The sequence below is a fragment of the Pelophylax lessonae genome (assembly GCF_965119305.1).
Source record: "Pelophylax lessonae genome assembly, chromosome: 5".
Taxonomy (NCBI): Eukaryota; Metazoa; Chordata; class Amphibia; order Anura; family Ranidae; genus Pelophylax; species Pelophylax lessonae.
Window position 1 is genome coordinate 81,596,582 of NC_138772.1, and position 576,716 is coordinate 82,173,297.

The following is a 576,716-nucleotide window of genomic DNA, read 5'->3' on the forward strand; positions in this document are numbered from 1 at the left end:
TTTAATCAGCAATTTAAAAGATTTAAAGCATACTCTGATTTATTGCTATGGGCATCAGTCTCTATTCCTTGACTTATACAGAATACCCCATAACAGTGAGTTATAGTCAAGGATCTGCAAAGCTATTATGAGTAATTGTTGAAGTGTCTAGGAGGGCTGGTGTTGACATATTTGGCTTTGATGCAGGCGGCTATTTCTATATGGCATTATTGTGGAAGGTTAGGTTTTTTCATTAATAACTACATTTCCAGGTGAAAAGTTATGTGTTATGTGCTGTTTGAACATACTGTACATTAATGAGACCCAAACGTCTTTCAACCCGCATGGTGTAATCAATTCCTACCAAATAGTGTAATGGAGTCACATCCAGCCAAAGAATGCACTCAATGTGTGACATCAGACGCTGGTCATACTGGAAGCTACAGCCTCTATGGCCTAAACCTGATATTCCTGTAGGAGCCTTATGGGCTCTTAAAAGGTCAATTCACTCAAAACAGATATTCTGTGAAGCCCCTTTTATTTTAGTTTTGAACACAGAAGGGGAGAATAAGAACCCTTGTAAAAATGTTTTTGGTGTCTGTATTCCCACTTGGAAAATTCCTCCTTCTGTTTGTACTGGTAACCATTGTTACCCAGACAGTAAGTGATGGGAAATTCAAACTGTTGTAGTTGTCACCATGGCAAGAGGCGAGAGTAAATCTTCCAATGGGGGCACCTTTGCTGTTGTGTCTCTGGATCAAAAAGTGAGGGGACATTTCATTAACATGACAGCAAACAATAAACTGACAGAGGGTTAAAACATACCAGATGTGGCCATTAGGAGGGGGCACCAGTGCCCCTGTTGGATTTATTATTTTTAAGCGGAGTTCCGGCCACAAAAAAGTTTTTTCAATGAAAATACCCCCAGGACAGTCAGGGCTAGTACATTCCACAATGGATAGCCTCTGATCTGTCCCTGTTCGCACTTACCTGCAAGAAGAAATACTCACTTTTAAAATTTCTTCTCCAGCGTTGCCATCTCAGGTGTGGGCAACTGAAGCCAGCGCGATCCTCTTCTGTGTCCTCTTCCATCCTCTTTGGTCCCACAATGCACTGCGCCGGCCCCGCCGTCACTTCCGGGGCTGCAGCGTCATCCCTGCACAGCTTCTGGGCATGCCCAGAAGCTGTTTAGCAAGGTATGACGCGCCTGAACCGGAACTGACGTTGGGGCCGGTGCAGGCACATTGATTCCTGGGAGCTATGACGTTCAGCTCCCAGGAATCATTGCAAAGCGGAAGTGACGGCGCAGGCCGCGGCCGCCAAGGGAGGAAGTGGAAGAAAGGTGAGTATATTTTTCTGCAATTAAAAGGTAAGTAAAAAAAAAAAAAGTCGTAATTATCCATTTCTGTTTCAGGTGACCTATAGCAAGCGGATGGCCCAAAATCGACTATGTCGATTTTGGGGCCGGAACTCCGCTTTAAAATATACGGATGGAACAGAAATTGTTAAAATACCAAAAATTGCAGGTGGACAGGAATGTAAAAGTTCAAACCAAAGGCAGGGAGATCCCATTGGTGGGGATTTCAAGGCCTACAAGAACCCAGAGATAAATTGCTGTATCCTCTTTGGTTCCACCTATAATTATAGTATCACTTTTGGATGGACCAGCCTTTAAAACTTCTACCTACTCTCCCAAAGGGTAAGCTAAAAAACTCAAAGCAATTGAGATAAATTGTTTAACTTGTCTCAGTAGAACACAACATGCTACATACCAAATAATTATGACTTTTAACACGTTAATTCATGCACTTCGGGTCTATAGTACTGTAGATGAGTGGAACATACCGGGATCTGCACCACATTAAGGCAATCTGTAGCAAGCAATTGCCACAGATCATCAGTTCATCTTTAGATGACCAGACTCTATTTATTAAAGGGTAACTCTACTTTTGTGGGGGGGGAAAAATAGCAAATGAAGAAAAAAATAATAGTGTATACAATTGCGAATCATATTGTAATTGAATTTTATTAAACATTACCTTTCTTTTTTTAATCTGCAGCCACTGTAATTTTCTGAAAATGCAATGCAGTTGTTCTGTACACCGAATGTATACTGACCACACCCCAGAAACATAATTTCCTGCTTGTGTGATTGGCTCACTGATTTTCCCAGAAGTCTGCACTAAGATACAAGTCAGATTTCAGGCATCCCATGCAACAAAAATTTAATTTTTGGTGAGATACTCCCAATAGGAACACATTTAAAGAGAGGCAGGCCCAGCAGATTCCCTCATTAGTGCTCTGCAGCTGCACAGCTGGTTGATAATTATGAAACCACTCCCATTAGACACAGCACAGAGGCACATAGGAACAAACAGGGATTTCTTCAGGAAAAACAAAAGGTAGGAATCTGCAGCAAAGTTTGTTATAATACCTGCAATGTACAGAGATCACCCAGAATGGATTGTTTTTTTCCTCAACAAAAGTGGAGTTATGATTTAAGTAATAGCCAGGTCCTTTACTAGTCCTCTACGAGTTCACATGTGGCCACCATTTTGAAGAAGCAAGTATTTCATCCCTCCAATCAGCAGTGTGGACAAGGTCCAGTGGGAATCACATTTTGGGATTAAGCTTTTCAGGGCCAGAAGTCATAATAGTGTAACTATGAACTATAATTGGATGAAATCTAGGTTGCTCTGTGCGCTGTGTATCATAAATAATTGTTCTGTGTTTTTTTTTCCCATAAAATTCTGTTTTCACCATTTTGCCATTCATTTTTGCATCTCATTACTGCTGAGCTTCTCCGGATTTTTTTAGCTGCTTCTTGTCAACATGTGCTCACTCCAGCGCTATTTGCTAATTATTGCTCTGAACCAGCTTCCTGATTATGAGAATGGTGGACCACACTTTCAAAATGTGAGCCACCCTGCTAATAGGGGCACATGTAAAGCAAATCTCCTGCGCTCGAGTAGAATAAGTGGAAAAAGTCTATGGTCTTGCTGCCCCCTCAGGATCAAGGGTATCCAGAACCAACTGAGAAAAAGACAAAAGAAAAAGGGCGCACCAACCTAGTGCATTACCACTAAAACCATTTATTAAAATATTAAAAAGTATGCAATATACTCACAAAGCAGGTGTGAATGTACACACATCAACATTGTACATAAACTCTCCAAAGTAGCCAAGGTCCCACACGAAGCTGAATGGCATGCAGTGTGCCGTATGGGGCTGCTATGGCTGGGCTGACGCGTTTCAGGGGCGAACCCCCTTCCTCAGAGCCAGCAGCAACTTTTCTGGCTCTGAGGAAGGGGGTTCGCCCCTGAAACACGTCAGCCCAGCTTTTTAATATTTTAATAAATGGTTTTAGTGGTAATGCACTAGGTCGGTGCGCCCCTTTTCTTTTGTCTTTTTCTCAATAGGGGCACATGTAACAGGGTGACAGCACAGTGAAAACATACCCATATCTATGGCACTGCTCCAAACCTGCACCTCTTAATGTTCTCCAATATAAAGATATAGGAAGATGAAAGTTGCACTCCACAATCAGCTCTTATGTTTTTGCTCTGTTAACAGTCAAATAGCTGCATATGTACAGCCCCCACCCAAAAAGACCAATCTTCTTAAACGTGTTTCAACCCAATGGGCTTTCTCACAAGGATAGCGTAGGACATAGGTGTCAAACTGTGGCCCTCCAATTACATACTCCTTATTCCTTCACTTTGTGAGGTATAAACTGCTGACCCTTGCATTACATACTCCTGTTCACTACACTTTGTGCATTATGCACTCCTCGCCCCTGCACTCATTGTGTTACGTTCTTCTGAACCCTGCATTCTGTAAATTATACACTCCTATCCCCATGCATTCTTTGTATTATACACACCTATCCGCATGCATATTGTGTGTTACATACTCCTGATGCCTGCACCTTGTATGTTCCATGCTTTTTTGTGTGTACGAGAGAGATGCATTTACACAAATATGCTATACTGTATATTCCCTTTAAAAGACAGAAATTCTAATTCTACACCCTCATGTCAAATTATTAAATGGTTGCATGTCCAAGTATTCATTTCCAAGTAACAGATTCCCTTAATATCGCACAGCCTCCCCACCCCAGACATCCATTCGCACTACAGCAGTTACAAAATTCTATTTCAAAGTAATTTCTGAGCCAACGCGTAATTTCATTTCAGTACAGAAGATCCATCTGTACTCCTCACATTTTGAAAGACTATTATACACTTAAGGCACACAAATCCAAAGCCAAGCAATCAAGAATCAGCCCTAATTTCCTTTTTACTTTGGCTAAACATTTGCATCCAAAATGATCAAAGGATGAAGAAAGAAAACAAAAGGTAATGTGATCTAACTATGTTTGGCTTGAGTTTGGAAATTCTAAACACACTGTCCTTAATTAAAGTGAAACTCCAGCTTTGTTACAACACCCCCCCCCCCCCTTCCCCCACACAACCTTCTTTATAACTTGTACTGCAAATCTAAGATAAAATGGAGCTATAAGTCCTATGTATTTCTGCATTCCTATGCTGTTAAACTAATAAAGAGTAAAGAAGGAACATTGGAGCTGCAGAAACTGGGGATCCTGGCCTCCTCTAATGTTGTCATATGATCAGTGACTAGGAATAGTTTATGTTGTGTCTCCCTAAGGGAAGGAGACTTAAGGAGAGATACTATTTAAACATGGGAGAGAACATGTGCTGATCTTGCAATCATTATTGTTGAATCAATATACATAACTGATTTTAGCTTGATATCGGCCTCTTGCCATTCTCTGTACAGCAGTGTTCAGACTGGGAGCCAATCAGGTGTACCATCATTCATAGTATGACCTTCCAAGTTGAAGCTCAGGACATCTTGTGGTAGAATAATGCTAAAGAGTTTGAAAAGACTTAAAAAGTAACTCCACTTTTGATGAGAAAAAAACAATCTCCTCTGGGTGATCTACTGTATGTCAACTCTGACACTTGTTATATTTCAAAGCCCAAAAGGTTAGTAAGTTCTAGAAGAGCTATATTACTCCATATAGACTTACTGTATAATTTATAGTCAACTTCCTGGCTTTCTAAACTGAGGAGGTGAGCTGTGAGCTAGGCAGTGGGAGACCTTTGGATGTGGTGTACCTGGATTTTGCTAAGGCGTTTGATGCAGTTCCCCACAAATGGTTGATTTATAAATTAAGGTCTACAGGAATCGACCACAAGGTTTGCTCTTGGATAGGGAGCTGGTTAAAGGGGCGTGTCCAAAGGGTGGTAGTAAATAATGCATACTCGGACTGGTCTGGGGTGGTAAGTGGGGTCCCCCAAGGCTCAGTTCTGTTTCCAATTTTGTTCAAATTAATTCATAAGTAGCTCAATCTCAGTTTTTGCAGATGACACAAAATTGAGCAGGGCAATAACTTCACATCGGGAGGCAGAAATCTTGCAGAATGACCTGAACAAAATAACAGAGTGGGCAACTACATGGCAAATGAGGTTTAATGTGGATAAGTGCAAGGTATTTCACTTAGGGACTAATAACGTAAAAGCAAAATACACGCTAGGGGGGGGAATCTGGGAGTATTAGTAGAAGATAGACTTAGCAACGGTATGCAATGCCAAGCTGCGGCTGCCAAAGCTGGCAGAATATTAGCATGCATAAGGAAGGGGATGTATTCCAGAGACAAAACTATAATCCTTCCACTTTATAAATCACTGTTCCGACCCCATCTGGAGTATTCTTTCCAGTTCTGGTTGCCAGTCCTCAGAAGGGATGTGTTGGAGCTGGAGAGAGTGCAGAGAAGGGCAACAAAACGTATTAGGGGATTAGAGGACCTTAATTACGAAGAGCATTTGGAGGTGCTTGATTTATTCTCCCTGGAGAGGAGACGCCTGGGAGGGGACATGGTAGCAATTTACAAATACCTCAACGGTGATTTAAGCATAGAAAAAAAAACTATTCAGTTGCAAGGAATGCATGAGGACATGAAGCCATACAATGCGATTTGAGGAGAAGCGTTTTAACCTCAGGCTACAGAGGGGGTTCTTTACAGTAAGGGCTACAAGACTGTGGAATTCTCTCCCACGAATGGAGTAACTGCGGGGAGTATGGCTACTTTTAAGACTCTTGGACATACATCTCAAGGAAATTAACATTCAGGGGTATGGGAAATGGTTCACACCAACACAGGTTGAACTGGATGGACTATTGTCTTTATTCAACCTCAACTACTATGTAACTATGTGTGCAGCATTGTCAGGGTTGGAGAGACAGAACCTTCCTGTGACACTTTAAACCTATTGGTATTGTGGAAAGAAGAATCCATTAATGGATACGGCCCATTCAGGAAATGAGTTTATTCTATATCACCACCGTGCGTTTTCTAAATAAGCTGTATCCTTCAATGAATGATAGAGAAATATAATTAAATTATTAATATATATAATTAAATATATGAATCTTCTACCCATTTCACTACAATAGCAGCTCATACAGGGTTAGATCTACAAAAGGTATGGGTAAAGTGCAACTGAAATCATATGTAACTAATAGTAAAAAAAACAAAATATGCAAATTCTCATAGTTACGTAGTTAGTTAGGCTGAAAAAAGACACAAGTCCATCTGGCTCAACTAATAAATAAACAGTAAAGAAAACACAACCATACAATCCCATATACACAATCCTGTACCCACAGTTGATCCAGAGGATCATTTATCAGACTTACCTCCAATTTTGCACATGGCCTCCATGCAACGTAATATATCTTCCCCTTTAAAAGACTGCACCATAATGGAAAGTGTCCTGCTTGTCTCTTCCTGCCAATGTAGACCATGGCACAGCTTGTGCATACAGCAATTCTCACACAAGAACCCTTTCTGTTATTATAATGAGTTTCTAGAGCCCAGAAGTGTAATGTACATGAGATGTATTGCAATACTGCAGCTCAGGAGCACTAATGTCACCCTAGCATTGTGACAAGTGTACATTTGGGGTATCACTTATGTTAAGAGTCAGGAATTTCAGAGGATGCACAGAGCAAGCTGATCCTACTTGGTCTGCATCTAAACAAGATTTATCAAGGGAAATATGTTACAAAAACATTTCATAGGGCATTTGATTTACGGTGCCTTGAAAACGTTTTCACACCCCTTGACATTTTCCATATTTTGTCATGTTACAAGCAAAAACTTATATGTATGTTATTGGGATTTTATGTAAAAAACCAACAAAGTGGCACATAATTGTGAAGCGGAAAGAAATAATAAAAGGTTTTCAAAATTTTTTTACAAATAAATATCTGAAAAGTGTGGCGTGCATTTGTATTCAGCCCCCCTGGGTCAATAGAACCACCTTTTGCTGCAATTACAGCTGCAAGTCTTTTTGGGTATATCTCAACCAGCTTTGCACATCTAGAGAGTGACATTTTTGCCCATTCTTCTTTACAAAAAAGCTCAAGTTCGGTCAGATTGGATAAAGAACGTCTGAGCAGCAATTTTCAAGTCTTGCCACAGATTCTCAATTGGATTTAGGTCTGGACTTTAACTGGGCCATTCTAACACATAAATATATGTTTTGATCTAAACCATTTTATTGCAGCTTTGGCTGTATGTTTAGGGTCGTTGTCCTGCTAAAAGGTGAACCTCTGCCCCAGTCTCAAGTCTTTTGCAGACTCTAACAGGTTTTCTTTTAAGATTGCCCTGTATTTCGCTCTATCCATTATCCCATCAACTCTGACCAGCTTTCCTCTTCCTGCTGAAGAAAAGCATCCCCACAACATGATGCTGCCACCACCACCATGTTCCACACATAGCGTTTTGCTTTTAGGCCAAAAAGTTAATTTTGGTCTCATCTGACCAGAGCACCTTATTCCACATGTTTGCTGTGTCCTCCACATGACTTGTGACAAACTGCAAATTGGACTTCTTATGGCTTTCTTCTAACAATGGCTTTCTTCTTGCCACTTTTCTATAAGGGCTAGATTTGTGGAGTGCACGACTAATAGTTGTCCTGTGGACAGATTCTCCCACCTGAGCTGTGGATCTCTGGAGCTCCTCTAGAGTTACCATGGGCCTCTTAGCTGCTTCTCCGATTATTGCTCTCCTTGCCCGGCCTGTCAATTTAGGTGGACGGCCATGTCTCGGTAGGTTTGCAGTTGTGCCATACCCTTTCTGTTTCCGATAATGTGCTCCGTGATATGTTCAAAGCTTGGGATATTTTTTTTTTATAACCTAACCCTGTTTTAAACTTCTATACAACTTTATCCCTAACGTGTCTGGTGTATTCCTTGGCCTTCATGATGATGTTTGTTCACTAAGGTTCTCTAACAAACCTCTGAGGGCTTGCAATAACAGCTTCATTATTCGGAGATTAAATTACACACAGGTGGATTCTATTTACTAATTAGGGGACTTCTGAAGGCAATTGGTTCCTCTATATTTTAGTCAGGGGTATCAGAGTGAAGGGGGCTGAATTCAAATGTACACCAACATTTTTAAAACCATTTATGATTTTCCTTACACTTCACATTTATGTGCCACTTTATGTTGGTCTATCACATAAAATCCTAATAAAATAGTTTTTTTGGTTGCAACATTTTAATGGTAATGCATACTTTTTCAAGGCACTGTAAGGGGGTTTTTAGCAGTAAAGTTCCTTTTCAAGAAAAAAGTTGCTGTTGATCAGAGCAACCAATCATCCTCCAACTCTCATAAAGTCTAAAATGGAAAATAAATAAAAGAAGTGAAGTTTTTCCTTTTGTAGATATTGATAGAGCAAGGGCCTGCATAACCAAACCAGATGACACCATGCAGTACTAAAAGCCTTTATTTTACTTCTAAATAATCTCCGTATGATTTTTAATATAAACATAACTTAGTGAATTTAGTATATAAAAATCTGGCTATGCCGGAGGTTGGATGGGGGTAAGGGGCAAGGGTGTCAGGGCAAGGTGTACCTTTTATTCTCAATGAAATGTCAGATGATATGGTAGAAGTGTGCCCACTTTAACATAGCATTTACACTGTTCACTTAGCCAATAGGTAACTATTAATTTTGAAAAGTACAAAATTCATATAGCTTAGTAAATAAGATAAGGCTGTGATCACTTTGAATAACCACATTTGCAAAGATAATTTAAAAAAATAAAGGATTTTCGCTTGTCCACAACTGGATGATTGAAGTGAATACAGCCTTTCCTGATTCACCAAGCTAAGTGAACATTCAATTTGCAATGTGAAAATAAACTTTACAAAGTGAACAGTAATTCCTTCAGTAAATAAACTCCATAAAGTCTAGTCAGCCTAAATTTAATAAAGTATTCTTAAATTTTAGTGCAATAATCTATACAATCCTATCGGAATCTGTCTTGTGCTGGTCTGACTTCAATAAAGTGAATTCTGATTGGTCTACACTTAGGAATTTAGAAATCTTTATTAAATAAAGCCAATTATGTCATACTTGTTCTGGAGTATTGAATAAGGCAGAATGTTTGTGAAGACAGAAATATTGCAGTTCATCAAGCCCCCAGAATAGGTTTTACGGTTATTGAAATGAGCAGAATCTATTTCGGCTAATAAATCAGGTAGATTTTGCATGCAGTCTGGTTAGTGTAAGTACATAGACATCTAACATACTGTTGGAGGACTCTGTCTGGTGCACCCAATTACCTGTCTGTCATCACACACACACATTAACAGCTTCTTCCGTCCCCTGGTGAGGACATGAAATTAATAACCGGTGCCTGTCTCAGGTAATTGAAATAGCAGATTCAAAAATCTCCAGAGGGGGCCAATTATAAACTATTTAATGACATTCATGAACATGTGGTCTAGATGCATCATCCGTCACCAACTATCCATATATCCTTGTACATCTGGAAGTTTATTAAGTTAAGAGTATATCTCATATTTATGCTCCTTCAGAAAGGTTACCCCTGACGTGTTTATGCGATGCTATAATATTGATGAGACAACCAGTTTATACGTTTTTGTCACAGCCAGTCCCATCCTTGAATTTTCAAGCCTTTCGAGTATTGTTGTATTTGACCTTTCTAAAAGCAAAAGAAGAATAGAGGAAGTACATAATGGAGATTTGTTTCAGCTTCATATAGAAACTACATGTTAAAAATAATCATTTAGACGGTTCGATAGTTTAGGAGGGAGGAGTGATAGTGGTGTATTTCATATATACTGTATATTTGAATGTAAAAGATAAATAGGTTTGGGTTTGAAACTTCCATTAAAATGGCTTTTGCATTAAAGAGGAAGTAAACCCTCCTCTGACACTTTTACCTATAGGTAAACCTATAATAAGGCTTACCTATAGGTACAGTAAATATCTCCTAAACCTGCACTGTTTAGGAGATATTTACCTTACATGCAGCCAGTGACGTCACTGGCTCATGCGCTCTGAAGGAACGGCTGCTGGTGCCGTTTCTTCAGAGCCCCGTGCCGTGACTGTCGGCACCCGCGCGCGTGCACGGGAGTGACGTCACTGTGGCTCTGGCCAATCAGATGGCCGGATGCCGCGATCCCGGAAGACGGGCGACTGGACATGTCGCCCGTCATAGAGGTGAGCGGACGGCACGGCGGGGGCTCGTTCTAAGGTAAGTATTTAATAATGAGCTAGTATGCGCTGCATACTAGCTCATTATGTGTTTCTCTTACAGGCTGCAAGAAAAGAAAAAAAAGGTTGTTTGGGTTTACAACCTTTTTAAAGGGTTATGTGATACGGGAGATTGTGGGTGTCTCAATGTTTGATTCCTTCTGTCTCACCCCCTGGTAGTGTGTACTTGTTCACTCTTCCCCCAGGAAAAAATGTAATGTGCACAAAGTTACCAAAGGCCGGAGGGCTGAATGGACTTTGCTGGTGGCATGGAGGTGGAGTTGATGTGACCAGAGGGAGCAGGGTAGAGAGCCCAGAAACTCCAGGACAAGCCTCTCCTCTCTGCATGTCCCTGCAAAGGTGCCATAGGGGGAGCGAGACAGGTGGGCAGTGGTAGAATAGGCCTGAATAGAGTTACTGCTGAAGGATGCCATGTCAGGGGTGTTGTGCCGGGGGTACTGGGTTCTTTGTAAGCCTAAATGCATAAGTGGTCTGCTTGTAAGCCTGCACGGAGGCTTCTGTAACTGGATGTCACATGATAGGGTATAGGCTCCTGGACTGCATCACCCCCCCGGCCTAAGGTAAGCACAAGGTGGTTTATCTAGCACGGGGAAGGCGCTCATTAGGATTAAAGTGATTTTAAAGGCAGATTGTAACAAACATGTCATACTCACCTGCTTTGTGCAGTGGTTTTTAACAGAGCAGCCTTGATCCTCCTCTTTTTGGGTCCCCCACGGGCGCTTCTGGCCCCTCCTTCCTGCTGAGTGTCCCCATAGCAAGCAGCTTGCTATGAGGGCACCCAAGCAGGCTCACTCCCAAGCCACTGCTCTGTGTGTCCATTCACACGCGGAGCGTTGCTTGGCCCCACCCCCACTCTCTTCCCATTGGCTTACTGGCTGTGATTGACAGTAGTAGGTGAGGAAGAGATGGGGGAAAGCCACTGCTTTTGTGCACATCACTGGACCGAGATGGGGCTCAGGTAAGTAATGGGGGGCTGCTGTACACAGAAGGTTTTTTACCTTCATGCATTGAACACATGAAGGTAAAAACCTTAAGCTATTTGGAAGTATAGCTAGCTTTTAGTCTACATTCAGACCTATGTGATGCAGTAATGTAAGTTTTACATGATAGTAACAAAAGGCACTCCGTGCAGTACTTTACAATTTATTTAAAATGGCACCCCAATGCACAAGTACAGTAGGTGCCAACCGACTCACACTGCAGTGCAGTACAATATACAAAAGAGCTCAATTTCCATGCACTGGCAGTTCTTACTTGATGAAACGCCTGTCTTAATGCAACACACTTTACCTAGTATGTAGTAGCACACTGCAATGGAACGGCATAATGTAAAGAGGGCCTTACTATTACGATTTGCACTTCTGGCTATGTGATGTGTGGACTTTGAAACTTTTGGGAGGCTACAAAATCACAGGAATTATGTGCTTTACTTTGAAATTTCCAGCTCATTAAAGCTCAGCTACTATATTGTGTCTTTGAGATCTTAGTATAGATGCTTTAAAGTAGTTCAGAGTTTAAATACACTAGATGCTTTCAGTGTTAAAAGAATTGTCATACATTTATATGACATCAATGCAGACTTCACCAAAGCACACTCTCTTTTCATGGCAGACCACAAGGCGGGTTTGGGGTTCCCCACCTGCAGAAATATTACCAAGCCAATCCACTACCAAGCATCCCTCTCAAAATACTTTGCCACCGTTGAGACTCAATTTGAGCTCAATTTGGGCAGCCTTTGAGGCAGTGCACTGCTACCTCCTAGGTAGGATCACCATGTTATATTTTATTGAAAGCTGCATATTTACAAAGGTAGGAAATTACTTTTTAATCTACAGAAACATGATAAAAATTACATAGGATTTTGCTGATTGGGTTTAGATGTATTTTCTTTTAATCAAATAGGTTTAGATGTACAGTATTTTAACTGCTGCCCTTGGTCCCATTAAACTCCTACAACCCACTAAGGCTTCTTTCACACGGTCCGCCTCCGCAGGCGGATCCGTGTTGCTCAGCGGGGATCGATCCGCGATCCCCGCTGAGCCGGGCGGATGACAGCTCCGTCTCCGCTTGCAGAGCGGAGAGGGAGGTGTCTCAGCACCCGCTGCCCTCTATGGGGGATCGGAGGAGAGCGGACCGCTTGTCCGCTCTCATCAGATCCGCTCCGCTCCGATTACTGAACGGATGGAAAAATAGGGTTTCCATCCGTCCAGATTTCAGCACAGGATCGGATGCGGATGGCAGCGGGTGTCAGCGGAGGTGACCTCCGCTGACACCCGCTGCCCCATAGAGCTGCATGGAGGATCCGATCAGATCCGCCTAAAAAACTGACAGGCGGATCTGATTGGACCACCCATGTGAAAGAGCCCTAAGGCTGTAGATAAGTGAAAAAATAGGCGCTGGTAATCAGGTAATCAGTGGTGGTGTTCCAGGTGTGTTAGGGGGTATTAGATTGTCTACACCAATCAATTATGTCCATAGAGATAAACCTCGTTTACCATTAAATAAATAAATAAATGGTGGACTTTAAAATCATCTAGAATACCATAATGTGAACCTTTTGTAATAACAACCTAGTAAAAAGGTGAATATATATCTCTGTGTCTATATGAAAATAGGTAACTTTTAGTGATAATAAAATTGCAATTAGTGACACTTGTGTTATAAAACCTTGTATGACATAAAAACGCATGTAATTAGCAATAAAATCTATAAAATCTGTAATTCATTTATATTTTTGTGCGATAGGTGAAAGAAAGTCCGTGATAAATTGCAATTAGTGACACGTGTTGTAAAACCTTGTTTGACATAAAAATGCATGTAATTAGCAATAAAATCTATAAAATCTATAATTCATTTATATTTTTGTGCAATAGGTGAAAGAAAGTCCGTGGTGATTAAATAAAATCTTCAAAGTGCTTTTGTGCTCCAATTTGTGCTCTTGATAAAATTCAGCAATATTTGCTTCTTACCAGATGGCTTTAGGCCACAAGGACCTAGATCGCTTTTGATCCCTTTAAGGATAGATCAATCCTCCACCGGGTTTATGCAATCCAGGGATAGGTGGTAGATGTTCCAATCTGGAACTGGACCGCAGGATAGGGTCTCAAGCAGATGTACATGGGAAAATATGATAGGGAAGCCAAAATATAGTGTAAATCCGTTTTTATTATAGTGACAAAATAAAAGATAAAATTGGCTGCTTACAGTGTATAGTGCCTTTTCATGGCACTAGGTGGAAGCCCTGCATGTTTTGGGTGTATGGAAGTGACCACTCTGGTGCTCTGTAATAGGATACAGTTTCCTTCCCAGCCCCTGTAGTGTGGCAGCGGTGGCGTGCGTTCCAGACCAAAGCAGGAAATGACGTCGCTGGTTAACTCAGTTTACAGACCACAATGCATTTCGCGGTTATCGCGTCCTCAGGAAGTCTGCCCACTAAGGCTGCTTCATAGGACAGTGAAGTGAAAGTTGGTGGAGCTTACCCAAGAAGTTACACCTTTAGAGAAAATAAATCAGAGGAGCATGAAAGCTTTTGTGGCTAAAAAGCTAATGATGGGGACTTGCAGTCTTGAATATTTAAAAGCTGAACTCTAGGTAGATAAATTTAAAAAAAAGACACAAAATAATAAAGTTCTGTAATCATTAGAGCATCCCTTAATTATTTTTTTTTTTAATGCAAGCCCTGTAAGTACCTTAACCTGACATGGTGTAAGCCTCTTGTAACCCCTGAACAGCAGGGCTGGATTGTGAGAGGGCGTAGTACAAGGAGCCAATTAGTTCATATGCTGACAAAAAGCATGCTGATAGCAGAAGAAAGCATAGTGACAGAGAGATGAGCTCAGCACTGTTCCGCTTCTCCTTGTCCAGTCACAGGCTGGGGTTGGGTCCAGGCTGACCTGAGTCCAGAGGAAGTGGGTTGAATGATGTAGACCAGGGGTCTCCAAACTATGACCCCCCAGTTGTTCAGGAACTACAATTTCCATTATGCCTAGTCATGTCTGTGAATGTCAGAGTTTTACAATGCCTCATGGGACATGTAGTTCCGCAACAGCTGGAGGGCCTTAGTTTGAAGATCCCTGATGTGAACTATTTAACTGAGGACATCTAGTGGCCAAAAAAAAACTAGCGGCAATCTCTGGTTTGCAGAAGAAGCTGGTTTTGTGGTTTCATTTTTAATGGTATGCTTTTTTTCTATCCTGTTATTTGTTTTAAGAGTGTAACATAGAGAACAGGTCCTCTTTAACAGCATACTCTTTTTTTTTTGCGAAAATGCAGGTTCTCTTTATACTTTAATTTCTAAGAGGTTAAAAGTGGATGACTTGATGAAATAAAGAACAAATAAATAACATCAGCTGGAACAAGCAGATAAAGTCAATAATTTATTGTCCTGTATAAGAAGTTGAATTCAGATTTATAAACATACCATTGGCTAGTAAATTAAATTCAAGTAATGGAGATACAGACAACTGTACAAAAACATGAACAAACCATTGTCCTAGCATGGCAAACAGTAAATTACAATTAAATATATATATAAATATATATATATATATATATATATATATATTTTTTTTTTTTTTTTACTTAAAAAGTAAAAACAGTGAATAGCTCTAGAAACACCAGATCACAACCTGGACAAATCTATATGTAAGACACCAGAATCACCTCACACACAATTTCTACAGAGATGCAGGCAAGCAAAACGCGTGTAGGCGATGCATACCGAGAGCTGCAAATTCCTTTGTATAATAGCATTTGTAGTGTCTTCAGTATTTGTTCTTCATAATATGCCATTCAAAAATATCATAAAACATTTTACCTTAGACAAATATTTCATTAACAAAAATAAGGCAATAAAGAAATATCAACTGACCATGTATTTATTTACAACGACCCTATTCAAAAATTAAAGTACAACATTCCAAATTCCCAAAACAAGAGAAAAAAATAAATTTAAATGAGGATCTGTCACTTCTGGAAAATTGTTATCAGTCAGTTACTCAATACATTTTTTTTTTCTTTGCCAAACTGGCCTATGTGCAATTCAGTATTCACGTTAACACAACCCTCCTACAAACCTATGCATCAGTATTCCTCTCCTGCCTGAATTCTGTTTAGAAAGAGTGGAAAGGCAATTGTATGAAGGGAACCTGTCAAAACTGAGGCTCCTAGCTAAAAATGGAGTCTCACATTGCCCAACTCCTGAAACTAGACAATAATCTATTATACTTGCAGTGCCCCCCCCCCCCCCGTTTTGCACAGGTTAATTGCTGAGAGCGCTGACCAGAGTGTTCTGGCAGAGGAGCCGTCCCCATATCAGAACACAACAGCTCAGCGAGGGAGATTACTGTACTAACGTACTAACGTTGGATAATTAGTATGGCGCTGACAGTCTTTTTTCATTCAACCCGCTGGGTTTGAACTAAAAAACTGATAGCATGTACCAGGTTTTTTGGTGCTCCCGACTGCAGTTCCACTCCTGCCACTTGCACATACAATTTGTCCATGTCTGAAAAAAGACATCAACTGAGGTCGTATAAATTACAACACTGAAGTCGTATATGTCAGAACAGCATTTCCAAAGAAATACAGGCTATTGAGCATTTTTATCTGTTCCATTGGGGGGGGGGGGGGGGGGCAACACCGCAAGGGTAGAATATGTCCAATTCCTGGAGCTAAGCTTTAAGTTGTGCTAATTCAGACACCAGCAGGTGACTATACTATGCAAGGGAGTATTACTATCTGGAAGTATTACTATCCGGAAGTAGCCACAATTCCAGCAGTCAGGCCATGGAGGATAAGTGCAGGCTGGGCGTCGCAGACAACCTTCCTGACAGGTTCTCTTAAGAGACAGTGTCATCTGCTTATTTGGGGTAGAGTGACTGTACCTCCAGACCTTCCCCAAAAAGGTATTCTCAACCATCCCAGCTTTCTCACTGTAGGAGTCCACCCAGAGTTGGAGAATACTTGAGTAGATTAAATCACTGCCCCCCCTAGTGTTCAGGCATGGAAATGGCTGCTTAGTTCCAAGTTCTGTAACATGGGGGAGGCCACATGCGCCCTCATACCGGGAAGCCCTGATCTGTTAAAAGCAACAGAGCAGGGAGGTAGTGAGAAAGTGCGGATGAGTATACCTTTCTGGGGAGGTGGGCTAGGGTGCAAAGTGACACTGTCTCTTCAAGTATCACAACAGGGAGAAGGTGACATTAGCATGAGGTTAAGGAGAGGTTAGAAGGAAGAACTGTGATCTGTTACACAATCACAACCAAAAAAGAAAACCCTTTACCAGTAAATTGGGCCGTTGTGAAGTAGTGTACAGAAAATATGGCTAAACCGTGCAGTGATGTAAAGCACCCTTAGACTGGCCACAGATGTCAATTGTACATCTCCTTTAAATTTACCAACTCTAAAAAGTGAGAATCTACCTGACTGAATAAATTGGATAACACATTATTAAACCAGTTCCTCACTACATAGCGAATGATAAGTCTAACAGAGTTTGCAGGAGTGTACTGGAAGGGTGGGTCAGGAAAACACAGGGAGCAAGACAAACCTAACATGGACTCCCCGAACGCAGAGATAGCCTATCACTTCTGGTTCTTTACACCTTCACTGAGACAGGAAGTGAGGGTTAGTCTCTCCAAAAAAGACAGAGGAAAAAAAAAAACTTGACTGAGGTTATAACTCCCCAAAGTTAAAAAAATAAAATTTGGGCTAAAGATGGACTTTTAGGCAGGCACACTATATAGTTTTTGATTAGTGAAACAGAGATTGTATTATGTGTGGCCAGTCTTCCTGTATCAGATAATAGCACTCTGCGACCTCTTACTGCTAACCTAGAGGCATTTGTAATGACAATGTTCCAAAGAGCACAAGAAAACACATTTAATATTGTAATATCTAAAAACCATAAGAAGAAACGATCCTAGTTTCGGATTAGAATTCATATTGACATTTGTTCTGGAGCAACACAGTCAGGTCCTATTTTTAAAACCCTGTATGCTCAATTGAAAGTTTCTCTAAGTGCCTTTTCATACAGTGGGTCCCATCTGTCTGTTTTTGAGACGTAATTACACAGATCAAAGACGCACAGTAATACATCCTTACAGGTGGGCAGATGTAAGCGGACTTGTGTCCAACTAGATCTTCCCAACTACGTCAGACTGAACAGAAAATTTTGCATTTGGGTCCGCTTTTAGTGACCAGACCAGAGGTGGGCAGATGTGGCCAGCCAATTTAATTACATGGGTCTGTTTTTCTCACAGGGATTAAATCACGATGGATTGGATGTCACAAATGTAACATCCATACGTTACGATTTGACTCAGCAGGGGATCTATCTATGTTTACCTGCTGGGACTGAACAGAAAAGAGCTGTGAAAGGTCCCCAACTGGGGAGGTCCCCGTGCAATTCTAGAGGTTGGGATGTGGAAGACAGTTTGCTTAGAAATGTGCTAGTTAAGTTTCACTTGTAGCGTAAGTACAGAAGTAGGATGTTTATTTCTACAAATTTCTCAGCCTAAATGGATTAGAAAGGAGATATAATCACATCCCAAGGAGGACATGTCTGAGTTTAGCACCAGCAACAGATAATGTCATCTAATGACTACAGGGGCGTGTATTGTGTTGTTCCACGCAATGATAGCATATAAAACCCTTTGTAACTGTGACCCTTTGCTGTTCCATACAATGCAGCCTTTTAGGCTAATACCCTTGGAGAGTCAAGCAGTGTCCATTATAGGGACTGCCCACCATTGAATGTCTTCTGGCTTGTACATGCTCTAACCTTTTCCCTTTAATGTTCTTCGGACAACTAAAGTTCCTAATGTGAGTTGTCCATAACAAGGACATGTATAGTGGGAGCCTACAGACAGGGCAAACCTTAGCACTGAAAAGGCCCATGGAGAGCATATATATATATATATATATATATATATATATATAACTTTTTCAATCTAAGATACAGAAGGGGCAGGAGGCAAGTTGTATAAAAGTGAAAATCATGTCTGTATGTTCTTCCTAAAAAAAAAAGTAGGTAACGATTAGAAACCCTGATTTTTTTTTCATGTTTCCTTTTACTTGCTGTAATGGTGACAAAAGTTACACTGAACAGGAAGTGATGGTACATGTTCAACAGTGACACAGACAGAAATAGTTTTTTTTTTTTTTTTAAGGGGAGAAGGGAAGGCCAGTTAGTCCCCGTTGCAGATTTTTTCTCCTTTCCTGTTGTCATCATGGAGAAAGTGAGGGAAAATAGGATCTTAGGCTCCTTTCACACTAGTGGTTCAATCCGCTAGACAGAAGGGGAACCAATCTACAACATCTGTTTTTAGCAGATCAGATTGGATGTAAGCAGGTGTAAATGGACGCATGTCTGTTTACACCCATCGCTCCATAGAGGAGAATAGAGGGTCCTATCGGGTCGGCCTGAAAAAACAGACAGGCGGACTCGATAGGACCCTCCATTCTCCTCTATGAAGCGGTGGGTGTAAACAGACATGTCCATTTTTACCTGCTTACATCCAATCTGGTCCGCTTAAAACAGACGGTTGGGGATCCATTCCCCTTCTGTCTAACGGATCCGATCTCAGCTGGGCGTAAATGGACAGGCGGAAACTCTGGATAAGTGGAGTGGCCTGAACCAGTCATCCGCCAGCTCAGCGGGAATCAGCAGACAGATCCCATGTGTGAAGGGGGTCTTATGGAGCAACAGATAACAGTAAGTACCAGACAGGATTTCTAATCGTTTTCCACTCTATCCAAAACCTATAAAAAATATTTTGGCTGGACACAAGCTTGCTGTGCTTCTGGAAGTATATCCTGCAAACTGCAAAACAAGTGACCCAAGAAGACTGCACTGTAGACACTTAAGTTTTAGCTGCAATCAGAAAACTAACTTAAAGCAAATTAAACTCTATTTACAAAAATACACATATATCTATAGATAAAGCAGTCTGTTATATACATTCCGAAACCGGATGCTGCCTTATCAAAGGCTTAATCTAATTCTATACATGAGAACTCTGCTTTCTGCAGACTGCATGACATCCTTCAATGACTATGTACATGGAATGTAAAGATAATGCATATTTACTGAACTCATAAATCTCTCCTTAAATACAATCGCTCTGATGACAGTGAGAGGTAAACGACTATTTAACAGTTCCGATATCTGATAGGAGCATGTGAGATGGTTTGCCTGCAAAATGGTTTTAGTGTTCCTCTTTGTGTGTACAAACGTCAGATCATATCAGTGCTACAACCTGTGATGCTAATTGCTGACATCTGTTACAATTATCTACTTAAATACGAAAGGGTGGGCTATTTCCAAATGGAGATGTAGAACATGTTTTAAAAAGTCTTTGATTTCATTAAAATGCTCCTACATAATATATGGTTTATTCATTAAAACTATTCACTATTAAAGTGCATCTAAACTCAAGAACAAAAATGTAATATATTGCCGTTTGCCAGTCCTTAGATGTGGTAGCTGATTTAGTTTTCTTTTTTTTTTTTTAAAGGTTAGGGTGTCTATTTATGAAACTGAGACAAGCTACGATCATGATGATCACAGCTCATCTCCGATCATTAGCAGTTTATTAAACTGAATGTTCTCCGCTGATCATCTCAGCACACACCACTTCTCTTATTCGTTGTTACACAAACGATCAGTTTATGGAAGTGAGATCTCACTGGCCATAAAGCCTCGTACACACAATCAGATTATCGGACGATCTTTCGTCCGATTTTTGTAGCATGCTAGTCTCATGTGGAAAGTGAAGAGGTTACTTTCATACGAAAATTCTCATACGACAGAATTCTACGAGAATTTTGTCATGTGTTGAATTGTTTTGTATGTGTTCTTTCATTTCTGAGCATGCCTAGTCTTGTTCTTACGGATGAAAACTGTAGTAATTAAATGAAAAGCGGACGTTGTGTTGACGTACGATAAAAATTTTATAGCCTGCACATCCAGTTTTTGTCGTCAGAAAATTTGTAATCGGCTGTTGAAAGCACTATACTAACAATCCGAAAATCGGCAGATTGTTCGTCGGACTAAATTTTACTTCCGATCTTCGTATCGTGTGTATGGGTCTTTAGAGTGAACTATCTCCATCCCAGAATCTCCAGCCCAGAGGTTGAGTTAGCAAGGAGGGAGGAGAGAATTGGCTGAGATGTGAAGTGCCAGCTGAGAGAGAACAGCGAAAATCTCATCAGCCCCCAATACACATTCATCCCCATTCACACATCTGAGTGATGCTCCAGTGTCATGTTCTAAGCACGTTTTCAATGTGTTTTGTAGCACGTTTTTGGAACAGCACCATTCATTTGAATGGGACTCACTCTGCTCCAAAAACGTGCTCAAGAAGTTAATGCACCTGTTTGCGCTTATTTTAAATGTGCATTTTGCATGTCAGACATGCGATTCTGTACGGCACACTTTGCTGTGAGTTTAGCGCGATTTGGAATTACAGGCAGGATCATTGCCAGTGATTCCAAATCGCCAAGTGTGAACGGGGTCTTAATTTTACACCTGTGTTATTTGAATCACTATGACCTAGAAAGGGTGCTAGCGTGAATATACTTACTCAAGAAGCGCTATGACCAAAGACAGAGAAACAGGGCACACCAATATCTCAAAGTGTACATAAAGTAAGAAGCGGCCCCAGCCCAGTGATCCCAGATAACCACGTCTGCTGACATGTTTTGACTCGCCCACCAGGGCCTAGTCATAGACTGAGTCCTGGTTGGTGGGCCGAAAAGCATCAGCAGGCGTGGCTATTAGGAGTAGTATGGGCTGATGCCACTTCTCATTTTATGGACATTTGGAGCTGTTGGTGTGCAGCATTTCCATGTCTTTATGTTATTTGAATGGTTTAATAAGATATATTTTTAAAATAAAAAGGGTAAATGGTATAAATTTATGCGCCATTCACATGAAAAGGTGCATGTTCGATTATGATTTAAATATTAATATTTATGTTTTATAATTAGGGGGTGGAGGACTTTACTATTGTATTTTTATTAGAAAGTGTATTATTAGGTGCTTTGTGATTTACTTTCACCTATACATTCAGTAGTCTCCCCATTTCTTGCGAGATTATAGCCTGCATTCACAGTTCTGCTGTGTTCTCAGCATTTTTAGATTGCGTCTCTTCTCCTTAGGATATAAACCGGCATGCAGAGGGGAATTTGTTATTCTGAGAATCCCAGCAATCTTAACCGCAGGGATTTATTGCTGCTTAATAAACGCACACCTAATGTGTTTTCTCAAAGTACAGAAAAATAGATGCCAGAAATCCAGTGTGCTACTTTCTGTGCACCAAACTAAAATTTAAATGTTATGACCCTTCCCAGTTCTCTTTTATGTAAACTACTGAACACCTCCCCCACTATTGAAGCTTGGTAGGGAAGGTTGGCATTTGCGATCCAAATCAGCAAACTAGAGTGACAATGTTGCTCCTCCACAGGAGTGTTATCAGCCTAGACATTCAGGGGTTTATTTACTAAAGCTGGAGAGTGCAAAATTATGATCATATCTGCACAGAAATCAATCAGCTTCTAACTTCAGCTTAATCAATTAAACTTTGACAATAAAACCTGGAAGCCAATTGGATTCTGTGCAGAAGTGAGCCTAATTTTGCATTCTCCAGCTTTAGCAAATAAACCCCAAAGTTGGTTATCGGCAAGATTACCAGATAAAAACTAAAGAAAAAAATAAACTAATCAGACACCACATCTAAGAATTGGTAGGGATAAAATATTGAAATTTGTTTTTAAATACACTGTAACCATTTTTAAATAAACTTAAATAAGTTGTACATTATGATAAACTTAAAGGAGACCTTTCCTTGGAGGAACATGATGTCTGTTCTTACTACTTTTCATTATTCAAACGCTAAATGTCTGGCTGTCAAGTTGTCTCTCTGGAAGTACTGGTACTGAACTGGAACAAACAGAGTAAGGACCTCTGACCTTCCTGATCTGCATACTTATTCCCGGTCATTGACTCAAAAAGTAGCGAAGCCAGATGGTTAATGAAACAGCCGGCAAGTAGCATCTTCAGAAGCAGATTGGGAACAGCTACCCTTAAATTTCTCACTTGTACTTAAAAAAAGAAAGTTTTCTGACACATAATCCATATTAGGCTATTTGTTTCCGGGAAAAAAACACACATACAAAATGGCAGCTTCCCTTTATAAACACACTGTTACTTTGCCATGAAATGGTAGAGTGACAGTGCATATTGATAGAGCAACCCTCCTATCAAGGTATACTCATCCATCCACACCTCTCACTGCCTCCACAATGTCGGAGTCTGCCCTGTGTAAGCTCTATCCGCTTACCATTGTAGATCACGCCTCTGCACAGCCCCCTCTACATGGCAGTGTTTGGTTTGGGCCTAGCGACTGCCTGCTCAGGCTTGAGTACTGTCATGTGAGGTCACATGCTCACCCTGACCTATACTCTAAAGTCACACTCAGTGTTAATTGTGCGCCGGCTTCTGCAGTGCTGGGAGGTAGTAAAGTAGCACAGATAGGTGAGTACACCTTGCTGAGTGGGCTATTAGTAGACACTGTGACCTTGCCATGAACTAGCAAAGTGACAATATCTCTTTAAAGCTAAGGCAGACTATCGATGAGCCATTTTTTTTCATCCATCCAACCAGCAGGTTGAATGAAAAAAAAACAAATGACTTGATTACTCAATCCACACAATGTGGATGGGGAAATCCTCCCTGCTGAGCTATTGTACCCTGACAACAAGTAGATCATTAGATCAACTTCTGTACAACCTCTCTACCTATACATGGATTGAAATTCAGCCGATCCTTGCTAAACCAGCCAAGTTGTGACCCATGTATGGCCAGCTTAAAGCCTGGTACACACTGAGATTTTCTTCATTCAACCCAGCAGGATGAACAAAAAAAATGGAGGGGCAATCTCCACATTGAGCTAATTTGTTTTGACAGGATCTGCCCACCCCCCCCCCCCCTCTTCCAAAACACACTGGCCAGAACTCTTATTGAATGCCGGTTAGCTGCTGGTTTTCCAGCATGCCCGTTTGACAGAAGCTGGACATTAGGACAGGCTGCTTTACACACTGGCCAATTGTTGGCTGGTTTCTGTTGAACCTGCCAATTTTCGGCTCGTGCGTACAAGCCTTAGCTCAGCATGCAAGGATGAACTTGTCTGATGCATTCTCTACTATCAGGGGAGGAAGTTAAACAATGACTGTTATTAGGAGAAAGAACTAATCATACAAAATGACCTTAAAATAATGCTAAAAGCCATCCACAAGTATGTCTGTGAAGGTTCTTAATTATCCAGGTCATGGTATAGCTAGTATTAGTTAGTCACATTCAACTAGACTTTTTGAAGCTTATCCAAGCCATGGTTCTATCTGATAAGCTTGGATAAGCTATTAAAGATTTTCAAACATTACATAACAAGTCCAGTAGAAAGTGACTACTACTGGCCATGCATAAGCATGTATGTAAAATTTCCCTCAACTGTAGGAAACCTAGGATTGTGTTTCATCACATTGATGCAGAGTGCAGCCTTTTCTTTTATAGGACCAGTCATGTTAGGCTACAGGAGTCTTCTGGAAAACTATTTGTAATGTCTTACAATGGGATTACTAGACAGTCAACTGAATGGTGAAACATATCCCTCCTCACAACAGGAACTTCTGTCAATTACTATTAGCTCAATATTTTGAAACCATTATATATATGTACATGTGTGTGCGTTAATATTATTCATTGCTTTATGATTAACAGGTTGTTTGATTTGAGTGTACCAGACCTTTAAAAACACTTAAGTGTGCAAAACAAAAAGATTGCACTGGTAGTAGAAGGCAGGAAATATGGCAACGCTTTACAATAAATAGAATTTATCTGTAGGATATACAGGCAGTGCAATCACCCGTGAATCATTGTGGCAGTGATAATATGGTTAGGGCAAGATCATGCAAATTACAGATTTGAGTGGGCCATGTAAGCTGCACCCCCAGGATGGGCAAAGCATCTTGGCACTTCCTCTCCAAATACCTTCATTCCTGCTATATGTCCATGACTGGCTCTATATAGTAAGTACCAGGATGGGGGTACATGAGTAATGGTGGCACATGTGACTTTTATCAGCTTCACTATGTGCCAGGGTAATTTCTATTTACAGAGGTGAGGAAGCATGCACAGACAATCTACAATGCATAAAATCTGACCTGTGTAAAGGGTTACAGAATGTAATGGTGCCCACAGACATAAGACCATCTTCATTAGATTTGAGAAAGATTGTCCATGCACACCTTATGACCACTCCAGAAAAACCCTGGCCAACAATTGATCAGTAAGGATGAATTTTTCTGGCTAATCTGTACTATTTTCAATCAATATAAGGCTGGGCTTCCTCTTTCGTAGGCATTAAGGTGCATGCTTGACCAATCTGAATGTGCTAACTTATGGAAAGATATTTCATAAAAAACTAGATACTCATCAGTGGAGTTTGCTGCTTTTGTAGCCACTGCTTTTACAAGAGATATGATGATTTTTTTTCCCCATCCCACTAAAGATCACTTTTGTAAATCACAGTTATATATTATCAGCAAGGCTACTCAAGTACTCAAATTAAGAACTGTCTGTGCTACCTCAAAGCAACCAATGACATTCAAATCTGAAATAGAAATTGAGAGTTGGAAAATTAAAGCTTAAAATCAACTGGTTGTTATGGGGAAATGCACTTGGTTCTTATTTCAGACACTTTGATGATTGAGACCCACCATATAATCTCTAGTATTTGTCTTACTGGGTTGATTATCCTTACTGAAATGTAGATGATAATAAATAATCAGTACTGTCCACTGGGACAAATACATATTTAAGGAAACCTTTACTGAGAGAAATATGGAGGTAACCAATGCCAGTTGCCGGGCTGTCACTGGCCCGGAATAAGCAGTCAATAAAGGCATTGAAAATGATAAACTCGCCATACTCGTTTAGGTTCAGCAACTTAGAAAACTGAATTGTTGAAAAAACATAAACAGCCAAAAGACTAACCAAAGACTAACTTTTTGACAGATGATTGAACAGTAGCAATTCACACATTTTCCCATTACCTTTAAAAATAAATTAAAAAAACAAATGATCCTGTAAATTACACATATTTTCAACCCAGCTGTGACAGTCTGCTACATGCTGCAAAATGTCTTTCTGATATACAAATTAACCTGGGTGTTAATATTCGCACATATAAAAGCATTTGTGTCATATCACACAGCCCCATTCTAATATCACAGACCCATTTAATGAAGTCTTCTTCCAGTGTATTACTCTCATGTCATAACCTATTGGCTGCTTAACTGATCCCGTAACAATTGTCTCTGACCAAAAATCCCTCTAAACCCCAAAGTGCTAAAACCCTCAGTGCATTTAAATACATGGCAATACATCCTTTAAAATCTTCAACAATTCTTGCACACAATGTGACATTTCACCAGGGACAACAATATTCTCTGCACCAACACAACTGTCAATACTCCTTGTCTGATTCGCCTTAAACACTTATTTAAGAACTTTCCTTGCTCGCAGTGGTTGGTCATATTTTAGTTAGTATGTGTATAATTAATACAATGGCATCTGCAGTCATTCAAGAGAGAAATAATGCACTAGTGTGGGTTAAAGGTAGTCATAAAACATGATTAAAACTGAGAGGAAGAAGAAGAAGAGAAACCCCCTCATGGATTAAAGGCAAAACTTACTGACTCACCTAACTGTAACTATACTCCAAAGGCAGTGCATTAGAAGAGGAGCTTTCTCCTGTACCTCTGTTACTGTGCCTACACTTGCATAGGGTTTCCAGGTATTGGTGCTTCCAGGCAGTGTGTGTAAATGTGCATACGGCATAGACAATTGTTATAAAAGGTGAATAGGAGTGCTAATCCTCACCGATTGCCTGACCTAGGAACAGCCCGTACTTCCCGCTCAACCAACCAAGCCACATCTTCACTTCCTGTTGCTAAGGCATGTCAGACTAAGAAATGGCAAAGCTTACTGATGGTTAAAGGAAACCTTACCTTAGAGAACCATGGAGTCTGCCATTGATGTGTTCTTATTCTGCAAATGCTAGCTGCCTGGCTTTCATGGTAAATCTTAAACTTAATTACCTTGAGTCACTACCCCAAAACAAGAATGCAGATAAGGACTTTGAATTTCACTTGGATTGTCATCATCTGCAAATGAAGTAATTAAGTATTTAAAAATAAATGTAAGGCATAGCTTTTTTATTACCATTTGTGTCTCATTAGAGAGATTTTACTTCACTTCCTTTAGACTCAATGGAAAGTGAGAGGATATCTTCCCAATGTGAGGGAAAAATCCTCTTAGACAGTTGTCACAGGAACAAGTGTCACTATTGGAAGATTTCTACACTACTCTTGTTCTGGTAGAAAATGAAATGTTTGGTTTACCCTTCCTTTTATTCCCAATGAAATTGATGAAGAGGACAATAGAGAGGGTGAATCAGGGGCAATATACCACAATATAAAAAATTGCAATGGTTCCAACTCCTCACCACTCTATCCAAATAAAAAAAAGGATTGTTTTACTTATGGCACTTTTCCACTGCAAGTACCTGCTCGGCTCTACTCGGCCCTGCTTGCTTTTCCACTGCTGGTACCGCATGGTACGGTGTTGGAACGGTTCGGTACGGTACGGTTTGCTTTTCCACTAAAGTAGTACTAAAGTTAAGTGGGTGGGATAACAACGGGGTGGGTGGGATTCTCTGACCAATCAGTGGCTAGTAGTGACTGCATGCAAAGGATTGTGGGATATGGTACCTCTTGGAACCACAATCAAGTAGGTACTGTTTTTGAGAGCCGTACCGTTCGGTTCCATGCAGTGGAAAAGTGCCGCCGTACCGTACCGAACCGAACCTACACCATACCATGCGGTACCAGCAGTGGAAAAGCACAAAAGCGTGCCGAACCGTTCGGTTCCATGCAGTGGAAAAGCGCCTTTAGAGGGTGCTGAATAGCCTGTATTGAGTAAATATAGTAGGTTTCTTGCTTGACAATGTAGAGATATCGAAGAAGCCCAAGTATATATACATGAGGGAAAAATATAAAGGACTTGAGCACTGCATTCTGTAAAGGGAACCAATGCTTGTGTCCAAAAGAATGTACTATACTATGGCAATCTTTATATAGTTGGAATTCTCCTAAAGGTTCCAGGAGAGCCAATACATTTCAGAAATCTTCCTCTTCATCAGAGCTAATAAACATGTTTGATAAAAAATATGTAAATGATATAACCATAAACATGAAAAATCCTATGTGTATGTATTTTTTATGAATAAAGTTTTGATTAAATCATTTGCATACTTTTATATATGGCATTATAGGTTTACAGTTTAATAGTGAATATCAAATATGTTTATTAACCCAGACTGGCTCTAAAGAAACCTTTACTAAAACCTTTTCTAAAGGAATTCTTGTAAACATATCATCAACATAAAGGTTGCCATGGTATAGTATATTTCTTTGGACTTCTAAAGGAGTGGAGCACCCACATTCATTTTGTTTTTAATTCTAAACCATAATTGAGGCAGCGGCTTAGAAAAAGCCGGGCAGCTACCATTTTCAGAAGGTCAGCAAAGGCAGCCCCCACACTTTAAAGCAGGCATTCTCAACCAGGGTTCCTTCAGAGGTTGCTAGGGGTTCTTTGAGCAATGAGCTGCATCTGTCTCTCACATTAGAAACCAATGACACCAATTGATCTTTTTAGCTATCTGTAAGGAGGTATTCGTACAAATGACCACAAATGTAAGGAGCATTCTTCCCAGTGACCATCACACGAACGTATCATGAGCTGTAGATTTAGAATTATTAGTAGAGGTTCCCTGAGACCAGAAAGTTATCTCAAGGGTTCCTCCATGTTAAGGTTAAGGTTGAGAAAGGCAGTTTTTAAAGGTTTACTTTAAGTGAGATACACAGCAGTTTCTTCAGCCAGACACTTCATAGAAGAGGTCCATAGATAGTACCAACAAAACACACATACTGTACCAAATCTACTTCCTGTATGACTTGCTCTGTACATACTCTTTACATACAAAATGTCCTATCTGTGAAAAGTTTTCAGCCGTCTCTGAGTGAAAAACATAAGCAAACCAGGACCTAAAATGAATTCAGCCAGAGTGGACGAGAAATCCCACTGCGACACGCTTGTCGTTTGTACAGATATTTAAAAAATAACATAAAATAAAAACTCTTGGTGCAGCGGAGTTCAGGAATGGAGCCAGCTTACAGGGACCCAGAAGCTGTCTCTCTCCAGCCTGTCCAGAGTGGATTTGAGTTCATTGTGTGCTATAGTGAGGTCATCGTTTATTATAATTTTGTCAAAGTAGTGGCCATATTGTGTTTCCATGAGCTGTGCTGATCTTATCATTTCTTCAAAGTCTTCATCCTGCAATGACAAGAATGAGCAAATGTAACCAATGTAACAATTCATATAAACATACTAAAAAGGTCATTTTTAATAACTAATACTTCTGCTTTTGGTAAACCTTTGTGTTAGATGTACAAGCAGATATAAATACATTAACATATTGAAGCCAAATTCCAGATCTTACTTTTATAATCAGTTACAGCAAACAGTTTTTTCCCTTTTGGGATAAAGGTTTTACATAAATAAAGGCTGATCATTATAAGGAACTGTCAGTGGTAAATGGTTTGTCTCAGCCCTGTAAACGGATACATCTAGTAGAAAGCTTGTTCTTTTGAAAAACAACAGACTTACTGGCTGGATCATCCGAAGAAAATACAAGAAAGCCTAAAAACGAAAACAAATGCAGCCATCACATCTAATTATTGATAAGTTGCAATAAAATAAATGTTTTTTTGGGTCAAACACTACTTTGAATTAATAAAAAAAATTGACAAGGTAGATTAATTCCTCCTGCGATAAATGCCTGCACCAATGCACATTTATATTTAAATACTATATATAGGAACAAGGCTTCTGAAAACATTTAACATTGACTGAACTCTAAGCAAACAACCATATACACATTTCCAATACAATTATTTACCCGCCAAAAGATTTGAAATTCTATGGAGCCAGGTTTGTGATCCAGAACAGCCAGGTCCTGGACCTTCCTGGAAATTCCACTCGAGCCGAGCAATGCAGCGTAGTCTAGGACCCAACCTGGGACTGGACAGTGAGGGATGCGTACATTGATGAGATCTCTACTCTGCTCCTCCTACCTCTCAGGAATCTCCCAGTACTTAAATCTGAATGGTTTACAGAACAGAGTACAAGACAGACTAAGGTAATTTTGTCATATACACTCACTGGCTACTTTATTAGGTACACCTTGCTAGTACTGGGGTGGACCTCCTTTTGCCTTTACAACTGCATTAATTCTTCACAACATAGACTCAACAAGGCATTGGAAATATTCCTTTAGAGATTTTGGTCCATAGTGACATGATAGCATCACGCAGTTGCTGCAGATTTGTTGGCTGCACATCCTTGATGCAAATCCCACGTCCCAAAAGGTATTGGATTGAGATCTGGTGACTGTGGAGGCTATTGGAGTACAGTGACCTCATTGTCATGTTCAAAAAACCAGTGGTGAGACGATTTGAGCTTTGTGACATGGTGCATTATCCTTTTTTTTTTTTGCATCATCTTGCTGAAAGTAGCCATCAGAAGATGAGTACACTGGATTCATAAAGTAATGGACATGGTCAGCAACAATACTCAGGTAGGCCATGGCGTTTAAGCATATAAACATAGTAATTAAGGCTGAATAAAGACAATCGCCAATCCAGTTCAACCTGATTAGGTGTGTGTTTAGTGACGATAATCAATTCCCATATTCCTGTATATTGTGTTCTTTGGGATGCACGTCCAAGAGTCTTTTAAAAGTATACATGCTCCCCGCTGATACCACCAGTTGTGGAAGAGAGTTCCACATTCTTACCGCCCTGACAGTGAAAAACCCCCTACGCAGCTTAAGGGTCAACTGCTTCTCCTCTAATCTCATGGTGTGGCCACGTGTCCTCTTGCACTCCCTTAGACTGAATAGTTTTTTTCCTACCCTGGGATCACTATTGAGGTATTTGTAAATTGCAATTATGTCCCCTCTCAGGTGTCTCTTTTCCAGCGAGAATAGATTTAGCACTTGTAGTCGCTCCTCGTAATTAAGGTCCTCCAATCCCCTAATTAGTTTTGTTGCCCTTCTTTGGACTCTCCCCAGCTCCAGCACATCCCCTTCTGAGGATTGGTGACCAGAACTGGACAGAATATTCCAGATGTGGCCGGACCAGAGTTTTGTAAAGTGGCAGGATTATAGTTTTTTATCTCTGGAATATATCCCTTTTTTATGCATGCCAATATTCTGCCTGCTTTGGCAGCTGTCGCTTTACATTGCATGCTATTGCTCAGTCTGTCTTCCACTAGGACCCCAAGATCTCCTTCCTTGATTCCCCCAGTGGTTCCCCCCCTAGCAAGTAATTTGGATTTATGTTTTTAGCCCCCAAATGCATTACCTTACATTTCTCCACATTAAACCTCATTTGTCATGTAGTTGCCCACTCCATTATTTTGTTCAGGTCATTCTGTAAGATTTCTATATTTTGATGTGAAGGTATTGCCCTGCCTATTTTTGTGTCGTCCGCAAAAACTGAGATTGAGCTATTTATCTCATCCTCTATATCATTTATGAATAAATTAAACAGAATTGGTCCCAGGACAGAACCTTGGGGTACCCCACTTACCACTCCAAAACAGTCCGAGTACACGTTATTTATCACCACCCTTTGGACGGGCCCCTGTAACTAGTTTTCTATCCAAGAACAAACCATATGGTCGATATCTGCAGACCTTAGCTTGTAGATTAAGCGTTTATGGGAAACTGTATCTAATGTCTTTGCAAAATCCAGATACACCCTATCCGCAGCCCTCCCCCTATCTAGATGCAGCTCACCTCCTCTTAGAACGTTAACAGATCGGTCTGGCAAGAACGTCCCTTTGTAAACCCATGCTGATTACTACTGATGATACGGTTTTCCTCAGCAAATTCTTGGATATAGTTCCTCATCATCCCCTCCAATAATTTACCTACTATTGATGTCAGGCTGACTGGCTGTAGTTCCCCGGAATATGTCTCTGCCCTTTCTTGAATATTAATACCACATTTGCTTTTCTCCAGTCAACTGGTACAGTTCCAGTCAGTATGCTGTCCACAAAGATTAGGAACAATGATCTAGCTATAACCCGACTGAGTTCTTTGAGGGTGTAAGCCATCTGGTCCTGGTGCTTTGTGTTAAGCTTATCAAGTCTTTCCTTGATTCCAGCCTCTGTTAGCCTCAGCGGTATATCCTGTGATGTGCTGCTAACAATACTGTCATGGTCAGTATACTCCTCCTTTTCCTGTGTAAAAACCTGAGGAGAAGAAAGCATTTAGTAAACGATGCTCAGTTGGTATTAAGGGGCCCAAAGTTTGCCAAGAAAATATCCCCCACACCATTACACCACCACAACCAATAGCCTGAATTGTTGATTCAAGGCAGGATGTATCCATGCTTTCATGTTGTTTATGCCAAATTCTGACCCTACTATCTCTGAATGTCGCAGCTGAAATCGAGACTCATCAGACCAGGCAACGTTTTTCCAACCAGTTAGCCCATTCTCCTTTGACATCAACAAGGCATTTTCATTCACACAACTGCCACTCACTGGATATTTTCTCTTTTTTTCAGGCCATTCTCTGTAAACCCAAGAGATGGTTCTGCGTGAAAATCAAAATAGATCAGCAGTTTTTGAAATACTCTGACCAGCCTATCTGTCACCAACAACCATGTCAAGATCCAAGTCACTTAAATCCCCTTTCTTCCCCATTCTGATACTCGGTTTGAACTTAAGCAAGTCATCGTCACTATGTCTAGATGCCTAAATGCATTGAGTTGCTGCAATGGGATTGGCTGATTAGGAATTTGTGTTACCAAGCAATTGAACAGGTGTACCTAATAAAGTGGCCGGTGAGAGTATATTTATTTCAGGATAGTGACTATGGCTAAGCATGCCCCTAGGATACATATGCAACCAGAACCACATGCAGCTTAACAGAGTCACTTATTCTAAACTACATACAGCTGTTTCTGACTTGTTTGCCATCATCAGTGCAGTGCATATATAAACCATGGATTTTACACTGTATGGAAAGAGGTTGTAAACTGATAAAAAATAAAATGAAAAAAAAAAAAAAAACTCTGCAAGACAAAATGCATAATGAGCTAGTATGCTCATTATGTAATACCTTAAAACCAAGCTGTTCCAGCGACGCCTGCACATTTTCCCTGAAGTTTCTTCCAGGTTCGTGGAGCTCCGCCTCTGTGACTGGCCGGAGCCACAATGATGTTTCTCCCGTGCATGTGCGCAGGAGCCGCTATTCACAGCACGAGGCTTGGAAAGGAACGGCGCCCATGGCCATTCCTTCAGAGCGCATGCGCTAGAGATGTCACTGGCTGCATGTTATGTAAATATCTCCTAAACGGTATATGTTTAGGGGATGTTTGCACTACCTATAGGTAAGTCTTATTATAGGCTTACCTATAGGTAAATGTTTGCAGAGGAAGTTTACTTCCTCTTTAATAAATTAAACCGAAAACTAAACAAATTTTTCAGTTGTGCACTTTACTGGTGTACTTTACACCAGTGTAGTGGAGGGCTTTTTGGTTGTTTTTAGCCCATCTACACATAACCTATCAGTTTTGTACATTTATATACTTTCTAGGAGAATGAAGCTCTAGAATTTACAAGGATCGAGAGATACTATATCTCAGTGTAATGAGGGAAACCTGAAAACACCAGTTCCTTATGTATAATTTGGTTGGTGTCACTGTGAATGTGTGACAGGTATGCTTTACAACAGGCTCTATGTTTTCCTCTGTCATCTGTCAGCCTGATCAGTACATGTCTCTGAACATAGCATGAATCCTGCTAGTTTTGTGTCCTGGAGAAATCTCCTTCTAGCCTCCTGAATCTCACTGGACTCCATCTCCCCGAGACCACATGTGACCCCCTACTATGTTTGATATCCAATACACCAGAAAACAGAAATAACCACAACATAATGGAATATCTGTCTCCTTTATGTCTCCGAGTTCTTCTGCTAACCCAGGATAGCGAGTCCACATATTTGGCATTGCCCTGTGTTTACTAAAAGTACAAACCAATAAAAGGATGATTCGCATGGCCACAATGGTCAGAGAGCGTGGAGACGCTGCACAGGAAATGACTACACACGAGGAATTCTACTCAAGCAAATTGGCAGTTATGCTGTTCAGACGTTTATTATCCATGTTTACCAAGTAAAGGAAATTAAAAAAGAATCATGTTAAGGAAATGCAATAGTTTAAGGTACAAACTGTGGTTTAATGGAAAAGCAAGATATGGTCTTAAAATGAGAAGCTGTCACAGTTTGTAAATGTTAATTAATGTAACCAATTAGCACCTTTCTTCCCTTCCTCAATTGAAAAAGTTATAATCTGCAATCCATGACCTAACACCCTGGAAACTATCTCTAGACCCAACCTTTCTATTATATTATAGAGAGAAGTACTGTACTGCTAACATAAAGCAGAATAAGAATGTACTGCAGCACTCTTAGAACTTAAAGTGGCCATTGCTGCCATTCCTACTGTCCCATTATCATACCTCCCAACTTTCTGAGATGGGAACGAGGGACACCTATTAGCAAAACTTTGTAGGTATAGGACTAACACCCTGCCATGCCCGCCATAAAGGAGAATTGTGCAAAAAAAAAAAAAAAAAAAAGATTGGTTAAAGCCACAAGTGCTTTTTTTTCTACAACTACTATTCCTTTATATTGGCTTTTGGGATTTACAAGTGCAGCAATTTGGAAATTGGGTGAAAGGTTTAGCATAACTCTTTTTTATAGATAAATAGTGCATTTTATATACAACTATATAGATCAGACCAAAATGAGGTCCAAATGAGGAGGAAAGCGGGACAGAGGGACTTTATTCCAAATGAAGGACAGTCCCTCCAAATCAGGGACAGTTGGGAGCAAAGCATTATGACTGGCTGCCTCACTGGCCAAAAGGAAGGGGTGGCGAATTGGAAAATTAATCACTAGTGGAAATAAAAACTCAACATTCAGGCCATGAAAGGACACTGAAAACAGCTGCAGGTATGTGCAGACCACTAGGTTCCAGCACTCATAAAATTAGAATATCATCACAAAGTAAGTTTATTTCAGTAATTCAATTCAAAAAGTAAAACTCATATTTTATATAGATGCCTCACACACAGAGTGATGTATGTCAAGCATTTATTTCTTTTAATTTTGATGATTATGGCTTACAGCTAGTGAAAACCCAAAATTCAGTATCTCAGAAAATTTGATTATTACATAGGACCAATAAAAAAAAAAATATTTTTTAATACAGAAATGTCTATGTACAGTATAGTATGCAGTCAATATTTGGTCGAGGCTCCTTTTGCATGAATTACTGCATCAATGCAGCGTGGCATGGAGGTGATCAGCCTGTGACACTGCTGTGGTGTTATAGAAGTCCAGGTTGCTTTGATAGCGGCTTTCAGCTCATCGACATCGTTGGGTCTGGTATTTCATCTTCCACTTCACAACAACCCACAGATTCTCTATGGGGTTTTGGTCAGGCAAGTTTGGTGGCCAATCAAGCAAAGTGATACCATGATAATTAAACCAGGTATTGGTACTTTTGGCAGTTCTGCTGGAAAATGAAATCAGCATCTCCATAAAGGTGGTCAGCAGAGGGAAGCATGAAGTGCTCTAGAATTTCCTGCTAGAGGGATGTTTTGACTTTGGACTTGATAAAAAAACAATGGACCAACACCAGATGACATGGCTCCCCAAATCATCACTTACTGTGGAAAAATGCTGAAGAGTGGAAGAGTGGAGAGGCACAGAATCCAAGTTGCATGAGGTCCAGTGTGAGGTTTCCACAATTGATGTAGTTATTCATGCAAAAGGAGCCCCAATCAAGTATTGAGTGCATACTATACTGTACATGGACATACTTTTCAGTAAGCCAACATTTCTGTATTAAAAATCCTTTTTTTTTTATTTTTTTTATTGGTCTTATGTGATATTCTAATTTTCTGAGAAACTGAATTTTGGGTTTTTACTAGCCGTAAGCCATAATCATCAAAATAAAAGAAAGACATGCTTGAAAGATATCACTCTGTGTGTAATGCATCTATATAAAATATATGTTTTAATTTTTTATTGAATTACTAAAATAAATGAACTTTTTGATGATATTCTAATTTTATTAGATGCACCTAAATATTTAGTTGCAGGTGTAATTACAAAAACTGGTGCACACAGAATCTTGTGCAGTTGTAACCAACCAACAGTAACCAATCAGCTGTCAGGTTCTATTGTCAAAGCCTAAATGAACAAGGGGAAGCTAGAAGCTTATTGGATACTATGCCCGGCTGCACCATATTCTGTGCGCACCAGTACATCTCCCCCCCTTGAGTCATGTTATGTTATAGTGCAGCCCTATCTTTCAGGGACTGCTATTTGTGCTGCATTTTGTCCCTGTCAAGGCTGAAAAGTAAATATAGGGTGCAAGTTATGATTCATTCAAATGTCCGTTGCTGACTAGTTCTTTTGAATTTTAAAACTGTAGTAAAGTCTGCATTTTTATTTATACCTACAGGTATGCCTTTAGTGAGGCTTACCTGTAGGTGTAGTAAATATCTCCTAAAGGTGCACCCTTTAGGAGATAGTTACTTTAGTAGCAGCCAGTGATGTCACCTGCACCTGTGCATTGCGCTCTGAATGGATGGTGCCATCAATTTAGAGCTCTGGGGTGTGGCTGTAACTCGAATGCGCGAGAGTGACACCATTGCGGCCATTCAAACGGCTAGAGCTTGCAAACCTGAAAGGAAGACCAGGTAAAAATTGTAGGTCTGTCATAATGTGCTAGTAAGCAGTGCCTACTAGCACATTATGACACTATTCTGCGGGGGCCCAATTTTTTTTTTCTGCAGTTTATTATCGATTAAGTGAGCAAAAACTGTCACACAAATGGTTGCAATTTTTGTTTACTGTTATGTTACATGATCAGTTTAGATGCCACAAAAGTGGTCAGCAGTATTTTTTATTTTTAATATTCTAGTTTTCTTTCATGTCAAAACAAGGTTCAACTTCATTTATTGAATAAAACTTCCCTGATAAAGCAAGATTTCAAAAGCCAGGAAAGTTTTTTGGCCAGACATGGAGTTTAGCTGGCAGTCAGAGTTTAGTTGCCAAAAGTCCTCCATTTACATTTTTCGGCCCCAGGTTTTTCATATCTGCCCCTTTAAACATCCTTGGTTCCTGAGAACTCAACAAATGTACCATAAAAGTGTTTTGTCACTGTTCTAGAAAATGAACATGTACTTCCAACCTCTGTAATGCCAGTTTCTGAGTAAACTGAGCACACTTATGAAATGCTTGCTTTATTTAATCCCTTTATTGCCAGACCTGAAAATGTTTAAGATAATAAAGTTTTATGAAAAAATAACACATTTTGCTCTAGCTAATAAGTGCAGTAAAATTCAGTTGCCGCTTTTATCTTAATAGGCAGCATTCTGATAAATGTTGGTTTTTGTGCTGTATAAGGAGGAAATAAAACCCGTTTAATGCTACAGAGGTTAATCTTAGTGGCATGAAACTAAATACCTATGCTTTAAACCCTAACCCGATGAATTCTATATTGAATGGGTTGGAAAGTTCAACTGTAGCTTGATCTAAGAAAGGACAAACTTTCCTTGGCTTGGTATAAAGAAAGAAAAAGATTTCTCTACCATTAGGATTTCGATAGAAGGGCCTGTGTGACGGACACTGACTTTTGCTTTTGAAAAAGAGCGATGATGGCAGCCGCTCTGGTCTGTGTGTTTGAAACTAGCAAACAAGGGAAAGGTGTACATGGCCAGAGTGTAAATATACAAAGAAAATACACAAGGTCCCTGGCACACTTTCAAACTAGACCGAAAAAAAAAAAATCCAAAAATGATTTACGCAGTGCCTTACATATTGCACATTTACATCAGTCCCTGCCACTCAAGGAGCTTACAATCTATGATCCCTATTTTACATACATGCATACCACTGAAAATGAAAGTAAAACAAATCTTCCAATGGGGATTCTCTGATTGGCCTGGGGGTCCCCAAGGGATTCCCTTAATTTGCAGGGATTTCCTCTCACTTCCTGATTTGGCTTTGGAACAGGAAGGGAAGGTAAATCTCCCCAATGGGGCACAGATGGCAAAAAATAAACCAACAAGGGTTATTACCCTCCCTTACTCTATCCAAAAAAAGTTTTGCCTATAGTTTTACTTGAATTCTAAACTATTTCCAACTATGGGGCATACACTGTTCAGCGATAACTTCATGACCTCCCACGTAATATTGAGTAAGTCCCCCTTTTGCCACCAAAACAGATCTGAACCGTAGAGTTATGGACACCACTAGACCTCTGAAGGTATGCTATGGTATCTGGCACTAAACCATCAGTAATCAGTAGCAGATCCTTTAAGTCCTTTAACCACTTAAGCCCCAGGCCTGTTTTTCACACTCGGTGTTTTCTAGCAAAAAAAACAGATTTTAACTTGTAAACTACTTAAAGGGGAAGTAAACCCTCCTCTACAACTTGTACCTATAGGTAAGCCTATATTAAGGCTTACCTATAGGTACTGTAAATATCTCCTAAACATGCACCATTTAGGAGATATTTACTTTGCATGCAGCCAGTGACATCACTGGCGCATGCGCTCTGAAGGAACGACCGTATTTGCACAGCGGTCTTCCAAACGCAATTTTTTGGGGAAAAATTCAATTTTTGGAATTAAAAAATAAGAAACCAGTAAAGTTAGCCCAATTTTTTTTCCATAATGTGAAAGATAATGTTACGCTGAGTAAATAGATACCCAACATGTCATGCTTCAAAATTGCGCACGCTCACGGAATGGCGACAAACTTTGGTACTTAAAAATCCTCATAGGCGACATTTTAAAAATTTCTACAGGTTGCCATCTTAGAGTTAAAGAGGAGGTCTAGGCATCAAATTATTGCTCTTGATCTAACGATCGCGGCGATACCTCACACGTGTGGTTTGAACACCGTTTACATATGTGGGCGGGGTTTCCGTATGCGTTCGCTTCTGCGCGCAAGCTAACAGGGGGACAGGGCACTTTAATTTTTTTTTTCTTTTTACTATTTATTTTATTTATTATTTTTACACTGTTTTTTTAAAAAAAAAAAATTGATAATTTTTATTCCTATTACAAGGAATGTAAACATTCCTTGTAATAGAAATAGGCACGACAGGACCTCTTTTTTGTGAGATCTGGGGTCAAAAAGTCCTCAGATCTCACAAGTACACTAAAAGATGAAAAAAAAATAAAATAAAATGAAAAAAAAAAAAAAATGGGACCTTTAAACCGGTTGCTAGGCAACGACGTTTGCCGTTGCTCCGGTCCTCCAAGACCATAGAGTCGAGTGAGGGCAAGCTTGCGGCGGGGGGGGGGCACCACTTCCGCCGCCCCGGAAGGGTGATCCTGCGACGAATCTGCCGCTGGGACCACCCTTATCGGAAAGCCGACCGCCCACAGTTTAAAAAAAATACCAGGGTTATGGCAGCTATCTGCTGCCATAACACTGGTATTTAGGTTTAAACTGCCGACGTAAATAGTCGTTGGGCGGTCGTTACGTGGTTAAGTTATGAGGTGAGGACTCCATGGATTGGACTTGTTTTTCCAGCACGTCCCACAGATGCTCGATTGGACTGAGATCTGGAGAATTTTCAACACCTCAAGCTCATTGTTGTGTTCCTCAAACCATTCTCGAACCATTCTTTCAGTATGGCAGGGTGCATTAACCTGCTGAAATAGGCCACTGCCATCAGTGAATACCGTTTCAATGAAGGGATGTACTTGGTCAGCAAAAATGTTAAGGCAGGTGGTATGTGTCAAAGTAACATCAAATTGCCTTTGCCAGCTTGCCTTCTTGCCATCCTGGTGCAAACTTTTCCCAAGGTAAAGCAAAGTACGCGCCCTCAGCCATGCACGTGATGTAAAAGAAAACGTGATTCATCAGACCAGGCCACCTTCTTCCATTGTTCCATGGTCCAGTTCTGATGCTCACATGCCCATTGTAGGCACTTTTGGCTGTGGACATGGGTCAGCATAGGCGCCCTGACGAGCCCTGAACAGAAATGGCCTTTCCAAGGAAGCAGAAAACTCTAAAAGCCATCAATCAGAATTCTTCTTTCCTTAAAGTAGACGTCCATCCTAACACTAAAATTTCTGCATTTACAGACCTCCACAATCTAACACTAACCTATCTAGCCCTGTAAAAAAGAAATCAGAATACATACCTTTTTTAAAAGCCGATCTGACCCGATCCCACGTTGAGCTGTCAGCCGCGGCTTCGTTGTGGAGGCGGGTGCAGAAGACACATCCGACAACGGAAGCCCCATAGCAGGGGCTGACTGGCAACTTTTGGCCCAGGGGGCAAGTACAAACCAGAGGCCTAGGGTGCAGTGACTCGGACCCCCTCCCACTCTCCCTCTTCCCAGCCTCCTCCTGACCCCCATTCCATGTTGAAGCCCTGCTCCAGGTACTCTCTACTCCCCAGCCGAATCCAGGTTCCTGACCTGGCCAGCGGAGGCTGGTTGGGGGGGGGGGGGTAGCTGGGAAAGCTCGGTCAGGGCTGGCCGGCGGAGGAGGGTCTTCAGTGTGGCATGGAACCAAATTTTTGCTTCCCTTCACCAGGAATCCTCTAGGCATGTCTGTGGCAGAAGCAGTGCAGCCTTTTTATGGGGCATCGGAGCAGCACGGGGGCAATTGCCCCCCTGCCCCCTGGCCCAGTCCTTCCCTGCCCCACAGTAAGTCTATGGGTGACGTGACTTCCTATTCATTTCACAGCCGCTGCAGTGCTTCCGCCGCTGGAGACAGGATCAGATCGGCTTCAAAAAAGGTATGTATACTGATTTAGTCTTTATAGGACTAGATAGGTTAGTGTTAGATCGTGGAGGTCAGTAGATGCAGGGATTTTAGTTTTAGGGTGGATTTACACTTTAAAGCTGTTCATACACTCGTAGATTTTAAAACAAATATTTGTACAAAAATTATTTTGAAGGCTTGACAAATGCCAGTAGCAAATATTTCAAAATTTCCTTTGCTTTAAACATTTTCTTTTGAATGAATGGACTTTACAGAATAAAAGCCTCATACACTATTAGAAATGCATTGGTTTGAGAAAAATTTTCCATCCAGCTCCTTCAAATTTTCTTATCACCATGGCCAAAAGCGAATGTTGATTTGACCCCCACTAAAGATTAGAAAATTAAACGAACATTCTTACAATGAAACATTTTAAATAAAATTCTACTAGTGTATAGCCAGCTATACAAATATAGATAGCAAAAATGATAGTTGCTAGAGGCAGTAGGACATTTTCTTGTGTGCTCGCTATTTATGTATATGCTCCTTTGTATAGCACTGAGCAAACTTTTGGCGCTATATAATAATAATATATAATAAATATATATACTGTAATAATAATATAAGCCCCTGTATTCTTAACTAAGCTCAAATTATACTATCTTGATAAGCAGCAGAGGAGACACCTAGATGGCTGTTTTGTCTGCTACTTGTGAAATATTTGAGATGCACCCCATTTTCTGATTTTTATTTATGTGATAATTCATATTCAGTTTTATCGACTCTGGTTCCCAATATACTGTACCTGCATTACTTTAACTGTTTTATATTCCACACTTTGGTGACACCTTTTAGCAGAGTATGCAATATATTATTTAAATTATATTTCCTTTTAAAAACCTAAAACTAAAAAGCTACATGCTCAGGTAAACTTTCATCAGCAAGCCAAGTAACATAACAGAATTAGATGGGTAATCACAAGTAGCATGAAGGTTGCTAACATTTAATACAAAATGTATACATTTAACAAAGCATGGCAATTGTTCTGTAGATTATCATATTATGGTCACCGTTCTAGCACCACTTACTGTGAAGTGTTTTGAGGTTGCCCGCTCATCTTTGCTGGAGATCACTTTGGCGCTCCTCCTGGTCTCTTGCAAGCGTTCAATGGATGGTGGCTTGATGAATATCACGTAAGGCTTAAATTCATAGGTCCTTAGGTGTTTTATGCTCTAAAAAAAGGATTAAAAGGAAAAAAAAAATTCAGATATCGGTCCCCGTAAAAAAATAAAAGCATTCAGTAATAGGAAACACATTACATTTCTCAAATATGTACACTCGTACACTAGCATTTAAAACACTTACTGTATCTGCTGTTATTTCAATGGTTAGAAGGCTTTTATTTCCACGCTCTGTGCCAGGCCTGGAAAGTCTGATCAGTTTGGCAGGCACTTCATATACCACAGCCAGTAGGCATTTTGATGCCCAAAGCTTACACTCTGCTTTTTGAATTTGGTGGCAATTATATTTCAAACAGATCTATGTAAACATACGGAATGGATATTTTCATTTCGTACTAAATCCGTTTTGTTCGCCGTCAGCCACCATTGCTGTCTATTAATAACTCCCCTTTTAACTTGGGTGATGTCATATCTGGACAGAAAGTCACATTAAAAGGCCTGGAAATTTTTACTGTTTTTTTTTTTTTTATTCACTCTCATTTGGCGAGTTTAAAGTCCAAATATGTTTGATTCGAAGGTTGTGTTTGCTCCCTTTTCTGGACTGCTTGTTAAGGAAGAAGATTAAATCTTTTTTTTTTATTAGGGTTTGTCATTTTGGCGCAAAAACATTTCAGGTGAAATTGAGTCAAGAGATGTTAAAAAAAAAAAAAAGCGTTCAAGTACATAGGTCAAGGAGGCAAGAGCAGCATCATATTTTAAGGCAGGAGATCGCTGGGTGATATGTGGTGCCAGATCTTCATTTTAGGGATTCAAAGGTAATTCAAAGGTAATTCTAATTTAACACACAAGCTGCCCCAACACAAATTTTAAATGTTGGATTGAAATTCGTCTGGAACTAGCCAAATTTCGATCCATCTATGAGCAAGGTGGTTGTACTGAAGATGATCTATCGATCGACTTCAGTACAACCAGCCTGTCCAGTTTTTCCATAGGGTTACTGCCGCTGGCTATAGCCAGCAGCAGTAATCATTGTGTTGTGATGGCAAGAAAACCCCCCACCGTCAGAATACAATAGCACAGTGGGAGTGGTTCCCCCTATCACCACTGAATGTGTTGATGGTAGAATCGAGCAATTTTCTTTCCTTCAACCCCTAGTTAAAGGAAAGAAAATTGCTTAGTGTATGGCCAGCCTTAGCTGAAGATTTTACAATAAATCAGGTTTCTGTACCAAAGGGGTTTGGGCTCAAAAATCTTTCTACTTGTTACAGTTGCCAGAGAGACTAATTTATCAATAAGTCAGAGCTAGGGAGGAACCCAACCCCTTTCATCCCTCACAGGCTAGCCTGTAAGTTTCCTTAATTTCCTGCAATCAACCGGGTGCCAAGGTGAAGTCCGCTCTTGCTCCACTGTCATCCACCATCCAAATAACAGAGAACACACTGAAGGCACTGAACTCCAGCCACAGTTTATTGAAATGACAGCTGATCACTCTCACCAAACATGTTTCACTGACAGCAGGGCTTAATCATGGGGATGATCTCAGGTAGAGAGTGCTAGAAACTTTTATTCTGGGGCAAACCAACCATTTTAGAGGCTTGTTAGTTTTAAACATCCTCTCCCATCCTGTTGTGCTTTTCCCCAAGTATGGTACATTGTAAGAAGGTGAGACTTCTAGTGGTAGATCAGCATGTAAAGAATGTAAAAAAAATAGAATTTTTGTAAGAACTTACCGTAAAATTATTTTTTTTGAGTCCTCTGACAGACGCAGCGCTTCCAAATTTCATCACAATTGGGTAATGGCGCCCTCTGCAGGAGCAGGCTAGGTAGTGAAACTTCATAAAAAAAAACTTTCCCTAGACACACCTTTAGGGGCTGTCCCTCCAGACATTACCCCTAGACACATTGAGCTTACTAATCAGTTTCGTAGCAAGCAGTACAGGAAGACAACCAACCCCAAAATAGAGGGACGGGGCTGCGTCTGACTCCGAGAAAACAATTTTACAGTAAGTTCTTACAAAAATTCTATTTTCTCTTACGTCCTCTGACAGACGCAGCCCTTCCAAGTTTCATCACAATTGGGAAGTCCCAAAGCAGTGCAGGTGTGAGGGGTGGGAAAAGACTCAACCAACAGAAAACGGCAACGTGTCAACAAGGCCAGAAAAAAACTTAGCCAAAAGGGCAACAAAAGCTCACCAACAGGAGCTAACCCCAGAACAAAATTTCACCCCAAGAAGAGAAAAGCATGTCTCTTCAACAAACAACAGCGCTCAAAACTTTGCAGCCAAAGGAAGCATCCGAGGATGCCATCACTTCAATCTTGTAGTATTTTGTAAAAGTGTGAACAGACAACCAGGTCGCCGCTTAACACACCTGAGCCACAGAAGCCTGATGGCGAAAAGCCCAAGAGGCACTCACGGCTCTAGTAGAATGTACACCTCACAGGGGAAGGAGGCACCTGACCCTTTAGTGAATAGGTCTGAACAATAGTCTATCTGATCCATTTGGAAATGGTTGCAGCGGACGCAGCCGAACCCTTCCGAGGTCCCTCAGGAAGGACAAACAGGGAACCAGACTTCCGAAAAGATTCCATGGCCGACAGGTAAACCCTGATCGCCCGAACCACATCGAACAAATGCAAGGCAAATGCCCAGGGATGCCTGGGCTTCGCACAAAGAGAAGGAAAAACAATATCCTCACAGAGGTGGAAGGCAGACCCCACCTCAGGGAGAAAGGACTGGTTGGGTCGTAGAACAACATTATTCCTATGAACGACCAGAGAAGGAGAACGGCAGGACAGAGCAGTCAATTCAAACACTCTGCGAGCAGAAGTGATAGCCGTCATTGCAAAATGGACAAAACCATATTCAGACCCCACTGATGCAAAGGAGCTCTCAATGGAGGAGTCAGATGACGCACCCCTTGAATAAAGGTGCGAATCAAGGAAGGAGTCGCCAAGGGACGCTGGAAGAAAATGGCCAAGGCCGACACCTGACCTTTAAGCGTGCCCAGTGCCCAACGCTGTTCCACACCTTTCTGCAAGAAAGCCAACACCCTCGCCACTGAAAAAAAGAGCGAGGATGCAACCCTTGTGACTCACACCAGGCAATGTAGGCCTTCCAGGTACGAAGATAAATCTACCTGGAGGTAGCCTTCCGAGCTCTCAGCAAGGTAGGAATTACAGCATCGGAGAGACCTCTAGCTCTCAACACCTGGCCTTCAACCCCAAAGCCGTTAAAGCCAGAGACCGTAAGGCAGGATGGAAGATCGGTCCTTGAGACAGCAGATCTTCCCTCAGAGGCAGCCGCCAGGGAGGCTCGACGACCATCTTTACAAGGTCTGCGTACCAAGACCGACGAGGTCAGTCTGGGACCACCAGAAACACTTGCACCTGTTCAAACGCCAACCTGCGGAGGAACCTGGACAACAGTTGAATCGGGGGAAAGGCAGAAATCAGCCGATACCGGTGCCAAGGCACCACCAACGCGTCCGCAGCGTCGGCCAGAGGATCTCGAGCCCTGGCCACAAACCCTTCCACCTTTCTGTAGAGACAAGATGCAAACAGATCCATGTCCAGAGTCCCCCAACAGGCACACAGGAGACGAAACACCTCCGGATGCAGGAACCATTCCCCCTGATCCAAGGACTGATGACTCTGATAGTTCGCCTGCCACTTCCACTCCAGGAATGTGAACAGTGGAGATAGCGGGAACATGCGCCTTGGCCAAAGTCAGAATCCCGGCCACGTCCCTGGCCGCCCGGGCACTCCAGGTGCCCCCTCGATGAAACATGTAAGCCACAGCTGTGGCATAGTCAGTTTGAACTCAAACCGGGCAGCGGTGCAGCCGAGGCGTCCAAAGAAGCAGGCAGAGATTGATCGCTCCAGGACAGTGATCGGTAAGGAAGAGTGACAGATCACCCAACAGAGTCGGGTGACAACCCGCTCTCAGCAGGAAATCGTCCAGATAACCAAGGACCACAATCCCTACATGCGGGAACAAGGCAAACACCTTGGTCAAAAACCTTGGCGAAGACTCAGGGTTCCCGGGCACCGGCAACAGTGGCAAAGAAAAAAAACCCAAAACCTTCCTGCACCACCACACCCTGCGTAGGCGGAGCCCGCACCACCTCCCTGGGATCCCACAAACAATCCCGGAGATAAATGGAGACATGGTGGAAAAAAACCTGTCTGTCGGGCGAGACCAAATCCGGACTTGAACCCTGAACAAATAAGTTTGTGAACCCATGAGTCCCGAACCAGAGACGCCCAGGGTTCAAGAAGGCAACACAGACATTCCCCCACCCCCAAATCGGGTGAGGGTGTCCCTTCATGCAGAGGAGGAATCGTCCGCTGAACCAGACTGGCTAGTCTCGGGCTCATCCATCTTGTCCTTTCTGGAGGCTCCGAGCGGGTTATCTTCGTCCTGTGCCCCCGAGACATGAAAAAGCCCCCAGTGAGCCTTGAAGGACGGTCCCCACTTACCTCGGGGGTGCCTTACTTCTTCCAGACTGAGGCAGAAGGGTACTCTTACCGTCTGTGAGACCCTTGACAATCTCATCCAAAGAGTCCCCAAAAAGGCATTCCCCCAAATAGGGGATATCAGACACGGTCTTCTTAGAGGCATGGTCTACCGACCAGCTCTTCAGCCAAACCATGCGGTGGAGGGCAATCCCCACCGCCCACAACTGTGCGACCAGGGGAGCCTCGTCCAGGGCCGCGTCACACAGATACACCATGGCCTGGGCCATTTGGTCCGTGAGCTCGATGAGTCGGGGGAACTGATTCCGCCAGCAAGTTGCTCTTAAGCACCTTGATCCATTCCGTAACCATCTGAGAAACCAGCATGGACGCGAACACAGGCTTGAGGAGCGAGCCCGCCACCAAGTACATGTGGTGGGAAAGAGACTCCACGTGCCTGTCCATCGGGTCCTTAAACACCGGGTAGCACCACCGTGGATTTATTCAACCTGGAAACAGTGTGGTCCACCTCATGTGACACCGTCCATCGATTGGAAACTGGGGCCAAAAAAGGGTAGTAGGTTTAAAAAAGGTTGGGCACCGCCAGCACGTGCTTAATGCGTTGCCACTCTTCGTTCACAATATCCTGAAACACCTCGGGGCAGGGGAAAACCTGACCCGACTTCTGGGCTTTGCGGGAGCTGAAGACAACCCACTTACCTGACTGGCTGAGCTCATCATCAATGTTCAGAGTCTACTTGACGGAGCGAACAAGCTCTTCAACAAACGTGCGGTCCCACACTGCAGCGGAGGAGGACTCGTCCTCCTCACCATCTGCGTGTGAGGACAGGGATCCCTCAGGGAGCGCAGTGTCCGTGGAAACCATACCAGGCTCAGAATCAGAAGACTGAGAGGGCATTGGCCATTTTTTTAACATTAATCTGTGACATGACAAGATCAACTTTGAACGTCAAAGTTTCAATGGCTGCAGATAGAGAATCAAGGGAAGGTGATCCGGATGCACATACAAGTTCAGTGGGGAAATTGTCACCCTGGGACTCCATTTTGGCAGAGATACAAAAAAAGGAACACTGGCCCTTCAAATCTGCTTTTGCGGTCCGCACCGCTATCCCGCGCTGCTGCTGCTGGAGTCCCCCTTAAATAAGCAGATGACTGATTAAAGTAAATGTGTCTGAAGGAATAACCCCAAAAGACCAAAAAAAACCCTTACAGTGCCTGAGAGAAAGACAAACCGCTCTCCACGCTTCTGCTGCAGCTGAAAGATGGCTGCAGGAAGTGACCAAACGTCACTAGAGGCCGAAGTGCTCTGAGCTACACAAACATGGTGCCTATAGAAAGTATAGGAGAAGCACAGGGAAAATGGCCGCCGCCCTCACAATGCGGCTGCCCAGATCCAAGATGGCGTCAGAAAACAGCACCAAAAGGCATACAGCAAGGCAAAAAATGGCTGGTCCCCTCAAACTGATGCAACCAGGCTTGCCCTCACCCAAAATGGCAGCCGAAAATGGCGCCGACCATCAGGAGCCCAGGGATCCTGGCCACCGCGGGAATCCACTAAAGGAAGCCCCCCAGGACAAGGTAGAAACCATACACCCCCCCACGCAGTGGACGCCGTTAGAGCGCCCCTATATGGAGTAGGGAGGAAGCACCCGTCCAGACCGGCCAGGGGGATCTCACAGAGACCGCAGCTGTGCCATCCCCAGGAGTGGGCCCACATCACCCCCAGAGTCCTGTCCCAGGGACACGGGGGGTAGCATCACTCACCATACCATGGACCGCGGGCACCGCTCCAATTCGGTTCGCCTCCCACTCTAAGTGGGGGTGCCGTCAGCCAAGAGGGGACGCTGCAACACAGGGCATTCCAGGTTGATGCGTTCTCCGCAGGCTCGACCCTATCCGTCGGGGCACCGTCGTGGCGAGGCCTAGGCGGACCACAACCTGCACACGCTCGTAGGCCAGGCTGGGGTACCATAAGGATCTAGATTAACCAGTGCGAAGCCCAGCATGGCTGTCGCTTGTAGTTCTGCAGGAGGATCCCCCTGACTAGCTAGCGATAGTGAGTGAGGAAAATAAAATAAACATAAAGAAAAATGAAAAACTGAGATCGGAGTCCCAGCAGGGTATCCTAGGTCCTACTTCTGAGCTAGGCAGCAAGAAACTCAAGGTATCTAGGGGTAATGTCTGGAGGGACAGCCCCTAAAGGTGTGTCTAGTGAAATTTATTTTTGATGAAGTTTCACTACCTAGCCTGCTCCTGCAGAGGGCGCATCACCCAATCATCACCCAATCGTGATGAAACTTTGAAGGGCTGTGTTTGTCTGAGGACGTAAGAGAAATCCAGTTGTGGGTCTGTGTTATGTGAACCACAAGCTACCAGTGATCCCACACACGAATGAGTTTCCAGCTATAGCCCCCTGTATGTCGTTAGGTAAACAGTTGTCATCTGATATACTGCAGGCTACTGGTGCAATTGCCAAATTCACATTAACTTTTCTACTGACATTTAAAAAAATTACTGAAAGGGTACAGTTAGTAAACAGAGTTTCAGGAAAAGGTCACTGGCTATTTTTTTTTTTTTTACAAACATATGTACCACCATGCTGGCTGAGCTCTCTGGCTCCAGTACAATAATGAAGCTCAATAGTACAAGTAGAAGCAGGGTATTGCTCACCAGTTGCTGCATCCTCCTCTAGGTTCTGGGGGCCATGTTAGTAAGCAGGGCAGTCATATTGGGACTCTGTCGATGGGTTTTGGGCTTGCCTGGATGACATCAGTTTGAGATGCTTCTGAGATCATTCGATAACAAATTAATTTGACCTATAGTTGACCTCCTTCTGACCTGCATAAAGCAGTGCATTTTACATCTCCATAGACCTGTACAAGAATACAAAAACCTGTTTGAAGTGGACAAAAGCCACTCGATACAGATCTTAAACCGCTTGCCGACTGTGGCACGACTATTTACTGCTGCGGTCATCCCCTCACAGGCAAAGCGACGTAGGTCTACGTCCCTAGCCTGTGAGACTCTAGGGAGCGAACGCGCACCACCGGAGGCGCGCTCCCGCGCGGTCACGGACCCCCCTGCGCGTGTGCCCGGCGGACCCGATGTCCGCCGGGCACTCGCGATCGTTCGTTACACCGGAAGAAAGGCAGGCGGCTAATGTAAACAAAGCCGCCTGTCATTCTTCCCTGTGTAAGAATGAAGATCACACGGACACGGTTCTACTATGTAGGACCGTTGATCTCTGTTCTTACACTAGTAGCCACAGCCAATCACAGTTAGAAACACACCCCTAGGGACACACTTAACCCCTCCCTCTCCAATAGAGTTAACTCCTTCACTGCCAGTGTCATTTTTGCAGTAACTGCATATGTATAGCACCGATTACTGCAGTAATGTCACTGGTAACACCAAAAGTGTCAAAAATGTCAGTCAAGGGTCCGATCTGTCCGCCGCAATGTCGCAGTCCCGCAAAAAAATTGCAGATCGCCTCCATTACTCATTAAAAAAAAAAAAAAAACAACAAAAATGACAAAAATCTTTCCCTTAGTTAGTAAACGCAATAACTTTTCCGCAAACCAATCAAAATACACTTTTTGCGATTTTTTTTTTACCAAACATAGGTAGCATAAAACAAATTGGTCTAAAATGTTAAAAAATTTAGATTTTTACATTTTTTGGGGGGAATTTCATATAAAAAAAATTTGAAAAATATTGTAATTTTTGCAAAATTGACGCTCTTTTTTTGTTTATAGCGCATGATCAAAAAATCGCACAGGTGATCAAATACCACCAAAAGAAAGCTCTGTTTGTGGGAAAAAAGGACCTCAAATTTGTTTAGGTACAGCGTCGCACGACCTCGCAATTGTCCGTTAAAGTCACGCAGTGCCGAATCGCAAAATAGGCCCTGGTCAGGAAGGGGGTAAAATCTTCCGGGGCTTAAGTGGTTAAAGTGGCGGGTGGAAAGGAGGTATTGAGTTGTGTTTCCCAGACTCCCACTAAGAGGCAGAAAGAGGCTAAAACCACAGACCTTTTTTTTAATCTGTGCATGAATGTCAATTGTTTCCAAAATTGCTCACTATCAGCCATTTTGTGAGTCTTATGTTCCAAATAGGACCCGATACTCTGTCTGCAACCAGCCCAGTTTATTGTAGAGGTGCTGACTGAGGACGAATGGGTGGGGGAGTTACAAAATGTTCCCTTTTGTCTGAGAAAGTTGTATGAGCTGTCCAGTTCAACACTATTCTACATTTCCATTTTCTACATGGCACTGGAAAAAGAGAATGGAGAATGTAATGGGATGCTATGGACAAGTCATTCTATTTAGGACAATTCTTCCCGGTCTTCCATGAGGCACTGTTTGCTACAGAAGACATGTGGCCTTCTCTGTATACAAAGTCTAAACAAAAGCCTCCAACCAATGAACTAAGGCTCCTTTCACACATGTGGACCGTTTGTCCGTTTTTCATCCTTCTGTTGACAAATGAAAAATAGGACATCAATTCATCTCTACGGAAAAAAAGATGTAAATACGCATACATAAACATCAGTTTTTTGGAATGGATAAAAGTCCTATGTTTCTTCTGTTAAAAAAATGGATGTAAACGGACAAATGATCTGTTTTGGATGGAAAAAGGGCTCCGGTACTCAAGTGGTTAAGGCTGGAGGATGTACAAAATGAATGCAAAGCAGATGACTGTCATGGACTTGCAATAGGGTTTGGCAAGCTTACCTGTCCCATCATGTCTGTATTAGAGGTCAGACTGCACTTCTGGTTCCTTTTTATCACCTCTACTTCCTGTTCCTGCCCCCCACAGGTCATCACAGGAAGTCTATATTAACCAGCGCACTGCAGGTCTGCTTTGCTGTTCAACAGTGTTTGTTCCTGTTTGCCGTGTGCTTGATCTACTTTTCTGTGTACCGACTTTGGCTTGTCTCTGACTATTCCTGTTTGCCTGTTACCCTGACCTTTGGCCTGTCCCTTGCTTACCCTTGTCTGCCTGTTACCCCGACCTCGGCTTACCCATCACCATTCCGTGTGTCCTGAGTGGCTGCTTCCCTTCTCTCCCTACGGAGCGTGACCTGGGGGACCCCAGGGGCCGCGACCTGGGCCCAGCTGCAGCCAAGTCCATCCTCACCACTAGAGGCTCTGGTGAACACCTGCTGGGTCTTAGACTCCACGCCCTGGGGAATCTTGGGCTCACTTTCCGGTCCATCCGCAGCAGTCTGCTATCGGGTTCACTACCTTGCACTGCGCCCCTGCCTCCAACAGGGTGCAGTTGTCACCTGGCCACAGGTGACCTGACAATGACAAATTGATGAAAAGTTCATTTGTTTTTTCTTTGAAAAAACGTGACTGAACTGATAAAACAAACAGTCCGCATTTGTGAAAGGGACCTAAGAGTTCATAAACTTTTGATATTTGCATTTGTATAGCAAGGCACAATAGAATAGACAATTGTTTGATAAAAAAAAGTGACACAGTGCCCAGGAGATTTTAAACCAGACTCGTACAGTACTGGTAATTAGCTGCAGCAATTATTTTCCTCCATCATTAATTATGGTGAGTCTGCCATTTTGAGTCTTCCTATGTTTATGCAATATGTGAGCCCTGAAGAAGGGTGATACCTTTGAACCTCTGAAATGTGTCGGTGGTCTTTTTATTGTCTTGCTGAACAAACACCAAAATGTTTGAGCTCTATGGTCTCACACCTCTTTTGGACATCACTGGAGCAATTGTGCCCAATATGAATTTCTTTAATCTTCATAATCCATTGATGAGTCCAATCCAGCACCTCAATTACACATATTCCATGTAGCCTTTTATGACAGAAGTTCTGCCATGATATATATATTGTCTAAATATCAGTGATACTGTAATATGTTTCATAAACTATAGTGATAAAATCAGGGAAGTACAGGTATGTGTTATATATTATCAGGTTATTATTCCTACAGCAAAGCAAAAGTACACATGAGAGAAGAGGCAGGTCTTCAGCCTGTGCTAGGTGTGTGCCTTAACAGCTCAGTAAAGGGGGCTTTCCACTCACTTCAAAGCTCTGGATAATGATAACTTTCAAAACTCCATCCAAGAACCTTGGCAAGTAGGGGAGATACTGCTGAGTAAGTGCAAGGAGACCGATACTTGCTGAGTCAGGTGGGCATAATAAAACTGAGGAATTGCGCTACAATGGCAATAAAATCTTAGTAAGACTAAATTAACAGTGTCCCAAGTGAGCTCTTAAGGAGTAGCTGCTTGAAAACTTCATAAATGGGATAATAGGATCAGCTCAGATCATAGAGGACATTTACAAGAACAAAGTCTTTTGCAGGTAGGAGGAAAAGTGGAAATGCAATGTGCTTAGGCAGCGTGCAGCTGAACACTTGTAGATGAACTGAAGCCTTAAGGAGCTGCAAGTACTAGCATGTATTCTAACCATGAGTGAACTACATATCCAAGCATACCCTAGGCTCAATTTTGATTGACATGCTAGATCCTTCATCCGAAAGTCCCCAGGATGCCAATTCCTCAGCTGTGAAACGACAGCACATGAAGTATTTTACTTCAAGCTGATATACGCATAAACATTCTGCTATTGATGTTGGTTGACAATATTCATAACTTTCCACAACTTCATGTGTTTATTTTTTGTATTCTTTGTATCCTAAAAAACTTGAATAAACAGATATTTGAACTAAACATATTCTGCTCTTGCATAACCCTCCTTAAAATGGTTGTGAAGGCTAAAGGTTTTCTACCCTAATGCATTCTTTTACATTAAGGTAAAAAACCTTCCAAGATTAACTCCCTCCCAGTTCCCCCCTAAATACTGTCCTGAGCCTGAAAGCGATCCAGCTTTGCTGCTTTCTCTCTCCTCATTGGCTCAAAGGCAGCAGCAGGAGCCATTGGCTCCTGCTGCTGTCAATCACATCCAGTAAGGAGGGGGTGGGGGGGAGGGGGGGCCCAAGGCCAGTTGAAACATTGGACACAATAAAAAGCTGTTTTTGAACATTATCTCCTGCTTCAAGAAATGTGCCTCAACTTTCACTTGTAAATATGTTGATGCTTTTGAGTGCAGCACACCAAGGCTAACTTCATCTCATGATCTTAAGTGTTCAGTACTATTAGTGGGCTATACATATATATATATATATATATATATATATACACACATACATGAGTTGGAAAAAAAATATGGAAACACTACATGATTTGCAGATGTGAAAGTGACGACGTTTTTCGCGTTGAAAGCGGAAGAGATGTAACAATCTTTTGCTTCTGCTGTGTGATGAGACACCTAGCTAACAGGTGGGAAGCCTCACTTTCGTCATTCACTGCGTGCGCTGCTAGTGATACAGAGTCATGTTAGAGCTTACTGAGTTTTGAGTTTCAAAGAGGGCAATTTGTTGGTGCTCGCTTAGCTGGTGCCTCTGTAACTTTAGTTCCCAAGATATTTGCGGTGTTGCGTGGTACAGCATCAAAGGTTATGATGGCATATACTGTTTCAGGGAAAACGTTGTCTGATTAGCGTAAGCATGGTCGACATGCTTAACTGACCGAAAGAGAAAAAATAGGATTTTTGTACTCACCTTAAAATCCTTTTCTGTGAGTTCATTGACAGACACAGCTCCATATTCTTTACCATAGGGTTATGCTACCCTCTACAGGAATAGGACTAGGCAGACAACACAAAAGCTTGGCTATGCCCCGTGGGCCATCCTCGGCTGGCATAATCCCCCCGTCTGGCTGGAGATACTGAGTTTTGTAACAAGCAGTAACAGAAGCATAAAAGCTCTTTAGAGGGATGGGTGCTGAATCTGTCAATGAACTCAGAAAAAAGGATTTGGCAGATGCCAAAACATCCACTCTGTAAAACTTTGAAAAAGTATGCACTGACGACCAAGTGGCCGCCGTGCACACCTACGCCACTGACGCCTGATAACAAAAGGCCCCAAAAGCACTAAGTGCCTGAGTAGAATGTGCCATCACAGGGAAAGGGGGGAACCCAACCCTAAAGTGAAAAAGCCTGGGTCACCCTCTGTCTGATCCTTCTGGAAATGGTAGCAGAGGAGGCAAGAAGCCCCTCCCGCAACCCTTCCCTAATCACAAGGAGCGAGTCTGATCTCCGAAGGGACTGCCAAATAGACCTGAATAGCTCGAACAACATCCAGAGTATGCAAGGCAAATTCCCTGGGATGAGCCGCCATTGAGGCAACAAATCGTCCCTGAGAGGAGGCCTCTAGGGGACGTCGGCGACCGTTCGCACCAGGTCGGCGGACAAAGACTGGCGAGGCCAGTCTGGAGCCACCAGAATGACCAGAATGCCTTCGGCCTCAATCCTGCGTAAAAGTTTCAGAAGAAGCTGGAGCAGGGGAAAGGTAAAAATCAGATGGTACCAGGAGCCACCAGAGTGTTCGTGGCGTCTGCCAGAGCATTTCGCGACCTGGCCACGAACCTCAGCATCACATCGTTCGGTTAAGCCGAGACACCAACAGATCCACCTCGGGGGTGTCCCACTGCAGACAAATCTTATGAAACAAGTCCTGGTGGAGGAGCCATTCACCCAGGTCCAACTCCCGACTGACTGAGGTAATCCGCCTGCCAATTTTCCATGCCAGAAATGTGCACAGCGGAGAGGTCCAAATCGAACCACTCTGCCCTCTGGAGAATGCCGGACACCTCCAGGGCTGCTAACTCACTCTTCGGGCCACCCTGATGATCCACATAAGCCACGGCCGTGGCGTTGTCCGACTGTATCCACACTGGGGGCCTCCGGAGCTGCTCTGTCCAGGCAAAGCCTGATCGCTCAAAGTTCCAATACATAGATAGACATCTGTAGCATGGTCGAGAAGTGCAGCCACCACACCAGAGAACACTTTATCACCCAACTCAGGAAAATCACCTTGTCCAGTGACTTGGGACACTGTCCCATTTGATTAGAATCTCCTTTTGTAGGAGTCTCGTGTAGAACTGTGCAATCGGAACCGCCTCAAAGGTAAACACCATCAGGCCCAACACTCGCATGCAGGCCTGAAGGGACAACCACGTGTGGGCTAGCAACAGCTGAATTGTAGAATGCAACTTCTGCCACTTTTCCACAGGAAGGAACACTCTGGCTAGAGCTGAATCCAGAGTCAGCCCCAGATAATCCAATCACCTGGTCGAAACCAGGCAAACTCCTGAAAATTCAGAAGCCACCCAGTCTCCCGCAAAGTCTGGAGAGTCATTTCCACACTGGCTGTCAGAGGCAACAGAGACTCTGCTCGCAAGAGGAGGCTGTCCTGGTACCCCTGCACAGCAATTCCCTGCTGGCGCAGCAATGCTAAGTCCTGCCCTGCCCACAACAGCGCTTGCAGCCAATTTGGTGGCAGGTGCACAGTGGAAGGAAGGATCCTTTCCAGAGGAGAAGTACAGAAATCTATCTTGGAACCAGCTACAATCAACTCGTGGACCCACTGGTCACTGATCCGGGAGGTCCACGGTCCTGGAACCAACAAACACGTCCCCCCCATCCCAGATATGGATGGGGCAAACCTTCATGCCGAAGAGGCCTTGTCAGCAGGTGTGGAGAAGCCTGCCCTCTGATTGCCAGGCCAAAGCCACTAGAAACCTCCCAAAGAGGCTTTGAGGGGCTTGGAACCTTCTTTTGAAGTCCCTAAAGGACGAAAAAAACTTCTTATGGGCTGAAAAAGGAAGTCCCACATCACCGGCGAGGCACCTTCCCAGACTGTGGAAGGAAGGTACTCTTACCCCCCTGTCAGACACCTAATGATGTCATCCAGAGTAGCCCCAAACAGGCGCTCACCCTGATAAGGCAATTCAGTCAGGGCCCCACTGCCGAGAGAGATAACCTAAAAACTCAGGGGAACCACATCCAAAGATGCATCACAGACAAACTGCAGACCCTGGACCAACTGATCCGCCAGCTTGCCATAGGCGGAGGGAAACTGACCGCCCCCCCATGGCCAGACGCAAAAGCATTGCCCACAATTATTAAACTAAGCTGGATAAGAGAACACCATAACCGCATGGGATGGCTTGTGATTGACAAATGGAACAGATGTTTGCAGCTGCCTCGGCTGCATCCTCCAACATAAATGGCTTCTGCACGGACGCAAGCAGGGCATCTACCAGCGTCTTTTTGTGCGGCGCAGAAGCCATGGAGGAATCATCCTCACTGTCTGATGGGTCAGGGAAACGTGGACTCAGACCCCGTAGAGTGGTCCAATCCTCAATGACCGAACCAGATGCAGGATCTAATGAGACAGGAGAGCGTGGGGGGGGGGGGCGAAATTGCTAAGCCAAAGCCATCCTTACACCTCACAGGGGGTTGGCAACTCAAGCTCCCACAGGGGGCACCGACTGAGGCCCACCAAAAAGGGGGACCACTGACCGGACCCTGCAAGAGGTCTCTTGCCGACGCCCGTCGCTGATGCAGGAAGACCCGCAGACAGGCTATCCCCACAGTGTCCACTAGGAAAGGCGGATGCCCCACAGTACCATGGTAGCTAAACCTACCTGGGACCCTGTTCTCCCCCCTAGAACCCTACCAGAAGAGGGCGACCTAGTAGGCCTAAATTTTCCGGCTGTGCAGCTCAGTAGGCCGCAGACCCGCGACCAGTCGGGAGAGTCACCACAACTGAAGGCGACTCAACTCATAGCAAGCCCGAGGGCAACAGCATGCCCACAGGCACCAAGGCCTGGGGAGCCCACAGCCTGGGCACCATCCACCCCCCCATGAGCACCGGCATGTAAGCCAGCTCAATGCCACCCAGGGAGGGGAAACAGGGGCAGAGAAATCCCGGAGGGACCATAACCCCAGGGAGAACCAGCGCCCAACACCACATCCAGGGAAGGAAAGAAAGGGCCCTTAAAGAAATGCAAAAACAAACAGCAAAACAAAATAGACAATAATGCCAGGACCTAGGGCCTGGCAGGGAGACTAGGTCCTACTCCTGAACTAGCCAAACAAAAACTGAGCATGTCGACCATGCTTATACTAATCAGACAATGTTTTCCCTGAAACTGTATATGCAGTGTCTGTCAATGAACGGAAGGATTGTGACCCGGAATACGAACTGTGGCAAAAGTGTCTGCAGAGCTCAATCTCAGTCTTCCAAAGCCCGTGTCCACAAAAACTTTGCAGAGGGAACTCCAAAAGCAAAACATTTAAGGGCTAGCTGCAAATGGCATAACACTAGCGAACGATTTTAATGCTCAGAAGAGGAGAGAGTCGAGCACCCCCAATAAATCGTGGACTTTCGTCCGATGGAAGACTGCATTATGGTCCAATGAATTGAGCTTTACCCTGTTCCCAACCACCACACGTGTTTTATGTGTGGTGAACACCGTCCCAAGCTTACGACGTCTTGTGCCAAAGGTAAAGCATGGTGGCGGCACAATTATGGTTTGGGCAGCTATATCTTTTATTCTGCAGGCTACATCACCTTGAAAAGGTTAGAGTCACTGCCAGCAACTATGTACAAATTGTGGGCGACCATGTACACCCCATTGTTTCCTGAAGACAGCGGAATTTACCAAGATGATAATGCTCCGATTAACACAGCTGTTGTTGTCAAATGGTGATTTGATGGTCTTGATGATGAAGCCTCACACTTTCCCTGGGCACAGCAGTCCCCACTATTTCTGTTCTGGTGACAACTGTACAATCTTACATTTCTTATCGCTTTCTGATCTGGTGACACTAGGACAAATTGAGGGAGCGAATCTTCCCACTCGAGGCATAGCAGAGGTTTTAAAGCTCTATCCAAAACTGATACACTTTCCCAATTTGACTTTATTACCTACCTGTAGCACATTAATCATGTCTCACTGGCTGCTGGAATAGCCAATAGTGCATAGTTCAGACTACAAAACTTTGAAGCAGTACATGCAAGGAATTATTTTTCGCATTTACAAACTTACATGAAAACTGTAAACTTTAACTATTATAACTGTCTTATAAAACTTGCAATGGTTAAGATATAATTGTGGTAATGCAAAAGATTTCAATAAATGTAAGAAAACACAGTTCCAAGGTTTTTCAGTTTTGGGTTTTTTTCCAATCTGTCACATTTGCTGCTCAGTTTGGTCTACGTATAAATGCAGACAGAAATATAAATAAAGGCAAGTGAAAGAAAAAAATATATATATATTCTTCTTCTACATTTTATTGGTACATTTATTAGTGTTATTATTACAGTTATCAGAATACAATATCTGAGGTTACGCACTATGATGATAACCAAATATTAGTTCAATGAATATATACTATAATTTCTCTTTAAGATCACTCAAGTGTTTCTCCTTAAAAGAACCCGATGTCCTCGGTGACATTACTAACATGTGATCCTTGGCTACAACACAGGGAGACATAAGGCGAAGCTATACAGAGAGATATGATGGGGAACACCTTTCACCACAGCAAGTGTCTGCAGAATGTTACAGCCCTGAAGAATGCTGACCGAGTGTCTCCTCAGAGTAGAGTCATTGTTCCTCACATTGCAGGAAGAACTCGCTCATTCTGAAGGCTTCTGTCAAATAAATTCAGCCAATGACTACGATGTGTCACCTGCAGTCTGAATGCTGAAAACACCCTTTATTTCATTTCAAGATGAAACCAAGCATGTTCTTCCCACAGTATGCGGGCAAGTCAAGCTGCTCTGTATTTATTCCAGTCAGCAGAATCAAACCAACCATCCCTCCAGAGGTCTATTAGCGATTGACTATTAATATCCTGCTATCTCAGCATTTTCCACATTATTAAAAAATATTGGATATTTTCTAAAAGAAAATGCTTAGATGTTTGAAACTCGCTTTTCTGGTAAATGTGATACTGCAAAGCCATACAGTCAAATAATAAACTTCGCAGTTTGCAGCACCTATAACTATTCCCCTGGGCTTCTACAGAAAAGCATCCATTGTGGATGGAGGTAATAATTGTTACTTGACGACACTACCGAGGATATGAAAAGAGGACTGAAGAAATAGCATAACTGTCACTCACAGCGGCCGAAAAGGCCTATATTTTATATTTATTTTATTTTGGTAAAAAATTATTTTTTGCTGAGAGAAACTATTGAATCATTCCATCTGATAAAGTAAAATTTTTTGAAAATTCAAATATGAAAAATATTACTCTAAAACATGCCTTTATAAGAGGTTTGATGTGTACTCCTTGTTCTCTCTGGAAATTAGGGGTCATTTATGTTATCCTGAGAAAGCTTACTTGTTTGCTTTTACATCTAACAGAAAACTAAACCTGACTAAGAAAAAAAACTGAACAGCAGCTCTTTATTGCAGAAGAGATCTTATTTCTCTTCTGCAATAACATCTTGAATTGAATGCAGAAGGAGCTGCACATGCACAGCTCAGCATGCATTCCCATCAGACTCCGGATGTGCCGAAATGACAGACTATGACAAACTATATGCAAGATGATGTTATTCCCTGACCTGCCAATTATGAGGCTGAAAACCTGGCACCTGGAAGTAGCCGGGCAGAAGAAGACTGCCGCCAGCAAGGAATTAAACGTGATACTGTACTGTAAAGAGGAGGTGAGCAGCAGTTTGAGAGTTTAATTCAACTTTAAAGTTCACCTATACAAGCAAAGGGCCCCAGTGAATATATATATATATATATATATATATATATATATATATATATATATATATATATATATATATATATATATAGAACTGTGCAGCTTTTAAAATTTTAATTAATAATATTGTTATACTGGTAGGCCATTTAGGCTCCACCAGAAGCCTGGCTGAAAAACCCCAAGTTAGCAACAACATCATCCTGTCTTGTTGATAGGATGTGAAAACCGATGCTCAATCCTGGCATTACTGGAGCAAAGACCAATGGTTTTTGCATCCTAGCAATATGGCAGGGCGTGCAGATTGCAAACTGATTTTTTTCAGCCAAGATTTCTGGGGGGCCCAAATGGCATACAGATATGAAATTAAAATAAAAAGAACATTTTACAAAGCTGCATAGTTGTGTAATACCTATCGGGGCCCTTTGACTGCATAGGCCATGTAATTAAAAAAAAAAACAAACACAACAGATCAGCTCAGACTGCACACACTCTGTCCCCAGAAGTTATCTCATTGCACCAAAAGAGGTCCTCGGTCTCAGGGTTAAGAACTAAACTGTTTCCTCTTCTGAAGCACTCAAAGCGTATCTAAACCAAAACACAAACATGCAATACAGTGGGGAAAATAATTATTTGATCCCCTACAGATTTTGGAAGTTTGCACACTTACTTAGAAATAAAGGGTCTATAATTGTTATCATAGGTGTATTTTAAATGATAGAGGCAGAATATCAACCAAAAATCCAGAAAAAACACATGATACAAATTTTACAAATTTAGTAGCAGTTCAGTGAGTAAAATAAGTATTTGATCCCTAAGCAAAACATGACTTAGTACTTGGTGGAGAAACCCTTGTTGGCAAGCACAGAGATAAAATGTTTCTTGTAGTTGGCTACCAGGTTTGCACATATATCAGGAGGGATTTTGGTCCACTCTTCTTTACAGATCTTCTCTAAATCCTTAAGGTTTCTTGGCTGTCTCATGGCAACTCTAAGTTTCAGCTCCCACCATCAATCTTCAGTAGGATTAAGGTCTGGAGACTTGATAGGCCACTCCATGACCTTAATGTGCTTCTTCTTGACCTATTCCTTTTTTGCCTTGGCAGTATTTTTTGGGTCATTGTCATGCCTGGAAGACCCATCCACGACCCATCTCCTTTCACAATACATGGCCCAGTCCATTGGCCCCTCAATGCAGCAAAGTCGGCCTGCACCTTTGGCAGAAAAACAGCCCCAAAGCATAAAGTGCTTGACTGTAGGGATGGTGTTCTTAGGGTCATAATCACCATTTTTCTTCCTCCAAACATGGCAAGTCAGGGCAATGCCAAAGAGCTCAATTTTGGTCATATCTGACCACAGCACTTTCTCCCAAACCTTCTCAGAACCATTTCGATGTTCATTGGCGAACTTGAGACGGGCTTGTACGTGTCTTCTTGAAGAGGGGGACCTTGTGAGTGCTGCAGGATTTCAATCCATGGCGGCGTATTGTGTTTCCAGTGGTTTGCTTGGTGACTGTGGCCCCAACTGCCTTGAGATCATTCACAAGCTCCTCTCATGTAGTTCTGGGCTGATCCCTCACTTTTCTCATGATCATCCTTACCCCATGTGGCAAAATCGTGCATGGAGCTCCAGACCGAGGGCAATTAATGGTTATTTTGGATTTCTTCCAATTGCGAATAATCGCTCCAACAGTTGTCTCCTTCTCACCAAGTTTCTTGGTGATGGACTTAAAGACCATTCCAGCCTTGTGCAGGTCTACAATCTTGTCCCTGACATCCTTTGACAGCTCTTTGGTCTTGCCCATGTTGGTGAAGTTTGAATGGAAGAAAAAGATTCTGTAGGCAGATGTATTTTATACACAGTTGTCATTAGGAGCACCTTCCTAAATTGACAGGACTAATCTGTGTACCACATAAGCACATACTGTAACCAGTATTTGGGAGTCAGAATTGTAGTATATTTTACTCAACTTGAACTGCAACTCAGTTTATAACATTTGTATTATGTGTTTTTGTTTCTGTATTTTTAGTTGATATTCTGTCTCTAGTCTTTTAAATACAACTACGATAAGGCCCCGTTCACATCGGGGCGACGCTACTTCGCACCGCGACCTCCTCATAACATTGAAGTCTATGGCGGTCGCCTCCTGGTCGCCCCAAAGAAGTTCCAGACCCTTTTTCTAAGTCGGAGCGACTTGTGTCGCTCCTATTAGAACGGGTCTGCAGCTTCCCTATGGGAGGCGACCTGTGAGGCGACCAGGTCGCCTCACAGGTCGCCTCAGTGTGAACCGGGACTAACAATTAAAGACCCTTTATTTCTTTGTAAGTGGGCAAACTTACAAAATTTGCAGGTGGTCAAATAAATAATTTCCCCACATTATATTGCAGCAGATCAAACCCTAAATATGTTAGTTGCATCACTTCTGTTTTTGGCTATATTTTCACCTGGTCATCCAGCCAAACACACACTTATTATCTTAGGATGGCTCCACCTCTGGATAGCAACACTCTCAATCTCGGGAGTGCATAGTGTTAGATGCTCTGGAAATTTTAGATGGACTTGACTAACAAATTAAAGCCACAATCCAGTTAACACTTTAGCAGTTAGAGTAACAGTTTGTTTCCCTTTCTTTTTTGGATAAAGGTTTTACATAGATCAACAAAAGTTGACCATTGTAAACACACCTGTCAGTGTTCAATAGTTAGTCTTAACCTTCTAAGTGCTACTTTTGCTGCACAGCTTGGTCTGTTAAAGAAAATTGAAATAAAAAAAAAAAAAAAAAAAAAAAAACAGACTTACTGGACAGATCACCACAAAAAAAGGGAAAAACTATAAAAGAAAACTGATGCAGCAACCACATTTAAGGCCTGGTAAGCAGCAATATATTAAATTTTTGCTTTTGGGTTTAGATATGTTTAAAACTTGCCAAATTTTTCTGAATTTTTTGACAGGTTCTCCTTAAAGAGGACCTTGCACCCCTGCAAGATCTGCTTGATTAAATACGGGTCCAGCCCCTATGCAAAATGTCTCAATCGACTTCTGGAGAAAAAGTTTAAAAATATATTTACATTACATCCAGTTTCAGCATAGGGCAAGATCCTGGGAATGCTGAGTATCCCAAATTAAAATTATCTAGCAAAAGCCGAAAGGATTGGGATCCTCAGTGTTCCCAGGATTTTTCCATAGGGATTGTGATTAAGTCTTTACCTGACGACCTTGGGCAGTAGCCATGTGTAAGGTAAGCATATTTTTTAAATTCTTCTTTTCTACATTTTTTTCCCAAACAAATTGCAGTGTTTTGGCATGGTTTGAAAGGTTCAGTATTAACAAGCACAACTTGCATTCTGGGTGTAAGTTCTGCTTTAAAATTACACTACACTTATTCTCCAAAAATAATTTATATACATACACTGACCAATGGCCTTGTAATTTGTTTTTAATTTATTTCTTACAGTGTTTTTCTGCTTCCTGGGAACATATTCTGTGAGATCCTGAACCTCGTCTTTTCACCCTTACGTTGGTTTGTTTGGAATGAGCGGTGCCATGTTAGTTGCGGTTATGTGTACTGCTCTATGCACACCACAAATCCCACAGTCTGTAGTGCATAGCCCATGTTGGGTGTCAGCAAGAGTGGGTAGCTAAATTTCTGTGTTACTTTAAGCACGGACTTTCAACAGCATGTTTTAGAGACTACAAGTCTTTGAAAGACAAAAATGAGATTTTTGACTTACCGTAAAATCCATTTCTCTGATGTTCATTGATGGACACAGTTCTTCATTTTAATGACCATAGGGTTATACTGCCCCCTACAGGATAGGACACTAGGCAGAGAAAAGCTTGAGCATGCCTATGGTGCTGTCCCTGGCGGTATACTCCCACTTCCTGCTAAGGGTATTCAGTTTTGTAAAAAGCAGTGTCAGAAGAAAAAAAAACCAACTCCAATGAGGGGCGGGTGCTGTGTCCATCAATGAACATCAGCGAAATGGATTTTATGGTAAGTCAAAAATCCCATTTTCTCTTTCATTGACAGAAATAGCTCTTCATCTTCATAACCGTAGGGATGTCCCAAAGCAGTTTCAAACATGAGGGGTAGGAACAGTAGAAAACAAACTTCCCCAAGGCTAAACATAGCCAACCAGGTAACATGGAGCTCAACTGAGAACAACTGGAGTTCACCTGAAAAAAACACCCTCAGAGGACAAGTCCTCTAAACAGCAGCCTGCAAAACTTTGCGGCCAAAATAAGCATCCGCAGATGCCAATACATCCACTTTATAAAAACTTTGTGAATGTGTGCACAGACGACCAGGTGGCTGTCTTGCAAACTTGCACCACTGAGGCCTGATAAGGGAGGGCCCAGGAGGCACTAAGTGCCCTAGTAGAGTGCACCCTGAAAGTGAAAGGAGGAACCTAACCCTTAATAGAATAGGTGTCTAATCCCTCTGGAAATGGTCGCAGCAGAAGCAGCCAACCCCTTGTGAGGACAAACGGTGAGTCTGACTTCCTAAACGACTGCGTAACCACCAGGTACACCGATTGCCGAAAACACATCCAGGGATTGCAAGGCAACTTTTTTAGGATGCTTAGGCTTAGGACACAAGGAGGGCAATACAATGTCTTCATTCAGGTGAAAATCTGAGACGACCTTTGGAAGGAACGACGGACACGGTCAAAGAACCACCTTATCCCTGTGAACCACTAGGTAAGGTCGACGACAAGACAGCGCCGCCAGCTCAGACACCCTGCGCACAGAAGTAATAGCCACTAAAAAGTCCATCTTCTGGGACAACGTAAGCTGGGGAATCTTTCGAATATTTTCAAAGGGAGGTTTCTGAAGAACTGATAACACTAAATTGAGGTCCCACTGTGGCAATGGCGACCGCACTGGGGGAGCCAAGTGTCTCACTCCCTGGAGAAAGGTACGCACCAACAAGTGTGTGGTCAACGGACAATAAAGGAAAATCACCAAGGCCAAAACCTGGCCCTTGATGGTACTCAAGGCCAAACGCTGCTCAACCCCTCGCTGGAGGAAAGCCAATATCCAAGTCACCGAAAAAGAGCGAGAGTGAACTCCAAGAGACTCACACCTTGCAACGTATGTCTTACAAGTATGATGGGAAATCTACCTGGAAGTAGATTTTCTAGCTTTTAAAAGCGTAGGAATCACTGAATAAGACAACCCTCTATCCTTCAACACCTGGCTTTCAACAGCCAAGCCGTCAAAGCCAGCGACTGTAAAGCAGGATGGAAGATCGGTCCTTGAGACAAAACATCTTCCCTGAGACGAAGTCTCCAAGGAGCATCAGCAACTAGCCATACCAGATCGACGTACCAGGACCGGCAAAGCCAATCCGGAGCCACCAGGATGACTCAAATCCCTTCTGCCTCGATCCTGTGCAGGAGTCTCGGCAGATGTTTGAGATGAAGAAAGGCGTATATCAGACGATAATGACTCCAGGGAGCCACTAAGGCTTTTGTGGCGTCGGCTAGAGTATCCCGAGACTGTGCCACAAACTTCTGTACTTTCCTGTCGAGGCAAGAGGCCAACAGATCCACCTTGGGAGTCCCCCACCTGATACACAACTGACAAAACGCCTCCAGATGAAGTGACCATTCTCCTTGGTCTAACGCCTGTCGACTGAGATAGTCCACCTGACAATTTTCTACTCTTGAAATGTGCACAGCAAAGATGGCTGAAACGAACCGTTCTTCTCACCTTAGAATGCTGGCTACTTCCTGAGCCGCCAGGACATTTCTTGTGCCCCCTTGGTGACTGACATAAGCCACAGCTGTGGCATTGTCCGATTGAATCCGTACCAGACACCCCTGGAGACAATTTGTCCAATGATCCAGACAAATCCTGATTGCTTAGAGCTCCAGTAAATTGATCAGTAGCCTGGACTCTTCCAGAGTCCAGACCCCTTGAGCACGCCGAGGACGCCTTCCCACCCGTATAGGCTGGCATCTGACAACCATCCAGTAAAGGGGAAGAAAGGAGAAGAGCCGGAGAGCGAAGCCACCAAACCAGGGACCCCCTCGTGCTCCGGCTCAACAGGATTAGATTTTCCAGAGACTGAGGATCCTTGTTCCATTTCATCAGAATTCCTTTTTGCAGAGATCTTGTGTGGAACTGTGCAAACGGAACAACCTCAAAAAGGTAGACACCATTAGGCCAAGCACCCGCATGCAAGCAGTGCTGTATCCTGGCCTAGGCCAACAAGGCCCAGACCTAGGGCAGCACTTTGCAGGGGGGGCAGCAAAAAAAATATTTCATTATTTGTAAAATGACTATGGACTTCCTATTTATTATACAAATAAGTGAAATAATCCTATAATTACAATCAGTGGCAGTAAACACAAGTCCAAATATCTTAAAAGAGTAATCTTACTAATCCCGTGATATAAGGCTGTACTAATGGGCACTGATAGGCTGCACTGGTGGCCACTGATGGGGCTGCACTGGTGACCACTGATGAGGCCACAATGATATGCTGCACTGATGGGCAGTAAAGAGGCGGCACTGATAAGGCTGCACTGATGAGGCTGAACTTAAGGGAACTGATAAAGCTATGCTGATGGCCACTGATAGACTGTGGTTATGGTCTGTGGTTTACAGATGACAGGATGGGTCATAAGCAGGAAGGGGTGTGGCCTTTACAGGAAGGGGTGGGTCATATTTAAATTAGGGGGTGCATAAATTTAGTCAGGCCTAGGGCAGCACAAAACCTAAATACACCACTGCATGCAAGTCCGAAGAGATGACCGTCTGCTGCACAGCAGAAGCCAGATTGCCTCCTGCAACTTCTGAAGTTCTGCCAGAGGGAGAAACACTCTGGCTGAGACTGAGTCCAGAGTTAGTCCCAAATATTCCAGGCTCATGGACGGAACCAGAGCAGGCTTCTGAAGATTCAGAAACCAACCAAACTCCCTCAGCCTTTGTAGAGCGATCTCCAAATTGGCCAACAGAGCAGTCGAAGACTGCTCGTAAAAGCAGATCATCCAGGTACCTCAGTACCACTATACCATGCTGACGCAGCAATGCCAGCACCAGGGCCAAGACTTTTGTTAAGACCCGAGGAGCAGAGGGGAGACCAAATAGTAACGCCACAAGTTGTCAATGCTGCTCGCCCACGGCAAAGCGGAGGAAGTGCTGATGGGCGACACAGATGGGAAAACAGCGAGGGTGCCCCTTCGTACGGAGGAATTTTTGTCCGCAGTCCTACCAAACCCCGCTCTAGGTTTACCTGACCAAGACTTCTTGGAACCTCCATTGGAGGCCCTGAAGGCTTTAGATCTCTTGTCCTGAGGGAAGAAAAGGCCGTTTGTGAGCAGAAAAAGAAGGACCCCGTCTGCGACGGGACTCCTTACCCTTGGAAGCTTGAGGAAGAAGAGTACTCTTTCCCCCTGTGAGGCCTTTGATAATGTCATCCAAGGAAGCTTCAAACAGGCGATCTCCCATGAATGGAAGATCAGACAAGGCCTTCCTAGAAGCCTGGTCTGCAGAACAGCACTTCAGACAGATAATGCGCCACAGGACCACAACTGAAACAGACAGTCTAGAAAGCAGGGTAGCGGCATCCAAAGCGGCGTCACAGACAAACTGTAGCCCTTGGATCAACTGACCAGCCAGCTCCATAAAGGCAGGAGGGAGCTGCTTCTCTTCCAGGTCCCGGCGTAAAACTTTAGCCCATTCAGTCATAACCAGGGTGATGGTAAACACTGGCCTAAGTGCTGAGCCAGCAACAGTGAACATATGGCGGTTCGCTTTGGCTCTGATGTTGCATTAGTCGCACCTTCCATATGTAAGGTTTCCCGCACCGATACAATCAGTGCATCCACTAGTGCCTTTTCATGTGCGGCTAGAGGAACAGAGGAGCCATCCTCACTGTCTGAGCATGCAGAGTGCGTGGACACAGACCCCTTGAAGGGTAACTAGCATCTGCGGCGGCTGAATCAGACCCTGGATCTGATGAGACAGAGAACGCAGGTGAAGGTGGGGGGACGCTTATTGTTAGCCTGTTTGCCCAGGACCAAATCTACTTTGGATCCAGGGACTCCAGGACCGCCATCAGTGCAGCCAGTTGTGGGGCCCCAGAGGGCCCAACAACCCCTGGGAGAGGATCAGGTAGTGAAGCATGCTTCAGAGACTTCATAAATGGAATTTGCACAACAAAGTGTAAAAACACTGCAAGGGACACCCCACCACGCTGTCTGTACCACAAGGCCTAGCACAGCCCTACCGATGTATAGCAGCAAGAGGGAGAGACAACCCCACCAGGCACTTATCACCACTGTCAGCTCACAGCAAGCTATCTTCACCCATGCAGTGATCAGGGGGAGGAGTAGCACTGTTTCAGACACTAGAGACCGAGAAAGAACTTCCCACCGCCAAATCACCACCCATCTAAACTCCAAAAACATGGCCAACGCTATTGTCAATGGGAAACCATGGGAAAATGGCCATCGATGCTTTATTACATGCTATACAAACATGGACGCCGATCTGTAGCACACAAGGCTACAAGAAAAGTGTGGCCCCGTGCGGGGCACGCGGCTCCCAGGGGTCCCAGGGGGGTACCAAGGCCTGAAAAAAATTATACCAGCAGGCGCCCCCACCAGGCGCCCCCACCAGGCCCATCCCCCTCAAAGAGCGAACGTTTTAGCGCCAGCAGCGCGCCCCCCCACCCCCATCTCCAGTGTCGCACTCCATTTACCTAAGAAAGATATGTCCGCCCGGGGGGTTGGGGGGTGAGTGAACAGATGGAGGACACAGGCCGCAATAGACCACTGAGCTGGGGGTGGGGGAGACGCAGTTGGAAAGTCGGGGGACCTAGGGGTCCAACCATCCAAGGAGGGGGGGCCCACATCCACCCCAAAACCCTTCAGGGGTAGAGGGGGGACAGCTGCTTACCATACCAGGAACAGGGTGGGCACCGCTCTGGACAGGACACTGCTCCATCGTAATGTAGGTGCTGTTGGCCAGGAGGTAATTCTGCGACTCAGGCCAAAGCCAGTTCATATGCACCCTTGCGCGACATTTACCTCGCAGGCCAGACCCCGTCCAGTAGGGCTATGTTGTGGCTGATCTAGCGCAGAGCTGCAGTCTGCACATGCTCGCTGGCCGGACTGAGGGGACCCAAACGATCTAGATTATAGAGTTTGTCGCCCAGTTGATAGTAGATTCTCAAAGGAACAAAATAATAAAAGGAGGAAAAATTCCATGTAAAAATAAAAAATTGCTAGGACCAGAAATCCCAGCATGGGACTAGGTCCTTACTCCTGACTAGGCAGAAAAAAAAATAGAATACCTATAGCAGGAAGTGGGAGTATACCCCCAGGGACTGCCCCATAGGCGTGCTCAAGCTTTTCTCTGTCTAGTGTCCTACTCCTGTAAGGGGCAGTATAACCCTACGGTCATGAAGATGAAGAGCTGTGTCCGTCAATGAACGAAAGAGAAAATCAATTTATATACACTATATTACCAAAAGTATTGGGACTCCTGTCTTTACATGCACATGAACTTTAATGGCATTGCAGTCTTAGTTCGTAGGGTTCAACATTTAGTTGGTCCACCCTTTCAGCTTCAACTCTTCTGAGAAGGCTGTCCGCAAGGTTTAGGATTGTGTTTATAGGAATTGTTTACCATTCTTCCAGAAGCACATTTGTGAGGTCAGGTACTGATGTGGACGAGAAGGCCTGGCTCACAGTCTCCTCTCTAATTCACCCCAAAGGAGTTCTATCAGGTTAAGGTCAGGACTCTGTGCGGGCCAGTCAAGTTCCTCCACCCCAAACTTGCTCATCCATGTCTTTATGGTCCTTGCTTTGTGCACTGGTGCGCAACCATGTTGGAACAGGAAAGGCCAACCCCAAACTTTTCCCACAAAGTTGGGAGCATGAAATTGTCCAAAATGTCTTGGTATGCTGACTCCTTAAGAGTCCCCTTCACTGAAACTAAGGGGTCAAGCTCAACCCCAGAAAAACAACCCCACATCCTAATCCCCCCTCCACCAAATGATTTGGACTAGTGCACAAAGAACCATCCATAAAGACACGAATGAGTGAGTTTGGGGTGGAGGAACTTGACTGGCACAGAGTCCTGACCTCAACCCGATAGAACACCATTGGGATGAATTAGAGTGAATAATGCAAGCCAGGCCTTCTCGATCACAACAGTGCCTGACCTCACAAATGTGCTTCTGTAAAAATGGTCAAACATTCCCATAAACACACTCCTAAACCTTGTGGACAACCTTCCCAGAAGAGTTGAAGCTGTTATAGCTGCAAAGGTTGGGCCAACTCAATATTGAACCCTACAGACTAAGACTGGGATGCCAATACAGTTAATTTGCATGTAAAGGCAGGCGTCCGAATACTTTTGTAATATAGTGTACATTTTGCTAAGGAAAATGTTGCTTTGTGTAAAATAATTAACTGAATTTTACTTACCATTTTCCTTAGAAAGTTATAATTATTTATAATGTATGTTTTTTCCCGAAATAAGCTTGAAAAAGGCACAATCACATAATAATGAAAAAGGGAGGAACTGTTTAAAGGACCAGTCAAATTTTGGCCTTACCTTTCCTAATAATTTCATTTATAAATGAAAGGTAGTCTCTGACTAGTAGCAACACACAATGAAGATATAATACCTTCTCCTGCTACAATTCTTTGGAGAGAATCAAGAAAGTAAAGAGAGAGTCCCACTAATACATTCTTCCATCAGTTAGTAAAGTGTATTTTACTTACACTGGGTTGTATATCCAACAAACAGACTTTGTTTTTGGCCATCACAGACCGTACAGAGTCGATACTAGTGCCGTAGTAATTGTTCTTATATTCGCCGTATTCAATAAACCTTATCGAATTAAGAGAAGAAATAACATCCAGTTAGTGACAGAAGGGAACAAAAACTTCACTAAAACTTTCATAAAGTTAAATTGAAAGCAGAAGGATTTCTATGTTATCTTACCATGTTTTAGAAGACGTAAGCTCTGCCAAGTCCTTTAGCGTGTCCTTTTTTTTCCCCCAACATATATATAGATATATATAAACCTTGTATTTTACATTTTAAAATCAGTAACACCTGCTAGTGTTACAGTTAACCGGCAAAGAAAAAACACTTCAGCTTAAGAGCGCACTAATGTTTTCCATCAGCTCTTTGTCTGAGCTAATGCTATGCAATAAAAGGCTGGAGAAGTTAAACAATTGAAACTACTGAAATTTCATTGCACACTGAGGTATAGCTGCCTTCGGCTGCCAATAACTAAAGCGGGAAGGCTTTGGAACTGTTGACAGAGAGAGGATGGCAGATTATCTGCCATAAACGCTTATCTGCTGCTTAAAAACCAAAACAAGATAAGGTAAGATATTAAACACATGAATTGCAGACTGCCTGCCAACAGAGCTTTACATCCAGGGTGGACAAGATGTGGCTCTATGGCTGCTGTTAAAGGATAAGTGCAGTTTTAATCACAGTTTAATGGAAGCTGTAGGCTGAAATGTTAACAGTCTTGCTGGGATGAATAAATAAAGAGTAATAAAATGATTAAAACACTTACTGTACCCTTTCCTGGAGAAAATACTGCTCTCAACACCATCTAGTATTGCTCACATATCTGAAGGCATGTATATTTGATAATGTGATCTCTGCTGTAAAGAAGGATCAGAGCTCAGACAGCCTGACCTTCCCCTTTAGCAGAGATCTTGTGATCAGAGACCATGGCTTTTCTTGTTCAATCATTTTTATTGGTAGAACAGAGTATACATATCAATTTTTGGTTAGATGATAAAGTACAGATTCTAATTAGAATACAAATATTTTAGCCATTTACGGCAAACAACCACCAAGATCAAGGGTGCTTGCTACAGAAAAATTAGATGTTTAAACTTTTTGTTTACATTTTATGTATGCATCCTAACATGACTGTCAACTGGTTTTATGTGATGGTCCACTTTAACTGGCATTCTGCAATATATATTAACCAAGAAGGCCCAAGCTATTACACTTATGTGGAAGTTCATTCAAAACCAAACCCTAATGCTAAACCTACTCTCAGCCAAATGCTAACCCTCATCTATCTTGCACTGTAAAGAAAAAACACTATTCCTACTTAATCTGCAGCAGCTCTGGTTCGATCCCACACTGAGCTCTCAGCGGCAGCTTCAGTTTGTAGGAGTGTGCAGGAGAGGCAGCCGACAATAGTAACTCTATGGGTGGACTACACTTTCCAGGCATTTCCCATCTGTGGTCAGCAGTCTCTCTCTACACAGAAACCACCACTAGAGACCGGATCGGCTTTAGAAAAGGTAAGTATAGCGATTTTGTCTTTACATGGTTAGATAGATTAGGTTCAAAATGTGCCTGAGAGTAGGTTTAGGTTTTGGCTGAACTTCCACTTTAAGTCCTCAGGGACAAAACTAGAAAACCTACAGCTATCCTAAACAATAATGAGGAACTGAAAAATATAAACTAATAGGTTTAAAAAAAAAAAATAAACAGGGAAAATAAGTCAGGCTTTGTGGCAATTTATAAAAATTGTCAGAAGGCACACTTCCCCCAAAAAAGACAGAACTATTATATTTTATGGGTTTGCTGAACGCATTTAAAATGTCACATGCCAGGGGGTAAAGCCCACAAGACTTCCAGTGGTCAATGAGTCAATGTCAAAAAGTGAAATCATCAATGTTCTGTTGAAAGGAGTAACAAACTATGTTGATGTTTCATATAATGAAACTTGTTAGTGCCTCTGAGTTGAGGCTGCCAGGGTCAACTTCCAGCTTTCGGGGATGTGCAATTAATCTGAAAAATAACACCCGGCTGGTTGCCCATAATCTCCACAGTCCTCCCTCCCAGGCACAGATCACCGAGTCAATTTATTCTGTTTAACAAGCAACGAACAGTTGGGTATTTATAACATTTATGTAAATAATGCTTAGGAGTAAAGAAAATCCATACAGCCAGTGGTGTTGCTGGCACTGTTCTCAATGGAACACAAGCAGCTTCTGCCGAGGCCTGTGCTCCTGCATGACCTCTAAAATCATATTGGTATTCTGAGGACTCTAGCATGAGCAGAAGCTGCTTAAAATGTACCTTTCACCAATGCTTTCAAATCAAGGATTTTTTCCTTCATCTGGATCAACTACAGGTTTAGGGTTCAGAGCATGTCGATTTTAAAGTGTACCTATAGTTAAAATAGAGAGTAAAGTAAAGCAAAGTAACCTTTATTAGGTTTTTATCACTGGTCTGCCCTGGTGACTATTATCACCATTATTGAAACTGAGAGAAAATCCCAAATTTTAAAGCCCAGCTGTAAGGAAATAATACATGCTCCCTTGCAATGGGGCTGTCCCTGCACTGCAAGGGTTAAATGCTTGTATCCAGGGTACCAGAAAAAGCAGTTTCACTTATTTGATCCTCATTCCCATGGCAGTTGGCACTCTCCTTTACTCCCCTACGGTCTGGTAGTGAATGGTTCCTCACGGCTATTGGCCCTGCATTGGACTTGATGGCCTCAGAGGACCTGTGACCATCAGAGCCTAGAGGGAGCCTGTGAGAGTTGAGGATTAGCTAAGTAAAACTGCTTTTTGTGGCCCCCCTGGACCAAAACAAGCATTTACCCCTTTAGTTTAGGGGCAGCCCCACTGCAAAGAACAATTTAGCTTTTTCCTGGAGTTCAGCTTTAAGTTTTCACAAGAATAGGATGCAAGGTGAAATCATCCAGTGGCGATAATTAATCTGCTGATAACTGTCTACGGGGAATCTACCTAACATTTCTGTTGTGTCTACAGCAGAGAAAGTTAATAAAAATCTTTCAGAAATAAAAAAAAAAAATATGACAATGTTTTCCATTACCTACTATTCAGAATGCAACTGAATGTACTAGTGTATAAAGATTGTGATATTTACTTTACATTAGGTTACCAATAAAGAATTTCATGATACATGTGAGTGGTGCAGATTTTTGAGCTTGAGGATAATTTGATGTAAAATCATAGTTGTGTTGTTTCAGCCTGCACTTGGGTATATTTATTTGGGGTGGACAATGATGACATTTTTTTTTCAGGGTGTTATGTTTCAGATTCCAAATCAGCTTTTCTAGAACTGATTACCTAAGCCCTCCTTTCCATCCTCCTGGGACCCATTTCCTGTTATAAGAAGGTATTTCCCCATTTCATCCTCCTAACGGCCCACACAGCCATTCTGTATCATTGTACGTGCCACATCATCCAGATAAAGAATTTGACCACACAATTACATGATAGATATGATCTTTACTTTCAGACTTGGAAGTCCATTGATTTTGTATAAAACAAACATTTTCATACTTTCCTACAGACTATTCTCTCATTCTAACATATCCACTTCCTAATCTATGCTACTCCGCTACATTCCTATCATTGTGGACCCTATTTAGCTTTGATACAAACTTGTGCTTCCCCCATGCTTCCCTCCCTTGTGCCCTCACTGTTTCTAAGTTCCCCCCAGGCCTCCTCTCTTTCTCTTTCAACAATTCTGCTAACTTTCCTATTCCTGTTCGTTTTCCCGGGAAATGTTTGGTGACCCCATAACCAAAGTAACCATTCGGCTTGGTACTTGTTATAGGGCCTGCAATAAAGATTCAACATGGGTTATAATACCCTTCACCTTTAAGTAGACCCATTTGTCCCAAGAAACTTCAATATCATATTGAGATTATACCAATCTCTGAAATTTTCCAATGCCCATTAATATATTGTTTTGGTTGTTATACGATGTATGTTGTATTCTTTTTAACTAATGCTGTGTTCTTTCATAAACCTTGCTACTGAATAAAAATGTATGTTAAAAAGATTGCTTTAGTTGCATTTAATGTTTTAAACAGCTCTCTATTTTAAAATAATATTCTGCAAATACATTACAGTAAACCCCCCTCCATTGCTGGGTTCTTCTATTCTCTCTATAGTGTTACCATATGTACCAAGAACCTCCATTGCCACAATATTGATTATCTGAATCAATGTCACTATAAGTTTGTTCACAGTCTTCCATCAAATGGCCTACCCTTGGCTATCACCAAAATGTCGCTTAAACCCACAAGACAAATCCATCCGACAAAATGGTGCCCTTCACTCAATCCTGCTGTGTGCTTAAAGTAGAACTATAGGCAAAACTTTTTTTTTCATTTTGGATAGAGCAAGGGAAGGTTATAATCCCTGTCAGACTTTTTTTCGCCATCTGTGTCCCGTTACAGAGATTTCTCTTCAATTCCTGTGCCATAGCTAAACAGGAAGTGGGATGAAATCTTTGCAAATTAAGGTAATTTCTTGGGGACCCCCAGATCACCAGAACTAGTGTCCCCATTAAAAGATTTTCCCTCTAATACTTTTCTGGGGACAACCCAAAATTTGGGATTTTCTATTACTTTCACTTTCAGTGCTAATGGTAAACAGTGCTGACTGGTGTTCTAATCCCCCTCCACTCCATCCAAAACTAAAAAAAAAATGTTTGCCTTTAGTTATACTTTAAGTAGCAGAATGCAAAATACCCAAATAGCTAAGAAAGCAATGCACTCACATTCAACATATTCATTCTTAAGGAATGAATATCATTTTTGTTTATAATGTATTTTGTCCCTCATGCCACAATGACTCTCTCCACAGTGTAAAGAACACAGAAACATTAAATTTTTAGTCTATATTTAAACATCTACAGAAACTAATGCCCCAACTTACTTGTTATTGTGTATGTCTGCTTCAAACAAGTGTTTAGAGATAAATATGTATTCCACGCCGTCACATTCTTGACTTCTCTTTCCTCGGGTTGTATCTGTTATTTGGGGTGAAACAAATAGGGAAGAAAAGAGAATTTAACAAAGAATATTTAGATAATAAAATTAACCTCTCCTAGGAAAACATGGCAGCTCGACTCATTTCTGAAAATGCTAGATGACTGGCTTAACCTCTTGACTTAAAAGTTTCTCCGTCACCGACCACAGTGTGTGTATCACAAAAGTCAGTGAGAAGTCCATATTTTCTTACTTGTTCTTGGTCAAGGTCTCCTGTTGAATAGTAGCCTCCATGTTTTTCTCAGGATAGATTCTCTTTATTAACACCAGGAAAATGTTATTGTGTAAAATAAATGGATTTTTGTAAAATCTTACCGTAAAATCCTTTTCTCTTAGCTCATTGACAGACGTAGTCCTCGGTGATTCAGCACCTTCGGGTTATGCTGCCCTCCACAGGAGTAGGACTAGACAGGAAATAAAATGCTCTGGCCACACCCTAGGGGCAGTCCCCGAGGGTATATCCTCTCTCTCTCTGCCACAGCAAATCAGTTATGTCACAAAGCAGTGTTTAGAGAATTTAACCCAACCCAACTCCAAAACAGAGGGGCGGGTACTACGTCTGTCAATGAGCTAAGAGAAAAGGATTTTACGGTAAGATTTTACAAAAATCAATTTTTCTCTATCGCTCATTGACAGACGTAGTCCTCGGTGATTCAGCACCTTCGGGACGTCCCAAAGCAGTACCAAAAATGAGGGGTGGGAAAAATGGAAATTAAATCCAATCTAGAAGGCCCAACCGGTGCCAACTAGAAGCTTTACAATGCTCATCCTCAATGATGAGACTCAACAAAAATTTTTCAACAGAAAAAATCCTCGAGGTAGACCTCCGGTCTCCTCAAATTGCGGCCTGCAAAACCTTGCGGCCAAATGAGGCATCCGCCGATGCCATCACATCAATTTTATAAAATTTTGTAAAGGTATGTACCGACGACCAGGTGGCCGCCTTACATACCTGGACCACTGACGCCTGATGGCGGAAGGCCCAGGAAGTACTGAGCGCTCGAGTGGAGTGCGCCCTAACAGGGAACGGAGGACTCCGACCCTTAATAGAATAAGCCTGTACCACCGTCTGTCTAATCCTTTTGGCGATAGTCGCGGCAGATGCAGGCAACCCCTTTCTGGGGCCATCCGTGATCACAAAAAGTGAATCCGTCTTACGGAACGATTCCGTAGCCTTCAGGTATACCCTGATTGCCCGAACCACATCCAAGGAATGCAACGCATGTTCCCGATGATGATTGGGCTGAGGACACAAGGAAGGTAGTACAATATCTTCATTCAGATGAAAATCTGAAACCACCTTAGGAAGAAAGGATGGCTTAGGATGAAGTACTACCTTATCCCTATGAATCACTAAGTATGGGGACTGGCATCATAAAGCAGCCAGTTCTGACACCCTGCGTGCAGAAGTGATAGCCACCAAGAAGGCCACCTTCTGGGATAAAGTAAGCAAGGGAATCTCCCTGATGTTTTCAAAGGGAGGTTTCTGTAGAACCGACAAAACCAAATTAAGATCCCAGGGCGGTAAGGGCGCGCGGACTGGTGGAGCCAGATGCCGCACCCCCTGGATGAAATTCCGCACCAAGGACTTGGTAGCTAAAGGTTTCTGAAAGAAGATTGCTAATGCTGAAACTTGACCCTTGATGGTGCTCAAGGCTAGTTTCTGCTCAACCCCTTTTTGCAAAAAGGCCAATATTCGAGTCACCGAATAGGTACGTGGAGGAAATCCTAAAGATTCGCACCACGCGATATAAGTCTTCCATGTGTGATAATAGACCTTGCTGGAAGTCGCTTTCCTTGCTTTAATAAGGGTAGGAATGACTGAAGCTGACAACCCTCTGTCCTTCAGTACTTGGGTCTCAATGGCCAGGCCATTAAAACCAGCGACTGTAAAGCACGATGGTAGATTGGTCCTTGAGACCACAGACACTCCCTGAGACGAAGTTCCCACGGAACGTCCGCGACTAGCATGTCCAAGTCGGCCAGGCCGGTTTGACGAGGCCAGCCTAGAATTTCTAGGACCACTGGCGCTGACTGGATCTGAACCAGGCGTCCCTAGAGCTATCTGGCCCCGACCATCCGACAAAGTCTGGTCGTTTTCTGTTCCCACACATTTATCAGACACCTGATTCCTATCAGGAACGGTGATCTTTCCTGGTTGAACCTCAGGGACCGAAGTCACCTGGCTAGAGGCTTCTTGGTCTGTCTGGTCAACCGGATCCGATTCCTGTGGGGAATTGAGACTAATCTTTGGAAAAGGTAAAGGAAAAGATCTGTTCAGGGAACGGTGACTACCGCTCCCTGTAGTACTTAAATGTTGGAAGGGAAGAATCGCACCGGTAGCAGTAGTCGATGCTCGATCTAATGTCCTGAATACCGGTGAAAACGTCCCCCCACCCTCAAACCGGGTGGGGGCGCACCTTCAGGCTGTGTAATCCTTTGCGTCGGGTTTGGCTGAGTCGGTCCTCTGTTTGTCCGACCAGCCCTTCTTGAACCCTCCTGGAGGAGTCTTGCCTTTCCCGCTTGTTCCAGCCGGGCGTGCGAACCCTTTATGGGCGGTAAAGAAAGGTCCTCGCTTGTTACGAGGTCCCTTAGCTTTAGCAGCCTGTGGCAAGAAAGTGCTCTTGCCCCCAGTGGCGTCCTTAATGATCTCATCTAGGGTGGCCCCAAATAGGCGATTCCCCTGAAAGGGGAGATTCGTCAAGGTCTTTTTGGAACCTAGGTCTGCTGACCAGCATTTTAACCACAGCACACGTCTAAAGATTACATCCAAGGCTGCGTCACAGACAAACTGTAGCCCTTGTATAATCTGTTCCATCAAATCAGATGTTCCCTGGGGGATATCTTTCCCCCTCAGGTCTTGGCGTACCAATCTCGCCCATTCCGTTAGTGTCTGGGAAACTAGACCAATAACAATTACTGGTCTAAATGCTGACCCTATCAGGGAGAAGATAGTGCGGGACTCTGCTTCCACCTCTGCTTCCACCTTTCGATCCACCGGATCCTTAAAGGACGAAGTGTCCTCCACTGGGATAACCGTGGCTTTATTCAGCCTGGAAATAGGTGGATCCACCACTGGTGGTACCGTCCATTTCTTAATGAAGGATTCCTCAAACGGATAGCGTCTAGCAATACGCTTGGAAATAGTAAAGGTACGCTTAGAATGCTCCCATTCTTCTTTAATTTTATTACCAAAACACTTGGGTACAGGAAAAACCTTCACCGTTTTGATGGGCTTGTTAGTACCAAAGGGAATCTCTGTTTCAGTTGGCTCTGCCGGTAAAACCTCAAGTCTTAAGGTTTCCCGCACCGCCACAACTAGTGCGTCCACCAATGCTTCTTCCCGAAATTATGGCGGAAGAATGAACGTCCTCCTCACTGTCTGAGGGAACTTTACCTGAGATAACAGCCCTTGCAGAGGGACCTGCAGCTGCAGTGACCATCTCTGAATCTGAGTCAGAGGTGTCAGATGATATAGGGGTAGGCGGGGGTCGCTTTCTTGACCCTCGTCCCTGACAGGCCGTCTCCACCCGAGCCACCAAAGACTCCAAAGCTGATTTAAATGCGACTATACTTTGTGCACCGGCGGGTCCCGTGGTCCCCTCGAGGGAAACAGGTAGGGGTGCTTGTGTGGCAGGGTCCATTATAATTCCAGTTACTACCCGGAAAATTCAATCCAAAAATAAAACTTTTTTTTTTTTTTCTTAGACCCCCAGCGCCACAAAGCCCCTCAGTGTTAGCTGCTTAGGGACCCCTATCGAGCGAGAGAGAGAGAGAGATAGACCCCCAGGCTCACCACTTGATGCTCAGAGTTTTCCACTGCACTTGTCTCAGCACTGTCTCGAACCAACAGGAAGTCCCTTGGCTGGCTGCCTGGGAAGAAAGGAGGCGGCTCCGCCCCTCCGTACGCCTTCCGGCGCCTCCCCTAGCTCCACGAGGTGTTTGGGTCACCTCAAACATGGCCGCCCCCATGCTGGAGACACGAGGCTACGCCAAAATGGCGGCCTCGTGCGATCTAGCAAACAATGGCGGCGGTTGTACCGAATAGCGGCGTGACTGCAGAGCATCACAACACCTTCTCTACATGGGGATTTAGCCTGGTCGGCGGTACCGGACCCTGGCGGACCGCATGGCCGTCGGAAGGCCTGCTATTGCTGGAGACCTGACTTGGAAAGCAGTCTACATGTCCGTGGCTTCTGACTGGTAGGATACTTATATTATCACAGTAAGATTCCAGTACTGCCACTGATTACAATCTTTTAACATTTACAATTAGATTGTCAGCTCCCAAACCAAGCCTCCTGGCTTTTTGCACACAAAAATCACACTCAAAGTAGGGGGATCTGTGCCATGTTATAGGATAGAGGGGAACTCATCCTTACCATACAGAGAGGGGCCCGCGTTCACCACAAGACCCGTCAGGGGAAAGGGGGAACATACTACTCACCATACCGGAACCAGGCGGGCGCCAACTCCTGAAGTACCCCTCTCCACCGGGGCGGGAGGGCTGTCGACCAATACGGACGCCGTGACTCATGGTCCTTGGCGTTTCAGCGAGACGTTTAACTCGCAGGGTCAGTCCCTCCAGTGGGACTATGTCGCGGCCGACCCAGCGCCGAGCTATGGCCTGCACGCGCTCGTAGGCTGAACTGGGGTGACCACCGGATCTCAACATCCAGCCCGTCGCCCAGTTCAGCTTTCTTGCTTGAAGATCTCACAGGAACACTGGAGAAAAAAAAGCTGTCTAAAAATCTTTTTAAGAAAAAAATCCTGCCAGGACCGAAGATCCCAGCAAGGTATCTAAGTCCTTACTCCTAACTAGACAGAAAAAAACTGATTTGCTGTGGCAGAGAGAGAGGATATACCCTCGGGGACTGCCCCTAGGGTGTGGCCAGAGCATTTTATTTCCTGTCTAGTCCTACTCCTGTGGAGGGCAGCATAACCCGAAGGTGCTGAATCACCGAGGACTACGTCTGTCAATGAGCGATAGAGAAACTTCTATTAGTTTACCTGTAGAACTCATTATTACATATGGAGATGTCTCTTCCAGTGATCTACCTTAAACAGGCTGTATTTACTATAAGACACTTGGGGACCATTGTCTAGGGGAGCAAGGGTTGGCACAAAGGCTCAAAATAAAGTAAATCTAACATAAAACCCTTTCGTTTCTTTAGTTTGGGCAGAGTAGTCATCTTAAAGTGGACGTAAACCAATAGATCTACCGTTAACTGTGTAACTGTCATATTGGATGTAATCTCAACCAAACTGTCAAACCATCCATTAGTGTCATAACTGATCACATGTGCAGCATCATAGCAGCTAAAGAATAAACAGAGGTCAAGATGGCAGCTTCCTTGGCTGAAAACGATAGGACTTCCACTTTAATAGGGAGGTTTATTTTAACTTCCTGTCCTATGAAATGGCAGAAAGTGAAATTAAGTCTCCCCAGAATTCCCATCCTATGCAGCTGTCATTGGAAAAAGGTCCCCACTAGAAGATTTCCACTCCTGTCCTTGTGACAATCCTACATTTGGATTTTATATCATGTTCAGTCCCGGTGGAAATAGTCACCTGAACAAATAAAGAGGGTGAATCTTCCCAGCGAGCACAAGAATGTAAAAAACCTGACATGAGTTCCAATCCTACTCAATTCAAACCTAAAACCCCCCCGAAAACTGCAGTTTTAAATATATGCGAATGTGATCAGCTTCATGGAAATGGTCACCAAATGCTAATGTTTTGAAATCCAAATTTTTAGCTATGTTTATTAGACTTCTAAGAATGGCCATATTTGCTTTCTGCAGAGTAGTGTATTACAATGACTGTGCTTTAGTGTGCCTTTCATCTCAGTGGACATCTATAGACAGAATTCTTCTACACAATAATATAATCTCTAAATTCTAATTATGTCCACAATTAGAATACAAGCCCTGGGCTCTTTACGTGGCCCTTTTCGAAAACCACCAACATCTGCTCCATTAATATTTAAATGTATTAAATATCAGCCATGTAAAAAAAATTAGAAGGGTTACACTGTGCGTAATCCATGTCTTTACGGTTCTTGGAATGGCTGCTGTGCAACAAGCCCATTTCAATGTATATTTTTTGGAAAATAAAACCTACGTTTATTAGATGGTTTTAATCTGGTTTTGTCATAAAAGGCACTTTTTTCCATCTCTCTTCCATACAGATTTCCAGCGCGCTCGCTTGCTGTCTGATGATGGGGTCTAATTGACAACAGAGGCTGCGCTCCCTATGGGATAACATATGTTAACCTGCGTTAAACCCTCAGCCTCCTGCGGAGGACAGAAAGGTTAAAGTCCCAGAGAGGAAATCATCTTTATAAGTATGTCTCAAACAGAACATTTTAACACATGGAGCATCATGGGAGTGAGAGCGCTGTGGACTGTTAAAGATGTTTTCGTCTGTCAGACAGCTCACTAACAGAAACGAATGTGTCGCACATGTGCTTTGTGAGATACACACCAGTTTCATTTTACTGTGTCAACTTCCACCTTAAAATTAAACCACTACCGAACATGTGTGATCGCAATGCAAAAAGGGGCAAACTCTAGGCCGCTACAGTAATAACAGGTCAAATATGGCAAAGTAATTACTTAATTACCCTATTTTGGAAATAGTTAAATAACCAGTGATCAGTATTAAAAAAACACAGACGACATTATTTTCAAAATAATGGGGATGGCAATAATATGAGCAGTTTAGTCCACAGAAAATTACAGTTGTGTCTGATTCTTTCCTGCGAGATGAGACAAATTATTTGTCTTCCATTCCAGGTCACTGGAAGGTAACACATGTTCAGGCTTATTTAAAGTGTGTGTTCCACTTTAAATCTCAAAATGTTAAATTTAAAAACGAAAAAAAAAAAATGCAGATTTATGGAGGAAGTTAGAAAATATCAAGATATACACTTAGTTTGCAACATATTTTTGGGTTATCATATTTGGAGAGATTTGCAAAATTTAGAAAATATACATATTTAAACATTGGTGACTGCACAGTTACTGATAGTAACAATCTGATAAGGGGAATTCTGGCAAACATTTTGTTCTGTTCATACTGATGCTCCATGTGTATACTAGGTTATGGCAAAGAAAAGCTAAAAATGTAGATGGCATCAGTAGGATACTTTATGAAGCAAAATCATGAAAAAAGGAAAGAAACTATTTTTTGGGGCACTTTTTTTTTTTATACAGTATCTCAAAAAGTGAGTACACCCCTTACATTTTTGTAAATATTTTATTATATCTTTTCTTGTGACAACACTGAAGAAATGACACTTTGCTACAATGTAAAGTAGTGAGTGTACAGTTTGTATAACAGTGTAAATTTGATGTCCCCTCAAGATAACTCAACACAGCCATTAATGTCTAAACCACTGGCAACAAAAGTGAGTACACCCCTAAGTCAAAATGTCCAAATTGGGCCCAATTAGCCATTTTCCCTCCCTGATGTCATGTGACTCGTTAGTGTTGAATGGGGAGCAAGTGTGTTAAATTTGGTGTTATTGCGCTCACTCTCTCATACTGGTCACAGGAAGTTCAACATGGCACCTCATGGGAAAGAACTCTCTGCGGATCTGAAAAAAAGAATTGTTGCTCTACATAAAGATGGCCTAGGCTATAAGAAGATTGCAAAGACCCTGAAACTGAGCTGCAGCACAGTGGCCAAGACCATACAGCGGTTTACCAGAACAGGTTCCATTCAGAGCAAGTCTCGCCATGGTCGACCAAAGAAGTGCACGTGCTCAGCTTCATATCCAGAGGTTGTCTTTGGGAAATTGACGTAGGAGTGCTGCCAGCGTTGCTGCAGAGGTTGAAGGGGTGGAGGGGGGGTCAGCCTGTCAGAGCTCAGACCATACGCCGCACACTGCATCAAATTGGTCTGCATATCTGTCGTCCAAGAAGGAAGCCTCTTCTAAACATGATGCACAAGCAAGCCAGGATTACTGGAACCATGTCCTATCCAAGATAAACTTATTTGGTTCAGATGGTATCAAGCGTGTGTGGCGGCAACCAGGTGAGGAGTACAAAGACAAGTGTGTCTTGCCTACAGTCAAGCATGGTGGTGGGAGAGTCATGGTCTGGGGCTGCATGAGTGCTGTCGGCACTGGGAAGCTACAGTTCATTGGAGGAATGCCAACATGTACTGTGACATACTGAAGCAGAGCATGATACCCTCCCTTCGGAGACTGGGACACAGGGCAGTATTCCAACATGATAATGCCCTCAAATACACCTCCATGGCGACCACTGCTTTGCTAAAGAAGCTGAGGGTAAAGGTGATGGACTGGCCAAGCATGTCTTCAGACCTAAACCCTATTGAGCAACTGTTGGGCATCCTCAAACGGAAGGTGGAGGAGCGCAAGGTCTCTAACATCCACCAGCTCTGTGATGTCGTCATGGAGGAGTAGAAGAGGACTCCAGTGGCAATCTGTGAAGCTCTGGTGAACTCCATGCCCAAAAGGGTTAAGGCAGTGCTGGAAAATAATGGTGGCCACACAAAATATTGGCACTTTGGGCCCAATTTGGACATTTTAGCTTAGGGGTGTACTCACTTTTGTTGCCAGCGGTTTAGACATTAATGGCTGTGTGTTGAGTTATTTTGAGGGGACAGCAAATTTACAGTTATACATGCTGTAAACTCACTACTTTACACCTTAGCAAAGTGTAATTTCTTCAGTGTTGTCACACAAAAAGATATAATAAAATATTTACAAAAATGTGTACTCACTTTTGTGAGATACTGTATGTACACATATACATACACAGTATATACACAGTGTATATATATGTATATACACAAATTTCAAACCTTGGGTGGCCCGGGCAACTGGCTCAACAAAAGTCAATTAAAACATTAACTGACCCGGGGGGGGGGGGGGGAATTATTGGGTGAAGAGTGATAGCATTTTATCACATGCAGTCACTATTTGGCAGTGGCATTGTATTCGTACAGCTGTGTAAGCAGCAAGTGCTAGAATAGACAGCATAGGCTGGATTCTCAGCTGAAATTTAGCTGAGAAATAGCTCTAAAAGTATGGGGAACCACTTGGTGGGGCCAGCTTTGCCCAACTGCTGTATAACTGAAACATGCAAATAAAGTAGGACCCATTCAGCAAGATTTTTATTAAAAGATCAGAATTAAGCCATAAAGAAAATATCACAGGTTGCCTTGACGTGTTTTGGATATTTGTTCATGCTAATAAGACTAATGAGCAAGTCCGCACTTGTACGGATGTTTAGAAACGCTGCAAGTGGAAAGAATCTGCTGATTTATGCAGCTAGTCCGTAAAGTGCAATGACAGGCTGATGGCGGCTGCATCTATTATTATTTTTATTATACAGGATTTATATAACGCCAACAGTTTGTGCAGCGCTTTATCTATCCGTGTCTGTTCGCACACACAACGCTTACCTGCTGTGATGATGGCTGGACACACTATGCAAAAAATATTAATACAACCTTTGAGGAATTCCGTATAGCCTAATTTTACAATTTTTCAAGATCCTGCTGAATTGGGCCATTTTTTTTGTATGTTTCAAGCTCTAAAAAAAATCCACTATTGTTAAAGTGGTTGTAAACCTCTGGAATAAAAAAATGAACAAAGCATATCCTTGTATAGTGTGTACTTGCCTTAGCCCAAAGCACCTAGTGTGATTTCTATCTCTTCTCTCATTCCTTTGCTATCTGCATGAGTCACTTATATAATTTATGCTGAGACTAGGCAATCCCAGGAAATGACCCCATCCCACCTCCAGTACACAGTAATGGTAATTGGCTGTCAACTGTCCATGGACTGTGTGGAGGGGGATGTGCCCATTCCCTCGACGCAGGTCTCAGATTTCCCCGGCTCTCTGCTCTAAGCTGTGCAGTATGTGAAATCGGATTTACCCCCCGCCTACTGGAGCTGAGAAATGCTGTGTTAACTGTACACTTTTGAATGGTTCTGGAGAAGAAATGGCTGCAGATAAACAGGGACAACTTGTAGGAGGATTTGTTTCATCCCTGTGTAACACCTGAGGAAAGTCACTTAAGTTGGTACATGTAAGGGTTTACAACCACTTTAAAAACAAGTAGATAAATGACCTGTTCAAAAGAAAAAAGTACACAAGAACTTTTCATTACCACTGATTTGCATTTAACTGGTAAGTAGAAAGTGTGAATGCTTGATCTAAAGATAAGCACTTGCTTGGCATTGTGCAACACAAGAAGAGGAGGGTGGCAAAGGGATGAATATGGATCCATTACGCAGCACGTTTTGGGGACTTCTATAAGCAATAAGAGTGCCCAGTTTAAAATTGGTGGTTCTGAAGTTGGGAGATCTGCATCCCAGAATTCCTTTAACCTATCTATCCAAAAGAGAAGCTTGCACTGTCAAAGCACCACATTTCTGCCAGCGCTCACGATTCCTCAATTAGTTAAATATATGGCAGGCCACTTTCTTTGAAAGCTTAGCTCAATTTGAGTACTTTTTTTATTATTATTATTTTTTTTTTTAACAGGAGCCAATTTGAGTGCTTTAATCGGAGGACAGGTTTCCTTTCAGTCAAACACGCACTTCTATAGAGCTACCGAAAATAACAGCTTGTTTCACCAAGAAGCAGACCCCTGTTCTGAAAATGATTAGCTTGAGCAGAAATGTTTCACGCTGCTGTCATTCCGTCAGGTTCTGAGTGGTGTTTAGTTTGCCGAGAATGAATGATACGCTCACTGCAAAGTCACACACAGGAATCTTGCTGAAAATGAATAATATGCTCTCTACAAAGTCACACTCAGGAACCACGCTGAAAGAGGCGAGCGATGCTGAGGTCTCAGGAAGCACACAGTGTTGATTTCATAGCAGAGTAACATACCAATATAAATTAGTGTCATTTATCTCACACAGCACTAATCTGTAAGGCCCATTGCCGGGTGGTGTAAATAAGATGTATCGCATAAAGCACTCATTCTCCTCCTTGGAAATGTATGGACTTCACATGCTTGTTTCAGCAGATACTAATCAAGAAAAATGGACAGGCAGTCGGTCTAGAGACGGGTACATTTTAGTAATCGGAAACACATTCCTTTGATCCGGTCATAAATCTGGTGCAAACATTGAGTTGTAATAACATAAAATCTAGCATAAATGAAAAGCAGGATATTATTTAAAATGATGAAAAGCAAAGTACAAGGTGAGCTGGTACTGCGCAATGATCACTTTAGAATAATGTATATTAAAAAGCTTAGTAAAACTTATAAGGCAGAAAGAGAATAGCAGGCTCTAACTTGGACTCCAGGCAGGCTCTAAGTTCTGTCCATCCAGTCCCACAATTTACACAACTCTCTCATACAACACAGGTAACTTGCAGGTAAAGTATACCTAAAGACTGTTTTTTTTTTTTTTTTTTTGGATAGAGTCGAGAAGGATTAGAACACCTATCAGGTTTTTATTGTTTCCTGTGAGTTGTGAACCATGCACAAGAAGAGATACTCAATACTTCTGAAGAGACAGAGAGGATTCTCCATGGGAGGGAGAGCATTTTGTGATGTCCTACTGAGGAGCACGGTCATGTGAATCTTAAGTTGGCATTACACCTGCAGAATTTTGTTTGAACTATCAGATGAGAAAGTATAAAAATTACTTGTCTGGCCATTCAATGATTCCTTCATGGACTCATTCAAGTGCCAAGTCAATGTCTTGATTTTTGAAGAATGAATATTCTACTTCTGGATGAACTTTAACAAGGGCATGCACAAAAGACTAGTTGGATTTTTCTTCCCTTGTTTTGTCCCCCCGTCACATTTCTTACCCCTTTGCTTCTTCTAACATGAGCACCTTACGTTCCAATCAGCAGGTGATGGGTGAGCTGATCCCCTGCTGATCGAAGCAGAGCACAGCAGATGACAGGTCCCTGTACACTCAGTTTATGAAGAGCGCACTCAGACTCCACTGTCAGTTTACATCTGACTGCCTCCGATCCACCCACCCATATGGAAGAGGATGGATGGGCTTGATCAGATGCCAGTCCATAATAGGCATGGACCTTCTGACCAGGTCTGTCTGAAAAACTGACAGGCGGACTTGATTAAACCACCTGTGTGAAAGGACCCTTAGACCCATTTCTTCCATATCCCAGTAACTCAGTTTGTTTGTTCTACTCTCTCTATTTTTACACATCTTTTTCTTCCTATCGTCACTCTTTACTTTCCCTCTATCATAAGTCCATTGTGGTAGCCACATCTTCTGAATCATCTGTTTATATGTTTTTTATCCCCTTTACTTGTTCTTTAACACCCCCTTCCCTGTTTTCTATATGCCAGTATGTCTCCCTCTTTCTCTATTACACATCTATATCATCCTATAGTAACTTCATTTACCCCTCTATATTTAGCTCATCATAGTAGCCACATCTTCAACTATTTTTGTTGATGGCTCCTCACTTATGCCAAGATCCCCAAAGTGTAAAACCATTTTTTCTCTACTGCTATTCCATCAAATTCTTGATGTTATTTGCTTGCACCTTGACTTTTCGTGAATATACCCATTTAAATATAATCTCCAAACCAGTTTTAAATCTGTCTTCATTGCACTCAGTGTCTATCTGTGTATAAAACTTTAAAAGAGAAGTTCGGGAATTGAAAAAAAAAAAAAAAAATCATACTTTCCTAGATGGCTGCATCGCCGCCCCCAGCTGCAGCTGTCCCCCGCCGCCTCTACAACCAAAAACTGAGCGACTCTCGTTCCTCAGCCTGCAGAGAGCAGGTGACTGTGGTGACTCAGTCCCCGGCTCTTTGCTCTGCTCCTCCAGTGCTCACTAAAATGCTGGGCTGTGGAGGGGGTGGGAGCGGCTGGCTCAGGCTCTCAGTGGCATGCTGAGAGGTTGAGTCAGCTGCTGGTCCAGGCTTCTGGATGGATACAAACCATATGGTCAGGATATTTTCAGAGCCTGGACCAGCTCTGTAACATCAGCAAACAACAGGCTTTAGGCTGATGTTGGCTGAAAAAGGCTCCTCAGGAGTGCAGAACTAACCTACAGGTGAAGTATAGCCAAGAAAGCTTTGGTCATACTTTTCCTTTAATAAACTCAGATTGAAGATAAAGATTTTTCTCATCTGGGAAATAATTCAAATTATTAGAAATTTATTTGTTCCCATTACACTCTACAAAAATGTTCCATCGTTGTCCTTCATTATTTTCACTCACTCCAGCCAAAACAGATTGTTGAATCATCCTCTTGAATTCTTAGTTAATTGAATGAACGTTCTGAAAACAACAATTTTCTAACAAAATTCTACAAGTGTTGGTCAGATTTAGTCACCTCTGCAACTTAATGATCTAGGCCTAAACATCCCTGCTAAAGACCCCACTGTGCAACAAAGAGAATTTATATTGATTGGGAGAGTTAAAGAATGCATTGTTTTATTACAGTCTTGTGTATATTAGGGTTCACTGTACATATATCAGCACATTTGATGCATCATTTTTACCCATTTGTGAGCAGCAAAGGTCAACTTACACTTTAATTAATCAAGCAAAGCAAGCCACTGTAAGACTTTCATTTATAAATGTGTCAATAGACACCTTTGGAAAGCTTTGAAGTTACTTGGTTAGTTGTAAAACTGATCGCCGAGAGAACAACAATATTCCAGAAGGATATTAAATAAATAGCTCAATCCGGAAACAAGTTATCAAACTTTTTAATATAGCAGCTGTGTCGGTGTGCAAAGGATCCACCGGTTTATGGAACCCCCGGTCCATTAATGGCATTGTTAAGTAAAGCTTTTTTATAGCGTGTTAAATGATTGCTTTATTTCCTTTTCACGTTTTGTAACACTGCAGAAAATATTGATTCAATTTAACACCCAAGGGGATAATAAAGATGACGTTGTCAATTTCACAAAATGGGAAGGTGTGTAATGAGAAATCCAAAGAAAACGGAAACTGGATGGACGGAGCCGTCTGCTTGACCGCTACACCTTAAGCTGTGGTCCATCTCCTGACTGTAATAGGATGTGGCCAATGGGGAATACAGACACACATGCTAATGTAAACCTTGAATGCCATTTAAAAATAATTGTTGTTTTGCTTCAGTAAGTATTCATTCCCTGCTACTACTCAAATATTCTTTGCCTGATTTATCTTTTTTACCTGCATTGTATTTTCTTTTTTACAGTTGGTCCCACAGAACGTTGCAGGTGCACATTCTGGTATCTATCTGGATATTTGACAATACATTCTAATGTGAGATCCATTGCCTTTGAAGTAACTCACTGCAAGTATGTCAAATGTGACACAGATGCAATGCAAACACTGTCCATATACATAATGGATCTTCATAGGGGTTGTTCATTCAGGACGCCGAATGCAAACTAAAATAGAACATGCAGCGTTTAGGATAATTCATCAAAATATAAATGTTTGATGAATTACCTTATACGCTGCATGTTCTATTTTAGTTTGTTCTGTGCATTTGCAGTCTTAATAGATATCAGGTATCTCTAAGGCCCCTTCTACACTTATACGACTCCAAAGTTGCACCAACTTGGATACGACTTTGGCTTTGACAAATTTTAATGGACAACTGTTGCACACAAGTTGCACTGTATAACATTCAGGTATGACTTTCATGCAACTTGAAAGTCGGACCAAAGTAGTGCATGAACTACTTTGAAGCTGCTGCCACTTTAGGTTGCGCATATATGAATGGGCATTTATGGAAAACATGGGGAACGACATGTTGTGCAACTCTGATGTCCAAAGCTGCATGACGAGTTGCACAAGTGTAAAAGGGGCCTAAACCAACTTTGAGAAAGTACCAAAAAGCACCTATAAGATTCACTACAAACACAGGCTAACCAACTGAAGGTTTTGTTTCCACCTGGAGGCCTAAAGGTAAATGCAATGATCTTTAATTTTTACATATTTCAACGATGACACCCTTGAAGCCACTCTTCGAAGTGTGTGTGTGTGTCTGTGTGTGTGACTTATATATACATATATGATAGATATGAGAGCGTGGGCAGAGATCAGAACGCTACTTCCTTGCACTGCTCTGCATGAGGAAATCTACATACTACAGACCCCGGTACTATGCTCTCCTCACCTAATAACTGTGTCTCTGCACCCCCCCCCCCCACACCGTACTGTGCTCTCCTGACCCTGGTATTGCAACCTGCTGCCTGCCTGTAATGTGCTCTCCTACCCCCCCCCCCTAGTATTGTGCCTTGCTGACTCCCCCTGCATCCTCCAGACCCCAGTATTGTGCCCTTGGCCTCTCCCCCACCTCTGCACTGTGCATTCCTGACCCCCTTTTATTGATCCCCTGTCCTCTGCTCTCCTGACCCCCTGTGTTCTGCCCTGCTGCCCCCCCTGTACACTACTTATATCAAGTTTGACCCAGAATTGGACATCTGTGCAGAAAAAGCAAGCAAAAAATTGATTTTTGTAAAATCTTACCGTAAAATCCTTTTCTCTTAGCTCATTGACAGACGTAGTCCTCGGTGATACAGCACCTTCGGGTTATGTTGCCTCCACAGGAGTAGGACTAGACAGGAAATAAAATGCTCTGGCCACACCCTAGGGGCAGTCCCGAGGGTATATCCTCTCTCTCTCTGCCACAGCAAATCAGTTATGTCACAAAAGCAGTGTTTAGAGAATTTAACCCAACCCAACTCAAAAACAGAGGGGCGGGTACTACGTCTGTCAATGAGCTAAGAGAAAAGGATTTTACGGTAAGATTTTACAAAAATCCATTTTTCTCTATCGCTCATTGACAGACGTAGTCCTCGGTGATACAGCACCTTCGGGAAGTCCCAGAGCAGTATCACAAATGAGGGGTGGGAAAATGGAAATCAAATCCAAATCTAGAAGGCTCAACCGGTGCCAACTAGAAGTTTACAATGCTCATCCTTAATGATGAGACTCAACAAAAACATTTTTCAACAGAAAAAAACCCTCGAGGTAGACCACCGGTCTCCTCAAATTGCGGCCTGCAGCACTTTGCGGCCAAAAGAGGCATCCGCCGATGCCATCACATCAATTTTATAAAATTTTGTAAAGGTATGTACCGACGACCAGGTGGCCGCCTTACATACCTGGACCACTGACGCCTGATGGCGAAAGGCCCAGGAAGTACTGAGCGCTCGAGTGGAGTGCGCCCTAACAGGGAACGGAGGACTCTGACCCTTAATAGAATAAGCCTGTACCACCGTCTGTCTAATCCATTTGGCAATAGTCGCGGCAGATGCAGGCAACCCCTTTCTGGGGCCATCCGTGATCACAAAAAGTGAATCCGTCTTACGGAATGATTCCATAGCTTTCAGGTATACCCTGATTGCCGGAACCACATCCAAGGAATGCAACGCATGTTCCCGATGATGATTGGGCTGAGGACACAAGGAAGGTAGTACAATATCTTCATTCAGATGAAAATCTGAAACCACCTTTGGAAGAAAGGATGGCTTAGGATGAAGCACTACCTTATCCCTATGAATCACTAGGTATGGGGACTGGCATGATAATGCAGCCAGTTCTGACACCCTGCGAGCAGAAGTGATAGCCACCAAGAAGGCCACCTTCTGGGATAAAGTAAGCAAGGGAATCTCCCTGATGTTTTCAAAGGGAGGTTTCTGTAGAACTGACAAAACTAAATTAAGATCCCAGGGCGGTAAGGGCGCGCGGACTGGTGGAGCCAGGTGCCGCACCCCCTGGATGAAATTCCGCACCAAGGACTTGGTAGCTAAAGGTTTCTGAAAGAAGATTGCTAATGCTGAAACTTGACCCTTGATGGTGCTCAAGGCTAGTTTCTGCTCAACCCCTTTTTGCAGAAAGGCCAATATTCGAGTCACCGAATAGGTACGTGGAGGAAATCCTAAAGATTCGCACCACGCAATATAAGTCTTCCATGTGTGATAATAGACCTTGCTGGAAGTCGCTTTCCTTGCTTTAATAAGGGTAGGAATGACTGAAGCTGACAACCCTCTGTCCTTCAGTACTTGGGTCTCAATGGCCAGGCCATTAAAACCAGCGACTGTAAAGCGCGATGGTAGATTGGTCCTTGAGACCACAGACACTCCCTGAGACGAAGTTCCCACGGTACGTCTGCGACTAGCATGTCCAAGTCAGCCAGGCCGGCTTGACGAGGCCAGCCTAGAATTTCTAGGACCACTGGCGCTGACTGGATCTGAACCAGGCGTCCCTAGAGCTATCTGGCCCCGACCATCCGAGAAAGTCTGGTCGTTTTCTGTTCCCACACATTTATCAGATACCTGATTCCTATCAGGAACGGTGATCTTTTCTGGTTGGACCTCAGGGACCGAAGTCACCCGGCTAGAGGCTTCTTGGTCTGTCTGGTCAACCAGATCCGATTCCTGTGGGGAATAGAGACTAATCTTAGGAAAAGGTAAAGGAAAAGATTTATTCAGGGAACGGTGACTACCGCTCCCTGTAGAACTTAAATGTTGTAAGGGAAGAATCGCGGTGGTAGTAGTAGTCGATGCTCGATCTAATGTCCTGAATACCGGTGAAAACGTCCCCCCACCCTCAACCCGGGTGGGGGCGCACCTTCAGGCTGTATAATCCTTTGCTTCGGGTTTGGCTGAGTCGGTCCTCTGTTTGTCCGACCAGCCTTTCTTGAACCCTCCTGGAGGAGTCTTGCCTTTCCCGCTTGTTCCAGCCGGGCGTGCGAACCCTTTATGGGCGGTAAAGAAAGGTCCTCGCTTGTTGCGAGGTCCCTTAGCTTTAGCAGCCTTTGGCAAGAAAGTGCTCTTGCCCCCAGTGGCGTCCTTAATAATTTCATCTAGGGTGGCCCCAAAAAGGCGATTCCCCTGAAAGGGGAGATTCGTCAAGGTCTTTTTGGAACTTAGGTCAGCTGACCAGCATTTTAACCACAGCACACGTCTGAGGATTACCGCTGACATAGATGCATGCCCTAATAGGGGGGTAGCATCCAAGGCTGCGTCACAGACAAACTGTAGCCCTTGTATAATCTGTTCCATCAAATCAAATGTTCCCTGGGGGATATCTTTTCCCCTTAGGTCTTGGCGTACCAATCTCGCCCATTCCGTTAGTGTCTGGGAAACTAGACCAATAACAATTACTGGTCTAAATGCTGACCCTATCAGGGAGAAGATAGTGCGGGACTCCGCTTCCATCTTTCGATCCACCGCATCCTTAAAGGACGAAGTGTCCTCCACTGGGATAACCGTGGCTTTATTCAGCCTGGAAATAGGTGGATCCACCACTGGTGGTACCGTCCATTTCTTAATGAGGGATTCCTCAAACGGATAGCGTCTAGCAATACGCTTGGAAATAGTAAAGGTACGCTTAGAATGCTCCCATTCTCCTTTAATTTTATTACCAAAACACTTGGGTACAGGAAAAACCTTCACCGTTTTAATGGGCTTGTTAGTACCAAAGGGAATCTCTGTTTCAGTTGCCTCTGCCGGTGAAACCTCAAGTCTTAAGGTTTCCCGCACCGCCACAACTAGTGCGTCCACCAATGCTTCTTCCTGAATTATAGCGGGAGAAAGAACGTCCTCCTCACTGTCTGAGGGAGCTTTACCTGAGATAACAGCCCTTGCAGAGGGACCTGCAACTGCAGTGACCATCTCTGAATCTGAGTCAGAGGTGTCAGATAATATAGGGGTAGGCGGGGGTCGCTTTCTTGACCCCCGTCCCTGACAGGCTGCCTCCACCCGAGCCACCAAAGACTCCAAAACTGCTGTAAATGCATCCATACTCTGTGCACCGGCGGGTCCCGTGGCCCCCTCGAGGGAAACAGGTGGGGGTACTTGTGTGGCAGGGTCCATGATTATTCCAGTAACTACCCGGAAAATACAATTCAAATTTAAATAAAAAACTTTTTTTTTTTTTTTTTTTTTCAGACCCCCAGCACCACAAAAGCCCCTCAGTGTTACCTGCTAGGGATCCCTATCGATCGAGAGAGAGAGAGAGATAGACCCCCAGGCTCACCACTTGATGCTCAGAGTTCACTGCAACAAGGTTACAGCGCTGTGTTCACAAACAGGAAGTCTTTTGGCTGGCTGCCCAGGAAGAAAGGAGGCGGCTCCGCCCCTCTGCACGCCTTCCGGCGCCTCCCCTAGCTCCACGAGGTGTTTGGATCACCTCAAACATGGCCGCCCCCATGCTGGAGACACGAGGCTACGCCAAAATGGCGGCCTCATGCGATCTAGCAAACAATGGCGGCGGTTAGTACCGAATAGCGGCGTGACTGCAGAGCATCACAACACCTTCTCTACATGGGGATTTAGCCTGGTCGGCAGTACCGGCCCTGGCGGACCGCATGGCAGTTCGGAAGGCCTGCTATCGCTGGAGACTTGACTAGGAAAGCAGTCTACATGTTCGTGGCTTCTGACTGGTAGGATACTTATATTATCACAGTAAGATACCCATACTGCCACTAATTACAATCTTTTTAACATGTTTACAATTAGATTGTCAGCTCCCAAACCAAGCCTCCTGGCTTTTTGCACATAAAAATCACACTCAAAGTAGGGGGATCTGTGCCATGTTATAGGATAGAGGGGAACTCATCCTTACCATACAGAGAGGGGCCCGCGTTCACCACAAGACCCGTCAGGGGAAAGGGGGAACATACTACTCACCATACCGGAACCAGGCGGGCACCAACTCCTGACAGTACCCCTCTCCACCGGGGCGGGAGGGCTGTCGACCAATACGGACGCCGTGACTCATGGTCCTTGGCGTTTCAGCGAGACGTTTAACTCGCGGGGTCAGTCCCTCCAGTGGGACTATGTCGCGGCCGACCCAGCGCGGAGCTATGGCCTGCACGCGCTCGTAGGCTGAACTGGGGTGACCACCGGATCTCAACATCCAGCCCGTCGCCCAGTTCAGCTTTCTTGCTTGAAGATCTCACAGGAACACTGGAGAAAAAAGCTGTCTAAAAAAATCTTTTTAAGAAAAAAATCCTGCCAGGACCGAAGATCCCAGCAAGGTATCTAGGTCCTTACTCCTGACTAGACAGAAAAAAACTGATTTGCTGTGGCAGAGAGAGAGAGGATATACCCTCGGGGACTGCCCCTAGGGTGTGGCCAGAGCATTTTATTTCCTGTCTAGTCCTACTCCTGTGGAGGCAACATAACCCGAAGGTGCTGTATCACCGAGGACTACGTCTGTCAATGAGCGATAGAGAAAGTTTAATTTTAAGGAGGTAAGTTTTAATATTTGTTCTATTTATTAATCCCATTTATATCAACAGCTTGCCGATCACACCAATGATTCATGAGCTGTAAATATAAAAACTATTTCATGGGGTTTCAAAAGAAGGGAAATTGGGTTAGTGTTGGCTGTTCTGTTGGGATCAAGGAGAGAAAATAGTTTATGGCTGATAACACACAAGCAATGTTGCTGCTCTAATCAAATGCCAGTAGTAGGATCACTAAAATGGCCGCTGGTGTGTCCCTATGAAATTGCTTCCTCTATAGCAGGGATCCTCAAACTGCAGCCCTCCAGCTGTTGCGGATCTACACATCCCATGAGGCAGTGTAAAACTCTGACATGCCCAGACATGACTAGGCATGATGGGAATTGTAGTCCCTGAACACCTGGAGGGCCATAGTTTGAAGACCCTGTTCTATAGTCACATTCAGGGAGACATCCCTCTGCCGCTGGCCTGAACACTGCTGAATCTCAATTGCTGGATGATGGGAGTGACATTTTGCTGCCTCAGCTAAAGAGGGATCAAATTGACAGGCAGACAGTTTGTGATCCTGCCGTTGTTGGTTTTGACAAATTGTCAGTGGCAGGATTGCTATTTTTTTATTATTTTTTTTTAGATTTTCTTTGTGTGTAATTTGGTAGTCTTTGCAAACTGAAATTTCACCACATTCACTAAACTCTGGGAAAAAATTCACTTGCACAGTGGTCAGCCTATTTGCCATTGGTAAATCAACCCCATGAACTGCACATAAACATGAAACACAAGAGATAGAATAACCGCCACACCATCACCCTTACCGACATACACATCACAGAACAGGATCCAAGAGCCGAGGAGGAAGTGACTATCAAATGAAGCACACCACCCAGCAATTAGTGGAAATATGAAAACACACTTTACTTGTTGTTCACGACAGACCACAAAATCGCTTAAAAATGACTTGTGCCCACAAGAATGTGGAGTATCCTGTACAAGCACTGCGGTTAATGCCTAGGAGGGCTTCAGCTACTTGCACTAAGCTGGGTGGTACATGATACTGAATGCTATACATTTTATGTGGAATGAGGTTTATGGTCATTTCTGACATGGACACGCAGTTTATTTTAGCAATTACTTATATCTAGGTTTATTCATACACCTGAGCTTGTGTAGAAATACGGTAGTAAAAAAAAACAAGTGTCAGTGGTTCCAACAGCAACCTAAATCCGCATAATTTTTTAAATCAAATTATCAAAAAATAACCGCAAGAATCAAATTATTAAACAATTGATTTCTATGGACAATGCAAAACATCCATTTAAACAATGTTTAGTCACCAACTGAATGTTATCCCATCACTTTATAACACACAGTAAACTACAGAAACCAATCAAAAATTGATTTTGCAGCAACCTGCTGTGGTCTAGTTGCTACTGTGTACTGCATATTACTTTCCTTGGTGTTTGTCATTTGAACAAAAAAAATGCTGTAATGATTTTCCACCTGTGAAGATTTCATTATATTTTGGGACATAGGCTCCGCTGATTCCAAGCTTTAGATCACCAATCAGCAGGGATTGTGAGCTTTGCCTTTTCACTGAGCTTTAAGCTATACCTACTATACCAATTACCCATCAGAGTGATAATAATTATTAAGCTAGGTTACCATAGTGGCAGTCTCTATTGCCTCTTCGAAAAGTGATTCCCAGTGAATCTCTTTTCAGAAGGTGGTAGAGCAGTGGATTCCAGGCATTCAACAAGGCAAATACAATGATTTCTGTGCTCTAGTGTTAAGAAGTGCTGTCATGTTGATGTTGACCCCTCTAGGGTTGTCTAATTTTGATTAGTTAAAGCTGAACTGCAGTAAAAAAAAAGTTTTTTGGGGAACACCGCACCAGTCACATAGGTTAAATCTAATAAAACCTGTATCATGATCTGATTATTGTAAAAATCCTTCCTCCAGTAATGCAATTTGTCCTCCCCTCCCAGTCCTTTTAATCCACTCACAAAACTGTTAGTATTCTTCATCCAGAATGCAAAGCATTCTGTGAATGGAGGAGGGTTGGATGAATGACAGGATCTTTCCTGCCCATTTACAGAATGCCTTACATTCTGTGAAAAAAATACTAAAAGTTTTGTAAATGGACAAGGGACAGGAAGGGGAGGTTGAATAGCACACGTCCTTCACAGCTGCAGCATTTACTCTTAACCCCTGCAGCCCCAGAAGATCACCAATGTGGGGAGTAACTGGCATCACTGGAAAGAGGACTTTTACAGTAACCAGCAAAACATAGGATACACTTCATTAGAAGTTACTTAACTGTTGCTGTGTACCAAATAAGATTTCAGTTTTAACGTACAGTGTATTTTCAGTGAACCCCATATTGTGAATTATTTTTGCAGTGTTCATCTTTAACTTTTTTATATTCTTGCAATTGCATATTTGTATTATTGTAATAAATGTGCAGATTTGCAGATTAGTCACTAGAGGTGGGTTAGAATAGCTACTACAATAACTCACCCTAAGGCAGTGGTTCTCAACTCCTGTCCTCAGGACCCGCTAACAGGCCAGGTTTGCAAGGTAACTGAAATATATCACAGATGATATCCATTTGCTGCTCAGTGATTGCAGTATTCTAGTCTGCTTCTCCCCAAGTTTATACTTAAAATCTGGCCCGTTAGTGGGTCCTGAGGACAGGAGTTGAGATCCACTGCCCTAAGGCCTCGTGCACACCGGACATTTTTACAATGGCTGTTTTGGGCCTCAGATGTTTTTTTCGGCAGCCAGCAAACTCCCACATGTTATCCTAGGTGTCCATGCACACGTAGGCTGTTATCAGCAGTTTTTGGTAGGGACGTTTTCTGGCTGGACAAAAAACCCAGAACTAGTGGGTTTTAGGAGGCGTTTTTCAGCTGTAAACTCTGATAACTTTGATAAAAGCTCAAAAATTCAGAAAAATGCCAAAAACGCAGCTATTCTGCGTTTAGCAACGTTTTTGAGCCTTTTAAGCTTTTCCAGGAGTATAGTTTTGCTAAAAAAAAAGCTAAAAAACCCTTAAAAACGCTACTTCAAAAAAAAGCTGAAAAACTCATTCTACAGCTTTCTACTGACGTTTTGATAACGTCCGGTGTGCATTAGGCCTTATTGTTTAACAGTTGTTGAGATAAGATATCAGCCTCACATAGAATGCATTATTTGCAATAAAACAGCTAATTCACAGACTTGCATTGTGAGAAGGAGCAGTAAAGCACAACCATTATATAGCATAGGGTGCAGAATCTATGTAATGAGCAAATATGGCTTCCCCTTCACATATACATTTGCAAACTATATAGGGAATAGATTTAAAAACATTATTATGCATTAATAAGATTATTTATATCAAGCTGATCTCTTTCGCGTGTGTTAAAAAACAAAAGAAGATTTTTTTTAAATGAGCTAAACTGAACAGAGAAATAGGAAAGAAAAAAAAATAAAGAATACACTGAGGGGAACACTTACGCGGTACTGTTACTCCATAGTGCTGGGTGTCACTGATCAACACTTTCCTCTTCAGTTCATTTAATCCAACACCCACTGGTCCTAGAAGTATAAAGATAATATGTTTGAGTACAAACCACATTTCTGGCACATGCTGGCACACACAAACATATAATTACAAATTCAGAGCAGAATATGCAAGATGTGTGTGTAAACTAACATTATATAGTTACATAAACCTTTGAGAGAGGTACAATCAGTACATATTGCATATTTTGTTAGTTCATATGCAGCCAACTCTCAGCTCCCTTTTACATGTGTTTTCCCAGAGTTCTTTGCTATAGAAGATACTTTTCTACAAACCTCAATAACTTAAGTTAAATTTTACATGGCTCAAGACTTCCATTTGCATTAGGAGTCTTTGTGTGGGGAGAGGGGTGTGTGTTCCATCCAGGAGAGGTGTACTGCTTGGGAAACAGTATTCCACGTGGGACAGATTCTCTTACTCAGGACTGGAAGAGTTGGGACAGCTAAGCAAGTTGACAAAAGACTTAGAGAGCTGAGGCAACGAGTAAATTTAGGTGACTAGAGGGGGGATCTATAATTCTCTGGTAGAGTATGTGAACCTAGAGCAGTGTTTCTCAACCTTTTTTGCACCCCATTGTAAAATGTAAAAAAAATATTTGATTAGTTTTACATACTGCAGCAACATCCACACACGTAGGACACCCAACATTAGAGGTATTTTTTTCTTTTAAAAGCAAATTCCTTTTTTGCACACTGGTACTGACTAGCATTCCAATGTTTATCTTCTCCATCAATTTCTCTCCATCAGTCAGCTAATGTGACCCCAGTGCTGTGGGAGAGGGGCACAGGAGGGTCAAACAAGGATGCTGTGGAGGCAAGAAACATCCTCCTTCTCAGCGGATTACATCATTGGTTGTTATGATGCCAGTGTCTAGAAGGTGGTAATGGTGCATAATGAAAACCCGTGACTTTGTGCAACTAAAAGGCAGGCTTGATCCACCTGCTGGCTTGTATAACATTTTTGATACATTTTTAGGCATTTTGCCAAGGCACCCCAAAAGAAGCGTCAAGGTACCCTGGTTGAAAAAGGCTTACCTAGAGACCCCTATCTAGAGGCCAGGAGGGAGCCCATGCAGCAAGGTGCTGTTCCTAAGGCTGAGAGAGCATGAAAAGCCTGTGGTCTGGGTTGACCAAACAGACAAGCAGTGCTGCTGGCAAGAGAAACAGCTGGCTCGCCATTTTCAGTTGGTGTTTTGCTGTGTGAAGCTGACGCTCCTGCAAGTGCAACCTCTGTGTTGTGAACGTTTTAGTTCTATAGGTTTGGAATGGCAAGACCCATTCAAATGCATCTACTACATGAGTAAAAGCAAAGTTCCAGGCTAAAATGCAACAAGGTCTTACACAATACAGCACGCCAGGCCCCCTCATTTTTGGATATCTTTTTTTTTTTTTCTCTTTTTGGTACCTTTTGTGTTCATTTTCAGGTGGACTTCCGTCCTCACTTGTCGCGCCAAGGTACGTAATTTCCGCGATTGAATTGTGCCCTCCTCCTTCCCCAGCTGCCTTCTGGGACCTGTGTGTGTGTCCCAGAAGATGATGGGACCATTCAGAAAGTGCAGCATGACTCATACATGCAAAGTAGGAAACCAGCTGTGAAGCCTAAAGACTTCACTGCCGGTTTCCCTTACTAGCAATGCCAGTGGCTGCACCGGAGCCGACGGCTTGTGGTGCCGACATCGTGGGCTCCCTGGACAGGTAAGTGTCCTAATATTAAGTCAGCAGCTACAGTATTTGTAGCTGCTGACTTTTAATTCCCCCCCCCCCCCAGGCCGGAGCTACATTTTAACCAATCCCATACCTATCTCATATATATATATATATATATATATATATATATATATATATATATATATACACACACACACACACACAATTACCAAAAGTATTGGGACGCTTGCCTTTACACACACATGAACTTTAATGGCATCACAGTCTTGGCCCGTAGGGTTAAATAATGAATTGGTCCACCCTTTGCAGCTATAACAGCTTCAACGCTTCTGGGAAGGCTGTCCACAAGGTTTAGGAGTGTGTCTATGGGAATGTTTGACCATTCTTTCAGAAATACATTTGTGAGGTCAGGAACTAATAATGTTGGACGAGAAGGCCTGGCTCACAGTCTCGGCTCTAATTTATTCCAAAGGTGTTCTATCGGGTTGAGCTCAGGACCCTGTGCAGGCCAGTGAAGTTCCTCCACCTCAAACTCACTCAACCAGGTCTTTATGGACCTTGCTTTGTGAACTGGTCCAAATAGTTTGGTGGAGGGTGGGATTATGGTGTAAAGTTGTTTTTCAGGGGTTGGGCCTGGCCCCTTAGTTCAAGTGAAGGGAATTCTTAAGGCCTCAGCTTACCAAGAAATGTTGGACAATTTCATGCTCCCAACTTTGTGGGAACAGTTTGGGGATGGCCCCTTCCTGCTCCAACATGACTGCACACCAGTGCACAAAGCAAGGTCCATAAAAACATTGGATGAGCGATGCCCCCATGGGGAGGGGAAATAGGACCTCATGGTGCGTGTACCCTGTTGGCTTGTGCAGTGATATATCAAATAAGAGTGTTAAGCAGTGCTAATTTCGTATACTAAAATATTTTCGCCCACTAAATTAAATTAAAATGCGGCTAAAACTAAAATGACATTTTAGTCAAAAGACTATGACTAAAACTAAATTGAAAATTGCCATCAAAATTAACACTACTCTGCTGGCCATTTCTAAATCGGCAGCCTGTAATAGCACATTAAAGTTTAAACATGTATTGCACCACCCCATAAGCATAAGAGGTATCTACTAAGCTGCTGAGAGAGAAAAATTAAAAAAAAAGCTTTTTTTATATTTTTTTCTTAATATTTAATGTTAGTAATATATTCAGGTAATATGTGCGAGGTCAATACAGCCAATAGAGTTTACAGTTTTTTGTATTTAAAGTTGCGTTGATTGTTAAAAAGCAATTGATTTTGTTTATTTATGAAACTTGGTTTTATTTATAAAGATGTTATATATCACAATGGCTAAGTGTCGGTTCACACTACCCCGACTTGTCAGGCGACCTGTCAGCCTGACAAGTCACGGTCCATTGTGTGCTACGGGAACCGTTCTAATAGGAGCGACTCAAGTCGCTCCGACTTAGAAAATAGTTCCTGTACTTCTTCGGGGCGACATCGGAGCGACTTGCATTGACTTCCATTATGTGAAGTTCGTGCAAGTCACGCCGAAGTCACGGTGCACGCGACTTCACAGGTCGCCCCCGAAGTCGTGCCACGGTAGTGTGAACCGGCACTAAATCTGTGTCTGTAGTGCATGTTCAAATCTTAATATCATAAATAATGACATATTATTAGATTTTTACTCCAGGAGAATATCATTTGTTTGGAAATTCTAGAGAAATGTTTAAATAATGCATTACAATTTACCTAAACTCATTAGATTTAACCACTTCCCCTTAGGTGGTCATATGACATCCTGGGCTTTAACTGGGGATATCTGAATGATACATGCAGCTGTAGGTATCATTCAGATATCATTTTTTTCAGCCGGTGATTCCCTTCACCAGCTTGATCATTCTTACGGGCGGGAGGGGACACCCCCCCAACCCCCGCCGCTCTCTGGTGCTTCTACCAGCTCGCCCGTGCAATCGGCGAGCCGGAGAAGAAATCGTCCGCCAGCGGAGGTGTCACCATAGAGACTGCGAGGACCAGATGGTCCCCAGCAGTCTCTATGACTCTCAGGGGCCTGGCAGTTTTCAATACTGCACTGATCTCAGCTGAATAGCCGAGATCGTTTTTTTTTTTTCAGGCTTTCTAGCCTGTAGGAGAGATCTGAGGTCTTATTGACCCCAGATCTCCCTATAAAGAGGTCCTGTCATTCATTATTCCTATTACAAGGGATGTTTACATTACTTGTAATAGGAATAAAAGAGATCAAGAAAAAAAAATGAAAGGGAAAGTGTAAAAATAAAAAAATGTAAAGTGCCCCCACCCCGCGTGCTCGCACGCGGATGTGAACTCATACTTTTGTCGCGGCCACATTTGTAAAGGGCGTTCAATCCATACATGACCGCATCACCGCAAACCTTAGAGTGAGAGCAACAATTTTAGCCCAAGACCTTCACTGTAACTCTAAACTGGAAACCTGTAACAAATTTTAAAGCATCGCCTATAGAGATTTTTAAGTACCGAAGTTTGACGTCATTCCATAAGTGTGCACAATTTTAAAGCATGACATGTTAGGTATATATTTACTCGGCGTAACATCATCTTTTACATTATAGAAAAAAAATTGGCTAACTTTAGTGTTTTTTTTTTTAATTCATAACATTTTTTTTCCACAAAAAAAACGCGTTTGAAACATTTCTGTGCAAATACTGTGTGACATAAAAAGTTGCAATGACCGCCATTTTATTCCCTAGGGTCTCTGCTAAAATATATATATATATATATATATATATATATATATATATATATATATATATATATATATATATAATGTTTGGGGGTTCCGAGTATTTTTCTAGCAAAAAAAATTATGATTTTTACATGTAGGAGTGGAGTGCCAGAAATCGCGCTTTTCGTGCCAGAAAAGGTGACTAAAACTTATGAGATTTTAGTCGACTAAAACAATTCAGATGACTAAAATACGACTAAAACTAAAATAGCATTTTAGTCAAAAGACTAAACTGTGACTAAAACAAAAATGGCAATTTATTTAAAAGACTGTAACTAAAACGAAATCAAAATTTGCTGCCAAAATTAACTAGTGTTAAGTGTGGTGCGCTGGAAGCACCTGAAAAACGTGAGAAGAATTTTAATAATTATTAGTTGCTTTTATGGTATAAGCACTATTGGCGATCTTTCTTTTTATACATGCTCTCTGATGAGACTGTCATGAGGCAGTGGCAATAAGGAGGAGGAAAGAGGAGATAAAGCTAGCCCACATCTTAGCCCTGGAGGGGCTAGAAAGCGCATTAAGTAAGGCAAGAATATACCCTAGGCCTAGGGGGGTAGCACGAGTGAGGTGATACACTCACATATTTATTGAGCACTTCAAGTAGCAGATGGAGTGAAAATCACAGATTGGGATTGGTGGATGGCAACATGGCAACAATAAATAGACCCTTCACTGGAGTCACCATATGGACTGCACTTCTATTTAATACATTTGTTTACAGAGATTACTTTAGTGCAAAACAAATGCACAAATTTATACTTTATTGTCACTTTTTAATACAGGTGTGTGATGATTTTAACGGATTGTCATAAATGTTGATTTTTATGTATAGAGTCAGTATTTGGGATTAGATACTATTTTTATATATTGTTTAAAAAAATAATAATAACATAAAGACATAAGAAATGATTAAAAAAGAATAGGAAAAGTTTGGGACTATTATATTATCTTTTATCTAAAGAAGGGGCTTCCAAACTTTTCAAACAAAGGGCAAGTTTACTGTCCTTCAGACTTTAGGGGGGGGGGGGCGGATTGTGGCCGGTGGGGGTAGAAAATGTCCCAGCACAGTTAAATTAAACATGGCCTTGGTGGTCAGTAGGAGGAAGAATAATGTCCTATTATCGGTATCAGTGGGATGAACAGTGCCCCATTATTAAAGTGGAACTTTGGCCAGAAAATTGAGTGCTGCTAGATCACTTCAGACTGGCCCCTTTAACAGGTATAGCATTAAAACGTTAAAAATTGGTGCCTATACTGGTTAAAATCCAGCAATACTCTGTCTTATTCTGCTCTGGACATGCTCAGCTGCTCTCTATTTGTAGGCACTGCTGAATTTGTAGAGGCCAATCTGTTAGTGGAATTAAACCCTCCTATCCTTTACAGCCAAGGAAGCTGCTTCTGTTTGATCTGCAACTGCCATGGTGCTGCACATGTGAATAGTTATGACACCAGCCATTTGATGGTTTGACAGTTTGGTTGAGGATACATTCAAATGTCACAGTAAGCAATCCCAGCATTCCAGAAATGTAACTATTTTTTAACCGTTAAAACAATGGGTTTAGTTCCACTTTATGATTTACTGCTGTTCAGGGGCTCTGGGCATCATCAAAATGCCAGCCACTGGCGAGAAGAAACAGGAGAAATGCTGGAGGCAATTTACAGAACACAATATTTTAGTAATGTGGATCATATGTTTCTTGCTAAAGAACATTCTTTTTTATCAAGTTGTTATGGGTAAATTTCCACTTTAATGTCAATAGAAGAAATAGTTCCCTCATTTTTCATGTCAGTGGAAGAAATAATGCCCCATCATTGGTATCAGTGGCATGATTTATGCCCCTTTGTTGGCGTCAGTGGGAGGAATAGTGCCCCATTATTGATATTAATGGTAGGAATACCACCCAATCATTGGTTTCAGTGGGAGAAATAATGTCCCACTGTTGGTGTCAGTGGGAGGAATAGTGCCTCATATCATTGGAAGGAATAGTGCCCCATTATTGATAATGATGGTAGGAATACCGCCCCATCATTGGTTTCAGTGGCAGAAATTATGTCCCACTTTTGGTGTCAGTGGGAGGAATAGTGCCTCATATCATTGGAAGAAATAGTGCCCCAACGGCCGGATTAAGGCTGGCAAAGGGTCGCAGTTCGCAGACCACTGATCTAAAGGTAAATAAGAAATACCCTTAAAAAGAGCTTTTTTGCATACTATTATTGAATGAAATATTTTGTATACAGAGGCACAGAAAATATTGAGTGCTGGATACTGCTTACGTTAGTGGCATTTTGGCATTCCCAAGACAGAACAATCTTTCTTTGCAAATATAATAATAACATTTAAATACAAAAACACAAGGATATTGAGAAAATATTTCTTATAATATATATACATTTAAAATATACACGTTGATTAAGCTTTAAGGTATAGTTTCTTTTTGTCATTGATGTCCAGGGGTCCTCCCAGAACCTCCATAAAGGCCCATCACATCCCTCTCCCTTCACCAGTTCTCTACACTGATGTAAAGAAGCAGATATTTGCCCCATTTATTTACAAGGAGAGGATGTGCTCCAGGCACAATTTAACAGAAATGTTCAAAGTAAAGTTCTAGTGAAGAATGTAGCAGCTCAATCGCCTCAGACATATTTCACACAATTAGATGGTTTGCAGCAAAAACAAATATATTAGTAGTAAACCACACTATTTAAATATTGTTTTAGGCATATTTTGATGAAAACTGACTTACTCCTTTAAAGACCCTTTTTAATGGCAGGCTGCATTGTGGAGCAGATTTTTCCCATCAATCTTTAAAACTGTATTACTCTTAAAATTCTATTTTAGTGAAGCATCCAGACTCAGGGATTTAGTGCTGGGCAGCTGGATGTTTCCAGATACCCTTTCTAAAATGAAAAGAATCCAGACACTTGCATTTAAGCCATTGTTTTATAATAAACAGCAGTCAGTCATTAACTGTAAGCGGTTATTACTCAGATATAGAAAATGTTCACAGTTTGAGGACAAATCATTTTTTTTTCTTTGGATAACTTTTTTTTTTTTTTTTTATCGTTAAACCGTTCACTCTTGGACGACAATCAGAGGGTGTTTAAGGAGGGCTCTCCATGTCCAATTTTCATTAAAATATTGTCGAGGTGCCGAAGCAAATTTAACATACCATATATACTCAAATATAAGCTGACCCAAATATAAGCAAAGGCACCTAATTTTACCACAAAAAACTGGGAAAATTTATTGACTTGAGTATAAGCCTAAGGTGGGAAATGCAGCAGTTACTGGATCCAACTGGACCACCACGAGACCCAAAACAGGGGCTGCGGGCATGGTACAGGAGATGCAGGGCTGTGGGCATGGTACAGGCATGGTACAGGAGATGGTTCAGGCATGGCACAGGAGATGGTTCAGGCATGGCACAGGAGATGGTACAGGCATGGCACAGGAGATGGTACAGGCATGGCACAGATGGTAAAGGCATGGTACATGAGATGCAGTGCTGCGGGCATGGTACAGGGGCTGCGGAGGAATCATGGTACAGGGGCTGCGGATGAGCCTCACTTACCTTTCCGCCTTACATTTAAAAATAGCGCCGCCCGGCGCCAACACGTCACCGCGCATGCGCCGTCTGCTCGGGAATAGCCGAACGTGTACGGGTTTTCCAGGGAAAAAGGTAAGCGAGACTGTGACTCGAGTATAAGCCGAGGGGGGCTTTTTCAGCATAAAAAAACATGCTGAAAAAGCCGGCTTTTATGGTATAGTATATATGGTATATATTAGTGGCCCTTATTAAAAAGCTTCTCATAACTTGTCACATAACTCATTCTTCACTTTGTCGTTTGCAAATGAAGAACCCTGTTGCCAGGTAACCAGTCATAAAGGTCTGCCTCATTTGGGGCTGTCCCAAGCCACAAGACCTGCAGTTTCACCTGTTGTGTAGTTCATAACTAACCATGTTTAGCTTTGCACCGCACTGGTGCAACCATTCGAGATCTGCAGTAGATGCATGTGCAGTTGTAATGGTTTGCAATGCAACAAAGGAGGGAAGCCAATCTTGGCTAGTCGCCAGACTGAGGAGCTCCTGGAGTCTAGTTCCAATAGAAAAGTTCTAATAATTACGTGCAACTTTCTTTTTGTAACACCCCAACAGATACGTTCAGTCACAGGGAGCACCGACCTTCATAAGTCAGTGTGCCAAAAGACATCGCCCTGTGTATCATCGAGAGCTGTGCAACTAGTGCTATTCAGACCACGTGTGTTACCTCATCTGCTATTTCATCATGAACAGCCAGTTAGAAAAAAGAGCAAACATGAAATTCTGCATGAAACTAGGCAAATCTGCCACAGACATGTTTGACATGATTCAGCAAATTTACGGCGATGCTGCAATGAGTTGAAGATGAAGTTTAAAAGTCATTGTTTTGACACAACTGCAGAGATCCATCGCAAATAGCAGAAGGTGCTTCACACGCTTCTAAAAAAAGACTTCCGGGACACATTCCAGGAGCGGCAAGAACGCTAGAAGTGCTGTATTGCTGTGCAAGGGGACCATTTTGAAGGTGATAGGTGTAAACGTAGCTAAATAAAGAACTTTCTTGTAAACAGAGCTATTCTCAAAACTTTTTGATACCACCTCGTATTTCAACCCAGAGATTAACACCACCATGTTTTATGATGAGACACCACTTCACAAATAGTCCTCAACGATAAAGTACACGTCCAAATAAATTAGATAAATCTGAAGGATTACAATAATATGTGGGTCCAAAACACATACAATGTCCAAATCGGGCAGAATTAGCCATTTTCTCTCCTCTGTGTCATGTGACTCGTTCGTGTTACAAGGTCTCAGGTGTGAATGGGGAGCAGGTGTGTTAAATTTGGTGTTATCGCTCTCACTCTCTCATACTGGTCACTGAAAGTTCAACATGGCACCTCATGAAGGAACTCTCTGAAGATCTGAAAAAAAAAGAATTGTTGCTCTACAGATGGCCTAGGCTATAATAGGATTGAAAAAATAAAATATTCTGGTGCGCTAAACTTAAATGCTATCACTATTAAGTGATAAGGACCACAAACATAACAACCTGTGATAGTGATAATACAATATAACAATGTGTGTAACACAGGTGCTACCTACAAAAAATGAAAAAAGGTGACTGTGAAATACCCCCAAAAGGGTGTATTAACAACCAATATAACCAATGTGCACAGATGTCACAATATAGTAAAATATTGACTACAGTGATTCCCACAAACAAATAAAATTAAACGTGAGATGCCCAAAAAAAAAAAAAAAGGGGGTGTGATAAAAGTCCAGTGAATAGTGTCCCAAGTTGAATGTCAAAAACCCTAAGGTTCTGGATAAACGAGAAGCACTGATATCTTCAAGTGATGAAATGGAGTTGCATGGTGAATATTCCAAAACAAAGCGTGTCTAATTCTTATATCGTGAATCCCACCACCTTTAGGGTTTTCTTCTTACCAGCAGGTGGAAATATAAGGGCAAAAACAGCCACCCCCCCAAGAGTGATGACTCCCTGTGCAGTAGGAGGGATAGTGCGCTTCTTCACACTCTGTGGAAGAGATACCAAAATAGCCTCTTACCAGATGGATGCCGTTCTGAAGCTTATGTCTGCCCTTTTAAGGGTCTCCCCCGGTCTGGTGAATCAATTTTCACCAATTTGATGAATGACTTGATAAGCTGCCTTGATAGTTCATTGACCTTCAAATATCTCCAGAATCAGAGTCCTCTTTACAAACGTAATAGTCCTCTAAGCCCCGATTCTCATTTGTGCGAGTGCTGGGTTCGCATGTAATGTCGGAGCGCACTGCTCCGACATTACATGCGATCAGCTGTGCGGTGCGAGTTTAGCCATACAGTTTGTATGGCTAAATTCGCATCGCACCCGGAGCAAACACGCACAGGAGGCATTTTTGCAGCCGCATCAGGATCGGATCGCACAGCGGTTCACACTTGTGCGATCCCATCCTGTGCGAACTGCACGATCGCACTGCGATATGCGATCAAACTGGGGGTGTCGTTTGATTACATTGAGACCCCCAGCGTATCGCATATGGCAGTGTGAACTGCCGGGGGTGCGTGTGCGATGCGGGAACAGGCTGCGAATTCGTGTGAACCGAGCCTAAGTCCTGGAAGGCCATGTAGATGTATAGAGACCGCTTAGTCAAGTTCCACTTGCTCAGAGTTCCAGAAAGCAAAAAGCTGACACACTAGCTGCTGCTAGGGAGCTACATTTCATTGAGGGAACCATGAATGCCAACATGTACTGTGACATACTGAAGCAGAGCATGATCCCCTCCCTTCGGTGACTGGGCCGCAGGGCAGTTTTCCAACATAATAACGACCCCAAACACACCTCCAAGACGAACACTGCCTTGTTAAAGAAGCTGAGGGTAAAGGTGGTGGACTGGCCAAGCATGTCCCCACACCTAAACCCTATTGAGCATCTGTGGGGCATCCTCAAACAGAAGGTGGAGGAGCGCAAGGTCTCCACCAGCTCCATGATGTTGTGGAAGAGGACTCCAGTGGCAACCTGTGAAGCTCTGGTAAACTCCTTGCCCAAGAGGGTTAAGTCAGTGCTGGAAAATAATGGTGGCCACACAAAATATTGACACTTTGGGCCTAATTTGGACATATTAACTTAGGGGTGTACTACATCCAAATATTTATGTATATATTTATAAATACAATGGTTTTTAGATTCTATAACTTTCATTCAGGCTAAAAAATATACACTCATTTGGGTTATTTTTTTACAAAAGAAATGTAGCATACAACAATCTGGATTACATTTATAGAAAGAATAATTTTAGTTGTTTGCTAAATTTTATAACAAAAACAGTTTTTCAAACTGTTCGGTATTTTTTCGTTTATATAGCAAAAAATAAAAAAAACAGTGGTGATTAAATACCAAAAGAAAGCTCTATTTGTGTGAATAAAATTATAGAAATGTATTTCGGGTACAGTTGCATGACCAAGCAAATGCCAGTAAAAGCACTACAGTGCTGAATAGCAAAAAATGTTCTGGTCATGAAGCCGGTAAATCTTCCGGAGGTCAAGTGGTTTAACAATGTTGTGCAAAATATTTACAATTTTTAATTTATTTATTATTTAAAATATTTATTTCACGTAAAAACCAAGGGTATATCTATAGACAAGCTAAACACTACATATGCTAGGACTGTCTCGTTTTCTGTTTCTTCAAACAGAATGTGCTATATAATAGATGCTTCCTGACAGTTCATTTATAACTAGCAAAACGAGAAGCTGCTGTTAAGATGAAGTAATTACTGCAGGTCAAATTATGGATCAATCGGCTGTGACAGCCATACTGGTGAGGCAGACTGACAAGAGGTTCTGGTTGCTTGCTGTTGGGGCAAGGAGGTCTTCAATGATTTAGAAGTCAGCAGGTAGTCAAATAACTTGTAACCTCCCAGGATTCAAAGGCTTTATGGTGAATATTATTCACAGAGACAGCTCGAGTATCCAGAGATTTCAGGTGAATGCACTGACAGCAGCTCTAGAGGTTTTGTGAAGACACAATGGAAAGGAAAATAAAAAGATAATCCGACACAGATGGCAGACATTTCTGAAGTAGACTGGTAGAAGACTCTCTATGAAGGATGTTAAGACTTTTTTGACAGTTATTGATGGTATTACAGCTTTAGGCTAAGTATACATGGGGCTGCAGGGAGAACACAGCTGACCTGGCGGAACTAATGGCAATCACTGAATTGTAGAGTAAGTTCAGCTGTAGTACATACAAGTACATAACAGGAGTAGTGTATACAAGCCATAAAAAATCCAGTAATGTCAGATCAACTCTATGAAAATGTAATGGGATCTTTGTGCAAAGAATGATGAGTGGTTAAAATGATAAAATATTTATATGTTAGATGACAAAATATTGATGTGTTAAACTAATAAGAAAATAGTTAAAGTATAACTATAAGCAAAACTTTTTTTTTTTTTTAATATCGGTCACAGCCAACTAAGGGATATAACACGTTAGATTTTTCTTTATGCCATCTGTGTCCCATTGCAGAGACTTCCCTTCACTTCCTGTCCCATAGCCAAACCGGAAGTGAGAGGAAATCCTTGCAAATAAAGAGAATTATTTGGGGACCCCCCAGGCAACCAGAACTAGTGTCCCTAATGGAAGATTTCCCTCTATTACTTTTCTGAGGACAACCCAAAATTTGGGATTTTCATATTTTTTCACTTTCAATGATAATAGTAAAAAGGACAAATAGAAAAGGTGAATCTCCCTAATGGAGGCACAGGCAGCAATAAAAACGAACAAGGGTTCTAATCCCTCGTATTCTATGCAAACTTAAAAAAAAGTTTTGCCTTTAGTTATACTTGAATACAGTTCAATGAGTGTTATAGTGGAACCTTAGTTAGAAAAAGTCCTGCTAGATCCCTTCAAGCTGGCTCCTTTTGCAGGGACAGCTATGTAAAGCATTAAAAATCAATGTCGTTTGGGGGGCGTTGCCGGCATCCTGAGGTGATGGACGCTTAGTTCTGAGCTCTGGATGAGCGGGATCGTTTAGGCGGCTCACAGCGACAAGGAAGGTAGCAAATTCATCCCTAGACACCTCTACTATTACCCCACAACTTTACTTTTCACATGAGGAAACGCAAGTCGCGGGAAGGACCCCGCAAACTTAAACATTTCTTCAGTACAGCGGGGCCTCAGAGAAGTCAAAATGGCACCTGCCTCACAGCACTGCCACACAGACACACAGCAGCAGCTGCTGCTGCTGTGTCTCATGAGACAGATTCCTTAAGGCAAGAATATACACATGAGGGGAATGGTCACCCTGACACCTTGATTTTCCAGAGCCCAGTGAAACAGAGGAAGCTGGACATTACAACTACTCAAGTGAGTACCTCTCCCTCCTCTGTAATTACTCCACCTGACACAAATCTCTTTGGGGAAAAACTGGATGCTTTTCCCACTGCTGGCCAGCCCATAATTGATTCCACAATGAAGGATATGCTTATTACACTGCGGGGAGCTTTGCAACATGACATGTCAAGCTTTATGAAACAAACTAAAGTTGAAATGGAAGCTCTAGGTAATAGGGTTGATCAAGTGGAATTTAATATGAGTGATTATGCTCAGGCTCACAATGAATTAGTAGATGCCCATGATGCTCTGTTGGATGAAATGCGCACCATGAAAATTAAAATGGCGGACTTGGAGGACCGCTCCCGCCGCAACAATATTAAGTTTCGCGGCATTGCTGAGTCGGTTCCTGTGGCAGAACTCCGCTCCTATCTACAAAAGATGATTGCTGAACTCCTCCCTGATGTGCAAGGTCAGGATTTGACAATTGACAGGGTTCATAGGCTCCCTAAGCCGTCCTTTTTGCCTGAGAGAGTACCTAGAGACGTCATTGCAAAAATACATTTCTTTCATGTGAAAGATCGCTTAATGCAATATGCAAGACAAGTGCCTCCCTGCCTGAACCATATGCAGGTATCTCACTCTACACAGATCTTTCCCAAGCCACTGTAGCTGCCAGGAAAAATCTTAACACCATCACAAAAATCCTGCGCAACAATAACATCAAGTACAGGTGGAAGTTCCCGACTAAACTTGAAATTGAAAGGAACAACAGGACCTTTTGGATTTCTGACCTGGATGATGATCTTAATGAGAAAATGGGGACTACTCCCCCCAGAGGATGATGAAGACATCGCGGACCAACCCTCTCAAGTGGGCAATTCGGGTCGCTGACCCTCCTACCATACCGCGCTGTGGTTCCTCCACCTTGGAATTATTACACCGAGCTCTCTGGGCCCCTACCTGACTGTACTCCCTTAAGTTGCTTTTCCCCTCCTAAATTGACAGATCCCGTCCGGCTGGACTATTGATCTTAACCCCTTAGAGATGCGTATAGGATTCGCCTGTACAATGGGCCGCTGGAGGCCCTCTGTTGCCAGGGCGGCTGCCTGTATGTTCAAATTTTCCCCTTTTTTGTTGTCTTATATATATTTTTTTTATTTTTATTTCATCAGCAAACCTTTTGTTGGTGCACCATGCACTTCTTTATCACCTGATGTGACTTTGTGGCACTCCCTTTGTATACTTTTTCTATTGTGTTGCCATGGTACTGAAACTAGTATCTCTTAATACAAAGGGGCTAAATAGCCCACACAAAAGGAGATCTCTTTGGAAAGACGCTGTTAACAAACAAGCAGATATTCTATGTGTACAGGAGACGCACTTCACAGCACTGAACCCACCTAAATGCTCTCACAGATCTTTTCCACATATTTTTCAGGCAAACTTTTCTAAAAAACAAAGGGGTGTCATGATGGCATTCAGGGACACTCTGTCCTTTCACTTACTGGACCTAGTTACGGATGTCAATGGCCGGTTCCTGATTGTTGTGGCAACCGTCAATAACATTACCTATACCCTGGTCACACTATATGCTCCTAATACCCATCAACAAAAGTTTGTTTCGGAAAGTGATGAAGAAGGTGAGATCAGTGCAGAGGGGGTATGTTCTTCTTTGTGGAGACTTTAATATCACCATGGACCCATCTATAGATTCCACAGCTAGAACTCGCAAGAAAAAGTTAGGTCTGGCTCCCTATGTTTTTCAAGAGGACTTCCACGATCCCTGGCGGTTTTTGAATCCCACTGGACGGGACTTCACTTTTTTCTCTAACCCGCATTCCTCTTATAGCAGAATTGACTATTTCCTGGTTGATCGTAAGCTGTTGTTGAAAGTATCAGATGCAACAATTGATAACATTTCCTGGTCTGACCATGCGCCGGTCTCTCTTGAGATCACGGATGGTCACCCCAGGTTCAATACCTCTTTATGGAGGAATAATACCTTTTTGCTGGCTGATCCGGCTTGCACTGAGGAATTGAAGGTCCGCCTTAAGGAGTTTTTTTTCTTCAATGCAGGGGGCTCGGTTGATAGATTTAATCTATGGTGTGCTCACAAGGCATTCATTCGGGGATTGCTAATACAGATGAATGCCAGAGTTAAACGTAAAAAAAACACAATATATAACGTCTCTTGTGGCGGAGATTGCTCGGCTGGAGAATTTGCATAAAATTAATTTACAGGACTCGGTACTGACAGAACTCACTAAGGTTAGATCTGATCTTAGATTGGCCCTGTTAGATAACCATGATAGGTACCGGTATATCCTAAAATTAAAAGCATCCTCCTATTCGCAGAGAAACAAAGCAGTGAAATGGTTAGCCAGACAGTTGCAGCAACAACGCACTAGAACCCGGATCTCCCAACTGGCTCATCACGCCAAAGGTACCTTGGCTATTAGCCCACATGACATAGCACAGAACTTTAGCGATTACTACTCCTCATTGTATAATTTGCGGGAGGACCCTGGTGTACATCAGCCCTCTCTAGAGGAAATGAACACTTTCTTGGACAAATTGAGGTTACCCGCAATAGATGCATCGACCCTAGAATTAGTAAATAGACCTATAGACCCTCAAGAAATCACCAAGGTAATTAAAGATCTTCCATCCCATAAAGTGCCAGGTGCAGACGGCCTGTCCTCAGAGTATTATAAAGCGTTCTCTGACATTCTCACTCCTCACTTGTCTAATCTTTTTAACGAGGCAGTCTCCACCGAGCAATTTCCCAAAGAAATGATGGAAGCTATTATTATTACTCTACCGAAACCAGGGAAAGACCCCACTCTCCCTCAACACTACCGGCCTATATCTTTACTAAATTCTGATGTGAAGATATACGCAAAGGTACTCGCAAATAGGCTCTTGGAAGTTACCCCGACTCTTATAAGTCCTGAACAGGTCGGCTTTGTTAAAGGCAGACAAGCACCAGATGGCACTAGGAGGATGATTAATTTAATTCACCAGGCTGGGACCCGTCAATTGCCTTCCGTGCTCCTTAGTTTGGACGCGGAAAAGGCTTTTGATAGGGTCCATTGGCAGTACCTGGACAGAGTCTTATAAAAATTTGGCATTTCAGGCCGGCTTTACTCTGCCATAATGACGTTATACAAAAACCCTTCTGCAAAGGTATTTACCTCTGGTTCTTTATCTAGATCTTTTGACCTATCCAACGGCACCCAACAGGGCTGTCCGTTGTCCCCAATCATATTCACTTTAGCCATCGAACCGTTAGCGGCAGCTATTAGAGCAGACCCTCTTATTAGAGGGATAACAATAGGTAACCAGGAGCACAAAATAGGGCTTTTTGCAGATGACGTTATTCTGTCACTTTCCGATCCACAAACATCTCTCGCCCAAGTTCAACAAGTAATAGACACCTTTGGCCAAGTATCGTACTACAAACTTAACACAACCAAATGCCAAGCACTCCCACTTTATTTAACCCAAGATAACTTGGCCCATTTGAAAGCTCAATTCCCCTTTCAATGGGAACATAGCACCATTTCCTACCTAGGCATCCAGCTGACACCATCCACCTCTGAACTATATGAGGCTAATTTCCCACCTCTACTCCGTAACATAGAACATGATATGAAGCAGATAAATAAAGCACAACTATCCTGGCTAGGTAAAATGGCTGCATTTAAGATGCAGCTTCTTCCCAAACTATTATATTTTTTCGGCACCCTCCCAATATCACTACCATCTAGTTTCTTTGCGAAATGTAATACCCTTCTTAGGACCTTGATATGGTCTGGCAAAAGACAGAGAATAGCCCTTAAAACGCTGGTGAGCAAGAGAACCCTTGGAGGCGCGGGGCTCCCCAACATCCCCTTTTATCATACCGCCTCACTCCTTGACCAAATGCAATATTTCAGACAAACTTTGGGTTTTCATGGAGAGATCCCTTCTAGTGCACCAGGATCTAGGGGCACTATTAGCTGCCTCATCCTTGTCCTCCTCGACCCACCGCATCCATCATCCTACTATTACGGCCACACTAACTGCCTGGCGATCCTTACTGTCCATTCGCCATCAGACCCTTGAAAGGCGTAATTTAGATATTCCATTGGGGGCTTACGAATGGATCATTCCATCCTTCTCGACATTAGATTGGAAAAAAAATGGCCACAACTATTGGCTCAGCGTTAAGGATAGCTCTGTCCCCGCAGACTGCTTTAAAACCGCACAAATTTGCCATTTTCACAAAACTAACAAACTTGCCTTCCAGTTATCCATCCCTGCTACGGCATGGGACTTCCTTAGGGGCCACGCTAGATCTGGCACACGGGGCATATCTTTTTTTTACAACTTGTATATGAATACCCAAGCACCTTCATTGGGCCCAAGTAGGACTAAATGGGAATCTGAATTCCAATTGACCTTTACAGATTCACAATGGCATAAGGCCATCACGGTCAACTATAAACTGTCTAAATGTATTGATCATTGGGAACAATTTCTGAAAATATACCATGGATGGTACTTAACGCCTCATAGGCTATCTAAAATCTATCCCTCCTCCAGTGCATTGTGTTGGAGACGGTGCAATAAGGTAGGAACACTGTATCATATCCTTTGGGATTGCACCTTTGTTCAACCCTTTTGGAAGGAAGTGGAGGTTTTGCTTGGAGTTTTTCTGGGCACGACCTTCTCTATCTGGCCGGCTTTGGCACTTTTGAACTTGGGAATAGATCTGATACCTCCGAAGTACCAGACTATAGTACTCCACATCTTGTTTGCTGCCAGATTGACCATCACTCACCATTGGAAATCACCTGAGTCACCAAAAATTCAGGAACTTACTTCACGGGTAAACACACAATGTCATTTTGAGAAGTTACTAGCTGTTAAAGATCATAGAATGCCTACCTTTAGCAAACAATGGATTTACTGGTTAAAGCATCCTAATGCCGCTCCTGGTCTCAAGCCCAATTAGCCTGCTTTGATTTACTACCAAAGAGTATTCCCTTTACTTTACCTTTCATGTATTCTCTGTTAGTGTCACAAATAACACCTTGTAGAACTATGTACATGTCAGTCTAATATATGGTGGTCCACGGATGTTTAGCTGTCGGAGGGTCTACCCCCTCCCCCCCAACTGGACACAGTGTGTACCCATTTGGGGTGTTCATGGGGGTTGGGGGTGGCCCTATTAGAGAATGGCCATCAGCGACCCCATCTTATAAGTATTAATGCTATTCGTATATTTAGATTGCTTAATGCTGTAATGGCTTATCTACATGGGCATGAAGTTAGATTACATAACTGCACCTATGTGCTACTGGCCATAATATCAATGTTTTATGAGTTTGCTTTCCTCTGTTATTATTATGATTTCCTTCCTCTGTTATTATTATGATTTACTTTCCCTGTTTGTTACTATTTGAAATAATCTTAATAAAAACTATTTAACAAGAAAAATCAATGTCGTTTAAAATCCAGTGATACACTGTCTCACCTTGTCCTGCACATGCGCAGTTGCTCTCTATTTTTGGCATTGTGCCTAAAATCCAAGCCACTAGAGGCTGCTCTGATAACTGCCCCAGATTTTCTGCTGCTCAAGAGCTCTGGGCTTCAGCAAAATGGCAGCCTCAGGGAAGAAGAAACAGGAGCAATGCTGGAGGCAAGTTAAAGCACACACTTATTGTCATAGCATAATTAATAATGCTCAATGTACCGTATGTTCCTTGCCAAAGAACATTACTTTTTATCAAGTTGTTATGGGTAAAGTTCTGCTTTAATAAGAACTGAGACCTGCATCATGAGTTATCCTCATCGACCCCTCATCTCTCTAATTACTATGCAGGAACCATGGACAGGGCTGAATTTAGATATCTTGATGCATTAGGCACAACTAAACAACGGCACTTTTTTTTGTAAGCCCCACCTCTTGGGTCATGTGACTATTTTATTACAGACTAATGTGAGCATGCACTTGGGGGGGAAGAACCATGCAGTCTGCTTTTACGCTACATTTCAACTGTACAGTCTACTTCGTTGGAAGGAGAAGAAGTGGTCACGTGTTTCTTGAACTACAACGAGCCTTCAGAATTCTCTCAACATCCCCCTTCCCCCTACATTTCTTTCACTGAATTTAGCCACAAATGTCCAGAGGGGTCAGAAAAAGGAAAAATAAATTAAACCAGGAACAAGTTAGGACTGTTTTGAAGCCTAGTTCTGCTGCCTTAAAACCCTGTGGTAACCCAAAAGTGCCATGTGATAACAGCTCCCAACTGTCCCTGATTTCGAGGGACAGTCACTAAATTTGGAACAAAGTCCCTCTGTTCCTCCTTCTTTGTCCCTCATTTTGGTCGGATTTATATATATGTACATAAAATGCACTATTTATCTATCAAAAAGTGTTTCCCAGTGCTAAACCTTTCATCCAATTTCTAATCTGCTGCATTTGTAAAATGTAAAATCCAATATAAAGAAATAGTAGAGGAAAATATAGCACTTGTAAGTTTAACTAATCTTTTTTTTTGGATAATTCTCTTTTAAGGGGACGTGGCGGGGTGTGTGTCCTATTCCTACATACTTTTGCTAATAGGTGTCCTTTGTTTCCATCTCAAAAAGTTGGGATTATGTGATAATCACAGCCCTAACTACAAGTGACTGATGAGAAATATCTGTATCCACTAAACTTGTTGGTCAAATGCACTTAGGCTGCCACATTTAAATTAGTTTGATCTCCTATTTCTCTCCAGCTTTGATTGAAGATTTTAGGTGGATGTTGTACCCAGTCAGATCCAAATACTTTTATATTTATACTTGCTGCATATCCGGACAAAGCAGATGTCTAAGAAACGTGTTGAGTATTAGCCCCACTCTACCAGTAGTTTTAGTGAAATACATGATTGCTATACCCTTTTGTTTGTAAAGTTCATCATAAGCTTTATGGTGGGGGGTCATGTGAGGGTATTTTTAGTGCAATGGTAGCATAGTTTAGAGCTACAAACTCCTATTTTAATATTTGAATATGTATTGGTTCTTAGTGCTATTTTACCTCTTTTAGGAATAAAATATATGTTATTAAGAATACATATGCTAGTGTAAGAGCCCTTTCACACGAGGCGCTTTTTCAAGTGCTTTGGCACTAAAAAAAGTGCCTGAAAAGCTCACAAAAACCCATTGAAATCAATGAATGCTTTCACACTGGGGCAGTGTGCTGGCGGGGCTGAGAAACAAATCCTGCAATCTGCATTTTTTGAGCACATTTGGAGCACTAAAAAAGTACCTAAAAATGCCCCTCTCCATTGAAATGAATAGAAAGCACCCGAAAAGGGCTTCAAAAGCGCCTCAGAATGGTTCTTGAAGCAGTTTTTGAGTCACATGTCCTTAAAAAAAAAAAAAAAAAAAAAAGCGAATCGCTAGCGCCTCAAAAGCGCTGCAAAAGCACTCAGAGTTTTATAGGCAGTTTTCAAGCGCCTCAGTGTGAAAGGGCTCTAAGTGTATGGTTAATCATTTTAACACCTGAAAAGTCCCTGCAAATCTTGTGTTTTTTGGGTGTTGGTTTATTTGATGTGGTGCTGGTTTGTACTTACTGTATATCCTATACTAACTTCTTTTGTATTTTGAAGACATAACACCACTCGTCAGAGCTGTTTCCTCAATTCAAATGAGTATTGAGAACTTCCCCCAAAATTTATAGCCACATGGGCAACTCAGTTATCTTAGTCCAGTTACCATATTCCAATGAAATACCAATCTATATCTGACAACACGTTTCTTGATAACATACTGAATGGAAATAGGTGCGTGAGTTCATATAATTGCTGGGGGAAAAAAAATCTATAACATACACATTTGAACAAGGAAAGGCACTTAGTAGCCCAATCACCTAAGAATACTACTGAACTCTACATTTCTTGAACAATTTAGGCCACTTTCATAAATGCAATTATGTCCTTACAAAAATGAGATTCTCATCTTGCATTAAAGTAGTTGTAAACCCTTCCATATGCCCAGTATAGAGACTAGCATCAGGTGATACACAACGTAATCAGTAAACAAATCCTCCTATATGGCAGTCTTCTCTTCTCTACAGCCGTTCAAAATGCAGAATTTATACAGCTTGCCTGAGCTTCCTGAAAGCAGGGAGTGGGGAGCTGAAGTTACAATCTGCAGAGCTCAGTGAGGAGATCTGAGAGCTGACTGAAGGGGAGGGGAGAGAAGGGAAGGGACACACCCCGCTTTCACACAGCACACAGGAACAGAGCTGAGGCTGTCTATTACAGGCTGTGTGCTGGAGCTCCCCTTTACGACACCTTTTTTCTCCAGGTCCCAGGAAAACTCATGCAGATAGCAGAGGAACGAGGCAGCAGACAAAAATGACACTGACCCCCAATTCACATCGGTGCGACTTGTCATTCAATAGGGGACATGAGGGGGGACATGATAGCAATTTACAAATATCTCAATGGGGATCTCAGCTTAGAAAAAAAGCGTTCAATCGAAGGGATTGCACGAGGACTCGAGGGCATACAATGCGATTAGAGGAGAAGCGTTTTAACCTCAGGCAACGTGGGGGGTTCTTTACTGTGAGGGCTACAAGATTGTGGAATTCTCTACCACAAGAGGTGGTTTCTGCGGGAAGTATGGTGGCTTTCAAAAGACTCTTAGACGTATATCTCAAGGATCAGAACATTCGGGGCTATGTGAGATGATTACAGCCAGACACACATACACAGGTTGAACTGGATGGACTGTTGTCTTTATTCAACCTCATCTACTATGTAATATGACAGTTCCCAATCACATGACAAGTCGCACCCAATTGCCAGCAATGGAACCACTCATCAACTCATGTTTCAGCAATTATGAAAAAGTTTCCTGCACTACTTTTTACCGATTTCATTGCGAGTTGCATAGATTTCTGTTAAATGCAGTCTCAAGCCACAATAAAATCAGCAGTGCAAATCGCACTGATGTACGGCTTTGAAATCGCACTGAAGTAGTGTGATTTTAAAGTCACACCGGTATGAACCAGGGCTAAGTGTTCTTTATTGAGACAAGTAGACACTATAGAGATATATGCTTTGTTCATATTTCATGTCTAAGGTTTACAACCACTTCATGGTAGGAGTAGCTCTGTGCGCCCAAACTGGCAGAGGAATCATGGCCTTTTATGAATAAACCCTTCAACATAGAGCCTATGAATATTCTATTTATGAAGTCACTTAAAACAACTTGCACTTGACTCATCAGCTAAAACTGTGTCTTTTCCAGCCCTGACTTTATTAATCTCTCCTACGGGAACAGAGCTTACAGACTTGCATCAGGTCTTCAAATCTTTTATTTAGCCCTTTATTCATTTTTGTAATTAAATAGTAAAAGTACAGGCAAAGTAAAACTTCCTAATAATCTATGTATGCCTGATCATTACAATATAATCACATACTGGCGTTCATGTTTATGGACAATACATGGCGCAGTGACTGGGATTTCTCAGTCCAGAACTTTAATAATAGACAAAGAAATATTATTCAAAATTACTTCATTTTATGTGCATTTATATATTTTTTATTATTACTTTCAGAAAGCCTTGCCACAATCTGAACAGCTACATCAGAAATTGAACTCTCAACCCTACTGAACCCGTACATGGTAGATTCTGGAATGAGGACAGAGGTTTTGAGATGAATGTTTGAAATCACAGTGTTCTAGATGATGCAAAATAGGAGCTTGAATAACAAGCTGGATCACGTGAGTTTACAATGTGCTATACACTTACCTCTATGCCACACATTTGTAGAGGATTGTCCTAAAAGTTCCAGGGATGATAGTTAGGTAGCTGGCAATATTCCACTTTGGCAAACCACCTCCCTACTTGTCAATAGGTTCCCATATTATATATCAATAGTCCAAAATTGGGAGATTCATAGGGTCCAGTGCACTACAATTATGAACTGGAGACCTTCTTTAGGGCCATGTCACACTAGTGATCCTGATGCTGCCAGAAACTTGCCATTGTCAGGTATGCCTTTCGTTTACCTCTTTCCCAGCAGACAGGCCATTCCTGTTTGAGAGCACTTCTCTATTCTGCACTGGTTAAGCACTCAAGCCTGTTGTGCACATGTCCATAAGTGCGTAATTACATGACCTTTTGCAACAGAAACTTGGAACTTTAGTTCCTGCTTCCTTAGCTAACTCTTGATTAGTCACCATCCTTTAAACATCTCCTGCTCATTGCTATTGCCCAGTATAGAGGTTGCTTGATCATGGCTGTGATGTATTTTGGACAGACTAGAGTTGTCGACTTTGCTTGGCCTGACCAAATATAATATTATCCTTAGTAGCCAGTGCAAGGCAGACAAAGATGTGCGAGTGAGCTCCTTCTTGAGCCTGAGAGGAAACTCTCCCTGCCTGCTCTCCCATGGGATGCAGGGCAAGCCAGGGAAGCAAACTGATGGAGTTTACACTTCACAGGACCTAGCATCAGTAGAAACATTCTAGACTTCGCAACTGGCAACCAGGCCGCAGAGCTGTCATCATTCTACAAAAACGAAAGATCCTGTGTGCAGCAACTGATAGGCAGGTTCTGGAAGACACCTAGGTGATGTTCCAAAACACAGCATTTCTGCATCATCCTCCAATTCAGAGGAAGACTGACACTAGAGTGGATATATGAAAACCCTCTCCACATGCCATGACCTTAATAGTTAAATCCAAAGGTTTTTTAATAGTTCAGATATCTGTGCTCAGGTGATGTGCATGTCCCCCAGGAAAAGCTGCTTACATGATATCCTGATATAAGATGTATGGTACTTTGTTAAATAGGTGCAGTACTGATCCCGTTTCTCACAGTGAATCAAATACAACCTAACATGTTGGCATATCAGTGATTCCTAGACAGTAGGAAACCGGCCTCTACCATAGCTAAATGTATCACAGAACTAGATCATACAATACAGAAGGAGCAATGGTTGATGGAAGAAAAAACTATTTATTCATATATGGACATTTGGATAGTGTTCATGCAATTCGCTCAACTCTTCACTTATCTTCGATAAGACCTAATTTTTCCACTTCCCAATGGAGTCATGGGAATGGTTGATCTCCTTTCTTAGCTCCATGCTCCCCCATCTACAGTCAGTTAGATACAGCCCACCTAATTTCCTGGCTGAAGAATGTCTAGCCTAACTGTCCCGGGCCTGCATCTGTCATTCATCAAATTTCAGTTAATCATGGAGGCTCAGCATAACATGTAGGACATACCTTGGGCAGTCTGCAGGCAACTGCAGACTGCCTAGGAGTTCCCACTCTTCCAGACTGACATACACCCATCAAGAAATTTTGATATCTTCATAATTACTCCCAAAAAGCAGCCGTCTGCTTGAATCAGGGCGTTTGACAGGAGTCCTGAGGCAAGGTGGTTTGATATTTTCAGGACGCTATGTGCAGCAACCTGCTTGTCACTTGCACCATTCATGATGTGCTTGCATTGCATGGACAAAGGAAGATACTAAGGGATACCATCTATGGGTATAAAATAAAGTATGTAATGAAAACAGAAACGTATTATTTAAAAGTCTCAGTAGCTTGTGAAAGTGGAGGGAGAGGAGGAATTAGGAAAGACAAAATATAAGCAGATTAAATTTCAGCTTTAACATTCTAATCACATATTTGTGCAACCTCTATGCCCATTATACAATAAAAAGTGTTATTTTTTTTGTCGAATAAGACAAAAAGGAGGGTGTAAAGAGAGACAACCTTTATTCAATGTATAAAGTGCAATCAAAAAGGAGTCCATTTTTCAAAAAAAGTCCATAAAATAAATCCAATTTCTGTGACAAGTGCAGTTTAATACACCAAATAAATCTTGAGGCTGGGTTCACACTTATGCGAATTGGATGTGGGTTTCCCCACATCCAATTTGCATGACAGGAGACTGTGACTGGCTCTCAATGGAGCCGGTTTACACATCCCCAGGACGGCTGTGGAGCAAATTGCACAAGGGTCCTGTGCGTATCTGGCTCAGTTTCAGGTCCAAATTTGGGCCTGATTTGTCCATGAAATGGAGAACAGGGACGCACAGCACCCTTGCTGTGAGCCGCATGCGAATCAAGTGATAACCTAGCCTGAATGTTAGCTTGGACAGACCTCACTAACTACAGGTCAATGTGCACCTTTGCAGTGTTTATGTGGCATTGCTTCCACTGACTGCTCAGTCCAAGTCTGTAGCTCTTAGTGTGGCGTCATACCTTCAGGAATCGACCTATACACTCTCAAGGCCTTAATGTGCCCCTTCCCCTTTAAATGGGATATTCTTCAAATTCACCAACCAGATCCCCTTCCGCTTTCAGCTTGTATCAAGGTCTCAAGGCTTAGAGGACACCTCTCTCTCCACCAATAGCCAATAATCTTGATTCATACAAGGAGAAGATCCAGCTATGTATAGTGGATGATGTCTCCACTATACAAAGCTGGATCTTCTCTTTGTATGAATCAAGATTATAGGTTCGGAAATTGGATTTCTTTTATGGACTTTCTTTGAAAAATGGACTCCTTTTTGATGGATATTTAGATTTTTGTATATATTTAATATGAATCAATGATTTATGCACTTTATTCATTGATTATTGGATGCACTTGATTTATTGAAGGAGAGCGTTGCACACTTGTGAGATAATATATACTGGTTGCATTAGCACAGGTGGTTGGATGCATATTGGTGTTAGCTGCTTTCTGTAGCATTTATGATTCATTACACATTTTTCACATACAAATTGTAATAGTAAGTGGTTTGAATATAGGGTTAGCCCAGAAGGTTTTTTCACATATTTTCAATAAAGCTGCATTAACCACTTGCCGACCGCAGCAAGTACATATACTGCGGCGGTCAGCCCCGGCCAGGCAAAGTTACGTACCGGTACGTCACTAGCCTGTCACCGGCTTGTGAGCCAATAGCGGGCGAGCGCGCGCCCGCTGAGGCACGCGCCCGCCCCGGCTCGTTCCCTAACAAGTCAGTGCGTGTGACCGGCGGACCTGATGTCTGCCGGTCACTCGCGATCGTTCGCCGGGAAGGGAGAAAGGCAGGCGGCTAATGTAAACAAGCCGCCTGTCATTCTCCCCTGTGTAAAAATGGAGATCAGACCGTTCTACTATGTAGGACCGTTGATCTCTGTTTTTACACTAGTAGCCATGTCCAATCACAGTTAGAAACATGCCCCTAGGACACACTTAACCCCTCCCTCTCCAATACAGTTAACCCCTTCCCTGCCAGTGTCATTTTTGCAGTAACAGTGCATATGTATAGCGCTGATTACTGCAGTAATGTCACTGGTAACCCCAAAAGTGTCAAAAATGTCAGTCAAGGGTCCGATCTGTCCGCCGCAATGTCGCAGTCCCGCAAAAAAGATTGCAGATCGCCGCCATTACTCGTTAAAAAAAAAAAAACACCAAAAATGACAAAAATCTTTCCCTTTGTTAGTAAACGCAATAACTTTTGCGCAAACAATCAAAATACGCTTTTTGCTTTTTTTTTTACCAAACATATGTAGCATAAAACAAATTGGTCGAAAATGTTAAAAAATTTAGATTTTTACATTTTTTTGGGAATTTCATATAAAAAAATGTGAAAAATATTGTTATTTTTGCAAAATTTTTTTTTGTTTAGAGCGCATGATCAAAAAAAAAATCGCACAGGTGATCAAATACCACCAAAAGAAAGCTCTGTTTGTGGGAAAAAAAGGACGTCAAATTCGTTTAGGTACAGCGTCACACGACCGCGCAATTGTCCGTTAAAATCACGCAGTAAAAAATCGCAAAAAACACCCTGGTCAGGAAGGGGGTAAAATCTTCCGGGGCTTAAGTGGTTAAGGAAAATAACAAATTCAACTTGCTTGTTATCAGTACCCAGACCTGTCTAATCAGCCCAAATCGCTTTCATAAATTCAAGTGTTTGGAGAAGTTGCGTTCAAAAACATCTGGCTGTGATTCACAAGACGCTTTAGTTTAAGAGCTTGTAAAATGTCTCACAAGACTGGAAGGTGTCTTACAGATTAGAGCTAATTAGTAGATGGCAGCCTAACTGCCCTGCGCCTGCTGTTCAGAAGAATTACTCATAAATATCTTCCACTTCAGGAGGTGGAAAGAGGACTATAAAGTGAAGGTGCCTGCGACAGAAGAAAGTGGCACTAATACCGTCTCTAGCCTCCAGTCACTGCAAGAACCGTGCAGACCTCCACGGTAAAGTGTCACTGGCTTGGAGAGAATTCTATGAAGTTCTTTTGTTGCCGGGTAGAAACAAAATAAAGTTTAACTACTTTAATAGGGCTTGCAAAACAGAGCAATCAAGGCAGGTAAATGAGCAAGTGCATTTGTCTGGTACAAATATGAAAGAGTAATTGCATAAACATATAGTGTTTATAAGATTTTTAACTATGAAGGAGATGTGCCAGATAAAGACATGACAGAAAAAGCAGCCAGATTGAGAAAGTCTACAATAACTTTCAATTATCAGCTTTAAAGTGGCGTTAAAACTAAAAAACAGAAATCTAATATTGCAGGTTACCAATTCCTAAATGTGGTGGCTTTATTTAATTTTGTTTTTTATATATTTTTTTTTTTCTTTGATTTTTACTTGGCATTCCAGACTGTAGCACACTGAATGGAGGAGCAATAGAGACACCCTTTGAGAGCAGCACTATCAGTCTGGGGAGAAGGTAGTGTTATGGTGGCCGTACCCGCTTTGGTAAATGATTGATTTCTTTTCCAATCAATCTCTACCAACAGTAATAAGCAATCTATAGTTGACTACCCATTACATGAATATGCCACACACAGGAAAGTAAATTTTGCTTGTTAGCTAATTTACAATTCTAACTTCATCGCATAACTGTTTCCACCATGTAAACTCATAATCTGATTGGTCAAAATACGATCATATTCATAAACAAGATATCTAAGCGTTGCCATGTGATGCAAAATGATTGTTAATATTTCACTCCGGTCAAACTCTACTATCGAGTCTACTATAAATTAACTGGAATGGAAGTTTTTGCTATTCAATGGTTTGCAAATTTGATTTGTTTGATGGAATCGCACATCAATTAGATAAATGGTCACCATTAGATATACTAGCAGATTTAGGCTGTCCATGCATGGGCCAAAATTCAGCCGGTTCAGCAGGGTCTGGCCAAATTTCAATCCATGTATGGGGCACTGTGGTTCTACGGAAATCGATTTACTGATTGCCTTATGTGCAATCACCCTGTCAGATTTTCCCTGCTTGTTCAGTGCTGCAGGCTATAGGGATCACTGTGTGAAAACAAAGGGAAAAAGAAAACCCTAAGGCTGCATTCACACTTGAGCGTAGCGTTTTTTACCGCGATTTTCAGACGTTTTTTTCAGGCGTTTTTGGAGACAGGCATTGACATCTATCAAAAACGCTGGTAATAAGCCCAAAAAGAAGCTCATGTACTTTTTTCAGCTACAGGTGTTTTGCTTCAGGCGTTAAAACGCTCAGATGTGAACAGGGGTCATTTAAATGAATGGGGTTTTACTTGTTGGGCGTTTTGGAACATTTTTTTTTAGCGTTTTTGGAGATGAAAAACGCTCAAAAACGCCCAGGTGTGAATGGAGCCTAAAACCATCTCACCACACACTGTGGTTCCTCCTGCTGGCCTCTACAAACACAGTAGAGGCCATCAGATTGAACCAATGAATGCAGTGGGTGACCAGGCATCTGACACAACACCTGGAAGTGTTAGATTGTACAGGTATGTCAGATGCCTGCTCACCTACTGCAATAATTGGGTCCACCAAAAGTGGATTTGAGTGTAGTTGCCTGTTTGTTGTTAGAAATCTGCTAATTACACAAAACGTAAGACTTTACTTCCTTTTTAATCTTCATGCAGCTGGTATAGAGAAATGCAGTCAATACTTAAAGTGGAGTTCCACCCTAAAATGATACTTACCTCCATCTTCTCGCTCCGGGTCACCTGAAAAACAAATGGATAATCACATTTTTTTTTTTTTTTTTACTTACCTCGTAGAGAAGAAAATATACTTACCTTACTTCCTACTTCCTCCCTTCGGCGGCCACGGCCCGTCGTCACTTCCTGGCTTTGCAATGATTCCTGGGAGCTGAATGTCATCGCTCCCAGGAATCATTGCGCCTGCACCGGCCCCGACGTCAGTTCCGGGGCGCGCGCGTCATTCCCTTCTAAACAGCTTCTGGGCATGCCCAGAAGCTGTGGAAGGATGACGCGCGCGCACCGGAAGTGACGTCGGGGCCGGTGCAGGCGCAATGATTCCTGGGAGCGATGACATTCAGCTCCCAGGAATCATTGCAAAGCCAGGAAGTGACGCAAAACGATTAATGGGCAAAAACGATGCAGGTGGAGTGGATAAAGGACTGTGGGGGGCAAATCGATCTAAATCGAGTGGGCAGATTTTTAACAATAGATATAGCCACAAGGACAACCCACTGCAGATGGACTCGGGACTAGTGATAGAGGTAACCAGCAAATCATGAAACCAGACTTTCTGGTCTGCTCCTGCCTGGGATACAAGAAAGCAAAGGCTTATAATTAAAACCACTCGATATATCTACTAGTCCACCTGTGTCTAACACAATGCCTGCAGGCTGAATTTGGCCCTCCAGGCCATTACATGTGGCCCTCGTACCTCTACTGCAGCTGCGGCATTCCTTTAATGTCCACCCCCACCTTGTCTCGGCAATCTGCAGCAGGAAGGGGGACAGAACTCCTCCACCAGATACTGCGCTTTTCTGTGCAGCCAGGAGAGAGTCCTCTCTGCCCGTCTCAGCAGAAAGGAGGACAGAACTCCTCGCACAGATCCTGCGCCACTCCGCACAGCCACAGCACACCTTCGTCTCCACCCCTTCTGGTTTCAGTATTCAGCAGACTCAGGCAGCTGACTCCTCCCTCCCTCTTTAGGTCCTTCTTCAGATCCCGCACTTTCTGCTTCCCAGCTCCTACCCCAGCTTCTTGCAGGCAGCAGGTAATTGGATGCATTGTGACACAGGAGGTTTGGGGACTCTTGACTTTTGATAGTGGGTTGTGGGCTCTTGACATCTCATGTAAAGGGGGGGGGGGGGGTGGGGTGCTCTGCACATCTAGTCTTTCAGATACAACCAGCCCTTTGAGGACAACTATGATGCTGATATGGCCCATGATTAAATTGAGTTGGACACCCTTGTACTAGTGAATATAAGGTATGGGAGGATAGGACCCTAGAGCGGCCTGCATAGTTTTACCTGTCATCACTTTTCTATACCAGCAGCATGCAGTAACAAAAAAAAAAAAAAAGACTCAATAGCAGTAAAAAAAAAAAAAAAAAAAGTGAAAAAAGAAAAAAAAAATCAAGTGTCCCATTGATAACATTTCTAATAGGACACATTATTTGTGACAGCTGTCTTCTGTGTGGAGGTCATCCCTGGACAGCATTAGCAGTTCTTGGACTGGTTTTAGGTGGAGCTGCTCTTCAAATTAGCCTGAACCATAGGAAAGGTTTTGGCAAAGTGGAACAAACTGTAACCAAATGAGGCCTTTGTAAAGATATATTAAGACGCACAAGACTGGATTTAACACCTCAGTAATGGCAATAGCCAGCAACTCAGAGGGAGTGGTATCTGAACAATGAACTCAATGATGTTTTAAACAAAAGAAGTGAATAAGAAGCACTTGTCTATTCACACTGCTGATCAGGGCACATAACACCTACGCAATAGATCTGCTATGCAACAATATAAATGTCATATTTCGCCTTGTGAACCAGTAAATCTCACCCAATGTGGCAAGCAGTCCTGGATGCCTCAACTATAAAATAGATCCATACGTAATTTAATTAACACTTCAGCTGCCAATTGTACGGATCTTGTTTCTGCACTGGCAAAGCTTCGTCTTTTGCTACACACTTCATTTTTACTGTGGTTTTTAATAGGATCTGGTGACTTTTCAGGTGTCTTTAACAAACTAGAATATTTACTACTGCAATAAACTCATTGTTTGTATTTAAAGCAGCCCTATACTTAAAAGTGGAACTTTACTCACCCAATCAACATGAATTATTTTTAATCCTAATGCGGCTAGCATTAGTAAATAGATAGGAAAGTAAATCATATTTAATTGTTTTAAACCTTTTTTTTTCCTTCCTTACATTTTTATAAGTTCTTGGTTTCTTGCCTAGGCAAATGATGCAATACATCCCAGCAGGCTTCAAGAGGGGAGGATGGATTTTTTTTTCAAGTAAGCACACGCTCCTGCATGCATGCTTGCGCTAAGGGCAGGTGGATTCCAGGAAGTAAATGCTTCATGAATCATTTGTCCTTACTCGAGATGACCACGACCAGAAATGTTAGATGGGTGTCTTTCAAAGTGATTTCTAAACAAAATAAAGGATGGGGAAATCAATGTGGATGGGGGAGTTTGCTTTAAAGTCATATTGCAATTGAATGTTATTAAAAATTACCTTTCATTTTCAATCTGCAGCTCTATAATTTTTGGTGAAATGCAATGCAATATGGCTACCTGGAGGTGTTCTGTACACAGAATGTGTACAATACGCCCCCCAGATATGTAATTTCCTGCTTGTTCGATTGGCTCACTGATTTTCCCAGAAGTCTGCACTAAGACACAAGTCGGATTTAAGATATCCCCTGCAACAAAAATGTCATTTTTGGTAAGATACTCCCAATTGGAAATCACATCTAAAGGGATGCAGGCCCTGCAATTTTCCTCTTTACAGCTTTACAGGTGCAGCAGCTGGTTGATAATAAGGAAACCACTCCCATTAGACTCACTTCTGCACATGAGCACAGACAAACACACAAGGATTTCTTCAGAATAACAAAAAGAAAGGAAACTGGAACGTTTGTCAAAATCCTTGTAATGTACATAGATCACCCAAGGGGGAATGCTTCTCTCGCAACAAAAGTGGAGTTACTCTTTAAATATTAAACATGAATTAACCAATTTAGCTCTGGAAGGTTTTACCCCCTTAATGGCCAGGCCATTTTTTGAGATACGGCACTGCGTTGCTTTAACTGACAATTAAACAGGGTTCACAAAGCATAAGCAGCCACCTAAAATGGGATTTTTGACTTACCGTGAAATCCATTTCTCTGATGTTCATGGACAGACACCGCTCCTGATCTTCATAGCCATTGGGTTATACTGCCCCCTACAGGAGTAGGACACTAGGCAGAAAAAAAAAAGACTGACTACGCCTATGGGCAGTCCCAGGAGGCATACTCCCCCGTCTCTGCTATAGGTACTCAGTTTTGTTACAAGCAGTGTCAGAAGAATAACAACTTCACAGAGGGGTGGGTGCTGTGTCCGTCAATGAACATCAGAGAAATGGATTTTGATCGTCCAGTGATCCAGGCACAGCCTGATCGCTCTGAGTTCCAGGACATTGATCGTTAGTCTGGACTCTTCCAGTGTCCAGACCCCCTGAGCAGAGCTCTGGCCCAGGACACCTTCCCACCTGGATAGACTGGCATTCGTGGTGACCACTGTCCAATACAAGGGGAGAAAGGATTTGCCCTGGCGAAGAGCCGGAGACTGAAGCCACTAGACCAGGGAGCCTTTTGTGTACCCGCTCAGCCAGACCTGACTGTTCAGAGACTTTGGGTACTTGTCCTATTTAGCCAGGATCTCCCTTTTCAGGGACCTCATATGGAACTGTGCAAACGAAACCACCTCAAAAGGTAAAAACCATCAGGCCTAGCACCCGCATGCAAGTCCGGAGGGATGACCACCTGCTAGGCAGCACAAGATGAACTGCATGCAGTTTCGGGAGTTTGTCCAAAGGAAGGAACACTCTGGCTAGAACCGAGTCCAGAGTCAGACCCAGACAGTCCAGCTTTGTGGAAGGAACCAGAGCAGACTTCTGATAATTCAGAAGCCAGCCAAACTCCCTCAGAGTCCGTATAGTGATGTCCACGTTGTCCACCAGAGGAGCAGATGACTCCGCACGCAGGAGGAGGTCGTCCAGGTAGCCCAATACTGCGATCTCCTGATGACGTAACAATGCTAGCACTGGGGCCAACACTTTTGTGAATATCTAAGGAACGGAGGCAAGACCAGAGGGTAACGCCACAAACTGATAATGCTGCTCTCTCACAACAAAGCAGGGGAAGCGCTGTTGACCAACACATATTGGAATGTGTAAGTAATTGTCCTTGATGTTGACAGAGGCAAGAAAATCCCCCTGATGCAGAAATGCCACCACTGTGCGAATGGACTCCATTCTGAACTTCTGTACCCGCACAAAGCAATTCAGTGCTTTGAGGTCCAGGACTGGACGCACCATGCCCTCTTTCTTGGGGACTGTAAACCGGTTTGGATGAAACCCCTGAAAACATTTCGAGGTCGGAACTGGGACAATCACCTCTCTTGGTACTAGGCCTTGCACCACCACAAGGAGAGCCTTTAAGTGGTCCAGGGACAGGCGCACTTTGGAAGGAAAGAACCTTTTCGGGGGGTAAGAACGAAACTCGATCTTGTAGCCGGACCATATGACATTGTGGACCAACTTGTCCTGCACCAAGGAAGTACACGAGTCCGGGAACCAGCGAAGACGTCCACCCACTCCAGATACGTGTGAGGATGCACCTTTATGCTGAAGGGGTGTTGTTCGTGGGTCTGGAGAATCCCACTCTCAACTTGCCAGACCAAGGTTGCTTGAATCCTCCTGAAGAGGCCCTGAAAGACTTTGATCCCTTGTCGGCCGACCCTGAGGGACGAAAAAAACTTCTTGTGAGCCGAGGAGGGGCCACGTCTACGATGAGGATCCTTACCCTTACTAGCCTGTGGAAGGAAGGTACTCTTCCCCCCGTGAGACCCTTAATGATGTCATCCAAGGAAGCTCCAAACAGGCTATCTCCTTGAAAAAGGAGATCAGTTAAGGCCTTTTTAGAAGTCTGGTCCGCAGACCAACATTTGTGCAAAAAAAAAAAAAAACACGCCTAAGGACCACTGCCAAAACAGACAGTCTGGCAATCAGGGGAGCAGCATCCAAAGAGGCATCACAGATAAACTGCAGCCCCTGAACCAATTAATCTGCCAGCTCAGCTAAGGCAGGGGGGAGCTTCTCTCTCTCCAGGTCACGGCGTAAAAAAAAGTTTAGCCCACTCGTTCAGGGTTTGTGACACCAGGGCAATGGTGAATACTGGCCTAAGTGCCGAACCAAAAACCGTGAACATTTTGCATGCCACAGCTTCCGCCTTCCTTTCAGCAGGATCCTTAACCAGGCGTGCTCCCGCTGTTTTCAGTCACAGCGGGAGTCGGGACAGGGGAGGAGCAGCGGCGATCGCCGCCACTCTTCCCCGATCGTCGGGGAATCGAGTGAGGAGATCCGCCCGCCTGTGTAAACAGAGCGGGCGGATCTCCTAAGTGACAGGGACTGACAGATCGGAGTGTTCAGCATAGCTGAACATCCGATCTGTCCTTCTGTCACATAGTCACCTCCCCCCCCCACACGTCAGTAAGCACCAGGCATACATTAACCCCTCCCTCTCCAATAAAATTAACCCCTTCACTGCCAGTGTCATTTTTACAGTAACAGTGCATATTTATAGCACTGATTACTGTAGTAATGTCACTGGTACCCCCCAAAAGTGTCAAAAATGTCAGTCAAGGGTCCGATCTGTCCGCCGCAATGTCGCAGTCCCGCAAAAAAAATCACAGATCGCCGCCATTACGCGTTAAAAAAAAAAAAACACAAAAAATGACAGAAATCTTTCCCGTAGTTAGTAAACGCAATAACTTTTGCGCAAACCAATCAAAACACGCTTATCGTGATTTTTTTTACCAAACATAGGTAGCAGAAAACAAATTGGCCAAAAATTTTAAAAAAATTAGATTTTTACATTTTTTTGGGGGGGGAATTTCATATAAAAAAAATGTTAAAAATATTGTTATTTTTTCAAAATAAACACTCTTTTTTTGTTTATAGCGCAAAAAGTAAAAAGCGCACAGGTGATCAAATACCACCAAAAGAAAGCTCTGTTTGTGGTAAAGAATGGACGTAAATTTTGTTAGGGTACGGCGTCGCACGACCGCGCAATTGTCAGTTAAAGTCGCACAGTGCCGAATCGCAAAAAGTGGCCTGGATGTAAGACAGCAAAATCCTCCGGTGGTAAAGTGGTTAAAGGAAGGAAACTCTTCAACCAGAATCATGGTTGCCTTGTTCAATCTGGAAACTGGGGGGTCCACCACTGGTGGGACAGTCCACTTTTTTTTTTTTCAAGAAAATAAACTTTTATTGAGCACATAAATGATCCGAAGTGCAAACAGTAACAGAAGAAGGTACAAAGTGCAATTGGCATACAGAGTATACAAAAGGGTTCAGAACTTCGATCAATGCATAAAAGCACAGGTACCAAAAAGTGCAAAAGTAGCAGAGTGAGCACATTGCAAACATCTTAGCTCAATCACATCATAACTGTTGAGATAACCTTGACACATACAGGCAGATAAGCACAATGTGTAGGGTCAGGAGTAGTAAACTAACAAACTAAGGAACTAAGGGTGGGAAAGGGAAAGGGGAGATAGCACCACTGAAGAGCAACATAGATCAGAACATAGCACCAGAATTAGAAATACCCTGCTTATCCCATCAAGAGTCTGTCCATCACCAGCTGGGGCGGGGCCCGGGTCGGATCATCCAACCATGGTTGCCACAAGGCGGAAAACTTCTTGTGCGCCCTACGATGCAGGTAGGTAACTTTTTCTCTAATCAACAGTTTGTTAACCTGGTCAATCCACTGCGCCGTCGTTGGGACCCTGGAGGTAATCCAATATCTCGCAATTAGCTTGCGCGCCACATAGAGCAGTCTAAGTACCGCCGTATGGGCATGCGGGGTTAATGTTTCATCCCCCAGTGCCCCAAGTAGACACACAATCGGATCTCTAGGCAATGTAAAACGATAGACTCCGGATATGGAGTCAATGACCTCGCCCCAATATCTAAACAGTTTGGGACACCTCCAAAGCATATGGATCAGCGTTCCCTGGTCCCTGTTACATTTGGGACAGGTATCACTGTCCCTACGCCCCCATTTGAACAGCTGGACCGGAGTGCGGTATGCCCTATGAAACAAAAATAAGTGAGAAACCTTCTGCGACGCTGACACCGAGACCAGTGGGATCGAGGAGAGACACAGCTCCCACGTCTCACCATCAATAGGGCCCAGGTCCCTCTCCCACCCAGCTCGGGCCGGAAGAGAGGCCGGGTCCTGCATGGCAGCCAGCAGAGTGATGTAGACCCGAGAGATCATACCTCGTCTGTCAGTAGACCTAAAAACATCTATCGTCAGTGAATGTTCCACCAATCGAAGGGGGACCGTCCGTGACTGGACATCTATAGCATGCCGCAGCTGAAGATATCTAAAGAACAACTGCCTAGGGACCTGAAACTCACTCTGAAGTTCCCGAAAAGACCTCAAAACCCCGTCCCTGCGGTAAATCTGTGCAAAGAAAGCCAGTCCCCGGGACTCCCAGCACCATACTCCCCCCAACTCCCGATAGTTGGAGTTCCTCCACAGTAAGGTACTATGGAAGAACCCCTGTATTCGCAGCATTTTCCGCACAGAGTGCCATAAAGTAAGGAGAAGCCTGATAGTCGGGAGCGAGACCTGCAAATGCGTGAAGCCAGCGTCCAAATGCGCAAATGCAGTGTACGGCGAGCCAGGGGGAACCAGGAGAGCCCGGATGGGATCCGCAGGATCAGGCAAATCCCAACCTCCCAGGTGCTGAACCTGAGAGGCAAGGAAGTACGCCCTAGGATTAGGGACTGCCAGACCCCCACTGTCCTTACTCATCTGAAGTGTAGTCAGTCTAATACGGGCCACCCGTTTCCTCCGGATTAGATCGCGAAACAAGGATTCCACACGCAGGAACCAGCGTCTCGGGATCCAGAGAGGGGCGTTGTGGAGTACATAGAGGAGCTGAGGGGCCCAGATCATCTTTACCAGATTGACCCGTCCCGCCACCGACAGAGGGAGTTTACACCAAGCGGTACATTTAAGTCTAAATTTATGAAGCAGGGGCACTAGGTTACGTTCCAAATAACGGCCGACATCTGGGGTCACCTGAACACCCAGGTAGCGGAACTGGTCAACCACTCGGACATCCCTAGCCCTTTCCGGCAGGGGGGCCAAGATGGGGTCCAGAGGCATAAGGACCGATTTATCCCAGTTTATTGAGAACCCGGAAAAGGAGCCGAAAAAGTCAATCAAATCCATGACCTCGCTCAGCGACCTCCCCGTGTCCCCCAGATAAAGGAGGGTATCATCGGCATATAGAGAAACCACGTCCTCATGAGGGCCCCGTCGGAAGCCAACAATCTCCGGATGAGTCCGGAGACGAGCCGCAAGCGGCTCCAAGGCCATGGCAAACAACAAGGGCGAAAGTGGGCACCCCTGCCGAGTGCCCCGGAACAAACAGAAGGGTTCCGACAGGTCCCCATTGACCCTAAGTCTGGCTCTAGGATTGGCATACAACAATTTAACCCAACTAATAAAGGTGTCCCCCGACAGTCCACTTTTTAAGAATGGACTCTTCAAAGGGGTACCGCATTGCAAATTGCTTCAGGACCACAGGGGGATGTTTTGGACGTCCCCACTCTTTTGCGACAATCCTGTCAAAATAGGAGGGGAAGGGGAACACCTTTGCCGCTCTAGACAGCTTGTAAGTGCCAAAGGGAACCGGCCCCTATGCCGTAGCTTCAGCTGCAGCCTCCATTTTTAAAGTCTCACACACGGACACAATCAGTGCATCCACCAGCGCCTTTTTGTGTTCGGCTACAGGTGTGGAGGAATCATCCTATCTGAGAATACAGGGCAATTGGTCGCAGACCCTGCAGGGTGAGTCATGTCCGCGGTGGCCAAATCAGAATCCGGATGTGGGGAGACAGATGAGGCAGGGGAAGGCGGGCGGGTGCTTTTTGCTAGCCCGCCGCCCAAAAGCCACCTCCACCCAAGACACAAAGGAATCCAGAACTGCCGCCAGAGCATCAATATTTTAATGCCAGTCTAATGCAAAATGGCCACCGAACGACACAAGCATGGCCACCAAGCATTACAGAATACAAGCCACAACAAAATGGTGGCGCCACAAGGCTCTCAGAGATCCAGGAGGGTTCCCTAAGCCCAAGGAAAGGCACAGAAAGGAAGGGGGGCTGTGGCAGGAGCCTCCACCAGGTACAGCCCCCCCGCCGTCGATCACCCGGTTGCCAGCAGCACACCCCCCCTGGCCCCATTGTCAGCACAGCACCCTGCCCCAGCCCCAGGAGATAGGCCAGACCACCACACTACCCCAAATATAGGGGGAGGGGGTGGATTGGGGGCTAAAGGCCCCCCACAGGGAGCCAGAAGGGGGGAAGGTGGGGAACCCGGGGGGTCTGATCGTCCCATGGAGGGGCCAACATCCACCCCAAAACCCTCCAGGGGGAGAGGGGGGGACAGCTACTCACCATACCAGAAACTAGGCGGGCACCGCTCCAGACAGAACCTCCTCTCAATCAAAATGGAGGAATGGTCGGCCAGGAAGACTAAGTCATATGCGACCTTGCGAGGCGTTTAACTCACAGGCCAGCCCCCGTCCAGTGGGGCTATGTCGCATCTGACTTAGCGCGGAGCTGAGGTCTGCACATGCTCGTTGGTCAGACTGAGGTGACCACTGGATCTAGATTATTCAGCGCCTCGCCCAGTACGGCAGTCGATTGCAGAGGTCGCAGGAAAAAAAACAGGAAAAAAAAATAGAGAAATCTATCTAAAGCGAAATAAGTGGCAGGACCAAAGATCCCAGCAAGGAACTAGGTGACTAGGCAATCATATTCAGGCACACTCACAACTGTAATAACAGGAAAGTGAGTGTAAGCCTATACAAATTAAGGTTGATATTACAATGTCCTACTGAATATTTATTTGACTTCAATTGGTTTTAAGTAACTGAACAAAATAAAATAAATAGTTCAGGTAACGCATATCAAGTTTTCACAGTTTCACTGTCAACAGTGACTTTGCTTTGCCCGAATTCAACCATATGATTACACATCTGAACTCTGTAAAGAATACTGCAAGTGCACATGGGCTAAGAAGCTGAATTCAGTGTGTAAGAACGTAGTATGCAGTTACTAAATCTCATTCTGTTCCTTAACCTCCTCCATGGTCCACTGGGAGAACTCCACCAAACAACCTCACATGCCTGACCTCTGGGTTAAACACATCATTCATGGAAGAACATCAGCAGCAAGACACAAAATTAGATTTATTCCAAGGCAAGATAAAAAATGACTGCTGATCTAGTTATGCCGAAGCCTAATACAAGTATACATTTAAAGAATCATTTCACACACAAGTGATATTTTAGTTCTAGGTTGATGTTGCTTGGACAGTTACCTACTGGCTTATACTTCTAAAGAGCACAAGTGGTAAGATCCAGCAGAAAGATATTTTATAAAAGCTAAGAATTGTTTGTTCTTTAACACAATACATCTGTTGTCTCTAACCCCTACATTGTGTGTTAGGGGGTCGTTCAAATGTGCAGCCATGGGGCAGTATAACTAGGCGGATGAGATGTGGTTTTATCGGGGCAGTCACTGACACTTGTGAATGAGCCTTTACTAAGTTTTCGAGTCAAACAATAATAACATAAATGTAATTAACAGGCAGAGTAAATTGTGTTGGGGGGCGTGGCTTGGCTGGAGCCCAGTCTGAGGGTCATTTCACATATCCATATGGTCTTGCAGTGATATGCGGCACATAGGATCTTTTTTGTCTTTAGTATCATTGGAGCTGGGATAAGCTCTGTCCTTGCCAGCACTCCTAGCAGTGTACTATTTGTTGTCTGGTAACAGGCAGAAGTACCGCTAAAGTACCATTTATTATGCATTTATAAAAGTCGCTCAAGATCACAATTATGATTTACTGCATGCGTGTGAGCTGGAACCTCATCAACAGTGAGGTGCTGCTAAACTCTAGGCAAAAGCTGCATTAGAAAGACCTAGAGCCGTTCCAGACACATAATAAAATAATTAACATAAGTAGAACACACAGCACTTATGGTTTAAAACATGAAGTGAGGTTATGCTGTTCAATCCTAAACAAGGGTGTCCTTTGGGACCAAGTTAACGACATGCTGCAGGATACATGATCTACACAACAAGCACTGAGTGTTGATCCGTAAGATTTCACTGACACTTTGGATGTTGTTCTTCATGGATAGCTGAACTCGAAGAAAAATGTGTGAAGTGCTCCCAACATCTGTAATCATCTCTGTTCCCCTTTGTTGAGTAAGAGTCTTTAAGGTGGTCTTACCATAGAGAAGATTATGAAGCATGTGGTCCACATAGGTGTGGAATGATTTGAGGTATGCAAATTGGACAGTTTTAAAAAAATGAATATATTTGTATGGTATAAAACATAATATTGCTGCGCTAGAATATACTGTAAAAAATATGCGAAAAGCAGCCAACACAAATCTTTGGAAACAGAAAGATCAATAACAATGGAAATACAAATGTGGCGCTAATCTTGTGAGATTAACAAAGAAAAGTCTTTGATAATAGTGGATAATAGGCAACAGTTCAAATTCTTTCCCATGGATAAGTAAAAACTTCAAAAAAAGGGAGAGATGTGAAGATCCTCAGCGAGTGAAACCACCACCAGGCACCGGCACACACTGATCCTTACCAGATCCCAATGACCCTCATCACAAAGGTCAAAAACGCTATTGGTACAAGCCCTGGAAAGCCGGGATCCTTCACTCCTCCTCATTAGATCTTATCCACAAAGCGGGCAGTCGTTAAGTCCTGACAGGTAGGCCTGAAGCACCGCTCTCCGCTCACCACCAGCCCAGGGCCTGCTTCCTCTGTCCTGCCTCTGTTGATGCGTTATGCTCCCGCTGCCTGCGCACTGAGAGCCGATCACTCCCCCACCATCTCTTGCCACAGCTCGGCGCATGCGAGTGCGCAGGCAGCGGGAGCATAACGCATCAACAGAGGCAGGAAGGAGGAAGCAGGCCCTGGGCTGGTGGTGAGCGGAGAGCGGTGCTTCAGGCCTACCTGTCAGGACTTAACGACTGCCCGCTTTGTGGATAAGATCTAATGAGGAGGAGTGAAGGATCCCGGCTTTCCAGGGCTTGTACCAATAGCGTTTTTGACCTTTGTGATGAGGGTCATTGGGATCTGGTAAGGATCAGTGTGTGCGGGTGCCTGGTGGTGGTTTCCCTCGCTGAGGATCTTCACATCTCTCCCTTTTTTTGAAGTTTTTACTTATCCATGGGAAAGAATTTGAACTGTTGCCTATTATCCACTATTATCAAAGACTTATATTTGTATGGTAACCAACAAAAACATTCCTAAGATGTATAAAAGCCATTCAGTGAATGATACAGAAATCAGAAATACATTAATTGAAAGCAAAATGGAAGCTTCACTATTTATCCCTACATTAATTTCAAAATTGCTAAGAAAAAATGTGCAATAATGTATACTGGCAAATGTATCTTCCCAATGGCTGCAGTATTATGTACATGTGTCCTAGGTAGTTCCATGTACCCTGGACAGAGTGATTTTAAAAATAGGTGGAACCCAGGCAAAAATTCGGAGGGCATAACCTATTTGCCTATATAAGTCTTGCTAAGTGTCAATATATATATATATATATATATATATATATATATATATATATATATATATATACGGTTAGGTGGCACTCTCTTTTAAATGCCCCCTATGTCACTACTTAAAGTAGAAGTTCCGCCTAAAACGAACTACCTCTAAATCTACTGGCAGCCACATTCTAAGACTAATCTCTCTAACCCTGTGAGCAAAAATCGCTATACATACCTTGTCTGCAGCCATTCTGGTCTGGTCTTCAGCGGCGGATGCTGTGTGCAGGAGACAGCCGACAATGGCTGGGAAATGCCCGGGAAGTGACGTTACCCATAGACTTACTATGGGGCTTGCATTGTCGGCTGCTTTTCGTGCACACACCTACACAAAAAGACGTCGCTGACAGCTCAGTATGGGACAGGACCGGCTGTAGAAAAGGTATGTATAGCGATTTTTGCTTTACAGGGGTAGACAGATTAGTCTTAGAATGTGGTTCCCAGTAGATTTAGAGTTAGTTAGTTTTAGGCTGTACTTCTACTTTAAACAAATTTTAAAAAAAGGGTCTTCCTGCACCAATTACAGTGATGGACCTTGACCCTGAAATCTGGCAATCGTGGAGGGTCAAGTGGTGGCCCCCCAAGCAACTGATCTTTTTTTATTATAGTTAAAGCATCCCTGACCATGAAAACTCTATAACCTATGCATTTCAGTTCTGATAATGCAGAAAATCTTGTTTGTTTGTTTTTTTAAATTATTCAGAGAGCCAGACCCATCATCATTTGGTTCCTATAATCCTGGGAGGGAATCCCTGGTTTAAAGGTTGGGAAGAGACAACAATGCTAATAACCAATACATGTTTAAAATAGTATATAAATAGTATGGTTTTCCTTTATAGCAGCATACTCGTTTATAACACAAAAAAAATAAAAATCCAAAAACAACCCAATTTAATATACATACTCATGGAAAAAAAACAGTATAACAAGATAAAGCTCTGCCACATGGACATACTGACATTCTTACTTGCAGCTTAGGAACCACGGGAGCATGGCTGTTGGTGACCAAATGTCACCTCTTTGCAAAAGTATGAGATAGCCTTAAGCTATAAGCTATTGTAGCTATTAAATAACAGCTCTGCTAGAGCACAGTTTCTTTACTTGTTAGCTAGTTTACAATAACACAAGAAGCAATGGCTGGCAGATCGCTGATTAGGAAAGAGAAAGCGGCAGATGTGGCATGAAACGCGTAAGTGAGAAAATAAGTCCTTGACTCTTTTCCAAAAATGCGCCACAATGAACCGCATGGTGCTGCAGGACCATGCTGTCTGGCACACGTGGCAACACACGTTTTCAGATGTGTGGGGGTGTCATTAAAAATGAATGGCACCCCCGCTTGTCTTCTAAAGGGCAGCACATTTCTGTGCATGTCAGGAAAGAATGTGATTTCCATAGATGTGAACCTAGCCTAAAGTGAGAAAATTATTTTCTTTTTGCCATTTGTTTGCCCCTGGGGAGTTTTTACTTAATTTCCTTTCTTGAAGCTACAACAGGAAGTGAGATGAAATTCTCTCTCTCCGGCAGATGTCACCAGAACTAAGTGGCCCCACTGGAAAATTTCCTCCTAATTCCTGTTCCAGTTACAACTATAAAATACTGCATTTCCAACCACTTTCCACCCTGGGGAAGGTTGAGAGGTTGCATATCCCTAGTAAGGCCTGCAATAAAAACAGAAGTCTCAACACTTCTTCAAAAAAAATGTGCTTTAGATAACATAGAGTCCTTCTTTTTAGTTACCTACGTGAAAGTTTTCACTTTTCATAGTTTGCAGATTTTAAAAATATTACTCTTGCTGCTCCACCTCATGAAAACCCACAATGTTCTGTATAACATACTTCTGATGGTGAATAAGAATTATAGATCTTTTCAGATGGCACCTGACCTGCTATATACATTCTAGTTTTGTATTATTTTAAGTTTTATGTATTTGGCTTGCAAACCGTGAAATACTTCAGTTCAGGGAAAATTATTTTGGCCACAATTTAACCTTAATCTACAAAAACAATGCATTAGGTTTATTCGTCTTACTCGCACATTTTTGCAATTACTATTTTGTTTTAATTAACTCAAAGACGGAAATGTGCACTGTATGAAACACTATCTCCTGGCAAAGGCAAATACATTTTCTATCACCTATTAAGATATCCATTATAACAATAGCTGTCTATGATGTGACATGGGCTTCCAAGAATCTTAATTTGTTAGGCGATTGCAGATCTATTTATTACTAGTGGCTCTATAGCAATCATGCTTGCTATGCTTACAGTTATTGTAGACCAAAGGCTGTATGCTCTTGCTAAAGTTAGTGCGGCCTAACCAATTTGTGGTTGAATGTAGGGATGATCGAACGGTTCGGGTCCACCATCGGTTCGGCCCGAACATTGGGTGTTCGAGGTTCGGCCGAATTTAGAACTTTTTGCCCAAAAAGTTCGGAATTCGGCAACCAGAACCGCCCAAAATGCAATGCTTCAGGAAATGGGCTTTAAAAGCCCGTGATTGGACCAGAACCATTAGCAAAAGCCAATTGAGGGGGCAGGAGAATGCTAGGAATGTGATTGGAGTGACTAGGGGGTCCCTAGACCAATCATTAGTGAATACGCCCCCCAGTATATAAGATCGCCCCCGCCATATTCCCAGCATTGTTATACTGGACATGGAAGAGAGTGGAAGCAGTTCTGTTAATTTTACTTTAAAAGTGTCATTTAGCTATTTTTAGTGTGAGGAAAGGGATATCTAGTGTAGTTAGAGTGCTCCTTTACACTTAAGTTAGCTTCAAAAATTTAGTTTCTGTAGGGAAAGTGTTAAGTGTCAGGGGACCGTAGTGTAGTGTAGGGTTAACTGACAGTGACTGCTATGGCAGGGTGACAAAACCCTTCCATAGCAGGGTGACCGCTATAGAGAAATGATCATTTCTATGCTTCGGGACAGGTATGTGGCTTCTCACCAGCAAGCATTTTTTAATGCTGCAGGGGCTGCCACTGCCAGTGCTTTTTTGAGGACATGTTTGATGTCAGACATGACATCTGAATATGTGTATAGGGGGTATATATAGACATATATGTCTGAATATATACCCCTAGACATATATAGGTGTGATAGTAGCAGAAATAAATGCTTGCGCTAATGAAATCATTTACAGTAATATATTTCTGCTACTATCACACCTATATATGTCTAGGGGTATATATTCAGACATATATGCCTATATATACCCCCTATACACATGTTCAGATGTTTTGCCTGCCTCAAAAGAACCCCAAAAAATGCCAAAAAAACGCTAGTGTCAAAAAAAAAAAATGCCCAGGTGTGTTTTTGCTGGCATTTTTTGGGGGGTTTTGGAGGCAGGCAAAACATCAGAACTTGTGCACAGTACCACTATACACAAGTTCAGATGTTTTGCCTGCCTCAAAAGAACCCCAAAAAATGCCAAAAAAAACGCTAGCGTCAAAAAAAAAATGCCCAGGTGTGTTTTTGCTGGCATTTTTTGGGGGGTTTTGGAGGCAGGCAAAACATCAGAACTTGTGCACAGTACCACTATACACAAGTTCAGATGTTTTTCCTGACTGCAAAGAACCCAAAAAAATGCCTGCTATTAAACCGGCAAGGTGTTACAGCAGAGAAGCCATATTCCTGTGCTTAAAGTTTTCTAATACAAACGATCTTTTTTTTTATGGTTCTGGACATGCTACAGAGCTGAAACTTCACAGGTACACCTTTTAGACCCCCCAGACACAAAATCACACAAAAAAAAGTTCTTAAAAATTGTCATTTTTGATAAAAAAGCCAATTATTGAAAAATGTAAAAAAAAAAAAAGAGATTTTTTGATTTTTACTTTGGATTTAGTATCTGGGGGGTCTAAAAAGTGTACATGTGAAGTTTCAGCTCTGTAGCATGTCCAGAACCCCCCAAAAATTAGCATTTTCTTATAATTTTTATTAGAACAGGAATACGGCTTCTCTACGGCGCTTTTTCTTGCATTTATCGGGCATTTTTGGAGGCAGGCATGACTTTTTTTGGATTTAGTGTCTGGGGGGTCTAAAAAGTGTACCTGTGAAGTTTCAGCTCTGTAGCATGTCCAGAACCAGAAAAAAAGATAATTTTTCAGTAGAGCAGGGATGGTGGGACCCCTCTTTTACACTTATATGATCTTTTTTTGGGGTTCTGGACATGCTACAGAGCTGAAACTTCACAGGTACACCTTTTAGACCCCCCAGACACAAAATCACACAAAAAAAGTTCTTAAAAATTGTCATTTTTGATAAAAAAGCCAATTATTGAAAAATTAAAAAAAAAAAAAAAAAAAAAAAAAGAGATTTTTTGATTTTTACTTTGGATTTAGTATCTGGGGGGTCTAAAAGGTGTACATGTGAAGTTTCAGCTCTGTAGCATGTCCAGAACCATAAAAAAAAAGATCGTTTGTATTAGAAAACTTTAAGCACAGGAATATGGCTTCTCTGCTGTAACACCTTGCCGGTTTAATAGCAGGCATTTTTTTGGGTTCTTTGCAGTCAGGAAAAACATCTGAACTTGTGTATAGTGGTACTGTGCACAAGTTCTGATGTTTTGCCTGCCTCCAAAATCCCCAAAAAATGCCAGCAAAAACACACCTGGGCATTTTTTTTTTTGACGCTAGCGTTTTTTTTGGCATTTTTTGGGGTTCTTTTGAGGCAGGCAAAACATCTGAACATGTGTATAGGGTGTATATATAGGCATATATGTCTGAATATATACCCCTAGACATATATAGGTGTGATAGTAGCAGAAATATATTACTGTAAATGATTTCATTAGCGCAAGCATTTATTTCTGCTACTATCACACCTATATATGTCTAGGGGTATATATTCAGACATATATGTCTATATATCCCCCCTATACACATGTTCAGATGTTTTGCCTGCCTCAAAAGAACCCCAAAAAATGCCAAAAAAAAACGCTAGCGTCAAAAAAAAAAATGCCCAGGTGTGTTTTTGCTGGCATTTTTTGGGGAATTTTGGAGGCAGGCAAAACATCAGAACTTGTGCACAGTACTACTATACACAAGTTCAGATGTTTTTCCTGACTGCAAAGAACCCAAAAAAATGCCTGCTATTAAACCGGCAAGGTGTTACAGCAGAGAAGCCATATTCCTGTGCTTAAAGTTTTCTAATACAAACGATCTTTTTTTTTCTGGTTCTGGACATGCTACAGACCTGAAACTTCACATGCACACCTTTTAGACCCCCCAGATACTAAATCCAAAGTAAAAATCAAAAAATCTCTTTTTTTTTTTTTTTTTTTTAATTTTTCAATAATTGGCTTTTTTATCAAAAATGACAATTTTTAAGAACTTTTTTTGTGTGATTTTGTGTCTGGGGGGTCTAAAAGGTGTACCTGTGAAGTTTCAGCTCTGTAGCATGTCCAGAACCAGAAAAAAACATCATATAGGTGTTAAAGTTAAAGGAGGCTCCCGAACCACATCCCTGTTCTACTGAAAAATTATCTTTTTTTTTTTCATGGTTCTGGACATGCTACAGAGCTGAAACTTCACATGCACACCTTTTAGACCCCCCAGATACTAAATCCAAAGTAAAAATAAAAAAAATCTCTTTTTTTTTTTTTTTTAAATTTTTCAATAATTGGCTTTTTTATCAAAAATGACAATTTTTAAGAACTTTTTTTTGTGTGATTAATAGTTAATGGGGCATGACCCAGAACCCTAGGCACTTTTTAGGGGCATTTATTGGGTTTTAGGGCTTAAAAATGGTGTTTTTTGATTACAGAAGTTCGGGTCCCATTGATTTCAATGGGGTTCTGAAATCCGAACCGAACTTTCGTGAAGTTCGGGTGTTCTGGTCGAACCAAACTTTTCAAAAGTTCGATCATCCCTAGTTGAATGCCTAAATCAGAAGATTTAGCAAACAAGCAAAAAATTGTATTTATGCTAATACAACGGTAAGAGATATCTACATATTATTGTAGATGACATCATGGAGTGGCATTCTGAAACCCAAGTGGGAATGTCTGGAGGGTTTGTTGGTCCTATTACAAAAGACTACAATCAGCCAGGCATAAGCATTCAGTCTATTCAATCTAAGCACTGTGGTTTTGCATCTCAAGCATCTAGAACTAAATTCCCAAACAAGTGCATAGTCTGCACAGAGACAGTAGGTTCACTCCATGTTAAGTGTGGGGTTTTCTCAAGCTGTTGTGCTTCCTTTACAAAATCTAAAATCGATGCAGTTGATTTACCAGCTGCCACCCAAACTGGTCAGGAGTATGAACATCAGAAATTAGCCTCTTCAGAGGCTGGGACTGGTAAATATGAATTGCTATTTGTTAAATTCTGCAGAATGTCATAAAAAAAATAACCAAATCCAAAAAAAAAAGCTATGGATCCCTTCCTATGGAGTTTTTCATCATGGACCTTTTCTTCTTTTTATACAAGCAAATTACAGATCTAATATTTTTTTTTTATTCTTAAAGTGTATGTAAACCTTATCGATAAACCTCCCTTATTTACTCCCTTTTGGTCTGGCCAAGGTTACCTCTGCAAACTACAAAACACCTGCTGCCTATGTAAAAGAGATGGGAAGAGTGTGAGGCCTTTGTAGTCCTAGCACTTTGTTCTAGGATGGCAACCCTACTTCCTACATATAGTGCAGAAACTGAGTGGTATCACCTTAGAACAGAAAGTGTGTTACTGCCAGGTTCACTGTGTGAAATTTAAGAAAAAAGCCTGAAAAAAGAAAAATGAAGGCAGCCACCACATCTACAGCTGGACATACTTCTAGAGCAGAAATAGAATTTTAGTCAGTGTGCGTCAGTCCCCGCTCAAAAGAGCCTCATTGACCAACATCTGTTTAAGGGATCTGCTGGAAAACATCTTGATTAGCAGCCACAGCCAAGGAGGGGGAGGATTCCTCCATCTATGTAATTTGTGTAAATGAAGGAATCAGCCTGCTAGCTGAATGAAAAAAAAAATGTTAATGGGTAGCTTAAGGACTGGTAGGAAGCAATATATTTTATTTTCGTTTTTAGGTTTAATGCTTGTAAATAGAAGGACTACGACATCTAAAGACATGACTTGGCTGACTACTACCAACAGCTTGTGAGGGCTACAGCATTTTTAGATTTAGTACCTGTACAATTTGACAGTTTTTACTGTTGTGCATGTAGTACATCTTACTTAAAACCCTAATTAGTCATGTAAACCAGGTATCCTTTTTCACTTGACTATTTTTTCTTTTCTTTTTTTTTTACATCTCAGTTAAGACAACACCGCAGCTTTCAGTTCCCTCAAGTTCAGTTCAAGGACTTCCCTCAGTAGCTGGGAGATCTAATTTCTTTAATGATATAACATGTAGAACCAACCAGATTAAAAATCAATATAAGATCTCCAAATTGTCACAAGGGATTCCTCAGGATTTGAGGCAGTAGTGTCTTCTTCAAGACGCAACTTTCATAATTCCATATCAGGCAACCCTACCTATACACATGTTAATACATTAAAGTGTCTCTTTTGTCCCCCTCCCCAAAAATTTGACCAAAGTATTTTTCTAAAAAAGATATCATCATACCTACATAGCATACTGTCTCCGAACTTTGCCCTGTTCAAGTGGTAAAACCTTTATTAGGCTCTTCAGCATTCAATGCTTACAGAAATGCCAGATGCTTGTGTTCTCTGCCACTTGCTGTAATTCCAGTCTCTAACCCCCTATCTCACTACTGAGTCCTGTAGCAACATAGGGGGCAAGCAGATGAAAGAACACCATTCATTATGTTATCCATTCGGTATGTTGGAGGTTCCAGGACTCGAACAGAGGAAAAGGCAGAAGACACAAGTTGCTATGAAGGGAAGTATAATGGTGCTTCTTTTGCAGGAAAATGCTTTGGCTAATTTTGGGGGTGATGACAGAGTTGCTTTAAATGATGCTTGCAAGGATATGCACAAAATCCACCTTCTATGACTGGGACAAGTCATAGGGATAGGGTTAAGTAGTAATGTACAGTATCTGTTCCTGGTCACGCTTTATTATGAGAATCCTTTCTTACTGGAATCTTGCTGGTTTCTAGATGTTCTGCCAGGAAAAGAGCTGGTGAAATGACAACAATGTCACAGAATACCCGAATATAATATATTTCCTTGGGACACTGTTGCCAACATTGTGGTTGTAAGAAAAGGCAGGAAAATGTGGTTATTGTTTAATTTAAAGTTTGTCTTACAAAGCTGGCATGACCTAATTTTTAAACAAATTGTTCATGTGCATTACCCTGAACATTATGATTTTTACCCCTTTAGGGCTTGCTCATACCAGACTGTGTGCTCCCATGTTTTCTAAAAAGTCATTATAGGTTAACAAGACTTGATTACGCCAGATGTGTTATGCTGGCATAAATTGTAAATATTCACACATGCTGAATTTTTGGTTCACTGACCTGCATTTCTCCATTTGAATCAACAGAATGGGGCTTTCAGGATTAACATACATCTAAAATGTCTCTAAATTATGCATGCAATAAAAGGGCTTATACTGTGGAAGCGGTACCCTAAGAGGCTAGCAGAGGGTAATGGGCTAGTCTCCGTTATTGCCTGTAGGCTCCCTACACCTTTTCTTTTACCCATTTCAGACTTATCATGATTTGTTTTGCATTGTAGCTTTGAGAAGGGGCCGAAAGGACCAAGATTTTGCTTCCTTGTCAGGGCAACCCCTTTAATTACTGGTTATCTGATGACTGGTGGGAGCAAATGTATGAAGCAGCAGGGGAGGCGGAAGAAGCACAGAGCCGAATAAAGAATAAAAAGCAGAAGCAGGGAAATTCAGTACTGGTCCCTCCAGTAAGCCCTCAGAAGATAAGAGAGCAGTAATGTGGTGACCAAATCTTATGACAACACCCGTAAGATATGAGATATACACCTATAAGGCTTCAGGCACTGCAGTGGCTAGGCACAGGAAGTACAGTGCTAATTTTTAAATACCCCATTTTTTCTCATCTATCAAATCATGGGGAAATCAAAACACTGTTGAAATGCCAAAAGCTTATTTATGAGGACAGAGGCAGCAATAAAACCAGTCTTTAGCGTTTTGTCAACTGTAACGTATAAATTAAAGGATAAGTTCGCTTTATAAAACAAACAAAACAAAAATAACGAATGCACATTTTTTTGTAGGTGAAAAAATGTGCATTTACTATTTTTTTTTTTTTTTTTTTAGGAGCCTGGAAGCATTGCGGGTGCCATGCAGGTCTCCTGCAGACTGTCAGTGTGAGCTATCAGCCTGCATATCGTGTGAGCAGAAAGGTTTACTTACACTGACAGGATCAATAAACTACCACAGCGTTCAAAAGTGCCGTAGTAGTTTACTGAGAACTACAAGTCGACAGCCGCAAAGTGTGGCAGTACTTGTAGTTTCCCATTCACAGAACTCTGTGAATGAATGATGTGGCCAGGTGGGCAGAGCCCTGCACAGCCAAGTTTTTTTGGGAGAAGACACCCCACTAACTGTCGCAATGAGTTATCAGGGGGTGCAGGGGCTGGTCCTACACTAACATGTTACGAAAGGTAAACGTATTGTTAAAAAAACTAGTGTTGTCTTAAAGCACTTCCTTTTCCATGCCACAGTAAAATTCTTAAAACAGAACTAAACCCAAAAATTTGCAACAGTTTCCCAAAACAAAGAAATTCATGTCATGCCCCTGGTGAAAACTGTAATTAGTATGCTTATGTCAGCTCTCAACCAAACTGCCAAGCCCTCAAATGCTTGCTGACATAACTGGTCACATATGCAGTCCAATGTCAACTGCAGAGCAAACAGAGGCTAAGATGGCACTTTCCTTGGTTGTGAAGGATAGGAGGGTTTAGATGCGCTTTAAAGAAAATCTGCAACATGTAAACAGACGCTAACAATATCTGACAGAGCTTTCAGAAATTCCCTACGCAACTTTAGAAAAAGCATTTTTACATTTGTGTTGCTGTTAGGGAAATTGCCCGTCACTTCCTGTCCCGAGGACCACCTTTTTACAGGAAGTGAAGGAATCTTTCTAACAGCAGTAAAACCTGACAAGTATAATTCCAAACCTTCTCTACTCTATCCAAAACTAAACAAAATGGTTTGGCTATAGATACATTCTAAATAGCTGATATGCAGTTCTGAGTTTAGTTATGCTGCCTCTGCTGTTTATGTATTACAGGTACATTTTATGACAACAGTAAATGTACAATATAGAGAACAAAAAAAAGGTTTAAAAGCTAATTGGTTTGAATTACAAAGCTTTTACAGCCCTTGAAAAAGTCTGAACATGTCCAATTACCTAATGGATAAGAACTGGAATGCAATAATCATCCAAGACCAAGTCTTGAGTCTTCAAGCATACTGTCCAACACTGATATTTAAACAGATAATTTTAATCTCTTTCCTCCTCTCAGTTTTGTTTTTCTTTTTATGAGTAAAAGAACATTTGAAATGTTGACTCTTCCCATTATTTCCAACCCCATCTGATTGCTATTGAGGAGATTACTTCAGGCCAGCTCGACAATGAAAAACCCTTCTATCCAAGCTTAGACCCTGCAGTCGGAAAACGTCTCAAGAAAACCTAACTAAGACCATGGCGAAAAGTTCCTACTTCTATTATTACAAGATTAGATTTCAACACCTAATCATATTTTAAGCAGAATAAACAGGGGCCATATAGTATTACCGCTTATCAGTTTTACGTTTTGTTATTTGTGGTTTACTCCATACTTTCCAAGTTACAATGTGACATTATGTTGGCTGTATAAACACCCTGAGCTTTCAATGCTCCAACATTTGAAGGTTTAGCTCAGAAATTGAAAAACGCTGGAAAATTATTAGCAGATGGAGCAACTGAATATTTGACATCATAGCAAAAGTTCTGAGCAATCGGCTTGAAGAAAAAAAAAAAGTTGGGTGAAGTTTAACAAAAAGCCTGTACTTACCAACCAAGATTATCAGCCTGTATTTCTCATTAGGCTGTCGTTGATACAATGCCACTTCTTCAAAGGTCGGAACATCTGCTGTATCATATTGGTCGCTCTTCTTACATTCGTACATGAATTTATTTGTTTTTCTGTCTTTCCTGCTGAGACGAAAACTTCTCCGAAAACCAGCTGAAACAAAAACACATTTTTCAGATCAGAACGTGAGTAGCCTGGATGTCTGCAGTACTCTTTCATAAATATAATATTCATAAATATTTTAACAAATGTAACAGTACAGAAATCATTACAGGCCGGTCCCGAACAAAATCCAGCCGTGACTGCTTTTACTTAAGTATGGTTTAAAAGTGCCGACTGAGAAATTACTTCTTCAAGTCCTGATCACTGAAAAGCTGCCTATAAATCCCAGACAGCCATAGAAAGAGGCACTTATGGAGTGGCTGGGCACACAAAACTGTGGCTAACTGGTACTATGGCTTTATGAGGAGATTATAAAGCAAATATTGGCTTCTTGGATGTGGTAGGAATTTAAAAAAATGCATTTACATTGTATGGAAACTGCTTAAGGTTTAATAGGGGGCACAATTTAAACTGTTACAAGATATACATTTTACATTTACACATCTAATCTTGTATATGAAACACAGAACATAGAAAGTAATGAACAAAAATATGGCACATGGAAGACAAGTGTATGGAGACATTGCAATCAAAAGCAGTATGGAAATAAAGGATTTTGAACATTCACTAGGTAAATATTCATGTAGAAGTAACCTGGACTTATGTGAAGAAATTGCAAATAAGGCTGAAAGGATAAAGCCACAAATTACAGCAACCAATAGGAAATAATCAGCTGATCTGACTCATATAAAAATGATTGGCTGTTTTAGTGCGCTCATCCTTATTGGAAATGCCTTACTAAATAAGCTGATATTTAGTTTGAATGTAGCAGCTAGAGATTGGGTTTGACTATCATTCCAATCACTTTCAACCAACTCCAAGACATACACTATATTCAAAGATAGAAACAATTACATGGTTTGCAAAATTACAATTTGTTGCAAGATGATTATTCCTAAAACAAATCACTTTAAATTGCAACCTCCTTTTTCCAGTATACTTTATGTGAAGCACTGAAAGATTTTCGGGATCCATTGGATTGGATCAAATTGTTAAGAACATGAAAAACGTATTTATATATAATCAACCTTAATATTTTGAATTCACCTGCTATGGGATATCACAAGACTAACAGTTTTTTTTTTCCACCTAAAAACACGTTAAAATTGTCCACAGTGTTTCCTTGAAAATAAATATATGCTTATACTTACCTATAGGGTCCTTTTCTGCAGATTTTTACAACAATTCATATATAAACCTGAAACGATCACAGTCTCACACAATATATGAGGCCTAAAGAATAAAATTCTTTCAAACTGGCATAATAGCGGTTTATTTTATGTAGTTGGCATAAGCCATACCCTTTATTGGTTAACTCAAATTTTAAAGTAAATATGTCCTAAGATACAGGCTGCCATTGTTCCTTCCAAAAAAAATGGATTTTTGTAAAATCTTACCGTAAAATCCTTTTCTCTTAGCTCATCGACAGACGTAGTCCTCGGTGATACACCACCTTCGGGTTATGTTACCTCCGCAGGAGCAGGACTAGACAGGAAATTAAAAAGCTCTGGCCACACCCTAGGGGCAGTCCCAGAGGGTATATCCTCTCTCTCTCTGCCTCAGCAAATCAGTTATGTGAAAAAGCAGTGCTTAGAGAATTTAACCCAACCCAACTCCAAAACAGAGGGGCGGGGACTACGTCTGTCGATGAGCTAAGAGAAAAGGATTTTACGGTAAGATTTTACAAAAATCCATTTTTCTCTAGCGCTCATCGACAGACGTAGTCCTCGGTGATACACCACCTTCGGGACGTCCCAGAGCAGTATCACAACTGAGGGGTGGGAAAATGGAAATCAAATCCCAATCTAGAAGGCCCAACCGGTGCCAACTAGAAGTTTACAATGCTCATCCTTAATGATGAGACTCAACAAAAAAATTTTCAAACAGAAAAAAACCCTCGAGGTAGACCACCGGTCTCCTCAAATTGCGGCCTGCAAAACCTTGCGGCCAAATGAGGCATCCGCCGATGCCGTCACATCAATTTTATAGAATTTAGTAAAGGTATGTACCGACGACCAAGTGGCCGCCTTACATACCTGGACCACTGACGCCTGATGGCGAAAGGCCCAGGAAGTACTGAGCGCTCGAGTGGAGTGCGCCCTAACAGGGAACGGAGGACTCTGACCCTTAATAGAATAAGCCTGTACCACCGTTTGTCTAATCCATTTGGCAATGGTCGCGGCAGATGCAGGCAAACCCTTTCTGGGGCCATCCGTGATCACAAAAAGTGAATCCGTCTTACGGAATGATTCCGTAGCTTTCAGGTATACCCTGATTGCCGGAACCACATCCAAGGAATGCAACGCATGTTCCCGATGATGCTTGGGCTGAGGACACAAGGAAGGTAGTACAATATCTTCATTCAGATGAAAATCTGAAACCACCTTAGGAAGAAAAGATGGCTTAGGATGAAGTAATACCTTATCCCTATGAATCACTAGGTATGGGGACTGGCATGATAATGCAGCCAGTTCTGACACCCTGCGAGCAGAAGTAATAGCCACCAAGAAGACCACCTTCTGGGATAAAGTAAGCAAGGGAATCTCCCTGATGTTTTCAAAGGGAGGTTTCTGTAGAACCGACAAAACCAAATTAAGATCCCAGGGCGGTAAGGGCGCGCGGACTGGAGGAGCCAGGTGCCGCACCCCCTGGATGAAATTCCGCACCAAGGATTTGGTAGCTAAAGGTTTCTGAAAGAAGATTGCTAATGCTGAAACTTGACCCTTGATGGTGCTCAAGGCTAGCTTCTGCTCAACCCCTTGTTGCAAAAAGGCCAATATTCGAGACACCGAATAGGTACGTGGAGGAAATCCTAAAGATTCGCACCACGCAATATAAGTCTTCCATGTGTGATAATAGACTTTGCTGGAAGTCGCTTTCCTTGCTTTAATAAGGGTAGGAATGACTGAAGTAGACAAACCTCTGTCCTTCAGTACTTGGGTCTCAATGGCCAGGCCATTAAAACCAGCGACTGTAAAGCACGAAGGTAAATAGGTCCTTGAGACTACAGACACTCCCTGAGACGAAGTTCCCACGGAACGTCTGCGACTAACATGTCCAAGTCGGCCAGGCCGGCTTGAAGAGGCCAGCCTAGAATTTCTAGGACCACTGGCGCTGATTGGATCTGAACCAGGCGTCCCTAGAGCTATCTGGCCCCGACCATCCGAGAAAGTCTGGTCGTTTTCTGTTCCCACACATTTATCAGATACCTGATAGTTATCAGGAAAGGTGATCTTTTCTGGTTGAACCTCAGGGACCGAAGTCACCCGACTAGAGGCTACTTGGCCTATCTGGTCAATCAGATCCGATTCCTGTGAGGTATCAGGACTAATCTTAGGAAAAGGTAAAGGAAAAGATCTATACAGGGAACGGTAACTACCGCTTCCTGTACTTAAATGTTGGAAGGGAAGAATCGCACCGGTAGTAGTGGTTGATGCTCGATCTAATGTCCTGAATACCGGTGAAAACGTCCCCCCACCCTGAAATCGGGTGGGGGCGCACCTTCAGGCTGTATACTCCTTTACTTCGGGTTTGGCTGGGTTGGTCCTCTGCTTGTCCGACCAGCCCTTCTTGAACCCTCCTGGAGGAGTCTTGCCTTTCCCGGGAGTACCAGCCGGGCGCCCTTTATGGGCGGTAAAGAAAGGTCCTCGCTTGTTGCGAGGTCCCTTAGCTTTTGCAGCCTGTGGCAAAAAAACGGAATTTTTGTAAAATCTTACCTGTAAAATTCCTTTCTCTGAGTCCTCCGACAGTCGCCGCCTCTTCATATTCGTCACATATGGGGTATTAGACTTTGCTCCGAAGGAGTAGCTAGGCAACAGAATATGTTAACAATAAAGCTTTAACATATCCCACCCTCAAGGGGTGGTCCCCTCAGTCAATACCCTCCTACTTCCTGCAACCATATCTCAGTTTTAGTGGAATAGCAGTAGAGTATACATTCAAACCCCAAAAGAGGGGCGGGGGCGGCGACTGTCGGAGGACTCAGAGAAAGGAATTTTACAGGTAAGATTTTACAAAAATTCCGTTTTCTCTTACGTCCTCCGACAGTCGCCGCCTCTTCATATTCGTCACATATGGGGACGTCCCAAAGCAGTGCAAACATGAGGGGTGGGAAACGCATCCGCGCCGAAAGGCAACGCAGTCTCCACATCAAAGAAAGGAACCTTACCAAAGGAAGGAAACCAGCTGGGCAACAGCAAAAATAAGTGCTCAACAGGAGCAACAACCCAGGAAAAGACAAAAAAACCAGGGGATACAAAAAAACTATCCCAACAGCCAGGAGTCCCCAACAAGGGACCCTATGGAACAGCCGCACTAAGAACCTTGCGGCCAAAGGAAGCATCCGCCGATGCCTGAACATCTACTTTGTAGAATTTTGTGAAAGTGTATACGGTCGACCAAGTCGCCGCCTTACACACCTGGGCCACAGAAGCCCTATGACGGCAGGCCCAAGACGTACTCAGTGATCTAGTAGAGTGCGCCTTCACAGGCACAGGGGGAACCTTCCCCTGCAAGGCATAGGCCTGTTCAATGGTCTGCCTGATCCATTTGGCAATGGTAGAGGCGGAAGCCGCCATGCCCTTCCGAGGGCCCTCTGGAAGAACAAACAAGGAGTCAGTCTTACGAAAAGACTCAGTCGATTTAAGGTAAACCCTTATCGCCCGAACAACATCCAGAGAGTGCAATCTCACCTCCTTCGGATGTTTAGGCTTCGTGCACAACGAAGGCAAAACAATATCCTCGTTAAGATGGAATTCCGAAACTCGTTTCGGTAGAAAAGAAGGATTAGGTCGCAAGACCACCTTATCCAAATGAACAACCAGGTACGGAGACTTGCAGGACAAAGCCGCCAGTTCCGACACTCTGCGAGCCGAAGTGATCGCCACCAAAAAGGCGACCTTTTTGGACAACATAGACAACGAGATCTCCCTGATCTGTTCAAAAGGAGCACGTTGTAACACAGATAGAACTAGATTCAAGTCCCAAGGGGGCAAAGGATCCCTCCTAGGAGGAACCAGATGCCGCACACCCTGAATAAAAGTGCCAACCAAGGAGTTGGAAGCCACGGGACGTTGAAACAGAACGGCCAGCGCCGACACCTGACCCTTAATCGTAGCCAGCGCCAAACGCTGATCGACACCCGTCTGAAGGAAAGACAGCACACGGGAAACCGAGTACGTGCGGGGTGAAAACCCCCTGGACTCACACCAGGCAAAATAGGCCTTCCAAGTACGGTAATAAACCTTCCCCGAGGAAGACTTCCTCGCGTTGATCAAAGTATGAACGACCTCTGGAGAGAGACCCTTCTCCTTCAGGACCTCGGTCTCAACAGCCAGGCCGTCAAAGCCAGCGACTGTAAAGCAGGATGGTAAATCGGTCCTTGAGACAGTAGATCGTCTCGAAGAGGCAGACGCCAAGGAGCGTCGACCGCCAGATTCACGAGGTCTGCGTACCAGGACCGGCGAGGCCAGTCCGGTGCCACAAGAATCACCGTGCTGCGTTCCGAGTGCAACCTGCGAAGGAACCTGGACAGCAACTGAATCGGTGGAAACGCGTACATCAGCCTGTACTGATGCCACGGGGCCACTAACGCGTCCGACGCGTCTGCCCGAGGGTCGCGCGTCCTTGCCACGAACCTCTTCACCTTGTAGTTGAGGCGAGACGCGAACAGGTCCACATCTGGAAGACCCCACTTCGCGCACAACATCTGGAAGACAGCCGGGTGGAGAGACCATTCCCCCTGATCCAGGGTCTGGCGACTCAGATAGTCCGCCTGCCAGTTCTCCACTCCCGGAATGTGAACCGCCGTTATCGCCGGGACATGAGTCTCGGCCCAAGACAGAATGTCGGCCACTTCTCGAGCCGCTCGGGCACTCCTGGTGCCCCCTTGGTGGTTGATGTAGGCCACCGCCGTGGCATTGTCCGTCTGCACCCGAACCGGGCAGCCCTGCAGCCGGTCCGTCCAGCGATGAAGACAGAGCCTTATCGCACGCAATTCCAGAATGTTGATCGGAAGGGAAGACTCCCCCTCCGACCAGGTCCCCTGGGCGGACAGAACGCCCAGAACACCACCCCAGCCCGACAGGCTGGCATCCGTGGTGATTATCGTCCACGAGATCGGACGAAACGACTTGCCCCCGGACACCAACGGGAACTGGAGCCACCACAGAAGGTTTTCCCTGGTGCGATGACTCAACGAGATCTGAAGATCCAGAGATTGAGGTCGCCCGTCCCACCTGGACAGGATCTCCGCTTGGAGACCCCGCGTGTGAAACTGCGCGAAAGGAATCGCCTCGAAGGCCGAGACCATCAATCCCAGACATCTCATACCCGTCCGCAGAGACGAGTGTGGAACGTCCCTGAGGGACCTGACTTCCTCCTGAAGAGTCCTGAGTTTGTCTTCCGGCAGGAAGACCTTCGCCTGCACCGAGTCCAGTATCATTCCCAGATAGGGGAGACGAACCGACGGACTCAGTGTCGACTTTGGAACATTTATCGTCCAACCGAACTCCTGCAGAGTTTGCATTGTGACAGACAGGTCCTTCTCCAGACCCTGTCTGGTCGCAGACCGAACCAGAATGTCGTCCAGATACCCCAGGACAGAAATGCCCTGGGCTCTCAATAATGCCAGAACCGGAGCAAGCACCTTGGTGAAGACCCGCGGAGCCGAGGCGAGCCCAAAGGGCAACGCCACAAACTGGTAGTGATCCTCCGCAATGGCAAATCGAAGGTACTTCTGATGACCCTCGAATATGGGGATGTGAAGGTACGCATCCTTCAAATCGATGGAGGCCATGAATTCCCCCGGAACCAGGGCAGCCACCACCGAGCGTAGGGATTCCATGCGGAACTTGCGAACTCGCACAGAGCGGTTCAGAGCTTTCAAGTCCAGAATCGGACGAACCTTGCCCTCCTTCCTGGGCACGGTGAACAGATTGGAATAAAACCCCCGAAATCTGTCCCGATGAGGCACCGGAACCACCACTCCCTGAGCCCTCAGGTCCCGCACCGCCAGGTGCAGATCCCGCAGGCGCTCTGGAGACAGTTGAAGATTTGAGGGAAAAAATCTGCTCTCCGGCCGAGAGAGAAACTCGATCTTGTAACCAGATCGAACGATTTCCAGAACCCATCTGTCCCTCACACGGGCCAACCAGGGCTGAAGAAAACCGAGCAAGCGTCCCCCCACCCCAAAACTGGGTGAGGGCGCCCCTTCAGGCCGAACTGTTATGGGCCGCAGGTCCGGATTGACCGGACTTCTGTTTCCCAGACCAGGGCTTCTTCTGAGAGCCTTGGCCCTTGAACGGTTTGCCCTTGTAGTGCGGCCGAAAGGCACGAAAGGACCCCTGAGGGGGCCGAAAATGAGCATGCTTCTTCCCAGAAGCCCCCTTAGCCTTGGGGAAATGGGGCAAGAGAGTGCTCTTACCCCCGGTAATCCCCTTAATCAACACATCCAGGGACTCCCCAAAAAGGCGAGACCCATCATAAGGCAGATTGGCTAAGGTTTTACGTGAAGATTGGTCCACCGACCAACATTTCAACCAAACCAGGCGGCGAGACAACACCGCCACGCTGTGCACACGCGCGGCCAACGGAATCAGGTCCAGGTCCGCATCACACAGATACATGACACCCTGGTGGATCTGATCCACCATATCCAGGGTCGCCGCCGAGGCCGAATCGGCCACTAGGACGCGCCTAAGCATCTGCGTCCAACTTGCGATCGCCTGGGCCGCCATGAGAGAAGCAAACAGAGCCTTAAGCATAGAACCCGTAACAGAATAAGTATGACGGGCAAGAGACTCCAGTCTCCTATCCGTGGCATCACGGAAAACAGGGGATCCCTCTGCAGGGATCGCAGTGGTTTTGTTCAAAACCGCAATAGCATGATCCACTGGCGGAGGCACACACCACCGTTCATCAGTGGCAGGCGAGAAAGGATAACGCAGCTTAAATTTACTTGGTACCGCAAAAGGCTTGCGCAAATCGCGCCATTGGTCCTTAACAGCGCGCTGAAAATCAGCATTGCAGGGAAAAACCTGCGGCGTCCTGCGTTTTCTCTGCGTCCCATAAGCCGCCAAGGCAGCTGGGGGACACACCTCGTCCTGCAAACGTAGCGTCTGCTTAATGGAAGCAATCAACTCATCCATGATTGCAAGCTCTTCAGGCGAGCCAGGGGGAGAATTATCAACCCCCTCAACTTCAGCCTCTACCTCAGACCCCACTAGATCAAGAGAGGAGCGGGACCCCGATAGGGGGGTCCCCGCCAGAACAGCCCCATCACCTTCACCCTCAGAATCAGAGGACAGAGCAACTCTGGGCCGTTTAGTAGATTGAGCAGCCACCAGCATTTGCACCTGTGCAGCAAGGCCAGCCACAATAGTGGCTAAATCCCCCCCTGGGGGGGAAACAGCGGTCCCCTGGCTTTCCACCAATACTGTGGGAAACTTGCCCTCCTGAGAATCCATTGCCCCTGTATGCCAGACAACCAAGGGTTAACTGCCCCCTTACAGCAAGCGCGGCAAGCGCAGCCCACCGCACCACACTCAGGCACAATGAGACCCCCACAGGGAATATACAGACTGAATACAGGCAATGGAACACAGGAATAGAAGGATAAAACCTGAGGAGACTCCGCTGCTGCTGCTGCCTCGATCAGTGCTTCCAGGAGAGAGGAAGTGATGCTGCCAGGGCGCTCTATGTAAGCCTATGGAGGCTACAAGAAAATGGCCGCTGTGCATGTAAACCATGCGGCCGGAGCGGGCGCCGGTAAAATGGCGTCGTTTGGCGCCGAAATCGCCGCTCCACAGTGCATAAAATCACACACAATATTATCCCATTATATGGATACATGTTAGATCGCCGCAGCGATCGCTGTATATGCCCCAACATGCCATTAAAAACATGCCCCACAGCACACAGCTCCTCACACTGCCCAGCCTGACATACTCAGTGTCATACAGCTCCCCCCCCCCTTGCAGCCCACAGCATGCAGCCGAGAGATAGGGAGACAAGCAGTGTGATTAAAGGCAGGTTACACAGTCCCAGACTGAGACCCCCCCAGACAGACAGGTCCCCACATAGATACACTTACCTCACATGGCGTGGGGAACCCGCACAGGCGAACAAGCCGCTGCACATGAGGCAGGGAGAGTCGCAATTCAAGACGCACACAATGGCGGTTCAGAAACCGCACAGCGTCCGGTGAGGTAGCCACCTCACCAATCATCCCTGCACCGAACAGGGATGGGTCGTTCACTGTGCCAGGAGCGTTACCTGGCTGAACGCTCGATGGCAGACTGGGAAGCCACTGACCCACGACCTGCGACCAGGGGGATCAGCCCGAGACCCAGTCCGCATGATCCTCTTCGTCCGAAGAACTAACTAATGCTGACAAAAATAACAGCTAAGTAAAGGTAGAGAGAAAACTCAAACAAAATATCAAAAAGAAGAAAGAGTCTGGGACAAAAAGTCCCAGCACAGAGAGAGCCAGCCACTCCTGACAAGCTAGACATTAAAACTGAGATATGGTTGCAGGAAGTAGGAGGGTATTGACTGAGGGGACCACCCCTTGAGGGTGGGATATGTTAAAGCTTTATTGTTAACATATTCTGTTGCCTAGCTACTCCTTCGGAGCAAAGTCTAATACCCCATATGTGACGAATATGAAGAGGCGGCGACTGTCGGAGGACGTAAGAGAAAGTACTCTTGCCCCCGGTGGCATCCTTAATGATTTCATCTAGGTTGGCTCCAAATAGACGATTCCCCTGAAAAGGGAGATTGGTCAAAGTCTTTTTGGAACCTAGGTCAGCTGACCAGCATTTTAACCACAGCACACGTCTGAGGATCACTGCTAACTTAGATGCATGCCCTAACAAGGGAGTAGTGTCCAAGGCTGCGTCACAGATAAACCGTAGCCCTTGTATGATCTGTTCTATCAAATCAGATGTCTCCTGGGGAATATCTTTTCCCCTAAGATCTTGGCGTACCATTTTCGCCCATTCCGTAAGTGTCTGGGAAACTAGACCAATAACAATTACTGGTCTAAATGCTGACCCTATCAGAGAAAAGATAGTGCGGGACTCCGCTTCTATCTTTCGATCCACCGGATCCTTAAAGGACGAAGTGTCCTCCACTGGAATAACCGTGGCTTTATTCAGCCTGGAAATAGGCGGATCCACGACTGGTGGTACCGTCCATTTCTTAATGATGGATTCCTCAAACGGATAGCGTCTAGCAATACGCTTGGAAATAGTAAAGGTACGTTTAGAATGCTCCCATTCTCCTTTAATCTGATTACCAAAACATTTAGGTACAGGAAAAGCCTTCGCCGTCTTGATGGGCTTATTAGTCCCAAAAGGCCTCTCTGTTTCAGTTGCCTCTGCCGGTAAAGCCTCAAGTTTTAAGGTTTCTTGCACTGCCACAACTAGTGCGTCCACCAATGCTTCTTCCTGAATTATAGCAGGAGAAGAAGCGTCCTCCTCACTGTCTGAGGGGGCTTTACCTGGGATAACAGCCCTTGCAGAGGAACCTGCAACTGCAGTGACCATCTCTGAATCAGAGTCAGAGGTGTCAGATAGTATAGGGGTAGGCGGGGGTCGCTTCCTTGACCCCCGTCCCTGACAGGCCGCCTCCACCCGAGCCACCATAGACTCCAAAATTGATGTAAATGACTCTATACTCTGTGCACCGGCGGGTCCCGAGGCCCCCTCGAGGGAAACAGGTGGGGGAATATGTGTGGCAGGGTCCATAATAACTCCAGTTACTTCCTGGATGATATAATTCAAAGTAAAGAAAAAACTTTTTTTTTTTTTTTTTTTTGACCCTCAGCGCCACAAAAAAACCCCTTAGTGTTACCTGCTAGGGATCCCTATCGATCGAGAGAGAGAGAGATAGACCCCCAGGCTCACCACTTGATGTTCAGAGTTGAACTGCAACAGCTTACAGCGCTGTCTTAGACAAACAGGAAGTCTTTTGGCTGGCTGCCCAGGAAGAAAGGAGGCGGCTCCGCCCCTCTGCACGCCTTCCGGCGCCTCCCCCAAGCTCCACGAGGTGTAGAATCACCTCAAACATGGCCGCCCCCATGCTGGAGACACGAGGCTACGCCAAAATGGCGGCTCGTGCGATCCAGCAAAAAAAATGGCGGCGGCCTGTGCTGACTAGCGGTGTGCTGCAGGCACACAACACTCTCTCTGCATGGGGATATGGCGTGGTTGGCGGTACCGGCCCTGGCGGACCGCATGGCCGTTCGGGAGGCCTGCTATTAGCTGGAGATCTGACTTGGAAGGCAGTCTACATGTCCATGGCTTCTGACTGGTAGGTAGCTTATACTTAACCCATAAGATTCCCAGAATGCCACAGATTACATCTTTAAAACATGTATACAATAGATTGTTAGCTCCCAAACCAAGCCTCCTGGCTTTTTGCACACATAAAATCACACTCAAAGTAGGAGGATTTGTGACATGTTATAGGATAGAAAGAACTCTTTCTTACCATACAGAGAGGGGCCCGCGTTCACCACAAAACCCGTCAGGGAAAAAAGGGGGAACATACTACTCACCATACCGGAACCAGGCGGGCACCAACTCCTGACAGTACCCCTCTCCACCGGGGCGGGAGGGCTGTCGACCGATACGGACGCCGTGACTCATGGTCTTTGGCGTTTCAGCGAGACGTTTAACTCGCGGGTTCAGTCCTTTTAATGGGACTTTGTCGCGGCCGACCCAGCGCGGAGCTATGGCCTGCACGCGCTCGTAGGCTGAACTGGGGTGACCACCGGATCTCAACATCCAGCCCGTCGCCCAGTTCAGCTTTCTTGCTTGAAGATCTCACAGGAACACTGGAGAAAAAAAGCTGTCCAAAAATCCTTTTAGAAAAAAATTCTTGCCAGGACCTAAGATCCCAGCAAGGTATCTAGGTCCTTACTCCTAACTAGACAGAAAATAACTGATTTGCTGAGGCAGAGAGAGAGAGGATATACCCTCTGGGACTGCCCCTAGGGTGTGGCCAGAGCTTTTTAATTTCCTGTCTAGTCCTGCTCCTGCGGAGGTAACATAACCCGAAGGTGGTGTATCACCGAGGACTACGTCTGTCGATGAGCGCTAGAGAAATATTGCTTTCCTGTATGTTTCTGGCTTAATTATCCTCTAATTTGTTAACTTAAGACACACATGCAGATAAAGAGACACAGAGTGATATATTTCAAGCATTTCTTTCTTTTAATTTTGATAATTTTGGCTTACAGCTAGTGAAAACCCAAAACTCAACATCTCAGAATATTAGAACATTACATATTACCAATAAATGTATGTACTCATTACTTGGTTAGGGATCCTTTTGCATGAATTACTGCATCAATGTGGCGTGGCATGAAGGTGTTATGGAAGTGTTATGGAAGCCCAGGTTGCTTTGATAGTGGCTTTAGCTCATCTGCATTGTTGGGTCTGGTGTCTCTCATCTTCCTCTTGACAATACCCAAAAGATTCTCTATGGGGTTTAGGTCAGGCAAGTTTGCTGGCCAATCAAGCACAGTGATACCATGATCATTAAACCAGGTATTGGTACTTTTGGCAGGTGCCAAGTCCTACACCAAGACCAGCAGATGACATGGCTCCGCCGAATCATCACTGACTGTGGAAACTTCACTCTGGACCTCATGCAACTTGGATTCTTTGCCTCTCCACTCTTCCTTCAGACTCTGGGACTGTGATTTTCAAATGAAGTGCAAAATTTTCCACAGTCCGTGATGACTCGTGGAGCCATTTCATCTGCTGGTGCTGGTCCACTGTGTTTTATCAAGTCCAAAGTCAGCGCAGCCCTATACCAGGAAATTCTAGAGCACTTCATGCTTCCCTCTGCTGACCATTTTCTAGCAGTATTTGGCACCTGCCCACACTGCTAAAATACCAATAGCTTTTTTGTTTTTTTCAATAGATTTTTATTCGATGTTCACAAAAATGAAAGGTAGCAAGGTGTAAGTACAGAGTACAGTAGTAAGCTAAATAACAGGAACAAATAAATGCTAGATTTGCATTATACAGTCATAGGGGACCATGAGGGACAACCCAGACTATGAACGAACATAACAGCATTAGGAGTTAGTCCATGATACCCATGGTTTCCACATAAACGTCAAACTTTTTCAGACCCGATTATAGGGCTAACATTTTTCATATTCCTATGTAATTTTAATAAAAGCTACTACTTCGGATAGATTGGAAGCTGAGTCTTTCCTCCAGTGTCTGGTTGTACCTGATTTAGAGGCCAGGAGTATGGGAACAACTATTGAGCAGTAGTTTGGTGGGAAGTTTTCAATGCCTAAATTTAGAATGGCTAAGGCTGGGGTTGGTGGAGTCAAGATCCCAGTAATAGAAGCGATAAAGCCAAATATCTGGTTCCAGAAGCTAGTGAGATTCTTACATGACCAGAGTACATGGTAGAGATTTCTTACTTGGCCACAATTACGTCAACATAGTGGTGACTTGGACGGGTAGTATTGAGATAGTTTAAAGGGTCTGGTAGGGTCTGTCAGGTATCAGTGTGATGTTTTTTGTTCCCAGTGATTGACACATTGAGAAATGTTGTGTGTGTGTGTGTGTGTATTTAAAGGCTTGTAGCCATTGTGCTGGTGTATTTGTGGATAGAAGGTCTTCTTCCCATTTTAGAAGTGTAGACTTGTAAAAGGAGGTTTTACTTTGGAGACTGTTGTAAAGAAGGGAAGTCCCTTTCACTAAAGTTGTAATAATTCCATAGATGAGGAGCAAGGTAGAAGGATGGTAGTGGATTAACATGTATGAATTTTGAAATTCGTACCTATGTATAGAATTCTGTAGTGGGGATGTTCTATAGTTTAGTTAAAGCGGAGTTCCACCTAAAACAAAAATAATTACATACAAAATACCCCCAGGACAGTCCGGGCTAGTGCATTCCACAATGGATAGCCTCTGAACTGTCCCAGGTTGCACTTACCTTTTAGAAGAAATACTTACCTTGAAAATGCCTTGTCCAGCGATGCCATCTCAGGTGTGGGCAGCTGAAGCCAGCGCGATCCTCTTCTGCGTCCTCCTCGGTCCCACGATGCACTGCACCGGCCCCGCCGTCACTTCCAGGGCTGCAGCGTCATCCCTGCAAAGCTTCTGGGGATGCCCAGAAACTGTTTAGCAAGGTATGACGCGCCTGCACCGGAACTGACGTCGGGGCCGGTGCAGGCGCATTGATTCCTGGGAGCGATGACGTTCAGCTCCCAGGAATCATTGCAAGCCAGGAAGTGATGGCGGCGGCCGTGGCCGCAGAGGGAGGAAGAGGAAGTAAGGTAAGTATATTTTCTTCTAAAGCAAGGTAAGTGAAAAAAAAATTGTGATTATCCATTTGTTTTTCAGGTGACCCGGAGCAAGAAGATGGACTGAAGTTCAATTTTAGGGTGGAACTCAACTTTAAGTCTGAAAAAGGTTTGAATGTTTTGTTCACCAGAATGTCTTCCACCCATTGGACTCCTTGATTAGACCATTTCACAACGGACAGATGTGGAACATGAATTTCCAGCGCACTTATGGGCATAGGAATGTGTTGAGTGAGGGATCTCCTGGAAGGTTCAACATGGTTCTCCATGAAGTGATTGAGGACTGGACTGTTAGTGGCTAATTGCTTAAGTTTTAGTGGTTTATAATGGTCTGCCAAAAGAAGAGTGTGGAGGTGTGGTACTTTCGCCAAAGCAGATTCTATATGTGGCTAGAGTACTTCTGGCGATGGGAGGAGCCAATGTTTAAAATGTACCAATTGTGTCGCCAAGTGGTAATCCTTTAGGTTAACCATTCCGAAACCACCCACTTTCCTATGTTTGATCAGATGAGTTAGGGAGCAGCGAGGGTGCTTGTTTTGCCAGATATATCTTTTAGGAAGACGTTAAGGGAGGAGCGGTAGTGAGAGGGAATTGTGATTGAAAGTGTGAGAAAAAGTACAAGATCTGGGGCAGGATTATCATTTTATATGCTGCTAACCTACCTTAAAGTTCCAGTCCATGCTGAATTTTCATTAACAAGGGTTTATAATTTGCAGCTGCTAGAGATGAAACAGATGGGGTGAGGGTAATCCCAAGGTAGGGTATGCCTTCGTTCATCAATGAGTAGGGCAGGTGTGGAATTAGATGTTTTTTAGTTTGAGTTTGCACTCCTAAATCAAGTATCAGAGATTTGGTAAAATTCACTTTATAATAGACAGAGACAGACAGAGAGCTGAATGTGGTCAATAGTTGATGGACAAAGGGGAGTGAAATCAATGGGTTGGTCAGGGATAAGATCACATCGTGGGCGAATAAGCTTATAGTGTAGGATCTGTTGTGGAATTTAAGTCCCGAAATATGTGGGTGTGACCAAATGGCCTCTGCTAGGGGCTCTATCGTTAGATTAAATATGGAAGGGGAGAGGGGGCATACCTGACGAGCCCATTAGAGATGGGAAAGGTTTTTGAAAGGAGGCCAGATGTGAAAACTTGGGCTGATGGATTGGAGCATATTGCATAGATTGCAGACAAGATGGGCCCTGAAAGCCAAAGATCTCCAGCACTATAGACATATACAGCCAGTGTACTCTGTCAAATGCCTTATCTCCATCTATGGAGAAAAGCAGAGAAGGCATTTTAGTTGATTCAGCATGGTGGATAATATTTATAATACGCTTGGTGGCATCTGATGTCTGTCTTCCTCTCATAAACCCCATCTGGTCTGGTTTAATTAGTGTTGGGAGGATATTAGAAAGATGCCTAGGTAGCACTTTGGCGTCGATTTTAACATCAGAGTTGAGCAGGGAAATGGGGCGAAAATTTGTATCTGATTCTTTGCCAGGTTTGGGTAAAGTCACTATGTGGGAAAATAGCATTTCGGTTGGTAGGGATGCAGATGTTGATGCATCTTGAAATAGCCTCATGAGGTATGGTGCAAGGGTAGTTTTAGAACTTTTGAAATATTCATTAGTAAAACCGTCTGGGCCAGATGATTTGCCATTGGCAAGGCTGTCTATTGTTGTTTCTATCTCTCTGGTTGTAAAAGAATTTAAGTGTTCTAGTTGAGAGTCTGAAAGGGTTGGGAGACAAAGGAGGAGCAAATTTCCCTGCCTTATTGTGCTGTGCATAGAAGTTCAGATGGAGGGAGCACAGGTAGTTGTCATGGTCTTGAACTATCAAGCCTTGTAAGTCAGTATGGAGTTTGGATAAAGATGCAGAGATCTTTGGATTATGGCAAGTCTTATTTTAAGTTTCTAGTAGGTGAATGTCCTGTAAGAGTCTAGACAAAGTCAATGCCTACTGTTTTTTAGTTATGGCCCACAGTTGGATAAGGATACCCCCACATGTATGCCTTGTGGGAGTTCCATAATGTGGAAGCTGAGATTTCGGGAGTGTCATTACAGGAGAAGAAGTTGTAAATATGTTGGGTTAGTGTACTTAAAGTGGATGGGGATTGGACGAGTGAGTTGTTACAGCGCCAGGTGGTTGTTGGTGGGCTAATACTTTTTTCTGTCAAGGTGATGGTGATTGCTACATGGTCAGACCAAGTTATGTCATGTATGTCAGAGGATGAGGTTTGTTGCAATAACCATTTGTCGACAACAAAAAAGGTTAATTCGGGAAAAGGAATTATATCTGCACGAGAAGAAAGTGTAGTCTCTTTCGTTTGCATGCTGGCAGCACTATACATCAAATAATTCCTCTTTGTGAAGCAGGCTGTCCAGAGAAGCGGAGCGTACTTTTCCCAAAAGAGGAAGAGTCAAGTATAGAATTAAGTACCACATTGAAATCCCCACATAATAACACATTCCCCTTCTGCACCTTAGAGATCTGGTCGAAAAGTTTGCGGAAGTATCTCATCTGGCGCGAGTTAGGGGCATACACAGACACTATCGTAAACATCTTAGCATTATTAGAGCATAAAAAATAAGGAATCTACCCTCTGGATCAGGTATAGAATCATGGAGAGTAAAGGATACAGAGTCTCTGATTGCCACAAGTATTCCTCTTTTCTTAACTGGCATGGAAGCAAAGAATATATGTGGAAAGTTCTTGTGTTGGCAGCAGGGAACTGCGTCAGCCTGACAGTGTGTTTCTTGGATTGCTATGATGTCCGCCTTGTGTTTTTGGGCCTCTTTCCACATAGACATTCGTTTAGCTGGATGGTTGAGTCCATGTGTGTTCAGAGAGAGGATTTTAAGTCCCATGTGTGGACGACTGACGAAATTGGGCGAAGATTGTGTGATGTGTAGATTTTAGCAGGGAGAATAGTCCATTCAGAGGATAAAGCTAGGACTTCCAAAAACTTAGCATGGGAGGAGACTTTGTCGATAGAGTAGCAAAAGTGAAGGTTAGCATTTTAGACTGTATGCAATCATGTGTACTGGTAGAATTGCAGTATGACACGAAAACGTTGATTGAGGAAACTTGTACAAAACATAGGTCCCAACAGGGAACCAAAAATCAATGACACCCCAAAGAGCAACATGTAAAAAGCAGAAGGTCCTTGCGTAAGGTACCTCGAGCAGCTTGTACTGCTGAAAAGGTGAGGGAAGTGAGTACGATGTTCGGTACTCATCTGAAGGACCAGGGATTCTATTGAAAACGCTGAATACGTTTATGTATTTAGGACACTCCAGAGTTGGATGAATGTTTCTTGTGTGAGACCTTCGACCACGCTTGCCAGGAGTTAGGTCTAGAAGGGTGGTTCAGATCATACAAGGTTGCAGGGAGGATGTCCCAGCTTCGAAGTAGCTGGGGTCCCTCTTCCAAGGCTTGGATGGTTTTTGACAACCCTTCATGTGTGATCACTAGTTTAGTGAAGTATTTCCATTTGTAGATGATGTTGTGGTTGCAAAGGGCTTTGGTCACCGTAAGCAGAATATTGCGCAGTTGCATGGTAAACTGAGAGAAATCTGGGAACACTTGGATTTTTGAGATCTTCTCCGGGAGTTGATCCACATGCTTGAAAACTTTCAGTATTTTTTCCTTAACTTGATAAAAGTTTACTCTAAGTAGAACATCATAAGGCACTTTGGGTGGGAGGTAGGAAGGTTTCATAATGCGATCTATGGTGAGATCCGCAGATGAGAGATTTGGGATTGTGGCTAGGAAGACATCACTAACGAAGTGTGGCAGCTGTGCCGGGGTGACTGATTCAGAGATCCCCCTCAGTTTAAGATTGTTGCATCGGGATCTGTCTTCAAAATTTGCAAGTTTAGATTTGATGCATTGTAACTCAGAAGAGTGTGCTTCATGAACGTCTACCATAGTGTTAAAAGAGGTAGTATTTTCAGACAATTGATCTTCCATTTGACTCGCTCTATCTCCCAGTGCGTGTACTTCAGCCTTACACTGATGTAGACCTGATAGTATATAAGAATGAAGGGATGCCCTTAGCAACAACAACATGTCTTAAAGAGTCGGGTCTGAAATTGGTTGACCACTGGTGGAGAAGGAGGCTATAGGATCGATGGTTGCCGTGTCCATAGACTGAGAGTTATGTTGCTCACTCACCCCAGGGGTCTCTGGTCACTAGAGCACTGCCGTCATCAGTCCCTGCCCTCAAGGAGCTTACAGTCTAGATTCATAACACACAATCTAAATACTTGTTCCAGGCGAGTGCCTGGGATAGTATTGAAGACCTATAATCAGTATGACAGCCAGTGAACTACCATTTTCAGAAGGAGTCTGCATACCTCCAGAAGTAAGGTTTTTAAAGGGATGCTGCCTCCCTGCCCTATCAACTGTTTGCAAAGGCCAACTAAGCTAACCCCACCCCAGTTATACTCACCTTTCCGGGCATTCCCTCACAGATATAGCCTCTACTGCAGCCAGCACTGAATGCCAAGGCATTGTCTGTTGGAGGCTAGGGCCAATGAAGAAGACACATGCTGCAATATGACAGTTTTTAGTCCTATCAACGGGCTGCTGGACCACAACCAGGTAATTTTAAAGAGAAGGGGGGGGGGGGTGTTTTGGTTGTGAAATGGTCTTTGTAAACACACGGTTACATTGCTCTTTAATGATGCAAAATTATGAAACATATTAGGTTCTCATTATCATGCATAACACATGGCATACTGGAACTGAAAACCACATAAGCCCATAGTATATATAGTGAGTACACACGGCTGCTGCCATGTAGGTATGAAAAAAAATAATACACAGATAATAAGGTATTTAGATTATCGAAAATTATACATTTACATAAACCCCAGCATGACATTAATTTAAAATGCCTCTTGTTTTGAATGTTAAAGTGGTATTAAAGCCAAATGTGGTGGCTATATTCATGTTTTGTTTTTTTTAAGCAGCCTTTCTTTTATTTTAACTGGGTGATCTAGCCAATAAATCTGTGTGTTTCAACAGAACAAACTATCCTGCAGATGTAGCCGTTAGGGGTTTGAGACAAATCATTTAACACTGACAGAGGTGCATACATGGATCAACTTTTATTTATGTAAAACCTTCATCCCAAAAGGAAAAACTATTGATGTAACTACTTAAAAAATGTTAGCTGGAGTTTGGCTTCAAATTCTTAGTGTATTTAAGTCTGCTAGTACATCCAAGACTCCCACCAGACTGACAATGTTTTTGTCCAAAGGTATCTATGTTTCCTCTTTATCCAGAGTGGAGGCACTCTAATGCAAGAAGGGTGTTACTGGCCAGATTACCAGGTGAAAACGGAGAGAAGAAAGCCTAAAAAGAAAAAATGAATGCAGCCACTACATGTGACCACTTGCCCCCTGGGCACTTTCAACACCTTCTTGACCAGGCCAATTTTCAGCGCTTTTTCACTTTGAATGACAATTGAGCAGTCATGCAGCACTGTAGCCATATGAATTTTTTTATAATTTTTTTTTCGACAGATAGGGCTTTCTTTTGGTGGTATTTAATCACCCCTGGGGTTTTTTCTTTTTTTATTTCTAAACAAACAAAAAAACCCAGACAATTCTGAAAAAAAAAACCAAAACACTTTTCTTTGTTTGTTATAACATTTTACAAATAGGTATTGTTTCTTCTTTACTAATGTGTGCTGATGAGGCTGCACTGATGGGCACTGATGTATGGCATTGATGGACACCAATAAGCTGCACTAATGGGCACTGATGTTCAGTGCTCTGATTATCAGTGTATATGTGTGCCATCACAAGATTGCCGGTTATTGGTTTTCCTTTTCCCACACAGTGACAGCGCTGAAAAAAAGGAAAGGCCGATAACCAGCATTTGTTAACATGGGATTAGCTGTGATTGGACACAGGTAATCACATGGTAAATGGCCGCTGTGATTGGCTCTTTACCTTGATCTGTGATCAGCTGTGTCCGAAGGGCGCAATGATCACAGAGCATGCCCGTGCTGTAGCAACATCCGTGCTGCTGCCATCTTTCGGCTATAGCGCAGTCTTCAAGTGCTTAATAATTAGTAAGCTGCTATATTACATTTTTGGTTTTCAGCTTTATACTGCAATAACCTTACAGCAGAGAAAGGAGAATGGGAAACTGTGAAGCCGAAAGGCTTCATTGCCGGTCATGGCGATGGGGGCAGCACCCGGCAGCCGATACGAAAATTGGCTGGGGTGCGGACATTGCGGGCTCCCTGGACAGATAAGTGTCTATATAATTAAAGTCAGCAGCTACAGGGTTTGTAACTGCTGACTTTTACATTTTTTTTCTCAAGGCGGAACTCTTTAACTGATACACTAACGTTGCTAAACTTGGTGTGACTCTCTAACCTGCTAAAAACTCCAGGCACACAAGGGTTAAACTCCTTTTCACATGTGCATCTATAAAGCTGTATAAAGGCAATAGAGGTGATAGTTTCCCCTTACAGCCTGCTTTCAATTGACAGTACACTTACTAGAGACTGCTGTTGTGATACCTGAAACTGCTGTTAAGTAACAAAGACTACTAGAGACAAATGCTGTGCTATAACTGACTGAGTAAGGATTGTTCTCACTTATTTCAAGAACAGAATGAAAACTTTCCTGCATGCTTTGTGTGTGGAGAAGACATGATTCCCAATCACTCACAGGCCAACAGTCATTGTGCTACACTGAAAACAATTGGATTAATTTACCTGGCCCAACCCAATACCATCTCCATACTGGGGGTAACAAGCGGGCCTCTAACCCACTGCAGGACTTCATAAAGCAAAGGATTAGGAAGAGTAGAATTTAAACAACAGAACAAACAAGCATAGAAAATTTGAAACAGGTGCACTAGGGCTTTAAGAAACCAAAGAGCAATGTAATGGGAGGTCTGGGCTATACTGGTGCCTGTGTCTAGAAATGCTCCAACACTAAAGACCACCATGGAGGGTACACACAGCCTTCCCCTAGTCCTCATCCACCAGAAACACATCTACTTTTCAAAATAACTTTCTGGCAGCCGTCCGATTTATCACTATGACAAACAATGGAAAAAATAACTTTACACAACCTTGTAACGAGAGGAGATTATTATTGAAAACAAATGATGATCCTAAGATCACAAAATGTTCCCTAAATAACAAACGTCTTGGGAAGGTTTATCCACTTGACGATTATAAATGAATGTGTGCAGTCACATGACCGCATTCCTGTACACAGTTTCCAGAGATGATGAAGAGCACATAACATGCAATACATGGATACAACCTTCAAATCGGCACAGCCTGGGTATGCCAACCTTCATACGGCAAACTATGTAGATGGCTTTCTCCAAGACTTATTATATTACCAATCATTTCTACATAATGTTCTTTCTATTCATTTGGTTACTGAAGAGAAACAGGTGTTATTACAATTCCAAACTAGTTTGGAATAAAAATGTTCTTAAGGCCACTATGGTGCATTAATGAAAAACATTTATATTTTTGTTCCGAACAAAAGGGAATAATTAAAGTGGTTCTATAGGCAGAAGTTTTTCCTTAATCATAATGCATTGTATGCATTAGGTTCAAAACCTTCTGTATTCAGCAAATGTTCCACTTGTTGTCTGTGTCCATGCTAGAGAAATTCACACTTCCTTGTTTTGGTGATCATTAGCATTAGAACAGAAAGTTGAGCCTGGTGCACACACACACACACTAATAGTTTTTTTTTTTTTCATGCAATCCAGTGGGTTTGACGGAAAAAAAAAACGTACAGCTCCAGTCAGAGCTGCTGTACTAACAATCCAACGTTAGTACAACTCCCCCACTGAGCTGTTGTGTTCCGACAGGGGGACGGCTCTTGGCTAAGAGCACTGACCAGAAGTCAGTCGACTTCCGATGGACCAGCTGCATACACACAGGCTGAATGTCGGCCGTTTTTTATTGAACCGGCCGATCTCGCCCGACATTCGGCCTGTGTGTACGGGACTTTATAGTAAATTTAAAGCTTTACAGTTGTCACCAGAGGGAAACTTCTGAGGGATTTCATCTCACTTCTTGCTGCCTCACTGGGATAAGATGTTCCAGATGAGAAATCTCCCCTATGGTTTGCAAACAGCAAAAAATAAAAAGACAAGTGTTCTTATCCTAGCCTTTTCAAAGCAAAAGCTAAAAAAAATGTTTTGGCTATACATACACTTGCAGTCTGGGAACAGGTGCAATTTAACTCTCCAGCTCTGTGGGTCATCTTTACTAACAATGTCAACATGTTATTGAATGTCTATATTACTGACATTACTTCATTAGCGTGATCTAAACTGCAATTGTGGGTTTACCTAGAGTAAAAATGCAAGTATTGTTATAGCTAAATAACATGTTTCATAAATATGACTTCACAAGCTAAATTTTTTTCTTCAATCAGATATTCATATTCTATTCATATTCATATTCTTGCATAATACGAGATGTGAATGGTTCTTTATTAAAGCGGAGTTCCACCCTAAAATTATACTTGCCTCCATCTTCTTGCTCCGGGTCACCTGAAAAACAAATGGATAATCGCAATTTTTTTTTTTTTTTTTTTTTTACTTACCTTGTTTAGAAGAAAATATACTTACCTTACTTCCTCTTCCTCCCCTCGGCGGCCACGGCGATTCGTCACTTCCTGGCTTGCAATGATTCCTGGGATCTGAACATCATCGCTCCCAGGAATCAATGCGCCTGCACCGGCCCCAACGTCAGTTCCGGTGCAGGCGCCGTCATACCTTGCTTAACAGCTTCTGGGCATGCCCAGAAGCTGTGCAGGGATGACGCTGCGGCACCGTAAGTGACGGCGGGGCCGGTGCAGTGCATCGTGGGACCGAAGAAGAGGACGCAGAAGAGGATCGCGCTGGCTTCAAGCTGCCCACACCTGAGATGGCAGCGCTGGACAATACATTTTCAAGGTAAGTATTTCTTCTTGCAGGTAAGGGCAACCCGGGACAGTTCAGAGGCTATCCATTGTGGAATGCACTAGCCCTGACTGTCCCGGGGGTATTTTTATTAAAAAAACGTTCCCAGGGTGGAACTCCGCTTTAAGGATACCTCTCATGGGAAAAATATGTCGGCTGGGAATGTCAACTGCCTGGCTGTCATGCGGATGTCTTGGCTTTCTGAGTCACTAACCATGAAGGAACCCTGACACTTTTCTGTTAAGCATAAAGGCCTGATACTCAAACTGAGGGGGAACACAGCCAGGTAACTAGCACTTTCAGAGCGTGGTTGGTGATGGCAGCCACTGTGCTTCCCTCATGATGTGTGCTTTAAGCTTAGCTACATAATAACTAAATAAAAACAATTAGTAGCACATTGCATATGGTAAATGGATACTTTACAGATGCACATACACTTAAGAGTTTAAAATAAAACATACATTTTATCCAAAACCTTCTATCAACACTGAAGATTTAAAATACAGATGCAGAATGTGGGCATGACTTCAGGTTCTCGATAAATTCATTGCTGTAAACTGTTAGCAGATCACAGGATTTATGCTATAGCGAGCTGATGTGTGGATCCAACATCTTGAACACATTTGGCTGCAGATACATTAACTGTTCTCACACATAAAGCACTCAGGATTCAGGTAGGACATATTTTCACACGTTTATATTTTTATTGTATGTTGAAAGTCAAACTGGGTGTAACTATATTTATCTCGGAGTATAGACTCTTTACTTTTTTTCTGTAATCTAAGTGGGACACAAGATTAGGCTTTGGTTTGGTCACCTGCATTAACTAAAGACGTACACTTTTATTTGATTAATATGGGAAGGGTAAGGTTCTTCTTAAAGGAAAGCAGTCTTCTGTTGTACATTTGGAAACTCTAACAAATAAATGAACGCCAAACTATCTCTTTATATTACATACAAATCTCTCCCCAGCCAATAGCCATGGTGCTTCCTTCCACAGCTTTGGTGGCTACCATATGGTTGCCAAGCTTCCATTCATTAGATACTTGCAGTGAAGTGGTTGGAGTTAAATGTCTGCATCCAGGAGTGCAGGAATTTTCCACAGTGGCTATTACTCTGCACAGATAGCTTGTATAAACATGGAGAATATATGTTCTACTGGTGCAGTCTGCTTGCTTTAGTGACAAGTTGATTATAAGCATTCCTGTGATCCACAAGAGACAGGACTCCTTAATCAATGATTGTTTTCAACCATGGTGACAAGAAAAATTTAAGGGGCAGAACTTTTTATCAAATTATTAAAATTCCAACTGTGATGTAATGCGCATGTTCTAAGAACAAAAGAAACCTGTTTAAAACAACTGGAATTCTATTCAAATAGTGGGTCTAGATGACAATTTAAGGGTGTTAGAACTAAATTAGTTGACCCAATGATGGCAAAATCTAATGCTACGACAGACAACTTTTTAGAATTTCCATAAAAATAAAAATTCTACTGGTACATGGCCAGCTTTTGTTAAGCTCCATAAGGTAGCAGCAGGGTTATAAAGTGAAGGGAATTGTTTTTTTCTTCTGTGAAGAGAATAAGTCTGAAACATTTTTGATGCTTCTGTTTATACTTTATCGCTTTCATTCCCAAAAATCTATGAACTGGGGATTTTTGTAGGATACAACTTTATGAAGCTACATAAACTAAAAATGGCTTGGCTTTGGCATTTTTGTTTTATGTTTTAAATGACTAGTAGATAATTGGAAAAAAAAGTTGAAGGTTTTACTGAAAGAATGAGTAAAATTTGGTGATGTAATTGATGTGCTTATATTAGTTACCTAAATGCAGATCTCTATAGTCACTTTAGGTCAGGACCTGGACTTGAACCCTGGACCTCTGCTATGTCTGGCAATGTCTCCGCTTGCTGAGCCACCTGGAATGCTGGACAGTTCCCTCCAGAATTCCTTGAATGATCCTGCTGTGAATCATATTTGCCTTGAACCCTTTGCTCCTCCCATGAACTTCCTGATTTAAGCCAGGTCTCTGTACTTCCTGTTTTCCAGAATATTGTGCCTTCTCCAGCCAATATCTCGTTTTTGTCTTTCCTGCTGCCGTCCATATCTTCGCTACCATTCATTACCGGCATTTGGCTTGCACTTCAACTACGCTTCTGCCTTATCTCAACCCGCAACTATCCATTACCAAGTTTTGGCTTGTTCCTCCACTATGCTTCTGCTTGATCCCTATCTGCTATGTCTGCTACTGGACCCTCGCTTGCTCACCTACTGGTGGGGCGATCCTGATTACCGCGACCTAGTGCTAACATGCAGCAAAATCCAACTGCACCATCAGGAGCTCTGGTGAACACCGTTTAGTACTTAAGAGTCCACACCTCAGGTGAGCCTGCTTCATCTGCCAGGGTGACCTGCCTGTGTTCCTATCTGGCTGGTTGCTGTGTGAGCTTCCACTGCTATAGCAACTGGTCTTCGAGCCTGACCCCTGATCATGACAGAATATTCTGATCCAAACATGGAGGCTGCTATAGCAAACGTTGTGACTCCTCTTAGGCAGCAAATTGCTGAGCTGCAAGACTTCGCTGTTACCTACCAAGAAAAAGTTGCTAAACTAGAAAGTATAGTTGAAAGGCAACAGGAGGAGATTCATACTCTGCAGAGACAACTTCTAGACTGAGGTGATACTAACACACATATGCCTCAGCCACTACCATCTAAGTTTAATGGAGCCTGCCATCATTACAGAGGTTTCCTAAATCAGTGTTGTTTATATTTCCAAATGTACCCTGCTGCTACTCTTGAACTCATGACTGGAGAAGCTCTAGCTTGGGCCTCCCCATATACAGAACAAGACAGTGCCACCTTGAAAAATTCTCAGACTTTTTTGACGGCAATGAATCAGGTTTTTGACAATCCCAACCGCTGTGCTACTGCCAAAGCAAAGCTGCATAGTCTGAGGCAGGGTAAACAAGTTCTGAGTACACAGCAGAATTCAGATGTTGGGCCGCAGATACTACTTGTAACGCTGCAGCACAAAAAAGCCAGTTCCGCCAAGGGCTTTCTGAACAGGTAAAGGATTAGCTTGCTAGAGTTGAGACTCCCAAGGATCTTGATGCCTCCATCTAATTATGTATCCAAATTAATCATAGACTTACATTAAGGAGGAAGGAGAGGCTGGGAATGTTTGGAAGTAAGGGTGGTATGCGTTTCTCTGCTACTCCATTTGTTCAGCAAGATTTTAAAGTTTCTCTGGATTCTGACACTCCAGAGCCAATGCAGGTAAATTCTATTAGGAGATCTATTTCCATTCAGGAGAAAGAAATAAGACGTTTTGAGAACCTATGTCTTTACTGTGGGAATTCTGGTCATTACACAGTTAACTGTCCTAACAAAGTTAGAAGAACAATTGCATCAGTTGATGTGATCATGCCTAAACAAATTAATTCCATTAGCCAGTCTATCTCTCTATTGGTTCAGGAAAAAATTAAATTCTTCACTATCTCATTTTGTCCTCCCTATTAAACTTATCTCTGAGGGCATTGAAATTCCTTGCTCTGCAATGCTGAACTCTGGTGCTGGGGGGAACTTTATGGACATAGAATTTGACAACAATAATATTTAAACAAGAAATTAATCTGCCCCTATTGATATGGAGATGATAGATGGTTCACCCCTTACCTTCAGGACCTATTACTCATCAAACAGTCCCTCTGGTACTCCAATTTGAGGCTGACCATCAGTTTTCAGCTAATTACGTCACCTAAATTTCCTGTCATCTTGGGCATTCCTTGGTTTTCCACCCATAAAATCGAAATCGTCTTCTAGACAAGCATGTTGGTTGCTGTTCTTTTCTAGGTTTAATTTTATTATCCCGTATCAACCTAGGTCAAGAAATTGTAAGGCTGATGCCTTATCACAGATATTGTTGGGGCCTTTCAAGGAAAACAATTCTGAATGTACAATCCTGCCTCAAAAAATCTTCCTAGGGGCCACAAGTTCTAAGCAATTATTGAGTCTCCTCAAAGAAGGGTACTAGAATGACCAGCTCCTCAATAATCCTCCTATGGACATCAACCTTAAATACAAAAACGGCTTTTGGACTCAAGCACATTGCCTCTGTGTACCTGAATCTGCTCAGGTTGAAGCCCCCCGGTTGATTCAGGACTCTAACTTGCTGGACATTTTGGAATTTCTAAAACAGAGTAACTTTTATTGCGTTCTTTTTGGTGGACTGGGTACAAGAAAGAGGTCAAAGGTTATGTAGCCTCGTGCCTGACTTGTGCACGCAATAAGACACCCCGAGCTTCTCCTTTGGGGTTGCCCCAGCCACTCCCTGTTTCATTAGGACCATGGGGGTCAATTTCTTTGGACTTTGTGGTCGATTTACCATCCTCAAAGGAATGACAACTATTTGTTGTCTCACTTTATTCGTGTTAAGGGGGTACCCTCTTCTGAACAAACTGCAAAGATGATGGTTCAAGAAGTCTTTAGACTACATGGAATTCCTGAAGATGTTGTGTCAGACAGAGGAGTACAGTTTACTTCGAAATTTTTGAAAAGCTTTTGCTCAGCTTTAGGAGTAGCAATTAATCTAATGGTCAGACTAAGAGGACCAATCAAACTTTAGAGCAGTACCTTCAATGTTTTGTTATTTATGTTCAGGATGACTGGGTGGACTATCTTCCTACGGCAGAACTTTCTTATAACAATTCTAGACAAAGCTCCACCTCTCAAAGCCCGTTTTTCTTAAACATCCAGTTTTTATTCCTGATCTCCCTATCTCAACTCTAATTCCTGCTGTTGCCAACAGATTAACTATGTTGTAGGAGATTCAGGAGAAAATGATATATACTTTGAGGGAAGATCAGGAATGATACAAGAACGCTGCTGAAAAGACATCACAGATCACTTCCTACCTTTTATGTGGGTGACAAAGTTTGGATATCAACCAGAAATTTGAAGGTCCATGTTCCATCTGCAAAGTTGGGACAAAAGTTTGTGGGACTTTTCCAGATTTCTGCTCAGATCAACCCAGTCACTTCCCATTTAAAACTTCCTGACAGTATGAGAATTTACCCTGTTTTTCACATATCGCTGCTCAAACCATTTAATGAAAATCCTTTTTCTGGAACAATTGTTCCACCTCCTCCACCTTGTTGGAGATAATTCTTGATACCAGGATCTTTAGAAACAAATTACAATACCAGGTTCAATAGGAAGGACATGGACCAGAAGAAAATTCTTGGGAGCCTGAGGAGAATGTTCATGCCCGTAGCGGACATCCTGGGAGGAGGGCAGTACTGTCAGGACCTGGACTCGAACCTGGGACCTTTGCAGTGTCTGGTAATGTCTCTGCTTGCTGAGCCACCTGGAATGCTGGACAGTTCCCTGGACAATTCCTTCAATGATCCTGCCGTGAATCGTATTTGCCTTGAACCTTGAACACTTTGCTCCTCCCATGAACTTCCTAATTTAAGCCATGTCTCTGCACTTCCTGGTTTACAGAATATTGTGCCTTCTCCAGCCAATATCTCACTTTTGTCTTACCTGCTGCTGTCCTTATCTTCGCTACCATTCGTTACCGACATTTGGCTTGCTCCTCGACTACACTTCTGCCTAATCCCAACCTGCAACTATTCATTAATGACCTTTGGTTTGTTCCTCGACTAAGCTTCTGCTTAATTTTTACCTGTTATATCTGCTACTGGACCCTGGCTTGCTCACCTCCTTGTGGGGTGATCCTGAGGACCGCGACCTGGTGCTAACACGCAGCAAAATGATCCATCAGGAGCTAACACTACTACTTTGTTTCCACTATAGCATCTGGTCTTCGAGCCTGACCCTTGATCGTGACACTTTAACTTATAATGACAATGGTTTTTAGACGTTACAAATTTGGTAAACTACTTTTTCTCCTGTATTCATTGACATTTTAATTACACAAATTTGGGCTCAATGTAGGCATGGGAGCACATGCTCAGAAGACAGTTTTTGTTGGCAATTATATGTTGGTTAAAGCAGAACTTCACCCAAAAGGAAAGTTCCACTTTAGCTCCTCCTGCCCTCCCTCCACTCCCCTCCCATATTTGGATCACCCTTTTTGGTAGGGGGGTAACGGATACCTGATTTTGACAGGTGCCCGCTTCCACTTCCACTCTGACTGCCTAGGCGATGGGACATGTCACAGGAGACTGTGGGACCATTCACAGGGCGTAGCAAGGCTTGATCATGCACAGTGGGCAGCCAGCTGTGAAGCCACAAGGAGTCACATCCGACTGCGTGCGCTGGGGACCCAAACACTTGCAAAGTGTCAGGTTGGGTGAGAACATCACTCGATCCTAGGACAAGTAAGTGTGTGTTTTTTAAAAGTCAGCAGCTACACAGTGTTTGTAGCTGCTGACTTATAGATTTTTGGTTTACAGGGTGAAGATCCTCTTTAAGTTACATTTCCTACTTGGGGAAGATGGACAGTAAGTTGATTCCTACCAAATTAAACAAGAAATAAGCCTAGGTATTTTGGTGAAAGCTGAAGGAACAAAATATGACTAGCTGTCTTTAGTTCCCTTCTGCTTCCCTCTCACCTCCCTACATATGTTTTTTAAAGGCTTAATGGGACATGTGAGTGAAAGTTCTAGATAAATTAATAATTTCAGTGTGATTGGGCTTCAACTTTTGACTTAGGCAATTATTCTACACAACTGGTAACACTCCAGTGTAACTGATTCAGATAACATTTTTATGCAGTGTTTAATGGGAACTGCAATTCATTTCAGTCAGTATGTCAGATAATTTTCAGTTTATCCTGTGGCAGATTTTTTTATTTTTAAGTTTAGCGCTTGGCAAATATTAAAAGCCAGTCTCTAATCCAGTTATGTATTCTGTTGAGTGGTGAAATGTCTTCAACATTACAAAACAAGTACAGTTGAATGTGATTTTTTACTGTAAGCTAAAATCATTAAAAAGGTACACCCCAGGCAAAATTGCAGTAAACCCTGAGAAACACACAGGGACCAAAGCATGCCTTCTGAGTAGTTTGGTTGGAAAAAAAAATAAAAACTGTATTTTAACACTGTTTAATCTGTGGTAATCTTTACATACATTTTTTTATAGCACCTTCTGAGTAGTTCAGCTTTCACAATTACAGTACAGTTCAACTGACACTGCTATTCTACACAAATCTACCTAAATACTTTTGTCTGCAATATGGTGATCCACCAACCAGATCCACCCCAAACTAGCCACCAAACAAATTCAAACTTACTCTTAACATTTAAATGTGATTGTTGATGCACAGAACCAAATTTACATAGCATGGGTTTAACAAATAGGTGCACTTTAAGATAAAGTGCACTTATTTATTTATTTTTTGCACCTTTGCCCTGACCTAAATAATCCAACCCTTACCCACCACAGCAATGCATACTGAGATCAGTGGGGAGATGACCAAAACAGTAGAACTTCAGCAGCCCTTTCACCTGCAGTCACTAGGATGCGCAAGTGCTAATATTGGAGGTGAAGAAGAAAGGAAGCTGAATTGTCTACATGCAGGATCTTTGCAGGCTGCATGGCTAAGATAGTACATACAGTCATGGCCAAAAATATTGGCACCCCTGCATTTCTGTCAGATAATGCACCACTCTGCCCAGAAAATTGTTGCAATTACAAATGCTTAGGCAGTCTCGTGTTTATTTATTTTGTTTGCATTGGTATGACACAAAAAAGTGGAGAAACAAAAAGCCAAATCTAACACATTCCATGCAAACCTCCAAAAATAGATTGGGCAAAATGATTGGCACCTTCTCAAAATTGTAAGAAATAATTGCATTCCAAGTTTGTGATGCTCCTGTACTTTGTAATTAAACTCACCTGTATCAATTATCAGGTGTTGACAACAAAGAAATCACACCAGCAAGCAGGTAAAATGGTGAAAAATTTACTCAACCTTTCCGTTGTGTGTCTCTGTGTGCCACACAAGCATGGAGAAGAGAAAGAGCAGCAAAGAATTGTCTGAGGTTTTGAAAACAAAAATTGTGGGAAAGCATGGACAATCTCAAGGATACAAGTCCATCTACAGAGATCTTAATGTTCCTGTGTCCACTGTGCGCAACATTGTCAAGGTTACAGCCCATGGCACTGTAGCTAATCTCCCTGGACATGGACGAAATACAAAAATTGATCAAAGAGTTTGCCAAAACATACCTGAGGAAGCCAAAATCCTTTTGGGAGAATGTGCTGTGGACAGATGAAACAAAATTACAGCTTTTTGCTAAAGCCCATCATTCTACTGTTTTCAGAAAAAGAAATGAGGCCTTTAGAGGAAAGAATACAGTCCCTACATTCAAACATGATAAAGGTTCACTGATGTTTTGGGGTTGCTTTGCTGCTTCAGGCACTGAATATCTTGACTGTGTGCATGTCATTATGAAATCCGAAGATGACCAAAGAATTTTGGGGTGCAAAATAGGGCCAAGTGTCAGAAGGTTGGGTCTCCATAAAAGGTCATGGTTCTTACAGCAGGACAATGACCCAAAGCACACATCAAAAAGCACGCACCCATTAGTGGTTTAAGATAAAAGTTCTGGAGAGTACTGAGCTGGCCAGAAATGGAGCTCAGGTTAAAATCCCATAGAGCACCTGTGGAGAGATCTCAAAATAGCAGTTGGGAAAAGGAACCCTTTTCTCAAAAGGAGACCTGGAACAGTTGGTGAAAGAAGAGCGGTCCAAATTTCCAGTAGAAAGGTGTAAGAAAATCATTGATGAATACAGGAAGTGATTGATTTTACCAAACATTAAATTGAGGGTGCCAATATATTTGTCCAGACTGTTTTTGGAGTTTTGCATGGAATGTGTCAGATTTGGCTTTTTTTTTCTCCACTTTTTTTGTGTCATACCAATACAAACAAAATAAATAAATATGAGAATGCCTAAACATTTGTAATTGCAAAAATTTTCTGGGCGAAATGCAGGGGTGTCAATATTTTTGGCCATGACTGTATGTGTATGGTACATCTTTGAGATCCTGAGATTTTGTTTTGGCGTTCTGTTCAAGTGGTAATACTTAACTAAAAATTTTGGATAGGAGGATTTAAAAGAAGAAAAATCTATTATACTGACAGAATGAATTACAGTTTCCATAAAAGAAAACGTAAAACTGTTATCTGGAAACATAGATCGGTTACAAAGGAGTGTTTCTAGTCATGTGGAATATTTGTCATTTGTCAACACCAATGTGGTCTCACGCAAATCCTGATCTCTCTGAAATTATAAACTTGTCTAGGTCCTTCACTTACTTGTTAGCATCAAATGTTTAAACAGCTCCCTGCTGGATAACTGTTCTGTAGTGGAATGAAGTTTATGAGTTTAGGATATGCAACACAAATGGTGGGTAAATGTTTTTCCTCTTGTGGGAAATAAGAGGCAACTGACAAGGTCATAGATTGGAGTAATTCATAGAAAAAAAACCTCAACCATAAATCTGCTACAAGATACAAGTGAAGACAGAACTAATAAGATATTACACAGATATAATAGAAGAGGTGTCAACACATTTATTAGCAGTTAGAAGGAGAGTGTACTTTCAGTTGGTATGCACTCACTAGTTATTAATATAGATATTAGTGACAAAGGTTTTCTTGCTGTCAATTACAAATTACAGTAAAACCTTGGATTGCGAGCATAATTCGTTCCGGAAACATGCTTGTAATCCAAAGCACTTTTATATCAAAGCAAATTTCCCCATAAGAAATAATGGAAACTCAGATGATTCGTTCCACAACCATTTATTCATAAGTCCTTCGGTTTATAGTCAATATAAAAAGATTATAGCATTGCGATAGGTTGTGTAACCATAAAATGTCCATCCACAAATGGCGCTTCCACAAGGGGATTAGAAGCAAAATCCAGCAGGAGCTACAGAGTATCAGAGAAAAGAGGCGCCTCTAAGTGTAGCAATATGGTTCCATTTAATGAATGTTCAACATTTAGCAACTCACATGGTTGATGAATAAAACAGGCACATCTAAGTATGCAGGCATCTGGGGTAAAGCTGTCCACATAGACTATCTTCTGCACCGCCGGCTGCCAGTCTGTAATCCTGACTGGGAAGACCACCCTGGAGTAAAGCGATCTGAAAGCGAGGGGCAGCATGGAAGGGATGACGTAGATGGCGGTGCGGAGGTTGGTCTATGTGGACAGCTTTAGCCTGGATGCCTGCATCCTTAGATGTGCCTGTTCCAATCATCAACCATGTGAGTTGCTAAATGTTGTACCTTCATTAAATTTAACCATATTGCTACACTTAGAGGTGCCTCTCTTCTCTTTTATACTCAGCTGTGACTTGAGGCTACTTGTATATCAAGACATCGCTTGAATATCAAGTCAAAATTTATTTGAAAATTTTGCTTGTCTTGCAAAGCGCTCTTAAACCAAGTTACTCTCAAACCAAGGTTTTACTGTACAAAATAAGGCACATATGACTTTATCAAACTGCAACAGTCCTTAAACCAAGCCAGGGACCAAATCCCACTACACATTACACTCCCAACCCCCTTTAGCTAATTGCTCCAGTAATTAAAAAGAAAACTTTGCTAAATCACCCAAATTCTTACCTGAACTCATGGTCACATGCAATGTAGGGTCTCAAGTTTTCTTTCTTTTTACTGCAAGATAGGAGGGTCTTTGCAGTTAGGTTGTAGCCTGGTAACATGGACACTCCCTACTGGCTGTCCACTGACAGAGTCTTCTCAGATTCCTGAAGACTCAAGTGGCAGCATTATGACATTATAATGGGCCGTAACAAGACTAGTCGGCAAGGTGCTCAAACTGCAGCAAAAGATTAGTAGTCTTTAGTCCTGGAAAAAGAGTCACATGAGTTTATGTGATGATGGATTCAGGTGAGTAAAAGAGGTTTTAGGTTTTTGTTTTTTTTAGGAATGGGTGGGAGGGATTGAGGTGTGGCCCCATTTTCCCTGAGAAGGGCTTTAAAGACCCACCCAAACATTTTGGATAAAGTTGAAAAAAGTCAGTGTCTTTGTTTCCACTAGGAAAGGGGATGTGATAACAATTCTTGAGAAGATGATTGGACACATTTCAATACAGGTGTCTATGTGTCTTAAAAAATCAAGAGGGGAATGTCAAACTTAAAATGCAATGTACCTGATAGGTGTTAAAGTTAGTTCTGTTTGGAAAAGTTCACTTTGCTAAAAATATCCCTTTTTCATTGTGTTTAAAGGATAAGTTCACCTTAAAAAAAAAAAAAAAATTATTATGTTTTTACTAGGAGCCTGGAAAGCATTGCACCCATAATATGCAGATCACGGGAGCGCTGTAGGACTTCTGCAGACTTGCAATGTGTGTGTCTGCTCATACCACGTACGAGTAGGCAGATACACACCGTCAGGAAGAGAGAGTGAACTACCACAGCGCTCAACAGCGCCTTGGTAGTTCAATAAAACTACAAGCTGACAGTTACAAAGGATGTTGGTACTTGCAGTTTCCCATTCACAGAACCCTGTGAAATTTTTTTTTTTTTTAAATAGTGAGAGCGAGGGGGGGGGGGGGGAGAAGATGCCCACTTGGGCAGGAGTGGGAACATGCTACATGTTCCACACTAAAAATAGGTAAAACGACTATATGACTGTCTGCCATGCAAATCCAATGGCTGCATTCCTTTGAAGCACGGAAGCACTGTACATGTACTAGTACGTAGATCAGAAGTCCATATTTTAAGCCAACGTTCTAATCTGCATGCTCATTCTGGGTCAGTGACTCCATAATTTGGAGCCAATGACATCTAGGCAAAAAGTATTCTTAAAAGGCCAACAATGCCATTCCCAGATTTCTTTCAGGATGGGTTTCCTTTAATATGTAAAAAAAACTAATTTATGTGTATTGTTTGTAATTTTATATGCAAGTACACAAGGGCAGACATTTTTGCTTATTACACATAGTGCACATGGTTGTGGTTTGCTGAGTTAAAAAAATTGGTTGTGCCCAATTATAGCTGTGCATTGGCTGCCCATTAAATATTAGGCTACCTTAAAAAAATGCAATGTAAATGTACACAAGTACACAATGAAAATACACTGAGAATTTATTAAAAATCTGGAGTAGCTGTGCATGGCAACCAATTAGCTTCCATCTTTACGAAGCATAATTGAACAAGCTGAATATAGAAGTGGATTGGTTACTGTGCATATCTGCTCCAGATTCTGGCTGCTTTACTTTTGATAAATGCCCCTCATTATTATTTACAAAAAAAGATCCTGCATGGTTTTGCAAAAAAAAAAATAGCTAATTATTTTGGCAGATATTTATAAGGGAATACATTTTGGGCTTGCCACCGTGATCATTACTTGATTGTTATGGTGCATCTTAAGAGATCACAAGATAACCGGGAGCACATGGTTTATCATCTGGACAGATGCGGACATGCGGATGGGTACAGGAAATAACTGGAATTTTCTGTCTGACTGGCAGTGCCCATATTAAAAACAGCTGCACCATTAAGCAGACTGCGTTCCCATCTGTGGTTTGTCATTACTGAATGCCACAAACAAGGGTTTAGTTTTACTAGTCGAGCTTTCATGTTGTCATGGTGAAAACACACAAGGTATTCTGGATCTCCTAATGCATCCGTGAGGTAATATGAAGTGTTTTGACTGTTCGAGATTGCTTCCAATGCGCACTATTTGATGGTCTATTCAAAGCATATCCCGTTTCTTCAAAATACTAGAGGAGCTATAAAAGCACAATGCAGAACAGCCACTTCTGAGGGGCGAGGAGGAAATCAATAGAGTCAGATCATTTACTTCCATAGACACAGCTGCGCGAGGAATTTTATGTACACTGCAAAAATGTCCTCTGTGTATACCACACCATCATCCACTGCCATAAACTGCCAGGTCTAGCAAACTCCACTGAGAGGCCAGGAGTAACTATTAAAGAACAAACTAAAAAGTGGTATGAGCGGCAGTGTGCAATGTATAAAGAAGAACTCTGACAAGTACCATTGTATCTAACCTGATGACATATTGTGACTGCAATGTGTATAGATAAAAACACCCCTTCTGAGGTCCTCATGACTCTAAAAATGTAAAATTCGTATAAATCATCAAATTAGAACTTGTTCATAGCCACTCCTCCACATGTCATTGCTGAGCATGTCTGAATTACAACTAAAACATTTTTGAATTCTAAAAAACAAATAAGAGCTATTCTTCTATTTATTGCAACTTCTACTGTTGCAGCCATCACAAAGTACCCACTACTTCTGAGCAAAGGGGCATGTGACCTCCTCCCATAATGCAGTGCTTTGACCTAGTGGCCAATTGCTAGGCCCAAACACTTTCTAATGACCGCGGTGGTGAGATCTTCACCTTCTACAAATAAAACTGGAGAGTGTAGCTTTGCATAGAAACCAATCAGTTTCCAGTTTTTTTTTTTTGTTGTGGGGGGGGGGGAGGGGTTGTCAAAGCTTAACTGAACAAGCTGAAGTTAAATGTCAATTGGCTACCATGCACAGCTGCACATTTTGCACTGTCCAGTTTTAAAAAATCAACCCTATGTTATTTCACAGTGAGATGAGAATAGCTGATTAGATGGATGAGCTTAACCACCTCCCACCCGGCCACTGTACATGTACATTCCGGAACGTCCTTCAGAAGGAGAGAGATCGCGCCGCGCGATCTCGATGTGCCTGTGTCCCTCGGACACACAGCAACAAGATTCGGCAGAAGGGCCCTGTGATTGGCCCTCCTGATCACATGATGGCTGTGTCCAATCACAGCTGTTATGTAATGTAAATACAGCCATTGTAACGGCTTTGATCTCTTCTTTTCCTCACACAGATCCTGTCAGTGAGGAGAAGAAGAGACAAACACCGATATAAAAATCATCAGGCGCAAATCTGTCCGTGGATCATCCCGCGCACATCTGTCCGTGATCATCCTGCGCACATCGTCACCTGTCTGTGATCTGACACATCTGTCCATGATCTGACACACCTGTCCCAGTGAACATCTGCTGCATCTCAGTTCAACATCTGTCACACATCTGTCCCAGAAATCATCTGTGCACATCTGTCCACATGGCGAAAAATTTTTATAGCGGAGAGGAGGCTATCCGTCAGACTCGGATAGCGAGTATGAGCCAGTAGAAAGCAGTGGCTCAGAAATGGAAACGGAGGATGACAGAATCCTAACAAAGAGGCTCAGGAGATTTGAGCAGGAGCAGGCTTCCACCAACAGGGCAACACATCCTGAGGCATCCACCAGCAGCGCAACAACTCCTGAGGTCTCCACCAGCTGCGCAACAACTCCTGAGGCATCCACCAGCAGCGCAACACTCCACGTCCACGAATATACGCAGGCATCCACCAGAAGTTCTGCAAGTCCTTGTGCAGTGGCAAGCGCAAGCAGGGCATCATCCCTATATGACAGGCCAGCTGCTGGTAACAGGGCGTCCCACCCACAACGAGGCAGGGCCCATATTAGCCTTCCGGATGTTCTGTTATATCCTACATGGCTGCCCGATACTTCAGCAGAACTTGTAATTCCCCCTTTTACAGCACAGCCAGGCCCTCAAATCCAATCGGATAATGTAACCCCACTTTATTATTTTCATTTGTTTTTTATGGATCATCTGCTGAACTACATTGTGGAGCAGTGTAATCTGTACGCCAGCCAACATATTGCCAGCAATCCCGATTCATCCTATGCCCGCCCTTTTGTTTGGAAACCCCTCACCGTGGAAGAATTTAAACTTTTCCTTGGACTGACCCTCAACATGGGTCTGACAAAAAAAAAAAGAGACTCCATTCCTACTGGTCTACCCTACCTTGCCATCATATGCCAGTCTACTCCTCTTTGATGCCCAGAACCCGTTACGAAATGATAATGCGATTTTTACATTTCAACGACAATGCCCAGTGCCTCCCCCGAAATCATCCAAATACGATAAATTATTCAAAATTCGGCCCCTAATCAATTTTTATTTGCTCCGGCTTCAAGCAAATGTTTACCCCTGATAAAAAATATTTGTGTGGATGAATCCCTAGTCCACTTCACTGTAAGGCTTGTAATAAAACAATACCTCCCAAGTAAACGGGCCAAATATGGGGTAAAATTTTACAAGGTATGCGACGGGGCCACGGGCTACATCTTCGATTTCCCCCTGGGTGCCCTACCTATGTGGGGACAAGTGGCAAAATCGTCTGGCAGCTGATAGAACCACTGTTTGGGAAGGGTTACCACCTATATGTAGACAATTTCTACACAAGTCTCCCACTTTTCTGCAATCTCTACATAAAAAAAAGACTGTGGCCTGCGGTGTCCACAATACACGACGACACCCTGGTGGAATTTCAGACAAGACGAGGTTCTATCCAGAAGCCAAAAAGCATTCATGAATATAACCTATTCATGGGTGGGGGGGGGGTGGATATGAGTGACCAGCTGATGCAGCCCTACTTGGCCACCAGGAGATCACTGTTCTGGTATAAAAAAGTCGCCATTTATATACTTCAGCTAGCCCTGTTCAATTCTTATGTAATTTTTTCCAAGTGTACCCAAGGATCCCTAACCTATTTTACATTTCAAGAGGACGTTATCATGGCCCTTCTCTATCTCCATGGCCATCCCCCTGAACAAATTCGCTCTGATGCATTAGCCAGACTTCATGAAAGGCACTTCCCGGATATCCTCCCTCCTACCCACACAGGCCGCAGACACCAAAAAAAATGTTGTGTATGTTCAAGTAGAGAAATTTGCCGCAACACCAGATACTACTGTCCCCAATGTCCCTCCTAGCCAGGCCTCTGTATTGTAGGGTGCTATTGTGTTTATCACACTTCAGTACACTATTAGTATAGTAAAGACATTTTCCACTATTTGTTATTTCTGTGTATGACCCGGACTGTTTATCGACTATTATGTGAAGATATTTTTCCAGTTTCTGCTATTTCTGTGTATGACCCGGACTGTTTATCGACTATGCCTCTGCCAACCATGTTTCTGCCTTACACGTAAATTGATCTCAGTCTGTTGAATGGAGGTTTGCCTGCCTCCTGGAACTGATTATTTGCTCTGTCGCTGTACTATTCAACACAGGGGTCTCACACGGGTGAGGGGCTCCAGAATAGAATTTCTGAGTGGAGAAAACTTTTTTTCTCCAGGTTTTTGTTTTCTCGGATTAGGGTCTGGAGACTCGGAGGCTTCAAAGAGATTTGGGTGGGAGAAGCCTCTACCCTTGTCCTCGGGTCTTACCTGACAAAGGCCCCCAAGCCTTATAGTGCTGCCTGCTGCCAACTGAACTGGCCATGACTCTGTCTGCCACCTAAACTAGCCATGCCTAAGCCTGCCACCTAAACTAGCCATGCCTCTGCCTGCCACCTGAACTGGCCATGCCTATGCCTGCCACCTGAACTGGCCATGCCTATGCCTGCCACCTGAACTGGCCATGACCATGCCTGCTAACTGAACTACTGCCAGGACCAATACTTTGGCATATCTCTGCCTGCTGCCTGGAAAATTCCTGAACATCTCCATTGGCTGCCTGGACCAATGCTTTTCCTGTGCTGGGACAGTATTCGTGCCTGCTAAAACCACATGTAATCATTTTTTTTACCCTTTGCTCAGCAGAATGTATTTTGGGGTGTAATTCTTGATATGTACATGCTATGTGTTAGAAGCCTGTAGGTGCTACTTGGATGTTGGGCCTCTGTATGTGGCCAGACTGTGGAAAAGTCTCACACATGTGGTATTGCCATACTCAGGAGAAGTATCAGAATGTATTTTAGGGTGTCTTCCTTGGTATGTACATGCTATGTGTGAGAAATATTTTATAAATTGACAACTTTGTGTAAACAAAATAGGTTTTCATTTTCTTTCCACATTTTCCAAAAAATTGTGGAAAAAAATGACATGCTCAAAAGACTCATTATGCCTCATAGAATAAACATTGGATGTTTTCTTTTCAAAATTGGGTCATTTTGTGGGTAATTCCATTGTCCTGGTGCTCCATGGCCTTCAAAAATGTGAGAGGTACTCAGGAAATGAAATGTGTAATTTATGCCTTTAGAGCGCCTGACGGTGCTACTTGGATGTTGGGCCTCTGTATGTGGCCAGGCTGTGGAAAAGTCTCACACATGTGGTATCACTATACTTAGAAGGAGTAGCAGAATGCATTTTTGGGTGTCATTTTTGCTATGTACATGCTATGTATTAGAAATATCTTATAAATTGACAACTTTGTGTAAAAAAAAAAAGTTTTTATTTTTTTCCACATTTTACAAACACTTTTGGAAAAAAATTACATCTTCAAAAGGCTCATAATGCCTCATAGAATATACTTTGGGGTGTTTTCTTTCCAAAATGGGGTCATTTTGTGGGTTATTCCATTGTCCTGATACCCCAGGGCCTTCACAAATGTGATAGGTACTCAGGAAATGAAATGTGTAATTTATGCTTTTAGAACGCCTGACTGTGCTACTTGGATGTTGGACCTCTGTATGTGGCCAGGCTGTGGAAAAGTCTCAAACGTGTGGTATTGCCATACTCAGGACGAGTAGCGGAATGCATTTTGGGGTGTAATTTTTGCTATGTACATGCTATGTATTAGAAATATCTTATAAATTGACAACTTTGTGTAAAAAAAAAAAGTTTTTATTTTTTTCCACATTTTACAAACACTTTTGGAAAAAAATTACATCTTCAAAATACTCATCATGCCTCGTAGAATATACATTGGGGTGTTTTCTTTCCAAAATAGGGTCATTTTGTGGGTTATTCCATTGTCCTGATGCTCCAGGGCCTTCACAAATGTGATAGGTACTCAGGAAATGAAATGTGTAATTTATGCCTTTAGAACGCCTGACTGTGCTACTTGGATGTTGGGCCTCTGTATGTGGCCAGGCTGTGGAAAAGTCTCACACATGTGGTATCGCCATACTCAGGAGGAGTAGCAGAATATATTTTGGGGTGTCGTTGTAAGTTTATGTATGCCATGTGTGAGAAATATCTTGTTAATATAACAATTCTAAATTTATGACAAAATTTGATTTTATTGGATTTCTTTTAAAACAGACAATAGAAAATATATTTTTTATTTTTCGCTTATATCACAAAAAATAAAAAATCCAGAGGTAAATAAATACCACCAAAAGAAAGCTCTATTTGTGGGAACAAAATGATAAAAATTTCATTTGGGTAAAGTGTAGCATGACTGAGTAATTGTGATTCAAAGTGCGAGAGCACCGAAAGCAGAAAATTGGTCTGGGAAGGAAGGGGGTTTAAGTGCCCAGTATTGAGGTGGTTAAAGATGAACATAGGGATGAGATGAAAATGACAGCGTAACCTACTTCTTAATAAGAAAAAGCTGTGTCTGCAGCCATTGGGCTTCATGTATGACCGATGCTGAACTGTTACAGTGCCTTGCGAAAGTATTCAACCCCCTTGAACTTTGCGACCTTTTGCCACATTTCAGGCTTCAAACATAAAGATATAAAACTGTAATTTTTTGTGATGAATCAACAAGTGGGACACAATCATGAAGTGGAACGAAATTTGCTGGATATTACAAACTTTGTTAACAAATAAAAAACTGAAAAATTGTGCGTGCAAAATTATTCAGCCCCTTTACTTTCAGTGCAGCAAACTCTCTCCAGAAGTTCAGTGAGGATCTCTGAATGATCCAATGTTGACCTAAATGACTAATGATGATAAATAGAATCCACCTGTGTGTAATCAAGTCTCCGTATAAATGCACCTGCACTGTGATAGTCTCAGAGGTCCGTTTAAAGTGCAGAGAGCATCATGAAGAACAAGGAACATACCAGGCAGGTCCGGGATACTGTTGTGGAGAAGTTTAAAGCCGGATTTGGATACAAAAAGATTTCCCTAACTTTAAACATCCCAAGGAGCACTGTGCAAGCGATAATATTGAAATGGAAGGAGTATCAGACCACTGCAAATCTACGAAGACCTGGCCGTCCCTCTAAACTTTCAGCTCATACAAGGAGAAGACTGATCAGAGATGCAGCCAAGAGGCCCATGATCACTCTGGATGAACTGCAGAGATCTACAGCTGAGGTGGGAGACTCTGTCCATAGGACAACAATCAGTCATATACTGCACAAATCTGGCCTTTATGGAAGAGTGGCAAGAAGAAAGCCATTTCTTAAAGATATCCATAAAAAGTGTCATTTAAAGTTTGCCACAAGCCACCGGGGAGACACACCAAACATGTGGAAGAAGGTGCTCTGGTCAGATGAAACCAAAATCAAACTTTTTGGCAACAATGCAAAACATTATGTTTGGCGTAAAAGAAAAACAGCTCATCACCCTGAACACACCATCCCCACTGTCAAACATGGTGGTGGCAGCATCATGGTTTGGGCCTGCTTTTCTTCAGCAGGGACAGGGAAGATGGTTAAAATTGATGGGAAGATGGATGGAGCCAAATACAGGACCAAATACAGAAAACCTGATGGAGTCTGCAAAAGACCTGAGACTGGGACGGAGATTTGTCTTCCAACAAGACAATGATCCAAAACATAAAGCAAAATCTACAATGGAATGGTTCACAAATAAACATATCCAGGTGTTAGAATGACCAAGTCAAAGTCCAGACCTGAATCCAATCGAGAATCTGTGGAAAGAACTGAAAACTGCTGTTCACAACAAACACTCTCCATTCAACCTCACTGAGCTCGAGCTGTTTTGCAAGGAGGAATGGGCAAAAATTTCAGTCTCTCGATGTGCAAAACTGATAGAGACATACCCCAAGCGACTTACAGCTGTAATCACAGCAAAAGGTGGCGCTACAAAGTATTAACTTAAGGGGGCTGAATAATTTTGCACGCCCAGTTTTTCAGTTTTTTATTTGTTAAAAAAGTTTGAAATATCCAATAAATTTCGTTCCACTTCATGATTGTGTCCCACTTGTTGTTGATTCTTCACAAAAAATTACAGTTTTATATCTTTATGTTTGAAGCCTGAAATGTGGCAAAAGGTCGCAAAGTTCAAGAGGGCCGAATACATTCGCAATGCACTGTATTTCTGTACCCAACCATTATTTTCGGATGTTCTGTTAGTAAACAACATTATTTCTGGTCAGTATCACTTTGATTGGCATAAATTACCTATTGTTGGTTCTGGCACATTTGACCAACTGCATGGGTACATTTTTATTCGACTTCGTCTGCAAGCATTTTACAAAAAATTTGCAGTAGTACTCTATAACCTACAGAAGGTGTTATGTGCAATCTCTACCTATAGTCAAAAACAAATCAAATGTAGTACCAAAGCCTTTCCTGAAGATGGCGCTCAGTATCACTGCTGCTTAAAGTCTAGTATATTGCCATGGTGTTAACAGAGTGATAATGAAGAGTGTATAGTATCACTCACTGCATAATGAATACAAATGACTGAGACTTCCAATTCAAGCAGGCTGAAAGGGGATCATGTATGCTAATTCTACAGTAGATGAATTGGCTGAACTCGCAGGAGCAGATCTTATCTTGGTTTTCTGACGTGCTTCCAGAACCACTTCGCTGTGCTGACAAAATATGTGTAAACATAATCCTTCATTTATGAAGCTTACATAGTATTCCTTTTGCAAAGAGGACCTGTGTGAGCCTACTACAGAGCACTTGTATGTTTGGTTTATGTCTGCTAAGTGGATGTAGATCAATTTAGTTATCCTATACTTAGTCTTCTCATTCACTGATGGCTATCAATGGTGCTATATAGGAATTACAGGACACTGTGCAAGATAACAGACTTTATCTCTAAGTATAACGGAATTTATTGTTGTGACACTAATAAATTAAAACCATTTTTTAAGGTAAAATGTAATGGTTTATGGTCTTTTTTTTTTTCTTCTAAAAGTTTACAAGTTTATAGATGTATTTCTTTAAGTCCTTCCTTGCAGAGCACATGCAAGGGGGTGCAGACTCCAGGGACCACCGTCTGTGTTTGTATTTCTTCTCTTTCCAGACTAGTAACCCAAAAAATAATAAAGCCAAAGGATCACTAAAAAGCAAGTAACTAATATTTTCAGTGCCTGACCTCACAAATGTACTTCTGGAGGAATGGTCAAACATTCCCATAGTCACACTCGTAATCCTTGTGGACAGCCTTCCCAGAAGAGTTGAAGCTGTTATAGCTGCAAAGGGTAAGCTTAACTCAATATTGAGCGTTACGGACTAAGACGGGGATGCCATTAAAGTCCATGTGCGTGTAAAGGCAGGCGCCTCAATACTTTTGACAATATACTGTATGTGTATATATATATATATATATATATATATATATATATGCTCAAAATGTGATTTTAAATGTGACTTATAAAACAAATATAAATAAATTAACATCTCCACTCAGTGGCCCCAATACTTTTGACAATTGAGTGTTTTGGTAACTGACCTAAAATAAAAAAGGTATGAATATAAGTCATGAATATGGTTTCCTTGATTTGAATACAATTGATATACAGTATGCATTTAGACCACTCCATTCTCTCTCTCTAATTATATTGCTTTATCTGCCTTTTCCAACTTGCCTTGGTGCCCTATGTGCTGGTCAGGCCCCGCACATCTCCTCCCTACATCCCTTTCTACCTCTTCCCCATTCTCCAATCATTGTGTACCAATTACCCATCCAATACCCCACCCTGCCTTCCCATTCTCCACTTACCTTAAAGTGATACTAAAGTCTATTTTTTCTTTTTTTTTTTAAATAACAAGCATGTTATACCTACCTCCTCTATGCAGTTGGTTTTGCACAGAGCAGCCCAGATCCTCCTCTTTCCGGGTCCCTCTTGGGTGCTCCTGGCCCCTCCAGCAAGCAGCTTGCTATGGGGGCACCCGAGCCGAGCCACAGCTCTCTGTCCATTCAGACACAGAGCCATGGTTCGGCCCCAGCCCCTCTCTCCTAAGTGGCTAACGGACTTAAATTGACAGCAGCGGGAGCATATGACCCCGCTGCTGTGTCTCAGCCAATCAAGAGGGAGAGTCCCAGACGGTCGAGGAACTTGTGCACATTGCTGTACAGAAATGGGGCTCAGGAAAGTATTAGGGGGGCTGCTGCACACAGAAGGTTTTTTTTATCTTAATGCATGAAGATAAAAAAACGTTCTGCCTTTACAACCACTTTAATCCTTCCTTGGTTCAGTGTTAACTGTCCTTCTATTACTTTCTCCTCACATTTCCATAGGGAACAGAAATCTTGACATCGTATCTCACCACTCAACCATTGCTCCCAGACATGTTTTACACCAGCTGTGTTTACCGACTTTCCACAATAATTTTTACTACCTGTTCTGGACTTGTATATTTTTCTATTGCTATTGTGAATTATGTGTATTGTGCTATTGTGAAGTCCTGTCTTTATTCACTGCATACATACTTCAGATTACTAAAGGAGAAGACATTAAATAGAGTATAATAGCAAGGTAATCATATATTTGTTTTTCAATTACAGGTTTCCTTTAAGAGCAGAAGATGAATCAAATTTATATGCAGACAAAAACAAGATATATATATCCGCCTTTACATTGATGATGATTGATGAAGCAGTATACTAAAGAAACGCTACGGGAGGCCCAAACACAGGAATACATTATACATTTACCATAGAAAATCATCTTAACATAAGGACAAATTATTCCATATACATGGAACAAATGGCAGGCCAATACTTGGACATAACATTTCAGCAACAGCACCTGTGAGCATTAAAGAAGATTTAGCATTAAAATGTATATTTTATAGTTCTGTCCTCATAGGACATAGTACTTTGTCTCACGTTTCTAGGTGTTTTCTAACCCTAATTATGAATACTGAACTGCCCAGCATCCCCTCATGCCATGGCTGATCTGACAACAGCTATAAAGGAGACGGCTGAATAATTGCTGCAGCTTTTCCCAGCTGTGAGTACTTCATGGAAACAAGCAACAGCAAGAGGAACATACAGCAGTGTTTCTCAACCTTTTTTCCATCTTGGCACCCTTTAAAATTATGGACAGTCTCAAGGCACCCCATTCTAAAATGTAAAAACGAAGAAGTTTACATAATGTGGCAGCATCGACACATGTAGGACACCTAAAATAAGAGGTGATTTATTCTTCCTAAGCAAATACACATTTGAACACTGGTACTGACCAGTATTTCCCCAGTGTTTCTCCTCTCCCTTGGTTTCTCTCCATCACTCAGCTAATGTGACCCCAGTGTTGACAGAGAGGGGCAGGGATGGTCAAACAAGGATGCTGGGCAGGCGATGAACACCCTTCTTATCAACACCGATGACATCACCAGATGTTAGGACACCGGTGGCTGGAAGGTTGAAATGTTGAACAATAAAAGCCTGTGGCTTTGGGTAACTAAAAGGCTTAATCCACCTGATGCCTTGTATACAATTTTTGGGCAATTTTTAGACATTTTGCCAAGGCACCCTGAGAAAAATTGCTCACAGCTGAAAAAAGCTGCAGCTATGAATCATCCATCTGAGCTTCGGTGGTACATTTTATGTAAAATCCCTTATAAAACTGTCCCCTTATTGCACTTTGCAATTGTTCAGAAAAACTTTCAAGCTGTCTATAAAGTCATATGTGTAACCCTGCTCTACAAGTAGAAAAGTAAGAAAAGAATGTATTTTATTCAATTAATTTTAGGTATGCTATGTGAATGGTAACACATAAACCTATAGTAGGGGTTTCTTAAAATGCAAAAGTAAAAATAAACTTTAAAAAACACTGCAAATAGCTGAAAAGTTAAGGTGCAAATAAAATAGGCTATAACTGCGTGAGTGCTGTTAATTTGAATTGTGTGATCCCTACGGGATCCCTATGGGTAATACATAGTAAGGAAACAAACAGAAAAAACATTGCTGAAACATACAATAGAAAAAATACAGCATAATGGCCTACTTATTTAGTGTATGTAATGAAAAGTTTTCATGAAGACAAAGCCAAATCAGCTTTGAAGCGCTGTCTTTTCCTTATTATTTTACAGCTAATGTCACACACTGAGTTCCAGGGAATTAAGCTTTTATTGTCAATGCACTGTAGCATAATGCGCATGGTTTTGATTCTTGTCTATTGAGGAACAAAGAAATTCAGAAACAGCTGGCCTTATACTGTCGCCTACAGGAAACTGGGACACTAGCAAACAGAAAAATAGAAAGCTAGCCCCTATTTAACCCCTCCTCTATCCAGCAAGCCCATTTTTTTGCTAGTGTTCAAGAAGGTTGGATGACTTCACTTCAGTGTGTTCCAGACCATAGTGTACTGTGTTAGATAGCCGCAGAGTGTTTACCAGGTTTAGGACCATGGCACAGCCCAAGGTATAACCCTGTCTCTAAAGTAAAGGCTGGTTAGACTGAAGCACCAGGAGCTACCTCCTTGAGGGTTGACATCATTCACTAGGTGGAGTGCTGCTTATACATGCATTCTGTGCTATCTTTCCCATCCCTCAGTGAGGAGGCACTGCCCTGCCATTTAGCACTGGCCCTTATAACCCCCGGGTGTCTTTTCCTGGCATTTCCATTGTGGAATGCTCTTAAACCATCTTCCCTGAAGTGGGTCAGCTTTCCAGACCACTGTAGTCAAACTTGTCTGAAGGGTCTAACATTTGGAAGTTTCAGTCCGACAGGGTTTCACAGGTGTCTAGAATTAGTAACCCTTGTTTACCAGTGGGTGAGGTAGTTTGGCTCAAACCCTCACTAAAGAAGTACACAACTTGTGAGTCATCTGACCCCTTCCTTAACTGTCTGAGACATGTTCCCTACTTCTACTTTAGGGACTTGTAGGGGGTTGGGGAAATACCCTCCTAACCTAGTCTCCCCTTCTCTTGTTGACTCTAGGCCCTTTTTGCCACCTGTTTTATTCTTTGGGGCCTGGACTCAAAGTGAGACAGACAAATGGTCTCAAAGGACCAAGTCATCAGTGGCAAGACTCGTCAGTCTTTTAGGGTTAATAGGGTGGTCTCTTTCCATTGCCCTGGGGATACTCCATTTGCAGGGGTGTCACCATTCCTAGGGCATAAATGCGAATCCTCAGGGAACAGTTAGTCCTCACTTTATCAAGGAAACCTATTGTGAGTTGGCTCCTTGATCTGTTGGACATCACTTGTGTGTTGTAAGGTCTTCAACTCTGGGAAGGTTTGGGAGTTCTCCTTGTTACAGGACAAGTGGCCCAGTCACTACGCTGGGCGACGCTTAGGGTCAAAAAGCTATTTCATGAAAAAAAAAAGTTGTAATCCTTAATTATATTAACTCTTGAAAATTGGCTGTTCTGAAGAGAAGAGCTTGTTGATAAATATTTAAAGCCTAACTCTAACCAGTAGTTTTAATTTCATTTTGGAAGAGATTAGAGAAAGGATAGCTCTGTGGAAATTTGATTGCAGCCTATATCCCTATTGGGGTACATTTTCCTCATTTATTTTCAAACAAATTTTATAACAGGACATGAAGGGGGAAAGTTCCAAAAGAAAAGAATACAGAGCACACAAAAACTTTGGCAGTGCGGCTTTCTTTTGTTTAACAAAACAGACACACGCAGATATGGTAAAAACAACTTTTACGCCATGTATGTGCTTTCCTAACTTGCATTGCAATGTTTCTGAACCTTTAGCAATCGTGTCTTATATATATGAACTTTTTTTTTCATGCATTTTTCCATTTTAGGCTGGGCACGTACTGTGCCTGCGCTATATAAACTCACATCAAATGACCAAATCCACTAAGGATTACCAGACATTATAAAAATTCAATTGAGAAAACACAGTGGCTGAATCTTGTTGGAGTCGTTTCACATGTGCCAGCCATCAATCGGAGCAGAATCATCCATGTGTGCTACATGTCTACTGGTCTCAATTAGTCTCCACAAACACCCAGCGCAGACACTCCACTTGTTTCTGGAGAAACTCCCAGTTTGCAGATTTCGGCTGCATTAATAAAATCTCTGGATGTGTCTTCTGCGAATAAGAAAACACTGTAGAGAACAGTAAACAGATGAGTTTCATCCGTGAGCGCCATATGCTCACAAAAGCCTCTTGTTGGGCAGCTATGCAAACGACTTGGCTAATCCTAACATACGTCCACACAAAAACCTTCCTTTATTAATCCACTAACAATTTTAAATAATAAAGTGATTAATGCAAAAAGAAGAGCAAGGTGAAAGCACTATGGGGTTGATTTACTAAAATTGGAGTGTGAAAAATCTGGTGAAGCTGTGCATGGTAGCCAATTAGCTTTTATCATTAGTTCAATTACTTGACAACAAAAAACTGGAAGCTGACTGGTTTCTATGCAGAGCTGCACCGGATTTTGCACTATCCAGTTTTAGGTGTGCAGGGTAATGGCCCACAGTAACCATTTCTTGATTTGAAGGCAGACAAGCACAAGTTGCATTCTAAATGGTTGCTCTGGGTCTGCATCCTTGAACAGTAGCCTCAAGTTTGGAAATATATTTAAACCAACTGAACAGTAAAGATCACATGGACATATACTAAAATGAATCCCTGTTTTTTAGCTATCCTACTTACTATTATTTAAAAAAAGACTCTGTAGTACATAACTGCACAGTAGTCTGTATGTCCTTAAATCGGACCAAATGCTGCTCTTGGCTTTCAAGAGTTACCCGATTGCCAGTCACTCCACTAAGCTTCCTGAGCTGAAATCAGCTGACTAGCCGCTGCTACATTCAATTTTTACTGCCTGTACATTATAAGGCACAAAGCATCACAACACGCTGCAGTGCATAAAAATGAAAAAAATGTTGTCATTTTGTGACATTTCAATAAAGTAAAAAAAAAATGGATTTTTGTAAGAACTTACCGTAAAATCCTTTTCTCTTAAGCTCATTGACAGACGTAGTCTTCTTGATTCTCAAGAGCTGGGTTATGTTGTCTCCGCAGGAGTAGGACTAGGCAGAATGACAAAACGTTCTGGCTCCACCTTAGGGGCAGTCCCTGAGGGTATATCCTCCCTCTCTCTGCTACAGGGAATCAGTTCTGTTTAAAGCAGTACAGAGAAATTAACCCAACCCAACTCAATGATAGAGGGGCGGGTACTACGTCTGTCAATGAGCTTAAGAGAAAAGGATTTTACGGTAAGTTCTTACAAAAATCCATTTTTCTCTATCGCTCATTGACAGACGTAGTCTTCTTGATTCTCAAGAGCTGGGACATCCAGAAGCAGTGCCACAAATGAGGGGTGGGATTGACAAAATCAAATCCAATCTAGTAGGCCCAACCGGTGCCAAACTAGAAGTTTTAAAGGCTCATTATAAACAAAGAATGAGACTAAAAGAAAAAATTTTCCAACGGAAAAAAACCCTCGAGGTCTCTGGTCTGTTTGCTCAATCGTATCTGATTGTCCAGGGATTCCGGATTCCGATTCCATCTGAGAAGAATCTCTTGCTGAAGAATTCGGGTATGGGACTGGGCAAATGGGACTGCTTCGAATGAAAGGTAACGCCACAAACTGATAGTGGTTCTCCTCTACGGAAAAGCGTAGAAAACGCTGATGTCCTGCGAAAATGGGAATGTGAAGATAGGCGTCCTTGATATCTATGGACGCTAGGACATCCCCTGGATGCAGGAAGGCTGCTACCGTGCGAATGGACTCCATTCTGAATCTTCTTATGTTGACGAAAGAATTGAGTGCTCTTAAGTCCAGAATTGGACGCACTTTGCCCTCTTTCCTGGGTATTGTAAACAGGTTTGAATAAAACCCTTGAAACCGTTCTGTCCAAGGAACGTGGACTACCACTCCTTGTTGTAGTAAATCTGTGACTGCTCTCCGCAGATCTTCTAAACGATCTGCGGATAGACGGATATTGGAAGGGAAGAATCGCGCCGGTGGGAGAGATCGAAACTCGATCTTGTACCCTGACATTATGACTTCGCAAACCCATTTGTCCGGGATTCTGGAAAGCCATGGATCCGGGAACCGGCGAAGACGTCCCCCCACCCCAGTTATGGGTGGGGGCGCACCTTCAGGCTTTGGATGGTTTATCTTCGGGTCTGGAGGGGGCGGGCTTTTGCTTGCCCGACCACCGACCCCTGACGCCTCCTGCAGGAGCTTTGGAGGACTTCGTTTTTTCACCCGCTGGACGAAAAAAACCTCTTGTGAGCAGAAAAAGAAGGCCCTCGTCTTTGACGAGTTCCTTTACCTTTAAAATTTTGCGGTAAAAAGGTGCTTTTTCCACCGGTGAGATCCTTAATGATCTCATCTAAGTTGGCTCCAAATAGACGCTCTCCTGAAAAGGGGATATTAGCCAATGCTTTTTTGGAACCTTGGTCGGCTATCCAACCTTTTAGCCACAGTGTACGCCTGAGAACCACTGCTGAGACTGATGCTCGCGCCATTAATGGAGTGGCGTCTAACGCCGCATCACATACAAACTGTAACCCCTGTATCATTTGTTCCAACAAATCTGATACCGCCTGAGGGACTTCTTCTAAGTCCCGGCGTAACCACTTGGTCCATTCAGTTACAGCCTGCGAAACCAGACCAATAGCAATTATTGGCCTGAAAGCTGATCCAATCAAGGAAAACATGGTGCGAGACATAGCTTCTATCTTGCGATCCACTGGATCTTTAAAAGATGGAGCGTCTTCTAAAGGAATAACCGTGGCTTTATTCAATCTAGCAATAGGTGAATCCACCACAGGTGGTTCTGTCCATTTCTTAATAAGGGTTTCCTCAAACGGATAACGCCTGTCAATGCGTTTGGAAATATTAAAAGTGCGTTTTGGCAGACGCCATTCTACATCGATTGGATTGCCAAAACATTTGGGCAATGGAAAAACCTTTGCCACTTTGATGCGCTTTTTAGTCCCAAAAGGGATCTCAGTTTCAGCTATTTCTGATGGAATACCCTGTAACCTTAAAGTCTCTTGAACAGATACAATGAGTGCGTTTACCAACGCTTCCTCTCGGGCTATGGCAGATGCCGAAACATCCTCCTCACTGTCTGAAGAGACAGGACCCGAGACACCAATACCAGATGAAGTACCTGCAACTGCAGAAATAGGCTCAGAGTCTGAATCCGAGGTTTCAGATAATAAGGGGTTAGGCGGGGGTCGCTTTCTTGCGCCCTGTCCCTGACAAGCCACTTCCACCCGGGACACAAAAGTTTCCATAATAGCTGACAAAGATTCAATTGTCAATGGGGTGCTGGAGGATCCCGCAGACCCCTCGAGGGGATCCGGAGGAGATACATGAGTGGCAGGGTCCATGTTAATACAGGACACTTTGCCAGCAATAAACAAAAAAAATTTTTTTTTTTTTTTTTGTGTGTCTCCCCCTAGCGCAATAGCGCCCCTCAGAGTACCTGCTTCTCGATCCCAGAGAGAGAGAGAGGGACCCCCAAGGCTCACCAACCGATGCAGTGCAGTTTCCAACAAACTGCAGCCAGCGTCTGTCTTACACAGACTGGAAGGAGCTGTTTGCTTTTTCCCGGGCAGAAGGCGTGGCTCCGCCCCCTGTGTACGCCTTCCGGCGTTCCCAGCCCTCCACGAGGAAGCTGGACTCACAAAACATGGCCGCCCCCATAGAAGAGACATAAGACTCCAAAAACATGGCGGCCGACGTGACCTGAGGACATATATGTATTCGGTCTACGGCAAAATGGCGGCGGACCGCCGATATCGTCTTCCCAGCACATCCACCTGCACTCTGGTTCTCCTCTACCTGAGAGGTGACATATGGATCTACAGAGATACACTGCACATAAGGTAGGATTATACCTCCTATGTCTGCTGTAATGTTACAGTCTGCTGGGTAGAGTGTTAGCTCTTGAACCAAGTCCACTTCCCACAAACACATGCTGTATTACAAGGGGGACTTGTAAGTGTCAGATATATACTGACCATATATGGAGGGGCCCATAATATATACTGCCTCATAAATGAGGAAAAAAAGGGAACGTTTTACTCACCATACCGAACCGACAGGCACCCTCTCTTCATAATACCCTCTCCACCGGGGTGGGGGTTTGTGGACGCCTCGACTCTCTGGTCCTGGCGTCCAAGCGAGCTTTAACTCGCAAAGTCAGTCCCTTTACTGGGACTCCGTCGCGGCCGACTCAGCGCACTGGTCTGCACGCGCCTTTTAGGCAGAAACCGGGGTGACCACTGGATCTCACATCCAGCCCGTCGCCCGGCCCCGCATACTTACTTGAATATGTCGCGGCCGACCAAGCGCAATGCCTGGTCTGCACGCGCTCGTAGGCCGGCTGGGGTGACCACAAGTGTCGCCCAGTCCGGCATTTTTGCTTGAAGATCTCACAGGAAAAAAACACTGGAGAAAACTACCTAAAAAATGTCTTTTTCTTAAAGAAAAAAAGTCTTGCCAGGACCAAAAGATCCCAGCAAGGAGCTTAGGTCCTTACTCCTGACTAGACAGAAAAAAACTGATTCCCTGTAGCAGAGAGAGGGAGGATATACCCTCAGGGACTGCCCCCTAGGGTGGAGCCAGAACGTTTTGTCATTCTGCCTAGTCCTACTCCTGCGGAGACAACATAACCCAGCTCTTGAGAATCAAGAAGACTACGTCTGTCAATGAGCGATAGAGAAAAGAAAACAGTAGTATACAGAGCCTAATGTGCACCCGCTGGTATGTATAGGCCCTTACCTTTACTTTCTGTGTAAGGGCCCTTAGCCTCAAGCATTTAATTTTGATCTGTCAGTTGTTCAGATGGATCCAGATTGAATCACAATATATGCCTTTTGGCGGGCCGATGTAAAGGGATGTAGGTTCCGTTTACATCTGCTTACATCTAGGTCTGTTTATATCTACAGAAAAAAACAGAAAAAGTCAACGTCCTTTTCTGTTTTGTGGGTTTAAACCAGAAACTGGGGCCACAGGTGGTATCTGTTTACGCCCATTTTTTTTGGCCTGAACTGGGGCCACAGGTGGTATCTGTTTACGCCCATTTTTTTTTTTTTTTTTACTATTGTCTAACTATGGCTATTTTCTTTAGCAACTAAAAAAAGTGACAAGTAAAAAGCAGATGTACAGTGGGTACGGAAAGTATTCAGACCCCCTTAAATTTTTCACTCTTTGTTATATTGCAGCCATTTGCTAAAATCATTTAAGTTCATTCTTCTTCTTCATGAATGTACACATAGCACCCCATACTGACAGAAAAACACAGAATTGTTGACATTGTTGCAGATTTATTAAAAAAGAAAAACTGAAATATCACATGGTCCTAAGTATTCAGAGCCTTTGCTCAGTATTTATTAGAAGCCCCCTTTTGATCTAATACAGCCAGGAGTCTTTTTGGGAAAGATGCAACAAGTCTTTCACACCTGGATTTGGGGATCCTCTGCCATTCCTCCTTGCAGATCCTCTCCAGTTCTGTCAGGTTGGATGGTAAACGTTGGTGGACAGCCATTTTTAGGTCTCTCCAGAGATGCTCAATTGGGTTTAAGTCAGGGCTCTGGCTGGGCCATTCAAGAACAGTCACGGAGTTGTTGTGAAGCCACTCCTTTGTTATTTTAGCTGTGTGCTTAGGGTCATTGTCTTGTTGGAAGGTAAACCTTCGGCCCAGTCTGAGGTCCAGAGCACTCTGGAGAAGGTTTTTGTCCAGGATATCCCTGTACTTGGCCGCATTCATCTTTCCCTCAATTGCAACCAGTCGTCCTGTCCCTGCAGCTGAAAAACACCCCCACAGCATGATGCTGCCACCACCATGCTTCACTGTTGGGACTGTATTGGACAGGTGATGAGCAGTGCCTGGTTTTCTCCACACATACCGCTTAGAATTAAGGCCAAAAAGTTCTATTTTGGTCTCATCAGACCAGAGAATCTTATTTCTCACCATCTTGGAGTCCTTCAGGTGTTTTTTAGCAAACTCCATGCGGGCTTTCATGTGTCTTACACTGAGGAGAGGCTTCCGTCGTTGGGCCACTCTGTCATAAAGCCCCGACTGGTGGAGGGCTGCAGTGATGGTTGACTTTCTACAACTTTCTCCCATCTCCTGACTGCATCTCTGGAGCTCAGCCACAGTGATCTTTGGGTTCTTCTTTACCTCTCTCACCAAGGCTCTTCTCCCCCGATAGCTCAGTTTGGCCGGACGGCCAGCTCTAGGAAGGGTTCTGGTCATCCCAAACGTCTTCCATTTGAGGATTATGGAGGCCACTGTGCTCTTAGGAACCTTAAGTGCAGCAGAAATCTTTTTGTAACCTTGGCCGGATCTGTGCCTTGCCACAATTCTGTCTCTGAGCTCTTCAGGCAGTTCCTTTGACCTCATGATTCTCATTTGCTCTGACATGCATTGTGATCTGGAAGGTCTTATATAGACAGGTGTGTGGCTTTCCTAATCAAGTCCAATCAGTATAATCAAACACAGTTGGACTCAAATGAAGGTGTAGAACCATCTAAAGGATGATCAGAAGAAATGGAAAGCACCTGAGTTAAATATATGAGTGTCACAGCAAAGGGTCTGAATACTTAGGACCATGTGATATTTCAGTTTTTCTTTTTTAATAAATCTGCAACAATGTCAACAAGTCTGTGTTTTTCTGTCAGTATGGGGTGCTATGTGTACATTCATGAGGAAGAAGAATGAACTTAAATGATTTTTAGCAAATGGCTGCAATATAACAAAGAGTGAAAAATTTAAGGGGGTCTGAATACTTTCCGTACCCACTGTATACAGATGTAAACTGAACAGTACTAAAGACGGATGTACAAACAGATGTCAACTGATGTACAAAGATCCAGTTTTGAGGTGTTTTCTATCAGCTTTAATGACAAATCAAAAAAAAAACAAAAAAAACACATGAATGCCTAAAAACTTGTTATTTTTAAAGGTCCTTGTGCAAGAGGCCTAAAACTGCATGCAGCCTTACCATTCTGAGCTTGTTCCTCTAGAACAAGGCTTCTCAAACTTTTTTTGGCTGAGACCCACTTCTGAATACAGTTATTTTTTAGTACCCACTTGCTTGTAATTGAATATTGTAAAGAACTACAGAATTTTTTGGCGCTATATAAATGCAAATAATAATAATAATAATGCATATTTTAAAGGGAGGGGGAGGTTAAATTAAAAATATAAATTTACTACTTTTCAATTTATTATTGAATACACTTGCCAGATGCTCTAAATGAGGGGTCAGAAACCTGTGGCATGTGTGGCATGTAAGCGAAGTTGTAAGTAATCAGCACCCCCATAGAAAGTATAAGGCAGGCACAGGACATAAATCAACCACCCCAGGACAGTGATCCACAGGATATATGGCACTCACCCCTCCTTCCTCTCCCAGCAATCCACAGTGAAGGTGAAGCCCCCTGTTTGCCCTCTCCAGGGCCCAGCACACCTTGCCCAGAGTCTCCATGATGAGGAGCTCTATGCTGGTCTTGGTGTCCTGGCTCTTCTCCTTCAGATCCTCTACTGGGGTCACAGAAGCTGTCATGAACTCCTGACACCGCCGGGCCACCTGGTCCTCCTTTGACACCGAGGCTGCCGTCTCTGCCCGCTATAGCGGATAGAATCCCGCTGCCAGTCTAGCCACCACTGCCGCCAGCAGGACTGAGGAGCTGGCTCTGCACCCCATGAACATATCCTACATAACAGCCCACATACGTACCTACTAATGCAAGTATCCTCCTCGCAGGAAATGCAGTCCAGCCACCATAAACTGCGTTGGCGGGTCCTGAATCCATCCTGATTTGACTGCTCTGGCTCTCTGTAATTTGCGTGGGCTCGAACAGCACAATTTAAGCGGGCCTGCTGTCAGTGATTTCCGGCTCAGTGCGACCCTCTCGAACACAGCTCGCGACCCACCAGTGGGTCCCGACTCACAGTTTGGGAACTCCTATTTTAGACTAAAAAACTGAGATTAATCAATCTAGCTACTTTTAATGTTGGTTTGAAACCAAAAGATCTAGCATACCCAGGGCCTGTTTGTAATATTTACATTGTTTGTTAAACTGTTGTTGACTCCTAGCCTCAGCATTTGTTTACTGCCTTAGGAGTTTATTTTTAACACAATAAAATATTGCGATAGGAAGTAGTAACATTCGAATGAAAAACAGCTCATTAAGAATTGGCGGAGGTTGTTGGTCTTGCCCCCATCCGGACACAGATAGTTCCCAATGGGGGTGTTCGGATGTCCTAGGGGCACCATTGACACCTCCAGTGTGTCACAAAGCTTCCATGCTTTTAGTGTTTGTCCCTATGTTTTACTTTTCCTATATTGTTCGTATTGACTATGTTGAGCCAGGCACCAATGTAATTAGTCCTATGTTGGCAGAAAATGGATGATGTCCTATTTGGATGTTTGCATTTTATTTGAAATTGAAACAAGGTAAAAGAAAAAGTATTCAAACCCCTTCAATTTTTCCACATTTTGTCATGATGCAACCAAAAACCTAAATGTATTTTACTGGGATTTTATGTGACAGAGATAGACCAACACAAAGTGGCACATAATTGTGAAATGGAAGGAAAATGATAAATGGTTTTCACATTTTTTACAAATAAATATGTGAAAAGTGTTATGTGCATTTGTATTCAGCCCCCCTGAGTCAATACTTTGTAGAACCACCTTTCACTGCGATTACAGCCGCAAGTCTTTTTGGGAATGTCTCTACCAGCTTTGCACATCTAGAGAGTGACATTTTTGCCCATTCTTCTTTGCAAAATAGCTCAATCTCTGTCAGAACGGATAGAGAGCGCCTGTGAACAGCAATTTTCAAGTCTTGCTACAGATTCTCAATTGGATTTAGGTCTGAACTTTGACTGGGCCATTCAAACAAATGAATATGTTTTGATCTAAACCATTCCATTGTAGCTCTGGCTGTATGTTTATGTCATTGTCGTGCTGGATGGTACACCTCCGCCCCAATCTCAAGTCTTTTTCAGACTCAAACAGGTTTTCTTCTAAGATTGCCCTGTATTTCGCTCCATCCATCTTTCCATCACCTCTGACCAGCTTCCCTGTCCCTGATAAAGAAAATAATCCCCACAACATGATGCTGCCACCACCAAGTTTCATGATGGGGATGATGTGTTCAGGGTGATGTGCAGTGTTAGTTTTCCGCCACACACAGCGTTTTGCTTTTAGGGCAAAAAGTTCAAATTTGGTCTCATCTGACCAGAGCACCTTTTTTCCACGTTTGCTGTGTCCAACACATGGCTTCTCGCAAACTGCAAATAGGACTTCTTATGGCTTTCTTTCAACAATGGCTTTCTTCTTGCCACTCTTCCATAAAGGCCAGATTTGTGGAGTGCACAACTAATATTTGTCTTGTGGACAGATTCTCCCAACTGAGCTGTGGATCTGCAGCTCCAGAGTTACCATGGGCCTCTTGGCTGCTTCTCTGATTAATGCCTCTCAGTTTAGGTGGACAGCCAAGCCTTGGTAGGTTTGCACTTGTGCCATACTCTTCCCATTTTAGGATGATTGATTGAACAGTGCTCTGTGAGATGTTCAAAGCTTGGGATATTTTTTTCATAACCTAAACCTGCTTTAAAAACTTTTCCACAATTGTATTCCTGACCTGTCTGGTGTGTTTCTTGGCCTTCATGATATGGTTTGTTCACCAAGGTTCTCTAACAAACCTCTGAGGGCTTCACAGAACAGCTGTATATATACTGATATTTAATTACACACAGGTGGACTCGATTTACTAATTAGGTGACTTCTGAAGGCAATTGAATACACTAGATTTTAGTTAGGGGTATCAGAGTAAAGGGGGCTGAATACAAATGCAGTCCACACTTTTCAGATATTTATTTTTTAAAAATGTTGAAAGTCATTTATCATTTCCCATCCACTTCACTATTATTTACCACCTTGTGTTGGTCTATTACATAAAATCCCAATAAAATACATTTATGTTTTTGGTTGTAACATGACACAATGTGGAAAATTTCATGGGGTATGAATACTTTTTCAAGGCACTGTAGTCTGTACAGAGAGCAAAGCTGTGGGAGGAGCCCAGAAGGCCCCACCCAACACAGGCTGCTTAGAGAAAACTACAGGAGGGGGCGGACAGAAAGCCAGTCACTCTGCACAAGGGAATAGATCAGTATTGACCGGTCTCTATTACAGGAAATTCCTGCACAGAGGCAAAGTGCAGGAGTTGTTTCATGCTGGATTACTGGACATATCTGTATAAAATAAACAAAGGACACCAATATTCAAGAGTACACATGCCTCTAGTTTTTAGACAATATTTTGTAGACGGCTTTTCAAATTTAAAAAGTCACAATTCTTCAGTGAGGCTGATATTCACAATACTTTTCTCCAGTGAATGCTGCTGACAGAAGAGAAGAAACAACTGAATTTATTGACAAAGGTGTTGCTTACTATCTTGGCCTTATTATATCCTCTGATCGAGAGCATTTTGTGCTGGAAAACAAGTGAAATAGTTTGGCAATGCGGCAAGGAATGGTTGAGGAGGAGCAGAACACACTATAAACTACTCCAAGAGACCCAGTTCACACAAAGGTGAGAGAAATCACTGGATAAAGCCACATCTAACAAACCAACTACTTGTTAAACAAGCGGAAATACAACAGTGCAAACGCAAAAAACTGAGGTGAGAACTTGTAAGAATTTTGATGCACCTGAAAGCTAAAACAATCATTTAAGCCACCATCCCGTATGCAATCAGGGAATCGAGCATGAAAACTAGGATTCTGTTGCTTTGGGCAACAAGAAATGTTTTGACCATCTTATTATTCAAATATAAGCACTTCTGTGACCCTTTCACCAATAGTCCTAAACATAAACAACAACTCACTATAGGTCCACCGCACTGTGAGAAGATAAAGAGCCGAGTGTCGGTGCTCAGGCTCAATGTCCAAACCAAATGTTATACGAATAAAGCCGGCACAAGAAAAAGCTTCTTCCAAGTAAAATTCTTTATTCCAGCATGGATAGCGGTGACAACATGACAAATACTGACGCGTTTCGGCTTTATGCCTTCATCATAGCATGTACATGTACAATAAAATTTATATAATGTGAAAACTGCTCCTAAAACTAGGGGCGGTACATACTTAATTGCAATTAACATCAATATATAACACCAGGGAAGAGGTGGTGTGTTCAAGTCGGTCAAAAATCAAGGAAGATGTCCAATAGGAAAATAAACATTAACCCATAATAAACTTTACAGTTATTTCAAGAAAAGGTTTATGTCCATCCTATTGTTCATACCACTAGGTGGTTAGACACACTAGAAATATTTTTGGCATGTTTTGATGTTTGATGCATCATTGAATCGTTCAGATGTTCTTACTCTTAAATTCCGAATGGTGCATCCAACATACTGTAATTGACAAACACTACATTCTATGATATAAATGACCATTTTAGAATTGCAGTTTATATAATGCCTAATACAGGTATGCATCAGGGGTCACTGGGTACAGTGGCGGCCAACATTTGTCCTGACAGGCAATAGTTACCCCCACAAAGGATATTAGACAAAAACACAGAAAGATCAGTTATTTCTCATTTATCTATTTTACGCAATATATCAAATGCATATTTCACGGTCTCTGCTTGGCTTTTTGCTTTTCCTCCACATATGACTATTTAGCAATTATAATATCAATTTATCTTTCCTTAGGGTTCATGAACAAGAGACTTATGCTTTCTCATAATTGGTTCATCCTTTATTCATCTTGGCAATCCAATCCCTGAACCAAAAAGGCAACCCCATTGTTTAAAATTCTGCTGGTAAACCAATGTTGTAGAAATACATAATCCTTAGTCTGCCATTCTGCAGGTATGAGATTTCAACTCTGTCTATGAAAGTCACTATGCGGTTGAAATATGCACACTTCTGATCATTCAAAAATAAATAAAATACACTGTGAAAAGTCCTCCTTAAACCTAGAATTAGGACAACTAAGCTATATTATACTTCAGATGAAGGTGATTCATGTGGATTTAAAAGTGAATCACTAAAAGTAACTTTACAAGAACGAGTAAACAGATTCCTGACTTGACACAGTATTAATAAACTCATGTACTTGATGTAAAATAGTGTCATGTCTCTTATATGGAATCATAAACTCACCCACATTTCTTGGTAAACTTTGCACAATCCCATAGCTTTCCAATGGCGGTCAACGATTTCACCACCATAGATCACCTGATTTACTCTTCTGGTTTTACCTCTTAGGAGACTTTGAGAAACCAACATCAAATCCTCTCTAAGGAGATATTCCGCTACATACAGATAGGGCACTAGTTTAAGTTTCTCATTCTATGACACCTCACTACAAACTTTCTTAGGCTACATTCACACTGGCAATGTAGGCCGTGCAAATTGTAGAGGCAGGAAACAGATTACTGCTGCGGCTCTGAGTGGCTTGGTGCAGCTGCTGGCCTCGTTCACTATAATGGCAGGTCATCGGCAGCTGTAGCTATTCACTGCTGTCTGCACAGCCAGCAATCACCGAAGGTAAATGCTGTCTGTGCAGAGAACCGCGAATAGCTGCCGCCGCTAGCGAGGTGTCATTATATTAAACACCTAGCCACCCAGAGCCACAACAGGAATCTCGGATTCTTGCTGCTACAATTTGTACCAGCCTAAATTGCTGGTGTGCATGTAGCCTTGCTCAATTCTAACGCATTTGTCCAGATGATCTTTGCGCATTTAAGTTGATCTCCCTCGTATACTTCCACCTAATGCGCTCTTCTCCCCTGTAGTTCACTCCTATGTTAATAAATGGCTATTGTTTTTTTCTACCTACAAGGCTGATGACGATGGGTCCCAAATATGGCTGAACATATTCAAAAGGTTCTTCCACTATCACTACTCAGGAGGCATCATATAAGGCTCACCACACATCAGTAACGTTGGTTGCCCATTTATACCCTACTGCCTCTAACAAGTGTTTTAGGGATTGCAATGAGATTGGCAATATACTCATTCGGTGTCCTTTTTCAAGAGGTTAGGATCTATCACCACAGCTTTAAGATTATTGAGAAGCCATTTAGTATCTTAACTGATACACATGAAAATCTCCTAAATGTTTGGTCAACATGGGTAATCTACAAACTTACCTTTATGGACCTTGCCTCGTTCACCACACTATAGCTTCATATCACTTGAGACAGACAAAACCTTGGCTCTGTTCCCTTCTATCCCCATTTTCCCCTCCCTTTACCCCTTTACTTGACTGAAGAAGTTCCTTTTTTATTCTCTTTGGCTTCTTCTTTGTGCTTTCTCCTGCCTCCTACTTTGCCTTATTTCCTATAATATTTTGTAAGGTGCTAGACCTCTAGTTTTGGAGCAGAAAGCGGTTCATGCCCAATAATCAGCAGGCAGTTTATTCATTAAATCTCAATGCCTCTGTGCTTGGGACTACTTCTTGTATATGCAGAATATGAGGAAAAGTGTCTCCAACAGGTGGAAACAAAAAAACAAATAGAGGGTCCAGCTTACACATGTTGCAATAATGCCAAGGTGAGCATCCATGCCTTGCAGGATCCAGTGCCTGAAGCCACATTATGTCCAGACATCACAGCATGAGGTCTGGGTATGGTCCCCAAGTCATTACCGAGGTTGCACCGACTCAGATGCACTGCTTCTATTGTTACAGTAGAAAACACTGAAAAGTTGACTGAAGAATGGAAACTAAATAAGAAATAGTTAAGTACAGAAACTTCTCCATAAGGGGGGAAGAGCTCCGTCACTTACAGGACACTAGCAAAAACCTTAGGTCACATGGAGTGGGATAGGGTTGTATGCCCAAAAGGGTATGTCCAAAAGCTTTGCCATGTCCAATTACCTGAAGGTAGAAGCCTATAACCCAGGGTCTATGCATATCCAGTCTGTGTCCTGTTTCGTACAATATGAAGATAAATAGATACAATGCGGCAAAAAGCTAGAAAAAAAATCTGTGAGCAGGGCTTTAAAGCATGCTGTTATATACAACACCAAACAATGCATACATAAACAGACTACCTTATTTCTTACAAAGTCTGAAGTAAGAAATTAAATCAATTTCAAACATGGCCTGGAAAATGACAGTTGGAAACTTAGAAGTGTATTCTGATTGGTTGAGGAAACGCAAACAAGAATTTTTCTTATTAAAGCTGAACTCCAGACAAAGCACAAACAGAAAATAACTAATTTTTCTTTACTGCAATTAAAGAAAACTTACAGGTCTTGACCATCCCCTGGGATGTGATAGGACAGTAAAAGAATAGAAGGCTGATGGGCTTATTTTTTGCTCTCTTCCAAACAGTTCCCTTATACTAAAGTGAGCACTACAGTACGAATGATTAGCTCCTTGTGCTGTTTCTACACCTCTTCTAGTCTGAGCCTTGATGTACAAGGCATTCATGTGCCTGCTTGCATTTTAAAAACACATTTAATTATGTATTTGTAGATATAAGGTTTAAATAAGGTTCAAAATGAGGCCTAGGTGGATAGATGATGCTGCTAAAAAATTTTTTAAGGCCCGTGACTCCAAATTTAGTGCCCAAGTACTTTGGAACAACAAGTCCCGCTGTGATGGAACCATAAAAAATGTATAGTCACAAACAGGGTTTTAATTAAAATACGGTATCTTAATAGCAGATATATTCTGACTCACAGGTTCAATTCTTTTTTTTTTTTTTTTTTTTACCTCAGGCCACCCATAAGTGTTACTCCAGGTGGAGTCTGATGGGCTGAATTACCTACTAGCTTTTTATAACTCTTGGGTGAGTCTTTCATTGGTGAGAAGGTTCTGGCTCTGCTCCTACCCAAGTCAAAGCTTCATTCTTCTTACTATACCAGTGGGTGTTTCTATTCCTTTTTCTGCATTCACCATCATTTATAAAAAACATGAAATGACCATCAAAAAAATTGGAACCCTCTTATAGAAGTTGCTGCAAGTGTAACTTCCAGCAGGATGGAAGCATCAGTTCTTAAGAGGTATAAGAAACCATTAGGTAGCCTTAACTCTTAATTTTGGCCTGAAGTTTTAACTTAAAGCGGAGTTCCACCCGAAATTTATACTTACCTCCATCTTCTCGCTCCCGGTCACCTGAAAAACAAATGGATAATCGCAATTTTTTTTTTTTTTTCACTTACCTTTTAGAGAAAATATACTCACCTTACTTCCTTCTTCCTCCCCTCGGCGGCCACGGCGATTCGTCACTTCCTGGCTTTTGCAATGATTCCTGGGAGCTGAACGTCATCGCTCCCAGGAATCATTGCGCCTGCACCGGCCCCGACGTCAGTTCCGGGGCGCGCGCGTCATTCCCTTCTAAACAGCTTCTGGGCATGCCCAGAAGCTGTGGAGGGATGACGCGCGCGACCCGGAAGTGACGTCGGGGCCGGTGCAGTGCATCGTGGGACCGAAGGAGGAAGAGGACCGAAGAGGACGCGGAAGAGGATCGTGCTGGCTTCAAGCTGCCCACACCTGAGATGGCAGCGCTGGAGAAGACAATTTCAAGGTAAGTATTTCTCCTGAAAGGTAAGTGCAACCCGGGACAGATCAGAGGCTAGCCATTGTGGAATGTGCTAGCCCTGACTGTCCCGGGGGTATTTTTGTAAAAAAATGTATAACCAGGGTGGAACTCCGCTTTAACTCTGTAGTCTTTTTTAAAGAATAAGATAAAAATTAGCCCACAAAAGAACCTTGTTTATACGCATCTGTCCTACCATCTGTTTCTGAGGTCTCTGTTCTCTTGCAACACACTTCAAGGTATGTTGGATGTCGGCGACCCAAGCTGCGTTCTGTGGCTCCTTCCACTAGCCCCTACATAACTACAGGGAAAAACAACTAATGTAAAGGACAAAAGATGAAGATGAGGGCACAGGTATTTTACACACTTGGTGTGTTGGATGTGATGATTCTTTGGACAGTCTTGCTATGCAATTGAGCAAAGACTCCAGAAACGGACAGTGGGATAAATGAATAAACAACCTTCTTTACAGGCTGCTTTTTTTTTGTTTTTATTAAGACAACATTTTGTCTTATGACATATGACATAGTTTTCCACTGGTTACTATTCATAAACATTCCAAAAACTCAACAGCCGACACAATAACCAGACATGTGATTGGCGTGAAATGCGATGGTCCTAACATTCACAAGACATGACAGCACGCCATGAACCACCAGTCCTACCTTTCTCTCTCCCGTCTGCTCCTAAAGCATTGCGAAATGAAGGAGGAGGGGGTAAAAAAGAAGAGAGAGAACAAAAGACAAAGACCAAAAGAGGATTTAAATGATGAGAAGTAAGAAAATCTGCTGTGTCCATTTGCTCACCTAGATAGGTCCCAGAGTTATGAGCGGCACATTCTGCATCTTCTGGATGAGGAATAAAAGCGCACAGACCAAAGCCAAGAAATAAAGCAGAACAGTTAGAAGGCCAGCCCAATAGCAAAAGAAAAAATACGTAAAAAAATGACATTTTCAGGGCCAAAATGCACAACATACATACACACAAAGAGCCAAAAAAAAAAAAACGCACATTCAACAAATCTGTTTTTCAGCTTGCCCTCAGTGTAATAACTTTTTAAGGGGTGGGGATGGAGAGGGTTACTGTTTTCAAAGCTCTTGAAGTCTTAAATAATAAATAGAGCTTTCAACTTTAAAAGCTGTTTCTTGCTATAATAAAACAGCTTTGATACGTTGATATGAGTAACAGTGTCAAACCTGGGAGCAGGGATTTCAAAATTCAGGTGCAGTGTCTCTGCAAGTGAAAAATTTGTATTGCAGCTCATCCATTTATGGATATAGAACTTCATGAAGGTATTTAGATGCATCTTGATGGAATGCTGCAATATTCCTATCTGAAGGTCTCTAGATCAATTAAAGACAAGAGACATTAATGAAAAACAAGGATAGGTGGACAGAGTGTGCCATCGCCATGTTATTTTTCTTTAGCATCTGCACGATTCTTTTAATAAGGTTAGTGCACTTGGTTTTCCGTTGGTCCTACATGCCTACTGCACAGAGCTCCAATCAACAGCGCTGCTCAGGGAGAGCGAGCTTTGTTTGATTGAAATGTTTGATGTTGAACTGCTGGATGCCTAGACAGATGGGCAGGGATGTGTTGGGCAGGGATCTGCATTTCCCGCATTTTAACCCTTGCTCCAACACATTAGCATGAAAATAAAGAAAATGCACCCACCTTTAGAACTGTTTATGCAGCATAACTGCATTACAGTAATAACAACTAAACTTCGCTTAAAAAAAAAAAAAAATTCTGAACTAAAGACAGTACACAGTTACCAATTTTGGAAGGAGGAAGTGATTTATTTAATTATTCAGTATAAACATGACCTCAGCACTTAAAATTAATTGAGGTTACTTTTGTTATTCAGGCCGCATGTAATTTCCTTACCGTTCTCTTTTCCTGTTGGAAAATTCTACCGGGGGGATTTTTTTTTCTTTGTTCAGTTTTATGACTATAATATTGGCCGCCTTTAATATTATGTCATATAACCTGTTCAGTAACACAGTACATCCAAACACAATGGTGATTGATAGTGGTTTTATGAAATGGCAGTGTCGACTGATTCCGACTAAAGGTTGCAGCTCCAATGTAATCAAGTTTTACAAGCAATCTTCTATTTTTAATTTAAAATACATTTCTTATCTAAAATGTGGTGACTGAGAAGCAAATAAAAAAATAATAATCAGAAGTTAAATGGCAGGAAGTAGTATATCTTAGAGGAGGGGGTTAGGAAAGGAAGGTACTGGTCTTACTTTTTAAATTACTGAAATTCAGGGCATTTTTGGAGGACATAACTAGGCACTGCCCCCAAATAAAGTATAGCATTCCCTTATACAAACTAAGCCATAGCTTGGAATATGAAGCTCCACATTTTATGGAATATGGTTATTGTGAGCATGATAGGCTTTTTTATAGTTTGGTGTCAAGTTAAAGGAAATCTGAATAGAAACATTGGTAAGGTCACCTTAAAGTAGCTCTAAACCCAATAACAAAAATCTCATAAGCTTTATCATTGTGATTTCAAAAGTTGTTTTCAATGTCTTTAAATCTGCAGTTTTCTTTAAAATAATACTTTGTGTTCCTGGCATGAAGGTCCTTATTCAGGCACTTGCTGCCATAGCATTACACCTGTCTACCAACCAATGGCCCTGCTGATATGCATTGCATAGGTATGGGTGAAGCATGATTACTATTAGAAAGCTGATCCAGAGCAATAATGTGCAGCCAATGCAGATGGTGATGATCAGCAGCACTGAGATACAAAAAAAACCCCCAAAAAATTAAAACAGGAGAAATCAGATTTTATGGGGGAAAACACTTTAATTGTTTATGATGCAAACTAAATATCAACCAGTTAGGGTGACATGTTAGACTGTGGAGGAGTCCTTAGTGATGAACCATGCTGAATGATAGCTGAACCTGATGGTTCCTAGATGCCTAGCACAGTTATGTTAAAGTGTTTATTACCCTAACACATCATATTCCTGATGAGTCTGCTGTACCATGTACTTCTGTGGAAAAGTATCCTGTTCTCTTTGTATTGCTTCCTTTGTGTGAAATCACTGGTGTTCCTGCCAGCCACTTTGCTTTCATATTTAAAAAAAAAAACTGACCACACTAAGCAGGAGAACACATTGTGGTCAGTTCTCTAGCTATGCCGGGAACTCAGCCTGCTCTCCTCTAATAATCAGATTTGTCCCGACATGCCTCCTCTGCACAGCCTTTCACTGGGAAGCTCAGTGGCTGCTGCTTCTCCTCCCCCAGCTCTTATGCAGCTGAGAACAGAGGGAATGTGATCACATCTTAAAAAGAGAAAAAATATATATTTATAATGTTTTTTTTATATCTATACACAAATATTTTCCCTTTTCATTTCTATTTTAAATTGAATGGGTTGTTTTACAAGGTCATTGTGTAAAATCACTTTAACAGCCAAACGGCTAAAAGATACGGTAAAGAGAGTAAAAGCTACACTTTAAAAATAGACTAAAACCTTGGAGAAGATCTAAACCCTAAATAGATGCATTAGAAGCATGTCTCTGCATTTCCAGGACACACTCCTATATTTCCTCTCTCTGCATTTCCAGAATTTCCATGACCTTTAGGTCTAAAAAGACCATGCTACGATTTCCAGAATCCCTGCCAATACTTCCAATGCTGCTCACAGAATTCCTGCCAGGACTTCCAGTACCTCTGCCAGTACTTCCAACCGCACTCACAGAATCCTTGCCGGGATTTACTGAGCTCCCTGAAATGATGCTGGGTGAGGGGGTATTTAGGCATCAGCTCTGGAAGTGGCTTATGCTGTGTCTTCTTACAAGCTACTCTGTTTTGTATAAAAGAGCTATACTATACCACGGATTGCCTGTTTCAATGCTGACCAGGACTGTCCTGACTACTCTCTTGTCTGCCCCCTGACCCAGGACCTCGGCTTGAACCTGAACTCTTTTGTTGTCTTGTCAGATCTGGATTGCTCTGACCGCTATTCTGTGTCTTTGCCAACCTCTGTCTGGATCCAAACATTCTCCAGTCACTCCTTGCTGTACCATCTTCCACATCATTGCATGCTCGTCCTTGCTCAGGCCTTGGTGTGGCAATCCTAAGTTGGTACCAGCATGCACCGAAACCCAACTCAACCATCAGGAGCTCCAGCAAAAACCGGCTGATGCTTAGACTCTATGCCTCAGGTGAGCCTGCTTTACCTGCCAGAGGAGTATTGCTGTAACAGGATGACATTTAGTTTGCAAAGACTTAGAGTTTTATAAACTATAATGGCATTTTTTTCATAAAATGTTTCACTCTTTGTTTTTTCATTCTAAAGCTTAGTACACGTGGGCCAAATGTTGGGACCGTGTGTATGGCAGCTGGGCCAGCTTCTGTCGAAGGCTCTCAAAAAGGGGTGCCAACTGATTCCCAATCAGTGCTCTCAGCCAATGGCTGAGAGCCCTAACCAAAGTATTCTGGCAGTGGGGCTGTCCCCCCTGTCAGAACACAATAGCAAAGCAGGGGAGATTGCTGTACTAATATCAGATTGTTAGTACAGCGGCCCTGACCTGAGCTGCTTGTTATATTTCCTTTCAACCCAGCGGTTGTGTGTAAACTAGTAGTGTGTACGAGGCTTTATTTGCAACTCAGTGCTGCTGATCCCCTCTTTTAACCACTTCTTGTAGATTTTCTTTAAGCTGCAGATTTAAAACATGTATATTAACATAATAAGGCTCATATCAGATTTTGGTGTTTGGGTATAAATCAACATTAATCACTGGAGGAGCCAAAGATAGTTACAATCTTCTCTACCATCTTCCTACCCACTAGTGTGTTTATTGTAAATTACAGGTGCGTCTTTTGCCTTTTCCCATCTTAAAATCATATTGCGGAGAAAATCCTCAGCTTTATCCCACCCTTTATATATCTGTGCTGTAGAGAATATTTCTTTGTCATATATTACAATAAGACTAGTGCAAACTGAATCTAATTTAACAATGGTGGCCAAAAGCCACACAAGTCCCAAATTCCTTTATAAATTACAACTGCGCAAGGCCAGGCAATACCTTCATTAAATGGGATAAATAGTAAAATGTACTTTTTATGATTCTGTCCTGTGAAACAGTCATGGTACAGTGGTTGGCAGAACACACTGAGATTCATTTCTGCTCCAGCCATAATTATTTATACATCGCAGCCACAAAATGCAGCTTTACACATACAAGCATAAAAGGGGTTCTCCAATATAATCCAAATAATATTGCAGTTACTTCTCAACCCACTGCATCTAAATCAACCAAAGAAGGAGAATTCTGGTATCATTGACTCTCCTTGTGCCATAACATTGTGCCTGTTGCTGCATCTTAATGGAATCCCTTGGCTTTTTTTTTTCTTTTGCTTTTTTTAGAGAAATAAATGAACTATCTGAAACTGATGTGTGATGATGTTTTTAGACATGTTTTTGCCTATAGCTTTTAAGTGTTTTTATGGACATGTTAAGTAATATTTACTAATGTCCAAAGCATTCTCGGTTTCCTGCATAATGGTTATGCCTTAGTGCAGCTTTCTCTTAACTGCAAGTCTACCAGTAAGGTCTGATTGCCTGCGACTAAGGGACTCTCTTTGTGCTCAATAGTCCATCAAGTATGCTCTTCACATTCCTCAACATGCAGAGAGCTGCAAAGAGAAAAATCTACATATCTAAATATGAAATACAATAAAATATGGAACAGCAAGCATAAAAAATACAAAAAAGTCAAAAATACTTTTAAAGCTTTCAATAATAACTATAAGAGCATGTGGCCTAAGGATGAATTACTCCATAGTGCCTGCTGCTACAGAGAACAGTGCCTGCTTGGTTTCAAGCTACTTGATGCGTGTTAAATCCTAATTGAAGCTTACATATTCAATATTGTAATGCAGTTAGGCTGTTTATTTTTGTCAGCATGAACACTGCTGGTTAGAGTAAGGGGCTTGTTGGGACCACTTGAAAGTCAGGCTGCTGTTTTCTGATTCGAGTAGTGGCCCAACTCTCTAGCGCGTTATTAGCACTGAGTATCTTAGCCCATGCTGCCGAAAAGTAAATTAAAAAGAAAAAGGCAAACGTATGGTATAGTGTATATGAAAATGGGCTTGGAAAATCTGTAAATATTTTAATGTCAATAGCCTGGCTACAGTACTACTTTAAGGTGACCATACATGGGGGGGGGGGGGGGGTTGGAGTTGGATTTGAATCACCACACTTTAAGTCAATGCCCTGTTCACTCAACATGAACATCTGCTATCAAATGTTTGTCTTGCAGGGTCTCAATCTTGTTTTGGAGGGGTTAGTAGGCTGGAGCATTCACATTTCTACAGGGAGCAAAAGGAAGCACCAGTGAAATGTTTATGCATTATGCAGAACTCCTTTATTTTACCTTAATCTTTCACTCTGTTATTTGTGTTTGTTCACAGGTAGTCCTCTGGCTTTTCTACAAAGTGATTTCTGCCGACACCCTATACAGGTGGCAGAGGACAAGGGAAAAAAAAAAAAGCGCTATTTGGCGCTTTCTTCTCCCTTTCCTGTTTCAGAGTCCCTTCTAGCTCTCTTGTGAGCTGGCAGCCATCTAGGATAGCTTTTTTATATGGACTTGATTTTTATGGACTTTATCCTATAGTTAATTGAATAGACAGTATCCTCAGGGTGCAACAGTCATAATAGCACTCTCTATTTGCAACCTCAGCTGGTGTGCGCCAATATCTGTGTATTGTTGGAAATGGACAAGGTTTTCCTGCCGCTGTGTGGTCCTCCGCTGCCTTGCGGTGCATAGGTGGAAAAATGGTGCACATTTCACTGACAAAGATGCCACAATAGCAGCTTCAAAGCCACTAAAAAGGATGGGACCAAATAATCATTTGGGACTTAGAAATGTAATGTAGTATGGCACCAGAAATATTGCCTATAGTGCTACAGAGGACAGAATTCCTCCCAGCAGGAGATATATATTAAATAGGCATTTATTGTTTGCATCCTTCTACTGTATATCAAACTCTGCAACCTAATTTGGAAGCTGTACTAGAACAGACAAGTATAGAAAGACACTGAAAAGTGCTTTAGTCTTTATGTATGAAGACAGAGAAGCTGAAAAGCCTCAAGAAGTGACTAGAAATTATCTTCTTTATGGTTTCCATAACTCAGTTTCTTTAAACTTTACAAGACAAGGAAAATCCTAAGACAAGTTTTATTACATTTAGTAATTCAAGAGAAAATAAATAAGGTATTTTTCTGCTGCTTAGGCAAGGTAGTTTTACTCGGACGTCTGCTTGTTTGCTATTGTTGACAGAAAAGAATAAAGCACTCTTGCTGGGTTTTTAAATTAAAGTGGACCTGTTGCCTGCAAGCACTGGAGGCAGCCATGCTATGGGCTAAACCAATACTCCCCAAATATACATGCGAGCAGTCCCCAACTTCCTGGAACATGTTTCATTGAAGTGTTTGGGCCTTAAAATTAGGCACAGTTGTGGTGTGAGCTACCATTCCTGGGGGTTGTTAGAGGGGATCATTACAATGACTTGGTAGTTAGCACTCTAACCTCATACTGCTGGAGTCCTGGATTCAATCCCCATTATAACCTTATCAGAGTATACACCAAACAGCCATAACATTATGATCACATATAGGTAAAGTGAACAACATTAACTTGTTCCAATAGCACCCGAAAGTGAGGGGGATATATCAAACAATAAGCGATCATGTTGTCCCTGAAGTCAATGTGTTGAAAGCATAGAAAAGGGGCAAGCATATAGATTTGAAGGACTTTGGCATGAGACAAATTGTATTGGCTAGATGACTGGGTCAGAGCAAATCTGCAGCTCTTGTGGGATGTTTCCAATCTGTAGTTGTCAGAACCTTTCAAAAATAGTCCAAGGAAGGAAAACCAGCAACAGGATCATGAGTGACCAAGGCTCATTGATGCATGTAGAGAGTGAAGGCTGGCCCATGTAGTTTAATCCAATAGAATAGTTACTCTAGCTCAAATTGCTCAAAAAGTTCATGCTGGTTCCAATAGAAAGGTGTTAGAACAAAGCACACCACAGTTTGTTGCATACGGGGTGTGGCCGCGGATCGGTCAGGATGCCCATGCTAACAGCCAAAAGTTCCTACAATGGGCACATAAGCATCAGAACTTGATCATGGAGCAATGGAAGAAGGTGGGCTGGGGAAGAGATGGCATTAGGATGAGAAGACAGCAAGCCAGCAGAGGCGGTGTAATGCTTTGGGCAATGTTCTGCTGGGAAACTTAGGACCAGCCGTTCATGTGGATGTTACTTTGAGGTCTAGTGGAGTCTAGACAGGTAAGGACGGTTTTGGTAGCAAAAGGGGATCTACTCAATACTACGTGGGTGATCATAATGTTAAGGCTTATTGGTGTACATGATTGGGTTTTTTCCCCCATGCATTTATTTTTCTTGCACAACCAATGTAGGTTAAAAAAAAAAAAGAATGAATTTAAATTGTGAGTTTTCACTGAAGAAAACCTCTACCTATGCATGTTACAACAAATGATCTGCTTAAAATGCCAAGATTTGTAAAACATAAACATTCTAGCTTACCGCTCTAGCTTACTGCTCTACCAGGAGATCCAGTTATAGTTTAGGAAACCAACCAGCAGTGACATTTCTCTCTCTCCCTACCCCCTCTGTAGCCTACCATTTCTTACAATACTACCTGTGTTCTTTAAGATCGAATGTCTGCAGCGAACAAACAGCTCTTATACAGTAATAAATGTTCTATAAATGTTTATTATAGTATCGAACACAGTTCTCCAGCCCTCCACTATTATGTGACAGCAGTTGTACTTGGCAGATGTTTGCCTGACTCTGCACCTGCCTAGGTGAATTTCCTGCTGAGAGACAGTAATATTGGTTCAGCTCATAAAATAACTTTCCCAATGAGTGCAGGTTAAGGGCCAGTGTACACAAGCTTTAATAAAGCCAGCAAGTTAAAAGCAGAAAAATAGCTTGCATTTGACATCAGTTTGAGATCAGGTGGGATCTGTTAGAGATACATTGACATGTATAGAGGACTAACGGCAATGCAACACGAAGCATAGCAAAAGTAACACCACCACAAGTGCTCACTACTTCAGGATATACAATTTAAAATTTAAAAACATTCGTCTAAACAAATTCACAAACTGATGTCAGGAGCAAAAGATAAATGCTTGTGTACTGTAGTCCCAAAGGGCCACTTTAATAACTAATGCATAAAGCATACACATAAAATACACAACAGTTTACAATAAATTAAAAACAAGAAAAAAAATCCCCAAAAGGATAAAATAAAACAGGTTTTATGGAAAAAGCATCACTGCATATACCATAACAAAAAGACAAAAAACAAGGACAGCACTGACTGTTGTAAAGGAAATTATGGAAAGTCTATATCGTATTCAAAGTGTGTTCTGAGCTACATCAAGTTAGATTCTGAACACATGTTGCCTAAATAAAGCTATCTGGCAAGGCAAAGAAACGTTTGTACGTGTACCTTCAATTTCCTCTGAGAAGCAAAAAAAGGGGGAGGAAAAAGAACGAAAGGAAATTATTAAATGTGCTGAAAATATAACTAGGGAAAAGAAAACTTTATATTTTTACCAAAAAACATTCACCTACCATACTCAACAGTTTCCTCATCTTAGAACAGCCAAAAAGAAAGAGACACATATTTTTTTAATGCACTGAATGTTAACGGTTGCTGAGTGTGAACAAGTTATTTTATAAGAAGGTAAGCAAAATAATTTCCTGTATATATATATATATATATATCAAGCTGATGTAAATTTTACAGCAATTCAAAGTATTGTGACATTATGAAAAACAGCCTGTAGGAAGAGCTAAGAACATGAACCAAATGATTAATGGTGCCCTAAGATCTCAGAGGCAGTTGGATGTACATGCATGATTTTTGCCGGACTCAGGCTCCACCCACTGTGACCCACAAAATATGGCAGCTCTACTAACAGGAACAATCAATTAAGTCTTTGTGCTTATATCCAAATAGGAACCGGTGGGGGGTTGAAATAGGTGACCACTGGCAGAAGCTGTTTATGCCATTCATCTGATGGGGGAACCGTAGATATTAGTACAGGTTTTCCAGCCTGCCTAATCATCAGTGCCTAAAAACAGGCGCTAAATCTGTATTTCTTTTTTCCATATATTCTGACCAGCACAGTCTGCCATCTCCCCTGAAGTATCTCTACATCTGTGTGTCTATTAAAGCTCCAGCTACAGTCCACAACCCGCAATGCATTGCCAGGTACCTGAACAACCTATCAGCAGGCACATGGGGGGGGGGGGGTGTGCCTAGATATAATCTTGGGGAAAGGTGTTTTTAGGAGAGTATCAGGCTGTGCTGCAGTGACTGATATTAGAATTAAAGGTATCATTTATCAGCTTTCTCTGGCAGGTCTCTACGTAAGCAAATTTAAGGTATAGCTTTAGTTTTTCTCATCTTCTGAACCTAGGTTGGCTTCATCCTGTCTGTCACATTTTTCAAATGCTACTGGTTACATGGGAAACCGAGGTACAAAACGAGAGGCCAGCCTAAGTGCAAAGCATGCTGTTCAAACACAATATTGTGCTTAATGCCATAGGGAGATTGTAGATACAGCTCTGCCTTGGTAGAGATGTGTCTAGGCCGAGTCAGTAAGGGGCCATTTACAGTAATATTAAGCAAATTTTTCAACAGCAAATAATGTAATAAATACTATTAGTACTCTGATAGTAAATGCATGGCATTCTCCCAGTTGATCTACTTACTAACCTGCCTTACCGTACTGAAGTTTACAGAATGCAATTCAATTTTCTGTATTCATCTCTTGCAAATGATGGTAATCAAGATATATAGGCTCCAGTACTTAATGTATTAGCCTATTCGAAAGTATTACTGCACTTAAAGATGTAGCCTGGTGGGCTTACTTATTCAGTGACTTCTTATATCCCTGGTGATTCAAGAGCCAAATCATAATTTTGATCTCTTTCCCTTCCCACATTAAATGTCTCGCTCCTCCTGTTAGAAGTTCATTGTTCCCATTCCTGGCATTCAAACCCTCATCATATAAAGAAATTCCAAAAAAAATTTGAGTCAAAACCACTGTTGTAGGTGTAATAGGAATTAACACATTTATCATACTAACATAGCTCTCATGGGGCATAAACTGTTGTGGTCAGTTCCACCCATGTGGAATGCAACTGCGTAAGAAAGCAGAAAAGCTACTAAGAACAGAAACTCAAGACAATGGCCACTCTGTTTGCCAAATAGGTTATACCAAAGTCTATTGCGACTAATAATATTGATTCTTAACTGACCTGGCTTTTTCAGTTAACACTTTACTCAACACTAGAACACAAAATATAGGTTTCATAAATCATATTAGCATATCAGAAACAAACCAAATTCAGTCAGAATTTTTAAACGAAGAGGAACATAAATGATTGTGCATTTAAGGAAAGGCTGGACAAACACCAGGAGCCAAGTAGCCAATGTCTCTTTAAAAACTACAACTGGCTCCCAAGATTTGGGGTTCTCGCAATAAAGCTGGCTCCTAAAAAATGCTGATGCCTCCTGGACTGGACAGGCTAGTTCCTGAATTCCATATTATTTAGTCCACCCCTGATTTAAAAGCCTTTATTTTTTTAATTCATACCCAAGAAAATATATCTTAGTGGTCAGTAGTCAAACAGCTGCTCGCAGAAGTTTATGGTAGCTCTTTAAAGAAGGCATTTTACTTCCTGAAAATAGATCTTACCTTCGTATTCAAACACAATAGTTTGAAAGGTTTCTGTTGAGAACAACATAAACTCATTTATAGAGACCACTGGAACATATAACTGAACTCGCTTTCCCCAAATGTTCTTACAGCAGCACTCTTCAAATTTGAAAAGTCACACATCATATATGCTATTCCGCCAAATGTAAATCCCAAGGACATTTACTGTCCAGTGATGATATAAAGAAAGGAGGTCGCAGGCTGGGGTCTTTTCAACATTTCCTCCATTAAAGTGGGACTCCTACCCGTTTTTTTATTCATTGTTTATGTTCTGGATAGATTAGAGCAGGGTTCAAGCCTCTTTCTGGTTTTCACTGCTGTTTGTGTCTCTGTTAGGTTCAATATTTTTTCTTATTTCACCCAAAATGCTATCATAAGCCAAGTGTGAAATCATCACTTCATCATGAAATCGCTGAGATTTTAGTCAAAAAACATTTTTTCCTAAGCAGGACCTGAAAAAGCATCTCTGGAAAATATAGAGCTTGTGTATGTTATATTCTATTTATAAAGTTTAGGGCCAGTTGACACCACATGCAGTCCAGTGTGTTCTTTTCTGCATCAAAAACGCATGGGTCGTAGGTTATATGGTTTTTAATGGCATAGTTCACACCAGTGTGGTAAGTTCCAGTCCCAGAAAACCACACAGGAACTCACCTCAATGCACCAAAAATGCAACGAAACACACATGTCCTTTTTTAAAAAAAATGAGGGGGGAAAAATGCACTGAACTGCATCAAAAACATTTTAAAAATGCATAAAAAACGCACTGGAATGCATCAAAAACTGTAACATGAACATTGCTTTGAGGCAGGGTCTCCAAACGTTTGAAGAAAAAAAAAAAAAGAGCAGTTACTGCACTTCAAATATTAGGAAGGCCAGACAGGTCAGATTGGATGGTATCGGATGAAAACAGAAAGGCTGTTCATTTTCATCTGATCTCCCCATAGAGGAGAGCAGGACTCTGACAGGTCTCTGCACAGTGAGCGGAGACAGACCTGTCATCCGCCTGCTCAGCGGGGATCAGCGGAGCGATCCATGCTAAGCAAGTGGAGTCCGTCAAAACAGATCCACCCCGTGTGAAAGGGGCCTTAGTGTTGGATAAAGTGGAGAGGGATTAAAACCCTTGTCAGTTTTAATTGCTGTCTGTGCCCCCGTTAATGAGATTTGCCCTCTCTATTTGTCCTGTTTACCATTATCAGTGAAAGTAAAAGAAAATCGCAAATTTTTGGTTGTTCCCAGAAAATTAATAGAAGGGAAATCTTCCAATGGGTACACTAGTTCTGGTGACCTGGGTGTCTCCAAGGAATTCCCTTCTTTTTCAGGGAATTCCTCTCACTTCCTGTTTGGCTATGGGGCAGAAAGTGAAGGGAAATCTCCCCAATGGAACACAGATTGCGAATAAGGATCTGACAGGGGTCATAACCCTCCCTTGTCCTTTCCAAAATTACAAAAAAAGTTTTGTCTATCATTCTGCTTGAATGAAGTGATATTAGTTAAAGACATGATTTTTTCACTGAAAAAAAATATGGTTAGTATGCTTCCAATTATTTATTTTTGTGTTCTTCTTTTTAAATGAGAGTGCAAAATGGCTAAAGCTGCCAGTAGCTATACTACTTTAATTTTGTTCTCTATGTTAACTAGATAGCCCTGTATCTTGGCCAGCAACATTTCTAAACTCTGAAAAACCCCCGAAAACGTAAAAGTGCTTTTACTAATGTAAACAAGAGCTGTGCTATAAGAACAAACAGTTATGTGGTAAACGTTCCAAAAGGATACATTAATTGGAGAAAACCTACATAAACTACAGCTAGGGCTGTATCGTTTTACCATGTCCAGTAATTTAAGATGTGGTTGTATGGAAGGATGAACAAACAAGATATGTTTCTCATAAGTGACTTAATTTGTCTGCAGATGAAGGTGCTTGCAGTGCGGAAGGGCCTTACGCCAGCTTTTTGATGAGTCACTAGTGGTCATAGCTCCTGGCGCATGACTGCATTGTGTGCTAGTGCAATCACCTTAATCCAATTTTTCTCTGTGGAAATGGAATTCTGAGCATATCTCCAAGGGACTGTTAACGCAGGCTTCAAACTAACTGCCACCACTAATTAAAATAGGCACAATGATTTTAGATTAAGAAGATTGCCATAGCAGTTTCAAGTATGCTGCCGGTTTAGCGAGGCAAACAAGAGGCCTAAGTGGGTGGCTACTTAGATCAGTTTACATAAGCTTCCTTCAAAGCAAAACCAGCTGTCCAGATAAAATGTATGAAATCAGTCCTATTTTATCCTTATTAGACCTTGAATGTCTTGTAACGAAGTACAATGGTGTTCCTTCATTATTTGTAAAAAGTATAAGTGCTGCAACTCGGAAGTAGACAAACTATACCCACTGAATGGAGTATTATGTGTACAAAGACTATGTATCAGAATCAATGCTAATTAACCACTCAAAGGATAATAAAAGGCCAATTCAAGCAAAAACTGTATCTTCTAAAGTTTTAAATCACATAGGGAAGCATTAGAACCCCCCGTCCTTATTGTCCTCATCAAGGGAACTTCCCTTTACTTCCTATCCTAGTGACACCCTGACACACAAGGTGTCACTGGGAGACAAAGTGAGGGGAAAATACAAACAGACAGGGAGAGAACCACAAGCGCCAATCTGAGTGTAGCATAAAAGTACTTTAATATGGGATAAAAGCAATGTTACTCACAAGAGTAGCGTTAATACAGGCATCAAAACATGATTAGGAGGACCCGGGCATCAGGCATCTAGGGGGTCTCTCTGTGATCGGACGAAGCTTGTGCAGGGGAGCGGGGGTCTCCTGTGTGTGGCCTCCTGTGGTTCTTGTGGTTCTCTCCCCTTGTGTTTCATGACAGAGCCGCTTCTCTCTCTACTGCCAGCAGCCATCTCAGTGGACAGAACTTTTATTGGAATTTTTATTACCCCCCACCCCCCAGCCCAGTAAGGACTGCCTGAGCAATACTGGTGATCCGGTTGCGCCATTACCCCCTATTTGAAAATACAAACAGCAATACAAACCTATAAAAACATAATTTCACACAACTGTAGTGAAATTTGTGTTTTAATTGCAGTTTTATGTCTTGGATTGTAACAAAGTACAATGGTATTCTTTCATTATTTGCAAAAAGTATAAGTGCTGCAACTCGGAAGTAGACAAACTATAACCACTGAATGGAATATTACGTATACAATGCATTAATGCTAATTAACCACTTAAAGGATATTAAAAGACCAATTCCAACTGTAGTGAAATTTGTGTTTTTATGTCTTGGATTATGAGATATCCCATTATTTCCTTCTTCTGGTGAGTGAGGGGCGAAATAGGAAGAACATTTGCAAATGGTGACTCAGAAATAAAAGCCTGACTGGGGTTTCAAAACTTAAAAATGTCTAGAGTCAGTTTGAGATACTGTCATTCTCCACATTCTGAGCAAAGTGACAATGTCTGTGGAAAGACAACCATCCCCCCCCCCCCCGACTCGTTGATACTCACCACTCCAGCTACTCCCCGCACCTCCTTCCTTGGCCGCACAAAATACCCAATGCCTCTGAGTAAGGGGTGCATGTGGCCTCCTCCCACGATGCAATGGTTGGGCCTAGCTGGTAATATTTTTGCAGGCATTCTGGGATTACCTTACTAAATCTATCAGTCACTGGTCCCATATCCTATGAACCTTGTTTTAGGCTTTAGTTCAACCAAAAATTTGTGACAGGCTCTAGGGTAAATAACTTGAAATTAGTCTTAGGTAGAGTTCACTTCGACAGGATGCAATATTTTGCTTTCTAAAAAACGAACAATTTTCCTGCTGCGGGTCTCGATCTATTTCCTTTTCTATTTTATTTGCCTTGATCATGGCATCAAGCTGACAACACTATGAAAGTCACAGCCCAACTTTGGGCACAAAAAAAAATAATATACCAACAGTGTACACTCCCTGCAATGCAAGGGTTGAATTATTGCTTATTAAGGAGTAGAGAAATAAGGAGAAATACTTATCTGACTCTGAGCTACAGATGGGTCCCTTCAGTGTTGCACCCAAATCAATACAGCCATCTCTCTTCTCTATGCTGTTCACAGCCACGGTGAACACTCACCCACTCCACATACAATGCAGGGTTAAAAGCCCTGCATTGTACTTAATGATGCAGAGGGACTGCCCACAGCCCATAGCTTCATGAGAAGACAGTCCCAGATCGGGCCTTAAGGCATATTTACATGGGTGGCCAGCGAGCAGTAGAAGTACTTCAAGGTTAGATTTTGACTAAATGCCAGGGTAAGGCTTTATAATTGTGTGCCCAGCCTGTCACAGCTCCTGACACGTTTTTTGCCACTTTCAAACGGACTATAGAGGACTATTCATTTTTTTTAATGTTAAAGTGAAGGTAAAGCCACAAACTTTTTTTTTATAATGTGTCTGTGTCTCTTGGAGGAGATTTTCCTTTACTTCCTGTACTAGAGACACAACAGGAAATTAAATAAAGTCTCAACAAAAAGAGGGGACTGACCCTCCCTTCTTAGACAACTCTTTTTTCATTTTGGATAGAGAGGAAAAGGACTAGACTACGTTCGTTTTATTGGTGTCTGTGTCCCCGGTATGGAGATTCCCCCTCTCTGTTTGTCCTGTTTACCATTCTCATTGAAAGTGAAACAAAAAAAAAAATCCCAAATTTTGGGTTGTCCCCAGAAAAGAAATAGAGGGGAAATCTAAGAAAGGGGGACACTATCTCTAGGGATCTGGGGGTCCTCAAAGGATTCCCTTAATTTTCAGGGATTTCCTCTAACTTCACGTTTGGTTATGGGACAGGAAGTGAAGTGAAATCTCCACAATGGGACACGGATGGTGAAAAAACCATGACAGGGGTTATAACCCACCTTAACTATATCCAAAATGGAAAAAAAAGTTTTACCTACAGTGTTACTTTAATATTTCTGTGTTAATGGTCACCAGGACAAACACGGGGGGGGGGGGGGCTGATTTCCTCAGCAAGAACGAAAAGAAAAAAAGAAAAAAAAAAACACTATTCAGAATCAAAATAATAATAAAAAAGTTTTGGCTATACATACACTTCACAGTAATGAAGGGACAATTTCCATAAATATCATTTGTTTCCACAATATTACCAAAATATACAGTAGGTGACATATAGATAAGGGATAACTTCTAGCAATCAGCTACAGAGCAAACTTACACATATGTCAATTGTCTTCATTTTTGTACAGGTGTGGACTTTTGGTAAAGTTCCCAAGTATGTGGCTTCTTCACAAGTCCATAATGCACCATATAAGAAAAAATAACTTATAAGCCTGACCACAAAAGCTGTAGGCTAATATAACATGTTGTGCTTTACTATCAGTGGCTAAACGATTTGCTAGCCAATAGCTGAACTCTAAGCAGATATAAAAGACACAAACTAATACAGCTCTTTATTCGTCATTACAATATATATATATTATTCAGCAGAGCTCACTCAGGAGAAAAGAGAAACAGCTCTCAATAAAATAAGAATTTTATCTGTGTATTTAGCTGTTTGCCTGGAGTTCAGCTTTTAGCCCATGTGAACCTACTGGACACATTTAGGCTTTATGTACACTTGGCTGTCATTTACAGCCACTGCCAGTAAGTGCAAAATGTGGCAAAATTGATGCGCGATTGTGCCATGTTTGCCTGAAGCCCGCGGTCAAAACGTTTGTATCCTGAACGTGATTCTTCAGTATTCAGGAGACGGAGGTAGACCCTCACCTAACCGCAGCAGCTCCTAAACTCTGCTAAAAGCCTATGTGTACAATGACACAGGCTTATATGGGTTTGAGTTTATGAGATTTGGCAAAAAAAACGCCAAACACTCCCAAACTCAAGTTTAGGCGCTGCCAGCGTACATGTAGCCGTACTGTATGACTGAGGACACTGCCTGGTCTACAGCCAGATGCCCCTAGTAGACATGCTGCTTTGGGTGCAGACCTATACGACCCAATTACAATTTCTTGCTTGGATAGGAAAGGAGATGTGGCCTTTATGATTTCTGGGCCATTGTTTGAAGGCAGTAATCGGATCTAACGTAAATGGCAAAAGATGTACGATAATCATTACCCATGTACCACTTATTATAATGTCTGCCACAAAGTAATTCAGTAATAAGTTAAATTGGTGGAGAACTGAAAGAATAAACCATCCTTATGGACTCATGGCAGCCAAAATCTTTACCTGCAGGTTTCAGATTGAATTCTGGATTTAGAAAACACATCTCAATTTACATACATTTAAACAAAGCGGTCAGAAAATAAAAATTAGAAGAGCTATCGTTGACTTCAAGGCCAGGTCCCAGAGCTGTAATCCTTATCATCCATTCACTACTTCATAAACGACTGAACTGGAACAAGCACGGAAATAGCCAGTGTCAGGACATCCAATATACACATTCTTATTTTGGGTGACTGACCAGATATTAAAGCAAGTATGAGTATCAAAGATCTGGAATATTCACCTGCCTTGCACAATTTCTGTCTGGGGAGCTTCCTTTTAAGGTTTCATTAAGTTTAAGAGAGGAAGAGAAAGAATAATGTACAAAGTAGAGTAACCAAAATTAACAAACAGAATTCAGTTGACAGCAGTCAGATAAGTAAAATATGACTGCTGACTAATTGCCCTGGCTTATAGTAATTGGCACACTGCTATTTGCTTTAACAAATAAGCTTGTAAGTGAGAAGTTCATGTTACCTTTGCAGAAGCCATAAACTTTTTTGCTAACCCTCTAAGACACAAATGCAAAACCTTACAGAAAAAAAAGCCAAAAATTATATTACCATGAAACAATAAAATAAAAATGTGTCCTCGCTGTCCAGAAATCACTTACAGAACCCCAAAAGGTTGAATTCCTGTTTAATAAACAACATGAGCAATATACAAAAAAAAAAGGCTGCAGGGAATTTCAAAGCAACATAAAACGTGGGCGATACCTGCTCTGCTTTCTAAATAAACTTACATGATTTTCTGTTGGAGATTTTCTGTGGTTGTGTCAGGATGACCGGCTTCCTTAGTGCAAATCTCCTGCAGTCAAAAGAGAAAGTACATCAAGAAGTATGAAAACTCAACATCTCCATTACAGGATTAGGGATTTTTATGAAACACATCTCAGAAAAGATTTCTGCTATTCCTTTATTTTTATTTTGCAGAGTCCCCTGGAAGACAAATAAAAAAAATGAAAGCACTGTGTAATTTATCCCGGCTTGATAAAAAAATAAAACCAGAAGCAGAGGTTTTTTTTTTTTTTTTTTTGAAATTACTTTCTTTCTGCAACAGGTCCAAAAAATGCTACAATACTTATTCCTGTAGAGTGCATCAATGGGCCTGCGATACTGATGTGCTATTTTCCATATGGTCTCATTCCAATCTGGATCAGAACAAGCACTATCGTTTTCTGTCATTAGTCTTTTTTTGGCCAGACAAGCGAGGAAGTCAGAAATATTTGTGAAACGGGTTTTTAAGTTCATTTTGGGACGGTCGTGACCCCTGATATTTGTGAACAGAGATTGGTAAGCTACCTACAATATGGTAATATTGAAAGCAGCTTTTAGATGTTAAACCAGAGGAAACACAAAAAAATAAAAAAATAAAAGCCAAGAAGGACAAGGACAGAGACATGGAGGAGGTGGTAAGGAAAATGCAGTAATAAGAGGGAGACTGATATAAAGGAAAGAAGCACCACTTAACTAACTTAGAGAAGGGAAAGAGGGAGAGAGAGAGAGAGAGAGAGGGGGGAGAGAGAGAGAGAGAGGGGGAGGGAGAGAGAGAGAGGGGTATATTCTGGTATTCTTAACCAATGGGACGTCCCAAAGCGGTGTTAAACATGAGGGGTGGGAAAAAGCAAAATATTCCCAAGGCTAAACATTAGCCAACCAGGCAACAGGGGCTCAAACAAACAACTGGAGCCCACCTGAAAAAAAAAAAAAAAAAACAATACACCCTCAAAGAGGATCAGGTTCTCTTAAACAGTAGCCTGTAAAACCTTGCGGCCAAAAGAAGCATCCACAGGTGCCAACACATCCACCTAATAAAACTTTGTAAAAATGTGCACCAACGACCAGGTGGCCGCCTTGCAAACCGACGTCTGAAGATGGAAGGCCCGGGAGGCACTAAGCGCCCTAGTAGAGTATGCCTGGACAGGGAAAGGAGGAACCTGACCCCTGATGGAATAGGCCTGAACCACTGCCTCTCTAAAAATGGTCACAGAGGAAGTGGATAACTCTTTACAAGGCCATCCGTGAGCACAAATAGAGTCTGACTTCCTGAAAGACTCCTTAGTTGCCAGGTAAGCCCTAATTGCCCGAACCCCATCCAAGCCATGCAAGGCAATTTCCTTCAGATGTTTTGGCCTAGGACACAGGGAAGGCAACACATAGTCTATATTCAAATGAAAATCAGATACCACCTTAGGAAGGAATGAGGGACAGGAGCAAAGCCCCATCTTATCCCTGTGAATCACCGGATGAGGTGAACGACAGGATAACGCCGTCAGGTCTGAGACCCTGCGCGCAGAGGTGATAGCCACCAAAAAAGGCCACCGTCTGGGACAGCGTAAACTCCCGAAAACTCTCAAAAGGAGACTTCTGGAGAACCAAAAGTATCAAATTGAGGTCCCAAGACTTCATTTTTTCATCCCAATTGGAAGAAAAAAATGCCAAGGCTGACACCTGGACCTTAATAGTACTCAATTTCAACTTCTGTTCAACCCCCTTTTGAAGAAAGGTCAAAATCCGAGCCACCGAAAAGAGGAACCCCAAGGTATTCACACCACACAATGTACGTCTTCAATGTATGATGGTAGATCTTCCAAAAAGTAGATTTCCTGGCCTTTAACAGTGTAGGAATCACTGATTTGGACAATCCCCTATCCTTCAGCACCCGGCTTTCAACAGCCAAGCGGTCAAAACCAGCGACTGTAAAGCAGGCTGGAAGATTGGCCCTTGGGAAGGCAGATCCTGCCTGAGAGAAAGCCTCCCAAAGAATCATCAGCAACCAGCTGCACCAAGTCGTGTACCAGGCCCGGTGGGGCCAATCCGGGTCCAATAAAACTAACCGAATCCCTTCTGCCTCGAGCCTGTAGAAGTCTTGGCAGAAGCTTGAGAGGAAGGAAGTCGTAAATCAGATGATACTGACCTCACGGGTCACCAGCGTGTCTGTGGTGTCCGCCAGAGGATCCCGTAACCGAGCCACGAACCTATGTACCTTACTGCTGAGCCGAGACGCCAACAGATTGACCTCGTGAATGCCCCACCGGAGACACAACTGAGGAAACACTTCCGGATGACAAGACCATTCCCTCTGGTCTAATGCCTGCACGACTGAGGTAATCCTCCTGCCAATGTTCCACTCCAGGAAAGTGATAGGCACGGAGGGCTTGATTGAAACGTTCTGCCCATCTGAGAATACCGGCTACCTCCACAGCCGTCAGGACACTTCTTGTGCCCCCTTGGAGATTGACATAAGCCACAGCCGTGGCATTTTCTGATTGAATGCGCACTAGTCAGCCTTGTAGACGATCCATCCAATGTTCCAGGCACAGCCTGATCACACGTAACTCAGAACATTGAGCTGTAGTCTGGATTATTCCAAGGTCCAGACCCCTGAGCAGAACTTCTGCCGAGGATGCCTCCCCACCCTGACAGGCTGGTATCCGTGGTGACCACTGTCCAATACAAGGGTAGGAAGGATTTTGCCCTGCCGGAGCGCTGGGAGACAAAGCCACCAAATCAGGGACTCTCCTGTACCCCGGCTCAGCTGGATTTGGTTGTCCAGGGACTCCGCATTCTGGACCCATGTGATAAGAATATCCAGTTGCAGGGACCCTGCATGGAACTGCGCAAACCGGACAGGCTCGGTTGACACCATCAGGCCCAGTACCCACATACAAGTCCCGAAGGATGACCATCTGCTGATTTAGCAGGAGATGAACTGCAACCTGCAGTGTCTGAAGTTTTTCCAGAGGAAGAAATACTCTGGCTAAGGCCGAGTCCAAAGTCAGCCCCAGATAGTCTAGTTTTGTAGAAGTCACCAAGGCTGACTTCCGAAGATTCAGAATCAAGACAAACTCCTTCGGAGCTCGTATGGTGATCTCCAGGTTTTCCACTAGCGCAGCAGAAGACTCTAAACGCATGAGGATATCGTATAAATAGCCCAGGACCGCGATTACCCGCTGGCGTAACAATGCAAGTACCATGGCTAACACTGTACTGAAGACACGGGGAGTGGAGGCGAGACCAAATAATAACACCTGAAACTGATAATGTTTCTCTCCCACTGAAAAGCGGGGGACGCGTTGGTGACGACACATATTGGAATGTTAAGGTAGGCATCTTTGATGTCTATAGAGGCAAGAAAATCCCCCTGATGCAGGGAAGCCACCACTGTGCGAATGGACTCCATCCTAAACTTCTGCACCTGCACGAAGCAGTTCAGCGCTTTGAGGTCCAGGACTAGACGCACCTTGCTCTCCTTCCAGGGACTGTAAACAGGTTTAGTAAAAACCCCTGGAAAACTTTCCCCAATCGGAACCAGGACAATCATCCCTTGCAAAGATCTTGCACAGCCCCAAAGAGGGCTGTAAGGGGACTGGGGACAGTTGCACGTTGGAAGGAAAGAACCTTTCCAGAGGGCGAACACGGAACTCGATCTTGTATCCGGATCGTATGACTTCGTGGACCCACTTGTCATGTACCAGGGAAGTCCATGGGTCCGGGTACCAGCGAAGACGTCCCACCACCCGAGATACGGGTGAAGGCATGCCTTCATGCTGAAGGAGCCCTGTCTGCGGGTCTGGAGAAGCCCGCTCTAGACTTGCCAGACCAAATTCGCTTGGATCAATTAGGAAAAGGAGGGCCCACGTCTTTGATGAGGGTCCTTGTCCTTAGTAGCCTGTGGAAGAAAGGTACTCTTCCCCCCCTGTGAGACCATTAATGATGTCGTCCAGAGTAGCTCCAAACAGGTGATCGCCTTGAAAAGGAAGAACAGCCAGTTTTTATTTATTTCTTTTTTTAGAAGTCTGGTCCGCAGACCAGCATGTTATCACTGCAAGGTCACTGCCGAAATAGAGAGCGGAGCCACTAGGGGAGCCACATCCAAAGATGCAGCACAGATAAACTGCACCAGCTGGTCCGCCAGCTTAGCAAAGGCAGGTGGGAGCTGTTCTCCCTCCAGGTCAAGGCACAAGCTTAGCCCACTCAGTCAGAGTTTGCAACACCAGGGCAATGGTGAACACGGCCTTAATGCCAAGCCAGCCAGGGTGAACATATTGTGGGCCACAGCCTCCGCCTCCGCCTTTTCTGTCAGCCGGGTCCTTAAAGGCCGGAGACTCTTCAACCGGAATCATGGTTGCTTTATTTAACCTGGAAACCTGAGGGTCCACCACCGGTGGAACAGACCACTTTTTGAAAAGGGACTCTTCATAGGGGTATTGCCTAGCAAACCGCTTAGGGACCCCAAGGGAAAGCTTTGGTCGTCCTCACTCTTTTGCGACAATTCTGTCAAAATAGGCAGAAGGGAAACACATTTTCCGCTCTGGGTGGTTTGTGAGTGCCAAGGGAACCTGCACCCCCGTCAGTCACAGCTGCGTCCCTAATTTTTAGAGGCTCACGCACAAATACAACCAGTGCGTCCACCAGCGCCTTTTCGTGCGTGGTTGCAGACGTGGCGGTATCATCCTTACTATCTGAGTATTCAGGGCGTGTGGTTGCAGAGCCATCAGGGTGACCCACAGCCGCGGCAGCGGAATCAGATTCAGGATCTGATGAGACAGATGAAACAAGGGAAGGCGGGGGGGGGGGTTCTTTTTGCTAGCCCGTCGCCTAAAAGCCAACTCCACCCGGGACACAAGGGACTCCAGGACAGCCGTCAGTGCATGGATGGATGGTCGGGACCCGGAGGGCCCCACAGCCTCAGAGAGGGGATCAGGTGGGGATATGCGCTACAAAGACTCCATTAGCCACCAGGGGGCCCCACAGAATAAGTGTAAAACACTGCTAAGGGACATCCCCACCACGCTGGCAGCACCACCCGGTCGCCAGCTACAAGCACCGATCAACCCTCAGCAGAGAGGGACAGGACCCCACCAGACTTATCACCCGCAGAACATAATATTCAGGAGTCAGCACTAGGGGGTGAGAAGGGGCTCCCACAACCAAAAACACCGCCCTCGGCTCCACTGTCATAGCCCCTGCTTTTTTCAATGGCAAATGCAAAATGGCCACCATGCATTGTAGCCTATGGGCTACAAGAAAACGGTGGCCCCACGCAGCACCACAAGGCTCTCTGGGACCCAGGAGGTATCCCTAGCCACAGGACAGGCACAAGGCAGGACGGGGGTCTTGGCAGGAGCCCCCACCAGGTACAATCCCCCCCGCACAGCCTATCGTCCGGTCGCCAGCGGAGCACCCCCCCACCGCCATCGCTAGCATGGCGCCCAGCCCCCACCCCAGGGGGCGCCCAGACCCCCCATACAGACCCGCAATAGTGGAGGGGGGTGGGGGTCAGGAAGGAGGAGAATCCCGGGGTCCGACCTTCCTATATAGGGGCCCGTGTCCACCCCAAAATCCCCCAGGGAAAGAGGGGGGACATCTGCTCACCATACCAGGAACCAGGTGGGCACCGCTCCAGACAGATCCTCCTCTCTATCAAAATGGGGGTGGCTGTTGGCCAGGAGGAACGCTGTGACTCAGGCCGAGACCAGGTGGCATGCGACCTCGCAAGATGGTTAACTCGCAGGGCTAGCCCCCGTCCAGTGGGGCTATGTCCTGGCCAACCTAGCGTGGAGCTGAGGCTTGTGAGCGCTTGCTGACCAGACTGGAGGTGACCACTGGATCGAGATTATTCAGCCCGTCGCCCAGTCCGGAAGTTGATTGTAGATCTCACAGGAAAAATCCAGGAGGAAAAAAATTTCCATCTAAAAAAATTCAAAGATCCCAGCAAGGAACTAGGTTCTCTCCCTGACCAGGCAGCTAAAAAAACTATAGGCTATAGCAGAGAGAGGGAGTATACCCCCTGGGACTGCCCATAGGTGTAGCCAGACTTTCTTTCTGCCTAGTGTCCTACTCCTGTAGGGGGAAGTATAACTCAATGGGTAAGAATACCAGAAGCTGTGTCTGTCAATGAACGAATAAGAAAAAAAGGACAGAGAGCAAAAAAAAGGAGTGAAAGAGGAGGAGTAAAAGAGGGGGAGTGAAAGAAGGAGAGAGAGAGAGAAGCAAAGAAACAATTGGCAAGGAACAGAGAAAAAGAGAGGGGAAAAGAAAAGAAGAGGAAGAACCAGTGAGATGGAGTAAAAGGAAGGAGTTGCAGAGCTAACCTCTCTTGGAATTGTTTGGAAGGGATCAATCCAGCTCTGGGATTGGCATCACCTTCGTGTTTGGCCTGCCACCAAGTTGCATCATCCTGGCTCATGATCTGAAGTATATCTCCCTTTCTGAACGCGAGCCCGGCTTCTCTACAAGGAATTGCTTTATCCTCATTAGGATAGTAGTCAAAGAGAGCTTTAACAAACATCTGCAAGAGAAGATAATGGTGCATAGTACTCATAACATTAACAGAAAATACCTGATGCCCTCTGCTATTATGTCAACAACATACTTTATGGAAATTAAAGGATGACTTCAAGTGGTAAAATGTGGACCAGGGTTAAGAGGAGACAAATGTGTTAATCTAACCTACGTGTTCCCAGTCTTATAACGCCCCCACCTCTTCTTATTTCCTGCACCCTTTTGCAATCTCCCGTGTCAATAGATTTCCTAAAATCATCCACAGTAAAAAGCAGAATGATCCTTTATGGCACTTTTCCACTGCAAGTACCGGCTCGGCTCTACTCAGCCCTGCTTGGCCCGGTTTGCTTTTCCACTGCTGGTACCGCATGGTACGGTGTTGGAACGGTTCGGTACGGTATGGTTTGCTTTTCCACTAAAGTAGTACTAAAGTTAAGTAGGTGGGATAACAAAGGGGTGGGTGGGATTCTCTGACCAATCAGTGGCTAGTAGTGACTGCATGCAAAGGATTGTGGGATATTGTACCAGGTATGGTACCTCTTGGAACCACAATCGAGTAGGTACTGTTTTTGAGAGCCGTACCGTTTGGTTCCATGCAGTGGAAAAGCGCCGTTGTACCGTACCGAACCGTTCCTACACCATACCATGCGGTACCAGCAGTGGAAAAGCACAAAAGCGAGCCGAACCGTTCGGTTCCATGCAGTCGAAAAGCACCATTAGATTGGCGCATTGTAAGATTAGGGACATATTGTACACTATATGGCCTTAAGTATATAGAAACCCCTCAAACTACTTAATTCAGGTATTTCCAATGAAGGATACTGTTAATTTTAAAGCATAAATAGGCATTACTGATAATTATGGGCTTCCAATCTTGTGGCAAGGTTCTTTTCTGTTCCAGCAGGACTGTGCCTTATGCACAAACCCAGCAGCATAAATACATAGATTAATGAGTAACTCCACAAAGAACCTTTCACATAAACCCTACTGAGCACCTATGGAAATAATTGGATTGCAGATTGGGAGTCAGGTCATCAGACCATTGGCTCTGCAATCAGCAAAGCTGTAGTTCTAATGCAGCAGGGGGTGTGCTGGATCTCTGCAGAGAGATCACTGCTACTCCATTAGGTGAAAGGATCCTTCTCTGCAGCATACTGACAGACGATGGTGTGACAAACTCACTCAGGACAAGGGCTTTTGGAGGGGACTACAGACTAGCCTCTTGCCTGACTATGGGCCCTGGCTTTTAAGGGAACACTACTCTTTGTGAGGTGTATGCTGGGGGGGACCCTTGGAATAACGTTACTTAGGATTCAAGTCCATTTCTCCCTAAGATACCCAGACTCTGGGACTTTAGGCCCGGGATTCATGGTAAAAGCACATTGCCAATAAGGACTACTCCACAAAGTCAGACTCATTGCAGATGCAAATATAATCAGCTCAAACACCTGTTTTTCACACATTGTTAGTTGTCTGCTAAGGGATGTGTTCACACTTATAATAATGTGTACTCTTGTTTGGGAGCTCTGACCTGGAATGAGATCCCTGATTGTCCAGGTGGTTAATTTTGTCATCTATTGTTTGCCTGTTAGCATTCCGTGCACTCCACCTAGGCTGGTTTGAGTGCTGAGTAAATTAGCATATTTATTATATCATTGTCAGCAATAGTAGTTGCTAGAGGAGGATTAGCAATGAGTCACCTCTACCTCGTTATCTAAACCATTGTGTGATGTTTTGGGTACATTTTTGGGAGGTCACTGACATACTTATCAAGTGTATAAAAAGTCTGTATTCTTGTTAAATAAATTAGTTCCAGAACTTATACAAGCTAAGTTGTCGGCTAGACTTGTATATTGCAAGCATAATATCTGATATCTATGTTCAAGACTAAAGGAAGGGGTATCTGGACGGAAGCACAAAAGCACATTGTGGGTCAGTTCCGTCACAAACTGGTTTTTCGAATTAGGCTGTGTCCACTTTCTAAAGTAAACAAACTAGTGTTTTGATGCACCTGAAATATTTTTATCGACTTTAGACCTCATTCACATGGAGGCTCAAGCCGCATAAACAAAAGGTCCTTTCCTCCCCAGCCTTACTGTCCCTGGCCTGTCCCTTCCATTTATTTATTTAAAATTTTTCAATCTTAGAGGCTCAGCCTTACATATGGGTGTTACCTAGGGGGATTTGTATTCCAATGCAGTCTGTTGCTTTTTTTTATGACTAAGGGCTCTTGAGTGGAGTACTGAAGCAGGGGGCTATGACATTTTCAAAATGCAATATACAGTACCCCATGGCCCCTCCCACCAACCATGATCTGCCTGCATTGCATAGAATCACAGAGACCCAGCAATGATGTCAAGAGGTCTAATCTAAGGTTTGTGAAGAAAAATTGGGTTTTTGCACTTACCGTAAAATCCATTTCTGAGTTCATTGACAGACACAGGACCCCAAAAATCATAACTACTGGGTTATGATGCCTCCTCCAGGAGTAGGACTAGGCAGAGCAAAAATCTTGGCTACGCCCATGGGCCATCCTCGGTATTCAGTTTAGTAGCAAGCAGTGTTAGAAGTATCAAAACTCTTTAGAGGGGTGGGTGCTGCGTCGATAAACTCAAAGACATTGATTTTATGGTAAGTACAAAAATCCAATTTTTTCTTTCGTTCATCGACAAACACAGCGCTCCATAAATCATAACTACTGGGATGTTCAAAAGCAGTTGCAAAAGGAAAATGTGGGGTGGGGAAAGTAACCCAAGGCTAAACATAAAAGCCATAACCAGGACACAGGAGCCTTAACCGGGTCACAGAAGTCCCATCTGTAAAATAAAAATGTAAAGAAAAACACCTCTCAAGAGGGTACAGCCCCTTAACAGCAGCCTGCAAAACTTTGCAGCCAAAAGAAGCATCTGCAGAAGCCAAAATATCAACTTTGTAGACTTTGAAGAAAGTTTGCAACAATGACCAAGTGGCCGCCTTTCAAACTTGAGATATAGATGCTTGATGACAGACAGCCAAAGAAGTACTTAGTGCCTGAGTAGAATGCGCCATGACAGGCAAAGGAGGAACCTGACCTTTAATAGAATAGGCCTGAGTAACGTCTGTCTGATCCATCAGAAGATGGTAGCCGAAGAAGCATCCAGCCCTTTCCTTGGTCTGTCCGTAACCACAAAAAGCGAGCCTGATCTTCGAAAAGGACTCCGTAGCTACCAGATACACCCGAATTGCCCGAACCACATCCAAGGTATGCAAGGCAAATTTCTTGAATGAGCTGGCTTGGGACACAAGGAAGGCAACACAATGTCCTCATTCAAAAGGAAGTCAGAGACCACTTTGGGCAGGAATGATCGAAAGGGGCGAAGAACCACTTTATATGGACCACTAAATAGGAACTACGACAGGATAATGCCACCAACTTTAATACCTTTGCGGGCCAAGGTAAAAGCCACTAAGAATGCCACCTTCTGGGACAACGTAGGCAAGGGAATCTCCCGAATATTCTCAAATGGAGGTTTCTGGAGAACCGAGAGCACGAAGTTTAAATTTCATGGCGGCAAAAGGTGGAGCCACATTTCGAACCCCACTGAGTGAAGGTAACAACTAAAGAGTACGTGGCTAGGGGTTGCTAAAAGAAGAATGCTAAGGCAGACACCTGGCCCTTGATGGTACTCAAGGCCGACTTCTGCTCAATGACCCGTTGGAGAAAAGCTAAGATCCAAGCCACAGAAAAGGATCGAGGATAAGCGCCAATCGACTCACACCAAGAAATGTACGCTTTCTACATGTGACGATATATCTTGCTGGAAGACTACTTCCTCGCCTTCACCACAGTAGGGATCACTGATCCAGGCAAAACTCTATCCCTCAGTACCTGGCTTTCAATAGCTAAGCCATTAAAACCAGGGACTGTAAAGCAGGATGGCAGATCAGCCCTTGGGACAACTGGTCTTCTCTGAGAGGAAGCCCCCCAAAGGATGTTTACAGCCACTAGAATGATTTGAAGACCCTCGCCCTTGATTCTTGATGCAGCGTAGTTGAGCATCATGGGAAATGTAATTCCAAAACATCTGGGGTGCCAAGGTTCGCCATCACTGCCCTAGGACATCTGCGGCGTCTACCAGAGGAACTCGTGTCCTCGCCACGCACCTCCTGTGGAGCCAAACCTTCTAAAAGAGCAGCATGCAGGTCTGTACAAAGAAAACTGCCTTGAAGATGGATACCGCCAGACTCAGAACCTGAAAGCAAGTCGGGAGAAAGAATTGTCTGTGACAGCAGCTGGGGAATCACGGCCTGTGGTTCCTGAAGTTTTTCTGGAGGAAGGACCACCCTGGTCAGAATTAAAATCAGACCTAGATAATTCAATTTCCTGGACAGGGATTGGGGGGACCTTAGGTAGTTCGGACGTCACCCAAACCTTTACAGGAATTATATCTGCACAAGGACTCTGAGAATCTAAAAAACCCAAAATGGACGAACTTCGCCCCCCTTTCTGGGTACCCCCAAAATAATAATTTTGTGGATCTCCTCAAGGCTCATGAAGGAGGCAAACAGGGCTGGATACCAGCAAAGATGCCCCCCAGGCCGGATACCAGCAAAGATGCCCCCCCCTCACCCCAGTTATGGGTGAGGGCAAACCTTCATGCTAAAGGGGTCTTGCTTGCGGGTTCAGGGATGCCAGCTTTAGGATTACCTGACTAAGGTTGCTTGGAACCTCCAGGGGAAGATTTGAAAGATTTATTTACCTTTTTTCTCAGTCCCAGAAACACAAAAGAATTTTCTATGGACCGAGAAGGAGGGCCCCCCATCTGCGACGAGGCTCCTTCCCTTTCCTGGATTGTGGCAGGAAGGTACTCTTCTCCACCCTGAGAACCTTAATGATGTCATCCAGAGGTGCCCCAAACAAGTGATTGAATTGAAAGGGCAGATCAATGAGAGCTTTTTTAGAGGCTTGGTCTGCAGACCAATCCTTAAGCCACAGCACACGTCTGATCACCACCGCTGAAACAGAAAGTTTGGACAGCACAAGAGCTGTATCCAAAGCTGCACAACAAATAAACTGCAGCCCATGGACCAACTGGTCTACCAAATCAACATAATCAGCAGGAACCTGCTTACCCCCCCAAGGCGCAAAAGCTTGACCCATTCGGTTAGGGCCTGAGACACAAAGGATGAGGCCAAGTCTCGTCGCAATGCTGAACCAGCCATAGTAAACATGCTGCGTGCCACAGTCTCCACTTTCCTGTCTGCCGGGTCCTTAAAGGATGGGGATTCCTCTATTGGGATCATGGTTGCTTTATTTAACCTGGAAACAGGAGGGTCCTCTACTTGTGGACTAGTCCACTTTTTTAAAAGTGACTCCTCATAAGGGTAACGTACTGCAAAACGTTTGGGCACCACAAAGAGTAACTTTGGTTGTTCCCATTTCTTAAAGGCAAACCTGTCAAAATAAGGCACATAAGGAAACACCTTTGGAGTGCGAGGTGATTTATGCATACCAAAAGACATAGCCACGTCTGTGGCTACATCAGCCGCATTCTCCATTTTTAAAGTCTCACGCACTGCAGTAATAGGTGCGACAATGGAGGAATCATCCTCACTATCGGATGGATCTAGGTGTGTGATATTAAGCTCCCCTGGACGGGCCGCATCCATGGCGGCATCAGGCTCAGAATCAGATGAGACAGACTGACCAGGGGAAGGCAGGGGACACTTCCTCCTGGGCCTTTGACCACATGCCACTTCCACCCGGGATACCAAGTACTGTAGGGCCGCCGTCAGTGCAATCATAGAAAGCTGAGGTTCTGAGGGACCTGCCACCTCCATGAGGGGGTCAGTGGGGGAGATGTGACCCTGAGGCTCCATAGGGAAGGGAAGACTTTGCAGTACAAACAATCTTTTGGCACCTCTAAAGGATCCCCCAATGCTCAGGGTACCTATCAGCAGAGAGAGAGAGATAACAGGGACCCCCAAGGACTCACCCTGCCGACCAGAGGAGCGCCGTAATTCAGACTAAGCAACCCATGGACGCCATCTGCTTCATATATCCCAGGACAAGAAGAAGAAGAGACTGAGGAGGAAGAGGAGGAACTCTGGCCTCTCCACAAGGTCTATCTTCAGCGCCTCGGAGGGGAAGGGAAAATGGCCGCCATGATGTCACCGGGCTACACAAACATGGCTGCCTCCCGGAGACCAGACAAACCAAGGGAAAATGGCCACCATGATGTCATTGGACTTCTCAAACAGGGCCGCTGGCTGTAGAGGATGCCGAAAGCATGCTGCCCAGGAACACTCTGTGCCTTCCAAACTGCTGCACCCTCTGAGAGGGGGACCCCCCACCACTAAAGGCACTGTACACCCCAGGCAGGGACAACATTTAGGGAAACTCCGCAGTGCGCTCTTTACTGCTGTGACCTCTGCCCTGGGAATTCCCAAACTGTACCACACAGTAGGACATGCACCTAGGGGTCTTTGCTGCAGCCTCTGCACTAGAATCCCCCTATACCATCAGGGCAGGACACACACCACCCCAACAAAGGGGAAATGGCAGGGGAGACAATCAGGGGTCTCGGCAACCTGCTCTGAGACCCCCTCCAGCCCGCGGGGGGGAGGGGGGAAGCCCACTTAACCGAGGGACTTTAGGATGGGAGGACGAAACCCGCAGGCAGGCCCGACCATCCTTAGGAGGGTACCTGCGTCCACTCCAAAAATGCCCAAAGGGGAGAAGGGGGACTGTACTTACCCTTCCATGGTGTGGGTGATGCTCCAGACAGAATTCCTCACCACCCAAAAGGGGGAGCTGTCGGCCAAGGGACCGCTGCGACTCATACCAGCACCAAGTCGTATGCGACCCTGCAAGACGTTTAGCTCGCAGGCTAGCCTCAATGAGGCTTTGTCGCAGCCGACCTAGTGCTTGCTGGCATTTGATGTAGATCTCCCAAGGGAAAAAAACAACAAAAGAGTCAAGAAAGGAGAAAAAACTTGCTAGGACCAGAGATCCCAGGCAAGAGCCTAGGTCCTTACTCCTGGCTAGACAGATTAAACCTGAATACCAATAGCAGAGAGGGGGTTTTATACCAGCTGAGGATAGCCCATGGGCGTAGCCAAGGTTTTTTGTTCTGCCTAGACCTACTCCTGAAGGAGGCAATATAACCCAATAGTTATGCTTTATGGAGTGCTGTGTCCATTGATGAACGAAAGAGAAATGGATACCTTTTATATTTTTGTTTTGCAGCCAACAACAGCAGTCCCTGTAGTTCCCTTACAACAGGAAACCAAATGTTGTGTTTGCATATAGTTAGACAGGCCCCCACTGCAATAGTGTTTGTGCATGACAACAGGTTGTTCAAGACACCAAGCACTGCACTATGGGGTCTGACAGGAGAGCAGTTACAGCTGTCTCATATGAGCAAAAAAAAGAATTTTGGTTGGCCACACGTCCAGTAAAATGACCTTTATTTCAGCAAGTCCATAAAAACATTTCCAAAAACACAAATAGAGGGAAACTGCATCACCACTCAACGCTTTTCACGCTTCCTTAGCGCTTAGTCATAGCTCACATACAAATGTCCACTACTGAGATATATATAAACATATATGCAACAATTACTTGTGATTGGAACAAACTGTGTGAATCAATTGGTTTGCGGCTGCCAATAATTGGCAGATGACGGTCCCTGTTTAGGGATTCAAATGCAGAACCTCTAACATATACAACAGGTATGTTATGTATAAATGTCTATAAAGTTATATTTAAAAATGTCTGTAGGAGTCAAAAGTATCAAAAGTTAAAAAAAAAAAAAAACTTTTGCTACTGGTGACCCCCGATAAACATTTTTTTCAAACATTTGCTACTGGTAATCCCGATAGACATTTTTTCAAATTTTTTACAACTTTTTCTAAAAATTGGGTTCCATTTTTATTTTGTATTCAGTCTATTCTTTATTGGATCCTTAAGATGTTTTATATCTGTTATATACTGTATGTTAGAGTTTCTGCATTTGCATCTCTAAACAGGGGCGGTCATCTACCAATTATTGGCAGCCTCAAACCAATTGTTTCACAAAGATTGTTCCAATCACAAGTAATTGTTGCATATATGAAAATATATCTCTGTAGTGGACAATTGTATCTGAGCTATGACTAAGCCCTAAGGAAGCCTGAAACGCGTTAGCTGGTAATGCTGTTATTATTATTCAGGATTTATATAGCGCCGACAGTTTGTGCAGCGCTTTACAATATGAGGGAAGACAATACAGTTACAATACAATTCAATACAGGAGGATTTAGAGGGCCCTGCTCATTAGAGCTTACAGTTCCCATCAATTTGTGTTTTTGGACAGGTTTTTTATGGACTTGCTGAAATAAAAGTGATCTTACTGGACATGCGGCCAACCAGAATTATTTTTTGCTTATTGGAACCCGTGATGGACGGGGCCCGCACCTGGCCTGTGTGTTAGTGGGGGTGAAGATTGGAGATTGACCTAGAGCGGTGTTCACATTCACACACACACATCTGTACATCTGCTTCATACCTGGAACTTAAATCTGAAGTTCATTTTTTTTTCTGGGGGGGGGGGGGGGGGGGATTCAGCACCATACACATTTGTTATGTGTAACTGTGTGTAAAAAAACATCCCTAAAGTGCCTCCTACACAGCTTCTGGATACTGTTCCGAGCTTCTGGTGCTGAGAAGGTTAACAGCAGCTGCTGCTACTGAGGATATCTGTGCTACCTGCCCTGCTTCTTCTCCTTTCTCTGCAATTTACAAAACTTGTATTACAACTCCCCCACAATGATTCTCATTCTATGAAAAGAGCAGCAGTTGAATGACAGGTTGTCCTCTGCCCATTCACAGAACACAATTCATTGTGGAAGTGTGGTAATAAGCGCAATATGAATGCCATAGAGGGCAGAAAGCGGTGGATGAACAGTGCAACTTTTCTCAGTAGCAGCAACAGCTGTTATCCTGAACAGCGGGGGGGAAGAGAGAAACTCAGGGCAGTATCCAGCAGATGTGAATTGGACAACAGAGAAATAATTTTACCAAAATCAGCACACTGCAGGCAATGGAATACATGCCATTACACATACCTAATGTGTTTGGTGCTGTATCCCCAAAAAAAAAAAAAAAAAAAAAAAAAAAAAAGCCTTCGGCTTTAGGAGTTTTAAAGTAGCTAATATGATGCAGAAGGGACATGGGAAGAAACGCAGAAGAAAGATGTGGCCCAAGAAGGTATCTCCAGTACAGCTGTAGAGGTTAGTGGTGTTGGCATATAGTTAGGAAGTCTCCCAATGTAATGGTGTTTGGGCATGACAACAGGTTGCCATGGCACTGAGCACAGTGCAGAGAAGTGAAGGGCTGGAATGAAAAGTAACATGTGGGCCCAGATGGTGTCTACAATGTAGCTACCCAAAGTCAAATTCCCCCAAAATAATATGGGTGAGCTTGGCATAAAAAAAGTCTTGTGTATGTAGTTTCCCTGAAGAGGGAGCAATGAATGCTCTTAAACACACTGTTTAAGTTGTATTGATTCTAAAAAATGTTTCATTTTATTGTGATTCATGTCTTAACTCCACACCTTGTGAACTCCCAAAAGCCAGCAATACTGATGTCGAGTATGGTACATCCAACCCTGGGATGTATTTTTGGAAATCTTTTGGGTATTTACTGTGGATTCAAAGTAAAAAATTATAAAAGAAAGCTATACAATGTATATTGCTATACTATATGTGATACAACTATACAGAAATCTAGCAAAATAGCTTCAATTTGTCAGTCAATTCTCCTTTACGCCTTTAAAAAATCAATTAAAAGAGATAAAAAAAAAAATGGATCTTTAATGACTGGATTGAAATGTGTGTGGGAACATTAAAGAAATGCTACAGACTATAGTTACCACAGCATAAGACAAGTACATATTTTAAAAGATCAAAAGATTACCTTTCCCTCATTATTTGGCGATTCCTCCTTGATAGTTGGTATGATTTTAAATGTAATTGCACCTTGAGACTGCGCCTTTAAAAGATAAGGTAAAATCAGTTATTCTGATACATAGACATGCATACTAACCTTTTATATATACAAATATACACTTCTCAAGAAATAAACACTTGTGTTAGACACGGTTCACACTACCGCGACTTGTCAGGCGACTTGTCAGCCTGACATGTCGCTGTCCATTCAGAGCTATGGGAACCATTCTAATAGGAGCGACTCAAGTCGCTCCGACTTAGAAAATAGTTCCAGTACTACTTCGGGGCGACATCGGAGCGACTTGCATTGACTTCAATTATGTGAAGTCCGTGCAAGTCGCGGTGCACGCGACTTCACAGGTCGCCCCCGAAGTCGTGCCGCGGTAGTGTGAACGGACACTTATATCTGCTCTCTCCTGTCATGCCAGGGATCAGTCTGTCATACAGATCAGGGGGAAAAAAAGCCAATACACCTTTCCACCACTGGCGTTACGGAATTCTGTGCAGGTCTGGGGCTGGTTAAACAAAAAAAAAAAATGGGCTCAAACAGTGGAGATACTGCTCAGACTAACCAGATTTCTTCTTTTGCTTGAAGTAAAAACGTTGATTGCCTATTGAAACAATTTTGCTGATGTTTCATTTTCCATAAGTTACTCAAAGTCTGAAAGGTGACAGGTGCTCAACACTCTGAGCCACCAGGACAGCTGTAATTCAGCATAAAGTCAAAGGATATGTCTTGAAATATGTGACTATGGAAATAAAGGTGGCTTTTATACACCAGGATCACAAGCTGAGTTCAAACAGCTTTATAGCATGGTAATTAAGCAACACAGACCATAAATAAAATTCTTACCAAAATATAGATGATTTCTTCTGGCTTTTTATCCTCTACACTTATTCCGTTGACTTCCCTTAATTCATCACCCACATGGATAAGACCTGGAGGAATCAAAAGTAATGTGTACAGTCTTTCCATTAAGACATACTGTACATATAAAATTGATAAGCTTGATGAAAATAATCCAAAGTGTTTAGGCTTATATCCCTTTTTGCTGCAAACAATTTGGAATCATATACTGTATGTACATGGGGCTGCCCTATTTGCTTATTGCACATGCAACTTCAGCTTCCTGCTTCGCAACATTACAGAACATTTTTTTGTTTCCCGCTACTTCACAAAATGACAACCTATGAGCTGGCTGACACACTGAAAACAGTGCAGTCCTTGTGTGACCAATATCTTATCTCCACACTTGTTAAGTGAGATACTTGGAAATACAGACAGAGTAACTGTACTGAGCAACTAAGAGCTCCCTCTAGTGACTAGGAAAAACACAATGAAAATAAGAAACCGAGCAAGGATGCAAACGGTCATATCAAAACCTACTTTTAAGGTATACGCTGGAATAATAACTTATAAATATATGATCACTTACAGCAGACCTTTCTCTACTTTTAAGCTCTTTAAACAATATTGTTCCAGCCCCTCCTTTCAATAAATCCCAGATGCCATTTTTTTCAATGGGGTTACCTTTTTGGGAGGGGAGTGTAGCCCATGTCTCTGCTTTTCTCAAGTAGGAGAAAAAGATATCCCCAGCTGATTGAAGCCTCATGGGATACTCATTTCACGCATCCCAGAAAGTTTCAAAGCAATCTAAAACACAGCACATGTGCAATAAATAAGATGGTAGCATGGGACCCGGTGTGTTCAATGAATTGCATCAGGACAACATTGGACAAGTATATGCTTTGGGGTTAACCCAGGAAACTGGGTAAAAGGGGAAGGAAAAAAAAAACACGGGAGGGTGAAGTACTTCTTTAAAATACACTATGGTACCCTTTTAGGCAATAGAGGGGAAAGATTCCAGTATAAAAAGTTACTGTTTTTTCATTCTCTATAATTCCAAAGGCCATACATTCTATTTAATTCTACAGTTTATGCCTCTCACCACTTCTGTCAGCCGCTCCTCCTCGCATTATCCTGGCCACAACAATGGCTCCTGTGTTCTCGTCTTTCTTTATCGTAGCACCCTAGGACAGCAAGGAATTGTTAGAATAAGGGAAATAAACAGCTATAAAAGCAGAGTAATTACTGATCCAAAATTTAGTTTACTAAAAGTTGCAGAAAAAAAGAAAAAAGGATCAAAACTTGGAGACTTGGGTACAGAGGTCCCCTATTTTATCACATATAACTTAAGTCAGTCCAACCAACACTGAAAGTAGAAGCTTTTAGTAGCTGCTGGAGCATGAAACCACCCAATACTCCCAAAGGGACTCTGGTGGTGAGACCAGTATACTTGAGTTGCAGGGCAGCACACCTGCTTCAGACAACACAGAGTGCTCTTTATCAAAGTTAACCAGATAACACAAAATTCTCTCATAAAAAACTGGGAACAGCAGGTACATTATAGAACAGATTATTTCAACCACTTATAAACTAACATAACACAAAAATATTTACTGGGTTTAAAATGTTATATAAAGGCTTATTTAATAACACATTTAAAGCAAGTAATCAGTATATACTGACTATATATACATATATATGAGTATATACTACCCTAAAAAGAGGCACTGCCCAAAATCCAAACATTGAAAATGCTTATTAGCAGTTAAGTAAAGTCACCTATACTTCTGGTTTAGTAGAATCTTACCATTTTTTAACAGAACAGAGAGAAAGTGTGTGTGTGTGTGTGTTGGGGGGGGGGGGGGGTTGTGTGGGGGAAGAGTTTTTTTTTGGGTGGGGGGGGATGTGTGAGGGTGGGGTGAGGGGTATTGTTATTGAAGGGTCTCCTTCATGAGAGGAGCATAAATAATAACCAACTCAATCAAACACGTTTTATGTAATTTTTACCTTCTATCTAATGCTGTTCCCCACAAAAACACCACTCTGAGGTCTAGTGCCACTCCTCATCCAGGTGGAACGATGCCCAGCATTTTTGAACCCACTTTTATATGACCAATCATAATACAATTGGATTTAAGGTATGTACTTTATTTTGTAATGTATAAGGCGTCAGGTGTCTTAAAAATCAGAATTCCACACCCTCTGCTTGCCCTGTACTCTGTTTACTCCTGGTGGCCAAATAAAGCAGCAGGGGAGAAAAAGTATACGTATATGCTGCTGGTGGGGCTGGCATTATAGTGAACCTGATGCTTTTACCTGAACAGGTAAAGAACAGGCTCACTTAATGCAAACCTGACCAGAATAAAATTATTCTTAAAGCTGGCAATGCATGGATCAAAATTCATCCAGTTCAGCAGGGACCGGACAACCTTTGGAAGGAACGACGGACAGGGGCAAAGAACCACCTTATCTCTGTGAATCACCAAGTAAGGTGAACGACAGGATAACGCCGCCAGTTTGGACACCCTGCGTGCAGATGTGATAGCCACCAAAGAGGCCACCTTCTGGGAGAGCGTAAGTAGGGAAATCTCCCGAAGGTTCTCAAAGGGAGGCTTCTGAAGAACCGAAAGCACCAAATTCAGATCCCAAGGCGGCAACGAAGCCTGCACTGGAGAAACCAATGTCGGACATCCTGTAGAAAGGTACCCACCAGGGAGTGTGTGGCCAAAGGTCGTTGGAAGAAGACCGCCAACACTGACACCTGGCCCTTGATGGTATTGAAGGCCAATTTCTGTTCAACCACCTGTTAGGGAAGGTCAAGATCCGAGCCACCGATTCAGATAAACCCCTATCCTTCAGCACCTGGTGTTGAAACAGCCAAGCCGTCAAAGCCAGCGACTGTAAAGCAGGATGGAAGATCGGTCCTTGGGACAATAGATCCTCCCTGAGAGGAAGCTTCAAAGGAATGTCGGTGGCCAGCTAAACCAGATCTGCATACCAAGCCCGGAAAAGCCAGTCCGGAGCCACCAAGATGACCGGATTCCTTTTTGCCTCGATCCAGTCAAGAAGTTTTGGCAGAAGCTTGAGAGGAGGGAAGGCGTAAATCAGACGATACTGACCCCACGGGGCCACCAGCGCCTCTGTGGCGTCCCCCAGAGGATCCCTTGACCAAACCACAAACCTCTGCACCTTTCTGTTTAGCCAAGACGCCAACAGATCCACCTTGGGGGTGACCCAACAGAGACAAAGTTGATGAAACCCCTCCAGATGAAGGGACCACTACCCTTGGTCCAACGCCTGCCGACTAGTAATGCACCTGCCAGTTTTCCACCCGGGGAAAATGTACGGCGGAGGACTGGAACGAACCATTCTGCCCACCTTAGAATGCCGGCTACCTCCTGATCAGCCAGGACACTTCTTGTGCCCCCTTGGTGATTGACACGGCCGCGGCATTGCCGGAATGAATGCGCACTGAACAACCCTGAAGACGATCCGTCCAATGGTCCAGACACAGTCTGACCACTCGGAGTTCCAAGACATTGATCGGTAGTCTGGACTCTTCCAGTGTCCAGATCCCCTGAGCAGAATGCTTGCCGAGAAGGCCTCCCCAGCCAGGCACAAGGAGATTGCCCAAGTAGCCCAGTACTGCAAACCCCCATTGGCATAACAAAGCTAGCACCGGGACTAAAACTTTTGCGAAGACCCAAGGAGCAGAGGCGAGACCAAAGTCTAACGCCACAAACTGATAAGGCTCCTCTCCTACAGCAAAGCGGAGAAAATGCTGGTGACTGGCCCATATTGGAATATGAAGGTAGGCATCCTTGATATCGATAGAGGCGAGGAAATCCCCCTGACACAGGGATGCAAGCGCCATTCGAATGGACTCCATTCTGAACTCCTGCACCTGCACAAAGAAGTTTAGCTCCTTGAGGTCCAGGATTGGACGCACTTTGCCTTCCTTCCTGTGAACTGTGAACAGGTTTGAGTAAAACCCCTGAAAACATTCCCGAGTCGGAACCAGGACAATCACCCCTTGTAGTAACAGGTCTTGTACCGCCCAAAACAGGCCCTGCAAGCAGTCTGGGGACAGGTTCCTTGCCCTTAGTAAAAAAAAAAAAAAAAAAGGGGAAGGGGGAAGGGGGGTTCCCGAAACGTGTTAGCGGTCCTGACTTCAAGGACATGTTCCTGTTTATGCATGGTGGATGCTTGTAACACGCTTTTATTATCTTCATGTCTGTGAGTATGTATTTGGCATTTTATTAAAATTATTAACAGTGTACCACGGGTAATGCACTAGGTGTTTGCGCCTCCTTTTACTCTTTTTTATGTATCCTTGCCCTTAGTAGCCGGAAGAAGAAAAAGTACTCTCCCCCCCCCCCCCCGTGAGACCTTTAATAATGTCATCCAGGGTAGCTCCAAACAGGCGATCTCTATGAAAAGGAAGATCAGTCAAGGCCTTTTTAGAAGTCTGGTCTTTTAGACCAGCACTTGAGCCAAAAGACACGCCGAAGGACCAGTGCCAAAACAGAGAGCCAAGCCACTAGAGGAGCCACATCCAAATTGGCATTAGAGATAAACTGCGGCCCCTGGACCAGCTGGTCAGCCAGCTCGGCAAAGGCAGAGGGGGAGTTCTCTGTCCAGGTCACGGTGTAAGAGCTTAGCCCACTCGGTCAGAGTTTGCGACACCAGGACAATGGTGAATACCAGCCTCATTGCCGAAACAGCCAAAGTGTACATATTGCGGGCCACAGCCTCTGCCTTCCTGTCAGCTGGATCAAACAGGACAAAATCTAGGAGAAAAAAAATTCTATCTAAAAAGAAAAAATTGCGAAGGACCAGAGATCCCAGCAAGGAACTAGGGCCTTACTCCTGACTAGGCAGAAAAAAAAATATAGCAGAGAGAGGGAGTATAACCCCTGGGACTGCCCATAGGTGAAGCCAGACTTTTTTTCCCTGCCTAGTGTCCTACTTCTGTAGGGGGCAGTATAACCCAATGAACGAAAGCAAATTTAAATTTGCTCATGCACTTGTGCATGTTCTTAGTTCTCTAAACCCCGGTTTACACTATAACCCACATGTGAATCACACAGGAATGGCACTGCATTCCTGTGCAATTCACTTGTGATTCAGCGCGGTGTGCTTTGACCCCATTCCTTTTTAATGGGCTCAAATCACACTGCATCGCACCAAAGAAGTGCAGGCATCTTTTGTGGAGCCAAATTGCAACCGCATCGCATGCTCGTTTTGTACTATGCAATCCAGTGCGGGCAAAATGCACTGCGTTTGCTGTCCTTTAGGGGTGTCGTTAATTTTGTATTGACACCCACTGCGAATCGTAAATAACTTGCAATTGCAATGCGGTGTGAGAAACACGCAGGTATTACTGGGTTTCCCACACCACATGTGTGAATCTAGGCTAACCCTTTTTTTTCTGATAGCTCCAGGTCTTCTCTAAATGACTGAGAATCAGTCGCTGTGGTTCCTGGTCATGATCACTATGACAACCAATTATATTGATCACATGCAGGCTGGAGGTATATTTTGTATGAAAAAACTCTTCAACCTGCAGATGTCACTACAATGTTTAAGTAGTAATGCACATCTGTTTAATAATGTAACAGTTAGATACAACTACAGTACTAAAACAAATAAAAATTTAACAAATTTTTTATGGTTTGTCCATTTGTCAGACCATAAAAAAAAACATGCACACATAAGGATATATATATATATATATTAGAACACTGCATGAAATAAAAGTCTTATATGTCCCTAATAGATAATGTAAATATCATTGTAAGGAAGGGCTATTTAGTCCCAGTATAAAAAGAACAGTGCAATTACATGCATGCGCACATATTATTGTGCAGCGCCCTGCACTTAGGGTGACTGCTGAGTGTGCATTAGTGCACATTTCATAGTGTGTGCACGCCCAGCACTAGCGTTGATGTGTAAGACCTGGCTTGCCTTTAGATCTGCTCCTACTGGCAGTAACCTTGACCTACCTCCTTGACTCTACTTAATGCTTGTTGCTTTGTACCTCTGCTGAGTGGCTGAGCCTAGCTTGAACTGTTGGCTCCGATGAGGTCTTCTGAACTTGCTCCTCTGCTGTTACTGATTTTAGCTTAAATTCTTGACTCCGTTACAGTTTCTGAATTTGTACGTTTAGTTTCTGGCAGTTACCAACTTTGGTTTGAACTCTCAACTTCACTCCTGTCTCCTGATTTGGCACCTCTGTTGCTGAGCTGTTTCTATCCATGGCTTGCCCATGTTCCTGACATTTGCTGTGGTACCCCTGCGTTCATGCGTCTGGTTCCTGTCCAGTTCTCCACAGACACTTGCTCCATACACCTGCCTGTAAATACCGGCACTCCTGCAACTCCATGTCTATATGTTACTTGTTGCCCCTTCCAAGTCTGCTGGACAGAAGGTGCAGGAGAAACCCTCCTGTCAGCTCAGTCTCCATCAAGAATAATTCAAACACACGGTCATAGATTTATTATCTAGTTAACAGAGGCATACTGAAGCTGCTAAATTTGTTTGGGGCATCAATTCAAACTGGTCATGAAAAAGTTAAATGTAACCACAAGCTAGCCTTCAGCTTTGGCTAGTGGTGTGATGAAGGCCAAGTAGATTCGGTGAAGTGAAGGGAAACATGTTCAAAATGAAATGACCAACGGTGTTTTCAGTCATTTTCTCCAAAAACACGACTGATGTTTTCCATGTTTAGCTTCCCCTGGCGAGGAAACCCAATTACAGTGATGAATTATCAGAGAACGGCTGTGCTGGTAATGCATCAGGGACACAAAAAATCCTCATAACCCTAAACACAAAACTTCTCTTTGCGTGGCTTCTGCACAGACAACATTTAACTATACCCTGGAGCTGAAAAAACCCTCCTCGGTAAATAGCAGAGCTGGTTTCTTGCTGTCCGACGCCAAAGATGTCTATCTAGAGACAAGCTCTCACTGTATGACTCACAGAGGCACTGCATTCTCCCTTCTGTATACAACATTACGCTGCTCCAAAAGTGACTTCGCAGACATCACTTCTCACTTCCTCCTCGCAAAAACAAATATTCTACAGAACACGTATAAAATTTCCAGGATGTTCACTGAGCTATAAAATAAGGAGCAGCAATTAAAGGGCTGGTGTGGGCAAAATGTAGAAAGACTTCCACATGAATGCCATGGGTTAACATTAGGGGCCAGAGATATGCATTTAACACCTATAGTGTTCGTTTTTTTTTTTTTTGTCCCTCACAATTGTCTGCTTATCGCTGGGATCAAATCCTGCAATTTTTGCTGCAGGCTGTAAAAAAAGAACATGTAATCTGAAAAAAAGAATTGAGTTGATCAGAAGGCAATACTGTCTGTTCTTTGTTCTTGCAAAATTTTTTTCAATAAAAAGAAATTAAACAAAAAGAAGGCACTACTGAGTAGATCTGGGAACAGATTGCATGCAACCTGTTCATTCTGTATTTATATATATTGATCAGAGAACTTTAAGAATCTTTACTAAATGCTATATACTGCGTATGTGTGTGTGTGTATATATATATATATATATATATATATATATATATATTTACAATGAATATGCACTTCAATTATCCATTCATGTGGAATGCAAATTTATGCATACTTATTTTATTAGCACACGAATGGGTATTCAAAAAACAGAAAACAGAAATTTCCTGTTCACATGATTGAATAATTAAAGTGCATTCTCACACTCAATCCCAGAAATTAGCCTGATCTGTCAAATAAAACATTCACATGTTCTTTTAGTTTGTTCCTTTATTATTATTATTATTATACAGGATAAGGATTTATATAGCGCCACAGTTTATGCAGTGCTTATTAACCACTTGCCGACCGCCAGCAGTACAATTACTTAGACAAGTCAGCTCTATTAACAATAAATAATAAATATACAGCGCTATAAAAATGTGCATCATATAAATAATTTTTCATATAAATAACTATTCCTCCAAAAGTGCAATATAAGTGTCCATAAAGTGCATTCAAAAATAAGGTGCATAAAAGGTCCACTAAACCATGGGACAAGCCGTGAGCTAAATTCAACCAAGGTGCTTGATAGATGTCTCCATATATAAAGTGTAAGTGACACCACCACCGTTTAGCCACAAGATGGCCTATCACCTCACTGATGTAATAAACCAGCAGTGAATCCTCTGTAAGGATAAGCCCAATGTAAGGGTTGCCACTTCCTGGATCGATCTCCCACAATTCCATAGGTATGTGGGTAAAAATAATAGAGGATCTAAGTGTACACTGCTATTATCCTTTTATTAGAATAACAAAATTAAATAACACTCACATGGATCTGCACAATGAGGCTTGTGCGGGCCGTACACGCCAAACAGTATTGCAGCTGTGGGGAGCCGTGCTGATGGGCCGGCGCTTGTCCGTCCGAGTCTCCGCCCCCTATACGCGTGGCGTCTTACGCTTTCGCGTCACGACTTCCTCGGTAGGGGTGGAGCTAATGACGGACCAGCACGTCTATATGTACACTGAACTCCTCCTCTAGAGGCGCAGTCTCCGGGTGTCCCCGGAAGCCGAAAAACTAGGTAGGACATGTAAAATCTCTGCATATTATGCTATAGCACTATGCAAGTACCGAAAAGACCGGATGGGCAAGGGGGACCCTCCAGCTAGACTCCCAACACATTGTCACACTTTAAAGTTGCGCACACTCATGGAATGGCTTCAAACTACAGTACATTCAATGACATTATCCATAAAGATGACCCTTTAAATGCCTTTACAGATTACTAAATTAACAGGAGATCTGGCATATTGCTCTCACTCTGATGTTTGCAGCGACACCTCACATGTTCAAGGTAGCCAGTTGTGTTTCACAAACGAGGCTTGGTTCCTGAAATAACGTAGGTGAATAGAAGGCTTGGTTAGCACTTCCTATATGCATTTCCAGGCCATATTTCAAAAAACTTTTTGGGTATGTCTCTACCATCTTTGCACAGCTAGAGAGTGACGTTTTTGCCCATTCTTTGCAAAATAGCTCCAGCTCTGTCAAATTGGATGGAGAGCGTCTGTGAACAGCAATTTCTGGATTTTGACTGGGCCATTCTAACACATCAATATCATTCCATTGTAGCTCTGGCTGTATGTTTAAGGTCAATGTCCTGCTGGAAGGTGAACCTCCACCCCAGTCTCCAGTTTCCTTCAGACTCTTAACAGGTTTTCGTTTAAGATTGCCCTGTATTTGACTCCATCCATCTTCCCATCAACTCTGACCAGCTTTCCTGTCTCTGCTGAAAAAAAGCATCCCTACAACATGATGGTGCCACCACCATGTTTCACAGTGGGAATGGTGTGTTCAGGGTGATGTGCAGTGTTCGTTTTTCACCACACTTAGCGTTTTGCTTTTAGGCCAAAACTATTGGTCTCATCTGCCCAGAGCACCTTCTTCCCCGTGTTTGCTATGTCCCCCACATGGCTTCTCACAAACTGCAAACAGGACATCTTATGGCTTTCTTTCAACAATGGCTTTCTTCGCGCCACTCTCCCATAAAGGCCAGATTTGTGGGCCTCGTCTGATTGCCAGCACACAGTGACTAAAGGCCCGTACACACGTACCGATCGTCGGCATACAAACGTCGGTGGACGAAGGATCTGCCGATTGTACGCGTGTTAGTATGGTGCCTCCGACAGATGTCTGCGCACAATCCGCGGACAAAAGTCTTTCGTGCAAACATGAAAATATTTGTATGCCGACACCAGAACGGACGATTGTTCGCCTGTCAGTACACAATTCGGCCGACAGACCGCAGATTTGCAAGACTGGGCATGCTCAGAAAATAGAAAACACAGGGAAAGTTAACCATTACATGACATCACTTCTGCAGTCGGCGGACAAAATTCTTGTGCTGTCCTTGTGCTGTCTTTGCACTTTTCAGCAGACACCGACATCCCGGGGAGAAAAGAGGAACATTTGTAAGCCGACCATCGGTACGTGTGTACGGGGCTTTAGGGTACAGTTCACACATTCAACCTTACTCCCAATTGCTCGTTGCTCAATAAATAGTGCAGGGGTGTTTGTTTTTAGTGTTTATTGTGGAACTTGGAAGGGAGAAGGGAATAGTGTGATACTCCAACTGGAACTATGTACAGTGGGTAAGGACAACTCTCATTGGCCTCACCGGGTTGCTTGTGGAAACAATCCCACGGCTTAGACCATACTGCCACATGTACGGAAAGGGTTAAGTCTCCTTGCTCTCTCTCCAGCAATAGCCTTGGTGATCTACAATCTCTTCAGGATACTCACTAGCATCCCCTTTATTGACACCCGTCCACTGACTCTTCTAGCTGCAGGAGTGGCCCCCCTCGGGTAAGGCATCTTGACACAGATCTGTACTCGCTGTACTGCAGAATCAGATCCTTCAGTGTCTCCCCTCTCAGTCAGCTCCCCAGGACCACCGGGTTCAGTTCCTCTCTGTTTAGAAACTCAGGTTGACTTCCTGAGGCTGCATGGCACCTCTACAGAGGAGGTGGCAGCTGCCCCCTCCCCCCAGGACTCCGCTATCCAGACAAAAGACTCCAAGCACATGTGCTCCTGGCTTTTATACAGTATCCCAGCATGCACCAAGGCACTTTCCTTTGCCAAATCACCAGGACTGTATTAAACGCCTGTGCATTCATTCGTCAGGTTTCCTCCCACTGTCCATTATGCCTCCCTATTGGACCAGTGGGAAACACTCTTCAGACAGACTGAGTTGCACCTGAACACATTGAGAAGACCTCACTAGCAGATCCTGCTCTCTGGTAGACAGAGAACAATATAGATTTACTTGCAATCCCTTTGGTAAGCGGACAGGAATCAAAAACAATACTCTCTTTCTAGCACCTACCTAGGAGGGTGTTACACACAGGTGGACTCTATTTACTAATTAGGTGACTTCTGAAGGCTATTGCTTCCAATAGATTTTAGTCAGGGGTATCAGAGTAAAGGGGGCTGAATACAAATGCACGCCACACTTTTCAGATATTTATTTGTAAAATAATTTTGAAAACCATTTATCATTTTCCTTCTACTTCACAATTATGTGCCACTTTGTGTTGGTCTATCACATAAAATCCCAATAAAATACATTTACGTGTTGGGTGACAAAATGTGGACAATTTCAAGGGGTATGAATACATTTGTAAAGGCACTGTATAGGCTTACGTGTAGGTAAAAAAATCACAAAGCGGACTTTAACACCACTTTAAAACATGAGGAAATGAACATGTATTACAAAGATGCACTGCATGTGTGTTTTACTTTGCCCTGACATATATTTTAAATTGAGCATTTCATCGGTTCCTAGTCATATTTATTTCACAAGCAAGTTTTACATTTTTCTATCTGTCACATATTTCTTTGCACTCTTTATTTCCACACTTACAATAATTACACTAATTTTCCCCTCTTGATGCTTTTTCAGTTGCCTTTGCCATTTTGGACCTCCTGTTTTTCAAACTTTACTGGTTTGGCAGCCACTACCGTACACAGAAGCAGCTATGTGCACAGAAATTGCTGCTGGAGATCACACTAATCTAATTATAGTACTTGTCAGTCATGTACAGTGCAGCTCACATCAACAACAGGAAAAGTATGCAGAAGTAGGAGTTTTTTTTTTTCCAGGACTAAGACCATGTAAATAACTTAGTATTTTTTATGTCTAAGCAATAGGTTTTACTACAAAATCAGAAAGGCAGGTAGGTTAGTGCCATGTGTGCATATTAAGCGTTACTTGTCATTTATGCTTTAAAGCAGTATGCTGCTTATTCACAAGACTGGAGTTCTCCTTTAACACCTCCCTGGCTGGAAGGCAGATGGAGAGAAACGCTGAGAGGCTGAGTACTAGAGAGCGGAAATGCGTTCATGCAGAGAATATCATACTCTTGATTTTTTGCTCTTCGCCTTTTCCAGATATCCCTGAGCAGCTATCATCTTTCTGCTGATGACTATCCAGGGCTGAGCAGGCTTTGGTCCTAGATATTGCGGCACAATACACCTACTCTGCTCAGCAGGCATTCGAAAGGATTTTACAATAACCATTATCAATCATGCAGCTGAATGAGATACAAACAAGACACGGACACTTCATTTTATGACTCTGCTAACTAAATAATACAAGTGAGTTACAGTATAACAATAAATCTAGGTACCTTGTGTTTATGTGACATGATACATCATACAGGAGGGGAGATAATAGGGAGGATGTACCAGAAACGCACTTTCATTAAAGTATTAGTATTAAAGAATGGACAAAGTAAGGAGTAATAGGAGCGTGTCTAACTGTAAACTCGTCAGGATATAAAATCACCTAAGCTAGCGTTATCAATGATATGCAGCGGTTCACAATCACATAACTTCTCAGATCCGTAAGACCTTCAAAACCTGGGAAACCCAAATAGGCAAGGCTTGACTTTTCCTCCGAATGTTGAGAACCGACCCACCTCCTGCAACTTTCCACTGGTTTTAATGCGATGGCCAGCATCAAAAACTAGTAGGGTATTTTGTAGAGGGAATAGGATTGCAGATATTCAACACACCCGAAAGGGATAGATACCTGCAGTGGCTAGATATCAGAAAAGTGGCAGGGTTTAAAGACATGGGTCAAAAAAACTAAGAGGTTTCCAGTCACAACTTACCAACCAGCCAGCGACCAACCGAATTGACCTGTCTAAAAGTATGCGTTAAAAACAGGGGTTTGGTTGCACACATTTGCAAATACATGTGTAAAGGAGGGGTGGGCTCCCTCTAGTCACCTGTCCTCCATCTATCCCATTAAATGCATGTGCTCTCATTGTAGAGACTCTTTAAATTGTAGAGTTAGGGACTTCAGATCACAGGGTGTCTTGTCGGGGCCTGCAGCTTACGCATGTATTTGCAAATGTGTGCAACCAAACCCCTGTTTTTAACGCATACTGTTAGACAGGTCAATTTGGTTGGTCGCTGGTTGGTTGGTAAGTTGTGACTGGAAATCTCTTCGTTTTTTTGATCTGCGTCCGCCTTTCCAGTGCTCCTTACCACTAAGACCAGTTATAGGTGGAGGTGGTGACCACTTTGTGCTTTAAAGACATGGGCCATTGTAAAAGTAAGTATACAGCATCTTCTTTTACAGCATAGGCTTTGTTTAATGACAAGGTCAGTTTAAGGCACCTTTTACATGGGGAGGCTCTGATTTGAACAACAGGGAATCCGTCTGCTGATCAGAGTAGAGCAGGCGAGTGACAGGTCCATGTCCGCTCAGTTTAAGCAGAGCAGACATGGACAGAGCCCAATCTACTCTATAGGAAGTCGGGAGTAAATGGGTTTGGGTGTAAATGTAATTTCATTTACACCCAACCGCCCTGCGATCCGATTCACCAAGAAGGAAGGGGGCGGACCCCCTTCTGTTTCCTTTTAGCAGACCAGATCAGAATGAGGTAGGCGGGTGTAAAAAGACACAAGTCTTTTTTACACCCACCGGTCCATAAGGATAAATAGATCATCCAATCAGGTCCACCTGAAGAACTGACAGGTGGACCTGAATGGACGCTCCGTGTAAAAGGGGCCTAAGGCCTCGTTCACAGAAGTGCATGCACCCAGTGCTAGTGTTTTTGGGGTAACAGCAAATCAGCTCTTCTTGTAGGTGTATGGGTGCAAAAAAACTATGGTGGAAAATCTAAAAAAAACAACAGGTTTATGCTAAGCCCTGACTATATACCTTTAGACACAATAAGAATTATAGTTACAGAAAATAGTCTCTGGAATTGAAATCATAAATAGAGTTGGTTTTAAGAAAAACTACACGAAAAAGCAACTAAATGTATTGAAAAGTGAGTGAATGTAATGAAAAGACGCTATTAAAAAAACATTGCTGGGGCTAAAAAGAGATCCTTTAGGTATTTTTCTTTCAATGTCCATCCTTAGTATGGTTGTGTGGCCACCTTTCCACACTCTTTCAGTAGCTGGCACCAAGTGAGACAACCCCCATATGGGGTAACCTCATTCTGAAGATCTAATTTATTTTACATATCTTCATACTAGATATCTCATGGAGGGGTGATTTTTCAATGGTCTGCATAGTGGGTAAAAGACATGTCTCAAAATATAATAAAAAATTATTATATAATCATTACCTTTGTTAGTCAGAAAAGCCTCTCCCAAGTTTATTTCAGATTTTGGTTTCACCTTCTTACTAAGAAGGCAAAGCCCACCAAATATCATACATCACAATGCCATATGTGCCATACATCATGGAATTAAACGAAGGCATGGCCAAAACAAACTTACGGCTGCAAATGTTTGAAATCATTATCAGCCACCTCCTGACTACAAGTTATCAGGGTGGCTTTAAAGCCGCTGATCACTTCTATGGGTGGCAGAGTGCGGGTCCATAAAATAAATTTGTCAGAAGGGTGAGAGCAATGCTACTGGAGGAGAGATCCAACATGAGATATTTCCTCTGTAATGTGAACCTGGAAGAGCTCTGCTTTGAGCAATTCTGGGTTCACAGCTGTCAGATTATGGCAGGCTGTGGCCAGGTAAACAGCAGATTAAGTAGAGTCTGTACTCAGTTTATTACGGCAGCGGAGCTATCGGGGGTCTAATAGACCCTTAATGTTTCTCTATAAAGAAGACATGTCATCAGCACAATGCTATCACACGGGAGGTGTTATAAGCCCGGACATTAAAGCAATTAATTTGAAGTAGTTGTAAACCCTACATATACCCAGTGAAGTGATTGGCCTCAGGTGATACACAGAGATTAAATAAATAGGTTGTATCTGTTTATCTGCGGTCTTCTCTTCTCTACATCCAAAGTGCTGAATTTTTACAGCTTGTCAGAGCTTTCAGAAAGCAGGGGGCGGGGAGCTGAAGTTACACTCAGGAGAGCTGAGAGCTAGTTGGTTGGAAGGAAGGGACACACCCCCCTTCAAACAGGGACACACCCTCCTTCACACAGCACACAGTGACTCATGCAGATAGCAGAGGAATGAGGCAGCAGACAGAAATTACACTTAATGCACTTAATTGAGATTAGGTACACACTATAGAATGATATGATTTGGTAATATTTCATATCTGAGGCTTCAAACTTCTTAAAGTAAAAAAAAAAAAAAGCTAAAACAATAAATAATGAAATTTAATATAGAAAAAAAAGCCACAAATGCACACACATACCTAAAATATGCACGCCTAGAACACATTTACGTAAAAGCTGATTGTACAACACTTGTAGGGCATTGCTGCACACATCAGACTTGGAGGAATAGTTTAAAGACCATAATGAACAGTTAACTCTAAATTAATGAGCTATAGAGGTTTTTAAAGTGTCATCTATGTAAAATTATATGTGAAATTTTAGGTAACCTCTGTTTTGCCACTACACACAATTTTGAGGTCTGATGCGTTTAGTATTAATTTACTCCACACAGTCTCATCTTTTCTATTTTACAAAAATGGGGGATTATAAAAATAATAATGTATTGTTTACATAAACAGAAGATCCAGAAAATATGTAATGCTTTTGGTGGTTATAAGTAATTTTCAGGACATAAATGCACATTTTAGAATATCTGTTATATAAATGGTCTGGCATCAAAAGGGTTACACTACTTCATGGGGCCCTCTTAATCCACCCAATGTCCTGATGCCAGGTCCTGAAATCTATCCCCACTTCTGGTTTCCATTCATGTGACGAAGTCCCATGACAAAGAGCCTGAAGAGAAGTCTGAGATAAACTCACTGTGCTCTGCATGTGCCATGCTGAGCAGAGGTCTGGACAGGGGGTGGAATCACCATGCCTAGAGGGTCTGATGGTGGCTTATATATGTGGTATATACATGCAAACATATGCACAAATTCACAATTTTGTTTAGCGAAATGCCATTTCATAGAAACAGATTTAATGTTCTACCATCATCTAAAAAAAAAAAAAAAAGAGCCCAGTTGAAGAGGCAGCACAAACAATGATTCTCTTTGACACTTGGGAGGAATTAACTTTAAAATAAAATGTAGAGTGTTGGCATCTCTCACCAGAGGTTCTCTGTTCTTCACAAGCCGAATGATTTTCACGGAATCTTCATCATCATCAATGTCTTCTGGCATGGGAGGAAGGACCGGGTCATAGCTCTTCTGAGCTACTGTGTCATGTACTGACAGCAAGGCCTACAAAGAAACAAGAGAGAGGGTTACTAGAGACCAAACTCCTATGACACAGTTGCAGTACCTGTACAGTATGACACAATACCGCCCCCTGTAGCCAAGGGTCTAATTGCTCATGTGGAAGAATCATTATTAGGTGGAACTGAATATGGTTAATAAAGTATTTTGTATCCCGCGCTCCCTATTCCATGCAATGCTAACAGTAATAATATGTAAATATGTAATATGAGGCGTTCAGTTGGAGGACGTTGTGCAGGACAAACTCTGACTTTGCCCTTCACACCAATCTTTCCAGTACCAAAACCCAGGACCCATTTGTCAGGGGGGAAATCAGGCTGCAGAACAAATTTCCAGACCTACGAAGAGACAGAGGGGATATGATAGAAACTTTTAAATACATAAAGGGAATCAACTCGGTAAAGGAGGAGAGCATATTTAAAAGAAGAAAAACTACCACAAGAGGACACAGTTTTAAATTAGAGGGGCAAAGGTTTAAAAGTAATATGAGGAAGTATTCCATTACTGAGAGAGTAGTGGATGCATGGAATAACCTTCCTGCAGAAGTGGTAGCTGCAAATACAGTGAAGGAGTTTAAGCATGCATGGGATAGGCATAAGGCTATCCTTCATATAAGATAGGGCCAGGGACTATTCATAGGATTCAGATATATTGGGCAGACTAGATGGGCCAAATGGTTCTTATCTGCCGACACATTCTATGTTTCTATGTTTCAGTTTAACAGAGTTTATATCTAGAGACATTCTAGAGCTGCACAATTCTGGATAAAATGAGAAACATGATTTTTTTGCTTAAAATAATGACCAAGATTCTCTAATGATTCTCAGCGTAACATCATCTTTCATATTATGCAAAAAAAAAAAAATTTAGTTTTAGTTTAAGTTTTTTTTTTTTTAATTTAAGTGTATTTGTTTCCAAAAAAACGTGTGTTGAAAGACCTCTGCGCAAATACAGTGTGACATAAAATATTGCAACGACCGCCATTTTATTCTCTAGGGTCTCTGCTAAAAATGTTATATATATACACATACATACACACACAGTATCTTACAAAAGTGAGTATACCCCACACATTTCCGTATATTGTTTATTATATCTTTTCATGTGACAACACTTTGCTACAATGTAAAGTGTAAAAGAGGGATTGTGAGCGTACAGCTTGTATAACAGTGTAAATTTGCTGTCCCCTCAAAATAACTCAACACACAGCCATTATTATCTAAGCTGCTGGCAACAAAAAAGAGTACACCCCTAAGTGGAAATGTCCAAATTGGGCCCAAAGGGTCAATATTTTGTGTGGCCACCATTTTTTACCAGCATTGCCCTAACCCTCTTGGGCATGGAGTTCACCAGAGCTTCACAGGTTGCCACTGGAGTCCTCTTCCACTCCTCCATGATGACATCACAGAGCTGGTGGATGTTAGAGACCTTGCGCTCCTCCACCTTCGTTTGAGGATGCCCCACAGATGCTCAATAGGGCTTAAGTCTGGAGACAAGCTTGGCCAGTCCATCACCTTTACCCTCAGCTTCTTTAGCAAGGCAGTGGTCGTCTTGGAGGTGTGTTTGGGGTCATTATCATGTTGGAATACTGCCCTGCAGCCCAGTCTCCAAAGGGAGGGGAACATGCTCTGCTTCAGTATGTCACAGTACATGTTGACATTCATGGTTCCCTCAATAAACTGTAGCCCCCCAGTGCCGGCAGCACTCATGCAGTTCCAGAACATGACACTCCCACCACCATGCTTGACTGTAGGCAAGACACACTTGTCTTTTTTACTCCTTACCTGGTTGCCACCACCCACGCTTGGCACCATCTCAACCAAATACATTTATTTTGGTCTCATCAGAACACAGGACATGAATCCAGTAATCCATGTCCGTAGACTTTTCTTCAGCAAACTGCGGGCTTTCTTGTGCATCAACTTTAAAAGAGGCTTCCTTCTGGGACCACAGCCATGCAGACCAATTTGATGCAGGGTTCGGCATATGGTCTGAGCACTGACAGGCTGACCCCCCACCCCTTCAATCTCTGCAGCAATGCTGGCAGCAATCATACATCGGTTTCCCAAAGACAACCTCTGGATATGACGATGAGCACGTGCATTCAACTTCTTTGGTCGACCATAACGAGTCCTGTTCTGAGTGGAACCTCTCCTGTAGAACCGCTGTATGGTCTTGGCCACCGTGCTGCAGCTCAGTTTCAGGGTCTTGGCAATCATCTTATATCCTAGGCCATGTTTATGTAGAGCAACAATTATTTTTTCAGATCCTCAGAGAGTTCTTTGCCATGAAGTGCCATGTTGAACTTCCAGTGACCAGTATGAGAGACTGGGAGCAATAACACCAAATTCAACACACCTGCTCCCCATTCACACCTGAGACCTTGTAACAGGGAAAATGGCTAATTGGGCCCAATTTAGATATTTTCACTTAGGGGTGTACTTGCTTTTGTTGCCAGCGGTTTAGACATTAATGGCTGTGTGTCGAGTTATTTTGAGGAAACAGTAAATTTACACTGTTATAAAAGCTGTACACTCACTATTTTGCATTGTAGCAAATCTCATTTCTTCAGTGTTGTCACATGAAAACATATGATAAAATATTTACAAAAATGTGAGGGGTGTATTCACCCCTGATAACCAGGTGGCTGGCTGCCATACAATCCTGCAACACTGAGGCCTGATGACGGAAGGCTTAGAAGGCACTGAGCACCCGAGTAGAGTGCGCCTTTATAGGGAAAGGAGGACCCTGACCCTTGATCGAATAGACCAGAATCACCGTCTGTCTGATCCATCTGGAAATGGTCGCAGAGGAAGAGGACAACCCTTTCTGAGGCCCATTCAAGAGCACAAATAGCGAGTCTGACTTTCTAAAAGACTTCGTAGCTGCCAAGTACACCCTAATCACCTGGACCACATCCAAGGCATGCAAAGCAATTTCCTTCAGATGTTTTGGCCTGGGGCACAGGGAGGGCAACAAAATGTCTTCATCCATGTGAAAATCAGAGACCACCATTGGAAGGAACAACTGACAGGGGCGAAGAACCACCTTATCTCTGTGAACCACCAAGTAGGGTGAATGAAAGGATAATGCCGCCAATTCCAGTGATAGCCGCCAAAAAGGCCACCTTCTGGGACAACGTAAGCAGGGGAATCTCCCGAATATTCCCAAAAGGAGGCTTCTGGAGGACTGAGAGCACCAAATTGAGGTCCCAAGGCGGTAATGGAGACCGCACTGGAGGAGCCAAGTGCCTAACTCCCTGAAGAAAAGTACACACCAGAGAGTGTGAGGCCAAGGGTCGCTGAAAGAAGACCGCCAAGGGGTACAACTGGCTCTTGATAGTACCAGGCCAGTTTTTTCTCAATCCCCTGTTGAAGGAAGGTCAAGATCCGAGCCACCAAAAAAGAGCGAGGATGAACCCCAAGAGACCCAAATCACGCAATGTACATCTTCCACGTACGATGGTAGATCTTCCTAGAAGTAGATTTCCTTCCTTTTAAAAGCGCTGGAATCACCGAATCAGACAAACCTCTACCCTTCAGCTCCTGGTGTTCAACAGCCAAGCTGTCAACGCCAGCTACTGTAAACCAGGATGGAAGATTGACGCTTGGGACAACAGATCCTCCCTGAGAGAAAGTTTCCAAGGAACGTCGGCGACCAGCTGCACCAGATCGGCGTACCAAGCCCGGCGAGGCCAGTCCGGGATCACTAAAACGACTGGAAATCCTTCTGCCTCGATCCTGCGTAGAAGCTTTAGAGGAGAGAAAGTGTAAATCAGGCGATACTGACCCCCATGGGGGCACCAGCACGTCTGTAGCATCTGCCAGAGGTCACGTGCCACAAACCTCTGCACCTTTCTAGTGAGCCAAGACGCAAACAGATCCACCATGGGGATGCCCCATCGGAGACACAACTGATGAAACATCTCTGAAAGAAGGGACCACTCCCCTTGACCAAAGCCTGCCGACTGAGGTATTCCGTCTGCCATATCTCCACCCTAGGAATGTGTACAGCGGAAAGGACTGGAACTAAATGTTCTGCCCACCTTAGAATGCCGGCTACCTCCAGAGCCGCCAGGACACTTTGTGTGCCCCCCTGGTGATTGACGTAAGCCACGGCTGTAGCATTGTCTGATTGACTGCGCACTGGACATCCCTAAAGACGATCCGTTCAATGTTCCAGGCACAGTCTGATCGCACGGAGTTCCAGGACATTGATCGGTAGTCTAGACTCTTCCAGTGTCCAGACCCCCTGAGCAGAATTTTTGCCAAGGACCCCTCCCCACCCGACCAGGCTGGCATCCATGGCGACCACTGTCCAATACAAGGGAAGGAAAGATTTGTCCAGCGAAAGCACTGGAGAACGAAGCCACCATATCAGGGACTCTTTCGTTCCCCGGCTTAACCGGATCTGATTGTCCAGAGACTGCGGATTGTTGTCCCATTTGCATAGAATCTTCCTTAACAGGGACCTTGTATAGAACTATGCAAATGGAACTGCCTCAAAGGTAGACACCATCAGGCCCAGCCCCCACATGTAAGTCCAGAGGGATGACCATCTGCTAGACAGCAGGAGACAAATTGCAGCCTGCATATTCTTGAGTTTGTCCAGAGGAAGGAGCGCTCTGGTTAAGGCCGAGTCCAGTGTCAGATGCAGATAGTCCAGCTTTGTGAACGAAACCAGAGCAGACTTCTGTAAATTCAGAATCCAGCCGAACTCCCTCAGAGTTTGTATGGTGATCTCCATGTTTTATACCAGAGTAGTAGGAGACTCCATTGGCAAAAGGAGGTTGTCCGAGTAGCCCAGTAACACGATCCCGTTGGAGTAACAATGCTTGCACCAGGGCTAACACTTTTGTGGAGACCCGAGGAGCAGAGGCGAGACCAAAGGGTAACGCCACAAACTGATAATGCTCCTCTCCCATGGCAAAGCGGAGGAAGCACTGGTGACTGCCACATATTGGAATGTGAAGGTATGCGTCCTTGATGTCGATAGAGACAAGAAAATCCCCCTGATGCAGGGATGCCACCACTGTGCGAATGGACTCAATTCTGAACTTCTGCACCCACACAAAGCAGTTCAGCGCCTTGAGGTGCATAATTGGATACACCTTGTCTTTCTTCCTGGGAACTGTAAACAGGTTTGAGTAAAACCCCTGAAAATGTTCAGATGTCGGATCCGGGACAATCCCCCCTTGAAGTAACAGGTCTTGCACTGCCCCAAAAAGACATGTAAGCGATCCAGGGACAGGCACACGTTGGAAGGAAAGAACCTTTCCAGAGTAAAGAACGAAAATCAATCTTGTAGCCGGACCCGTTTGACTTCGTGGACCCACTTGCCCTGGTTCAGGAAACCAGCGAAGACGTCCCCTCACCCCCGATATGGGTGAGGGTGCACCTTCATGCTGAAGGAGCCTTATCCACGGGGCTGGAAAAGCCTGCTCTCAACTTGCCAGACCAAGTTCGCTTGGATTCCCCCAGAGGAGGCCCTGAAAGGCTTTGGTCCCTTGTCAGTCGACCCTGAGGTACGAAAAAAACTTCTTATGAGCAGAGAAGGATGGCCCACGTCTACAACGAGGGTCCTTGCCCTTACTAGCCTGTGGAAAAAAGGTACTCTTCCCCCCCTGTGAGACCCTTAATGATGTCATCCAGGGTAGGTTAAAACAGGCGATCTCCTTGAAAAGAAAGATCGGTCAAGGCCTTTTCAGAAGTCTGGTCTGCAGACCAGCATTTGAGCCAAAAATTATGCTGAAGGATCACTGCTGAAACCGAGAGCCTAGCGACTAGGGGATCAGCATCCAAAGAGGCATCACAGATAAACTGCAGCCCCTGAACCAACCGGTCCGCCAGCTCATCAAAGGCAGGGGGGAGCTGCTCCCCCTCTAGGTCACGGCGTAAAAACTTAGTTTGTGACACCAGTGCAATGGTAAATACCGGCCTCAGTGCCGAACCAGCCACAGTGTACAGATTGCGGGCAACAGCCTCCACCTTCCTGTCAGCCGAGTCCTTAAAGACCGGGGACACTTCAACCAGAATCATCGTTTCTTTGTTCAATCCAGAGACTGGAGGGTCCGCCGCGAGTGGAATAGTCTACTTTTTAAGAAGATACTCCTCATAGGGGTACCACAGAGCAAATTGCTTAGGGACCACAAGGGGACGTTTTGGTCGTTCCCACTCTTTAGCAACAATTCTGTCAAAATAGGAGGGGAAAGTTAACACCTGGATGGCTTGGGAGTGCCAAAGGGAACCAACGCTTCTGTTGCAGCTTCAGCTGCATCCTCCATTTTTGAGGTCTCACGCACATATACAGTGTATCCACCAGCGCCATTTCATGCTTGGCTACAGGAGTGGAGGAATCATCCTCACTATCTGAGAACTCAGCAGAGTGACCCAAGTCCGCGGTGGTCGAATTAGATTCAGGATCTGAGGAGACAGATGAAATGGATGGTTGGGATCCAGAGGACCCTGCAGCCTCTGAGAGGGGTTTAGGTGGAGAGATCTGCTCCAAGGACTCCATAAGTCAATAGGGGAACCCCACATAAAAGGTATTAAAAAACACTGCTAAGGGACACCCCCACCACTCCGGTAGCATCACCCGGTCACCAGTAATAGAGCAATTAATCGATCCTCAGCAGAGAGGGAGAGGACTCCCCACCCAGCAGAAACAGTTATCTACAGCCACCAGGATAACCTGCACTCCACACGTGCAGTAATCAGGAAGTGAAGAGATCCAGGAGTCAGCACAAGGGGATGAGGAGGGACTCCCACCACCGAAATTGCCCCCCATAGGGTTCCACTGTCATGGCCGCCACTATTTTCAATGGCAAACCACTGCAAAACTGCACCACAGGGCTCCCGGTGACTCAGGAGGGATAATTAGACCTCAGAAAATGGTACAGGTAGGAAGGGGGGCCCCTGGTAGAAGCCCCCACCAGGTGCACCCCCCTCCCAGAGCCGATCGCCCAGTCACCAGTGGTGCAGCCTCCCGCCCCCATCGCCAGCACAGCACCCTGCCCCCAACCCAAGAGGTGGACAAGGCCACCCCACAGCTCCAAAGTTAGTAAAGGGGGGGCGATGGGGGGGCAAGATGGCCCACAGGAACCTCAAGACCAATGAGGGATAATGGAAAGGAGGGGAACGCGGGGGTCCAACCGTCCCATGGAGGGGCCCACGCCCACCCCACCCCAAAAGCCTCCAGGGGGAGAGGGGGGGCAGTTACTTACCATACCTGGAACCAGGCGGGCAACGCTTCAGACAGAACCTCCTCTCCATCAAAATGGGGGGTTGTTGGCCAGGAGGAAAGCTGCGACTCGGGTCGAGACCCTGTCATATGCGACCTCGCAAGATGTTTAACTCTGCATGCAGGTCTGCATGCACTCACTGGCCAGACTGGGTTGACCCCACTGGATCTAGATTATCCAGCTTGTCACCCAGTCCGGTAGCTGATTGTAGATCTCACAGGAAAATAAAAACAGGAGAAAAAAAATCTATCTGGGCGTAGCCAGACTTTTTTTCTGCATAGTGTCCTACTCATGTAGGGGGCAGTATAACCCAATGGCTAAGAAGAACAGGAGATGTGTCCGTCAATGAACGAAAGAGAAACATCATTTCCTGCTTGTGTGATTTGCTCACCAATTTTCCCAAAAGTCTGCCTAAGATGTAAGTCAGACTTCAGACATTTCCTGCAACAAAAATTTCATTTTTGGTGCGGTACTCCCAATAGGAACACGTCTAAAAGGGATGCAGGCCCAGCAGATTTCCTTATTAGTGCTCTGCAGCTCCAAAGCTGATATTTATGAAACCACTCCCATTAGACCCCACTAAGCAAAGGGGCAAAGAGGAACAAACAGTGATTTCTTTAGAATAACAAAAGGTAGGAATCTGCATCAAAGGTTTTTATAATCCTTGCAATGTAGATAGTTCACCCAGAGGGGAATGTTTATTTCTCAACAAAAGTGGAGTTATACTTTAATTAAAAAAAAAGAAAAGCATAGGCTTACATTTAATGCTTGTCCTGCTTCCATAATATGATTTTGTCTTTTGAAGAAAGAATCCCAATTATATATATTTTCCACACACTCCTACATTTAATCTAAGGATACATAATAAGGTTTTTAAGGGAAAAAGATTTAAGAAAAGAAGTATATAGACAAAACAGTAACTTTGTGTAATAAAGTGAGACCAGATGAAAGTGGTTTAAAGTCTGAGGAACAAAAAATTTACATGATTCAATTAAGCCCATTCTTGTAGAGAAGATGAGCATCAACACTTTTTCCATTCTGTGGAAAATCTATGGAAAGGAAACCCTTTTTTTCTAATATAAGAAACACAATCTTTGACACACCTAATATACTGCTCAGGACAAATATCAAATTCAGATCTTATAAGAGAGTTAAGCTGACCATACACTAATCAAATTGCATCCAGTTCCTGATAGACTGTCTGAAAACCACTTCATGGGTGGCACATTTGGTCCCCTCCAGCCCAACGTCCTTCGATTGAAAGATGGAAGGAGCTGGGTACAAAATGGACCCTGCTCTTGTCTTGATGCTGTCAGGATCATAGACTGCTAGAGAGTATGGGTGCAAACTAGAGCTGCACGATTAATCGTAACAGAATCGAGATCGCGATTCACTCCCCCTGACGATCTTAACATGACACTTGCTCGATTCTTTACATAGCTATGAGGGAGAAGCTGTCAAAAAAAAAAAGCCTCCCGCAAAAGCCTATCAGCATTAGTCTCCCACTGAACTGTAAACACAAATGATTACATTGTATCTTTTCTTTCCCTCTGCCGGAGGAAGGAAGTTTAACCTCTTAAAGACTAAACCTTTTTCCTACACTTGTTGCCTGCAAGTTAAATCAGTTTATTTTTCCTAGAAAAGTAGTTAGAACCCTCAAACATTTATATATATTTTTTTTTTAGCAGAGACCCTGCAGAATAAAATGGTGATTGTTATAAATTTTTATGTCACACTGTATTTGCGCAGCAGTATTTCAAACGCAATTAATACACTTTAATGAATAAAAAAATAAAAAAAATAAAACAAAACCGTAAAGTTATCCCAATTTTTTTTTATAATGTAAAAGATGTTACACAGAGAATCGTGAGAGAATCGTGATCTTTATTCCAAGCAAAAAAATTGTGATTCTCATTTTGGCCAGAATCGTGCAGCTCTAGTGCAAACGCTGAAGGAACCAGTCTATCTGCAGGGTTGAGCAGAGGATAGGGTAAAGTATATCACCTTTAATTGTTCCCCTAGACATAAGCGAGCAATTAACCTTTGGAGTGCTAGCACAGCCCCACTGCAAAATATATTTTTTTATTTGAATGGAGTTGAGCTTCAAAAAGGATCTTCAGTCACTCCTCTTATTCTTTTTTTTTTTTAGCTCCAATTACCTGTTATGCAATGTTGTCCTTGATTCTGATGTTCAGGTGCACAGCTGATCCAGCACTTTTCTGCTGCAATCCAAAGATCAGGTAGATCTTTAATAATTTTAGGAAACAATCCATCAACCACACTGGCATGGTGGTTTAGTCATAAGTAACAAAGAAGAGCTTCATGGGAGCATGATTTCAACACATCCAGGTAGAAGCACTAAGGGGTTGTGGAAGCACTAAGGTGTTCTCACACATAACTGCATCGCCTCAGTTTTACAAGACCAGGAGCCTGAAGTTTCACCTTCAAATAAATCTGAGATTGTTGATTGCAAGCCCAGACAAAATGACAATGCTTGATCTTATTAAAAAATGGGCTTAAAGTGGACCTGTCATTTGCCCATGCAGAGCAAAGTAATGGATTCAATTTAACTCAGACATCTCAGAAGCTTACACTTCTCTTCCTTTCATTTCTGCATAATGCTGTTTAGCCATTGGAAGCAAAAGGAAATCCCTGCATATGCTACATGTAGGCAGAGCCACAACTCAGACAGGGACAAGGACTTTCCATGTGACAAAGCTGTCTCAGGAATGAGTCACATGCTTCAAAATACTGAGAAGTACTAGGAATTGCATTTTGGCTTAAGACGCTCAATGAAAAGGCAGGGCATGGCACCACAGCCACAAAATTCCCCCTATTGTCTCAATGCCACTCCTTTCACATACTACAAACGATTTTCCATCTCCAGTATATCATTGTCCACGCCACCTAATGCCTTTTTCTGCTCCATCTTCCCTCACACTGCCTTCTGTCAACTCACTGTTTCCCACTGAAGCCTTTGTGCATCACACACTACACTTTACTGTCCACCCCATCTTCTGCTATACTACCTTCTGTTCATCTTTGGCCAACCCCATCTCCCCACCACTCTGTTTGCTCTATCTTCTGATACTACCCTTTATCACAATCTGCTCTCTTTCCTACCTGAGCCACCTTCTTGGCATGCATGGAAGAATTGCTCAATAGGATGGAAGTCATACTATAGGAATATGATTAGGTAGAGAATAAAACTATGTACACTGAACTTTATTTATATGGTAAATATCTGAAGTAAAGGTTAAAGGAAGATTTTGCTTAAGGTATTTTAATTCCAATAAAAAGTATGATTTAAAACAAGGCAGTGGGCAGTATATTGGGTGCTGTAGACCAACAGCGTTAATCTGAATTCTGCAGAATCACTTTCTGCACAGCCAAAAATATTCTTAAAACAATATTTGACATATCATTAACTTGCTTATTAATATAACTAGAGTTTTACTTGATTAGGCAAACAAAATAAGTTCATTGCAATATCAACCATGGAGGTTGAATAGAACTAGCTTGCTTCTTCTGTAAAGTGGGAACCCAACCAAAAAACTTCAAACAAAACAATTCACTCTCCAAAATGTTGGCAGCAGATTCCTTACAAAAAGAATCAACTTTAATTGTAATTACAACCCAAAATGCCAATCACTTCTATTTTGTCCCAGAGCCAGAGAAAAGAAGGACAACATAATTGGCTCAGGCAGAAGGAGCTAAGCGGCTCTTAATCCAATATTTATTTTGTTTGGGAAAATACGGCAAGCCGCAAGCACGATAGGTCAGTAACGCGCTCCAGAAAGGAAAACAGAAGAGAAACAGCAGACAAAAAGCATAGAAAAAGAGACATTTTCAGAAGGTTGTTCAATTACAGTATTTACTCAGGAATTATCCCCCGTCAACACTTGACTGCTAGTACTGACATATAGGGGAAAATAAAGCTTCACGTCCACATGCCGATCCTACTGGAACCGACTGTACAATTCCAATTGTTCAAGAAATATGAAGACAATTTGTGTGCAGACACATCTTCACTTTTAATACAATCGGACACTTATTTTGGCCTGAACAAAAATATTAAAGCTTGATATAATTTAAAAAAATATATTTTTAAAATCTTTTCTAAGCAGCTTAAAGTATGTTGCCTATTACAAGGTCCAGAACTGGGTCTTTTCTGGGTTAAGCGCTTGACCCATTCGACCCACTTCCTTTGAGCCCAGGGTGTCATGAACCCACTTCTAAAAGGTGCATCAAGCTGCCCTAAATCACAGGTAACCACTGCAGAGAGCAGTGCTAGGACTTGACCTGTCCGACAGGTGGAATAGGAGGACCCATGAATTAATGTGACTGGATCAACAAGCGCTGGAAAAAAGGAACGTACATAAACATTAAAAAAAAAAAAATAAAGGCAAGGGGCAACCTGGACTTGGACTTTAGGTGTTTCTAAAGACAATAAATCTATTTAGAATAGAATAGGGAAGAATTAGAACCCCTTTGAGGTTTTTTTTTTTTTTTGCTGTGTCCCCACTGGAAGATTAATCTTTTTGTGACCAAATTTGTTTTTTATTCTTTTATGGCTATACGCTAGGGGTCCCATTGTTGGCATTCCTATAGATTACATTAAAAGCGCACTTTCTTGAGGTGCTTTTATATGGTAGTGTGGCTTCTACATATACAATGAAATGTTAAAAACAAGTAAAATACCTCAAAGCTTTACAGAGGTCTTAGTTATAATGACAGCAAAGCTTGAACAAAAGAAAACCTAAAAACCACCGTTGTTTGGGAGACACCATGGTCCCCTTTCTCAAGACGACACCATTTTTGCTGTATGGATTCTCACTGTATAACCATTGGCCATGCACCAACCTCCTCTCAATATTTAATGTGAAGGTGCAGGGTGGAATTTTATTAAGCAATAAAAAACTGACAGGGCTAAGCCTTTCATACTATATCCTAGCTTTTCTCAACCTTGTTACCCCAGAGAAACCCTTGAAATAATTTTCAAGTCTCAGGGAACCCTTATTAAACCAATACATTTGTGACCTGTTGGAAGAATGCCTTACAGACAGCTAAAACAATTACTATGCAACTATACAAACACCATAAAATGGGAGGTCAGTCAGCCACAGCCCAAGGAACCCTAGCAACATCTATAGGAGCATTAGTGGGTCCATGGGACTCAGTTTGAGAATAGTTGTTCTATCCGAAAGAAACAAAAACAAAGTTTTGTTTTTATATACACTTTAAACCCCAACACCACCAAATTTGTTTTTTCTTTTCAGGGAGTGGGGAAAAACTAGAACCTCAATGGAATTTGTATTGTTGTCTTACCTGTTTGGAAACCTAAAGGAAATCTATGGTCACGACATATATTTCCATTTTATAACAGCAGCTTTCTAATAGTAATACAAACAATAGTTATATTTGACAATCCAGTATAAGCTTACTTGAAAAATCTAATTTCCTATTGTGAGTTCTGCCTGTCTGCTGGCCATCTCTTTCCACAACTTTCTGGATTCCCTGCATGCTTTGCCACTTCTCCTCTGCTGTTTACTTTCAGTTTTTAAGGACTAAATATCCCATAGTAACTTGCTGCCTGCAAGCTGTGAGACCTGCACTAACCTTGCCTCCTGAAACTCCTCTTCCCAGTACCTCCGTAGTTCAAAGGACAAGCTCTGTGAAATGTGACACAGCAGTGCCTCCTCACAGGGCATAGTGAACACGTGTAACAGAGTTAAAGTAAATAATTGCTTGGGATTCCTCACAATGCAAGTTTCCAGGCTTCAAGATTGTTCAGAATAATTATATTAAGCTAAAAATAATTTATTTCAGGTTCTAATATAGCACAGTCAATTTATGCAGTGCTTCACTTATATATTGTACATTCACATCAGTCTTTGCCCTCAAGGAGCATGCAATGTCAAGCTGCTGTTTCCAAAGCGAGCCAAGTCTTTTCTTGTATTAAGAGAGGCATGGTCAGCAGAGACATCATTTTACCCCTGTACAAATCATTAGTAAGACCTCATCTGGAATATGGAATTCAGTTTTGGGCACCAGTTCTCAAAAAGGATATTGGGGAATTGGAGAAAGTGCAGAGAAGAGCAACCAAACTGATAAGAGGCATGGAGGAGCTCAGCTATGAGGAAAGATTAGAGGCACTGAATTTCTTCTCTCTTGGGAAGGGGAGATTAAGGGGGTGTGACGGACATGGGAATCGGATCCCTGCCATCCTTACTAACTCATGACAAAGGACTGGCCAATCTCACACCACGCTGTAACTTATGTGACAATGCCACTCTCAGCTGCACCCTGCACAAAGATTTTCCAGCTCGCAGGATCACAATCTAGGTGCCAGCAGCCTGAGCGTGATCTTCACTTTGCTAAGCAATTAACCCTTTAACTGCCATCACCACCCTTTATATTCAAGTGGGAGGAAACTTTAGCAATACCAATTATGACTTTAGAATAATCGTCTGTAACACAAACTGTCACCACAGACAGGTATGTTCATAGGATTTATCCTATACAATAGCACTCTTCAAGAGATAGGTTCTTTTTTAGCTTGCATTAAGAGCTTAGGGACAAGGTTAACACTTTTCAAAATAAGGCTTTAATAATGAAAAGGTCAAAATTGGTGCAAAATAAATATTTACAGAAAAAAGGTGATTCAATGAAATAAAGACATAATTCAGCAACAGATGAGCCAGGTGTTATCAGTTCTCAAGCTTGACAGATGTTCCTGATTTGTTGGTAAAGGAGAACTTACAACTGTCTTAGCATCTCCCTTTTTCTCTTGGATCAAAGAGGTGTTAACAGATGCCTGTGACCAATAAAACGGAGTGTCCATGGGCTGCCCTGGATTTATGACAATATCTTGACCCTCCTCTACAGACAGTTTTACACCACTATTCATATCTTCCAATATGTAGTGGTTGCATTCTTGAAACTGATAGATTATTGTTCAGCATTAAATTTTGCATCCAGGGATACTAAACATCTGACCGCTATCTTCCCTTCTACATGTGTTGGCGTATTCATGTATGAACTTGATTCATTCAGTGTGACGTTCCTTATTTAAATATATACTTATTAATTAATAACCTGTCATGTTACCGTCTGAGTTCATGAATCGTGTGTGGATTTGTAAGGTTTTGAATTGGGCACAGTTCTCGAATTGCCTTTTACAATTCCCATTAATTCTGGGTATTCTTTTATGGCATGCTATGTATCCTTAACGGATTTGGTCATAGTTTTACGATAGGCCTGGACATCAGAACAGACATCCTACCGGGACTCAATTAGCTGTTTACAGCTCTGCACAGGCCTAAGCGCTGGTTTCTGAGGTCTCTGAGTTGAGATAACGGCTCTTTTGAAGTATAAATACTAAAGGCAAATCTTTGCATTCCTTGAATTAAAGGAGGAGGGAGGGGATAAGATCACTGCTGCAATGTGTAACGGTTCTGCAAGATTGTCATGGTTGACCTATGATTACTGAACAACATGGCCGCTAGCTACAGTTTTTCATGTGTCCAGTACGTGATATCATTACAGGGGGGGATATGATAAACATGTATAAATACATAAGTGAGCCATATAGTGAACTTGGTGTTGAGTTATTCACTTTACGGTAATCACAGAGGACAAGAGGGCAGTCTTTAGGTCTGGAGGAAAAGAGCTTTCGTCTCAAAATACAAAAAGGTTTCTTCACAGTAAAAGCTATGAAAATGTGGAATAGACTCCCTCCAGAGGTGGTTCTGGCCAGCTCAGTAGATTGCTTTAAAAAAGGCCTGGATTCTTCCCTAGGTGTACATAATATAACTGGGTATTAATTTATAGGTAAAGTTGATCCAGGGAATATCCAATTGCCTCACGAGGATCAGTAAGGATTTTTTCCCCTGCTGTAGCAAATTGGATCATGCTTTTCTGGGGTTTTTTGCCTTCCTCTGGATCAACTGTGAGTATAGGATTGTGTATATTGGATTGTATAGTTGTGTGTTCTTTTTTTTTGTTTTTTTTTTATTGGTTGAGCTACATGGACTTGTGTCTTTTTTCAACCTGACTATGTAATAATTTAACATCCCTAACTGACATACATACACATACTACAGCCAATTTATACAGGAGCCAATTAGCCTACCCGCATGTCTTTGGAGTGTGGAAGGAAACCAGAGTATCTGGAGGAAACCCACGCAGGCACAGGGGGAACATGCAAACTCTAGGCAAGTAGTGCTTTGGGGTTTTGGGACAACTCTAGTGCTGCTGGCAAAAGTGCAAACCACTTAGCCACTGTGTTGAAATACAATGTGGAAATTAAAAGGTAAGTTCACCTTTCATAACATGTTACACCCACATTCAGTGTGTAACATGTTATAAACAGACCACCCCAACCCCCCCCCCCTCGATTCTCCAATCTGACCGCAAGCGGGGATCTTCTCTCCCCCACTAGCTGTCTCAATTTTTTTTAAAAACATGGCCGAGCAGGGCTCTGCTCACCCCAGACGCATCACTCATTCACAGTGTTCTGTGAATAGAAATCTACAAGGTCTGGCGACCTTTGCGACTGTCCACAAAAACTTGTAGATTTCACCTCTGTAACATCTCTAAAACTCGCCCCTTTTTACCGAATGAAACCACCAAGTTACTCATTCACTCCCTTGTTATCTCTTGCCTTGACTATTGAAAATTCCCAAAGGCCTACCTCTCCATAGCCTATCTCCTTTTCAGTCTTAACATGAATGCTGCTACCAGAGTCATCCATCTTACCAACCACTCAACAGTGTCTGCCACCCTTCTCCACCAATCCCTACACTGGCTTTTGATTGCCCAGCTAATTAAATTCAAAATACTAACATACAAAGCCATTCACAACTCTTCCCCGAGCTACATTACCAATCTTGTCTCCAAATATCACCCAAACTTTCCTCTCCGCTCCTCTTAAGACCTCCAGCTCTCAAGCTCCTCCTCCCATGCTCATCTCCAGGACCTCTCCCATCCTCTGGAACTCTCTACCTCAATCTGTCCGGCTATCTTCTGGCTGCCCTGAAAACTCATCTCTTCAGGGAAGCCTATCACGCCTCCAACAAATCTTTTATCACTTCCATCAGCCTTTGCCCCACCTTTACAATCTTTAGTACCACTTGCCCCACCCTATTAGAAAGTACCACTTGCCCCACCCTATTAGAAAGCCCCACCCTAGTCGAAATCGGTATTTTTTTGTACGATATTCTGATCATGTGTATGAGGCTTTTCACTCACACACACACACACGAAAAAAAGGGCTTTAAAACTTTACAGTACAAAAAGGATTTATAAGAAGTCATAACTACGAACAGAGGAGGTGACCCCCAATAATTTGGGGGTGAGAGTTCCCAGGTAGACATCCTTTCCTGTAAATAGGAAAAGAAGAACCTTATTGGTTGGTCTGATAAGTACAATTTTTCATTTTAAACACCAGGCCAAAGTAGTGCCTCTGCTGCCTAGTGAATGTCTGACAAATATATAGATTTTGTTTCATTTTTTGTTCCAACATTTCTGTGAATTATCCCTAAAACATAAATTCATAAAAAAAAAAAAAAAAAAAAAAAAAAGAATACCACTTAAAATAATCTGGAAGCAAAGCAGTAAAATGTTTATATTACAAGCACATGTGATTTCTTTGCATGCCGCTTTTTAAGGTTGCATCTATATAATTTTGCAATGCTCACATCAAACCAAAAGATGCAGAAGAACGATGTGTGAAAATACTTAGCATTCACAAGCAGCCAATCATGCTTTTGCAGCCCAGTAAAAAAACATACGCTTAAAAGAGATCAATAAAAAGGTAGCTTTATAGCAGAGCATACCATTAGAGACTTTTATTCATGGAAAACCAGATTCCAGCTGAACATTTACAACGGGTGTATGCTACATGTGGCTTTCTGACTATTGGGAACTACAAGTTCCAACAGCTTGGTACGGTCAGGGAGTGGGCCCTAATGTACAGTGGGTACGGAAAGTATTCAGACCCCCTTAAATTTTTCACTCTTTGTTATATTGCAGCCATTTGCTAAAATCATTTAGGTTCATTCTTCTTCCTCATGAATGTACACATAGCACCCCATACTGACAGAAAAACACAGAATTGTTGACATTGTTGCAGATTTATTAAAAAAGAAAAACTGAAATATCACATGGTCCTAAGTATTCAGACCCTTTGCTGTGACACTCATATATTTAACTCAGGTGCTTTCCATTTCTTCTGATCATCCTTGAGATGGTTCTACACCTTCATTTGAGTCCAGCTGTGTTTTGATTATACTGATTGGACTTGATTAGGAAAGCCACACACCTGTCTATATAAGACCTTCCCAGATCACAATGCATGTCAGAGCAAATGAGAATCATGAGGTCAAAGGAACTACCTGAAGAGCTCAGAGACAGAATTGTGGCAAGGCACAGATCTGGCCAAGGTTACAAAAAGATTTCTGCTGCACTTAAGGTTCCTAAGAGCACAGTGGCCTCCATAATCCTCAAATGGAAGACGTTTGGGATGACCAGAACCCTTCCTAGAGCTGGCTGTCCAGCCAAACTGAGCTATCGGGGGAGAAGAGCCTTGGGGAGAGAGGTAAAGAAGAACCCAAAGATCACTGTGGCTGAGCTCCAGAGATGCAGTCAGGAGATGGGAGAAAGTTGTAGAAAGTCAACCATCACTGCAGCCCTCCACCAGTCGGGGCTTTATGGCAGAGTGGCCCGACGGAAGCCTCTCCTCAGTGTAAGACACATGAAAGCCCGCATGGAGTTTGCTAAAAAACACCTGAAGGACTCCAAGATGGTGAGAAATAAGATTCTCTGGTCTGATGAGACCAAAATAGAACTTTTTGGCCTTAATTCTAAGTGGTATGTGTGGAGAAAACCAGACATTGCTCATCACCTGTCCAATACAGTCCCAACAGTGAAGCATGGTGGTGGCAGCATCATGCTGTGGGGGTGTTTTTCAGCTGCAGGGACAGGACGACTGGTTGCAATCGAGGGAAAGATGAATGCGGCCAAGTACAGGGATATCCTGGACAAAAACCTTCTCCAGAGTGCTCTGGACCTCAGACTGGGCCGAAGGTTTACCTTCCAACAAGACAATGACCCTAAGCACACAGCTAAAATAACGAAGGAGTGGCTTCACAACAACTCTGTGACTGTTCTTGAATGGCCCAGCCAGAGCCCTGACTTAAACCCAATTGAGCATCTCTGGAGAGACCTAAAAATGGCTGTCCACCAACGTTTACCATCCAACCTGACAGAACTGGAGAGGATCTGCAAGGAGGAATGGCAGAGGATCCCCAAATCCAGGTGTGAAAGACTTGTTGCATCTTTCCCAAAAAGACTCCTGGCTGTATTAGATCAAAAGGGGGCTTCTACTAAATACTGAGCAAAGGGTCTGAATACTTAGGACCATGTGATATTTCAGTTTTTCTTTTTTAATAAATCTGCAACAATGTCAACAATTCTGTGTTTTTCTGTCAGTATGGGGTGCTATGTGTACATTCATGAGGAAGAAGAATGAACTTAAATGATTTTAGCAAATGGCTGCCATATAACAAAGAGTGAAAAATTTAAGGGGGTCTGAATACTTTCCGTACCCACTGTACTTTCAGAAAAGTATAGATAAACTCCAGGCAGATATAAATATTTACTGGAGTTATATATTTATTAAAATATCATGAAATGCATTTTTAAATGTACTAGTATAAAGACACAAATCTGTCTAGATGGGCAGCACAGTGGCTAAGTGGTAGCACTTCCGCCTGGCAGCACTGGGGTCTTCAGTTTAAATGCCAACCATGGCACTACCTGCCTGGAGTTTGCATGTTATCCCTGTGCCTGCGCGGTTTCCTCCCACAGTCCAAGGACATGCTGTCTAGATTGCCGCTAGCATGCATATGTATGAATATGTGTTAGGGACCTTAGATTGTAAGCTCCTGCAGGGCAGGGACTGATGTGAATGTAAAATATATATTTAAAGAGCTGCGCAAGTTGTCGGTGCTATATAAGTATCTAGGATAAAATATCAGCCACCTGTAACCCCTTTACAGCAGCACTAAGACTGGTAGAGGGGTAGAAAGAACTAGCAGCCAATCAGGTATGCTACTTGCATAGGTACTGTATGCACAGCCTATTGCATCCCAAAGCTCAAAACGCACATGCCTTTCTCTGCAGCTTCAGCTGTATGGGGCGGTGAATGAATAGAAAGTGCTCTTCCTGTTCATTCACAAACTAAAGCATAGCAAACACCGTTTTCTATGCTTCAGTTATGAATGGACACAGTGAGTGTGCTCATTTAGAAAAAGAACAATTTATTAGACCCTTCCCCTGCTCTCCATCAAGAAACATCCCCTGCACCAGCCGGGAGGATAGGAGGGAAGCCAGCAGCACTGCAGGATGGGGGTGGATGCTTGGGAAGTAGGGGGAATCGGTAATGCACATAGTGATTAGGGTGTACCCAGGACCACCTGGCACACCCCTATGGCTACTTGCAAATATTTAGACAAGGCGAACAGCGGCCAGACTCATCAGGCTGTTGCTGTTCCTTCACCGTCTATCCAGGATGGACGCAGGGAGGTGACCACGGTGTACTTAACTGCAGTAAAAAAAAAAAAAAGGCCCAGTCACCAGTCTGACTCTACCATCCTGCTCAACAATCAAAAATATAAACATTTTTGTCAGGTAACACAGCTTCTCCTTTTATTTAAACTGTGCATTTAGCAGGTTTTAGTTCAGCTTTAAAATAGTGGCATAGGGCTCCCCCCTAAAATCCAATCTTTAGCCCCTGTTCACACTGAATGCGGGTTTAAAATTATGCAACTTCACTTGAAATTGCTCAGTACGACTTCAGGTGCGATTTGATGCACAGCTGTCTATGCAAGTCACACCTGAAATCAGCAAATATAGTGCAGGAAATATTTTTCTAATCGCAAAGTCAGCGTCACACCGATTTGAACAGTTCCATTGCTGACAATAGGGTGAGGCTTTTCATGAGATTTGGTTAAAAAAAAAAATAAGCGTATTTTGATTGGTTTGTGCAAAAGTTATCGCGTCTACTAAGTACGGAAAAGATTTATCTCATTTTTATTGCTTTTTTTTTTTTTTTACTAGTAATGGTGGCAATCTGCGATTTTTTGCGGGACTGCGACATTGTGGTGGACAGATCGAACCCCTGACTGACATTTTTGACACTTTTGGGGGGACCATTGACATTACTACAGTAATCAGTGCTAAAAATATGCACTGTAATATTGAAACTGGCAGGAAAGGTGTTAACATTATGGGTGATCAAGGGGTTAAATGTGAACCTAGGGGAGTGATTCTAACTGTGGGGGGCGTGGCTTCTGAAATGACCATCGAGACGTGTGATCCTATATAGAAGGATCACATGGGCTCTATGATCATTGCAGGGGGAAGAACGGTCAGCTGTGTTTACAACAGCTGACCGTTCTACTCTCACAGCAGGGAACGATCGCAGGGACGCCTGCCCGCTGCATCGGCTTCCCCGCTGAGGAGCAGGGGCGGGAGCGTGCCGCCGGCTGCGAGCGTTCGTCCCCTAGCCTCCTGAGAGTGAGAACCGTGTACGGCGATTTGCCTGGGAGCGGCTGCCTGCCGCAGTACATCTGCGGCGGGGGGTCGTAAACTGGTTAAAAAACGTAAACTGCAACTGGAATATGCAAACTGCAACCTGCATAGGTGTGAACCAGGACTAAAATTTTGGCATGCACTTCCAGCCTCGTGCATACTCCTATTGGTAACTGAAGCAGCTAATTACAGGGAACGGTTCTCTGTAAAACTAAAGGTTAATTCCCCCCACCCCCCAAAAAATAGATCTGCAATGTGCCCTGGATAGACTTAGCAGCTCGCAGAATGATTTTACTTGTTGCTGCCTAATCCCATTCCAGTTAAAATACAGACACCTTCATCCAGAAATCAGTCATATTTTTAGTTATGTTTAACACATATTCACAGACCTCATACTCTGCTGAACTGTGACCTCTGATTAAATAGTGCATTTTATGGTCTGCCGCTCCAGCTGGATGGATTATTTCAACTATCATCCAAAAGAAGAGAAAGTAAATCAGGCAAGAAACAGAAGGCAGACAAGTTACTTCTAAGACCCGTCTGTATTAGATGAAGCTGCCAGAGGGATATAAAATCGGCGGTTCCCTTACAACAAAGGACACGCTCTCTAACCTCTGCGCAGATAGAGGGCTGAAATATACAGAGCAACGATGTATTCCTGACCTCTCTGGCAGAGCGGAGAGATCTGTGAATTGAATCACCATGTCTTCCGTGCTCTCCACATATGTTTAATGGATCATTCAAATTCCATTGAAGGAATCATGATTTTTTATATTAGGATTATTTGAAGTTTCGGAGTGTATCTGGGCAGAGCGGGGGAAATAGCGGGGAAGGTGAATTCCACTTATTGCCACACATGTCTTGTTCTGGAGAGTCGCAACTAACACCCAAATAGTGTAAACCAATTTCTACACTGATAGCAACGCACAGCCTATAACCAGCAAGGCTGCCACCAGCTGTGTTGTATTACTGGACCTTATTACCCATCAGTGAAAGTGACTGTATTTTTAGAGTTTTAGAGACAAGAAAGCTGATTCAGTCAGAAGAGGGTGCAAAGCCTGATCACTGTATTAGTATCACTGGTTCCCACGAAGTGTCAGTTAGTGTCAGACTGCACGCATTACTATCACAGCCCCGCTATAAGATGTTGATCGCCGCCATTACTATAACGTTGGCGTAAACCAATCAATATGTGCTTATTTGGATTTTTTTTTTTACCACAAATTTGTAGCAAAATACATGCTGGCCTAAATTGATTAAGACGTTTAATTTTTTAAAAAAATTTTATTGGATATGTTTTATAACAGAAAATTAAAAACAACTGGCTTTTTGTACTTACCGTAAAATCGTTTTCTCTGAAGTTCATTGACAGACGCAGCTCCTTAGACAATTGGTTATGCTCCTCCCATCAGGAATAGGACACTAGGCAGGAAAAAGCTTTCACCACACCTATGGGGCTGTCCCTGTAGGCATAAACCCACACACTCTGCTACAGCCCTTAGTTTTGTTGCAAGAGGTGTTTAAAAGACAAAAAAACCCATTTCACTCACAAGTAGAGGGGTGGGTGCTGCGTCTGTCAATGAACTTCAGAGAAAAGGATTTTACGTTGAGTACAAAAATCTAGTTTTCTCTATCGTCCATTGACAACACGCAGCTCCATATCTTCTTAGATCATTGGGATATCCGAAAGCAGTATATGCATGAGGGGTGGGAAAAACAATGCAAACAAAAATGTAATTCCCCAAAGGCTAAAATTAGCCAACCAGGTAACATGGAGCTCAAGCAGGAAAAACTGGAGCTCACCTAGAAAACATACACCCTCAAAGAGAGCAAACAAAAAGGTTCTCTTTTAAACAGCAGCCTGTAAAACCTTGTGGCCAAAAGAGGCATCCGAAGATGCCAACACATCTACTTCGTAGAATTTTGTGAACGTATGTACAGATGACCAAGTTACCACTGACGTCTGATGGCGAAAAGCCCAAGAGGCACTCCGCGCCCTAGTAGAATGCGCCTTCACAGGGAACGGAGGAACCTGACCCTTCAGTGAATAAACCTGAACAACCGTCTGCCTGATCCATCTGGATATGGTCGCAGCAGACACAGCCAATCCTTTACAAGGTCCCTCGGTAAGGACAAAAAGAGCATCTGATTTTCTGAAAGACTCAGAGGCCACCAGGTAAACCCTGATCGCCCGAACCACATCCAAACAATGCAAGGCATTTTCCTTTGGATGCTTGGCACAAAGTTAAGGCAGAATAATGTCTTCAATTCAAATGAAAATCAGAAACCACCTTAGGAAGAAAAGACTGATTAGGTTGGAGTAACACCTTATCTTTGTGGATCACCAAATAAGGTGAGCGGCAGGACAATATCGCCAATTCAGACACTCTACGGACAGAAGTGATAGCTACCAAACAGGCAACCTTCTGAGACAAAGAAAGCAGAGAAATCTTCCGAATGTTCTCAAAAGCAGGCTTTTGAAGAACATATAATACCAACTTCAGGTCCCACGGAGGTAGCGGGGACCGCCTCGGGGGAGCCATATGGCACACTCCCTGAATGAAAGTGTAAATCAAGGCATGCGTAGCTAACCAGTGTTGGAAATATATAGCCAAAGCCGACACTTGGCCTTTGATAGTGCCCAAAGCCAACCGCTGTTCAAACCCTTTTTGCAGAAAGGCCAAAACCCTAGCTACTGAAAACAAGCGAGGGTGCACCTTCAATGATTCACACCATAAAATGTACGATTTCCACGTACGATCATGGATCTTCCTGGAAGTCAACTTCCTGGCCTTCAATAGTGTAGGAATCACAGAGTAAGAAAGACCTCTATCTCTCAACATCTGGCTTTCAACAGCCATGCCGTTAAAGCCAGTGACTGTAATGCTTGTAGTTCTCCAGAAACTCTAAACTTGTAAAAAAAATTACATTTAATTTTTTTTTTTAATTTCCCTTTTAAATAGCTAAGACTGAAGTCCCAGCAGGGAACTAGGCCCCTTTCCTAAACTATGCAGAAACAAACTAAGGGCTGTAGCAGAGTGTGTGGGGTTATGCCTACAGGGACAGCCCCATAGGCGTGTTAAAGCTTTTTCCTGCCTAGTGTCCTATTCCTGATGGGAGGAGCATAACCAATGGTCTAATACAGGGGTCTTCAAACTATGGCCCTCCAGTTGTTCAGGAACTACAATTCCCATCATGCCTAGTCATGTCTGTAAATGACAGAGTTTTACAATGCCTCATGGGATGTGTAGTCCCTCAACAGCTGGAGGGCCATAGTTTGAGGATCCCTGGTCTAAGAAGATATGGAGCTGTGTCTGTCAATGAATGATAGAGAAATTGTTTTATTTTTAATCTGTATTTTTCCTTTATAGCGCAAAAAAATAAAAAACCCAGTGGTGATCAAACACCACCAAAAGAAAGCTCTATTTGTGGGGAAAACATGATATAACTTTTGTTTGTGTACAGTATTGCATAGCTACGCAATTGTTAAAGTAACGCAGTGCCAAAAAGCAAAAAGTGGCTGGCAAGTATGAAGGGCAAACCTTCTGGAGGTCAAGTGGTAAAAAAAAAAAAAATACATTTTTTCTAATTGATACACATGTCACATGACCCAGATCTTTCCCAGCCTGGTCACAGATTCAAAATGAAAGAAAAAAAAATGAAATTGTCATACAAATATATATTTGAAATAAAATCTTTATTATTTATTGCCAATAACATGGTGTGGGCGGATTTCTGTCAGTCGCAGGTTGTGTCACACCCCTCCAGCCTGTGTCTTAGAATAAGAGGGGGGTGAAGCCACCATTAATTTACATGTAATATCCCACTCCCATTGTGTTTAGCTGGTTAGTAGGCATGGAGGAAGAGGGAGGGAGTGGGCTGACATTTACTACTGTGTATACATCTACATGTGTGACTCATGGACTTCTCAGATGTGATAAGGAGGAAATGCTCAGCATAGAAAATCACTGAAAACTGAGCATGTGCAGAGTTGCCATCACAGCTGCACAATCCCTAGCTGAATTGGGGACATGGACAGAAGGCGGAGATAGAGAGCAGCAGGATCAACCATTTTTTCGCAGAATACAGAAAACAAACCTCACAGTGAATGAGTATTAACAACATGTAATACACCATTTATTGATAGTTTTTTTTACGATGTGGGTTTAGTGACACTATAAGCTAGGCATAGACAGTAGACTCTGTAATCCCAATACCTTGGGTACTTGCTGTGAAGGCCTCATGCCCCAGCAGCCAATGTTTTCCATTCTATCTGCTTTTCTTTACTGTTTATTTTTCCCTTTCAAGTATTTTTTTTCTATTATTTCTACTTTTTATAATAAATCTTGCAATGGGGAATGTCAGATACGGAGACAGTCATGTTTGAGGGGCTTTGAATGTAGCTCAAGTATGGGTGTTCTGATTTGTAAGGGGACTATGATGACAGTGATCTATAATAGTCTTATACAGTGGCGGCTGAAAAAAAAACTGACATCTTTTTGGCTCTAAAGCACGACCTGTGTTTGGATCGCGCTCCAGAGGCTACTGCCAGGCGGTGAGGAAGCTCCACAACCCTGTACATTGCATGCGGTTGCAGTTTCCCCTTTACTTGAATGTGTAGCATTCTGTGTGCTTGCTGCTCAGTGATCACTACATGTAGGGTGAACCTTGTCACGGCATATAAGGTGGGGGTGAGGAGCATATGTTTAAATATTGCTATTACAGGTCCCTGTATTTCGATAATACTTGTCTGACCTAACCAAAGCAGGCATAAGAGATAGGTTGTTCTGTTCAGAAGTCAGAACTAAGAATGGTTAGATGGTCAGTACAAAAATGTAGGGATTCAGAAGTAAAATGTAAATCATAGCAATTTAATGTGAATAATAATATGTAAATACAACACCGTACAGATATTCAATTTGCCGTATTGTATGTGACCAGTATAAACATGAAAAAAACAAGACATACAACATAAAACATTAAACATTTAACAGGGTACTGCCCGGTGCATAATAAATGACATCACTGGATTATTTATAGATGAATATAATTTCTATCGGTGTACACCGTTTCTATATCCTTCCTGCGATGTGTGTCTGTGGACTTGTGGGGGAAGAAAAAGGGGGGGGGGGAATTTATAAGTCAATCGTTTTTAACTTAATTGAGCGGAGTGAGTGGGAGTTTTCAGTAGCGGGTAGCTGAGGTAATGTTTCCTCCAATTGGCATCGTTTATACAATTCGAGGGTATGGTAGTATGTTTTCCTATTAATTCCCAGTATATTACTGTGATTCGTGATCAGATCGGCAATTGCCGTGGCTTCACATTCCTTCCCTCTAATAGTATAACCGGGGTGCCAGGTTTCAGCGGTTTAATGCGGTTTTTATAGGTATTGGATATGTCTTTTGTTTGCTGCTTGTATTACAAGTTATAGACTATATGCATGTCTCCTTTAGTATCGATATGTTTGCGGTATTGCTGGTGGGGTGTCAGGTGGTTTAACATCTATCACCAGTTCTCGGGGACTATGCAGAGTGTGTGTCTGTTTCTTCAATGGGAGGTGTCTCAATGGATTACCCCGTCTTGTCAGAGACACTCTGTTCAGCCGTACTGCTGATTCTTCACCCCTCTTCCCGAACGGTGTAGTGTTTGTCACTTACCTGACCTCCGCCCCATTGCCGCACTGCTCCGGTTCCTGTTCTCAGCTGAAGTGCCGCTGAAGTGCCTGGTGCGTGTGCTGATCCCGATCCTCCGACTCTCGCTCGCTTCCTCCGCCGACCACGTCTATGACTTTGCTTGTTGCACCGGTGGTAGAGATGAAATCAACGCGTTTCGCTTCCGAGTGGCGTAGCTTCGTCTGGACGTGACTTAACCCGCCTCCTGTGCCCTATATGTACATGTCTTCACAGGTGTTCGGGTTAACATTTAATTAGGTGCTCAGGGAGTTCTTGTGATTTTGAGTTATACATCGGGTACTTTCCTTAATAGAGGGCATAAAAATTCCCTGTATTTTGTGCATGGCATTGTCTATTGGGTATTATTTACAAGTTTGGTTAGTTCTGTATATTACCATTCTGGTATATATGTCTCTGATGTTTAAAGTTTTTTTCTCCCTCTCTCATTTACGGGCGACATTGCAATATATCTGTCCGTGTATGCCCACTTTTTTAACCATTTACTTTTTTGTCGTTTTCCACAGTTTTTTCCAGAAAAAAGAGGGGAGGGGGAGGGAGATTTGGACATAACTGGGTATCAGGACTCATTAACAACAAAGACAGACTTATATACTGGTTTTTGGAAAAGTATGTGTATTCGTATCTTAGTTCAGATATAGAATGTAATGAATCTGTTCTACCTTTAATGTGAAGGGTTAGGTTCTTGGAATGTAATTATTTAACATATATGTTCACAACTGTTTTCTCTGATGGGGGGAAAAAAAGTTTTTTATCTTATTCCCTCTTTCTTTTGATTGTGTTGGTGTGTGGCAGTCACTGTTATCTCTCCAGGAAGACCTGAAAGTTCATTTCTGTGTTTAACCCTATGGGGGTGAGGCTATTTAAATTAAATATCCACCATTTTTCTTTTTGTAATAGGATCCGGTCAAAGTCGCCTCTTCTGGGTGAGATTTTTAGCTCATAGATCCCTTTGATTCTTGTACCTTTTAGGTCTCCGTTGTGGTGCTGGGTGTAATGCCTGGCTAGAGGTTTATCTGGATTTTTTTCTCGTATCTCTCTCATATGTTCACCGATGCGTGTCTTGAGTTGTCTCTTCATTTTTCCGATATAGTTTTTCTTGCATGGGCATGTTATCATATAGATTACTCTTGTTGTCGCACAATTTATTAAATTGCGGATTTTGTATTCCTTTTCTCCTGTAGCGTCATGAAAGGTGTCTGTCCTGTCAATGAAGGGGCAGATTTGGCATCTACCGCATGCGAACATGCCTTTACTTCTTGGTGTTTTCATTAACCAGGTATCTTCTACTTCCTTTGAGAATTCAGACCTTGTTAAGATATCTTTCAGGTTTCTTGCTCGTCTCGCCACCATATTAGGGTTGGGGCCTATTATCTCTTTGAGAGTCGGTGTGTTACTTAGGATGCCCCAGTGTTTTTTCAGGGTTTCACGTACTTCTTCCCATTGCGTTCCGTATTGTGTAATGATTCTTGTTGTTCCAATAGCATCTTTCTTATGTGGGCTTTTTCTTGTCAAGAGTTCCTTCCTTTCTCGTTTGCTTGCTTTTTCTTTGGCTTTCCTCAGCTGCTTGTGCGAGTATCCTCTTTCTCGGAATCTCCTATATAGGTCTTTGCTTTCCTCGTAGTAATCGTTCTGTTTTGAGCAATTCCGTTTGATTCTTAAAAATTGGCCTGTAGGTATTCCGTTTTTTAGCCATTGGGGATGATGGCTGTCAGCCTTCAGTAAGGTGTTTGCTGCCGTTGATTTGCGGAAGGTGTTTGTTGTTAATTTATTATCTTGACTGCTGATCCATAGGTCTAGGAATGATATCCTGGTTTTATCATAGGTATAGGTTAGATGTATGTTCCGGTCGTTCATGTTTAGAATTTGGATGAATGTGTGCAATGTCTCAATGTCCCCTCTCCAGACCATTAGCACGTCATCAATATACCTTAACCAGGTGTGTGCATGTTTCTTGTACATTTCATTTGGGTATACCAGTTCCTCTTCCCATAGGCCTAGATGTAGGCATGCGTATGCCGGTGCCCAAGATGCTCCCATAGACGTACCTTGAATCTGTTTATAGTACCTGGACAGAAATTGGAAGTTATTGTTGTTTAGAGCAAATCTGATAAGATCAGATAAAAATTCATTTTGTTGGCTGAATTCTTTGTAGTGCTTTTCCAGGAAGCTTTCCACTGCTTTGATTCCCCATTCGTGGGGTATTGACGTGTACAGGGATTCAACGTCTATACCTACTAGCCAGGTTTGGCCCTCTATTGTTAACTTGTCAATTTTTTCTAGTACATCTCTTGTGTCTTGAACATAAGACTAGAGGTTTGTGACCATTTCCTTCAGAAGTGCGTCCAGATATTTTCCTATCTTCTCTAGTGGTCCGTTAATCGCTGATATGATAGGTCTTCCAGGGGGATCCACTAGAGATTTATGCACTTTCGGGATTATATAGAAGACCGGAATGTTGTAATCCTTCACGCTTATATATTCCGCTTCTTGTTTTGTAAGTAGGCCTTCCTTAACCAAATTCAAACTGACCTACATAAAATAGACTGGTCATACATAGGAGGAGACAATATATCCAAAGAAGAACGACAAGCCATCAGGGAGTTAAATGAGTCAAAAGAAATCATATTAAAACGTAGCGATAAAGGAGGCAACGTCGTCTTAATGGACGCAACCAAATATGAAAAAGAAGCCCTCCGACTCCTAAACGCAACAGACACGTACATGAGATTGGAGAACAACCCATTCCCTGGGGTCATGAAAGAACTTAATGAAAAAATCAAATGGGCGAAAGAGGAAGGCCTACTTACAAAACAAGAAGCGGAATATATAAGCGTGAAGGATTACAACATTCCGGTCTTCTATATAATCCCGAAAGTGCATAAATCTCTAGTGGATCCCCCCGGAAGACCTATCATATCAGCGATTAACAGCCCACTAGAGAAGATAGGAAAATATCTGGACGCACTTCTGAAGGAAATGGTCACAAACCTCGAGTCTTATGTTCAAGACACAAGAGATGTACTAGAAAAAATTGACAAGTTAACAATAGAGGGCCAAACCTGGCTAGTAGGTATAGACGTTGAATCCCTGTACACGTCAATACCCCACGAATGGGGAATCAAAGCGGTGGAAAGCTTCCTGGAAAAGAACTACAAAGAATTCAGCCACCAAAATGAATTTTTAACTGATCTTATCAGATTTGCTATAAACAACAATAACTTCCAATTTCTGTCAAGGTACTATAAACAGATTCAAGGTACGTCTATGGGAGCATCTTGGGCACCGGCATACGCATGCCTACATCTAGGCCTATGGGAAGAGGAACTGGTATACCCAAATGAAATGTACAAGAAACATGCACACACCTGGTTAAGGTATATTGATGACGTGCTAATGGTCTGGAGAGGGGACATTGAGACATTGCACACATTCATCCAAATTCTAAACACGAACGACCGGAACATACATCTAACCTACACCTATGATAAAACCAGGATATCATTCCTAGACCTATGGATCAGCAGTCAAGATAATAAATTAACAACAAACACCTTCCGCAAATCAACGGCAGCAAACACCTTACTGAAGGCTGACAGCCATCATCCCCAATGGCTAAAAAACGGAATACCTACAGGCCAATTTTTAAGAATCAAACGGAATTGCTCAAAACAGAACGATTACTACGAGGAAAGCAAAGACCTATATAGGAGATTCCGAGAAAGAGGATACTCGCACAAGCAGCTGAGGAAAGCCAAAGAAAAAGCAAGCAAACGAGAAAGGAAGGAACTCTTGACAAGAAAAAGCCCACATAAGAAAGATGCTATTGGAACAACAAGAATCATTACACAATACGGAACGCAATGGGAAGAAGTACGTGAAACCCTGAAAAAACACTGGGGCATCCTAAGTAACACACCGACTCTCAAAGAGATAATAGGCCCCAACCCTAATATGGTGGCGAGACGAGCAAGAAACCTGAAAGATTTTTTAACAAGGTCTGAATTCTCAAAGGAAGTAGAAGATACCTGGTTAATGAAAACACCAAGAAGTAAAGGCATGTTCGCATGCGGTAGATGCCAAATCTGCCCCTTCATTGACAGGACAGACACCTTTCATGACGCTACAGGAGAAAAGGAATACAAAATCCGCAATTTAATAAATTGTGCGACAACGAGAGTAATCTATATGATAACATGCCCATGCAAGAAAAACTATATCGGAAAAACGAAGAGACAACTCAAGACACGCATCGGTGAACATATGAGAGAGATACGAGAGAAAAAAATCCAGATAAACCTCTAGCCAGGCATTACACCCAGCACCACAACGGAGACCTAAAAGGTACAAGAATCAAAGGGATCTATGAGCTAAAAATCTCACCCAGAAGAGGCGACTTTGACCGGATCCTATTACAAAAAGAAAAATGGTGGATATTTAATTTAAATAGCCTCACCCCCATAGGGTTAAACACAGAAATGAACTTTCAGGTCTTCCTGGAGAGATAACAGTGACTGCCACACACCAACACAATCAAAAGAAAGAGGGAATAAGATAAACTTTTTTCCCCCCATCAGAGAAAACAGATGTGAACATATATGTTAAATAATTACATTCCAAGAACCTAACCCTTCACATTAAAAGTAGAACAGATTCATTACAATCTATATCTGAACTAAGATACGAATACACATACTTTTCCAAAAACCATTATATAAGTCTGTCTTTGTTGTTAATGAGTCCTGATACCCAGTTATGTCCAAATCTCCCTCCCCCTCCCCTCTTTTTTCTGGAAAAAACTGTGGAAAACGACAAAAAAGTAAATAGTTAAAAAAGTGGGCATACACGGACAGATATATTGCAATGTCGCCCGTAAATGAGAGAGGGAGAAAAAAACTTTAAACATCAGAGACATATAAACCAGAATGGTAATATACAGAACTAACCAAACTTGTAAATAATACCCAATAGACAATGCCATGCACAAAATACAGGGAATTTTTATGCCCTCTATTAAGGAAAGTACCCGATGTATAACTCAAAATCACAAGAACTCCCTGAGCACCTAATTAAATGTTAACCCGAACACCTGTGAAGACATGTACATATAGGGCACAGGAGGCGGGTTAAGTCACGTCCAGACGAAGCTACGCCACTCTGAAGCGAAACGCGTTGACGTCATCTCTACCACCGGTGCAACAAGCAAAGTCATAGACGTGGTCGGCGGAGGAAGCGAGCGAGAGTCGGAGAGTCGGAGGATCGGGATCAGCACACGCGCCAGGCACTTCAGCGGCACTTCAGCGGAGAACAGGAACCGGAGCAGTGCGGCAATGGGGCGGAGGTCAGGTAAGTGACAAACACTACACCGTTCGGGAAGAGGGGTGAAGAATCAGCAGTACGGCTGAACAGAGTGTCTCTGACAAGACGGGGTAATCCATTGAGACACCTCCCATTGAAGAAACAGACACACACTCTGCATAGTCCCCGAGAACTGGTGATAGATGTTAAACCACCCGACACCCCACCAGCAATACCGCAAACATATCGATACTAAAGGAGACATGCATATAGTCTATAACTTGTAATACAAGCAGCAAACAAAAGACATAACCAATACCTATAAAAACCGCATTAAACCGCTGAAACCTGGCACCCCGGTTATACTATTAGAGGAAAGGAATGTGAAGCCACGGCAATTGCCGATCTGATCACGAATCACAGTAATATACTGGGAATTAATAGGAAAACATACTACCATACCCTCGAATTGTATAAACAATGCCAATTGGAGGAAACATTACCTCAGCTACCCGCTACTGAAAACTCCCACTCACTCCGCTCAATTAAGTTAAAAACGATTGACTTATAAATCCCCCCCCCTTTTCTTCCCCCACAAGTCCACAGACACACATCGCAGGAAGGATATAGAAACGGTGTACACCGATAGAAATTATATTCATCTATGAATAATCCAGTGATGTCATTTATTATGCATCGGCCGGTACCCTGTTAAATGTTTAATGTTTTATGTTGTATGTCTTGTTTTTTTCATGTTTATACTGGTCACATACAATACGGCAAATTGACTATCTGTACGGTGTTGTATTTACATATTATTATTCACATTAAATTGCTATGATTTACATTTTACTTCTGAATCCCTACATTTTTGTACTGACCATCGAACCTTGTCGCGGGCATTAAGCATCGCGGCCCCAGCCTGTAAACATCCCCGTCCGCTGCCTATTGCAGAATAGGAGGGAGCTGTTGGCAGGTTATAAAAACGTGGCTCAACCGCACATTTTTGCCGTTCCCCCAACCGCAAGTCTAAACTAAGCCTTACCATGCCTGCAGTCTCTGACAGTTATGTGTTGCATTACACACACTGAATGATGTGAGGCACTTTGGTGGTGTCAAGGCTCTTTATATAGTGTAAGCCAACCACTACTGCCTTAAACCGTGCTTTGCACACTTTTTTGTTGAAAAGATCTTTCCACTGTCATAAAAGATTCACTGTTCAAAAAATAGATCTGTGACAATGCCTGATAATATTCTTCCAGGTACAGAAAATGCACATAATTTTGAACCACTTGCCGACCACCAGCAGTACATATACTGCGGCAGATCGGCTCTGTCCCACGAAGCAACGTAACTGTACGTCGCTTCACGGGACCACAAGTGGGGGCACGCGCGTCCATTCGCCACAGGGGAAGCGGATCTGTGAGTCCGGTGACCGCAATTGCTGCCGGGCACCCGCGATCGCTCCCCATGGAGGCAGACTGCTGTTTTGTCAGCAATGAACACAGGGATCCTGTGTTCCTCCTTTTTAGAAACACAGGTCCTTGTGTTTATTCCATAAATACATCCCCCACACAGATGGAAAGCACCCATTAGGGATACATTTAACCCTTTGATCGCCCCTGGTGTTAACCCCTTCCCTGCCAGAGTCATTAGTACAGTAACAGTGCATATTTTTAGCAAAAGTGTCAAAAATGTCAGATAGGTGTCTGATCTGTCCGCCGCAATGTCGCAGTCCAACTAAAAATCGCTGATCGCCACCATTACTAGTAAAAATAAAAATAAATAAAAATGACATAAATCTTTTTCCAAGTTTGTAGATGCGATAACTTTTTGCGCAAACCAATCAATATACTCTTATTGGGATTTTTTTTACCAAAAATATGTAGCAGAATATATATTGGCCTAAATGATGAAAAATTTGATTTTTAAATTTTTTGGGAATGTTATATAGCAGAAAGTGAAAAATATTGTTTTTCTCAGAATTTTCGCTCTTGTTTTGTTTATAGCGCAAAAAATAAAAATTGCAGAGGTGATCAAATACCACCTAAAGAAAGCTCTACTTGTGGGAAAAAAGGACATAATTTTTTTTGGGTACAGCGTCGCACGACCGCACAATTGTCAGTAAATTTAATGCAGAGCTGGTTAAACAGACAAAATGGCTGTAAAAATATGGTCACAGCTGAGTGCCTACAGATGAGAAGGCAGTGCCGGTGACAGAACACCGATGGTAAAGAGCAGTTTGAGTGAGCACATTTCTGGATTCTGGGACAGGTGAGCGTACAGTTTTTGTAGCTGCTGACTTTTAACACACAAATATGACTGAAGCTCCTCTTTAACCAGTTCTGGACCGGAAGGATTTGCCCCCTTACAGACCAGGACATTTTCTGCGATTCGGTACTGTGTTTTTTTAATGGACAATTGCACGGTCCTGCGAAGCTGTACCTAAATAAAATTGATGCCCTTTTTTTACCCACAAATAGAGCTTTCTTTTGGTGGCATTTGATCACCTTTGCGATTTTTATTTTCTGCGCTACAAACAAAAAAAGAGCGACAATTCTGAAAAAAAATATATATATATTTTTCACATTCTGCTATAGAACATTCCCAAAAAAAAAAAAAAATTAAAAATCATTTTTTTAACATTTTAGGCCAATTTGTTTTCTGCTACATATTTTTTGGTAAAAAAAAAAAAAAAAAAATCGCAATAAGCATATTTTGATTGGTTTGCCCAAAAGTTATCACGTCTACTAACTATGGGAAAGAGTTATGTCATTTTTATTGTTTTTTTTTTTTTTTTACTAGTAATGGTGGCAATCTGTGATTTTTAGCGGGACTGCGACATTGCAGGGGACAGATCGGACCCCTGACATTTTTGGTGGGACCAGTGACATTACTACAGTAATCAGTGCTAAAAAATATGCACTGTTAATGTAATAATGACACTGACAGGGAAGGGGTTAACCCAGTGGGTGATCAAGGGGTTAATTGTAAGCCTAGGGGCGTGTTTCTAACTGTATGGGGGATGGGCTTTTAAAATGATCATAGAGACCCGTGATCCTACATAGAAGGATCACAGGCGCTCTGTGATCATTTCAGGGAGAAGAATGGTCAGCTGTGTTTACAACAGCTGCCCGTCCTTCTCTCTCGGCGGGGAGCCATCGGAGTCCCCGCTGCCGAGTGGGGGCGGGAGTGTGCTGCGCTCGCCCCCTAGCTGCAGGCGCGTGACTGACGTACAGCTATGTCAGTTCGTGTAGGAGGGGCTGCCTGTGTAAATCTGTGGCGGGCAGGCCGACCGTTAGAGGTTAACATGATGTCTGTCTAAGACAGATCTTTTGTACAAACTATCCTTCCAAAATGCTTCATAGACAGACATTTGCCTTGGAATCGCCTGTTTCTTCAAACGCTTTGTAGGATCTGTGGGCATCCTAATGCGCTATAACCTTTAACTGAATGCTGAACTCGTTGTGTACAAACACCAAAAAACTATGATTGTTTTAGTTCAGTTGAGTAAAATACATTACCATTCATTGCAGCTTGCTTCCTTTGCTTATTCCCCATTAAGATCACAATAAATTGTTTGTAACCAGATATTTTTTTAAATGGCATTTTAATAGTTTACAAAAACACCAGCTATAAAATACGCTTAACTTTTATTATTTTACAGGGAAACACGATGATTGCACTTGCCTTGCCGCACAAATGAGAGGTCTAAATGCCCAGAAAATGTCATTTATCAGAAGAACTTCAGTCTCACATAGACAAGGAGATTACTACAATAAAAGCTTGGGTTACGCATCTATAAATAATGGGGTACACAATTAAAGATCAGTTCTCCAAAACATCCCTCATATTCTATTGAGAGATGAGGGAAAAAGTTACATTTTCCAGGAGATAATTCATCCTATTTTTAATATGGAGTGTCCAGTCTATCTCTGTATGGTACATTATAATCTTAACTCTTACAGAACGGCTCTGGGCAGACAGAAATATACTCTTTACATTACATAGTATTCTTTTAGAAGTAATAAACTGATGTTATTTTAACCCCTTGCCTGCTGGGCACTTTCACTCCCTTCCTGCCCAGACTAATTTTCAGCTGAGCTGCCACCTACCAGCTATACTATATGGCCAAAGGTTGGTGGACACTTGACCTGCATGCCTACTTGAATTGTATGAGCAAACGTATCTAGATGCACAATTTTTGTGCTACAACACAAAATACGTTTTAGAAAGCTTGTATACTTCCAACCTTGAGGTGCATTCTTCTGAGTGGGAGTCATGTTTGGGTTATTTCATTGTCTTGTATAGTAAACCATAGGGCTAGGTAAGTAGGAAGGAAAATAATTAATGGTTTTGAAAATTGTACAAAATAAAAATCTGAAAAGTGTGGCATGCATTTGTATTCAGCCCCCCTGAATCAATACTTTATGGAACCACTTTTCACTGCAATTACAGCTTCATATCTTTTTGGGATGTCTCTATCAGCTTTGCACATCTAGAGAGTGACATTTCTGCCCATTGTTTTTTGGAAACAAGTTCAAGCTCTGTCAGATTGGATGGAGAGCGTCAGTGAACAGAAATTTTCAGGCCTTTGATAATGTCCTAATTGGGACAAAACGCGTCAGTCACGCCCGCATGTCGACACGCTGACCTTGGCTCCCCTAATTCCATGCGCATTCATATGGGTGGATATGTGAGTTGCCATTTATTTGTTCCTTTATTATTCATTAAAGAAGTGTACTATGCCGTTGGAGTTTCCTCTTTATTTTGAGGTATACGGTACAAAAAGGTTGACCTTTGATTGGGATTTTTTAATCGCTCTCTGCACCGATTACCGATTAAATTGGAGATCTGCCTATCCCTGGGGGATTCTTTTGGAAACCGTTGATTACACATGCTCCATTTGACCTACCTTAATCAGTGGTCATTTCGTTCCGGTAAGCAGACACCCCTTTCATCTGGCGCACGTGGTGATTCTTTCCATCTTCATTAATCCCATCCTCTGGTGTTGGACTTCTTGGCTTTCAACTTTGAGTTTTATTATCTGCATTTGAGGGACTTTCCATCAAACTGGAATATTCAACATTTGTGTCTAATATTTGCTGGCGCTGTACTATTTAGTTAGGGGTATCAGAGTAAAGGGGGCTGAATACAAATGCACGCCCCACTTTTCAGATATTTATTTGTAAAAAAATTTGAAAACCATCTATCATTTTCCTTCCACTTCATAATTATGTGCCACTTTGCGTTGGTCTATCACATAAAATCCCAATAAAATACATTTACGTTTTTGGTTGTAATATGACAAAATATGGAAAATTTCAAGGGGTATGAATATTTTTTCAAGGCACTGTATATGGCTGTTTGCTATGGTAAAAACTAGCATACAAAATGCAGTAACCACAGCTACAAACCAAATGAAAACTGATTGATTGAGATAAATACCTGCAAATTATTTCTGCACTGAGTAGCTAAAGTGTATAGGCATCCACAACCATTAGAGGACTTTCAACTTGTATTTTCTCAGCTAAATTGACTTTTTCCCTAGCAATAAGACCATATTCACACATTTGTGTTGCAGCAACATGTGGTAAAAAAGAAAAGAGGAAATGCCTTGCTGAAAATTAATTTTACATGTCACATCAGATTTCTACTGTAAGGACTCCTTTAGCTAACCCTAAAGTCCTCATATGAGCTCTGGTGGGTTTCATGACCCTTCAAACAATGTGGCTAGTCTGGTCTGTGACGACTTACTGTGACCACTAACTAAGATAAAGCTCGCCACACAATTTGCTACAATTTCCTTTAGACCTACCAACAACTTTTTAGTGAAAGGACCAACCTGATTGGACACAAAGGGGTTTTTTACTAAACTGGAGAGTGCAAAATCTGGTGAAACTCTGCAAAGAAACCAATCAGCTTCCAGGTTTTATTGTCAAAGCCTAATTGAACAAGCTAAAGTTAGAAGCTGATTGGCTACCATGCGTGGTTGCACCAGCTTTAGTAAATCTCCCCAAAATGAACTGGATAGCTGATGCAGGGTATACACGCACATAGCTTATTTTTGTTCAATCTGCGATAATAAGATAATAATTTAAAGGAATCCCATCCATGGCGGAATCTCCTGTTGCAACTATTGTGCCAAAGCCGGTACCTGTCAAAATACCTGAACAGTGGTTGCATCTGATTGGATGCAGGCGCTGTGCGACCAGCAATTTTCCACCCGGCTCCTTTGATTTTTCATTCAAAGGATGTCGGGGAGGAAGTGCCACCCACATTGTCAATTTTCTATAGCATGTGCCCAGTTTTGGGTAGGCCATTATATTGCGTAATTTAGGTAAATCTAAAGGAGATTGTACAAAGATTATACGATCAGATAGTAATGTGTATTGTGAGTTATACATGCGACACATCACTGAAAACACAACACACACACCCCCTGAGAGGGCCTGTAGTTCCTTCTGAGGACCCCCTACTGTATCCTTTAGTGATGCTGGGGTCAACAGGATATGCTACTCAACGCACCTAAAAGTGTCAAGTAGCAGCGGCACCTAAAGTTCCATACCCGCTTGCCGGCCAGCCACAGTTGGTTAAATTAGCGCAGTGCCAAACTGTAAAAAAGAGCCTGGCTATGAAGGTGGTAAAATCTCCTGGAGTTCAAGTGGTTAAGAGTTCAAATTTAACACACCACCTGCTGGATAGGGAAGTATTTCTCTTCTTCACTTACAGGGGTTTGCTTGCTTTTTTTATTTTACCTGGCAACAGGGTCACTTTAAAGAGGAAGTAAACCCTCCTCTGTAACTTTTACCTATAGGTAAGCCTATATTAAGGCTTACCTATAGGTACTGTAAATATCTCCTAAACATGTACCGTTTAGGAGATATTTACCTTACATGCAGCCAGTGACATCACTGGCGCATGCGCTCTGAAGGAACGGCCGCTGGTGCCGTTCCTTCAGAGTCCCGTGCCTTGACCGTCGGCTCCCGCGCACGTGCGCGGGAGTGACGTCACCGCGGCTCCGGCCAATCAGATGGCCGGATGCCGCGATCCCGGAAGACGGGCGACTGAACATGTCGCCCATCATACAGGTGAGTGAGCGGCACGGCGGGGGCTCGTTGTAAGGTAAGTATTTCATAATGAGCTAGTATGCGATGCATACTAGCTCATTATGTGTTTGTCTTTCAGGTTGTAAAAAAAAAAAAAAGTTAAACGAGTTTACAACCTCTTTAAAAGGGTTACTTCCATTAATTTAGTCTCTCCCTGTAGGCCTACTGAGATATCCAAGCTCTCCGACACACAACAGGTGACCTTGTACCCTAGTTGAGATTTTGGAGGGTTGCATCTCTGATTTACCTCAGATGACCCCACACAACATGCTCACAAATGTACAAAAACTGACAAACAGCTTCGTTCTTTCCTAGTCACTGCAAGTTGTCACAACACCATCATTTACGTTTTACAGTCCGTCAACCGTATAGTTTCTGGGACGGAGTAAAACAAACCATTTCATACTCCCTTAAAAGCACAGACAGTACCTGGAAGAGTTTTGTTCTCGTTTCCAAATAAACAATCCCTGTTTTCTGCTTAATTCGCAGCAAACGGACACTTTAGAATCCATCCCACAGGTGTAACATGTCCTCACCTTGAAATTCGGCTTTGACAGCAGCTTTAACAATTCTCTGATCTCGCTGTTCAGGGGCTTGCTCTGCAGCTCTTCAGCCAGCTGTAAAAGAGACAGAATTGACACCATGAACATTAGCCGAAAGCAACCTCACCCATCGCAGTGACAACTGAGAATCGATCTTGTTCGAGAATATTGCTTTCCAGTATGCTCAAAACAGAAGCCAGCATGAAGAAAAACAGACCATTAATCACTAGCTCTCTGCTTCAGGCCTCAGCGGGCCAGATTCAAGCCAGTTCCTTCAGCAGAGTTTAAGTCAAGTAATCGTATCTGGCAGCGCAGTAGTCAGATCACATTCTGATTTATGGCTCTGGGGGCAAAGTCGTGCACTTCATTTAGGGGAATGGCTCTTTGCGTGCAGACAAAGGACTGCTTGTAAAAAGTGACGGATCAAACTTTGACACTGTCTGTTTAAACTGAAAAAGTTGCTTCTGAACGAGGTGGTAAAATTTGCATCGCTTCCAATAAGCCACAGAAGATGTGCTGTTCGCTATTCGAGTATGGACAGAGAGGGGAAAAAAGTACCCCCAAGAGTCAGAACTGTCTGTGCTTTACGTTATGTTTACACACACATAAAAATGAGTTCCTTAATGTAAAACAGGGTCAGTCTAAGCTGCTTATACATGCCACCTAACACAGATATTGCCGTTAGATCCAATAAATATGTTATATGAGCAATGGAAGGGGGAAAGAGGCACATGACAAGTCAAGTGGCAAATAAAGTCTATATTTTTTCAAGAGAGACTTAAGTCTATTAACATTTTTTCTTTAGATTCACATGTGAAACTTGTCATGAAAGAAATATAAAGGCTGCCATTGTTAACCTCTTCTAAAAATTTGAATAGCCTGGATGTCTTGCTGTTTCGCTTACTGAATCATGGTAATAAAGCCCATACGTAATTAAGGAGTTCCTTCTTTATTATGACTTTAAAGCGGAGTTCCACCCTCAAAAAGAACTTTTCCCCATCCGCTCTAAATTACCTGAAAAAGAATTGAATTAATTTTTTTTTTTTTTATTCACGTACCTTGTTTTTAAAGAAAATATACTTACCTTCCTTCCTCTTCCTCCCACCACCGTCACTTCCTGCTTGCATTGCATCCTGGGAGCTGAGCGTCATCGATCCCAGGAGTCAATGCACCTGCACCGGCCCTGCTCATCACTTCCGATGCAGGTGCATTATTCCCTGCTGAACAGCTTCTGGGCATGCCCAGAAGCTGTGCAGGGATGACACGCCTGCACCAGAAGTGACGAGCCGGGCCGGTGCAGGGCATTCTGGGACTCCGACGTCACCGAAGAGGACGCTCCGGCTTCAGCTGCCCACACCTGAGATGGCAGCGCTGGACAAGACATTTTCAAGGTAAGTATTTCTTCTAAAAGGTAAGTGAAACAGGGGACAGTTCAGAGGCTATCGTTGCTTAAATGCACTAGCCCTGACTGTCCCGGGGGTATTTTTATCTAAAAAAACATTTTCAGGCTAGAACTCCGCTTTAAGTTACCATTCACACCTCAGCATTTTGTAGCTTGAAGCTCCACAGCGCTGGAGGGGAAAAACTCAATTATTCTCAATGGAGATGGTTCACTTTTCTACTACAAGTCACCTGAAGCTCAAAAAAAGTTCTGGAGCTTTTTTTGAAGCTCAAATTAGGCAGATGTGTGTTTTGGCCATTTATACTCCCATAGAAATTAATGAAAACATGCGATTTGCGCATTTTGCAGCACGTTTTTGAGAGATTTTCTGCTCATATGAAAACATTTTAAAAAAAGTAATAATATATGAATAAATGTAAAATAAACTCACAAATATCATCATAAATAAATAATAAATAAAATACATTAATAATATGTAATATTAATTAACCTCAACCTTAAAAAAAAAAAAATCGGCTGCTATGTGCTACAGTAGGAGGCGGAGACATGTCAGGAATATTCAGACTGGCGGGAAATGACAACAAATACACACAAATGAACCAGATTTATTATGATCAAAGAAACAGTGGTCAAATTACATAACAGATGGCACTTTACCCCAGTAAGGCTGCACAGAATGATCCCATAAGAACTAGATACCTGCTTTAGGCGCTGCCCTGATAAAGGGACACGCCTTCACACTTTTTGGGAATGCTTGGCAATCCAGCCCTTATGGCAATAGGAGGAATTAAAGGCTACATCTAATGTGGGATCCCCGCTACCTGTACAATCCCCATATGTTATTTTTTTGCAGATATACCGGAGGTGTTGCCCCCCTGCCAGAAACGAATCCACACATCGTTTAGTGCCATTAATTGGGCCATAGCCCTAAATTGGAAGGCCCCCCTCGGTTCCATGGGCCCAAGTCCTACACTGCATGGAAACGATGAAACTTATGGAAAGGATTCACCATACAGTCATGAATACTATGCATATTTAATAAAATGGTTATCCTGGTCAGCGAAGTAAGAATCCCTTGTTGAGGGGTGCTATATGGTACAGAAACCACAAACATAATTTATTATTTTTTCTCATGATGGTAACATATATCATTAACCTTGACCTTCCTGGAGTCTACGACATAGGAGGCTTCAGCATATTGCCCAAAAATATTTATGAGCGTTTGAGAATTGCTTTGCGCACTTTTTGTTAGTTTGCTTAGTTGATCTATAGCTGGTATGCTATCATTACTTTACACTTGTACTTTATTCTTTTTTATTGTTGTTATACTCTCATATGAGTCTTTTGCATATTGATGTTCTCGCTACAGTTAGACTATGGATGAATAGTCTTTTTTTTTTTTCTGAACCTGTATATATTCGGCCTCCTGTACCCATGTGACTTTCAGTTTTCTTTCTCTCAATAAAAAATTTGTAATAAATAAATAAATAAATAAATTATATTAACAATAATAAAATAATATTAAACACACCCAAATCCAGAACAAAAAAATGCTAATAAAAATAATTTATTTATTTTGTGTTTGGGTTAGGGTGCTTAGTTATTTATTGATATTTTATTTTTTTAGAGCCGGTTCACACTGAGGCGATCTGACTTTGGGGGGGGGGCGACCTGTGAAGTCGCGTGCACCGCGACTTCGGCGCGACTTGCAGGGACTTAACATAATGGAAGTCTATGGAAGTCTATGTAGTAGTAGCACCCTTACCTTAACAAAAAAAAAAAAATAACGCCAACCCCTAATTCTAACCTAAACTTAAACTTAACCCCTTACCCTAACAAAATAATAATAGTAATAATAAATGAACAGCTGATGGAAAAGCTAAAAAAGCTGAGGAACCTAGCAACAAATATTGTGACAGATGACAGTTTTCTCTATTGGCTAATAATAAAAACCACTAAAGCTAAAAAAAAAAAAATGCTGTATAAAAATGGTGCCAATCACACATAAAAATGCACCAAAATCGTGCATAAAAACGAGCAAATATATGCAGGAAAAACGCTCAAAGATGCTATTCTCAGATGTGAATGCAGCCTCACAATTTGCATACAAGCTATGGGTTTCCAGTTATAAGAGGCTGCCATACCAGTTATGGGAGACTGTAGGTTTTCCATCTAGCAAGTCACCATCACAGCCAGATCAATTGCATTTTCAGAAGGTCAGTGAGGACAAGCCGCCTAGTTCTCTAATGACATGTTTATTTTAACTACTTTTAGCATATGTTTACCTCGAGAGTGACTGGTGTAAAACAAGCTCAAAGCTGGAGCAGCAGCCTTGTACTTGTGTTTGTTTTATTCAGCCAACTGCCATGTAATACGGATTTGGTGGCTGTAGAGCTGCCTGATCAGTTTTACAGGGTGGGCAGTGTGGTCCAAGCATGATCTGTGCTTACTTAGCTGGAGTGGACTGCAGGAGAGACACTGGGGATCTAATAGAAAGGATCTGTCAGCTGCCCAATGCTATCACATGGGCCTTGTTAGCCCCCTTGTGATAGCAGTGGTGGGCTTGAGCACTATATGGCCATATGGTGGGACCAAATCCCCATTGTTATTTATGGATTGTCTTCAAATTTGGTAGTAATTTCTTTTGCATGTGTGCGCTATTCTTTTTTAATATACATGTCTTTTGGTTCATAGCTGCACCAGCTTTAGAAATACATGGGTATGCTCCCCCAAATTTTTTGCTTGTTTATTATGTATTCGGTCTACCGAGGTTGAGCAGCCCATCCCACCCCCTACACACACCTGTATTCTATCAGTGTCCACTATCAAGTGGATATAGGAGGAGTCCCCTGTAGTGCATTTGCACATCTTTCCCAGCAAGGAGTATTATCTCCAAGGGTTAGAAAGGCTGGATTCATCTCTTTTTCATGGATAGTGTAGGACCCACTGATAATGGGGTACTTTGACGTAGTGGTGGGCTTGAGAACTATATGGCCATATGGTGGGACCAAATCCCCATTTGTATTAATGTATTGTCTTCAAATTTGGTAGTAATTTCTTTTGCATGTGTGCGCTATTCTTTTTTAAGGTACACCCTTGTTGCCTGAACCACATCCAGGGAATGCAAAGCAATTTCCTTAAGATTCTTAGGCCTGGGACACAGGGAAGGCAACACAATGTCTTCATTCAAATGAAAATCAGAGACGACCTTCGGAAGGAACGACGGACATGGACGAAGAACCACCTTATCCTTCTGAACTACCAGGTAAAATGAACAAGACAGCGCCGCCAGCTCAGACATCCTGCGCGCAGAAGTGATAGCCACCAAAGACGTCACATTCTGGGATAAAGTAAGCAGGGGAACCTCCCCAATATTTTCAAAGGGAGGCTTCTGAAGAACAGACAACACCAAATTGAGGTCCCACGGCGGCAACGGAGACCGAGCCAAGTGTCTCACTCCCTGGATAAAGGTACTCACCAAGGAATGTGTGGCCAACAGACGTTGAAAGAAAACCGCCAAGACCGAGACCATGCTGTTGATGGTACTCAAGGTCAGGCGCTGCTCAACCCCTCTTTGGATGAAAGCCAAGATCTGAGTCACCGAAAAGGAGCGAGGGTGACTTCAAAGTACGGTGGTAAATCTTCCTAGAAGTAGATTTTCTAGCTTTTAACAGTGTAGGGATCACCAATTCCAACAACCCTTTATCCTTCAGCACCTGGCTTTCAACAGTCAAGCTGTCAAAGCAAGTGACTGTAAAGCAGGATGGGAGATTGGCCCTTGGGACAGCAGATCTTCCCTGAGAGGAAGTCTCCAAGGAACATCGGCGACCAGCCGTACCAAGACCGACGAGGCCAGTCTGGAGCCACTAGGATGACCAGAATCCCTTCTGTCTCGATCCTGCGCAGGAGTCTCAGTAGAAGCTTGAGAGGAGGAAAGGCGTAAATCAGACGATACTGACTCCAAGAAGTCACTAATGCGTCTCTGGTGTCGGCTAGAGGATCCCGTGACCATGCCACAAACCTCTGCACTTTCCTGTTGAGTTGAGAGGCCAAGAGATCCACCTCGGGAGTACCCCACCGGAGACACAACTGATGAAACACCTCCGGATGAAGTGACCATTCCCCCTGGTCCAACGCCTGTCAGGTACCTGTGAGGTAATCTGCCTGCCAATTTTCCACCCCTGGAATGTGTACAGCAGATAGGGCTGGAATGGTTTGTTCTGCCCACCTTAGACTGCCAGCTACTTCCTGAGCTGTCAGAACACTTCTTGTGCCCCCTTGGTGATTGACATAGGCCACAGCTGTGGCATTGTCTAATGCAGTGTTTCTCAACTCCGGTCCTCAGGGCACACTAACAGGCCAGGTTTGCAAGAAAACTGAAATACATCACAGGTATCATTTTCTGCTCAGTGATTGCAGTATTGTAGTCTGCATCTCCCCAAGGTAATACTTAAAATCTGGCCTATTAGTGTGCCCTGAGGACCGAATTTGAGAAACACTGGTCTAATGGAATCCATACTGGACACCCCTGGAGATGACTTGTCCAATGATCTAGAAAAAGTCTGATTGCTCGGAGCTCCAGTACATTGATCGGTAGCCTAGACTCTTCCAGAATCCAGACCCCCTGAGCACACTCTGTGCCAAGGATGCCTCCCCACCCAGAAAGGCTGATGTCTGTGGTGATGACTGTCCAGTACAGGGGAAGAAAATATTTTCCCAGATGAAGTGCCAGAGAATGAAGCCACCAAACCAGGGTCCCCCTCGCTCTCCGGGCTCAACAGGATCAGATTGTCTAGAGCAGTGTTTCCCAACTCCGGTCCTCAGGGCACACTAACAGGCCAGATTTTAAGTATTACCTTGGGGAGATGCAGACTAGAATACTGCAATCACTGAGCAGCAAATGATATCACCTGGGATGTATTTCAGTTTTCTTGCAAACCTGGCCTGTTAGTGTGCCCTGAGGACCGGAGTTGAAAAACACTGGTCTAGAGACTCAGGATCCTTGTTCCATTTCACCAGAATTTCCTTTTAAAGAGAGCTCGTGTGGAACTGTGCAAACGGAACTGCTTCAAAGGTAGACACCATCAGGCCCAGCACCCACATGCAAGTCCAAAGAGATGACGGTCTGCTTAACAGCAGAAGTTGAATTGCCTCCTGCAATTTCTGAAGTCTTTTTCTGAGGAATAAACACTCTGGCTGAGGCCAAGCCCAGCATCAGACCCAGATAGTCCAGACTTGTGGACAGAACCAGAGCAGACTTCTGAAGATTCAGAATCCAACCGAACTCCTTCAGAGTTCGCAGAGTAATCTCCAAGTTGTCCAACAGAGCAGTCGAAGACTCTGCTCGCAAAAGCAGCTTGTCCAGATACCCCAGCACCGCTATTCCCAGCTGACGCAGCAATACTAGCACCGGGGCCAATACCTTTGTGAAAACCCAAGGAGGCGAGACCAAAAGAATAACACCACAAACTGATAATGCTTCTCACCCACGGCAAAGCGGAAGAAGCGCTGGTGGGCGGCACATATTGGGATGTGAAGGTAGGCATCCTTGATGTCTATAGAGGCGAGGAAATTCCCCTGATGTATAGATGCCACTACTGTGCGAAATGATTCCATTCGGAACTTCTGTACCCGCACAAAGCAGTTTAGCGCCTTGAGGTCCAGAATGGGATGCACCTTGCCTTCCTTCCTGGGAACTGTAAGAGATTTGAGTAAAAATTTTGAAAACTTTCCGATGTCGGAACTGGAACAATCACCCTTTGAAGTAATAAGTCTTGCACTGCCCCATAGAGATCGCCTAAGCGATCCGGGGACAAGTGCAGGTTGGAAGGGAACAACCTTTCCTGAGGGTATGATCGAAACTCCATCTTGTAGCCGGAGCGAATGACTTCGTCGACCCATTTGTCCTGGATCAGTGAGGTCTACAGATCCGGAGACCAGCAAAGACGTCCCCCTACCCCAGATACGGGTGAGGGAGCCCCTTCATGCGGAGGAAGTCTTGTCCGCAGGTCTGGCAGAACCCGCTCGAGGCCTGCTGGACCAAGACCTCTTAGAACCCCCGGCGGAGGCCCTGAAGGGCTTAGATCCGAAGACCGTTTATAAGCCGAAAAGAAAGGCCCCGCCTTCAATGGGAGTCCTTACCCTTGGAAGCCTGAGGAAGAAGAGTACTCTTTACCCCTGTGAGACCTTTGATGATGTAATCCAAGGAAGCTCCAAACAGGAGATCCCCCACAAATGGAAGATCGGATAAGCCCTTCTTATAAGCCTGGTCCGCAGACCAGCATTTTAGCCAGATAATACACCGCAGGACCACCGCTGAGACAGACAGTCTATAAATCAAGGGAGTGGCATCCAAAGAGGCATCACAGATACTGTAGCCCTTGGACCAACTGATCCACCAGCTCTACAAAGGCAGGGGGAAGCTGTTCTCCCTCCATGTCCCGGCGTAGAAGTTTTGCCCACTCTGTCATAGCTTGCAACAGAAGGGCAATGGTAAATACCGGTCTAAGTGCCAAACCATCGACAGTGAACATATGGCGGGTCAAAGCCTCCAACCTCCTATCAGTCGGATCTGTGAAGACCTCATAGGGGTACCGCATTGCAAAACGCTTAGGGATTGCAAAGGTGTGTTTCGGGAACTCTAAACTGTTTTGGGACAATATTATTTAGGAATAATGGATGGTAAAGGCTAGCAATAGACCACCGAGACAGGGGGGAACACCGACTTGGAGGGAGGGGAGCCCGGGGTCCGACCTTCTCAGGGAGGGGCCCACGTCCACCCCAAAACCCCCCAGGGGTAGAGGGGGACAGCTACTTACCACACCAGGAACAGGGTAGTCCGACACTTGATTGTAGATCACACAGGAACAAAATAATAAAGTAGGAAAAAAATTATATTTAAAAATAAAAAATTGCCAGGACCAGAGATCCCATCAAAGAACTAGGTCCTTACTCCTGACTAGGCAGAAAAAAAATGGAATACCTATATCAGAGAGTGGGAGTATACTCCTGGGACTGCCCCATAAGCGTAGTCAAATTTTTTGTCTGCCTAGTGTCCTACTGCTGTAGGAGGCAGTATAACCCATAGAGTCATGAAGATGAGGAGCTGTGTTCCTCAATGAACGAAAGAGAAAGTAAGTTTTGCATTTCATTTGAAAATAAGGTCCCAGAAGAGTGGAGAGGCACAGAATCCAAGTTGCATGGGGTCCAGTGTGAAGTTTCCACAGTCCAGGGGCTAAATCCAGCCCTCAAGGCCAATTCATGTGGCCCTCGCACCCAGGGGGAAGGGTGGAAGTGAAATGTGAACAGCCTATGAAAGAGAGCTAATTCTTGCACACTATGCATAGCAAACCCCTAAACCCTGCACTCTGTATGTAGCACACCCCTGAACTCTGCATTCTGTACATAGAACACCCCTGAACTATGAACTGTGTACATAGCACGCCCCAGAATGGTGAACCCTGCACGTAGCACACTCCTGAACTCTGCATGCTGTACAAAGCACACCCCTAAGCTCTGTACGTAGTGCACCCTGAACTGTGCACTCTGTATACAACATATCCATGAACTGTGCGCTCTGTACAAAGCACACCCCTAAGCTCTGTACGTTGAGCACCCCTGAACTCTACACTCTGTATGCAACATATCCCTGAACTATGAACTCTGTACTTAGTGCACTCTGAACGTAGCGCACCCCTGAACTGTGCACTCTGTACAAAGCACACCCCTGAACTATTCATTCTGTATGTAGGGTACTCATGAAATATGAACTCTGTACATAGTCACTCCTGAACTCTACACTCTGTATGTAGCGCACCCCTGAACTCTCCGCACTCTGCACATGGTGCATTCTTTAACTCCAGACACAATGCTCTCCTGGCATTTATTGCCCCTTTTAGATCCTCCCACTGTTAGTGCAATTTGGCCACACCCATCATTTAATGCCGTTCAGTGGGGGGACATTGTTGAGTTCCTGCACCTATTCTCTGAGAAAAAAAGACTTGCATACATTTTTTACAGTCTTACTGTACAACCAGGCCTTTGAGGACAACCATAATGCTGATGCGGCTAACAATGAAATTGAGCTTGACACCCCTGTTCTAGAGCCCTTTATGCTTTCCTCTCCTGACCAGCTTTATGGAGATGCCGATTTAATTTTCTAGCAGGACTTGGCACCTCCCCACACTGCCAAAAGTACCAATACCTGGTTTAATGATCATGAAATCACTGTGCTTGATTGGCCCGCAAACTTGCCTGACCTAAACCTCATCGAGAATCTGTAGCGTATTGTTAATAGTTAGATAAAAGGACACCAGACCCAACAATGTAGACAATGTGAAGGCTGCTATCAAAGCAACCTGAACTTCCATAACACCTCAGCAGTGCCATAGACTGATCGCTTTCATGCGACACTGCATCGATGCAATAATTCATGCAAAAGTAGCCCGACCCCGTGTGGAGCACATACTATACTGTACATGGACATACTTTTCAAGCCAACATTTCCGTATTAAAAACCATTTTTTGTATTCGTCTTATGAAATATTCTATTTTCCTGAGATAATACTGAATTTTGCATTTTCACTAGCTGTAAGCCATAATCATCAATATTAAAAGAAAGAAATGCTTGAAATATATCAGTCTGTGTGGAAATAATCTATTTACTTTTAAATTTAATTACTAAAATAAAATAACTTTTTGATGATATTCAAATTTTTTTAAGATGCACCTGTAAATTGTTTTTCCACAAGGCCTCTGCTTTAAAAATAAAATGCAGATTTTAACGTGTGAAAAAATAAAAGAAAACTGCTCTATAAGGGAACTGGTTAAAGAAAACCAGGGTAAATGACAAAAGTCAATGCATGACGAAGTTGAGTCTTACCAAGCCTTTCTCAAACAGGGACAAGTCGCTAGGGATTCTTTAAGCAATGATGGATTTGTCTTCAGCTTACACTGAACAATTTAAGGGGATGCTATATTGAGCACAAAGTATAAGGAGGAATTTCTTCAATGGCCACTTGTGTATGGGGACACTACAATTTTAACTGACTCTTTTATGAACATTACTATTTATTTCATGAATAATACTAAAAATAGTTTTGTTGTATAAAGCCCAGGTGTAATTTAAAAAGATATATTGAGGTGTGAAATTCTCTAGATATGCTATATTACTTTTTCGTTTATTTAAAACATTCTACTAATTACTGATCAGGCTAATGCACTGGGGGCTGTAGTTATGTTCATTTTTAGCAGGAGATCCTTGAGACCTTGAAAATTATTTTAAGGGTTCCTCTGGGGCAAGGTTTCTCAACCAGGGTTTCTTGAGCAATGAGCAATTTCTGCCTCCCAGATAAATTTCCACTGACACCATTGATCTTTTTAGCTATCTGTAAGGGGTAACTCCTCCCAATGACCACAAGTGTAAGGCCCCTTTCACACACGCGGACCGTTCAGATCCGCCTGTCAGTTTTTCAGGTGGATCTGAACGGATGCCCCATGCACCTCTATGGGGCAGCGCAAGTCAGCGGAGACATGTCCACTGCTACCTGATCCGATCCTGTCCGTCAAATCCGGATCTGGTGGATCGGATGGGATCGGATGAGAATGGACAGGCGGTCCGTTCTCATTCGATTCCCCCCATAGAGGACAGCGGGGACCTGACAGCTCTGTCTCCACACACAGAGCGGAGACGGAGCTGCCATCCGCCTACTCAGCGGGGGATTGGCGGATGGATCCCTTGCTGAGAAAAACAGAGTCCGTCGACAGAGCGGACAGTGTGAAAGGGGCATAAGAAGCATTCTTCCCACTGACTATCACACTAATGTATTATGAGTTGTAGTTATATGATTTTTTGGAAGGGTTCTCTGAAACCGGAAAGTTGTTTCAAGGGTTTGCTTGTGTTAAAAAAAGGTTGAGAAAGGCTGCTCTGGGGTAAACTGGTCGAGAGGCACTGATCTAACCTGTCAGGGTATAACTTTACATACATTGTTTGCTTCAAAATGATCCTTAATGTGAACAGCCCCCATCTTGCCGAGCAATGCCTGGTTCCTCAGAAACCCATGCAGCATCAGGTGGGGTATGTGTAAGGCTTTGCAAATAGCTATCAAGAGAAAGTCCCTATCGTGGGATTTGTGGCCACTTTTTAGATCAATCAAGCTTGGCTTTAAACTATGAATAGTGTTTTGTGCGAAGACCAAAACATTAACTTTTGGTCTCATCAGACCTGAGAACACTTTTCCTGTTTCTCCCACATCCGTCAGATATACTGATCCCTTCTTAGCTGACTCTTTTAAGCCATCCTTACTAGTTTAGGTGGGCCGCCTCATGTAGGAACGACGACTGTGCCATATATATACCCTTTTTTAAATAATGGATTTAACAGCACTCTAGAGGATGTTTATTTTTATTAATTTACCCATGACTGATGCTTTTCCAGAACTTTATCCTGGACTTGTTTTGATAGCTCTTTGGTCACTATGATGCTGTTCATTCAAAAAATATCCTCTACCAAAATCTGGAGCCTTAAGAAACAGATGTATTTATTTTGAGATCATGTGACAATTTAATTGCACACAGGTGAACTTATTCAACTAATAATGTGACTTTTGAAGGCAACTGGTTGCATCAGAGTTAGTTCACAGCAAAGGCGTGAAGACTTATGCTGTTCACACCTTTGAATTTTAGGAGTGTTGTGGAGTGTTGAAAAAACTCCTACTTGCTGCATCTTTGGTGCTTTTCCAGCAAAATGCATGTTAACTAGGGATGAATGGCTAGAACTGTAAAATGAACATAAAAAGCAAAAAGCACACTGCAGGTACAATGCACCAAAACACACAGAGGTAGGAATGGTATCAATACTTTTTTTATTCTTATTTGACATTACTGACAAGGATATAAAATCCTAATGAAAATAATTCATATTTCAATTAATTAAATCTTAATAAAATTAGCTTTCAATCCAAGTTGTAAGAACACAAAATGGTGAAAAAGTCAATTGGCAAAAAGGATGACAGACTCATCGGGGGTTTCTAGCAAACAGCCGCAGGAAAGAAGTTCTATTCAAAGCAATGAATGGCTGACAGCGCCTGCAGTGCCAAATGTTATTCTAAAGCTAAAACGTTTTTACCTTGACGCACTCTCTGCATTGGGGCCACGTTGCACTGTAGGTGTCTATAGACTCACACAGCCCGACTCACGATCAAGCATGCACATCTGCCCCTATAGCAAATGGTTTGTTATGAGGGTGGACAGAGAAGAGGGGGAGCAAGAAGCGCCAGCGTGGGACCCCAGAAGAGGAGGTTCGGGGCTGCTGTGTGCAATACCATTGCACAGAGCAGATAAGGACATGATGCTCATTAGTTTAACTTTAAAAAAAAAGCCTTTAGAAATGCTTTAACAGCTCTGTATTTTAAATTGAAAAACATATTATATTTTAGATCTTTAAAGTTGGACAGCATGGATTGCTGCAGTAACAGGCTTACAAGGAAATATATTTGGTCTCTTGCTTAAAACTGTACCGTATGTTTTAAACCACTTTAAAACAAAATAACTTTTTAAATGATTACCTGCTAACAAAAAAGGCTTATATATAAACAATTGTACAGTATATATGGGAGTTCACATACTGGAGCAAGTAAGGTAAAGTGTGGATTCAGAGCCCCATAAATGTAAAGGTCTCCTTATTATGGATTGCTGGTGTGGCTTACAGACCGCATGTTACTGTAACCTCTCTAATACCTGGGAAGGCTGCAGATAAAATAAGTAAAGCCTGCTCGCTGTTAACATAATGTCCTGGCAACGCACACAGAGAACATTCATCCACTCAGACATCATTTGTTAGAAGAAGAAAGCTGTCCACCCTCTCGGAGACAGATAAATGATGCCTGGGAAGTATTTGTACTGCCTCCGTATCGATGCTGCCACAGAGTAAGCATCTGAGACCTATGATACACAATTATAAGACAGTATCATTTCGCAGTGAAGAAATCGTTAAAGGATAAGTTCACTTTTTAAAAAAAAAATTATAAATGCACATTTTTTTGCAGGTAAAAAAAATGTGCAAAGGTTTTTTTGGAGCCTGTAAAGCATTGCACCAGCGATCAGCAGATCTCCAACAGATCTGCCAGTGTATCTGGGTGCCTGTACATCCCTTGTGGGTAAGCAGATACAATCTGACATAATGGCCTACCACAGTGCTGTGGTATCTCATCGAAAATTACTGCCGGTGTTGTAAAATTTTGTCGGACCCGTGAAAAAATCGGACCTCGTCACTTCCGGTGACAGAGCATCACAAAACAGCTGATGGGAGTCGTCCGTGCGCATGCGCAGAAGACATTGTTCGAGGTTTGGCAAAATTATAACAGAGAGCAGACAGCTGACTGAGAGGAGGCGGGGCTGAGGTGCGACGGAGGACACCGCCGCGTCATCGAGATATTACAGGGACGGAGGCACAAATGCAGAGCTGACAAGAGGAGGCGGGATGGAGGTGCGGCCGTGTAATAAATGCAGGGCTTAAGCGACTCCTTCTGTTTTATTATCTTTAGTAATTATCGTATTATTTATCCTTAGGATTTCATTACATTTAGTATTTCTTATTTTGTATTATAGAAATACTAAATGTTATGAAATCCTAAGGATAAATAATACGATAATTACTAAAGATAATAAAACATAAGGAGTCGCTAAAGTCCTGCATTTATTACACGGCCGCACCTCCGTCCCGCCTCCTCTATTCAGCTCTGCAGATGACGCAGCGGTGTCTTCCGTCCCACCTCAGCCCCGCCTCCTCTCAGTCAACTGCCCGCTATGTGTTATAATTTTACCAAACCAAGATAATGTCTTGTGTGCATGCGCACTTGAGACTCCCATCAGCTATTTCATGACGTAGGGCCACCAGAAGTGACGAGGTCTGATTTTTTCATGGGTCCGAGAAAATTTTAGAACACCGGCCCTTGTCGTTTTCCTTTCACAGAACACTGTAAATAAGTGGCACGGCCAGGAAGGGTGGAGCCCCAGTCGACTACGTTTTTTTTAAAATTGTGACAGCTAGCGGGAGTGGTGGGTTGGGGAGAAGATCCCGGCTAGCTGTCAGATAGGGGCGGTGCGGGGGCTGGTCCGTTTGTAACATGTTACCCCCTTAAAATGTTAAGAAAGGTGAACTTATCCTTTAAATTTTACTGCAGCTATAACAATGATTATTTAGGATGCTCATTAATAATAAATATAAATGTGGAACTCTGCATATTATATAAGAACCCTTTAACTCAGATATACATTCATTAAAATCATATGTGTTTTAAATGCAGCTAGAATAGAATAAATACTTTAATTTGTTGTTGCATTAGATTCCTTTCATCCTTTGTACAGAAGAACTCAGACTGGGAGATGGAAAGGCACCACTCAGGGCCCTTTTACTATGCACAGTCATACACAAATCAAAACGTTACTAAGTGTGTGGGCTCCCCCACTTGATAAAAGCCAATAATTTATTTGACATCAGTAGAGACATGTTGGAAAGTTTGGCATCCATCAGCAGGTGCAGCCATTGATCACGGTTTTCTGACAGCTGCTGCCAAAATGCAATGTCCCTTGAAAAAAAAAAATGGGGGGGGGGGGTTCCCTCCATCTACCTCATTTATGCAGATGAAGAAATCTGTTTGTATTCATTTAGCCCACTGACTGTTGTTGCTACCTGACTTTATTAGTTACCTAGTTTTCCTGCCTTCTCTAGGAAAGATAATGAACTCATCTGCAGAGGGCATAATATCTTAGGCACAGCTGAGCAGTGTAAATGCACAAATAAACACAGTAGAGGATTGTATGGTGCCCAGGAATAGGGTATATTGTCATACTGCACATAAACCTCCAGGGCCTGCTACCAACTATGGCTTGTTGTTCAATGCCTACCAAGTATTTTTTTGAAAATGGGATGGTGATGTAGAGAAAGAGAAAACGCACAAGAGGGAATAGAGGGTGAAGAGGGGAAAGAGAAAAAATGGGGGGAACCCAGTCAAAGGTGAGGAAAGGTATAATCAGAGAACCAGGGAAAAGGAGGGGAGCACGGGGTGGGTGGGAGAGCAGGGTAGAATGGCAAAAGGCTTAGGGCACCATTGTAAGGCACAAAGTGGTAAACAGTCAGGAACACTCCAAAATGTTGCCAATTATGATGAGCCAAGGGGATGCCCGGAACTGATTGATGGCCACCCCACATCAGAGAGATGTAACAGTTCCTGATATGAAGATAAGGAGGAGACAATGGACCAGGGGGTACCAAGTGTTATGGAATTTCTTCCTTCTATTATACACAGAGATAAAATAAAATGCAGCGCTAAAAAATTCAAAAATGCAATTGATTTAAAATGCACAATACTGAAAAGTCCACACAAACGCATGAACTGAAAATATCCGAAGTGGAGATTAATATGTATAAAACAACACTTATGATATGCAAGATTGAATAAGCAGTTCAAAGTGTCCTACACCTCCACCTTCGGACACTTTGAACTGCTTATTCAATCTTGTATATCATAAGTGTTGTTTTATACATATTAATCTCCACTTTGTATATTTTCAGTTCATGCGTTTGTGTGGAATTTTCAGTATTGTGCATTTTAAATCAATTGCATTTTTGAATTTTTTTAGCGCTGCATTTTATTTTACCTTATCTGTCATCTTTATGGTTGATGCTGGCTGCTTCTGAGTGGGAGGCGCAGACTTTTTTGTTTATCATTATTATACACAGAGGCCATGAGGCTCTACATGTGTTTAATATTGTTGACTTTGGTCAGACACAAGGAGATTGGAGGGGGTGATAGAATACTTCCAAAGGGCTAGATTGCAAGCTCTGGCCTTCTTTAGGTGAACTGAAAGTGAAGATTCCCATTGGGCAGTGGCACCCCATTAATATGAAGCAAAAAAACTCACTAAGTCTTAGTACTCTGCTTGGTTGTTTAGCTTCCAGATAAAGAACCGTTTGGCTGACTTTGATTATGATCCTGCTTTAGGGTTTTGTACTCTGCTTTGGTTCATCTAATTTGCAAGCAGTGATGTCAAAGCTGAGGTCTGCAACATGGACGTTTGCACTACACAAGCTCCAACCACAGAACCAGTGGCTCAAAGGAAGATTCGGGAGTAGTATATTTGGCAAAAAAAAACCCAGAAGAAACCAGCACACAGAATCAAAGATTTGTAAAGTAATATAAGCAAAATACATTACACTATGATCATGTGTGCTGTTTTTTTGTTTTTCTCTTTGCATTTCAACGGAGCCCCCACTAGCTACCTGGGCAGCACCGGTTGCACAAGTTTAGCATTAGGTGCATTTTACTAACAAGAGTGTGAAAACTGCGCTATTGCCATACAACATAAAAGACTACAGCAGCAACTCTCCTGTGAGACACACACAGCACCAAAAATATATATCCTTATAGAGTTGTGCTTAATATTGAAAATAAAGAAATTAAGTCCAGTTTGTAAACAAGCCCTTTAAACAGTCAGTGCACCATCCACCCCCAGAGAAAGTGCGTGATCCTGGGTGAAAACCTCCACCTTTAAAAGTGCTCGCTTACCAACTAGTGGTGACCCCCTACTACGGAAGGTCAATATCGCTTGTGGCTCAAAAACCCAGCCAGAGCCAGAAGGTGGAGGCGTTCATCCAGGATCATGCACTTTCTCTGGGGATGGATGGTGCACTGACCGTTTCAAGGACTCTCTCACAAATTAGACTTTCTTTCTTTTTTCAATATTAGGTGCATTTTATTGCATGGGACCACCAGTGACAGTACATTTTTGGGTCTATGTCAGTTTTTTCATTTGCCATTTTGTTTTACTGTACTAACCATTTACTCTGTGCCTTCCTCATTTCCTATAATATATTACATTTTTGGTTTTAGGTTTAATTAAAGACAGACTGTCACCAACTTAGAAAATTGTGCAAGTAAAAGCACATATTTTACATGCTTATTTGCAGTGTTTTTGTTTAAATATTCGTAAAATATCCGTAATCATTTTTTATTCATTTGCATTATACCTTTGAATTTGTAAAAAATTTGACTGGTCCAAAAAGTCAACTGGTTAGTACAGTCCACTCCGTACTTTCACATTAAAGCCCTTTCCTCTTCTTGGAGTGTGGAAGTACTCTTTGTGCTGGCTCAACTTCTTTGTGCTCCATTCACCTCCCTACATAAACTTTTATGTAGCTGCTGGGTAAAGAACAAAGGAGAATAAAAGTGCCATTTGAATGACAGTTCTGAGTCTGTTGGGGCTACTGAAATCACATCCAAGATGGTGGAGTCCAGCAGCAGGCCTGGGGCTTTTGGATGCACACAGATAATCAGCATACATAAAATTTGTTAAATGCACATTTCATTTTAAAAGAAATATTTTTTTTTTAAAATGTCTGCCTGGAAACAGGTTCTCCTATTGCTCACTTGTTGTCAGTGGCAAAGGAGTATATCAATTCATCTCTATTTTAGAAATGGGGTGCTGTATACACAAAGATGCACATCACTAGGCACAGAGATACCACTGCAATCAGTTTGCATCGATTGAAGCGCATGCCATGTATATTTTAAAGGAAATTATCATAAGATATCCTAACCATTAACATTTATAGTTAATTATCACATGCCAGTTTAAATATGGCTTGCAGCGTAAGTGCCTGCTCTGTAAGTTGAAAAACAGAGAAGGAAATACTCATGCAGCTTGCAAGAAGAGGAGAACTCAGGATGTTGATAATCAATATAATGGTGTTTACTAGTAATACAAAGAGCAAGATGGAGATGGAGACAGGGAAGTGACACCAGGCCTGCAGAACCTCCATCTATGTGTAGCACCCTGTGTTAGAAGTAGTGTTAGAGTAGTTGTTAGTGTAGGAGAATTTTGGCTTGGCTGAGGGCCAGGCCTGGGTTGTAAATCTGAGTCAGGGTTTATTGACTTAGGTGCTGGATGACTCATCTGGTAGCTCTCTGTGGCACTCCCCGCACCCCCCCCCCCCCCGGTCTGAAAGTTGGTAGACATTCTAGAGCTCAAGAGTAGGAGTAAGGAGGGTCTGCCATGCATATTTATGAGGTCCTCAACCAATCCCCAACAAAAAAGGGTCTGGAAGGGGGCAGGCCATCTCATAAATGGAAGATGGAGATGGAGTTCTGAAGAGGCTGTATGTGGCCCTTGAGGGTGCCCCCTAGTCTGAGGGGGGGGGGGTGACTTCAGGCCTGGGGCTCGGGTGCTGCAAGGATCTCCCAAGACACATGGAGAAAACCCTTCCTAGAGGCATGGGATCAAGGCGAGGACAGCAGGAGCAGGTCAGCACATCTGGGAGATCTCCTAAAAGTCAGCCCTGTGGGCTGGTGAGTTGTCAGTCTGCAGGACCATGGGGAGAAGATAGCCTAGAGTGCTGGTGAAAGGGACAGCTGCAGCTAGGTGGGTTGGCAGTGCCTGAGGAGGTGGTACTGGGATCACTAGCCACAGGAGTAATGCAAGCTGGACCCTAACCTTTTGACTGTTGGATAATTCACTGTGTTCCAGCTGGGTTCTGTAAGCAAGTGAGTGCTGGAGAAAGAAGAGGAGCTGTATATAGAGTCTGTATATAGGAAGAGTTGTTACTGAAGTTTGTTCTGAAGTAAAGTGGGCATCCCATAATTTCACATCCCTATCCAAGCTATTAACCCTCAATAAAACAAAAAAAAAAAACAACAAAGTCTTGGACTGTTTTCTGACTCAAATGTGCCTGGCTGTGCAGGGTGGGGGATCCCATTGTACTTGCAGTTCCTTAGGGGTGCACTATATGAAACTGTGGCTATGGCTAGAACACATGGGCATTTGAGCTGTGTTTGAGTAATGTTAAGTGAGCATTTACATTGACTTGTATAGAGGGATAAAAGCAATGTACAAACTTATCTCAGAAGTCTTTTACAGAGTATCCCTTTCCCTGAAATTATACAGCCATTTAGCATGGCATGGCCAGCTGATGCTTCAAAACTGTGTGTGCATTACTTTACAGTTCCATTGGCAAGCAGAGCAGTTCCTTCAGCTGTTTAGTCGATTTGCCCATTCATTTGTTATACTGAACAATTGTGGTAAATAGGATTGATCCGAGAGAGTATAACTGTGCACTAAGCATATTCCCTTATAATGGGGAGCATCAGCAGTTATCAAGAAAAATGATCCTCAAGATAAGCTAGACATGGCGTGCCTGCAAAGGTCCTGTCAGACCACTGACGTTTACTGACTGGATGGATAGTGACCAGCTCTTATCATGTCTATAGTTAAGGTCTAGTGCCTGGGTGAAAGCTGCAATCAGTAACCTAGATATTTTCTCCAGTTCCATTTTGTCACGGGGATCCCATCTGTCTCTCAAACAGAGTTTTTCTAGCAATCCAATTCTACATGTGTACAAGAAAACCCTCATACAAGAAAAACATCATAAGGCTTGGGATGAAACCACAAGCGGAACCGCAAGTGGAACAGAACCATAAATTTACTTGATTGTGGATTACTTGAGATTTCTAAAATCTAAAGTCTTGTATCTCAGGTCTCCAGTATAAGAACAGAGATGGTGCTACATGCCAAATGAATTAAATTCCACTTAATTCTTTTCCCGATGTCCAACAAACACGCACCCTTTCAATGCTTTTCACTTAACGTCCGACTGCTCCAGAAATTGTTTTGTTGTACATCTGGAACATTAGGGGTTAACGCTACCCATAAAACAAAAATGTCAGCGGTTACGCTTTAGCTAGAGGAACACTGATTTCCATGCCTGCGACCAGGAGCTCCGACCCAAGCCAATTTGTGCTCGGAATCCTCTGTCTTCAGCACTTTTTAATGTTGGTTTAAGAACATGTAACAGAAGATGTGCAAAGTCGTCATCTGGGAGAAGGGCTTTTTATTTTTGCAATGTTTTATGCTCACTAATGTACATAATGTTTTGTTTCTTAATCTTTTGTTGGATCATCACTGCTTTCTATAAACGCTGCCAAATTCTTTACAAAAAACTGCAATGGGGGATTGTAAATGGATTCCAAGATAGTCAGCAGTGTAGACAACTATCCGATCAAGAGACACCTATGTAAAGTATATGAAAGTGGTCTGGAAGCTGTGTGCGTTAGATAGGTGGTAAAGCCAAAAAGATATCTGAAGTATTTACTAGTAATAGGCATCAGCTGCTCCACGGCCTTGTAATACAAGTATATTGTTACACACTGGAAGAAGTATAATTAATCATGGGGATCCAGAGCAGAGGGAGAGTATGTAACCACAACCACTCCATACTCATTAGCAATATATTCCATTTAAAAAAAAAAATAAATCAATATTGCAAAGGAAGGGAGCTTTTTGCAACATATGCAGACATTTTTAGCTATTCTAACACAGATTTTAAACGAACGACTAAAGACACTTACATGTGTGTGAACACAAATCTAGGTCAGTCTCCCATCTCCACCCTACTAACACACAGACCAGGTGCTGCTACGGTCCATTACGGATTCCAATGAGCAAAAAGAATTCTGGTTGGCCGCATGTCCACAGCAAGTCCTTAAAAACATATGCCAATACACAAATGGAAGGAAAAAGCATCACCAGCTAACGCGTTTCATGCTTCTTTAAAGCTCAAAGCGCTGAGCTATGACTAAGCACTAAGGAAGCATGAAACATGTTAGTTGGTAATGCTGTTCACCTCTATTTGTGTCTTTGGATATGTTTTTATGTACTTGCTGATATAAAGGCGATTTTACTGGATGCGCGGCCAACCAGAACTAAAGACTCTTGTATGTAATTCTAAACAAGTACCAAATCCAGTAATGCACAACCCCTAAAGCAGAGAAACTTACTTTACATTCCTTTACCCTTCCTGAATAAATCAAGTTATCTTTCATTTGTGTCTTACACACTCCCCAGACACTGCAGCTCACAGTGGGAAGGTTTCAGTAACAAAGGCAGTGCTGTCAATCCAGAAAGCAGTGGGAAGGACTAGGTGTGGCCAGTTTGTGATTGCAAGCTACAAGCTTGTAAAACAGCAGTGACGGTGTTGTCCATTTAATATTTATACATCTTATTGTAGTACCAGCAGGCACATCCCGCATGAGAGTGGCAACTCTGCTCTGAATTAAGGAGCAGTGCACCCTTGAGAAAGTCACGTGCTTGTAATGCAATGCGTTAAGAAGAGCCGGATGACGTCACTTCTGGTCTACGGCAGAGACCGGAAGTTCGTTGTTTTTTTCACGCTGAGTTGATACGGGGACCCCTTGGTCCTATTTGGAAAACCACACCTGCATTATTTTACTACTCTGTAAGTGATTTATGTTTTATAATAAACTATTATTTATATACTACACTATGGAGATACTTATCTGCCTTTTTTATGAGCTGATCACTACTTGCCATGGAGTTATCTCTTTAATAGGAGTGCCGTATATGAAAACGCAATAATATCTTGATCTAAGCTGATTACCATTTGCCACAGAGTGAACCCCATGATTAGGACTGCCTCATTTGAAAATGCATTATTTTCCTTGAATTAAGGTGGGCGGCCATTGCACTTGATGGTGGATAGTGGTTGTTGGGATTCTACACTGGTGATATCCTTATCACGGGACTTTACTACTAAACACTTATATGGATTTCCTATTTTTTGGTCTCACATATTTTACACAAATTTGATTCACAATGGACTTTTCAATATTCAATAATTATACTGAATTCTTTTGTGTGATTTGTTTTTCACTTTTGCTGAAAAATTATACACGTGGGATTAATTTATAACTTTGATATTTTTAGCATGATATGCACTTTTATATTTATTGTCATAATGTGTTCACGCTGATTTGATTTTATTTCTTATACATTAGTTGCATTTTCACCTTTTTTAAAATCTATGCTATAGCGCCAATCTATTACTTTATCATTGTTATTGTATGTGGTGACACTACAGTGATTGGCTGCTTATGCTGGTTCTACCTTATTTATATAGGGAATCTTATTTTTTCCTTTATACCTGCTTAGTACTGGTAGCGTAGGTTCAACAGGTATTTGTGGAAGTTTACAGGGAGACCAAGAAAAAACTGAGAGCAGATAAACGTATAGTTTGGTCCTGCACAACATATATTTTTTAACTGGGAAAGCCCATCGTTCTACTTTAGAGCTGACCTCCAGGCAACTAACTAAATACACAGATAAAACACATACCGTATAAATGAGTAGTTTTACTTATCAAAGGATTTGTATTTCTTTGCACTCTTTCCTGAGATTTACATGTCTGGCAGGGAAGAAGATATATTTCTTTGCTGCAATTAGGTGACAATTATAGGTCTTGCCCCTCCCCAGCCCACGACTGGATAGAGATGGAGATTTTTAAAGTGGGGTACACACTAGTAGAAAATCTGCCGAAAATTCCCGTCCGAGGTAAAATTGTACGATTTTCGGCTATATATATATATATAATGTTTGAGGGTTCTAAATAATTTTCTAGCTAAAAATACTAATTTTTAACTTGTAAACAACATGTGTCAGAAATAGACTTGGTCCTTAAGTGGTTAGGAATGTTAATTTTTGGAAGAAAAAGCTAGCAATTGCTAAAACAAATAGATCATATCCTTTGGTGGCCTCCTTTCCTCCTTTTCAATGTTTAAAGGAGTTGTAAACTCTGAAGGATTTTATTATCGAAATGCATTAAGATAAAAAGCCTTCTGTGTGTAGCAGCCCCCTCCAGCCCCCTAATACTTACCTTAGTCCCATCTCTGTCCAGCGATGTCCACAAGTCCCTCGGCCGCCCAGGACTCCCCTACTGATTGGCTGAGCTGCGGCATCATTGGCTCCCCCGGCTGTCAATCAAAGTCAGTTAGCAAATCAGGAGAAAGAGAGCTCCGTGTCTGAATGGAGCTCAGCTCGGGTGCCCCCATAGCAGCCTGCTTGCTGTGGGGGCACTCGATAGGAGGGAGGGGCCAAGAGCAGCAACAAGGGACCTGAGAAGAGGAGGATCAAGGCTACCCTGTGCAAAACCAACTGCACAGAGGCGGAAAATCTAACATGTGTGTTATTTTTTTTTCTTTTTAAACAAGACTTTATAATCACTTTACCCATAATTAGGTTGTTCTAATTTTTTTCAAAAAGTTCTGCAGCAATTGGCTTGCTCTTCCTCTCTCTTTTTTATGTTTCAAGTTATATGCATCTGGCATGTTTTTGGATAGCTGCAAATATGTCTGGGAAGACCTGAATGTACTGCATTACTGACTGCTAGGCTTAGCGCAAAAGTAATAAGTGTTTTTTTTTTCTTGCACTGACAACAATGCATCATGCCTGCACAATGTAGAATGGTGTGGCCATCTGTATTTCCCACCCGGGGATTCATGCGTCAAGGTGATAACAGAGAAGGAAAGCCAGAAGACACCCCATCACCCCATAACAGGAAGTGCCTGACTCCCATCATCAGTAACTGACCTCATAAATGCTCTTTTGTTTGAATGATCACAAATTCCCACAGACACTCCAAAATCTCATGGAAAGCCTTCCCAGAAGAGTGGAGGCTTTTAATCTACAAAGGGGGACACACTCTATATTAATGCCAACGGTTTGGAATGGCATGTTCACTAACCTCTTATGAGTGTGAAGGCCAGGTGTTCACACGATAATAAAAAAAAAAACTAAAGAAAATTCCCTGACTTCATGTGTCTCCCACTGTCACAGCCTAGACATCTTAGTTACTGTTCACAAAACCTATTTCTCCTGTGTAATAAAAGGTAGCGGCCCTGAATAGCAGGTGTATTTTTTTGTTTCTAATAGAATTATAGGCACAGGAAATTGACTATTCAATCAACGTGATCAGCGAACACGATTTCCTGATTATGACAGCTATTTGGAAGGCTGGAGGACATGAATCATGGTCCCCCCACTACAGCGTTAGCTCTGACAACCTCCTCCTGAATTTTATACAACCCATTTCTGTTGTATTAACTACCATTTTTCTTCTCCTGTCAGCAAAACAGACGTCTCATTTGTCTATTATTCTAAGAAACTTCTCTTGTCTGTGACTTTCCCAAATTCTGGCAAGTGGAGGCTCCTGGTCTCTCTCTGTGGGATTGCAATATGTAATTTTAATAACACAGCTACCACGTCCTGGCATACCAAGGTGCTGTGCAAGAACACAAATTAAGACGATGTCAGCGAGCAGCCTGTGATGACAGCATGTTGTGAAGCATTCTCAGCAGTGTACGGTTTCTGTCCTGGGAATGACTTACACATGTTTGTGTTGGGATGGCTTGAACGTACAGGAATGCATGGGACACAGAGTGCATACTTACATCTTCTGCCAAGGCTGTGGCACTGTGTATGATAGGCTGTGGGTTCTCTTTCTCGTAGTAATGTAACTTTTCATGGATCTAGAAAGGATAAATAAAGAAGAAAAAATCATTAAAAAAAAAAAACACCCTATGAAAAGCCATTGATAAGGTTTAGCATAATGCTGACTGCAACAAGGTGGATGATAATATATCTTTTTTTTTTTATAATATTTTTTATTTGAATATAAACAACATACAAGGAGAAAAAGAATACACAGTCCATACGTGGTGTACACCTCAAAATTACATACAAAAAGAGGGGGGGGGGGGATGTTCTGGCAAGGATATGGAGTCAAGGAACACGATACAAGAACACAACAACAATAACAGCAGGTATAGAGGCAATGGGTGCTCACAATGGACTAAGTGGCTCCGGTCGTACTAGGACATAGTAGACCAAACAGTGGGTCTGCGCCCGACGATGGAAAGAGGCGGCTACCCCCCCAGCCCCCAGTGGAAACATAATTGCTGTGGGAGTAGCGCCCTCCCCTCACCTCTAGACCTACGGTTTCTGTTAGGGAGAATATTTCCAATGCTGCCAAGCCTTGTTAAATTTCAGGAAGGAGAGGGAGTTGAACGCCAAGGATCGTTCTAAAGCATAGTTGTCATTTACAGTCTTGACTACCTCAGAGAAGCTGGGTATGTCTAGAGTCCGCCATCTACGCAAGATTAGCGTTCTTGAGGCCAGGAGGATGTGCAGGACCATCTGTCTAGAACACACCAATTACATATCTATGATAATATATCTTCAGAATGTAGGGCAACCTGTGTTTAAAGCTTAACTCCAGGCAAACAGCTACACGCAGAGATAAAATACATATACAGAAGCTGCTTTATCAACTTAAGGTTTGTGTTTCTGTCTATAGAGGGCTAAGATTTACACAGCCCTGCTGCACGGCACACTCCTGTCTAGCAGGACAAAAGACCTGATTTTACTCTTCGGCATTTCAGTAGCAGTTATAAGTCTTGTCCCTCGCCTTTATTTAATTTATTTCTAGACCAACTTATAAGGTAACATAAACAAGAGACACATAAATACAATTGATTTACACATATCGGACTGTTACCATCAATACAAAGCGGTGCTGGATGCATCCCATGAAAGATAAGCTTTAGGTCCCCTTTCAAAGCACACCTTTAGCACTCCCCCCCTCAAAGGGACAGTATGTGGGGAAGCGTAAAGGCTGCAGGTCATTTGGATTTAGGCATATTAGCACACAGAGCAACACAAAGCTTTACAAAGTGCATGGAGCCAATGTGGCTGAATACGCTAATCGCTTAATCGAAAGTAATAAACCAGAGTCACAAGACCCCCTGTCAGGGCCTGGACTTGAACCTGGGACCTCTGCTGTGTCTGGCAATGACTCTGCTTGCTGAGCCTCCTGGAATGCTGGACAATTCCCTGGATATTCTTTGAATGATTCTGCCTTGAATCTTGTTTGTCTTGAACCTTAAAGCCATGTCTCTGCACTTCTTGTTTGCCAGAATATTGTGCTCCCTCCAGCCAATATCTTGCATTTGTCTCTCCTGCTGCCCTCTGCATTTTTGCTACCATTTGTTACTGACATTAGCTTGTTCTTCGACTACACTTATGCATAACCCCAACCTGCATCCTTTTGTTACCAACCTTTGGCTTGTTTCCTGACTATGCTTCTGCTCGATCCCTACCTGCTATATCTGCTACTGGACCTTTGTTTTCTCATCCTGAGGACTGTGACCTGGTACTAACATGCAGCAAAACCCATCTCCACCATGAGGAGCTCTGGTGAATACCGGTTAGCACTTAAACCGTGCACTTTAGGTGAATCCATGTCATCAGCCAGGGTGACCTGCTCATATACCATTCGGTTTGTCGATGGGTGCTGCTCCACTGCTATTGCTACTGGCCTCTGAGCCTGAGTCCAGACTGTTACAACCCCATTTGCAGCTACTAGGATTGAGAAATGTTTGCAAATGCCAGGATTGCACTACCCTCCTTCTGAGAAGGTGTGTTTACCAACAGGTTTAGTGGTCATTCAAAGAGGCGCACCAATCAGTGGGTCTTGCTAGCCCCAAGAAGCAGAGCACTGCATGTAAATCCATTATAATCCAGTGGTTTGCAGTGTTAGTGGACTGTTAAATCTTCTTTAAAAAGCTGATATCCAAAAGTGGAAAATTTACAAAAGAATCAAATGTTTGAACCTTTGCAGAAAATTGTTTTTAAACTTCCCATAGAATTAAGGGCCATCACTAAAGTACGGAACGGTTGGCACAGCACCCCATATACTTGTAAGGTAAAAAAAAAAAAAAGAAGGGGAGTAAGATGCTGGTACTGGCTTACTGCAGGGAACAACAACTTAAAAAATTCCAGGCAAAAGCTTGAAAGAATGAAGTATTTTATATGCTTGCCCGCAGTATTTTTCTCCTTTTCATAAATACTTTATTTGCTTTTGTACTTGCTAGAGAAATTCCCTAGTCTGTTCCCTAGCACAGTTCCTTATCTCCTTGAACCACAAAGTCCTGTCCTCTTCTGGGAACGTCTATTGCAAATAGACTGTGCACTTTGCAAGTGCAGTTGCACTAATTTTTCTAGAGGTTAGTGAATGTGGGGAAGCTTCACTTTGTAAAGAATACTCAACCAGGTTCAGGGAACATAAAAAAAAAAATAACAGTATTTTTTGCTTGCACATGATTGGATGATGGAAATCAGTAGAGCTTCAACACAGTGCACAGTCTATGTGCCTTTAGTAAATTCACCCCAATGAGTCAACCAACACACAAAAAACAATGCACTCTTCATGCAGTTCATAAGTTCTCTCAATGATGTAAAATAACTCCTTAAAGTGTTGAGTAGCGGCATCTGTAGAAGAAAGAGTAATCTGTAGTTTACTCCTCTCTCCATGCTGCCCTTTGCTAGTATCGTTGCTGATAAACTTTTCTGCAATGGTGGTTGTCATAGTTTATTCATACTTCTGGTCTTGGTACTCTGCATCTTTTTAGTTGAAGCAGTTACTGTATCTCCATGGACTTCTATAGGAACTGATTTTAATTTAAAACTACAGTATTGGGACTGGAAGCTTTTCGGTAGAGTGTGAACTGTTGGAAAAAGGCAGATTTAGCAGCAGAATTTCCAGCGAAAAGCCCAGATTATGCTTACCTGCTCAAATGCTATTGCTTAACAGTTACATAGTTGGTAAGGATGAATAAAGACACCAGTCCATACAGTTCAACCTGTGTGGATGTGTGTGCTTGCTAAGATGCCCATCTAAGAGTTTTTTGAAACTATCAATACTCCCCGCTGACACCATCATTTGTGGAAGTGAGTTCCACATCCTTGCCGCCTTTAGAGTGAAAAAAAACCCTACCCAGCTTGATGTTAAACAGCTTCTCCTCCAATTTCATTGAGTGACCCTGTGTCTTCTTATACTCTCTGAAACTGAATAGTTTCCTCCCTATGCTGGATTCACTATTGAGGTATTAGTATATCGCTAACATATCTCCTCTTGAGCGTCTCTTCTACAATGAGCATACGTTTAATGTTTGTAGTCGTTCCTCGTAACAGGTCCTCCAGTCCCCTTATTAATTTTGTTGTCCTCCTCTTGACTCTCTCCTGTTCCAGCACATCCTTCCTGAGGATTGGTGACCAGAACTAAATGAAATACTCGAGATGTGGCCGAACTAGAGCCCCCTCACCCCCTTACAAAGCAAAAGTTGGAATGACAGTACAGAACTCAGACCATGGCTCCACCAGATTCCTGACTTTACCAGCGGGTCATGAGTATTCATACGAAGACACACCTCCACCGCAATAAGAATCAAGGGTATACCTATCTCCCACAGCCAGTAACGGGCCAACTGAAACCAGGTTTGGAAGCAAATAAAATGTTCTCACATTTAATGGTAAACACAGATGCTCTGTGGTCCTTGCTCTAGCGAATGGTGTTGGCTGTGGGATCTGTTTTATATGACCGGTACACTTTAAGGCGTAATCTTTTTTTCATCTTGTGAAAGAACCCATATGCAATGCTCTGTTACACCATTACAGATTTAAGTGAAGTGCGAATGAATATAAAAACAGGATATAAAACAGAATCCTTGTTAAAATAAGGTAGACTTTCCATACAGAGCAAGCCACCCTCGTTTATAGACTATTTTAATATGTTATTTAGGATATGGCGGCACTACCGTCCTTGAGGACTCAAGGCATTCGGTAGAGTTCCACCATGGGAAGCACACCAAGTCCCATTTATCATTAGTGTCTGCTGAAGTGTTATAGATGAAGTCAGGTGGAAAGAATGTGTGCTATGCCGATCAAGGCTCAGAATAATGGGGAATATGAGTGCGCTCGGGGCCATGCCACCATATTGCAAAAGCAATCATTTCCAAGAGTGCGTCTGTGGCTACAACACTTTATAGCTCTACCTTCTCCAGGAGATTACCACCTTACCTAGTAAACGTGCCATTATTTAATTTCCACGCATTTTTCTTTCACTTGGCCACTTCCATTATTTCAGTGTGAGCGAGTGATTTCTTGAATCTGGGAGGTATTTGCTCATATTATAAAGTGTGATTTGCCATGCAGGCAGACAGTGATGTAATCAAGGACTACTGTACGCCAGTAAGTGTTATGAATGTTAAAGGCAGACTGTCAAGTCACTTCAATGAGAGCCTGGTTACAGCTATAATTGGAAATTATACGGTCATTTTCTAACATGATGCTCTCATATTTATATGCTGTACCATATTTCAGATTTCTCATATATACAGGTGATCTCTCTATTGGTCATCATCAGCAACTTTTATTAAAATTATATTTGGTGACTTTGCCATGGGGGTCTTGTCATCCTCTCTGAGACAAGTGGCCTTTTAAACACACTAAGCAGGCATGGTCAAAGGAAACCTTTCCTCAGAAATGCCATGCAGACATAGCTTAAAGTGGTCCTAAAGGCAGAAGGTTTTTATCTTAATGCCTTCTACGCATTAAGATAAAAAACCTTCAGTGTACAGCAGCCTCCCTCAGCCCCTCTAATACTTACCCCATCTTAAAACAGCGATGTTGGATGAGAACAATGGCTGTCCAGGACTCCCCTCCTGATTGGCTGAGACACAGCAGCGGGCACCATTGGCTTCTGCTGCTGTCAAAGTCAGAGAGCCAATGAGGAGAGAGAGGGACAGGGCCGAGTCAGGGCTCGGTGTCTGAATGGACACACAGAGCACTGCCTACATGGGTGCCCCCATCCCAAACTGTGGGGGCACTTGGCAGGATGGAGGGGTCAGGAGCGCCAGTGAGGGACCTGAGAAGAGGAGGATTGGGGTCGCTCTGTCCAAAACCACTGCACAGAACAGGTTAGTAAAACATGTTTGTTATTTAAAAAACAAACAAAAAAAAAACAAGACTTTAATATCACTTTAAAGAGGTGTTCCAGCTGGGGAAAAAAAACATTTAAAGTCAGCAGCTTTAAATACTCTAGCTGCTGACTTTTCATATATAGACACTTTCCTATCCGGTTCCCTACTACGCATGCGCGAAGCGCACTGCGCTTTCTAATTGGCCCGGAGGCAGGGGAAGGAGGAGGGGGGCCAAACTGGGGCGGCGCTGTCTCCCGGAAGTGGGGAAGGGTACCTGTCAAAAACTGGTACACGTTTCCCCCTCCCCCTGCAAGGTGCCAAATGTGGAATTGGGGGGGGGGGGGAGCAGATGAGCGGAAGTTCCACTTTTTGGTGGAACTCCGCTTTAAAGCGGAGTTCTGGCCTCAAAAACCACTTTGGGCCATCAGCTTGCTGACAATCAGCTAAAAAAGAAACAGATAGTCCCGATTTTCTTTTTGTTTACTTACCTTGTTATTGAAGAAAATATACGTACCTTTCTTCCACTTCCTCCCTCTGCGGCCACGCCGTCTCTTCCTGCTTGCATTGACTCCTGGGAGCTGAACGTCATCGCTTCCAGGAATCAATGCGCCTGCACCGGCCCCGCTCGTCAGTTCCGGTGCAGGCGCGTCATTCCTTGCTGAACAGCTTCTGGGCATGCCCAGAAGCTATGCAGGGATGACGCGCCTGCACCTGAACTGACGAGCGGGGCCGGTGCAGGGCATTCTGGGACCGAAGAGGACACGGAAGAGGACACCGAAGAGGATGCTCTGGCTTCAGCTGCCCACACCTGAGATGGTAAGTATTTCTTCTAAAAGGTAAGTGCAACCTGGGACAGTTCAGGGGCTATCCATTATGAAATGCACTAGCCCTGACTGTCCCGGGTGTATTTTTATCTAAAAAACTTTTCCGAGGCCAGAACTCTGCTTTAAGGTACAGGCACAGGTAGCAGCTGCAAAGAGGCTGCATGGCATCCACAGCAATTAGATGTAACAAAGGATAAAAAAGATAAAGCAAGTATTTTAATTATAAAGGCAATTCTTTGTGTTTTGCAGTGCTTTAGCAAAATAAACCTCAATCACTTAGGGCTTATTCACATCTGGGCTGTCTACTGGGGTGCGTTTAACGAACATGTCTTAATGTGCATTTTATTAAGGCAGCCCCCCCCCCCCTTTTTTTTTTTGTTTGTTTTTTAATGGGCTGCCTAATACAGCACCACAGAACAAAAGTAGGACCTGATGCATTTTTGCATTACAGTATTTTATAACACGTGTGAGGTGTTTTGGGTGCAGCAGAGTGACCCTTAGGAATTACATCTACTTTAACCCTTTTGCTGCCCGAGTAGTTTTAGCATTCTTTTTTCACGTTTAAAAAAATAATTTTTGCATAAAATATTCAAAACATAATACATTTTCGGAAAGGAGCCTAGAGCAGGGATTCCCAAACTACGGCCCTGCAGTTGTTCATGAACTACAATTCCCATCATGTCTAGTCACGTATGTGAATGTCAGAATTTTACAATGCCTCATGGGATGTGTAGTTCTGCAACACCTGCAGGGGCGTAGTTTAGGAATTCCTGGCCTAGAGAATAAAATCATGGTAGTTCCAGTTTTTTTATGCTACACAATAATAGCGCAAAAGTCTAGGAAACGAAATTTCACTAAATAATATACTGAAGTTAATTTTAGGATACACAAATGCTATAAACTACCCAATTTTCTTGGTAATACCTTAAAATTGTGAAATGGTGACAAACTTCAGTAAATTTTCCATAAGCAATGTTTTAAAAGCCTCTACAGGTCATCAGTTTGGAATTATCCAGGAGATCTGGTGCTATAAATATATCTCTCACTCTGGTGTGTGTGTGTGTGTGACAATTTTTAATGTTAATTACAATCAACGTTTTTTTGCATAGCCTACGAAGTGTGCATTTACGTTCGTAACTGTTTATGTGAGGTTGGAGGGGGTCTTTTTTTTTTGGGGGGGGGGGATTTTATGTGTATGGGTATATCTTTAACTTTTTACAGCCTTTTTTTACTTAACTTTTTTTTTTCATCGCATAGGGGACAAAAAGTCCCATTTGTGATTATGTTTTGGTGGCAGGTTCTCTTTATTGAGATACCAATGGGTGTTTGGAAGGGGAGGGAGGGAGTGGGCTGTCATTTACCACTATATATATGCACACATGCGTAACTCCATATTCACAAGGGCTGCTCAGATATGATAGGGAGGAAATGATCAGTGTAGAAAATACAGTGAGAAATGAGCATGTGCACTAGCTGCCAACATTGCTCTGCAACAATTCCCAACTGCAGTGGGAACATGGACCGGGAGGGGAGACAGAAGGATCAACCTGGTTTTTTGAAGAGTACAAAAAAAGAATCTCATAGTTACTGATTGAGTATGAACAGCATATAATACACGATTTATTGATAGTTTTTTTTATGATGTGGGTAGTTTTTTTTATGATGTGGGTTTAGTGACACTTTGATGTTGAATGAGAAAGTTCAGTTCCGCTTTGAGGCTGTTTTTTTTTTCTGGCCCCGGGCACCAGCACTTCTACGAGTAGCTCAGAATGACAAAGCCTAACATTGCTCAGACTTTCACTGGAAACAGTTAAATGTGTATTTTGGTTCCTGAGAACTCTATTCTGATTCCTTAAAGAATGTTGGTGGCCCACATACAATCTCATTATTGTCTGGCAGAAGAGAATGTATTACAAGAAATACAGGATGAAGATGACAGCATTGTGTTACTGTGATTACATTACCAAAGCCTGCCAGGAAAACCTTTAACAACACCACAGTCAGCAGCCCGAGATTTCATTGCTATCAGCTCCACACAATGTGAAATAATTGGGTATTAATCCCACTCCTTATTGCTTCTAGACAGCACATGAATACTTTTTCTTCTCAGTTTTAGTTTTTGGCATTGTATAGTTTCCAAAGAAGAATGAAAGCAGAAAGTTGGAAGACAAAAGCGCTGAGAATAAGGCAATGCAACAACTAAGAAAGAAAAAAAAATCAAATGACCGAAGTGCCAGTGAGATACAGTCTACAGGCTGCTTGCTCAATGGCACCACTGAGGTCAGGGTTATTAGATGACAACTTGGTAGGCCAGCAATTTAAAGGTACACTCCAGTCAAACATGAAAGCCATATGCAGAAAAGTGCATTGTGGCAATGAGTGGTAAAATGACATCAATAATAAGCCAAGGGGTGTTTAACCACTTTACCGCTGCTCACTAGAGCTCTACTGCGGCAAAGTGGCTCGATAACGTCTGGCGACATAGACCTACGTCGCCAGACATTCCCCTCTCTGGGCGGCACGCTCCCGCTGTATTCAGTCACAGCGGGAGTCGGGCCAAGGGAGGAGCGGCGGTGATCACCGCCGCTCTTCCCCGATCGTCGGGGAATCGAGTGTGGAGATCCGCCCGCTTGAGTAAACAAAGCGGGCGGATCTCCTAAGTGACAGGCAGGGTCAGATTGCAGGGTTCAGCATAGCTGAACCTGCGATCTGTCCCTGTGTCACATAGTCCCCTCCCCCCACACGTCAGTAAGCACCAGGCATACATTAACCCCTTGATCACCAATAAAAATTTACCCCTTCCCTGCCAGTGTAATTTTTACAGTAACAGTGCATATTTATAGCACTGATTACTGTAGTAATGTCACTGGTACCTCCAAAAGTGTCAAAAATGTCAGTCAAGGGTCCGATCTGTCCGCCGCAATGTCGCAGTCCCGCAAAAAAAAAATCGCAGATCGCCGCCATTACTCGTTAAAAAAAAAAAACCCAAAAACGACAGAAATGTTTCCCTTAGTTAGTAAACGCAATAACTTTTGCGCAAACCAATCAAAATATGCTTATTGCGATTTTTTTACCAAAAATATGTAGCAGAAAACAAATTGGCCTAAAATATTAAAAAAATTTTGATTTTTACATTTTTTGGGGGGGAATTTCATATAAAAAAAATTTGAAAAATATTGTTATTTTTTCAAAATTGTCGCTATTTTTTTGTTTATAGCGCAAAAAGTAAAAATCGCATAGGTGATCAAATACCACCAAAAAAAAGCTCTGTTTGTGGGAAAAAAAGAACGTAAATTTTGTTTGGGTATGGCGTGTCATGACCGCGCAATTGTCAGTTAAAGTTGCACAGTGCCGAATCGCCAAAAAGTGGCCCAGAAGTAAGACAGCAAAATCCTCCGGTGGTAAAGTGGTTAAGGAGCTGTCTAGCACCACATCCCAAAACATTTCTTTTAAACAAATGTATAAACAAATGATGGCCTCCAAACAAGAGAACCCAAAAAATACTTAGGGATTTTAGTTAATTTCTACATACTCTTTGGTAAATCCATCATACTGAATGTTCGTAATCTGTTTAGCCCATGCATATATACCGTACCTTTGGTTGCCACTTGTTTATCTAGGGATACCAAGCCCTGTTATACTTTGATATTCACTCTGTATATCATTTCTTTTCCTTATTTCAGTGTATACTGAGTACCGTATGTTGTTTTCTTTTTGTCTTCTTTTAGAAAACCCCTCTTCTGAAGAAGCTTTTCTGCAAAACATGTTGAGATAGAGATATTGGCTGTATGCCAGCCCATCTAGCCAACTTTGTTCCTCTTTACTCCTCACTGTTTTCCAGGGTGCCTTCAGCCAGAGACAATGGCACACATCTGGTAGTCTTTCCCTAAAGTGACTATGGATCCGTGTTTACACATTCTTCCGCACGTTATTACACTCCAATATCAAGAGAAACCCTGCGAGTCCCTTCTTTTTAAACCTATAGAGACAGAGTTTTGGTCGCAAAAAAATTGTGATTCACCTTTTTTACAGTAATCAAACTCACTATGATTAGGACCTGAAAATCTCCTGTTCTCAGTTTTGAAACAGTGAAACATCGTATAAATGCTATCATAACGAGAAATGGATGTCTATTTTGTTGGACTCTCATAATATATTGCCAGCCTTGGATAGCATACGCACATCCTTTGTGTTTTGACCAGCAACACCCCAAGACCCAACCTTTTCCCCTTCTCTTTTCCCACCTGGCTTACTTCCCTCTCCTCCCATTTTTTTTTTTTTTCTTACTCCTTTCTGGCTTAACCAAATACTACTCCAGTTATCAAACCTAACTTTGGTTCTGATAGTTATTGGATAATTGAAGCCTAGAGCTAAATGTCACTGATTTTAGACTTGTTCCTCACCATGATTTTCTGGATCACTCCATCTTGATAGAACTCATGATAGAACTCTCTGGTTTTTACTTGTATTATATTTTCACATTTTTGACTGTGCACAAGTCTAATCAATGGTCCTTTTGTGTGCAATTCTGTTTGCCCTAGAAATGTAACCATAATAAAGTAAACCCCAATAAAATCTCCCCTGGGACCTTCTGGGTTCCCTTGTTTGGAAGCAATTATTTGGTAAAATGACACCCCAACATACCTAGGCAGAGCACCACAAAGTAGGTGCATTATGACTTGTGTTTTGCCCAGCTAATTTTAAATGTACAGACTGCATAACCCCAAAAAAATGTTTAAATAATCCAATGCAGCTGAGTAGTGTCAATCTGTGCCAAAGTTTTGAAACCAAGCTAATTTAATAGACACGGCCTACCTCAACGAACAGGTTTTTTCAACTTATGTAATTTCCAACTTTTAGCCTGGATTTTCCCTAGTTCAGTCACCAAATCGGCCAGCTTTCTCCTCTTTGACTCTGAGTGCTAGATTGAATAGTGAAAATATTTTAAAAAATCTAATAACAGATGTCTTGTTGTGTTTCCTACATGGCTGTTGCAACTGGTTAGGACAACTGAAACAAACCAAAACCTTCTGTTATTGGATTTTTTTTCTTTTTTTTACCCTACGGAGTCCAGTATAGATTTTGATTTACAAGTATTTTTAGGCGCTAAGGAGGCCCATGGAACCCTCTAAATGTGTTGGCTTGTCTTTTTCTCACCTAAGTAAATAAAATAAAATGCTTTTTGGACTCTATGCATTTGGTGTGGCGCCCCTTGTACTCTCTAAAATTTTAATAGCTGTGTCCCTATTGGGGAGATTTTGCTTTACTTCCTCTGCTGTGGTTAGTGTGGTACCAGTTTTCAGTTTCTAGTGATATTTGCTGATGGCATTTCAGAAGAGCATCATCATATAGCGAAAACGCTACACAATAAACACACAGGTGTAGGCTGCAAGGCATATCCAGAAAATCATGGGGTCACTTGTCTGGCTCTTTAGTGTGGCATTGCAAAACATGACTGGCTTATCAGAATCAAAAAGCAAAGGTTTAAGAGATTAGTGTTCAACCGTTTATCTGCAACGTCAGCTGCTTACCCTCCACTTCTTCCCCACCACATTGCTCTGTTCACCAGCCGTTGCCAAGGCATACTGAATACAGTCAGTCCCCGGGTTACAAACAAGATAGGGTCTGAAGGTTTGTTCTTAAGTTGGATTTGTATGTAAGTTGGAACAGGTACATTTTTTAAATGTAACTCAAGCCAAAAAAATAATTTTAAGCTCTTTGGATAGCATAGGGAAGGTTTAACACCCCTGTAACATTTGTTTGCTGTCTGTGCCCTAACTTTCACCTCATTTCACCTCAATTTCTGTCCCTGTGACAATTGGATTTTGAAAATCTTGGGTTGTTGTGGAAACAAGGATTGGTGATAAAGCTTCAGTGGAGGCACAATTTTCCCATAACAAGTCTTACAGGAGTGAATTCCCTTCCTAGGGGTAGATTTCTTCGCACTTTTGGTTGTCTTCCTCCATTTGAAAGTAGGAGTCGTTTGTAAGTTGGATGTTTGTAACCCGGGGACTGCCTGTACTTAGTGCTTTAGGTATAGGGGACCATGTGCCTCCCTCACCTTCCTTCCACAATACAGTGCTAGTGGCTACCAGCCAGCTTCAAGGTCTGAGTGGCGTATTGTGGGGGCAGCGAAAGAGTCCTGTGTAAGCGACCTAGCTTCTTAACTTGGCTCTGGTGGGTAAATGGGGCAGATGAGAGGGTGTGTGGAAGGTAAGTATCAGGAGTGAGGAGACGGTCTTAATTTAAAGAGAAGTATGGCCAAAGCTTTTTGGTTATGCTTCTCTTGTGAGTCACTGGAGTGCACTTATTTCTGTATTTCTGTAAGCCAGAGTCACCTGACAGCAGGTTAAAGCTCTCTATTAGCTGACGTCGCTCCAGGCTCGATATTGTCGGGTTTCCCCCCAGGTGCCCGATTGACAGCTGAGTCCGGCTTTCAGCTCATGGCTAAGCCCCAAAAAACAGCTATGACTGCCCCCTCTCCAGCCAGCCGCTCCAGTGAGTGATGGAGGTGCACAGCGGAAAGTGGCTACTGACAGTCACCATTCTCAGCTCCAAGCAGACCAAGAACTGAGCAATCATGTGATCACTAAGTTCTTGGTCTTAGAGCTGACAAAGGACAGCTGCAGAATCCAATCAATGCTGCACCATAGAGGTGTGTGAAGGTTTGCTTTTTTAGAAACCCCTTACTTTTGAAATGAGCCCATTGCTTTTACCTCAACATGCAAACAACAGGTTCACTATAATGTAGTTCCTCCATAAGGCTTTATTATAATTTATCATTTCGTACAAATGTTGTGACTGTTTATTTCTATTATTTTACATATCAGACTTGTGCTCTGGACTCAGATTTCCTAGATATTTCTTTTCAGTGGAGTATGATATATTTGCTTTTAATATAAATCTGAAATTAGACCTGTCATAAGGGAAAACAATGAATAAAGCACTTGGTCTCCATTTCCAGTTACTGTAAACCAGGCAAATAACATTTCCAAACATAGAGGATAAAATAACGCAATCAAGGGGTGTCTGCTATGTCAATCTAGGCAGCAGGAAGACCAGGTGTACTTGTTACACTCTATGTAACAGAGCAGGGCTGCCTCTGGATACTGGATTACATTGCGTCATTTACTTTAGGAAGGAATGGGCCGCAGGAACGTGGGATTAAATGCGTTGAAGCGTTTCCGTATTCTCATCCATTTCTAGATCTCCCTGCAGGTATATTTAATAAAGATCTTCTAATAGTCACAGATGGGTTTTGGTTTACTGGAGTAGCTGAAATGTATCGACATGTTTGGAACTTTCACTGACTGCAGATTTCCTTTAAAGGATCATGAACTATAAAACAAAAAAAGACAGCGTGAAAGGGATATTTTGAACGTTTTTTGCTTTTCAAAAGTAGTAAAAGGTTAGAATCTCTGTGGGGTTTTTATTACCGTCTATGAGGTTGATTTACTAAAACTGGAGAGTGCAAAATCTGGTGCAGCTGTGCATGGTAGCCAATCAGCTTCTAACTTCAGCTTGTTCAATTAAGTTTTGACAAAAAAAAAAATTGGAAGCTGATTGGTTTTTATGCAGAGCTGCACCAGATTTTGCACTCTTCAGTTTTAGTAAATCAACCTGTCTCTCTGCTGGGGAGCTTAGACATATTTTAAAGTAGGACTGGGCAACCATGGCACTCCAGCTGTGTGAAACTACAAATCCCATGAGGCACTGCAAGCGACAGGCAGGGCACCCAAAGGTATGATAAGATCTATAGTTTCATTCCAGCTGGAGTGCCAAGGTTGCCTACCATGCTTTAAAGCCCCTTGCAATGGCCATAAGAGGGCTAAAAGCATACATTCAGGTAAACTTTGCTGTCTAGGAGTGACAGGCTGATCGTACATGCGTACTGGGACTTACACACTGCCCTGTACAAGATGGATCTGCATTTGGGGCAGTGCGTAATTAAAAATGTAAACAATGAAGCAGCAGTGGTGTATTTAGGTTTTGTGCTGCCCTAGGCCTGACTAAACTTGTGCACCCCCTAATTTAAATATGACCCACCCCTTTCTGTAAAGGCCACACCCCTTCCTGTTTCTGACCAGTTCTGTCATCTGTAAACCACAGACCACAACCAGAGTGTATCAGTGCCGATCAGCGTAGCCTCATCAGTTCCCATAAGTTCAGCCTTATCAGTGGCCATCAATGCAACCTCATCAGTGCAGCATATCAGTCTAGCCTCATCAGTGGCCATCAGTACAGCCCCATCAGTGGCCACCAGTGCAGCCCATCAGTGCCCATTAGTGCAGCCCATCAGTGCCCATTAGTAAAAAGATATTTGGACTTGTGTTTGCTGTCACTGATTGTAATTATAGGAATATTTCACTTATTTGTATAATGATTAGGAAGTCCATTTTTTTTCTTTTTTTTTTTAAGCCCGTGGTGTGTGAACACACTCAAGACTATCACCCGGTGCATAAAAAGTGCACACACGCAAACGTGAAGAACACAAAAACTGCACAGGGTGTGCGAAATGGTCTGGTCTCCGAAGAGGTTGGACCCTGACCCCCTGGGACGCAAGACTCCTGACAGGGACTGAGGTACTTCCAATGGTCTGCCTGGCCGAAATCAGGCAAACCCCGTTCTCCAGGGGGACTGCTGAAACAACCCTCCTCAAGTACTAGGTGGGGCTCTCCCGAAGGGAGACCCCATGAGAGAAGGAGAACTAAGCCAGAAGGCCATATCCGCCCCCTCCCAAGACTTTCAAGGCTGGGCCCGAGGACCCACACCCTACTCGTCGTGCAGGAAGAAAAAGGTGAAAGTGAAGTGACACACCACAAAGAAAATCACACACAAACAAAAAGGTGGGGAAAGGGAAGTGGGGAAGTGCATAGGTGCCAATGTGAAATACAATGGCAGGGAAGTCCATAGTCATTATACAAATAAGTGAAATAATCAGTGACAGCAAACACAAGTCCAAATATCTCATAAGATAGGAGTAATCTTACTAACCCAGTGACATATTGCGATAGGACATATAAAAGGTAAGCAGGTCCAAAATATTATTGCATCATATACAATTAAAAGTCTTATTTGAATATGATGCCATTCAATATTCTCGCTCAAGGACAAGGATGTTTAAAGAAATGAAATTATATTATTGACATGATTCCTGCCATACCTGGGGGCAGAGGAGGGTAAGCAGAGTATAAGGCTGCAGGGCCACACTTATTAGCATTGGGGGCCGTCGGGCCAGTTGTATTAAGTGTGGTTGGCGGCCTGCGGTCTGTTCGAATGTCCTCACCCGCCGGTATCATACTGGCAGGTAGCAGTGTGAGTGCTTTATTTATTTATTTATTTTTTTGTGCGGGGTGCAGCTTTTTTGCTGCCCCCCTGCAAAGTACCGCCCTAGGCCTGGGCCTTGTTGGCCTATGCCAAGATACAGCACTGCAATAAGGTTTAAGTATGTACAGTGGAGAAAATATTTATTTGATCCCATGCAGATTTTATAAGTTTGCCCACTTTCAAAGAAATGAGGAGTCTATAATTTTTATCATAGGTGTATTTTAAATGATGGAGACAGAATATCAACCAAAAAATCCAGAAAAAACACAATACCAATTTTGTAAATTGAGTTGCAGTTCAGAGAGTAAAAAAAATTATTTGATCCCCTACCAACCAACAATTATTCTGGCTCCCACAGACAGTATGTGCTCATGTGGTACACAGATTAGTTCTGAAAATTTAGGAAGGTGCTCTTAACAACTCGTTATGTGCAATTTGTATTAATGTTGGTGCAGGGACTTTTATTTATTATTTTTTGACCCATTCTATATTAACATTTCCCGGTGTAAAAATGTGTGCCAATAGCGGGGATACAATGTTCCACATTGTTCAATATACAATGCAATGTACATTGCATTAGTTGTGTGGCACATACAATTTCCAGCAAAGAAATGATACAGATACAGTACATGTAGGTAAGTATCGACTATAAAGGATTTGCTCTCCATTCATCTCCTCTCTTCATTCCTCTACAGTTGTTCTGAGTCCAAAGGGCGTTCATGCATTGTGTAGGGTAGTAAGGAGATATGGCGATGCAAACCAAGGACATAAGAAGCAGCATCAGTTAGTGTTGGGATAGTAGCCGGGATAGAAAGTTGGTATGAGGGAAAAGAGAGCAAGGGAAAGTGTATAAAAAGACAAAGGACATGACATAAGGAATAAGAATAATGATCATTTTAAAAAAAGGGAGATGACGGTAGAGAGGTAGAGAGGGTGGATCAACCCACCCTGTCATGCACCCCAATAACTCCTACACCTATATATAGTTAACCCTTCCTTGGTGGCTCTCTAGCTTCTCCTCTTCATCCCCAGCTGTGTGTTACAGGCCCTGTTCCTTTGGATATATACCTTCATGCACCCCTTAAGATAAGCCTCAGACCAGGCATGGAACACTTACTGAAACTTTACTGAGCGTTCAGTAATAGTTCAACAACACAGTACACATGCAATAGAGTCCAGCCCTAACTGTGTAATGCGGGTTGAACAAGTTCATACCTTGATCAAAGGAAAGCCAATTTAGCTTAAGTCCAGTAATGGTATGTTCCTAGTTCAAGGGAGAATCCCAGCACGATGACCCAGAATGGGGCCACGTATTCCACTAGACTACATGGGGCAGCAGTCCTTCCTCTGAAATCCCATGTGGAGGAGAGCCCTGCTCTGAGCCCTCCCCTGGTACTTAAATATCTACTCCAAGGGACAGGACATAAGAAAGCCAAGGATAGATTTGAGACAGTGTTAACCCCTTCCCAACCTGGGTAGCCTGAACTATCTGCATAGTTACACAGTGCCATTAATACAACAGCAGAAATACATTCAACGGTACCTGGTAAGCACTGCTTACAAGTTGATCTACAGTGTCTGGGGCTCACCATACATGCTACTTCATTTTTGTGTCAAATGTTATATGGTTCTTGTGAGTGTAGAGTACAGGGACTTTATAGCCAGATTTGTTTTCCTTTTATCAAAAGCAGCAGAGTATTTATCTATAGTAAGTTCTCAGTTCAAATAAAACCTGACCTGGTCTAAAATAGTAACAAAAGTACTTAAAGCGGAGTTCCAGCCATTTACTCACCTGTCCAACGGTCCAGCGATGCGGCCGCCGGAAGCCTCGATCCTCTCCCTCAGCGCCGGCATCACTGCTGTGGGCACCCGGCTGTTACAGTTTGCGGCTTCACAGCCGGGTACCCACTGCGCATGCGCGAGTCGCGCTGCGCGCCGTGATTGGCCGGCAATCTTCTGGGACCTCTGACGTGTCCCAGAAGATTGCAGGGAGGGAGGGGGAGAGGAGAACTTCCGCTCAGGGCGCCGCGGCGCTCCGAGCGGAAGTGGGAGCGGGTACCTGTCAAAACTAGGTACCCGCTCCCCCCCCCAAAAAATGACATGCCAAATGTGGCATGTCGGGGGGTCAGGACTCCCTAAAGCGGAAGTTCCACTTTTGGGTGGAACTCCGCTTTAAGTGCAGGGACCATGTGGTGCCACCAAGTATTGCTGTGCTGCCCAATTGGATTCTTGTGCCAGGCTGTACATGGAGATTTTACTTTAGCCCAAGATTAGGCCCCACCCCTTTCTGATAAGGGCACACCCCATGTCCACCAAAGATTTAAAATGCAAGCTTCTTGTAGCCAAGGAAATGCTAGCATTTGATGATTGAGAGACAAGGATATGGCATGGCATCATGGAAGGTGTCGGTGTTAATCTTCACTTGAGCAGAAGTCAAACCACCATATAAAGTCTGCAAATCCAGAATGATTTTTAGGTGGATTCAAAATGCTTTAGACCTTCTCCAAAGTGGTTTCAAGCTGCTTCTACATTCCCATTTCTTACCCCAACGAATGCCCATGTACACAACTCCTTCTCATTCATACACAGTTGATCAATAAGCATGCAGGAAATGCTATGTTTTATAATAACCTGACATCCTCTGCCAACTGGGTGCTACAGATGCTGCTTCTTTTACTTGTAAAATTAGGATTTTACATCAATGTGTGAATAAAACGCTAGCTTACAAAGTTGTGAACTATTCAAAAGCAAAAGGACAGACAGCTAAAGGGAGATAAACATACCTGTTTTCTTTGCAGCTATAATATGCCAAGGTGGAAGATTTCCCACACACAGAACACAAATTCAAATTTCTACAAATATACCTGGCTGGTAGAGAAATGGGGCAAAGCAATCACTGTGCACATAACTTTCCAAGAACTGATTTTTTTTTTTTCTTTTTTCCATCAGAGTAGAGAAGCTTTGGATGTGTGAAATACGTCATTTGGCTCATCGGTCACATCATTGATCCAACAATGATAACATTTGTTTTGCTTCCCAACAGCATATAAAATATTCCTTTACTGAACTGGAATGTAAAACCTGAATCTAAACTACACGTTTTACTACACTTAAACTTCTCATTCAAAAGCAACAGTAAGATACACGTAAAAAAGAAAAAAAAATACAGGCTAAATCTTTCCGTGACCTTATGCGCTTGGTTCCAGAGCAATAAAGTCAAAGTTCACATTTTTCAGCTGGACCTATTTAAAGCATAACTCCACTTTTGCTGAGAAAAAAACATTGCCCCTCTGAGTGATCTATGTACATTGCAAGGATTTTAACAAACTTTGTTGCAGATTGTTTTATCATACTGAAGAAATGGCTGTTTGCTTGTCTGTGTCCATGTTCAAAGTAAATCTGTATGGGAGTGATTTATAATCATCAATCCACTGCTGCAGTCGCAGGGTTCTAAGGAGGAAAGTGGCAGGGTCAGCATCCCTTTGACCTGATTTCAGTTCAAAATTATCTCACCAAATATTTAATTTTTGTTGCAGGGGATGTCCAAAATCTGACTTGTATCCTAGTGCAGATGTCTGGAAAAATCAGTGAGCCAATCACACAAGCAGGAAATTACATTTCTGGGGGGAGTTCTGTACACCATCTTTGTACAGACGCCTCCAGGTAGCTATAATGCATTGCATTTTACAGAAAATCACAGCGATGCTGATTGAAAAGGAAAGGTAATTTGTAATAGCATTCAAATACAATATGACTTCTATAGAAATTGTATATGTTATACTATTTTTTTGTATTTGCTATTTTTTTCCCCACGAAAGTGGAGTCATTCTTCAAAGGTCCACTCCAGGCAAACATGAAAATTTGGCATCTGAACTTACACAATAAACAGCCAATAGACTGGTCAGCCTGCCCTTCATATTGACTGCCCTATGAACAAAATCTTTGTAGTTGACATTGCCCTTAGGCTGCCCACAGATTAGTGGAATGGTGCAAAAGATCAAAAAACACCTTCTTAGGCTGTACGTCATCATAGAGACTCATGACTACATCTGCAGCCAGTCCCAACCCCACTGACCTGATCACTCCCAGATAAACCCTGATATAATTCAAATCTGTACATGTATCCGGAGGTCCCTGCCCTCACCCATACTTTCACACCCCAGGGTTTTGTTTTTTGAATATACGGCTTGAGAAAATAGTTGGACTTTGAAGGGAATGATCTGCTCATCAAGTGACTGAAATTCTTAAGGATCGACTTCCGAATTGAAAGTACGTCTAAGTTAGAGGTCATTGAGCTCCAAAAATGGCAAAGTGGTGTCAGCAGAGGCGCTCGAATGAGAAGACGCTAAGAAGCGCATTCTTCATAACTTGGGATATTTATTACTCACAGAACACACAAAAAAAGCAGGAGTGACAGTTTACAGCTGTTTAAAGTGTTATATGTACCATCCTTCGGAAGTGGCCAGAGTAGTGCCATGAAATGCATTGAAGGTGTTCTATACTATTCTGTGAGAAATCAATACCAAAGTTAGGAAGAATCCACATCTCAGCTTCTCCGTCACATTTGGGCACTTTTGCTGACTCCAGTTGCCATATTTGGGGCTCATAAACCTTTTACTGTAAACACACTGGAATGCCAAGATCGTATGATTGTCCAGACATACTCCACCAAGCATTAAGACCGATCTCTGCACAAGGACAGTTATATTCCCTGCAGGTCTTCTTTCCAGGTTGTCTGCTCCTCCATCAGGGAGCGCAGTAACCTCACAGATGTGGGTACACCATTGCATTTTACCTTCTCTTCCTGGTTTTTATCCAATTATCTGTTAAACTACTACACCCGGGCCTCTGTCTCTTTTCTTCCTATTTTTGGAGGCATCCCATTCATGTACATGTTACACTGGGCTGATTTTGAAGAGTTTATCAGCATTTCCTGGTTCCAATGAGTAGTTATCAACAAAGTGAATGTAACTTAGAAATCTGCTCAAATCTGTTCAGTGGTGTGGCACTTTCTAACAAATCAAGCAGGCACCATTGCTCTGATGACCCTTCCATTCCTCTGATGACCCTTCCTTAGGTATCTTAAATACCTGAGGTATAACCTGACCATATTGATTTTTAGGAACTTCTTTAAATTCTTTTGTCAAAGCCAAATTTTCATTTTCTTTTTTGGAGTGCCTATAAGTTTGTATTGTGAACCTTTCATTCATCAGCTCTTCAGGAAATAGATCAATATTTGCTTTTAACTCTCCTAAAAAAGAAGGCAAGTCTCCCTCAAACTGGTTGTCTTTAGCTTTCCAGACAACTTTTTTTTTTTTTTTTGCTGCTCTTAAGCACTTTTAGGTGGAGGATCCTCATGCTCAACTCCCTTAGTATCCTCAGCTCCTCTGTCACTACTGTTAGCATTGGCTAACCCTTCTTTTTCTGCAAGCAATTCATAATCACTGCTACTAGCATCATCCTAACTTCACTCGGATGGTATTTGCTCCACTATCCTGTAAAGCCAGCCATTCACAGTTCAAATCTCGGCTGGTTTAGCAGGAATCGGCTGAGATTCGAACCGTTTATGGGCAGGCTGAATGTACCAAGTTGATCAATCGATAACTTGGGTATAACCAGCCTGCTGGATTCTGTTGCGATTTATGCTAGCGGCTGCTAAAAACGCTAACAAAACGCTAGTGTGCATGAGACCTAAAATTTCATTACAATAAGTTTTGTTAGGCGTTATTTTATGTTACCATAATATTTTTTTTTTGTCCTTCAAGGGTCTCCTTCTTAGAAAAATTGGCAAGGTATTCCTGAAGTGGTTCTTTTGAAAAAAAAAAAAAAAAAAAAGTATTTGGTTATTCAATAGTAAACATGAACAACAGTACATGCAAAAAAAAAAATGGAATTCAAATGTGGTAGAAAACATAACTAATGGAATGAGGATAGGAAGACCTGAGAAGGTTGGGGGGAGGGAGTGAGTGGGAGAGAGAGGGAGGGAAAGAGAGAGGAAGGAAGGGAGTGAGGGGGGTAAAAAGAGGAAGGGTAAGAAGAGGGGAGTGGGAGTGCCAAGAACTGTAAGAGAGATGATTCACATGAGCAACCAACATATCAAGCAGGATATCAGATTTGTTCGGAAGAAACGAATACCAGGATGGGAGGAACGGGGTAAGCCACCTATCCCACCAAGGGGTAACGACAGAAATGGTCTTGGTTTATGTCTATGGACGAGCCTCTCTGGTTAGGTACCGGGTTGTCATATTCAATTGGAGGAAAGAGATAGTTCCAAGTCCAGCCCTGATGGTTATGAGTATGTTAGGACCGAAAGCAGCAACAATAGAATTTGAAGATTGTCTCGTTTGGGCCTATGTGGCCCTGATTCAGCCTTCGGATCGAAGGTAGCTATGGGAATTGTAGCATTGGAGAAGACGCAGATTTCAGTAAGTTTCCAAGCTCCAGGGAGGAGAGCTCTTTAGCCATGAAGGAAGACCATTTGTTTTAGAAGCGATGCTGTGTAGGGTTGGAGAAGATTAGGTCCAGTTTCTCTATTCTGAAGAGGTTGAGAAGATGGGATTTAAGGTCTTTGATCATGGTAGGTGTGGGTGAGATCCAGATCCTGAAGACTGCCCTCCTGGCAGCCATGTAGCAGGTGACCAGTCAGGCCTTATTATTTTGTAGAAGTCGCAATTGAGGCCTAGATAAAGTCTGACTGATAAAGTCAAAAGAGCCGAATAAGAGCAGAGCTATATTCCTGTGGGGGTTGAGGACAGAAATTGCCAATACAAAAAGTTCCACTCTACTCCAAAAGGAAGTGACAAGCGGGCAAGTCCATAGTTTATGAAGTAATGAATGTTTTAGGTGGGGGATGTAGGTCGGATGTAGTATTTTGAACTGTCGTTCTCGCCAGAATTCATTAGTTATAAAAGTACCTGTAGTGCGGTATCCTGAGATGATAGCGGTGTGGCAGTCCAGTGGTTGGAGGTCCTTGTTCCAGGCAGAGAGTGATGCGGAGATGGATGGAGGTGTACATAAAGTGGATAAGGATTTGTAGATGTCCGAGATCCTATGTATGTCTTTCTCAAGGAAGATGTTCAATATTAAGGATTAAGAACAGAGGACTCTGGAGGCACACCTACTGGCCGCAAATCTCGTTGCCTGGATGATGTAGAATAGATGACTGGTAGAGAGATTGTAAGTGCTCAATACCTGCGAAGGCGAGATGGGCTTCCCTGAAGAGGGATTGAAAAGTTGAGCGAACCTTAATAGGCCATTTGAGACCCAGGTGGAGAACAGGAGAGACTGCTGCACCTGGGGGAACAGAGGGCGGCTCAGGATAGCAAGATATTTAGACACATGGGTAGAAATACCCAGTTTTTTTGTGACCTCTCTCCAGGTCACCGTTGTGACTTGGATGAAGAGGTTGTATTGCAGATGGGGGGGGGGGGTATATCTTAATATAATATAATATAATTCGAGTATCTAGAGGTGTTAGATATCCAATCCAATCCCACTCTCAGAAGGCATGAGAGATTATAAAGTCTTATATCGAGGAGGTTAGCACCCCCCTCGTGCTTGGGGTAAAACAATTTTCAAGGCAATACGTGGCTTGTGGTTTTTCCAAAGAAAGATAGATAAAGTCTTGTGCAATTTTTGGAGGTCTTTATGTTGAAGCAGAACAGGGATTGTTTGGAGAGGGTACAAAAGTTTTGGGAAACTCACTATTTTGAATAAGTGGCATCTGCCAAATAGTGAGAGGGGTAGCGTTGACCAATTCTCTAGCTCCGCAATGATTTTGTGTATAATGGGGAGAAAGTTAAGGTGGTAAAGTGAGGAAGGGGACTTGCCTATTTGTAGTCCTAGGTAGGTAATGTGATGCTTGACTTCCTTAAGTGGTTCTAAAGGCAGAATGTTTTTTTTTTTTTTTTTCCCTGCAATCTAAGCTGTATAAAACCTAAAAATATGAATATTAGTGAATATTACATATTGCAGCCTACCAATCCTACGATGTGATGGATGCATTAGTATTCGGTTTTGTTTTCCTTTATTTTCACCTGCTGATCTGGCCAGTAACACATCTCCTGTATTAGAGAGCCTCCACTCCAGTTGAAGGAGCAAGAGACTCCTTTGGACAGGAGCATTGTGATCTGGAGAGAGGGTAGTGTTAGATGTACTAGCAGATTTAGATGGGCTTAAAGCGGAGTACCACCCAAAAGTGGAACCTCCACTTTAAGTAGTCCTAACCCCGACATGCCACATTTGGCATGTCATTTCTTTTTTTGGGGGGGTGGGTACCTCGTTTTGACAGGTACCCACTCCCACTTCTGCTCAGAGCACCGCGGCGCCCCGAGCGGAAGTTCTCCTCTCCCCCCTCCCTCCCTGCAATCCTCTGGGACACATCAGAGGTAAAAGAAGATTGCCGGTCAATCAAGACACGCAGTATGCTGCACACATGCGCAGTGTCCCACACTAGTGACGCCGGCACCGCCGAGACCAGAGGGAGAGGATTGAGGCTTCCGGCAGCTGCATCGCTGGATTGTGGAACAGGGGAGTGTTTGTTTATCGAAAGTCAGCAGCTACACTTTTTGTAGCTGCTGACTTTTAATAAACACAGAAAAGGTTTGAACTCAGCTTTAACAAATTGAAGCTGGACTCCAGCTAACACTTGATTAGCAGTTAAAGCAACATTTTTTTGATCTTTTGGGATAAATGTTTTAAATGAAATGCTAACCGATGTTTAATCCCTGTGACTGCTACTTTGTCTGGACAGCCTGGTCTGCTCAATTAAGTTTAAACATACTAGATTTAGGGCTCATTTAGATATTCAAAGAAATTTGAGAGCCCAAAAACTGCATCAAGGCACGTTAACAGCGCATTTTTTAAGTATTTGAATCTTGTTAAACACTTCCCGGAAGCCCCCGCTGGGTTGGTTTTCCTTTGTATGGATTTTTGTGGTATCATCTGGACTAGTAACGCTTTATAAATGCATCTCCAAACATGCTGTTAATGCCATGGGGCATTTGTAATATGTTTGCAGTCTATTTGCAGCACATTGATATCAATGGATGCATTTGGGGAGCGGAAAAGCAACACAATGCAACCATGTTAACAACACTAGGTAAAATGTACAAAAATTTGACAGGCATTTTTAGAGCTTTTGAAGCCTTACTGGCTGGATTACCAGGAGAAAATATAGGGGGGAAAAAATCTACAAAACGAATGCAGCTGTCACATCAGTAAGCTGCAGTATATTACATTTTTGTTTTTGGGTTTAATAACACTGTAAAGGAAAAAAAAATAGAGTCTTGTTTTCCAATTTTGTTATCTTTTTTCGTCTTTAATGAATGAATCCCCCAAAATGTTATGTGTGTATTATAAAGTTGTTGTGGAAGGGGAATTTGTTACAGCAGAGCTCAAGCAAAAAAAAAAAAAATTGATAAAAATGAATAGCCTGTTAAAAAGATAAAATAACTTCTAAAACAAAGTCAACTGGTGGCTTTCTAATGCAAGTGATCAGGAGGCTTTGACATGTTGGTTATCTATCTACTCAATGTAACCTAATCTTGTATATTTTACAAAAAAAAAAAAAAATGGGTAATATATTGCATTTGAGTGCTTTAAAATGACCTTTGTAATGTTTATTCATAATTAAAGAAGAACTTCGGGCCAAAAATGTTTTCTCTCATGCAGTGGGGCTGTGTCTGCACTGTATGGGTTACCTGCTCATTTTTGTCCAAGAGATTTCAGAGCACAGATATACTTGCCTAATCCACGGGAACAATCTACCGCTGGGCGTGGGGGATTGCGGTCCTTCAGAGGATCGAAGGATCGGGTAAGTATAACTTTTCAGCCCCTTGACAAAATGAGCAGTTAATCCATGCAATGCGGGCATAAAAATTCATGAATTTATGCTTTAAATAAATATATATTTATTATAATATATTTAATAATATAAACAATAAAAACATATACCGTATTTTCCGGCGTATAAGACGACTGGGCATATAAGACGACCCCCCTAATTTTCATCTACCGATAATACTTATACTTAGGTTACCTTGTAGATATTATACTCGGCGTATAAGACGACCCCCCATTTTTCGGGGATTTTTTTGAGGTTCAAAAGTAGTCTTATACGCCAGAAAATACAGTAATGTATATTTATTATAATATATTTAAAAATATAAACGATAATATAATAAATTCAATAAATATAATACATTTTATAAGTATTTTACAGAAAATTTGTGACTGATAAGCCTTTGTGCAAATATTTTGTGACATTTAAAAAATAGAACTACCACTATTTCATTCTCCAGGTTGTCTGCTAACCAGAAAATGTATGTTTGGGGGTTTTAACTAAACTTCAGGGCTAAAATGTTTTTTTTTTAAACAGGCAGAGACAGGGTTAAATGATGTAGGTCTGATCACTGACTGATCTGACTGGTCTGATTACACATATGTCTAGTATATGCACAAATCACTCTAGTAGCTCCCTTTTAAATAAAACCCAAATAAAACATTTTGGACAAACTCTGAATTCAGCATAGCTGCAATGACTCCTTATTAGCATTGATGGTTCACTAATATATTTTTACTTGCTGCCTAAAGTTGTTCTTTAACATGATGGTACAATAAGAACATAAAGAAACAGAATGTCAGCCTGTGATCTCATTTCCCTCATCTGATTTCACAACTCTGAATAATCGGGATTTATCACGTCGGGTACAGAATATTACTGAGCAGGAGAGAGCTGGGACGTCTCAGGAGACAGCTGTCTGCTTCTAACCTCCAATCAATTTCAGATGTGTCTTGTGTTACTGCAGATGCTGAAAGTGTAACGACGCACTTGTAAGGAAATTACGAAACATTGGTGTTACATAACAGAAATGAACATTCCACTGTCCAAATCATGGATACAGATGAAAGAGATTCTGGATTCTCTGGAACAGAAGCACCAAATATCCCTAAACATGAACGTGGATGATGTAGACTGCTGCCCAGGCTACTATAATAAAGCACAACGTGATCACAGAAAACCATCCATTGCTCATGGCTCCTGTAAACAGGTGTGCGTCACAATGGCCTGAGGTACAGGAAAGATAACTAATGGCACTTTTCCACTGCAAGTACCGGCTAGTACCGGCTCGGCTCTACTCGGCCCTGCTTGGCCCGGTTTGCTTTTCCACTGCGGTACCGCATGGTGTAGTGTCGGAACGGTTCGGTACGGTACGGTATAGGTTTGCTTTTCCACTAAAGTAGTACTAAAGTTAAGTGGGTGGGATAACAACGGGGTGGGTGTGATTCTCTGACCAATCAGTGGCTAGTAGTGACTGCATGCAAAGGATTGTGGGATATGGTACCAGTTTGGTACCTGTTGGAACCACAATCGAGTAGGTACTGTTTTTTCAGAGCCGTACCTTACCGTTCGGTTCCATGCAGTGGAAAAGCAAACCTATACCGTACCGTACCGAACCGTTCCGACCCTATACCATGCGGTACCGCAGTGGAAAAGCACAAAAGCGTGCCGAGCCGGTACGGTTCTATGCAGTGGAAAAGCGCCATAAGCTATAAATGGTATGAGGACCATGAAAAGGGGCAAAAATGAGAATGCGTGCAACTCCAAAAATAAGATATAACCTGAAACTGCTAACTTTACTCTATGGTCTCATTCACATGGATGTATCCAAAATACACAGGATCTTGCTGGCAGAAAGATCCTGTGTACATCGTATATGCATGTATGGTTTGTGCAACTTTTATATGCATACAGCGGGCAGCAAACGCCATTGGCAGTCGCCACTGTTCCTGACTGACATGTCAATAAGAATTTTCATTTGAATGACTACCTGAATTTGTTCTGAAAAGCTCATTCAAACCAACACTGTGTTGGTATAGATACCAAGGATGAGCTTAACGTTTGGTCCAAATGTGGATTCACTCCTGCCCAATGAACCACCGCCACAGCATTCCCCAGCCTGAAGCTGTATATACACAAAGGGGCTTGTGAGATCACTGACCTAACATGGCCCAATGGTCAGATAACATCAATGACATTGGCCATGTTGTCATATTAGGTCAATGATGTCCCCAGCATCCACTTCTGATTGTGTACATGCAGTTGCAGGGCAGGGAATGCCCTGGCTGCAGTTTACTGGGTGGCAGTGACAGCTTCCTTCCGGGTTCTCAACTCTAGTTTGATCCAAACCAAAGCTCATCCTTATTACAGGTGTAGCACCCTCTAGTGTGCTACTAGTGTTAGCGTAGGCAAATTTATTTTGGTATGACTCATGGTAACTGTGAGAGTCTGTAATTAGGTCGGGTTACTGCAGATCAGGCTGGATGGCTACAGTGCAGTACCCCTGGATCCAGAAGTTTGGAGAAGTTTATGGAAGTTAGTGGGTGGGGGCCAGGAGGTCTTGATCTGCATACTGGCTGAGTCAATATGGTGGAGCTTGGCCAGCAGGAGAGTCAAGTGGAAGATGGGAGTGCTGAGGAGGCTGTCGGTGACCTAGGAGGGGTCACCTAGGTCTAGCGGGTGCTTTGCTTATAGGCTGGGCTTCAAATGGCTGGAAAGAATCCTTTCAGCATCCGGTTTGAGAAGGAATCTTGACTAAGAGCAGCAAAAAGCAAGGAGGACATCAGGGATTAACAAGGGGAGAGACTATCACATGTAGCAAGCTTTCAAAGTATAGAGATGTGCTCAACCATTTTATCCCTGATCCTGGGAGATTTTCAAAGCATCCAGGTGGGCTGGTAGACAAGCAGCAAGGTGGGCTGGTAGTACCTGCAGGCAGTGGAGTTGGGAGCAGTTCTGCAAAGGAGAGGAGATACTCCTCCATTCAGTTTTGCAACATTGTTTGCTATGTTCCAAAGGGGACTAAGAGCTCCTAGTCCACAAGGGACTTGCCACTAATCCCTAAAGACTACTTGTGTCCAGTTTGAACAGTCCAGGATCTTTGCTTTGTTTGAACAGTCCAGGATCTTTGCTTTGTACATAGGAAGGAAGTTGTCCCCTTCTACTGTTTCAGTCATCCCATAACCCCCTCTACCCCATCCAAGTTTTTATCCCTAATAAAAACAACATAAACAAGCCCAGGGACTGATTTATTGTGCAAGTGGAAAAATGTGTGTTGCCTGGCTGTGCAGGAATAAGGGAGCCAGTTACCAGCAGCCCTGGCAGGGATAGTGCTACAGGGACATGTGAGCCTGGAGCAGTCGGAAATAGGGATCGCAGAGCCCATCAGATCCAATATTATAAATATTTCTGCCCAAAACGGTCAATCCACCAGGCAGGTGCACTGTATGTGATAAAAAGCTCTCATGTGACTACAACCTCGAAAACAGGAATAGTGAGGCAGAAAATGATACCAGCAGGCACCATGTACCAGCACGTCCGGACATCATTGTTGCAAACAGGATTCTGTGGTATCCCATATCTGGATCCAGCGCATCCAAGTCTATTCCCAAAATGACCTCCCATTTCCTGGGTATTTGAGGAGGAGAGGGGTTGTTTGGTAGACCCAGCAGATGTTATATAGTAGGGAAATCATGCCTGGCAATATAAACCATTCAGATCACACAACAAAGCTCTCCAAAAAATGGCATAACAGGTAAGTATAAATTATTACTCTAAAGATCTGCATGGATAGGGGCTGCTCAGGATATGTTTACTACATGTTCACGTATCCTTTAAGCTAAGAAAAAAAAAAATCACAGTGATATTAACATATGACAGTTAAACCAATAGAACATGCAAATAAAAAAAGCCACGTTTAGGAATCGCGCAAGGTGCCTCTGAAATATAGAGAGCAGGTCACTGCATGAACACTGTTGGTAATACATCGCCACCTAGTGTTCACTATACAAAACAGACACAAAGTGCACTATGCTCTTTACAACGAACCAACTTTGAACGGTTTGTCAAAAACATGAATTGGAAAGCAACCCTGAGGTCCTGTTCAGATGACCTTCAGTCTACAAAATGGCAGTATAACATTCTCTAACAAGCCTAATTTGGACAATACTGCATTGCAGAAAATAGAATTTTACTCTCATAATGTTGAGAAAAACAATTATTAAAAAAGAGACAGACCACTACAACCCTTAAAAACTCAAGTCTTGTCTACATTTTCTTGTAAAGAAAGCCAACGTGTCAGTAAGTACAGTTTTAACACCATCCTAGACACAGGAGTATCAGAAGGTAGATTTCTGAGGGTCAACACAGGTGTGAGCAGCTGTTATTCCTGAAAAAATAACTACTTTGATGGGTCAAACATCAGATTTCTTTTTTTTTTTTTTTAATGGCTTTCTGATTTTATTTTTTATGTTCAGTTGTATGCTTAAATTATTTGTTGTATGCTTTATTTCATAGTACCTACAGCCAATAAAATGTTTAAAGCCTAACTCCAAGATATTAGTAACCTCCCTATAACTATACACTGGCATGAAAAAAAAAAAAAAACGACCAAAATGCAGAACTAAAGTCATTGTTTACCACTTGCCTATTGGACACTTTCACCCCCTTCCTGCCCAGGCCGATTTTTAGCTTTCAGTGCTGTCACGCTTTGAATGACAATTGCGTGGTCATGCAGCACTGCACTCAAATTAAATTTTCATCATTTTTTTGAGACATATAGAGTTTTCTTTTGATGGTATTTAATAGCTGCCCTCCCAAAACTGGAGGACTGCACTGTTGCCATTTTTCTGCTATAGCATGGTTGGCAAGGGGTTAAAGAACTGCGAGCAGGCATGCTGCCTATCGCAGAAGAGACATTCAAGGTCTCTTCTGCAATAAAATAAACCTACCTGCCTGCTCACTGAGCTCTGCATGCGCAACTGAGTATACATTCTGGCACTGTGCCTGTGTGCCAGGATGACTGAACTCCTTGCATGAGCAGGAGTTGCGTCATCCCATGTTGGGCAATCAAGATGGCTGAGGATAGAAGCAAGACATACGCCGCTCCAGGTGCGTGGATCCAGGTGAGTAGATTTAATGGGTAGGGCTTCTCTCTTGGGTGCAAACCTCGGCTCCCCTGCCCTAGAATGCACATATGAAAATAAATGGCTACACTCCGAGATAATGTGAATGTGTTTCACAGTTACATTGTGCTTACTCATAACCCTGAGATGTTCTGGCATTCCTTCAAATGCCCCCCCCCCATACACCTGCCCCCATACACCTGAGTAAACACAATGTAAATGTGTAAAACGCGTCAACCTCTGTACCTGCTACTGTCCTGTGATTGTCATGCACTTTTTTTGGGATGTTGCAATAAATGGACTTAGAGTATCTTGGTGTGCAGCCATTTTTTTTCATAAGATGGTTAAAGACCAGGACCAGGAACAAGGCAGGGAGAAGATGCCAGTGCCTGCGAGGGGCCTCGTGGGCATCAGAATGTTGAAGCTGAGGTAAGTATTCCGGAGTTCAGTCCTGCTTCAACTGAAGCTATGATGATCCTTTTCTCCTTCTGGGGTCCTTCTTTAGGTGTCCACTTCACTGCCCACACGATATGGACACACATTTTTTTGGCATCTAAGCATGGATGCATTCAAAGGCCAATCATAAGCCTGACCTATTTAGTATCATTAGAATATGTTTTTTATTCACATTTTATTTCTCAGTTTTTTTGAGTATGGACTGTATTGGTCACTCTAGGGTCAATTAACATTAGTCTTATATATCCCTTTGTTTCTTCTTTCACATGCATTGTCTAGCATTTGTTTAGTTAAATAGAAGTTAGTAGTAGTGGCCTCCTACTCTTCTCAGTATATAAAGACTTGTCCTTTGGCCAAACTCCTCCCTATGGCTTGATAAAGGGGCACTCCTGACTGCCCTGAAACATTTAGCCACACCCCCTCCACTTCCTGTCATCATCCAGCCGAGAGAGGTTCTGTTTGGAGCCGCAGCCATCTTGCCACTTCCGGAAGCTGCTGATACTTGTGTTCCAGTCTGAAGCCTAATAGCTGTACTTTCATCAAGAACTCTGTCACCTGCCTGCTGAACTCAGCAGCCTCACGGTGATCCTATGGAGGTCTATATGGGTTTATGACAAGCCTTGATCCACTTTTTCTAGTGAGTACATTTTTATTGTCTTTTATACTCCTTTAATAAATCGCTACACCTAGATGGAGGTGCCCTCTTGTGTTTGTTTCTTACCTAGGGACATAATGCCCAGAATGAAAATTTTCTGCATTCTGGGCATTGTTCCTGGGTGCACACTGTCCTAAATGTTTGTACCACTTGGTACAACATCCAGCCCCATCAGCTTTCAGCCTCTCAGAGTTTTATAGGCTGCCAGCAGGGGGGCTGGACGGTGTACCTGTGCCTTCTGCCTGCTTAAAAATGTTGGAATCTTATGCACAGCGGCTAAACATCCAGCGTGCATAAGGCCTTCATTGTGCTCACCGTGACGATTTATTTATTTATGACAGGTACACATGTAGCACCGTCAATTTATAACACAATCACATCAGTCTCTGCCCTCAAGGAGCTTATAATCTAAGGCCCCTAACTCACATTCATACATACACATACAAGGCCAATTTAGATACAAACCAATTAGCCTACCAGCTTGTCTTTGGAGTGTGGGAGGAAACCCACACAAGCAAAGGGAGAACATGCAAACTCCAGGCAGGTAGTGCCATGGTTGGGATTTGAACCGATGACCCTAGTGCTGCCAGGTGCTGTACACAACAGGAGAATCGTTTCTCATGGATAGTAATTTGGGCGCACTACAGGTGTGACAGCCCTATAATACAGAAAACACATCACGGTGGGTTTTTCAGCAGAGCTGGAGGAAGCTGATGTATTGCTTTCATTCCTATTAGGAAAGCCACACAAGTTTCTTCAATGTCCATAGAAACAGGGAAACAGATGGCAGAAGGTGAGAGCATCTTATAGGGCATTAGGAGCCAGGAAATATAAAGCACAGGTCTCTGCCAAATACATGCCTAGCATCCTGTGGATATTTACACATACTGCAGAGGAGGGACTGGTCTGCTCTCCCTGCCAGCAATACATTCCCATTTAGACTTTATATTAAGAATATTTTCCAGACATGACAGAAAGTGCTGTGCATAGAGATGTGGACTGAAGTCAAAGACTCTTGTGCTGATACGGCTTAACCACTTCACAAGCAGGGACCTTTAAAAAAGAATGCAAGAGCAAAAGGCAGGAGACCCATTGAAAAGAACGAGAACTGAAAACATGACCAAACTATGTCTGGTTAAAATTAAAAAAAAAAACAAATACATTATTCAGTATAGCTCTGCAATACATCCACCTTTATTTATGTTTTGTCTCTTTAAAGTGATTATAAAGTTACATATAAATATATATATATATATATATATATATATATATATATATATATATATATATATATATATATATATATATATACACACACACACATATAAATTTATACGTTTTATTATATTTTTTAAATAAGAAATAGGTTATACTTACCTGCACTGTGTAATGGTGCACAGAGCAGTCCTGATCCTCCTCTTCGGGGGTCCTTCGCCGATGCTCTCGGCTCCTGCTCTTCTCGATGAATGCCTGCGAGCCGCTCCGGAATCGGGCTGTGTCCATTTATTGAAATGCACAGCATGGTTTAGCTCCGCCCCCACTCGCTCCTCACAGCATTTGATTGACAGCAGTAGAAGCCAATGGCTCCCAATGCTGCCTTGAGCCTGTGGGAGGGGAAGAAAGAGAACAAGCGCTGCTGCAGAAAGGCACAGTACTGGATCAATTTACGACTCGGCTAAGTATTTGGGGAGGCTGGGGAAGAATAAATTAAAGTAAAAAAAAAAAACAATTCTGGCTGCGGAACCACTTTAATAATTTGCAGGGAAGTGATGTTGCCAGAAATCCAGTGAGCGACTAATTTCCTGTAGTGAGCTGACAGCACTGTAGCAATGAAACCTTAATGAGTGTTAGAAAACAAAGACTACAGACTGATGACATTCTTTTTTTTTTTATATCAAATTGTATTCAATTAAGCAACACATGCTGCAAGTTCGTGTCTGGGAACCCTGGGTGGTCTCCATGCGGGGACTTGCAGTGTGTGTTGCTCAACTGCATACAGTTTGATGTAAGGATGCAATGTCATGAATGCATTTTTGTTTTCTGTACAGGGTCTACATGGAGCAAGAATGAGCTCTTGTGGCCGGCACCCAGTGCAGCCGCAGTTAAGTGGAAGACTGGAGTGGCGGAGTCTTCTCTGGATTGTACTGTTACTCAGCAAGTGTGGTTAGCCCTCCCCCGGCTGGACTATTGAACACGGTTGACGTGCCTTTGAAACGTACATCAAAAACAAGTCCGCAGATTAACTCAATGATATAGTGTGGATGACAGCTCTGAGGTGCGTATGACCATGTTTTTTTGCACACAGTAAGTCCTATTAAGATGCATTTCCATTGCCAGCAAAGCAGCTCAAACACAGCCATTACAGTTTAGATATGGCCCTTCTCCGTTCCAACATGACTGGGCCCCTGTGTACAAAGCCAGTTCCATAAAGACATTGTTTGAAGAGTTGGCTGTGGAGGTACTTGAATGGCATGCACAAAGCCCTGACCTCAATCCTACATTGCAATTAATTTAAATGCTGAGATGATCTTCTCCTTTGGCTGAATGGGCACACGACCCCACAGCAACACTCCAAAATCTTGTGGAAGCCTTTCCAGAAGGGTTGAGTCTGTTATAGCTGCAAAGGGTGGACCTCTCCATAGTAATGTTCATGGTTTTAAAATAGGAAATGTAACAAGCTCATATGGGTGTGATGGTCAGGTGTACACAAATGTTGGTTCATGTAATATGCTTACATCCCTGGCTGCACCATGTGGTTTATCTTGTAACCAGTATGATCTCAGCACATGTTCTGTTATGGTAGCATATAAACAGATGATATACATAGAGCTTCTAGAGGGTAAACTACAATTCTAAAAACATATGGCAATAACTGAAATGTGCTATATCACACGTTTTTAAAAATCAAGGTAATTTTAAAAATTATTTTTCGCAAAAAAAAAAAAAAAAATCGATCTTAAACCGCCTTCTTTACACAATGAAAATGAGCATTGCATGAGCATTGAGCATCAGCTTAACGTGTTTGGTCATAGAACTGATGTCATCGGGAGCTTCCGATGGCGTCAGTTCTATGACTAAATGCATCAAGCTGATACGCACGTCTCTACGTTTTGTGCTTCAGCCCGGAACGCACGCCGGATTAGGCTCTTCCTGTGCGGCGCAACTCCCTTTGTGCAGTGCAGGAAGTCCGATAGGTTCACTATTGTTGAATTTTCTTCATTGGATACTGTTTTTTACTGGATTGTGTACTGTTTTTTGCCCTATTGGGGCACTTCAATAAAACTGCCAATATAAATACTACACCATGAGGAGATATCTCTATTTTTATGTTCAACGTTCCTGAGATTGGTGACTGCCAACAGTCAGTGTATGGACAAGACCCTCCAGGAGATCACAACAAGCATCCCACTGAGATGAGGGAGATCTTATAGGCTTATCTGGACCCCTTTTTGCCATATGGTAAGAGGGGTCAACATCATCGGGGGAATGTGCATTTCTGCTATTTTCTTCTCAGCACAGAGGGTGTCACCATCACTGTCATTTTGAAGAATTTGCACTTTGGACTATATATAAACTGTATTTGAAAGAAGACGATCAGAAAGTGGAAGATTAAAAGGAATCAGCACGTTGTCTATATGTTGGACTTTTTTGGGGGACTGTTTGGATTTCATGATTTGATATTTCATATATATATATATATATATATTTACACACATATTGTCACAATTGCACTGAGCACTTTAAGAATCATAGTATTATCAGAAGTTTTTTTTTTTATAAATTTTTATATATTTATTTTATATTATATATGATATTTGATGCACTTTATATGTTTTTGAACGTGCGCTGTTGATCGCATTAAATTTGCGATTTGTTTTTAAATGCATCGTAACACCCAAGGTGGCTTGAAACAGCAGCAGCTCTAGATATTATTCACAACTGAATTATTGCCTTGGCGTGGGTGTAATTTATATGCAATTAAATAATACAATGTACTGACTGAAAATATACAATTTTCCTCGTAAATGGGAATGTAATGGGGTATAGCCCTACTGTATGCCAAAGGAAAATGACAAGACTTTTAGTTCTAATGTAAATAGTTTCCAAATTAAAAATCAAAAAAGACATGTGGCAACGACATGTACAAAAAACACAGATGGGCAGCACAAGTCGAACGTGGTAATGATGGCATATTTTCCTTGTATCGATTACCCTCACTTCATCCATCTTATCCATATGTACTGAAGAAGCCACGCACACTTCTGTTAGATCGCTTACTAGGAAATTATGGCCATAGAGGAATTTAAAGTTGATGCCAGCAAAAGGCAAAACAAAACGGAGACAGAAGTATCTAATCCTAATAAAGCTATAGGAATCAAGGTTCTTATTTTAGTTACATTTAACCTGCGTTTGTACACTGCAATGGGTTTTTGATCTTCGTGATGTGTCTGCTGAATGTCAGCCCCATTAGATTACGAACACAGTGTTCTAACATTATGTAACATCAGTATGCATGGGACAGAACATATGCGGAAAAGCAGGGCTGGTACGTTACTATTTCTCTGATTTCAACATGTTTTCCAGAACTTTCCTTACAAAAAACACGTTAAGGCCATTTGCGTACTGGCCCAAAAACGGCCTGTCTTGGAGACAACTTCAAAGAGACGTCCTAATTTATGACCAGTGCTTCTTTTGCACAAAATTCTGACAACCGGATTAGACAGTGGTGATATGTAAGTGGAAAGAGCTTCAGTGTGTTAGAAAAATGCAATCCTCGTGGTGATAAATTTAAGGTGGAAGTCGTCACAAATCCTGCTTTTTCATCGAAGCATCAATTCCTTATTTGGTTATTGTGCACAATATCAATCCATGGTACTGGTCTGTAGCACTGTGTACAGTAGCTTACCTGGCAAAGAAAGTCAGCTTTTCCTAGAGCTGGCCGTACACTTACCAGTATGAACAGCCAATTTAATGACTATTTCGATAACTGGAAAGCATCTTCCAGGAATCAATTTTACTTTAATCTACAAATATTCTAATTCATCACTAAATGCCAATTCTCCCTGGAGGAAAATCTAAATCTGACCAAATCAATCTTTTTCTTGTATCAACTGAACATTTTCTAACAAAAGATTGTTTGCAACTATTGCTAATTGGTATATACAAGACCAACACCAAATTCCAAGTGGTAAATCAACAGAGAACCTGAGCCCATCATCAATGAAGAGAGGGTGATAACTGCAACATCAACGCTCAATTCTGTACACTGCAGGAGTATTTGCTAAGCTCTCTGTTTTCATATACACATAGTTAGTGCATATATTTTTAATGTGTTGTATTTGACCATGAAAATGTAATCAGTTTAATATGAATATTCTTATTTACGCGGGGATTAATGTCATCCCATTCACGCTGCGCTCCACAGGCGCGTCAAGCCTTGCTTTCGGATCGCTCTACTGCAGGGTAGTCTTCCCAGACACGATTGCAGACTGACAGCGGTGAAAGCCAGCGGTGCGGAGGATGGTCTATTTTGACAGCTTTAACCTGGATGCCTGCATACTTACATGTGTCTCTTTTAATCATCAACCATGTGAGTTGCTAAATGTTGTACCTTCATCAAATCACTTCTCTTTTATACTTTGTAGCTTCTGCTGGATTTTTCTTCTAATCCCCTTGTGGAGGCGGCCATTTGTGGATGGACATTTTATGGTTACACAACCTATCAAATTGCTATAATCTTTTTATATGGACTATAAACTTAAGGACTTCTGAAAAATGGCTGTGGAATGAATGAGTTTCCATTATTTCTTATGGGGAAATTCACTTTAATATACAAGTGCTTTGGATTACAAGCATGTTCCTAAAACTAATTATGCTCGCAATCCAAGGTTTTCCTGTATTTTTTTACTAGAAAATTACTTACAACACCCAAAAAGTGTGTGTGTGTGTGTGTGTGTGTGTGTGTGTGTGTGTGTGTGTGTGTGTGTGTGTGTGTGTGTGTGTGTGTGTGTGTGTGTGTGTGTGTGTGTGTGTGTGTGTGTGTGTGTGTGTGTGTGTGTGTGTGTGTGTGTGTGTGTGTGTGTGTGTGTGTGTGTGTGTGTGTGTGTGTGTGTGTGTGTGTGTGTGTGTGTGTGTGTGTGTGTGTGTGTGTGTGTGTGTGTGTGTGTGTGTGTGTGTGTGTGTGTGTGTGTGTGTGTGTGTGTGTGTGTGTGTGTGTGTGTGTGTGTGTGTGTGTGTGTGTGTGTGTGTGTGTGTGTGTGTGTGTTTCTTTTTTTAATTGAGGCCCTAAATAATAAAATGGTGATCGTTTTGGGGTTTTTTTTCCTTATTTTACTTTTTTTTTTTTTTTTACACTGTGCCTTTTTATTTTTTTTAGCACTTTTATTACAAATACAAGGAATGTAAACCTCTCTTGTAATAGAAATAAGCATGACAGGTCCTCTGTACTGAGAGATCTGGGGTCAAAAAGACTCCGGACCTCTCATTTACCTTTCAAAGCAAAAAAAAAAAAAAAAATGAAAAAATTCTGTCTATCTGTCCGTGAACCCGGAGGTGATGTCAGAGGTTGCTCCAGTCCTCCAAGGCCATAGAGCAGAGTGGGTGCTATCTTGCCCTTCTGCCTAGTCGTCGGCCACATAGGATAGGTTCCAGGCTTACCAACGGCTCTGGATAAGCTCGCAAAGACCGGGAGGCAGCGCGCGGGGGGGGGGGGGGGTCAATAAAAATTAAAAATCACTATATGACATACCATCAATGAAGTGATATTGAAGTCTCTGCATTAAAGTATAAAACTTTTAGCCTTTACAACCACTTTAAAATATGAAGAGAATGAAAGGAAAAGTAAAGGTCAACTAAAAAAAATACAGTTTCTATAATTTTATTAAATATAATTTAAATGTATATCAGACAAGTGCAGTAAACCCTTCTTATTCTTGGTATTCATCTGCTGGCAAGATGAATCGGAGCAGCATGCCATAATAGGGAATAGACAGGGGAGTAAAGATCCTCCTGGAGCAGCTTGCTTGATGTTTGTCTCCCAACTATGTTCTATCTTTGCCACCTTGTCACACGTACCCCTAATTAAGACAGTATCTTTGCAGGCATGGCCCTTTATTGCTGCTATCAGGAAACCAGCATTTTTGTGCAGCCCACAAGAATGAGTGTACAGTACATCCGGAAAGTATTCATATCGCTTTACTTTTTCCACATTTTGTTATGTTACTGCCTTATTCCAAAATGGATTCAATTATTTTCCTTAGATTCTACAAACAATAATGTCCTTCTCCCCCGATCACTCAGTTTGGTTGGGTGGCCCCCTGTAGGAAGAGTCCTGATGGTTCCAAACTTCTTCCATTTACTGATGATGGAGGCAACTGTGCTCATTGGGACCTTCAATGCTGTTGAAATTTTTCTGTACCCTTCCCCAGATCTGCAGCTCCATACAATCCTGTCTCAAAGGTCTACAGGGAATCCCTTGGACTTCATTGCTTGGTTTGTGCTCTGACACATATAGACAGGTGGGACCTTATATAGACAGGTGTGTGCCTTTCCAAATCATGTCCAATCAACTGAATTTACCACAGGTGGACTCCGGTCAATTTTTAGAAATAGGAGGAAATAGGATGCACCTGAGCTAAATTTTGAGTGTCATGGCAAAGGCTGTGAATACTTATGTACATGGGATTGTTTTATTTTTAATACATTTGCAAAGATTTCAAACATACTACTTTCATGTTGTCATTATGGGGTACTGTTTGTACAATTTTGAGGAAAATAATGAATTGAATCCATTTTGTAGACAGGAAAAACCTGAGGCTGGAATAGATTATCAGCACTGAGATGGAAGGAAAAACAACAGGAAAAAAAGGCCAAAATAGTATTTTTGGGTGCGAAAAAAAAACAAGGCGATTGATTCTGATACACGGCACTTTAGCAAACTAAATGCCATCCAATCAAAGTTTAGATCTAGTTTAAGGGTGATGCCAACAGCAACCAATCAGATTCCAGCATTGTTCAATAACTTGCACTGAGAAAATAAACCATGGAAACTGACGGATTGCTAAAGGTAATAAACTCAGCTGTAATAAGCTCTGGTTTTCATAATGTACTGTCAGTCTGCCAGTCACAGCATCTGCATGTGCAGTCTAGTCCGAGATGTTTTTTTCTATGATGGGGTTTAAGTGGCATTTTATTGCGATGCAAAACCATTAACATCAGGGATGTGTGCCCATCAAAAAGTCATCTTCCTAGCTAAGCGTGTATATTATACACCCTTGATTCAAAGTCAATATTTTCTTTAACAAACAGCAGACAATACTTCACACCACAAGCATCGGCCAACATCTCAAGACGGCTATACTGCATTACAAAATGTAAAAACTATCATGCTATCATGCATGGGATCTGAAAAAGAACCATTAAAAAAATATATTCTTTTCAATTTGTACAGATTATACTCTTACATGTATTGCCATTTGGGCTAAATGTATTTACCGGTCATTTATAGGTTTGGCATCACCAGTTTGAGACCGTCTGTGGGAAGGCCAAAGAACACATTGAACAAAGAACATCTTGACTATGGCACCAATTTCAACATTTCTCTCATCTGTCAGAATGCCGGGATTCCTACACATAACACTCTCAAAAGACATTCAGATTTCATTGACATTTCAGTTTAAACAACTAAAGATACTATCTTCTGTAACAGAAGGATGTCCAGACAGGATCATACAGCTCCTCAGCTTCTAAGGGACAACAAGCTTGAACTTCAAGAATTAAAAAAAAAAAAAAAAAAAATCCTACCTTGTGGACTACTACAGACCAAGCACAATGTTATGCCTCGTTTCCACTGACCGGAACGGTTCGGGTCGGTACAGTTTGGAAGGGATAGAATGGTCCGGTCTATTCAGATGAGCGTTTCCACTGCAAGTCGGGCCACCAGGGACCATGTGGGGTTTACACCAAATGAGGTGTTTGTTTTGCTCTTTCATTTGACGTGAGCATTGAAGTTTTCCTGTCCGCCAATCAGTGGAATCTATCATGTGACGTCAGTAGCTCCGCCCTAACCGTACCGTACCATTTCCTATGGCCCTACATCTGAAGCAGGACCAGGAATGGCGCGGTTTGGTTCGGTTGTATGGGCCACTTTCATAATGGAAACACTCAAATTAGCGTACCGTACCGAACCGACCCGAACCGAACCGATCCGCTCAGTGGAAACGAGGCATTAGATACCACCATCCTTGTATAACAACAAAACATTAATAAGGCTAGAAGTTTAGCTTAAAGCTTTTACAAGCGTTTAGGCGTGTTTACAGGCATCAAGTGCTTGGGCATTAATTCATTTTGTTGGCCAGAATAAGAATTTATTCTGGCCATTGAAATGAATTAATGCTCAAGCGCTCAAAGCATCTAGCATTAACATGTTTAGGCACATTCAGATGTGTTTACATGCATCAAGCATTTTCACTGGCAAACCTTTGCTGCTCCTGAAAGCACTGGCCCTGGGGTTTTTTCCTGCTTATAAACGCTCCTGCCTCTAAAAGCTTCTAAAAGTCTTTGTGGTAATGGAGACATAGGATAAAATGGAGGGGAGTATACCAACCATAAAAAAAAAAAAAAATGCTTGAGGCCCCTAAAAGTGGCTGCAAAATCACCCTGTGTGCATAAGGCCTTCTTGTTTTTTGCTATAGAATGATGGTGATACCGAACATTGTGCATGGTCTGTAGCAGATTTTTATAGGGTTTTTTTTTATATTATAAAGGGTTTTTTATATTATAAACATTTCCTGAATTCGCCCCTTCCTGACTAACGACACGACAAAACAACTTATTCACTCCATGGTTATTACCCATCTTGACTACTGCAACTCCCTCCTCACTGGCCTACCTTTACACAGGCGACACCCCCCCCCCCTTCCTTCAGTCTATTATGAATGCTGCTGCTAGATGAATACACCTTACTCACCGATCCATGACTGCTGCTCCTCTCTGCCAATCCCTTCACTGGCTTTCCCTACCCCATTGTATAAAATTCTAAATACTAACCACCACATACAAGGCCATCCACAACATCGCCCCCAGCTACATCATCAAGCTCATCTGCAGATATTGCCCAAATTGTCCTCTCCGCTCCTCCCAACACCTCTGCTCCCATTTAACCTCCTACCATGCTCACATCCAGGACTTCTCAAGAGCCTCTCCCATCCTCTGGAACACCCTGCCTCAGTATGCCTGGTCAGCCCCTACCCTGTCTGCCTTTAGGCGATCCCAGAAAACTCACTTATTTGGAGAAGCCTACTCCACCTTAAGTGGGGTACACAATAGTAGAAAATCTGCCAAGAATTCCTTTCAGCAGCCGATGCCGACATTTTCAACGAAAAAAAAAACAGAGGGACAAACACCAAGTTGCTGACGACCCGGAAGTCTAGGAACAAATGTCCCAAAAAAAAATAAAAAATCGGACGAGAAATTTTGTGAACATTTATGCACTGTCAACTAAAAACGGTTATGAATGCTGAGCAAGAGAGAGAAAAATCGGAGGATATTTCATCCGATTTCCGTCAAGTGTGTACGGGCCTTTAGAACTGTACCCAAGTCACCTCCATCAGATCACCCCCCACAGCTACTACTTTCTGTACCACCTCCCCCTCCCTTTAGCTCCACAAACATGGCCCGTCTGTCCTGAACTGTATTGTATTTGTACTGTCTGTCTCCCCTCTACATTGTAATGTGCTGCGCAAACTGTTGGCGCTATAAAAAAAAAAAAAAAAACGTACAATAATACCAATGATTCCAGACCTTAGAAGGTTTGAATGACCATTGAGTGGAGAAATACTTCAAGAATGAAAGCAAATCAGTACTAGGCAAAGTTTCAGGTTTGCATCATAGAAGCCTCAGCAGGCAGCCTATACTCACCTTTCTTGCGCTCCCTTACAGCCTTCCATTGCCAGAGCATCCTGAGGTATCAATGAAAGTTTCACATTTGTAAAAGTTTAATTCTGCACATGGCTCAATAAGTTCCTGGTCACACCGACGTGACAGTTGTGACTGGCCACTCAGGCACCCAGCACTGGAATATGGGGAAGCAGGAAGAGTGACAAATATCTGCCACCCCATTAACAAAAGTGATTGGGACTTTGGTAGTGGAGCATGTGAAAGCCGGCCCTGTTTAAAAGCCGGCCCTGTTTAAATAAAAAAAGAAAAAAAAAAGCTTGTTGTAAGCTTGTAACTCTGCAATAAAGTGGACCCTATAAAGAAGACAATAAAAATCATGCCACTGCACTTCTTCCTTCCAACCACTGGCCTCTTTGTCATGAACATGTCCTTTTGAAGCTGAATAGAAGATGCCAGTCCCTCCTCCTTCCCATTCTTGGCTATACCAATATGAGATTCTAAAGTGTTATAGAAATTCAGAAACAGTGAGGGAATGAAGAATAATCTCTTGATGCAGTCTGCTGCTACCCAAAAAGAAGCACTCAAGAATATAATTCCACATGGGGGATGCAAGATACATTATATTGTCAAAAGAACAGGGACTCATGCCTTTACACGCACATGAAATTAAATGTCATTCCAGTCTTATGTCCATAGGGGTCCATATTGAGTTGGCCAAACCTTTGCAGCTATAACAGCTTCAACTCTTCTGGGAAGGCTGTCCACAAGGTTTAGGAGTGTTTCTATGGGAATGTTTAACCATTCTTCCAGAAACCCATTTGTGAGGTCAGGCACTAATGTTGGACAAGAAAGCCTGTCTCGCAGTCTCCGCAAAAATTCCTCCCAAAGGTGTTTATCGGGTTGAGGTCAGGATTGTGCAGGCCAGTATTGTTCCTATACCCCAAACTCGCTCATCTATGTCTTTATGGACCTTGCTTTGTGCACTGGTGCACAGTCATGTTAGAACAGAAACAATTCCCCAGATTTCATTGTTCTCACTTTTCTTCAACTGGTATTGAGAAAATTGGTATTGTTTAAAAATAGTTATAATGTTAAATAGTGGCCTGTTCAGCATCTTATTATTGATAAAATAATAACTATGTACACAATTTTGGAAATTAATGTTCAGTTAGGTCCATATATATTTGGACACAGGTACAATTTTAGTTTTTTTTTTTTTCATGCATTTCTAAAAACATGTTCAAGCTATAGTTATATAATGGATATGGACTGAAAGTGCATGGGGGTATGTACATTTAAATAGAAGGAAGGGTTTAGGAATTACAGCTCTTAAGAATAGCCAGCCCCCCTTTTTCAAGGGACCAAAAGTAATTGGACAATTGAATCAAAAGCTGTTTCATGGCCAGGTGTGGGCTACTCCTTTGTTATTTCTTCATCAATTAAGTAAAACGTCTGGAGTTGATTCTAAGTGTGGTATTTGCATTTGAAATCTTTTGCTGGAAACCTACATCATGTGTTCAAAAGAGCTGTCCATGCAAGTGAAACAGGCCATTGTAAGGCTTCAAAAACAAAACAAATCCATCAGAGAGATAGCAGTAACATTACAAGTGGCCAAATCAACAGTTTGGTACATTCTAAAGAAAGAAGAACGCACTGGAGAACTCAGCAACATAAAAAAGCCTTGATGACTACAGAAGACAACAGTGGTGGATAATCGTAGGATCCTCTCTATGGTAAAGAAAAACCCATTCACAACATCCAGACAAGTGAAAAACCAGGAGGTGAACGTATAATTGTCAAAGTCTACAATCAAGAGAAAACTTCATGAGAGCAAATACAGAGGGATGACCACAAGGTGCAAATCATTCATAAGCCTGAAGAATAGAAAGGCCAGATTAAAATTTGCCAAAAAACATCTATAAAAGTCAGACCAGTTCTGGAAAAGCATTCTTTGGACGAATGAAACTAAGATTAATCTGTACCAGAATGACAGGAAGAAAAAAGTGAGGAGAAGGCTTGGAACAGCTCATGATCCAAAGCACACGTCATCTGTAAAACATGGTGGCGGCAGTGTGATGGCATGGGCATGCATGGCGTCCAGTGCCACTGGGTCATTGGTGTTTACTGATGATGTGGCAGAAGACAAAAGCAGGCAGATCAATTCTGCAGCATTGTGAGATATACTGTCAACCCAGATTTAGCCAAATGCAGCAAAGTTGATTGGACGGTGCTTCACAGTATAGATGGACAATGATCCAAAACACACTGAAAAGCAACCCAGGAACTTTTGAAGGAAACAAAGTGGAATATTCTGCAATGGCCGAGTCAATCACCTGATCTCAACCCAATTGAACATGCATTTCACTTGCTGAAGGCAAAACTAAAGGCAGACCCACAAAGAACAACTGAAGACAGCTGCAGTTAGAGCCTGGCAAAGCATCAGAAAGGAGGAAACCCATTCTTCGGTAATGTCCATGGGTTCCAGACTTCAGGCAGTCATTGCCAGTAAAGGATTCTCAGTAAAATATTAAAAATGAACGTTTTATTTATGATTGTATTCATTGTTCCAATTACATATTAGCCCCTGAAAATGGGGGGGGGGGGGGGGGACGTGTATAAAAATGGTTGCAGTTCCTAAAATTTGTACTTATTATTTATGTTCAACCCCTTGAATTAAATTTGAAAGTCTGCACTTCAAATTCATTTGGATTGTTTCATTTTAATTTTATTCTGTTGGCATACAGAGCCAAAAGTATGAAAATCGTGCCTGTGTACAACTATATATGGACCTAACTGTATGTCCAAAGGCATCGGTATGCAGCCCAAACAGATCCAAAGTCCACTTACTATAAGATGCACAAACCCATAAAAACAAAATTCTTTACCTCCTGAGTGAGCCAATCATTCACGACCTAGCAATATTGCTTTTCCTGAACTGAACTGAAATTGCAAGTCACCCTTGCCTGAGGATCACCCATAGGACCACAGAGCACCTCTCCCTCTCCTAATCTCCATAACTCAGACAGAACTCAGTCAGGACTGTAAACACACCTAGACATTTTAGTGCGGACACAAGGCGACATTTGCCAGCTCTCTATAGGACATTAGGAGCTCCCTGGATTTCGTGCAGTACCAATAGTTATTTTTCTATATTTGCATTTACTACTTTATTGCAGAGATGTACTGAAATGTTTTTATTTATAATTATTATTTTTTAAGCACATGCTTAAAATATTAGTTTTTGGCAATATGCCCTTTTTCATGTGAATAAAAAATAAAATAAAAAAGAAAACAAACCACTGATTTAAAAGCAGTGTCAACAAATGTTAACGTAATGTAAACTATGAATAATCACATAAAACAAACTTCCCCGATCACCTTGCACCACAAGCCGGGAGTCGTGAAGCTTGTGTGTAACCGCACTCCAGGGAGGGAGAAAGGAGAGTTCATGAGTAAGTTTTTTAAAAATACATTTTGACTGAACCAATCCCAAGAGACAGCAATTCACCATTAGGAAAACATACAGCTAACAATGTGCCTTATTTTCACATGTAATTCTATCTATTTCTTTCCCTCTTTAACACAGGATTACTTGACATCTAACCCTCGGAGATACACTGAGATAGAGAACACATTTTCCTGCTAACCACAGGTTGAGCAAAGCAAGCCAGAGTGATGCGAATAATATCCTTTCAATATGAGGGAAAAAATAAAGATCTAAATTACTGATCTGACAATCTGTTTCGCCGCCAAGCTCACTAGTTCGCCGCCCAACACAAATACACAGGAAAGAGTAGTTAAAATACCTTTTTGCCAGTCTGCTCTAGTTAATCATGAGGAGTTTAGCGCTCTGCTTTCAAAATGTGAAATTCACTCTTAAATTATTTATGTGAGGAGGTCCAATTTGTGCTTGCAACCAAAACAGAAGTTCGCTGCCCAGTTTTGAAAGAGTAACCCATCTTATAAGGCTTCAGTGTGGTGCAAGCAGGGATGATGGAGCCCATGCTTGGGTAAAGGGTTTAGTATTGAAAAGCTTTAGGGAGGTTCACCAACACATGATCACTCCCCTGCAAACTCTAGGAGTCCCCCATAATTAAAAGAGGAGGTCCAGCCTCCCTCAGAAAAAATAAATAGTCAGAAGCTACAAATACTGTAGCTGCTGACTTTTAATATTAGGTCACTTACCTGTCCAGGGATCCCACGATGTCAGCACCCCAGCCAATTTTTACATCGGCTCTTTGCTGCCGCTGCGCCATTGCTTCTAAGGGAAACTGGCAGTGAAGCCTTGAGGCTTTACTGCCGGTTCCCTCATGCGCATGCACGAAGTGCGCGGATGGTGGGGGAACATCAGAGTGATCTCACCCGGCGAGGTCTCCCGTAAGTAGGGATGAGTACCTTTCAAAAACAGGTACCCACTTCCCCCTGAAAGGTGTCAAATGTGGCACTGGAGGGGGGAGGCAGATAAGCGGAGCTTCCACTTCTGGGTGGAGCTCTGCTTTAAGCTGGCCACACACTGGTTTGTATGAAAATCTTGTCAGCAATCAGACACTTCACGGATGTAATTCAAAAGTACTTTATAATTTTGTTTGCTTTTAACATTTAAGTTTGGATGAAAGATGTTTCTCAAATGAAAACCACATTTACTGTTAAAAATTGCATTTTTGTACTTGCCATAAAATCCTTTTCTCCGAGTTAATCGAGGACACAGCGCTCCATAAATCATAACCAGTGGGTTATATTGCCTCCTCCAGGAGAAGGACTAGGCAAAACTAAAAAAATAAACATGGCTACACCCACGGGCCGTCCTCAGCTGGTATATAACCCCCCTCTCGGCTATAGGTAATAAGTTTAGTAGCAAGCAGTATTAGAAGTATCAGAACTCCATAGAGGGGTGGGTGCTGTGACGTCAAACTCAGAGAAATGGATTTTACGGTAAGTACAAAAATCCCATTTTCCGTTTCCCATCAACGGACACAGCACTCCATAAATCATAACTAGTGGGATGTCCAAAAGCAGTGCCAAAAGGAAAATGAGGGGTGGGGAAAATAACCCAAGGCTAAACAGAAGAGCCCTTAACCAGGACACGGGAGCCTAAACCAGGTCACAGGAGCCCCATCTAAAAAAATAAAGGTATAAAGAAAAAAACACCCCTCAAGAGGGAACAGCCCCTCTTGAATAGCAGCCTGCAAAACTTTGTGGCCAAAAGAAACATCCGCGGATGCCAAAGTATCTACCATATAGAATTTTGTGAAGGTATGCACGGACGACCGAGTTGCCGTCTTGCAAACATATGATATTGAAGCCCGATGATGGAAGGCCCAGGAAGCGCCCGAGTAGAATGTAGAATGCGCCGTGACAGGGAAAGGTGGAACCTGACCTTTAATGGAATAGGCCTGAGTCACCGTCTGTCTGATTCATCTGGAGATGGTAGCCGAAGAAGCGGCAGCCCTTTTCTTGGTTGTCCGTAACCATAAAAAGCGAGTCTGACTTCCGAAAAGACTCAGTAGCTGCCAGATACACCCGAATCGCACGAACCACATCCAAGGTATGCAAAGCAAATTCCATGGGATGAGCCGGCTTGGGACAAAAGGAAGGCAACACAAATGGAAGTCAGAGACAACTTTGGGCAGGAATGATGGACAGGGAAGAAGAACCACTTTATCCCTATGGACCACTAAATAGGGACTGCGACAGGATAATGTTGTCAATTCCGATACCCTAGCCACCAAGAATGTCACCTTATGGGATAACGTAGGCAAGGGAATCTCCCGAATATTCTCAAAAGGCGGTTTCTGGAGAACCAAAAGTACTAAATTTAAATCCCATAGCAGCAAAAGATACCGTAAAGGTGGAGCCACATGTCGAACCCCCTGAATGAAGGTATGAATTTAAGAGTGCTTGGCTAGGGGTTGCTGAAAGAAGATTGCCAGGGCAGACACCTGGCCCTTGATGATACTCAAGGTCAACTTCTGATCAAAGCCCTGTTGAAGAAAGGTTAAGATCCAAGCCACAGAAAAAGATTGAGGATGAGCGTCAATCAACTCACACCAAGAAATGTACAATTTCCACGCACAATGGTATATCTTGCTGGAAGATGACTTCCTCGCCTTTACCATAGTAGGGATCACTGATCCAGACAGACCTCTATCACTCAGTACCTGGCTTTCAATAGCTAAGCCATTAAAACCCGTGACTGTAAAACAGGATGGTAAATCAGCCCTTGGGACAACTGGTCTTCTGTGAGAGGAAGCCCCCCAAGAGACGTTTACAGCCACCAGGATGTTTGGAAGATCTTGATTTCTCGCAGGAACTGTGGAAGAAGCCTTAGCCGTGGATACCGGCCTTACCGTGGCCCTTAGATGCCTGCGGCGTCTGTCAGAGGATCCCGTGACCTCGTCACGAACTTCGGTATCCTCCTGTAGCTGGCGGGACCACTGGATCTAGATTATCCAGCCCGGCAGTTGATTGAAGATCTCCCGAGAGAAAAACAAAAAAGAAGTAAGGAAGTAGAATATTGCTAGGACAAGAGATCCCAGCCTTAGCCTAGGTCCTTACTCCTGACTAGACAGATTAAAACGGATTACCTAGAGCAGAGAGGGGGGGTTATATATATATACCAGCAGAGGATGGCCCATGGGCACAGCCAGGTGTTTTTTTTGTTCTGCCCGGTCCTACTCCTGGAGGAGGCAATATAACCCACTGGTTATGATTTATGGAGCGCTGTGTGCCGTTGATGAACGAAAGAGAAATTTAATTTATTCCATCCATTCATTTTCCATCACTACAGTAGAAAATCATTGATTTAACCTCAATACCCATTAGAAAATTAAACTTTCCAAGATCTGATTTTTTTTCTAATTCTAGTTGTGTATGGCCACATTTTAAAGTGTATCTGAAGCCAGTTTTGTTTTCTGTTTTAGATATAGCAGGAACGGGTTCCCACTAGAGAGAGCCTTTTACATCTGTAGTCACATCAGAAAGTGAGGAAAATTTCCTTTCAGACAGTTATGCATTTGTGGTTCTTGTTGGAAAGTTTCCACTCTATTCTAGTTCTGGTGACATTCCAAAATTTTGGAGTTTCCTTCACTTCAGTCACAGTGGCCATCAGGACAAATCGAGAGGATGAATCTTGCTACCTGGGATTGAGATATCAAAAAAACTGAGAGGTTCCAATCCTCCCTGGCTCCATCCAAAACTAAAAAAAAAAAGTTTTGCCTTTCAGTGCAGGTGAACGAGTTTATTTGGGTGACTTCTTGGAATGTCAGGAATAACCTGACCTGTCTGTGATGGATGAGAGCAAATTGTTGGTTACCAAGGTGGACAAAAACAAGTGTGAGGCCGTAACACAAGGGTCTGCCTGCTGGATTAGCCTAGTAGTGAGCACGCAGTCACTTTCCTATTTGTTCCCTACATCTCAGAAGTGAAATCATAAGCCACAGGACACTTCAATTGCACAAAAAATCCTCGTACTTACCATCACAGGTTAGTGAGAATATTTCCCTGTTTATCAACCAGCATGCAAGCAACAAGCTCTATGACCAAATATAAATATATTAAAACAACTATCTTACAGGCACACAGCCACATAACATGGCATTGTGAGTCTACCTCATCAGTAATTTCCAGTGCTGAGATTTTGACCTTGCAATTTTTTGAAGTCTTCCTGCAGCTTGTTCCCCTCCCCAACATCCCCAGGACCCTTGTAGCTGCACAGGAAACCCTGCACAAGACTGATCAGGAGTGCACTGAGGTTTCCGTCTACATTCTTCAGTGCAGGCCCTGCATTGAAGGATTGCAAACAATCCAGTCATGTGACTGGTATGAGTACCATGGTGAGAGGATCACTTTAATGGTTGTGCATTATGGGTTTAAATTGAACCTGTGGCAAGACTATGGACATTCAAGCATGTACATATGTTTTCAAGCAGTGAATGAGCTCGATACCAAGCCCCCATTGAACTCTGCAGCTGCAAGCACTTTGGAGCAGTCCTCAAACTACACAGCAGAAGCACTATCAAGTTGTTCTCTCAGTAGCTCAGTTCCCCCTGCTCGACCCATCAGTGATTAAGCAGCCTTCCTAAGTCTATGTAAACTACTGGGCAAATCACCAGATCTGACACATGGAGAGAGCACCTAACCCTGTGTAAGAAACATAGCTTACACAGAGGGGTAATGGGTAAAAACAAATGCAAGTATGTGTTGCTGGGTAGGGGGTACTAAAGTGAACCTATTGCTTTGCCCTACATTGACAAAACACAGATTCACTTTAAAGTGGATCTACAGATGTAAAACAAACACTGCTGAAAAGTTAGACCATCCTGGGCTGGCCAAGTGAGTTGGTCAAAGATGACGCACGCAGAACAACAAGAAAGCTAGAAGTACCGCCAAAGAAGCTTGCAAAGGCGAAGGACCTCACATCACTGTAGGAGAGTTCAAGCCTATCTCTGGGTAAAACAAAAATCCTCCTTTGCAGTGATGTGCCCCCGCACTGCAAAGCTTAAGGCTCCATTCACACCTGGGCGATTTGAAATGCATTCAGAACCACAGCAAAACGTGGGACGCGTTTGCGATGCCATTATTTCTCGATGGCACCCCAAACGCGGTGCGATTTTGCCACAATTGTCGCTTCACAAATAGCGGGCGCCCAAATGAACTTTCAGGACTTCTTTTGGGCAACATGCGACCCACAATTTGTTGTGCCACAATCACTGCGTACCGCGTTTAGGATGCCCTTGTGAAATAATGGCATCGCAAACGCATCCCGCATTTTGCCGCGACTCTGAATCACGGGCAGAATCGTGGTGCTTCTGCCCGTGATTTAAATCGCCCAGGTGTGAATGGAGCCTAAATGTTTATTTATGTCTAGCGTCCTGGAAAAAGCCCTTTTTCTTACTTGACCCTGCTCCTGCAGGCTCTCTTGGCAACTGGTGCTCTTCTCTTCTTCCCTTCTATCCAGCTTGTGGACTGCCCCTCTGCTTCCTCATATCTAATGCAGAGTGGGAATAAGGTTAGAAAGTGTTTTTTCCAGTACCCTAGACATAAACTAGCATTTATCCCATGCAGTACAGGGGCAGCCCCACTGCATGAGAGGATTTCTGTTATCCCCAGAGATAACATTAAGTATAGCTTAGTTTAGTTCTGCTTTTATCCCTCTTAATGACAAACCAGAAAAAAAGGTTACACAAAAAAATATAAAAATGTATACAAAAAGGTACAGAACAAGTTTTGAAAAGTTAAAAAGAGAAACATATGGAGTTTTGTACATGTTTCTTTTTCATGTACCCTAATATATTGAAGTAGTATTTTAATGGAATAGAGCCATCACATGAAACAACTTACTAGAATTTCAGTTGACTTTGTTAAAGGAAATTATTTTAAATTAATGTGGCTACTGAACCATTGCCATGTGGGACCTCAAAAAAATACATATATATTCCTTATAATTTTTCTCTGTGAACATTTATTTATTTAAGCTTAACTCCAAGTTTTTAATGCTAACCATACAAAAAAGTCGGCAATGTTCTGTGCTAGCGGCCCAGATATTCATCCAAACAAGGGCAAGCAAACATTTGTGCATGTTGAATAAGCATTCGCTGTCAGTGGTAGCATGTTAACCCATCTCTTGCTGAGCCAAAGGTCGGAATTAGGTCTACAGCACTTCAGAGAGAGAGAATCTGAGACAGTTCTTTGGAATAGAAAATTGCAGGGGAGAAATAAAAAAAATAAGCAAAACGCTAATAGCCCAGATCAGGGAGTAAGCTTTTTTTTTTTAAATCCTACCTCCCACAGTATGCCCAACATCAAGAATTACATATAAAATGATGGCCACTTAAAAGTAAATTACCAATGTGCCAGAAAACATGATACAATTTACAACTTTACCTAATTTTCTTGCCCAAGTGGATTAGATTGCATCCTGGAAACTTTCATGACTATGCCCCATTTCTCTGCTTACAGTACAGCTTACACAGAGCAAAACAGTGGAGGTTTCAGCTACAACATACACGTTTATATATTTTTTTTCTCATTCGGGCCTGCTCCGTTTTGGTGAAGAGTGACAATGGTTTGGTGGTGAATTGGCGCAAGAAGAGGTCTCAAAAAAAAAAAATGTCTGGTCCTGGGGACCCGGGGGAGGGGGGGGGGAAGGGAGAAGGGAAACACCAGGGGTGGGGGGACCCCCAAACAGTTCAGGGGGTAGCTGTCCACTGTAGCGGCTGCCGGCGGAAGAGACAGAAGAGATCTCTGGGGGGAGACAAGAGGGAAGACAGCCCAGCGCCTTCTAAGTGCAGCAAGACATTTATTGAAGTATGTGCAGCAGTATTACACTCACATTTAGTCGGTGAATAAGATGCAGTTAGTCAAGTAATGTTGATCATCAGGAGCATCACTGGAGCGGGTCCTGGTGGTGGAGGCAGTGGATCCCGGTGAGAGCGGCAGGGGGTTCCTCCGTGTGTACAGGGATGGCCTCGGTGGTGTCCGTGGGCTCCTCGTCAACTGGTGGAACGCTGGCACTCGTGGGTCCTGGGATCCTGAAGTCACTCCTGGCGGTGATGCGGGATGCTACGGCGACGCGTTATCGGAGCATGCGCTCCTTCCTCAGGCCTGAGGAAGGAGCGCATGCTCCGATAACGCGTCGCCGTAGCATTCCTGGGATCCTGAAGTCACTCCTGGCGGTGATGCGGGATGCTACGGCGACGCGTTATCGGAGCATGCGCTCCTTCCTCAGGCCTGAGGAAGGAGCGCATGCTCCGATAACGCGTCGCCGTAGCATCCCGCATCACCGCCAGGAGTGACTTCAGGATCCCAGGACCCACGAGTGCCAGCATTCCACCAGTTGACGAGGAGCCCACGGACACCACCGAGGCCATCCCTGTACACGGAGGAACCCCCTGCCGCTCTCACCGGGATCCACTGCCTCCACCACCAGGACCCGCTCCAGTGATGCTCCTGATGATCAACATTACTTGACTAACTGCATCTTATTCACCGACTAAATGCGAGTGTAATACTGCTGCACATACTTCAATAAATGTCTTGCTGCACTTAGAAGGCGCTGCGCTGTCTTCCCTCTTGTTTTGGTGAAGAGTGGCTACTCTTCACCAAAACGTGTTTTCTTTTTGTTTGTTTTTTTAGCAAATTTAAATTATTATTCTTTTATTTATTTTCAGATCAGCATTTCATTTGTAACAGGTAGAGTATGTAAAAGTTATTTTTACAGGTAAATTTTCATTAGGCATTCTTGATGTAAATAGGTCAAACACATGTAAAGGTCAAACTGGGCAAAAGATTAGAAAATGCATAAGAAAAGTTCAACTAGTGAAAACTGAATGTCAAAATGATCAGTAGACCCAGAGCTATGGACGCTGAAAGAGCATGCAAACCTCAACTTTTTCTATAAATATTGAACTTGGCTCCATTCTCTCCAAAGCCTCACTATCGGTATAGCTAGAAGGTGAAGTTCTTATTCAGAGTGTTGGGCTTCTTTTGTCGCATCCGTTTGAATCAACATCAGCACACAAGGAAGGTCTTTTTAGCTCTCTTCTCCTGCTGTAAGCCAGGCCTAAACGTCTCCCTAAGTTTTTAGTCCCCGAAACATGTTAGACTTTAATTTCACTTTAAATTTGAACTGGAGTTCACATATTATTATATGTTTATGGCTTGCACTGCACCGTTTTCAATGCAATACAGAAAAGTCTGATTGGCTCACACTGCTGACACTTCTACTCTCAGAGAAATTGCTGTGAATAGGTGATTATGGCAATCTAAAATAATGATAGATTTCATGTAATTTTGGCAGTAGCTAAAAGTTCAAGTAACGATTTTTGAGTGTTTACACAACTTTAGGTGGATTAAAGTATGCTTTTGGGGCTTGCCTGGAGTTCTGTTACCAAGAGTAACTGCAATTAAAAATAATAAACTAGCATTTTTTTTTTTTTTATGCCCACAGAGGAATTTCCATAATTTGCCTAACAGCCTAGCCCCACCCCCACACATTTTAATTATTGTTTGCCTCACTGGTCAAAAGTAGATCCAGAAAGTTAGGAGGGGGTTGGGCCAGGCTTGTAACCATAAAAGCTGGTATAAACGGTCATACCTGAGAACCCTAGATTTTTGTGTTCCCAAAGTGCTTGAAAGTTAAACTTGCATTTAGTTTAACAAACTCCAGCTGACTTTAGGAATCATTTAAAAAGAGAAAAAAAAAATAAAAGTACAGATTTTTTTTTTGTTTATGGTACAAAAATGCTTTGGGTTTTTAAACCTGCATTTTGTTTTGTTGCGCACTTAAATGTAAAATGGTTATATAATATTACACAGGGGAAAAGGAGACAGAACACATAAATAAATAAGTTGGGAGAAAACACACTACATAAGCCAGAAAATTAGACAAGCATTTGTGTGTCTGCATCCCAAAAATTAAACCTGCCTTGGGGTAATCAGAAGTCAAATGTTCATTTTCCAGAGTTGTTCCCAAACATAAAACAATTTTCAAAGTGAAACATTTCAGGAAATGGTTTGTCTACAGAGAGAGCCAAACTGCCAACAGTCAACTAAGATGACTTTCTTCTCCTCGTTACAGCCTTCTGATAGAAAAATCAACCCTCGCTGCTGCTACAGCGGTTCTGACAAATGTGAATTTGTCATTTCCGTGTTATGCCAACACCGTGTCTGAAGTTCCGAGGCCATCAAACCATAATCCTGTATAATGTGTACTCTGAAGCTAGAATAGTATTTCAGTGGGGCTTACCTTTACCAGTGAATGGAGACTTTTTTCACCAAACATATCCCAGAGGAAGGTCAGGTCTTCTTGGCTGTCCACATGTGGCTGCAGCTGGGCCGGTAGTGTAGCCAAGAGCTCATACAGACCTATAAAACGAAAATAAAACAGAAAATGTAATCTCATTAATTTCACCTAACAACTCCTTCCAATGTCTTGCCCAACGTTTCTCGATAAAACAAAAAATTACTTAGAAAGTATGTAATTGGACTCAATGTTAAAAGAACAGAAGAATAATATATATATATATATTTTTTTTTTTAAACAAAAAGGTACATGCCTACTTTTATCAATCCAGAATCAAAATTATTTTATTTACTTAATATATTTTTTTAACATACTTTTTGACTTAATCGCTTTTCCATTTCCACCGAGGCAAGCCAATGACTCACCAAAACGGAACAATTTCCAAAAATGAAATCGGGTGGTCCGCGGAACTGTGACTACACTTACTTTGAAACTTATTTTTTTCTAATTTATAGCTCAATTAAGATTTGTATTTTCAAACGCCCCATAATAAAAAAAAATATATATATATATTTAAATGTTCCAAAGAATCGTTCAAGAAATGAACAATACGGAGGGGAAACAGACAACATTGTATGAAAATTCTGCTGAAATGTAAAATATCATAGTTCATTTTTTAAAACTTGAGCATTCCTTTCAGTTTTTCAATTCCTGCTAATATCATCTCATCATACTGAAGTAACTAGTAGGTAAAGCTGTACTTAAACAAGCTTGCAAAGCAAACAGTAGCACAGTGTTCTAGGAGCAGCGCTCATAGGCAACAACCATCTATCATTTACACAAACTTTCGAGCTGCAGTCCAAGAATGTAGCCGCACTGACTGCATGAGTCTCTATGGGGAACTGACATGTCATGAGCCGCTATCAATTCATAGCACATGTTTAATTTTCCAGGGGGGATTACCAGAGGTAAAGAGGACAAATTCACATTTTTTTTTCTGCTTGCTGTCTACAAAAACATGAGAAATCTCGGGGGGTCCCCACTACATGCTCCTGCTATTATTTTTAGTCTGGATCACTGTCGCTGTTCATCAAAAAGCCAACTTTTACAAGATTCTGAACTAAAAAAAAAAAAAAAGCTGGGTAAAAAGGGCTGTAAAAGGAGGTTCCAAATTTTGCATGCTAATCTAAATTCTGTATCAATGAGTTGTCATGGCCAAGCCTTCGTGACCCTCTAAGCGCCATTAAAAACGTAATCCTATGCTATAAAAACCCACTGTTCCTTATTTGTTTTTTCCATCGACTGGCATGGGGCATGAATGTCCTTTTGCTAATACATAAACACGCACTCTCCAGTTACACTTGTTTGCTGAGGTCAAAGAAGAGATCTTTATCGTAAGCGGCTTCTCAAAATCTTGTTCATAAGCTCAGAACATGATACAGTTAGTCCCTTGAATGTAGAGAAAAGTCTTTTCTACTCAAAGAAACTAATATATATTTATTATTGCCAAGTGGAAAATAAATGTGCATCGTTATTTGCCAAGCAGAGCTGTGGTGTTAGCGGTATTAGGAGCGCCCAAAGAACACATCCTGAAAACGCTGCTCACAAGCCTGGTGATTTAACAGACGCTGCATTCTGTACTAAGATCCCCTTCAATCCTCTCTATAGGATATAGGTGTATGTGCAGACCTTTAGGACATATCAGAAGTTTCTTCAGAGTTGGACTGAGCTCTGAACCAAACCCACATTCCATTGTGAAATTGCGCAAAGGATGGAAGGAAATATATAGGCAGTATACAGTCACAAATCTCAGTACAGAACCAGTAACATCCAACTGGAATCACTGAAAGGTTTCATTTTTTTTTTCGGGTACAAAATAGTTATTGTCCAACAACACTAAAATTCCTCCCTGAGGTCTGTGAAACAACAGTAAGCCAAAACTGTTGAAATTTTGTCATACGTTTTTCTAATGTGATTTAAATAACCCAGAATATATGTATCTCAAGGGCATGGTGCCATTAACAAATGTGAAATACCAGTAACTGCTCTTACGGTGGACCTGTCACTTTCATTATCTTATCTATCCATTAATGTGATGCACATATCTTTAAAGAGGAACTGCAGTCTGCTCACATCATTTGTAATAAAAACATTATTTGCCATTTTGAAGCTTCCCTCCAACCACTTTGCATCTTATTTTATATATCCTGTGATTCTGAACTTGCCAAATATGCTGCAGAAATCTCCCTCCTCTAAGTCTGGCTGCAGCCATTTTAACTGTGGGCAGCCACAGATGCCTGTTCACTGTATGCATTTACACAGAAGCACATTGACACACATACACACACACACACACATATATGTATATGTATATGTATATATATATTTATACAGACAGACTCACACCACTGCTTGCCTGTACATTTCTCCTCTCTTGATGAATACCCATGGATCTCTGTAGAATCCTGTTATCTCCGCCCTCATCCAGCCCCCTCTAGCTCTGCAGCTTTCCTGTGACCCCACCCCTCCTTGCTGGCAAACTCTCACGAGAGTGAGAGAGCTGTGCATGATGTCATTAGCCTAGGCTAATTACAAGACAAGAAAGAGGAAGTGGGCTGTATAAAGGTATTTTACTGGCAGAAAAAAAATGTTTTACTATCCAAAGTTAAAACAACAAGGGCAGAGGATTTAATAGATGGAAAGATGACAAAAATGACTGAAGGTCCGCTTTAGGTAACACAATTAAATTCTTCAATTTGTGCATCTAAAAGGTATACACTATCAGTTATTTTTTGATTCATCCCAGCGGGCTGAACGGAAAAAAAAAACTGAGGCGCTTGAGAGGAGCTCACTGTACTAACTATCCAATGTTAGTACAGCGATCTCCCCACTGAGGTATTGTGTTCTGACCAGGGGATCACCTCCTGGCCCATGTGTATAGGGTTTAAAACGACTCTCTCCCCAGGTTGACAATGCTGCTGTTTAAAGGTTGCTTTGTTGCTCCTCAATAAAGTGGAGCCCCCCTAACACAGGGAGAATGTTACTGATCAGCTGGTCAGATCTCTAGATGATAACAGAAAAAAGACCCCCCCAAAGGAAAAAATGAATGAAGCCCCCACATTTGAAATGGTTGTAAAGGCAGGTCTTTTTTCCACCTTACTTCATCCTATGCAGTAACCTTTTGCATGCAACAGCCCCCCAAAATACATACCTGAGCCCGATCTCAATCCAGGGATGTGCACAACTCTAGACTCTCTTTGCTATCTCCCTCTTCATTGGCTCAGACACAGCAGCGCGTGCCTTTGGCTCCCACTGCTGTCAATTGCAGCTAGTAACAAGGGAGTAGGGGGCAGGGCCAGGCACTGCTCTGTGTGTCTTATGGACACACAGAGCGAGGCTCAGGAGAAAGCATGCACGTGTGCCACTATACCAAGCGGCTTGCTGTGCGGGCACACAGCGGAGAGGAGCCAGGAGCACCAGTGGGGGACTTAAGAAGAGTAGAATCGTTCTGCTCTGTACAAAACTATTGAACGGTGCAGGGAAGTATGCCATGTTTGTTATTTAAATTTTACAGTCACTTTAAGAATTGGCAAAGTACACTATATTATATATTTTGTTTTGCGGTTTAGATATGTTTATGGACAACCTTCTGCCACCAGTTACTGTTCAGCATGCCTAAAAAAAAGCTGTTCATTAACTTTATAAAACATGAAGAGGCAAAGTGACATTTTCTGTTTCCCTCTCGAGGGATATCCCCCGCTCCTTCTCCTTTCTCAGCAGGTACAAAATATCTAGTTATTTTGAGTATAGGGGGAGATGTGACCTCCGCCTCCTGACAAGGAAGGTGACCTAACTGAATTCTTTAAGTTTCAACACTGGGCACTTTGGTGGTGGCTGCAATGGAGAAAAAAGGGACAGGGGCCTGCTGGAGAGGTATTTAAAAATGTTTTTTGGGGTACCTTTACACTGTAATTTTCCCCTAAATAGGCAGGCGAGTGTCCCCTTTAATGGAAACTGAGGGGGCAGATAAATGGGATCAGCCACTGCTGTCCTGGCCACCAAAGTTGTCATTCTGTTGGGTCACCTACCTTAAACAAGCAAGTGTAAGGGATGTCAGGTACCCCATAAAAAAACACATTTCCGTTTTATGGCATTTTTATGAAACCACCAGTAGATGGCAGCACAAAGTTCAGCTGCAAGCAAGGCATGGGAGGAACTAAAAGTTAGACCTTTTGTTCCTGGGGGAACAGAATAGCAGTTGCTGTGTCCCTCAGAATAAAAAGGTCATCATACCTCACTCATGTCCTTGTAGTTGCAGAAACGTTTTCAATAAAAATAATTCTGATTTCACCCGGTCCGATCCCTTCGCACATTGGAATTATTGACCATACTTTCAGCATATGTGCAACACAAGCAAGAATAGAAATTCATCTTTTCAGACTTCATTGGTTGTTTGCTTGTTCCAGGTTACCAAAACATTAGGCAGTAAAACAGGGATTATAAACCAGTGAAAGCAAATAATGTCAGCTCCCATATTAATATTCTCATGGGCTCTTTTGAAGTGGAAACCAAAGAAATTCAGTGTTAAATCAAAAGTTTCAATATACAAAAAATTATAGATGTACAAAATTTCAGCGGCCAAAATATATCGACCGAAAATTGTGTTTTCAGCATTTTGCCGATAGAGAAAAAGGTGCCGATAGTCGCACCAAAAATTTGCAATTTTGCCACGATTTTAATGTGCTCATAGTGTGTTTTTAATGTAACTCAAAAATTGCATAAAAAACGTAACACGGGTGTGTTATTATTTTCAATGTATTTCAAAGTGGAGGTGTGGTTTTTTTAACTGTTCAAAAATGCAGCAAGCAAGATTTTTAACACAACAAAAGCGCAATGGACGGGTGAGAACATACATAGAATTTAAAGTTATTTTTTTTTTAGCTTTACTTGCGCAAAAGGTGCTGATAATGACCAACAACCCATTCATATTCATTTAAATTGATTATATTAATTAAAAAATCCAATATAATACAATTATATACATAAATATATTATAGATTTCTTTAAACTGTTGTTTTCGGTCAAGCGCATCCTGAATTTTCAGTTTCGACACCAAATTTTCTTTTCGGTGAACCTCTACAAAAAAATGTAATCCAACATGATAATAAAACAGAATTACAGGTGGCCATAAAATGCCAGTAATTACAATTGGTCTGACAACTTCTGTTCCTATTTACTGACATCACATGAAAGTGAATCTGCTGCAGACAATATAAATATTTATTTCATCCGCAGTGCCCAATGTTTAGAAAGTGCACAGTCTATGAGTTTTGTGAATAGCTCAAAATGATCTGTTCTTTTCTAGCATCTGTTTAGAATCAATCCGACATGGAACGGCGGATTCCGAACCTCCTCAATGCAAAGGACTTGGAATTATTGTCTCCTACTATCCATTTTGCTGGGCATGACATGCAATCATACTCGACCTGTCAATCATCTTTAATGTGATGAGGAACATCTGGGACTGAGACACTTTTGTTATTACCGAGTCAGCGTTTCAGATTTAATGGATGTCTGACTGTGTCTATTTACCTATAGATGCTCAGAGTGATTGATGCATGGTTGTGTAGCATGCACAATTACACAGCGATGCAGACAAACCTTAGACATGGGGAGCATGGGTTATCCCAGGCACTGCTGCAGTAGTCGAAAGTGACTGTAAAACTAGGTAGGGCTATTAATAGCCTATTACTGTACAGACAATAATTATAGCATTGTATGGTGGGGCTATTAATAACCCATTACTGTACAGACTATGAAAACATTGTATAGTCCCCTGTTCTACAGACCTCACATTGACTGATTAAAGGACTAAAAAATATGTTGAACAGAAAATTACTCAAAGCAGAACTAGAAGATTTAGAGGTTGTACTTAAAGCGGAGTTCCGGCCTCAAAATCGAAAAAATTGATTTTGGGCCATCCGCTTGTTGAGGGTCACCTGAAAAAGAAATGGATGCTCCCAATTTTTTTTTTCTTGGTCACTTACCTTGATATTGAAGAAAATATACTCACCTTCCTTCCCCTTCCTCCCTCTGCGGCCGTGGCCACGGCCCGCGCCGTCTCTTCCGGTTTGTCAATGCGTCTGCACCGGCTCCGCTCGTCACTTCTGGTGCAGGCGCGGCATTCCCTGCTAAACAGCTTCTGGGCATGCCCAGAAGCTGTGGAGGGATGCCACGCCTGCACCGTAAGTGACTAGCGGGGCCGGTGCAGTGCATTGTGGGACTCCAACGTCACCGAAAAGGCCGCAGAAGAGGACGCGCTGGCTTCAGCTGCCCACACCTGAGATGGCAGCGCTGGAGAAGAACTTTTCAAGTTAAGTATTTCTTTTTACAGGTAAGTGTGACCCGGAACAGTTCAGAAGCTATCCATTGTGGAATGTACTAGCCCTGACTGTCCTGGGGGTATTTTTATCTAAATTCGACCCCCGAGGCCGGAACTCCGCTTTAACTGATGTATGTTTTACTCAAATATGGGTAAAATACATCTGTATATACACACATACAAACACACACACACAAACAAACACACACAAACACACACACACACACAAACAGACACACAGACACAGACAAAACACACACAGTAAAGTGTTTTTTTTTTATTACATTTAAAACCGCCGCATAGCAAACTGACATGAGGTATTGAAATCTGATGGAATTAGCAGATCTTGCCTTATAGGGCCCATTCACATTTGTGCACTGCTGCAAAGTGCGCCAAACATGCGCACGCATGGTACCACAACACATGTGCTCTCTGTGCAGAGGAATGGCACCACCAACGCACTGCACAGTAGAAAGCAACACACAATGCCCCCCCATGCATGCTGTGAGTTGTGGTGCACTGAGTTCTGGAAAAAAAAAAAAAGAGTCATGCACCATTGTGGTGGTTTAACGTAACAAGTGCAAAACTGTGCGTTAACACTTCCCAAAATTCTGTTTGAGTGTAGCTTCTATTTTAAAGTGACACTAAAGTCAATGGTTCTAACATATCAAGTATACCATGTCTTGGTTTTCTTTTATTCTTTTTTTAATCACTTCAATACAGGTCATTTTTGTCCCCTTCCTGCCCAGGCCATTTTTCAGCTTTCAGGGCTGTCGCCATAGGTGTGCACCCCAAACACATATGCGCAGTAGAGCAATGGATGATGTCAGTAGAGCGGAGGACGGTGTCAGGAGCGATGAGATTGGTGTCAGTAGTTTTTGTTTTTAATATTTTATTTTAGTTTTTTTTTTTCTTTTTCTTTTAGTATTTTTATGTTTTTTTTTTTACAATTCATTGGTGAAATAGAGAAATGGACTGAGGACAGAGATTCCCCAGGCCTTTTTTCTGTAGCCTCAGCTGCCACGGGGGTAGGGGCAATCAGCAGGGGAAATCTGTAACACACAGGGTGATTAGGGTGTGCCCAGGCACACCCAGTACACCCTGTGCGCACACCTATGGCTGTCACACTTTGAATGACAATTGCGCAGTCATGCAACACTGAACTCAAACTAAATTTTTATTATTTTGTTCACACAACTAGAGCTGTGTTTTAGTGGTATTTAATCACCACAGGGTTTTTTATTTTTTGATATGCACAAAATATGTCTTTCTTTGTTTTGGTTAACAAATTTTACAAATAAATTGTTCTTCATAAATTTCAGCCAAAATGTATTCTGCTACATTTCTTTGGTGAAAATAACCCAAATCAGAGTATATTGTTTAGTCTGTAAGAAAGGTAGAGTCCACAAACTATGGTATATATCTGAAAATTGATCAATCCTGATGTACTGACGGCCGACCTCATTTCTTGAGGACCAAAAATGTCAGGACTGTAAAGATATCCCCAAAATGACCTCTTTTGGAATGCAGGCAGTCCAAGGTATTTAGGAAGAGGCATGGTGAGTTTTTTGAAGTTGTAATTTCTTTGTTATTTTTTTGAAAATTAAGAAATTAAAAAAATGTATATATTTTTTTTCTTACATACTGTTACCGGTGCAGTACAGCATCATCATATAACTGGTGTGGCGGTGATCAGAAAAACAGACTTTTTTTAACTTATATTTTTTCTCTTTTTTTAATGTTTTTTATTTTTAACACTTTGACCAGAACAATATAATTCTTACCATAGTAACATTGTACTACTCTGGGAAAGTGATCAGTATTTTTTTTTTATTTTACAAATTAATGAATTGCATACCAAGCATTTTACTAAATTAAGTCGATTCAGTTTGTTTTGCTGTGATTGGCCACAACAGTCTGTACCATGTGTTCACTGTGACCAACCACTGCTATCAACACAGTCGTACACAATGGATGGCTTGAAAGGAAGCAATCCATTGTTTACAACTGTTATGTGACCTGCTGTGACTGGTTACAGTGGTCACATTGTACAGGCAGCGGGCCAGAACAGCGATCAATCATCCACACAGACTGTGCGGCCCAGTGGGTGCGCACGAGGAGTGATCCGGGAAGATGTCATATGACATCCACCTGGATTGGCGAGAGTCCCACCTAGCCGTCGTTTTGCTATAGGCTGGGTGGACATTGGTTAAAAATTCTTCCTGTTTTCAGGCTTCTCGCTCCTGATCCTCCACTGATACAACGCCCTATTACTAGTATAAAGCAAGTAGTGCCGTTCTTTCTGGTCACATGTTCCACTCTATGGATTCTACAATTTTGATACAGCTGAAGATATCTGCTGGTAGATTAAGTTCATCTCAGGGGTGAGCAGGAAAGGGTGGCTACATTCTCACACACCAGAGGGCATAGAGAACAAATGTAGCCACCATAGAAAAGAAAGTCTGAGAACAGCAGAAAAAATCTTGCATTTGAGAGATTAAGTTTACCCAAGAGCGATAGAAAGTACATTCTACATACATTTAAAAATATTGCATTTATCTTATTTTACAAAACAATGCGAGTTCAGTGTGACTTTAACCCTTTTATTATTGCTTATCACATATGTGCGGTGGCAAAAGCATGGACTTTAACGCCCACATGCCATCTATACGCGTTGCTGGGCAGCCGATGTTTCTGTGCTTAGAGCACGCTCACTGACTGAAACTGATTTGTGATAGTCAGTTCTTAGTCCCTGCTAACGATTGGCAGCTGGTGGGACTGCCACGTGACTACTGTGACAACCACTGTCATAATGGTCATGTGATCAGTCAATCTTTTCCATACCAATTTTGTCTTGGTGGAGGAAGCAAAACCAGACAGGTGGGTGGACTTCTGGTGGTGTGCAAGTGTACCACACTAACAGTGAGGGCAGCTCTTGGCAATGGTAGAAACAATTCCAAGTGAAGGAAGAAGAAAAGGCACCTCTGAGTGTAGCAGATAACACTTTATTACACGCGCAATGAGCAGACTTACACAGGGGATGACATGGGTCCTCACGACTCGGGGTCTCTTCCTGATCCCGCGGCTCGTCCAGTCTTCCGACTGTCCAGCAGCAGGGAGATGATGCCAATGGGGGAGCCCAGACAGGAGCGGGGAGTCAATGCGAGGCTGCGATGGAATGCATGCCTCGCTCATGGGCCGTGTGATGATGCAAGGGGGCGGTAACGCGTTTCAAAGCATGTACAGTTGTGCTCCTTCGTCAGACCAATAGAGGTTCAGGGGTCCTGCAGCCTCATAGGACAGTCAGAGGAGAATGGAAACTCCTCCTACAAGCGTTAACTAGACACTGATAGAAATCACAAGACTGTTATATACTGCTGATGGGAAAAGGTGTTTAGCCATTTATATTTTCTAAAATTATTGCATTTCCATGTTCTGTGTACTGTGGGAAACCAGATATAGTGAATTCAGGGTGCTGGGTTGAGTAACACTTTAATAGAATAACAAATATACTGATCAGTAAAACAATTTGATTTCACATATTGCCTAAAAGAACGATCCAGAAACCATAAAAAAGACCTAATAGCTCTGTCTGCCTTCCAAGTGGACACCTATACTGTATAGTGCACTTCAGGTGCAGTAAATGTACATTAATATGTCTACTAAACTGAGGAGTACAAGGAGCTGGAAGAACATTCCCAGCGGTTATATACACAGTAGTAATAGAAAGAGAATCTATAATCCACCCGGCCGGCACTGGTGTTCCTGTTAATAAACTATGCACAGTTAAATTACAGACATTTTTAATTGAAGGGGAAATAAAATATCACTCACAAGCTTTCCAACACATATTACATTAAATTTCCCCCCAAAATGTTACCTTACATTCCAATGTTTTATGTCATTGGAAAGCTTTCCGGATTTTTTTTTTTTTTTTCGCTTTCCCTCTTTTACGATGTATATTTTTTGGCCCGTTCTATACTAGGTCTGGTGGGCTGTAAAACTTGAAAATATGCAGGATTTTTTTTTTCCTTTTTTTTCAGTAAAGAAGAATATAAAGACAACTGTCAGCATTTTCAAGAATAATATTAGAAGCAAGTTAAAAAAAAAATGACTGATAGTAAATAACAAAAGGATGTTATAGGGGCTCTTGATTGTTTTGTAGGCGTGGTCGGTTTCAAATTTGAAGCTGGCTGGAATATACTGGCGAAGTATTCCCTCCTAATACACATAAGAATCAAATAAAGGGCTGGCTACAGACTGCACGTTAACTGACCCATGTCAGAGCCTAGGTGAAATGACATTTTTGCAATTTTTTTAGTTGCACCCCTGGCTATTTAAAAAAAAAAAAAATAAAAAAATAAAGCTGAAGCCAAGAGTTAGCCCGGTTTACATATGTGTGATGAGACATCGCATGTGATTTTCAGAGCAGTGCGCTCCGCATCACATGCGATGTCTCATGTCTGTGCGATGCAAATTCAGCCATACAGATTGTATGGCTGAATTTGCTTCGCATTCGGACCTAACTCGCACAGGACCCTTTTTTGGGTCTGCACCAGAATCGGATCGCATGGGTGTTCACACCTTAGTGATCTGATTCATGTCCAAACTGACAGTTCGCAGTGTGATATGCAAAGTGATCTGGGGGTGTCGTTAACTCTGTATTGACACCCCCAGCGATTCGCATATGGCGGTGTGAACTGCCTGCGAGTTGAATGCGATGCAGGAACCCGCAGTGGATTTGCAGGGTTCCCGCATCGCATATGTGTAACCTGGCACTTACTGTATTGCAATATTTCAATAGCCTCAATTTGCACATTTTTATAACAAGGATAGTAGGTATCTTTATCTTAAGCTGGATACACACTATACAACTTTTGTTGTTAGATTTCCTTTAGATTTACTTTCAACTATGTAGTGTAAGGGCCTGCCTGATTGCATACAAATTACAAGTGTTTAGATTTGACCTCATATTATATGGTTTTGGTAAATCTAAAGGAAAAAATCTAAAGACAATTGTATAGTGAGTATTACCCATTAGCCACATGACTGTAATTTGCAAATCTAATTGAAAGCAGTTAAAAACAACAGTAACTTTATTTTAAAAAATAAGTATAATTAGTTGAACTACATGGATTTGTATCTTTTTTTCAACCAGACTATCAAAAATCCCAACTGTCCCTGATTTCGAGGGACTGTTCCTGATTTGAACCACAGTCCATCTGTCCTTTCCTCCTCATTTGTCCCTCATTTTGGTCTGATCTATATAATTGTATATAAAATTCACTTTTTATCTTTCAAAAAGTGTTTCCAAGCGCTAAACCTTTCATCCAATTTCTAAATTGCTGCATTTGTAAATCCCACAAGCCAATATAAATGAATACTAGTGGAAAAAAGCACTTGTGGGTTTAACTAATCATTTTTTTTTAAATGTAATTCTCCTTTAAGGGGGGCGTGGCAGGGGTGTGTCCTATGCCTGCACACTTTTGCTTATAGGCGTCCCTCATTCCCATCTCAAAATGTTGGGAGGTATGGACTATATATATTTATCCTGAAGCATCAACTTTATAAATGAAGCCTACTGTCTACTGTCTTCTGTTGCTGCATTACTAGCTGTTCTCCTAATCATTTTTGCCCATTTACAAATATAATTTCTACCCTTCTTCGCTTTTTTTTTTTTTTTTGTACACCTATTCAGTTTTAATATTTTATTTTTAGTTTAGGGAATCTTGTTTCATCTTGAGCATTTTTGCTTTTTTTATGTTTGTTTTAAATTCTTACTATTTCAAACTTCAAACTGCAGTTGTAATACAAATAATGGTCATTTTTTTTTCTATTGATTGCATAGAAAATAACAACTTTGCAATTCAATGAGGTTGATTTACTAGCTGGAGAGTGCAAAATCAGGTGCAGCTGCGCATGGTGGCCAATAGGCTTCTTACTTCAGCTTGTTGAATTAAGCTTTAAAAAAAAAAAAAAAATGGAAGTTGATCGGTTTCTATCCAGAGCTGCGCCAGATTTTGCACCCTCCAGCTTTAGGAAATCAACCCCAATATCATCAGAAGACAGTCTTATTATTCTGGAAATAATACTTCTATATATTACTTCCTTATTTTGAGTACGGACACAATAAAAAGGCCCATAGCAGAATCTTAAAAAATGCTCTTATCCATAAAGAGTATACAGGGATGAGAGCTGAACGCATTATGGACCAAAATGCTGTGCTACACTTTTTATGAACAGTCAGCACAAAATACTGCAAAAATTGAAAACATAACATGCACATGGTAAATTCAACAGATCTGTACCTTTAGTAAATTGAAAACATCATTTTCTATCATAAAAATGCCAGATTTCATTGACTGCTTTATAAAAAGTGCCTTGATGAGCCTATGGAATATAAAAATGTCTAAAGCAACAGTGTGATTACAGCTGTCATATTTCTCTGACAGGTGGCAAAATAAAAGAAGGAATACGTGTTACAGCCACCACAGCAAATTATTATTGATAAAAAAAAAAAACATTATAATTTAAAGGAATTTTAAATCCAGGAATTTGGCTCCTTTGTAAAGAAAAAAAAATGAAGGCACACTATGAGTTAAGTCCAGCAAGGTGCATGACAGCTTTATAGTACTCCCAGAAGAACCCAATGCTAATCCTTATGATCTGCTAATCTGCTGCATCTGCTATGCCCGCCACTCCCCTCCTCCTGTCCATTCACAGAAGCCCTTGCACATTGCAAAGGCTTCTCTGAATGGGAAGCAGAGTGGAGGGTGGGCAAAGCTGCCCCTCTCACAGCCCTGAGTATCTTTAGCGTAATTCCTGGCACAGCAATAAACCCATCAGATATAAATAATAGCGATAAGCCCAGGACATGTCATGCAGCTCCTTGGCCTAAATCATAGTCTACCTTCACTTTTTATAAAATGGCTGACTTTCTGGAATTCAGCTTTAAAATCCATGGCAGATGCATTTAATTCAATTATGTATTTTTTAAAATGTATGTATAGCGTGTGGAAGGATGAGAACCCCCTGTCGTGTTGCTATTGTTGGCTATGCCCATTAGTTGGCTTATTGCAGGTTATGCAACTGCAATCACAAACTATGAAACTTTAATGCATACGATTGGTGATCGGACCGAACAGTGATTCACATACAGGAGCACTTAGGTCTCCCAAACACTGTCTTATAAGAGTTTATATGAAAGTTTGCATTTTAGTTTTTAATAAATTTGCGTTATTGTGGTTTTTTACACTATGGAGCTTGCTTTCTTTTTTCATGCTACTTTGATTATGGTGCAAGATACTGTCTGCTGGTATTGATGTGGAGTCTTTGGAATTCCTGCTGATTTATCCTGCTGGTGGAGCCATTAAAACAACAGGAAAAAAAACATGGGACCTAGGAAAGCAAAGGACAGTGTCAGGGAATCCCTGTGAGACGTCTGGGGCGTGGCCGTACACAGGCTATTCCCAGAAGAATGACTAATGGGCGTGGTGCCAGACAGGCTATTTAAAGGAAGTTCATTCCTGTTTCCTGTGCTGACTGATCTTCAGCTGTTTCCTGTGACCTGATGATACCTGTATGCTTCCCTGTTGCTGACCTGGCTTGTTCTGAACTTGGACTTGGATTCTGCTTCTGCTTCTCTGCTAAACCTGACCCGGCTCCGTCCCCGACTTTGGCTCTGCTTACGATTTGGTACCCTGCTGCACCGCCTGTTGATGACCCTGGCTTTCCTACTACTCTGACTCCGTCTCTCAGAAATACCCGAGTGCTTGTCTGGCTATCTGCTGCACATGTTCCATACAGCATTGCATGTTCCAGTTTCCAGGATCCGGACAAGCAGCCTATCCTGATCCATCAACAACCGCAGGCACTCGTGTCCCTCCTGGCCTTTGACACCCTCTGTCTCACCTTCAGTGGGGTCTGGGCCGGAGATATAAGAGAGGCCGACCTCGTCAACTCAGACTCCTCCCAGGTACGTGACAGTATCAGTCAGCCAACTATGGAGTCTGAAAGGGAGGTCTCTCCACTGGAGAACGTTTGCCGATCGATCTCTGCACTATCCCACATTGTACAAAGCCTGCAAGGAAAATTGGATTGCATCGAAGATCAATTATCGGCCCGCAAAAATGACTCTTCTCTGACGGAGCCCAGCACATCCTGTGCGGCGGATTTCCACCCGGAACCTCGAGTTCCCATTCCTGAACGTTTTTCTGGAAATCGAAGAAAATTTCGGACTTTTCGTAATTCTTGTGAACTATACTTTTCCCTGTTGCCTCGAACATTCTCTTCACAAGATACCAAGGTGGGGTTTATTATCTCGCTCCTTCAGGATGAGCCCCAATCCTGGGCTTTCCATCTTCGGGAACAACACGATCCAGCCTTGACAACCATGGACTCTTTTTTTTCTGCCATGTCCCAGCTATACGCAGATCCTTTTTGTCATCGGACTGCTGAATCAAAGCTTAGCAAGTTAAAGCAAGGCCTAAGGCCTGTGGAGGATTATGTGACAGATTTCCGTGTATGGAGTGCCGATACTCTGTGGAACCATTCGGCCCTCCATCATCAGTTCCGTCTTGGCTTGTCTGATGCCCTAAAGGATGAACTTGCCAGGGTGGGGGTACCAACGGCCTTAGAAGACCTGGTGAACCTTGTCATCCAGATTGACCGGAGGCTACGTGAGAGGCAAGCCGAAAGAACTAACAAGGCTCCTTTGGTCCGCCCGGAGTTTGGGGCTGATACTCCTCTCATTACCGTTAACCCCCCAGAGGTACCTCACTACCCTTCACGAAAGAGTTTCCAGAGATCCCCTCTGTCCACATCGGAACGTCTTCGACGGTATCGCTCCAATCTCTGCCTCTACTGTGGCGATGCCGGTCACCACATTCAGACTTGTCCTGTGAGGCCTTGCAGAACCTCCTCTAACTGGATTTCTATGATGCATCCACCCAGGACTGATCAAACACATCTCACCTTGCTTTGCCATCTGAAACTTCCTGAAAAGACTATCTCTGTTCCTGCTATTATAGACTCTGGGGCCTGTAGCTGTTTTGTGGATGTGACATTTGCAGCCCAACACAATCTTCCTCTCTGTACCAAGAAACAAGGGTTTGTTGTTCACCTGGCTGATGGCTCTGGTATCAAGTCTGGTCCAGTGACACAAGAGACGGCTCCAATTTTCTGCTCTTCCTCCTCTGGTCATCAAGAATTCCTTTGCCTGGACGTAATAACATCACCCATGTTTCCTGTCATTCTTGGTATACCCTGGCTGAAGGCCCATAACCCTAGCATCAATTGGCTCACGGGTGAGATTTCCTTCTCTTCTCCCTATTGCCGGGCACACTGTGTTCCTGAGGAGTCTCTTACTGCTACCTCTCTCCTTGGTATCCACCCGGACCCCGAAGTCTTGAAACTGGTACCCACAGTTTACCACGAATACCTGGATGTTTTCAATAAAAAGAGCGCTGATTCTCTTCCTCCTCATCGTACATACGATTGCCCCATTGAACTGTTGCCAGGGGCTGAAATACCTTTTGGCCGGATCTACCCTCTCTCTGAGCTCGAATTAGAGACTCTCCGTAACTATATTAATGAAAGCCTGGAAAAAGGATTCATCCGACCCTCCACTTCACCCGCAGGAGCGGGCATATTCTTTGTTGAGAAAAAGGACCATACCCTTAGGCCCTGTGTGGATTATCGCGATCTCAATAAGATAACTGTCAAGAATCGTTATCCTCTTCCCCTAATTCCCGAACTTTTCCAGAGGTTACGAGGGGCACAGGTGTTCTCCAAACTTGATTTGAGGGGTGCCTACAACCTAGTCAGAATTCGTGAAGGAGACGAATGGAAAACCGCGTTTCGAACGCGCTTTGGGCATTTCGAATATCTGGTCATGCCATTCGGTCTTTGTAATGCCCCAGCCACATTCCAACATCTTGTTAATGATATATTTCGGGACTATCTTGATTTGTTTATCATCGTATACTTGGATGATATCCTTGTATTTTCCAGTTCTCTCGACCTACACAGAAACCATGTAAAGAAGGTACTGGACAGACTTCGCCAACACCATCTTTACGCAAAGGCGGAGAAATGTGAGTTCGAAAAACAGGTTATCCAATTTCTGGGACTCATTATCTCTGCGGATGGCATTGCTATGGACCCGCAAAAGGTATCTGCCGTACTGGAATGGCCTGCCCCCGAGGACAAGAAAGCAGTACAGCGCTTTGTGGGCTTCGCTAATTTTTACAGGAAGTTTATAAAGAACTTTTCTGGCATCATATCCCCCATCACACAGCTGACCAAACAGTTTACCCCATTCAAATGGACTCCAGAGGCTCAAGCCGCCTTTGAACTCTTAAAGACTCTGTTTACTTCCGCTCCCATTTTAAAACACCCAGATCCCGCTTTAGCCTACGTACTTGAAGTGGATGCCTCTGAAAATGCGGTCGGGGCTATACTATCCCAACGACAAGGAGCCAAGTCCCTACTCTACCCTATTGCCTTTTTCTCCAGAAAATTAAGCTCCTCTGAGAGGAACTATGACGTAGGAGATCGTGAACTGTTAGCCATAAAGGCTGCCCTGGAGGAATGGCGCTACCTACTGGAGGGGGCTGCACACCCTATACTTATTTTTACAGACCATAAGAACTTAGAATATTTAAGAACCGCGAAACGATTAAGACCTCGACAGGCAAGATGGGCACTTTTCTTCTCTCGATTTGTGTTCCATATAACTTTTCGTCCGGGCTCTAAGAATTGCAAACCTGATGCCCTTTCTCGCATGTTTCCTGAACCAGCTCCACCTCCTGAACCTGACACCATCTTGCCAGCTAAGAATTTCCTACTCTTGCAAACAGACTTGATGTCACAGATCAAGGGGACAGTTGCAAACTCCCCACCTCCTGTGAACTTGCATCTCCAGCAGAGGGATGGACTTTATTTCCACAAGGAACAAATTTTTATTCCCGAACAACTGAGGGTCACCATTCTTAAGAAGTGTCATGATCATCTTCTGGCTGGACACTTTGGTATCCATAAAACCTCTGATTTGGTCTCCCGTTCCTTTTGGTGGCCAGATTGGTTAAAGGACTGTAAAAACTATGTCAGATCCTGCTCTGTGTGTCTCAGAAACAAGTCTGATCGGGCCAAGACCTGGGGCCTGTTGGAATCCCTCCCTGTACCTGAAAAACCATGGAGTATGATCTCTATGGACTTTATTGTGGAACTTCCTCCATCTGAAGGGTTTACAACTATCTTTGTCGTAGTTGATCGTCTTTCCAAGATGGCACACTTTATACCTCTGAAAGGAACTCCCTCTGCCTCCGAAACTGCCTCCACGTTTATCAAAGAAGTGGTGAGATTGCATGGCATTCCAGCCAGCATTGTCTCTGATCGTGGGGTGCAGTTCACTTCCAAGTTTTGGAAAGCTTTATGTGAAGCATTAAACATTGAACTTTGTTTGTCTTCTGCCTACCACCCACAAACAAATGGACAGACCGAGAGGACAAACCAAACTCTTGAACAATATTTAAGGTGCTTCTCTTCTTTTTCTCAAGACGACTGGGTGTTACTCCTCCCTTTAGCGGAATTTGCTTATAATAACTCCGTTCATTCCGCCACCAAGCAGTCTCCTTTCTACGCCAATTATGGATATCACCCCTCCTTCCTACCTGAGTTACCTATGGAATCTGCTGTACCAGCTGTACAAGAAAGACTAAATTTTCTTAATACCAACAGTCAGCTTTTGCGGGAAACCATTTTGAAGGCACAGGCTGGTAATAAAAAATTTTTTGATAGAAGAAGGAGAGGGAATTTGAATTTAAAACCGGGGGATAAGGTCTGGCTATCTACAGCAAACCTGAGATTAAAGTGTCCCTCAAAAAAGCTTGGCCCAAGATACCTAGGTCCATTTTCTATCAGGAAGAAGATTAATTCTGTGGCATTCGAATTAATCTTACCAGGTAATCTGAAGATCCATCCCGTGTTCCACGTTTCTTTACTGAAGTCAGCAGTTCCCAACCCCTTTCCAGATCGTGGATCTGAAGTTCCTGCTCCCCTTTTGATCGAAGGTAATGAAGAATTTGAGGTGGAGTCTATTCTGGACTGTAGAAGAAGGGGTGGTCGGACACAGCTTCTTATCAAGTGGAAGGGCTATGGCCCTGAGGATAATTCCTGGGAGCCTGCTTCAAACGTCCATGCTCCTCGATTGTTACGAGCCTACCTTCTACAACATCCGGATAAACGGTCTATGTTGGGCATCCGGAGGCTGCCCTTAAGGGGGGGGCAATGTCAGGGAATCCCTGTGAGACGTCTGGGGCGTGGCCGTACACAGGCTATTCCCAGAAGAATGACTAATGGGCGTGGTGCCAGACAGGCTATTTAAAGGAAGTTCATTCCTGTTTCCTGTGCTGACTGATCTTCAGCTGTTTCCTGTGACCTGATGATACCTGTATGCTTCCCTGTTGCTGACCTGGCTTGTTCTGAACTTGGACTTGGATTCTGCTTCTGCTTCTCTGCTAAACCTGACCCGGCTCCGTCCCTGACTTTGGCTCTGCTTACGATTTGGTACCCTGCTGCACCGCCTGTTGATGACCCTGGCTTTCCTACTACTCTGACTCCGTCTCTCAGAAATACCCGAGTGCTTGTCTGGCTATCTGCTGCACATGTTCCATACAGCATTGCATGTTCCAGTTTCCAGGATCCGGACAAGCAGCCTATCCTGATCCATCAACAACCGCAGGCACTCGTGTCCCTCCTGGCCTTTGACACCCTCTGTCTCACCTTCAGTGGGGTCTGGGCCGGAGATATAAGAGAGGCCGACCTCGTCAACTCAGACTCCTCCCAGGTACGTGACAGACAGAAACCTGGGACCAGGAAAAGCAATGGGAAGCAACCAGGGAAAGCAAGGGTCAGCAACCTTGAACTTAGAAAAGCAAGGGGAAAAAACTTGGGAGCGCAAGGGACAGCAACCTGGGAAAGCAAGGAGCAGCAACCTTGAACCTAGGAAAGCAAGGGGAAGCAACCTGGGAAAGCAAGGGGCAGCAACCTTGAACCTAGGAAAGCAAGGGGAAGCAACCTGGGAAAGCAAAAGGAAGCAACCTGGGAGCAATGGAAAGCTACCTGGGAAAGCAAGGGGGACAATCTGGGACCTGGAAAAGTAACGGGAAGCAATTTGGGACCTTGAGAAGCAACAGGAAGGAACCTGGGATCTAGGAAAGCAACTTGTGACCTTAAAAAGCAAGTGGAAGCAACCAGGGACAGCAATGAAAAGAAACTAGGGAAAGTAAGGGGCACAATCTGAAACCTTGAAAAGGAATGGGGAGCATCCTAAAACCTGGGAAAACAAAGTCTGGTTTTACTGTGTTGTATAGTGCTTGTACTTCTGTTGCTGACAGAAAAGAAAAGTCATGCACATATCTGTGTTCTGATACTCCCTTATCATCCAACCATCAATATGGGAACGGGTCATAGTCAAAGCTGTACTTTCTAACTAAAGTGCCTTGCGAAAGTATTCGGCCCCCTTGAACTTTGCGACCTTTTGCCACATTTCAGGTTTCAAACATAAAGATATAAAACTGTAATTTTTGGTGAAGAATCAACAAGTGGGACACAATCATGAAGTGGAAGGAAATTTATTGGATATTTCAAACTTTAACAAATAAACTGGAAAAATTGGGCGTGCAAAATTATTCAGCCCCTTTACTTTCAGTGCAGCAAACTCTCTCCAGAAGTTTAGTGAGGATCTCTGAATGATCCAATGTTGACCTAAATGACTAATGATGATAAATAGAATCCACCTGTGTGTAATCAAGTCTCCGTACAATTGCACCTGCACTGTGATAGTCTCAGAGGTCCGTTTAAAGCACAGAGAGCATCATGAAGAACAAGGAACACACCGAGCAGGTCCGAGATACTGTTGTGGAGACGTTTAAAGCCGGATTTGGATACAAAAAGATTTCCCAAGCTTTAAACATACCAAGGAGCACTGTGCAAGCGATAATATTGAAATGGAAGGAGTATCAGACCACTGCAAATCTACAAAGACCTGGCCATCCCTCTAAACTTTCAGCTCATACAAGGAGAAGACTGATCAGAGATGCAGCCAAGAGGCCCATGATCACTCTGGATGAACTGCAGAGATCTACAGCTGAGGTGAGAGACTCTGTCCATAGGACAACAATCAGTCGTATACTGCACAAATCTGGCCTTTATGGAAGAGTGGCAAGAAGAAAGCCATTTCTTAAAGATATCCATAAAAAGTGTTGTTTAAAGTTTGCCACAAGCCACCTGGGAGACACACCAAACATGTGGAAGAAGGTGCTCTGGTCAGATGAAACCAAAATCGAACTTTTTTGGCAACAATACAAAACGTTATGTTTGGCGTAAAAGCAACACAGCTCATCACCCTGAACACACCATCCCCACTGTCAAACATGGTGGTGGCAGCATCATGGTTTGGGCCTGCTTTTCTTCAGCAGGGACAGGGAAGATGGTTAAAATTGATGGGAAGATGGATGGAAGAAAACTTGATGGAGTCTGCAAAAGACTTGAGACTGGGACGGAGATTTGTCTTCCAACAAGACAATGATCCAAAACATAAAGCAATATCTACAATGAAATGGTTCACAAATAAACATATCCAGGTGTTAGAATGACCAAGTCAAAGTCCAGACCTGAATCCAATCGAGAATCTGTGGAAAGAACTGAAAACTGCTGTTCACAAACGCTCTCCATCCAACCTCACTGAGCTCGAGCTGTTTTGCAAGGAGGAATGGGCAAAAATTTCAGTCTCTTGATGTGCAAAACTGATAGAGACATACCCCAAGCGACTTACAGCTGTAATCGCAGCAAAAGGTGGCGCTACAAAGTATTAACTTAAGGGGGCTAAATAATTTTGCACGCCCAATTGTTCAGTTTTTTATTTGTTAAAAAAAGTTTGAAATATCCAATAAATTTCATTCCACTTCATGATTGTGTCCCACTTGTTGATTCTTCACAAAAAATTACAGTTTTATATCTTTATGTTTGAAGCCTGAAATGTGGCAAAAGTTCATGGGGCCGAATACTTTCGCAAGGCACTGTAAATAGAAAAAAAATTAAATCTGACTCCTCTAACGATGCTTTGTGGCAGGGGTGCCTGAATTACAAGACAAAGAATATTATAAATATACTGGCATGCAAAGCTGGTCACAAAGATGTATTTTAACTATATATGTTTCTGTTTTGCTGGGGTCCAGCTTAAATGAAAAAAAAAATGTTAATTAGGAAAATTATTTGCAGCCTTTAGGTGTACGTTACTTAGAAAATGTCAGAATTTAGCTAGTCTCTGATTTGCTGTGATGTAAAGCCAATGATTGCCTTCACTGCCATAACTGGAAAGTCCAACTGAGTGAAACGTTTCACCCCAGGAGCTGCTCAATTTTCCAGGGATTAGTTTTACAGTACCGTGAGGAGCTAATTAATTTAAACGTAATGCGATGCTATAGCCCTGTGGGGATGTGTTAAAGTGATCAGACCATGAAATAAGGTAAATGTCATCATATAACATGCCATAATGTAATCTTTTACAGAAATCTGAAAAAGGCTTCAGGCCCTTTACACTCAGGACTACCATTTTTCTTGAGGCCAGGGAGTTCATATCGGTAAGAGCCAAGTCACACTACCAATGTTGTACTCATTTGGTCCTTCCACATGGCACCTCACTGGCTCAACCAGCAAGGTATTGATCCATTGCTGGACCCTATGTGTGAAAGGGGCCTTAGGGTCCTTTCGCACGAGCAATCCGATGTGATCCGCCTGTCAGTTTTTTAGGCGGACCTGATCGGATCCCCCATGCATCCCTATGGGGCAGCAGATGTCAGCGGAGACATGTCCGCTGACACCTGCTGCCATCCGCATCCGTTCCTGTCCGTGAAATCCAGACAGAAACCCTATTTTCCATGCGTCCAGGGGATCGGATTGGATGAGAGCGGACAGGTGGTCCGCTCTCATCCGATTCCCCCAAAAAAGGGGCATGGGGCTCTGACATCTCCCTCTCCGCACACAGAGCAGAGAGGGAGCTGTCACCTGCCTGCTCAGCGGGGATCAGTGTATCGATCCCCCGCTGAGCAGCACGGATCCGCCTACGGACCGTGTGAAAGAGCACTTAGTCTGAACTTTATTTTGTTGAAGAACTAGAGCTTACAGAGAATTTTCACATCTGATCCACTTCCAGGTGTGTTGGGTGTCTTATTCCCTCCTTTCTGCTGTGGTTTCATCCATGGACAGCCTGCGTCCAAGGGTGTACATCTTTACACATGTAGCAGTGCAATCCAACGTGCAGCCAACAGTTGCTATGCTACATACGCACATATACCTGGCAGCTGAGTATCCCAGGGGTGGAAAGAAGCTCTAAAAACTCAGATTTTATGGCCTCATGACCCGATGCATGAGGCCAAACAAATTTCTAAACCCAAGAACAAACTGCAATCCACTGCATCTTACCATTTCTTAGATGTGCTGACTGTATTAGTTTTCTTCAAGCGGAAAAGATTTTCTGCAAGTACAGAAAAATACCTGCTGATACTCTTGTAACTTTCTGTACACTGAACTGATAGTGCAAGCAAAGGCATTTATGGCTCTGCAATTGAATTTCCTGCTGGGCTTTCTAAATAGGAAAGCCTAGCACTACCGCTTTTAGGCAGACTGTGCAAATTCCCTAGTTATGTGTGCCATCATTTCTAACAGAAGAAGAAGGGTTGTATCTCTCCTTTGACTATTTAAGTTCCATTTATAGCACAGCAACCACTGTCCAAATCAGGAGCGAGGGGCCTGGGGTAACAAAGTTGAACATTTATTGTTACTTTAGGACAGGAAGTGTTTTACTGTCAAGATCACTCGGTGACTGAAAAGGGAAAAAAAGTCCTAGAAAAAGGAAAATGCAGCCACCTCATCAAAGGAATAGAACTAAGCCCCGATGGGTGGGGTGAAACATGTCGGGGCATGGCAATCAGAAGGAATGTGGGCTGAGGGTTGAGGTACACCCTGAGCCATTGGTATGCAGCAGGTTTCTATTCTTGGTTATAGTGCTTCCTGGATGAGCATATTTACTCCAGCACCCGGTCTAGTGGTGGATTCATCAGAGAACCAGCATCAGTACTTGAGGCGGCACTACATGAAGCACATGCAGGTCATAGTACATGCACTACTTTCTCCATGTTCTGGTGCCATTTCAGCCCATTTAAAAGAACTGGCTGCAAAATTACACGACACAGGAACATGCCACGTGATCCTGGTGTGAACTGGCCCTGGAACTGTTTTAGACCCTTATATTGCTAACCTTAGTAAAAAGATAGGAAGACATAGTAAATCTACTTGTTATAACCTTTTTTTTTTTTTCCTCTGAACAGCCCCTAAAGAAAAGGTAATTTTTAATAACATTCAACTACAATATGATTTGTGTCGCAATTGTATATGCTATACTGTTTTTTCTTTATTTACTATTTTTTAAGTGGTTACCCTTTAACTGGTTGCCGACCGCCCGCCGCAGTTATACGGCGGCAGGCAGCCGCTCCCAGGCAAATCGCCATAGGTGTACATCGCTTGCGTACACGAGGCTAGGGGGCATGCACGCGCCGCCGGCGGCACGCTCCCATCCCCGCTCGTCAGCGGGGACGCCGATGCAGCAGGCAGGCAGCTCCGATTGCCACCTGACACCCGCGATCGTTCCCCACTGATAGAGAAGAACGGTCAGCTGTGTTTACAACAATCTCAGGATCACACGTCTCTATGGTCATTTCAGAAGCCACGCCCCCCCACAGTTAGAATCACTCCCCTAGGCTCACATTTAACCCCTTCCCTGCCAGTGTCATTATTACAGTAACATTGCATATTTTTAGTACTGATTATTGTAGTAATGTCACTGGTCCCCCCCAAAAGTGTAAAAAATGTCAGTTTGGGGTCCGATCGGTCAGCCGTAATATCGCAGTCCCGCAAAAAAAATGGCAGATCGCCGCCATTACTAGTAAAATATAAAAATTACATAAATCTTTCCCGTAGTCCATAGACGCGATAACTTTTGTGCAAACCAATCAAAGAACGCTTATTGCAGTTTTTTTTTTTTTACCAAAAATATGTAATAGAAAACAAATTGGCCTAAAACTTTAAAAAAAAATTAAATTTTAATTTTGAGAATGTCATATAGCATAATGTGAAAAATAATGTTTTTTTTTTGTTTTTTTTTCAAAATTGTCGCTCTCTTTTTGTTTATAGCGCAAAAAATAAAAAAATCGCACAGGTGATCAAATACCACCAAAAGTAAGCTCTGTTTGTGGGGAAAAAAAGGACATACATTTTATTTGGATACAGCATCACACAACCGCACAATTGTCCGTTTAAGTAATACGCAGTGCCGAATTGCAAAATAGGGCCTGGTCATTAAAGCGGAGTTCCACCCAGTGAACGTTTTTTTTTTTATAAAAATACCCCCGGGACAGTCAGGGCTAGTGCATTCCACAATGGATAGCCTCTGATCTGTCCCGGGTTGCACTTACCTTTTAGAAGAAATACTTACCTTGAAAATGTATTCTCCAGGGCTGCCATCTCAGGTGTGGGCAGCTTGAAGCCAGCGCGATCCTCTTCTGCGTCCTCTTCCATCTTCTTCGGTCCCATGATGCACTGCACCGGCCCCGCCGTCACTTCCGGTGCCGCAGCGTCATCCCTGCACAGCTTCTGGGCATGCCCAGAAGCTGTTTTGCAAGGTATGACGGCGCCCGCACCGGAACGGACGTCGGGGCCGGTGCAGGCGCATTGATTCCTGGGAGCGATGACGTTCAGCTCCCAGGAATTATTGCATGCCAGGAAGTGACGACTCGCCGCGGCCGCCGAGGGGAGGAAGAGGAAGTAAGGTAAGTATATTTTCTTCTTAACGAGGTAAGTAAAAAAAAAAAAAATTGCGATTATCCATTTGTTTTTCAGGTGACCCGGAGCGAGAAGATGGAGGTAAGTATAATTTTAGTGTGGAACTCCACTTTAAAGTGGTTAAATGTTTGGCCTGTACAAATGGCTCTGAAGATATTTCTCTTCTGAAAAAGATTCTTTACTTTTAACTGCTACGGAGCGATGCCCAAAGACTCCTAACTTGTACTTAGCAGTCCAATAAATGTAAAAGAAAATAGAGAATTCACTGCAAAAAAAGTCCCAGCTAAAAAATATAAAAAGGATGGAACTGGGCTTCGCCACATTCCAGGAAGCCAATGGCTGTAAATGGAACAATGTGAGTGATCCGTCATGACACGGACATTAGTAGAGGTGAAAACCACAATACTAGCCAATGATTGCTATACTGAGTGAAAAATCACTCCTAATAACATCTCACATCATTTTCCAATGGACGGAACAGCACATTCTAAATAGGAATAGGAGAGACATATTGAGCTAGTGAAAGAAGCAGAGGACAAGATGCTAACAGAAGCCCGGCTCCGTGCAGAATATGAAAATAAAAATCATCATCTGCCCCCAGTATGGATTACACTAGACGGCCCCCCCAGTCCCACTACACTGATTGTGAACCCGACATCGCTGGGAGCTGCTGGAAAGAATGCAGATCAGTTTATTAAGAGGAATGTTTCACGTTCTCCTCAAAGGACAGAGTGAAAAGATTTCTGGCAGGTACATGGAAACACACACCCGACTTATAACAGAGTGGACTGTCACAGCTTATTTCTAAGAGTTCCTTCACGCTATCTGCAATGAATAAATGCTGGTCGCCGCTAGGGAACATAGCAATAGATATTGTTTCCCAATGCTGGTGTGATGTGCAGTGAGCTGGCGTAAAATGCAGCATGCCTACATTTTTTACAGCCCGCTGGACCGCACCGCGTGTCATCGCAGAGCGGAGCAACGCACTTCTGCGCGGTGACATGAAGTATCGCATAGGGACACTTCAAATAAAGTTAAAGTAAAATGAATGCCTTTTTAAAAAATAACAAACATGTTATACTTACCTGCTCTGTAAAATAGTTTTGCACAGAGCAGCCTGGGTTCTCCTCTTCTCAGATCCCATGCCACCACTCTTGGCTCCTCTCTCCTGCCAGGTGCCCCCGCAGCAAGCAGTTTGCTCTGGGGACACCTAAGCTGGCGCGCTCCCGTCCTGTAGCTCTGTGTGTTAATTCACACACAAGGCTGAGGCTCGGCCCCGCCCCATCCGGCTCACTGGCTGTGATTGACAGCAGCATGAGCCAATGGCCAATAACTCAACACTAAGTTCACTATATGGACCCCTTATGTATTTATACATGTTGATCATATCCCCCCTTAATCTCCTCTTCTCAAGAGAGAATAAATTCAGTTCCTCTAATCTTTCCTCATAGCCAAGCTCCTCCAAGCCTCTTATCAGTTTGGTTGCCCTTCTCTGCACTTTCTCCAGTTCCCTGATATCCTTTTTGAGAACTGGTGCCCAAAACTGAACTGCATATTCCAGATGAGGTCTTACTAATGATTTGTACAGGGGAAAATGATCTCTCTGGAGTCCATGCCTCTCTTATTACAAGAAAGGACTTTGCTCACTTTGGAAACTGCAGATTGGCATTGCATGCTAGCTTATGATCTACCAGAAAAATATAAATGTTAAAACTGAAAAAAAAAAAAAAAAACAGCTTTTGTTGTATGCAATTCTCACTTTCATTCGGTGCTGCCCCCTGCAAAATCCTTTCTTGGTCACTAGACCACGTTGTCATTTTGGGGTATTGTTTGTAGAATTATGAAGGAAATAACGAATTTAATCAATTTTGGAATAAGACTAACATAACAAAATGTGGAAAAAGTGAAATGCTATGAATACTTTCCTGGATGCACTGTAATAAGCTCCATACATAGCTATCACTTTGAGTGCACAGATCCTTTAAAAATGTACAGTGCCTTGTAAAAGTATTCACCCCCTTGGTGTTTTTACTGTATAGTTGCATTACAACCTGCAATTAAAATTTACATTTTTGGGGCTTTTGGATGTACACAATATGCGTTCGACTTTGAGTCCCGTTTCACATTGGGGCAACTTGTCAGGCGACTTAGCCGCCTGACAAGTCACGCTCCATTCAGTGCAATGAAACCGTTCTAATCGGAGCGACTCAAGTCGCTCCGACTTAGAAAAAGGTTCCTGCACTACTTTGGGGGCGACTTGCATTGACTTCTATTAGGGAAGTTGTATGCAAGCCCCGCTGAAGTCACGCTGCACGGGGCGGCTTCAGAGTCGGGCGACTTTGAAGCCGCCCCAGTGTGAACCCAGGCTGAAGGTGCAAGAAGTTTAATTGTGACACAAATAATTAAGAAACAAAAAACAAAAGACAGAACTCTTAAATGTGCATAAATATTCTGCAGGGCACTGTATGTACAGGTAACTAAGACACACACACACCCCAAGGATAGGGGAATATCACTAATGAGTATAGCCACACATGAACGAATTAATGTTAATATTACACTGTTCTGTATTCTTTAATGAGACAGAAACTCACGGCCTGATATAGACTAGTGATATCATGTCCTTGAAAAGCCAGCTGTCCTTCCTGGTACACTCCGGGGACTCTCACAAACTTTCTATCTAAGAAGCCTGAGACAGGCGGTATTCATAGAAGCATAAAAACAGTGTGGCCCATAGCCAACATGGCACAGAAACAAACCAGGTCTTAGTAATGATTACTAGACCCGCTGGCAGGAACCCAACTATGATCTGCAACAGAATGAGCTTGTTTCTACAAAAATAGAATAGATAGTATTCTGATATGTCGGAGCTCTGCCGAGTGTTCAAACAAAGATGAGTTTGTCATTAATTATTTCTATTTTTTTATATTTTGAATAGACTGATTTCAAGAGGAGTTGTGGTCCTTCAAAGTATAAAGGCGAACAAAGAATTTCTCTTATTTCCCCCTTTTTATCTGGTAGATGTAACAATTAGAAATATTTTGTTATAACTGTCATAACATTGTTGCTAGAACTCTTCTATAAGTGCCGGTTCACACCAGGGCGACCTGTGAGGCGACCTGGTCGCCTCAGGTCGCCTCCCATAGGGAAGCTGCGGACCCGTTCTAATAGGAGCGACACAAGTTGCTCCGACTTAGAAAAAGGGTCCGGAGCTTCTTTGGGGCGACCGCCATAGACTTCAATGTTATGAAGTCCGTGGCGGCCGCTCCGAGGTAGCGGCGCGCTGCTCGCACCGCGACCTCGGAGGTCGAGGGGCGAAGTAGCGTCGCCCCTATGTGAACGGGGGCTAAGAGCCCTTACATACTGAGGCGCTTTTCAAGCGCTTTGGCGCTAAAAAAAAGCATCTGGAAAGCTCACGGAAACCTATTCCAAATAAAATCAATGAATGCTTTCACACTGGGGCAGTGTGGTGAAAAAAATACTGTAAGTAGCATCTTTGAAGCACTAAAAAAAAGAGCCTTAAAAACACCCCCTCTCCATTGAAATGAATGGAAAGCGCCTGAAAAGTGCTTCAAATGCGCCTCAAAATGATTCTTGAAGCAGTCTTTGAGTCACATGTCCATAAAAAAGTGCACCGCTAACGCCTGAAAAGCGCTTAGCATTTTATGGGCAGTTTTCAAGCGCCTCAGTGTGAAAGGAATACTGGCTGATCCTGCCAAAAAGCTTGTGAGCTAATAACTTCCTGTGCTCTCTGCCACTACCAACTGCTATCAGATATCAGTCTTATCAGATCTCTTTGCAAGCTACAAACCCCCCCTTTGCAAGCTACAACCCCCCCTCAATTGAGATGAGGACGTATGGAGGAGTTCTGCAGTCCTAATACACTTCCTGTCCTGGGTGGGAGCACTGATTCTTCATAGATATAGTACAAGGAGGGAGCACAGTTACCCTCTAAAGCAGGGGTCTTCAAACTATGGCCCTCCAGTGGTTCAGGAACTACAATTCCCATCATGCCTAGTCATGTCTGTGAATTTCAGAGTTTTACAATGCCTCATGGGACGTGTAGTTCCGCAACAGCTGGAGGGCCGTAGTTTGAGGATCCCTACCCTAAAGACTAGTAGGCTGAAATTGAATCTGAACTGTTTGGTCTAGCTACATTATAAGAAGAATTCTATGTATGGGTATTTTATACATAGTTACATTGGTCCACCTTGGAATAATATAGTTATGTATATACCATACCCCGCCAATGCCTCTGGAAGCTGAAAATCAGTGAAGTAGGCACCACCTCTCCAGAGCTCTCCATTAGCTTCCAGGTCCTGTGCTGAGCAACTGTCCCATTGCATTGTAAACACAGGAGGTTGGCCGCACAGCACAGGCACCAATGAGAGAATGCTTTACATTTTCTAAATAAATGCAAAGCAAACTCTGATTGGATGAGGTGGAGAGCTTGACATCACCCCTCTCCTCTGCACCTCATCCAATAAGAGAACGATTTGCATTCATTCAGAAAAGCATTCTCTCAAAGGAGGCTGTGCTGGGCAGCCGGCCTCCTGTGTTTACAATGCACTTTGACAACAACCGGATCTGAAATGGATAGTTTTTTAAAAAAGTATTTTTTAATATATTCTACTTTTTATTCTAATAATTTTGCATAAAAAAAAGAAAAAAAAGCACAAGAAAAGCTCAAGAAAAATGCATGCCATCAAATTCTATGTACTGCATGTCTTCACACTGGTTCGTTGCGCTTCCGCGTATTTTAGGGCGATAATTTTCCCATTACACATATACATACACACTAAATACAGAAATCATTGTATTAATGTGGTTGTAAAGGCAGAAGGTTTTTAAAAAAAACTTTTGCATGCAGCTCCCCCTGCAGTTTCCTAACCTTCTCCCTCCCTAAAAAACATACCTGAGCCTGATCTCGATCCAGCGATGTGCATGAGAGCTGATGCTCTCTTTGCTCTCTCCCTCCTCATTGGCTCGGACACACCTGCTGCTGTCAATTGAATCCAATGAGGAGGAAGAGGGGGGGGGGGGCAGGGCTGCACGGTTTAGGAGATATTCGCCCAGCATGCAGCTGCCCGACAGACCTTCAGAGCTCCTTGCCAGCAAGTGAACTCCCGCGCGCACACGCGGGAGTGACGTCATCGCGGCTCCGGGAACGGAGCCGCTGAACCCAGAACAGACCCCCGAGGGAAGATGTCAGCTGCCTCAGCGGTGTCCGGGCGACCATGTCGGGGCTTAGTTCTAAGGCAAGTATTTCATAATGAGCTAGTATGAGATGCATACTAGCACATTATGCCTTTGTCTTGCAGGGTTTGTTTTTTTTTTCTTTTTGAGGATACAACCGCTTTAACCACTTGCCGACTGCCGCACGACTATTTACGTCGGCAGTCAGCCCCTCACAGGCAGAGCGACGTAGGGCTACGTCGCTAGCCTGTAAGGGTTTTGGGAGCGAGCGCACGCCACCAGATGCGCGCTACCGCTCCGTCACGGACCCCCCCCCCCCCGCGCGTGTGCACTCGCTATCGTCCGTGACAGCGGGAGAAAGGCAGGCGGCTAGTGTAAACAAAGCCGCCTGTCAGTTCTCCCTGTGTAAGAATGGTGATCAAACGGTTCTACTATGTAGGACCGTTGATCACTGTTCTTACACGTCAAGCCACAGCCTATCACAGTTAGAAACCAGCCCCTAGGGACACACTTAACACCTCCCTCTCAAAAAAAGTTAACCCCTTCACTGCCAGTGTCATTTTTACAGTAAAAGTGCATATTTATAGCCCTGATTACTGTAGTAATGTCACTGGTAACCCCAAAAGTGTCAAAAATGTCAGTCAAGGGTCCGATCTGTCCGCCCCAATGTCGCAGTCCCGCAAAAAAAAAAAATCGCAGATCGCCGCCATTACTCGTTAAAAAAAAAAAACAACAAAAATGACAAAAATCTTTCCCTTAGTTAGTAAACGCAATAACTTTTGCGCAAACCAATCAAAATACGCTTTTTGCGATTTTTTTTTTCCAAACATATGTATCATAAAACAAATTGGCCTAAAATGGTAAAAAATTTTGATTTTTACATTTTTTGGGGGGGAATTTCATATAAAAAAATGTGAAAAATATTGTTATTTTTGCAAAATTGACGCTCTTTTTTTGTTTATAGCGCATGATCTAAAAATAGCACAGGTGATCAAATACCACCAAAATAAAGCTCTGTTTGTGGGAAAAAAAGGACATCAATTTCGTTTAGGTACAGCATCGCACGTCCGCGCAATTGTCCGTTAAATTCACGCAGTGCCGAATCGCAAAATAGGCCCTGGTCAGGAAGGGGGTAAAATATTCCGGGGCTTAAGTGGTTAAGAGCTGGTATAAAAAGAAGTACAGAAAGCTAGATAAGCAATAATAAATGGGCAATCTCACATACATTTGGGAACACGGGAACCAAAACATTTCATGGGCCGGAGTGTTGTAAAGTCTATGAAGCCGCTTGTTCCATTGTGAAGAATTCAAAAACCGGCAAAAGGCGCTCTTGCAGCTAACCATTCATTCACTCTCCCTGCACTTTCCAGATGCTCAACATTCTTGACATCAGAGTGGAAAAATTTACTGTTAGTCTAGAGAAATCCAATATTACCATTCTTGTCATATCCCTCATAGCTTCATTATTAGAGCAGGTCTGTGGAAGCTATAAAGGGCTGTTAAATGAATAAAAAATCTGGGCCGTGTGTTACATCACTTTGACAGAACTGAAAGGGAGGACTCCATCCAAAAGCGTAAAGCAAACGGCTACCTTATAAAACGCAACTATGTGTATTTTCATTTAATATTTGTCTGTATTTGTGTAAGATATACCAAAATTCAGCTCAAGCAAAAATCCTTTTACTGCAACCTGGGGGTATTAAACGGCGAAGAACATAGATCCCGAGCCCAGAACAACATTGTAAACTTTAACAGTGTTTATAAAAAGGACACAGCGATGCTGACATTTTTCCACTTGGTCAAAAGTAAGTCAGTGTTACCTAATTCTGTCTTCTGAAAATCAGGCGGAATCACTAGACGCTGATAAATTGGCAGGAGCCCAGGACCCGCCAGAGACGTATTGTACAGCTTACAAAGAGCAATAACCGCATCGTTTATAGAAAGTTAATATAGAAGAAAGGAGAGTCTGTAATAAAGTGTATGTAAACCCAGCAACAAAAATGGAATACACACCTTACCAGTCCTTAGTCATGATGGCTGCATTCCTTTTCATATTTCAGGCTAAGTACATTTTCTACAAGCACAGAAAAATATCTAAAGATCCTGCCAAAAAACGTGTGTCCTTGTATTTCCTGTGCACTCAGCTGAAAGCAGGATTAACCACTTAAGCCCCGGAAGATTTTACCCCCTTCCTGACCAGGGCCTATTTTGCGATTCGGCACTGCGTGACTTTAACGGACAATTGCGCGGTCGTGCGACACTGTACCTAAACGAAATTGACGTCCTTTTTTTCCCACAAACAGAGCTTTCTTTTGGTGGTATTTGATCACCTGTGCGATTTTTTGATCATGCGCTATAAACAAAAAAAAGAGTGTAAATTTTGCAAAAATAACAATATTTTTCACATTTTTTTATATAAAATTCCCCCCAAAAAAAATGTAAAAATCAAAATTTTTTAACATTTTCGGCCAATTTGTTTTATGCTACATATGTTTGGTAAAAAAAAAAAAAAAAAAAAAAAATCGCAAAAAGCGTATTTTGATAGGTTTGCGCAAAAGTTATCGCGTTTACTAACAAAGGGAAAGATTTTTGTCATTTTTCTTGTTTTTTTTTTAACGTGTAATGGCGGCGATCTGCGATTTTTTTTGCGGTACTGCGACATTGCGGCGGACAGATCGGACCCTTGACTGACATTTTTGACACTTTTGGGGTTACCAGTGACATTTCTACAGTAATCAGTGCTATGCATATGCACTGTTACTGAAAAATTACACTGGCAGTGAAGGGGTTATCTTTTTTTGAGAGGGAGGGGTTATGTGTGTCCCTAGGGGCGTGATTCTAACTGTGATTGGCTGTGGCTTGAGGTGTAGGAACAGTGATCAATGGTCCTACATAGTAGAACCGTATGATCACTATTCCTACACAGGGGAGAATGACAGGCGGCTTGTTTACATTAGCCGCCTGCCTTTCTCCCTCTGCACCGACGATCGGCGAGTGACCGGCGGACATAGGGTCCGCCAGTCACACGCGCGGGGGGGGGGGGGGGTCCGTGACCGTGCGGGAGCGCGCCTCCGGGGGCGCGCGCTCGCTCCCTAGACCCTCACAGGCTAGCGACGTAGTACTACGTCGCTTTGCCTGTGAGGGGCTGACTGCCGCAGTAAATAGTCGTGCGGCGGTCGGCAAGCAGTTAAAGGGTAACTCCACTTTAGTAGGGAACAAAAAATTGCAAACAAAGGAAAAACAATATAGCAATTGCGTCACAAATCATATTGTAATTTAATGTTATTAACCACTTAAGCCCCGGAGGATTTGGCTGCTCATAGACCAGGGCCTATTTTGCGATTCGGCACTGCATGATTTTAACGGACAATTGCGCGGTCCTGCGACGGTGTACCCAAATGAAATTGACGTCCTTTTTTTCCCACAAACAGAGCTTTCTTTTGGTGCTATTTGATCACCTGTGCAATTTTTACTTTTTGCGCTATAAACAAAAAAAGAGCAAAAATTTTGAAAAAATAAAATTTTTCACATTTTTTTATATAAAATTCCCCAAAAAAAATAAAAAGTAAAAATACATTTTTTTTAACATTTTAGGCCAATTTGTTTTCTGCTACATATTTTTGGTGGAAAAAATCGCAATAAGCGTATTTTTATTGGTTTGCGCAAAAGTTATTGCGTTTACTAACTACGGGAAAGATTTATGTAATTTTTATTGTTTTTTTTCTTAACTAGTAATGGCGGCGATCTGCAATTTTTTTTGCGGGACTGCGACATTGCGGCGGACAGATCGGACCCTTGACTGACATTTTTGACATTACTACAGTAATCAGTGCTATACCTATGCACTGTTACTGTAAAAATGACACTGGCAGGGAAGGGGTTAACTTTATTAGAAATCCAGGGGTTAAATGTGTCCCTAGGGGTGTGCTTCTAACTGTCAAGGGGCGTGGCTTTTGATGTAACCACAGAGACATACGATCCTACATCTCAGGATCGTATGTCTCTGCAGTTACACCAGGGAGAATGACAGGCGGCTTTGTTTACATCAGCCGCCTGCCTTTCTCCCTCTCCAGCAGGAGATCGCGAGTGACCGGCGGACATCGGAGCCGCCGGTCACTCGCGCTGAAATGTAAGGGAACGAGCGGGGGCGAGCCTCCAGCAGCATGCGCTCGCCGCTTAGACGCTCGTGGGCGAGCGACGTACCAGTACGTCGCTTTGCCCAGGAGGGGCTGACTGCCGCCGTATATAGTCGTGCGCCAGTCGGCAAGTGGTTAAAAATGACCTTTCCATTTCATTCTGCAGCTGTTGTAATTTTCTGAAAATGCAATGCAATATGGCTACCTGGAGCTATTCTGTACACAGAATGTATACTGACCACACCCACAGAAAACAGAATTTTTGTAAAATCTTACCATAAAATTCCTTTCTCTGAGTCCTCCGACAGCCGCCGCCCATTCACACATCACTTATGGGGATGTCCCAAAGCAGTGTAGACATGAGGGGTGGGCAACGCAACCGCCAGAAAAGCAACGCAGTACCCACATCAGAGAAAATAAATCATAAAAGAAAATGAAGAAAGGCTGAGACTGTAGCCTCAGCACAGGGAAGGCTATCCACTCCTGAAGCTAGGCAGAAGACAAACTGAATTGGGATGGCTATTGCAGGGGGGTATTGGACTAGAAGGACAGCCCCCATGGGTGTGACTATGTAGATTTATTGTTCTTTTACAAGTCTTATGCCTAGAAACTCCTGTGGAGATGAAGTCAATACTTCATCGGACTTCATATAATGAATGTCTATGCAAGTCGCCTCGAAGTAGTACAGGATCCTTTTTCTAAGTCGGAGCGACTTGTGTCGCTCCTATTGGAACGGGTCCTGTAGCAGTCAATGCACCGCGACTTGTCAGGCTGACAAGTCGCCTGACAAGTTGCGGCAGTGTGAATCGAGTCTTAAACCAATTTGTATTCTGCTATATATTTTTGGTAAGCGGATTTTGATTGGTTTGCGCAAACGTTATCGCGTCTACAAACTAGGGGAAGTATTTATGTCATTTTTATTTATTTTTTTACAAGTAATGGCAGCGATCTGCGATTTTTAGCGGGACTGCGACATTGCGGAGGACAGATCAGACCCCTAACTGACATTATTTTATTAACTAAATTTAAGACTTTCTTTTAAGTTAAATTAAAAAGCATTCTTATTTTTCTTTTACATGTCATGTAACCATGACAGCCCCAATCAATGCTATGTAGGCACGGGAAAGGACTTTAAACTTCCCAATATGACTTATCATACATACATCATCCGATTCTTGCTTGCTCCTCCTCCAGATCTTTTACTATGGTTGGGAGTGGGCATGAAAAGTCACATGGCCGCAGTATAATGAATCCAAATTGAGGTATTTGGGAGACTTTTAATATTTTCATTTATAACAACTACAATTATTTGCTATATGTGCAATTAGGATGGTGTATGTAAAGTTGTTAATGTGAGCTTAATATCATCTTAACTAAAAAAAAAGGCCCGGACTAATCTTCAGCGGACAGAAGATTTGGAGTGGAAATTATATACTAAATGAGTATATATCCCTCGCGCCTATGGATGGCCTAATTGGGGGAGTGCCTATATAAATAAATGAATAAGTTTGTTGTTATATCAATAGAGTGAAATTAATAAATTAATTGGGTAGTGTTAGCAGCTGCTATAGGTTACAAGTATATGAAAATTTAAGGTGGAACGCACGCCGCACGCTTCCGGGTAGCCTGGTGGGACGCAAACCGGCAGTCGCCGCTCTCCATTCCTAGGCATAATCCGTAGCTGCCATTTTTTCGTTTTAAAACTTTCCTGTACAATATTTTTATCAGCAAATATAATAAACACATTTTAATGGTACTGCCCGATTGGAGCATTTTATTTCCCTTTTAATATCGAACGTGGAGGATCGGTTTCCAAACAGAGGAGCGACCCGGACCACAAGGAACCACAAAGCCCAGCAGTTACCCCTAGGCTCAGGGAGCCACAAGCCCGTAACGTCTTGTTACTATATGGTATTCAAGACCCACCAAGTCCGGTGAGTGTGCACCCCCTATATTACAAGATACGCCGAATATACCAGCAGTTGGAATATTGGAAAAGTTTAAACCTGCACTTTTACTGTGGCACTTATTTTTTGCACAAGATCACCTATGAACTATACATTGGGACTCTAACAATATTTGATATATTCATTTATTTATTCACACATTTGATGTATTTATATAAGTTTTATACTCAGCACTTTGCACTTTAATATATTTATGGACATTTTAGGTTAATTTTGGAATATCACTACCAAATTGTGTAAACATTTACTTTCACTTGATTGCCTTCACTACTCAGGTGTGGGAACAAGGAATTGTTCGCCCCTGATTAAATAGGAGCAAGCGCTATATCAACCCCCAGGGACAGAAGGTTTACTTTCATATTAGATTATTTATGATCCCTTTCTCTGGCATGTTGTAGGTTGCATTTGCCACCATGATGATAATTACCAAGGTTCTATAGACCAGATTATGGTGGCAAAGTGTATGGTAATGCACATCACGCCCCTTGGTATGCTATCAATGGCACAAGTACTGTTATGTATGTTTTGATACTTTAGGTTGTAGCCCAATTAAATGACGTGTGTTAACTCCCTACTGTGATACAAATGGTCCCATAATATTTTTATTCAATCAAATACGTATGGCTCTCAATGGTAATAATGGGGTCCCTTTCAAGACTTAACTTTAGCTGCAGCATCTCTAATGTGTAAGTTTTAAAGCATTTTGGTTTTACAGTGCCTTAAAAAAGTATTCATACCCCTTTAAATTTTCCACATTTTGCCATGTTACAACCAAAAAACATGCATGTATTTTATTGTTTTTTTTTTGTGATAGACCAGTGGTGTCCAAACTTTTTTCAAAGAGGGCCAGATTTGATGAAGTGAACATGCGTGAGGGCCGACCATTTTGCCTGACATTTGAACCATTAAAATTAAATATACACACACACACACACACACACACACACACATATATATATATATATATATAGGAAATAATAAGCATCAGTACTTTATGAATAAAATCACGCTTACAGAAACAGGCAGTAGGATTGTAGAAGTGACACCTCCTTGGTCAGCTCCATACATACATACACACACATACATACACATATACATACATAATTACATACATACACACACATATATCACACTTACAGAAACAGGCAGTAGGATTGTAGAAGTGACATCTCCTCGGTCAGCTCCACAAGATCCTCGGTCGGCTCCAACAGGTGGCTGTGTGCGGTGAAGGCGAGAAGGCATGCAATTTTCAAATTCATTCTGCACTCCTGCGCAGTCGTGGACGGCGCCGGGCAGATAGAGCCGAGCGGGGGGCGGGGCAGGGCAGGACTCGGGAGCAGCCGAGCGAGGCCAGAGGCCCCGCCCCCGAGCCATTGCATCGGCATCGGGGTGGGGATATGAGGAGTCTCAGTGAGAAATTCATTGACAAAAGTCAGCAGTGTCTCAGGGGGCCGTATAAAACTAAAGGAGGGGCCGCAACTGGCCCGCGGGCCGGACTTTGGACATGACTGTGATAGACCAACACAAAGTGGCACATAATTGTGAAGAGGAAGGAAAATATTTTCAATTTTTTTTTTACAAATAAATATCTGCAAAGTGTGGTGTGCATTTGTATTCAGCCCCCTGTGTCAATACTTGGTAGAACCACCTTTCACTGAAATTACAGCTGCAAGTCTTTTTGGGGATGTCTCAACCAGCTTTGCACATCTACATAGTGACATTTTTGTCCATTTTTCTTTGCAAAATAGCTCAAGCTCTGTCAGACTGGATGGAGAGGGTCTGTGAACAATTTTCAAGTCTTGCCACGGATTCTCAATTGGATTTAGGTCTGAACTTTGACTAGGCCATTCTAACACATGAATATGCTTTGATCTAATCCATTCCATTGTAGCTCTGGCTGTATATTTAGGGTTGTTCTCCTGCTGGAAGGTGAACCTCCGCCCCAGCCTCAAGTCTTTTGCAGACTCCATCAGGTTTTCTTCCAGAATGGTCCTGTATTTGGCTCCATCCATCTTCCCATCAACTCTTACCAGCTTCCCTGTCCCTGCTGAAGAAAAGCATCCCCACAACATGATGCTGCCACCACCATGTTTCATGTGGAAAGATTCTCTCACCTCAGCTGTGAATCTCTGCAGCTCCTCCAGAGTTACCATGGACCTCTTGGCTGCTTCTCAGATTAATGCTCTCCTTGCCCAAGCCCCTTAATTTAGGTGGACAGCCATGTCTTGGTAGGTTTGTACTTGTGCCATACTCTTTCCATTTTCGGATAATGGATTGAACAGTGCTCCGTGAGATGTTCAAAGCTTAGAATATTTTTTTTATAACCTAACCCTGCTCTAAACTTCTCCACAACTTTATCCCTGACCTATATGGTGTGTTCCTTGGCCTTCATGATGCTGTTTGTTCACTAAGGTTTTCTAACAAACCTCTGAGGGATTCACAGAAAGCTGTATTTATACTGATATGAAATTACACACAGGTGGATTCTATTTACGAAGTGACTTCTGAAGGTAATTGGTTCCACTAGATTTTTAGTTAGGGGTATCAGGGTAAAGGCTGCCGAATACAAATGCAGGCCACACTTTTCAGATATTCGTAAACAATTTTGAAAACCATTTATCGTTTTCCTTTAACTTCACAATTATGTGCCACTTTGCGTTGGTCTATCAAATAAAATCCCAATAAAATACATTTACTTTTTTAGTAGTAACATGACAAAATGTGGAAAATTTAAAGGGATATGAATACTTTTTAAAGGACTGGTAGCTATTCTGTAAGGCTGCTGGGTAGAGATATGCTTAAAGTTTGGTCTCAACACACAAACCTTCGCTGTTCGGGTATTCGTACGAACACCCGAAGCTATACCTGTTCAAATGTCATGTAAAATATTACTAGCATGATTACACATGATAGCTACCTGCTGTCAATGGTTATGAAGGATGGCAGCAAGTGCAGGCAATGTCAAATCCTTTACAACCAGTGGCATCTGGCCCTATTCATTTAAATTTGGTCATGTAAGCAAATGAGGTAAAGTAAGCAAAGGAGCTGACGATCCCCTCCCCCCCCCCACACACACACACACACACAATTTATACCAGGCACTTCAGGTTTGATATCGAATTTTAGGAGGAACTCCAACAGGAGGGTGTGCCATCCCACCTATTGAACCATACCACATCACATGCCCCCAACATGGGAGAGGGGGTAACTTTCCAGAGTAAGGCCCCCCCTTGCAAAGCTTCTTGCCCCCAGGTTGATGACCAAGCCCTCTCTGCAACAACCCTTGCCCAGTGGTTGTGGGGGTCTGCAGGTAGGGGTCTTATTGGAATCTGGAAGCCCTTTTAAAAAATAAGATGAACAGATACTAGACCTGTGTAAATAAGTAAGGGATACATAGAACCCCTATTCTTCCTCAAACATATATAAAATACATCCAACTTCAATCACCTTTCCCTGCAACAACCAATGCCCGTAGACCCACCAAGAGAAAAAAAAAACCTAAACTCACATCAGGACCCAATGTTTCCCAATGGAGTCCCAATGAGTGACAGATCCGGTGGGTGACAGCGGTTACAAAGTAAGGGACGGGATCTCCAAAGTGAGGTTATTCACCATATATGGACATGACCAAATATGACGTCACAGGGTTACATGCTCACAGGTGGTGTACTGAAAGACTCCAGACAACATGGACTCTGTACACAAATGGTGACTGGTACCAACATGCTTACTTGTGTCACTTCCAGCTCCAGTCGACAAGGCCGGCATGGCTGCAGACTAACAGTAACTAAGCAGAGATGAACACAGATCCACACCCACAAGGTAGGCGATAGCTGTAGTTGCTCCAAAGGCCAATTTGTCCAGCACGATTCCGGCAGTCCCAGTGCTTTCCCCTAGAAAAAACACAGACATAATTTGTACAATAAGCAGACCAGGTAATTGTACATTTTAGATCTTTGAAGTGATACTGTGCTGTAAATACAGTTAGAAGTGCATTAAAAAAAAAAAAATATATATATATATATATATATATATATATATTTTTTTTATCATTGGCACCATACATCACTATATACAGTTTTCTTAATTATTGCAGTTTCTTACCTGAAGATCCTGCCAGTAACGGCATTTCTTGTTGCATGTTCACAATACTAAGTCACTGCCTCACCTATAGCAGCAGCATTGTCAGTTTGCCCTGCACGCTATCGGATAGACACGATTGTCAGCCCAACGGCCAACTGAAAGAGTATGAAGGGCAGGCTGTCCTCATTGCTGCAAATTGCAAAACAGCGTCTGGATGATGGCGGCCTACAACAGAAACTGCTGTAACTGGCAGGATCTACAGGTAAGAAACATTGCAGCAAATTCACAAGAACGGTCTGCTGAAAGCCCAACACCAGGAATTATACAAAATCTACCCTTAAATGCTCGTTGAAGTGAATCTTACAACAATACTAAAACTTGAAAGTATTGCAGTTTACCGGTCCTTAGACGTAGTGGCATCATTCGTTTTCATTTTTCACACTCTTAACCCTTAGTGTCCATTCACACTACTGCGACTTGTCAGCCTGACATGTCGCGGTCCGTCGCAGTGCTACAGGAACCGTTCTAATAGGAGCGACACAAGTCGCTCCGACTTAGAAGGGTCCTGTACTACTTCGGGGCGACCTCGGAGCGACTTGCATAGACATTCATTATATGAAGTCCGTGCTAGTCGCGCCAAAGTCGCGGTGCACGGGACTTCACAGGTCGCCCCCGAAGTCGGAGCGACCTAGTGTGAACCAGCACTTATTCTAACCTAGTAATCCTGTCATTAACTCACTTCTTATCCCAGGGTGACAAATGTACTGAGCATCTTTGTCCCCCTAGAACAAAGCGTTTGTTAACAATAAATAGCACTGCCCTCTCTTCTCCATAATATGGGAGGAGTTTTGTAGTCCACAGTGATGGCATGGAACAATGCTAACTAATAACAGTACAGTAGTTTTTAGCTCACAAGGTTTCTAGCTGAATAATTAGTCAGGTTTATTTTTTTTTTTGCACTTGCAGAACAGAAATAATAAAATTCTTCCAATGGTACATATAAACGTAGACTAAAAGGAGCAAATAAGAAATTTATTGTTAGAGTTTATATGCACGTTAAGCCTAGAATAGAACGAGAGGATTACTTACCTAACTCCCTGCTCCAGCCGGTTCTGGGGCTCTCTTCTTTTCCCTGAAACTCTGGACCGAGAATGGTCCCTCTGTGTTATCAAGTACAATGCAGGGCTTTTAACCCTGCAATGTACATGGAGAGGGCGAGTGTGTGACCACGACTTGCTTAGGGAGGGTTGTGCAGGGCACAAGTTGCACAGATAGAGGGATCCTGCCGGAGCTTGGAATAAGGTATGTTCCAGCACCCCTACACATAATCAGCATTTAATCCTTGCAGTGCATGGGGGGAACCAACTGCAAGGGTATTTACGTATACGTTATATGTATACGTTTCAGCATAATGTCAAACACAATGACAACTAGATTTGGGGTTTTAATGCTAGCAATGAACGTTATTCATTTGCTCACTTAGTCTGCTAGATGTACCAAAGTGTTTTGTTTTAACTCTTTAATAAGTGTGAAAAATATCTCTTAGGCTGGCCATACACAGTTTAAATATCGGCCAGTTCAGCAGGAATCAGCTGAGATTTGAACCATTAATGGGCAGGCTGAAAGTACCAAGTTGATCGATCAGTTAACTTGGGTACAAGCAGCCTGCCGGATTCTCTTGTGATTATCACTAGTGGTTGCTATAGCCACTAGCGATAATCACTGTCTTCTCCCGGCAGGGATGGCTTCCCCCCCCGCTGGAAGATTACAAAGACTCGGCATGAGGGATTGCTGCATCAACACTGTCTGTATTGATGAGGAAATTGAGTGAATTTCCTTCCTGCAACCTTGCAGGAAAGACATTCGCTCTGTGTATGGCCAGCCTTAATCCTGCCAGAAATCTTGTCAACTGATAACCTCCTTGTATCTCCGCCTGTGCACAAAAAGGGATCAAGGCGATTGGGGGAAGGGGGGAGGTCAGTGTTTATTGGAATGCAACAGAAATGGAGTAGGCAGGGCTGACACCACATGCTTAGGAATTCAGACTTGGGCTGTCATGTCAAAGAGGAAGTGAACACCTAGCCTAAATGAGTGAACACCTAACCTAAAATAAATGAGTGAATATATGTACACATTGGAGGCTATATACACATATTAAGGGAATAATATCCAGTGTTTTACGTGTCGCCAATCTGCCATCTCCCGAGTCATTGAAAAGGGTCAGTACAAAACCACGGCTATATATGATTATACGCTTATTAACGATGATTGAGTAATTTTTGGACCTATAAGGTACTAACTGTTATTTTGTTGTATTCCATATCATCTATAGAAATACCGGTCTGTCATGGTCTCTCTGGCCCTGAGGAAGCCTTGAGCGAAACGCGTCGGCTTGCTGGGGACCTACATTGACCGCATTCCATCTGACACCTACTCTTTCCATCCTATACAGGCTCTTGGTTCTTTTCCCTTATGGGATGTATTTCTATTTAAATGACTCCTAATAATTGATTTTATCAGTATTGTTCTATGTTATTTTGTCTTTGTTAACATGTGCGCATACGCCCATGCTTTTTATGATGAAATTTAATAAAATGTAAATTATTTTTAGAAGTTGGTTTTGGTGTGATCCTTCTACTCCCACTGGCCCGCAAAGCCCCAATTTCTCCTATCTTTTGTGTCCTCAAAGAGGAAGGAGCACACTATAATTCTGGCATATCAACAGTAATTCTTCTGTACTTGTAGAATGTTGAAAACCATATAACATCCTGAAATGTACATGTAGTCCAAAGACGTTGTAAATATGTTTAATTTTTTTTTTTTTTACATACGCTTTAACATCCCTTTGTTCCCTCACCTGCGAGAGAAAGGATCCCCTGTGTAAGCTCCAAATTGATCTAGTTGAAGCTTACACAGGACTTCGGACTCTCTACTCCAACTCCCAATGGCAGAGCTCGTACCTGGTAGCAGGTTCCTGGGCACCCAGTGGTGCATCATGAGAACATGGGGATTGAGTCACATGCTCCCCCAGGTATTAGGCTACATTTACACCAACGATTTAGGCCGGTGTGGATTCTAGCTGCAGGAATCTTCTGATTCCAGCTGAGGCTCTGAGCGGTTAGCTGCAGTCACCACCGGCCCTATTCACTATTGTGACAAGTCATTAGCAGCCACTGCTTTTCGCAGCTCTCTGCACAGCCAGCAATTACCTGCAGTGATCAATGATGGATGCACTTTGTGAGCGCCCAACAGCAATCATCGCAGGTACATGCTGGCTATGTAGGCAGCAGCGACTAGCTCTGGCTGCCGGCAATCTTTCATTATGGTGAGCGGGGCCGGCAGACCCAGCTAGCCAAATCTCTGATTCCTGCTGCAACAATTTGCACTGGCCCAAATCCCTGGTGTGAATGTAGCCGAAGTCTTCACTTCTTGAGGGTGAATGGCGTGGAAGGACTGTGAGGATAAGGGAAGTTTAATGTGGAAAAAGCGGCACTAGCCACTGTTCACACCTGAGCAACTTGTCATGAGGTTTGACAAGTTAAATCACATGATAAGTGGCACCCTATTGTCAGCAATGGCAGTGTTCAAATTGGTGCAATGCGGCATCAATTTCAAAAAGTAGTTCCTACGCTACTTTTGGTGATTTCGGGTGCGACTTGCATAGACATCTCTGCATGAAGCCGCACAGATGTCTTCCAAGTCACACTGACATGCGGCTTTCAAAGCACCATTCAATGTGAACGAGGGCTTAAAGAGCACCTACTGTTCTTGCAGTAGGTCCTGCATGTGTCCTGCATGGGTACAGCACAGGTTCACATTAAGCAATGGGAAGAATCCTTAGTAAAACTAAGTTTTGTGACTTGAAGTTCTTTAGAAAATATATCAGAGTTAAATAAGAGGCCAATTAACATGCTGAAGTAAGTGTTCAGTGAAATGATTGGGTTTAGGTACTTCAATCAAGGCCGGAGTAATTACGTGTGGCTGGACATATCAGACAAGGCTATAAGAAAAAGGAATGTAGGGGCAGATGTGAACTACCCTCATCTGCTGACCAATTTTTTCCTGTCCTTCAATCACTCAATAGAAAGCCTTTATCATTTCAATGCCGGGACGTCAAAGGCAAGCAAATTTGTCATCATTCTAAATGAATGAATCATTTTGCTTCAAAGGCTAGATTGTTTTATACATTAGCCCTATTACGGCCATAATTTAAGAGGACATGTAAAAATTGCATGGTGCTACATGTAACAGGTTAAAATAACACCCCCTGATGGGAGCTGTACATTAACGCCTGGCAAAGCAAACAGCAGACTTGTAATATACACGTCTCAAACCTGTACAGTACATATGTCTGGGGGAAGCTAATCAGAGACACTTGATGCAGTCTGTGCGCAGGTTCATGTCAAGCAAGACAGAGGATGAACTAAATCATTTAAAGGGTCAGTCCATACAAAACAATATTTCAGTTTTTGACAGATGTCAGAGATTTAGCAGTGTATTTATGAATCATTTGTCTAGCCGTTCACTTATCCAAACTGCATGTAAATTTTTTCTGTGTGAATGGAGCCGAATCAAATGTTCTCAGGCTCTACTCTCTGAAACTCGAATGCTTGAATATGTAAATGACTGCACTATGGCTCACTAGTTGGCACTGTCATAGAAAATAGGTACGCTCCTCAGCTCCATCTAGTGGGGATAACATAGTAAATTCTGCATTAACGTATTCGAACGGCAGGAAATATAGCATGAGAACATTAGATTTTGCAGCATTCACACAAAACAAGCCTGCATACAGTTTTAACAGCCTGGAGAGACTGTCTGTGAAGAGGACTGTGCATATCTACAGTAGCTTCAAAAAGGCTGCAGATATGACCAAATGCTGGGCCATTATGACACCCACAAGGCATGGAAGAGCTTTTACGTAAAACCTCCATATCCCACTGACCCATCACTATGACGGGCTAACTCACAAGCCAACAGAAAGAAGAAGGAAGCTGGAAGGGACATGCCAAGCTTCCTGACTATGAGAAAGATCCAGAGCATTGCATATCAAGAGTAGTCAGTAATTTGCCTGTACCTGAAGACATTCCGAAGATGCTGCGGATATGTGCACCTCTAGGTATTTAGCCCCCCCTCCCCAAAAAATGTTGCCTAAAAGTTCCCTGCAAGAGAAGAGATAGCATACTTAACTCTCTGGTGGCCTGTGTCTCTACAGGACACAGTAGCGATGTAGGATTCTCGAAGGATGAAACCATCCTAGTCTAAGGAGCTGCTTTTGTTGAACAAACAGGGGTACATACATAACAAAATTCGACCGGTTCCTGCTGAACCAGCCAAATTTGGAAACGTGTATACCCAACTTTACTGTCCCCAGCAACCCCTCAGGTTCAAGGTGGACCAATATAAAGCCAGCCATACATGGGTTGAAATTTGGCAGGTTCAGCAAGATATGATTGATTTATGGGCAAGCTTATTGTACCCAAGTCGATCCATCAGCTGACTTGGGTACAACCACCCTGTGGGATTTTTTAGGTTCGATTACTACCGGTGGCTATAACCGCTAGCAGCGAACAATGTCTTCTGCTGGCAGAGAACACTCCACCTATAGTGGAAGGAAAGAAAAACAAATCATCTGTGGGCTGATTAAGTATGCAATTAAAATAACATGAGTTCAGCTTTAAAGCCTAACTTCAGCCAAACCTTTTTTTTTTTTAACTTTGGATGGAGCAAGGAAAGTTAAGAACCTTTATTGCAGGCTATGTCCCCAATATGGACGGTTTACTTGTCTGTCTGTGAGGTGTGAGACAAAACAGAAGTGATGGGAACCTTAATGGAGACACGGATAGCGATAAAAATGTTTCTAATAGAGTGGGAATGGATTAGAACCTCTGCCACATTTTTATTACCGTCTGGGCATTAGGCTGTTGGCTGTCCCAGCAAGTTGTTCATACAAGGCATAAAGCACTACAAAGATATCACAAGAGGCTAGAAAAGTGGGAAGCAGAATACTGGGGTGGCAAAAGTAAAAATGGCTGCTATGACAGTGTTAGGCAGGGAGGTACCATTCCAACAAATGGGGTCTGTGTTTGAACTGCAACAAGAAAACAAAGGAGCCAAGAAGATCTCATCAGTCATTTAACTTAACTTATTGATAGAGAAAGAACAGATTACCAGGCTGAGCTGCCAAGAGTCAGTCTGTGCGATCTCCCGGGATCAATGGTAGAGAGCCGGCCTGCAGAATGAGAACAATTCTACAGTGAATGAGCTGAGATGCCAAGTTTGTCCAGAATGGACCAGGTGTGGGACACCTCTGGCAAGGCTGCCGTCACTGAATTACAGCTCATTATTTGAGCCAGGCACAGTTTTTGCCAGAAAAAAGCCAGAGAAAGGATTTACAGAAAGAATGACGAGCTTTGATGCTTGGCATAGTTATAAGAACTAAGAGGCCTGTAAACATGAATATTGTGGCTTTGCTTACATATAAAACTAACGCAGATGAAATATGTAATCCAGCATCAACAATTCCTCTAAATACACACTACCCCGCAGAGAAATCATTTTGTTCACTTATAAGATGCAAAAAGCATACCAATGGCAGAAACCGCATTAAAACATGGATTTTTTATAAGAATCAGAGATTATTTTCATGGCTTGGGAATGTTTCCTGATGATCCCTAAATCACCAATTCATTTTTAAAACATACTTACCTTTTCCAGATGGCCAGCCGCGTGTGACACGTGACACAGGTTCTTCATCCATTTTGTGTCTTCTCCAGCAGTGGGGTGGCCCTTAATGTAGAGAGCAGCACTGACTCGAGGAAGTCCTCCAATAACTTACTTGGTCCCAATGTGCACCTTCTACATTAAATAATCTAAAATGCTTGTTATTTATAGCATGGGGGGCACTGAAGAAAATGAGGACTAGCTGTAGAGAAAAATGGGACCGTAATATCCATTTCTCCGTAATATCAATTTCTCTGATGTTCATTGACAGACACAGCTTCAGATCTTCATACCCATTGGGTTATACTGCCTCTTACAGGATTAGGACACTAGACAGAAAAAAAGTCTGGCTACGCCCATGGGCAGTCCCAGGGGGTATACTCTCTCTCTCTCTCTCTCTCTCTCTCTCTCTCTCTCTGCTATAGGCACTCCATTTAGTTACAAGCAGTGTCAAAGAATAATAACTCCACAGAGGGGTGGATGCTGTGTCCGTCAATGAACATCAGAGAAATAGATTTTACGTTAAGTCAAAAACCCCATTTTCTCTTTCGTTCATTGACAGGCACAGCTTCAGATCTTCCTAACGGTTCCAAATCAGTGTTAAACACGAGGGGTGGGAAAACCCAAAAAATTCCCAAGGCTAAACAGTAGCCAACCAGGCAACAGGAGCTCAACCAAAACAACTGGAGTCCACATGAAAAATACAATACACCCTCGAAGCAAATCAGGTCCTCTCAACAGCAGCCTGCAAAACTTTACGGCCAAAAGAAGCATCCGCAGATGCCAACACATGTGGCCGCCTTGCAAACCTGCGTCACTAATGACTGAAAGCCCAGAAGGCACTAAGCGCCCAAGTAGAGTGTGCCTTGACAGGGAAAGAAGGAACCTGACCCTTGATGGAATAGGCCTGAATCACAGACTGTCTGATTAATCTGGAAATGGTCGCAGAGGACGCGGACAACCCTTTATGAGGCCCATTCTTGAGCACAGAGTCTGACTCTGTAGCTGCCAGGTACACTCTTAATGCCCAGATCACATCCAAGGCATGCAAGGCAATTTTCTTCGGATGTTTATGCCTGGGACACAGAGAAGGCAAAACAATGTCTTCATTCAAATGAAAATCAGAGACAACCTTTGGAAGGAACGATGGACAGGGGCGAAGAACCACCTTATCTCTGTGAATCACCAGGTAAGGTGAACAACAGGATAACGCCACCAGTTCCGACACCCTGCACGCAGAGGTGATAGCCAACTGCAAAGGCCACCTTCTAGGACAGTGTAAGCAGGGGAATCTCCCGAAGATTGTCAAAGGGAAGCTTCTGTAGGACCGAAAGCACCAAATTGAGGTCCCAAGGAAGCAAAGGTGCCCGGACTGGAGGAACCAAATGTCGGGACACCCTGAATAAAGGTACGCACCAGGGAGTGTGTGACCAAAGGTCGATGGAAGAAGACTGACAAGGTCGACACCTGGCCCTTGACGGTACTCAATGTCAAATTCTGTTCAACCCCCCATTGAAGGAAGGTCAAGATCCGAGCCACCGAGAAGGAGCAAGGATGAACCTCAAGAGACTCACACTACGCAATGTACGTCTTCCAGGTACGATGGTAGATCATCCTCCCACGCAATCCGATTCTGGTGCGGACCCAAAAAAGGGTCCTGTGCGAGTTATGTCGGAATGCGATGTGAATTCAGCCATACAATCTGAATGGCTGAATTTGCATCGCACAGACATCGCATGTGATTTTCAAATCAGTGCACTGCGAATCACATGCAATGTCTGTCATCGCATATATGTGAACCGGCACTTAGTCTTTGAGTGGTTAAAATGCCCTCATTTACAGACGGAATTTCATTCCTTTGATCTAAAAGAACGAAATTATACATTAAAAAACATTTTGTTTATAGTTCTCTCCCAGCCTGAGCAATGTTGATAAATATTTGGCGAGGGATCTTTTTTTTTTTTTTTTTTTGACAGCTGTGAGTGAGCAGAGAACAGCTCTGCTCTGTATGAATCGAGGAAATGCCGTTTTAAAGCGGTTTAAAATCCAAAAGTGGAACTTCCGCTTTAAGTGCTTCTGACCCCCTGACATGCTACATTTGGCATGTCATGTTTTTGGTGGGAATGGATACCTAGTTTTAACAGGTACCAGCTCCCACTTCTGTTCGGGCCGAGCGGAAGTTCTCCTCTCCCTCCCTTGCAATCTTCTGGGAAATGTCATAGGTCCCAGAGATTGCTCGGCAACTAAGGAAGCGCAGCGCAACTCGCGCATGCGCAGTGCACACCCGGCTATGAAGCCGCTAGCTGTCACAGCTCAGTGCCCACACTAGAGATGCTGGCACTGCGGGGAGAAGAGGGAGAGAACCGTGGCTCCCGCCGGCCACATCGCTGGATCGTGGGACAGGTGAGTGTAAGTTTAATAAAAGTCAGCAGCTACACTTTTTGTAGCTGCTGACTTTTAATAAACACAAAACAGCTGGATCTCCGCTTTAAGATCGTGAGGGGGGTGAATTGAGATCGTGATTTTTTAACGATTAATCGGGCAGCTCTAAACCACAAGTTCCCCCATCAACACAGACTGTGCTAAGAGGGGAATCAGCAGTTGTCTTCTCCTGCAGAGGGAAGCCGTCTCTGCCGGGATATTGCTAGCGGCTTATAGCAGCAGCTAGCAATAATCCCAAGAGAATGTGGCAGGCTTGTTATACCAAAGTATATCAATTGATCAATTTGGTGCATTCAGCCTGCCCATTATCTGCTCAAATCTCAGTCAGTTCCTGCTGAACTGGACTGCACCTGTTTGGAAGATCTTCGGAATTAATACAAGCTGTGTTTGCCTAATTAAGGTGAACACTATACACCTTTCTCACCCTTCAGGGCCCCACTGTACTTACTTCTTTGGGTGATGAGCTGTCAGTGACAACGCAGCCGGTGCAGCAGTCCAGAGATGTGAAATCCCCGCTCTACTCCTTGCATTGTTTCTTGGACAGATCAGAGCGATGCTCTGTGCCGGCGCTGACCAATCAGAATCGCTCTGATCTGAGTCAGAAGTACTGCAGAAAGAAAAGTGGATATTTCTAATCTTTGCACTGCTGTACCTGCTATGTAGGCACCAATAACTCATCACCCATGAAGGCAAGTACAGCGGGAACAAGGGGGGTGGGGAGTGTGTAGATTGTTAGATCACCTTTTACTTTTTACTGAAAAGGTGAACTTACGATTTAACGTAGTGATTAGGGATTGAGCGATTATCAGCAAAGCCGATATATCGAGGGCCGATCTCCATTTTCCTGATATATCGGAATCAGCCCCTGAGGTTACCGATATTGCCGATATTTCGGGAAAGTGCCTGTACCGGAGTGATGCCTGCAGCTAGAGGCATCACCCCGGTACCGGCGTCCGTAGCCGATGGTCAGCTGTCTTGTAATGACGACCGATGTGGCCGAGAAGCCGATTGGCTGTCATTACAAGTAGCGGGAGCGGGAGCGGGAGCCCCCCCCCCTCCCCCCACCTTCTGCTGCTCGCCCAGTCTCTTGTCCCACTGGGAAACCAGGGCAACCAGCCTGCATGACCGCCGAAGAGGAGACCTGCATTCGGCTCTGATCGAGTCTCCATGTAAAAACCCGCCGGGAGTAAAGTCATGACATCACTTCCGGGTACTCAGCGCCAAATTAAAAAAATGACAGCATTCAAAACAGCCCAACTTAGCGTTTTGAATGCTTTTAAGTGCAGAGGAGGGGTTTGGGGTCTTTTAGACCCCCCAGATCCCTCCACAAGTGTACCTGTAAAAAAATAAAATTAAAACATTTTTTCTTTAATGTACGAAAATATCGGCCGATATCGATATGCAATGACCAAAATATCGGTATCGGCAATAAAAAAAACGGTATCGGTCGATCACTTGTAGTGATCCACTGAATGGGGAGAGGACAGCAGTAGAGGCCAAGTCTTAAATGGACTGCATCTGTTTGGAAGATCTTCAGAAATAATACAAGCTGTGTTTGCCTAATCTTGTAGTGAGATAGGCATGCATATCCATGCATGCGTATCCGGTACCTGCGTTGTCCTGTATTAGTGGTGGTGGTCACTTTGGGTCAAAGATTTTTCTACACTTGGAAGAATCATATTGGTGATGGAAACTTTTAAATCATTACACCGTTGGATTGTTTTATTTGAACCTATTACATTTGAAATTAATTTTGGTTAAAAATATTTTCATGTATTGTTTGGAGGACTTTATTTGGTCACGATGTTTATAGAATGATTTATTGTGCAATCATTTTCACAAAGAATAATATATACAATTGAATCAGCACTGTAATTATCATTTTGTTATATCATCTCTGTAATCATTACATTCTGCTGGAGAGCTTGTTCTTTTGTAAAGCAACAGACTTACTGGCTGGATCACCAGATGAAAATAGAAGAAAGAAAGCCTAAAAAATAAAATAAATGCAGCCATCACATCTAAGGATTGGTAATCTGTAAATATAATAAATTGTTTGCTTTTGGGTTTAATACTGCTTTACATTTTTTTGTCAAATATGAAATATTGCTTATAAAAATTATGTAGTCCTTTATTCTAGCAAGTAGGTGGATTATTAGTATAAGGAAGCAAGGTAAAAAAACAGCGCTACAGAGAACCTACTAAATTCTAAGCTGCCACCAACTACCCCTTGGGGTTTGGGGTACAGTATCAGAGTGTTGGGTGTGACTTGTTGGTTTTATGGCCTATATAAAACACATACAAATATTGCCTTTGTAGTAGTGTGGTGATATGTATTATGCTGTTGTGCATATATTGGGTATGTCCACTTAGATATTCACATATAAATGACCATATATAAATCAAGTAAGTACACTGTGCTTTACAAAAGTACTGGTGCTCTAAGTGCTTCTGTCACTAATTTGTAGCACTAAGAGCACCAGTACTTTTGTAAAGCACTTGATTTATATACGGTAATTTAAATGTGAATATCTAAGTGGACATACCCAATATATGCACAACAGCACAATACATATCACCATACTACAAAGGCAATATTTGTATGTGTTTTATATAGGCCACTGTAGATAACGCTCAGGATTTTTTACATACACCCTTCCCAGAGGTAGATTATTAGGTTCCTGTAAAAATGTTGTCATATACAAAGGTCAATAGCTGAAGCGGGAATATACACAACAGTGAAGGAGTAAGAGAAGAGACACATCCTTGAATAGATGACCCCGTCTGACACTTCAATAAGGCTAAGCGTGCCTCAAGGTGGGCACTTACTACTATTATGCCTGCTCAGTAGACCTATAGTACTTTAGAAATCTGCTACATATTAAAGTGGTTGTAAACCCTTACATATACCCAGTGAAGTGACTGGCCTCAAGTGATAGACAGAGAATAAACAAAATCTCCTTGTCACGAACCTGGTTGGAGGCTGAGGTGACGAGAGGGCTCCCCTTGCGGCTGAGTGCAGAGCACCCCTGGAGATGGTGACAGAGGGTGCTGTGCCCAAAGGTGCACGGGTTGCCTGCAGGTGAAGCTGTGTCAGGACTTGGATCCGCAGTAGGAAAGACAGTCACTTGGATCACTGGAAGTGCAGGCAGGTTAGTGCAAATCAAGGTCAGAAGCCAGGCCGAGGGTCAAACACGGGTAGTCAATCAGGAGCAGGCAGGGAGAAGTCCGTAAGGCAAGCCGGGTTCAGAGAAGGAGAAAGCCAGAGCAGGTCAAGGATAGCCGGGTCGGTAACAGGTAGTCAATCAAGCAGGAGTTTCAAGGCACAAGGCAAACAGGTACTAGCTGAAGATAATCCAGCAATGAATGGCAGCCAGTGCTGAGTTTATATAGGAAGTGGGTGTTGATAATTGGCCCTAATTAGGACGTCCCACATGGCTGTTTTGGAATTAGCATATATGTCATTTCCTGACAGTCCTGCGCGGCCATTTTGGAAATTGGAAACTTTGCCATTCTTTATCAAGTTCTTCCCTGACAGTGCCCCCCCCCCCGAGGGGCAGCCTCCGGATGCCCAAACGTGCCTGTTTCTCTGGAAATCTGCCAAAGAACTCCCGAAGGAGTCTAGGGGCATGAACATTACTTGCTGGTTCCCATGAGTTCTCTTCAGGTGGGAACCCCTTCCACTTAACGAGATACTGCACTTGTCTTCCTCTTCTTCGACCATCTATAATGGCCTCTACTTCAAATTCTGTGTCCTCCCCAACCGTAACCGGAGGTGGAGGTGGCTCCTCCCTGTTAGGAAATGAACTAGTCACTGCTGATTTAAGTAGAGAGACGTGGAAGACTGGGTGTATCTTATAGGAGTTGGGAAGGTTTAATTTAAATGCCACGGGGTTAACTTCCCTTTTGATTTCAAAAGGTCCAATAAACTTAGGACCCAATTTCCGTGAGGGACAAGTGAGTTTGATGTTTGCTGTGGAAAGCCAAACTTTGTCTCCAACCTTAAACATAGGATTTCCCTTCTTCTTTTTGTCAAAGTGCCTCTTATAATCCTCTTGAGCCTTCAGTATTGCTTCTTTAAGGGTCTGGTAGTTGGACTGTATAGAGGCCACCCTATCCTGGACTGCTGGTACTGAAGCCTCCGGGATGACATACGGCAAAAAGGAGGGATGGAACCCATAATTTGCCCAAAATGGGGATTGATTCGTGGAGGCGTGCACCGAACGAATTATTATATGCAAATTCGGCACATGGAAGAAGAGATGCCCAGTTGTCATGGGTAAAGGTAGAGAAACATCTCAGGTATTGCTCCAACGTTTGATTGGTCCTCTTACTTTGTGGATGGTATGCAGACGACAAACAGACTTGGATTTGTAGAGTCCTGCACAATGATTTCCAGAATCTGGAAGTGAACTGCACCCCTCTGTCGGACACAATACTACTTGGTAGTCCATGTAGTCGGACAATTTCTTTAATGAATATATGTGTCGTATCCATAGCTGAGGGGGTGCCTATCATAGGCAGGAAGTGAGCCAACTTGGACAGTCTGTCGACTACTACCAAGATGGTGGTGAATCCGTCTGAAGGGGGTAAGTCCACAATAAAATCCATTGATATCATCCTCCATGGCTGTTCCGGAACAGGGAGAGGTCTCAGCAAGCCCCAAGTCTTGGTATTGTGACCTTTACTGCGGAGACAAGTTACGCAGGAGTCCACATAATCTTTACAATCCTGTCTGAGATTGGGCCACCAGAAGGATCTTTTAACAAGATCATACATTTTCCTGACGCCAAAGTGGCCGGTAAGGAGGTGATCATGACAAGCCTTCAGGACTTGGGGTCTTACTTCAGGAGGGATGAAAATTTTGTCATTATGCCATAAGAGATTTCGGTCTCTTTGTAATGCCAAGGTTTCGGCTTCTGGGTACCGGGCAGAGGCTTGCTTGATCATTGTGTTTAGATTGGTTGAAAGCAGCAAAAAGTTGTGTGGTGACAGGATCGTGCTGGGAGTAGGTGTTTCCGGGGTCTCTGGGAACATGCGGGAAAGAGCGTCAGCTTTCCCATTTTTGGATCCTGGGCGATATGTAAGGTGGAAGTTGAACCTGAAGAAGAATAAGGCCCATCGGGCTTGCCGTGGTCTGAGTCGCCGCTTGGCGGTCCTGAGGTACTCTAGGTTCTTGTGATCTGTAAAGATCATAATGGGGTGTGTGGCGCCTTCCAGTAAGTATCTCCATTCCTCCAGTGCCGACTTGATGGCTAGTAGCTCCCGGTCACCCACATCATAATTCTTCTCTGGTGGAGTCATCTTCCTGGAGAAGAAAGCGACGGGGTGAAGCAGGGCCTTGGGCCCCTGGCGTTGAGACAGAATGGCTCCTGTGGCAACTTCAGAGGCATCTACCTCAAGAACAAAGGGCAAAGCTGGATCTGGGTGTTGCAGTACTGGAGCAGATGTAAAAAGGATCTTAAGCTGATCAAAGGCTAACTGGGCTTCCTGAGACCATTGGAACCGGACCTGCTGGCGGGTTAACTGGGTAATGGGAGAAATGATTGTAGAAAAGTTCTTGATAAAGCGTCTGTAAAAGTTAGCAAACCCGACAAACCTCTGGATGCCTTTCTTGTCAGTGGGAGCTGGCCAATTGATAATAGCAGCCACCTTCTGTGGGTCCATGGAGATCCCTTCTGTGGAGATGATCAGTCCCAGAAACTGAATGGACAGTTTTTCAAACTCGCACTTCTCTGCCTTTGCATACAGTCCATGTAGTCTTAATGTGGCCAAGACCTTTTTTACATGCACCCGATGAAGATCCAGGGAGGCAGAGAAGATGAGAATATCATCTAGATACACTATTACAAAGTGATCTAGGAACTCTCGAAAAATGTAATTTACTAAGTGTTGGAAGGTGGCTGGAGCATTACATAGTCCAAAGGGCATGACTAGATATTCAAAGTGCCCGAAGCGGGTCCTGAAAGCTGTCTTCAACTCGTCTCCCTCGCGAATGCGGACCAAGTTGTAAGCACCGCGTAAATCTAGCTTGGTAAAGATTCGGGCAGAACGGAATCTTTGGAAGAGTTCAGGGACAAGAGGGAGTGGGTAACGATTTTTAATTGTAATTTTATTAAGTTCCCGATAATCCACACAAGGTCTCAGTGAGTGGTCTTTTTTCTGGACGAAGAAGATGCCGGCGCCAGCCGGAGAGGAGGAGGGGCGAATGAATCCTTTCTCGAGATTTTCATTGATATAAAGGCGTAGAGCCTCCAATTCAACTTCAGAGAGAGGAAAAATTCGCCCAAACGGAATCTCCGCACCTGGAAGTAGCTCAATAGGGCAATCATAAGGCCGATGAGGTGGTAAGGTATCAGCCTTTTTCTTGTCAAAAACATCCAGGTAGGAATGATAGGCTGGCGGTACTACTTGGCTAGTACTAGTGATGGGTTGAACAGACAGACAAACGGGAGGCTTGCCGATTTCGGGGACAAAGCAGTGCTGCTGGCAGTATTCGGAGTTGAAGGAGATTCTCCCCGATGGCCAATCAATTTGAGGATTGTGCGCCCGGAGCCAAGGAATTCCGAGAATAATAGGGAACATAGGGGAACACAAAACGTCAAAGCAGAGAAATTCCTGATGACCAGAGTTCGTCCAGGTTAGGATTGGGATAGTCTCCTGTGTCACGGGTCCGGATCTGGGAATAGTCCCATCAGCTAGATGGACTTCAAGTCTCTGCTTCTTATTCCTAAGCAGTATTTGTAATCTCTTTGCCAAGGTGATGTCCATGAAGCAGCTGCATGCTCCGGAGTCAAGGATTGCCTGGAGCGGGATCTCTCCTTCCGCCACCTGCAATGAGATGGGTAAGACAAGGTGAGCAGGAGGGGATCCAGAGACCTGGAAGTAGACAGGACATGGAGGAAGGCACTTACTAGGTCTTACGGGACAGTTGCTTAGGAAATGTCCAGAACCTCCGCAGTACAGGCAGAGATTGGCCTGTCGTCGCCGTAATTTCTCAGCAGAGGATAGGGTACCCCGTACTAGTCCAATCTGCATCGGTTCTCCTTCAGCAGCAGGAGCAGGTGGAGATTTAAGCACAGGTGCGGGTGAGGGTGGAACCCTGGGGAGCATCCAGGAAGGCCGGTACGTACCAGTCTTTTCAGACCTTCGCTCCCGCAGGCGGCGATCAAGCTGAATGGCCAGCTTAATAAGATCCTCCAGGGTGGCCGGGGCATCAACTCTGGCTAATTCGTCCTTAAGGACTTCAGATAGACCAAGCCTATACTGGTATTTGAGGGCTGCCTCATTCCAGCCGGTATCTGCTGACCACTTGCGGAAGTCCACAGTATAGTCCTCCACTGGGCGTCGCCCCTGTTGGAGGCTATGAAGGGCAGTTTCTGCAGTCGTCACACGTTGAGGGTCGTCATATAATTGTGCCATGGCATCCAGGAACGTGGAGACTGAGTTAAGCACCGGGCTTTTCTGCTCTAATAAATGGTGAGCCCAAGACTGGGGGTCTTCTGAGAGTAGAGATATGATAAACCCCACCTTCACGGACTCCAGGGAGAAAGTCCTGGGCTGGAGGGCAAAATATAACTGGCAGGCGTTCTGGAATGCCCTAAACTTCAGTCGATCCCCCGAGAAGCGTTCGGGGACTGGAACTCTGGGTTCTGGAACTGGCATGGCCACCGAGGAGGCCAATGCGGGGTGTTCTTGGGCTGAAGCAGCTGAAGCAGAGGGTGCAGCAGGTGGATTCTGGACGCTTGGTGTAGCAGATACTGCAAGGTTCTGTAGGCGACCCTCTAATTGAAAGTATCCCTCTTGCAAATTCTTCACTGCTTGGGTAAGGCCGGCGACCTGCTGGCACAGAGCCTCTAGCGGGTAAGCACCTCTTTCAGCCTCAGACATAGTGGCTGGATTATGCTGTCACGAACCTGGTTGGAGGCTGAGGTGACGAGAGGGCTCCCCTTGCGGCTGAGTGCAGAGCACCCCTGGAGATGGTGACAGAGGGTGCTGTGCCCAAAGGTGCACGGGTTGCCTGCAGGTGAAGCTGTGTCAGGACTCGGATCCGCAGTAGGAAAGACAGTCACTTGGATCACTGGAAGTGCAGGCAGGTTAGTGCAAATCAAGGTCAGAAGCCAGGCCGAGGGTCAAACACGGGTAGTCAATCAGGAGCAGGCAGGGAGAAGTCCGTAAGGCAAGCCGGGTTCAGAGAAGAAGAAAGCCAGAGCAGGTCAAGGATAGCCGGGTCTGTAACAGGTAGTCAATCAAGCAGGAGTTTCAAGGCACAAGGCAAACAGGTACTAGCTGAAGATAATCCAGCAATGAATGGCAGCCAGTGCTGAGTTTATATAGGAAGTGGGTGTTGATAATTGGCCCTAATTAGGACGTCCCACATGGCTGTTTTGGAATTAGCATATATGTCATTTCCTGACAGTCCTGCGCGGCCATTTTGGAAATTGGAAACTTTGCCATTCTTTATCAAGTTCTTCCCTGACACTCCTACAAGTTGTACAAGTTTATCTACAGTCTTCTCTTCTTCACATCCTTTCAAACTCCAGAATTTTTAAAGCTTGACTAAGCGGTCAAAAATACATGTAGCGGAGAACTGAAGTTACACTCTTCAGAGCTCTCTGAGTTTTGAGAGCTGATTGGAGGGAAGGGTCATACCTCCCCTAACACAGCACAAAGGAACAGAGCTGCCAATCACAGGCTGTTTGCTGGAGCTCCCTCCTCTGTCACCTTTTTTTCTTGGTGTCAGGAAACTTCGTCAGATGTGATTCATGCTGACAGCAGATGAACGAAGCAGCAGACAGAAATTACACTATAGTCTGGTACACATCACTAGTTTTATTTTTTTTGTTCAACCCAGTGGGTCGGATGGGAAAAAAATGACAGCTCAGGTCGGAGACGCTGTTAGTACAGCGATCTCCCCTAGTGAGCTATTTTTTTCTGACAGGGAGGCGGCCCCCCACTAGAACACTTCAGTCATCGCTCTCAGCCATTGGGAGCTCTGATTGGGAGATGATTGGGCTGATAATTATCCAGTATATCCAGTATGCACATCCGACAGAAGCTGGCTGTTAGGGACCGGCTGCCATACACCTGGGCTGAATGCCGGATGGTTTTTATTGAACCGGCCAATGTTGCCCAACCTTCGGCCCGTATGTACTAGGTTTTAGTGCTCAAGATTGAGACAAATATACACACTATAGAGAGATATACTCTGTTCACATTTCAATATACTGCAGCTTAGTAGACTTTTAATGTGGTGGCTACATTAGGTTTCTTTTTACCTGGTGAACCTGCACAGAATTATATTAATGAAGAATAGCTTTAGTATTCTAGGTCAGGAAATGTGTCTTCCTTAAAACAAGGGGAGGTTGTTCTGTAGTCCTGATAAAATTGATATGACACACACTGCAAAGTGCACAGGACAGCACTGGATTTTTGGGGCAGGATCAGCAGGTATTGTTTGCACTTTTTTTAAGGTTAGAATAAAGAGAAGAAGATTAAAACCACTTAAGCCCCGGAAGATTTTACCCCCATTCCAACCAGGGGGTATTTTGCGATTCAGCACTGCGTGAATTTAACTGACAATTGCGCGGTCGTGCGACGCTGTACCTAAACGAATTTGACGTCCTTTTTTTCCCACAAACAGAGCTTTCTTTTGGTGGTATTTGATCACCTGTGCGATTTTTTGATCATGTGCTATAAACAAAAAAAAAGAGCGAAAATTTTGCAAAAATAACAATATTTTTCACATTTTTTTATATGAAATTCCCCAAAAAAAATGTAAAAATCAAAATTTTTTAACATTTTTGGCCAATTTGTTTTCTGCTACATATGCTTGGTAAAAAAAAAATCACAATAAGCATATTTTGATTGGTTTGCGCAAAAGTTATTGCGTTTACTAACTAAGGGAAAGATTTTTGTCATTTTTGTTGTTTTTTTTTTTTTTTTTTAACGAGTAATGGCGGCGATCTGAGATTTTTTTTGCGGGACTGCGACATTGGGGCGGACAGATTGGACCCTTGACTGACATTTTTGACACTTTTGGGGGTACCAGCGACATTACTACAGCAATCAGTGCTATAAATATGCACTGTTACTGTAAAAATGACACTGGCAGGGAAGGTTAACTTTATTGGGGAAGGAGGGGTTAAGAATGTCCCTAGGGGCGTGCTTCTAACTGTGATTGGACATGGCTACTGGTATAAGAACAGAGATCAACGGTACTACATAGTAGAACCATTTGATCTCCATTTTTACACAGGGGAGAATGACAGGCGGCTTTGTTAACATTAGCCGCCTGCCTTTCTCCCTTCACAGCGCACGATCGCGAGTGACCGGCGGACATCGGGTGCGGTCACACGCACTGACTTCTTAGGGAACGAGCCGGGGCGGGCGCGCGCCCCCGCGGGTGCGCGCTCGCCCGCTATTGGCTTACAAGCCAGTGACAGGCTAGTGACGTACCCATACGTCACTTTGCCTGGCCGGGGCTGACCGCCGCAGTATATTTAACTGCTGTCTTGGGAGATTGTCCCCAATTCCTGTCCCATTGGCACCATGAACATCATGTTGTCACTAGGGTAGGAAGTAAGGGGAAATAAAGCCAATAGAGAGACAGAAATAAAATAAAAACTCAGAAACTCTAAATTTTCCCCACTTCACCCAAAACTAAATATTAAGTCTGGCTGAATTTGAACATATTTCAGGGACCTCAGGAATACATTAATGTACTAAAGTGTTCTTTTATAGCTTTGCCTGGACTTGTTCTTTAACACATATGCAGTAAGGGAACCATAGGCATCACTGCAGACAGTGCTGATAGCTCGGTAAAGTCTTGCAGGCAGAATAATGCGAGTCTTCACAGCCCAGAATGTGTTACATGACATCATACAAAACACAAGACGCTGTGCGTTTAAAACTGTCTTCAATAATTACCGCTGGAATCAAGGAGGAAACTCAGGAAACTCAGTGAACACTTGATTTGGCCACACAACAAGGAAAGAACCACATTTACTTTGACTAAGGCTGTGATTCATTCCTGCACTTCCCCAAATATTCTTATTAAGAAAAAAAAACAAAAACCTTGTTTTCCTCTCGCAGTGACAATGCCATTACTCAGCCTGGAAAGGAAAAGTACATTGCAACATTCAAGAGCCCACTGGTAACCATTGGAGAATGACAAAGCCTTCTGGGCTTCATCAGGCCTACAGAGCAAGGCCCAGAGCGTTGTCCAGAAAAACACAGGACTCGCCAAGGACACACTGTAACTACAGAGGAGAGTTGGGCTTCAAATGGTAGTCTATCCACGCAATTATTTTTATGACGGAAAGAAACGCCGTTTGGTCTCATAGTCAAATTTGACAAATGTCTAATACAGCGTTATGGCCTCATAAATGAGAAATAATGGGGAAAGTTCAGCAATAAAATGGCAATTTATACATCTGTGCTTAATTACGCTATAGATTTAAGACAATACAAACATTTCTTTGATAAAAGTTCAAAGTGTATATTTTGTCTGCAGTGGAAATCATGTTGTGTGTGATGTCTAAATGATGTCACGGCTCACAAATTGGCTTGTGAGGAAAGAAAAGGAAGGAGAGACGTCGCCATGTTGGAGGGTTAGGAATTAAAAAGTTTCCAAATTTTCTAGAAAACCTTTTAAACTCTCACACGCTCTTGGCTATGGTTATACAACCTGCGCTTCTTAACCACTTTACCACCAGAGGATTTTGCTGTCTTACGTCTGGGCCACTTTTTGCGATTCGGCACTGTGCGACTTTGACAATTGCACGTCATGGAACGCCGTACCCAAACTAAATTTACGTCCTTTTTTTCCCACAAAGAGAGCTTTCTTTTGGTGGTATTTGATCACCTGTGCGCTTTTTACTTTTTGCGCTATAAACAAAAAAATAGCGAAAATTTTGAAAAAATAACATTTTTCACATTTTTTTTTTATATGAAATTCCCCCCAAAAGAATGTAAAAATCAAAATTTTTTATCATTTTAGGCCAATTTGTTTTCTGCTACATATTTTTGGTAAAAAAAATTGCAATAAACGTATTTTGATTGGTTTGCGCAAAAGTTATTGCGTTTACTAACTAAGGGAAAGATTTCTGTCATTTTTGGTGTTTTTTTTAAACGAGTAATGGCGGCGATCTGCGATTTTTTTTGCGGGACTGCGACATTGGGGCAGACAAATTGGACCCTTGACTGACATTTTTGACACTTTTGGGGGTATCAGTGACATTACTACAGTAATCAGTGCTATAAATATGCACTGTTACTGTAAAAATGACACTGGCAGGGAAGGGGTTAATTTTATTGGAGAGGGAGGGGTTAATGTATGCCTGGTGCTTACTGACATGTGTGGGGGGAGGTGACTGAGTGACACAGGGACAGATCGCAGGTTCAGCTATGCTGAACCCTGCAATCTGACCCTGCCTGTCACTTAGGAGATCCGCCCGCTTTGTTTACACAAGCGGGCGGATCTCCACACTCGATTCCCCGACGATCGGGGAAGAGCGGCGGTGATCACCGCAGCTCCTCCCCTAGCCCGACTCCCGCTTTGACTGAAAACAGAGGGAGCGAGCCTCCGGCGGCGCGCGCGCGCCGCCCACAAGGGGAGGAATCCAGCGATGTAGGTCTATGTCGCTGGACGATAACGAGCCACATTGCCGCAGTAGCAGCAATGTGAGCGGTCGTTATGTGGTTAAAGTAGCCGAGTCATTATGTAAAGTATTGAAGCTGCCTTTGCTACTTTCTTGGGGGGTCTGGAGTACTGCTTGGATCTTGAAGAAGGGGACATACCCCGAAAGCTTGTCCTGAAAAATTGTATGTTAGTGCAAATAAAAAAAGTATCACGGACAGTACTCAACTGTCTCTGTCGCAAGTGCACGAATACGGCTACAATGACCTCAAGCATTGGGGGTCTTTGGTTTCCAAACTTTCTAATCATAATGCAACACAGAAAACCCTGAGGTACCTGTATTAGTAAGATGGCCCGGAAATCAGTATTTTGAGGACAGAGGGGTCAGCAATGGAAGCCGAAGGGGTCAGCAATGGAAGCCACCATATTTCTCTCAGTAGGGATTTCCTTCAACCTGATAATAGGGGTGAACACACATATCCCAAGATGTCTCCTCAAAAGCTCTATGAGCCCTGTTCAGAGTGTCCAGAAGATAAGGGTGAGGACTGGCCCAGTTCCACCTCCTCTCTATTGGTCCATCAATGAGCATCCACCAGGATAAATGGAGGTACGCATCTCTGAGAAGAGCTAAAAAAAATTCACAGGTTTTTTCCTCCTGACAAGGCACAACACCTCAATTTTACTCTTTAGCTAAAGTGAAGAAACACTAGAAACTCTATCATTTTTATTAACGTTTATTACATAGCAATAAAAACTTAACTAAGTTTCTCAGCCTTCTCTCTCGAAGACCAAAACAAATCCGAATAAAACAGTTTATAAAGGAAAAAAAATTATGATGAGCCTAGTTTCCATCCTGGAACAACTCCAAAAGCATCTCACTGACATTCAGGTAATTATAGTCAATATAATAGTGCAGAAACATGCTGGCAACTAACAAATAACATTCCAGGGTATGTCCTAACTAAACCGGCCATTATACAGTACAATTACAATATATCCAGGTACTCCGATTTTCCTCCCACACTCCGAAGACAAGCTGGTAGGTTACTTGGCTCATGTCTTAATTGCACCTAGTATGTGTATGTATGAATGTGAGTTTGAGACCTTAGATGGTAAGCTCCTTGAAGTCAGGGACTGAGGTGAACGTACAATATATATGTAAAGCACTGCATAATTTCAAGGTGCTATATATGTACCTGTAATATATAAATAAGAAAAAAAAAAAAATATATATTTTTATATATATATATATATATATATATATATATATATATATATATATATATATATATATATATATATATATATATATAGAAATGGTACAGACCATCAATGGCTTCACAAGCTTCATTTAAACTTCCCATTAAAGTAGGTGGAGCACTCTCATATGAAAGTGTTGTATTTAAATCAGGGCTGGGCAAATCCCAGAAGACAGGTAGCAAATGTTCCTAAAAAAATCACACCTGGCACCGAACTAATGAGGTTTTTCCCAGTGGAATGGACTTAAAAAAAACTCCAGCTGGCTAGTGGCTTGTACATACTAGCTCCTAAATTCCATTACTAATTTGTTAAACCCCTATTTAAAGTAGATAGAAAACCTTACTGATTAACAGTTTTAAAAGAATTGTGCATTCTGCAGCCTCTTTGAAGCCACTTCCTATCAAGATGAACTCCAGTGGTGGCTGCATTTGCAGGTGTATGGCAGGTTTTCTGACAACTATAGATCATGACAGCAGGGAACCTTGAGCAGAAGAGAATGGTCCCTGCTAAATCAGAGCAGCATAAAATGGCCCCTGCTAAATCAGAGCAGCATAAAATGTCCCCTGCTGAATCGGAGCAGAAGAGAGTGGTCCCTGCTGAATCAGAGCAGAAAAAAATGGTCCCTACTAAATCGGTGCAGAAGTTTGTAAGGGACTGGTAAACTCCATGATACCCTTCTATAGGTCAACCTATATATCCAGGGCTGGCACTCCCGCTAGGCAAACTAGGCAGCCGCCTAGGGCACACTGCTGCCTAGGGTAGGGTGACCAGTCCCCTGTTTTGTCCCTGCTTTGCAGGGCCGATCCTGGGTGAGTGCACTGTGAGCTGGGGCAGGGGGGGCGCGCCCAGGGCCAGCCCTGCCATTGGTTCCTTGTGCTTCCTTCGGAAGGGAAAAGGGGGGAGGGGGCTACGGAGAGTGCCGCATGATTAAACAGAGCAGGGTTCTTCTGCTTACCCGGCGCAGCCACTGTAATGTGAGGTCCCGCCTCCTGGACCACCATAAACCTATGATAGACAGCACACCTATCATAGGAGCCGATCCAGGAAGCAGGACTTCACATTACAGCGGCGGCCCGGGAAAGCAGAAGAATCCTGCTCTGTTTAATCATGCGGTGCTCTAATCCCTATGCACTGGTCACTCTGCATTGATGGGGGCAGGCTGGTCACTCTGCATTGATGGGGGCAGGCTGGTCACTCTGCATTGATGGGGGCAGGCTGGTCACTCTGCATTGATGGGGGCACACTGGTCACTCTGCATTAAAGGGGGCACACTGGTCACTCTGCATTAAAGGGGGCACACTGGTCACTCTGCATTAAAGGGGGCACACTGGTCACTCTGCATTGATGGGGGCACACTGGTCACTCTGCATTGATGGGGGCACACTGGTCACTGATCACTCTGCATTGATGGCACACTGGTCACTCTGCATTGATGGGGGCATACGGGTCACTCTGCATTGATGGGGGCACACTGGTCACTGCTCACTCTGCATTGATGGGGGCACACTGGTCACTCTGCATTGATGGGGCACACTGGTCACAGGTCACTATGGATTGATGGGGGCACACTTCTCACTCTGCATTGATGGGGCACTGGTCACTCTGCATTGATGGAGGCACACTGGTCACTCTGCATTGATGGGGGCACACTGGTTACTCTGCATTGATGGGGCACTGGTCACTGGTCACTCTGCATTGATGGGGGCACTGGTCACTCTGCATTGATGGGGGCACTGGTCACTCTGCATTGATGGGGGCACTGGTCACTCTGCATTGATGGGGGCACTGGTCACTCTGCATTGAAGGGGGCACTGGTCACTCTGCATTGAAGGGGGCACTGGTCACTCTGCATTGATGGGGGAACTGGGCACTCTGCATTAATGGGGCACTGGCCACTCTGCATTGATGGGGGCACTGGTCACTCTGCATTGATGGGGCACTGGTCACTCTGCATTGATGGGGCACTGGTCACTCTGCATTGATGGGGGCACTGGTCACTCTGCATTGATGGGGGCACTGGTCACTCTGCATTGATGGGGGCACTGGTCACTCTGCATTGATGGGGGCACTGGTCACTCTGCATTGATGGGGGCACTGGTCACTCTGCATTGATGGGGGCACTGGTCACTCTGCAATGATGGGGGCACTGGTCACTCTGCATTGATGGGGGCACTGGTCACTCTGCATTGATGGGGGCACTGGTCACTCTGCATTGATGGGGGCACTGGTCACTCTGCATTGATGGGGGCACTGGTCACTCTGCATTGATGGGGGCACTGGTCACTCTGCATTGATGGGGGCACTGGTCACTCTGCATTGATGGGGCACTGGTCAATCTGCATTAATGGAGCACTGGTCACCCCCCTCTCTGACACATTGCTTCCCCCTTTGACACACTGCGAATAATGCAAGTATAGGGGGAAGTATGGGGAATGCATGGAGTGTGCTGCGAGTTTAGGGAAATTTTGAATTGTTTTTTTATTGGGGGGGGTGCAAGTAGCTGGTCTTGCCTAGGGCGCAGAGTAGTCTAGAACTGGCCCTGTATATATCCAGGGGTTGTAATAAAAAAATTTGATATTGTATGGCAGTCCTGGATTAACTCAACTTTTATGGTGGGCTGAGAACTACCTATTTCTGAAATAAACAAATAAGTGGTTTTATAAAAGGGAGCGAGGTGATCTTAAGTATCCCTATCGACCTCACTGAGATGTGAACGCACACCTAATATGAAAGGCCTGATGGCTATTGGTTAATTTGTGCTTTCACATCCGATCAATGCTATCTGCTGCATTTTACTTGTTAATTGTTTTTTTTTTTTTTTTTTACTTTTTTTGAATAGCAAGATCAAACTGGTTTTGTTTGGGGGGAGGAGGTTGGGGAGGGAAGATGGGGAGGGGAACGTTTCTGTTATAGTGAAATGTTCTGTCTAGTTTAGACAATTGTGTTTAAATTTTCACAGGGGCTTTGCCCCATAGGTGGTGTCCTTGTTGCCTACACTGCCTTATAGTTTTGTTTTGTAATATTTCCTATATGTATTATGTGAAATAATAATAAAAAGAATTTTCAAAAAAAATAAAAAAATCGGAGCAGAAGGGAAGGGGCCCTGCTAAATCGGAGCGGAAGAGAACAGTCCCTGCTGAATCGGAGCAGAAGAGAACAGTCCCTGCTGAATCAGAGCAGAAGAGAGTGGTTCCTGCTGTAACGGAGGGGAAGAGAACTTTCCCTGCTGAATTGGAGCAGAAGAGAACAGTCCCTGCTGAATTGGAGCAGAAGAGAGCGGTCCCTGCTGAAACGGAGCAGAAGAGATCTTTCCCTGCTGAATTGGAGCAGAAGAGAGTGGTCCCTGTTGAAACGGAGGGAAAGAGAAATGTCCCTGCTGAATCGGAGCAGAAGAGAGCGGTCCCTGCTGAAACAGACCAGAAGAGAACTTTCCCTGCTGAATCGGAGCAGAAGAGAGCGGTCCGTGCTGAAACGGAGGGGAAGAGAACTTTCCCTTCTGAATAGGAGCAGAAGAGAGTGGTACCTGCTGAAACATAGAAACATAGAATGTGTCGGCAGATAAGAACCATTTGGCCCATCTAGTCTGCCCAATATATCTGAATCCTATGAATAGTCCCTGGCCCTTTCTTATATGAAGGATAGCCTTATGCCTATCCCATGCATGCTTAAACTCCTTCACTGTATTTGCAGCTACCACTTCTGCAGGAAGGTTATTCCATGCATCCACTACTCTCTCAGTAAAGTAATACTTCCTCATATTACTTTTAAACCTTTGCCCCTCTAATTTAAAACTGTGTCCTCTTGTGGTAGTTTTTCTTCTTTTAAATATGCTCTCCTCCTTTACCGAGTTGATTCCCTTTATGTATTTAAAAGTTTCTATCATATCCCCTCTGTCTCTTCTTTCTTCCAAGCTATACATGTTAAGGTCCTTTAACCTTTCCTGGTAAGTTTTTTCCTGCAATCCATGTACTAGTTTAGTAGCTCTTCTCTGAACTCTCTCTAGAGTATCTATATCCTTCTGGAGATATGGCCTCCAGTACTGCGCACAATACTCCAAGTGAGGTCTCACCAGTGTTCTGTACAGCGGCATAAGCACTTCTCTCTTTCTACTGCTTATACCTCTCCCTATACATCCAAGCATTCTGCTGGCATTTCGTGCTGCTCTATTACATTGTCTTCCCACCTTTAAGTCTTCTGAAATAATTACTCCTAAATCCCTTTCCTCAGATACTGAGGTCAGGACTGTGTCAAATATTCTATATTCTGCCCTTGGGTTTTTACGCCCCAGGTGCATTATCTTGCACTTATCCACATTAAATTTCAGTTGCCAGAGTTCTGACCATTCTTGTAGTTTTCCTAAATCCTTTTCCATTTGGCGTTTCCCTCCAGGAACATCAACCCTGTTACATATCTTTGTGTCATCAGCAAAAAGACAAACCTTACCATCGAGGCCTTTTGCAATATCACTTATGAAGATATTAAACAAAATTGGTCTCAGTACAGATCCCTGAGGTACCCCACTGGTAACATGACCTTGTTCTGAATGTTCTCCATTGACTACAACCCTCTGTTGTCTGTCACTCAGCCACTGCAGGGGAAGAGAAATTTCCCTGCTGAATTGGAGCAGAAGACAGTGGTCCCTGCTGAAACGGAGCGGAAGAGAAATTTCCCTGCTGAATAGGAGCAGAAGACAGTGGTCCCTGCTGAAACGGAGCGGAAGAGGAATTTCCCTGCTGAATTGGAGCAGAAGAGAGTGGTCCCTGCTGAAACGGAGCGGAAGAGAACAGTCCCTGCTGAAACGGAGCAGAAGAGAGTGGTCCCTGCTGAAACGGAGCGGAAGAGAAATTTCCCTGCTGAATAGGAGCAGAAGACAGTGGTCCCTGCTGAAACGGAGTGGAAGAGAACAGTCCCTGCTGAAACGGAGCAGAAGAGAGTGGTCCCTGCTGAAACGGAGCGGAAGAGAATGGTTCCTTGATGAAACCGCGCAGAAAAACTAGGCTCCCCATAAATATTTTTCCTTCTTAGGCTGCATCTATTTACATCCCCTTACCTCTGATCCTTCACGTTTGGGTCCAAAGAACAGACAAGGACGTAAACCTTATATAAGATTTTAGTGACTGATTTTTACATAGATACTTCGATAAATCTCAAGCAGCTCCTCCAACAACTTTTTTTCCTTCATGGATTAAAAACCATGTGGGCCAAACATCCCTTACTCTCCTCCAGAAACAGGTTTGCTTTACTAAACTTGTTAAAGCATGTGCGCACATCTGACAGTAGCTAAAGCAATACGCCATGGGACATATCAAATATGAAAAGGCACGGGCAGTACACCCTGCGTCAATCCAAGGTAGGAGGAATCTCTGCAGATCAAGGAACTCTAAATTAAGTGATTTAAGAAAGTTTAGGGGGATTGAGCCAAGATCTGAGTTTTCCTTAAACTTTGAGCCGTAAGGTGTATATAACGAATGACCTGTCAGATGTAAAGGAGACCCTGATGAAATACTGACTAGCACAATGTTAATATATTTCTTCTGTGAACGACCATATTTCCAGGGCTGCAAATGAAGCTACATATTTGCACTGATGATGTTGTTTTCTTTGGCCCCACCAGCCGAGTACCCTCTGGAATTTTGTATCAGAAGCCAGTCGCGAGTATTAGTGACTGCTGTATGGAATCGATTTGCTGCAGCGCAGAAATAGCAGCTGTTACAGTATGTCCTGAGAGGGATTACCGAATATTCTTAAATTGAACTTCAATCCATCTTTCCATAAAAACTATAAGTGGACGCCAGAAACGTAACGGCAGTATCAAGTGCACCTTAGGCATTTACAATACCCAGCAGAATTGTTACAACCAGCCTTTAAAAAGACTTCTTTTTGAAATTTCATTATTCCAGTTGTTCCTTGCTTCTATATATCACACTGTATCAGATTTTTTCTGGCATATACTATGTGGAAACAGTGATATATTAAATGCAGTGATACATAGTTGAATTTCCACCAGGCCCCTAGTAACCTCTCAGGCTCCTGTACTGATTGTGACATCTAGTGGTCAGGAAGATATAAGCAGCTACAAGGTAAAATGCAGATCGAGAATTTTGGCCATATTTTGACAGGTATGCATTGGAGCAAAAGCTGATCTAGGTGGTGGCTAGAGCAGAAAGAGCAGTCTGTCTGCAAAAAAAATTAGTATATTTGAGCATATGAGATCATCAAATATTTGGGATGTTATTTTATTTAGTTCCTATATAATATATCCCTTCAAAATATATTATAAATAAATATAAAAAAAAGAACAGCTCAAGGAATTTTCAACTATTTAACAACCACATCGCAGACAAACCATAGCTGGCCATACATTGATCCATTTATTTGCTCAGCTCTGCAGGGTGAGCAAAATAAATAAAAACAAAAATAGACAAATATACCCACTGGCCTTTTATAGTCTAACAAAGATGATAGATTAACCTCCATAGGTGTATTTAAACCATATTGTCTAACAAAGGCCACAGGTGGCTGACTTGGATGCAGCCACTGTTCGGCTGACACTTTTCAGCTTAGCTCCTTTGGATTTTTCAATTGAATGAGATTAGACTGGGTGGTGCTGACAGGACATTCATTAGGAGATGGCCAAAGTTCACTCAGCGTATGGCCAGCTTAAGGCTGCAATCAATGAATGAACCTCCTCCTACCTTAACAAACCTCTTGTGCAGTCGCTCATTGCACAGTTGTTGGATAAATTGTAACACAGTGTAGTCCTATCATTTAGAAACACCATATAAAGATGTACACATTTAAATATGCACACATAGCATTGTAAATATATAAAATAAAAAAAAAAAAAAAAACTATATTATATATATATATATATATATATATATATATACATACACTATATATGTATATACATACACACACATACATACACTATATATATATATATATATATATATATATATATATATATATATATATACATACACACACACACACACAGTATCTCACAAAAGTGACAACACTGAAGAAATGACACTTTGCTACAATGTAAAGTAGTGAGTTTACAGCTTGTATAACTGTAAATTTTCTGTCCTCTCAAAATAACTCAACACACAGCCATTAATGTCTACTCTAAACCACTGGCAACAAAAGTGAGTACACCCCTAAGTGAAAAGTCCAAATTGGGCCCAAAGTGTCAATATTTTGTGTGGCCACAACTATTTTCCAGCACTGCCTTAACCCTCTAGGGCAGGGTCGTCAAACTATGGCCCTCCAGTTGTTCAGGAACTATAAATCCAATCATGCCTTGTCATGTCTGAGAATGTCAAAGTTTTACAATGCCTCATGGGATATGTAGTTTAGCAACAGCTGCAGGGCCATCAGAGGCGGCTCTAGGCTTTGTGAGGCCTAAGGCAAAACTTGGACATGAGGCCCCACTCACGCCCATAGTGTAAAAGGGAACTCTGTGGTCACCAAAGCTCCCCGTTTCATTAGAGTTTCCAGAGACCCCCTTACACTTCCCTTCCTCAGTCCGCCACAGTCTAGGGCACGACAAGTCCCACTGCAGAAGGCTGCCATACCTGAGTCCCCACAGAGGGCACTGTAAATTCCAGTATAGTGCACTGCCATTCCTCCCTGAGGAATGGAAGCCTGCTATGCTTGGACTTGTACTGCTCTCTGTAGGGGACTGAGAAACTACTGCCTGCTATGCTAAGACTTGTAGTGCACTCTGTGGGGACTAAGGCATGGCAGTCTGCTATTCTGGAACTTGTAGTGCCCTCTGTGAGGGACTGAGGATTCCTCAGTCCTCTACATTCTAGGGCACTATAAGTCCCAGCATAGTGAGCTGTCATTCCTCAGTCCCTCACAGCTGGGGAGAAAAACAACAGAGTTAAACATCTAAAGGACAACTCCAACCAAAACTACCAATAATGTACAGAGTCCATATGCTACATAATGTCACACCCCCGCTACCCCTCACCTTCCACCTCGGGTGCTGTCATTGTGTAGGGCAATGGGCTCCAGCTCCACCATGTTTGGCTTTGATGTCAGATATGCAGGACTGGCTCAGCTCCACTCTCTTCCCTTGTAACTGACTCTGGCATCACAGAGGGCCTCTCCTTCTCCCCCAGCCACCCATGGGCCCTATCCTTCTTCCCCAGCCACCCAGGGCCCCCTCTCATTTTCCTCCAGCCACCCAGGGGCCCTCTCCTTCTCCTCCAGCCACCCAGGGGCCCTCTCCTTCTTCTCCTCCAGTCACCCAGAGTCCCTCTCCTTCTCCTCCTCCAGCCACCCAGGGTCCCTTTACAGCAGGGGTGGGGAACCTTTTTTCTGCCAAGGGCCATTTGGGTATTTATAAAATCATTCGGGGGCAGTACAAAATTATAAACTTAAAAATGTGCCTGTTATATTTGGTCAAAAATGTAATTAACTCACCCCTAATGTGATGGCTGCAACTGCTTCTCTTTAGTGAGGTGTGTGATGTTAGCTGGTTTTGATGATGTTGCTACTCGCAACTGCTTTTCCAGGTTTGCGTCAATCAGTCTGGAGCGCAGTCGACTTTGTGGTGGTAAGTTTTGAAAAGAACTGCTGGCGGGTAATGCTGGTGGGTATAGATGGCTGGTACTGCTGGTGGGTACAGCTGGCTGGTACTACTGTGGGTACTGCTGGCTCAGGCTGTTACTGCTGGCTTGTACTGTGCTGTGGGTACTGCTGGCTGGTACTGCTGGCTCAGGCTGGTACTGCTGTGGGTATTGCTGATTCAGGCTGGTACTGTGCTGTAGGTACTGCCTTGGGTACTGCTGGCTCAGGCTGGTACTGTGCTGTGGGTACTGCTGGCTGGTACTGCTGGCTCAGGCTGGTACTGCTGGCTGGTATTGCTGTGGGTACTGCTGGCTGGTACTGTGCTGTAGGTACTGCTAGCTCTTACTGTTGTGGGTACTGCTGACTCTGGCTGGTACTGCTGTGGGTACTACTGGCTCTGGCTGGTACTGCTGGTTCTGCTGTGTGTACTGATGGCTGTGGCTGGTACTGCTGTGGGTACTGCTGGCTCTTGCTTATACTGCTATGGGTACTGCTGGCTCTGGCTTATACTGCTGTGAGTACTGCTGGCTCTGGCTGGTACTACTGGCTCTGGCTTATACTGCTGTGAGTACTGCTGGCTCTGGCTGGTACTGCTGGCACTGGCTGGTACTGCTGGCTCTGGCTGGTACTGCTGTGTGTGCTGCTGGCAGGAAATGTTGGCTAGCAGTGGCGCTACGCTGGAGGAAGAGGCAATGTTTCCTGTATTGGTCACAGGCGGAGTGCATTTGATATCACTCCGCCTGTGACTCACTCAGACTGTCAGAACGGAGCCGGAACTATACAGGAAGCATTGGCTCTGTTCTGACAGATTAGCTGAGAGACACACTCAGCTGCACGGGGGGCCGGACCAAATGACTTTGAGGGCCACATACGGCCCCCGGGACGTAGGTTCCCCACCCCTGCTTTACAGCCACCCAGGGTCCCACTCCTTCTCCTCCTCCAGCCACCCAGGGTCCTTCTCCTCCTCCAGCCACCCAGGGTCCCTCTCCTTCTCCTCCTCCAGCCACCCAGGGGCCCTCTCCTTCTCCTCCAGCCACCCAGGGGCCCTCCCCTTCTCCCCCAGCCACCCAGGGGCCCTCCCCTTCTCTCCCAGTCACCCAGGGGCCCTCACCTTCTCCCCCAGCCACCCAGGGGCCATCTCCTTCTCCCCCACCCACCCAAGGGCCATCTCCTTCTCCCCCAGCCACCCAGGGGCCATCTCCTTCTCCCCCAGCCACCCAGGAGACCTCTCCTTCTCCCTCAGCCACCCAGGGGCCCTCTCCTTCTCCTTCAGCCACCCAGGGGCCCTCTCCTTTTCCCTCAGCCACCTAGGGGCCCTCTCCTTCTCCCTCAGCCACCCAGGGGCCCTCTCCTTCTCCCTCAGCTACCCAGGGGCCCTCTCCTTCTCCCTCAGCAACCCAGGGGCCCTCTCCTTTTCCCCTAGCCACCCAGAAGCCCTCTCCTTTCCCCCTACCCACCCAGGGGCCCTCTCCTTTTCCCCTAGCCATACAGGGGCCCTCTCCTTTTCCCCTAGCCACCCAGGGGCCCTCTCATTTTCCCCTAGCCACCCAGGGGCTCTCTCCTTTTCCCCTAGCCACCCAGGGGCCCTCTCCTTTTCCCCTAGCCATCCAGGGGCCCTCTCCTTCTCTTCCAGCCACCCTCTCCTCATCCAGCCACCCAGGGCCTTTTTCTTCTCCTCCTCCTCCACCAACCATTCTAAGACTTTTCCAACTTCCCTGGGGCTACTCACCCCCTTTGCGTAGTAGACACCACAAATCTATGACCAGCCTGCAGAGTGACAAGTCGGGGCCTGGTTACCTGTATGTTCCTGGGCCAGGGCAGAGCTCTCCTCCCAGAGCAACAACCGATGATAGCAGAGTGAGCTGACCAGGCAGTCACTTCCTACTGATGCAGGTACATGCCCACCGATTCCTCCACATCTTAGGATTACATGATCAGACGGCCAATCCCCAGGCAGAGAAGGCGGGTTAAGTGTGAGAGGACAACAGACACCTGGCAGCCGTAGTGAAGGGACTGCAGCATACTGCTGCAACTTTTATATCCGAGGATTTAAAACAATCTTTTACTTGGGAGATTTCCCTGACTGCACCCTTCTAAATGTTGTCACTCCGCCACTGGCCGCAAGGCCCCTGCAGGTGCGAGGCCTTAGGCGACCGCCTAATTTGCCTAATTAGAGAGCCGCCTATGAGGGCCATAGTTTGAGGTTCTCTGCTCTAGGGCATGGAGTTCACCAGAGCTTCACAGGCTGCCACTGGAGTCCTCTTCCACTCCTCCATGATGACATCACAGAGCTGGTGGATGTTAGAGGCCTTGCGCTCTTCCACCTTCCGTTTGAGGATGTCCCACAGATGCTCAATAGGGTTTAGGTCTGGAGACATGCTTGGCCAGTCCATCACCTTTACCCTCAGATTCTTTAGCAAGGCAGAGGTCATCTTGGAGGTGTGTTTAAGGTCATTATCATGTTGGAATACTGCCCAGCGGCCCAGTCTCCGAAGGGAAGGGATCATGCTCTGCTTCAGTATGTCACAGTACATGTTGGCATTTATAGTTTCCTCAATGAACTGTAGCTCCCCAGTGCTGGCAGCACTCATGCAGCCCCAGACCATGACACTCCCACCACCATGCTTGACTGTAGGCAAGACACACTTGTCTTTGTACTCCTCACCTAGTTGCCGTCACACACGCTTGACACCATCTAAACCAAATAGTTTATCTTGGTCTTATCAGATCACAGGACATGGTTCCAGCAATCCATGTCCTTAGTCTTTAGAAGAGGCTTCCTTCTGGGACGACAGCCATGCAAACCAATCGGATGCAGTGTACGGCGTATGGTCTGAGCACTGACAGGCTGACCCCCCACCCCTTCAACCTCTGCAGCAATGCTGGCAGCACTCATACGTCTATTACCCAAAAACAACCTCTGGATATGACGCTGAGCACGTGCACTCAACTTCTTTGATCAACCATGGCGAGGCCTGTTCTGTGTGGAACTTGCCCTGTTAAATCGCTGTATGGTCTTGGCCACTGTGTTGCATCTCAGATTCAGGGTCTTGTCAATCTTCCTATAACCTAGACCAGTGATGGCAAACCTTGGCACCCCAGATGTTTTGGAACTGCATTTCCCATGATGCTCTTGCACTCTGCAGTGTAGTTGAGCATCATGGGAAATATAGTTCCAAAACATCTGGGGTGTTATGGTTCGCCATTACTGGCCTAGGCCATCTCTATGTAGAGCAACAATTCTTTTTTTTAGATCCTCAGAGAGTTCTTTGCCATGAGGTGCCATGTTGAACTTCCAGTGACCAGTATGAGAGAGTTAGAGCGATAACACCAAATTTAACACACCTGCTTCCCATTCACACCTGAGACCTTGTAACACTAATGAGTCACATGACATCAGGGAGAGAAAATGGCTAATTGGGCACAATTTGGACATTTTCACTTAGTGGTGTACTCACTTTTGTTGCCAGCGGTTTAGACATTAATGGCTGTGTGTTGAGTTATTTTGAGGGGACAGCAAATGTACACTGTTATACAAGCTGTACACTCACTACTTTACATTGTAGCAAAGTGTCATTTCTTCAGTGTTGTCACATGAAAAGATATAATAAAATATTTACAAAAATGTGAGGGGTGTACTCACTTTTGTGAGATAGTGTATATTTTCACAATAAAATATAAACATACTATGTAGGATCTTGACAACACTGCTCCTTCGCAGATACAGTGTAGTGAGTGAGTGCGGTCACCCTAGGACAGGGAGTGTGTTACTGGTAGGATCATCTGGTGAAACTAAATAGGAAAAAAAAACAAAACGAAGGGGGTCACCACATCTAAGGACTGGTAAGCTGCAATATATTACGTTTGTTAGGGTTTGATACTTTTTAAAGGATAAGTTCGGCTTTCGTAACAGGTTACATCCATCTTCAGGGTGCAACATGTAACAAACGTACCGCCCCCACATCTCCCCGATTTTACAGTTAGCGGGGATCTTCTCCCCCTGCTAGCTGTCACAATTAAAGAAAAAAAGAAGGGGGGGGGGGAGAGCAGGGCTCTGGCCGCATAACTTATTCACAGCATCCTGTGAATGGAAAACTACAAGGTCCAGCAGCCTTTGCAGCTGTCAACTTGCTGTGGAGCGCTATTGTAATTCATTCTCTCTTGGTCAGATTGCATCTGTTTGCCTGTACGTGATGTACGGGCACACAGATACACTGGCAGATCTACTGGAAACCTACATGGCACCAGTAATCTGCTGATCGTTGGTAGAATGCTTTATAGCAGGCTTGTCCAAACTGCGGCCCGGAACCGCAGGCAATGCGGCCTACTGCCCCCTGACAAGTTTATTTTTGCTGGGGAGGAAGGAAGTCGGGTCGGGGGCACGGCCACAGCAGCTTCCAACTAATGGTAGGCAGAGGCTGCCTCAGAGGGGGGGGGGGGGGGGAGCATGTGCAGTGTTTCTGACTCGAGTGTTAATTTATTATCTCTCAGAAGAAGTAAACCTCTGTATACTGATTTCATTTCATTTGATCATCATCTAGTTGTGTTAAATTAGTGCGGGGGCGCAGGGGCATTTTATTACTTATATACCTTAACTATAGTATATATTTCATAAGTGGCCCGAGAAAATTTCTCAACACTCAATGTGGCCCATGCTTTACAGGCTCCAAAAAATAATATCATTTAATTTCTTTAAACTTCCTTGTCCTTGAGCGAGCATATTGAATTGCATCATATACAATTAAGACTTTGATTTGTATATGATGGCAATAATATTTTGGACCTGCTCACCTCATATGTGCTATCCCAATATGGCACTGGATTAGTAAGATTACTCCAATCTTATAAGATATTTGGACTTTTGTTTGCTGCCACTGATTATTTCACTTATTTATATAATGACTCTGGACGTCCTAGTCATTATACAAATAAGTGAAATATTCAGATAATTACAACTATCAGTGGCAGCAAACAAGTCCAAATTTCTTAGGCTGCACTAATGGGCACTAATGAGGCTACACTGATATGCTGCACTGATGGGAACTGATGAGGCTATGCTGATGGGCACTGATACACTGTGGTTGTGGTCTGTGGTTTACAGATGACAGAATGGGTCAGAACCAGGAAGGGGTGTGGCCTTTACAGGAAGGGGTGGGTCGTATTTAAATTAGGGGGTGCACAAGTTTATTCAGGCCTAGGGCAGCGCAAAACCTAAATACACCACTGCATCAGATCACCCCCTGCAGCCATTTTCTTTTGTACCACGTCCCTCTCCCATTAGATTGTAAGCAGGACCTGTCCCCCTATATATTGTACAGCGTTGCGTAAACTGATGCCGCTATATATAAATCCTGTCTAATAATTCCCTGCACAGCTGAACGAAGACTGGGAGAGGGAAGAGTGGCAGTGTGGGACAACTACATTGTACAGCACCTTTCTACAGAAGCAAAGAGGAAGGAAGTGATGACCTCATCAGTGGGGTGATGCTCCTTCACCGTCCAATCAGGCTGGAGGCAAGTCAGAGACCAAGCTGGATTAATGCAATGGACAAAAGTTAGGTCAGCAACGTGACTGATAAATGTATCAGGATCACAAGAACTACTAAATAGAACTTTAAGGTCCTGTCAAGTAAAACCGTTCCAGTCCATATGTGCGGTTTTTTAAAAGAGTACGAATGCCGTTTGACTGGAGTTTTGCTTAAATGGCCTCCAGAAGTACAGCTTCTTCCAAGAAATGAAAGCAACAATTACTTGTTTTTACAAAGGCATCCTCTAAAACCACAGAATTGCTGCTATTCAACTAGAACCACACACTTAAAGCAGCGGGCCTGCTTGTTCTCGTGTAGGAAATAAAAAGCAGCATGTTTCTGAACTGGATCCAAACAATGCACCATTTTACACAGACTACATCTCCCGACCAAAGAGTTGAATCACCTCTGGGAAAACAAAGGGCTCGGCGCTGTGTGTTCAGCAGCACCGTCACCTACTTGGCCTGGCGGAGCGAACAGAACCACTGTACAAATCCCATCTATTTGTTCTAAATCCGTAATTTCAGACACTGCCAGTGATGGCGATCCCACCGGTGCATCCCAGCGCTCGGAATATGGATTTAAATGACATCACATCTGTTTTTAATAGTTTGGGCACTTCTAAAGAGTGAGCTTATTGTACTTGAGCCACAAGTAAAAGCACAGCACCTGTTGTAAAGAGCAGGACGCCCCAGTCTGAATGCCTGATACGTCTACGCAAAAAGCTGGAAAGAAGTTGAAGGAATGGTTTAAATTCAAAGACGAATTTCAGACAAATATCTGGCTATGAGTAAAACAATTTAAAGAAAGGGGCCAACAGAAAGCTATTGTTTCTTGGCCTGCTGTAACCTCCAAAGGTTCTAGTGGCTGCTGATCTGCCCAAAATGAATGGGCAATCAATGGGTGTTAAAGTCCAAACTAGTGTGTGGAAATGTCTTCAGTGAGTAGGTTGCTGTCCATCATCGGCTCTCTGCTCTGCCCCTCCAGCTCTCACCGGAGTGCTGGATTGTGCAGGAGGTGGGAGTGGTTGGCTCAGTCTTCCAGTGGCACACTGAGAGGCTGAACCAACTGCTGGTCAGGGATCTGGGTGGATTCCGACAATAAAATGGCAATTGATCTAGGGCCTGGACTGGCTGAGTGACATCAACTGACAGCAGACTGTGATCCCCAGGAGAAGTAGGGCCAAAAGAGTTTTGGCTCTACTAGTCCTTTAACCACATCCCGCCCGCCCTATAGCAGAATGACGGCGGGAATGTGGTTGCATTATCCTGACCGGACGTTATACGACGGTGGCAGGATAATGCGCTCTGCGCGCCCCCCGGGCGATCGGTGATGCGAGGTGTCACACTGACTCCCTGCATCTCAGATCTCGGTAAAGAGCCTACTGACGTAATCTCTTTACCATGTGACCAGCCATGTCCAATCACGGCTGGTCACATAGTAAACAGGAAGAGCCGTTGATCGGCTTTCCTCAGTACGTGCCTGACAGGCACGAGTAAAGGTGCGCAGATCGGCGGCTTCTCTGACAGGGGAGGAGTCGGCACTGGTAATCAGATCAATGATTGCCAGTGCAGACCCTCGGGGGGGGGGGGGGGGTCCCACTAGAACCACCAGGGATGCCCACCCATGACCCCAGGGATGCCCGCCCATGACCCCAGGGGTGCCCACTATGGCCACCAGGGATGGCAATCAGGCCTCAGGGAGCCCCCCATTGCCCTCCCCATCAGTGCTGCCCACCAGTGCACTCCCCATCAGTGCTGCCCACCAGTGCCCATCATTGCTATCTATCAGTGCCGCACACCAGTGCCCATTATTGCCCACCAGTGCCGCCTATAAGTGCCCATCAGTGCTGCCCGTCAGTGCCGATCAGTGCCCACCAGTGCCGCCTATAAGTGCCCATCAATGCCGCCTATCAGTGCCCACCAGTGCCGCCCATCAGTGCCCAGCAGTGCCGCCTATCAGTGCCCACCAATGCTGCACATCAGTACTACCTATCAGTGCTACCTATCAGTGCCACATATCAGTGGCTATCAGTGCTGCCTATCAGTGCCTCCTCATCAGTGCCTGTCAGTGCTGTCTCATCAGTGCTCATCAGTGCAGGAAAAAACGTATTTATTTACAAAATTGTATAACATAAACAAAAAAACTTTTTTTTTCTTAAACTTTTTGGTCTTTTTTTTTTATTTGTTTAGCAAAAAAGAAAAAACCTTGCAGTGATCAAATACCACCAAAAGAAAGCTCTATTTGTGGGGGGAAAATTATATAAATTTGGTTTAGGTACAGTGTTGCATGACCGCGCAATTGTCATTCAAAATGCAACAGCGCTAAAAGCTGAAAATTGGCCTGGGCAGGAAGGGGATGAAAGTGCCCTGTATTGAAGTGGTTAAGCACACTAGAGTTCATTTGAAATATTGCTTTAGATGGGTCAACTAAAATTGCTCAACATACTTTATATAAATTACGTTAAAATTTTGCCTTGCCCTGAACACCAGATGACATTTCAAAGAAGAACGCTAAGATAAAAAAAATGAAAGAAGAAATCAAGAAGAAATATACGTGATGATAAGTTCTGTAGACAAGTGATAGTCTGGACTGGATTAAATGCTTTTGCCAGTGTTTGATGGACACCTCTACCTATCCTCTCCAAACTATACTAATCTATCCCTCTCGCCACTAGCATACTTACCCTGCAATCGTGCCTGCGACCTCCACTCTTTGTTTACATTCGGGTGTTAAATTTAAGTGTTCCACCACTGCAGTAGATTCACATACAGTTCTATGTAACCAAGAGTGTCTCTTGTCTTAAGAGATGATTTTGTAAAATCCAAGGGGAATCCATTTCACTTATCCTTTTAGCCTCTAGTAACTTCCAGGTCAGTAGCACTTGGATGTTATTTGCAGCAATGTTGCCACCAAAACTTATCAGTGATTCAACTATCTGGCGTCTATCCAACAATAAAATATCTATCTTGGTTATATTGGCCTGAACTCTCGAAGCTGGACCCAAAAGGCAAGGAAAGGACAAAAGGCTAAACACAACGTTTTGCATGTGGCTGCAGCTACCTGCAACTAATCCCCTTAATTGCCTTACCATAACTTGTTCTGAGCAGTGGCTCTGTGTTAAAGTGGCTATCTTGGTAAAGGGTAGGGCTTTCTCATGTCAGAACTGCCCTTCTGATAGCTAGTCAACTGATGACTGGTGGGGTAATGATCAAGCAGCAGCAGGAAAGGTGGAGGAACCACGAATGTACAGAATGAAGCGGAAGCAGGAAGATCCTTGCCCTGTAGGTCCTCAGGTACAGCTTCCTCTCTAGCAAGGAGAACAGTGAGCAGTACAATATCATCACTTAATCTTACTTCAAATCTGGTGAGACAAGCAGACATAGGCAGCAGTGTCTTAGATGATCTAACACTGCAGATATACAGTTAAAGTGGCTGTAAACCTCAGACATGTAATATTAAAAATGCATATCCCTCTATAGTGTGTACTTGTCTCAATCCAGAGCACTAAGTGTCATTTCAGTCTGCTGCCCCATTCCTCCGCTATCCGCATGAATCCCTTATGAAAAGTTTTCCTGACACCAAGAGAAAAAAGGTGAAAGGGATACTGCAGATAAACAGGTACAACTTATGTAGGAGGATTTCTTTCATCTCTGTGGCCAGTCACTGCACTGGGTATATAAGGTAGTAAGTATCAAAAAGCTTTAAGACTAGCTCGGTTTCCAATAAAGTACTTTATCTACATTTACACACTATCACCTTCAACATAGTCCCCTTGCACAGCGATACAGCGGACATTTCTGCCACTTCCAGAATGTATCCTGAAAGTCTTCTTTTCAAAGCGTGTCAAGCACAAGTTGCCGAATGGTTTCAACATTTTTGGGGTTGAGCTCAATGAAGGTCTTTCTGATCTCTTGTCATCTTCCAGTAATGGTTTTTCACTTGAAGCATGCGTGCACCTCAAGACACCTCAAACTACTCATTGGAGCATCGCCGTAAACTTGGCAAGTCAGGTCAAACGTCTCTGTGGCAGATTTGTCCAGTTTCATGCAGAATTTCACGCTTGCTTTTTGTTCTAACTTAGTAGTCCATGATGAAATAGAAGTGGTAATGTACGTGGTCAGAATAGCACCAGTTGCACAGCTCCCGATGTACACAGGATGATGTCTTTTGGAACACTGACTTATGAAGGTCGGAGCTCACTGTGACTGTGTGTGCAGCCTTGTGCTACCATCTGTTGGAGTGTTACAAAACTAGTCTCAACTTTTTGATATCACCTCATTTGTGAGGGTTTACAATGACTTTAATAAACACAAAAGGGAAAACCTTCAGGGTACTATTTAGGCACATTTACTATTTCTAGATTTTCACTATACAAGAGCAAATCTTTACATTTTGAGTTCAAGTCCACTTTAAAGAGGTGTTCCAGCTGGGGAAGAAAAATTATAAGTCAGCAGCTACAAATACTGTAGCTGCTGACTTTAAATATAGCGCCTTTTACCTGTCCAAGGAGCCTGCAATGTCAGCACCCAAGCCGTGCGGGGTGCTGCCATTGCCATCCTTTCGGCTTCACAGCTGGTTACCTACTGCGCATGTGCGAAGTGCGCTGCGCTTACTGATTGGAGGAGGGGGCCAAACATCCAAGGGACGCCGCCGCGGCTCTGTCTCCCGGAAGTGGGGAAGGGTACCCATCGAAAACAGGTACCCGTTCCCCCCTCCCCCTTTAAAGGTGCCAAATGTGTCACCGGAAAGGGGGGGGGGGGAAACAGGTGAGCGGAAGTTCCACTTGTGGGTGGAACTCCGCTTTAAATAGCACTTGTCAGTATATCATATTGTAACACTAATTACTACATTATTAAAAAAAAAAATCCAAGCTGCAGAAAGAGGAATTTCATGGTGCCATTGGTTTATGCAGAATATCAACAACATTTAGGTGGGCAAAAAAAAATCTTTAAAATCGAGACCCGACACTGGAAACCAGGGACATGTAAAAGCTAAGCTCAAAAAATGGAAAGCGGTTCCACTTGGCACATATCACTTTTTGTTGCATTGTTTTCCCGTTGGCAAATCTTCTGGAATTCTTTCAGGAATGCCAGCCAATATACCAATGTAATGTTCTCCCGTGCAGACCAATCCCCCCACCCACATCAATGAAACAGCCTTATGTCTACCTAATCACAGTAATTTACATCTTCGTCTAGACAGTTTGAACTGCACTTGATCTCGCTGCCAAAAAAACCTAAATCTGTAAGGACACTAAAGGCATTGATATTCTGCCTATATACTGGAGCGATTTGGATCTGGAAAATCTATAAAGGTATTTCATCCGTGAAAGTTATACGGTGTTCTAACGATCAATGACAAGAGCAGACAGGAAGCCATGTTAGTGTCTACAGCCGGCTAGATGTGTGATCCCTGCCGTACACCTCCGATGAGTGAGCCTACCGAGTATTTACCTTTTTTATTGGTATTAAGGAATAAACAGCGGAGGGAATGGATTTATATAACGGATATGTCTGCTGAAAGCCCCATGTAAAAAATCTGGCAAGGTAATTCTGCTAAGAATTTAAAGCTTTTCAAAATATGTTGTTAAAGCAGAACTCTAGGCTAACGTTACAAACACAGGTGAGTCCACTGATGCATTTATTAACCACTTGTCCTCTGGAGGGTTTTACTTCCTTCATGACCGGGGCGTTTTTTGCTATTCAGCACTGTGCTACTTTAACTGGCAATTGGGCGGTCATGCAACACTGTACACAAATACAATTTAAATCTATTTATCAACAAACAGAGCTTTCGTTTGGTGGGATTTAACAACTTAAGCTCTGCCCTATAGCAGTTTTACTGCTACAGGGAGGCACGTGATATATACATGATATACAGTGCCTTGCGAAAATATTCGGCCCCCTTGAACTTTGCGACCTTTTGCCACATTTCAGGCTATAAAGATATAAAACTGTAATTTTTGTGAAGAATCAACAAGTGGGAAACAATCATGAAGTGGAACAAAATTTATTGGCTATTTCAAACTTTTTTAACAAATAAAAAAACTGAAAAATTGGGCGTGCAAAATTATTTAGCCCCCTTAAGTTAATACTTTGTAGCACTACCTTTTGCTGCGATTACAGCTGTAAGTCGCTTGGGGTATGTCTCGATCAGTTTTGCACATCAAGAGACTGAAATTTTTGCCCATTCCTCCTTGCAAAACAGCTCGAGCTCAGGGAGGATGGATGGAGAGCGTTTGTGAACAGCAGTTTTCAGTTCTTTCCACAGATTCTCGATTGAAATCAGGTCTGGACTTTGATTTGGCCATTCTAACACCTGGATATGTTTGTTTATTTGTGAACCATTCCATTGTAGATTTTGCTTTATGTTTTGGATCATTGTCTTGTTGGAAGACAAATCTCCATCCCAGTCTCAGGTCTTTTGCAGACTCCATCAGGTTTTCTTCCAGAATGGTCCTGTATTTGGCTCCATTCATCTTTCCATTAATTTTAACCATCTCCCTTTCCCTGCTGAAGAAAAGCAGGCCCAAACCATGATGCTGCCACCACCATGAGGCACTAAGCGCCCGAGTAGAGTGAACCTTAAAAAGGGAAAGGAGCAACCTGACCCTTGATGGAATAGGCCTGAATCACTGACTGACTGATTCATCTGGAAATGGTCACAAAGGAAGCGGACAACCCTTTACGAGGTCCATCCGTGAGCACAAAGGGCGAGTCTGACTTCCTAAAAGACTCCGTAGCTGCCAGGTACACCCTAATCGCCCGGACCACATACAAGACATGCAAAGTCATTTCCTTTGGATGTTTTGGCCTGGGACACAGGAAAGGCAACACAATGTCTTCAGTTAAATGAAAATCAGGGACAACCTTTGGAAGGGCTGGAGGACAGGGATGAAAAACCACCTTATCTCTGTGAACCACCAAGTAAGGTGAAGGACAGGAAAACGCTGCCAATTCCGACACCCTGCGTGCAGAGGTGATGGCCACCAAGAAGGCCCCCTTCTGGGACAGTGTAAGCAGGGAAATCTCCAAAAACTCTCAAAAGGAGGCTTCTGGAGGGCCTTAAATTGAGGTCTCAAGGCGGCAACAGAAACCGCACTGGAGGGGCCAAGTGCCCAACTCCCTGAAGAAAGGTACGCACCAGGGAGTATGTGGCCAAGGGCCGTTGAAAGAAGACCGCTAAGGCCGAACCCTTGATAGTACTCAAGGCCAGTTTCTGCTCAACCCTCCGTTGAAGGAAGGTCAAGATCCGAGCCCCTGAGAAAGAGCGAGGATGAACCCCAAGAGACTCACACCACGCAATGTACGACTTCCATGTACGATGGTAGATCTTCCTAGAAGTAGATTTCCTAGCTATTAACAGCAGTGGATTCACTGACTCAGACAAATCTCTATCCATCAGCACCTGGCGTTCAACAGCCAAGCCGTCAAAGCCAGCGACTGTAAAACAGGATGGAAGATTGGCCCAAGGGACGGCAGATCCTCTATGAGAGGAAGCTTCCAAGGAACGTCAGCAACCAGGTGCACCAGATCGGCGTACCAAGCCCGGCGAGGCCAGTCTGGAGCCACTAAGATGACCGGAATCCTTTCTGCCTCAATCCTGCATAAAAGTCTTGGCAGAAGCTTGAGAGGAGGAAAGGCATAAATCAGACTATACTCAACCCACGAGGCCACCAACGCATCTGTGGTGTCCGCCAGAGGATCCCGTGACAGAGCCACAAACCTCTGCACCTTTTTGTTGAGCCGAGATGCCAACAGATCCACCTTGGGGATGCCCCACCGGAGACACAACTGATAAAACACCTCGGGAAAACGAATGAAGCCACCACATCTAATGATTGGTAAGCTGTGCTGCAATATATTACATTTTTGGTGCTGGGTTTAATACCGCTTTAATGCTGAAATATAACATGCAACAGAACAGAATGCTCATATTATGTTATATATACAGGAATGCACCGCTACTGACAGGAGTGAGAACTTATCAGTGTGTTGCTGCTGCTCCATCATCCAATCAGACGTCTGCAATGGAGGGGGGGGGGGTAACAACATTGTATTCCCCAGTTCTAACAGAAGAAATGGTGACACCCTTCTGGCTCTGTTGTCAGGAAGAAATGTGTAAGTATCAAAAGTGAATGGATACTAATCCTTGGGTAGATAACAGTCCATAAAAATGTAATTCAACAGTTTAATAAAGTGTTACTAAACCCAGGGCCCTGCATTCACTATATCTGGTATCCCACAGTACACAGAACATGGAAATGCAATTATTTTAGTAAATATAAACTGCTAAATACCTTTTCTCATCAGCAGTATATAGCAATCTCGTGACTTCTATCAGTGTCTGGTTAAAGCTTGTAGGAGGAGTTTTCATTCTAACTGACTGTCTTTAAGGCTGCAGGACCCCTTAACCCTCTGTCTGGACAGTGCTGATTGGCCCTGTGCTGATCACATCCACCCTCCTAAGAACAAGAAAAAAATAAACTCTTGAGCAAAATACACCAAACTGAGCATGTGCAGAGTGCCCCCAAGGCTCTGTTCTATCGGAAGATGGATTTGGGACAGTGCAAGAAAGGGAGGATCAGAGAAGACAGGATCAAACAGCCTTCATTACACAATGTAGAGGATTAACCCCTCAGGTTCCACAGTGAGTATAACAAGCATGTTTCACTGCATATACAGACTGATTAAACTGTTGTGGGTTTAGTAACACTAGGGTGTTTTTGTTTTAAGCATTCTAGCAATCACCAGTTCTGGGAAGTTCTTTAGACATTAAAGTGATTGTAAAAGATTTTTTTAAACAACAACCCGGTTTATACTTATTTTCTCTGTGCAATAGAAGCTATGAGTTACCACACCATAGATAGCTATGTCCTCCCAAGGAGACAGCGCTGCTTGGCCCAGAGCTGTCACATGTAGTGAGTCACCTCTCCCTCCTTACATGGAAGTACGGGGCATTTCCTTCAGTTCCTGGCATGGAACGGATCAGCAGGGGAGTGAAGGAACAGTAAATATACACTGCTGAGAATGGGGGAATGAAGAAAATCTGTTGTTTGCCCTGAATGTGTCTTGTCTAACCTGTTCTGTATGCGTTCTATGAATATTCCCACTCAACTGCAGTTCCTGCGCCACAAACTGAACAAACAGCACAAAATGCAAATGTTAACATACAAGCTGGGTTCACTTTTATTAAGAAATGTCCTATGTAGCTTCCCATTCACTAAACTGGCTGCTTTGTGCAGCTTTCAATATTAATACTGGCTTAGGGGGCAACACATAGCAGTTTTCTGTTTCAATAGTTTTTATTAAAGCTTTAGAAATGTAGTTGTACAATGAACAAAGAGGTAGAAAATTTCACAATGGCTTGTACAAAAAGTTGCAATGCAGAATAGATTGTTCATCATTTTACATCAGAGGTCAGTAAAGGGTACCAAGGATAAGAATATTAGGAGGTGCTCCTGCAGATAGTTGAGCAATCCTGACATCTAGTGCTAAAATACGGTACTGCACCACAATAACTCTGCTTTACAAAATGACTATTACTATGCTGGACTAGAAGCAGCTATAAGAATAGTCAAGATGGTTTGCAAAAATGTAACACAACAATTTTCAAATAAACCTCTATTCAAAAATAGCAAACCATGACAATATACTCTTTGTTATCTCTGCTTGGCAGTGTTTTCTGAAATATGGCACTTTCAATAAAGTCATTATTTGTGTATACGCCCCATTCCCTGAAACCTTACTGCAATGTTCTGACAGCAACTCCATCAAAGTGACAGTAAACTATGGTTTTTAAAAGGAAAAAAATATTCATGTAATCTTAATTCAAAAAAAGCCCCTTTTAATGCTCTCTCAGCCTTCTCCAAATAGCCAATTTTTTTTACTGCCGTGACTTGCCTGTTAGAGGGTGGCTCTGTTCATTCTCTATGACCCCACTGTCCCATACTGTCCAATCAGATTGATTCTCAAATTTAGATGAAACCTAACTACTTTTATAGTTAACTTTCTATCCAGAATTTATAAACAGGACTGTGTCCGTAGTCAAAAAGATAATTTGCATATGATTACAGGTGCTCTGGGGACGAGGTTACGCCCTTGAGAGGTGAAAGCAGTCTTGCATATTTGAGGTATGCCTGCATTCTGCTGTACAGATTTGACAGTCGTATACCCATGCCTATTGGCTGTAGAGAGTTTCTATATGAACTGATTTCATGTTATACATGCTCATATTAGGTACCTTTATGTGTACAAGAGAACATTTTTAATAAAAATGTATTGAAGATTTTACACTATGCCACTGCACTCTCTGATCATCTATAAGGCTACATTTACACTGGCAATTAAGACTGATGTGGATTGCAGTGGCAGGAATCTTCTGACGAGTGGCTAGGTGTGGCTGTCGGTACCATTCACTATATTGACAGGCCGACGAGCGAATACCTGCAGTGATCGCTGCTGGACGCACTTCGTCATTATAGTGATAGGGGCCACCTAGCCACTCAGAGCCGCAGCAGAAATAAAAGATTCCTGCCCCAACAATTTGCACCGGCTTTATTGCCCGTGTGAACATACCCTTAGTACTAATTACCTACAGGGGTTAGTTTGCCAACCATTAGTATTTATACTGGCAGCCAATAAAAATTGGACATTTTTCTGCTGCCAGTAAAAGCCAGTGACAGGGAAATGTTGCCAGTAAAAAATATGGCTGTGACGCTCGTCTTGCTACAGTGGATTCAGGTGGCACCAGTGGTGGGCGGATCTGGTAGAGGTGGTGCCTGAGCGTGTCGTATGATGTCATGATGCTAAGGAGCCAAGTGGAGCAGCTGGAGCCTCAGAACGGGAGCAAGGCAAGCCAGAAGTGAGACTGTCAGCGCTGTTTGGACTGAAAGGACCAGCTGGCGTGGAAAGAGACTGTCACTGTGACTCAAGAGGGGGCGTGTTGTATCAGTGAAGTGTCATCATCTGTACTGCTGCACACTGCTGTCAGCATAGGCATGTGCACAGGGTTTGCCAGGTGTGCCTGGGCATACCCTAATCACCTAGTGCATATTAGCACTCTGTGTAGCAGCGGGGGGATCAGAAAGATCTCCTTCTTACCGGCTTTGCTATAAGAGAAGTGGTTATGCGCTTCTTTCACTGTGATGGCAGGGAGATCAATGTGCCAGGGCCACATATATATATATATATATATATATATATTGTGGGAGATTAGCTTGGTGGCGGGTATGGATGACCCCTTTGGGGGGTTCGTTTACACAGGGAGATAGCTGAGAAGTGGTTGCAAACAACAGTTTGGTTTATTCATGCAATTTTCTTCACACAAGTGCAAGCGTCAAAAAACATCAAAATAAAATAAAACACAAAATAAATCCTTGCCACTGTGGGCGGCTACCTTCTCACACACAGGAACCTATCTAATGAAGTCTGTCCCCAACCTACTGTTGGGCAGACTTGGCTGATCATACAGCAGACTCTCAATAGTCCATGTTTTATCTCTTCACACAACAAATGTCCATTGAACTTGTCCCTTTGTTTGTCTCTTCACATAGCAACCATTCCTTTAGTTGTCTCTTCACATAGAAATAGTTAATTTTCTCACCTTGAGAAGTCTTCACACTTTTTTACCCTCCTCAGCGCCCATCGCTTCAGGGGGTCTTCCCCATGCTCACACAGCTTTCGGGGGGCATTCCTTCTCCCCTGCCCACATGGCGTCGGGAGGTACACATCTGACTGTCCTCCTCTCCCCAGCTTCACACAGCGTTAGGAGGCAGCAATCCTTAGACTTCCTTTGGACAAATTACAGAGGCCTTCATTTCCTCATTCTGAACAGCTGAATGGTTTTCAACTTCCTGCTGGCTATCTCTGCAGTAGACACCCTATAGTAATTGGTGAATTTTCTAAACCAGGTGGAAATGTATCTCCTGTCTGTGACAACATCCACAGATTTACCTGACTTCCTGCCACAATATATATAGACACACACATGCATGTGTGTTTGCACTTTGGGGTGCACACCTATGGCTGTGAGGGTCACTGTGAGAGTCAATTTCATGTGAGTGCCCCACCCATTCTAATTTCTTGCCCTCCTGAGTCCTGTCCCTAAGCTACTTACGATATTGGAAATAAAATAAGGAAATATATTTTTTGCCTTAATATCTACCTTAAATTACTAATGGTATATTGTATTTGTTTGTAGACTAAATTCTGAAATTTGTACTTTAAACTGTAATTTTGTAGAGCATATGATGAAAAGAACAGATAAGAGGAGAACCCCTTTAGTAAAAGAAGCTACAACAATGAACAGATCCTGAGACAAAGGAAGCTGAAACTGTATGTGAAAAATGTGTTGGTCCTGCCTATTCTGAGCCCCCCGATTAGCTGCAGATTTAGTGTGCCCATGTGTGTAGTGTACAATTCATTTTATACTGCTGTGTATGACATCTAAAGGTCACACTCACAGCCCTGGGTTTTGCATTTTGAGGCGTTTTACATGCAGTACCACTGATACCTATAGCAAATGCACTCGCTGGCTAGAAACTGGGCCCAAGAAAAAAGTAAGGTTTTTTTTCCTAATTCAGCACAATAAACTGTGTCCAACATTAATCCTAGCCACGAATCGGAGCTTACACAAAGCGTATGACTCATTCCACCGTCATGTGACAACAATGGATACCGAAGGAGCCAATAACCAATCATCAGTAGTGTCAAATGCTCCCAACCTGTAAAGTCTTGGGTATATCTCTTCTTTCCCTGAGGCATAACAGAGCAAGGAAGGAATTAAAGAAAGCTATGCATAAGCTTCTGGTGTGACTACCATTTAACTATATCTAAAGTCATGTTGTTTGTGGTTTTGCCATCTGAGTCACATTATGGAGATTTCCCTTCCCGTTCTGTCCTGTAGACTCAACAGGACTATCTTTCCAATGTGAGTAATCTTCCCTCCTAGGCTAGCCATACATTATACTATTATATTATTCAATTACCTTTAGATTAATTTTCAACTATAGAGTGCAAGGTATGATGTAAAGTCTAACTGCAGTACAGATCTTTTTTTCTTTTTAATTATGTAGTACAAGGGCCTGCCAGATTGCATACAAATTGAAAGTGTTTAGGTTTGACCTCATATTATATAGTTTTGGTAAATCTAAAGAAAATTTGTACAAGAAAATTGTATAAAATATGGCCAGCCTTAGGGTCCTTTCACACGAACGATCCGATCAGATCCGCCTGTCAGTTTTTTAGGCGGATCTGATCGGATCCTCCATGCATCCCTATGGGGCAGCGGATATCAGCGGAGACATCTCTGCTGACACCCGCTGCTATCCAATCCGGACGGATGGAAACCCTATATTCCATCTGTCCAGGGGATCGGATGAGAGCGGACAGGCGGTCCGTTCTCATCTGATTCCCCCATAGAGGACAGCGGGGATCTGACAGCTCTGTCTCTGCACACAGAGTGGAGACAGAGCTGTCATACGCCTGCTCAGCGGGGATTGGCGGATCGATCGGCCACTAAACAGCACGAAGTCCACCGAAGGAGGCGGACTGTTTGAAAGGACCCTTAGACACTTATCCCCAGTGGAAGATGTCCCCTCTATTCCTGCTCTTTTGGCAACCCAAAATTCTAAAACGTTTAATTTATTCTCACTTTTATTTACCATTTACCATTTACCATTTAGCAAGACAGTCAGTCTCCCTAAGGGTTCTTCTTTAACACCAGTGAGTCTCCCTAAGGCTGGCCATACATGTTTGATTTTCTTGTACAATTTTCCTTTAGATTTACCTTAAACTATGTAGCGCAAGGGCCTGCTAATTGGATACAATTGAAAGTGTTTTAGTTTTGACCTCATATTATATTATACGGTTTTTGGTAAATCGTTGGGAACATTTTAGAAGCTGATTGAACATGTATGACCAGCCTAAGGGTCCGTTCACAACAGTGAGTCTCCCCCTAAGGGTCCTTTCACATGGGCTTTCCACTCAGCGGACTCCACGTTGCTCATCGGGGGATCGATCCGCTGATCCCCGCTTAGCAGGTAGATGACAGCTCCGTCTCCGCTTACTGTACAGAGACAGACCTGTCAGATCCCCACTCTCCTCTATGGGGCGGTCCGTTTTCATCTGTTCCTATCCGATCCAATCCTCCAGACAGATGGAAAATAGGGTTACCATCCATCTGGATTTCACGGACAGGAGCGGATCGGATAGCAGTGAGTGTCAGTGGACATGTCACCGATGATACCAGCTGCCCCATAGAAGTGTATGGATCGCCCCGATCACACCTGCCTGAAAATCCGACAGGAGAACCTGATCGGAAAGCCTGTGTGAAAGGGGCCTAAAGTAACACAGAAGGCACTAAATCCTCATAGTGGATCGAACCCCTCACCCATCTATCCAAAGCTTAACAAAAGAAAGTTTTTCCTTTAGTTAAGGCCCAAACACACTTGATGGAAATCGGACGAAATATCCTCCGATTTTTCTCTCTCATGCTCGGTGGTCATAACCTCTTTTAGTTGACAGTGAATAATGTTCACGAAATTTCTCGCCCAATTTTCTTTTTTTTTTTTGGGACATTTGTTCCTAGACTTCCGGGTCGTCAGCAACTCGAGATCATGCGCGGTCTTTCGTATCCGATTTTTCATGGACGTACTGCATACACATTAAATGAATTGGTCGTTTGGGGACGGACGATAAAAATTTTTGATTAAACAGTAAGTAAATAGGAAGAAAAAAAAAAGAATATTTAAAAAAAAAATAAAAATCAGTATATGATAAAGTTGGATATTTTATTCAAAGTATTCCATGCAGTAGGGGGCGCCATTAGGCTACATAAAAAAAAAAAAAAAAAAAGATCCAGCGAATCTAAAACACTACAGGGATACATTATAAGCCTTTACAAGGATATATTATAATCCTTCAACATTTACAATAAAGTAAACATTTCATTTTTCTCTAGATGACTTAAGCGAGTTGCTGTTACTATGTAGTTATTCCAGACAAAATCCTAAAAGGACAATGTAATCATTTATCTTAGTCTTCTATCTAGATTTGTTTGGCTGGGAAAGATTAGCTTCTGATATGATTAAAGTTCCATCAACAAGCCTCCCATAAAGGGCCGTACACGTGGGCCGAATATCGGGCAGCATCGGTCGGTTCAATAGAAACCAACCAATATTCAGCCCGTGTGTACAGCAGCCAGTCCGACAGAAGCTTCTGTCACAGGGGCATGACCGAAAAAGGTCTGCCGATCGGCTCCCGATCAGTGCCCCCAGCCAATGGCCAATGTTCTGGTGGGGGGAGGGACGTCCCCCTGTCAGAATACAATAGCTCAGCTGGGAGATTGCTGTACTATCATCGAATAGTTAGTACAGTGGCTCCCCAAAGCTCTTCATTCTGCTGGGTTGAAAAAAAAAATGGATAGTGTGTACCAGGCTTTACTCATGGGGGGAATCGCCCCAAAATAGGTAACTTTGTGTAGCACCCTACAGGTAGGTGCTAGGTAAAGGTATAGTGTGCCTTGGCTGCCTAAAAGCAGGTCCATGATTTCAGCTGGCTGTCATGTCTCCCAGGTGTGTCTGCTAAGAGGGGAGTCTCCCCACTGGCTCCATGGGAGGGTTCCCATTGGGCAGTGGAGGAAACCCAATCAGAGACACACTCAGGCCTGTATCTACCCCAGAAGGCAGATTCTGCCGCAGAGGATTCTGGGAGTGGATAAAGGTTCTGAGGGGACGCATGACACAGCGTCTTTGATGGGAATCAGAGTCCCAGGAGGGAGAGTATGGCTGTCTCTCCTCCTGTCAGAGGAAGCCGGTGTTCCGGGTGGCTGCCTGGGAATCCAAAGAGTGCTGAGCTGAGCTGCAGAGGGGATCCGGTGTGCTGAGAACCAGCAGAAAGAGAGGGGTCCAGTTCCAGGAAACCCTACAAAAGGTCATGAGTACTGTGAACTGCCCCTGGGGGTCTGCCTAGTGTCAGAGGGGACCACTCCAGAGAAGGTTCTAGGGATCCAGGAGTCAGCTAGTGTAAAGGGGGTGCCTAGTTAGAGGACCCTGAAGTGTAAAGGGGGTACCCGTGGTTGGGCCCTGAAGAGTCAGTGTATAGTGTGCAGTGTACAGAGTTAAGAGTTGCAGCAGCACAAGCAGTGACAAGGAGCTACCTCAGCCAGTGAAGGGCTGGAGGGAGCTGTTCAGTGACTTTTGAGCTGAATCGAGTGTCAGGAGTCAAGAGTTCTACAGTCCTGATCTTCTGAGTTAACAAACAAGTTAAAGTCAAGGTTCCAGCACTAATTCAGCCAAGCAGTATTTACAAGTGTCAGGAAGCCCTGGTTGGCATTCAGCTGGCGCCAAGACAGCGCTAGTGAGCATTTTTGTACAAAGTCCCAGTTAAGCCTAGAAGAACCAGAGAAGTATCCCACTCATCCCCTTCTCCCATCCCCAATATACAATAAACAAAACAAACCAAAGATGCCGGAATAGTCATTGTCTCAGTTCTCACATCTGGGTTCACAACTTAAATGCGTTGCAAGTGTTACCGGTACTGATGGCAGACCCATTTTTCACTCCCACAACACACCTGTCTGAAATTAACACTTCTCAGTATCCTCAGATATAAATGGCAAGAAATAAATAATCACGGACTGCTGGCATGTGTGTGCTCGGCACACATTCACAACTTACCTTAGATTTCTAGGCTTAAAAATATAGTATTTTTAAAGTCAGATTTGTGAAGTCTTCCAAATACAACTTGTTAACCCATTTTGCGGCCAGAGCCATTTTAGCATTTTTTGCACAAACGTTTAAAAAATCATTTTAAGTCTGAAGACTACATAAACTCCCCGAAACAGGATATATTTTCTGAAAGCAGACACCCTAGAGAATAAAATAGAGGTAGTTCCAAATTTTTGCCTCTCACAATGTTACAGCAAAGTTCTAGGAAAGGCAAAATTTCAGTAAAAAATAAACTAAAGGTAATCTTAGGGAACACAAATGCAAAAAATGATCCAATTTTTTTCGTAAAATATAAAAGATGCGGTTGCACCGAGTAAACAGTTAACCAACATCATAAAAATTGGAAGTGTCCATGAAAAGGTGACAAACTTCAGTACCCTATATTTTGCATAGGCGGTGCTATAAAAGCCCCCCATGGGCCATCAGTTTAGTGTTACAGAGGAAGTCTGGTGATAGATTGCTCTTGTGCACAGCGATATGTAACATATGTATCACAATCTGCATTTTCATGAGTAGGCTCCCCTAACGTGTGGTTTATGTTCCTACGTGTAAGTAAGGTGCCTCAAAAAAAAAAAAAAAAGAAAAAAAAATTGGAGGGGTATTTTATGTGTATGGGTGTAACTTTAGTTTTTTTTTTTTACAATAAAAAAAATGTATACCTTTTTTTTAATCTTCATCACATAGGGGACAAAACGCCCCGTATGTGATGATTTGTTGGTGATAGGTTCTCTATAATTAAACATCCAGGATCTAAAAGACCCTGGATGTCTCCCCCTGTGCTCCATTGATTGTAATGCAATCTGCCGTTACCGGGGGTGTGTGCAAGTAATCGGGTGGCATCACAGCTGCCCGAATGCTTCCTACCTGACAGGCAGAATATATTGATTAATGTTGCTGGCTACAGCCAGCAACAATGATTGAGCGAAAAAAACACAACGGGTTGCACATAGACGAATCGAAATTTGGCCATTCCCTGCGGAACCAAAGGAATTTCAATCAATCTATGGCCGGCTTTACTTAGGGGCGAGGTTCTGCACTCCTTGATGACAAGATAGGATCCCTGAGCTCCTAATGGGGGGCTTTCACTGTCCTTCCACCCTTGATTGGTGACTGTACCCGTTTATTCTCTGCCGCACATACAGATCATCATTTAGCCTTTATCAGAGTGATATCGTTCCATCTTGAGAAAGCAGAGTCATTCTGTGAAACATGTCGAAGTGGAAGAACGATCCACCATTGGCTACAAAGCTATCTGTAGTGTAATCATACACATGTGACAAAAAGTTGATTATATACATTATATTGTTATGTGTGTACCCAGAGCTGTCTAAACAAAAAGTGCTTATTATGTATCTCTATTCATTATTTGTGCAGAAACATAATATTTAAATCACAATGCATAATACTTTTACAAAATTAAAGTGTAATCAGTGCAAAAAATTACATGAACAATAAGTCCTTTAAAGTGCTGGTTATCCTATTCTTCCAGTGCGAGTATGGTCCAACAAGTACCGTAGTGCTCCCCTCCTTATGTGCCCTTAGACCCCGTTCAGACAGGGGCGACGCGACTTGCTGGGGCGACCTGTGAAGTCGCGGTGCAACATGCACGGACTTCATATCATTGAAGTCAATGCAAGTCGCCTCCAGGTCGCCCCAAAGTAGTACAGGACCCTTTTTCTAAGTCGGATTAGAACGGGATTAGAGCTCCTATTAGAACAGGTCCTGTGCTAATCAATGGCAGGCGACCCACCGCGACTTGTCAGGCGACTTGGTCGTTAGTCGCGCTAGTGTGAATGGGGACTTACTCACTGACTAGCGATGGGTAAACACCTGTGTTTCAACAATAAGGGTCCATGTACACGGGACGCTGGAAATAGCCGTTTAGGAGCAGTTGGGCGTTTTTTTCAGAAGCCCCTGAACCCATCTACATTTTATCTTATCTGTCCATGTACACCAGGTCGTTTACAGTCATTTGCAGGCAGTTGCGTTCAGGGACTTTTTTTAGAACGCAATTATTTGCGTTCGAACGTGTGTTTCCCGGCGTTTCAAACGCACAAACGCGTCTGAACGCGATGACCCGCGTTTAGCGTTCGCGTTTTTCCATTTTAAAGGGGAATAATTTTTTTGACCTCTAGGAACGGTTCTAAACGCAAACGCCCGCAAACGCCGCTAAACGCCCGCTAAACGCGGGTACAAACGCGACCGAACGGACGTTTCAAACGTCCTAAAAATTCCAGCATTCAAAGGGACTTTTAACAACGTCCCGTGTACATGGAGCCTAATCCTCCAGTGGCAAAAATGTTTTTTCTTTCTTTTGTGACTCTGGCAGGTAGGTCCAAGAACCTCATATTAGTGTAGGAAGATAGAACCAGGAGAAATCCATAGTGTAATGCCATTATTGTTAAAAAAAAAAAAAACATATAAAAGCCAATTATATACATTATCAATAGTGTCTGGTATCCTTCCTCTTTTTAAAATGGACTTACAGTATCTCACAAAAGTGAGTACACCCCTCACATTTTCGTAAATATTTTATTATATCTTTTCATGTGACAACACTAACTGCCGGTTCACACTACCGCGACTTGTCAGGCGACTTGGTCATGCTCCATTCTGAAGGTTCCTGCACTACTTTTGACCGAAGTCGGAGCGACTTGCATTGACTTCCATTATGTGAAGTCGCGGTGCACGGCGACTTCACTAGTCACCCCCTAAGTCGTGTCGCCATAGTGTAAACAGACTCCGAAGAAATTACACTTTGCTACAATGTAAACAAGTGACTGTACAGCTTGTGTAAACAGTGTAAATTTGCTGTCCCCTCAAAATAATTCAACACACAGCCATTCATGTCTAAACCGCTGGCAACAAAAGTGAGTACACCCCTAAGTGGAAATGTCCAAATTGAGCCAAAAATGTCAATATTTTGTTTGGCCACAAATATTTTCCACCACTGCATTAACCCTCATGGACATGGAGTCCTCAAGAGCTTCACAGGTTGCCACTGGAGTCCTCTTCCACTCCTCCATGACGACATCATGGAGCTGGTGGATGTTAGAGACCTTGCACTCCCCCATCTTCCATTTGGGGATGCCCCACAGATGCTCAATAGGTTTTAGGTCTGGAGACATGCTTGGTCAGTCCATCACCTTTACACTCAGCTTCTTTAACAAGGCAGTGGTCGTCTTGGAGGTGTGTTTGGGGTCGTTATCATGTTAGAATACTGCCCTGCGGCTTAATCTCCAAAGGGAGGGGATCATGCTGTACTTCAGTATGTCACAGTACATGTTGGCATTCATGGTTCCCTTAGTCAACTGTAGCTCCCCAGTGCAAGCAGCACTCATGCAGCCCCAGACCATGACACTCCCACCACCATGCTTGACTGTAGGCAAGACACACTTGTCTTTGTGCTCCTCACCTGGTTGCGGCCACAAACGCTTGACACCATCTGAAACAAATAAGTTTATTTTGGTCTCATCAGACCACAAGTCATGGTTCCAGTAATCCATGTCCTTAGTCTGCTTGTCTTCAGCAAACTGTTTGCGGGCTTTCTTGTGCATCATCTGTAGAAGAGGCTTCCTTCTGGGATGACAGCCATGCAGACCAATTTGATGCAGTGTGTGGCGTATGGTCTGAGCACTGACAGGCTGACCCCCCACCCCTTCAACCTCTGCAGCAATGCTGGCAACACCCATAAGTCTGTTTTCCAAAGACAACCTCTGGATATGACGCTGAGCTTGTGCACTAAACTTCTTTGGTCGACCATGGCGAGGCCTGTTCTGAGTGGATCATGTCCTGTTAAACCGCTGTATGGTCTTGGCCACCGTGCTGCAGCTCAGTTTCAGGGTCTTGGGAATATTCTTATAGCCTAGGCCCTCTTTATGTAGAGCAACAATACTTTTTTTGAGATCATCAGAGTGTTTTTTGCCATGAAGTGCTATGTTGAGCTTCCAGTGACCAGTATGAGAGAGTGAAAGCAATGACACCAAATTTAACCACACCTGCTCCCCATTCACACCTGAGATCTTGTAACACTAATGAGTCACATGACACAGGGGAGGGGGAATGGCTAATTGGGCCAATTTGGACATTTCCACTTAGGGGTGTACTCACTTTTGTTACCAGCAGTTTAGACATTATTGGCTGTGTTGAGTTATTTTGAGGGGACAGCAAACTTACACATACTACTTTACATTGTAGCGAAGTGTCATTTCTTCAGTGTTGTCACATGAAAATATATAATAAAATATTTATAAAAATGATAGGGGTGTACTCACTTTTGTGAGATACTGTACATTGATTTGCATATATACATGTCACATTGATACAGTGCACAGCATAAATGAGTACACCCCTTTTGAAAAGTAAGATTTTAATCAATATCTCAAACACATGGACAATTTCCAAAATTTCGAGAAAACTGAGCTTTATAGAACATTTGCTTAGCTCCATTACATGAAAGTAAGGTTAATAAAATAACTTATATTACAACATTTTCAGTTTAAGTGCTGGTTCACATTTGTGCGATCACAGAGATCACATGTAATTCGGAGCGCACTGCTCCTAAAATCACATGCGATGTCTGTGCGGTGCAAATTCAGCCATTCAGTTTGTATGGCTGAATTCGCACCGCAATTGCACTAAAACACGCACAGGACCCTTTTTTTGGTCCGCAGCAGAATCGGATCGCATGGTGGTCCACACTAGTGCGATCTGATTCTGTGCGAACTTGATCGCACTGCGATATGCGATCTGATCTTGGGGTGTCGTTAACTTTTAATTGACACCCCCAGCGTATCGCATATGGCGGATGCGATGCGGAAACATGCTGTATATTCGCAGCGTTCCCGCATCGCAAAAATGTGAACCGGCATTAACTCAAATTAGTTGATGCAAAAATGAATAAACCCCACAACAAAAACTACTTATATCTAGTATTTTGTATGACCTTCATGATTTGTGAGGACAGCACCAAGTCTTCTAGGCATGGGATGAACAAGTTAGCGACATATTGCAACATCTATCTTTTTCCATTCTTCAAGAACAACCTCTTTTAGAGCCTGGATGCTGGATGGAGAGCGATGCTCGTCTCTTCAGAATTCCCCATAGGTGTTCAACTGAGTTCAGATCAGGAGACATACTTGACCACTGAATCACTTTAACCCTGTTCTTGTTCAGAAATGGCCCTAGATGTGTGATCAGTTCCAAAAACATTTATCTTGGTTCCATCAATCCAGAGTACAGAGTCCCAGTAGTCGTCTTCTTTTTCAGCATGGGCCCTGGCAAATTCTGGATGGGCTTTTTTGTGCATGGGCTTTAAGAGAGGCTTCCTTTGTGGGTGACACCCATGCATGCCATTCCTCTGCAGTGTCCCGTATTGTGTATCGGGAAACAATCACCCCAGTTTGGATTTCCACTTCTTTAGCTAACTGCAGTCAACTTGCATGGTTATTTTTATTCAACCCTTCTCATCAGAAGCTCCTGTCACTTCCATTAACAGACTGGATGTGGCAGTCCCATTTTTTTTAAATGTTTGTATCACTTTTGCTACAGTATTCAGATAAGTAAAGCTTTGCTCATCCTCTTGTAGCCTTCGCCTTTCTTGGGAAATGAAAATGTTATTTATTTATTTTTACTAGTATTGGCGGCGATCTGCGATTTTTAGTGGGACTGCGACATTGCCCATCGGACCCCTAACTGACCTTTGACACTTTTGGGGGAACCAGTGGCATTACTACGGTAATCAGTGCTAAAAATATGCACTGTTACTGTAATAATGACATTGGCAGGGAAAGGGTTAACCTAGTGGGTAATCAAGGGGTTAAATGTAAGCCTATGGGGAGTGTTTACTAACTGTGGGGGAGGGGCTTTTGAAATGACCATAGAGACCTGTGATCCTAAATAGAAGGAACACAGGCGCTCTGTGATCATTTCAGAGAGAAGAACGGTCAGATGCGTTTACAACAGCTGACCGTCCTTCTCTCTCTGCGGGGAGCGATCGCAGGTGGCTGGCGGCAATCACAGCCGCCGGCCCTGTGCATCGGCATCCCCGCTGCCAAGTGGGGGCAGGAGCGCGCCGACACGCGCTCGCCCTCCAGCACTGGGTGCAGAAGAGGCAGCCTACCGCAGTAAAACTGCGGCGGGCGGTCCGTAACTGGTTAAGTAACGTCCTTTTATAATCAGTCTGCTGAACACCTGTTTAATGAATAATCAGGCCGACCTGTAGTTGAATTCTTGTTAATTAGGATTTTGTCAAAGATTTAGCTTTGCTCCTAAGCCCCCTTTCACACGTGTTTTCCGATCAGGTCCGCTGGTCAGTTTTTTTCAGGTGGACCTGATCAGATGCTCCATGTACCTCTATGGAGCAGTGGATGTCAGCGGTGACATCTCCACTGACACCCGCTGCTCTCTGATCCAATCCTGTCCGTGAAACCCAGATGGATGGAAACCCTATTTTCCATCCGTCTGGAGAATCGGATCGGATGAAAACGGACAGGCGGTCCGTTTTCATTTTTTATTCAACCTTATACCTAATGTAAAATAAAACTGTTTCTGTAACTGCAGTGTGAGCTGGAGTTTGGCTTCAATTTGTTAGTGTATCTAAATCTTCTAGTACATCTAATAATCCCCTCCCCCTTAAAATGACAAGGTTGCTGTCCTAAGGTGGAGGTAGTCTAATCCAGGAGGCGTGTAACTTGCCAGATCACCAGGTGAAAACAGAGGGAAAATAAACTTTAAAAAAAAAAAATGAAAACTAATGCAGCCACCTCATCTAATGAATAGTAAGCTGCAATAGATTACATTTTTGGTTTTTGGCTTAATACTGCTTTAAATGAGGTTTAATGATTAGGTTTACATCTACTTTAATTGGCATCTCACCGAGGCTGGCATCAGAGTGTGCAAAACCGTGGCAGGAGTATTAGATTGTGAGCTCCTTTAGCAAAGGGATTTGATGTTCCTTGGTTTTCTGTAAAGCACTGCATATGTAAATATGGAAGGAAATAAATAATGCACAATAACTGCTTTACTATGCACCCTAAAAGGAGGAAAGTCATTACATTCCTAAGAAAGCCCAGAATTGCACATACAATGCCACAATTAAGTATGAAGGGCGGACACAAGGACAGATGAGGATGATTAATTAGCTGTGCACATCTCAGACGAGATCCAGTGATCTGTGCATTTAGCAGGAAGGCGCTGTGAGAAAATATAGATGGGCTTATGTATGTACAAATCTATAAATAATTGTGTGCATCAAAGCCTGGAACGCGCTTTAATGTTCCAGATGATGTATTGCTGCGCTCAGGCACTCTGCGGCACACGGCCTGCAGACAGGAACGTTTCCTAAGAATTATCTATATACTGCATCAGGGGAATAGCATTTGTCAAGGTTAGACGTCTTTTGTTTTCTTCAGAAATTAGAAGAGGAACGTGGAATCGCAGTTAACCCCTTCACAGATCAAATTTACAATGTGGGCTTCATTTAAAGTGTAGGCTACCCCAACAATTATGATTTCATATACTGTATGTTCTTTATATAGTTCTTAGGAAATGTAACGTCTCTTTTTTTTTTTTTATATTGTTGCTAAATACCTGGCGATCCTGACAGTCTCCCTTTTTTCCTGTTTCAAATGACCGTGCCAAACACGAAAGCACATCTGTGCTGATGTGAATGGTTTGTGCCCCTGGGAAGAATATCCTTAATAGGTTCAAAGGGTGGTGTCAAAGAGCCAACAGAACCAGGTAGTGATTCCACAGTCACTGGGGAGCAAAAAGGAACAACAATGTAAGCAACACCGTGAGCTCCTGCTAAGGGTGAGAAACAAGAGGTCCTGAAAAAAGAATCGCTAAGGTTAATGCCCAGTACACACGATCCGAAAATCGGACGACGTTACGTCCGTTTTTGTTTGGTTGCTAGGAACTCTCAATTATATTCGCAAATGGGAGAGGTTACTTGCGATACAAATTTTCTCGGACGATGATTCAAAAGCTTCCAGTATGCGTAACCACGCTGTAGCGTGTGAGGGGAAATGATGTCTACTGCTCATGCGCTGTCTACTGCTCACCATTTTTTTCGGATGAACAACATACTGATAATACGATTATCGTACGATGTGTTATAATACGATCAAAATTTTTATGCCTGCACGACCGGATAATATTGGGCGAACTGTCGTGATCGGCTCTCGTAAGCTGTTTACTAATGATCAGATTATCGTCCGATCTTTTCACAAGCGTTAGTTTTCGTTCGATGTGTACGGGCCATAAGACTTGACCCTTGATGGTACTCAGGTTTAAATGCGGACTCAGACCAGACTGGAGAAAAAACAGGATTCATCAGATTAGGTTGGAATTTCCTAGTCTTGCACCAAGATAAATACACTTCTGCGAATAGACAAGGTGAGAAGAGGACTGGAGAAACAACAGGACCCCTTCACTTTTTGAAAGCAATGCCCTCATCTATTCATAGACCACCTTTTTCTGTTCACAGAATAGGTCCAAGCACTGCATCATAGGAGGTCACATTCTCCTACATACCTGTAAAGGCCAGTTATTCTGTTCTGGCTGCAACAGAGGAAGGAGTGACGGGGGATTGCTGGACTGGTGAGTAATCAGTGGGTCGGTTACTTTATACAGACTATCACTTTGCCTAAATAGGCCCCTTTCACATTGGGTGGATTCTATTCCGATCAGCAGGGGATCTGTGAGCTGATCAGAGAAGAGCGTTATCTGCAGAGTTGACACGGGCAAAGCCCGCTCTGCTCTATAGGTGGCCAAAATAAAATTGACTCAGATGTTGGTTTTCTCTTGGCTACCTCCGATCCAATCCTCTGAAATGGAAAAAGACAGAAGAGCCCTCTCATATATGTTTGGTGACCCCGATCGACCCAAAGGTAGGCGGGTGTAACTGACACAAGTCCGTTTACACCTACCTGTCTATAAGAAGGAATGGATCTTCCGATCAGGTTTCTAGCACACGGTACTAATGTTTTTTTACTCAAGAATAAGCAGCGCTTTGTTTACAGGCACACTGTAAACCATGGGCTGCATTTTAGATCTGTAAAAAAAAAAAAAAAATTTCTTTAGACCCCTTTCACACATACGGTCCGTTCAGTTCATCAGTTCAGTCACGTCAAAATGTATCAGTTTTTCATCCGTTTTTTATCCATTTTTCATCCGTTTTTCGTCCTTTTTCATCCGGTTTTTTTCATCCATTTTTCATCCGGTTTTTTTACCAATGCAAAAACGGATGAAAAACGGACCGTTTGTCTGTTTACATCCGTTTTTCGTCCGATCCGTTTTTTTGACAGATGAAAAATAGGGCATTTATTAGTTCCAAAAAATGGACATTGGCGGGAGCGGATGAAAACGGATGTTAACGGATGATCATCCATTTTTACATAGAGATGCACTGATGTCCGTTTTTCATCCATCAACGGATGGATGAAAAACGAACAAACGGACTGTATGTGTGAAAGGGGTCTTACAGAGCTTTTTCAAGCTGCAGTGTGCAAGAGGCCTTAGGCTTCATTCACACCTGAGCGTATCTATTTACTGGCATTATTGTAAGCTTTTTTGCAGCTTTTCACAAGCTTTTTTAAAGCATTTTAGAAGGGAATTACGGCTCTATTCAAATATTGTTTTCAGGCGGGTTTTTTGGGCGTTTTTTGCAATCTTGCAAAAAAACTTTTGTAATCTGCCAAAAAAGAAGCTCATGTACTTTTTTGAGCTTCAGGCGACAAAATGCTCGTAATTGAACAGGGGCCATTGAAACGAATAGGGTTTTCCTGGTGGGCGTTTTGGAAATTCAGAGATGAGCGTTTTACAAGCTGAAAAACACTCAAGTGTGAACAGGGTCTGAAGCTAAAAAGAAGTACATGAGCTTCTTTTTGGTAGATTACAAGCATTTTTGGCCCCATAAACTTCAACATAAACGCCTTACTTGAGCAGAAAAATGCTTTTAAAATGCTCAAATAGCAGCTCTCCACCCCTAATGTCCTCTCCCTCTTTTCCCCATAGTGCTTTCTAATGGCTAAACAAAAACACCTGAAGCTGTAAAACGCTTGTGATACACTTCTAAAACGCTTTAAAAAAGCTTGTAAATAGCTGCAAAAAAAAAAGCTTTAAAAAAATGTCAGAAAAGGGCCAGTAAATCGATACGCTCGTGTGAAAGCCTTGTCTATGGGGCCAAAAACGCTTGTAATCTACTTAAAAGAAGCTCATGTCCTTTTGGAGCTTCAGGCGTCAGAACGCTCATATGCAAAGAGGGGCCTTTGAAACAAATGGAATTTTGCTTGTTGGGCGTTTTGGAGCTTCAGAGCTGAGCATTTTACAAGCTGTGAATTAGTGATCGACTGATATAGGTTTTTTGTTGCCGACACCGATATTTTGGTCTTTCGGCGGCCCTGCAGGCTGGCTGCCTGGGTCTCCCGTTGGGACGGGAGACCTGAGCGAGCCACGGAAGGTGGCGGGGGGACGGACGTCCCCTCCCGCTCCTTGTAATGACAACCAAGCGTCTTTTCAGCCGCATCGGTTGTCATTAGAAGACAGCCGACCGTCGGCTATGAACACCGGTACTGGGGTGATGCCTCTAGCTGCAGGCATCAACCCCCCCCCCGGTACAAGCACTTTCCCAAAATATCGGCAATATCGGTAATCTTGGTGGCTGATTCTGATATATCGGGGAAAGTGCATATCGGCCCTCGATATATCGGCTTTGCCGATAATTGGTCGATCCCTTCTGTGAATAGCCTGTTATTGTACCTCATCACAGAAATGAAGGCACTACCAATATTTTTTCAAGTGATCACACCACAATGCTTAGGGAAACCTGCGTGTTGAGGTGTGCAGTAGCACAGGTGAATTATCGCTTAGTGTGGATGTGCACTGGGTGTTATTCAGGATGAGGAACGGTGTGCATACACTGCTCAATACTGTACATTGTAGAAATGCACATTAAAATGCCGGTTTTCGAATACGTCACTGCAATGTATAGATGTCAATCCAGCCTAAAAGATATTTTGAATATTAACACTTAAGAAGCCTTTAAATTCATACAAAACATTTTAATTAACACTAGCAGATGGTTTCTCATGGGAAATCCTAAAGAACAGGTTGATTATTCTGTGATTCAGCACAACTGAAGTGCTTTTGAAAGCTTTACTCTTTCTACCTTTAAAATCAATCAATCAATTAGCTAAATTAATTGAATTAGGCTTCCACAAAGCTTTCAGGTGACTGCCTGTCATTTGGAATAAGAGGAGAAAATCCTCTGGCATTACCAACAAGCGCAGATTAGCACACTGACCAAATATTCTATATTTCTCAGAGGCTGGAACACAGAGGTGAAATTTATTAACTATAACTCCGATGACAATCTGACAGCATTTGTGAGCAAATATCAGAAGACAGCGACAGGATCAAGACATTTGTGTCCAATCCCCTCTAGACATAACAGTTATGTAGTAACAAGGTCTACATGTGTATGAAGACAGAGGAATATGTCAGACGAGGGTGGTTGGTAACATGTTTATGTCCGACAAAAATATGGTCCTCTGGACTTCTCTAGATCATAAAATACACTCAAAACATACAAAAGTTATAAACCCAGTTACATACTGAACTTACTTCTGCTAAGATGGAAACCAGAATGCACTAAAAGATGCCAGCACATAAGGTATTTGTATCCCTTAATGCTTTGTAACCCAAAGCGCTGTGTATGCAAATGTTGACCTTCTACTATAAAGCTGAAGTTAAGCCATACCCAATCCCTAAAAATGTGTGCGCCTCTCAACTGGTCAGGAAAGAACTGGGAGCCTTGTATTTCACTGCTTTATTGATGGGGTTGAGCATATATTAAGTATGTGCAGTTACGACTTCACACGTCCACGGGTACCCCAAAAGCTCTCTATTCCTTGAGGGAAGGAGGTCCAACTAATGCAGGAAGAGGTGGACATACACAGCATCCTCCCAGTCACAGTTGAACCTCAGGCCATTCTAACTTGGGCACTTCCTTGCCCCTCAAAAAACATGCAATGAGCTTTATTACAGGTCCACTATGTCAAATTTTTTTTTCAGACAGTTTTCTGAGCCCCCCTTACCACCTTACCTTTTTGCTTTTGAATTAAACCCCTGCTAGACATACGTCTGGCCCCTTACTCTTTTTGACAAAGCTCTCTGGCCTGTAAGGTTATGTGAGGCTGTTAGGCCCATTAATCACACTTGTATAAAGTACTCAAAACCCATACTTGAGTAAAAGTACAAGTGCTCGATCAAAAAGTGACTTGAGTAGAAGTGCTCTATCAAAAAGTGACTTGAGTAGAAGTACTAAAGTATTCAACATTTTTTGTACTTAAGTATTGCAAGAAGTTTTTTTTTTTTTTAATTATGCTACTCAAGTACTGAAAGTAAAAGTACAAGTACTGTGTTATGTAGTTATTAAAGAAAGAAGTCAAAAGTTTGAATATCATATTGTTTTTTATTATTTCAAATGATAAACCTAAAGGACAATCACAATTCCTTTGGCTGTAACTTTTTTTGTAAACAAAGACAGATAAAGTATGTCCCTCCCTTTCCCCTTTAAAGCATCCCTCCTTCTCTTCCCTGCATGTTTTTTTTCTCCACAGCTTATTGGTGTGCAAAATCATATATAAACCAATGTGATATACAACAATATATTCCAATAATGAAATAAAGGAAGAGTGTATGAAATCAAAGTCAATAAAAAGTCCATATATATATAATGCCATAATACCATATATATGTGACAAAACAAGATGAATATATTTTCAAAGGTGCAGGAATCAAACAGGTGTTATTCCAAATAATAGGTGCAGACTCCCACCACCTTGTGGATTTCCCCCTTACCCGGCGGATGAAGGTAAGTGCAAAATAATATCCAAATAGACTCTTCCAGTGAAACAAAACTGCAAAACCTGTGCTCTCAACTTCCAGTGAAAAAAGCAAAAATCATCCTCTTACCAGAAAAAAGTTCTATGTACGCTTGTGACTCTCCTTGGTTGGGGGAGGTTCTCTTTCCCCTTAACAGCAGATATGTAGACCATTTTATTTATACATACAGTAGCATTTATTTTCGTATGCGCTGATTTACACATGACATTAGACACATTTTTTTTGAACTTCATGAAACCTGCCATCTACTGTTCTGGCAGTGGTAATTTTTATAATTGTAACGAGTAACTATGCAGCACAAAAAAAAAAAAAATATTGGAGTAGAAGTATTGAAATCATTGAAAAAATGTAGTGAAGTAAAAGTGGAAGTAGGAGAAAAAAATTCTACTCCAGGAAAGTACAGATACCGCCTTTCGGTACTTAAGTACAGTAGTGAAGTAGTTCTACTTAGTTACATCTCTGTCATTAATGCTACATGTACCTAGTTTGACTTCAGTTATCCACTTGACCTCCAAAAGATTTACTCCCTTCATGGCCATTTTTTGCGACACGGCACTGCAATACTTTAAACTGACAATTGGGCAGTCATGCAGCGCTGTACATAATAAATTACATTTATCTCCTTGTTTTCCACAAATAGTGATATTTGATCACCATTAAGTTTTTTATATTTTTTGCTCTATAAACAAAAAATAGCTTTCTGATATAAAACATAGCCGATAAAAAAATTTGATTTCTTTATAAATTTAGGTCAATACGTATTCTGCTACTTATTTGTGGTAAAAAAAAAAAAAAATCCCAATAAGTGTGTAATGATTGTTTTGCACAAAAGTTATAGTGTTCACAAATGATGATAAATTTACTGGAATTTTTATTTATATATTTTTTTTTTTTTATACAAGTATTGGCGGCTATCCGCAACCTGTAGTGGGACTGCAATATCGTGGCGGACAATCTGACACTATGTGGGAACTAGTGACACTAATACATACGCAAAAGTATTCACCATAAGCATGTATGAAACCTCAACACGCTAGGGGAAAATTGGTAGTATATGGCCAGCTTTACCGATGGCACTCAGTTGGTTAATCACCACTCACAATCCAGCCAAGTAAACTCATTATCCCAACACAGATTGACAGAAAACAAGTTAACACCATCTTGGACAATATGGGTTTTCCCAAAGCAGTTCGTAAATCTCTCCTACCAAGATGGACCTTGTGCCAGGCCATAGGCCATGCTTCTTGATTTCCTTTCAGAGTTTCAAATAAATAAAAAAACATAATTAGCAAGCAGCAGAAAGTATGAGCGAAGTTACTGTGCACTGATGCCAGGCTTTGTAACTGCTGATGTTGGCACGGACAGCTGTTACACAAGAAAACTTACTGTGGGAATAGATATCCTTCCAAAACAAATAAGAAGCCTTTCCATCATCTTCCCTGCAATGTTCATGGCGCTGACAAACTCCCTAGCATGCTACTATGCATTCTGGGTTCCTTCTGTTTGCTACTGGAGGTGCCTAAAAACCACTGTGGAAATCTAGGTTCATAACAGAACTCCAACTTGAAGTTCAAATTGGGTATAATGTTTCTATCTGCTTCTAGGATGTACAGGAGACCTTCTGCTGGACATTTTTTGATGTATTCACAGTTCAATTGCCCTCAAGCACCTAAAGTGGTTTGCATGCCATAAGCAAGAACATTTGGCTTGGCCAATCATTCCTGTTCATGTCTTTGGAAAGAGGTTGGGGGAGGAGAAGAGTGATGCTGGAAGATGCTGCTACTTCTTACCTTAGGGGGAAACAATAGTTTTCAGGACATTTAACCTATCTATCTGATTGCTTCCCAGACAGTGGTTGGCTGGTGGGGCCTTCCAAAGAGATCATCACTAAGGCCGGCCATAGTCGAAAACCAAACGTTCTGTCGATCAAAAACGAATAGGGTTCATATAATTGTGCCATCATTTGTTTCATTTTTCTAAAACAATCCAGCATGTTGGCTCAGGCACTTTTGATTGTGGCATAAAAACCACGTGCCACAGCTGCCAAACGAATAATGCGAAAAACGAACTACCTGACGATCTACAAGAATTTTCATTTGGTTTTGGGGGGGGGGAACAGGTATCCGATTTTGACAGGAACCTGCTCCCACTTCCGTTCCAAGCGCCGCTGCGCTCGGCAAAGGAAGTTCTCCTTCCTCCTTCCCCCCTACAGGCTTCATGGACACTGACAGGTCCCAGAAGACTGCATCGACCATTCGCCGCGCGACTCGTGCATGCGCAGTGGGCACCCGGCTGTGAAGCCACAGGCTGTCATTGCTGGGCTGAGAACACCGCTGGACCAAGGGACAGGCAAGTAAAGATGGCTGGGCTGAGTACACCGCTGGACCAAGGGACAGGCAAGTAAAGATGGCTGGGCTGAGTACACCGCTGGACCATGGGACAGGTAAGTAAAGATGGCTGGGCTGAGTACACCGCTGGACCAAGGGACAGGTAAGTAAAGATGGCTGGGCTGAGTACACCGCTGGACCAAGGGACAGGTAAGTAAAGATGGCTGGGCTGAGTACACCGCTGGACCAAGGGACAGGTAAGTAAAGATGGCTGGGCTGAGTACACCGCTGGACCAAGGGACAGGTAAGTAAAAATGGCTGGGCTGAGTACACCGCTGGACCAAGGGACAGGTAAGTAAAGATGGCTGGGCTGAGTACCCCGCTGGACCAAGGGACAGGTAAGTAAAGATGGCTGGGCTGAGTACACCGCTGGACCAAGGGACAGGTAAGTAAAAATGGCTGGGCTGAGTACACCGCTGGACCAAGGGATAGGTAAGTAAAGATGGCTGGGCTGAGTACACCGCTGGACCAAGGGACAGGTAAGTAAAGATGGCTGGGCTGAGTACCCCGCTGGACCAAGGGACAGGTAAGTAAAGATGGCTGGGCTGAGTACACCGCTGGACCAAGGGACAGGTAAGTAAAAATGGCTGGGCTGAGTACACCGCTGGACCAAGGGATAGGTAAGTAAAGATGGCTGGGCTGAGTACCCCGCTGGACCAAGGGACAGGTAAGTAAAGATGGCTGGGCTGAGTACCCCGCTGGACCAAGGGACAGGTAAGTAAAGATGGCTGGGCTGAGTACCCCGCTGGACCAAGGGACAGGTAAGTAAAGATGGCTGGGCTGAGTACACCGCTGGACCAAGGGACAGGTAAGTAAAAATGGCTGGGCTGAGTACACCGCTGGACCAAGGGATAGGTAAGTAAAGATGGCTGGGCTGAGTACCCCGCTGGACCAAGGGACAGGTAAGTAAAGATGGCTGGGCTGAGTACCCCGCTGGACCAAGGGACAAGTAAGTAAAGATGGCTGGGCTGAGTACCCCGCTGGACCAAGGGACAGGTAAGTAAAGATGGCTGGGCTGAGTACACCGCTGGACCAAGGGACAGGTAAGTAAAGATGGCTGGGCTGAGTACACCGCTGGACCAAGGGACAGGTAAGTAAAGATGGCTGGGCTGAGTACACCGCTGGACCAAGGGACAGGTAAGTAAAGATGGCTGGGCTGAGTACCCCGCTGGACCAAGGGACAGGTAAGTAAAGATGGCTGGGCTGAGTACCCCGCTGGACCAAGGGACAGGTAAGTAAAGATGGCTGGGCTGAGTACACCGCTGGACCAAGGGACAGGTAAGTGGCTGTTTTTTTAAAAGTCAGCAGCTACACTTTTTGTAGCTACTGACTTATTTTTTTGACAGGTGTCTGGAGCTCTGCTTTAATGACCCTGTAATCTATTTCTTATTAAATTGTTTCTTAGTGTTTTTTTTTTTAAGCTCCTGAACCTCTTCTTTTCCCACTTGTATGTTTAGAATGAGCAGTCCCGCGCACTGCTCTATGAACACTACAAATCCCATAATCCATAGTCCATTTTAGAAGCAACTAAGAGAGGGTAGCTACATCCCTGGATGCATTAGAATCATGGAAAATGAACACAGCCACTTTTCAAAAAGCAGTCAAATCACAGCCGCAAAGAAAATAAATTTGGAGATTTTGAAGAGGTTGAAAGCAATAAAGGGACTTTTTTGAGTTAAGATTACATACTTGGATAGAATGTACTTTTTGTGAACCTAGAGTTTAGTGTCTATTTAAGCTTTATATAATCACATTCTTAATTGGTTGACTTTAAGTGACTATTGACCCCATTAAAATGGCATATTCTTCTGTATGTAGTTGCCAATCCCGCAAATATGTTACACTTTAGAGCTACCAGCAAAGACCACAATGTAAAAGCCATTTCCACTAAAATATCACAAAATCAAACTATTTTACAGCTGAGACATGCTCTGAAATAACCTCAGTCACCCTCCTGGCACATATGCTACTACTAATGTGGTGTATAGTGCATTCAGGAGGAATAAAACAATCATTTGAGGCCCAGGGCTACATTCATATTACAGGGACATTGCAATTTGTACCCAGAAAAGTGTCATTTCTATTGTGAACGCCAAAGCACATAGCCTGGAAGTGAATAGAGCAAATGGATTGCTTTAAGGCCAAATAAATGAGCCACATTAATTCTTCAGGCCGTCAGTCGGGAGAGTGCTGGGATTACAGGAGACGCCAGCAAATATTCTGCTTTTCGGTTATGTTTAATACAAGCCTGTAGAAAAAAAATACACATTTTCTCCTAATGGCTGGAAAATACATAAAGTCATGTTCAAAATACAATTTTGTAAGTCATTAAGGCATATTGCTGCTCTCATGTCTGCTGCCAGTTGGTGCTGGTGCCATGTCACTGCCAATAGAACCAAGCTTACCCAATGGATATGTATGATGGCAAAACAGCTGCCCTATGACTATTAAAGAACAATAGATTACTTTTAAAAGCCTAACTTCAGGCAAAATGTTTTCTTTTTTAATGTAATATCTCCTGTAAAGTATTTTATATATATATATATACATATATATATATATATATATATATATATATATATATATATATATATATATATATATATATATATGGCTTGCTTCGCTGATAGTGACAGCTCCTTGGATCTCATATTGAGAGTTGACAGCAACAGATTCCAAATGCAAATAGCACACTTGAAATGAACTCTGGACCTTTTATCTACTACTTGTAAATTGGATAATGAGGGAATAACACACACCTGGCCATGGAACAGCTGAGCAGCCAATTGTCCCATTACTTTTGGTCCCTTAAAAAGTGGGAGGCACATATACAAACTGTTGTAATTCCTACACCTTTCACCTGATTTGGATGTAAATACCCTCAAATTAAAGCTGAAAGTCTGCAGTTAAAGAGGAAATAAACCCTCCTCTGCAACTTTTACCTATAGGTAAGCCTATAATATTTCATAATCTGTGGTTTAGTAAAACCGTGTTAAAAAGTATGTATCAAATTTGATACAGCGGTTGTATAGGGTCATGGAACTCTAAATCAGTCAATTGTTATTTTATTGTATTTCATGCATTATAAATAACATCAAGCAACATACAGTCTTTTTAATTAAATGTTTAAATTACATTATTTGGTACATTCAGCGCACAACAAATTTGATATGCAACTTGCTGTATCATGATGATTGATGACTAGTTGGGTGTTGCAATGGTATGATTGATAGCAACTTCGTTTTGCTTACTGATTTTCACTAAAAACTGACCAATTCAAAGAAAAAGGGAAGGGGGTCTCTGGATTTAAGAGTAAATCAGAAAGAAAACAGCATTGTGAGATGGTATGACAACAAAGCTGTGAACCTGCTCTCTTCTTTTCTTGGTGTTGAACCACTGGGCAATGTGAAACGTTGGGATCGGAAAGCCAAAACCTACATAATGGTTCCCAGACCAGCCATTGTTGACAAATACAACAGGTTCATGGGAGGTGTTGACCTTCTTGATATGCTATCTGCACTGTACAAGTTCAACTTCAGATCCCGAAGATGGTACATCTACATTTGGTGGCACAGTGGCAGTAATCAATGCATGGATCCGCTACAGAAGAGACCTGGAGAAACGGCAGAAAGCACTGCCCCATCGAAGGTTTCAAGCTTCTGTTGGCACCACCCTCACAAGCGCAGGAAAGGTCAAAAAATGTGGCAGACCACTGTCCTCTCCAGAAGCAACGCCAACCCCTCCCCAGAAGAGGAAAACCCCTGAGCTGCTTTCTGATGTGAGAAAGGATGGCCTTCATCATTTCCCAACATGGGAAACCAGACAGAGATGCAAGCACTGTGTAGGCCACTTTGCCCATGTGTACTGTGAGAAATGCAGAGTGCATCTTTGTCTGAACAAGGACAGAAACTGTTTTCAAGCCTACCATCACTCAAAATAAAAAGGTTGTGAACCGCAAAATGAGTAAAAATAACTGAAATGTTATGTCTTAGACCCCGTTCACACTGGGGCGATCCGACTTCCCCAGGCGACCACAGAGGTCGCGGCGCGCTGCTCACACCGCGACCTCGGAGCGGCCGGCAGGGACTTCATAACATTGAAGTCTATGCAGGTCGCTCGGGGTCGCCCCAAAGAAGCTCCGGACCCTTTTTCTAAGTCGGAGCGACTTGTGACCCACTGTATCAAATATGATACAAATTAAAACTCCTATATGGAAATTGATATTTGAATTTTTTTTTGTTTGTTTGTTCAGAAGGACCAATAAAGGCTCCAGTTTCAAAGAATTAGAATTTTCTGTCAATTCTTCAATGGTTTGGGCTTTACAGGGTTAATCTGCTTCTTTAGGATGGAACAGTAACATTATTAACAATTCCATAGTGCCTTATATGTCTGTATCACAACTAGAACTGCTTTAAAAAACCAATTACCAGATGGACACAGGGGCAACAGCAAATGTCGGCTGGAAGTTTCCCACAGAAATGTCAGATATCCTCAATAGTTCCCCCAGTATACCTTAATTGTTTATTTACTACAGGTACTCATAAAGAGCATACCATTTTTGCAGCAATGTACATATATATACACACACACACACATATATTGCACATTCACATCAGTCCCTGCCCTCAAGAAGCTTACAATTGAAGGTCCCCAACTCATATTCACACAAACACCAATTCAGACAGGAGCCAATTAACCTACCAGCATGTTTTTGGAGTGTGGAAGAAAATCCGGAGTACCCGGAGGAAACCCACACATTCAAAGGGAGGACATGCAAAACCACAGATTGTGCCATGGTTGGAATTCGAACTAGGTGGAAGTGCTAACCACTTAGCCCAGGGGTCTTCAAACTATGGCCCTCCAGTTGTTCAGGAACTACAATTCCCATCACGCCTAGTCATGTCTGTGAATGTCGGAGATTTACAATGCCTCATGGGATGTGTAGTTCCGCAACAGCTGGAGGGCCATAGTTTGAGGATCCCTGACTTAGCCACTGTGCTGCCTTTTGAAACAGAGTAATGGATCCATAAGGTCAGATGTTTCTAGCCTTAAAATTAATAAAGCAATTAACTTATAGTGGAGAACAGCCTGATTTAAACTACTGACGGTATATGCTTTTTCTGTGGATAACTTCCAGCCGGCATTTGCCAACTCGAGAAGGGATGCCAGTTCACCATTTGCCGTAACTATGTTGTATATAGAATGATTCCATGTTTATATTATAAAAATGTATATGAGCATGCATTTCAATGTAGTGTGCATACCATATGGAATGAATATAGAGTGCAAAGTCACCGATATAACAATCTGTAACATTTTAGTGTTTTTTTTTTTAACTTGTTATATCCGTAAGAATAAAAATGAAGTGATTGTATATTTAAGAGTACATACGTTTTGCCCCGGGTGGTACCTGTAAAATGTCCGATGGGCACCTGGGCTTAGACAGTTATTAAACCTCTTATCTCAATAGCTGTTAAACAGTTAGGCTAGCCATACACCACAGGGTGAACAGAGAAAATCGACAGCTTCCTCCATCCACTTTTACAGCTGAGGACATAATAGGGTTTGAGGGGGCAAAATCAGTCACAATTTTGCAGCAAAACCAATCAGCTTCCAGGTTTTACCACTAAAGCTTAAAGGGGAGTTCCACCAAAAAGTGGAACTTCCATATCCCTCCCCCCTTCCGGTGACACATTTGGCACCTTTCTGGGTGGAGAGGATACCTGTTTTTGACAGGTACGCTTCCCCACTTCCGAGAGACGTTCCTCGTAGGTTGGGCTCCCCTCCTCTGTTCCCCGCTGCTGGGCCAATTAGAAAGTGCAGCGCACTTCATGCATGGGCAGTAGGGAACCGGCTGTGAAGCCAAAATGCTTCACTGCTGGTTTCCCATATGACGAATGGCGGTGGTAGCACCTGACAGCCGATTCAAAAATCAGCTGGGGTGCCGACATCGGGGGCTCCCTGGACAGGTAAGTGTCTATATATTAAAAGTCAGCAGCTACAGTATTTGTAGCTGCTGATTTTTTATTATTTTTTCCCCAGATGGAACTTCTCTTTAATTAAACAAGCTGAGGTTAGAATCTGATTGGTTTCTCTGCAGAATTGTGACTAATTTTGCCCTCTAGCTTTAGTAAATAAACCCTAATACTACTACAGACAATATTCTTTAAATGAAAACACTACTTGTAACCCCATTCATACTGTTCACCCCAATACATATTCTAAAATGAATTCACTGTAATATTCTGACAATTCTGATTCCAGCAGTGCCTGCGTGTTTTACAAGGAAACGGGGACAAGTGGGAATATCTAAAAGAAACTAGAGAAAAAAAAAGGACGAAGGCTGATTAATATAGTAGAGTATTAGATTTATCAAAATATGTGTCACATAGAAATAGAATTGAAGATCTTCGGGGTCATTATATCACCCATTCATTCCCTCGAGTAGTAAAAGATATACGATGAGGACAGTACTATCACTGACAAATCGTGACCTCAGGAACACTGGCACGAGACCAGGGTTGTCCCATGGATGACAACTCTGGACATCTGGAAGGACTATTATTAACCAGTTATTCTGGGTCGCTATGCTGAAGAGCTTTACAACCGTGCTTAAATACAAGGCAAGACTTGAAAATGGATTCAAATCCTACATTCACAAGCACCAGGAGACCGCTGCCAACGCCGAGGAGTTGATGGAAATAGTGACCAATAGGCAAGACTTTGCTGGTGCCAGATACTCTTGGGTATATTAAGGAGTGGGAAGAATTCCCAAGAGTCCAAGAGGGATAATGCATGCATGCATACAGACGCTCAACATTTCTACATGGTAACAGAGCCAGGCTGGAAAATGTACAAATATCTGTGCTAGTATTTCAGAAACTTTATGCTTAGGTCATAAATTCTCATTAGTGCAGACCTAGCAAAAGTCCAAATGTACTGTATATGTTATATGTCTGTGTGAAGGGGTGACATACATGTTAACCATTTGACCACCCGAAGATTTCATGACCAGGCTATTTCATGCGACACTGTACACAAATAAAATGTATGTACCCCCCCCCCCCCCCCACACAAATAAAGTTTTCTTTTGGTGGTATTTGATCACCTCTGCGGTTTTTATTTGTTTTGCGCTATAAACAAAAAAAACAAGACCAACAATTTTGAAACAAAATAATATTTCTTACTTTCTGCTATAAAACTTATCCAATAAAATAAAAAAAATCGAATTTCTTTACATATTTAGGTTATTATGTATACTGCTACATATTTTTGGTTAAAAAAATCCCAATAAGCGTATATTTTCATTGGTTTGTGCAAAAGTTGTAGCCTCTAAACTATGGGATATATATAGGTATTTTTTTACTAGTAATCGAGGCGATCAGCGACTTATAGTGACCAAATCAACAACCATACATGATCAATAACTTCTAGGTTCACGTTAACTACTTCAATACCGAGCACTTTCACCCTGTTCCTGCCCAGGCCACTTTTCAGCTTTCAGCGCTGTCGCACTTTGAATGACAATTGCACGGTCATGCAATACTGTACCCATATGAAATTTTCATAATTCTTTTGAGACAGCTAGAGCTTACTTTTAGTAGTATTCAATCACTGCATTAAAACACATGAAAAACACACCAAAAAAAAAAAAACAAGCTAAAAAACACATAAAAATGCAAATGCATAATTGTAAATCGAGCTATAGGCTTCCTGCACATGGCCGTTCACAGTATATACTTCAAACACAGATCGTGTGCATTCAGAGCATACATATGTGTGCATGCTTTATGCAACCCCCAGCTGCACAACCACGTACAATCACATGTTCTTATGCATTTCTATGGGCAGCTGTATGTAATGGCTCCAGGTCCTGGGAGAGTAATTAAGTAGGATCTGCACACTGTAGATACAGCTTTGTGCGTGAAGCCTTCGGCCCCATTCATATCTGTATGCTGTGCAACCGGGTTTTTTTAGAATGTCTTTCTAAGACATGCATAGAGAAGCCCATTCACTTGAACGGGTAAAAAACACTCCAAAAAAAGCCCCAGCACCTTTTTAAGAGTTGAGCTTTGCAAGCCTTTTTTATCACGCATTTCAACGCATTTGTTGCGTTTGCTAGCCATGTTTGTAGTGCTACTGACAATTAATGGCACCGCAAGTGCGATGTGGGTTTTTTACTCATTCCTGAAACATGCAAATACGACTGGGACCTTTAAGACATCTGCGATGTGTTATATGAGAGGGCTGGCAACCTGCCTAAAATCTTTTGCAATGGAAAAATAGCTATGATTTCAGTGAACTTTGAAAATGAATTTCTCCATAATGCTTATAGATACAAAGTGTACTGAGGAGTTTAAAGTATAATTAAAGGGAAATATTTTTTTTCTTTGTTTTGGATAGAAGGGAGATGGATTAGAAGACCTATCAGTTTTTATTGTGATATTCCCATAAGTAAAAGAAAATCCTAAATTATGGGTTGTCCCCAGAAAATTACGAGGGGAAATCTCCCAATGGGGAAACTAGTTCTGGTGACTTGGGGGTGCCTCAAAGATTCCCTTAATTTGCAGGGATTTCCTCTCACTTCCTGTTTTGGCTGTGGGGCCTATAATTCTTCTTTAAAGTGCCCTTTAAAGTACCTTTATCGCCGGTTTAGAATATGTAAATCATTTAGTATGCATAGTCAAGGCACAGGTTCACTTTAAAGCAAACCCACCATAGCAAAGACCCAATACAGAATATATATAATAGATTCCTTACCTTACCACAGTAAAGCTGATGTGTGCTGGGTATGGAATGACTACAAGGAATCATCAGATATTCTTGATCTGAACCTAGAAAGAAAATTAAATAAATTATGGAATTTCAATAAGGAATACAATCAAATACTTTGTGACATTAGAATTAAAAGGCTATGTTAACCCAAAAATGTAATTGTGATTTTACACCAATGATAATGTCAGAAAAGATTTCCAACTCCATCCCTGCCCAGGCCACTATCAGGTGGTCCCACTCTCACTGCTGAATAGTCTAATATATAAAGTATCTTTTATCACAAAAGAACAAAGTAGTGAGATCTCTAATGCATAACGAAGTTGGGTAGATCTGGCCATGGGAGCCCCCGAAAGAGAAACTAGTGGTCAAATTGTTTGCCACCTAGGACTCAAAGACCACCTTTGAGTAAACTTAAAACTGGACTTTAGGCAAACAGCTAAATTCACAGATGACATATAGTACATGTATAAGAGCTATTTCACTTGCAAAAGATTTTCATTTTTGACCATCCACTCCAAAAAGTTCTGACACACAGCACAGCCTTTCCAGGCAAGGCAGGAGGCCTGAGTTTTTTCTGCTGCCATTGAGTAGCACTTAAAAAGGTCTTGTCCCTCCCCCAACCTGAGAATGGGCAGTGAAAGGAGAAGCAGCTCATCTCGGTTAGGCCAGTTGCACACAAATTAACTGATATTTACACTCAAAATCTTGTTGACAAAATCATCCTGAGTAAAATGTTCTCTAAAGATCTTACATAAATGTGGGTAAAGTAGTGTAAATACAAGCGTAAAATTCTTCTTCATTGCCAATATTGCGACATTCGCGTATATACGCGAGTGAACATAGGTGCATAAACCCACGTTAATTACTGCACTCAAATGTAAAATTTTCTATTTTTGTTTTACGGACCCTTACTCATTGCTTTATTACTCATCTTTACGCAACTGTGTGTATGGTTCCATAGAGCAATATATATCTATATCCAGATTGTTAAAAAAAACGTGGCATGTGCAAGATGCCTTACACTCTTCTTTCCCCCTATCATAATTTTCCCTGTTAGCCAATGAACACAGCAACTCTACTGACTGGCTCCTTGTGCTGCTTCTCACTCTCTCATTCTGAGCTCTGCTGTACAGGAATTGTGAATACTAAGGAATACAGAGCTGCAATAAGGTATGTCTTTGATATCTGGCTGGAGTGCAGTTTTAACTTTAAACTGAACGGGAAACTGCAATGCTGGAGAAAATATTACAAGGCAAAAAAGGAATGGTTAGCAAGGAAGGTGCTTTTTCTTCCAGTATTAAAGTTTTAGGGTATATGTACAACAAATACATCATATATGCATGCGAATTATGCCCTCTCGTTGTACTGTATGTTTTATTTGAATATAAATTTTGCCTTTCTTTTTAACACCAGATGCTGAATCAAGCTCTTAGAAAATATTTCTAAAATCCCCTGAGGAAGCGGCTGTATTCCACAAAACATGTTGGGCACAATTTACAAGGATGATGCTTATTGCAGATAATACATGTTATTTGTTGTCTCATCCATGGTATCAGCTATGCAGAGTCTTTTCAGCTGTGATGTATATAATCCGTCTATATTTATGTGTTTTCTATACTAATGATTTTATGGTGATTTAATAAATATATTTTTTATATAAAATCAGTATCTCCCCTCTACATCCAGTGTTTATGGTACAATCAAAGTCCAATATGCCTCTATATCCTCTTTTTCACACATGTTAATTTGGACGTAGTTACCCCCCTTTTTTTCTAAATCTGACACCTCAAAATTTAATATGTACAACAAAGTTAATCCCACCTTTATATAATCCCTGCCTACCTACAGTATTGGCTGAGATGCTAATGACATATAAACAGTATCATCAAATATTACACAGTAGCTTTAAATAGTACACAGTATTTTCTTTATTTCATAAAATGTTATTGGATTTTCAACAGATCAAACAATAGACGAAAGAACAAGTGAAAGCATAGATCGTTTACTTGCAATTACACTTGGCGAAGTTAAGAGAGAAAAGTACAGAGTATAGAACAGACAGGCTAAGCACAATTCAAAAAATCACTACAGCTTTCAAAAGTGCATGATACTTATTGGGGCAGTCTAGGGTGGAAATTGTGCAACTAAATGGGAACCCCTCTGAAGAAGGTCACATTGCAACTGTTCCTCTCACTGATACGAGACACTATTTCTACAACTAACACCAACTATGGGGGGCGCTATTCTTCCTACGGAAGCCAATGATGGGGCACTATTCTTTCTACTGATGCCACCGATGGCCTACTATTGCTCTCACTACTAATGATTGGGTACTATTCCTCCCACTGACACCAATAATGGGGCACTATTCTTCCATTGAAACCAATGATGTGACACTATTTCTTCCACTGATACCAACATTCGACCCTTCTAAAGTCTGAAGAACAGTAAACTGGCCCTTTGTTTAAACGGTTTGGAGACCCCCGATTTAGACTACAACTCTATGAGTAGCATAATGTAGTAGAGAAAAAAGAGAAAGGGGAAGAAAGGAACAGGAAAAAAAATTGAGAGAATGGAGATGAACGTGAGAGGGAAAAGTACATTTTCTAGAAAGATAGGAGGAGGGGGGATTAAGGGAAGGTGAGGACGGGGGTACCAATGGGGTCCATGAGACCTGGCCAGGCATTTAGCTCCAATATTAACTGCATGTAGGGGCTATAGCCAAAGGAAGGATCGGCCATGGTTCATATGACTGTTATTGTCTGTATCTTCAGAAATCTACTTTTGGTAAGCTTCTTGTGTACCATGATGCCCATCATTCTATGTTTCACTTCTGCAAATTTAAAGTGGTTGCAAACCTCAGACATGAAATATAACCAAAGCAGATCCCTCTATAGCAGTGATTCTCAACTCCCGTCCTCAGGACCCACTAACAGGCCAGATTTTAAGTATTACCTTGGGGAGATGCAGATTAGAATACTGCAATCACTGAGCAGCAAATTACATCACCTGTGATGTATTTCAGTTATCTTGCAAACCTGGCCTGTTAGTGGGCCCTGAGGACAGGAGTTGAGAATCACTGCTCTATAGTGTCTATGTGTCGCAATTAAGAGCACTAAGTGTCATTTCTGTCTGCTGCTTTGTTCCTCTGCTATCAGCATGACTCACTTTTGACAGGTTTTCCTGACAACAAGAGAAAAAAAGAGGGAGCTCCAGCTGATTGAAAGCCTCAGTTTTGTTCCTGTGTGAAGGGGGGCGACCCTTCCCTCCAATCAGATGTCAGAGCTAGCTCTCCCCCCCGATTTTGAACAGCTCAGACAAGCTTTGTTAAATTCAGGACTTTGAACGGATGTAAAGAGAAGAGAAGACTGCAGATAAACAGGTGCAACATGTGTAGGAGGATTTGTTTAATCTCTGTGTATTGCCATAGGCCAGTCACTTCACTAGGTATATGGAAGGGTTTACAACCACTTTAATAGTGCGTTGTTTCTATGCTATCCTTAAACAATGAGCAATTTATTAATTTTAGCTATTTGAAAGGAAGGTATTCTACCCAATGACCACAAATATAGACATTCTTCCCATTGACCATTAAAGTAATGGTCTGTGAGCTCTTGATTTACAGCAGTAATAAACCCAAAACCACAGACTAGTAGATTTAAATACACTAACAAATTGAAGTCAAACTCTAGCTAACACTTTATAAGAAGTTACAGCCAACAGTCTTTCTCTTTTGGGATAAGGATTTTACATAAATAAATAAATGTAGCACCCCCTAGTGTGTTAGACAGAGTGTACATAGTTGTTAAAAATAGGTAAGTTTGGCTTGGCTGGCAGCCAAGCCTGGGTTGAATCTGGGTCAGGGATGAGTGACTCAGGGAGGCTGGATAACTCATCAAGCAGCACCTCTGGTAACTCCTCCCTGCTCTCTGTAACCTTGGAGAAGCTTCCAAAAGTGGAGGAGGGAGTCTAAGAGTAGCTGTTTGGAGTATTAAGGAGAGCCCCAGTCAATCCCCAGCATGTGGGCTGGCAGGGCATGGGCACCTCTTAAATACTCTTGAGTCATGCCTGCAGGGGCACTCAGGCGGAAGGTGAAGATGGAGTGCTGAGGAGGCTGTCGGTGGCCCTTGAGGGTGACCTCGGGCCTGGGGCTTGGGTACTGAAGGGACCCTCTAAAACACAGAGGAATCCTTGCCTAAATGCACGGGAGCAAGGAGAAGAGAGCAGGAGCAGGTCAGCATGTCCCGGAGATCTCCTGAGTTTCAGTCTGGAAGACTGGGAGCGTCTCTAGAGGACACTGGGAGCAGGTCCAGGTGGTCTCCTGAGAAGTCAGCCAGATGAGCTGGGAGAACTGTGGAGAAGAAGCCAGGAGGGCTAGTGAAAGAGGCTGCTGCAGCTGGGAGGGATGGCAGGGTTTGAAGGGGGAAGTGCAGTAAATGTGTTTGTAAATGTGATTCTGCAAGCAAGTGAAGTGCTGGAGGTAGGAAAGGAGCTGTATATAGGACTGTATGTGCTAGGAGTTGTCTTTGAAGTTGCTTCAAAGTCAAGTGGTCAACCCATAATACCCCTACTCCCCATCAAAGTTGTATACCCTCGATAAAATACAAAAACAAAGTACTGGACTGCTGACTGGGAAACTGTAGAAATTCGGTGTGCCTGGCTGTTCAGAGTGGGGGATTCCATTTCGCTTACCGCTCCTATGTGGGGTGCGCTACATAAATAAAAACTGATCATTGTAAGCAGTACTTTCAGTAGTAGATGATTTGTCTCATCCCTGTAACTGATAAAATCTGCAGTAGAGCTTTTTCTTTTGAAAAACAAAAGAATTATTGGCTAGATTACTAGGTTAAATAGAGGAAAGAAAGCCTAAAAAATAAAACGAATGCAGCCATCATATACAAGAATTGGCAAGCTACACTAAAAAATGGATTTTTGTAAAATCTTACCGTAAAATCCTTTTCTCTTAGCTCATTGACAGACGTAGTCCTCGGTGATACAGCACCTTCGGGTTATGTTGCCTCCACAGGAGCAGGACTAGACAGGAAATTAAAAAGCTCTGGCCACACCCTAGGGGCAGTCCCAGAGGGTATATCCTCTCTCTCTCTGCCTCAGCAAATCAGTTATGTCAAAAAGCAGTCTTTAGAGATTTTAACCCAACCCAACTCCAAAACAGAGGGGCGGGTACTACGTCTGTCAATGAGCTAAGAGAAAAGGATTTTACGGTAAGATTTTACAAAAATCCATTTTTCTCTATCGCTCATTGACAGACGTAGTCCTCGGTGATACAGCACCTTCGGGACGTCCCAGAGCAGTATCACAAATGAGGGGTGGGAAAATGGAAATCAAATCCCAATCTAGAAGGCCCAACCGGTGCCAACTAGAAGTTTACAATGCTCATCCTTAATGATGAGACTCAACAAAAAAGAAATTTTTCTAACAGAAAAAAACTCTCGAGGTAGACCACCGGTCTCCTCAAATTGCGGCCTGCAAAACCTTGCGGCCAAATGAGGCATCCGCCGATACCGTCACATCAATTTTATAGAATTTTGTAAAGGTATGTACCGACGACCAGGTGGCCGCCTTACATACCTGGACCACTGACGCCTGATGGCGAAAGGCCCAGGAAGTACTGAGCGCTCGAGTGGAGTGCGCCCTAACAGGGAACGGAGGACTCTGACCCTTAATAGAATAAGCCTGTACCACCGTCTGTCTAATCCATTTGGCAATGGTCGCGGCAGATGCAGGCAAACCCTTTCTGGGGCCATCCGTGATCACAAAAAGTGAATCCGTCTTACGGAATGATTCCGTAGCTTTCAGGTATACTCGGATTGCCTGAACCACATCCAAGGAATGCAACGCATGTTCCCGATGATGCTTGGGCTGAGGACACAAGGAAGGTAGTACAATATCTTCATTCAGATGAAAATCTGAAACCACCTTAGGAAGAAAGGATGGCTTAGGATGAAGTACTACCTTATCCCTATGAATCACTAGGTATGGGGACTGGCATGATAATGCAGCCAGTTCTGACACCCTGCGAGCAGAAGTGATAGCCACCAAGAAGGCCACCTTCTGGGATAAAGTAAGCAAGGGAATCTCCCTGATGTTTTCAAAGGGAGGTTTCTGTAGAACCGACAAAACTAAATTAAGATCCCAGGGCGGTAAGGGCGCGCGGACCGGTGGAGCCAGGTGCCGCACCCCCTGGATGAAATTCCGCACCAAGGACTTGGTAGCTAAAGGTTTCTGAAAGAAGATTGCTAATGCTGAAACTTGACCCTTGATGGTGCTCAAGGCTAGCTTCTGCTCAACCCCTTGTTGCAAAAAAGCCAATATTCGAGTCACCGAATAGGTACGTGGAGGAAATCCTAAAGATTCGCACCACGCAATATAAGTCTTCCATGTGTGATAATAGACCTTGCTGGAAGTCGCTTTCCTTGCTTTAATAAGGGTAGGAATGACTGAAGCTGACAAACCTCTGTCCTTCAGTACTTGGGTCTCAATGGCCAGGCCATTAAAACCAGCGACTGTAAAGCACGATGGTAAATTGGTCCTTGAGACCACAGACACTCCCTGAGACGAAGTTCCCACGGAACGTCTGCGACTAGCCTGTCCAAGTCGGCCAGGCCGGCTTGACGAGGCCAGCCTAGAATTTCTAGGACCACTGGTGCTGACTGGATCTGAACCAGGCGTCCCTAGAGCTATCTGGCCCCGACCATCCGAGAAAGTCTGGTCGTTTTCTGTTCCCACACATTTATCAGATACCTGATTGCTATCAGGAAGGGTGATCTTTTCTGGTTGAACCTCAGGGACCGAAGTCACCCGGCTAGAGGCTTCTTGGCCTGTCTGGTCAACCAGATCCGATTCCTGTGGGGAATTGAGACTAATCTTAGGAAAAGGTAAAGGAAAAGATCTATTCAGGGAACGGTGACTACCGCTCCCTGTAGTACTTAAATGTTGGAAGGGAAGAATCGCACCGGTAGTAGTAGTTGATGCTCGATCTAATGTCCTGAATACCGGTGAAAACGTCCCCCCACCCTCAAACCGGGTGGGGGCGCACCTTCAGGCTGTGTACTCCTTTGCTTCGGGTTTGGCTGAGTTGGTCCTCTGTTTGTCTGACCAGCCTTTCTTGAACCCTCCTGGAGGAGTCTTGCCTTTCCCGCTTGTTCCAGCCGGGCGTGCGCACCCTTTATGGGCGGTAAAGAAAGGTCCTCGCTTGTTGCGAGGTCCCTTAGCTTTAGCAGCCTGTGGCAAAAAAGTGCTCTTGCCCCCAGTGGCATCCTTAATGATTTCATCTAGGGTGGCCCCAAACAGACGATTCCCCTGAAAGGGGAGATTCGTCAAGGTCTTTTTGGAACCTAGGTCAGCTGACCAGCATTTTAACCACAGCACACGTCTGAGGATTACCGCTGACATAGATGCATGCCCTAATAGGGGAGTAGTGTCCAAGGCTGCGTCACAGATAAACTGTAGCCCTTGTATAATCTGTTCCATCAAATCAGATGTTTCCTGGGGAATATCTTTTCCCCTAAGGTCTTGGCGTACCAATCTCGCCCATTCCGTAAGTGTCTGGGAAACTAGACCAATAACAATTACTGGTCTAAATGCTGACCCTATCAGAGAGAAGATGGTGCGGGACTCTGCTTCCATCTTTCGATCCACCGGATCCTTAAAGGACGAAGTGTCCTCCACTGGGATAACCGTGGCTTTATTCAGCCTGGAAAAAGGTGGATCCACCACTGGTGGTACCGTCCATTTCTTAATGATGGATTCCTCAAACGGATAGCGTCTAGCAATACGCTTGGAAATAGTAAAGGTACGTTTAGAATGCTCCCATTCTCCTTTAATCTTATTACCAAAACACTTGGGTACAGGAAAAACCTTCACCGTTTTGATGGGCTTGTTAGTACCAAAAGGAATCTCTGTATCAGTTGCTTCTGCCGGTAAAACCTCAAGTTTTAAGGTTTCCTGCACTGCCACAACTAGTGCGTCCACCAATGCTTCTTCCTGAATTATAGCGGGAGAAGAAACGTCCTCCTCACTGTCTGAGGGAGCTTTACCTGAGGTAACAGCCCTTGCAGAGGGACCTGCAACTGCAGTGACCATCTCTGAATCTGAGTCAGAGGTGTCAGATAATATAGGGGTAGGCGGGGGTCGCTTCCTTGACCCTCGTCCCTGACAGGCCGCCTCCACCCGAGCCACCATAGACTCCAAAATTGCTGTAAATGCCTCTACACTCTGTGCACCGGCGGGTCCCGTGGCCCCCTCGAGGGAAACAGGTGGGGGAATTTGTGTGGCAGGGTCCATGATTATTCCAGTAACTTCCCGGATAATATAATTCAAAAATAAACTTTTTTTTTTTTTTTTTTTTCCACAGACCCCCAGCGCCACAAAAGCCCCTTAGTGTTACCTGCTAGGGATCCCTATCGATCGAGAGAGAGAGAGATAGACCCCCAGGCTCACCACTTGATGCTCAGAGTTTAACTGCAACAGGTTACAGCGCTGTCTTGACAAACAGGAAGTCTTTTGGCTGGCTGCCCAGGAAGAAAGGAGGCGGCTCCGCCCCTCTGCACGCCTTCCGGCGCCTCCCCTAGCTCCACGAGGTGTTTGGATCACCTCAAACATGGCCGCCCCCATGCTGGAGACACGAGGCTACGCCAAAATGGCGGCTCGTGCAATCCAGCAAAAAAAATGGCGGCGGCCTGTACCGAATAGCGGTGTGCTGCAGGGCACACAACACTATCTCTGCATGGGGATTTTTGGCGTGGTTGGCGGTAACGGCCCTGGCGGACCTCATGGCCGTTCGGAAGGCCTGCTATAGCTGGAGATTTGACTAGGAAGGCAGTCTACATGTCCGTGGCTTCTGACTGGTAGGTACCTTATTCTTATCACAGTAAGATTCCCAGACTGCCACTGATTACGATCTTTTAAACATGTATACAATTAGATTGTTAGCTCCCAAACCAAGCCTCCTGGCTTTTTGCACATAAAATCACACTCAAAGTAGGGGGATCTGTGCCATGTTATAGGATAGAGGGGGACTCTATCTTACCATACAGAGAGGGGCCCGCGTTCACCACAAGACCCGTCAGGGGGAAAAGGGGGAACATACTACTCACCATACCGGAACCAGGCGGGCACCAACTCCTGACAGTACCCCTCTCCACCGGGGCGGGAGGGCTGTCGACCAATACGGACGCCGTGACTCATGGTCTTTGGCGTTTCAGCGAGACGTTTAACTCGCGGGGTCAGTCCCTTAATGGGACTTTGTCGCGGCCGACCCAGCGCGGAGCTATGGCCTGCACGCGCTCGTAGGCTGAACTGGGGTGACCACCGGATCTCAACATCCAGCCCGTCGCCCAGTTCAGCTTTCTTGCTTGAAGATCTCACAGGAACACTGAAGAAAAAAGCTGTCTAAAAAATCTTTTTAAGAAAAAAATCTTGCCAGGACCGAAGATCCCAGCAAGGTATCTAGGTCCTTACTCCTAACTAGACAGAAAATAACTGATTTGCTGAGGCAGAGAGAGAGAGGATATACCCTCTGGGACTGCCCCTAGGGTGTGGCCAGAGCTTTTTAATTTCCTGTCTAGTCCTGCTCCTGTGGAGGCAACATAACCCGAAGGTGCTGTATCACCGAGGACTACGTCTGTCAATGAGCGATAGAGAAATAAATGTTTGCTTTTGGGTTAAAAAAATGCTTTATTAATTATCAGCAAGGGTTCCCTTAGACCAGTGGTCCTCAACCCTGGCCTACAGGGCCCACCAACAGGCCAGATTTGCAAGATAACTGAAATACATCCCAGGTGATATCATTTGCTGCTCAGTGATTGCAGTACTCTAGTCTGCATGTCCCCAAGGTAATACATAAAATCTGGCCTGTTAGTGGGCCCTGAGGACCGGAGTTGAGGACCACTGCCTTAGACCATTAAGTGATTTCAAGGGTTCCTATGTGTTACAAACCTTGAGAAAGACTGACTTAGCCCATCCCAACTAACACTTTCATTACTAATCTTTGCTGTGTTTCCAAGGTAACAGCCAAGCAGTACGGATGCAGGCATGGCGAGAGGAAACATACATACATTTCAAACATACGGTCATTAAAACTGGGTATTATTACGAGACGTGCAGCATTTACTGAACCTCCTCTACAGAACTGCTACACAGTAACTGTTTATCTACAGAACACCACAAAACATTATTTATATCTAAACTGTACCCTTTACAAATTGCCACTGGAATTTCCGAGCAACAACCACTAGAACTATACTTAGCAGTAAAAAGTCACATTGAACTGGACTTGTTCTGTAATGCTGAAGATGGTTTGTTCCCAACACTCATTTGAACTGCAAATTACGGCATAAACGTTGAACCTCCACCATTATAGAACCAGCCTAGTTGAATGTGACCAACTACTACTAGCTATACCATGACCTGACTAAATGAAAAACTCCATTCAAAAAATAAAAGGACCCGACAGTGAGCGAGATATAGAAAAAAATACAAAAATTCATTCATTCTAGATGTTTACCCCCTGTCTTTTCTACACGTCATTGCTGGTAAGTCTTAAAATATATAGGAAATCTTGCTTCCCTTACAACCCGATCCCACATGATGGGTGGTGCTCGTCACCATCAGCCAACAAGTTGGCACTGTGCACAGTACCACCATTAGAAATCATGAGGCTCTATACAGCCTATAGAACAAGGTCCGCTTGGTAAAGGTCACCATATACCATGTTGAAACATAACTACAGTATATTTTGGAGCACTATCAACCTTTGTATAAATATGAGGAAAAAGCAATAGTACAAAGAATTGTGACAAACGCTTACAGCGTACCACTAAGCAACCTCCCAATACCTGTTAGTGCAGATGCCCCATGATCTCAAGAGAAGATCAGGGGTATTCATGCAATCCTCCAGAAGGCACCACAGCTTCTGGGGCCACTCGGGAAGGCAGGCCTGGGTTTCTGTTCATAATAAGATTCCTCCAGGAACAGAGCAGGAGACGCTGCGTGCAACCCCACCAGACAGTACCCATCTTTGCATCCCGATTAATGAGGAGGAGATTCATGAGAGAGGTGCAAATCAGTAAACCCAGGCTTCTGCCTTCCCTATTCGATGTGGAGGAAATCAAGAACTGAATCAAGTGTGCATGCAACCTGACCAACTCCATTAGCCATGAGCAGGGGCTCCTGATCCTGTGGATGTCAGCAGGTGAGGGGTGGGGATGGTGGCTCTCAGATTGGTGAGCTTGGAACACAGGGCAGTGGCACTGCAATGTGACAAAAATAGGCTGATGGAGGCACAGGCAGCCCTTTATGGAGCTGGTACTGGAGTTCTGCCTGCACCCTCCTATCGGAGGCCCTGACTTTCCACATAGCTAGTATGTGATCTTCAGCACATACTAGTAGATGGCCTTAGAAAAGACATGCTGGGGATTCCATATTAACCGCTACTTCCTTCCTTTTAATCCCAAAGGATACCGGGAGAACTCACAAGCTGATGATTATGAAATTCTAGTTGGATTCACCAGGGAGGGTACTTGCCTATTCAGGACTGGGGCAGATCTTAGAAGATTTAACATTTTTATCAGCTTTATAGTTTGTCTCAAGTTCTGTCCTGCCACTTTAGCTGGATAGCTTGGTTTGCAATGCATTTACATGCAGAGAAAAGTAAATTAAAAAAAATAAGCATATACTGGACACTATTATTTCACATATTATTGCCTACTGAACCACCTTCCAAGTATTTCATCATACTGGACCTTTGTTCTATTCATGACAGGTAGACTTTAAAACTTTATTAAACAGCTAAATATGAAAAATGGTGACTTTTATACCTTCATTCTGTTCAGCATCAGTGACTCAAATTAACTTTAAAAGGGCAGCCATGCCAGAAATAAAAATACCATGGCATACATAAATCAAATTGTTCTTCGGTGTTTGAGCAAACATCATTTTCTCATGTTGTTCTGTGGGATTGAAAATGTAATTATTTCTAGGTAATTGCAAGATTAAACCAGAACTCCAGGTTTCCAGGCACTTTAAATAATTGGCTTAGACCAACTTGGACCATACAAATGACTTGCATGCCAGACTGGCCCTGCCACTGCATAGTCTGCAATATATTTTGCAATGTCTTGTGTTATGTACAGTAATGCCCAGCACACATTCGGCCCATGCGTATGTCAGCCAGTCCGATAGAAGCCGGCCGTTTGTCCCGCTTCTGTCGGACGAGCATGCTGGAAGACCAGCAACCGACCGGCTCCCAATCAGCGCTCTCCGCCGATTGCGGAGGGCACTGATCGGAGTGTTCTGGCAGTGGGACAGAACAGAACAGCTTAGCAGTGAAGATCACTGTACTAAAGTTGGATCATTAGTACAGCGGCTCCGTCCAGGTCAGTCAGTTTTTTTTCGTTCAATCCACTGAGTTTTTCAGGCGGACCTGATCGAACCATCCAGTCTCCCTATGGAGCGGCAGATGTCACGCCGCCGCAATCAGTTCCTATCCTGCCCACAAAAACCAGAGGTGATGGTGGTCCTATTTTCCACCCGTCTGGCGGATCAGATAAGATGAAAATGGACACGCAGTCTGTTTCCATCCGATTTGCCCACAGAGGAGAGCGGGACAGTGCCCGAGTCTGCTTTGCATAGCAGAGTGGAGAGGACCTGTCATCCGCCTGCTGAGCAGGGGTCAACGAAGCGATTGGTGGTGGTCATTCGAAAAATTACCCCCCTTACAGAGGTGGCCAGAATGCCACCCTTACAGGCAACTAAAAAGATCATTCCAATGGCTCTTCTAAATGGCGTTGGACCCAGAACAATGCAGGGACCATCAGTTGGGAGGGAAAACAAGCCACAGTTAAAGCGGAGTTCCGGCCTCGGGGGTCAAATTTAGATAAGAATACCCCCCCGACAGTCAGGGCTAGTACATTCCACAATGGATAGCCTCTGAACTGTCCCGGGTGACGGTCGCACTTACCTGTAAGAAGAAATACTTACCTTGAAAAGTTCTTCTCCATCGCTGCCATCTCAGGTGTGGGCAACTGAAGCCAGCGCGTCCTCTTCTGCAGCCTCTTCAGTGACGTCGGAGTCCCACAATGCACTGAATCGGCCCTGCTCGTCACTTCCGGTGCAGGCGCGGCACCCCTGCACAGCTTCTGGGCATGCCCAGAAGCTGTTTAGCAGGGAATGACGCGCCTGCACCGGAATTGATAAATGGGGCCGCAGCCACAGAGGGAGGAAGTGGAAGGAAAGTTAGTATATTTTCTTCAATATCAAGGTAAGTGACCAAAAAAAAAAAAAAATTGGGAGCATCCATTTGTTTTTCAGGTGGCCCTCAGCAAGCGGATGGCCCAAAATCGATTTTTTTTATTTTGAGGCCGGAACTCCGGTTTAAAAGGAACCCTTAGCAAGCTCTGGAGGATCCCCTGGGTTCTACAGAATCCTAGCGAAGGTGGAGAATGGCTGTTTTAGGACTAACTAAATGCTAGTAACTATATATAGTGTGTGTGTATATATATATATATATATATATATATATATATATATATATATATATATATATATATATATATATATATATATATATTATACATATACACTGTTAACAAAAAATAAAGGAACACTTTGAAAACACATCAGATCTCAATGGGGAAAAATATCATGCTGGATATCTATACTGATATGGACTGGATAATGTGTTAGGAACGAAAGGATGCCACATCGTTTCATGGAAATGAAAATAATCAACCCACAGAGGGCTGAATTCAAAGTCACCCCAAAAATCAAAGTGAAAAAATGATGCAGCAGGCTAGTCCATTTTGTTGAAATTTCATTACAGCAACCCAAAATGGTATTCAGTAGTTTGTATGGCACCCATGTGCTTGTATAAATGCCTGACAATGTGTCCAAGGATTTCATTGTGATACCGAATGGCAGTCAGGGTGCCATTGTCTAGCCTGTGCATCCCTCCATGAATATGCCTCCCCAGACCATCACTGACCCACCACCAAAACTGGTCATGCTGAATGCTGTTCCAGGCAGCATAACATTCTCTACTGCTTCTCCAGACCTTTTCACGTCTGTGCTCAGGGTGAACCTGCTCTCATCTGTGAAAAGCACAGGGCGCCAGTGGCGGACCTGCCAATTCTGGTGTTCAATGGCACATACCAATTCTGATTGTTTGGTCAGACACATTCACACCAGTGGCCGGCTGGAGGTAATTTTGTAGGGCTCTGGCAGTGCTCATCCTGTTCCTCCTTGCACAAAGGAGCAGATACCGGTCCTGCTGATGGGTTAAGGACTTTCTACATCCCTGTCCAGCTCTCCTAGAGTAACTGCCTGTCTCCTGGAATCTCCTCCATGCTCTTGAGACTGTGTTCGGAGACACAGCAAACCTTCTGGCAGTGGCACATATTGATATGGCACGGGACAAATTAGGTTGTTACAAGTTAAAGTAAGTAAATATAATATACGTTCCTATCTACTAACGCTAGCAGTATAAGGATTACAAATAGTAAATGTTGATTGAGCGCGTTCAGTTCCGCTTTAATCTTGAATGGACATCATGAAGGTCATTGTTCTCATTGGTCACAGCAACACCTTTTCTCTGTGCTGTAGCATGGGGGCCATCAGTAGTACAGAGTCAAGTGACAAGATTTTGAAGTCCTCCCCAGAGGTAGTGTGAAAAACGTTGAGGTCTTGTTCATACCAGGTATGGTGCAGGAACATGAGGTATGGTGCAGGAACATGCATGAAATTGTATGTTTTTCCACACACGTGCTGCCTTCTGCAGATGTGCAGGGGTGCCATTAACTCCTATTGCCCCCCCATGCAACCGACAAATGCAGGTGTGTTTGCGGTTCCCAAAACAAATGGTACTATGCAGTTTTATGCAGAATGAGTGTAAAAATTGTGCCTGCACTACTTTTTGCACGTTCACGCGTGTTTGGCCATCCACTGAAATGAATAGGCTTCTCTAAACGTGCTCAGATGCCCGTTATGGTGTGAACGAACCCTTAATTCCATACAACTCCACTTCAGTAAATACGCTTTCTGACTGTTTCAACATTCAGGGTTAGCAGTTTATTGACTGTGTTGTTTTTCTTCCTTAAGCAATGCACCACTCTAGGAGAGATGCAGTAATATTATAATCCCAAGGTTTACTCATACCCACGCAACAATCAAGATGTCTTCATGAAGGATGTGTAGAATACAGATGAAAACAATGTTCATCCCTTTAATCACTTCACTTGTGCCCTAAGACTCCGCTATCTTTGTGCAGCCTCCTCCATCTCTCCCTTGTGATAGTGTAACACTGAAAGAAGACAGACGGCAAAGCTAAAGAGACACAAACCCACTGATTACCAGCTATGGAAACTTAGCCAAACTTGGCAAAAGTGCGTCCTCATCTGTAAATCGCATAAAGTTTACTCTTATTTAATAACTGTGATTTTAGAGTTTGCTGCAATATGGAAACTTTTCCAACAAAGCTCTCTCACAGCCTGGGGTGGGATGTTAAAGGGTAAGTCCCCCTTTATGCAAAAAAAAAAAAGTGTTCTAACTCCAAATATCCTAGACATCCCTCCGGACCCTGCTCCACATGGCGGCCATGACGCCCCATCAAGGGCACTGCATGCAGAGGGGTCCAGATGGATGGCCTACATAATTGGAGTTAGTGCATAGTTACATAGTGGATTAAGGCCCCATTAACACCAAATCTCATGACAACTCGCACCCTTTTGTCAGCAATGGAACTGCTCACATGGCGGCCATGACGCCCCATCAAGGGCACTGCATGCAGAGGGGTCCAGATGGGTGGCCTACATATTTGGAGTTAGAGCATAGTTACATAGTGGATTAAGGCCCCGTTAACACCGAATCTCATGACAAGTTGCACCCTATTGACGGCAATGGAACTGTTCAAATTAGTGCAATGCGGACTGTAACGAGACCATTGTTCGCTCACTTCTGCTCTCCCGACACTCCTCTGCCACTAGTGAGTCAGCTTGCAGATCGCAACGTCTGATGGTTCGCTCATCCAAGGCTCCGGGATCCGAACTACAGCTATGTGGCGTTCGGAATGCATTAAAACAAACACCAGGCAGGCTGTATGAAAGTTCAACAGGAAGACATTTATTGGAAGTACACAACACACTTTTATACAGAATTTGGAACATCCCGCCCGCAAACAACCATTTTCCTATTGGTCAATTGTAAAGTACATGTAGTCCTCCTTCAGGTCCTCCTTAGCCATGCAAATGAGGACTTGAAAATGAGTAGGCAGGGATTGGTCCGACTTGATTAGAAGGACTGTTATGTGTAATGAGACAGAAGCCCCAGGGGGCAAACAATGTACACAATAGCCAGACACAAAACAATGGAAGGTCATTAACACTTAACAATGCGAAAGGGCAATCCACATTCCTTCCCAATACACAACAAAAGGAAAACCTGTCTGACATTGAAAGATATGTTAATATACACAGCATTTAGGAAGAACAGATTTCATGTCAAATGGGAATAAATCTTTATATTCCTATATGGAGATATGGCTGGCAAATATGACCGTCCCATCTGAAGCAATTCAAACCATTAATCCTCTGTCTTTAAATTCCAGTGACGGTGAGTACCGTCACACTGACTTTGCGGTGGTGCACCGATTTGAATAAAAAGTTCCTGCAGTATATTGGGCAATTTCAGGTGCGACTTGCATAGACATCTGTCGCACACGTGTCTACCAAGTCGCACCTGAAGTTGCACTAACATGCGGCTTTTAAAACGTGTGATTTCAAGTAGAGTTACACAATTTCAAAGCTGCATTCAGTGTGAATGGGGTTTAAGACACCGTGCATCCAGTTCAACCTGTGTGGGTATGTATTATGTCTCTACCACTTCACAAATCCCAGTATATTGTGTTCACTAAGCTACCCATCTCAAGTTTTTTGGAAATGATCAACACTTCTCGCTGACATCACAGATTGAAGAAGGGAATTCCATATTCTTACTGCTTTAACCGTAAAGACCACCCCCCACATAGGTTAAACTGCTACTCCAACTTCACAAAAAGGCCATGTTGTCTTCTTAAAGTGGTTGTAACTTGTAAACTCTGTTACACCACTTGTACCTACAGGTAAGACTATAATAAGGCTTACCTGTAGGTACTGTGAATATCTTCTAAACTTGCACTGTGAAGAGGAGATTCAGAGTGCATGCAGCCAATGACATCATTGGTGCATGCGTCAGGCCTACAGTGCTGGACCTTCAGAGCCCGTGCTGGAAATGGCGGCTCCCATCTCAGCGGTGAGGGGGCGCCTCTGGCAGGAAATCAATCTAAGGGAAGTATTTCATAATGTGCTAGCATGCATGCTAGCACAATATGCTGTTGTCTTACAGTTTTTTTATTTATTCTTCAGCGCTTTACAACCGCTTTCAGTGACCTGAGACTGAATAGTTTTCTCCCTATACTAGAATCACCATTCAGATATTTGCACAGGCACCTACAGATATATATATATATATATATATATATATATATATGCCTGTCTGTGCCCCAATGAAATATGGGGATTGAAGAGTGTCTATGATATGCTTTACAAATTCCCCTGAGTATGCGGCTTCCCATGGGGGCACTTGACAGAGCGGAGGGGCCAGAAGCACCAGCGGGGGACCCGAAAAAAGGAGGTTTAGGGCCAATCTGTTCAATTCAATTGCACAGAGCAAGTAAGTATAGAGATGTTTCTTTTGTTTTTTAAAATTTTCCTTTACAATCACTTTAATGATACACTATTGGACCTGTGTTGTCCCGCAGATTTTTCGAATGTTTTAACTGCCTCAACAGCACTTATATTGGAGCACCCTTTCAGGGATGGAAAGATCTGCTTTGTAAGGCTCGGTTTACAGAACTGCAATGCGATTTTCAGCATGATTATGTAGTGCAACTTTGATGAGACTTGGCTGCTTTTTTTGCATATTCTATGAGGCCAAGTCACACTGTATATCGCACCAGAGCAGTAAAGGAACCTTTTCCAAAATTGCCCTGTGCTGAGTCACATTGATTTGTACAGGCACCACTGAATATAATGCGATTTCCCTTGTCGGTCGATCCTATGAGACTCAAGAAATCACAGTGGTGTGAACCAGGCACTAACTGCCTGTGAACGAATTGTGGCCGAGTGCATATACAGGTAAGGAAAAAACAATACAATGTAACAACATGATACACAAAGTAAATACAGGAACAGAACAGGGTCAGCCCTGATTGAAGCACACAATGGCAAGAGTGAAATAAATCCAAGAGGAAAACACAAAATAAAATGAAGATGTCTGGAAGCTGGAACTGCTTACCAAACAGAAGGGAGGAAAGCTGGATTAAAAAACCCCACAGAGTACTCACAAGTTCTCACAAGCACCTTGAAGAGGAGGATCGGAGAGATCATGCAGCCTCCGACAGCAAGGTTCAGCTGCTGAACATAGAAGCCAAGGAACAGCAGAGATGCTTGCTGGCAGCCCTTGGAAACAAGGCAGAGAGCCGCCAGCAGCAATCCGCAGGACATTACACCCCCTTCCCCGATATCACCGAGCTACCACAATCCTATTCACACCAATACCTTCATGATACAGTGGGGATGATTTACTAAATATGGAAAGTGCACAATCTGGTGCAGCCCTGTATAGATACCAATCAGCTTCCAGATTTTTTTTTGTCAAAGCTTAACTGAACAAGCTGAAGTTAGAAGCTGATTGGCTACAATGCACAGCTGCACCGGATTTTGCACTCTCCAGTTTGAGTAAATGAACTCCCGTATGTCTGATACAGCTCCGGGGAGAACTGTTCAACCAGAACCAGTCTGAAATGTTCAACAAAATTGATTGCATAGAATTATTTATTCATGTTTCTTTTTAAGTATTATTTTCAAATGCAACAATCTACAATACTTCCTGCTGCTAATACTGTGGGGCTTCTCTATCCTCAGGTGGCCATTACTATACAATTTATGGAGATGTTCACGCATTATACACCTATTCTCAGGCAACTAGGTTTCCTTAAACTGATAAAGCTTTATTTTTTGTATTAAAATAATAAACATGTTAGACCCCGTTCACATAGGAGCGACCCGACTTGCTGGGGCGACCTGTGAAGTCGCGGTGCACAGCGTGACATGCACGGACTTCATATAATTCAAGTCAATGCAGGTCGCCTCCAGGTCGCCCCAAAGTAGTACAGGACCCTTTTTCTAAGTCGGAGCGACTTGTGTCACTCCTATTAGAACGGGTCCTGTGCTAATCTATGGCAGGCGACCCACCGCGACTTGTCAGGCGACCAAGTCACCTGACAAGTCGCGCTAGTGTGAATGGGCACTTATACTTACCTGCTTTGTGCAATGAGTTTGCACAGAGCGGCCCCACACCTCCCCTTCTGGGGTCCCCTGGCAGTCCTCTTGATTCCTACTCCATTCCGAGTGCCACCAAAGCAAGCCACTTGCTCACTTCCAAGCTAGGCTATGTGTGTCCATTGACACGCGCAGCACGGGTTAGCCCTACCCCAGCTTTCTCCTTTGATTGACCGCAGCGGGAGCCAATGGGTCTCTGAGCCTCTTGGGCGCAGCGCTGGATCGAGATTAGGCTCAGGTAAGTATTTAGGGGAAGAAATGAACATGAAATGTTTTTTTTTTTCCTTAAATAGGAGTTCCAGTCCACCCCAGTCGGTCTCACCCACTGTCTTCGGTCCCCTGCATCGGCATCTTCACTATAGGCACCCGGCTGTGACAGCTTGTGGCTTCACAGCCAGGTGCCCACTGCACATTATGAGTGGTGGATGCAGTCTTCTTGGACCTGTCAGTGAGTGGCTCCTCAAAAGTGCCAATTGTTTAAGAGGAGCCGGGAACAAGTCCTTAAAGCGGAGTTCCACCCTGGGACATTTTTTTTTTTTTTTATAAAAATACCCCCGGGACAGTCGGGGCTAGTGCATTCCACAATGGCTAGCCTCTGATCTGTCCCGGGTCGCACTTACCTGCAAGAAGAAATACTTACCTTGAAAATGTATTGTCCAGCGCTGCCATCTCAGGTGTGGGCAGCTTGAAGCCAGCGCGATCCTCTTCTGTGTCCTCTTCCGTCTTCTTCGGTCCCACGATGCACTGCACCGGCCCCGCCGTCACTTCCGATGCCGCAGCGTCATCCCTGCACAGCTTCTGGGCATGCCCAGAAGCTGTTTAGCAAGGTATGACGCGCCTGCACCGGAACTGACGTCGGGGCCGGTGCAGGCGCATTGATTCCTGGGAGCGATGACATTCAGCTCCCAGGAATCATTGCATGCCAGGTGAGTGATGAATCGCCGTGGCTGCCGAGGGGAGGAAGAGGAAGTAAGGTAAGTATATTTTCTTCTAAACCAGGTAAGTAATAAAAAAAAAATTGCGATTATCCATTTGCTTTTCAGGTGACCCGGAGCGAGAAGATGGAGGTAAGTTTAATTTTAGGGTGGAACTCCGCTTTAATGCAAAACTTCCCCTTTTGGGTGGAGCCCCGCTTTAAACAGAACTTCAGGCAATTTTTTTTTTCCCCATGCAGTGGGGCTGTGCCCGCACTGCATGAGTCAATTGCTCGTTTTTGTCTAAAGCTGGGTTCACATATGTGCGACCGCGGTTTCCAGCCTGGGGTCCGGTGTGTTTCTGTTCACCGGGTTCAGGTGCGATTTAGGTCAAAATGTATGCCTGAATTTGCATCTGAACCGGACTCAAACCACGGCTGCCCTGGACATGTGTGAACTGGCTCTATTTAGAGCTGGTCACAAATAAATCATGCGAATTGCATGCAATGAAAATTGCAACCAATTCCCACATATATGAACCCCGGCCTAAGGGATTGAAGAGCCAAGAAATACTCATCTAATTGTTCCAGCACAAGAAAGGTCCCTGCGGCACTTGTCCCCGCCCTGCAGTCTAGGGCGCTGAACTGTTGTTAAAGTCAGGAACAGTCCACCGATGGACGTGGGGGAGTGCTGTTTTTTTTCCCGGAGGATTAAAGGATTGGATGAGTATATGCTCTGTGTTCACCCCTAGACAAAACGAGCTGTTGCCCATGTAGTGCAGACACCGCTTCACTGACTGGAGTAGGGCTTTAATGCAGAGAATGCGTTAAAAAAACCTTTTGCTTTTACAACTGATTTAAACCTGAACTCCAGGCCAACAACTAAATATGCAAAGGAAATACATATAGTGTGGCATTTTATCAGCCAATGATTTCTATTTCTATCTATTCCTGAGATCTACATGGCTTTACCCTGTCTGACCTTACTTTTCTTTGCTGTAGCTTAGTAACACCGTCAAGTCTTATATATGAGGCATTACACAAAGTGGGAGGTAGGTCTGCATACCTCCCAACTTTCTGAGACGGGAATGAGGGGCGCCTATTAGCAAAAGTATGTTGGTATAGGACACACCCCCTGCCACGCCCTCCTTAAAGGAGAATTATACAAAAAAACTGATTGGTTAAACCCACAAGTACTTTTTTACCAATACTATTCTTTTATACTGGCTTTTGGAATTTACAAATGCAGCAAATTAGAAATTGGATGAAAGGTTTAGCACTGGGAAACACTTTTTGATAGATAGATAGATAGATAGATAGATAGATAGATAGATAGATAGATAGATAGATAGATAGATAGATAGATAGATAGATAGATAGATAGATAGATAGATAGATAGATAGATAGATAGATAGATAGATAGATAGATAGAGCATTTTATATAAAGCTATATAGATCAGACCAAAGTAAGGGACAAATGAGGAGGAAGAGGGACAGAGGACTTTGTTCCAAATCAGGGACAGTCCCTGAAAATCAGGGACAGTCCCTGAAAATCAGGGACAGTCCCTGAAAATCAAGGACAGTTGAAAGCTATTGGTCTGGGTGGGGGGAGGGGGGGGGGTGTACAGTTTTAGTTACCTTTTTAGTTTTTTTCTCTAAAGGTGAACACTTTAAATGCTGAAGAGAAACAAAAAGTCCGGTCACCTACCTGGCAGGGCTGTGTAAATCTCAGGACAGAATTACACATCCTTTGGCAGATCCTCTATATGTAATTCAATCATACATTCCGCTGTTTGCCTCGAGTTCAGCTTTAATGCAGGGAGGTCAAACAAGTTTGTCGGCAGAGGAAGGAGAATGCAGAGATCACATGGTGGAAGGACGGTATAATTTGAAGAGGAATTCTTGTATCGGCACAATTACAGCTCTCTCACCGGGAAACTATGCAATCTTATCATTTAGAAAAGGACAAGCTGCACAGGCAATGTTTGCAGAAAAGGCTGGATGGGCTGCAGAAATGTATAATCAGTCACATTAGAATGAGCCGTTGTTGGACAGATCCCTGCCCACCATAGACGAACCATATACATCCTGAACACCAGCTGTAATTATAGGTCTGCTATGCTCATTAACAAGACATGCAATTACACCAACTATTACAATTCTGTGTGAGCCAAACAATCAGTGTCTAAAATTACTGAACACCACCAATGGTCTATATCAGCTTTTTTCAACCTGAGTACCCAGGCACCCTGGGGTGCCTTGAGACGTCTCCAAGGGTACCTTGGCAAAATACCTAAAAATTGTTCATAACTTGTATACAAGCCAGCAGGTGGATGAAGCCTGTCTTTTAGTTGCACAAGGCCAAGGGTTTCCATTTTTCACCATTACGACTTTCTAGACACCAGCATCCTAACAACCAACAATGTTGGTTGTTAGGATGTCTGTTGATAATGTCAGTGCCATCCAGCACCATTCTCCATCCATTGCCACTTGCCAGCCCACTAGCCCAGTACAGCCAAGGCCCAACTTAGCTCTCCCTATCACAACACAGTGCAGCCATGCATGCACCTCCCACAGCACTCTACCATCCAGCACCATCCCCCATCCATTGTAACTTGCAAGCCCACTAGCCCAGTACAGTACTGTCTGCTTTGAAGGGGGCACACACGCTGGTCTCTGCATTGAAAGGGGACATGTATACTGGTCACTACATTGAGGGGCTTGTATACTGGTCACTACATTGAGGGGCATGTATGCTGGTCACTGCATTGAGGGGCATGTATGCTGGTCACTACATTGAGGGGCATGTATGCTGGTCACTACATTGAAAGGGGGCATGTATGTTGGTCACTACATTGAGGGGCATGTATGCTGGTCACTACATTGAGGGGCATGTATACTGGTCACTACATTGAGGGACATGTATGCTGGTCACTACATTGAGGGGCATGTATGCTGGTCACTACATTGAGGGGCATGTATGCTGGTCACTACATTGAAAGGGGCCATGTATGTTGGTCACTACATTGAGGGGCATGTATGCTGGTCACTACATTGAGGGGCATGTATACTGGTCACTACATTGAGGGACATGTATGCTGGTCACTACATTGAGGGGCATGTATGCTGGTCACTACATTGAGGGGCATGTATGCTGGTCACTACATTGAGGGGCATGTATGCTGGTCACTACATTGAAAGGGGGCATAAATACTGGTCACTACATTGAAGGGGGCATGTACGCTGGTCACTGCATTGAAAGGGGGCATGTATGCTTGTCACTGCATTGAAAGGGAGCCTGTACTGTGGGGTTTGTGCTAGGGGGCCTGTACTGTGGGATTAGTGCTAGGGGGCCTGTACTGTGGGGTTTGGGATAGGGGGCCTGTACTGTGGGGTTTGTACTAGGGGGTCTGTACTGTGGGGTTTGTACTAGGGGGTCTGTACTGTAAGATTAGTGCTAGGGGGGTCTGTACTGTGGGATTAGTGCTAGGAGGTCTGTACTGTGGGGTTTGTGCTAGGGGGCCTGTACTGTGGGGTTTGTGCTAGGGGGCCTGTACTGTGGGGTTTGTGCTAGGGGGCCTGTACTGTGGGGTTTGTGCTAGGGGGCCTGCACTGTTGGATTAGTGCTAGGGGGCCTGTACTGTGGGGTTTGTGCTAGGGGGCCTGTACTGTGGGATTAGTGCTAGGGGGTCTGTACTGTGGGGTTTGTGCTAGGGGGCCTGTACTGTTGGATTAGTGCTAGGGGGTCTGTACTGTGGGGTTTGTGCTAGGGGTCCTGTACTGTGGGATTAGTGCTAGGGGGTCTGTACTGTGGGGTTTGTGCTAGGGGGCCTGTACTGTTGGATTAGTGCTAGGGGGCCTGTACTGTGGGGTTTGTGCTAGGGGGCCTGTACTGTGGGGTTTGTGCTAGGGGGTCTGTACTGTGGGGTTTGTGCTAGGGGGCCTGTACTGTTGTACTGTGGGATTAGTGCTAGGGGGTCTGTACTGTGGGGTTTGTGCTAGGGGGCCTGTACTGTGGGGTTGTGCTAGGGGGCCTGCATTGTTGGATTAGTGCTAGGGGGCCTGTACTGTGGGGTTTGTGCTAGGGGGCCTGTACTGTGGGGTTTGTGCTAGGGGGCCTGTACTGTGGGGTTTGTGCTAGGGGGCCTGTACTGTGGGGTTTGTGCTAGGGGGCCTGTACTGTGGGGTTTGTGCTAGGGGGCCTGTACTGTGGGGTTTGTGCTAGGGGGTCTGTACTGTGGGGTTTGTGCTAGGGGGCCTGTACTGTGGGATTAGTGCTAGGGGGTCTGTACTGTGGGGTTTGTGCTAGGGGGCCTGTACTGTGGGGTTTGTGCTAGGGGGTCTGTACTGTGGGGTTTGTGCTAGGGGGCCTGTACTGTTGTACTGTGGGATTAGTGCTAGGGGGTCTGTACTGTGGGGTTTGTGCTAGGGGGCCTGTACTGTGGGGTTGTGCTAGGGGGCCTGCATTGTTGGATTAGTGCTAGGGGGCCTGTACTGTGGGGTTTGTGCTAGGGGGCCTGTACTGTGGGGTTTGTGCTAGGGGGCCTGTACTGTGGGGTTTGTGCTAGGGGGCCTGTACTGTGGGGTTTGTGCTAGGGGGCCTGTACTGTGGGGTTTGTGCTAGGGGGCCTGTACTGTGGGGTTTGTGCTAGGGGGTCTGTACTGTGGGGTTTGTGCTAGGGGGCCTGTACTGTGGGATTAGTGCTAGGGGGTCTGTACTGTGGGGTTTGTGCTAGGGGGCCTGTACTGTGGGGTTTGTGCTAGGGGGCCTGTACTGTGGGGTTTGTGTTAGGGGGCCTGTAGTGTGGGGTTTGTGCTAGGGGGCCGGTTTGTGCCACTCTCAGTTAGTGTATCCCATAATAGGGTGTCTCTCACAGTATATCCCATAATAGGGCCCCTGTTCCCTATTATGGGATATACTAGTACTGATGGACCCCTTAATATGTGATATATTGGGAGAATTTGTTCACGCAAGCAAAATACAGGGGACAAAATGGGTGGAGTCTATAAGGGGTGGGGCTTCTGAGAAATAGGAGGAGTCCACATGGAAGGGCGGGGTCTTGCGCCCCACCATGCGACTGGTGAGTATCTTTGCGACTGGTGAGTGTCCTTGTGACTGGTGAGTATCCTTGCGACTGGTGAGTATCCTTGCGACTGGTGAGTATCCTTGCGACTGGTGAGTATCCTTGCGACTGGTGAAGTATCTTGCGACGGGTGAGTATCCTTGCGACTGGTGAGTATCCTTGCGACTGGTGAAGTAGCTTGCGACTGGTGAGTATCTTTGCGACTGGTGAGTATCTTTGCGACTGGTGAGTATCTTTGCGACTGGTGAGTATCTTGCGACTGGTGAGTATCTTGCGACTGGTGAGTATCTTGCGACTGGTGAGGATACTTGCGACTGGTGAGGATCCTTGCGACTGGTGAGTATCTAGTGACTGGTGAGGGTATTAGCGACTGGTGGGTACCCCAGGTTTTGTACCAGGGAAGTTAGAGGTAGTGTAGGTAAGGAAGAGCAGGTCGTTAATATTATCCCCATAGAGTAGAGGGTAATAATGTCCGACAGGATTGGGGATGCCACTCAGTGCACTTCTTGCGGCATGTATGCGTTCCTTGATGAAACAATCGAGGACGAATACTGCTGTGCAAGATGTGAGCGACTTGTTGCTCTGGAAGCCCACATCGTGGATCTAGAGAACACAGTGACAAGACTGCGTGGCATCTACAACCTGGAAAGGAGCTTGGACTTTACCCATCAGGCGCTGGCAGGGGTCAGCATAGAGGAGGAAGGAATAGAGGAGACGCAAGCAGCAGAGGTACGCAGCTGGGTGACTGTTAGGAATGTTAGGGGGAGGAGAGTCAGGGAGGCCAGTCCTGAGTTGGTACACCCTAACATGTTTGCCGAGTTGCAGGTTGAGGGGGATATCAACTCAGGGGTGGCAGTGCTGGAGCATGCGCCCTCCCCCAGCTGCCAGGGGAGGGACGGCTCCAGGAAGAAGGGGGGCCGTAACGCAGGAAAGGTTAGACAGGTTGTGGTAGTTGGGGACTCAATTATCAAGAGGACAGAGAGGGAAATCTGTAAAAAAGATCGCGTGAACCGAACAGTTTGTTGTTTACCGGGCGCCCGAGTTCGGCACATCGCAGATCTGGCAGACAGATTGTTGGGCGGGGCTGGGGATGACCCAGCGGTCATGGTGCATGTGGGCACTAATGACAAAGTTAAAGGTAGGTGGAGGATCCTTAAGAACGATTTCAGGGACTTAGGTAATAGATTAAGGAAAAGGACCTCCAAGGTGGTTTTCTCTGAAATACTGCCGGTACCTCGAGCCACACAGGAGAGGCAGAAGGAGCTTAGGGAAGTTAACAAGTGGCTGAGGAATTGGTGTAGGAAGGAGGGGTTTGGGTTCCTGGAGAACTGGGCTGACTTCTCAGTCGGCTACCGGCTCTTTAGTAAGGATGGGCTGCACCTTAATGGGGACGGTACAGCTCTTTTGGGGAGAAAGATGGCCACCGAGTTGGAGGGGCTTTTAAACTAGGAGACGGGGGGGAGGGCTCAGAAATAGAATCAGTCAGGAGGGAGCAGAGGACTGAAGGCAGTTGAAGGGTCAATAGCGACAGTAGGTCAACAACATCAATTGGCGGGTCTGTGCGGGAGAACAGCAGACCAAACAGGAATAAACAAAACCGCCAATCACGTTTAACTTCCGTAAAACTAAGAGGGGTATATGCTAATGCCAGGAGCCTAGCTAATAAGATGGATGAGTTGGACATGTTAGTACATGAGGAGGACATAGACCTTGTGGGAATAACGGAGACTTGGTTCGACCCCTCACATGACTGGCTGGCCAATATCCAAGGGTATTCGGTGTACCGGAAGGACAGGGTTGGTAAAAGAGGGGGAGGGGTATGTCTCTATGTCAAGAACAATATAAAGGTGCTAGAAAGGAGTGACATTACGGATGGGATGAGCATGGATTTAGAATCTGTGTGGGTTGAACTCGATAGGGAAGAAGATAAGGGAAAAGTAGTTGTGGGGGTTTGCTATAGGCCACCTAACCAAGGGGAGGAGGTAGAGCTGGAATTTTTAGCACTAATAGGTAAAGCGGCAAAACTAGGATCAGTCATCATATTGGGGGACTTCAATTATCCTGACATTGACTGGGAAGAGGGGACTGCATACTCGCATAAGGCCCGGCTATTCACGGAAACCTTACAGTATAACTACATGTCGCAGTTGGTGGATTCCCCTACTAGAGAGAATGCTATCCTGGATCTATTGATCACTAATGACCCAGACATAATCTCGGAGGTAGGAGTCCAGGACAACCTGGGCTCTAGCGATCACAGGATGATCACATTTAGTATAAATAACAATATAACAAGGCAAGTGGGGAACATAAGAACCCTAAACTTCAGAAGGGCAGACTTTCCAAAATTGTACTCATTGATGGAAAGGGTAAACTGGGACCAAACCCTGGGATCACTGACCACAGAGGAAAAATGGGAATGCTTTAGAACAATATTAAGCAAAGGCATCTTGCAGTGCATTCCTATGGGGAATAAATTTAGAAGAGACAAAGCCAAACCTGGCTGGCTAAACCGTAGCGTTAAAAAACTTATTAGGGGAAAAAAATTGGCCTTCAAGAAATATAAATCAGAGGGCACCGTATCGGCCTTCCAGCAATACAAGGAGGAAAATAAGAAGTGTAAACACGAAATCAAGATGGCTAAAATCAACTTTGAGAGACAAATAGCGGAGGATAGTAAAAAAAAACCAAAGAAATTCTTTAAATATATCAACAGCAAAAAAACTAGGGCAGAGCATATTGCACACATAATTAGCGATGATGGGAGGATGGTTACAGAGGACACTGAAAAAGCAACCGTGCTGAATTCTTTTTTCTCGTCAGTCTTTACGCAGGAAAAGGAAGGGTACACTGACCATGACTGTATGGTTAGTAGTAATACACAGGACTTGCCACTATGGCTAACAGAGGGGGAAATCAGGGAAAGACTGGATAAACTTAACACAAACAAATCACCAGGCCCGGATGGCGTACATCCGAGAGTGCTCAAGGAACTCAGTATGGTTATATCTAGACCACTGTTCCTGATCTTTGCTGACAGTATTAGGACAGGAGATGTACCAGGGGATTGGAGGAAGGCTAACGTGATTCCGATATTCAAAAAGGGCCAGAGACATATCCCGGGAAATTATAGGCCTGTCAGTCTGACATCAATAATATGTAAACTTTTGGAGGGGATGATAAGGGACTATATTGTAGAGTATGCTAAAGACAACAACATCATCAGTAGTAACCAGCACGGGTTTACAAATGGGCGTTCTTGTCAAACCAATCTCTTAGCATTCTACGAGGAAGTGAGCTGTGAGCTAGATAGGGGGAGACCAGTGGATGTGGTGTACTTGGATTTCGCTAAGGCGTTTGATACAGTTCCCCACAAGCGCTTAATTTATAAAATAAGGTCTGCAGGTATCGACAGCAGGGTTTGCTCTTGGATACGGAATTGGCTAAAAGGCCGTGTCCAAAGGGTAGTAATAAACAGCGCATACTCAGACTGGTCTGAGGTAGTAAGTGGGGTGCCCCAGGGCTCAGTCCTGGGACCAACCTTGTTCAATTTATTCATAAACAGCATTGAGGAAGGGATCAGTAGTTCGTTATCAGTTTTTGCAGATGACACAAAATTGGCCAGGGCAATAACTGCACAGCATGAAGCAGATATCCTACAGAATGACCTGGACAAAATTACGGAGTGGGCAACGACATGGCAAATGAGGTTTAATGTGGAGAAGTGTAAGGTTTTGCACTTGGGGACCAAAAACATAAAAACACAATACACGTTAGGAGGGGAACCCTTGGGGGAATCAAAAATGGAGAAAGATCTGGGAGTCTTGGTTGATGATAGATTAGGCAACGGCATGCAATGCCAAGCGGCAGCTTCCAAAGCCAACAGAATATTAGCATGCATAAAGAAAGGGATGTATTCCAGAGATAAGACTATAATCCTTCCACTTTATAAAACTCTGGTCCGACCGCATCTGGAGTATTCTGTCCAGTTCTGGTCGCCAGTCCTCAGGAGGGATGTGTTGGAGCTGGAGAAAGTCCAGAGAAGGGCAACTAAACTGATTAGGGGGTTGGAGGACCTTACCTATGAAGAGCGGCTGCAATCGCTCGATTTATTTTCCCTGGAGAAAAGACGTCTGAGAGGGGACATGATAGCAATTTATAAATATCTTAATGGGGATCTCAGCTTAGAAGAAAAGCTGTTCATTCGAAGGAATTGCATGAGGACTCAAGGACATACAATGCGATTAGAGGAGAAGCGTTTTAACCTCAGGCAACGTGGGGGGTTCTTTACTGTTAGGGCTACAAGATTGTGGAATTGTCTACCACAAGAGGTGGTTTCTGCGGGTAGTATGGTGACTTTCAAAAGACTCTTAGACTTACATCTCAAGGATCAGGAGATTGAGGGCTATGTTAGATGATTACAGTCACACACACCTACACAGGTTGAACTGGATGGACTATTGTCTTTATTCAACCTCACCTACTATGTAACTATGTAACCATCTTAAAACTTCACCAGCCGCCACTGGGAATGTTAATGGATCCAAAGACTGGCTACAAAGAGAAACAAATAAATTAACAAATAGGTGTTAGCGATTAACAAACAAAAACTATTTATGTAGCACCCTCTAGTGCGCTAGATGTAGATTTTTTTTTTTATAGAGTAAGCTGTACTGTAGGTAAATTTGGCTTGGCTGACAGCTAAGCCTGGATTGAATCTGGGTCAGGGCTGAGTGACCAAGGGAGGCCGGATGACTCAGCAAGTAGCATCTCTGATGACTCCCCCTGCTTTCTGGGACCTTTGAGAGGCTTCCAAATGCGGTGGGGTGGAGTCTAGGAAGAGCTGTTTGGAGTATTGATGAGCGCCCAAGCTCATCCCTAGGAAAATGGGCTAGCGGGGGGCAGGCCTCCTCATAAATACTCATGGGTCCTGCCAGTAGGGACAGTTGGGTGGAAGATGGTTAAGGAGTGCTGAGGAGGCTGTTAGTGGCCCTTGAGGGCACCCCCTAGTCTGGGTGGGGGGGGGGTCTAATTTGGGCCTGGAGGGACCCTATACAATACATGGAGGAATCCTTCCTGGAGGCACAGGAGCGAGGAGAGGACAGTGGGAGCAGTTCAGCATGCCCAGGAGGTCTCCTGAGAAGTCAGCTGGATGAGCTGGTGAGTGATCAGTCTGGGAGGACTATGGAGAAGTAGCTTTGAGGGCTAGTTAAAGGGGCAGCTGCAGCCAGGTGAGCTGGCAATGTCTGAAGAGGTGGTACTGGGATCAGTAGCCAAAGTAGTGATTAAGCTGGACACTGCATCTTTTGATACACACTTAAAGGGGCCTCAGGTTCCTGCCTATAGCTGCCTTTTTCTGTGCCAGCTGGAGTTCTACAAGCCTGTGTGCTGAAGAAAGTGAGGAGTGTATATAGACTGGGTATGGGCTCTTTCACACGGGCGATCCGATCAGATCCGCCTGTCAGTTTTTTAGGCGGATCTGATCGGATCCTCCATGCAGCTCTATGGGGCAGCGGATGTCAGCGGAGACACCTCCGCTGACACCCGCTGCCATCCATTTCCGATCCTGTCCGTGAAATCTGAACGGATGGAAACCCTATTTTTCCATCCATCCAGGGATCGGATCGGATGAGAGCGGACCCCATAGAGAGCAGCGGGAGCTGTGACACCTCCCTCTCCTCACTGCAAGCGGAGACGGAGCTGTCATCCGCCGGCTCAGCAGGGTTTGGCGGCTCGATCCCCGCTGAGCAGCACGGATCCGCCTACGGAGGCGGACTGTGTGAAAGAGCCCTATAGGAGAAGTTGTCTCTTGAGCTGTTTGAAGTCAAGTGGGCATCCCATAATTTTCCCAAATCCCTATCCAAGTTTATTTCTCTCAATAAAACAAAAAAACCAAAGTACTAGACTGTTTCCTGACTCAGAAGTGACTGTGAAAATTAGTTGTGCCTGGCTGTGCAGGGTGGAGGATTCCATTTCATCTGCGACCCTTAAGGGGGGTAAGCTACATTTATAATCTCCATTTACCTTTTTTCAAAGATCCTAGAATGACGTATGATATATGACAATAATGATCAATGAACATCGCTTTACGATAATATATTGAACCTGCAGTATAATCTACAGAACCAAAAGGAAAAGCCAAATATCATATTATACTCCTGTTTTAAAAAACAAAAAGTCACCATGCATTCTCTCAAGGCATGATCACATGACCAATGCCTCGGGACTGGATCTGTCCTATTTACTGGGGAATGATAGGTAAATGATAGTCACAACCCTGCCTCAGTAATCAGGACCGCCAGTGACAATGTGAGCAATACCTTACCTGTGCCCACAATGAGAATCAGATGGGCAAAAGTTAAATTAGCCAAATATTACAGAAAGTACAATTCTGAAACTCTTGAGTGATATTTTCTGGTTTCCATTCAAAATGAACAGTGCAGTACAGATGGGATCATTGTATAGAATATATTGGTATAGGATCCAGGTCCTGGGTGATTTCTCAGATTGAACCTCCCAGCGGAATCCATTCAGTAGATGGGTGAAGGTATGGGGCTCCCCTTGTCACATGTCATCAGTCTGGTAGCTTTCCATGTGTCACAGCAGTTTGTGGAGGTAAATAAAGCCCAGTGTCCCCAGCATTACACTTCTATTCCGGCTTCCAGTTGGACTTGTGTCTGTAGCTTTCTATCCCAGCCCGTGTCACAGATCCTATAATTAGCGGGAGCCTGCCAGCACTTCTGCTGTGTGACAGATGTGATAGATCCAGCCAGTTTCCACTCTCTGTTTATGGCTATGGAAATCTGCTTGCCGATTCTGCTCTCTCGCAAGGCCTTAAAGTGACAGCAAAGTCAAAACTTTGTTATTTGTAATGCAGATGGCAACACTTACAATCTATACTGTTTTCAAATGCTCAAAACGTCTTCCTTGTCCAATCATATGATCGGATTAAAGTGGTAAACTTTGTGACATTTTTTTTTTTAAATCAGTACCCTGCAGGGTAATGTCATAATGTGCTAGTATGTACCACATATTATGATAGAATCACCTGTCAAAATGTGCCCTCCCGGGCGCTTCTATAGTCACCTGGTCTTTCGGGTTTCATCTCTTCTGCTGCGATGCCATCAAGCCTACGTGTGTGCACCGGAGTGACATCATCGAGGCACAGACCGGGTGCTGTTAATGTATGCTGAGCTGCACATTTGTGGTTCAGTGTACATTACATTTGACAGGCAAGGGGAAGCATTTATGGCAGATGAGACAGATAGGGTCTCTTCTGTCATAAAAACCCTGCCTGTCATTTTTTTTTAAGTGAATTTAACACCATTTTAAGCAGTAGCCTGAGTTTCCAGGGCTATTGAGTAACTCCACTTTTGTTGAGAAAAAAAATTACGCTCTGGGTGATCAATGTACATTGCAGGGATTTTAACAAACTTGGTTACAGATTGCTACCTTTTCTTTTTTCTGCTGTTTTCCTGTGTCCATAAGCAAAGTAAATATGCATGGGAGTGACTTTTTCATTAGTGATCAGCTGCTACACGTGCAGGGTTCTATTGAGGAAAGTGGCAGGGTCTGTCCCCCTTTAGGATTATCTCACCAAAACTGAAATGTTTGTTGCAGAGGATGCCCAAAATCTGACTTGTATCTTTAGTGCATACTTCTGGGAAAATCAGTGAGCCAATCACACACAAACAGGAAATTAGGTTTCTGGAGGTTGTCCGGGTTGCCATACTCCATTGCAATTGTGTATGCTATAAATTATATATATATTATATATATATATATATATATATATATATATATATATATATATATAGCAAAATTGTTTCCCATGAAAGTAAAAGTAGTTCTAAAGGCTCAAGCTTTTTTTACCTTCATACAGTCTATGCATGAAGGTGAAAAATCTTCTCTGTGTAGCACCCCCCCCCCTCCCCCACAGTCCCCTAATACTTACCCAAGCCTCACCTCGATCCAGCAATGTGCACGAGTGCTCTCTGGGAACTCTGCCTCCTCATTGCCTGAGACAGCGAGAGATTTAGACTTTAATATAACTTAAAGTTACCCTTTAGGTATTTAGCCACTACAAAAATAAAAATTGGAACACCGAAGCATTTAGACATAATGTGCTAGTATGCACCACAGACTAAAGCTGGATACAAATTATACAATTTTCATTCGATTTTTTGCTTTAGATTTACCAAAACCATATAATAGGAGGTCAAACCTAAACACTTTAAATTTGTATGCAATCAGGCAGGCCCCCTGCACTACATAGAAAAGGTAAAGCTGAAGGAAATCTTAAAGCTGGATACACATTATACGTTTGTTGGATGACCTACGTATGCGTTTGCACAAGCATAGGGGCATTTTAAAAAAATATATATATTTTATTTAAAAAAAAATTTATTTCTACACTGCCTCTTTATAAAAAAAAATGTAATCACTTTTATTACTAGCATAAGAAATGTAATAATAATAATGTGATAACAATAAAGTATGACAGGTCCTCTTTATTGAGGCATCTGGAGTCTATAAGACCCCAGATCTCTCCTCTACCCTGAAAAGCATCACATTGAAAAAAAAAAAAAACACCGATCTGATGCTTTCCAAAAAATAATGTGTTTACATCTGCCCCAAACTGGAAGTGACGTCATGAAGTTGCTCCCGGCCTCCTAGATCATAGAAGTGAGGAGAGACAATCTGGTCTCTGCTCACGTCTATGGCCAGCCGTGTGAACCTTTGGTTTGTTTCCCGGGCTGAGAAGGGTAAGGCGGAGAGACACCGGAGTGTAACAGGAGTGGGGGGAGAACCCCTCCTGCTGCTTCTAAAAGCAGCCAATAAGCCACTTGGATCGCTTTTATTGAAAAGAGAATTGCCAGCTGAAAATGTAGTAAACCTTGCTGTTTGCTGGCAGCAGGGCCAAATGTAAAAAAACCCACCTGCCTGGCTGCATGTCCCGGGCACTGAGCGATATGATTTGCGCACCCCTGCATGGGGCAGATTCAGTTGCGATCAGCAGAGGATCTGTGAGCTGATCCCCGGCTGATCAGAGCAGAGCGCGCAGATGACACATTCATGTCTGCTCAGAATCTGTAGAGGTGACACGGGCAGAGCTGTCTGTTTTGTCCTAGGTTTACACCTGGCTACCTCTGATCCGCTCCAGCTAAATGGAAGAGGATGGATAAATCTCCAATTTTTTTTTAGCGGCCCGATGTTAGGCAGGTATAAGCCAACACAAATCAGTGTAAACCCACCTGTCCACAGGGATGAATGGACCTTCTGATCAGGTCTGCCTGAAAAAAGAACAGGTGGACCTGATTGAAACGTCCATCTGAAAGGAGCCTTGCGCGTTCCTTAGAGCCGCTCCCACATTAACCAGATCCGCTCCGCGCTATAGCCGAAAGACGGCTACAGCGCGGGCTCTAATTTCCGGGAGGCCGTCTTTAAACTGCCTCCCAGTAACAGGCTCCCCGTGCGCGAGCATCGGGGAAAATCTGTGTCAGCTGTGTCCCATGGACACAGCCAATCACAGATCGTGGTGAATGGCCAATCACAGCGGCCATTTGCCACGCGATCGGAACATCCAATGAAAGATGATCTCAAATGTAAACATATGAAATCATCTCTCATTGCCAGCTCTCCTTCCTCACACAGGGACTGCGTGTGAGGAAGAGGAGAGCGGATCAGCGGTTAGGGGACACCGAGAAATGTAATCAGGGCACTGATCACCAATGCCCTGATTACACAAGAGGGAAATAAAATGCCATACCTGCCCACCATCAGTGCCCATCAGTGCAGCCTATCAGTGCCCATCAGTGCCGCCTCATCAGCGCACATCAGTGAAGGAGAAAAATGTATTTATTTTCAAAATTTACTCACAGAAAATAAGAAAAACTTTTTTTTTTTTTCAAAATTTACTGTCTTTTTTTTTTTTGTAAGAAATAAAAAACCCAGAGGTGATTAAATGCTACCAAAAGAAAGCATTATTTGTGTGAAAAAAATGATAAAAATGTCATATGGGTGCAGTGTAGCATGACCGCGCAATTGTCATTCAAAGCGTGAGAGCGCTGAAAGCTGAAAATTGGCCTGGGCAGGAAGGGGGTGAAAGTGCACTGTAGGCAAGTGGTTAAAAAGTCTATGGGCCAAAAACGTGTGATAGTGCCCCAAAGAATCTCCTGTAATGTACTTGATGGGAAAACCCCATGTGTACAAAAGCAGACATTATAGAAGCCTCAAATTCGCTTACATACACTCAAGTGTGAATGGGGGCTAAAAACATGAGGGGCAATACAAGAAATATGGCTACTCAAATGAAGGAAACTATTCACACATAGGCCATTATAACTATAAAAAACGTATTTCCTTCCTTTAGAATTCCACTTCAGTATATTTAAATTCCCCAGCAGTTTATTTCCTCTCTCGTATTTCCATGCTGGGTTTACTGTCACAGTGTTGCTGCAAATACTACACAGGACTATGCTGCCACTACATGAAAAAATGTCAAACAGTGACATGACCCTGACTCTCTCTAGAGACTGTGACAGGGACACCGCAGTGGAAGAAGGGAGGTGTTGTGACAGTCATTTATTAATAAGTGCCATCCTGCTCCCCCCTTACATTCCAATTCGTCTGGATTGTGCCAGCCTGCTAAACATCTATGAGGAAATACACCGTCATGTGACAGCCTGGGAAACCAGTACATGACTACATAACAGGGGTATATCCCAGGGAAACTCCCTTTGTTTACATTTGTGCCATCTTATTGCAGGTAAACCCAAGGATATTTTTTGGCTTTATGGAACATTTTGATGCCTTATCTATGCTGTACTGTACAATCCCAACATTGTTCCTTGCCTGAGGAGCCGTAAGTGGTACGAACAGCTGGCCATAGAAGTGAATGGCGGTATGCAGCTATACTCAGGTATAAGTCAATGTGCATATGACATATTTCCTAAATGTGAAAATTCAGCGTTCAAGGAATACATCATAGGCACATGCACGTGTTTACACCTATGCACAAAAGAATCGCCATATAGCAGAATACGGCCATGTACAGCCACTCACTTCTATAGCTGGATGTATGCACCACATGTGGCTCCCTAAGAAAAAAAATGCTGGGAATATTACGTAGAATATATTTTAAGCCTCAAACTGACTTTGTGCATGAGGAGGGGGGGGGGGGGACCCAGACATTTATGTAAGCACTCTCAGCATCATACCTGGTGCATTATTGTATAGATCCAATTAGTAGTCTCAGATGGAAGTCCACGGTGACCATACCTTATAATTCCATACGCACCCTCTATATATAGGTGATCTTATACATGGGCAAGGTTGTATCTATCATTCCCAGGAGGATAGAACTGGAGGGGATGAGGAGATCCACTTCATGAGGATCTCCTTTTTAGCGTAGAACAGAAGACAGGAGATCGGCAACTTAGTATAGTCCGAACGTTTGGCATCGTCATAACCCCTAATAGGGCCAACTCTGGTGATACTGGTAAGGACAGTTGCAATCTAAGGTTAATCTCTGAAAATACTGCCAATCAATACATTGAAATGATTGGGCAATACCAGAACATATGGATAAATAATCCAATATGTGTTTTAAATCTCAGACATGCGGGGTCTTATCCGGAAAGATACGATGAAGTCTTTGACGGGTGTAGAAGATTCTGTGTAGGAATTTTACCTGAACTAGTTCATCCTGGGAAGAGATAACTAGCTTGGGGCCCTGTTTGAGACATTCCTCCCAATCCTCTTTGTCTAGTGATGGAATGTCAGTATGCCATACTTCCCTTAACTTATCCAACTTAGGGGAGTCTGTTCCCAGGAGTGCTCTGTATAAAGTCAATGTGGGTTTGCTTGGGTCTCCTGGAGATAACAGCTTCTCTATAGGATCAGCTTGGAGGAGATAACAGCTTCTCTATAGGATCAGCTTGGAGGAGATAACAGCTTCTCTATAGGATCAGCTTGGAGGAGATAACAGCTTCTCTATAGGATCAGCTTGGAGGAGAGGAAACAGGAAGCAATGCACATTTCAATGCATAAAGATACTTGTTTTTGTTTTTTCTTTGTTTTTCAGCTTTATTTGAATTGTCACATAGGGGGGTCAATTCAATAAAGCAGCCTCTCTCAACCTTTTCAACACAGAGGAACCCTTGAAATAAATTTAAAAAAATGTACAGCTCATGACATCAGTGTGACCGTCAGTGGGAATCATCATTGGGAAGAATTACCCCCTTGCAGATAGCCAAAAGGAAATATGGTGTCATTGGAAACAAATCTGAGAGGCGGAAATTGCCCATTTCTCAAGAAACCCCTAGTAACCTCAGGAGGAACCCCAGGGTTCCACTGAACCCTGGTTGAGAAACCTGGCACTGGATTCCGCATGTGTTATGAAGGTCACAGGACTAATTTTTCTGGAAATATTACATGGGATAAAAAGAGTCTATTCTTCAAAGAAAAATATCAAATGTGAGGTAAATACCGCAAAAAAGAAAAAATTGAGATAAGTCACTAAAGAACACATATTCGTCATTTATTACCTGCCAGTAGGCAGCCGGTATTTTAGCAAAGTACAAAATAACAATGAGGGGAACTCTGGGCTGGCCAGTAAGTGAAAAGCATACAATGTATCAGTGGAAATGTTCTGCCTGAACCTCAGGAATGAAAACAAATTGTAACATTTCACCAGAGGGAGATCGTTCTGGGAATAAAAACATGCTAGAAAGTTTTTTGTTTCATATTTATGTGTGCATCTTCCTCTGGTGCAGTGTTAGCAAAAAAAAAAAAAAAATGCCAAAAATAAAGCAAAATTTAAGTGATAAATATTGCAAAACATAAATATTAAGGCCTCTTACACACGATACTCCTGTTTGAGCATCTCCCTTTTCAGCCGTAAATTTATCTTCTTGAAATGCGTGCATTTTCACGCATATGCGTTCGCGCAAATTTGCGTATTGTCGCACAAATGTATTCTTGCGTTTTTTTAAATATGCAAATTTGCATTTTTCAGAACAATAGTATGTTCGTGTGCGTTCATTTGTGCACAATTGTGGGTATTAGGCGTAAATTACTGTCCAAAAATGCAGATTTTTCTATTTTGTTCTTACTGAAGAATACACGGCACTCATTTACACGCCTATGTGCATAGGCACATTACAATGAATGGGCTGTATTTTAGCTCAGAAAAAAAAAAACAAGCTGTACTGAGCATTTTTAAGCTGCAGTGTGCAAGAGGCCTAAAACACATTTGGTAAGGCTCAGTGCACACGACTGTGACCTGAAAGTCATGCGACAGGTGACATCCCGGCGGTTTGCTGGCAACTTAAGTACTACTTTAATGCAACTTTGAAGCGAGGGAGGGGACTACACCGGAGGGAATGTCTGGGTGACCTTTCTGTAATGTCGGATTCAAAACATCAATATAGAGGAGGTTCCGACTTGGAGGCAACTTCCATTAAAGTCTATGGGCACAAGTACGATAGAAGACTTGGAAGTAGTACAGGAACCTCTTTGAAAGTCGAAGCGACTTCAGTAGTGCTAATTAGGACAGCTCCTATTGACTAACATAGGATTTCACATGTCATTTTTTTTTTATTATTATTATACAGGATTTATATAGCGCCAACAGTTTGCGCAGCGCTTAGTCATGCGACTTGGGGTCTCACAAGTTGGATCCCAAGTCACGGCAGTGTGATCTGAAGCTAAATAACTATTTTTTTTTTAATCAATGGACTACTTTTGAGATAAATGCTGCATGAGTTCATTTAACCTAAAAAATGAATGCAATATTTCTCTTAGTGAATTGACCCCATGGTGACACTTCATTCCTGTCATTGCACAGCTATGTGGGGACATCCAGTGCAACACCGCACAACACCACACCAGCATTGTGGTGTGCACAGGGCACATAGAAAACAATTGTTATTTTTTGTCATATAACAGGAGGCACAGTAGACACCAGGCTAAGGGCTCTCTGTGCACCTCCCCATCACCTCTATATAGGATGCAGTGTACAATGCAGAGCTAAATGAAAGCAGAGATTTTTTTCATACAGAAGCCACAGACATTCTCTCAATTGTGACCATCTGTCATCCACACTGACTCGTCACTCTGCACGTATCCCCAGTACAGTTCTTGGAGTTAATGAACAGAGCATGCAGGGGACACTAGGGAGGAGCAGAAGAATACAAAAGAAGAGAAGTGTGACAGATAATGTCTCAAACCATAAGATCAATATCATCCTTCTTTTATAAAATGTCACTAAGACGTGTGACCACCTCTGCTCTGATAACATGAAGGGCACATATCCATTAAGTTATATCCAGAAGACAGAAGCTGGTCTTAAAGCCTAACTTTAGCTGTGTAGAAGAAAAAAAAAAAAAAAGAAAGAAAAATAATCTTAAAATAAAAAGAAAAAAAAGAAATAAAAAAGCTCACCCTATCTGGGGCACCGTTTCCCCACAGTCACAGTCAGGGGGTCTCCATACTATGGCCCGTGGGCCACATCCAGCTACAAGCTATTATGTGAACCACAGCAAACCTTGGGTAAACTGGGACCAAACCCTGGGATCCCTGACCACAGAGGAAAAATGGGAATGCTTTAGGAACATATTAGGCAAAGGCATCTTGCAGTGCATTCCTATGGGAAATAAATTTAGAAGAGACAAAGCCAAACCTGGCTGGCTAAACCGTAACGTTAAAAAACGTATTAGGGAAAAAAAAATGGCCTTCAAGAAATATAAATCAGAGGGCACTGTATTGGCTTTCGAGCTAAACAAGGAGGCAAATAAGAAAAGTAAACACGAAATCAAAATGGCTAAAATCAACTTTGAGAGACAAATAGCGGAGGATAGTAAAAAAAACCCAAAGAAATTCTTTAAATATATCAACAGCAAAAAAACTAGGGCAGAGCATATTGCACACATAATTAGCGATGATGGGGGGATGGTTACAGAGGACACTGAAAAAGCAACCGTGCTGAATGCTTTTTTCTCGTCAGTCTTTACACAGGAAACGGAGGGGTACACTGACCATGACTGTATGGTTAGTAGTAATACACAGGATTTGCCACTATGGCTAACAGGGGGTGAAATCAGGGAAAGGCTGGATAAACTTAACACAAACAAATCACCAGGCCCGGATGGCGTACATCCGAGAGTACTCAAGGAACTCAGTAAGGTTATATCTAGACCACTGTTCCTGATCTTTGCTGACAGTATTAGGACAGGAGATGTACCAGGGGATTGGAAGAAAGCTAACGTGATTCCGATATTCAAAAAGGGCCAGAGGCATATCCCGGGAAATTATAGGCCTGTCAGTTTGACATCAATAGTATGTAAACTTCTGGAGGGGATGATAAGGGACTATATCGTAGAGTTTGCTAAAGACAACAACATCATCAGCAGTAATCAGCACGGGTTTACAAATGGGCGTTCTTGTCAAACCAATCTCTTAGCATTCTACGAGGAGGTGAGCTGTGAGCTAGATAGGGGCAGACCAGTGGATGTGGTGTACTTGGATTTCGCTAAGGCGTTTGATACAGTTCCCCACAAGCGCTTAATTTATAAAATAAGGTCTGCAGGTATCGAAAGCAGGGTTTGCTCTTGGATACGGAATTGGCTTAAAGGGCGTGTCCAAAGGGTGGTAATAAACAGCGCATACTCAGACTGGTCTGAGGTTGTAAGCGGGGTGCCCCAGGGCTCAGTCCTGGGACCAACCTTGTTCAATTTATTCATAAACAGCATTGAGGACGGGATCAGTAGTGCGTTATCAGTTTTTGCAGATGACACAAAATTGGCCAGGGCAATAACTGCACAGCATGAAGCAGATATCCTACAGAATGACCTGGACAAAATTACAGAGTGGGCAACGACATGGCAAATGAGGTTTAACGTGGAGAAGTGTAAGGTTTTGCACTTGGGGACTAAAAACATAAAAACACAATACACGTTAGGAGGGGAACCCTTGGGGGAATCAAAAATGGAGAAGGATCTGGGAGTCTTGGTTGATGATAGATTAGGCAACAGCATGCAATGTCAAGCGGCAGCTGCCAAAGCCAGCAGAATATTAGCATGCATAAAGAAAGGGATGTATTCCAGAGATAAGACTATAATCCTTCCACTTTATAAAACTCTGGTCCGACCGCATCTGGAGTATTCTGTCCAGTTCTGGTCGCCAGTCCTCAGGAGGGATGTGTTGGAGCTGGAGAGAGTCCAGAGAAGGGCAACTAAACTAATTAGGGGATTGGAGGACCTTGACTATGAAGAGCGTCTACAATCGCTTGATTTATTCTCCCTGGAGAAGAGACGTCTGAGGGGGGACATGATAGCAATTTATAAATATCTTAATGGGGATCCCAGCTTAGAAAAAAAGCTGTTCATTTGAAGGGATTGCATGAGGACTCGAGGGCATACAATGCGATTAGAGGAGAAGCGTTTTAACCACAGGCAACGTGGGGGGTTCTTTACTGTTAGGGCTACAAGATTGTGGAATTCTCTACCACAAGAGGTGGTTTCTGCGGGTAGTATGGTGGCTTTCAAAAGACTCTTAGACTTACATCTCAAGGATCAGAACATTCAGGGGTATGTGAGATGAGTACAGCCACACACACCTACACAGGTTGAACTGGATGGACTATTGTCTTTATTCAACCTCACCTACTATGTATGTAACTATGTATGTATATGTAAACCTTGTCTGTGTAATATGGAGACCATTGCATCAACTGCCTATCAAACCAGCTGCCACCAAGCCCTCCACCCCAAGTCCACAGTGCAGATCCCCCCTCCTCCACTGTGGTTGGTTACTAGGACCGTCCTAGCAACCGATGACTTGATTGCTTTGCCCCAAGAATTTACAGGAGGACTGGATTTCATCAGTCCAGACCTGTTCAACCTCCCAGCTTCCATCCTGCTCTGATGGGGACTCTGATGTACATTCCTGGATGTAGGGGGGTCTCGAAAGTGTGCTCCTGCATGTAAGGAGGGACTCTGTTGGGCACTCCTCGATGTGAGAGGGGCATCTGCTGGATACTCATGGATGTAAAGGGGCATCAAGTGAGCACTCCTGGAAGTGGGACATCGCTGGTCACTCCTGGATGTAAGGGGGAATTTGCTGGGCACTCCTGGATGTAAGGGGGCATCTGCTGGGAATGCCTGGATCTAAGGGGGCATTCCTGATGTAGCGACGGCATCTGCTGGGAACGCCAGGATGTAAATGGGCATCTGCTGGGAACGCCAGGATGTAAGGGGGCATCTGCTGGGCACTTTTGGATGTAAGGGAGCATCTGCTGGGAATGCCTGGATCTAAGGGCGCATCTGCTGGGAATGCCTGGATGTAAGGGGGCATCTCCTGGGAACGCCTGGATGTAAGGGGGCATCTCCTGGGAACGCCTGGATGTAAGGGGGCATCTGCTGAGAGCTCCTTAATGTAAGAGGGCCTCTGCTAGCAACTCTTGGATGTAAGGGGGCATCTGCTGGGAACTCCTGGATGTAAAGGGGCATTTGCTGAGCACTCTTGGATGTAAGGGGGCATCTGCTGGGCACTCCTGGATGTAAGCGGGACATCTGCTGGGCACTCCTGGATGTAAGCGGGACATCTGCTGGGCACTCCTGGATGTAAGCGGGACATCTGCCAGGCACTCCTGGATGTAAGGGGGCATATGCTGGGCACTACTGGATGTAAGCAGGACATCTGATGGGCACTCCTGGATGTAAGCAGGGCATCTGTTAGGCACTCCTAGATGTAAGCGGGACATCTGCCAGGCACTCTTTGGATGTAAGGGGGCATCTGCTGGGAACTCTTTGATGTAAGGGGGGCATCTGCTGAGCACTACTAGATGTAGGAGGGGGGGGGATCTGAGAGGCACTACTGGATGTAAGGGAGAACTCCGTTAATAGATGCAAGAGGGAACCTATTCATTGATTACAATTTACATTAATTTAGAACTGATTTTGTTTTTGGTCTGTGAATATTTATAAAATATACCATGTGGTCCCAAAGTTTGGGTTAAACAATGCCCAGCATCATTCACCTGATTTCTTGTGACCTCAGGGCATCAAAGATCTGCCCTCCCTGTTACCCCAGGGTGTCAAAGATCCTCCTACCTGTGACCACAGGGTGTCAAAGATCCGCCTCTATAAGAAAAGAAACAGAGGGTGCACCAGCCTAGCGTATTACCTTTGCAACGATTTATTGTTAAAAAATGTGTATAAAATTATACTCACAAAGGAATGCATGTATCAAGCAAAATGCAGTCCACTAAGTGCTCCACCTAGGGAGGTCTGATGACAAGTGCCAAATGTGAGATGAAACGTCCAAAATAGCTGATGCATTTCGAGGGGTGTCCCCCACTTCCTCAGAGCTCTGTCAAAGACCCGCCCCCCCCGGATCACCAATCAATGCTCCAGTTATAATTTTACATACTGACGGTGCATTGTTCTCATTTAGGACCTGCTCACCACAGACAGAAGAGGAGGAAAAGAATCTGTAACATCAAGTGACCAGACTGAAGGCCTATTGAAAAAAAAACGATACGCTCCATAAGGGAAGGGCGTGCAAAAAAAAAAAAAGAAGAGGACCTAGCCTTTAATTTATTTCTAGAATGAAACATTTAACAATAAAATGCTGCACATTCCAGCTGCCTGAGAAATGACAAGAGCAGCCTTAGATTACGGGAGTCATTGTCATTACTCCTCTAATAAAAGCTCTCAACTCCCCACATATGAGGATTCTTCAGTCATACAGCTGCTGAGCAAACTGACAGCCACTTACTGCTCATCAGTCAGGGAGAAACGCATTGCTTCTGTAGGCTGAATAGAAAGAACTTCAAATGAGGGTGTTCAGTTACAGGGCAGGAAACAATCTACAGTGCTAATTAGGATAATCTGACTCTCGTGTCAAGCAGTAAATAACCTTCATGCCATCACTGTGGGAGGGTGGATCTTGTAACCAGCGAATGCATGACCATAGTTCATACCGAAAAACTATAATAACTACTGAGACAGTTCCTTCTGAACTCATAAAAGTGCCAGAGGAACAGCTGCCAAAAAAAAGACTCTTTTCAAGCAGTTCTAATGAACACAAACTAGCTTAGCTCTAAGCTCTTCTTTCACAGATAGACCTACAGTGCCTTGTGAAAGTATTCAGCCCCCTTGAACTTTGCGACCTTTTGCCACATTTCAGGCTTCAAACATAAAGCTATAAAACTAATTTTTTGTGAAGAATCAACAACATGTGGGACACAATCATGAAGTGGAATGAAATTTATTGGATATTTCAAACTTTGTTAAATAAAAAACTGAAAAACTGGGCGTGCAAAATTATTCAGCCCCTTTACTTTCAGTGCAGCAAACTCTCTCCAGAAGTTCAGTGAGGATCTCTGAATGATCCAATGTTGACCTAAATGACTAATGATGATAAATAGAATCCACCTGTGTGTAATCAGGTCTCCGTATAAATGCACCTGCACTGTGATAGTCTCAGAGGTTTGATCAGAGATGCAGCCAAGAGGCCTATGATCACTCTGGATGAACTGCAGAGATCTACAGCTGAGGAGGGAGACTCTGTCCATAGGACAACAATCAGTCGTATACTGCATAAATCTGGTCTTTATGGAAGAGTGGCAAGAAGAAAGCCATTTCTTAAAGATATCCATAAAAAGTGTCATTTAAAGTTTGCCACAAGCCACCTGGGAGACACTCCAAACATGTGGAAGAAGGTGCTCTGGTCAGATGAAACCAAAATCAAACTTTATGGCAACAATGCAAAATGTCTCTCGATGTGCAAAACTGATAGAGACATACCCCAAGTGACTTACAGCTGTAATCGCAGCAAAAGGTGGCGCTACAAAGTATTAACTTAATGGGGCTGAATAATTTTTCACACTGGTGCGATTCCAGTGCGGGTTCCCGCATTGCCCTTAAATGGCACACTGGTTCATACTGACATCTGCGAACCGCTGGGGGTATCAATGTAAAGTTAATGACACCCCAAAATAGGTTTAAAGATTGCAGTGGCAACTATAAAATGGTACAGAAATCAAATCGCATGGGTGTGAACAACCATGCGATCAGATCCCAGTGCGGATCAAAAAAAAGGGTCCTGCACCATTTTGCTGCGATTTCCGCCATTAAGTTTGTATGGATGAATTTGCATCGCACAGACATCGCATGTGATCTGCACAGCAATGCGGTATGAATCACATGCGATGTCTGATCGCACCAGTGTAAACCCAGTCTTAAAAGAGAAGTATGGGGTTTGGGGTTATTGTCCATATAGTGCCGATTCACACTACTCTGACTTGTCAGGCGACTTGGTCGCCTGACAAGTCGTGCTCCATTCTGTGCAATGGGAACCGTTCTAACAGGAGCGACTCAAGTCGCTCCGACTTAGAATATGGTTCCTTCACTACTTTTGGCCGAAGTCGGAGCGACTTGCATTGACTTCCATTATGTGAAGTCAGTGCAAGCCGTGCCGAAGTCGCGGTGCACGGCGAATCGTTCAAGTCGCCCCCAAGTCGTGTCGCCATAGTGTGAACCAACTCTTATACTTACCTAGGCGGATGCAGCATCTATCAGATGCTGCATCTGTCCCCTCTGGGCCTCTACACTGAGAACCCAGCAATCAAACCGCTGATCGCTCAGTTCTGACAGCTCCCCGAGCAGAGAGGTGGTGACTGTCAGTTCGTAGCTCTTTGCTCTGCCCCCTCCTCGCTCATTGGAGCGCTGACCTGTGGAGGGGTGAGGAGCGGCCGGCTCAGACTCTTGACTCGCTGAGAGGCTGAGCCAGGTGTCGGTCCACTCGAGGCACCTGGCAGATCCCAACTCTGTGGTCATGATGACGCGGTGCCTTAAATGACATCTGTGACGTCAGCAGAATGCAGACTTCAGCCCGCTGTCTGCTGAAAACAGGTCACAGGAGTGCAGAACGAACTGCACTCCTGTGATCCATAGGAGATGCACAGCCAAACAAGCTTTAAATACACGGACTATTGCATTTGTAAAAAATAAAACTCCACCATTACAAGTGCTTTTCTGTATACAGTCTAACTTAAAGAAGAACTTTATTTGGTAGTCACATAATCACTATTTTGCAACCAGCAAATTTCATACAACAGAAATGGTACGGTGCTCAGCAGCAGTATATAATGTATTTAGAGTGCAGTGGTCAGATATATGTCATATACAGTCCAATGTACAGTGGTAAGGAATACAAGATACACAGCATAGTGTATACAGTGCAGGGCTCATATTTGTGTTACGCACAAAGCGGGGTTGGGATAGGTTAATGCACAGTGTGCAAGGGTACATAATGCATTGGTCATTAGACAGACTACATCAAAAAATCACCCCCCCCCCAAGACCAAATCCCCCCTTAATACAGACAGGTCTTCCAATACCCCCTTAATACAGATCAATCTCCCCTACTAGTGCAGCATGACACATTACCAAGTACCGTGCTGTGGTGTGGAAAAAAAAAAAAAGGTACAGGAGTATTTTTTTCATCCACTTTGGTTCATTCACATTCCATTCACAAGGAATGGGTGGTCCTAAAATGTTTCTATACCCTTACATATACCCAGTGAAGTGAACAGCCTCAGATGATACACAGAGATTAAACAAATCCTCCTACATAAGTTTTACTTGTTTATCTGCAGTCATCTCTATCCCAACACCCCTTTAAAAGGGCAGAAAAGTGTTAAACTCTTTCTTCAGCCTACCTACTGCCATTCAAACAGACTGTGGCTAGGTGGGATCAGAAAAGGCATCGGTGGGGGTAAAGAATGCCAACAATGGTCGGAGAGAGTAAAAAAATTACATCATTGGTGTCAGGAGGAAGAATAGTGCCCATTAATTGTGTCAGTTGGAAGAATAGTGCCCCATAAATGGGGTCAGTGGGAAGAATAGTGCCCCATAAATGGGGTCAGTGGGAAGAATAGTGCCCCATAAATGGGGTCAGGGGGAAGAATAGTGCCCCATAAATGGGGTCAGGGGGAAGATTAGTGCCCCATAAATGGGGTCAGGGGGAAGATTAGTGCCCCATAAATGGGGTCAGTGGGAAGAATAGTGCCCCATAAATGGGGTCAGTGGGAAGAATAGTGCCCCATAAATGGGGTCAGTGGGAAGAATAGTGCCCCATAAATGGGGTCAGTGGGAAGAATAGTGCCCCATAAATGGGGTCAGTGGGAAGAATAGTGCCCCATAAATGGGGTCAGGGGGAAGAATAGTGCCCCATAAATGGGGTCAGTGGGAAGAATAGTGCCCCATAAATGGGGTCAGGGGGAAGAATAGTGCCCCATAAATGGGGTCAGTGGGAAGAATAGTGCCCCATAAATGGGGTCAGTGGGAGAATTGGTTCCCCATCTCTGGTGTCAGTGGAAGGAATAGTGTCCCATCACTAGTGTTAGTGAGAGGAATAGTGCCTCGTATCAGTGGAAGGTATAGTGCCCAAGTGACAGATAAAGGCAAACAAAGGGCCACAAATGGTCTACAGGCCACAGTTTGGAAACTGCTGGCTTAGAGTTTTGTAAACCTAATGTGGAACATTTTGCGTCCACAATTTGATTGTTACCATATATTACACGATATACACGTACAGTATCTCACAAAAGTGAGTACACCCCTCACATTTTTGTAAATATATTATATCTTTTTGTGTGACAACACTGAAGAAATGACACTTTGCTACAATGATAAGTAGTGAGTGTATAGCTTGTATAACAGTGCAAGTTTGCTGCCCCCTTAAAATAACTCAACACACAGCCATTAATGTCTAAACCGCTGGCAACAAAAGTAAGTACACCCCTAAGTGAAAAACTACAAATTGGCCTCAAAGTGTCAATATTTTGTGTGGCCCCCCTTATTTTCCAGCACTGCCTTAACCCTCTTGGCCATGGAGTTCACCAGAGCTTCACAGGTTTCCACTGGAGTCCTCTTTCACTCCTCCATGATGACATCATAGAGCTGGTGGATGTTAGAGACCTTGCAATCCTCCACCTGAGGATGCCCCAGAGAGGCTTAATAGGGTTTGAGTCTGGAGACATGCTTGGCCAGTCCATCACCTTTACCCTCAGCTTCTTTAGCAAGGCAGTGGTTGTCTTGGAAGTGTGTTTGGGGTCGTTACCATGTTGGCATATTGACTTGCGGCCCAGTTTTCGAAGGGAGGGGATCATGCTCTGCTTCAGAATGTCACAGTACATGTTGGCAATCATGGTTCCGATCAATGAGCTGTAGCTCCCCAGTGCCGGCAGCACTCATGCAGCCCCAGACCATGACACTCCCACCACCATGCTTGACTGTAAGCATGACATACTTGTCTTTCTAATCCTCACCTGGTTGCCGCCACACACGCTTGACACCATCTGAACCAATTAAGTTTATCTTGGTCTCATCAGACCACAGGGACATGGTTCCAGTAATCCATGTCCTTAGTCTGCTTGTCTTCAGCAAACTGTTTGTGGGCTTTCTTGTGCATCATCTTTAGAAAAGGCTTCCTCTTGGGACGACAGCCATGCAGACCAATTTGATGTAGTGTGCAGCGTATGGTCTGAGCACTGACAGGCTGCCCCCCCCCCCCCCACATCCCCTTAAACCTCTGCAGCAATGCTGGCAGCACCCGACCTCTGGATATGACGCTGAGCATGTGTACTCAACATCTTTGGTCGACCATGGTGAGGCCTGTTCTGAGTGGAACCTGTCCTGTTAAACCACTGTACAGTCTTGGCCACTGTGCTGCAGCTCAGTTTCAGAGTCTTGTCAATCTTCTTATAGCCTAGGCCATCTTTATGTAGAGCAACAATTCTTTTTTTCAGATCCTCAGAGAAATCTTTGCCATGAGGTGCCATGTTGAACTTCCAGTGTCCAGTATTAGAGAGTGAGAGCGATAACATTAAATTTAACACACCTTCTCCCCATTCACACCTGAGACCTTGTAACACTAACGAGTCACATGACACCGGGGAGGGAAAATGGCTAATTGGGCCCAATTTGGACATTTTGACTTAGGGGTGTACTCACCGGTTTAGACATTAATTGCTGTTTAGACATTAGTGGTTTAGACATTAATAGCTGTGTGTTGGAGTTATTTTGAAGGGACAGCGAATTTACACTGTTATACAAGCTGTACACTCACTACTTTACATTGTAGCAAAGTGTAATTTCTTCAGTGTTGTCACATGGAAAGATATAATAAAATATTTAGAAAAATGTGAGGGGTGTCCTCACTTTTGTGAGACACTGTAAATGTTGCTGCAAATGCTTACATGTGTAATACATAGATGGACATGGCCATATGTGCGGCTACCTAGTGAAAGGGTCCTTTCACACGGGGTGGACCGTTTTTTGATCCGCGCCGGCACTTTTTTTTTTTTTTTTTACGGACACCGATGACACTTGTATCATCTGGTCCTTATGTCCATTTATCATCCCATCCGTTTGCGGATGATAAACGGAGATAATGTATGTCAATGGGATTGTGGATGTCAGCGGATGACACCGCTGACATCCGTTTTTGCGTCCGTTCCAAAAAACTAAACTGATACGAAAGGACGCAAAATCGGATGTCAGTGGATGGTCATCCGCTGACATCCGCAATCCCATTGACATGCATTATGTCAGTTTTTCATCCGCAAAAAAAATGGGATGAAAAAAGGACATACAGACCGCCCGTGTGAAAGGACCCATACTGAGAGCCAGGGAGATGTAAACACAACCAATGTGTAAGCAGCGGCGGCCATACAAGCACACCACCACTGCCAAGTGAATGACACTAATGGCGCTTTTCCACTGCATGGAACCGAACAGTTCGGCTCGCTTTTGTGCTTTTCCACTGCTGGTACCGCATGGAACGGTGTAGGAACGGTACGGTGGCGCTTTTCCACTGCATGGAACCGAACGGTACGGCTCTCAAAAACAGTAACACCTCGATTGTGGTTCCAAGAGGTACCATACCCGGTACCATATCCCACAATCCTTTGCATGCAGTCACTACTAGCCACTGATTGGTCAGAGAATCCCACCCACCCCGTTGTTATTCCACCCACTTAACTTTAGTACTACTTTAGTGGAAAAGCAAACCATACCGTACCGAACCGAACCGTTCCAACACCGTACCATGTGGTACCAGCAGTGGAAAAGCAAACCGGTCCAAGCAGGGCCAATCAGGGCCGAGTAGAGCCGAACCGGTACTTGCAGTGGAAAAGTGCCATAAGGGAGGCCATGGGAGAGATATAAACATTAATAAAGTGTAAGAGCCCGCATATCTGCCTGCATGCATTTCCGACATACCGACATAAGCATGTAGATCTGTATGAATAGAGATGCACTAAAGACCATTTTTACACAGGATCTTTCTGCCAGCAGGATCCTGCATAAATTTCAGTACCCGTGTGCATGAGCCCTTAATCTGAATGGGAGGGGGAGAAAGTATGATATAATGCTCCAATTTAGCTCTGACTAACTCGGATGCGCATAACCTGCAGTCAAATCATAAATCAGCCTAATATTTCTGCCTAAATAACACGACAGGAAAAATAAATCTTACTGCAAAATTCAATTTGTATAATGCAATACTTTATTAAATGAAGCTTCACGGCTGTAAGGAGCACACTAAATATATGTCATCCCCTAACCCTTTCACTACGGAAACCATTTTTTGCACTAGTTAAAATGAACATTTTACACCTTAAGATTGCTTAAACGGTTAGTTAATCTTTATAAAAAAATACAAAAGAAGAAAAAAAAAAAAAACACTCTGCTGTCACACTGCACCATAGCGGCATACTATGCTGATCACATCTTACAACCATGCCTTTCCTCTGCAGTACCGGTGTTCCATTATCGCAATCAGTATCAGTCACTATGTTACATGCTAAATCCCACAAAGGGGAAAGAAAAAGGGGATTTTGCAATACCCAATAGATATAGAAAATATATTTAACATTGGAATTAAATACAATGTTTATTGGAATGGCATTAAAGGGGTTATTTTAATGCCATTTCAATAAAAAATTTTATTTTGTTCCAATGTTACATATATTTTCTATATCTATTGGGTGTCGCAAAGTCCCCCTTTTCCCCCCTTTTCTTTCCTCTTTGTGGGCTTTAGCATGCCTCTCCTCTGGAACTGTAAATCTGAGCCATATTCACAATAACAGAAGCCATCCAGAGTGCTGTCCCTCCTTTCCCACTACATGGATAGTGTGCTCTCTCACCTGTCACAGCCGCTAAGCTCATCCAAGCCAATAGGGAAGAGAACACACTGCATGGCCCTCAGGAAAAAGGAATGCACACCTTCCTATAGTTCTAGTAACACAGAGTGGTGCATGCCACTACATGGACTTATCTCTATTATTTACATCTGACAGGTTTATTATGCTCCGTGAAGGTAGCTCTGACACTGGTCGCTCTGGTCTCAGCAACTTTAAATGTAGAGTCAATGGAGCTGCTATGGCTGTTCCTGCCCAATCACAGAAGCCTTTGTATTATTATTATATTATTATACAGTATTTATATAGCACCAACAGTTTGCGCAGCACTTTAAAACATGAGGGCAGACGGTACAGCTACAATACAATTCAATACGGGAGGAATCAGAGGTCCCTGCTCGTTAGAGCTTACAATCTAGGATTATGTCAACACATACATTAAAATACAAAGGCTTCTGTAAAAGTACAGCAGAAGGGAGGGGCAGGCGTATCTGCTGTGTGTGCTTCTCTTCTCTCACAGCCCCAAGTGTATGCTCCAGATGTACAATAAAGCAGTCAGATAGCTGTAAATAGAGAGAAGTCCAGGAGGTAGTATGGACCTTGCTGGGGTATGCCTGCACTTCTTACATAGTTGCTGAATTCCTCAAGTTCAGCTTTCAGCTTTCATTTTTTTGCTATCACAAGGAGCTAAATGTGATAGCATAGTGCAGATGACCTGTTCTCCTTAAGGAGACATCAGAGGTCCATTAGATGATTTTGATCCCTAATGTCACCTCTGCACCCTTTTATTGCCGACTGAGCATAGACTGTGCTTGATCAGCTTCTACCCCTCTAGAGAGGCTGGAGATTTACAGCTCTAAACTTAGAAATACTCAGAATTAGGTGAGCCTAGAGTTGGGCTTTCATTTTCCCATTCCCATTATCGCATAGGTCCAGTTGTAAATATCTCTCTCTAAAAGTGACTGACTGTTGAAGTGCACCAATAATATAATGATGAAAGATAAAGTTAAACTAATTATTACTCTGTAAATTAGATCTGACATTGCAATGCTGTTATGGTTCTCGCTCTTGAGAAAAGTGATTATTTTTCCACATCTTTTATCTTCAGGATACCAGATGGCCAGGGAGCACCGGGGCACGGGTGAGTCATTTCTGGTGCTTTATTTTAGCTGGAGGACAAAAGGTTATTTTCCCCCATTTTAATACTCGTGTTTTTATCACCTTTCCTCTTCACACGTATGTCAGTTATCTATAAAGTATATATCTGGACACAAATTTGTCAAACAGGATATCTCTGCGCTTGTTGGAGGAGTCAGTTCATTAACTGCTAAAACTACAAAACTGCTGCTACTTCACCAAATAACGATATATATTGGAAAACATAAATAAAAAGAATAGTAGCGCAAAAAGTCACTGGATGTGGCAGTCATCTGTGTCAGTTATCTGACCTTCTGAAACACCTCTGCTTGGCAAGAGTCCCAAAGGCTTTCCTTTATTTAAAATACCTAAAGCCAAATTGCAGGAAAATAGATAAACATCTGAAATACAGGCAGATACTTATCCATCATGCCGTACCATCAGGAAGGCGTGAGATTGGCCCCAAATGTATTCTGCAGCATGTAAAGAAGGACAAAGAGTCCTGGAAGTGATGGTTTGGCCCCCACAGAGCCCTGATCTCAACATTGAGTCTGTCTGGGATTACATGAAGAGACAGAAAGATCTGAGGCAGCCTAACTCCACAGAAGATCCTGGTTAGTTCTCCAAGATGTTCTGAACAACCTACCGAGTTCCTTCAAAAACTGTGTGGAAGTGTATCTAGAAGAAATGCTGTTATGAAGGCAAAGGGTGGTCACACCAAATATTGATTTGGATACCTCTTCTGTTCAATCACTTTATATTTTGTTAATTGATAACTATAAACTATTGACACATACTGTACTGTGCAAAAGTCTTTGGCAGGTGTGAAAAAAATTCTGTAAAAAAGAATGCTTTTAGAAATAAAGTGTGTGTGTGTGTGTGTGTGTGTCAGTCAGGGAAAGGGGGGGGGGCGGAATTTGGGGGTTCATTGCTTGGGTGTAACTATTTTTTTTCTTCCCTGGCCACAGCAGCCGTGGGGAGTGGAGAAGTGATATTTTATATATCATTCTTAGTAGAAAGGGGAGATCAGCAAACAGATATTCGCAGATCTCTCTCCCCTCTACCTGGTGGAGCACAGTGCCCAGGAAACATGGTGGGAGCACGCACAGGGGGAACCGGGTCAAACATGCAGGGGGTATAGGCGTCCAATCACTTTCATCTGACAGCCGACAGTGAATTTGTCAAATTTACACATTCCCGATGTATGTAAAACCCCCTGCTGCTGCCGGCGTATAAAATACACCAGTGGCAGCGAAAGGGTGAAAGCTATCATGCCACAAATGTGGGAAATCCAAACAGAGCAGATGATGAAAATTTGTGTAACCCACCACCACCCCTTTCTGATCAGTAAGGCCAATCATCACCAGCAACAACCAGGGACTGGGTGGGGAGAAGACAGTAAAAGGGAACATTTCCATATATTTTTAGCTCTGTATCTCTTAGTCTAATGATTGTTTTAACTTGATTTTCAGCAGACGTCTGCTGATGCAATTTTCTTATCACATGCCTAGTTGAACTCAGCTAAAGTATAACTAAAGGTAAAAAAAAAAATTTTGTTTTGGATAGAGTGGTCATGGATTAGAACACTTGTCAGTTTTTATTGCTGTCTGTGCCCCTATTAGGGAGATTCACCCTCTCTATTTGTGACATGACGTCATCTGTGTCATGAGGGCGGGGCCTCCCGGTGACGTCACTGGGAGGCCACGCCCACAATGGCTATATAACAAGCTGCAGAGACCGGAGACCGGCATAATCACCGGAGACATCATCGGAGGAGGGCCGGAGGAAGAAGAAGAAGACCAGAGGATGCAAAAGAGCAGAAGATTGGACAGCAGAAGAGCGGACAGCAAAAGAGCAGAAGACCAGAAGACCGGAGAGGGAGAAGACCAGAGCAGGAGAAGACCGGATGAAGATTTTTAATAAACTTTCCAAAACGTCTCCTGTCGTTATTTACATACACTGCCTTTTATGGGGTGAATGGCTAGGGGTACAGTGTACCACATTCACATAGGGAGGGGGTCCGGAATCTGGGGGGCCCCCTTGTTAAAGGGGGCTTCCAGATTCCGATGAGCCCCCTGCCCGCAGACCTCACAACCACCGGCCAGGGTTGTGGGGATGAGGCCCTTGTCCTCATCAACATGGGGGCAAGGTGCTTTGAGGTGGGGGGTGCAGAGCTCCCCCTGCCCCAAAGCACCAACACCCCCCCCCATGTTGAGGGCATGTGGCCTGGTATGGTCCAGGGGGGGTGGGGCCGCTCGCTCGTCCCCCTCCCCCTTCCTGCCCTACCGGGCTGCATGCTCCGATAAGGGTCTGGTATGGATTTTGGGGGGGGGGCCATGCCGTTTTTTGGAACCTGGGGGGGACCCCCACGCCGTTTTCTTCCCATTTTTGGCGTGGAGTTCCCCCTTAAGATTCTCACGGCGCAAGTCGCGCCGAAAGTCGGATCATCCTGATCCGACTTGAGGTGCGACTTCCATTCAAATCAATAGGCTCCGATAGGGAATCATTGATTTTGAATGGAGGCAGAAAAAACGCTGCTAAAAGCAACGTGGCCAAACGTGCAATAACGCCAATGGAAAAAGCTACTGAAAGCACGTTTAACAGCTGCTTTTTCCCGGCGTCAGAACTGGCTTTGCAGCACGTTTTTTCTAACGTCCCGTGTACATGGAGCCTAAAAGTGAAAGAAAATTTCAAAGATTTTGGGTTGCCACCAGAACAGGAATAGAGGGGGAAATCTTCCAATAGGGACATTAGTGCTGGTGGCAACCAGGGGTTCACTCACTTTGGAGGGATTTCTTCTCACTTCCTGTTTTGGCATTAGGACAGGAAGGGGAAGAGAAATATCCCCAATAGGACACAGATGGCAAAAAAAAAACATTAAAGAGGTTATAGCCCCCCTTTACTCTATGCAAAATGAAAAAAGAAAGAAAAAACAATTAATTGTACAGTTTACAGTTATAGATACATGGTAGAAAAATTGAAACCTCCCATATATTCCCACCAAAAGCCAATGCGAAAAAAAGGGGGATCTATGTGCCAAAACAAAAAAAAAAAAAAACATAGTCCATAAAATTACATTTTTATTTCCATAATAAATTTAGCAAACCCAAAAAACATGTATCATCAGCTATAGTTTGGTATAGGGAATATGCATCAAGACATGTAGGAAGGTAAGTGCAACGCAGCATTTCACTTGAAAAGAGCTTCCTCAGGATCCACTTTGTTGTTTACTCTTTAAAACATCATTGTCAACAGACAGATGCAGTCAGTAAAGACCCCAAACAGATAGAATACATAGGAGATGTATATGTCTGCAGTAACCACTATATTAGATTCCAGTGTGTCAATATGAAGCATAAATCCCTATATAGAACCACAAAAACTAGAAATTGTCATTCCAGACTACAGATGTAACGTTCCTATGGATACATAGAAAAAGACAAGGTACGCCAAGCTGAAGCATAACACAACATAAGGAGTGCATCCACAGACCAGCAAGACCTGCAGCACAGCAAATCTGCACAATGGTGGCAAAAATGCATGATACTTTAGCAACAGAGTCTTGTGATTTCTCTAAAAAGCCTATAGAACCCCAATCTACCAGTTTACTGCATATTTCCCCCACTATTGTCCAAGGATAGCCAGACAAAGAATACAGAGCTTGGCCACCTGGGAAGCAGCAATATAACTTAAACCTATTAATACAATGGAATTTAATTATCAGTTGTTGGAAATTAACTGTGCTCTACAAATACATAAATCTGTCCCAACTGCCTCCTCACCTTCCTGGTCCTAAAAATATCTCCAGTTACTTTAAATACATTTGATGATGACCACCTATACACACCGCAGTCTCCATCTCCTGTCCTTTAAACCGAACCAGCAGGATGCAATCTAATGACCTTCAGTATGAATTTCCTCCCAGGACCTACAAAAGCTGACTTCCAGAAAGCTTACAAGTAGAATTATCCTCTACTAATTGTACTAGCAATTCCATTAGAGGAATGATCAGTTGATTATCTGTTCATTAGTATAGTGCTTTTGACAGCTTATTACGATTGTTCGGACATAAAAAAATAAAGCGAAGGTGCAAGCTTGGAAGTTTTTCTCATTAGTTAACATATCATCTGATTTTCATTCAATTTGTATGGTAATTGTACAGAAATAATCAATTTCACAAAGGGTGAAACTTCAAGAACACTCCAAACGTATTTAGCGGACCTGGCTGGAAGGGTCACGTACATTACATTACACTAGCACGTAGCTATGTTTGCCTTTGCCGTGCAAAAATTTTTGTACAAGTTAAAAGTGGAGTTCCACCCATTTTTGGAACTTTAGATCTATGTAATCCCCTTTAAAATGGCTTTTACCAATGGAAACTTTTTTTTTTTTTTTTGCTAGTAAATACCTTAATTTCTGCTTTATTCCTCCTCTCCTCACTTACGGGTCCGATCGGCGATGACGTCATTCGGCGATTCGCAGTGTGTGCTGGGATGTATTCTATTCCAGAAATCTCGCAGTAGCTGAACTGTACTGAGCCGTGCCTGCCCCGCCTCCGCCCCGCCTCCTCTCATTGAGTTGTATTGTATGCAATGTATTAAGGCTGTTCTCTGCCCTGCCTCTGCCCCGCCTCCTCTTATTGAGTTGTATTGTATGCAATACAACTCAATGAGAGGAGGCGGGGCGGAGGCGGGGCAGAGAACGGCCTTAACACATTGCATACAATACAACTCAATGAGAGGAGGCGGGGCGGAGGCGGGGCAGAGAACGGCCTTAATACATTCATACAATACAACTCAATGAGAGGAGGCGGGGCGGAGGCGGGGCAGGCACGGCTCAGTACAGGTCAGCTACTGCGAGATTTCTGGAATAGAATACATCCCAGCAGACACTGCGAATCGCCGAATGACGTCATCGCCGATCGGACCCGGAAGCGAGGAATAAAGCAGAAATTAAGGTATTTACTAGCAAAAAAAAAAAAAAAGTTTCCATTGGTAAAAGCCGTTTTAAAGGGGATTACATAGATCTATGTATTCCAACCTATTAAAAATGGGTGGAACTCCGCTTTAATATAGTTCTCGGTTATCATGGTATGCATCTTTTGGTAAAATCTTTGCTGAGGGAAGGTCCACACAAGCAGGTTCTTTTTTCTGGGGCTCCTTGTCTCTAAATATGTCTATTTGAGGACCTCAATGTTTTAGGTTTCAGAGCCAAACTTCTCTATCATTAGGGAGAGGCTTAGTCATCTTTTGTGGTTTCAATATCTGGGGAATATTGGACACCTTCAAGGAGTCTCCAGCCTTCCGGTGTTCCTTTTGGATATCCCTTGTGCTTGTCTGGAATCAATGAAGTGATCTTGCTGCCCTCCCCTGAAGACATCCAGTATAATGGGACTACGTATTTTTGTGCTGTTAGCTAGTACCAGATTCCTTTAGACTTTTAACAGATACCAACCCCCTGAGGAAGACTAAAATCGTTGAAACGCATTGGGGTTTTGCGCGTCTGTGACATCTGTTCACACTGTATACCTCATATTCTGTGTTTTTAAACTGGCACCGTACATTATATATTATTTCAGCCGCTTTACCTCTACAGTGCCTTGGGAAAGTATTCGGCCCCCTTGAACTTTGCGACCTTTTGCCATATTTCAGGCTTCAAACATAAAGATATAAAACTGTAATTTTTTGTGAAGAATCAACAACAAGTGGGACACAATCATGAAGTGGAACGAAATTTATTGGATATTTCAAACTTTTTTAACAAATAAAAAAACTGAAATATTGGGCATGCAAAATTATTCAGCCCCCTTAAGTTAATACTTTGTAGCGCCACCTTTTGCTGCGATTATAGCTGTAAGTCGCTTGGGGTATGTCTCTATCGGTTTTGCACATCGAGAGACTGAAATTTTTGCCCATTCTTCCTTGCAAAACAGCTCGAGCTCAGTGAGGTTGGATGGAGAGCGTTTGTGAACAGCAGTTTTCAGTTCTTTCCACTGGATTCAGGTCTGGACTTTGACTTGGCCATTCTAACACCTGGATATGTTTATTTGTGAACCATTCCATTGTAGATTTTGCTTTATGTTTGGGATCATTGTCTTGTTGGAAGACAAATCTCCGTCCCAGTCTCAGGTCTTTTGCAGACTCCATCAGGTTTTCTTCCAGAATGGTCCTGCATTTGGCTCCATCCATCTTCCCATCAATTTTAACCATCTTCCCCCTGCTGAAGAAAAGCAGGCCCAAACCATGATGCTGCCACCACCATTTTTCACAGTGGGGATGGTGTGTTCAGCGTGATGAGCTGTGTTGCTTTTACGCCAAACATAACGTTTTGCATTGTTGCCAAAAAGTTCGATTTTGGTTTAATCTGATCAGAGCACCTTCTTCCACATGTTTGGTGTGTCTCCCAGGTGGCTTGTGGCAAACTTTAAACAACACTTTTTATGGATATCTATAAGAAATGTCTTTCTTCTTGCCACTCTTCCATAAAGGCTAGATTTGTGCAGTATAAGACTGATTGTTGTCCTATGGACAGAGTCTCCCACCTCAGCTATAGATCTCTGCAGTTCATCCAGAGTGATCATGGGCCTCTTGGCTGCATCTCTGATCAAACCTCTGAGACTATCACAGTGCAGGTGCATTTATACGGAGACTTGATTACACACAGGTGGATTCTATTTATCATCATTAGTCATTTAGGTCAACATTGGATCATTCAGAGATCCTCACTGAACTTCTGGAGAGAGTTTGCTGCACTAAAAGTAAAGGGGCTGAATAATTTTGCACGCCCAATTTTTCAGTTTTTTATTTGTTAACAAAGTTTGAAATATCCAATACATTTTGTTCCACTTCATGATTGTGTCCCACTTGTTGTTGATTCTTCACAAAAAATTACAGTTTTATAGCTTTATGTTTGAAGCCTGAAATGTGGCAAAAGTCGAAAAGTTCAAGGGGGTCGAATACTTTCGCAAGGCACTGTACATGTGACATCACAGTAATTTTGCCTTGTCAAAGGTTTTTTGACTTTGTGTTCAATAGAATAATGTACTTTTAGCTTATATTTTGTTTTTGCTACACTGCTTCCGCTCTCCTCTGTCCTTCCCCTTCTGGGTTAATTAACTATATTCTAGGTAGATACCAGTCCTATTTGGGGCTTAGGAACATAGCAACTGTTTGTCCAATTTTCTCATACAGTGCACTAGACTTTAGTCTTATAAAGAAACCATCTTGCATACCCAGTAGGCCGCATGCCCACCAGCTCAGTGAAGAGGACAAGAGACACCTTAGTCAGTGGGGGTGGTCACCAACCATTGCAAGGGTAACTAAAAGTGGATATGTATTGAATAGGGAGGGTGAGGGGAGCAGTTGGAGAAAAATTAAGTAAAGGCAGAGTTGTACTTTAAACAACAGTCCCTATACTGGATATAGATCTGTACATCACTCTACTATCTGCAGACTTCAATCCACTTTTTTGTCTGGACTCCATCCCACAACAATGGATCACCTTAAATAACCTGCAGCTCTGAGTCAATTTAATGCACTCAATAGCTTGTGTAACATTACAACATGGCCATTAATGAATCCTGACGAAGATATAAGAGAGGCCATGAAATGAACTGAAGTGCTTCATTAGGCATAATTTGTTCTCCATTTAAACACTGACAGACTACAGCGCCCAGGTTACTGCAGACAGACTTAATTGAAAGCGTGCTCCACATAGAAAGAGCTTTTATCACAATGCCGGTCTAGAAGAGACTGTCACTGAACAAAAACTGTATGCAAGGAACTCAACAAAACCCGTCCTGTTAAATATTCTATGACACAGCATTCACACTAAACCGGACGTGATGGCACATATTTACACAACTGGAAAAACAAGATTCTTAAATCATTAAAAGAAACACGGTTAAGCACTTACATCTATGCAAGTCTCAATGGTCTCTTAAAGGCTCTCAATGCCTCTTAAAAGTCGTGTCCATACAGGAGAATTAATTATTAGGAGCTGAGTGGGGTCACGTCTCCCCCCCAAGCATGCTATACAAAGGTGGAGGTGGGCACAGACATTAAATGATCCTGAGCATCTGGATTAACCTGGCCATACATGGAGCGAATTTTGACCTCTGAGAATCAAAGCAGAAAACTGTCATCTGAACATTGACAGCAGCCAAACAGGCTGCAGCCATGCTTTGGCATTCCGATAGCTGCAGGTACAAGAGCCGTCGGCAGAAGATCTGTCCATCTATGCTGCTTAGTAGACTGAACAAGAGAAACCCAAGAGTGTATGGCTAGCCCTAAGCTGGCCATACACTAGTAGAGTTGTGTTCAAAAAATTTCATTGTAAGACTGTTTGTTCGATTTTCCTCACTATGGTCAAATTGACATTCGATTTTGGCCGCAACGATGAGCAAATTCTAGGAAGCAGGATGAAAACGTTTTCTCAAATTAACACATTTCTATCAGTGAATGTGGTTTTCCTTTGGGAAAGTCAATTTACTCCAAAATTGAAAGTTAAAAGCAAACATTTTGTGAAGTGTTTTCTAAAGACATGCCATTGAATGTACCGGTTTCAGTGTTTCAAACAGTCATTTGAAAATCCACTAGACTAGAGAATGGCCAGCTTAGTTAGGAACACAATCTGGTCCTTTCCCCTTCTAGGCACGAAGTTGACTGAGGGCAAGCAGGCACCCACTTGACTCAATGGCCTTGGGAGGCCGAAGCTTCCTCCCAACGGCCTTAAAGGGCCAATTTTTTTCATGATGAAAAAAAATAACATTTTTTTTTGCTTTTTAGTGTAGATGTGAGATCTGAGGTCTTTTTGACTCCAGATCTCACATTAAAGAGGACCTGTCATGCTTATTTCTATTACAAGGGATGTTTACATTCCTTATAATAGGAATAGAAGTGATCAACAGTTTTTTTTAAAGGGACAGTGTAAAAATACAAAATAAAAGGTAAAATAAATAATAAAAAAAATTTGAAGTGCCCCGTCCCTCTGAGCTTGTGTGCAGAAGCGAGTTGCGCCCACAAATGTAAACGGTGTTCAAACCACACATGTGAGGTATCGCCGCAATTGTTTGTGTGAGAGCAATAATTGTAGCCCTAGACCTCCTCTGTAACTCTAAGCTGGTAATCTGTAGAAATTTTTAAAGCATCGCCTATGGAGATTTTCAAGTACCAAAGTTTGTCGCCATTCCACGAGCATGCGCAATTTTGAAGCATGACATGTTGGGTATCTATTTACTCGGCGTAACATTATTTTTCACATTATAGAAAAAATTGGGCTAACTTTACTGTTAAGTTTTTTTAAAATGCAGTGAAACCTATTTTTTCCAAAAAAATTGCATTTTAAAGAACTCTGCGCAAATACCGTGTGACAAAAAATATTGCAACGACTCCAGAGTCTTTGCTAAAATATATATATATATATATATATATATATATATATATATATATATATATATATATATATATATATATATATATATATATATATATATATATATATATATATATAATGGTTGGGGGTTCCAAGACATTTTCTAGAAGAAAATACTGATTTAACCTTCCCCCATCCGCGCTACAGCCTATATACGGCTGCAGCGCGGACTCAAATTTTCGGGAGGCCGTTTTTAAACGGCCTCCCAGTGACACGCCCCCCGCGCGCTCCCGCGAGCGCGCTGCGGGGGAAATCTGTGTCGGCCGTGTCCCTTGGACACGGCCGATCACAGATCGTGGTGAATGGCCAATCACAGCGGCCATTCACCACGTGATCGGGCCGTCCAATGAGCGATGATCTCATATGTAAACATATGAGATCATCTCTCATCGCCGGCGCTCCTTCCTCACACGGAGCCTGCAGTGTGAGGAAGGAGGGGGAGCCTCACAGCGCCGGGGACACAGGAGAATGTAATCAGGGCACTGATCACCAGTGCCCTGATTACTAGAGGTAAAAACACACACACAGTGCCCCCCCATCAGTGCCCGCCATCAGTGCCCCCCATCAATGCCCACAATCAGTGCCCATAGTGCTGCTAGTCAGTGCCCATCAGTGCCTGCTCATCTAAGCACTGATGAGCACTGACTGGCAGCACTATGGGCACTGAGTGTGGGCACTGATGGTGCTGCCCATCAGTGCCGCTCATCAGTGCCACCTGTCAGTGTCCAGTGCCATCCGCCAGTGCCCATCAGTGCCGCCTATCAGTGCCCGTCAGTGCCGCCACTCAGTGCCGCCTCTCAGTGCCCAGCAGTGCCACCTCTCAGTGCCCAGCAGTGCCGCCTATCAGTGCCCAGCAGTGCCGCCTATCAGTGCCCAGCAGTGCCGCCTATCAGTGCCGCCTATCAATGCCGCCTATCAATGCCGCCTATCAGTGCGGCATATTAGTACCTCCTCATCAGTGCCCATAAGTGCCACCTCATCAGTGCCCATAAGTGCCACCTCATCAGTGCCTATCAGTGCCCATCAGTGCCGCCTCATCAGCGCACATCAGTGAAGGAGAAAAATTTATTTTCAAAATTTACTCGCAGAAAATAAGAAAAACTTTTTTTTTTTTCAAAATTTTCTGTCTTTTTTCTTTTTTTTTTGTAAAAAATAAAAAACCCAGAGATGATTAAATACCACCAAAAGAAAGCTCTATTTGTGTGAAAAAAGTGATAAAAATTTCATATGGGTACAGTGTAGCATGACCGCGCAATTGTCATTCAAAGTGTGACAGCGCTGAAAGCTGAAAATTGGCCTGGATGGGAAGGGCGTTTAAGTGCACAGAAGGCAAGTGGTTAAACAACATGTGTCAGAAATAGTCCTGGTCCTTAAAGCGGAGTTCCACCCAAAAGTGGAACTTCCGCTCATTTGCTTTCTCCCCCACTCCGGTGCCACATTTGGCACCTTTCAGGGGGGAGGGGGGAACTGGTACCTGTTTTTTGACAGGTACCCTTCCCCACTTCTGAGAGACAGTGCCGCGGCGATGTCCCTCGGAAGTTTGGCCCCCTCCTCCTTCCCCCCCGCCGCTGAGCCAATCCAAATGCGCAGCGCAGGGAGTGTTCTTTCAGTATGCAACACTCAGGCCTGGCAGGCCAATCACCAGGTTCAAATCTTGCTATGGGGTGGGAGGAAGAACCCCAACACAAAGATACACGTTGGAGTTAATTTACTAAACCTGGAGGGCGCAAAATCTGGTGCAGCTCTGCAGAGAAACCAACCAGGTTTTTTGTCAAAGTTCAATTGAACAAGCTGAAGTTAAAAGTGGATAGCCTACCATGCACAGCTGCACCAGATTTTGCACTCTCCAATTTTAGTAAATCAACCCCAGAGTAAGGCTGGCCACATACATGGGTCGAATTTTGAAAGAATATTCTTCAGAAAATCGTAAATTTAATACATTTTGTGATTCAATGGTGCCACCACTAATTTCAAAATTCGCCCAACCAAGCCTTCAATTTCATATTGTTACAGAAAATAATTTTTGTGGCTGGGAATCTTCTTTTCATTCTGGGAATTTTCTTTTCTTGCACTCATGCGCATTTCTTTTCCAATTATATTTCATGCACGATTCTTCCATCATTGATTAAGAAAAAATTCAAATAAGCCCGATCACTCAAATTCGATGACTGCACGAAAATCGGCTGTTGCTGCAGCCCACTAATGGTGCAAAATTTGAACAAAAATTCTTAGATATCATTTTCGAAAGAAAATTCTTTTGAAAATCGAGCCTTGTATGGCCAAGCCTTGGCTGGCCATACATTATACAAATTTCTTGTACAATTTTCATTTCGGATTTACCAAAACCATATTAGGTCATTAGGCCATTTAGGTCAAACCTAAACACTTTCTGTTTGTATGCAGTCAGGCAATCCCTTGCACTACATAGATGAATGTAAATTTAAAGGAAATAGAAAAAGAAAATTGTATAATGTATGGCTAACTTAACAGATTCTCTTTAAAGAGTATCTGCTGCATTACACAAAAAAAACAAACATTTTATTAGGTAAATTACCATATAATATAATGGCGTTGTGCTGACCGATAACGGCTACATGTACCTGCTTATAGCTTAAAGCGGAGTTCCACCTAAAACAAAAAAAAATACATAAAAATACCCCTGGGACAGTCAGGGCTAGTGCATTCCACAATGGATAGCCTCTGAACTGTCCCGGGTTGCACTTACCTTTTAGAAGAAATACTTACCTTGAAAATGTATTGTCCAGCGCTGCTATCTCAGGTGTGGGCAGCTTGAAGCCAGCGCGATCCTCTTCTGCGTCCTCTTCCGTCTTCTTCGGTCCCAAGATGCACTGCGCCGGCCCCGCCGTCACTTCCGGGGCTGCAGCGTCATCCCTGCACAGCTTCTGGGCATGCCTAGAAGCTTTTTAGCAAGGTATGCGCCGGAACTGACATCGGGGCCGATGCAGGCGCATTGATTCCTGGGAGCGATGACGTTCAGCTCCCAGGAATCATTGCAAGCCAGGAAGTGATGAATCGCCGTGGCCGCCGAGGGAGGAAGAGGAAGTAAGGCAAGTATATTATCTTCTAAAACAAGGTAAGTAAAATAAAAAATTGCGATTATCCATTTTTTTTTTCAGGTGACCCGGAGCAAGAAGATGGACCGAAGTTACATTTTAGGGTGGAACTCCAATTTAAGATTTTCATTCTGTAACGAGTCTCGCCTACTGTGCCTCCAATAGTGACAGCTTGAAGTGAAACAGTCAGAAGTGACAACGTGATCTAAGTGCCACAAAGGTGTTGACAGGCCGTGGCAGTACAATGCAGCCCCAAGCAGTGCCAGAACATACATTTAGATTACCGGGAGACCCTGCAATGGAAGCTGGTTCCCATTGGAATTGTTGAGTTATTATGGAATCCCATTAGTCACCAAGTGGTCTGGGAAGACTTCAAAGCAGGGGTGGACAAATTGATAGCCAACTTCATTGACAACTAGAAAAAAAAAAAACCTCAAACGTTAGGGACCAGCTGTCATTTTTATGGAGTTTTGGCCACCTAGCTCCTGGGATTTGTCCATCTCTGCTTTATAGCATACTTCTTCTAGTGTTACCTCCATGGATTCAGCAAGTACATGAAGAATGAGAGCTGCTACAGGCAGTGCTGTACAATATATTGTTATTAACCTTCCCAGTCCCCTCTACCAATAAAAGCTGAAAGGAAAAGATGACTGCAACACTTACGCCTCCAGCTAAAGACATTGATCTGCACATGTAATACAAAGACAAGCGGATCAATAGATATTATGTACGTTATATTACTGAACATCCCACCCTGAGCCTTACAGCTTAAAAAAAATAAATGTATATATACTGGTTTACAGTGCACTCGGTCGCAGGTCGATTAACTGTATTAAAAAACATACATACTTTTCAAATGGATTTAAAATTCACACTTCACCTGAACCAAAAAGAGCATGTCAGTAAGGTCAATGCACATTACAATCTAAATTAAAATGTAACCTTTGCTTCGCACACAAACAAAACTGCTCCTTCCAAGCTCCCAGATCAAGAATTGTGTCGGTTCACATTTCTGCGATCACAGAGATCGCATGTAATTCAGAGCGCACTGCTACTAAAATTTCATGCGATCTCTGTGCGGTGCAAATTCAGCCATACATTCTGTATGGCTGAATTCGCACCGCAATCGCACCTAACTCGCACAGGACCCTTTTTTTGGTCCGCAGCAGAATCGGATCGCATGGTGGTTCACACTAGTGCGATCCGATTCTGTGCAAACTTTCAGATCGCACTGCGATATGCAATCTGATCTGGGGGGTGTCGTTAACTTCTAATTGACACCCCCAGCGTATCGCATATGGCAGTGTGAACTGCCAGGGGTGTGGATGCGATGCGGGAACACTTTGTATATTCGCAGCGTTCCCGCATCGCAGAAATGTGAACTGGTACTTCATACACACCTATGCGTTTTGCAGCTCATATAAACACGGGTCATGAAAAAACATTGATTCAAATGAGGGCATCCACCTCTACACACCGCGATGAAAAAAAATGAGGCATGTCAGATTTCACATGCATTTACCAGTGTTATCTGGCCCAACGCAGTCTACGGAAGCGCATTAAAAAAATGCCCTAAAATCATGCATTAAAGAACATAAACAAAACACAAGGAAAAATGCATGACAGCAGAAGCGGAGAGCTGTGAACGGGGATTATAATTATTATGTATATCCAAAAACACAAACGGTGGTTTCTGCATGCACAAATGGACAAGAGGCCTAGGCTCTCTAAAAAAATAAATAGTATAGATACAATGCCTAGGTAAAGAAAATAATAAAGCCGTGTGTGATACTTTTTTTTCCTGTGCAGCAGGAGCGTAACTACAGGGGTTACAGGGGTTGCAGTCGCAACCAGGCCCCATGCTCCAGGGGGGGTTTGCGGCTCCCCTGTACACCTGGATAGGAGGGGGGCGGGAGTAGCATGTAGAGAAATCACTGTCCTCCTTTTTCCTCCTGTTGCTGCAGGAGGAAAATGGAGGAGATTGGTTCCTCTGTATGCTGCCCCAGCCACTCATCCTATCCAGTTTACTTGTGTTCTGCTGTCTCTGGGCCCCAGTGTGCTCTCCTGGTCCCCCCCCCCTCCTTTACCTGTGTAACAATAGAGAACCAGGAACCAGGAAGGGGTCGGTAAATATGTAAATTACCAGCTCCTTCCTTTTCTGAATGGACAGAGTCATAGTCAGTAACACTGTAAAAAAATAAAATGATAAAAAATAATACAATTAAAATACCTAAAAATAAAAACTACTGACACCAGTGGGTGAACTTCCAGGATCGTAAAGGTCACACTTGCGACTGGGCCCTGGCATTCCACCTGGCAGGCCCCAAGATGGCAGGAAGGGGGCTCACTGCAGAACTTGTGAAAGGGTCCCGCTGCGGGACTGTAATAAAGGGCCCCACAACAAGAGTAAAGGGCCCCAGGATCAGTGGGAAGAGCCCCAGGCTTGAAGGGAAGGGCCCCGGCCAGGGGTCCTGGGGGTCCTTCATGGTTTCTTGCACCGGGGCCCTGAAGATTCTAGCCACGCCTCTGCCGTGCAGCAACACTAAAACTTTCAGTACAAGCTTTAGGTCTGTTCCCCCCTTTTAAGGTCCTTAGAAAAAGTGGGTACACTCCAAAAGTTTGCCCCAAAAAGTTTATCGTTATTGCAAACAAAAAATGACATCATTGGGTATTAGGATGCCGTCATCTAGAAGGTCATAATGGTGAACAATGAAAACCTGTGGCTTTGTGTAACTAAAAGGAAAGCTATATCCACCTGCTGGCTTGTATACAACTTTGGGGCAATTTTTAGGTATTATGACACCCCTGAAGAAACATCAAGGCACCCTGGTTGAAAAAGGCTGGTCTGAGCCAGCTATGTTTAATTAGTACATTTCTAAATGTCAAGAGATATAGAAATCTGCTCCATGAAAAGTGATGCCTTACAGCATGGGTGTCAAACTCAATTTCATTGTGGGCAGCATCAGCAGTAGGGTTGCCCTCAAAGGACTGGTTGTGCTACATATAGAGTGCAAGGTTCCAGAGTGCAACACATAAAAAGTGCAGAGTTCAGGATTAAAGTGATATTAAAGTGTTACTAAACCAACAACAGTAAAATCTGTCTGTATATGCAGTAAAGCATGCTTGTTATACTCACTTTGGAACCTAAGGGGTTAATAAACTCTGCATTGGGTAAAAAAAAAAAAAAAAAAAGTCTGTTTGGTCCCTTCTCCTCTGTTCCTCCCATTCTTCCACTGTCCCCAAACCATCTCCTGATAGGACAGAGGCTAGGAGACAAGCTACACATGCTCAGTTTAGTGTGTATTGCTAGAGAGTTTTTTTTTTCTTGGGAGGGTGCATGTGATCAGCACAGGGCCAATCAGCATTGTCCAGACAGAGGGTCAGGGGTCCTGCAGCCTTATAGGACAGTCAGAGCAGAATGAAAACTCCTCTTACAAGCTTTAACCCAGGGGTGGGGAACCTATGTCCCGGGGGCCGTATGCGGCCCTCAAAGTCATTTGGTCCGGCCCCCCGTGCAGCTGAGTCTGTGTGTCTCAGCTGATCTGTCAGAATGGAGCCAATGCTTCCTGTATAGTTCCGGCTCCATTGTGACAGTCTGAGTGAGTCACAGGCGGAGTGATATCAAATGCACTCCGCCTGTGACCAATACAGGAAACATCGCCTCTTCCTCCAGCGCGGCACCGCTGCTAGCCAGCATTTCCCGCCAGCAGCACACACAACAGTACCAGCCAGAGCCAGCAGT

The 576,716-nt window shown here is 43.1% G+C and overlaps 1 protein-coding gene across 1 annotated transcript; it reads right to left on the reverse strand.

Moving 5' to 3' along the window:
• Positions 1 to 28,011: 28,011 nt before the first annotated feature.
• MPP7 (MAGUK p55 scaffold protein 7) lies at positions 28,012 to 429,558 on the reverse strand. The gene is made up of 17 exons (XM_082259696.1): positions 429,401 to 429,558; positions 389,092 to 389,210; positions 333,858 to 333,935; positions 309,156 to 309,236; positions 269,539 to 269,670; positions 254,585 to 254,666; positions 253,489 to 253,574; positions 252,604 to 252,678; positions 242,477 to 242,673; positions 236,123 to 236,187; positions 152,405 to 152,575; positions 99,368 to 99,448; positions 75,571 to 75,664; positions 70,606 to 70,714; positions 41,691 to 41,834; positions 28,107 to 29,058; positions 28,012 to 28,075 (listed from the first exon to the last, which is right to left on the reverse strand). Exons 1-16 carry the CDS (start codon positions 429,435 to 429,437, stop codon positions 28,879 to 28,881), a joined length of 1,731 nt encoding a protein of 576 aa, XP_082115822.1. The 5' UTR covers positions 429,438 to 429,558; the 3' UTR covers positions 28,012 to 28,075; positions 28,107 to 28,878.
• Between the last annotated feature and the right edge of the window lie 147,158 nt (positions 429,559 to 576,716).

Excerpts from the sequence above, each read along its gene's own strand:
- MPP7 (XM_082259696.1), bottom strand. The coding sequence starts at position 429,437 with ATGCCGGCCTTGTCGACTGGAGCTGGAAGTGACACAA. Across the intron at positions 333,936-389,091 it reads GTCTCCATTCACTGGTAAAG|ATCCATGAAAAGTTACATTA; the intron begins GTAAGCCCCACT and ends TATCCTTTCTAG. Across the intron at positions 70,715-75,570 it reads GCAGACATACACAATAACAA|GTTTATTGAATACGGCGAAT; the intron begins GTAAGTTGGGGC and ends TAATTCGATAAG.